This window comes from Ctenopharyngodon idella, chromosome 5 (genome assembly GCF_019924925.1).
Source record: "Ctenopharyngodon idella isolate HZGC_01 chromosome 5, HZGC01, whole genome shotgun sequence".
Lineage (NCBI taxonomy): Eukaryota > Metazoa > Chordata > Actinopteri > Cypriniformes > Xenocyprididae > Ctenopharyngodon > Ctenopharyngodon idella.
The window spans coordinates 29793686-30299412 of NC_067224.1; the positions used below are offsets into that span (position 1 = coordinate 29793686).

Below are 505727 nucleotides of genomic sequence, written 5' to 3' on the forward strand. Positions count from 1 at the left end.
CTATTTATGTTAACCATTGCGATAATAAATACACACGTTTATGGAAAATACCAGAGACTGCTTGAGGAACGTAGACATTTCTTATATGATTATAATCGTGTATTTATTTGGTTTAATGTTTTATCTCTCTTCCCTGAGCCTTTGTTGATACCGAATGCATACGCATATCTTTCACAGATTCACACACTCCGGTTAACTCCTGTTTTCCTCTCATGAGCTCCCTCTGTTGCCCTGGCTGTAAGGATCAGGATAGACAGGAGAGATCGCTCAAACGTCCTCTGATCGCAATCATCGCATAATTTAGAGGAAGATAATAGAAATGCTCAGAAAAGTGACGTAAACATAGGGTATGTTATCAATATATTTATAAATGTGTAAGCCTTTGGACTTAAAAACCGTAATGGAGTTGTTTTGTGCATTCTTGTGATCGTAAATAAATGGAAGCAGGTGCAACTGAATAGGTATGTGTTTTCTTTTTATGTCAATATAAATATCAGTTAGATTTAGCATGATTGATGTGCACTCCTGACATAAATTAATAAATTACTGTTACTTCGTAAGTTTAGATCGTTAAATCTTGAATGACTGTCAACTGTTGAATGAATGAGTGTCACGTCCAGCTTGTTTACTTCGAACCGGAAGACGCGCCCACTTTTGACGCAAGGCCTCATGGGGCGTAGGAAACTTGTGGATAGCCTATATAGACCTTATATAGCCCCGCCCCTTTTCAGCGCTGCGCTCGTTGTCTTTTGTCTTCCGGTTTGTATTTCCACAGCTATCTTACGTATTTATAAATGAACTGCTCGTTTTAAAATCTTCCCGTCCTACTGACATTTGTTAAGACATCTGCTTTAAACATAACAATGCTCATGATAACTTTCATTAACTCTCCAACAAGTAAATCCACTTCACCAGCTAAATATTCTTTGACAGTGATGCCATAGAAATATACAGAGCTACCGCAAAAACGGAAGTTCAAAGACAATATTATAAAGATAGCGGCGCGCTTGTTCCTCTGGCGCATAAGGTCTATAGTAGGCTAGATGCGTTCACGACATGTCAAAAGTACCGTAATTACGAGATTCTGACTTGTAAAAAATGTCCGACTTGTAGGCTATCACATGACCTGCAAAATTCATTTTGGCATTGATAGCGTTGCCATCAAACAGCTCCAATTAGAACATCACAGATTGTATCATCTCATAATTACGATAATTATGGCGACATGGCGTGACATAGTTTTTACCTGTCAGGTAGAAGCAAAACAAGCACGGCATTTGTTTCGAAGCACGTGGAAGATCTCAGCACTCTCCATCGATGACAAAGTTAAAAAATAGTCTTGTCTTGTTCCTTTTTGGTCTCTTTATTTTCCTCGGTTTTTATTATTACTTTCACAACGTTTTCCTGCCGTTGATGATTAATCGTTTGATAAAATGTCACCTTCTGGCTTCTCTGCCTGCCGCTTATAAGTGAACGCTAATGCTTTTGATTGGCTAAAATATGATAGCTTTTAATGCATAATCAATAAAAATCGCTTAAATTTAGCCTACTTAATTAAATTAATCATGTTTTAAGGATGTTTAAACATCAAGACATCAAGACAAAATAAATATTTATTTATTTGCTTGCAGTGTAAATTTCCATTAGGCCTATTAATCTGTCTCTTTTTCGTATATGCATATTACATGGGCTGCTTTACTTTACTGACAAAAATAAATTATTTCCCAGAAAGTGTGTAGTTGATTCTGAATTTATGAATAATTTTGTAGTAATTTTCAATTTGTTCACTAGCAGGTGACATCAAAAACAGTTAAAGTGGTTTTTGCCTCTATGTGCATAAACCTTGCACGTGAGTGAAATACCTCAGATTCTCCTCTCATCTGACAGTGATTAAAAACATATCATGCTCTTACGTAAGGCCCAGACAAAACCCAAGCCTTGAGGCTGCTACCACCTGCATTTTACATAATCCTCCATCCCATCTCTCTCGAATCATGACGACAATGGGTAATTGCGCTCTGGATAGATTTTCACCTCAACCGAACCAGCACGTAATTCTTTACGTTATTGACAGCCATCACCTTGTAAACCCCACAGTGCTCTATTATTTAATTAGATTAAGGGTTGTACATTTGTTCTGATCTGATGCTGATTATCACAAATGTGGGCTTTTGGGAGAAGTAACCATATTGACGTTGGAAACGTTCTTAGTACACGGTGTGACTTTCCACTCGTGTTATTGCATGTAAAGTGTCTGTTAAAGATTTTAGCAGTTGAATTGGCGTGTCCTGGTCAAAGGTTCAAAGTCAAAACTATGAACATCGTCTGTAAGTTCAGGTTTTCAGAGCCAAAAAAAAAAATTTTCCTCATAGTAAACAGACAACACAATGCAAGACAACAAAAATACAACACATGCAAATGAAGTCTATTTCACAAACAGATGCGCACTGAGAAAGCAAACACGTCAGTGTTACGAGGGGAAACTAAAGCCAGGATGGAAAATGATAAGTACTCATTTATCTTCTTTAACAGACTTTGGAGCTTCCCACTTCAAACAGAGCACATACTGATTTAAACCCTTTCATGAATCTTTCTGCACACCTCTCAGACCTTCATGGCATATCCTACTCTAATGTTCCTTTGAGCTTTTGCATGTGCTTGTGCTAAATTCACCATGCAATCTGCTAAATCTGCCATAAAAACACAGTGAACCGTTCACATTATTATTACTGCCATAAGTGAGCATCTGAAGTCACTAACCTTACACTGATGGGCAGTAAAACTGACACTGTTATGATTTGTCATCACAAATGACACAAACACTTCAGCTTCAGCTTCGATCATCTGGGAAATTTCGATAGTGTGTGGTAAGGAGACTGCAACATCCCACCTTCTCCCGTTTGCCACAAAGTTCCCTTATACGTCATCGTTTTGATTAGTGGTCTGATTCTCTAAGTACTTCCTGACATGCATTAGAGTGAATGACTGCTGCAGAAATGTGGTTAAGATGAGTCAATAAAAGTTTTCAGTTTAGGCCAGAGTAAAGTTTTTGCAGATGTTTTATTAAATAAAGCAAATAACAGCACACTTGCTACAGGGACAGTCCTCATGGAACACAATGGTGATAATATGCTTATGAACCTTTGGTCAAAGGCACTGCTTATAGAATAACCAAGGGGAGAGTCATAATGATGGGAAAAATCACAGGAAAGAATCAATTAACTGAACAAAAAGGTAACACTTTATTTCGATAGTCCACTTTAGACATTCTACTAAATAAGTAACTTTACAACTACATTTCAACTACCAGTCATTTGAGTATTAGTGGACTGTCTGCTTAATATCTGCTAACACTTTATTTTGATGCTCCCCCAAAGTAACTTTTTAAGTGCACATTAACTTATTTTAGTAACCCGAGCCCTAATACCTCACCTAAATGTCTAATAATACTCTGAGAGTTAGTTGCAAAGTTACTTGTAATTAGTAGAATGTCTGATGTGGACTATCAAAAGAAAGTGTAACCAACAAGAAATAATGTAAATAAAGATAAGCCACGTCAAGTCGTCACCTTTGTTTTTATAGCGCTTTATGCAATACAGATTGTTTAATAGCAGCTTTACAGTGATAACCAGGAACATAATAATTCAATGATGCAAACAGAGTTCACTTCGGCTGTAAAGCAGCTTTAAAAAGAAAAAAGTGTCACTGTTCAGCTGAAGTCAGTTCAGTGTTGATTCAGGCCAATGAACAAACATGGTGTTGTTTAATTTCAGGCTGCATCACCATGCAGAAAACAGGTTGTGGATTGGATAAGCTAACTAAATTGAGTAACTTATAAAGTATAAAGTGAAACTTAAAACCGAAAGTAAACAGATGTCACATAAACACATCCATCACAAATGCTTGCTTCACCACAATGTTCATAAGCTACAGTAGCATGAAAAATATGCTACTTTTCTTAACATCCTGCTCTGGTAAATGCCCCTCACATTGATTTGGTAATAAAGCATCTGTCAAATAGATGAACACAGATCCACAAACACTAACAATGTCAGTTAGATTTATATATGTAATGTAAAGAAATTAAGGAAAATGGCCCACATTTTTTTACTACATACAACACATTTGTTTCAAAGTTTATCATTTATAACTATAAATATTGATATATGACATGCCATTGTACATTATATATGTATTTTTGATGTATTTGCAAAGCCCAGTGTCGATAGCTCAGTAGGATGCGACTGTCCACAAATATGAGCAAATACAAGGAAAACATATAAATAACAGTTTATCTTCCAGACAATTGTTTGAATTCTTGTGTTGTCCACTGTTTAGTTCTGTCTATTGTTTTAAAAGAGTGTTGAAAGCATTACATCTGGTGTTTGAATTTCAAGTCTCTGTACACCTGTTGCTATCATGCAGTCATTACATTCGAAAATCTAGCACGCAAAACCAGTGTCTGAGACAAGTACACAAAGTGCTTCTAGAATGTGTGTATAGCAAACCACCAAATAATAACACATGGACTTTATTATAGCCACAGGCATCTGATGGCTATGCATGCAAGAATGAAAATAACAAGAAATTTAATCTAATTTTGCTTCACTGGCTTCCTTAATAAGCTTGGCCTTGGTTATAGACATTTAAAACAAGGTCCAACTCTGGATCCAGACTTGCAAGGCCAGGTGACGTGGAAATAGCAGTCTTGCCATTTTAGGTATGGATCTTACTGTTACAGCAGCCAAACTAAGTCTAATCCTGGACTCACTTGTGGTCGTCAATTGACAATCTTGCTGGGCTCTGTTCACTCTCAGATAGGTCAAAGATATTTCAGCAGAATCAGCGCTACACTGTTTACAAAGACTACATCAGAGTGACATCCGAATACATTACCTGACTAAGATCGATATAGACATTGTAAATATTATGGCCTGGTTTCACAGACAGGGCTTGGATTAAGCCAGGATTAGGCCTTAGTTCAATTAGGGCATTTAAGTAGCTTTTATAAATGTGCCTTAGAAAAAAAAAACATTAATGGTGTGCATCTTGAGACAAAACAATAGCACTTACATATTTTAAGATATGTTGGTGCAAGTTGCTTTCAGTTGATACAGCTCAAACATGCATTTTAGTCTGGGACTAGGCCTAAGTCTTGTCTGTGAAACTGGGGTATATTTGCTACAGTAAGTGACAAAAGAAGATGAATGTACTGAACATTCCAGAAATATTTATTCATTTTAATGGAACAATATATTTAAAAAAAACTTAAAACATAAACATACCGTTCAAGAGTTTGGGGTCAGTAAAATGTTTTAATGTTTTTGAAAGTCACTTACGCTCAACAAGGCTGCATGTGTTTGATCAAAAACAGTAAAAAGTCAAACTGTGAAATATTATTACAATTTATGTTTTCTATTTTATGTAATTTATTCCAATGATGGTAAAGCTGAATTGTCACATGATCCTTCAGAAATCATTTAAATTTAATCATTTAAAAGCTGTTTTGGTGCTCAAGAAACATTTCTTAGTATTATCAATGGTTATGCTGCTTAATATTTTTGTGGAGACCATAATGCTTTTTTAAAGGATTCTTTGATAAATAGAAAGTTCACAAGAACAGCATTTATTTGAAATAGAAATCTTTTATAACATTGTAAATGTCTTTTTTAATTTCATCCTTGCTGAATAAATGTTTTATTTACGATTTAATAATATATATATATATATAGTATTGACCTTGAACTTTTGAATGGTAGTGTATAGGAAACATATTATATCCTAAATGTTTTAATACTTTTAGACATTCCAACAATGTACATCCACTGTTTGTTCAACATCCACAAAGAGTCACGGGAGGACAATAATATCCAAACAACCAGTTTGCCAAGAAGAGATTTTGATTTACCCCTCTTCATGTTTTGTCTACAAACCGCACAGAGCAGCGACTACAAATTAATAAATTAGAAAAGAGGTCTATTCCCAGCAATGATTAATCTTATATTTGACAAATGAAAATTTGAGTTGTTTGTGTTTCTGACAGGAAAGTTAGTGCATCAGATGAACATTGTGAGACAAAAGCAGCTGTATACAAAGCCTGCCAAACTGATAAGCCAGACTGATAAAAACACATCCAAATGTCCTCAGCATTCCTAAAGATGGAAGAAAAGAAACATAGTGTCCTTATGAGGATGGTGTTCTCTCTATATCCCCAGGGAGACTCTGAAGTAAAGACCTCTGGAACGTCTCCTCGGAAAATTCTGGAACAAGGAACTCCAGCAGAAGATCAAAGATACAGTAAACCAAGTGCCTGCACATCCCCATACAGAAACAACACAAGTTTTAATTGTTAATAGGCACTTATTGAGGTTATATAGTTCATATACGCAACAGATTCTTAACAATGCAGGTCATTGAGGATTATCTGTTGTAGTTAGGACTCTGATATTGTGAATTTAGATTATAATACCTGTTGATACTGGGGTCCTGTAGAGATTCCAGCACATGCTCCCACACTAGCCTGAATTTCTCAGAGCCAAGCATGTCTGTAATTAACTCTATAATTCACACAAAATACATAAACAGCAATTTTGTATGTCAGTATGTACTGCTTGCAATGAAAATGTGCGCTCCTCCAATCTGAGTTCCACATTAATATGAAAACACGTACAATATGAACGTCAAAGGTTTTTAGACGAACCAGTTACAACAGTAGATACAACTTGATTACTGTGTCTAAATTGGAATGAAGACAATCCAGCTCATTAATTCTGAAGCTGCTTTAATGTTGTGGTATGACCTGACCTGGGAACAGCTGCATAAGGCAATGCAAGCACTGGAGTCTAGTCTTCTCTCTCTGCTCTGGGCTTCTCTCTGGCCGTGGCACCACAGGCAGCTCACCCCCGGGCCACACTGCATCCTGGAGAACCCGCAGGTAGATCACCCAGCATGGGGAACTGGTCAGGTGGGCTATGCCTACATCTAGCCACCTAAGGAAGACAATGGAGAATGGGCCTTAGGTTTCTAAGGATTTCCAATGTTATATTATTACGGTTTACAGTATATATTAAATTATATGAACGGTCCAACTCACTCAACCATAAATGACATGTATGAACCGATTCTTTTTAGGGAATCAAAAATATACAGCAAGACAGTGTAGCCCAAAACACCAATGACTCTTATGAGCTGGTTCTAATGAATAGTTCAAAAAGAGGGGTTATTGGTTTGAAACAGTCTGAAATACTGCTCTGTATAATTAGCAGCATTAGCAGAGAGATAAATTCTTTCATATGTCAGCAAAATTGACAATATAGCTAAAATACACCAAAATGTATGGGAATTGGACCAAATCGAGAGCTTATGAATCACATTCTAATCAGGAAATCTTTATCGATACCCAGACCTAGTGTATCCATGAAAAAAACTTTATTTAAAAATCTCAGTTATGTAATGGCATATGTTGTTCAAGTCAAAGACTTTACAAAGACTTCAGCACCTACGCTCGTGTCTGAAATTGTGATAAATGTGTCTTGAATGTCAACTGCACTGGAACTATTCATTGTCACTCAAGCTGGGCCCTGTCATCACCTCTATCTTTATCTCACTGTTACTTTCTTTGAAATCTCAAGGCTAATATTATGCACACCAATCCTTACCACTACTAAATCTCTTACCACAAAAGATCACTCTAAGATCAGGAAAAGGAAACACAATAAACTCCACAAGTGCATGAGAAGAGCTCAAAAGTGGTGGGTCAGGAGGGGCCAGTGTTCTGCTAACAGCTGGCTGAACATATCTGTTTATTTTTCCATTTCTCTGCCGTGCGGTGCACATGTTCTCTGAGCTCTTCGCATGTCACCTGTGTGATTGACAGCGGGGAGCTAAACCGGTCTCCAGGGTCGCGTGCCTCCTCTCTAGAAATAGCAGCCAGCATGATGTGTTTACTCTAGTAGACTACACACTGAGACAGACTAACACACAAAAACATACTGTAGGAAATTGCAATTTTGAACTGAATTTGATTGATACACATTCCTTGAAAGACTTTTTTTTTTTTGTGAAGACTACCACACAAACACATGCCCTCAAAGCCTCAAACAAACACACACTTGTGCATGCATACAAACAGACTAAACAAACAGTCATGCTGCAGAGTCGAGTCAAATATGAGGAAACAATGGTTCGAATGGAAGCCCATTTCCTACAGTACATCTCAGTGTCATTCCATTACCATAAGGCTTATGGGGAAAGCTATACAAATGAGGATAACCATGAAAAAGAGACTACTGTGAAGTATACAGATAAAGAGAAAACACTTATTTTTTTCTTTTCGCCTTAGCTATATTGAACTAATGACATGGAACTTGCAATTCAGTAGCTGGTTTGACTATGTGGACTTGGTGAGTTCAGACTGTTTTAAATAAGAACAAATCAGTCACAATGCAGACCGCACACAGATATGTAGTGTCAGATATGAAGAAATAAAAATAATAAATAAAACATCTCCAAAACAAATTGCATTAAAAAAGAAAAAATATTATCAAAATTAAATATAAGATTTCTGGACAAAAAAAAAAAAAAAAGAAAAAAAAGAAAAAAGAAGTCATTTTGACCTGCGAGGGAAGGATTTGTTACAGGGTTGGAAGGAGCTGAGTACTATATACAGGAAAATTTTCTATCCTGAATATAAATATGATTCATAAACAACGAGACCATTACAGAAAGCTGTTTAAAGGTTTAATGAACTTGTGGTGTGTTTGTGGACGCACAGAATTTCTTCCAATACCTCACTGACAGTGTTTCTGCATTGAATCACGTGACATAACCTCTGTCAGACATCTAACAACTCCAAATGATGATCATCCAAGTATTATTTCACAATGAAAAAGTACTGTACTTCCACACATGCTGCAAAATATGACATTCTGCATTACTTTCTCTCATTCCCACATACGTTCTTTAACCTAACCTCCTCTCACTTAAAAAGAAACACTTTATTGATTTTGATTCTCGTCAAACAGTTTTCTGCCAAGACATAAAAGAAAATATGGTGAGGCATTAGATAACACAAAAACCATCAAAGTGTTGGATTATACAACATGTTCTAGTACAAGTATAAATAGAAAAATTATGAAATCTGCCACCTTGATAGACAGGTTTTAATCTAACACTCTCTGTGTGCATGTGTGTGTGTGAGCATATAAGAAATGGACAGGGAGAGAAATGGAAAAGGGGGGAAAACACACAGGTTCAAAAGAGAAGCTCTGTCCCAACCAATTGCTTAAAAACCATTGCTAACACACCAGTTGTGGTAAACAGAAGCTCAGAATGTTTGCAAGAACCAATGAGGTTCACTCTCGTGTGTTACGCAGTGTCATAAAACTGCTCTGAGACATGAAGGTTGAGGATCCAAACGCAGTATTTATTGAAAGGATAATCCACAATCAAAATTCAAAAACAGGCAAAAGTCAAAACATAGGCAAACAATCCAAACATATACCAGGGCAGGAACACAGGCAGACAAATTCAGGAAACAGGGTCAAAACCAGGAAACAGGCAATCAATGGAACACTCAGAAATGCAGTATTGACACATACAAGACTTCGCAAGGAATGAATAAGAAAACCAGGCTTATAGGCAGAGGTGATGAGCTAATGAGCAACAGCTGAATGCAATGAGTGCCAATGAGTCCGGGTAGCGAATTATGGGAAATGTAGTTTGTGAGGGATTGACAATAGTCTGATGTGGCGTGCCCTCTGGTGGCTCTCAAGGGCACTCCAGCTGGTGATCGTAACACGCAGCACGTTTGAGCTTCCGCAAGAAGTTTGTTCTCGCATGTCAAGCAGGTTCGGCTGAGCTTCTGTTTTTGTTTGATGATCAATATTTATATGTAAATAAAAACCTAAATTAAATCTGTTCATCATATAAAGCGATCAAGTCTCTTCAGAAAATTTGGACTAAACCGACATAAAAAAGACAGATTACCGAAAAAAAAAATTGACAGCAGTCTGAAAATGGAAAACTCTAAACTAAGTAAATTACTTATTTTGGGATCAAAGGAAATAGTAGTAAATTACTTACTTTGGGAACAAAGGAAATCTAGGTACTCATACCTAGGACATCAAACCACTTATGTTAAAGGGGACCTATTATGTCCCTTTTTACAAGATGTAATATAAGTCTCTGGTGTCCCCAGAATGTGTCTAAAGTTTCAGCTCAAAATACCCCACAGATCATTTATTATACAGTAGCATGTCCATTTTGTCCCTATTTGGATGTGAGCAAAAACATGAGGTTTCCTGTGTTACCTTTAAATGCAAATGAGCTGCTGCTTCCTGCCCCTTCCCAGAAGAAGGCAGAGCTTTTACAGCTTGTGCTTCGGATACTCCAACAAACAAAATACAACAACAAAACTGGAGAATCTCACAGCCAAAATGTCAGAAATTATCAGTAGCGGTGTTCAGGTTCGACGGAAGAAGTTTTACAACTTTTAGAATGCAAAAGGACGTTTCTTAATGGTTAGCTGATGAATTTATGTAGTAATGTTAGTCTGTGGAGTTAACTTTATTCAACTTATCAATTATCATGATCATCCATAAATTGTTGTACAGGTGCTCATGTGAGAACTCTAGCAGGATGCCTACAGAGTCAGAGAATATATTTAGCATGAAGATAGAACAGGTATCGTTTTGTTTATGTAACAGACATAGGCTGGTAAGTGCTATGCGTGTAAAAATTTAACTTCCCTGATCTCAAGAAATGCTCTAGTGACTGACAATAGAGGTTGCAGCCTTTAGCCTCCTTGTTAAAGCATCTGACTCCCATGCGGACAGGCCTGGGTTCGCGTCCCGCTTGAAGCGGGCAGGTGCGAACCATAAGGGCTACATTTAATTACGGTTATATAATCATCTTCACCCACATATGCCGTACAGCATGCTAACAAGCACATTCCAAAACGCGATTTGGAATCATTCACAAAACATGTGATACTTGTTCTGGATATGAAGTTTTGAGCACGAACAGTTGGTATTGACCAATCTTACAGAATCAACTTTTGTGCAAATCCAGCATTGAACTGACCCTCGTTTGTGAAGCAGTCTGGCGTAATATGATCTGAAAAAAAACATATAAGACTTTACCTAATGTCTTTCCTTTATAAATGAAACTCATCGACTGTGTCCTCTTATTCATCCACCGGAGACTCTGGTACATCCAAAAACAGAACATTTGTAATGTTTATGTGGCGCACACATATCAATAGGTGCTATAGTGAAGATATAAACATGGCGGACTATGTGTGCATGGCTCACTCAGGGCAGGGTAATAGGGCAGATCGTCACCAGTCATGGGCAGGGCTTGCACCTACTGTGACATCACAATAGGGGGAATCTGGAACAGCGTATTTTCAGAGACTGCTTCTGATTTATGGGGATTATAAAAAAAGGAGTGGGTGGATTTTTACCATTATAGGCTGGTTGTTTACACACATTGTGGACCCACATCAGTGTTTAAACACCATGAAAAAGTGAATTCTCCATAATAGGTCCCCTTTAAGACACAGACCTTAATGGTGTGTGCTGCCCCCTTGTGGTAAAAACTGGAGCAATGTGCTGATGGTCAGCTGCATCATGAGTGCAAACGAATTTCCTTGTTTCTGCCATTTTGAAACATGTCTCCTGACACTAAGAAAAAGAGAAAAATGCACAACTATAAGACTAAGGAGCATTTGGTTTTTTTAGAGTAGGTTTTTAGTTTCATGAATTTATACTATTTGCAGAATGATCAGCATCACACCACATGATGATCTTCATTTACTTGAGTATCTGTGGCTCTACTGGGAGCTGATCATTTGACCTGGGATTTTACAGTTACTGTGTAAGTGAGTTCATGCAGTAAGTCATCTACATCTGTTCAATATTATTTCCAGCAAATCTGGAAAGTGTCTGCTTAGAAAGGTCAGCCAACAGTGGTCTAATACTATTAAGTGAAGAAATCCTGCCATAACGAAGAACAAGATTTATTAAAAAAATAAATAAATAAATAAAAAAAAAAACCTAATTGTTTACAGAGTTGTTTCACACAAGCTCTCTGGAACCACCAAATACAGTTAGACAACTATATCTACGACTTATACTAGTGGACATGCACACAATGTAGTTCTCAGAATTAGGTATAATTAATTGACATAATGCAATATGAAAACCGTACATCAGAACAGGTGATTTCCACACACACAGACCATAAGGACACAAATGTTTCCAGCCAAGATGCTCTTGTGGTGACATGAGGTCTGCTGCAGAAATATAACTCACTGTGGTGTTTATGCCACCACATTTAATGGGTGTCTCCAAATCCAGCAACTGGACGAAACAGGATCTAGTCAGGACTGAAATCAAAAAGGCCAATGCATCCTAACCCAGTGACTTCATAGTAATGTCAGTGTACACAGCAAGAACATTCCCAGCCCACGTTTGGTTTGCATTTCCAGTGGGACATTTTATTCTCGGACAGCAGTACCCTGCTGACAAAAGACAAGCATTTTGTTTTCTGGTGTGCATTACATACTGGTATTTATGTTTGTAAGTGCAAAAGCGTGGCCTGTGTGGGCATTTTTTTTTTTTTTTGCAGGCTGGGAAACTGCACATTGTGTTCTCCACAATGTGGAATTTCAGCTGAAAGTACAAGTTTTATCCTTTTGTGGTGGTGAACTGGCTAAAACTTAAGGCTGACAATCATAAGGTTGCTGGTTCGTATGGAAGCCCATTTCCACTTCAGAGTAAAAAAAAAAAAAATAGTTAATTGTGAAAAAGTTTAAAATAAGATGAAAAGTCTCAGTTTGAGATATAAAATCTCCATAATAAAGCCATAACTGCAAGATATAAAATCACACTGTGAGATATTTTTTAGAAAAAAAAAAAAAAAAGAAAGAAAAAAAAAATCACAATTACTTTTATTTAATCTGGTTTCTGAGACATAATCTTCCAAAGGTTTAAGACTCACAATAAATAAGTTTATTATCAAAGAGCTTTTAGCCATGACCATTGGGCGGAAGTAGTGCCAGATTTTTCTTCTGCATTGACATATACACCGATCAGGCATAACATTATGACCACTGACAGGTGAAGTGAATAACACTGATTATCTCTTTCTTCACAGCACCTGTTAAAGGGTGGGATATATTAGGCAGCAAGTGAACATTTTGTCCTCAAAGTTGATGTGCTAGAAGCAGGAAAAATGGGCAAACGTAAGGATTTGAGCGAGTTTGACAAGGGGCAAATTGTGATGGCTAGACGACTGGGTCAGAGCATCTCTGAAACTGCAGCTCTTGTGGGGTGTTCCTGGTCTGCAATGGTCAGTATCTATCAAAAGTGGTCCAAGGAAGGAACAGTGGTGAAGGGTCACGGGTGGCCAAGGCTCACTGATGCACGTGGGGAGCGAAGGCTGGCTCATGTGGTCCGATCCAACAAATGAGCTACTGGAGCTCAAATTTCTCAAAAAGTGAATGCTGGTTCTGATAGGAAGGTGTCAGAATACACAGTTCATCGCAGTTTGTTTGCGTATGGGGTTGCATAGCCACAGACCAGTCAGGGTGCCCATGCTGACCACTGTCCACCGTCAAAAGCGCCAACTTTGGGCACGTGAGCATCAGAACTGGACCACGGAGCAATGGAAGAAGCTGGCCTGGTTTGATGAATCACATTTTCTTTTACATCACATGGGAAACCTTGGGTCCTGCCATCCATGTGGATGTTACTTTGACACATACCACCTACCTAAGCATTGTTGCAGACCATGTACACCCTTTCATGGAAACGGTATTCCCTGGTGGCTGTGGCCTCTTTCAGCAGGATAATGCACCCTGCCACAAAGCAAAAATGGTTCAGGAATGGTTTGAGGAGCACAACAACGAGTTTGAGGTGTTGACTTGGCCTCCAAATTCCCCAGATCTCAATCGAGCATCTGTGGTATGTGCTGAACAAACAAGTCCGATCCATGGAGGCTCCACCTCGCAACTTACAGGACTTAAAGGATCTGCTGCTAAAGTATCTTGGTGCCAGATACCACAGCACACCTTCAGGGGTCTAGTGGAGTCCATGCCTCAACGGGTCAGGGCTGTTTTGGCAGCAAAAGGGGGACCAACACAATATTAGGAAGGTGGTCATAATGTTATGCCTGATCGGTGTACATCTAAGTGAAATGTACTATTGGGGGGAAAAAAAAGTAGTATGGGGACATGGCAGATCGGCTGAATGTGAGCTTGCTGACAATTGTAAGAAAGGAGTAGAGTTTAAGCAGACTAAATTACATACATCACCAGAGAGAAGTTTCTCATTTTAACAGAAGACCAAGTTATGACATTTTCAAATTCAAATTACAAGGTTGAAAAAACAAAATATGCATTGATGAATCGTTCACAATAAAAACACTAACATGCATTTAGAAAATAGGGTGAATATTTATTTTATGCCAACTTTACGCAAGTAATCTTTACTTTTCAAGTGTGTCTGTAATATTCTATCACCCCAGTCAATGTAGAGGCTAGTGGAGACTATGATCAGGTTTTATTGTGTGTCACTGCTCTTCTACAATAAATTTTCAAAGCATGAAGAGCGTGTGTGCACACCACACACATTGAGCACACAGAGAAGGAAGCAAATGGACCAAGACCATTACATAATAACCCTGTTTGTAGATGTTCCAACCCCAGTGATGCCAATACATGCTCTGAACCACAGAGAGCCATAAGTTTCCAGACTCCTCTCCATCTAAGCACCACAGAAACTTCCCAATTCTGGAACAGCTAACAGAAAGCTTTCATGATTATCCTGCAGCAAGTTTATCCACTTGAACAAATAGCTGTTGTGGGACCAATGATTTAGTGTGAAACCAGACAGATAAGACACACTCGCTAACAGTTTGAAAATGGTTGGCCAAATTAAACAAACACATTACTGGCAAATGGTGAAACTGGTCTTCTCACATGATATATGTGAAGCCAAACAGACTGCCCTGAAGCGTCTGTGAGCTGGCCTGAAATGTGGATATATAAAACAGTTGTGGCTATTTCACAAGGCCAAGATGCTAACATAAAGACCAGACCAAAAAAGTCCTCTCTCTCTCTTAGTTTCTACCCTTTATCTAATCCCAGTCAAAATCCCTCAAGGTAAAGCTCCTAAAATGACTGTTAAGAAGAGGACAAGCCTTACCATATGTCTGGCCAACCCTGTCTTGGCTTTCAAGGAAGACAGGATGGAGAGAGAAGGTCAGTGAAGCTTGAATATTTGTTGCCTGTTTCCATATTATTAGACATTTCCGGAACTCCAGGTCCCAACGACACGCTGTGCTAAAGTTTGTACTTGACAGTCAAATGTTTACCAGATGGAGGAGTCAGGAGTGATTGAAGACACGAGGGCCTTGCACGTCCTGTAGCAAAAACTCTAAGATAGGAGACCAGGTACATTTTATAACTAATAAATTTAGACATTTTACACTTCATGGAAAGAACTTAATATAAATTCAAATGAAAGCCGCTTATTGACAATAATTTTATATGGGGGCTAAAACAAAGTGTACCCTGAAGCTCTGAGAAACTGTGCACATTCAGCAACAAATGCAACAGGAAAATTATTTCATTCTTTTTATAAATAGTTCAAAATGAAGAGCTACCGGTTTGAGTCTGATTAATCCTTCACTTAAGTGAATCGAACAGAGCTGTTTATTCCTTTAAAATATTGAAGTACTCAACAACCAGTCAATCAATCTGGGCAAATAACCTGAACTCTGCATCAAAACTTCATACATATAAAAGCCAGCATCTAAACTACCCCTCACCCCAAATCCAGCACCAGAACATTCTGTGCACCTCTTTTACAGAAAATATTCCTTTAAAACTGCAGTAATCCTAATTATACTTAGCATCATTTATTGTACTGACCCCAAACCACATGAACTCCCCAACTTGGTTGGAAAAAAAAACATGCCGGAGTAATTGCACATGGAATAGTTAACACGATGTCATGTGTAGAAAATAGCTTTAGATTCAGCTGACATAAGTTGCTGATTTTAGCCACACTAATTAACACCTGTCCTGTTCTGGTGATGTCATACAGACAAGGGCAGCATCAACTGTCACATCATTTAACAGACATAAGGCCCATCCTAATATAACCTTCCAGAAAAACAAGTTTGGCTTATGTGTATCGCGATTTAATGAGGGCGAGGCCAAAATCCTAACTTTATCCCAAACCTAAATACGGCAATGCGAGAAACACATGCTCAAAGTGACCAGACAAGGCCTTCTGCGTTCCGAAGGAGAATTGCAGACACATGGCCTACTTGTCTAATGAATCACTGAAATCTGATCATATATAGTTTACAAATGCAAACCAAGAAATGGTTAGCTAATCTGTATCTTAAATGAGTGTTCTTAATTTTTTCTACTTCTGTTTAAGTTTATTACATTTACATTTATGCATTTGGCAGACACTTTTATTTAAAGTCACCTAAATTGCATTCAAGGGCAGTGGTGCCCCTGCCTGTACACAGAGGACGCAAACTGCATTCCCTGCCGACACCCGCAGTATGAATTCTGTAGCATCCTTTCTAAATCATTGTAAGTAATCATGTATGTCAATTTTTTTTTTTTTTTTTTAAACTGTGAGTGACTTTTCCCTTGCCATGTTTGTCCTTTTGAAACTCAAAGAGAAAGTACAGTGCCTTGCAAAAGTATTCATACCCACTGAACTTTTCCACATTTTGACACGTTACAACCACAAACAAAAATTTATTTTATTGGGATTTTATGTGTCAAAGTGGCACATAATTGTAAAGTGGAAGGAAAATGGTAAATGGTGTCCAATTTTTTTTTTTTTTTTTTACAAATAAATATCTGAAAAGTGTGGCGTGCATTTGTATTCAGCCCCTCTGAGTCAATACTTTGTAGAACCACCTTTCACTGCAATTACAGCAGCAAGTCTTTTGGGGGTATGTCTCTACCAGCTTTGCACATCTAGAGAGTGAAATTTTTGCCCATTCTTCTTTACAAAATATCTCAAGCTCAGTCAGATTGGATGGAGAGCGTCTGTGAACAGCAATTTTCAAGCCTCGCCACAGATTCTCAATTGGATTTAGGTCTGGACTTTGACTGGGCCATTCTAACACATGAATATGCTTTGATCTAAACCATTCCATTGTAGCTCTGGCTGTATGTTTAGGGTCGTTGTCCTGCTGGAAGATGAACCTCCGCCCCAGTCTCAAGTCTTTTGCAGACTCTAACAGGTTTACATCTAAGATTGCCCTGTATTTGGTTCCATCCATCTTCCCATCAAGTCTGACCAGCTTCCCTGTCCCTGCTGAAGAAAAACATCCCCACAACATGATGCTGCCACCACCACCATGGTGTGTTCAGGGTGATGTGCAGTGTTAGGTTTCCGCCACACATAGCATTTTGCATTTAGGCCAAAAAGTTCAATTTTGGTCTCATCTGATCAGAGCACCTTCTTCCACATGTTTGCTGTGTCCCCAACTTGGCTTGCTGCAAACTACAAACTGGACTTCTTGTGACTTTCTTTCAACAATGGCTTTCTTCTTGGCACTCTTCCACAAAGGCCAGATTTGTGGAGTGCACGACTAATAGTTGTCCTGTTGACAGATTCTCCCACCTGAGCTGTGGATCTCTGCAGCTCCTCCAGAGTTACCATGGGCCTCTTGGCTGCTTCTCTGATTAATGCTCTCCTTGCCCGGCCTGTCAGTTTAGGTGGATGGCCATGTCTTGGTAGGTTTGCAGTTGTGCCATACTCTTTCCATTTTCGGATGATGGATTGTACAGTGCTCCGTGAGATGTTCAAGGCTTGGGATATTGATTTATAACCTAACCCTGCTTTAAACTTCTCCACAACTTTATCCCTGACCTGTCTGGTGTGTTCTTTGGTCTTCATGATGCTGTTTGTTCACTAATGTTCTCTAATAAACCTCTGAGGGCTTCACAGAACAGCTGTATTTATACTGAGAATAAATTACACACAGGTGGACTCTGTTTACTAATTAGGTGACTTCTGAAGGCAGTTGGTTCCACTGGATTTTAGTTAGGGGTATCAGAGTAAAGGGGGCTGAATACAAATGCATGCCACACTTTTCAGATATTTATTTGTAAAAAAAATTTGGACACCATTCATCTTTTTCCTTCCACTTCACAATTATGTGCCACTTTGTGTTGGTCTATCACATAAAATCCCAATAAAATACATTTTTGTTTGTGGTTGTAACGTGTCAAAATGTGGAAAAGTTCAGTGGGTATGAATACTTTTGCAAGGCACTGTAATAATGTTTCATAACAGTCTCTCATGTAACGATGAAGTCAGTCCACTAGTCCAGGGATGGGCAACTCTTGCCCCCAAGATCCACTTTCCTGCAAAGTTTCAACCCTAAAAAAGGTCTTCAGGTCTTATTAGAAAGCTATAGGCAGGTGAGTTTGATCAGGATTGGAGCAAAAATTTGTAGGAAAAGTGGATCTCGAGGGCCAGATTTGCCCAGCCCTGTACTGCCCATTATGAAAAGAAGTGATTAGATTAGCATTTAGCCAACTGCAGTGAGCTGAATGAACAAAGAGGCCATTTACAGAAAGTTTTGGTTTTTTTTGCTGTTAAAAATGTGAAATGCAGCGCAGCGGAATGGAAAATCAAGCAAGGTCCCGAGATGCATCTTTAAAAGTTGAACTGCTTGACACGCCATTTTTGAAAATTCTGCACTCAAACAATGCAAATGCCAATGCAAAGCAATGGTCAAAGACATCCATCTAGTACATGTTTATGCATGTCAGTCAGCAAGTTTCAACAAAATTGGAATAATGTTTGCTTCTGGCTACAGTATTTATTCATAAATATATTACAAAAAAACAGAATGCATTTACATGCACACTCTTGCATCGATTATGCTTAATAGCCCTTTACAAACCATGTAAAGTCATGCAAATGCCTTAATCTCTTCACAGCCCAACAAGCAGACAAAGAATTTTGCAATTCCCATTATTTTTCTCTTTACGCAAACACCTTCACTTGCATTCACTAGCACTGGCATGTCTTTTTCGCATTTTGATTCTGTTAACATTTTCCAAACCAGAGTAAAAACCCAACAATTTCTCAATCTAATGTAAATGTGGTTTTCATATATTGTTAGATTTTGATAATTAACTCATTTTTGATAGTTATCATCAGCGTTTTGTTGTAAATGTACTGATTGACTCTAATGTTAAGACATTCATAGTATCATTAAACAGAAAAAAACAAATATTACTGTATATTTTACACACAAGATTAAAAAAAAAAATCAGCAATAACGCCTATATTAGGCTTTTATACTTGTTAATACAATAAACAACCTTTCTCTGGCTACTCAGAGAGAAACACAAAACATTTCGATCCATTGTAGCTAAAGTTCTTGTGGAAAATAAAGGCCTGCAGAAAGCACTGATAGAGGATATTTCACTATGCGTGCAACAAATATTAGCGCTGGCATGAGGAGTGATGTACTCTGGGGAAGTGACGGCACATGCTGTAAAAATGCTGTAATCCTCATGAGGAAGACATGAGCTCACAGGAAGTGTGAACACACCCTCATGCATTGTTATGATTCTCCCTTTTGGAGTAAAACAGGCCATCAAGTTCAACAGATGATCAGATAATGCAGATTCTCAGCTGGCAGTGTTACAGTCTCAGGCGATTTACTCGTCTATTCTCGCTGGGCCACTGAGTGCAAAAGGTTTTAAAGTCACCTCCCATTTATCAAAATATCATAGAACCATTTGTGTACTTTGTTAAGCATGTGTAGACCAGATAATAATCTGTAACCCTGCTGAGATTGTTGCCTTATCTACAATAAATAACGATCATAAAACCAAAGGACTCATTAATCTTGGGACCATAAGGCAAACCAGTGGCCTGTGAGGTCTTTTCACAATGTGTTGTTTTTCGCCATCACTTCTTTAACTGCTTATGACAGCTTACATATGTCTGGCCCACACAAATGACGCAAGGCTCTTGAACCAGATGCAATCCTGTTGAATAGCTCACCGGCCAGTCATCAGCCAGCCCTGCTGCGTCCAATCACCTTCCTGCACTTCGCCCCGCTATTACTTCTAATTGGGTGGAGCGCAGCACACGCACGAGAAGCACTGCTTTCCGTGCTTCCAAGAATTTTTTTCCCACTTAAAGTCTGATGGGAACGCAGATGAATGAATGGACAACCATTAATGGTCAACCTTGACCAAAAAAAGTTCATTTTTGAATATAATTAAATGCTTTGCATGATTTCAAACATACTTTGACCCTGCTGTTCTTGAATGTTTTTTGTTTCTCATAGATCAGTTCAGTAAGGGTCTTGTGAAAAAGAATTCAGCTTGAAAAGGCATTTTATAGAATATGATATGAAGGTGACCACATTGTTGCTTAAAAACAGACTTGTCTACAAAGCCAGCATGATGGAATGGTTTATAACCAATGATTTTGCTTTGGGTCAATAACAAACTCTAATGTGCTTTAATGAACAAATGTACATATTACTCGAAGGGAACATTGAACATCATGGCCAGCGAAGTGATTACTGGATAATTAGTGGTTTGATCATTGTGTTTACATACACACAGGGTAGATTATAAAAGATACACCATGAAAATGACCATCAGTTACTCAAAACTAAAATAAGAGTCATCAAACCTGTACTCACCTTTCAATAAAAGTGCCAAAGAGCAGTCTAATGGTCTTCTGGATGTTTTCTGTACAGAGCCAGCTCCACTGGTCCTTCATCAGCAAACACAAGATATTCAGAGCGATATCTGCCAGGGCAGTGTCTGCATCATCACAAACACACATGAGTTTTTTTTTTTTTTTAAATCTAAATTTCACAGTGTAAAAGTAAGGTTAGATTTTAGATTGTATCAGATAAATGCTTTAATCTCACATAAAATAAATAAAGCTACAACTAGTTCTCAATCAGTATGTAATTCATCAACATTATACTGCCCTCTTCTGTTTGATCGGGTGTACAACATTCCTCATGCTTATTTTTTTAAATTAAAGTTAATCTTCCACCTTATCCTACACAATTCTAATGACCATTTGAGAATAAAATAGAAGAAAGAAATTTTAAGCTCTGCTTTTAAAGTTGATTTACCTGCTCCTCTTCCTCTCTTTTCTACAGATCTCTGCTCTCTCATGCGTCTTCCTCCTGCAAAATGACTCCTGACACCACCGTCCACCAGCTTTTCCTGTTCCTCCACAAACCCCTCTAGATCTGACAGCGAGAAACCTCGAAGAACCTACAGAAAGAGATGAAGCACATAACAACTACTCTCCGCTGAACATCGATGGCTCCTCCGTGGAGATTGTCAAGAGGACCAAATTCTTTGGTGTCCACCTGGCGGAGAACTTCACCTGGTCTTTCAACACCAGCTTCATAGTGAAGAAAGCCTAGCAGCTTCTCTGCTTTCTATGAAGGCTGAAGAAAGCCCATCTCCCACCCCCCCGTCCTCACCACATTTTACAGAGGGACTGGTGAGACCATTCTGAGCAGCTGCATCACTGTCTGGTTCAGGAATTGCACCATCTCAGATCACAAGACCCTGCAGCAGATAGTGAGGACAGCTGAGAAGGTCTCTCTTCCCTCCATCACAGACATTTACACCACACGCTGTATCCACAAAGCTATCTGTATTGCAAATGACCCCACACACACCTCACACCAATTCTTCACCCTCCTACCATCTGGCAGAAGGTACAGAAGCATTCGGGCCTTCACAGTCAGACTGACTGACAGTTTCTTCCCCCAAGCCATCAGACTCTTCAACTCCATGTGACTACACTCACACACATACATCCACTTAATCAATCTCTAAACATAAACTCACAAACTTTGCACATCTGCACGCTCAAAAACTCCCCACTACTGTGACTTGTCTCTCATTACTGTGCCCTGTTCTATGTAAAATTTGTACCGTCTCATGCTGTTTGCACTGTCTACTCAGATTTGCACACATGCACTTTATGTAGTCTTGTGTAGTCTCCGTATACAGTGGGGGAAATAAGTATTCAACACGTCAACATTTTTTTTAATTAAACACAATTCCAATGCAGCAAATCACATGAAATTTTGACCAGACATTGGTATTAACTCAAGAAATCTACACAGATAAAGAAATCCTAATATTAAAATCCATAAAAAGTTATGTGTAATAAAGTAAAATGACACAGGAACAAAGGATTGAACACGCTAACTGAAATTGTATTTAATACTTGGTGGAAAAGCAGCTGTTTGCAATGACAGCTTCAAGACACTTCCTGTATAAACAAATTAATTGCTCTCAGTGCTCAGGTGGGATTTTGGTCCATTCTTCAGACTTTCATTTTGATTATTCCAGGGGGCCCTCTTGTGAATCTTGATCTTCAGTTCCTTCCGCAAATGCTCTATTGGGTTTAAGTCTGGTGATTGACGGGGCCATTCCAACAACTTTATTTACTTCCTCTGGAACCAATTAAGAGTCTCCTTTGCAGTATGTTTTGGATTGTTGTCCTGCTGGAAGTTCCACCTGTGTCTTATCCTCATCATCCTGGTGGATGGCAAAAGATTTCTCTCAAGAATTTCCCAGTACATGGCTCCATTCATCTTCCCTTCAATAATATGGATTCTGGCAGTACCATTATAAGAGAAGCAGCCCCATACCACGATGCTTCCACCTCCACCTATGGTATTTTTAGGGTCATAGGCTGAGCCATTTCTCCTCCAAACATGGAGTGTAGTATTTTAGTATAGTATCTTTTAGTATAGCCAAAAAGATTTTGTGCAGACTACATTTTCCCAGTAATTCACAGGCTTTTCTAAATGTTGTGTAGCAAACTTCAAACAAGCTTTTCTTCAATAATGGAGCCTTCTGGGGTGAGCGTGCATGGAGGCCGTGGCGGTGGAGTGCATTTCTTATCGTTTTCTCTGTGACATGCACCTGCTGCCTCCAAGTCTTTCTGGACCTCGTTCTGAGTGGTGCTTGGCTCTTAGGCTACTCTTCTGACTAAACTTCTGACTCCCTCATCAGAAATCTTGCGAGGAGCTCCTGTGCATAGCCGGTTGATGGTGGAGAGATGGTCTTTCCACTTGCGGATAATGGCCCCAATGCTGCTTAAAGGAACATTTAGGAGTTGTGAAATCCATCTGTAACGAGTGTCGTTGTTATGTAGCACTACAATCTTGTTGCAAAGGTTTTGGGAGAGCTGTTTGCCTCTGCCCATCATAAGATGGTTGCATACTTTCATTCAGAGGTGGGTGAGTGTTTTTCTAACCTATTAACTTACACTAACCCAGCTGATTCTAATTTGCACAGGTAGGAGGTAGAACTACTACTAGAAATCAGCTGATGCCTTGCCTTGGCATTCCACTTTATTAAATAATACTTGTTTTATGGATTGTAATATTATGATTTCTTTATCTGTGTGGATTTCTTGAGTTAATACCAATGTCTGGTCAAAATTTCATGTGGATTGCTGCACTGGAACGGTGTTTAATAAAAAATGTTGAGGTGTTGAATACTTATTTCTCCCACTGAAAATGTTCGATTCTTAAACTTGTCCTTATTTTTAGTACCTTTTAGCTCTTATTTATCTCTTTTGTTTAGTCTATTTAATATTATTTATGTACAGTTTAGTTTTTTGTAGTCCTTGCATCTACTGTTTGTCTTATTTAGCACCATGGTCCAGGAACACCATGGTCCACCGTTTCACTGTGTACAGGCTGTATAGAGCTGAAATTATAATAAAGCTACTCTGACTCTGACACTGAAAAGAGCCATTATCATTAACCCACAGAAAATCCATTAAGAGCCAACTACTGCCAAGTACTGGGAGTATCTAGTCAGGTTTCAGGTGTACTTCACGATAATTTTGCTTTTGCTTTGCTAAACCCATAAAACAAACTAAAATAAAATAAAATAAAAAAAATAGTGCTGTAAAATAATTAAGGGCAGTTAGAATAATTATTTACAACTAATCTCATGATTTTCTTTTTCAGTGAATGCCTTAACACATTAATTTAAGGAAATCCAAGAAAACATGGAAATAAAGGAACAAATTTAAGGTTTGATGTATATTTAAGGCTGGAATACACAAGACTTTTCCCAGATTTTCAGCCCGATTTGCAGTCTATTTGCTAAAAGTCAGAGCAAGTCTGCAGATTTCAGCCAGTCGGAGTTGACCTATTTCACAGAAAATTGCATAGTGTTTTATGGGGATAGACTGACTTTTTAGCTTCAGACCATGAATCCATCCAGTCGGAGGATATAAAATTTGTTTGATATTTTGAGGCACGCATTGTTTTCATTTGTCATGCTTCTCCAAGCAACGAGGTGTATGTTTCTGTGTGAATTTGTTGTGTTCAGAACGACCTGAAAGTCTGGTAGTGTGTGCTCGCATGTTTACATGCACATCAGTAAGCTGAAAACTCACAAATATCAGCTTATTGAAATAACCAGTTTTCTCCATTTACATGCAAACCAGTAAACTGACAACACAAGTAAACCGCGTTTACATTATTTTATTAATAAATCAGTTTATTTCCCTGTAGTGACGTCAAAAAATAATAATTTCCTTATCTGACTCGCCGCTGTCACCTTTGGCTTGCTTAGTTGGGGACACTTCACATTTGATATTCAACAGTGCTTTGCATCTACCTGCATTGACACCATTTTCTTTAAGAGCTGCTGTGCAGCCAAAATTATATACCACTATCACTGTAAAGCTGCTTTGACACAATCTGCATTGTAAAAAGCGCTATATAAATAAAGGTGACTTGACTTGACTTGACTCTGAGTATTCCATATGTTATGTCAGCTGTAATGTTAAATAAAGCTTGCAACATGTCAGCAAGAAACTTGCGGCTCATATATTACTCTCTCATGCAGTTAAACATGCAGAGTTTTGATTGAACCACTTCTACTTCTGCTGCACGAGAGATGAGAACACATTTTTACAATTTTCTGGGTCTTTAAAGAGTCTGAATTTGTGATATATTTCCTTCTTCCTTTCCTGCAAAACGCTTGCTCTGTCTGGATGCGTTTAAATCTGCACTAAGAATAAGTTTCTGTCACGTATCACACATGCGCACTTCAATAAGCTGACAGAAAGCAGGTTAATGCATTTACATGCCATGCGAAATCGGGGTAAGAGGCAAAAAACTACCTGTTACGACCGGTTTATGCTTAAGCCGTTTATGACCTCACTCCAATAAAAGAAATCGGGTTCCACTCTAGTGCATGATGTATGATTAGTGTTTTCTTCTGAAATCATTTACAAAGTCGGCAGGTGTATGATGTCTAGGTTTTTAAAATCTGTTCAGATTTAAAATGTTGTGTAGTGTATCCCAGCCTTAAGGGGTACTGAGCCTTACTGATGGGGCTGTGGTGGTAGGCTACTGTACATAAGACAAAAAAAGTTGAGAAACATTGCAATCACCACTATTTTATATTTGTTTATGTGAAGGTTGCATGGACAGACATGAACTACTTTTTATGTGGCATTCTTTATGATATGAAGGACTCACTGAGCAGCGTTCACTGAAAGAGTATGTCACTTTAGGCTGCAGGCTTGGGATATTAAGAGTAGGGGCTATTTTACTGGAGAATCTCAGACGAGGCCTGAAACATGAAAGGACAGTTTGTGGAATTAAAAACAAGAGGAATATTAAATTTGCTTGTTTGACTTATGTTATCTAAGTCTCATACTGTATATTCTCACTTTCTTTGTGGGTCTCCTTCCTCTATGGGGCTCTGAGGCTCTGGGCGTGGAAACGCCGTCTTCAGAGTGTCTACTATGTTCTCAACCATCTGTTTATATGGAAAACATATTGTACAGACAGACAGGCAAAATCACACAGAAATGTCACACTAAAAGTTAAACATTAAAAGAAATCAAAGTATTTCTTGTTTCAGGGCAGAGTGACCTTGTCTATGCGTGAACTCGACGGCTTCTTCTGGAAAGCTGCTGTGGCATCAGTGTTGAGGGCAAGGAACTCCTGCATCTCCTCACTGTTAGCTGCCTCTGGGATGCTGCACAGTTTCTGCAGGAGTGGAAAAAGTTGTGAGAGAGACCAAGTCCAGGGTTTTGCATACAAGTCACATCTCATCTGTCCGAAACATGAAGGGAAATCTCTTACCCTGAGGAATGATTCCAGTTGGCTTCTCCTGGCTTCCACTTTGTCTGTGTCTAGGTTGCTGAAGGGAAGGTCTGGGAAGAGTTTCTTTGGACCTTTGACATCTTAAATGGGAGCACATATTTAATATGGATCAAAGTCGAGAATGTACCGAAATTGCCAACATGACATCTTTAGTTAGGAATATTTATAGTTATAGTTGCATCTCAGTACAGCATAAATAGATATTAAAATGTTTACATTAACAAGACTTACAAGTTTAAAAGGCTTGAAACATCAGGGTACTATTCGGTGACAAGCTAAAAGTACAGTTTTTTACAGTTTCTACCAATGTACACTAAGGTTCAAAAGTTTAAGTTTTTAAAGGAAGTCTCTTATAAATTAATAATTTATATGTTAAATTTATATGATCAGAAATACAGTAAAAACAGTAATATTGTGAAATACAATCACAATTTAAAATAACTTTTCTATCATTTATTTCTGTGATGGCAAAGCTAAATTTACAGCTGCAATTACTCCAGTCTTCAGTGTCACATGATCTTTCTGAAATCATTCTAATTTGCTGATTTTTTTTTATTGTTCAAAAAAAAAAAAACGTTGAATACAGTTGTGCTGCTTAATATTTGTGGAAACTCTGATACATTTTTTGCAGGATTCTTTAATGAATACAAAGTTCAAAACAACAGCATTTGAAATAGATTGTTTGTAACAATGTAAAGGTCTTCAATGTCACTTTTGATCAATGTAATGCATCCTTGCTAAATAAAAGTATGAATTTCTTTCAAAAAAGAAAACTCTTACTAAACCCAAACTTTGTCTGGGACTTTAAAGTCTAATATAATATGTATTTATGTTTCATTTTAATATGTGTATAAAATATATTTAAAATGTCTTACTTTTGATCAATTTCTTGAGATCTGGCCTTTCCTCCAAACGGGTCTGCAGATTGAGGAACTCAGTGTAGCGCCTGTTCACCATATGATACATGACAGGCTGATCAGAGCAATCTGAAGTAGTTTCAAACTACAAACACAAAACACAATGAATCAATATTTAATTAGTAAAACGGGTATAAAGCAGCATAAAAACATTGTTTTTTCATGAAATTCCAAATGATTCCAAACCAAATTTGAAAATAAATAAATAAATAAATAAGTCTGTATTTAACGTGACATGTTTTGAGCATGTATGAAAATCTCACCTTTACAGTGTAAAGAGTATAAGGATGTGTGCTGTTGCTTCTTTGCTCTTTAGCTGTGATGGTCCCAGTGATTTGTAAGTTCTGAATAGTTACCGGTCCCTCTAGATTCCCTAAGTTTTCAAAAACTAATGAGTCCAGGCCAAGGCTTCTGGGAATGGAGTTTGATGTGTTAGTCAGTGGTCGGACCGGAGATTCTTCCATTGTACTCTCCAGTCGTGAAGGAGGCTCTGAAGCGATCATGTTTTGCCCGAAACACTTCCCCAAAAGACCCAACGTGTCTTCCTCCAGACAAACCAGCCCACAAAAGTCTGAAGGAGAGATGCAGTCACAGAAGTCCTCAGCATTTGTGTCTGTTCGTTTCAAAGACTCACTAGATATCTGCCTTTCATCCGAAGAGGGTGATTCCAGGTCAAAGTCTGTGTGTCTATAGAGGCGGCTAGTGCGGTACGGAGATCTAAGAAGTTCAGCTGTATTTTGGGCAATTCTTTCTGGAAAAAGTATGCTAGAACTTCTCCTCGCATGTACATTTTCATCAGAGGACCACTGACTGTGGAAACTTGTTTCAGAGGAATCATGGAGGGGGGCTGTGGATACAGACCAAGCCGTCTGCATGCTGGAGGTTTCAGGACAGTCTAAAGTAATCGGAGAGTCACTGTCCCAGAAGCTGCTATGGGATTCGTCTAGGTCTGCTGGAGGCGTTTGCTGTGGACTCGTTTCTTCTTTATCAGTGGACTGAGTGAACACATCTACAATGGTCTGGTTTAACCAATCTGGACTGGATATTCTTGCCACGAGGGGCAAAAGAACATTGCATGTGATGAGCTCTCCCACCATGTAGCGGCCTGTTCGTGTTTCTAGGTGAGATTTGGGAATAAGGACGTGCATGAGGAGATCTACCAGTGCTCTGGAGTAGCAGAGCTGGTTAGCTGGGCCCGTCAGGGCAGGGTGAGGCAAATCAGCTATACTGTACAACCTCCATAGTTTTTGTGAGTTTGAAAGCGATTGGTCGGACTCTTCTTGCAGTGTTCGTTGAAGTTTCCTGGCTTGGGTGAAGCTCTGCAGATGGCATCCGCAAAGCTCAAGAACCCTCTGGGCCAGCGCTCTCCGGTCCACCTGCTTCGCCCTCCTCTTCAGTTCAGCGGCTGCCTCCAGCATAGCGTCCCTCACTTCCCGTTCGAACTCATCCCCTCCCTTAGAAACAGAACTGCAGTACCAGGATGACACAAAGTCCCGCACAGCCTTGTCAACAGCACTTTGAATTTCCCAGTCCAGTCTTTGTTCACTCTCTGAGGCAGTGTGAACTTGAGGGGACTCGCCCAAGGGCAGGAAGTGCTCCAAATGAAGGAGGCTGTTGGCATCCAAAGCGACACGAGATCCCAGCCATCCACCCAGCACTACCAACAGACTGGTGAAGATGCACAGCAGCCACACATTCACCAGAAGATGGAACAGTACTAACCATGTAATCAGAACTACAACTCCAAGAATGCTCTTCTGCCCCAGTAACTCAGAGAGACTCCATGGATTTGGACTGGCAACACCAGGCATTTTGTCAAAAGCTCTTTTTGTCAGAGCTCTTTAACTGGAAAGGGATAGACAGACTGTCAAAGAAATCAAATTAAAATAATTAAATAAAAAATAATATTAGCAAAGAAACTGAAACAAAACAAAATATAAAATAGTAACATCTCAAAACGAAGGCCAGGCAAGATTGTTCTTTATCAGATAAACATTTATATGGGGCAGATAATCATGACCTGTTTTCTTAAAAAAAAAAAAAAAAAAAAGTACCTTGTTTTGCCTTTAACTACATTATAACAAGTTAAAGCAGATAAACTCACCAAACTAATAATAACATTTGAAGAAAACTTACTGTGTCAGAGAGGCTGTGTGCAGACTGAGCAGGTCACGGTTCCTGATCATTAAACTATATCCGTGACCACATTGCTTATCGTCAGGTAGATGTGCCCAAAAGCTGCATATGAGTTGGTCTTGGTCAGTATAACAATAGTATCATTAATATGGTTTTTGCCTTTCATGTCGTTGCTATCGACGTTTGCAGTCTGTCTAATCTACTTCACTGTAATTAGATTAACATCTAGCAAGCTGTCCACCTCAGACTACACTTCAATCGGTAAAACCCGACTGAACAGCGCCCTCTTACTGCAGCAGCTGTGAAGTTCAACAACCAAAACCTTTCAGGCCAATATATTCCAGGGACAAAACTATCCTTTATTTACTCTACAGGTGATAAATGATAATTAAAAAAATAAATAAATACATAAATAAGAAAGGGGGAATAAGTTTTTTTCTAAATTTCATTAGCCTACTATGAACAGCCTGAAAAAAACTTTAAATTAGATAATGAAAAATCAATGTGGATTCAGGTTATTTTTAAGAAATAAATAGTAAAAAAAAAAAAGTTTAAATGTTAAATATTTGTAGACAAACTGCCGTAATTAAACGATAAATTTTGAATTTCACAGTCGGAAGCAGATAAAATCATAACTGTAACAATTAATAGGAGGTAAGATTATTAAAAATGTACAAATCCTTTATAAGAAATGTACAATATGATATTATTTAGCCTATAGTACAGTTCATAGCCTAGTTTTATGATTTTAATATAATATTTTGGAGTACAGGCCTATCATATGTCTGCCTCAAAAGCAGATTGTTTGTTTGTTTAGTCTATTTGTTTTTTCAAAAACCAAAAAAGTGTAAAATCATTATTTAGGTGGCATCACAGAAAAATTTAATTAAATAGATAAATAAAAAATAATTAAGCACCATGAAGTAGGTAATGTTCAGAATGGAGGCTAAATTTGCATATTGCATTGTTTTACTGGTCAATTCACCAAAAATAATTTAAATAAGAACGTGTCACAGCTGACATAGCCTAATGAAACAATGAAACTTTAATGATAAATGAAACTTTTATTTCCGTAGGCTTAAATATGATTACAGAGGGTTAAAAGAAACAACAAAAAAATAAACTAATAAAAGACAGATCCAGATCTTAAGTTAGCCTTGACATTTTAGAGTCTTTCTTTGATCTTTCTGCTTTTGCACACGTGTTTTCCCTGAAAAGGGCAGATTTGTTTCTTGCACTCCCAGCACAGCTGAACATCATGGTCTTCATCAGCATTGTCGCGATGACAAAGATCGCAGCCTTCGTTTTTCAGTTTACTCCGAATCAGCCGTCGAAGCTCCTTGCGTTTATCGTCATCCACACAGCACGCCACGTCAATCACCTTGATGTGACTGGGGTCCCACACGCAGTCCTCTTCGCGACCAGACTTGATGGTGGAGATCTTGCTGTTTGGCGGAACCCACGCGCAGTCGTACCCATTGCTGTGCCACGATGTCTGGAGAGGATGATTGTCACAGTCTATTTTCTTAACTTTTCCAACACACACCCGCAGTTTGAAAACGACTTTGTCTTTTTTGTCAGTATTGAGCGGGTAACACTTGGCTTTATCGATGTTACGACTGACATAAACCCCGGGGCCCAGCATTCCATCTTTAGAGGGTTTAAATCCGTTATTAATGATAGCCATCGCGTTTGTCAAATGTGCGCCGTGAAACATTGTGTATACACGGCCTGACTTCGGTTCCTGGTTCTCGGACAGAGACCTGCTGCGGTCTTTAACAGCTTTCCAGCCACAGAAAGACACCTCCGTCTCCATTCTAAGATTGAACACGTAGATTGAATTAGTATTTGCACCCACTAAAACAGCTTTTTACATTTAAAATCCACGGAAATCAACGTTAAAGGGGAAAATATGCTCACCTTCTTCAAGATCATCTATGGTTGCCTACCCGATAACTTTTTACTTTCGATTTCTACTTTCGTTTACTTGGAAAATAAAAAAATATCGCGAGATTCTAAAAGCTTTAGTCATCGTCGATCTCACAAAACAATGTGTTAAAACATTAGTCACACATAAATTATGTTTTATGAGTAGCCTAAATTAAAAAAAAAAAAAAGAAAGAAAGAAAGAAACATTCCCATGACAGCTTTCTATTTTAGCCTATAGCCTACTATATATAAAGTAGCCTAAATCGTTTTTACAGGTAGGCTACAGTCCCAGCAGTAATTGCCTTTGATGCACTGTAAAAAAAATAAATAAATAAGTAAATATCATCATTTGATCACTTTGTTTCCATATAGGCCTAACATAATAGCCTATTTGTTTCCATCCAATAACTTGCCAAAAGTTTTGTCAATTAGTTGTCACTGAGCAGCTCGTAACACTTTGATTTTGCTTTAAAAGTTATGACAGCAATTACACTTAGTTTTAAAAACTTGTATTCTTTAAATTTTAGTGGGGGTTGATTTTTTTTTTTTTTACAGTGATTACAGCATGAATTTTCCATTAATGGGTTTTAAATACAGTCCTTACATAGCCTATCCACCAGGTTACCCTATACACTTACCTAATCTCCTCTAAAAAGGAAAGTTTTTGACGCAGGGCCTCTTTGTTAAAAAAAAAAAAAAAAAAAAAAAAAAAAAATTATAGCCTATACGGTTTTTTATATATATTTTCTATTGTCTTCATCTTCTGTGTTATAAGTAGCTACTGTAAGGAAAATTACCTCTTCCTCTTTTTTCCCTCGCTATCATATTCAGCTTATAATACGGCTGTCACTCTCTCCATTTTTCAACAGTGCAGCCTTAATAGTGTACTCTGATCTACAGTAGATGCAAATTATTAAGAAACGTCTCCAAGCCAGTTATTTGCATTTAACCAAATGATGAAGGCTTCACAAGCGAAACCATGTGAAGGGTATGAATAGAGGTGCGCGAGCTTGACCATAAGCTACATATGACTACTTAAGTTTTTTAATCTTCTCTCTTCCTTTGATATAATGAACGTGGTATGATTTCTGCTGGAATAGGAATCAAAATTGAAGACCTGAGAAAATTGGCAACGCTCGGCTAAAATTATGATGGAGACAGGTGAGAGTTTGTGAAAAGTATTTTAGTATTTTTATACATTTCATTCGATGTTTAATTTGTAACGCATTAATAATGAGGCTGTAGACTACATTTACATTAAATGTGCTCATGTAAGTATTCGTAATTTATAAACACCGTTGTTGTGTTACAAATGTATGTCGAGAACTGTATATTGTATATAGCATATAACATAACATTTATTCGCTCTTTTCATCTAAATATATCTACCTACCAAAATCTAACAGTTGTGAGAAAGAACGTGTCACTTGTAAATGTAATTTTTTAAAAGAATCTATCTTGGCCCTGTTATAGAACGTAAAAAATACATAAATTAAAAGTTACTTTAAATAGCCTACTTTTTAAAATATGTAGCAACTCACACGTGAAAAAGAAACGCTTTAAAATACGGATTCTAGTTGTGGTAAACGTAATTACTTCTTAAAAGCTGACAGAAATGGGAAGTAAACAACAAAATGCACCTCAGCGGTGGTTTTGGCACTCTGAGTGATTTATTTTTCTAAGAATTTGTGCGATAGGCTACATTAAAAGTGCCTGTTATCGACACAGGTGATTATAACAGATGTCTCAAAAGTGAAGACACAGAGTGTAGTAGCCCAAATATACCTAAATGTAGTCGTATATCTTCAAGCCTAAATATACTTAAATGTAGTCGTATATCTTCAAGCCTAAATATACTTAAATGTAGTCGTATATCTTCAATCAAACCAAGGAAAACATTCAAGACCCCTCTTTTCTCTTTATGTCATGTACTGCCATTTATGACTGTTAACGGGTGGATTGTGACATCAGGCTAAATGACTGTGCGTGCACACCCTAGACCACAGATGAGACAGGTGTGTGTGTCAGAGAGAGAAAGACGAGATACGAGTCTTCCATTGGAAACTGATATTGGCCATATATTGGAACACAAAACAAACAAGGAGAAATTCCACTCCTAAAAGAGAAAACAGCTGTTTGCCTAAGGATCTGAATTTGAAACATAGCGATCTAAAAGCCTAACAATACATGTAAAATTGTTTGTTTAACACTATGTATTTTGCAATGATTTTTCCTCAGGCATGGGTGTGCAACATGGTTAATGCATTCTCAGTTAAACAGAGATTTACAGCTTGAGTTTTCAATGAAGTCCTGCAAAGTTTAATTTTGTTGTTTTCTATTGAAACTGAAGACCATTACTGGGTAGTGTTTGAATAGAGTTGTATCTCCAGTCACTAGGAGATGAACTCCAACATACCGTTAATATTCTGTTTAAATTATTGTGTAGAATTAGCACATAAAATCTATTTTACTCACAATTCTGTTTCCACTCCTAAAGCATGCTATCTCTCATCAACAAAGGAAAACATAAGGCCATGATGGATCAATTTCTTAACTAGTAATACCACAAGTAGAGACTTGTTTATAAGAAATGCATACACATTCAAGTTCACATTTAACACTTTTTATAGATCTTATTTGCATGAATATTTTATTTTAAAAGCTGCTCAGCAATAAAAACCTGCCAGCTTTCACTCACAGTCCAATTCAGGGTTAGTCCAACTTTTAAAAACTATTTTAAAATTAAAATAAGTAAATAGAAAAATAAAAATGGTATAGAAACCATTTAAAATACTTTTAATCAAAATTAAAAAAAAAAAGAAAAAAAAAAAGTGTTGAATAAAGAGTTAATTAAGTTTGCTTACTGAAGACATAGGTCGGAGATTCCAAGCAGCAGGTTCTTCTTGAATAAGACTTACTGGGGTACCCTATAGATGTTTCACCCCCCAAAAAATAAATAAAAATCAGAATGGTTGCATATGGTCAGGTATGACAATTCATGATTCATCAATTGAAACAATATATAACATATAGAACAAATAATCATATATCAATTCAATTAACAAGAACTGTCTGTGAATGGTATAATGTAAACAGTCTGCAAAAAAACAAAAAAAAACAAATATCAACAACAAAGCAACAATAGTCTAACAGTGTGGATATTACCAAGTCTTGTTTTGTGATAAAAAAAAAAAGCAACGTATCTATTGATAAAATAAACCATGAAATAAAAAAATAAATAAAAAATTCTGCAGCCACAATAAGGTTGCTTTAAGTATCTTTTGTGCAATTTCCCAGTGTTTCACAGTCATATGATTATGTAGATTCTTTGCAGTCTCTTTTTAATAAATGATCACTGTTAAGCTATTGTTGCTTTGTTGAACTGTAAAGTCACTATCCATGTGCAAAACTTTTGGAACATACTTAATTTGCATTTCTATATTATGTAGGTTCATATAAATACATGTAGTCAGTTAATGTTTTACATTTATTCTTGACAGATTACTCCAGAAACATATTAACCAGAGGATTTATTAATTTATTTATTTTTGCTTTGCTAGACAGTGCAGTGTTTTAGATTTTTTTCAAACTTTCTTCAACACTGTAAAAATATTCTTTTTCCCCACAGAGTATTCCAAGAGAGTATACCAAGGTGTCAGAGTCAAGCACACGGTCAAAGATCTTCTTGCAGAGAAGCGATTACGACAAACAAATGCACCCCGATTCAGTGTAAGTTACTCATCATTCTCACATTGTCTGATGTTCTTACATATTATCTTGATCATCCCATATCCATAAGCGTTTTACTCTGTTGATAGTTTTTGAATCAAAGAAATTTACACTCACAATATACAAACAAACAAAAGTATAAAGTTAAGATATTTCTCACACAGCAACAGTATTCAGAGCATCGTGTCCTTGTTACTTTTAAGAGATAAATATCAAGCACACCTGCCAAAATCAGATCTACCTTCCTGAAAGGGGACAGACAGGCATTGTTACCAGTAGACGGTTAAACCCGAGCCTTAACCGTGGTCATCACTGAGGGATTTGCTAACAAAATAAAAAAGAACAGACAGTCCTTGTGAACTCCTGCTGCAAGTTGTTGTCTGCTTTTGTTTTGTTTTGTGTCCTTTACTGAAACTAATGGACCAGTCGGTTCATGCAAATTCCTCAGACGGGGTGGTTGGCCTCAACTTATATCTGAACAATGGTCTAGCAAAGACATACCCATTACATGTTCTACAAGATAAACAAAAAGCACTCATAAAATCATTTTAGAAATAAATAGTTAACTACTATAAGAATTCCCTTTACAGAATATAATAAAAAAGTGCCTCTATGGCAATGTATTGGCTGCAGTTCTCTAACAAAGAACGATATCTACTAAACAAATGAACTTAATTCCATTGTGTTCTTCCCCGGCACGTCTTAGAGTCAACTGGGATATGTTCCCAGTCATCCAATGATTTCTTTAGATCCTTGTGGCAAAATCTCATGAGAAGAGTACACACTCCACCGGAGGCAAGTGTACACACGGAGCGAGGGTGGGGGGGGGAGCACTGTTGTGACACTGGCAAATCATATTCAAATATCCTCCCACATGATTTGCCTGGCTTTCAACAGAACAAGCACTAAAACTTGAGCCTTCCTGTCTTTTTCTCCATATTCTCACTGGCAGCAAGTCAGGCAAAATACAAAGCAGCCCACTGGGGGTTCTGTGTTTCTCTTTGCCTCTACATTGTAGGGGGATTCATGTGTTTTTTATACACGCTGTCTTCTTAAGTGAAGTTCATGTGAAACACATACATAGACACACTGTGTTGTGTCAATGACAATGACTTTTTTTGGTTTTCAGACGAGCAGCAGTTCCTCTCAGCCAGCTTTTGTGCCAATGCCTGGTGAGTCCATCTTGTAAAGCTTATACACAGCTAGATCTAATTAGATATGTTCAGATCTAACAGGTGTGCTCAGTGAGAGGCTAATTCACCTGGAAACAGGGAGTTAACTGAATTTCCTGCTTCCTCTTGCAGGGTCACACGTGCTTCCTGGTTACTACAGTATGCGAAGATCCTTCCTCCCAGACTCAGAGCTCTGCCATCCCATGAAGCAGTACTCATCACCAGACACTTACTCTTCAGCATTGGGAAGCAAGGCCTTTTCGTACGACCACCCCTCCACTTACCCTTCCTTCATTGACAGCTACTACACTCCTGATTCATATGGTGATTACAGAGGGCCAACGTCTTATACCACCAGTGGAGGGTCACTGTTTCCACCATCTACACTACCAACACTACTACCAGCTCTGTCTGGAGAGTCATCATCACACTTGCTCTTGGTATTCACACTTCCTACTGCTGATATTATTTGGGTCAATGATGTAAAAGTGTGATAAAGAAAAACACAAATTTTACTAATTTAGATAAGAACACAATAATTAGAGTCTTAGAAACATACTCTTTTTGTTCATGTTAGTTTCATATGGTTTTAAAAAAATGTCAAGAAAAGTTTCAATTCAGTAACTCTAAAAATGTCCATCAAGAAAAAAGCAAAAAGATTATTATCAAGCTTTTTTTTTTTTTTTTTTTTTTTTTTTTACAAATATCATGAATTTGTAAATATCATTTATGAATATCATACATTTTGGGTAAAGTTTGAAATCAGTAAGATAAAAAATAATAATACTTTTATTCAGCAAGGACACATTAAATTGAGCAAAAGTAGCAGTAAACGCATTTAAACATTTAAAAAAACTTTTAAACATTCTGTTAATCAAAGAATTCTGGAATAATATGTATCACGATTTCCAAAAAAAAATAAAATAAAAAATACTAAGCAGCACAAGCATTTTCAAGATTGATAATAAAAAGAAATGTTTCTTGAGCAGCAAATCAGCTTATTAGAATGATTTCTGAAGGATCATGTGACACTGAAGGCTGGAGTTATGATGCTGAAAATTCAGCTTTGCCATCACAGGAATAAATTACATTTTAAAATGTATTACATTAGAAAACAGATATTTTAAATCTGAATAATATTTCACAATATTACAGATTATACTGTATTTTTGATCAAATAAATGCAGCTTTGGTGAGAATAAGAGACTTCTTTCAAAACATTCAAATATCTCACAGACTCTAAACTTTTGAACAGTAGTCTACAACCTGACATAATCATTGCCTTGTCATAAAAAGACAGAATTTAAAAAAGGTTGCACCACATGATTTTGTGGATAAACGGTTTTTCATATTAATACAAAATTTGACACATTTAATGTAATTTAATTAAAAAAAAAAAAAAAAAAGATTATGCAAAACCACTTTTTTCTTTTCATGCATTTCATTCTTTAATTAGGGTTTTCTTCTTCATTATGATATCACCCTGACATTTTTGACACACAAAAATGAATACAGAAATTGAAAGATGAATAGATAGGACAAAAAATAAATAAATAAAATAAAAACGAGTGTCACGTCATTGTCCCATTTTCTAACCATATTAATTAAAAGATTAATAAAATAAACAATGTTGTTTTTTCAATAGGGTGTTGCATTATTTATTGTTCGTTTTACTGTATTTATTGTATTGTATTATGTCTGTATTTCTCTATTTTATCTCCATTTCCTGTTTTTGTAGCACTGTGGGAATGTGAAAAGCGCATTATAAATAAAATTCATCATTTTTATTATTTCTCTATGCTACAGAGAGACCCTTGGGATCAGCCGTCAGAGGACCCAGTCAGTCAGTCAGAAGTCATATGTCCTGAGGGTCCAGCCCCTGTGGCAGACTCACCATCTCTGGGAGGGCCGGACTCTGGCGGCTCCTCTCCATACCGTCTATCCTCGGGGCGCAGCGGGAGCTCCATCCCACCCAGCTCTCAGCCTTATACTCTACAACCCCTGGAAGATGTCTCGTACCCAGCAGCATCCTACACCTCTGCCTCCAGCTACTCCTGCCCACAGTACATGGTGACACCTGGAGATCTGGCTGTGGTGAAGATGACAGCCGTCACCTCAGAGGAGGCTAGTGGTGGAGTGGTGTCTCTCAGTGACACTACATCCTGGGCTAAAGATGATGGAACTGGCTCCTGGTTGTCCTATGAGACAAGGAGGGCTTTTTAAGAGGCTTAAATGACAACACAAACACTGTGGACTAATCATTTGCAATTACACAGCCTCTCTATTCTTGTACAGAAGGAGATTATATACATCCATCATAAAGATGACCTTCTCAAGAAATGCTGATCACGATACAACACAATTTTTAAACTGTTGATATTGCGTAAGGATACAACAAAAATATGTGCTGATAGTTTAGTTAATTCAGGTTTTCATTATGCATTTACATGTCCAAGCGTTCTAGAATGAATTAGAAGCAATGCTCGCTTTTTTCCCTCTTTCATACATTTTTAATTGTAACATTAATCCTCAAACGAAAAGTTTTGACTGGTCAAGAATATAACTAGCGAATAATACCAAAGAACACTTTAAGACAACAATGTTGGACTTTTGTCAGGAATGCCAATATATAAAAATAAACATGTTTTGGCTAAAAGAAAGTGTGTTATCTTTATAGAATAGAACAGAACAGCTGTTACCTCTCGATATGAGTCCTGTTGTTAGGACGCTACTGCGTTGTTAAGTTAAGGCCCCCTTAGTGACAGGAGTGAATGAGGACACGAACACATCGCCTGTTCAAATTTCTCTTACTTCGGTCAACTTTTCTCTTTTAAGTCATGCATTTATCAAGCAATTAAACTATCCAACTAATAAACAAAATATTAACGTATATTCAAAAATATGCTAGTCAAAATAAGTTATTTAAATTTGCAGTAACTTTTATAAGGGCTTCTGTTTGTGAGCCACCACGTTGCTAGGCGCTTTTTGTTTTTGTTCTTCTGGAGAGCAGCGCAAGTCAAACTTTCGGAAGTTTGTTCTACATTTATTATGTAACCGTATTTCTTTTCAGAGACCATTTTTTGATTACAATTACTTGTATTAGTTTTAAAGTCAACATTATTCACGGCAGTATGAATCGATAAGTAGATGTTGTTTCGCAGTTGCCGTAAGGATCAAATGATAAAGTCCATCTAATAAAAACCGTGCACTAGCTTAGCCTAGTTTGTCCGTTTCGCCTAAGTCTGTCTTGCTTTCCTTATACTATTCAGTTGCTAAATAAGCCATGAGGAGAAAACTGCCTAAATGATATGCTTACGTGCGTTCACTGTGTAGTGAGTTTTTACTAGCTTAGCTGAAAAGTCACTGGACTCTTCCTCTGGGTCAAGCCTTCATCGCTGATGATGGATCAGTATCATATTTTGGAGGTTATTGGGGAAGGGTCATTCGGTCGAGTGTACAAAGGCCGCAGGAAGTTTAGCGGCCAGGTGAGCACTGCATGTTCACCGCGGTGTCAGAAATGCACATATAAAATTAAATCTCCGTCTGAACAATAGGAAAAAACAGAACAGTGTTCAGCGCCTTAGAACATCACTCAGCCATTTAGAATAGAGCATTCTACAGTCTCGTGATATACATTTTAATAATTTGCTGGTCACTTTTTATTCTGTCTAAATTACAGTAAATTGTGATATAATTTGGATGTTTTCATAATTGTTTGGGCTCATTTTATTTTTTTCTTTCATCAAAAAGCATGTCATATTACCCCCACATTCAAAACCCTTACATCCAAGTCTTTAAATACAGAGAAAATAACAATTATAAAAGAAACTGACTTTATTAAAGACAGAATCTCTCTCTGTCTGAGTAACATCACTTTATTTTCTAGGTCGTGGCTCTGAAGTTCATTCCCAAAGTTGGCCGCTCAGAGAAGGACCTGCGCAGTTTGAAAAGAGAGATTGACATCATGAGGGGGCTTAAGCATCCCAACATAGTGCTGCTTTTAGACAGCTTTGAGACAGAGAGGGAGGTATGATTGTCACAACCTACTCCCAAGTCATGTTACATTTTCCACTATTCCATCTCTGTTCCTACAGTATAACCTGGTGCTTCCAGTATAACGGCTTATTGAATGAAACATAGCTCCCAGGGTTCACAATTTTAACATTCAAATTTCTAGGGAATAGTTCTCGTTGGCAAAATGTAGAATATGTTTAGACGTTAGGATGCTGGCATTGGTACAAAAGCAGTGAGCTTGTGACTTTGATCATCCCATAAAGTGTGTAACTGAAAAAAGTATCAGTGAGAACAGTTAAAAAAAAAAAAAAAAAACAGGACTGAATTTGTGTCAGAGGAATAATTAGAGCATGTATTCCTCTGGCAGGTGGTGGTGGTGACAGAGTATGCAGAGGGTGAGCTGTTTCAAATCCTGGAGGATGATGGGAGTTTACCTGAAAATCAGGTACATCAGCGGTCACACTGTTTTACAAGAACCGACAACTCAATGTATTAGATTTGTACCATTACTAGATAATGAATGTATGGTGTATGAAGCTAGAACTATCTAAGACCTAGTTTGCATTTTATATCTTTCTAGAATTTCTTTTTTATGCATATAAAACTTAAAATATGCCATAGAAATTAGAATAAAGATCATAACATTTAGCCTAAGGTAAATGTATTTTTGGAAAATGCATACAGTTCATCATATAGTTGATCACTTTTATTTCTTTGATTTGATGATGTGCTGAATTTACTGCTGCTCAGACCTCTTAACTGGAACACACTCACCTGCTAACCTGTTATCGTACTTCTTATGTAGGTGTGTGAAATAGCCTGCCAGCTTGTTTCTGCCCTGTATTATCTGCACTCCCATCGCATTTTGCACCGTGACATGAAACCACAAAACATCCTGCTGGGAAAAGGAGGAGTAGTAAAGCTCTGTGACTTTGGGTTGGTGTTGCCAATTGGTGCATGTACAAAGTTCAAACTACTTTAGTAACTGTATCTTTTATATACACACACAGACACAACATATATATATATATATATATATATATACATACACACACACACATATATGATCTCTAATAGCATAATGGTGTCATATTCTCTTGACTCTTCATAGATTTGCTCGTGCCATGAGTGTGTCCACCTTAGTGTTGACCTCTATTAAGGGGACGCCTCTCTACATGTCTCCAGAGTTAGTGGAAGAGAAACCTTATGACCACTCAGCTGACCTTTGGTCTCTGGGCTGCATCCTCTATGAGCTCCACACGGGGGCGCCTCCGTTCTACACCAACTCCATCTTTCAGCTGGTGCAGCTTATAGTGAGAGATCCAGTCAAATGGCCAGAAAACATGAGTCAAGACTGCTTGGTACGGAGTAGTTACTTCCCACATGAAAACCTCTGATTTTTAAAGCAAATTAGTCTGATTTTGATTTAGTGTTTGATACACACATCCAAAAAAGTGTTACTTTACGGCAGTGTGCACTGGTTGTGGTAACATTAATACAGAATTTAAAATCCTTCACTTCAATTCACTTCAAATCTGTGGGTTCTCTTAATTTAGAGTTTTCTGAAGGGGTTGTTGATGAAAGACCCAGAGAAGAGGCTGTCATGGCCTGACCTGCTTCATCACCCTTTTGTTGCAGATGGAGTTTTAAGTGAGGACTACTTAACAGTTTTATCGTCCTTTGAAATTGTATTTTCTATGTACACATATCTGCAATAAAAATATTTAATTGTAATAATATATATTATAATAAAACTATATGTTTTACACACTTTTTACATAATCTAAATCAATCCAACATCTGATATTGTCTATCTAAAATGGTGCCTTGTGCTGCTCTTTGCTTTAACAGTGGTGTCAGATGAGGGTTCGAGCAACCCCCTCACAGTCCCACCCAGCCCAGACCTACAGGCCCTGAAACACCAGCAGGCTGCAGAGAAGACAACGGCACGCAGTGGAGAGGGCAAACTACTGCGTAAAGCTAGAGAGCTTCGAGAGATCGAGAAGACTAACAAACGGGTAAACTCATGCTAACACAGCAGGCATAAACAAAGAAGTTTGTCTTTCTTCGTTTTATGTATTAAGAGATTATGAATCTGTTTTTTTAGATGTCTTCCTGTCTGATTTATTTTATTTTTGCTGTAAGATGAACTTTTTGTAATGTAAACGATTGCTATTGTTGTTGATTTGTGAAAATTTGACTGTTTACATTGGTATGGAATATGGAGAAAATGTGGAATCCGCTGAGAAGAGCTTTCAAAGTATCCATTTCTGTGGAAGTGAAATAATAAAATTGTGTTTGGTGTTGTTTTACTAGGAGATTGTGAGTGGAAGCGCAGCCCGCGCCAGTCAGACACGCTGTAAGACAGCTTCTGCTGGAGGAGCCCCCACCACTGGCCACTCATTGGGCAACACCTTTTCAGTGTATCAAAATTCATCTCAGCCAGGAACCAATCAGCATCAAGCAAATGACAACAGTGTTACCAGGTAGTATTTCCATCCAGAATTTGAATTTGAAAACCTGGGGGCCTCAACTTAAAAAAAGGCATATTAACAATGCTGCTGTGACAGTGAAATTGATGTTTTGACCACCATGAAGGAATGAATATATTATAAATCCAAATGTAAAGAACTGAAACAGTCAAAAAGCCTGTTTAAACCAAGGGTAAAATATATGGTGAGGAATCAGATTTTTAAAAGCTAAAAACACATTGCAAATGCATTACGTCATATATAAATATATCCTGTAGACAGACCAACATAAAATCACTGACTCTTAATGGCCCTCTTTCCCATGTTCCCTTTTATTTTTAGGGTGCGCTCAGCTCCACATAAAGGCCAAATCAGTAGAGACTACGAGAGGGAGTTCCCTTCTGTAGAGGTGGGACCCCGGCAACTTTTGAAGCATCCTGGACATGCGCGGACTAGTCTGGCTTCTGTCAGGATGGACAGTGAGGTTGTTATTTTAATCATTTAAAATTACATTGTGGATTTAGTTGGAGCAAACTACTAATGCCAGATCTGTCACACATGGTTTTTCCACTAAATCTGTTCATAATGCAGGAACAAGATATTGACAGCGATTATGAATGGCAACAATTGATTGAATTAAGTGATCAGGGCCCTGTGAACACTTCCATCCTTCAGAGGTTAAAAACCAAGCTGCTCTCAGCCAAAAACCAGGTATCATTCTGTTAAATGTCACAAGAGCAGCTATTTGAACTGGGTAAATGAGTGTGATATAGTGTATTAAAGACTCACTGATCTGTCCAGCTATTGGTCAGGAAAGGTGAAGAGGCCTCTTCAATTCTACAGCCACTAAAGATCCTCAGGAGCATTGTTCAGAGCTGTCGGTCTGGGGATGTTGAAACTGTGGGAAAGGAGATGGAACTGCCTCATCTACTGTTCAGCCTGATCGAGGACATCCTGAACATACCAGATCTAATGCAGGTCAGACATAAGGAGACTAAGACGTCACAAAAATATTCATCTGATTATTATTTTAAACATATATTTTAATAATATTTTGTAAGTTGTTTTAAACCATTTTATTTTAGTTTGTAACAAAATTATTGTAAATTAAAATGTAAATTTAATAGAGACTTTTAATAGTTTCATTAAATCTATGGGAGATCATGCTTTATTTCTGACTGATTGTTATTTGTTAAAGGAATCCCAGGGTGAGATGATATTAGGAGAACTGATGAGTGCGCTCATAATGTACCTGGAAAAGAGCCCAGGTTGGGAGATAAAGGGCAGGAGGTATGGATTTATGAATTGTTTTTAATGTACACCAATACAGTACACTTTTTTCTCCACTGAAATTGTTTTTTACTTTCATTACTTCAGTAAATCTATTGTTCCTTTTTTAAAATCAAAGAATATTCAGTGTTAATTGCAGAACACTTTGTTAGGCTGTTGTTATCTCAGTTGCTTCTGGGCTTTTAGTGAAATTTTAATCTTAGTGTTATTTTATGAAAAATATTTTCTCTTATCAGAGCTGAGGATCTCTGTCAGCTATTTATATCGGTGTTTCTCTGTCGTGACCAAAAGCATTCAGCGGTAAGTGTCTCTATCTGAAAGATTTTCTCTCTAGTTTGTGTCAAATGCACTTTTAATGTGGAAAAATGAAGTACAATAATTGTAGGATGTCTGGTTTCATTTGCATTACACTTGTGATTTTGTGGTCTCTCCTACAGCTTTTGGCAACAGCAGTCTTAACCTTGTTCACTCACCGCGGTATATCTGTGAATGTTGGTATGGAAAGGCTTACAAGCTTTTTGGGAAATATTTTGACAGACACAGCAGAGGTACAGTTCCATTATTTATACTGTGAATAAGGGTTAACTCTGTTTGGAGTAATTAATGTCATTGATGTGATGAAATCCAGTGTAGTCATTCCCAACTCTTTCTCTCTCTCTTTCTTTTCCTCTCCCCCTCCCACCATCTGTCTGCTCTCTCTTTTTCTTTCGTATAGGCACATAACCCCTTACCTGCAGGTTGGGGCATGTGTGACGGCCTTCTGTCACTGATTCTCCACAGACTATCTGAGGTAATTCCTGTCAGATTAATTCCCCTAAAATCTGTGCTGTTAATTAGAGAGAACAATAATCGGTTTGACTGAATAATTGGTTTTCAATTGTTTAATATTTTTTATTGTTTAATATACAATAAATTGCATTATTTGAAGTCTCTTAAGAGCAGCACCCAACAATGGTATTTACAGATAAATGAACAAATGTATTAACTTTTTTAATTAGTCTTATTTACACATATTATATAATATTACATATTACATACATAAATATAATATAAAATTACAAAATGTGATTGTCATTGTAAGTATTAATATTGCATATTGTCTTTTTTTATTGTTGTAACATAATGATCATTGAATTTTTATTAGTTACTTAGTTAAGCCAGAAATAAATCTGCAATTAAAACCAGTTTGGCATATTGTTTATGGGACACTTAAACAAAAAAATAATCTGTATCACTAAAAAATTGCTATTGGTCATATTGAAGTCAATAAAATGGAAGAAGGCACAAATCCTTTCTTCCATATTTTGATGTACATCCGAGTGTAGTGGATTAAAGAAAAATGAAAAAATGTAGGTAGGGAGGGGACATGGTTCTCTTCATCGATTATTTTTTGGATTTTGCATACGTCACCACAGAGAAGTCGTTTCACCAGAAAATCGAGTTATGAGATTTTAATTAAAAGTTACAAGGTTGAAATTAAAGAAAATTGAAACACATGCATGGATCATGATCAATAAAATGCATTTACAAAAAAGGTGAAAATAGAATGAATTTTCATGTGATGTCTAATCACCATTATTTACTTTTTCCTTCACTGATGAAAGTGTGAAAGCAGCTCACTGCTCGACTTTCAGGACTCAGCACTTTGGCCCTGCTTGTGGGCTAAAGTGAACACCACACTGGAAAACACAACATCTCAGAGATGCCATTTCTCTCCTAATGGTACTGAACACCAAGAGAACATTCACTTCTTTCTGTATTGCAGCTTTAATATACCTGTAATTTAATAACATACATTTGTCTCTGTTTTTCTCACAGGTCTGTATGTGTTCCTCTCTCTTGCTTTACTGGTTTTCTCCAGCGATCCATACAGCTGTGTGGCTCTCCTGTCAGATATCTCCACAAACTGCTCCTCTGCCCTCAGCCACCTTCTCACCACCAGTAGGTGAGCTTCAAACATCACCTTAAAGTCTTACTATGGTGTCAAACAGTTTTTACACTATTCTTTTTTATATTAGTGTTTATTTGAAGTGCATCTCTCAGTGGTTCACAGTATATTTCTCATTTTATACTTCACAGCAGTGCTGCATTGCTTGAGCACGGTCTTTTCTGGGGTGACTCAGAAATAAACAGCCTATCAGTGATGAGCTGTCATCTTCTCTGCATCCCGTTCTCTCTGGAGTTACCCTTAGAAAAACTTCTGTCTGTTCTCCGATCGTATCAAAGCTCAAATATCGTGGCCGGACTAGTGCAGGTATGGTTTAAAAAAAATACTCCAGTATTTTCAGATGGCGGATGTCGGAATTGCAATTTTTGTCTTTCTTATTTTTCTGCTGACTTGTCTTTTTGTTCAGATGATTCAAACTCTTCCAGTTGCCCTGGTGGAGCTTCCGCTGTGTCTTCTGAATCGTCTACTGCTATCTGACCCACAGCACACCGCTCCATGCCTTATCACTGCAGCCCAGGCCTCTGCTTTCCTCCCTTACAGCACAGAAAGCCCAGACAATGGAGCAGACCACGCTCAGAATCAACTTAACCACTTCGGGAATGGAGTGGAGCAATTTAAGAGCAATAGAATTGCAAAGAAAACCAAGATAGATCATATCAAAAGTGACATCAATTTGAAGAAGAGGTTAGAGCGGCTCAAAGGCTACGTAGATGCATCTAAGGAAAAAAATAATTCCCTAAAGGCTCAATCCAAAAGCAAGACTGAAAAGTTCAGGGAGGTGCAGCCAAAAACCAAAATATATCCGCAGAAGACCATGGAACATCCAAGAGATAAAATCGAGCAGCAGAGCAGTTGTATAGAGGAACTCATGGACAGTTTGGAGATCCATGGCAGCTCTGCAGGACGTCTCCAAGATCTCTCAGCTCAGCAAGGGTGCAGCATCAGCTGGCTTATAGACAGTCTGGAGGAGGTAAGGAGAAGTGGCGATCACCCCAAGGTCTCCACGGTTAAAATTCGATCCTCACCAGAAGAGGTCAGAACAGCAGGTTCTCTGTTAGCTGTGCTGCTACAAAGTGAACTTCTCTGTGGGTGTGCAGTGGAACTTCTTATCCTTCTCTCCCAACTAACACGTCATCTCACCTGTCAGTCTTCCTTCTTTGTTCCTGTCAAAACCACCCAACTGCGGCTTGCGTTGCACCACCGAGATGATGGAATCCGAGCCGCCTGCTGTGGCTTGCTGGGCCACCTGGGCGCAAGTTTTAGGCAGGTCATCAGTGAATCAAAGTTTGACCTGTTCCAGGACCTGTTAGGTTGCCTGTGCGATCCTGCTTCATCCGTTCGTAGGACAGCCTGCAAGGCAGTGGGAAACTGGCTAAGTGTAATGGGAAAAACCAATTTAAATATTTCCAGTAAAGGTTTCAAGAATACAACTGACATAAACGACTTGTCGGTACAAGACAAATCGAGGAGGACACCAGCAATGGAAGGCGACAGACATAGTGAGGAAGACGTATGGATGAAGCTCGCCATAGGAGCCGCCCCTCCCCTCGTGTCTCTGCTGTCAGATGCTGATAATATCATTCGACAGCACTGCTGTGGGGCCTTGGGTAACCTGGCTACTTTCAGCGGAGGGGATGGAGCACTTCTCAGTGTAGATGCTCCAGGCTTGATTCTCCAAACTGCCTGTAATGATTCCCATCATGCAGTGCGACGGGCAGCTGTGGCCGCTCTGCGTGTGTTTAGCCAACAAAACACATTGCTACAGGTAAGAGCAGTGTGAATCAGTTTTGACTAACATATTTAGATGTTTTTTTATACCCTCCAAGACAATTAAGAAAGTTGTGGCATTCATTATACTCTCGTAATAGTCGGGCATAGAGTGCAGTTCTTGTTGAATTGTATTTAAACACTGAAGCAAAATTGATATAGTGCTGCTTTTGTGCTGTATTGCATCATTTTGACAATTGTGCAAAAAAATTGAAAGACAGACAAAGCTGGTTGGAAAAAAAAAATCCTTACTGTCATTTTCACATTTTCTCCTTCCCTTCCTCAAGGCTCTGAGGTCTCTAGATGCAGGAAGAAAACTCTGTCACACATCCCAAAGCTCTTTATTTCAGAGGGATTATCAATGGCTTGTCAGCAAGTTGGATGGGTCAGTTGAAGGAAAAACATAAATGTCAGCCTCATAGTTTGTGTGTAAGAGACAGGATGTAATTTCACATTATCTAAATATGCTGGCTGCTTCTGTGGCTGGGAAAGCTTTCTTTTTGTCTGTATTTATTTGATCTGTGATCAAAAGATTTTTGAGTGAAATTGAATCTATGTATTTTGAGAAAATGGCAGAAACCCAAAAACATCCTCAAATTAACATTGTATCTTGAATTTGAATGTACATTTAGATATATTTCAAATGCATTTTTTTTTATTCAGCAAATGTTTGCATTTTTGATTCACATTTAAAAATGTTGCGATCTTGAGTGTCTTTTTTTTCTGTTCATAATAAGACTTCACTTGTATTTTTATGATGTAACTAATTTGCAGCCTTACTTGTATTTATTATTTCAAAACTAAATTTACCCCAGCTCAAATAGTTAATTGTCTGTATATGTCGGAAAATTCGATATATATTTAGATATCGAGAGTGTTTCCAAAAGGATGTAACTGTTGTGATGTAAATGTAATCTGTACGGGGAAAATATTGTGAAATCCAGATTTCATTAGAAATAAATAATTGAATAAATAAATAGAATTTCCTAATTGTGTCTGTCATATGTGTGATTTTTAGTGTAGTTTTTTGTTTGTTTGTTTGTTTGTTTTTGTTTGTTTCTTAACTGGACATATCGTCTCACCCTGTCAAAATTTGTTTTGTTTTCAAGATGGCTATTTTACCTGAGATTTATTTGAGACGACTTGAAACGTCCAAACTTTTTCACTCCTCAGACGTGTTTGTCACAAGAAAATCCTTTTGACGTGTATCCGAAATCAGCAACTTTTAATTAACGGTGTTTTTTTTAGGAAAGATGATTTTATCTGAATTATTTAACCTATTCTATATTTTTTCAGATACAGCAATACAAAACTTACCAGTGAAAAATCAGGTTGTTTGACAGACGTGAAACAGACTAAACGAACACTGTTAGAGTGAAACACTACAAAGCGCGCAGATTTGTTTTGATTATTAACCCACCCGTTGTATAGCCTATATATTAAAAAAGAAATAAAAACGTCATTTTAAAGATACTTACAATGAATAGTACAGTTGCAAAAAAAAAAAAAAAAATTGGGAAAAGGGGATTAAGGTATTGTGAAATCAATTTATTTAGGCTATTGTTTTTTATATCGTGTGATTAGTCAAATGTGCTATAAAAATGACACTCGCTGCTTCTTCTTCTTTTTTTCTTTTTCTTTTCCCCCCCAACACTCGTGCAGAGAAATATTTAATGTTTAGGCTACTTTAATTTAGTTGCTATCGGATGATTTGTGATCATATGTTAGCCTACCGCCTCAGTGTGTGAAAACGATAAACGAAGTCTAAATTCAAATAGCTACTGTTGGGTTCAACAGTATTTTATATAGAGAAATAGCCTATTGAACAATAAACAACAAGACTGATCGGTGTTCAGAAACTATAAACTGTAAACCGTACTCGTTAAAACGGATATGACATAAGCTAAATATGAATGAATTGCGCTACACAGGAATAAGACTTTTGACAAGACGAAAAAATATGATTTTCCCCATATTTTCTGCTCTTTGTACATCTGGTTTTGTCGTGTTTTTTAACCATAATTATTAAATAAAAACGTGGATGTTTCCTAGTGTTTACTTATTAGAAGACTTCAAGGATACAAAAGGCAGGAGTGAACACTACGGTTAATAATAAAAAAAATAAAATAAAATAAAATATGTTAGGCATCCTACGTTGCTATTAGAATCGTACTAGGCTATTCTTTTTTTCCTCCTTTACTCTCTCTCTCTCTCTCACATACGTAACTGACACTGTCTATGGACTCATTTGAGTTTCTTTTTCCTCCACATCGTGCATTAGTGAGGATAGTGAATAGCTCTGCTCCATATTTGGCTTGCAGAGCTGTAAACAATTTTCCGGCCAAACAAGGGATAAACTCTGTTTATCCGTTAAACTCAAGGTCTACCGATTAAGCTCTAAAAATCTCACATGAAGCCATCATCGCCAACATGCAATATTGCTGACATAAATCACTTTATTTTAATTCAATGGAATAACAGGAAACACAAAGTAATTAATAGGAGACGATACATCGAAATGCCTGGTACAAAATGACTAGTCTTAGTATTATAGCTGGTGTAAACTCTTGGAAATCGTGTGCCTTAATTTTGGGTTGTTCAAAAAAAAATCTCAACTTCACAAAATGACCGTACAACACAGCGCATAATTAGCTATATTTCATAAACATGATTGTATACCGCCAAAGAAAGCATATTTAAAGTCGATATGCTATGCTCTCTCAGTATCTAGGTTGCTTATTTAGAGGAATTAAATTATATTTGTAATATTGCTACGTAAGGTACACACGACAGTTCGGTAAAAAATGCCCTCAAAATAAATAAATAGTAAGAATAAAGAGTAACTAATCAAAGCCTGATTTGCAGTTGATTTCTTTGTTACTGTTGTAATTGTGATAAATGCAAGTCTCCTATTTGATCAAGTAGAAAATCAGAGTCACTAGACAGGTTAACCAGAATAAACTCCTGAAATTGACTAAATTGTAAACATGAAAATCATAACATTTGTCAAGGATTGTGCATGATCGCAATTGCTAAAAATCATAACTGGTGTCATTTACATTGTTGATGAAATATTGCTAAGAAGCTGGGAAGTCTGCAATTCTAAAGCCACCACAATCATTTCAGTTATTATAAAAAAAAGCTGTATCACTACAAAGATTTTACTTTCTGTCCCCCAACACACACTTGTACATTAGAGCAAACAAGCTTTATAAAATCACAAACCCTGATTGTAGTCGCAATAACAGCAGAGACATTGGGCCAAACAGTAGTTTGTGAATCAAATGCCACTCATTCATCTCTAATGAAACGTGTTAGCCAAGAGAATATAAAATAGGGCTTCTTAAGCAGGAAAGACTTTTGCAGTAACATGTCATTTAAACGGAAAAAAAAAACAAAAACAAAAAACAAACAAAACAAACATTCTTTGTAAAGAGCCATGAAATCTTCTGCATGCAAGAATGAAAATACAGGAAATCAACACACATAACATTATTAGGCAGTGCCATATCTTCAGCATTGTGTTACAAACTGACATACCTCCATGACTTTGGACATAAATCGTATACCTGAGCTGCAGGACTAATCTAAAATTGGGAATTCAAAAACACATCTTCAGGTTCATTATTCCTGAGGGAAATTCGTTTTGAGAAGTGCTTCCCCTGAAACTCAATATATAAGAAACAGATTGCTTTTAATATCAGTGCTCATTTCTTATTTAATATATGGAAGGAAAAAAAGTAACTACCAATGTTGTACTAATTGTACATCATTAGTATTAGTACCATAAATGTTGAAACAGCTAATAAATAAATTTAACAGAAAAAACAACCTCTGTATAAATTAAGATCAATGTAGGTCATATGCGAAACTTGTGATATTACCTTACAGCCTTTTCTAAATAAATGAAGATGCCTTTAAATCTATCTTGCATTATCCGGTGTCGATTTCTGTCAATTGTAAATGCTCTGTTGTTAAAGCTCATTCATGGAAACGAGAGGATGAGTCGTCTAGCCACTCTTGAAAAAAGAGAAAACGGCTGTCATTACAGTCGAAGACATAATCACAGTGCATATTGACTGATTTGGAGTTATTTCTGAGAACGTGGATGTCTGTACTGCAGCTGTTGATGGACTTTGTCAGTTTGTAACGAAAATGAAATGATTGAGTAACGTGCAATAGTACAACCTCCACCACATCCTAAAAAAAGAACATTCAGTCAGAAAACATTCCAACTCAAATCTCCATTGCCTATCAGACTGCTAACAATTCTACTTGCAGGACCATCGTCAGGTGGTCGAGCTTTTGGTCAGGCGCTGGTTTCCTGTTTGAGGCGTTGGCTGCGGGCCTTGTACACCTCAATCAGGAGGTCTTTCACGTACTGGATCTCTCGTTCCACCGATTCTGCCTTGTCCCGTAGCTCACGGTTTCTACCTTCCAGACCGTGAAGCTGTTCCTCCAACGAGTCCAACTCCGCTCGCTTCCTTTGACGATACCTGTTCAAAACGATTAACACAGAGGAAATTGTCACTTTTCCTGTCAAATCCCACAAGCAGCAACTTTGTAATGCTCGCAGGCGTTGTATTCTGAAGGATAATAAAATGTTGTACTTTCACGAGTAAGTGTAACTTCAAAAAGCCACCAACTTTTCTCTGTTCACTCATTTAGAATACATTTGACACAATTATGACTCTGAAAATACTCTACCTGTGAGCTGCAGTCTTGTTCTGGTCTCTCTTCTTCTGTTTGCGTTCACCGTGGTTCCCTTCAATTAATGGCACCTCTAGGTCTGGTTTCACAATGCAGGGGTCTTCTTTCAGCACACAGACTCCTCTGGCACACGGGGACCCCATTTCAGGTCCGTGGCGGTCACCGCTCAGGCAGTCGGGGCCTTGGCCTTCGAGGAAGCTGCAGTGGAAGTTATGTTGCCGGTGAATCTCTACACTCTCCGCCTTCACTGGGTCATTGATGGCCCCGAGGAAGCTATTGTAGGCCTCTTCTTGGGATGTACTTTGGAGGAAACAGCTTTCATTGGGTTCGGTCTTCCAGGGTATGTCGGCCTTCCCGTCGCTAGCACCATTCTTCGGTTCGCCCATCATCTCTATCTCTGCGCTTCCTCCTATGCCACTTAAATTGACTTCTCTGACACCATACATCATCATTTCGTCTTTCTTGTGAGGAATTTGAACGGGTCCACTAAAGTTGTACCCGCCGCCGCCGGCCTTACTCGCACCGCCGGCCTCTTCCGTGTAGCGGCAGTTCTTCTCTTCTTTGGGTAAAATGGCGCACCTCCTGATCTCCACTGCACTGCCTAGGCAGTAGCCTTTGCCTACCACCCGTTCATCTTCAGCACAGCTGTAGCTCCCACCAGGCGCAACAGCTGAGTTACCTGAGGAATTTCCTTTGGAACTCCAGATGCTACTCTCGTAGCTGTCACCCACCCTCACCCCATCGGAAGCTCTCTTGCGGCTGCAGACGTTGCTGTTAGGGCGGCTGCAACTGTAAGGGGCATGTCTAGGAATCTTGGTACGGCCAATGGGACCCCCACAAAAGCTCAGCAAGTCAAGTTCCCCAGTTGCCAGGGTAACAAGTAGAGGGCTGGATTCGGATTGGTTGGAAGTAGAATATGATGCGTAGGGCAACTGGTAATACGACGGTGGACCAACTGCCGTTGGACCCTTGTCGCATTTGCCCAGTTTGGAGGCTTTTTCTGGGAGTGGGTCAGACAGGAAGTAATCCTCCAGCTGAGCAAGCTCCTCTTGCAGCAGAGAGGTCATGACCTCCAAATCTGAGGGCACCTGGATGTCATGCTGGAGGGGCGAGGGGGGAAGGGATGCATTGGGGGAGGGAGAGGAGTGAGGGGTTGGGAGGTAAGAGGAGAAATCTACTTCTTCCGTCATCCAGTCACTAAGACCATCACCTATGGGGAAAACAGAGTTCAACATGTTAATCACTGGCCTAGAGATCCAATGTAGCACAATCATTTAAACCAAATAAACAACTATACCGGCAGTATTTTAACAACCCGTTTAAAAAAAAAAAAAAAAAAAAAAAAAAAAAAAAAAATCACATCACATCTCATTGCGCTTATTAAATCCAACATGCGAAAGGCAGCATTGAACTAGCACGTCATCTACAAATAATATAAAATAGATCCATGTTGGTAGTTTTACTCACTGTTCAAGGAGAACGAAATGTGCTGCAGTGCGGTGCCCACCTGAAACTGGGAAAAATAAAAAACTGTATTCACTGCAACTCACCAATTAAGTGCTGGTTCTCCTCTGGCCCCTCCCCTCTGCGCCCCTCCGATTGGCTGTGGTTAGCCTGTGGGTGAGAGAGAGTGAGGGGGTCTGCCGGGCAGACGAGTAGAGTCTTCCAAATAGGTGCTGACATTGTCATCATCCTGTCCGTTGGTCCTACGATTCAAATGTCCAAGCTTACAGTGCACGATAGTGAAGTTTGAGAGTTGAGCCACAGAAAACAGGGCTGGGTGTGCATTATGAAACCTAAAAAAGAGGGAAAATATGATGAGGGACGGTGTGTTAAAGCGCATTGTCTATGGAGGTTTCGGTGTATCTGGTATCGAGAAGACACTATCACAACAACATGATTCTTTAGTTGCTAAAGTAGGATGGAGAGAAAAAAAAAAATCATTATGTCCTAGTTGGTGGGACTTTTCATTCTAAACTTGTCTTGTCTCTTCTAAGATATCTAAAAATATCTCCAACTGACCATAAATTCATATTTTTAGATTGTTAACAATGAGAGATACAGTGCAAACTGAGTAAAATAACCATAACCCCCCAGTTTTCCTACAGCATCAGCTAAGACACACTGGTGATTAGCGAGGGACCAATTTAGAAAACTACCACTCTTCCATCCATCAAAGTCCCTTGTGCCCACTTAGGGGAGTTCTACTGAGAGATCCTAGAGAAGCAGGCGAATGCTCTACTTGTGGGAAATTTATTAGCAGCCTAAATATACAAGACACACACAAATGTAAAGCTTCTTCAGATCATATTTTGGACCATGCCAATAATAAATCACAATATCAAGAACTTTTAAAACGTTTTTGTTGTTGTTGTTATATATATTTAGTGCTTATTATCTGGACCATCTTTTGTTTGTATGATGCATCCAAAGGTACCTCCAAATGCCCTAATAACCTTTGCACCTACACTGAAGTCCAGTTTGTTTACAGTCTAAGGTCAGACACAGGACAACATTTTATGCTGACAGAACTTTGAATGCAACTTTGAATGCAATGGCAAACAGCAGAAATAAAGCCTTTTCTTTTGCAATCAAGTATTAAAAGCAATTCTTTCTAGCTGTATGGCAGATGCATATGGTGTGCAGACGCCTCTGAACTGGATGTCTGAACTTGGCCAGCACGTGGGTTACAATCTATGACGTAATGCGAAACTAAAGACAGCAAATCTTCGTGAAAGCTTTGAAAACGACTCATGCTTTTTCTCAAAGGCAATTTCTAAGAGAGAGAGAGAGAGAGAAAAAAAAAAAACATCCGCTGCATGCCACATGAAACTATACGATAATGTGGCAGATATGGACAAAAGAACAACTTTTGCTAAGAAATAATGACAGAAGAACCTGTGTTGCCTCAGCACTATTGTTTAAATAGACAGGTAATAATATTGATAATCACTCTACAAAAACCACTAACAAGCTGTTCAACAAACAAGTATCACTTCAAAGTACGTATGGATTGTGTGTCAAAATAAATTCAACATGTGAACATGCTAATTAAATAGGTCAAACTGACCATTGTGTGATCATTCCTAAAGTTGCAAAACTGTGTAGCCACGATTAAAAGTCAAAATGAGTTTCTGAAACTTTTCCAATAAGACAAGCAATGTGTATAAAACATCGCCTGAAGCACTGTTACAAGTGACAACACGCTTAACAGCAGTTAAACAAAAGCAATACACCTAAAAAGTAGAAGGCAAGAGACAAAACAACAAATGCCTGACAAAAAGCAGTAAAGTAATAAGTTGTACTTACTCCATTCTTGCTTAAATGTTGTGGGTTTGGGGTGCGTTGCAAGTGCAAAGCACGGCGTTTCTTTAGGATCGAAGACTCTACTAAATTAAAAAGCCATGTCTCCTCCGGAGTGTCTAGGACTGAAGTGCTGTTGGTCTTGCTTTGTTGTGATGGAGTTGATGACTGAGAATCGGCTAATTGAGTCAATGCATCAGGTCACCCACACCTAGCAACCAGCTGCGTCACGCGGTCAGCCCCCAGTGCTATAGATTCCTCCGCCCTATGGATGTATTGGTCGAGATAAATTTCACACTTCGGGCCGGTGAAAACGCCCACAAGATTTAGGACTCACTTTCTCAACGACTTCCGAGAAAACATAAAATCCCTTTGGTATGTCGCTCAACTTGAAAATACTATGGTTTTGAGGCTATGAGAGAAGAATATGTAATGAAAGCGGCTGTTCACGAGAGTTTGGATGATTATCATACAGTTGCAGTATCTGGTTTTAAATAAAATATTCATACTATAACACGCATAGCATACACTGCCGTTCAAATATGTATTGTTTCACGGGGACTACTTGATTTCTTCTAGCGAGGAAGAACACTTTCTGCTACCCAGGAGATACGTGGCTGTTGTTGCAGCTTAGTTGCATCAGCGCTTCAAGCTGCTAGCAGATTCGCTGGACGGACGGAACCAGTCGTGCAGCGATTGGCTGGAGAGGAACTGTTGTCTTCCCTTATTGGCTGCCGCTAGAGAGACGTTGCTTCCCAGTGGTCTTCGGTTTTCCACTCTCCGTGCACATGTTTCACGTAAACATCCCGAGAGCAAATTCTGAAAGTGGTTAAACTTTCATGTCGCGGAAGGGCAGTTTACGGAACTTTACTGACAAAACATTGTAACATTCGTTGTGGCATTTGCTAATACGCGTTTGGACGCTTCCCACGGTTCAGTCGAGTTGTAACCTACAAAGTTCTGTAAAAATACGATTTTTATTTCAACTGTAGGGTGATTCAGTTTTGTCAAAATTGTGAACTACATTTTGACTGACTAGGTGTGTAAACAAGTGGCGCAAATAGGCTTATGCTCAGGTTTATTATTATATTATTATTTTATGTATAAAGCTTATTTACGTGTTTACATGTTCCATTAACTGATACTCTGAAGAGATTTAAAACCATCCATTATAGTTGAAATGAACTCTGTTTACATATATAGATTATTCTAATGTAGCGCGTGTAACAGGTAGCGTCTTTAACTTCATTATTTCCACTTCAGCATCAGCATTTCTATAAACTGCCATTGGGATAAGCGGAAGCTAAATTCTGCGATCGAGCAAAACGCAGACCCTATCTAGCGGGAGAAATAAATCGGATAGCCTTAGTTTCATTCATTGTTTGCCATATTTTGAGCATTCCGATTCAACTTCAGAAGGACCGGCGCCACATTATGCTGAGCTATTCAAGTCATGCGCGGTCACAGTGAGACGAAACAAATTATCCTCAAACTCACAAACTTAATGCCCGTTAATAACGGTTTTTCAAAGAATCAAGCTTTGTTTTCCCCCCTCAGCAAATCCTAAAGCTGATTGAAGGAGCTATGTCTTCCTGTTGCTATAGTAATAGCGAACACTGCCCCCTATTTTAGACATGTTTTCTGGTTGCTGTTGCCATGGGATTTGCAACGAGCGCTCTCGCTCCCTCTTTCGGCGCGTGTTTTTCAGTTTTGTCTCTGTTGAATAAAAACGACATTCCCTGCAAAGTTACTTCAGTCTTTAACAAACACAACTGCAACAAGTGTCTTTCCTTAACCTTTTTCATTGAAATTACTTATTCGCCATATTAATACGCGCCCTTCACAGTCTACAGATGTGAAGTTGACTAATGACTAAGTTGAGTCGTCACAAATATTATAAAACTAGCTTTTTGGGTTGTGATAGGATATAGTAATACAATTGAAAAGCGGTAATCATCTTGCCAAAACAGAAAACCCGAACAGACAGAGGAAAGTGTAAAACTGTCAGAAGGAATATGCCGTATAGCTTCAGCAGAGGGTTACGTCTTCCTCGACTGAGGAGAAATTGATTTTATTTACACTTAATAGCCCTGCATGAACCAAGATGACACCTGCTTTCTCGAGGAGCAGTCAGAGAGCGACGGGATCAAAGAGGGGCTTCTGAAGGTACTGTGATACTGTAATTCCTCTTGTGAGTCGGCTCAGCCTCGCAGTTGTAGAAGTGAGGCCTGATGCAATCTTCGTGACCGCAGTCGTAACGTTGAAGAGACTGAGATAATAATGGTTGTTGAAGTGTGGGATCTCTCCCAGGAAAGCGCTGACTCTCCCAACTCGCCGTGTCTTAATTGGTCCGTGGGGGCGCCCTGTTTGCGCAAAGCGTGAGAGAAAGTCAGCAGTACACACATACACACACACACACACACACACACACACGGGCACCTCAGCCACAGACTGCTCCAGTGCTGTTGGGCCATCATACTTTGAGTTTCTGTTTGTATTGAGATTTTTTTTCCCCACTTTAAATAGCTGATGTTGCAAATAGAGATGTAGGTCCAGGCCGTGGAGTTAATTAATCACAGCTTTTGAGGATTAAAAACGCTGGTTGGAGTGATAAATCTGTTCCCCTCCATAAATCCAGCTGTCCATATGTGAAACAATTAAAATAAGCTCATTCAAACGTGAAATGCTGTTTTTAGGGTGCCTATGTCTAAATCGATAAACACTATTAAAAGCTAATGTTATGATTTTATGTTTGTTTATTTCTTTCATTCACTTTGTTTTTGGCCTCTTAAAAGCTCCCCCTCCGGCATATTCTGTATGTTAGTCAGATTATAAGTAAGGAGTGGGTGAGAGAGCAAACGCACCATGCCAAGTTCATGTATAGCACACATTAGTAACAGTTACATCACAATTTCATCACCATCTTCTTCTGAATTCATTGTTGTCTCTCTTTTTTTTCATTCCCCTGCACGAGCGATCAAATCGTTTAAAGTTTTGATTACTTGCTGTAACTTTTTTTTTTTTTAGTTTTATAAGACCCAACGTAAATCATCTAGTAGAAATCCCAGTAAAATTGCTATTGTTTTATTTCCCACTAAAGCACCACATCGTGGGAATCGGAATAACCTTTCAACAGGTTTCAAGAGGTTTGACGACCCCCTCCCCCCAAACATGCCCTATTTAGAATAACAAACTTGCAAGATAAAGATGTGACTAATAACCCATGTTGCATGGCATGAACTAACCGCAGTCATTTCACTGACTGTTCCTCCGGGAGCGCGAGGCAGCGTTAAAGTTGTTTGATTTTCAGAAAGTGCATTTGTCTCGCGCCTCCCGCGGGACGCCGCCGCTGTGTTTGGGGTGTGTGGCGCATCTCAAACTAAACACGAGCCACTCAAGGACAAACTCAAGGAGTTATTGTGCTGGAATTCCCCCAGCCCCTTGTGTATACTTAATTTTTCTGAATGGTTATTATTTACGTTTATGTGAATTTCCATTTGTAAACATTGAAAGCTCCAGTGTGTCTGAGCGAGCGCGCGCGCTGCTCCTGTGTGGAGATGCTCGCTGGTTCTCATGGTTGGATTAGGTCGGTTGATCACGGCTTCAAAGTGGAGGGCTCTAGGTTCCCGAGTGACTCCCCTCAAATGTCTCCGAGTTGATCTTCTGCACCGGCTCAACAGTTGATCATGTCAGCTCAGTCCCTAGGTGATTTTAAGGCACAAACCTTCCCCTCTTGCTTTGATATGCGAGACTTCTGCTGCTCTTTGAAACTCAAAGATCTTATAGGTTTAATTAGCGTCTTTGTAGGTTGTTTACAAGTTACATTTTTTTGAACTAAAAGCGACGTCCTTATTTAAATTTGTTGTCTCGTTCTTTGCATTTATTATGTTCGTTGAGTTAGTTCCTTTTGCTTTTATGTTGCTTAATTTTAAAGTGAGATGAATTAGCATCAAGTGATAAATTAATTGGTGAGCCTCTGCTGGTGTAGACAGATGGCATCATTATAACGCTGATGACATTTGTAGTTGCATTTAACTGTTATGGTAATGACTGGGTGCGAGGCAGAGAAGAAAACAAGCTCAGGGCCCCGGGGCCTCAGCAGAACACAGAGGGGAACGCACATCCAGCCCTTGCATCTGGAGCATGAAAAACGCGCTGAAGCTGTGAGACATGACGAGTTGCGCCCTCTACCGAGCACACTGGGGAAACCAACCAACGAACAGCTTCGCGAGCGAGCTCTCTACTGTTTATTCTCCACGGACATTTTCACTCAAACAGAGATATGTAATGGAAAGTGTTTTAAACTAAAACAAAATGTTTATTTTCAAAGTAAAACAAATGCACACGTTTGTTTTTAATTTATAAACTTTATTGTTTATACTGTGGGACTGTCTTGGGAATTTCCCTTTACATTAACGGACAGTTACAGATGTAACTGATGTCTGGCTTAAGAACGTGTGTTTTGCGGTTACGAGTCAGTTTTACTGAGCCCTCACATTACTCACAGCAGGCGGAACTGACCCCCTGGTGCCATAAATTTGATTTGCCAGTCGTTGTTTTTTCTGTTAGGCAAATGTAGCACTGGTTTAAAGCATAATGGTTTGTGTCATGTGAATGATATCAACGCTTTAGGTAGGCTATAAAATATTTTGAGAAGATCTTTTCTGTTTTGTCGTTTAGTTAAATGCATGGATCAAGGCGATTATACCAGTATGATTATACATAGTGTTATTTTTTATCTGTGAACATACATAATTTCTTAGGGGAGACTGGGGCTAGTTATCACACAGGAAAGTTGTTACAATGGTTAATCTCAATAACTATAACGTTTTGAGTTAAAAGTTCAATTACAAAACGTTGAAGATTTTTTCTATACAAAACTACTTTTTAAAAAAAAATTGAATAATATTTTAGTAACAGCTGTTTGGTTAACAAGCAGAAAAAAAACATGGAAAATGGAAACGTGGAAAAATACATCTATATAATTTATTAATTACAATATTTGTTGTCCAAAACTGCTTTTTGCATTTTCATAAATTTTGTAACAATTGTTTTAGTAATGAACTGCAACTTTCTTTCTTTTTTTCCTGGGCAATAATGGTCAAATATTTTGCAGTCAAAACTTTAAGGTATATGTCTACAGAAATTGATATTTAAAAAAAAAAAAATAAACCAACCCTGAAAAACATTCACTGGAGTAAAAGCTGCGACAGCTAGCCCTGCTTTATGCGACTACAAGAAAACATAGTTTGTTATACTGTTTTTTTATTTGCCTCAGAGTATATAATACTAGTTTTGTCAATTGGAAAAAGTTAATATTTAGAAATACATTGTTAGTGTTATAACACTGAATTATCAAAAGTTCGCACTGTTCTTCTCATTGACTTAGACGATGTCCAAGAGGATATCAATAATCTAAATAGCACAATACACAAAATATCTGATTATAAATCATAGTGGCACATCCACACATTTTTAAAACCCTGAAATAAAAGATGTGCAAATCAGAATACACATATCAACAATATCAACATGGGTAAAGCTTTGGCAAGACAAAACCTGTTGGTACAAAAGTACCAAAATTTTAAAAACAAAAATATTTACTGCAATGGTCCCCCACCAAATAATCCTGTATAATAATATAGTTACAAATCAGGTAGCAGGCATATAGTTTTTAGTTACATGTCTGAGCACCTGAGGCATTTGTTTAAGAATCTTTGCAGCAAAAAAAAAAAGGATATAATTATATATTATACAGATAAAGACAAAGACAACATATAAAATATCTTTCAAAGCAATTAAAAATATGAATGCTGCTTTCCCACCTAAAAAGATATTATGAAAGCTATCAAATGCTATTAAGTTTAAACTCCTCGTAATCACGTAACTGCGCCTAAATAACTAAAAGTAAAGATAAGTGTTGGTAATACACTGACGTATATACACCTGAAGACTTGGCACCATAAAACTATAGAGATATTAAATAAAAGTACTGAGCATATGATTGATTTGAAATGCCATAAAATACTGTAATCTCTGTAACCGTCTCTGTATTACAACAATACAGAGACAAACACTCTCTCTCTCTCTCGTTCTATCTTTATATATATAATATATATATTTCAGCTTCTGATTTAGTAACATCAATTCCGAGCATTAGTTTCACAATAATATGTCGTCATCAGGCCAGCCTGAATTTAGTTAGTTCTTCTCTAGTCATGATGACAAAGAAATCAGGCAGTGCTGGCTGAAGTTTTTGACATAATTCTGCATATATTACATGTCCTGTTAAATCTCAGATCACTGCAGGCAGAATTGCATCCACTCTCCCTCAGGTCATAAACTGCGTGTAGCCCTCGGCACCCGTTACTATGACGTCCATCCAAATGCGCATGGCCTCTGGGGATGGTGCCACCATGAAATAAAGTCGATCATGAGTCTTCACGCAGAAGGTTAGAGAAGGATTCGGACTCTGTAAGGACAGAGAAAAAGACACAGTGTGCATTAAAGTGTAAGAAGATGGAGAACAGCAGGGCAGGAAAAAAAAAAGGCATGTCGCTGAAGTGAAAAAAAAGAAAGAAAGCATGACGAAATGTACATGAACATGAAGCCGCCTTTGATCTCTTTTGCCTTCTGCTGTAAGAAATTCTCTTTATGAAAAGACGTCTGTCTGTTTAAACTTTCACTGTGTGCTCAAAGTTGGTGCTGTAGTGTGAGCAGTATGGAGATTGATTTGTGACGGTAAACAGGCGGTGTTGAAAAATCACGGAATTACCTTAGTTGCGCTGCGCAGGTGATCGTAATACACCTCCTCTATGGCTTGGAAGTAGATGACACCCTTCAGTTTGGTCTTGTGTTTATCTGAGTAAAAACCATGAGGGAAAAAATTAAAGAAAATAAAAATGCTATGAATAGATTTTTTTTAATTAAATTATTCTACAGATCAGCTTTATTATTCATTAAGAAGAGAGTACATTTGCCAGTTCCTATTTGCAGCATTTCCATTACACAATGAGTCGGTTGTGATTTGTTTTACATGTCAAAATATATGAAAGATATTGGAATAAAAAACATGCGAAGCCTTTTTAAAAGCTTTGCCGCAGGGATTAAACAAGCACATAAAGTAGAAGTGAATTCTAGCACACAGAGCAAGTCACCTAAAAGCATTGTCTGTCTCAATTTAACACTGTCTGCCACCCAATACAAACAGCTCATCTGACAGACTTTCCTTTTCGCTACTTGGCGCAAATTAACATCTCTCTTCGGATTGATTCTTATCTCGTAGATGGTTTTAAAGCAGCGTTTTAAGCTTGTCAGCCTCCAGTGAGCCCCCTTGCACCTGTGTCGACGATTAAGATTTACTACTTTCCCTTTTGAACAGTTTAATTTTTTTTTGGCTCGTCTCTGTTCGTTACACAAATCTGCTTAGTAATGGGATAAATTGTTTTTGTGTTTCATGTTTTTGAGGAGTTCAGTGCAGTATTGTTACTCAGAACTGAGCCAGGGGTAAATCTACACCCCCATCCCTCACAAACGCTTGGCTAGAGAAAGTATTGCAGTTTATTTCATCATCATCATCACCATCATCATCATCACTACTAACATGGGGAGTGAGGGGGTGAAAAGGCTACACACATGAGCAAAGCGTATGTGTGAGAAAGAGAGGGAACATCTGAAAGAAAGACAAGATGATCGGAAATTGAGCGAACAGAGATAAAAGGTTTTACCAGAACTTGCCACTTTGTCAGTGCTGTCAATTTTTTTTTGTTTATCCTTCATATTTCTTCTCTTTTTCCTTTTTTCACCTTATATATTTTGACTTCTACTTAGCAACAACAGAAAAAAGTATGTGCTCTCCTTTACACTTAAATCCAATAAATTTTGTCAGAAAATAGAGATTTATAAGTATATATGCTTTTTCAAAAATGTCAAAACTATATTAATTGTATTGTGAATTTAAAAAAGTAAAATCAAAAACTGATCAGAAAAACTAAAAAAAAAAAAAAAAAAAAAATACAACTATTTGCTGATCATTTAAATCAGGCATACATACAACAATTATCTTACCCACATAATAAGAGAAGGTCCTTTTAAGCCGATCAAAGACAAACCAGCGTTTTTTCCAGGATTTGATCTTGCCGCCCATCTTCACAAGATGACCCTTGCACATTTTCTCTGTAACAATGACATACGGGCATGTGTCCACGCAGTGGCCCGATGACTCCACATGAGAACGCAGGTCAAACTCCTCTTTTCGAATAGGTAGGTAGCGCGTCATTGGTCGAGCCTGAGGAGGGCAGAGCTCAGATTAGCTGCTGTCTCAAATATTTCCATGAAATTTACTTATTCAGGTACACATAACAGCAATAAATTTCATGGAAATATAATATAACATTGATTGTTTTATCAAAACAATATAGTGATCACTGTAATTAAGCAGGGAAAATGTATCAGAAAAATTCACACAGTACTGCAGATCACATTGTTTTGGTTGTGTCACTTATCTGTGTTTAAAACATTGGTGTCCTACTGCCCTGCCCTTCCTTGCCTCTGTCTTACACCCCCTCCTCTTCCTCCCATCTTATCTTCTTTCTGCTGTCTCCCTCTCACCATCTGTCTGTGTGTCTCCTCTCATCCACCTGCTGTGCGGAGCTGCTCTCTGTGCATTCATGCCTCCCGTCTGGCCCAGTCAAGCTGAGCCAGTGACCTCATAAAGACTTTTAAAGAGCAACTCCAAACATTCACTGACCTCAGAGCGGCACCGGTGAAGCACACTGCTGTGTTCAGAGTTGTACGCAGACATCGAAACTGTCTGTTCAAGTGAGTGCAGGCGCTACTACACTGCATGTTTTAAACGTGATTTATAACTAACATGATGTATATACAACATCATATGCAACAACATTTTATATATACATTATATTATGCTAAACATTATTAGTTAATGCTTATTCATATAGTTAGAAATGTAATCAACTCTATTTTCTGCTATTTTGTATGTTGGTTATGTTCTATGCTACTTATGTCAAGATTTATTTTTAAGAAGACTTTTCATTATTTTTTTTTACAATTGCTGGACAGTTACTCCTAGTCTCATTTAAAAATAAATAAATATATATAACATAAATACAGTATATATATATATATATATATATATATATATATATAATTAAATAATATAGAAATGTAAAATAAACAAAAAAATATAACAATGGCTTTTTATTCTTTATATAAGAGGTACATTTTAATTATATTTATGAATAACTCTTATATTTATGAATATCTGCCACATCACTGACCCATATTCATATATATGAATGTACATGATCTACTGATCTATAAAGCATTATGATTATTAATATTAATATGTATTCATGACTTATTAATGAAAGCCTTATTATTTAGTATTGTCCCTTTAATCTCGCTGGGAAACGTGAGGATTTTATGTCCACCTAATAAAAGACTGGGAGACTCGAATACTCTATCGCTGATCTGAGACCAGCTTATTTAGGTATTTGCCAGATGTACTGACCTGGGAACACTGTTTCTCTCTCATCTTGACCTCTTCCTCCACAAGTCTCTGCCTGTGCGCAGTTTCATCCAGCAGCCTCCTCTCTACCTCCTCTCGCCTCCTTCTCTCTGCCTCCAGCAGCTGTTTTCGTGCCTGGACTTCTCTCTCCTGACAAAAAAGACAGACTGACAGATTAAGACACAGAGGGGCTTCAAGTCTACTGTGAGAAGATTTATTTGGCGATAGGGAAAAATACATACAAATACATAAAATACACAGTGCGGAGTGACTGGGGATGCATGAAAAAATAATTCAGCAAGAGATTGTCTGAGTGAGTATTACTGTCTGAGAGCTTGTTAAGATCCAGCCTTTCATGTCTATCACTCTTTGTAGGTAAGAAACAATCTTTAATGCAGTAATGCCAAAGGGACCAGGGGCTTCCTTTTTAAATTCATGAAAACGATCTCTTTTATATGAGAGACAGGGTGAGGGATAGATTATATTTCACAGACAATTAAAGTTTAATGGTACTCACTCGACTCTCCACCAGTCTGGCTTTCTCCTGCTGGGCCTCCTTCAACATCTTCTCCATCTCCTCCAGCCTCAGTCCTGCCAGCCCATTGCTGCTGAGGGAGAAACACAAAGTTACAGTTTCTGTGGTGTTTCCAGCGGCAGAAGACGACATTAAGACCGAGTGCTCACTCTAGACAGATCACAGTTGCTTTGAATGGCACTATACTGAATTCTAAATAAGTGTCAAATTTTTTAACAATAATAACAACAATAAAATATATTAAATATATTATATTAAAATGATCTAATGCATATACTGGCAAATTATTATTATTAAAACATTATATAATTCATTACTAATCATTTTACAGCATTATATAGTACTTACAATGTTTTTGAAAGAAGTCTTTTAAGCTCACCAAGGCTGCATTTATTTGATCAAAAATACAGCAAAAACAGTAATTTTGTACAATATGATTATAATTAAAAATAGCTTTTTTTATTTTAAAATATTTTAAAGCAAGGGTTCTCAACTCTGGCCCTCAAGGTCCACTTCCTTACAGAATTTAGCTAAAGTGTAATTTATTCCTGAGATGGCAAATTATCATTATCAATGCTGAAAACAGCTGTGCTGCTTAATATTTTTGAGGCATTACAGCATTAATTTTTTTTACTCTCAATTTTGATCAATTTAATGCATCCTTCCTGAATAAAATTTTTAACTGCATTACAAAAACTCAAACCCTGACCTCAACTTTTGAATGGTAGTGTATATTACAAAAATGCAACAATATGTATCGTGCATAGTGACAATATGTATTGTGTATAGTTCACCCAAAATGAATATTACTATGTAAGAAAAAATTCAAGTTTACAAAGTTTTAGTGTCAGTACTACATTAAACTACTATATATATATATAATGTTGAATATAATGTATAATAATGAAATGGGGGAATATTTGTGGGTCCTGATAATGGCAAATGTCTCATGTTACCAGTAAAAAGTGGCCTACATTATTTTAAATATATCTAGTCAGTGACAGAGTGCAAGCATACTTGTCTAATTTAATTTTTAAAAATTCTAAAATTATTTCTAAATTCTAAAAAAAGTATTTTCAGCTTCAGAATCATTAATAAATATTTTTATTCTGGTGTCACCATTGTCCTGTGCATTGGGTTACCAGCACCAAGACCAAGCCTATTCATTTCCACCCCATATGTAGTACCAAATTTAGCATTTTAATCAACAGTAAATTTTTTGTTAACCTTTTACTACACAGTATGTCTTGGAGTATCGCAATAATATTGTATCGTGAGTTAAGTATCGTGATATTAACGAATCATGACATCGGTATCGTTACACCCCTAATATTTAATAAAGTTGCACAGTTGTTGTGTAAAATGCTGTTGTAAAACTCATTCATATTTGGTAAAATGTCTAAATATGATTTTTTAAGAACTTATACCTTCATAAAGATGTTTAAAAAAAATTCTCTCTCTTTTTCTTTTTTACTCTCTGTGATGTCTTATCTTGCCTAGATCCTAGTAGACAACCATGTTTTCGCCACTGGTTAAAAAAGAAAAAGTACATTATGCTCTTGTTTGCTTGGTTCTATTTTACTTTTAAATGAGGATCTACATGCTTTTTTGTTGGGCCTCTTTTACCATCTCAAAGGAAAAGGTTGAACGAGGGTGAGGATGGCTGTATGAGTTTAAAATTGCTGAAACATCTAACTGAAATGTAAGAATGCAAGGTCAAAGATTCTTGTCCAGACTATCGATGCTGAAAAGTAGGGCAACATCAAGAGAACGTCTCTTCATGACTTCAACATCTGACGAAACACCTGAAGCTTCCCTGGCTCCAAGGAGCACATACTTTAAAATGACATTCTGTGCTTGTTCTGCCTCGGGACAAGACCAAACTTTGAAGACGAGAAGAATAGCATGTCTCTTTGTATGGACGTATGTGTTGTCATGGAAACAACCCAGCAACTATTCTGGGAGGAGGATGAAAAAAACATTTATGGGGAAATTGGGCAGCATGACCCGTTGTCAGGGGAATGGAGGCAGAACGAAGGGTTCCCTTGACAACTGCATCTCACCTTTCAGGTGAACAGGCGGAGTTGTTGCCGGTAGATACGCTGGTCTCCACGCTGTCGGAGCTCTCCAAACTCAGAGTGTCATATGTTGACTCTCCTGCTGGGGGTGCTTGGTGGTGCAGAATGGAGTGGTGTACCATGGGAGCTACTGAAGGTGGTGCCCCCCAGTGGCCGAGTTTAGGATCCGTAGGCCGGATTTTGGAATCATCACATGTATAGAGCCCTGGAGAAACACATCAAGAGCAGATCAATAAAAACGCTGTACAGTATGTCTACAACCACCTTTAGGTTACATGTAGTAGCTGTGTTAGCAAAACAACATTAAATTATTCAACACATGCTGTTTACAGTCTGATAATAGTGAGTGATGGGCTACCTCTGCCCTGTAGATCCAACTGTCTCTTGGAGTCTAAGTCCAAATAAGCAGGAGACAGATCTGGGAGACTCTGAAGATAAAAAAGAAAAGATAAATTGAAAGTGACACATTTGAAAACAATACATGCAGTTATAATGGAGCTACAGCAGGTTTTTAGTTGAGCCACAGTCTTCATCTGTCTGTCCAAGTACTCGCCACATTGCGCATTTTAATATTTGAAGGATTAAATCATTACACATCATTCGCCACCTTTGTCTTTGAAGTAAGTGCACAACACCAAGGTTAAATGTAGTCCAATTAAAGGATTAGTTCACCCAAAAAGGAAAATTATGTCATTAATTACTCACCCTCATGTCGTTCTACACCCGTAAGACCTTCGTTCATCTTCGGAACACAAATTAGGATATTTTTGATGAAATCCGATGGCTCAGTGAGGCCACTATTGCCAGCAATGTCACTGAACCTCTCAAGATCCAGAAAGGTACTAAAGACATATTTAAAACAGTTCATGAGAGTTCAGTGGTTCTACCCTAATGTTATAAAGCGAAGAGAATACTTTCAAAACACTGCTTCGAAGCTTTACGTATCTTTTGTTTCGAATCAGTGGTATGGATCGCGTAAACGAAGCCTCGTTTACTGAAACCACGTGACTTTGGCACTCTGAACCAAAGATTCGTAAAGCTTCAAAGCAGTGTTTTGAAATCACCCATCACTAGATATTGTTGAACAGTCGTTATTTTGTTTTTTTGACGCACAAAAAGTATTCTTGTCGCTTTATAATATTAAGGTAGAACCACTGTACTCACATGAACTGTTAAATATGTCTTTAGTACCTTACTGGATCTTGAGAGGTTCGGTGGCATTGCTGGAAATGTAGGCCTCACTGAGCCATAGGATTTCATCAAAAATATCTTAATTTGTGTTCTGAAGATGAACGAAGGTCTTACGGGTGTGGAACAACATGAGGGTGAGTAATAAATTACATTATTTTCATTTTTGGGTGCACTAACCTTTTAATGTGTTTACATGCTGAATAAAGCTAAGCAACATTATTGCATTATTTAGCTAACTTTGCAAAATTTGGACTACAATGATTTCATTCAGACTAAAAACGTGTACATGACATTTAAAAATATGATTTATTGTTTTAGTGCTTTATTGTTTAACTTTTAAAGTGCAGGGAAACCTACTGATCTAAGGGTAAACATAAAAGAGTACACTAACAAAACTTTGATTGTACCAGTTGGTACCAGATTGTTCGTCAGGTAAAAATCCATAAGGGAACTGAATTTTTTTTTTAACAAATATGTATAAATCTTTAAAAACTGACCCACTGTGAGCTGCAAGGTTCTTAAATTCATTTAAATCAATAATGTTTATATCTTTTTTTTTTTTTTTTTTTTGATTTGGTCATTAGCAGTGTTTTATGGGATTGTTGCTCTTTCCTACTTTAAAGCTGTTAATTACACTTTTTTTTTGTCCAACTATCAAATACTTTTTTTGCTTCAAATCAAGGGTGGTCTGGTTCATTGCTAATAACTCTTTTTAACAACGTTTTTTTTTTAAATCCCTAAGGGAAAAATAGTTTCACGGCTGCTGAAAAGGTGCAGAAAACTGTTGCATTCTATACTTCAGCACAGCAAAAGCTGTCTTTAAAATTGTAGACTGCCTAATTGTGGCCTGTTTTGTTATAAACCGTCTTACTTTGGTGGGTGTGTTTCTGCCTGATGTGGTCATGCTGGAAGGTGGTGGTGTAAAGGTTCCATTGGTCTGTCCCAGCTCTCCATCCCGCTTACAAACCTGACAACAAAACATCTCAGTGTTATTCATCCCTTCATGATTCATATAGTCCATCTATAAGGACAATTATGGCAGCTTGCACCCATAGCGAGGAAGGACACAACACCAAAGCAACCACATCTGGCAATGTAGACGCTTTACACAAAAATACTGCTTTTCATGTCATTTTATTAAAAAAAAAGAAAAAAGAAAAGTGGTTATTTCTGGAGAGATACAATCAAAAGGTACACTAAGGACAGAGAACTTAAGGGCAGACAAAGGATGCAAGCAGAAGAGAAGACAGACAAATGAACAGAGTTTACCTGCATAGGTTTACGTGAGGAGAGACACTTAGCTGGCAGAGGGGGAGGACAGGCATGACTGGGCTCCCCAGCTGCCATGATTTCCTGGTACCAGCGCTCTGAATCTAGCCTGGGGATTGAAGGCCTACTCCATGCAGGTTGGGTCTGAAGTGCAGTCCAGATAAAGGGAGGATGGGTGGGGAAAAGAGGAAAAATTGATACAGGAAGGAAGGAAAAAGAGCCATGCATTGAAAGTATGAAGTGGTATTTAGATTAGAAAACGTAAAAATGTCTCAAAACCAAAAGCTTGAAATCCCACTTCATTCAACTCAGTTTTCACATGACGTCCTGATTTTGTCGAGTTAGACATGCTCTTGCTCATGCTTTGTTGATCCTGGAACAGCATTCCTGTCCTTAATGTAATCATAACCATCTTCCTACCCCTACCCATTAGTTATCCCTAAAATCAGAGGGAAATTATGTGAATAACACTGATGTAGAAGCACCTAACCCTGGTTGATTTAATCTGATTGTTTGGATTTAAATGTTATTCCAGGATCAACAAAGATGTTGATCTAAGAACTTGTCGCACTTGGTGAAATCAGGTTCTGCCAATGGTAAATACAATTATGAACACATCGACACCAGGAAATAACACACACCTCAACAGGAAGTGACTGGGAGGAGCCACAATGGGATGTGTGGCTGGAGTGGACAGGATCGGCGACAATAGCTTGGAATGATTGGACGGAAGATGTGGGGGAGGGGTCAACTTTAGGCATCCCGAACAGCTGATTTAACTGACTGACTGTCACATACTCCTTTATACAATCAGGCCAACAACACACAAACACAAACACACTGTAATGGGGGCATTTTAGGTATAGGCATAAAAGCATAAAGCTAGCATAACAGAGGATACAACAGCAACTAAGACAGCTGGGAAGAAATGAAAAATAACAGTTTCAAGAGAAGACAGCCAGTGGGTTATTCTGACAGCATCATAAAAGAAAAGCCACAAACTAGAAATAAATGGCACTGGAAAGGGAAAAAGGAGGTGGAAAGGCAAGGAAAACATTCTGTCATGGATGAAAGAGTGAGTGGAGGAGTCATACCTCACGAGGTGTGTCTGATGTTACAGCCAGCGGTAGACAGAGAGCGTTAGGGAAAGCAGTCTGGGCAGGGATACATCCGTTCCCATACATCTTATATACATCTGAGAGTTTGAGGTACTCCTGAGCACACACATCCATTCATCCGTACACACATCCACATCCACAAAGGAAATCAGTTCATATCTCAAACAACTCATGAAGAACTGCACCATCAATCTTCATGCACCAACTGGACAAAGCACGCTTATGCCCAACACATCACAAACATGCCAAGCAACGTCTCCAATGTACACACATGCAGTATGTGTGATAGAGAATGTCAATGTCCGCCATCCCAGTACTACGATATATAGCCACACCAATCATGAATGGTCTGAAAATAACAATTTATGCTGGATTGAGGCAAACAACACCCACAATATGTGCACAGTGAAGTCTCACACAAAATGCAAATCCGTTTACTATAGCTGTTGACAGTCCAACTGATGAATGCTCAACAAACGAACATCACAAATACCCAACAACTCAAATAACATACTGCAAACATTCCAGGTATGATGTTAGACCACATGTTTGTCTATTTTTGCTACTGTTCAAAGGTTTGGGGTCAGTAAAATTTTTAAGAAATTATTATTGTTTTTTTTATTTAGCAAGGACACATTATATTGATCCAAAGTAACAGTAAATACTCTTACACATTGTTACAAAAGATTTATATTTCAAATAAATGTTCTTTTGAACATTCTATTTATCAAAGAATCATGAAAAAATATCAGTTTCCAAATATTATAAAGTACAACCATTTTTATTGATAATAACAAGAAATGTTTCTTGAGCACCAAATCAGCATTATCATTAGGATGATTTCTAAAGAATCATGTGACATTGCAGTAATAGCTGCTGAAAGTTTAGCTTTGCAATCACAGGAATAAATTACATTTTAAAATATATAAAAATAGAAAACAGTTCTTTAAATTGTAATATTATACAATATTACAGTTTTACTGTATTTTTAATATACACACAGCACCTTGGTGAGCATAAGAGACTTTTTTCATAAACATTTTAAAAATCGCTCTCAAACCTTTGAACGGTAGTGTAGGTTATGTTCATACACATCAGTAGGGTTGGGAACTGAGAACCGGTCCCACTAACGGTTCTCACACATGCATTCTAACGGAATCATTAGTGGAACTGTTAAGAAACTGTAATAATTAAATTCTATACAATTCCCATCCCTTCTCATCAACCACATAGTAACATTTTCATTATGAATGGTGAAATGACTGAGCTGCACAAGTAAGTGCCAATGACATAATGTTTTTGTTAGTTTGTAAATCCCCCAGCTGTCTTGGGGTTATGCTTTTACCTCCTGTGGCCTGTTAGAATATATCTGAGTGGTGGATCTTTGACAACAAGAAGGGAGCAGAGAATTCTGGGTAGGGAGCTCATCAAAAAAGTCAGGTTCACTGATGTAAAGCACTTCCTGTTTTGAATATGAAGCACCGAAATCAGCACCACACAGACAATTTGTGCACATTGCACAAACCATGCCAAAGAACATTTTTATGACATTATTTGTCTTATCAAACTTCTTCAGATTGCCTCTACATATTTTATGGCTGATCAAAGAGGCATCGATGTAAAGCTTATCGCTGATGGCGATAACCCAGAAAAAACGTGCTCATTACTGTTAAGCAGGAGTGTAATGGATCCCCATAGACACCACCACCATCAAGATGTACACAACGATACGGTTATTTCAAACCAATGCACTAAATACTGAGATACAGCACAGATATCTCATGAATTATAATTATTCTTTAGATCACAAGGCCTCCACAGTATGTTTACTAGATTAGACAGAGTTAAAAAGAGTTTATTTGCCAACCAAAAACAGGTCAATTGGCCAATTATTAGTACAGTCATGGCCAGTGTTACCTCCTTTGTGCCGCTGGGCTTGGAGAAAGTTTTTCCACCAGTCAGGCTCTGGTATCTCTTCTCTAGGGCAGACAGTCTCTCCTTTTCCTTAAAGAAAAATATGTAAAGGGTCAGATTTACCATTAGGGAATATTCCAGGTTCAATATAATCATAATTTTAGTAATTTTGTGGTTTTATAACTTAAACTGAATTAAATTAACATTGTAAACAACTAAATTGAGCTGAATAATGACACTATTGTCTTCTGTAGAGCTGCTTTACAGCTAAAAAAATTGAAGTAACTTCTTAATTGATAAATTTTGCAACATTAACATTGTTATTTTCTTGTTTATTACTGTGAAATCTATATTGTATAAAGTGCTAAACAAATAAATGTGACAAAAAATGTTCACCCTAAAATCTAGGTAACATATTTTGAAATTATGATTTTGAAACAGTGAGTATATTAAAGTTGCTATGAAACGGAAATAGTGACAGATCTTTTATTTCATATTGCGATGTACATCTGAGTGTAACGGATTATCAGCAAAGAAAAAACGTAGGGTGGGGACTTGGTTGTATCCATTGGTTGTTGACTGGATTTTGAGATGTGGGTGTTGCCACACAATTGATTGTGGAGGGGCGGGTTTAAGCTGACTAAATGATTGGAGAAGTCCAGCATATCTCACCAGAGGGAAGTTTGCCATTTTCACTGGAAGATCCAATTGTGACATTTTGATCAAACATTACGAGTTAAAAAATAAATTAAACTTTACCAAAAAAAATTACAACATTTTTATTTCATACTGACTTAAACGTCCCATTTATGTCCAGTTTAAGTGCTTCACGGTAACCCAGATTTTGGCTTTTTTTTTTTGGTAATCAACATTATGTCACAAATGTTGTCGACTGATCTTGACTTGTATTTAACCTGGAATACTCCTTTATATGTCAAGCTGTATTTCTGTGGTGATGAAGACGCTTTGCATGAAGTGTAGATAGAGATTAAGCGTTGTTCTCAACCTTGTGCAGCATCTGCAGGGCCAGGGTTCTATCTTTGGCCATCCTTTCACAATCCTGAGCTGCCTGAAGTCCAAGTTGGTTAGCCTGGATCTCAAGAGCTGCCATTTTCTCCTACACAGCCAAGAGAAATGTTTCAATGGAAGCCGTGCTCGTTTGCCATTTCAGTCTGATACAGGGTAAGCCACTCACTCAGTACTGACTTTGAGTCCTTTAACAGAACTGACCTGAGATCAGTGTCATTACCTTCCTTTTGGCCACACTCCGGTGATACTCTGCCTTTTCCTGCAACAGCTGCCTGCTGACTGTCTCTTTCTCCTCCTCTATGCCACTCTCTCGCTCCAACTGGCGGAACTCCAAATCCTCAAAGCGCTTAGTGGCCGACTCCAGTGCCTCCACCTTCTACAGACACACACATGCACAGATGGACAGAGAGACGAACAGGGAGAGGGAAAGACAGAGGCAGACGAACAGATGGGAGAAACAAACAAGCAGACAGACAAATGTTCCTCAATGACATGCCGAAGAAGATCACTCTGTCTGCCAAACAATGTTTGCTGTATGGAACATGTTTTCTCTCCAGAATTTTTTTTTTTTATATATATACACATACTCTGCTTGGTGATTATTCATACAGAGATAAAGAAGAGTGAGGTGATTCGCTCAGTTCATCACCATATCAGTGAATTAGTAAGGAGATTTAGTAAAATAAGCACTTAAGCAAGAGTGAAAAGCAAAAGACAGACATACAAATAAATGAATTCCATGCATTTTCATTGCCTAAAAGAGCAGAGGTGCATCATAATGATCATGGTTGTTCAGTCAGTGTGTAAACCCTTTATTGCCATGAGCATATTGTGGCTCGAGAGGGAGCGCAGACACACAGCCAACACACACAGCCATAGGATATTTGTGCAGTTTTTACAGATCCAGATTCTAACAAGCTGTCCAGTTAAGGCTGTTGTATCATGTCATGTGATTTGCCCATTAATTGCTGGTGATACTGGAGGGTGATACATTCCAATAGTTATTTCATAGTGTCTAGTGTACAAATGCCATTAAATAGGAATAAATCTACATGAATCTATTTTGCTGGTCTCTGATTATTTGCTTTATTGAAATTTGCTTTACTTAGAGGTGCACAATGTGTCGGTACCATATCTGTTTTCGGCCAATATTAGAGATTTATTTTTATTTTTTTAATTATAGAGGCTGACATTGGATATTCAACTGTGCATGTTAATTCCCCTTTTCATATTTAGATTACCCTTGCTTTCATTTACCCTTTCCAACACATTAATAATTCAATAAATGTAATCTTAAGCGAATCTCAGAATAAATTTTTCATGTTGTGACTTGATGGTGCAATACCTAAATTCACTTAGCATTTAAAACAACTGATTACTTTTTTTACTCTTTTATTTTTAATTTATTTAGACAAAATGGAATAAAATTGTAATACTAATCAGAATTTTAATATTGGTGTATACAGTTTTACTTATTTATTTGTCTATTTATTTAAGGCTGTCAAAGTTAATGTGTCAAATAATAATTTCATTAATTAAATGTTTAACAGTTACATTTATAAGTCAGAAATTAAATTATATAAATATACATATACATAATTTGACAGTACAACTGCTTCATGGTGCTTTGTCTTATTTCCAAAGACTGGCTGGAAAAAGAGAAGCACTACAAGAATCTGTGTTCTTGTATCAGGGCCTTCCTTTATACTCCTGTAAATGGCAGAGAAAGGATTTCTTAATAGCCAATGTATTTATAAAGTAGGCTATATCCACATGGGACAATTAACCACAGTAAAGTCATTTTATTTAATTTAATTACCATCAAAGCTTGAGCATTAAATATGTTGAGCGAAACACACCAAGGCCACTGGAGGGATGGCAAAACAGCTTTGTTTTATATTTTTGGTTATTGAAAAAGGACTTTTAAATTAGAGGGAAACTGAAAATTCGACACTAATTTAAAAATCATGAGATGAATCGCTATTCATTATTTTAATTGCCTTGACAATCCTACTAATCTTTTTTTCATTTCTCCTGCTTCTCTTTAAAGTGAAGCGGATATATATGTTCGATAATCGCTGTTACTGTCTCGGCAGTATCAAGTCGCACACTGACCCTGGTCAGTTGTTCCTGTAAGTGCTCCCTCAGTGATTCTGGGCATTTATGAAGCTGGCCCTTCAGCTCACTGTACGAATCCCTCAGTCTGGCCAGGACATCCCGCTCAGCTGAGACTTTTGCTCTCTCCTAAAAAAACATTACACACACGTAACACACACACAAGTAAAATACACACGCAGCAAGCCAGTGATGGCGGAGAGAGGGGAAAACAAAGAGGAAACTGCTTAGATAAAGACACCATGCTGTGTTAAAACAGAGGTTTAGATATGGGGTTGCCATGGCAATCAGAGCCCATATTGCAGCAGACTAAATCTGAGCAGAATAAATATTTATACAGCAGTCAGTTGTAGAACAGTATTTACACATAATATTGTATATAACATCTCTATTTGATATTTGTTGCCTTTATGGCATTTCACCCATTTTAACATTCATTGATGTGTAAATTTACTTTCAGTACATTTTTATTATACCTACAGAAAATTGTCCCATTCAAACATGCAGTATTGTCAGTGTCATTTGAATTAATACAGAGTTAGACTGTTAGAAACTACCATGTTAGTAAAGATGCATCCACAAATTTTTTCAGGACAAACAAACAGGAAACACGAAAACATGCTTTATAGCATGTGTTTGTTGTGGGTACCTTCTCTTTCTCCTTCTGAGTCGCATTTTCCACTTCATTCAGTTTCAGCTGAAGTTGATTGATGATCTCCAACTCTGCCTCCACTTGATCAAGCTCCGCCCTCCGTTCTCCCTGCAGTAATGCCCTCTCCATCTCTGCCTGCCAATAAAACGACACATTCAACAGTCTGTTCACTTCCATATGTTTCTGTTAACATGAATAGCGCAGCTCTGCTGATCAAGCAAAATCCTGCTTTCACATCGATTTTAATATGCAACACCAAAGATGTTTCTATGCATGACAGATGGTGATGCACTGATGTAGATGAAGACGACAAGTGATTGAACAGACTTTACAAGTTTGGATGTGAATATCTACATCTCTCGCTCTCATTCATGTGGTTATGATGGAACTGAAGGAAGGTACGCGTACTTTGTAGACGCATCAAACAGGTTTGCAGGTTTAGGACACAGTCTAACCTCTTGTCTGGACTCCTGTATCTGCTGTTCCAGGTCAGTGACACGAGTCTTCAGCTCGTCCACCCGAGCCAGAACCCTGAGCCGCTCTTCCTCCAGGTATGTTCTCTCCTGCTGCCCCAGCACTGAGGAATCTTCATGCTGAGAAAGTGTTTGTGCATGCGTTGGTGAAACTACTCTGACAATGGTTGCAACAAATAAACTCTACCTGGCATTCTAACAGTGACCTAAATGAATGAAAACCATTTTTAAGGCTGACAGAGACATGTGTTTACAGACAGAGCAGAATAAATATGAAACTCTAGGTGATTTCAAAAGGGACTAGCAGACCACAAGAGGTAAACATATGCTTATTTTTCCACATGAAGTGAAAAGGAACTTTGACTATGGGCATATGCATAATAAAGTGTGTGCAAATATGACCACATACTTTTTTAAGCAGTTTTTGTTTTGTATATAATGAGATCCAAAAGTCAGACCCCACTAATTTTTATTAGATCTATTTTGCATTTTTCTAATTTAATACACTGCATAATAGCGAATTCAGGGGCAAGGGAGGCAGTGCCTCAAAAAAAAAAAAAAAAAAAAAAAATGGATGAGAAAATAATCAATAATACAAACATAAAACAAATATTACAAAATGTGACATTAAAAAGTGTAAAAGTCACTAGTTTTTATAAGTAACACTGTCCAACAGCGACACCCGTAGGTAAGGTATCAGCAGGAGGCTCGCCTCCCTTGATGCCATTGAGTTCAAACAGAACCCCTAAAGCGTGCGGTGGCTGTGGTGGGGGGTAACTGAGAATGAATGGGGGAAAGTCACGTGAGAGAAGACAATGCCTCCATTGTGCTATGATTGGATATGACCGGTTATGATTGAATATAATTGGTTCGTGCGATAAATCCCGACTCATGTTTTTGTGCGCATTCTCGTCGAATCAGCCTAAATGAAGACGATGATGCCGTTAATGGAAGAAAAATAAAAAGTAAGTAAGCAGCTGTCACTTAGATATCACTGCTTTATGTCGTGTCAAAATTAAACTTGAAATGTCCTGAAAACATGATGACTGTGGGGTTTTTGAGTGAGCAATCAGCTTGATAAAATTAAAGGTACATCTTCGTGTCTCTGACCAGTGCGTACAAGCTTGATGACTGCTAAGATGACTATTAAAAAGAAAAGCTGAGCATTAGTTCACAAATAATATATATATATTGTTTAAATTGTTACTGTCTTTAGTTATTATTTTAGAATAAGTGTAAAAATGCATAATAACTTTATGAAATGTATACTTGGCTTTAATAAATAGAGCATTACATAGTGTAAAAATACAAAATAGAATTGTATTTGGTCTAATATATATATATATATATATATATATATATATATATAAAAAAAAAAAAAAAAAAAAAAAAAAAAAAAAAATCGAGGACTTTGCCTCATTTTAAAACACCATCACACACCACTGAGCAAATTATATTAGTGTTACAATCTGAAAATTTTAATTGAAAACTTAACACAAATTTCTTAGTATTTATTAAATACTATATATATATATATATATTTTTTTTTTTTTTTTTTTTTTTTTTTTTACATGTTATACATATTTAGCATATATTTTGCTTTAATGACAGCTGCACATAAACTCCACAAGTTCATGTCAAACCTGATGATCATGTTCTCCAGCATGATTGGAGATTATCCAAAGAGCAACTTATGCTTGATAAAACAAGAACATCTGACCTTCTTTACAAAAAGTCACATAATCAAATGTCACAAATTTACTTATTTGACTAGAGACCAAAGACTATGAAATAGTACAGAATCTTTTATGTTTCTAATCAATTTTATGTAACAATGTTTAAAAATGTTCAAAATCCAAAAACTTCCTGTTTATTTAAATTTGAATTTGAAGCTGAATTTGATTTCAGATCTTTGGACCTCGCTGTATTTCCCTCTCTGTATGAGTATCAGTGTGTTAGTCTAATAGTGGGAGTATCTCTCATAGTGTGTGTGCATGAGTATGTGTGTGTTGTACCTCCTGGTGCTGGCTCTCAGTGCTGCTACACTCCTCTTTCAGGTTCTCCTCCTCACTCTCTCTCTGTCTTTGAGAGCTCTGGGCCGGCACACTCGCAGGGTCAGGGCCGGGTCGTCGTACAGAGACCTCCTCCATACCCGGGAACTGACACACCCTCCCTGCGTCCAAGCCAACCGGAGGATCACTCTTATTATACTCTGCACACAAATTCAGGATGGTCTCAAGCCTCTGCCTCTCCTAAAAACCAACACACACAAAGAAGGTTTTAGCTATGCATACAGCTTTAAATTACACACACAAAAAAAAAAAAATAAATCACACACAGGTCTAAAATGATGTAAACACATATAGTTAACACACACACTCTTCTTGGAGCTTCATGCCGTATGTTCTAAACTAACTGCAACTTGACACCAACAGAACATTTCGAAGACCACTTATATGACACTGTGTGACCCCATAACATCCTACTGGATTCATTCAGCACCTAGCACATTAAACAACTCAGTATAAATGTAAAAATCCCGAACATCTGCAACAGTGCTTGAGGTCTCAAACAAATACTCTTTCCATGTAACCCAGTTACTGACCCCCAAACCTCTGAGCACACTCAAGCAACCTCTCACCCGGCTGTGATAGTCAGCTGCTGCCATCACTCTACATACAGTGTGTGTGTGTGTGTGTGTGTGTACACCATCTACATACAGGCTGCCAGAGTCCCGGTCTTCTCTCGCAGCTCTAAGCGGACTAACTAGCGCTCTAGGCATTGGGGCTCATTATATTTTACATGGACAATACCCAGCTCAGCTTGGCTAGATGACACCAGTGGCATTACTAAAATAGCAAGGCAGGGAGCACAAGTAACGTACATCCATCCCTTTGAGCTAATAAAATGTAATTTTGATGAACTGAAGAATTATTTACACAAATAAAATTAACAGGTCTGACACTTGCCTGAGACTCTGACCTCTGAAAATCCACACAGTACGAGATGAATACAGTATTTGTTGTATTTGTAAAATATTAAATTTAGTGTGCTGTACAAGTCTTTATCACTGAGCCATTATCTCACAAGACCAGCCAATAGAACATCTCGAAACATATGCTCTTCCCTTTTAACGAGGTCTCCCCTGTCAGGAGAGTGCAGACAGAGTGCTGGAACGAGTAAACGCTAACTGATGGGTAACGTAGCAACAGCATTCTTCTCCAACAAAAGGGTGTCAGCACAGCTGGTCTGCATGCTGAAGATGCCACGACACAGACCAACACAAAGCACAGAGCACTAAACCCCTGTGTGTAAAAGCCACTTTATGACACGACTGTCCTCTATTTGGACACAACAGATGGTAAATTTACTTCATTATTAGGGGCCTGGTTTAAACAAGGTAGTGTAAAGTGCATTCTATAGAATTTGCTCTGGGATTTTTTTTTTTTTTTTTTGTAAATGAAATAACTAAAGTGCAGATAAAAAAATAATAACCTTTCCATCATTTTTTTCTCTCTTTATTACTCTCTCCCCTACACACAACCCATGCCTTGTGTGAAAACGTTAGAGGTGGTTTAATTTAATTTAAATGTTCTTAGACATATCTATGAAAAAATGTGTAATTAAAAATTGTACATCTGTATTTAGGGTATATATCTATTAATTGCGGTGAAAAACAATGTGTTTAATATTTAATCAGATTTTTAGATGCTTTTAATGTGGTAAACAAAGAAAGAAAAGTTCTTTCTTTCAAAAGTTGGTGCCATATCGCCCTCATGTGGTTCATAGTATGAAATGCTTCAGTTCTTTGTAGCTTTTACAGACACAGAAAGAAACAAAAGACAAAATGACCTCTAAAACTTCAGTGAGCCAGCCCAGAGACACACACCTTTATGGATTTTGAAGACAAAGTGGATGTGTCTGTGTGTGGTGTAAAGCAAGTTCTCTACTGGTGCATTGTGACCCAAAAATAATAAATGCAAAAAGCCATATAATTTTGTTTAGTTAGGATAGTTAAATAAAAGATTTTTAAAAGGGAGGTAAAATACTTCCTAACACTCACTGACATCAAAGCCTATGAATCCAATTTAACATTTCAGTATTTTGGCACAAAATCACCTGTCACTTGGTCATGTGGTTCATAATAAAAATATTTTATTTATTTTTTATTTTATTATTAATTATAATTAATATTATTTTTAAAAAATAATACTTTTATTCATCTATGTATCCTGAACAAGTATAACCATCTCCACAAAAATATTAAGCAGTACAATTGTTTTCACATTTGATAATAACAAAAAATTTGAATATTAATATATCTGAAAGATCATGTGACACTGAAGACTAGAGTAATGGCTGCTGAAAATTCAGCTTTGCTACCACAGGAATAAATTACATTATAAAATATATTAAAATAGAAAACAGTGAATTTAAATTATAATAATATTTCACAATAATACTATTTTTACTATGTTTTTGATCAAGTAAGTGCAGCCTTGGTGAGCATAAGAGACTACTTTCAAACACCAAACTTTTAAATGGTAGTTATATTTAGATACTTTTGCTCAAACAATTTTGTTAAAGAGTTGGGTCAACAACTGATGTCAAATGTACTAAAATCTGGTTCCTAAAGCAAAATCAATTGAGAACCACTGTTGTTGAGATTACGGCTGTCTAGAGAATGTGTGTATGAGATAAAAGGTAGGAGGAGCACAGCAATGCTATCATTGAACAGAGAAGAAACACATTTTCAAGACAACTGGGCCATGACCTAGAATGGAGTAAACACAGACACGTGAGGGGATTTGAGAGTAAATATGACATTACCCCACAAACCATATTATCTCTTGTCAGGATTAGAAGGAAAAAAAAATCAAACGCTTTTTCTGGAACTTGTTTGTAATTCACTTGCTTGCCTTTGTCTTTTTATCTTATCTCCAAAATGCTTTTCTAGTCCAGAACCAGAATGGGTTGTTACACATGACTTACAATAGCATGCTGCAAGGTCACACCTCTGAAATGTCATTTTTGAAGCTAGCAATCAATGTCTGTGTATTTGATGGCATTAGGAAGGAGATTAACGCTAAATACTGCTCAGCTGTGCTTGTATGTGGCACAAGTCCTTTCAAAGGCGAACCTAACCTGAGAGCAGCATTAAAAAGGGCATTCAGCTCATTTTGGACAAAAACTTGTACTACCTTTCAGGTTGTGACACCATTGGATAGAGCTGTGCTGTAACCATGACAACAGTGCCAGACAGACCAGAGACTACAGGACAAAGTTTAACCCAAACAGTGTGAAACATGTTCATAATACACCTAACGTTCCTGCCATTGTCTCGAAACGCTGACCAGAGACTGTTATTATGGAAAATGACTTCCTATCCTGTATTAATTCAGTTCTGTCTCATAGTAAATGGCCTAAAATAGTTTTACTCGAGGGAATAACAAGAATGTGTGGCAGCCGCATATAATTAGGTTTGTGTGTGCATTGTATTTTTAAAAAAGGTTACAGTACTTCATCATAAAAATGCCATTAAGCGAGCTGGTTAGAGGCACAGAAGATGTATATAAATTTAGGGATAAGGTGGTGAATAAGAAAGATGATGAATGGCAATTCCATATGGGAATCTGAGATGCACCCAAGCAATGTCTGGGGTTTTTAATAGGTATAAATGAGAGATGATGTCTGTGTGTGGTTAATTTAGGGGGTAGGGAGACTAATGTTTAGACTGCTAAAGGAAGACAGTATGTGTGTGTGTGCATATGAGGAGAAGGGCAGCTCAAAGCACTGAGATTCTGTTGGGTAAATATAGTCTTCGGGCAGCCACACGTTCTGCACAGGCTTTTAAAAAGGCCTCAGGAATTTACATCTGTGTGTTATTCCTGACTGTTCTATGTCTTTACCAGAAAACTCTCTCTATATAAACTCCACCCGCTCAACCTCCAGTGCCGAGGCCACTCCAAAAGCCAATGACACTCAAAGCCTCATCACACAAATACTCTCATCAGTGCTCTACAGCAATCTACAGCTTCTCGATTTCATTTTACCTTCCAAAGACAAAAAAATATCACTTTAATAGTACCCGATCTTATATTGAATTTGAATTGAAAGTGAAGAGAAACAACATCATTGGGGCAATTGGATCAAATTTTCCCATTGAAAACACCACATGTGTGTTCACACATAGAGAACCTGTTAAAAGTTTGGACACTATTGACTCAAATTATCTAATTTTTCTCATTTGTCTCATGATCTTAAAAACCTTTTGATCTAAAGCATGTTTTAAAAATATATATACAATGCCCTCCACAATTATTGGCACCCTTAGTAAATATGAGCAAAGGCGGCTGTGAAAATAAATCTGCATTGTTTATCCATTTGATCTTTCATTCAAAAAAAAAAAAAAAAATCACAAAATTCTGACCTTTCATTGAAGTAAAACAATTCAAAGTGAGGGGAAACTCACTTATGAAATAAATGTTTTTCTCTAATACATGTCTAATACATACAATTACAGGAGTACAAATATGTGTAAACACAAAGGCCACATTCCCTTAATCATTCATCACAATGGGAAAAACCAAAGAATATAGTTCTGATGTGCAGCAAAAGATTGTTGAGCTTCACAAAATTTAAAATGGCTATAAGAAAAAAAGCTAACGCATTGAAAATCCCCATTTCCACTATCAGTTCCAATCAACTAAAGATGTTACAAATCTGCCTGGAAGAGGACGTGTGTCTAAATTGTCCTAATGCGCGGTGAGGAGGAAAGTTTGAGTGGACAAAGACTCTCCAAGGATCACAGCTGAAGAATTGCAGAGATTAGTTGAGTCTTGAGTCTCAGAAAGCCTAAAAAAAAAAGATCAAACAGCACCTACATCCCGACAAGTTGTTCGGAAGGGTTTCAAGAAAAATCCTCTGCTCTCATCCAGAAACAATCTTCAGCATATTCAGTTGTCAGACAAGACTGGAAGTTCAAAAGGGACCTGCTTCTATGGTCAGATGAAACTAAAAAAAGAGCTTTTTGGCAACAAACCCACCAGATGGGTTTGGTGCACACATGGATAAAAAGTACCCCATGCTCACGGTTAAATATACTGCTGGATCTTTAATGTTGTGGGCCTATTTTTCTGCTGGAGGTCCTAGACATCTTGTTCAGACACATGGTATCATGGATTCTATCAAATAATAACAGATAAAACTCAAAACCTGACCGCTTCTGCTAGAAATCCAATAATGGGCCGTGGTTGGATCTTCCATCAGGACAATGATCCAAAACAAACATCAAAACCAACACAAAAATGTGTCACTGAGCACAAAATTAAGCTTCTGCCATGGCCATCCCAGTCCCCTGACCTGAACCCTAAAGAAAATGAGTGGAGTGAACTGAAGAGAAGCACCACCAACATGGAGCTGGGAATCTGAAGGATCTGGAGAAATTCTGTATGAAGGAATGGTCTCAGATATCTTGTCAGGTGTTCTCCAAACTCATCAGGCATTATAGAAGAAGACTTAGAGCTGTTATCTTGGTAAAAGGACGTTGCAATAATTGGGTGCCAATAATTGTGGCCAATGTGAACTAGAGAAAAACATTAATTTCATAATGATCTTTTCCCTCCATTTTCAATTGTTTTACTTAGAATTTGTTTTAGGTTAGAATTTTGTGAATTTTTTGAATGAAAGATCAAATGGATAAACAATGCAGATTTATTTTCACAGCCGCCTTTGCTCATATTTACTAAGGGTGCCAATAATTGTGGAGGGCACTGTATGTATATATATATATACACATATATACATATATATATATATATATATATATATATATATATATATATATATATATATATATATATATATATATAAATATAATAAACATCAAACTCTTTACATAACTTAAATGTTAAGATTTAACAGAAATAGGAAGGGAAAGGGGAAAGACACTTAATATAACATAAAGCTAAAATATAAAGATAGTTTTGACAATATGTTACTGGACACTACATGATTTTCCATACACTACTATTTAAACGTTAAATGTTTTGAAAGAAGTCTCTTAAGTTCGCCAAGCCTGCATTTATTTTATCAAAACCACAATAAAACAGTAATATTGTGAAATATTGTTTCAATTTAAAATATCCTAAAAATTAATTCCTGTGATGTCAAAGCTGAATTTTTGACAGTCATTACTCCAGTCTTCAGTGTCACATGATCCTTCAGAAATCATTCTAATATTATGATTTGGTGGTCAAGAAACTTTTCTAATTATTATTAATGTTGAAAACAATTGTGCTGTTTAATATTTTTGTGGAACCCTTGATACATTTTGTTTTTCACAATTCTTTGATGAAAAGAAAGTTTTATTTGCATTTATTTGAAATAGAAATCCTTAGTAACATTATAAACGTCTTTACTGTCACTTTTGATCAATTTAATGCATCATTCCTGAAAAAAATTTAACTGACCCAATATTTAAACCCTCATGTTGTGTTCAGGTCATTTTGACCTGGAGAGGATTTTCTTTTCCCCGAAAATGCTAGTTAATGTTATCGCATTGGACTAAAACTTACTGACTTTACTCACCCAGTGTATAACTACTTCCCCAAAATTTTTTGAGAATTTTTGTGATTTTTTACCCCGCACACTGTTACACTTGTGGTGTTCCTGGTCAAAAATTACCAGGGCCACAAATAATGCTTTTTTCACTCAAAAATTGAGCTGCATAAGCTCAGATCAATGAGGCCTACAATCAATCAGTTCCAAAAATAAACACAAAAAAAACCTGTCCTAATTGAAAGGCTGGTCATTTTTTACCAGGAACACAAAAGGTGTTACAGGGTTTTTAACACAGCACAGGGTTAACAGTACCGTACCTTCATTTTGTTATTTCATAGTTTGATGCACTAGTATATAATAATAAATGAGTAGGTGTGTCAAAAATTTTGACAGGTAAACAAACATGCTCAGACATACCAGCCTCTCCATTTCCTGCTCGCGCATCCTTTCCTCTCTCTGCCAGCGATGGTACTCCAGTAGGTCTTCCTCTTTGTCACTGACCTCTGAAATGCTGTTCTTGCGTTCCCGTGTGCGCGTCTGGACCTGCCGAGGCTCCCTGGAGTTCTTTCTCTGGTTATGGGGACTAGTGAGAGGAGACACCCCTGACTGAGAGCCAAGAACTGGGGTGAGACCACTGTTCTGCTTTCCACCAGGCTGGTCCTTCAAAAGAGCTGATACAGGAGATGGACTTCTGGTGTGCAATCTCGTATTTCCTACTTCTTCCTCTGCTGTGGTTCGTCGTTGGAGACGGGGACTCTCTGGTACAGTCCGGCCACGAGAGGTCAAAGGAACACCAGGTAGAGCTCCAGGGAGAACAGGCACACCGAAGACACCTTTGCGGGATGCAGAGGGACTGAGAGGAGGAAGTTGACGCATGCTAGACGGTTCTACACCACGGCGGGGCGACTGGGGACTGTCTGGAGGAAGGAGTGCACGAGAATGGGACTGAAGACTGGAAGAATTTTCTTGGACTGTTGAGCCAACACTGGATCTGGGGCTAGAAGATGCCGGTGAGGACGAGGAGGTGAGTCTGGCATTGACCTGTCTGCTTAAATCTCCAGATGCAAATGATAGTGATGAAGAGGAGGAACCATGGGCCAGGTGTGGATTCTCACCTCTACGGTTTGTAGCAGGGCTTGAGGGAGGTTCAGTAAAGGCTTTTTGAAGCCTGGGACTTTCTTGATCCTTTAGTCCCCCATTGGAACTGATGGCCTTGGATGCAAAAGTGCGTGGTTGTGGCACCGGGGCCTGGACGGTGTGGGTGTAGCTGGTGGAACGGATATTAGAGGAGTCCAAACAAGCACCTGGACTGCTAACCACAGAGGAGTTGGAGAGGGGGGAGAAAGGAGGACTGGTATTTTCATAGCTGGAGCTTTCCGACAAAGCACCAGGACTGGTTTGAGGGGAGACAAGACTGTGGCCAACCCCGTTGAGCACGGCAGACTGTGAAATGGGGTGGCGGGCTTTTTTACATTGCTCAGATGAGGAAGTCTGGCCTTCATTCATAGACAGAGAATTCATAATGTCCTGAAAGTCCTTTTCAATAGAGCGCACAAGAGTGCCATGTCCAGGACGCGATCGCTCGTTCACAGGAAGGTGGTTTCCATTGAGCTGCCCATGAGTTTCTGTAGAGAATAAAGAACATCAGTTGATGATCTTAAATATTAATATATATCAAAGGTAGAAGACTCATACAAGATATAGACTGGGTTAACAAAATGTAGAATATTTAAAAAATATATATATACACTACAGTTCAAAAGTTTGGGTCAGTAATATAAATTTTTTTTAAAAGAAATTAATACTTTTATTCAGCAAGGATCCATTAAAATGATCAAAAGCAACAGTAAAGACATTTTAGGGGGGGAAAAAAAGCATATTAGTATGATTCCTGAAGGATCAAATTTCAAAGATTTCAAATTCCTTTTAAATTTTCTCTTTTTTGTGTTTGTTTGTTTTTTAACCTTTCTCCAAGACCCATTCTTTCAATCTTAAACTATACAAATCTTAAAGTTATTATGATCTAAACAAACAACCAAAAACATAAGTCAGACATCTATCTCTCAAAGAATACTTGCAATCACATGAGGATTTGAAATTTCTATATTTAGAACAGTCTGGGCATAATGCACACAAACACACACCTCCCCCTTTCTTACACATATGCTCAACTGGGTGTGTCTCTCAGCCTACAGACTGCGGATGGCAGGAATCCCACCCTCGGCCCAAAGGTCAGAGCAGACAGGGCATGACTCATTCTGCGCACTCTAGACCAGATGAACGCACTCAGATCTGTTCACTCTTTGGAGCCAGGGCCACCAGTGCACTAACCACACAATAAACACGTCATTTTAGTGCTGTGGCACAGTGGGTAGAACATGTGCTCACATCACATAAGAGAAGTGACCCTTTTAAGGACACATGTCCTTTTATTTTGAAATTTTAAAAAAAAATGTTTGTCACTGTAATGTCACCAATCATACGTGTAGTTCTTGATATATTCGGAGTAATATACTTCTGCTATGTCCAGCAGTCAGCGCAGAAGTTGCACTGCAAATTTGCTTTTTTTGAGAGGCCATCCAAGGATGCTATTCTTTTTAATCCAGTGATGAAAGTGGCTAAGAATTTATAAGAAATAAACTATTTTAAAATGTAAATATTAATGAATCAAGTAAAATCTGAAAATAAGATGGATTTGGTGAGCATATGAAACTTCAGAACACTGCCTAATTGTAATCGTGTTCCGTGTTATTAAAGCTGTAGTTCGTAAGTTTTGCCTCTTTGTCACCAACCTGCAATTGCAGTTATTTGCGGCATTATCACCTTTACGTGGGTTGTGCCTTGGCACGGCTCCTCAGCACGGATGAATCTAATGTTTGCTGTCAGTCACCACATCTGTGTGGATACTGCACTTCGGAATCACAGATTTTACGTCTTGGAAGTATGACCAACATAAGACTTTTCACCGGAAAATGTCATCTGAACAAGTAAGTAACGTGTCTGCCACTTTTGTTTTGTTTTGTTCCAAATGAGAAAAAAAGCATTACAATAAATCAAGCTACCAATGGTGATTAAATCTAACAATCGCTTAGCTCGGATCATGTCAATCTGTGCAAATTATTATTATTGTTATACTATATACTTTTCAAATTGTTAATGTTAACAACATCAGCATTGTGACTATGTGTGTTTAGTGTGTATTAGCATTTCCTGTAGATTTCAATTTCTGTAGCAACTCCACAGTCTGAAGTCTCTTGCTTTTGACTACGGGTGAATCTCCATTTGTCACTGATGATTGTCATTTGGACCTTTCTGGATTACAATCCGCCATCAAAATGACAAGTTTAATTATTGCAGCTGCTGTGAGTAAAGGCTATAAATGATCCATCACCTACAGCATCCTCCACATGCCATATAGCCTACTAGCTAGGACTCCTTCTTTATGTATACAGACATGACGTAATGACGCAAAACCCACCAGTACCATTTGAATTAGAAAACATTATTACAAGCTTACTGTTGTGAATTGGGCTAAGGTATGGAGATAGTTTTGAACATTCGCTGGTTATGTACTTGCTCAAAAACTGATTTTGGATCATTTTTTAAGTTAAGGGCAGCAGCTTTAAGTATAATGTATTTTAATTATTATAAAAATGTGCAATAAATTACTGCAGTTAATTTCCCAAGTATAGACCAGTATCCTTACATCAGGCCATTTCAATGTGTGTGTTTTTTTTTTTTTACAGTACTGAATGAAAGACCTTTAGGGTCACTGAGATAAACAATGATGCACCAGGCAGTTACGCCCATACTGGCCTCACAACAATGTGATATTCATCACTGTTATTGGGTCATGTTCCTTTAAATGTCCAATTTGGCATTCAAGGATTTCAAACTAACAGGGTCAAAGCCAGGGTCTCTCAACAGGGGCTTTCCAGCAGTTGACAGAGTGCTTGTGGCAATTTAAATTCCCATTCTTTTCAAAGAAGTGAATGCTCCTCCAAGGATCTCACTTCCTGGTTTCTAGACTATTTGAAATTAGTCAGTGCTGTATGAGAGCAGTGTGTAAAATGGGCAAAGATACAGTTGGAGTTTTCTCCAATAACATGGATATTAAAGAGGCAGGATTAGGCCGAGTTATTTTAGGCAGATTTGTGTCACCTGAGCAGTGTCTGGAACTTGTTATAATTATCTAGGGTACAATGCCTCTCTGTGCTATAACGTTTAGTAATTAAATCAACGGAACGTGCACCATTATTTGTAAATGTAGCTCCCTCTCTTTTTCTGAGTGCCTTCAGCAACTTTTACTCCCCACAGCACAGTATCCAGAGCAGTTCTTATACTACTAGATTTTAGGTCGGTGTAATTTTGCTTCTGCATATACCTGATTGGTTCTTGTAGGTACTGGTAAATCCGGGGCTTCCACCTGGCATCAAACTCTTCATCCTGAGGGCCTCCTCTGGGTGGTTAAAGCGGAAAAAGGATGACTGACCAAAACACAGCATACACCCTGAGAAAAAAAGAAGCATGGGTGGTATATAATCAGAAAAGTGCTTTATGATGAAACTTCTAAATTAATTGGGTTTATTCAAGCCGACAATATTAAAAAAAAAAAAAATACTGAATTAAAGACTGAACTTGACTCTCCACTAGAAAGACTGTCATAATATTTGTGAAATTTAGTGTTTATAAGTCAGCAGACATTTTCAGTGACCTTTTATTAGGTGGAGATGCCAGCCCCATTACCAACAACCCTGAATGGAGCAGAGGCATCTTATACTTCCAACTGCTAAAGTTGTAATAATATCTTCATAAATCTGACTTTATTCTTTCAAGGTAATCTAGAGCATCTGAATGAAACAAAACAGGGGTGTGGATGAAATATAGTAAAGCCAAACAAAAAGCAATCAGTACAAGTCACACACGCAGTGTTTTTCTGGCCTGAATCCATGTCCTTCTTTACACGCTTTATTGAAACTCATATCACGGCTTATCTTGCCATATCATAGGAGTTCAAACAAAAAGATTACACTGAGTTTGTCTATTCGTAGGTAAAGCACGTATACCTCCTATACATTCATATTACTTTGTCCTCTGCCCGTATAAAATTGCTGTGATTAATGGGGCAGAGGGATCAATGCAGAGTCTGTCAAAATGCCAGTGAATTATGACCCAGACTTCCATTTCATAATGAACATTGGCACAGAAAGCACAGAGAGAATGTAAGATCAGTATGACTCATTGCTGACTTACAGTACAGTAGAGGACAGGATATGACATGTAACACTGACATGGGCTCTACTTAATGCCATGCCTTTACTCAACGGAAAATGCAGACCCTCTTTTTAAAACTGTCTCACCTCTGTATCAATATTACTGTTTCTTTGTTTCTGAATTGTCAGTCTTTTCTAAATGAAATAGCTTTCCCTACTATGATGTCAAAGCTGAACCTACAGTGTGTCCATGTATTTTTTCCACATATGGGCACATATGTAACCCAAAACAAGATGTAGCCACATATTTAAGAAAGAACAGACTGTAATAATTTAAGATAATAAAATATTTTAATATTTTAAAATCAAACATGTTCTTCAATTCAGTACAAACCTCAATAGTGGGGGTCATGTCAATATCTCAATATCTATGGTGGTTACAGGCCAGACTGACCATTCACTCAGAGAAATAAGTAAATATAAATAAAATATTCAGTTTGTACACTTTCTAAAACTCTGGTAAAGACACACTGAATTAGGTCAAAGCACTAATGACAGACTATAACCTCTATTTACACAACTAAAAGACTAAACAATCAGACATATGGCACAAGAGGGCATCAGATCGGGGTCAGGCTGGGCATAATGAGGTCAGAAAAGGGTTTTATAGTAATCAAGTAGAAAGGAAAGATAGATAATATATATAGTGAGAGAAATTATACTGCAGTGCTGTTTTATTATCACTATTATAAGTCACATAAAAAGGCTTAAGTAGTTTTGATGCGTTTTGAAAGCGTTCTCAGAAAGTGCACGAAAGCATGAATAATAGTCTGTTTTTTTTTTAGCAGAAGCGTGTGGAGAACATTAAATAATTTTTCAGTTATTTCTGTAATAGCTCTCTATTTACTACATACATTACTGACAGAAAAAAAAATAAAAGTTAATGCGTAGGTGTGTCACGATACTGGCAAAGGCTACTGTAAAGTTTGGCTATACTATATTTAACACAGTCAGCTATAGTTTAGATGTTTGACCTGATAAATAAAATCACTTAGTTCTATAGACCTGCCATCTTTAATCATACACATCGAACACAACGGGATTAATAAACGGTGTTCGCTGGTTAATCAATAGGCTATACGCTGTCTTTGAAATAGGCTACAAAGCAGCAGCAACTCTACAGCGTAACAGGCGAATAATTGGTAAAATATTGAAGATAAAGCAATTTCACCTACCAGGTTTGGGAAACAAACTCAAACTTATATCCAATCGATTGGAAACGCTGAGAAACGGTTTGTGAGGAGCTCTCGCACGTCGCGTGGAGTAAAGAGCACCGAGCGCGTGTGTCTGTCCGCAGCTTTTGTGATGTAAATGTCAGCGCGTCCACTCACTGACTCCTAATACAACACAAAACAGCACAGCTGTCACCTGCCCGACTGTCATCGCCAGCCAAAAGAAAATGGACAAGCGAACGGAGAAGCAGTTAATACAACAAAGTGTCCGACATCCAGAGAATTTAAGATATACTTTCCTCCTCTGGCTAAACTCTGGACTTCACGGATGTTCAAACGCTATAAGTTGCTTTTAATGCAACTCGAAATTTTAATTAAATTGAGTTACTTTACTTTACAGTCATTAAGTCTGTTCAGGACGCTTCATTAAGACAAATGTATTGGAAGTCGCATGGGTGGCACGTTGGACAGCTGTCCTCGCGCCGGCTGTCTCAAGTTATTGTCATGCACAGATCGCGAGCAGGGGGGCGGACTGCAAATGAGCTTATCTGGATCAACATGATCACTATCCCTTGATCACCAACGGTCGAACTGGTAATAATAAATTAGTCTACTCTTAGCTAAACGTCAAAAATAAATGCTTAAGTCAGGTGTTCCCATAAGCTTGAAATACGTTAACTTAATAGGCTACATATTTGTTTAATAGAACAGCTATTAAGATTAAACATAAGATGATAAATAACATGAAACTTAGAGAGAATTCTGAGAATCCAAATCAACAAAATCACAGATTCTACTATCTCTGTGGAATCACACTTCCCCAATGTATAGAACTAATACAAAGAAATGTGATTCAAGAGTGCCTGAAAAAGCCGAACAGAGTAGGGCAAGGTCAAGTTCTTTAAATGGAAGTTCAAACAAGCCTTCATCATTATCATGGTGCAATTTCCTGGCCCCGTGTAACAAAAATACACACTGATGTGATTCCAAAGTGGACAGCCTAGAAATAGCTACAAAGATAGTGTAAGGTCAAGTTTTTTAAGGGATATTCAAACAGACCCTTATCATTACTAAGACAAAGTGGTTACAGTTATATTTGTCTTAAAAATTCAATCTTATCTGTGCTAGAAATGGTAAATACCTGATGCCGAGTTATATGCATTATATAGAAGGTTCACAGTGTTCTGAATTCAAGCAAAGGCATTCTCATTTAGTATGGCTACTTCTAACATTAGAATCAAGTAGACCATTCAGTCTGATAATAGCAGAAACATTTGTCCACTGGAGACATAATCCACTAGATGACTAAGTCTCTTGATGGGTGGAATGGTATTTAGAAATGTATGTTATTGATGTGCAGGCTGAATCTATTGAATAACTGTCAAAAGAGTTCAAGGCAACCAGTTGAAAATGAAAGTGAAAATCCAAAAGAAATTCTTACATTAAGAAACCATCAGCAGGTCTCCTTAGCAGACTATAAAGTGGATGTTTCAATTTCAAATTCCACATTAAGAGTAAAGCTAATTTTGTAACATATTCAACTTAATGGAACTAAAACCAGGTGAATGAGTTTGAGAGCAACTTAAAAAACCCATTGCTTACCTTGTGTGAGTCTGACCGGTTTGGTAACTCCTAAGCCATCTAATGAGCACTGATTTCCACAGGGGTACAGGGTGATGACTCCCCCCACATTTTCAATGTAGCAATGCTGAGCAGTGACACCTGGACCCTGAATATTAATGTCTGTGTTCCCATGGCCGAGTGTAGTCTTCCCTGTAACATGTGATGGAGATTCAGTGCATTAATACTGATTATTGCTACATTGCTGTACCCACTTTAAATAGTTTCAAGAATTAGAAAAAAAAAAATGCTTGCAACAAAAGGACACTGATTTATGTTCCCTTCTTTAACAAAGACAGGACAGACCCCCCACCCCCCCCACTCCAATGCCCGGCCCTGTCTGAGTTATTTCATTTGAAGTGTCTATGAAGCAGATGTGAGTAAAAGAGCCATAACCCAAGCCTATTGTGAGAGCAGACGTGGTAAGAAAAAAGTGACAGGAGTGGGTGTATGCTGCATGTTAGATTGAAGATGAACATAATTCATTCTTTAAGAAAAGGCTTTTTCAAGCAGTCATACACATTCCCTTAGACAAATGTGCATGCTCTCACTCATACAAGCTCAGTCACACAGTGTGAAACAACAGGGGGCTGCCAAAGTCAGGTCATATAGTCTCATAATTCTCTCGTTCTAAAGCCACTGCCATCGTAAATGCAATTTACAAAAAACAGCTGAAACCTCAATACTCCTCAAAAAAAAAAAAAAAAGAAAAACTATGCGTATGTATGTTCGTATATATAATTTAATTACTACAGTAATTAAATCTATCTATCTATCTATCTGTCTGTCTTGTCTGTCTATCTGTCTGTCTGTCTACATGCTGTCTACATGAGCACAGGAAATTGGTGTTTTCAATCCCCTTTAAAATGATTCACTGATGAATAGTGCACTACATCGACTTCCTCTGGGATTTATACTTGAATGCTTGCTCTCATTCTTCCTCAATGTCAGGGGATGAGAAGTCCTCTATTTGTCATTCTTCATGAGATGAAGCATAGCCAAGCTATGAGGACAGTGCAGTGAAGTTTGTCCTCTCTCATGAACTTACCCATCACCGCACAAAAACACAAATACTGATCTTAATTTGGAGTCCCCAGTTTTTCAGTTGGCATCCCCTCTGTCTATGTGATCATATAATTAGGTCTCAGAATTTGAAAGAAGCATTGCCACTAAACACAAATTCCACAGCAAACCACATCCTTAGTCAAACGACCATGTTTGCATCTAATTTAGCAGATAGAATCTACTGGGATACTTCATGAGGGCGTGTATTATATTCAGTTACTTTATAAGATGACTGAACTTACCCTCTGGCAGGGGCAGCAGAGTTATAGCCGTACTCAGACGGCCACTTCCCAAGCTGACAAGATGGGGCCGTTCTGCCTGAACTTTGAGAGTTTTGCCTGTTTCAATCAGGTCCAGCGGTGTGCTCTGTGAAAATATGCGGACATACAACAGTAAACTTTTTAATAATGGATTATTTTTTACAGCCTTTGATCACCATTAAAGAGACCTGTACTTTTTTGGACAACTGCTCAGGGTTCCCCAAACAGGATTAGTGTAATTTAGTTAGGACCAATGAGTACTGCAGCAGCGGGGTAAGAGGCTAACTAGGCTAAACGGGTTTAGCTCCATCAGGTACCACCATGCAGGCTAAGAGGCTAACAGGATTTAGCTGTTAGATGAAAGACAAGGGACCAGACCGATAAATGACCAAAGGAGGAACGTACTTGGCCTCAGCATGTCACAGATGGAGGTTCTCAAGGGCAGCATGGGGATTATTTGCTTGGTAAATCACTCTTTAATGTTTGAGAGAGTGATGAGGCACTGCACTACTTCGAAACAAATGGTACAAAAAGTTATTTTTTAATAGGGAAATAGCATATGTCTTTAGATGATGTCAGAAATCACACAGGCTATGATGCACTAGAAAGTACACTGCTCAAAAAAATTAAAGGAACACTTTTTAATCAGAGAATAGCATCAAGTCAGTTAAACTCGTGGGATATTGGTCTGGTCAGTTAAGTAGCAGAGGGGGTTGTTAATCAGTTTCAGCTGCTTTGGTGTTAATGAAATTAACAACAGGTGCACTAGATGGGCAACAATGAGACGACCCCCAAAACAGGAATGGTTTTACAGGTGGAGGCCACTGACATTTCAAGAGCATGGAGGAGATTCCAGAAGACAGGCAGTTACTCTAGGAGAGCTGGACAGGGCCGTAGAAGGTCCTTAACCCATCAGCAGGACCGGTATCTGCTCCTTTGTGCAAGGAGGAACAGGATGAGCACTGCCAGAGCCCTACAAAATGACCTCCAGCAGGCCACTGGTGTGAATGTCTCTGACCAAACAATCAGAAACAGACTTCATGAGGGTGGCCTGAGGACCCTACGTCCTCTTGTCGGCCCTGTGCTCACTGCCCGGCACCGTGGAGCTTGATTGGCATTTGCCATTGAACACCAGAATTGGCAGGTCCGCCACTGGCGCCCTGTGCTTTTCACAGATGAGAGCAGGTTCACCCTGAGCACGTGACAGACACGAAAGGGTCTGGAGAAGCCGTGGAGAACGTTATGCTGCCTGTAACGTCGTTCAGCATGACCGGTTTGGTGGTGGGTCAGTGATGATCTGGGGAGGCATATCCATGGAGGGATGTACAGACCTCTACAGGCTAGATAATGGCAGTACCACTGAGTACCATTTTGAGTTGCTGCAATGAAATTTCAGCAAAATGGACTAGCCTGCATAATTTTTTTCACTTTGATTTTCAGGGTGTCTTTGAATTCAGTCCTCTGTAGGTTGATAATTTTCATTTCCATCAAACGATGTGTCATCCTTTCATTCCTAACACATTACCCAGTCCATATATAGAAATCCAGCATGATATTTTTCCCCATTGAGATCTGATGTGTTTTCAAAGTGTTCCTTCAATTTTTTGGAGCAGTGTATTGTAGAAAGGAACTGAAGAGCAGCCAGTTGCTGGTAGGGTTTGGAAATTTCACATCAGTATCTTTTCTCCATCTGGGATGTAAAACTGTAAATGGACTGGCCATAGGGAATATGCAGTGGGCCTTTCTAAAACATAGTTATATACAAAATTAATATATACAGATTTTGAAAAGGTTAGAAGTTTATTTTCTTTTTGAAAAAACATAACATCATTGGACTGGCCTAATTTAAATTATGATGTAAAAACAATTATTTCAGATATTGAAATACAGTAACATCCAAAAGTTGCATTGAATGCATATGTGATGATACGTATAGTGGGGAATTATGCATTACACGGGTTGTGATTGTGATAGACAGGCTTATATCCTGGGTTGTTTTTCTGTCCCACCTAGCCCTGGTATGAATGGACTTCACCCCTCTATCTTTCATACCATTCGCTACAGTTAAATAAAGCTTTCACACGTATTTAAAGTGTCTTCAGATGTCATCTTTTTAGAGTCTAGTGCTAGCGTTCATAGAAATAACCTTTAAAACTGAACATTAGGCTTCTAATAACAATGTATAAATTCTTTCTAAAGTAACTAAATGTCACTGTAGTTTGTTTTAGCTTTAATATCTTATCCTGTCATCTCCTGATAATAGGGCTGCATATAAAGCTGCTACACAGTTTCCATTGTCCTTGATTGTTTCCATGATATTTTTTCTACACACAGCTCAGTTGTTTGTGTTTCTCTCTCTTTGTGCATGTGTGTGTGTGTCTGTAATCATACTAGTGAAGTTTTAACAGGTGCATTGAACCAACTTAGGCTTGATGTTTTTGAGAGCCTGTTTGATTGGTGGAATACAGTGCAGTGTTTGAGCAAGATTAAATGCAGACAGAAAGGCTGGACTCAGCCTCTCGGATCAACAGTGATGAAGATTAACCCTATAATTAGGTAACAGTTCATTTCTTAATTTCCACTTCCTCTGGAAATCTGCAGACACCACTTTTAGGTGACAAAACCTAGGAGTTTTGCAGAACATTTTCACTGTTGTTTTTCCTCCCCAGATAATATTAAAAGAAAGAAACTTTTCTGCTTTTAAACGATTTTAATGACAATTAAGCAGAAAATCAGAAGTAAAACAGAACAAAACAAATGCATTATACAAACCCCTATTCAAAAGTTTGTAGTTAGATTAAAAAAAAAAAAAAAATAATAATAATAATCCTTGAATAACTTTTATTCAAGGATGAATTAAACTGACAGGAAGTTTCAGTAAAGACATTTATAAAGATTTTTTGTTTAAAATAAATTCTGTTCTTTTTCTATTCATTAAAAAAGAATTCTACAAAAAATAAGAAATGTTATTTAAGCACCAAACCAAATTAGAATGATTTTTGAATGATCATGTGACACTGAGGACTGGAATAATGGCTGCTGAAAATTCAGCTTTGCCATAACGGGAATAAATTACATTTTACAGTTTTTCTTAATCGCTTTGGCTCAGTTCTCAAATGATTGAGTTTTTTTTTTTCTTGAAACAATAAGTTCAGAATTCTTAACAATTAGTTTATTGTTCACATCAGATTTGAATATATTATTGATCAAACCCTAAACAACAGCTACAGCAGTACTTTTTATTTTGTAGAAATTGCCATGGAAGAGCAATAGGAGACAGGAATGGATGGTGGTGGTAGACATAATAGAGTGTGTAAAAATGAACAAGCAACTGTGAATTTTCAGTTTACAAGTAACATTTCTACAAAAATAAATGTACTATATAAATAAAAATATTCATTTTCTTTTTGTGCACTACAGTATTGACTATTACAAGTAAATTTTTACCTACTGTTGAAATCTGTATCTAAAAAGCTCAGTGCAAAACACACAAAAGACAAAACTGGCATTCATGTATAGAAAGCAGTCAACAAAAAATAGAAAAAACATGAATTTTGTATATAACAAATATTTCCATGGTGAAAAAAACATCTAAACATTTTGATTAGTGTGGCTCACATGATGACAAAAACACTTTGTATTTTGATGGCCAATTTACTGAAACAATAACTAGGATTTGACGCATGAAGTAAATGTTTTGGATGAGTAACATTTTGCAGACATGCAATAGAGTTCTGATGTTCCAGCAAACAGTTGTGACAATTGCACTTACAGTTTAGACAATGTTAAGAAAAATGTGCCTAAGCGATTGAGGAAAGACTGCAATATACAGACCCCAAAGCTTTGAACAGTATTGTGAATGTATGTGTATATATACACAGCTCACAGCTCGTACACTCACCTGTAAGACCTGGTGAGTCTGACGGCCGTGTTCTGGAACATTCCGATTCATGCTGTCCATGTCTATGGAGTTATCAATCACTTCATGACATTTGTTACGATCCTGCTGGAAATACAGAGATAAATAGCAAGAGGTTTTTTAAAATCAGCTAGTCCAAAAATTCTTTGTTGAATGGTTAAAGTTCAGTCTAATAAAACGTGAGTGGACTGAGTCATAATTAAAAAAAAAAAAAAAGTGTTGTATTTATACATAAACAGATCTGGCAAGGTTACAACACTTAAAACTTGTGTCTTTGAGCCTAACAGTGAATGATCAAACACTTATTGTAGACAAAATACAGTGATGCAATGATCCTACAAATACATACTATGATTAACCAACTGTCGTGAACAGACTGTAGTCTGCATCTTAGTAGAAATACACAGCATGAGTCAGTATGACTCATCTCACACACAAACAAACACACACCCAGACTCAGAGTGAACAGATGCAGCCAATTATCTATGGTACAGACACAGGCACATTAGCGTGAACAAACTAGAGTAGACCTCAGGTCAGTACACACATCACTGCAGATCAGTCATTTTGGAACATCCCTAACCTGAAATCCCCCTCTCCCTCCTTCCCTCACCTTTTCTACATCCTTGACTCATGCCACAGTCTCTCAGACAAAGCACGATGGAAATCATAGAGAAACAGTGCCGCTAGACAAAATGAACAAATGGTTCTGTGTGTGTGTGTGTGTGTGTGTGTGTGTGTGTGTGTAAATAATGGCCACCGAGAATCAGTCAAGGGGATTTTCAGCTATAATAGGGAACATTTACTTTGCCTAACATTCTAGCAAGATTCCCTCAAAGTTATGAACAAACGTTCTTCTAGTAACATTAATAGAACGTTCATTCAAAGTTATCTGGTCTTTAATAACATCACTAAAAGTAGCATAGCTATTAGTTAAACTACATTTCTCAGTAGCAAGGTGGTAGTGTCTACCACCTTGCTACTACATATAACATAACATTTATTTCCACTACAAATAACATAACATTTATTTCCATCGAGAGGTGCATAATTTTTGGTCAAGATCTTGTATTGACAATGCAAGAGGTGAGCACTCTGTAAAGTCTCCTCCAGCACATCCCAAAAACTTACACTGAGGTTAAAGTCAGTGCCAATTCATGCATGAAAATGATTCTTCATGCTCCTTCCCAACAATTCTTTCACAATTTGAGCCTGATGAATCTTGACATTGTCATCCTGGCCATGATGTGTCTTCCTACATGGTCGTTTAAAAAATGAAAAGCTATACACTCCATCTGTTAGGGTTAAAAGAACCATTGCCAAACATATAACATGCTAGAAAAATAATAATCACTGTAACAATGATTCGGGATGCACCGATACCGGTAGGTATCGGGCCCGATACCAAGCTCATGTAGCCTACTTGTACTCGTACTCGTAAAAATACCCCCGATACCAAAGACCGATACCTCACGTGACGTAACTGACAGAATTTTCCGTGCACAGAGACACTGGCGGCAGCAGCAGAAACAATGCTACCCTCAAGGGAGTGGAAATACTTCAAATTCATGATGACAACACACACATTGCGAACTGCATGCTTTCAATCACAATTCGTTATCAATTAGTGAAGGCGGGAGAGGCGGAATCGCGCTGAATGACAGACCAGAAGCGCTCCCTCTCGCGCGCTCTCTCTCTCTCTCTCTCTCTCTTTCTCTCTCTTTCTTGCGCGCGATCCCAGTTCTCTCAGACAGCACGCGATCAGTTCTCCTTGCGCCTGAATGGTCAAATGCACACATAGCTGTCAAAATGTGTGGAGTATCTCACATAAATACAGTCGGTTATGGCTTAAGTGGACGTAAACATTTGGGTGAAAATAGGATATGTGTCAGTATCCATGGATTCGGTCTTAAAAGGACCGTGCCTATATTTGTCATTAATGTTAATAAAACAACAAAATATGTTAAATAAATGTATATATATTTACATGGTAAATAAACCTACTGTATCTAAAAAACAGGTTTATTTAATTTGTATCTCTATAGTATTTGTTGTATTGTTTGTAATTTGTTTGTAAATTTCTTTTTATATAACAATTATATATATTGGTAATTATGCCCTTTGAAGGTTATTGGACAGTGTGAATTTTTTGTTCTTTAAGTTTATGACAAGCACATAAATTTTTTTTTTTTTTTCATTAGAGTAATAATAAAGAAGCTGTCCTACATTCATTAGTCTCACTGTGTTGTGCATGGAAAACTGCAACTTCAAAAAAAAAAAAAAACAGAGAAAGAGAAATTAATAAATGTATAGGCATCAGTATCGGCGAGTACTAGAAAAAAGTATCGGTACTCGTACTCGGTCCTTAAAAAACGGTATCGGTGCATCCCTAATAATGATCCATTCATAGATGTTTAAGTATTTGCCTATTAAAATCCAAACAGTGACTTTTTTTTTTTTTTTTTTTTGGCCGGGCAGTGTATTTCAACAATAAAGACAGCATTCTCTGTCAGCTCTTTAGAATCTGAACAAGTGCTTCAGATTTAGAACAAATGAATCTTTTGGATCAGAATCACTTGTTCTGATTATAAACTATCGAACTCAGTATTCTAAAGTAGTTTGTAGCTTAGCTAAGCTCCATTGAGCATTTACAGTCTGATATTTTCCATATTAATTCTAAAATGAAACTATTAATGTATTAGTTTGTTTTACCTCAGTTTCATTTTTTCTTAACATCAATAAAAACAACTTACACCAAAGACACAATATTCAAAAAAGTTATGGACTGAGCCAGAACAGACTACCATGTTCTGCCAATATCCAATGATTCAACTGTTTCCATGAGTCATGAGAGGACATCCTACATTGTAGAATGGTTTGAAAGTCAAAACAGTGTGAGATTAAGGCAAGGAAAACTCTTTCCTCTGCTGGCATGTCCAGTCAGGGAAACGACTGGAATGAGACGCTTTGCTTCTCCAAACAAGCAAAGACAGGTTAGGTATAGTGCCTGCATATAGAATAGGACGATGATGGACATTTATAGTCTTTAACTCAACAGCTGGTACAAAACCAAACTTCCTCTTTTCCTCCTTCCCCTAGCTAACCTCTCTCTTCCTTTCATTCCTGATGTCATGTTTGCAAGTGCAGCTAGCAAGTGCTGCAGGCCGCCTCTCACAATCACATCCAGTGTGTGACACAGAGGGGAGAGAGAACAGAAAGCCTCTGTCACTATACTGAATATGGTCACTGCTCACACCATCACACACACACACACAACTGGACAATACAGAGACACTGACATTAATGCATACACACATATACGGATGTCTTGATTCAAATATACCTGCACACAAATAAACATAACTCATACACAAATATACACTTAATATCAGCTCAACTAGATTTTTTCATGCCGGTAAGTGGCTTGCCTCTGAAACGTGTCATTAAGTCTGCAGTTATGCCACTGTGTCCTGCCCTCTGCAGCAGAAAATAGACTCAACCACATAGCACAAACCACAAAGCTCCTCTTACAGGGGTTATAATCATACAGGCTACACACACACACACACACACACACACACACACACACACGTAGCCTATAGAAGTATGTTAGAGTTACGGGAGAAGTAAGGAAACCACAGCAGGAACATACAGCTAATATAACAGTACAGCTAAATGTAGCATGAACAGTAGGTGAATCTGGGAAACAGAAACCGAAAACTGTAAACTTGATGGCGACTTGCTAATCATATGGGAAAAAAAACATACTGAGATTTAAATGATCTTTTATAAGAAAGTCACAACCAACACAGGCAACAGCTAATTATATACAACAGATAAATTATAAATAAAACATTATAATATATTATAATATTAAAATATAGAATTTTAATTTAAAATGTATTTATTAAAATATATACTAATAAATTACATTTAAAAAATGTATATTAAGTATTTTGATTATATGGAATGTATAATAGATTTAATTTATTTTAAGTTATTTTGAATTACTTATATTAAGCACTATATTAAGCTCTTGGCATAAATCTGATAAATACTAAGCAATATACATTGATATAGTGAAACATTTACTACACATTTCTTGAGTCATAGCTGCCAAAAATCAATGCAGTAGTAAAATCAACAAAAGAAACTTATTTAGAGTTTGTAGAAACAACAAATACCAAGATCTTAAGAACCCATAAGCAATATCAAGCCCACTCACCATCTTTTTTAGCCCAAGAAAGTCCCGCTCTGTTGCTGCATGGCCTTGTTTACTGGCAGTCTCTGTGCTATGTCCTGTTTTTATGCCTTTGAGCCTTTGGTTGACCGTCTACAGTCCAGCTCTCGCTGTTTGTTTGTCTCTGCTGCTCACTCATGTCTCTTACTGAATGTTCTTAAGTTCTGCAGGACAGAATTACATAGTACCACCACAGCTGGGATAGACAGAGTGAGAGACACAGAGAGAGAGAGAGCACTAGGAATCCACATAAAAAAGTCTCTCTCAGAATGCAGGTGTGTGGTCCATCTTTCCAAACACCCATGAATAATCGTCAAGTTTATGTCTAAATTTAGAAAGCTAAATCAGTGACATTTATCTACAACGTCAGGCAGAGGTCATCTTCTGTGAACTTGACTCACCTGTTTACTACTTGTATGTACAGCTTACAGCTCAAAAACATACAACTGAGAATAATTCAGTTATCGGATAGTTCACCTTTTCATTCTGAAAAATGAATTCTAAAATTCTATTCTATATAATTTTCTCACCTCATGTTGTTTCAAACCTGTACACTGTAAAAAGTTATTTTCATGATTTATCACAACATTTTTTCTTCTGTCAAATCAACTTAAGTAATTAAAGTGGTTCAGATAACATAATATTTTGAGTTTCTGTTGATTTAACCAATTGCCTTCACTGTTTTAACTCCTGTTTAAATTCAATGAACTCAAAATTTTAAGGCAACCAGGTAACTTACTTTTTTTAAGTTAAACCAACAATTCTTCAAAATATATTCTTTTGTGTTCCCCATAATTCATACAGGTTTGGGACGACATGAGGGTGAGTAAATGATGAAAGAATTTTAATTTTCAGGTAAACTATCCCTTTAAAAATTATATTATGTTAATGTCATGTTTTCATTTAAAGCAACTTTTAGAAGACAATTAGTCAGTAGTAGGAAATATCTGATGCATGTATGATTTCTATTTTTAAAGAATTGCTAGAATGGTATTAAAAATGGTCAGATCACCATCATTGCAGCAGATGGACTCATTTCAGACAGATTCGAGTTTACATGCCCTTGTGGAGGACGGAAAAGACCTTGATATTCCAGGTGGAGTCCCCCTACTCACTTCCTGTTCTTCCCTCCTCCACAGTGACAAAACAAAAATGGTGTTTTCCATTTGATGTTTAACAGCTGCAAAACTGCTGATGTGAGTCACTTTGAGAGTATTTGTTACATAATTAGTTTCATTTATGGAAATTTATGGAAACATTTTTTTTATTTTTTTTTTTTATAGTCAACAAAGTTGTCATGGAACTCCTAAGCAAACATTTATGCTTTTTCTCTTAGTAAACACACAACCAAGCAATCCATCATTCAACGAGCCAGACTGATTGGTAACAATCCTAAGAAACATGGGAAAGTCATGAATCAGAGCACTAGAGAGGAAAATGTCTGGTGGAGAACGAGAAAGAAAGGCTTTTTTTCCAGGGCCATTGCCAGTGAGTAAGACAGATGTCAAAAGAGTCCAAACACATTAAAAAATGAACACAAACAAATCTGACTAGGCAACCACAGCTGGAAGAGGAGCGGACTCTTCCGGTGTGGGCCCCTAAGCAGTGACTCTTCCTGTCGGTTGACCCTATGATCTAGCTCCTCTCTGGGAATAAACAGTCTCCAGCTGCCCCCTTCTCACCCACAACTGAGAAAAAAATGTCAATATGCCTGATAATTTGAAGCAGTCCCCTGTTTTGAGCCACCTGTGCCTTATTGATGAGCCAAATTTAAGTTATTTATTTGTTTGTTGTCCTCTGGGAGTCACTTTAATGTGAGAAAATGGTTATTCCACCAAATAACTTCCAACATTTATGTGTAAGACATTAAGCTCAGACGTCCAGAGTGACTCGCATATGACGCTGCCATGGTCAACACATGGCAAGCACACAAGTTGGAAAGTTAGCTGCTAGATAACTTTCCATATTTCCATGCTGGACTGCTGTCTTGGAATAACACATGTGATATCAAAGCTAAGCATTTTGGTCTTACTCGTAAATTCTTTGATGGCAGGAACATGCGGCATTAATCTCTTGCAGCATTTTGCAACACTCTAGTCACTTATTATAGTATCAGAGTAAAGCAACAAGGCGTCAGAAAGATTGACCACAGATCTCACCCCAGAAAACAGTCACAGTGCTTGCGTGGCAGAAATGCCTGAGATCAGAACACTGTTTATATCTGAGTGTATTTGTGAGAGAGTGAGAAGAAAGACTGGGTTTGTTTCTTTGGCACAGTAGTATGAGAAAATGTCTTCATGTTCTTTAGGGCTGTCCAAGAGGGAACATTCTTGCATACGGTGCTTTTTTTGTTCATTAGCAACCATTAGACTTAAAATATCCACATTCAAGCAAGCATTTCCAGTCTCAGCCTGCCTATTTCGGCTAAATATTTCACACTTTCTCACACACAAACACACAGCAATATGTTAGAAAAGAGCGTGACGTCCACATCCTTATTACACCTGCACTCATACCACTTGTTAAAGTCACCATGAAATGAAATTTCATCCAATCTATTTTGTAAATACATGTAATATTGTGAATGATTCATCGATGTTTCATTTTTTTTTTTTACTTTATGACATTTTAATATAATTTTATTTAACATAACTCGATCTTCTAGTGAAAACAGACTTCTTTCTGGAATGACATTGATAACAGATTGGATAAATGTTTCAGGTTCACTCCCATGTAAGGGGGAGAAAATCTGAGATTTACTCAGTTTGCAGCCCTATATTAGCATTCCATCATGTAGTGTTTGTAATTCCTCAAAGGTGGAAAATGTGAACTCATGTATGATGATCGAATGGACAAATTCATGGGTCACAGCAGGTAAAAGAGACTGGATTTATGGTTCAAACAAATAGAGTTAAAAGACTGAAACTTTAGCAGTAGTTCTCATTTGTGGTAGTCTAGAACGGAAGTGTTCTCTTCCTTATAACACTATGGAGAAGGTAAGCAACACCTTGAACAAAAGCTGGTTAAGACTCACAGAGCCAGACTTTTGATTTTTGGCATAAATCTGTCATTTAAGCGACTGTGGGCGTGTCGTCTAGAGCTGGTGAGACCCAAACTGAGTGAATAAATGTGTGAGCACTAAGAGAAATGTTTTTTTCCATTCCCCTGCACTGAGTCTCATGTTTTTTAAATGCAAAAACGCGTTCTGTTCTGTGTGAATCATCCCTAAGAAAAGAGAAACTTACTTCTCCAATAGCAAAAATAGTTCCAAACAAAGTCACAGCAAAACAGTTGCCAGTCTCTGAGCAACACATAGGTGTATAAGACTGGATACATTTATGCTGCCTCCAAAAATATACCAGATAAAGGCATCTCAGGAGCAAGGATGTGGCACGATCATTGGATTCAAACATGCCTTGTTACCTTCCTACCTCCTTATCCTGCCGGCAGAGGCAGCATTTTTCAGTTTTTGGACGCAGCCTTGAAGCGGCACTGCGCTAACAGATCGGTTTATGCAGACGATTCCGTTTCCTTTCGAATCGCTCTCGTGATACTTTGATGTTATACACCGATCGGTCTACGCAGCGCCACTTCAAGTCGAACAAACTTATAGCCTACACATTGTTGGTGTTTAGTTCCTGAATGAGTCAGTGTTTTGAACGAATCGGTAGAACGTTTGATTCAAGGACTCACTCAAAAAGACAGTCAAGTTTCATTCCTGAATGAATCAGTGTGTTCAAACGAATCAGTTGAGTGAATGGGCATCTCATTTTGGAGGCTGTGCCCGAAATCACGTGTCTCATTTCAGAGGTTGTGCCTTCTGGAGGTTGCAGCCTTCAAAAGACAAAAAGTCCTCGCAGGACTCGTCATCACAATTTGTAAACAAATATTTCTGAGAGCTCCGACTTGTACCACGTGACCGCTGTACCACCTGACCATTGCAGATTCATTTTGGTGTTGATAGTGTTGCCATAGAAACGTATATTTCAGAGTCCGAGAACAGCACCTATGGCTCAGAGTAGAACGTAATGTGTTAATTATGCTGCTTTCACATGCTATCGGAAATTTCCTACTTTCCACTTCTTAAGTTGTGATTATGAGCTTGTCGCATTCAAATGCTTTGTTGTCAGAAAGAAGAGAAATCATGGAGGACACCAGGTTTATTCTTGCCTATTTCAAGGGGAAATCTTATTAAAGCCTAAATGTAAGATATTTCATTTTGAATAAAATATAGCGTCCCATTCGTTGACACCCATAAACATTCACTGCGCATTCTAGATAGTCAGCTTGCTTACGATTCTGGAATTTTGGCCAAATACATGCTATTTTCACATACAGTATGCTTCAAATTGTTATTCATATATGTAAATATGCACTATTTTTTAACAACAAGACAAGGTGATGTAGCTGTTCGAAAAACTAATAAAGAATCAATCTCCCCTCGGCCACCTTTAAGGTTTATGTCACGTAGGAAATTTCTGATAACATGTAAATACAACTTAAGAGGGCGTTCATGTCCAATAGGAAACTCGTATTTATGATCATTCTGATAGCACTTGAAGGCCGCATAGTCGCCACCTACTGACGTAATGATGTAACCTGAAAAATCCTTGCAATTTATGCACAGACATATGCAAAAACAAACAAGCGGCTGCTAGAAGGTCGGTCAGCCTGTCAAACTCATGGACTGGAACTAAATGTTGTTGCTTATAAAGTATGTCACATGTCATGTGTGATACCTAGTTGTGTCAAAAATGTTTAATCTATGACTGTTGCATTGCAGGGTCATACAGCACACAGGTATCATACAGAAGAGGTATTGAATGTGTTTCCACAACTCTGCACAAAATTAATTAGACAGCTGAGTCATTTGACTGACAGGTAAGGAATTTTTCAAACTACCTGTTAGTCAGCCTCTTTTAGTGAAAGTAGCACTGGTGGTGCAAAAAATGTGTCAGCAGACCACAGCCTTCCTGCACACTTCTCATACACTGGCACAGTGCTGTCTCCACTGGGACAATAGTCTCATTGTCCATTCTTTAGGTCAGTGCCATTATTCCCATCCTTGTCCAGTGCGGCCCATTTTTATTCTCACTCATATTCAACATAGTAAGACTATAAAAGTTCTCCATTACTCATACAAACCTTAACTAAAATGAAGAAATGCATTCATAATTCATATGAATTAATGACATAATAGTGTGCAAACACTTGTTACTTTTTAAAGACAGCTTCTCCATGACGTGTTGCATTTGTGTCATAAACTGAAGTCATTTTTTTTCTCAGAAATCTGACTCCTGTCTCTTTCAATTCCTCTTTTAATGATTCATATACTGATTCTAATAAAGATTGCAAAACTTTTTCAAACGACGAACAGACATGTGGTTCAATTTATAGTTTTTTTTTATATAAAATGTGTATCATTTTTACAAATTAATAATGCTTCAAATAAATAAAATTGTAAATTAAAAATAAATTGCTAATTAAAAATACTTTAAAATGTTAGATCTGTGTACCTTATTTACCCCTAAAGGGTCCATAGTACCTTAAATGTATAGTATTATCTAAAGTACGTATTAGTACCAACTTTTCTTTACCAGTATACCATTACTCTAAATGCATTCAGAAAACTTCATCACAAAAACCAAGCTGTCAGTCAAAGCCTTACCTATAAGTTCAGATCCTAAGGTCAGTCCCACATCTAATCCTGAGAGCTGGAAACTCATGCTCACTTTAAGACATGTTAAACTCTGTGGAGCACCAGAGCAGGATGGACAAATCATTCAGAACTAAAGATGAGAGAGAATGAGAAATATCTTCCCTCACTCTCTCTGTCCTGCACTGTTCCCCCACCTAAATGTTCTCTCTCTCTCTCTCTCTCTCTCTCTCTCTCTCTCCACCCCTTTGCCTCTCTTTTCCAATCCTCATAGTCTCTCACACACTCCTTCCCTCCCTTCTTTTTTTCATTTTGCTGCCACAAGGCAGTCTTTTATTCTCACAGCTGAAGAGCTTCTCACTTGTTCAGCGTCTGGAACAAGACACCCACCCTGAGCCCAGATCAGGAGACAGGCAGAGAGAGAGAGAGAGAGAGAGAGACATAGGCTGGAGTACAATAGGGGCGACTTATCACCACATACTGATGTAGAGATTTCAGAAATGGTGTCTCGTAAAATTAGATTTGTAATATCAGCCTATTGGTATATGGAAGCAAGTCAGGTGGCTCTTTTTTGGTCCTCACTCTCCCTGATTCTCCCTCATCCATTCGATTCTCTGTATAAAGAAATCTAATTCCCACAACATAGTTGAACTCTGGCCAAGCCAGATAAGCAAAATGTGAAATTAAATTCAATTACAATAAGCCAATAAAGCAGCCCTCTAAATACATTAAAATGCCCTCTGTAAAATGTCTTATGACAACAAACAGAAGATTGGAGGGGTTTGTTTGTGGATACTATGAGATGATGTTTCCTCTTTTTAAACAGAGAAATGGCTGTTATTCAGAATGTCTTATTTTAGTGTCCAAATGTCAAACACCCAAGATAGAGGTTTAGGTTTAGAGAAACTTTATTGTCTATCACCAATGATAGAAATAGCAATAGTGGTTTCCCCTCAACCCAACCCATCCCAACCCATGAGACATTCCACCAACGCATGTCTGAAGAGGACGTTGTGTGGGCTGTAAAGGGGTAGTAAACTTTGGGGAAGCTAAAGGCTGTAAAGTTGCAAAGAACGACTTGCGGACTCAAAATGTTTACTTAAAAATCTGTTTATAAATATTGAGTGGGATATTATCAAGTAATAAAAGTGTAAACAAAAGGTTAACTTGAAAATACCAGGCAAATGTATGAAGGTATAGGGCAGGGTAGGTAAGAATACTCATTGGGGGTTCCTTATATATTTGCTCATTAAAACTTAAATATTTATTTTCCATTAGTTACAACCCATGTTGTCTGAGGTATCTGTGTTTGTCTAGAACAGCTATGGAATGGAAGGCCAATATAATTCTGTGGTCAAACGCCCTTTTACCTCGTTCCTCTTCATTTTCCTTTATTAAGGATTTACTCCTTTATTTATCCGAAATCCACCCACCAAATTCATACACATTAAATCAAATCAAACACTAAATCATATGGCCTTAGCAACAGTAAATAGGACAGAAATATCATCGCTGCAAAAACTTGTTTTACGGGGAATTTTACTTTCAAGGATGCTCTGCGTCAATCAGAGTGGCCGTTTCCATTCATAAGATACACACCATTACGCAGAGAATAGAAAATGAAGTGGAAGAAATGATGACCTCTGGTGGTTGTGCACATGTATTTAATTTTCATCTACATCTAAATATATTCATTTTTACTTTCATTTTATAATTTCTAAACAATTAATGTCTACTCAAGTCAACAAGCTCTGGTAATAGACAGCGGGGCTTGTTTTGCTCCAGTGATTATTCCTCAAAAAAAACATAATTTAGCATGCATTTGACAACATTATATAGGCTTTTGATATATAAAACATTTCAGCAAACTTCAAATAGATATGCCTCAAGAAATTTTGATTAAAATATGTAATATTCGTAAATAATTTTCCTCAATTAGCCTACATATCAAAAGCAGCAAAAGGAAACTTACTTGAAAGCAAACCCTTTTTAAGGGCCATTGTGGTCCTTGGTCTGTAAACAGAAAAACTCTTGGAAATGGTCCTAACGAGTGGGATACAGACTGATCAAAGTAGCTCCTTCAGAAATTCAGCTGGATCCACTGTAGGAGATTGAAAGGGAATCCATCAAAACAGCATCCATCCAGTCACTCTGCTGAGACCATTGCAGGCTCATTATCTGTGTGTAAAACAATTTCACTTACTCATGGCTGCACTTTCCAGCTGACTCCTTAAAAATAAAAGATCCAAAACTGTACAGTATTTCCACCAAAAAAATGAGAGATGAAAAAAATAACTTTCCTTATTCCTAAACATGACTTTGGTGAGCACAGATTACATTTTTTTCTTTTCCTGTTTTCATGTTCTCCCAAATTAACATTGGCATTTAAGCAATACTAATCTCTTGATCATATACAGGTCCCCAGTCTACTTTCAGTCCTTCTAACAGACACATATGTGAAAAGCCCAGCCTATAAAAGTTTTAAAGTGGAAAAAAGAACAAAACGGAAACATGAATCATTCAGTATGGTCAATCAAAAACTGACTGGTACATGTGCCTGGGTGACAAAATTAGTGCTCTGCTACATTGGCTTCATGCAAATATTGGTAGACTGATATGGCTATGTAATTGATTTATTATAAAATCAGATGCACTTCAACATATTTCAGCCTTCCAGATGATAAATGATTTTATAACATAATGTTTACATTACGATGACCATTCAAATAACACAGATTGCAGAAAAGGGGACAATTCACAAAAGATCCTTTTTAGACTCTTTAATGTTTTTTTTTTTTTTTTTTTAAGTTTACACTGGAATGTTTTTCATCATGAATCCCTAATTTATTATTTTACAAGATTACAAAAGAAATCTCAGATGTCTTTATACCATTCCCCAATCCACATTATGATTCCATGAAAATCAAACAAAAACAATGGAAAAAAACAAAGCAAAAAACAAAAACATTTAATACGCCCTTCCCATCATCAAAATATGCAGAGACATTCAAGGCATTATTTGGAACCAAGACAGCAAAGGAGGCATCTTTTCTGTCACGGGGGCCATGTGGGGTTGAGACTGAAGTTTGGGATGATGGCTCGGCAGGCTGAGAACCACTCTTAATGCTGATTTGAGACCAGTGGTCCCTCCCTGAAAACCTATTCACAATCACTGACAGTCAAGAGATACACATGATCCCAGTCCTCCACTGAGAGGCTTTATCTACATACAACACATTTCAGATAAGAATGAGCAGGTTGCCTTTCAGTAGTATGAAAGTCCAAGCCTGTAGTTCCTGCTTTCAATAGAAAACATGATATAAACCAGACAAATTGAGCTCTCACTTTTGAAGCACCAAGATTTTCTCTGACTGCAATGTTTTCAGTTTAAATGAATCAACTCACTGTACTATATTTTGTTAACGGCTTTACGTTGTTACATTGTATGTTGCTTTAACAGCTTTTGTTTGTTAAATTGCCCTCATGTCCATGATACTGGAAACATATATCAACTATATGTTCCATTTCCTTACAGGTTGACATTACTACACCAAAACAATGTAAAGCAAGAGAACAGCAAGTCAGTCAAGAATTAGATAAAGATCCAAGCACAGACTTACTTCTTAAACATGACAGATGTCTAACAGCAGACTGAAACAGGAGATAAACTATATTTTAGACAAAACAAGGGCTCTGAATGACAAAAAGAGAGACAAAACAATGACTACAGACATTTCAGGATATGGACGAAAGGGCTACTGCAAGCAAGGTACAACGATCTTCTAGTGTTTCAAAAAAGTTAGTTCACAGCACAATGAAAATAAAAATTTAGAAAACCACAAACTGAAAGAAATGACATGAGCAACTTGACTTGATCCTTACAGTGGAGGTATATGAACCATCAATTCAAAAATATACTGCCATGATGGCATCAAATAAATAAAGCTCCACCAGCCCACTCCTTCCTTCTGATATAGTCTCCATTTGAGCCCCAACCCTCACTGATACTCGCTGGCCTTTAAGAGAAAGGTTACTCCGTGAAACAAATTTGGTACAAGTACAGCCAAAATCGCCAGCAAAGGCTAAAATGACTTTATTTTCTTTTTAGGGGATAAAAAAAGCAAGCAGAATCAATAAGTACTGCTGAAGATGATAAAGATTGCATCGTCCCTCCATTTGTATGTCTCTCCCTTCTTTTATTTATATGAATGTTTTCAGTCCATTTATCTGCTGTTCTGTAAAGTTGGGTGGTATTTCGTTAGTGATGTTTCCTTTTATAGTATTTCATACTTGTCGACCACAAATGATGTTTCTGTGGAGAACCGAACCGGGCTGTCCCCATCCACCTGAGACACCTTAGTGACCTGGCAGAGACAAAGAGAAAAGAGGAAAAGTGAGATTTTCAATTTTTTGCCTTTAAAAGGGGTCATGAACTGCATTTTTTTTATGTTTCCTGAGGTGCACTTTTAATGTTAGTATGATTTTTACATCAAAAATTTAATCTATTGTCACTGTCCTAACCTGACAGTTTATGCAAAATTAAACATTCAATTGCAAGAAGAGAAAGAAAACTTAATTTGGTACTCGCGCACTGTGTGAGAAGTCATAGCCTTATCTATTACAATACAAGGTTATATGGGTCAAAACAAAAACAGTAACTTATTTTATTTTTTGATTACTTTTTTTTAAGGTGGGACAAGTACAAATTTGAACCACTGGCCCAACGGCAAGTAGAAGAAAAAAAAAAAAAGAAAAAAAAGAAAAAAAAAAAAAAATCTACTGCCGCCTATAAATTAAAGGTAATATTTTAATAATTTAACAGCACATTCACATGTTCATGGTTTTCTGATTTCAGTTAATGGTCATGTATGCAGGTAAACGAAATAAATGTTTTAACTTTTTTAGCAAATGTTTTTGAAATTGTTTTTATTTTAAAGTTACATTTTTATGAATGTATCGATTATTAGCTAAATTAACTCCAGTAACAAACCCAAGTTTGGGAAACCATGACCTCTTGTCTTACCTGAATGTCACAGTAGCTGCCCTTGGAGACAAAGGAGACACTGACAGGGAAAAAGTCATTTGGCTGGCCATTTATGCTGAACTCCAGGCTACCAGTCTTATTCTTTACATCAATCACGGGCAGACACCACTCCAGGACATTTCGTCTGCTGTCATGGCGATATTCTCCATCTAGATCACCAATCACAGGAGCTCCTACTCCTGACCTGTGATGAAATAGTTTCAATAGAAAAATGTAAATAACAAACCAAATGACCTCAAGATGCTATATTACACATGGGGCAACGCAGAAGGTACATTAATATGCCAATAAAGGTGTATAATGTGAATGAATTATTGTCCTGAACTAAATCCAATGAACTTCTACTCACGGTACAGGAATAGAGACAACTACATCATTGAGTTCCAGAGATTCATCCTGTAGCTCATACTCGATGTTTACATCACAGCCGGTACCACTCTCAGAGGGCCAGCAGTTTACTGTAGAGACAAAACAGACAGAAATTGGATGAGCATAGGTCATATGACACTACAGGTGAGACATAAGCTGTTAGCTTGATAGGTAATACTAAAACCAGATGTTCAGGACTGACTTGTCAGTGGAATGAGAGATTCATCTGTGGTCTGTAGTCTCCACTTCAGCACACCCACGTCACTTTTCAGGGGGAAAGATTTGTCAGGGTTTTTCAGACCAATCACGGACTCCGCTGTGAAAAGTTTTTTGTCCACATTGGGATGGGTCTACAAGGAAGAAAAAAAAAAAAAAAAGGTTGGAAGAGTGCAACAAAATTCTACAGGTTCTTTTATTAGCAGTTTTAGAATATATAGAAACGTTTAACAGTTTTGGTTTGTAGTGTTGTCACGGTACCAAAATTCCAGTAGTCGGTACCAATACCATAAAAATTGTATGGATTTCGGTACCACAGCAAAATCTGTTGGAACTATTTTACTATTTTATATAGCCTATTATAAAAACATATTAAATATGGTAATCATACATATAAATATTTGGAGCATGTGTGTATGTTTGTGTGTGTATATATACCTCAATGAAATAAATTTTGAAATAAAAAAAAAAAAAAAACTCAAACATCCATTTTGTAACAGACGTGCGTGTTTATTTTAGTTATTCCTTGAATGAAACGACACACTACTTATAAAGTCTAATAACAAGCACAAACTGTGTTAAATAGAAACTGACGTGCAAGCAAAAAGGTTCCTATCCTACTGTGTTTTTTCTACTTTACCACAGTAAAGAATGCGAATAGCCTATAATAGGCGTAAAAGCGAACGAAAGGAAGAAACGTTATAGTCCCCTGCGTGAGTGAAGATTTGGGAAAAGAAACAGAGATTTCATGTTCAGTGGAATAACTAGGCTAATGGAATATTGTTAAATTCTCTGCTAATCGGGTGACCAGATCGTGATTCGCAAAACAGAATACAAAGCTTAAATTTATGGACTCACGTAGGCCTACCTCTCTCATTCGGCATGAACCAAAATGTTTCCACGGCTGCGATGTCACATTTAATTGCTAACCTATTATTTCTTTTGTAAACAAAGCTTTGTGCTTCACTCGTGTCATATTCAAGTAGCCTAAATACTGGCACAGCCCTATCAGTGGGTACCGAATATACCCGGATTCTCGGTACTACCGGTACTACAGAAATGCTGGTATCGTCACATTTTCAAAATTTCAGTACCGACTTGGTACCGAAGTACCGGTACTTTTGACAACACTATTGGTTTGTATTGTGGTTAAATTATATTTAAATTTTTCCATTTACTTTAGGTTTCATTTTTTATTAGTTTCAATACTTGTTTTTTTGCACTACAAATCAATGCCTATAACAATACACTTGATTTTATTACAAGAAGCATCATATTCAGAATAATTATGATTCACCATTGCTGCTACATTCAGAAAAACATCACCTGCAACTGGACGCCTCTCTTGTCATTATTGCTGACATTGAGCCTAATTCTCCCATTCTTTTCTTCAGAAACTCTGAGGGTAATCATGCCAATAACTTCCATGTTCTGGAGGCCACCATCACGGCCACACGTCAGGGTGATCTTTTCCTCCACCCGCAGATGCACACTGAAAATTAGAATTTTTTTTAGATTATTGCAAAATTTTAAAGATTATCGTAATTGTTGCAAAATTATCCTATCCTGAGGCCAAATTTTAGCCTTGTTTCACACAATAATGTGTTTGCAGCATAATGGTGCATAAAAGTGCTTTGGCTTTATACAGAAAATAAAGCGATTTGTGGGTTAAGGCACATCCTATGTCCTCTGAGAAAAAAAAAAAAAAAGATCATGAGTGGGTCATTGAGAACTATTTGACTGTCAAACTTAAGATCTAATTTACATGAGGAATCCAAATTCAGTTAGACCTAGAAAGTGGTGCTTATGTGCCTTCATTGTTGATGAATAGATGCATTTTTTGCTGAGTTCAGAGTGTAACATGCAGCAAAAATAGGCTCAGTGCTGAAACTCTGCTTGATATGCTGCTTAAACATACAGTGTGAATACTGCAACTGTTAACATGGGCACTGAAAAGAATATGTACCACTTGCACGCTGCTGACCTGAGATCTGCAAAACAGGTTTTAATCTGAAACCAACTAAAGCAAGTAGTATTTTTTTATTATCTATTTCCTTGTCTAACTTGCATTTGGAAAACCTCACAAAGAGACATTATTTTACAAACACACAAATGAACCTTTAATGCATTAATGAACAGTACTGCTAAATAAACAGTGATTATTTTAACCGAATAAGTTCATACACTCCACTAATGTTCTTTTGATTATCCTCAGTCTGATTATAGCATTAAAAACAGTGGCATATCGTTACCTCTCTGTGTGGATTGGAGGAGGCAGAGATTTGGATGCATCTGATGGTCTTTTGCCTGTGCTGGGCAAGATGATATTTTCTCCCTCTGACTTAAGTTTGTCCACAAAGTCATCCACCTCCTTCCCCTTGCCAACCAGTTTAAGTGCTTTACTTGGACCACTGGACCTAAAACAAAAGGGCATTAAAATTGTAGCCTGACACTTTTTTTAATACAGGTTAAGGATCACTGTACTCTATTAAGGGTATAGCTGTACCTGACAGGTGCAGGGGTGGGTTTGGGTTTCTCAAGCTCGATCAGCGTGTCTGTGATGATGGATGTGTTGCTGCTGCTCATGCCCGAGCTGCCGAAACCACCGAAGCCCGGTCCCTTCTTTCCACGCTCTGCATCTCGCCGTATCTGCTGAAGTTCTTTAGCCTTCCGTCTCATCTCTGCCTTAGCCTCGCGCTCCTGAGTCTGATGAACAATTAATTGAGTCGTTTAGAGTGAAGAAAAGATGATCGACAATAAAGTACATCATAATTACAGCATTTAAATTAATCAAATGTCACCTAAGGGCCCTTGACAGTATGTTATTTATAAAGAGCAAACACATAGCTGGGATTAGGGATGTTTAATTATGAACTTCACACACAGCACCTCGTTTCACGCATTAGGAACTTATTGATCATCCTCCTTTGCATCTTTTGCTTGTACAAGTCTAGCAGACTGGAGAATTTTCTAGAATGTCATTAAATGCAGTAGACTTTTGGGGAATTGCCAGATTCGTTAATTAGAAGAGGATGGAAGCATACTTTAAGCAACGGATGGCAAAAAAGTTTGCTTTGCTATTTCTCAACAAAATGTGTTTCATACCTCTCTGACAGCACGGAACACCTTTTCCTCATGAGAGTCCATCTCTGTGAATGTCCGGATCTGGGCTAGGTTGACATTTTCTCTATAACCGAGGGCAACAATCTCATCGAAGGCAAAGATGAGGTCAAAGCAGTGCTCAGAAATCTCACTCTCCTCCAGGACACGACAATATTCAGGAATCTACCAAAATACAAGTAAAATGAACACAAATCAAGTCAGTTTCTTTTCAAAATTCTGATATTAACAGAACGATTTGTATTGAGAAAAGCACTATACAAAAACCTAAGATGAACACTTCTAAGGTTTTATTTTACAAATGGATTAAAACATTACTAAGACATACACACACACACACACATTATATTATATATATATATATATATATATATATATATAATTTTTTTTTTTTTTGCTACTGTATAAAGTTGTTAATTGGTTAACTAAGTAATCTTACCATATACAGTGAAAAACTGTAAATGGTCATCACAACACTATGTTATTTTACGCTATCAAGTGAAATTGATGTTTTTTCTTTGTAAAAACTATGAATTGCCATATAATTTACAGTGAAAAACAATAAAAGGACATTCCCCACGGTTATTTGTTTTGTTTTTTTATGGCGGATTTCAGGCAATGAAAAGTGAATACTGATGTGCATCAAGAAGTGATGAAAAAACAAAAACAATTTTGTTGTTCATAAAAAGTATTTTATTCCGTTGTGTATGTGGTTTCTTTCTTACCACACGTGAGAAGAGACGCAGTGTCTCCAGGTCCTCCAGTATATTACTGTTCTTGGTGGTGACCAGCACCATGTACAGCTTTTCCAGAGGTTGGTAGACGTAGCGGACACTCTCCGTCTCCACAAATGTGTGCTGTTTGCCAGTGTTCATCAATTTGGGAAAAGCGGCCAGCAGACCCTCCACTCGCGTCCGTGTCATCTCCACAAATTGCCGTGACACCAGGGCCTTACCTGCCTTGGTGCAGATTGCTGCTGCCAACAGCACCTGGAGTAGAGTTAGTGAACAAGAATTTTAGGGAGCGATTTCAAAAATGCAGTTTTAATCTTCATAGAGGAACATGCAGAATGCAGTGCACTACTTGGATGTGTGGATGGAAAGAGTACACTAAGATTCCATATTAACATTCCTTCCAAGAGCAAAACAGACACAACTTTATTTGGCTCTCATGTTTGCTGTACTTAATTTATGTGTTTAACTTGGTATAAATATTTCTGCATAACAGCAAAGACAGAGCACATTTTTCAACAGAAAGTCACCTTTACATTCACATGATCAACTGTTAGAACAGACTGACTACTGTAACAAAAGCAGTCTGAAGCAAATCAGAGAAACGCCTAATAAAACCAACAATGTGATTACATATCATGCAGGGTTCCCACACTTTCTGACCAGTGAATTTCCATGATTTTTCCAGTCGTTTGTGAAGATTAGATATGGATTAGAAAGATTAGAAAAAAATAAAATAAGTAATTTATAGAGCTTGCACACACAAGTTGTTATTTCAAGCCAAAAAATAGTATTGAGCATAAAAAGAAAAATATATATTGACTACAGATATTTATGACTTTTATTTATGTCATGACGACTCCCAGAAGAGTTTAGCATGGTAATAGATATGACAATAGTAATGTATTTGGTCTTGGGGGAATAGATCTGCTAGGCTGCTGCTCATAATGCTCCAAAGCTTCCTGAAGCAGTGTTTTGAAATCGGCCATCACTATATAAGTCGTTATTTTGTTTTTTTTGGCGCACCAAAAATATTCTCGTCGCTTTATAATATTAATATTGAACCACTGTACTCACATGAACGGATTTAAATATGTTTTTAGTACATTAATGGATCTTGAGAGAGGAAATGTCATTGCTGGCTATGGAGGCCTCACGGAGCCATTGGATTTCAACAAAAATATCTTAATTTGTGTTCCGAAGATTAACGAATGTCTTACGGAGGGTGAGTAATAAATTACATTATTTTCATTTTTGGGTGAACTAACCCTTTAATTTAGAATGGCAAACTGCAATAATAGCTTAGATATCCACAAACCCACAGTACACTGACAAGGAAAAGTGCGTACGTCTGCTCAGACCCTGACGTGGCGCCAAGGACTTTTCCAAAGACCGCTTTTGTAAATATGAGCGTTGGCGTGGATTTATGCGTACGCACACTCTAAGATCAAATCTGTGCATATGCATGCTTTATAAATGAGGCCCCAGGTGTAAAAAGGCTCAGAGGAACTCTGAAAGTGCGCTGCAAACCGCTACAGCAAACATTGACCAACTATTTAAATGCTGATCAGCAAACTCATTGGCTACAGATGCAACAGGATAAACTTGCGTCGTGTTGTTAACGCTTCGACTGTCAGCAGGTTGCGTTAAGGACCCATCAGCTTGTGACATCTACAGTTTCATGACAGAACTTGGTATTTATTTCCATGACTTTTCCAGGAAATAACACTTTTGAAACTCAGTGTTTTGAAAGGTTTTTTGGAAACCCTTGTCATGAGACAGCAAAACTGGCCAAAGTAATTGACAGAATGAATGGGTTCCTTTTATTATCAGCAAGGAATCAAAGGGGTGAGGAGTCATGTGGTCTGTTTTGAGAGACTTTAAATTACACAAACTTCATACTGCATTCATTGAGTGCATTTGACTAGACAGCTGCACACTTCAAAATACTACAATGCAGCCCTCTATGACCTAAGCTAGTCCACATTACAAAAGACAAACCGATGATTTTGTATGGGATTAAGATATCAACCACTTCAATAAGCATGTCCATAAAACAATTTCACAAAACAATCAGGCAATAAATGACAGTATGTCTATCCATCTACCCTTATTTTCTGTATGTTCCCAAACACCTAAATGGTTCATTCTTCTTTCCGATGCTCTCTGTTCTTGGGGAAAATAAAATATTCCAATTCAGTCAAACTTTACAGAAAAGCTTTGAAACAATCCATTCTGTTCCAACTTATCTAAAGATAGGTCAACATGATCTACAAATCAACAAGCTAGCTGCAACCGTTCCCAATTTATACAGACAAAAAAAAAAAAAAGTCTGAAGCACTGAATTCAACACAATCTGACCACGTCAACAGATGTTACAAATGCGCTAGTTATTTTACACAAAAAGACACGTAGAATTAGCCCACGTCGTCCTACTGTTATTAATCACAGACTTACACAGCTGATTTGTTATCACAGAAACGTATAATGAGAAGTTGATAGGGAAAGTTACAGGCCTACAGTACAGCGAGTATTTGACACTGATGTGGCTCATTTCTCCTTACATTGACAGCACACCTTACTCGCGAGTTTAACACCTCAATAAGTGACATTATACGTAGACATTATCACTGAGCTAATTTACATTTTAAAATACGTCAATTTCAAAGTTTCTCTCAAATAAAAACGCATTTCGAGCAATAAATCAGTCTGCGGTTCTTTCGTTAGCTAGCAGCAACCTCTCATGTAAAAACCGGAACCCGTCGTCAAATTAAGTCGTTTGTCCATAAACGAATAAAGATGAACTCACCATTTTCACGGTTTGATATGTTTTCTGCGTTTAATCTTCTGATCGCCGTTTGTGTGGTTGTATAAATGCTATGTGGAGATAAATAAAACTGTTTGTGTGCAGGGCGGCTCAATATGGCAGAAGTGTAAGCCACGTCTCCAACCGGAAGCAGCTCGTCAGGGGTAAAAGGGCAGCACGACATATGTGGAAGATCCAACATCAGCAGCAGGAGCGACCCAACCCTCACACGATACTATGAGGTTCCTTTTAAACATATCCTTTACTACAGTAAATAATTAAATTAATAACACTTTGGTGTTGTGATGTTTATTTAATTACTTATTTTAATATATATATTCACACACACACACACACACACACACACACACACACACACACACACACACTTACTTTGGTGTTATGATGTCATAATAAAACAGACACTATAGCAGGATCTCAGTTATTTGTGGATTTCACAAATATTTACAGCTGTGTTGGTATTGTAACTCTTGGGAAAAAAAAAAAAAAAAATATATATATATATATATTATATAGTTTTTTTTTAAATTCATTTTCAAAGAAACTTGGATTTACATGAACAAAAAATCTGTAAAGAAAAGAACACTCAAAAAAAAAAAAATTTAATACGGGTTTTGGTGCCATGTGTATCGTTACATTTATTCCTCATTAATTTATTTCATTCTATTTTGTATGCTTGATGTGGTTTCTTTTTCTCTATTTCTGTAAAGTTTTTTCTCCATTCGTTAAATCCTTTTTATCCATTCTTTATCTGGTATAAGTCATTTTGCCGCTCTCTTATGAACTGTTTTATTTTCATTTTATTTTAATTAATGATGTTACATTACATGATGATTTACAAATAAGGAATACAACAAGCGATTTATCTTAAGGATGCAATAACACAAGAGCAGCAATACAATGTTTTAAACTTCATCTAGAATAGTAGGCTAAAACCTGCAACAAAGGGATTTAAGAAAGCATAGAAGATAATAGATAATATGATAATATAAAGAGTCTGCAGGATGCAGTTTAGGGCTCACAGAAGTGATACGTTTTTCAGCTGTTTCATGACTTGTCACAGATCCGGCTGTCCGAATAGGGTTAGGAAGATCATTCCACATCTTCCTGTCTGTTGTTTGTTTGTGAATTGTATTCTATACAATTTCAAAGCATTCACACTACTCATAATAAAGAGTAGCCTACACCTTTAGCTCAGAAATCATATTTTACCTATTACAATCAGATAGCAATATTTCAATTGACTGCTTTCTAATTTAAAATATATTTAAATTTGTTTTTATAACATATGTTTAAACGTATTTTTAAAATTAATTTAAAACAATTAAAACAACAATTTTTTCTTTGTTACATTCTAGTAATTTGATCTGTATACGTGTCAGTATTTACTTTATCTAAACAGGGACACTACATAAACATCCCACAAGGCTCATTTCCCCTCCCAAAAAAAGGATTCATTTGTCAGACGACTCTTACTTTAAACTGGTTTATAAATATGATTTTCAAATAATTATAAAGATGTCAAAATTTTATTTATTTATTTATTTTTTTTAAATTACTCAACATTTTGAGACATCATCTTCGTTTGGTTGAATTATGCGCTGTGTGGCGCTGCATGACGAGCATGAACACATCTACAGCGTGTTCTTGGCAGACGGAAGTATCTTTCCCGTCTAGGTCACACCTCAGAAATCAGGTCACGCGCTGAGTTTGCTGTAGCAGTTGGGCATTTTAGAAGTCCGTTACTCAACCAAAACATTTGTGCAAATGAGTGAAAAATCTTGACGATACAGTTCGGGGAACAGATCGCTGATGTCTGGGAACGTTTGTATCTCTCAAGTAAGTGAAAAACTACATGGTTTAACGCGAGTGGCATATAGTGATGTTTTATTGGCTCGGTGAACTGCCATTTCAACCGTTCTGTCTTTCTATTGGTGGATGGGAAGAGTTCTGGAGAAGTAGGTGGGTCTAGACGCATGTGGAGGACTCAAGAAATAAGGAACTATATGAGATTTTGAAATAGGTTGATTTTTTTTTTAAAGGTCTACATTTATCTACGTTTTTTGAGAGTCATACTTCTAATTATGATGACAAGTGCACATTTATGTAACGATCTTTACTTTCTACAGATTAGTTACATGTGAGTCTCAATAAGCATACAAGTCTCTTAAGTGTAACGTACAGGGCGAATGGCCAAAACCCCTCGTGATTTGACAATGTAATATAAAAATGAAAAATATTTATTAGATGCGTGACTTAATGAGCCTCTCTACAGGTTGCCTCTTCTAGTGTATTCTGTCATAGTGTTTTCTGAACTTCAACATCCGAATAAGCAATAGGGGGGGAAAAAGACAAACTGGGTTAAACGGCCAACATTTATCTGACTCGCAGCTGTGTGCGCTGCATCCAGCCTTGGGTTTATCAGCACTGCCCAGAAACACAGGGTGTGGGGAATGCAAGGACACTGTAAAGAATAAAAAAAAAACCTCTCCACCAGTTGTTCATTCATTCAGTCATTCATAAGGCCTTGGATACGGCACATCATCTTCTGCAGCCTGAACTGTAAAATTGTCCGCAGATAACATGGATGGGCCATTCAAGTATATTAGAGTGAGAGTTTGATGAATCATATTTTGCTATTTACAAGAGTTGAGGTGAGCATTAATATGAAATTTTGTGATATTCTTGTTCCTTTAGGAAGGAAATGGCAAAGTCAGTCGGGTTATTCGCATGGGAACAAGGAAGAGCCAGGTAATGTAATGTTCAGAGTCATTTAGCTATGCTGTGAGATAATTTGTTAATTCATTCTTTTTCTTTCTATGAGAGTATTTTCCGCACTTAGTTATAGCCTACAAGATATAAAATTTTAGTTGTACATTACCTAATAATCTGAAAAGCATTATTTAATGTAATGTAAATAAAATGAATGTTTTTAATGACATGTTCCTTGAAAAAATTTAGCTTTTTTCCCATTGTGGTTCCCTGGGTTGTCCCTGAGTCTGGGCAGTTTGACAACTCTTGACATGGAGCATTTTATTGTTTTGTTTTTTGTTTTTTTTCTTATTGTGCGCTTAAATTAAATGATCAGTTTAGTCAGTTAAGTCAAAAATAGAGAAAACATGCAATATAAATTGAATGGGAAGTATATAGATTTAGATTTTCTAGTCTGGAACCGTTATAAAGTGAGGGTAGATAACAAAATGGAAATGGGTGTTAACTAGCATGCTTTAATCAGATAGAAACTGTCCCTCAGTGTCACCATTGTGATTGCTGGGAGCGACTGCTAGCATTTAATCATAAAAATTGTTACATTTGTTTCTTAGCATCAGTTAAAATCTTCATTACTCTGAGTATCTTTAAATAATGACTTTAAATGTTTGGAGAGCTGCTCTCAGAGAAAATTTATTCCACATATATTGGTCTGAGGCTTTATGATATTGATGAAATTTAATTTTTGTATCTTCAATAATGGGGTTGTCTGTGTTTCTCAGCTGGCTCGCATTCAAACAGACAGTGTGGCCAGCACACTGAAAGAGCTTTATCCAGATGTTCATCTAGAGATAGGTAAGTGAGGAAATTTCGCACAGCATAATTTGTATGAACTTTACTTGTATTGCATTTATACACACATATGCACACATACACGCACACACACTACTTTTCATTTTCTTGTCCCCATCCACTCACTGCTTGTCTAAGAACAGAGAGGGATTGTGTTGTGCTGAGAATGTGTAATCTATACCACCGCTCCACTGCTGAATCCTACTGTCTGTGTCAAAAGACATGAATGATGATGTCAGAATTGGAGCCAGTGTGCACAACTATTCAGCTCTTAACCTTTTTGTGTACATGCATTACAGTTGCCATGTCGACAATTGGGGACAAAATCCTGGACACTGCGTTATCAAAGGTAGAAATCCATCTGCACGTGAAATGTGTCATTATTATGTTAGGTTTTGTGGTGTCTGTAAAAAGAAATGCCTTTGAACTTTTGTGTGCTGCCCAACTTGTACAAATCCATTATAACTTATCAAATGTGTTTTTTTTTAGATTGGCGAAAAGAGCCTCTTCACCAAAGAGCTGGAAAATGCCCTTGAGAGAAATGAGTAAGTTTGATCAAAAACTTGGGACTTTGTTAGGACGCTGATGCTAATTACATGTTCTCATTTCGGCTTATATGAAGGTTTCCCCTTCATAAACTCTCATTAGAAACCATAAAAAGGCTGTTGTTCAGTTGATTATGCTGTAAAATGCTCTAGATTATATACTTATTATTATATACTTATTATGCTTTCAGTATTATTGATATGACATTTCAAATACCTCAATCTCATTTCCTTTTGGACATTTTGCTTCAGCAGAACTGCTTTGCTCATATTTACTGTATTCAGTAGCTGTTCTAATGGTTACCAACACTCTAAGCAGTTCTCTTAGACTTGTTGATGTGTTTTGTGTAATAAACCTTAATTACGCATGTGATTTAAAAAAAAATATATATTTTTTATTTTATTATATTTTGATTGTATTATTAATATGAATATTTTTTTTATGTGTTTTGTTCACCAGAGTGGATATTGTGGTTCACTCTCTTAAGGATTTACCTACCTCATTGCCCCCTGGATTCACTATTGGAGCCATTCTTCAGTAAGTAGGCTACCACAACCTTGACATCTAACAAATATTTCTTTTTATTTCCCAATTAATTAATAATTGAATTTAAATTAGATTCATTAATTTAAATATTTGTGTTTAATTAATAGTTTATTGTATTTAATTTACATTATTATTGTTTTTAAAGTTAATTTAATAAATGCATATTTATGACTTATAATGACCAATTAGGTAGTTTGAAAACCTGTTTGAGCTATGTGTGATATGTTGTGCATTGTTTTGTGAAGGCGGGAAAATCCCCATGATGCAGTGGTGCTTCATCCAAAGAATGCTGGACTTACCCTGGACAGCCTGCCAGAGAAGAGGTGAGCTCTGTGTTCTTTAACAATCTAATCATGCCAAATAATTGTGCAGGCATCCATCCGAGAGAATTTGATTGATGACCCAAATAATGAAGGAAGATCAACAGTTTTCATAGCAATGGCATTTAATTTCAAAATCTACATTCTGTTATAGATGTCATGTTATGACAGCTATATGCACTTATGTAACCAAAGCTGTCAGAAACATTTTGAAACTTCTCTTTTCCCCCCCAGTGTGATTGGCACAAGTTCACTTCGCAGAGCAGCTCAGCTGAAGAAACGATTTCCTCAACTGGAATTTGAAAATATTGTATCCTGCACTTTCCTTTGCTTTTGAATCTGTGGATGTTTATATATTATTAATGGGAGCAGCTTTATCATTGATTTTGATGGACTGCCAAAGCAAGCACATATTTCCTGGGTATTCGTTATACCAGCAAGTTTCTATATACTGTATATATAGTCTTCCTCCTTGACTTTACTGCAATAGAGAGGGAACCTAAACACCCGCCTAAAGAAGCTGGATGAAAAGGACGACTATGCTGCCATCATTCTGGCCGCAGCAGGCCTCAAACGTATGGGCTGGGAAAACCGAATCAGTCAAGTATGTTAAAGTTATGACATACATCCAAGAGAATTGAATAATTGAAAAAAAAAAATTGTAGAGCAGGGACTTCTATCTATTGGTTGTTGATTGGATGGAGGCAGATCTGAATGCGGTAAATTGTTAGAAAGGGGCAAAATGATTACAGTCCAGCATACATCATCAAAGAGAACTCTGTCATTTCACTGGAAGATCGAGTTATGACATTTTAATAAAACAATTATGTCAAAAAATAAAAAAAGGAAGCATATGCATGAATAGTTCTCAATAAGATCAATAACATGCATTTAGAAAATAGAAATGCATTTTCATTTCATGCTGACTTTAAAAGTATTTTCATCTGTGCAGGACCATTTGGAAAGTTGATACTAATCAGATTGGCTTCAGAGTATGACCTCACATTCAATGCTAGCAAAAAAGTAATTTCGTGATATGAGTTTATAACAAGAATGTAATATATTAATAGGAAAACCCATATCTACCACCCACTATTCTGAATATTGGAGGTCTCTGGTGACTACAGCAGTGTTTATAGTTTTATTTAAATAATGTATTTATTGTAGTTGTTCTATAAATTGCAGATTCTCGGCCCGGAAGATTGCATGTATGCAGTTGGCCAGGTAAGTGTGTGAACAATGAAATTGCATTAGGTATCGATCCACTAGATTTAAAACGGTAGCAATTTTTTTTCCAGTGTTTATACCTGTCATGCTTTGCACTTATTATTGTGTTGTTCATGCGAGAAAAGAAGCAGGTGCAAGCTCAACTGTTAATGCACTTCATAAACACTAAAGGAAACACCTGTGTAACAATCTGTCAACGGCTGCAGCCAAAAAAGTGGTGTATGTTGCTTGAACATAAAAAATGCTTCATTTGTGATCACACTGCAGTGAAGCCATTGTATACATACTCACTGTAACTTCAGAAATGTGGCACAATGAAAATTCTGTCATTAATTACTCACCCTCATGTTGTTCCAAACCCGTACGACTTTCGTTCATCTTCGGAAAACAAATGAAGATCTTTTTGATGAAATCTGAGAGCTTTCTGTCCCTCCACAGACAGCTACGCAATTGACACTTTGACCCTTCAAAAAGTTCACAAAGAGATTGTAAAACTAATCCATATGAATTGAGTGTTTTAGTCCAAATTTTCTGAAGAGACTCAATTAATTTATGTAATGAACAGGTTTAATTTAGGCTTTATTCACATATAAACATTCAACTCGCACATCAGTTGTGGTAAACAGAAGCTCAAGCATGTTTGCTTGGCATGTGTGAGAACCAATGAGGTTCATTCTCGTGTGTTACTCAGCACGTTTGAGCTTCCGCAAGAGGTTTGTTCTCGCACATCACTTCTGTTTATGTTCGTTGATCAATGTTTATATGTGAATAAAAGCCTAAATTCAATCTGTTCATCAAATAAAGCGATCGTATCTCTTCAGAAAATTTGGACAAAACCGCTCAATTCATATGGATTAGTTTCACGATCTCTCTATGAACTTTTTGAAGCATCAAAGTGTCACTTATGCGTAGCTATCTATGGAGGGACAGAAAGCTCTCAGATTTCATCAAAAAGATCTTCATTTGTGTACCAAAGATGAACGAATGTCTTACAGGTGTGGAACGACATGATTAATGATAGAGTACTTAATAATAGAATTTTCATTTTTGGTTGAACTAACCCTTTAACCTACAGAACTGTTTTCTTAATTAAATGTCAGTCATTAAATAAACATATAATGTGACTTTTGATCAGGGAGCACTGGCAGTGGAAGTCAGAGCACAAGATAAAGATATTCTGGAAATGGTGTCTGTCCTGCACCATCCAGACACAGTGCTGCGGTGCATCTCAGAGAGAGCTTTCCTCAAACAGTTGGTGAGTTCCCTTACATACACACATGAACTCAACTGTCAGTGGATGTGGTTCATATCTAATTGACCATATCCCTGGGCATTCTATGTAGTCCAGCACACAGCTATTTGTTATTAATTCTGCTGTTCATTCATTCTGCTTTCAGGAAGGAGGCTGCAGTGTGCCTGTTGCTGTTCATACAGAAGTGAAAGAGTCCATGGTAAAGAGCATGTTTTTAGGCTACTTCACTCAATGTAAATTGATGGCAATACAAATCTGAATGAGTGTTGCTGATGTTTGTATAACAGATTAAAATCAGCTCTTTTCTGGTTGCAGTTGTATTTGACTGGAGCAGTTTATAGTTTGGATGGAGCTGATTGCTTGAAGGACACTATGCAGACGTGTGTGGAAATAGACAACAAAGTAAGGGCCAAATGTACCTATATATACACTACTGTTCAAATGTTTATGGTCAGTAAGATTTTTCTATTCAGCAAGGATGCATTAAATTGATCAGTGACAGTAAAGGAAATATCACAGTTTCCACAAATATATTAAGCAGCACAACTGTTTTCAGCATTGAATAAGAAATGTTTCTTGAGCAGCAAATCAGCATATTAAAATGATTTCTGAAGGATAATGTGACACTGAAGGCTTATGAAAATTCAGCTTTGCCATCACATAAATAAATGTAGAGAATAAAGTCAAGAATAAATTACTTAATATATATTTTTAAATATATTAAAATAGAAAAGTTATTTTAAATAACTTTTTCACAATAGTACTGTTTTTACTGTATTTTAGACCAAAAATATGTAGCTTTGGTGAGCATGAGACTTTTTTTTTTTTCCAAACACATGTACCCCAAACATTTGAACGGTAGTGTTTATATATAATTTACAGAATTATAAAGTATATTTTTTTTACAGCACTATAACCTTTATTCCAACTGGTTTTAATCAGGTGAGTGAGAGCGCACAGGAGTGCGTACACGTTGCAGTCACTGCCAACAATATATCATCATCAGCCCTCGATGCTGCTGAGAAACTGGGGATGGATCTGGCAAATGTTCTCCTTAACAAGGGGGCCAAAGATATTCTCACAACAGCCAGGAAACTTAATGATGCTCGATAACTTTTTTTTTTCTTCACATTTTGTGCACTGGAGTTAGTTGAGACCTATTTTAGGAATCTTTGACATGCTGTTAACTTGATAAACAGTACCCTCAACTGTATGCTCTATAGCTGAATCTCCAGAGCTTAAGTACAACCATGACTGGGTGAATTATCAAGTCACTTCAGCTACTATACCTCAGTTTAACAATGTGACAACACCAATTTTTCTGTCAGCTGTTCGTTCACTCACAAGTCACAAATTTCGACTGCCATCATCTCTCAGGCACAGAATTCTGGAAGAAAATTCATGTTTATAGTCTTCCTCTTCTAATGATCAGGCTGCCTTTATCTGTGAACCACATAAAATGAGGTGCTCAAAATGGCTACCTTTTACATCTGGCCATGGTTTTTAATATAGAAATGAGTAGCCTCTAGCAAAATGTTTATGTGTATATCTTTAATTTTAAAAATATATTTTATCACTGTGGAATACTATAAAACTAATCAGTATTGAGAAGCTAAGATGTGATTTCGGGATCTATGTAAGATTTTTATTGGCAAAATATTCAGTTTAAAAAGTTTGCTTAAGTTAAAAGATTAATTAGAATATGTATATATTTTGTCAAAGAAAACGCCATAATGTGCCTTATAAACGTTGAATTGTAAAATGAATTAACCATAGCAAATCACTTTGACCAGCAATGTTAATGTTTTCTGTAACTATCAAAATGAGAAAAACACGTGAATAAAGAATATCATTATTATCAATGTTGTTCATTTTTTTCCCGCCGATCACAGGCAGCATCAACCGGTACTCTTGTTCATAAGAAAGCACAACAAACTCATATATAAAAGACAATTTAATACGTAAAAAGGCAACTCAATAATACTGGCTACATTACATTCAGACATGGAACTGGCTCTTTTCAGACGAGTGGGTGGCCCTTAAAAGGGCCTTTGGGTCAGTTATCTCAGGACATCGCAGCTTTTAATACTCCTGTGACTGGGACGAACCCTTCTTTCCAGATTTACCAGAGCTGGCAACAGCCTGACCAGTTTTCTTGGGTAGAAGGACGGCCTGGATGTTGGGGAGAACACCACCCTGGGCGATGGTCACTCCACCGAGCAGTTTGTTCAGCTCCTCATCGTTACGGACGGCCAGCTGAAGATGACGAGGAATGATACGAGTCTTCTTGTTGTCCCTTGCAGCGTTTCCCGCCAACTCGAGAATCTCAGCGGTGAGGTACTCGAGGACTGCAGCCAGGTACACGGGAGCACCAGCACCTACTCTCTCAGCATAGTTGCCTTTTCGCAGAAGACGATGCACACGGCCGACGGGAAACTGAAGACCAGCACGGGAGCTGCGAGTCTTGGCCTTGGCGCGTGCTTTTCCACCGGTTTTACCTCTTCCAGACATGTTATTCGAGAATCTTCTTTCCTCAGTTTGTAGAAGAAATCAGTGAGACGATCGGTGGAGTTGCTGCAGTATTTAAGGACTGACTGAACTAGGGTCGTATAGTCCCGCCCACCATTGTGATTGGTTAAGCGCAGTGAAGAACAGACCTGATTGGCTGGTAGAGGCAACTTTAGAGCGGATGTGATCTCCTATTGGCTTGGACTTGCTGTGCATAAACAGCTCAAACTAACGAACCAATCCGAGTGCATCGAAATGTGCGCGAGCTGATTGATTCGCACGGTTCGTCTGCGCCACCAGTGGTCTTTTGTTTTGTCAATCAAATTTGGGCGGTAAATTCAAACCAACTGGACATATTCCCTCTGAATTTTAACACAGTTTGGCGCAAAATCATTCGGAAATGATTAACTATCGTTTAAACCCCCTCACAATTCCCATTTATTGTGATGTTTTGTATATTATATATCTAGATTTGCCATTTTTTCCCTTTTCAAGTCATGTTGTTAGAACATTTTGGGGGAAAAAAAGAAAAGGAAGAGGAATGGATTTTCAAAAATAATTTATTCAGAATAAATTAACCATCAAATTAACCACAATAATATAAAGCTCTGAATACCTCAAATGGCCCACTCGTTTTAGATTGTTCGCTGTTATCATAACATTCTGGACATTTTTCAGGCGTTATGCTCCAGGAATTACACCGACCATAGCAAACAAACGCCCTGTCATTGACTCATGAACTGCGAGTTGTTGAATTGTTAACATGTTTTTCTGTAGCTATTAGTTTTGTTTAACAACCAATTGTGTTCTTTTCAAAGCGCTGATTATTTCAAATAACCAAATGATGAAAATATGCACCGATTCGTACAGGGATGGGGGAGGGATACGGCAAGAGCGACTCCTTAAAGGGATAGTTCACCCAAAATGAGATTTTAGTGCTGCATTTCTCTCTATAACTTACTTTCGTGCAGATAAACAGCATCTTTGATCCATACAATTAACGTGAATGTTGAAGGTTAATGATGATAGAATTTTGAGTGTGAACTATTCCTTTACCACGAATTACTAGGTTACATTACTAGAAAATAATAAAATATTCTGTTCAATATGATAATAAAAGCTATCTATGATATTACGACGAATAAGATTCACTTGTGTTTAAGAAAAGCACGTGCAGATGCCGGTTCCTCTGGTTTATTGCAACTAAATGAATTCAGGAGACAATACGCGGTTGTAGGTTACTGGGGCAGCGTATGTTTTGTTCAAGAAGCCATCTCTGAGAGAAAAAAAAAATATAGATTAAGCATTTTTTTTTTTACCTTTTTATAGTATCCCCTGAGGTTTGTTTTCACTTGGACCCTGAAAAAGCACTTTTCCCACTGCAGATTCAGCCTGATGTAGCTCAAGAGGTTGTAGATTTACAATAATTTGTGGAATAATTTATAAATATACACAAACAAATGCATTTTTTTTTTCCTGTAGTGTATCCCTTTTGTCATATGAAGGTCTCATACTTTACAACCAAAACACACAAACGTCATTTAGTGAGATATGCCTACAGTAACTTATGAACGTTTCCGTTTCCTAAAACAAATAAAAAACATAATTATAAAAGATTATTAAGCCACAATGAAAGTCAAACGTACCACTATTTGAAAACAGGGCATATTATCCCTTGATCTAATGCTATAGAAACAGCAAAACGAGAACAAAGTTCACAGCATGTCTTAGCATATCACTCATGAAATACTCCTAATGAGCTCAGGAGAAATAAATCAGCGCCGATAACAGTAAACGATACACAAACATGATAAAAAAAAACAAAAAACGACAGAAAAAGAGCTCCCCGCATTGTAAACAATCAGATTAAGATTCAAAGTGCAACTGATGAAGTAAAATAAATAAGAAAAACAACACATAGCGACAGTGTTGGAGGCATCAAGTCATTGTCTATGTCGCCCCCTTGTGCTCAATAACCGCATGACACTCCCGTCCATTTTGAGTTTCTCGAGTTTGTTCGTTCATAATCATCCACAAAGCAGCCTTTCCCCCCCGTTTTACCAAATTAATTAGATTAACAATGCATCCATAAATGGTCAAATCCTTTTATTTTCCACATTTAATGGCGTTTTCCATCCTGAAAAGCTGTAATCGTAGGTGAAGGAGGACGTTCCAGGCAAGAGAACACCAAAGCAAGGCTGGCTTCCTGGGTACAGTATGGTCTGAATGACGTTACCCCCCAAAGTTTGTGGACAATCAGTATATAACATAAATAACTTTTCACACGCCTTTGACTGGTGCCTGCACCGTCTCTTTCTCGCTCTTACGTCCTCTGTATTTCTTGTATTAGTTATCTGTAGTGCTGGACCCTCCATTGGCTGTGCTAGATTTGCCCTTAGTCTTGGACGAGCGGAACGAGAAGCGTTTGATGAGACGGCGGGAGAAGCTTCCAGACTTCTTACGGCTGGTGGAGGAGCAGGAGGCTGTGGAGGACTCATTGCCCAGGTTGGAAACATCCTCATGGGACTGACTGAAACTGGGGTCTTTTTCTCTGTTTTTCCTTCGGAATAGTAGCTTGGTGCCACTGCGGAGGAATCCCACTGAAACAGAACATGCATGCACATAAATAAAAAAGAAATAAGAAAAACATTATCCTTATACTGTAATATTATCCTTATACTGTATTGTAATCATTATATAATGGTGCAGGGATGAAGTCAATACCCTTAAAGGGTTAGTTCACCCAAAATTTAAAATTCTGTCATTAATTACTCACCCTCATGTCATTCCAAACCTGTAAGACATTCATTCACCTTTGGTACACAAATAAAGTTCTTTTTGATGAAATCTGAGAGCTTTCTCTCCCTCCATAGACAGCTATGCAACTGACACTTCAAAACTGATGCTTCAAAAAGTTCATAAAGAGATTGTAAAATAATCCATATGAATTGAGTGGTTTAGTCTAAATTTTCTGAACAGACTCGATCGCTTTATATGATGAACAGATTTAATTTAGGCTTTTATTCACAAATAACCATTGATCAGCGAACATAAACAGAAGCTCAATGCACCTGATTGATGCTGGAGAACAAATCTTTTGCGGAAGCTCAAACGTGCTGAGTAACACATGAGAATGAACCTCATTTGTTCTCACACGTCAAGCAAACATGCTTGAGCTTCTGTTTACCACAACTGATGTGCGAGTTGATGAAAGTTTATATGTAAATTCAAGCTGTTCATCATATAAAATGATCGTGTCTCGTCAGAAAAACTGGACTAAACCTCTCAATGATTTGGGATTAGTTTTATGATCTCTTTATGAACTTTTTGAGGCATCAAAGTGTCAGTTATGCATATCCGTCTAAAAAAGCTCTCAGATTTCATCGAAAAGATCTTCATTTGTGTACCAAAGATGAACGAAAGTCTTACGTGTGTGGAACGACATGAAGGTGAGTAATTAATGACAGAATTTTCATTTTTGGGTGAACTAACCCTTTAAAACTAATTCGCCACTGGTTCCCTCAAGATTTTCCTATGGCTTTTTACCATGAGTGAAATAAGGTCTGTGGTAAACATAACTTGATGATACTTGAACATTTGCTCTACAGCATAAATTACACACACCCATATCAAAAATGAGAATTTTGAAGCCATTTCTAATAAGAAACTAGATAAGAATGTTTGGGGTGTGAGTGCGTGCAATTTATAAAAATCTCAAGGGGACCAGTGGCGAATTAGTCTTCCGGGTTTTGAAGTCATCCCTGCACCACTCTATGAACACAAATTGTAATTGCTGCCTAACGTGTTCGTTGTGTCTGCTTAAAGGGATAGTTCACCTAAAAATGAAGATTCTGTCATCAGTTACTCACCCATAAGACTTTCGTTCATCTTCAAAACACAGAGATATTTTTATGAAATTAAATTGCTTTAATTAATTAAATTGATTTCTGTCTGTCCACTGAAAGTCTATTCACCCTAAACTCTGATGCTTCAAAACGTTCATAAGGAGATCTGTGAATAAAAGCCTAAATTAAATCTGTTCATCATATAAAGCGATCATGTCTCTTCAAAAGACTTGGATTAAACCGCTCGATTCATATGGATTTATTTTATAAATGTTTCGAGCATCAGGGTTTTGGGGTTTAATATTATATTAAAAATATCCAAAATTTGTGTTTCAAAGATGAATGAGATGGGTTTGGAACAACATGAGAGTAAATGACAGAATTTTCATTTTTGGGAGAACTATCCCTTTAACTGAATACATGATGTTAATTAACTACATTATGTATTGTATTATAGGTGTATATTACTGCCATGTGGACATTACCTTGACATACACATCTCTGGCTGATACTTTCTAAATTGTAACACTGAGACAAGCATTTTCTGTACAGCTGCTTTTAAACAATATGCATTGTGAAAAGTGCTAGTAAACTCGAAATGAATTTCATAATAAATACATCAAAGGAAAAGACATTATAGAGAAATTCACACCTTTGTGGTCCTTGAGACTACGAGTCTCCAGCGCTCCTGTCGATCCCGTCTCGGACTCCACGTCATCCACGGACGGTCGCTCTGACGCGTCAGACGGTGTGGTCTCATCTGCTTCCTGATGTGCGGATGTTCCTTGGTGGTTCGGGGGTCCGCTGGGAGAATGCGCCCCCTGTAGGGCTGCGTCCATGGCTGCAGCATAGCCAACTGATAAGGCTGAGTCATCCTCAGTAATGGGGACCTGTGGGAAGTACAGAAAATTAGTTTTAACGTAGTGTTCCTCATGTACATGTCCTGCAGGCACAGCTGGGGAAGACAACATGTTTGCAAAAGCGGCTCCGCTGTCAGCCTTTCTGTGAACCCTGTTTGTTCAGACAGTGAATTTGAAACTTCAAACTGTTCGACAGCCAAGCGAGGGCCAGTGTGTTCTGATGATATATGAGATGTGATATGAGACGACTGAGCTTGCCATGACATTTAGATTTACAAACTTATAGATTACAATGTTTAAAAGGAAGTTAACATTAGTTAAATGTAATCTTTCAAGTGTTGTAACAGAATAGAGGATACGTTAGTCACAATTAAATCCTAGTCAAAAGGAGTCCTGATGAGTGTTCCATCAACATTATGTGAAGGAAAGAGAAGACTAAAAAAACATTACCCTGGGAGAAGAGACTGTTCTCATGATTGTTTCCCTAGACGCTTGCCTCATTGTAACCAAGATGTTTTTATGACACTGATTAGAAATGTCTGTTTACCAATGTTCAGACTTACCTTTGACACCCCAGATATGATGAGAGTGCTGCGTTTTGTAGGCGTCTTCTTGGGTACCTTACTGGCCGACTCGGTCAGCTGCCGAATGGCCGTTTCTGCTACGGGATCCAGCCCATTAGGGAGGGTGCCTTCTGCTTGGGAATAGCACACAGACACAAACACAACAGGATCACAAACTTGCCCCTAATTTTGTTCAAATGACACTGTGAAAATAATAATATAACAATAATTGTAATTAAATTATCATTTACAACTTCACAAAATAAAGTAACACACATTTATTATACATTTTATATATTATAATACTTTATGTGAAGATTATTTAAATACATGATTATAAAGATGTACATTACCGTTCAAAAGTTTGGATTAATAAATGTTTTTGAAAGGCATTGCTTATTCTCAACAAGGCTGGATTTATTTGATCAAAAATACAGTAAAAATAATAATATTGTGAAACATTATTACGATTTAAAAAGAACTGTTTTCTATTGTAATATATTTTAAAATGTAATTTATTCCTGTGAGCAAAGCTGAATTTTCAGGAGCCATTACTCCAGTCTTCAGTGTCTCACGATCCTTCAGAAATCATTCTAATATGCTGATTTGCTGCTTAAGAAAAAAATATTATGATTATCAATGTTGAAAACAATTGTGCTGCTTAATATTTTTGTAAAAACTTTGATATTTTTTGTTCATTTTTTTTCTTTGATGAATAGAAGGTTCAAAGAACAGCAATAATTTGAAATAGAAAACTTTTGTAACATTATGAATGTTTTTACTGTCACTTTTAATCTATTTAATGTCTCCTTAATGAATAAAAGTACTCATTTCTTTAAAAAAAAATAAAAATAATTAACTTTTGAATGGTAGTGTGAATTATCTTAAAATGCTAATCTAAATGTGAAGCTCACTGCTGGGGGTGGGACTGGCACTGGTGCTGGTGCTCTGCAAGCTGTTTGTGAGCACGCTGGGAGTCTTTTCAGTCACCTCCACCTTTGAGGGAGAAGTAGACGGAGAGTCTCCTGCAGTTACAGAGAAGGAAACAAGATAGGGTGAAATTGCCAAGTCACTTCTGTGGTACTGGATGATGCAGACAGAACGGCATATGTGTTCTCAGTGTTTCGGAGTAAGGTGGCCTTTACCTAGTTTGCGGTCCAGTTTTAGCCGTGACTGGATGGTGGTTACTGTGGTGACAATGGTGCCATCGGGCATGATGGTGCGGTCCACGTCCACCTTCTTCGAGGGAGTGACCGAGGACCGCAGAGGAGTCGCGTTCTGACATGCACGCAAATCACTGGACTCCAAATACAACAGCTATGGATGCAGAAACATAAGATCATTAGATTAAACAATCATTTTTAAAAGATATATGTAACTACTACAGTATTAGGGTTAGTATAGCCACAGATGTCTTTAAACAATGACCAATTCATGACATTTCTTAGCTTTACTTTGCTTATATGTTCACAAACATACACAATGGATATACAGAGTGTTTAAATATTGTTCATGTGTACCTAAGATCATGCGTGTAACAAGTACAGTGTGAATTAAAGTACTAGGTTAAATAAAGAAATAACCCAGTTATCAAGTTAATCAGAGACAAGGTGAGCGTTCAGTTCACAAGGCAGACCACTGTAATAAGATATGTTTTCTTTTAAATAATTCACATTGACATTTAGAACAGGGACTTATCAGTGTGTTCAGAAAAGTGAACACAAGGCTGGTGGAAGCCTTAATCAGTAACACTGACACTCTGAACACTGTATTGTCATGCTAAATCATGCTATCCATATGTATACTTTATATATTGGAATTATGTAGTGATAAATAAAATCTATCTATCTATCTATCTACTGATTGGGGTAAATAGGGTTAATTAATTTAAAATAAATAACTTTTTGTTCAGCAAGGCATATTAAATTGATGAAAAGTGACAGTAAAGACATTTATAATGTTATAAAAGATTTATTTTTCAAAAGATTGCTGTTCTTTTGAACTGTCTATTCAACCTGAATCCTAAAAAATATATCAGTGTTTAAACAAAAATATTAAGCATCACAACTGTTGAACACTGATAAAAACCAGAAATGTTTCTTGAGCACCAAATCAGCATATTAGAATGATTTCTGAAGGATCATGTGACACTTAAGACTGGAGTAATGATGCTGAAAATTCAGCTTTGCCATCACAGAAATAAATTACTTTTTAAAATACTAAAATAGAAAAGTATATATATTTTTTTATTGTAATAATATTTCACAATATTACTCTTTTTACTGAATTTTTTATCAAATAAATGCAGCCTTGGTGAGTGACTTCCTTCAAAAACATTTAAAAATCTTACAGACTCCAAACTTTTGAAAGGTAGTCTGTATAAAATACAAAATCAATCTAAATTCCACTTTAAGTTGCCCTCACCTCTAATGTTACAATAGCAGTTGGAGCCAGACCATGACCCGGAGCGATGGACAGTTTGTGTTGGCCATTAGGAATTCTTTTAGAGAGATCCAGTGGTAAGGAAGCACGACCAGGCAGAAACTCTGCAGCCAGGAAAAAGAAACCAAATCATTTGTCAAGTGAATTTAAAAAAAAAAAAAAAAACCTCAGACAAGTATATCATGCAATGAATACAAAAACAGACAGAATGGAAAATATCAGTCTTTATTCATTCATCAGACCATCTGATATCAATAGATAATCTTGGATAAACTATTGATGATAGGCACTGAAAAGTGACTCACGTTCTCCTTTGCTGTTTTTCTCCACAAGTCTTACTTTGAGTTCTTTGGTTTCTGGTCCTACATCCCTAATATATAACAACATGATTAGATTTAGCACAAGTAAATAAAGATGCACACACACAAAACTTGCATTTTTGTAATACTGAATATAGTAGATGGAGTGATATATTTGTATTATTAACAGAATTAATTGTCTTTTGGCAGTTGTAACTGGATTTTAGGTTATTTAATAGCTGTATACTATCAGTATTGTGGTAGACTAAATATCCCCTTTGGCCCCACAGCAGTAATCTGTACGCTGGCTATGAGAATTAAATCGGCCATTCTGGTAATTGGTATCACACGAAATAGTGATGTGTTGGGAATGGCTGTAATTAAATGTGCTAAATAGCTCTTTGTTTCTTTGGGAGTTGGCTGCATAAATTCACAGAGCAATTGGTGGAGCTGCTCACAGCTTGACACCTTCATTCATGACAGAAGGGCTGCCATTATAAAACAGACTTTGATGAAAACACTCCATTGTGTAAAACGGAAATGGTGAAGTTGACCTTTGAATGTAAGGGGTTAGAAAATCCCATTGGATTATCAGTCTAGTTCTGCAGCACAGAGTTAAATGAAAAAAGTACTTGTAAGAACAAAAATGACCTTGTCGAATAGAACATGACATTATAAGAAACATTTCCTTGTAATATTTCCTAAGTGTCAAACATGTCAACACCCGACTCTGAAGCTTTCATTTCACTCCATCCATTTAGTTTCAGTCTTTATGTTGATCTATATCTAAGTGTGCTTACAGTGTAAAGTCATCAGTCCAGTGCAGGGTCGCTCCAGGACTGGGGGAAGGAGTAAGGAAGCGGGTTCTTCGTTCAATGGAAGGAGTGTCCAGACTCAGCACACAACAGAGCTCTCCTAGATGAGTCTGACATCCTGGAAAAGAAATCACTTATGAAAAAAAATAACCTTCACCATAAACTGCTCAAATCTAGAGTTCTGTCTGTCTCTCTGTCGAATAATATATTTTATATATATATTAGTGCTGTCAATTGATAAAAAAATAAATAAATAAAAACTCGATTAATCACACTTTTTTTTTCTGTGATTAATCGTGATTAATCACAATTAAAAACACTTATGTTTTTATGTTTTTAATATATTTTATAATGTAATAATTTCACAGTTAATCTCCAAATTAAAACAACATAAAGAAACATAAAGACAGTATATTTTAAATACTTGTTTAATGGCATCTTTTTATGAATGAAGGGCAGTATCACTAATACTAATACTGCAAAAAAAAAAAAAATTTCCCCCCAATTTTAAACATGAATTTACCTGTGCCCTTCCTACCCGTCTAACAGAAATTGAATAAAGTTACCAAACAGTTAATGTGCATAATTTATAGCCTAAATTAAATATAGATTAATCATTAGTTCTGTAGTCAAGAGCAGTGAGTTTAATTATCTTTGTTCTTTGATTATCTTTAATGACAGACGGCATTAGTGGTTGCTGTCACTTTAAGAGCTGCCGCTGCTGCACATGACGCGGATCTCACACGCGTCCCACTTTCTCACAACTCTTTACTTTCATTTAAGACTTTATTTAACTCATTCAAGGCTGCTCTAATGAGGATACGTGACAAAACTGACATTTTGGGCACTATTGTGTGTTACTGCTCGTTCAAGCATGACAGAGAACTCGATTCTGGCGTGCTGTCCACGCACACGATACTGGCGCGTGTCTTTCTGTGTGTTGTGTGTGTGACAGGACATTCACAGACAGCGCTTTCTCTTAAATGGTTTAAAAGCATTTGCATGAAAAAGAACGTGATCATATATTGCAACGCTAGCCAAAGGATGACAGGAAAAACGGATGCTGCGTTAATTGCGTTAAATATTTTTAACGCGTTAAACTGGATAAAATGTATCGCATGCATTAACGTTGACAGCACTAATATATATATATATATATATATATATATATATATATATATAAAATTTTATTATTTTTTATACACACACATATATACAAATATACATATATATACTCTGCCAAATATAAACATGTAAACTTTTATTATTCATATAATTGATCAAAAGTGACAGAAAAGACATTTAAAGTGTTACAAAGATTTCCATTTTAAATAAATGCTGTTCTTTTGAATTTTCTATTCAAAGAATCCTGAAAAAGTATAAGTAAATTTTCTCCTTTTGTGGTCCAGAAAAAAAATGGCATACTGCATTAGAACAACACCAGGATGAGTAAATGATGACTTAATGTTCATTTTAGGGCAAACTATCCCTTTAAAATAGAAAACAGTGATTTTAAATTTTAATAATATTTCACAGTTTCTGTTTTACTGTATTTTAATCGACTAAATGCAGGCTGCATAAGCATGAGACTTTTTAAAAAATCTTGCCAACCCCAAACTTTAATAACTCTTGTTATTTGAAGTCCCATAAGAAACATATCCGACTGGTGTCAAGTAAACATAAAACTAAAGACCAATTAGTCAACTAGCCATTCAGGCAAGTAGTTGATTTTGAAAATATGCAGTATTATGACACATCCTTAGTTCTAACAAAAATTAAGAATTTAATAGGAATTTTCATAATTAAGAAATTTGAAAATAATGATCTTTGTGCTGTTTAGTCAATCCGACAATCACATTTTTATACCTTTCTTGACATCGGTTGCTTTGAGTTGGTGCACCAAAATCCGCCGTACAGGCGTGCTCTGAGATGGAGAGTTCAGACCACCGATCTGCTTCTCCCTGGGAAACTATAACAATAAGGAATGTGAATGTTTTAGAACATGAAAGTCACGTTTTATTGAGTTTTCCTTTCTCATTGTTGTTGACTTCAATTGCATGTCTTGTATGTTTTGTACTGATAAGGATGTCATACATCCCTACATGTAATATGTCAAACACACCCAACCAAACCATACAAAATCCACATGGATCTGTCACAGTGTTCAGTACAGTTCCAAATGCTCATCACACACTAACCCCTACTGTGTGATATAGCAATCGATACTGGTATTTTTACCGCAGGACTTGATACACAGGCCCTTAGGTTGAGGATCATGGCAGGGTGTGTTGTGTACAGTGTGTCCTCCACCAGAGCTGCAATCATATCACTGTCCACCTCTCCATCAGAGCCCTAAAGACAAAAACAAAGATTTCAGTTTATTTGCATACTTGTAAAAGTAATTTCTTTTTGTACCATTTACAAATTGTAATACATCAAAAGCTGAAGGGAACATGAGCTATGTGACCAAAATGACTCCTTTACCTCTTTCTGGACTCTTTGGCATGATTTTACGGTTAAAGAGAGATGAGGTTGCTTGGAAAAAGTCCAGGACACAAGGAGACCCTCTTCCTCCACTTCCTCAAGACAGACCTGCAACTACAGCAGCCCATACAGAACATTTTAACTCCTATTTCACACTCAATTTGCAAAAGTAATATATTCATCGATGGCTGCCCCATTTTTTTTACCACCCAGAGATGAAACATTAAACTGTGGCACTGCGCATCAAGTGGCGTCATTTGTTTGAGATGAGTATCGCATGCAATATTCATAGCCACCAAACCTCACAATCTACATTAAGCTATTGAGATGGAAAAAAATTGACAAACTGAGAAGCTCATTCATTTGAGCAGTGGCAGGAGACGTCAGACTAATGAAAGCTGTGTGTGCAGCTATGCAGACTGATGCAAACTTACAGATGCAAATCCATTTAATTTGTATTTTACCTGGGCTTGCATGGGCTTCATCGTGATCTGGTAGGTATCCATGGAAACAGCTGCAGGTGACTGCTGAGTGACAGTCACGGGGAACGTTACGGTGTTGACCGAACAATTGCACTGCAGGACCTGGAAGAGGTTGAGGCAATGATTGACAAATAATGACTGAGGGGGACAACATGGTATCTTCTAAAAAACACACACTCACACAGCCACAAAAAAATAGGATGGACACATTCACCCTGATTAAAGAGTTTGTGTGTTTAAAAACATATTGATAAAAAAAAATTATAGCATGCACACAATGTCTGAGCTGATCTACTAACATACACAACTGAGGTTTGCATCTGTCAAATGAGCTAAAGTACTTCTCAGTGTTTCTCTTAATGGATCCATTCACATGCAAAATAAAGGGTGGTGTCAATCCAAATATATTAAATATGCCTAAAAGTCATTTTTTGTACGATAACTATGTGCGCATGCAGTAATGTGATATAAAAAATGTTATTATTGCAATTACTTGAAATTATATATTATATATATATATATATATATATATTTTTATATATTATATATATACACACACACACACACACACACATACATACATATATACATATTTCAAATATATATGTATATATGTAAGATATATATGTACTAGAACACAAAATAATATCTGAACTTAATAAATCATATTTAGTCCTAAATTCACACCATAAAATATGACAAATCATATTATAAATACAAAGACACACACACTTATATACACTACTGTTCAAAGGTTTAGGGTCATTAGATTTTATAATGTTTTTTAAAAAGAAGTCTCTTATGCTCATTAATGCTACATGTATTTGATCAAAAATACAGTAAAACAATAATATTGAAAAATATTATTACAATTTAAAATAATTTTTCCTAATTTATTACATTTTAAAATGTAATTTTATTCCTGTAATGGCAAAGCTGAATTTTCAGCATCATTACTTCATAGTCTTCAGTGTCACATGATCCTTCAGAAATCATTCTAATATGCTGATTTACTGCCCAAGAAACATTTCTTCTTATTATCATTGTTGAAAACAGTAGTGCTGCTTAATATTTTAACCAACAATACACCTATTTAGGGGTGGGCAATATTCTGGTAGACACGATTAACTGGTGGAATTTGTCAACCAGTACAGATTTTCGACTATCGTCTGATGTCATAAAAATATATCTGATTAGATATATATTGTTATCGTGAAATAAGATTTTGGTCATATCGCCCACCCGCTGCACTCATTTTTTAATTAGATTTCACAAACATATTAGTAACCTTTATTTTGTGTTTTAGTAACTAAGGGCTTACCATGCTGCGCACTGATTGGTCGGTGCAAGTCACACGGTCAATGGATGCAGAACTTGGGAGCTGGAGACTGTCATCAAAGGTGATTTGAATGGAGCTCTGAATAGAAATGGAGATTGTCAGTTAGTTCATCTGCACATTAATCAGCGAAGAAAAGGAGCTTCTGGGTGCAATCACTCTTCAGATATGTCTCCCGGGCTAAATGTCTGTTTGCATGTTTATATTGAGCAGCTAGAAGATAGTGCATCCATAAATCGTCACAGCTTCAAAACAGAAATCCCAGCCACTTAGGGATAAAGTAGCATGATAAACAGGCAAAGGAAGCACTGCAATAACATCTTTACTTTCTCCGCAATGCATCTCTTGCAATTATATAAAGTGCAACTGAAGGGGGAAAAAAAAAAAAAAAATCCCAGAAAACTGCTAATTTTAATTAAAAGCTGCATAAATCAATGAGCAGTGAAAGTGGGTGGAAATATAAAACAATCATCATTCCAGCTGAGCTAAGGAGAGACAGGTTATTCTATCATTTAACAAAGAGTGTGCTCATGTTTGGGACATTGTGTGCTTAGTTACAGCGATTAATACAAACAACATACATTCTGTCTCTTTAAAAACTTTGGTCAGCGAATATCATACTCAGGATATGACAACATTCTGTCCAGGCGAACGTGGCAGACTGCCATGATGACAAGCTGCCAATGTACCTATTTGAGCCAGACTTCCACAGTTTGCAAGTGGAGATCACGCAACAAACATTGCATGCCAGGACTCCAGGTAGAAACATACTAATCTAATAAAAGCTTGTAAAACACCCAAATTTAAAGATCATGATGAAACCAATGGCCTCTCATCACACTAAAAGGAAACCTCTGTTAATGAAAGGATATTGCAGCAAGGCAGAAACCTTGGCCAAGCAGGATTGGCAAGAGAGAAGTGTGGTAATGGAAATGACTGAGCATAACCACAACACTGTGTGGAGAACACTGACTTCTGCTGTGGCTGTTGCTGTCACTGATGGACATAACATGAAAAAGTGGACAGGAAAAGCCTTCTGCTTATATGATTTCATGTGTTGTTAGACAAGATGAGGGTGTGTAAATAATTAGGTTTTTCATCATCACAATTGACATGACTGATCCTCTAAATAGAAGATGCCATAATGAATCTGTCACATCAAGAGAATAAAAGATGCTAAAAATGAAGAGCCTAATGCATGAGAGAGACATCATCCGGAAGCCTATATATTTTAAATATGCATTTAATGGCACCTTTTCACTAATTTCTATAATTGAAAGCCATCATTTATAATTTAATTTAATGGGCCTTAACAAAAATATAACAACTTCTTATTTAAGTGAACTTAAAATTCACATAAACTATACATTTTTCATTTGTTCTTTGATTAACATTAATGACAGACTGCAACAGGTATATTAGGCTACTGTCACTTTAAGACGTGACGAACATGATGCAAATCTGACACGGATCTGACACTCTTTACATTTATTTAAAGGGTTAGTTCACCCAAAAATAAAAAAAAATAATGTCATTAATTACTCGCCCTCATGTCGTTCTACATCCATAAGTCCTTTGTTCATCTTCGGAACACAAATTAAGATATTTTTGATGAAATCTGATGGCCCAGTGAGGCCTCTATTGCCAGCAAGTTAATTTACACTTGCAAACGCCCAGAAAGGTACTAAAAACATTTCATGTGAGTACAGTGGTTAATTTGTGTTCTGAAGATGAAGGAAAGTCTTACGGGTGTAGAACGACATGAGGGTGAGTAATTAATGACATAATTTTCATTTTTGGGCGAACTATCCCCTTTAAGACTTTTTAAATTCATTTAAGACTTTTAACTCATTTAACACTGTGCTTACAAGGATACTTGCCAAAAATGGGCAATTTGACAATTTCATGTTTTCAGAAGCCGAAATAAATATTTAAATAAATATTTTTAACGTGTTAAACTGAAAAAGATTAATCACAGAATTAATGTGTTAAATTTGACAGCCCTACTTATTACACATAGAATAGTTACTTTACTACTTTTTGCATAATTTCACAATATTACTGCTAGATTAAAGAAGTTAAAATAAAAAAGTAATATTTACCTTGATTTTTCCATAAGTCTCAAATTTCATGCTAAGCATGCGCTTAGCAAGCAGTGATGATGTATCCTGTAAGTTAGCATCATCCTGGTTCCCTTGACAAAAAGCCAATTGGATTTTTTTTTTCACTGGCTTTTGGATTATTGCAGAAAATAAGTTCTGTGACCAACAACGTTTATGATTCTTACATGTTTTTTTTTTTTCATCAAGATAATCTTCACAAATGAACATAACTTTTATGAATAATGAAGCCTAAATAATTGGCAGAAGTAAAAAGCTAAAGTTAGGCTATAACTTTAATGAACTACACCACAGTTGAATGATTTCAACTGCAACATCACCACCACTAAGCTTCTGACAACTCTATCAAGCTGTATTTATTGGAAAGTTTGAGTTAGTTTGCAAGGGCGTGAGTGTAAACAATGTGGCTGTAAAAGTGGACTATGAGTAGGTGAGTTTTCCTGTTCGCCTTGAGGATGTGTTAATATCATGACAATTTTTGTAGTTCAATTTAGCCACATGAAAAAATGAGTATACATTACTGATATAATTTATGTCATAGAACAAAATGTGCAAATATCTTGAGCTTGTGTTAATCACAAAACTTAATTCAGGCATTTAACCAAAAACCCATTCAAAAAACCATTTGACTTTAGGATGATTAAAAATGCCTGTTTCCAGGTTTTAGTACTTTTCCTGGTTCCTGATACTTTTCTGAGGGACATAGTAAAACTGAGGGACATAGTAAGTTGTGTTTTCACACAATAAATATTGAAATGCTTTGTGATTAGGTTAATTAAAAAAAAAAAAAAAAAAAAAAATGAATTGACATTTATATGATGGATTTCCATAATTTAAAACAGGTCTGGGAAAAGGGTAAAACAAAAACAACCATACGTTGATGGCATTTCAAATGCCCCTCTTTTTTATTTCAAAAGAATAAAGAATAAAGAATAAAGGCATGGTTTCTAAGGCAGTTTTGATGTGCCCTTTATTCATCAAAAAGAAAAATGGTTAAATCTGTTAGTTTGAATGAAAATCAACACAAATTGAAAGTAGTTCCAGAAAACACATGAAAAGTGAAGGGTAAAAAAAAAAAAAAAAAAGATGGATGGTTTGGCTGTCAAACATGAAAGAAAGATAGATGGAATACGTCCAGCAACATAGTATGTAAGTTGTGAAACTATTTATGTCCTCAGACTATTAAACTGAAAATATATGTTCACAGGAACAAATCCTGTGTGTTAAAGGGCTACAATTCCTTTCAGTGCAAAATGAACAAGCTGTAAATACTCACAGAGAGTAAAAACTAATGTAAATCTCAGAGAGTAAGATTTTAAGTACATCAGAGCTTTAAAGTAAGAGGAGCTCAGCATAATTGACTTAGGTTTTTTTTCTCTCTCTCTCTCTCTGTACCTCAGCCAATGGGACAAGAGAACATGTTTGACTGGGTAGCATTTACTGGCTCAGCCTCTGAGCTCTTGGAGAAGAGGAAGAGAAAACACAAATCCCCTACTGTACTGGCATATGTTCTTTATTTCACACACCTCTCTCCATCCTACACACATACACAGACATGACAATGTGTGTGCGTTAGTGTGGTTATACAGGCAGCACTGGCTAGTGTGGTTATACAGGCAGACCTTATAAATTCTTTAGATTGTAAAAAGTCCTGTGCAGCATTATATGTTGACCTTTCAAAAGCTTTCGACTCTGTTGATCATAATTTATTGTTACAGAAACTTAGATCTATATGTATTAGTGAAGCTGCTCTAAAATGGTTTGATAATTATTTATCCGAATGCACTCAATGTGTGAATTTAGAAAATTATAATTCTCCTTTTCTTCAAGTAAAAAAAAGGAGTTCCGCAAGGATCTATTTTATCTCCTATTCTGTTTTCTATTTTTATCAATGATTTAGGTTTTGGAGTAGACTCCGCTAATGTACATCTATATGCTGATGACACAATTATTTATACAGCAGCATCATCTATAAACCAAGCTCTGTTGAATTTACAAAATGCGTTTAATGTTATACAATATTCGTTGTCACAATTAAAATTAGTTTTAAATTCAAAGAAGACAAAATATATGATTTTTAGTCGCACTCATCTTAAGGATACAGATGTGACAATTTCAACTTTACATGGTACACATATTGAAAGAGTCAGTTCTTATAAATATTTAGGTATATGGTTAGATGAAAAATTAAGCATTTAATGTTCATATTGATAATTTGCTGAAGAAGCTTAAACCAAAATTGGGGTTCCTCTATCGTTTAAAAAATTGCTTTCCCTATGGAGGCCCGAAAGAAGCTGGTTGAGAGTACTTTTTTTATCAATAATTGATTATGGTGATCTTGTTTACATGCATGCAGCTTCATCTTTATTAAGGAAACTGGACTCGGTCTATCATGCAGCGTTGCGTTTTGTATGTGGTGCGGAATTTCGTACACATCACTGTATCCTTTATGAATCTTTAGCATGGTCCTCTTTGCATCATAGGAGGAATTTGCACATGTATATATTTATTGCCAAGGCACTTCTTGGTAAATTACAATCTTATATTATAAAATTTTTTAGCTTTTTATACTAATGTTTATGGATCACAGCTGCATCTTCGACTAAAAGTCCCAAAGGTATCCTCCGAATTTGGAAAGCATGCTTTTTCTTTTTATGCCCCTAGGGCTTGGAACGACTTACAAAATGTACTGAAACTAGAGTTTTTGCTTTTAAAGAGTCTTGTAAGTGCTTCTCTTGACCTTTGGCCTATTTGATTTGTTGAATTGTTTTGTTTTTGTTATTTGTATGGAACTATGAGTGCTGCTGTTTTGACCAGGTCTCCCTGGAAGAAGAGATTATGATAACTCAATGGGATCTTCCTGGATAAATAAAGGATAAATAAAAGCACTGGGTCAGTGTACAAGATTCACAGAAAGGTTTACCTATTGTTACCAACTGCAAAATCTAAATCATTTCATTTCCAAAGCTCATTCAATTTAGTGTAATGCCACCTTGATTCTTTTTTCTTTTCTAGAGACACTGGATCACTTCATCTGCATGATGTTGGTTGATATAAGATGCGTATCTCTCCAATACAATGCATAGATTTAAAAAAAAAAAAAAAAAAAAAAAAAAAAAAAAAAAAAAGGGCTAAACTGTTCAAAACAAAAATAATTTTTTTTTTACATTATCATTAAATACAAATCTTTATATGATGGTGTGTTTAAAAAAAAAGTGAAATCTGTTATGAAAATGAAAATCAACCCATATTGAATAGTTTCAAAAACACGTTTTTTTTAGTTAGTTTAGTTAGTACCACAAAAGCAATCCGATTCAAATGTGTGCTGAGAATTAGAAAGACGTGTTGTGATGTAAAACCATCAGCTTTTACATCACAACACCTCTTTCTAATTCTCTTCTCAGTAACAAATCACCACAATACGTGTAATTTGCATACAGAGACAAATCCTTGTCATTTACATCACACATTTGCATGATCATCTGTGCTCTTCCACAACATCCTACTGTGATCCACATGTTTGACACTGGCTATTACCCACTACAAACAGACACATGCACTGAGACCAGGGAGGACTAGAAGAAGAACATTAGCGTTAAGCTGGGAATACACCTTTCTTTTGCACATCAAGTCTCCAAAACAGTGTTGAGGTTTTGATTTATTTTAACACAGTTGCATGACCACTGGAAATGAGTTTCTGGGGGGGGGGGAACTGCACATCCAACTACAGCACAGAGGAAAAAGCTCATTCTGTCCTGTGCATCAGCAGATTGTTCAGGTTCCATCAGTGAAATCAGCATACGTAATGAAAAAAATGCAGGACCTCTCCACCCCCACAGGGCACAGTTAAGCATTTGAACAAAATCACCACACATTCCACTTTAGCCACGTCAGTTTGCATTTTCAACGCAAGTCAAACAACAAAAAGATCATGCAGAATGCATGTTTGAGATAACTGACATAAGACAACTAAGTGATATGCAGGAAATGGTATGTGTGCATTAACTGTGTTCAGGGGTGTTGGGCAATGTTCGATTGTATCTAGAAAATGATAAAAAGATACACGTTTTTAGTCTTGCCACACCCACTGTCACGATCAACAGCTGGAGTGCCCTTGATTTCCACTAGAGGGCACTCCTTCCATCTTGGTTATCTCACCATGGACTACATTGCCTGGACTCATTATGCCTGATTACACCTGTGTCTCATCATCTTCTTAACCCTGCCTATTTAAACCCTTGCTGTGTTCAAAATCGCCCCCTATACCCTCATTCGCTATTCCCTACATTACTCCACTAATATAGTCCACTTGAAGGAGTGAATGGAACGAGTGAGTGAATTCGGACACTGGTTGAGCGTGCATCAGTTGTACACTCGTTATTGCGGTGCATTGTGGGATTGAATGAGTGCACTCAACATCGTCCACTATGGTTTCGGACACCACTACAAATGGATGTCCCCTCAAATAGTGCCCTATTTAAGGGTAGAGGGGGCGATTTCGGACACAGCCCCTGTCTGTTCATTCACTCATTGCGAAGTCTTGTATGTATCTAAAAATCCACTCACTCCTTTTTTTTTTTTTTTTAAATCCCCATCAATCATCAGCAGCGTCTCAGAAAAAGCCGTTCGCAGATTCTATACAAAGTGACATCACTTTGTCCCATCCACGACTGCTGACGGACTCTGCTGTATTAGCATAGACCCCGCCCTGAGCAAGTTGTACACTGTCTGCCATTGTCTCGACGCCAAAGCAGCTGTAGTGACAAGAATGTCTGGTAAGCAATTGAAGTGTTTTGCTGTTGGATGTAAGAGTGAGCATAACAGTATTCACTTACTCCCAGCATCTGAGCCGATGAAGATGCAGTGGATTAGTTTTATTTTTGAAGGGAATGCGCCACAGATCTAATATACACATGCGATTTTTGCTGTTTATGTTCACAGACATAACCGAATGTGTTTGGTAACTTTGTGTTTTTTTTGACATAACGTTGTGTGTATTCGACAGTTTAAACACAATAAGACATGAAAGAGAAGTTAGTTTAATACTCACAAGACATGCTGTCTGACAGCCAGCTTTCTGTGTGTGTGCTTCAGATGTGTGCACTCACGATAAATTAAAAGTTTAAATTGATATAGCTAACGCATGCAGATTATAAATTTTCATGATGAAGAAGAACTGCAAAGTCTCTGAGCGTGATCGCAATATAGATGATAATCAAAACCAAGCAGATGTTTTGTTAGTATTTGGTAGAGTATCCTATGCAGGCAGGAGCTATTGAAGGAAGCGTTATTCTGGATAGGGGGCATTTTCATTTAAAGACACATGCATGAAAACAGCATATTTTTGCTAACACTCAAAAATGGGTATTTACAACACGGTCTGTGATCTGTGAGGTATTTTGAGCTGAAACTTTCAGACACATTCTGGGGATACCTGAGACTTAAATTACATCTTGTAAAAAGGGGCATAACATTGGTTGGACTCTAGGTGTTGCTTCGGGGTAACTGGCTTCATTTTCACTTAAAATTGAAAGCAGGTATCATTGTTAGTTCCTATAGCATTAAATGCATTTCTTCTGTATGAAATGGTAGAAGGCCAAGATCCCAAGCTGTGTAAACTGTGTAACATGCCCTTTAGGTGACTACACAATATTTAAGCAACTGTTGTTGTAAGTTTCATTCATGATATTCCCCCCTTTAAACTGGTATAAACGTTCACACCAGTACCATCCCTCATACTGAATACAATCGATATTACTGTATAAAATGGAAAGCCTGGTTTTGATACAAAACTACTCAAATTTTGCAGATAAAATTCAAAATATCTCACTTCCTGTTGGGTTTTTAGATTTTGCACCAAGAGACTTTTTGTAGGTATTACATGTGTCTACCAAATTTCATACCTGTACGTGAAACGCAGCGCGAAGGGCACTTAATTGAAAATTTATAGGTGGCGCTATCAAGCCATTTTGCCACACCTAATTCTGAAACCCATATCAGACGTAAATTTTCACAATTCTGTGCAAAGTTTCATGAGTTCGAGCATGTTTAGGCCCTCAAAAATGCAATTCATTTTGGAGAAGAATAATAATTGACTGAGCAATTACAATAGGGTCCTCAAACCATCGGTGCTCGAGCCCTAATAATGCAGACTGATGGCTTCAACAAAAGCATATACCATCAATTAACAATCTCTGAGCTCACAGAATGACCTGTCTTTAAAGATTTATAAGTTATCATTAAAAATCAATTTCCATTTGGAGAAAATTAATGGGATTTTTACTTTCGGATCCTGACAGATTGTACACTATAAAAGCAGTATGCTAAAAATTAGTAAGATATGAGTCCAGTAACTGAGCTGGATCCTGTTCCGGAAAATGTCTGATTTTGGATTTTTGTGATCCGGCATTAACAAGTGCATTACATGGTGACAGTGTTTGTGCGCATGTGAGAGAGCAAACAGGGTTTATGCAGATGTATTTGGAGGTTATGTTTTGCTATTGGCCCTCAACATATATATTTTTACCAATCAGCTTTCTTAGCTGAAATTAATATTGCCAAAATGTCAAAAAGACAAGCATATTTTCATTTTTCATATCCGCAAGTAAAATTTATGGTGTTTTTACGATCAAAAGAGATCCAGAGAAGATGGAACTGCACCCCTGGACAATTCTGCTAATACTAATCAGGACAGCGGGAGACACAAGCAACAGGAGTTAGATCAGTCAAAAATCGATGTAATAGAAGAGGCAACATCGTCAAAGGTAAGATAATATTACTGATCAGCTGAATGATATTTGGTCTCAACATAGCTATATATGTGACAGAATAATATACTAAGTTAGGGCCATGCAGAAACTTGTGAATGATGCTCTTATTTAGTTGTGCTACCACTGTTTAGTGACGTCATTTTATGTTCTGGGAAAACTGAAGTTGTAAGGTAAGTGTCGGTCACAGCACCTTTTAATTGTTGTTTTGGATCCAGCAATTATTAATTTACAAACTAAGCACTGCATGAGTCCATGTGCCAAGTGTACAACTGTGCTATTACTTATATATATTTAAAATATATAATTTGTATTTGTTATATAACACTTGTATTTGTTTATCTGTTAAACCAGCTCCAATAGAGAACACCACCACGCCAGTTGGCCCCAGATAATTTGATCATGAGACCCCTGCTATGGAGAACATGGTTTTGTGTATGTTATCCTCCTACTCTCTATTAAGATGTTCTTTAAACATAGCGTGTTAAACTCAGACAGGGTCTTGACAGTCTGTTGGTGTATGTGTGCTTGTCTTATACAAAGAAGGCATGTGTGAGACTATGTGGATGACAGAATGTGTTCCGAGACACATTGGTATAATGTCACTTTGAGTTTGAGCCACCTTGCCTTGAATCCCCCTCTGGCCTCTTTCAACACACCACAACAACCATTTGAACCAACCAAAAATATCCTTCTTCAGGCACTGTGACACAACATGATGACAAAACTAGGGATCCAAAGATTCCTTAGGGAAAATCTAAATCACTGGGTGCCAACAACTGAAGGCTATGCAATGCCATCTCAAAATAAAGGACAATAGAGGGACATTATGATGCACAGACTTTGCTGTGAGCCTTGTAATAGTCCTTCAGTGTTGATCTGTAACGTGTTATTGATATATGTATGGCCTGCTGCTTTGCAGGCTATTCATAAGCCAACGTGAAGCAAAGTAAAGGCCAATTCAAACTGCACCAACAGAGGCTGACCAACACGGACAATCACCAGATTACAGTATGTCACTTCACAGACATTCCACGACCCCCCATACACGATTAAACATGTTAAAGTCTATCCGGCAAAAAAGAAAAAGAAAAGGGAAGCAAAAAGGGCGATAGCAAGACAGAAATAAACAAACTAGTTTGACCTTGAGCCCTGTGTGTGCGTGTGCATGCAGTGTGCTATTCTGTGCACTGCAGGCATGATAATGTGCCATCCTACCATTCCATCATATGCACAGATGCCACACACAAACACAAACACACACACACACACACACACACACACACACACACACACACACTCTTCAACACAGACAATCCTGACACTGACACACATGCCTGGAGGACTGTGCCATATTGGCAGCAGCTAAACTCTCAGAACATTGACGGTACCAAAAGGGCCAGCTGGGAGAGCAAGAGACATGCAAAAACTCAATCTCAGCCACATGATTAATCAGAAGCTTATTCAGTATTTCAATTACATTTTAAAAATAGTTGCTCTAAAAGACAATGAGCCAGTGGATCTGTTGGACATATCTATATGCTGCAGCTCAAATGTTCTTCTTTTGTGACCATGTGATGATCATTTGAAGACTGTGTTCAACAAGAATTCTTTGTGACTACTTGACTTTGATATGTACACTCACAAACAGTTTTCTATTTGAACATATTTTAAAATCTAGTTTATTCCTGTGACGGCAAAGCTGAATTTTCAGCACTATTACTCTAGTCTTCAGTGTCATTCTGATCATTCAGAAATCATTCTGATATGCTGATTTGGTGCATTTCATCTTACTATCAATGATGACTATCAAAACAGTTGTGCTGCTTAAAGTTTTTGTTGAAAATGATTTTTTTTTTTTTTTTTTTCAGGATTTTTTGCTGAATAGAAAGTCTTTACTTTTGATCACTTTTGATCAATTTACTGTATCCTTGGTGAATAAAAGAATCAATTTCTTTTAAAGTAAAATCTTACTGACCCAAAATTCTGCACAGTAATGTATGGATTGGATTTGTGCACAGCATAGACTGTAAAAAAAAAGATGCACATTCACTCTGTTCCATTGTAGAAAAGTGAAGCCGCCAATGGCCCAAGATGGCGCTGACATCTTGCGCTAATTACGTTGATCGGAGTGGAGCCTGTGCAACTTCAACTGAAGTAAAACTGAAGGCTTGTTAAAATAAGATAAATACCACTATTATCTACATAGTCATATCCCGAAAAAAGCTCACTGGTGCCTCCGTGACTACTTCACTCAGAGAAGCTGTCAATCACAGCTGTCAATCATGATGTCACACCCCTGTTTTATAGCTTAAAATAAAATCAACCTTATTTAAAAAAACAAACACTTGAACCACATCAGCGTGATAAAACTGCCTAAAATGACAGAGACCATCTTTGAAAAAAAAAATTATTTGAAGTGTAATTTGATTGTTTAGTTTGATGCACTTCCCATTTGTTTACATGGAGAGGGAGGGGTTTATGACCTGGGGGCGATCAAAATGCTTTGGCTTCATTTTTTCAGGACATGCGTTGTATTGTATATTAAGGCTGCGTTCCACTCCAAACTTGTATGCCCTTCACTCGCTAACTTCCCTCCGTCTCGTAAACTCGGATGTGCGTCATTGCTTACGTTGCATGAGTGCCCGCTACTGGCGGAACTCATGCATAAGGTTTAAATGAAACGCACTAAGCCCTTGATCACTTGGAATTCACTATGGAGCTGAATTATTATTTAAACCCGTTTTGTACTTATGAATTTGTTTTATGCACCATTCTATATGCTTATAAGTTGTTGGAGAAAATATATAAAATCCTATAGGTATATGAGCTGTTGGAGAAAAATAAAATTACACAAATGAAACAAAATATCAATAGTATAAACTCTGGCTGTAAACATAAGGTAGCAAGTATTATGCGATTAAATCTCAACATAATTAATATATTATAGACTATTATACGATTAGTTCTCAAAACAATTAATATATATCATACACTTGCGCGATCTGCTATGACGTCACAATCAAGTTGAATTGTGGGATATAGAGCTGAATGAAGTGTACATCAGAGTAGACTCGCTCCCTCAGTCAAAATCAAGAGGTCAAGGGGCTGTCCATATAATCTTCCCTCGTCCACTTCACGAAGTGGAACGCACTTAAAAATGGCGGCAGGGATTCCCCCGAGGGGAAGTGCTTAGGGAAGTTTACGAGTGCGTGTCTAAAATTGAAGTGGAACGCAGCCTAAGATACAGTAAACTTTGACCTCTGGCCTTTAGGTAGCTGACCTAGATGTGTTCTATATTATATTGAGACAATATTTTATTAAGCAGTTATTCATTTATTGCATTTATTATTTTGCTCAGTACATCATACAACAATTTGTTCACTCTGATTTTTTTTTTCTCCAAAAATGGCCCTGATATTTCCTTTCAATTAAATGTTTTATTTTAGAAAATAGACTTAAATAAAACAAAAACCCTTTAAATCAAACTAAAGATGATTAGATTTGTAAATTTTCAATTTAAAACAACTAGAGAGAACAACATTTTAATGTAATAAATAATTCAATAAGATAAGCGTGTACAATCAAACATGACTGGAGAAATCAGAGCAATAGGTCAGTTGACTTTCCCCAGACAGTGAAGAGTTTCAGTAAATCCTGTCAGAGTGACAAATTAAACAGATGACTTATCCAAATCAGTTTACATCAAAAAGCTGTGTGCTTTTTTTTTAAACAATGTTTATTAGCAAGTAGTGTACTTAAGTGTGTGTGTATGTGTGAACAATCTCAGAGGACGTCCTTCTATTGTTGTTGCCACATATAACCAGCTGTGCAGATATCCCCCCCCCCCAGCCAAATCCCTGGATTACTAGAGGGAGTTTGTGTGTGTGTGTTGGGTGAGAAAGAAAGAGGAAAGAACGAATGAAGGATAAAGCCTCTTAGCAGTCCTCACACATCACAGAAATGTAGCCCGAAACTGACCAAATATGACCATAACTGCAGCACACAGACCATAGAGCAATGCATTATTCCCACTGTAGCAAAGTAAGCAAAATTTAAGGTTGACATCGAGGTTTCTCTGGGGTGCGTTTCGCGTAACGTCCATCCTTTTTTTTTTTTTTTTTTAAATTGCTTTTAAGGCTCTGCCATCTAATTTGATTAATATAGAAACAGATACGCCTAAAGCAAGTTCAACCTGGATTGTGGAGTGTCAAAACTGATCAATATGATCACATCCTTTATTCATCATCTTCCCTATAATCCTTCCCTTATAGACAGTCCATCAGCAATCCCACTCTCTCTGTAACAGTCAGCATACCGGTAATCAGATTAAAATCCCACCCTGTATGAAATTATGCAGAGGAGATTAACCAGTGGTCAATAGCTGGTTAATCCTCCTAGTGAGAAGTTATCTGGAGACCTTCATACTAACAATTATAATTAAAAAGTTGCAAAGTTCCATCTGGATGAATTAAACAAACTCTTTCTCGTTGGTGCAGTTGTATCCATGCACTTCCCTCTCAATGCCTCAGGCAAGCGCACACACATATGCACAGAGCCCTGAATCGGTCTTTTCCCCCCTTCGTTAAATGGCTGCTATACTGTTATAAAGACCTCACTGATTTACATTACAAGCTATCAGATTTTCATCTTACTTTTTGGCCATATAAATATTAGCAACTGCATCAATTTGAATATTTTTGCTCAGTTTGGGCCTCTGAATAATATGAATAATACTATATGAACCATAAAAGACTGATGTACCAAATATGTATCGAATCAACAAAAAAAAACACATATTCAAACTAGATTTTTTTTTTTTTAATATTTTGTCTAAAGGTTCAATAAACTGTTTCATTAAAAAAGACTTTTCTGACTTAGGCTACATTTCATATATATTCATGTCAGGCTTTACAATGTTAAAGATACACATTCACTACATAGTTTTGTTATTGTAAATAATTAATTATTGAATAATAATTACAAAATTATTAGATAAAAAAAAAAAGCACAAATGTTCATCAGATAGAAACACGGAATTAGAGACACGTCCCAATTTGCATACTATCCATCTTAAATTAGCGTGTCCCAAATCATAGTATGTTGAAATAAGTATTATAAAGATACCTGGATGCTCTTCTATTTCCTGTTAGAATTCAGATCCATGCACACTCTAAAGGGAAATGCTGTCGACAACCCATTGTACGTTGGACGAGGATTTGATCAGAACTACAAACATGGTGGATGTGCGTATCTGTAATCAGTATCTAACCTGTAAAAATATTTATTCAATGTTATCCACATTATATTTTATCTGCAACAACATTGTTAACTTTTATAAAGATACGTTTGGTCTTTAAATTTTAAAAATGCATCATGATGCAAACACATGAGGAGAGTTCACCACATGAAAGAACCACGACTGGCAGATCAACGAGTTAATACATTTCTCTCCAATATGGTAGGACTTTAAATTAAATTGGAGGATTTTAACTGTAACAAGATGATTGACAGGGATGATTGATGCACGTGACTAATCAACAGAGCGGTCCGCTAAAGAAGTAGTAGCTGTGTCTCATTTAATTTAATTTCGAAGGCTGCATCCTCCAGAGGACGCATCCTGTGAAGGATGCGGTATACGGAGTGTCCTTAACCAGAATTAAACGAGACGTCCTTCGTAGGACACACGGGCAGGAAAGGAAACAGGAAGTATCACGTTGCTATGCCAACACGTTCATGGCAGCGTCATTGCGCTCTCACAACAGTTAAATTAATTAAAATTATTTATAAATTTGTAAAGTAATTTGAAAAGAAAATGTATTTACTTGTTTTATTTTGGGTAATGCTTGAGAAGCTGAGGTGTATGTACAACAGATATCTGTTGCAGAGACAAAGGAGGAGGATATTAAGAAAAACAAGCTGGAAGCTACTTACATTTAAACACATCTTCACTTGTACTGTACATGTACATCTGCCAACGCTGCCATTTTTTTTTTCAAATAAATGACGGTTGTTAACAGCGACGCAAAGAATTGTGGGCTATCTGTAGCAGCGAAGGATACACCTCATGCATCCTCCGAATTCCTGTGAAAGAAGGGTGCATTCGAAGGTCACATTCGGAGTGTCCTACTTACTTTTCTGAAATGATACAGCCTCAATGACGTATGCAACCTTCGAATGCGACCTCCGGAGGACGAAGCCTTCGAAATAAGACACAGCTAACATGTCCCAAATTGACCGTTTGCAAAGACCCGCCCCCTTTAGTTACTGTTGCTATGTCATAGTCCGACAAGCCATGCCGATCTCTCGCCACACATCATGTTCTCACGCAGTGAAAATACATCGCGGAGCAAAGAGGACACGAACAACGCGTCGATAGATAAGACAGAACAGGTTACTTTTGATATGAAACAGTCTCAAATTTCAAATTTTGTCATTTTTAAAGAAATTTAAACAATAAATACCGTTTTGTGGCTCTTTAATGTGTCGTGACAGATCGCTGTAGCGCCTCGTGAACCGATCATCTCTTCCTACTTGTTCATTTATAGCATCAAATAAACATAAATGAACATCATAAGGAATGCTGTTTCAATAGCGGAAAGACGTCAGTACACAGTGCAGTACACACCAAGTTCAAGTCCACCTACGTTAATCTGCTAACTCCTCTGACTGCTTTGTCGGACAAAATGGCGGATTTGGCGTTATGATTGGTTAGATCGCCTGTCAATCAAACTCCTGGCGAAGGGTCAATTAGCCTGACTTTTTCTACATTTTCTTCACCAAAACAGTACATACTTTTAGGGCATAGTATAAGTAGGGGATTGGGATGCGGCAACTGACTCCCTCTTCTCCTTCGATGTCTAACCTGAGAGGTGGTCGCCATGGCTAGGGCTGGAACCATGGTGTTTGTTTTCATGTTGCCGTGTCAACAGATGGCTTCAGAGGGGCCAGGCAAAAGTTGCTTGATCTCTTTTGCGCTCAATCTAATCTCACGCATACACAAAAAAAAAAAAAAACCTCACAAGCACTGGAACAACCTCTCTGGCAGGTTTTTCAGGTCAAAAGAACTTGATACGAGTAGTTTGAGGTGTCAAAGATCCGGCATGCTGAAAGAGCAAATATCTGGTCTGCTTGGAGACAAGATTCTAGATCAAAGCTTCCAAAATGGGAACTTCTCCCCAAAGCCCAATCTAACACAGGAATATTTAACTAGCACATGGAGGTCACCTCTAAGGAGAGTCATGTGACTAACATTTCATTGCACTATAAATTCCCACAGAAGATTAAGATATTGCACATTAAATTGATAGGCCTAGTTGATCACTGACACCTAAATTCATTTTTCTTGCTAATGAAGGTCCAATCATCCACAAGGTCTTTAAATTCTCCCTGTTAACTGTCTTTTAACTGTCAGTTAACTGTCTTTCCTCTGTTAGCCAATTCTCTCTACTCCTACATTATCAAAGATAGTAAAACAGAGTAGAACAGAGGAACATAAAATGGTTTCCTTTCATAAAAGGTAAAAATCATTCAAATGGAAAAAAACAAAGCATGACTGTCTTTTCTATACAGCTCAGATTTTAAACTCTTTACGCTCCACTGCTTTGTATAATTGAAACAAAATTCATAGGAGTTAAAATGAACTCAACAGTGTGCTACTGTGTGAAGGGTTTTGGCAGATGAACAGATCTTAAAAACAGATGCAATAGAGCATTTGGAAAGAAGTCTGGCAAATTCTGTAGTAAAAAACAAATGGCTAAAGGCTTATTTTAAGAAAAATTTTGCCAGCAAAAGGTTCCCTGTCCACTGTCGATATTATAGTGATGCATGAAGTAGTGCTCACACATAAGTCACTTTCAAATCAAGCAGCATTCTGTTGGTCAACAAAGCTAATTTGCATGGAAAAACCAAATGGAAAATCTGTGTAGTAAAATGAATCACCATTGCGCAAAATTCCAGATCGCGCGGATTAGAAAAATTATCCCTGCGAAATTTCAATGAACTGTGACCGTTGCTCATTGACTCTATGACTCTACAATGTGGTCTGACGAACTTTGGGAAGAGCTGGGTGACAAAAGCATTACACTCCTAGTTTTAATTAGCTCGAATCACACAACAACACATATTGTACCAATATAACCTGTATGTTTAAATGCTGTAATGAAACTATCACCCCACCAATATAACCTGTATGTTTACAAGCAGTCATGAAACTATCATCCCATGAGTGCTTATAATGGAGGCCGCACCTTCCATAACATCATCACAAAACCTTAAATAAAGGGTTTTCACATCCACATACTGCAAAATCAAGAACAGAACCATGCTATTCATAACCTGTGCCAATCAAACCAGTTTTTCTATTTAAAAAAAATGGGTGAATTTACTCTTTAAATCTAAAAATATCACACAGAGAAAATTTGACACATCGCATCAACTCCTGTGACTTATTCCCAGGTGGGGATTCTCAACGTTAAAGATGTTCATTAGCAAAAATCCTTACTTCAGGACTCCCTGATACCCCGCATACAGAGTCTGCAGAATCATTACACTTCGGAGCGCTAAGTTACTTTCTGGATCAGCTGACCACATTACAATCAGAGATGCGGCTATGGCACACAGCCAAAATGAGCACCTATATTAAACAGCGAACCAATAAATGGTTATTTATTAGCCTCTGTCTCCTCTCCTTTCCCAGAGCAACCCACTGACTGTGAAGAAATTTAAGATAAAGGACAGCAATTGCATAACTGCGTTCTGTAGCCTTCCCTCCCCCACTTTGACAACCTGAGAAAATAACTAGGTTGCTGAACTGGCACAACTATCGGCTGGAGACCTCTGTAAGGAAATGAGATGGAAGGATTTTCTCTTCTTTTTTTTTTCCACTTTCTATATAGCTCAGGTGCTGGAGCAAAGTTCACTGTATTGAAGTTTAAATCCCTTGAAGCCTTGCATTTACTGTAAAACCCAACCGGACGTGCCTGTTGGGTGAAAATGCCATTTCTACATTCTTTTCATATCTCATCAGACTAAATATGCAGATGGCCATCGCTTAAAATGATGTCGAGTCTTCAGATAAACTGATCTTCAAAGACTTCATCTAGTAAAAGCATTTTTTCAAAATTCAGCCTGACCTCACTGAGCCAAGTGACGAGAGAGGGAACGAATGAACATCGGCCGTTTTTTCTAAGTGCACCTACCGGGCAGACTAAGCTTTGATATAGACACAGATCAAATACAGTTAAATATAGGAGTGGAGACCTTTACACAACTCACCAGCCCTCAAACAAACCCTTAATCAGACGAGGGGCTACAGAGGAAACCAGTTGTTAAAAGAGACCTTTTTTGATTGCGGAACTGTGGAGTTCCTGATTGAGTCGTTCACAAATATTAATCATCATAAATAACGGTTACAATACTGCAGTATTCTAAGTAATTTTAAAAGACTTCTGTTTTCTTGTCAGGACCAGTTGACAAAATGTAACATTTTGTTGTAACACTGCCAGAAAGGAAAATTGTGTGGTGATTATTTAAACTACTGTTTAAAAGTTTGAGGTAGATAAAACATTTTTGCTCTAGTCTTTAGTTACACATGATCTTTCAGAAGTCATTCTTAATATGTTGATTTGGTGCTCAAGAAACATTTCAGGAATTTTTTGATAAATAGAAAATTCAAAAGTACAGCATTGATTTGAAACAAATCTTTTGTTACAATGTAAAAGTGTTCACTGTTACTTTTGAACAATTTAATGCATCCTTGCTGCATAAAAGTAATAACTTTTTTCAAAAATACAATATTAAAGACACCCAAATTTTGAACATCACATTTATTCACATGTGAATAAAAGTATTCATTTATTCTTCTAAATAAATAAATAATTAAAAATTGTACTGACCCCAAACTTTCAAATGATAGTGTACAAATTGGACAGTCACTGAAACGCCTGTCTTTCCTTTGTCTACGCCGAATTAAGGAAATCATTCTAGACACCTATAGGGTAATTTGTTGACTAATTTCATTCACCTGGATAGTTCTTCGATTTTAGCATTTCACAAAAGTGTAAATGGTAGAAATATGGATAAAAACATACAGCCAATGCATGTGAGAATCAGATGCAGTACATTTGCTAGAAAATGTAATTTGTCAATTTAATTTTCACATGTGTGAAAGTGGCTTTTGACTCTTAAATATAAACTACATCTCATGCACACAGGCAACAAGGGTATCACATTTTCTGCATCTTCCCCATTAAAAAATACTCTCATTTACACTGATTAACTAAGAAAAAAAAAAGTGCAAATTTGGTTCCATGAGATAAAGGCCCAGAGGAGACAGTAGACTGAGGCCTGTCATAACTGCAGAGCAGATTTCTCGAGGAGAGCGAGTGTGTGGTTGTTACACAAGAACCTGCATCCCCTGACACTCTCACACCCACACATTCACTAACAAGTAGCCAGGCCATGATATTATGCCCACACACACTCGCACAGCCTAAAAATACTCTTACAAATGTATAAACATGCATGCAACAATGAAAACACATGCGTATGTATATACTAAACCTCCTACATATGTTGCTATATCAAGATAAAATTAATTTACTTACCCCTTGCCTGCAGGCCTGTTCGTTGAGTGCCCGCACCCAGGCTCTCTGCCAGTGCTCCCTGAACGACTTGAACGCAAAGAGCGAGGACAAAAGACCCTTGACCCCTGCCTCCGTGTCACTCCCTGCCCCATCTCGCCCCAGCCTCAGCCTCAGGAGGGAACCCCACACCCCGCCCGTCAGTGTCTGGTGGGTGAGACTCAAGGGCAACTGCCACGGGGTCTCCCTCTTGCCCTGGACCCTGGCGCACCACCTAGGGCGAAGCAACGCCAGTGAGAACTGAACTAGCCAGGCTAGTACAACCAGCAGTGACGCGCAGAAGAGCGCCACCTGAACCAGCCAGCTCACGTCCTGGAAAGTCGTCATCTCCCTAATCACTTAAATCTCATTTTTACGAAGGGTTGAAAATCTTGACTCGCGAAGGTTGGAACTCTGGGGAAAGGGTAGAGAGATACAGAGAGTAAGTAGACTGGAAAAAGACCAGATGCAGGGATATACAGCCATGCATTACCAACATCTCATAGGAAACACTGACATCTTAAAGGGACAGTTCACTCAAAAATGAAAATTCAGTCATTTACTCCCTATCATATTGTTTCAAAATGTGTTTTAGCATTTAAATACATGAGAAGCATGGCAGTAAAATGAAAAAAAAAAAAAAAAAAAAAACCACAAGGTCTATAGGTTTTTTACTTTTTTAACTTGAGCACTACATTTTTAGAATGCTGTGTAGATGCACATGACCAAAGATGCACGTCTAGTGCATGTTTACATATAAAAACAATGGAATAACAGTGCAGAGTCAAAAAACGTGTTCTATGTGAACAGCCTTAGTCACCATTCACTTTCATTGCATCTTTTTTCATTTTTATTTTCTACTAAGACAGTCATTCTCCTTTTGTGCTCAACGGGAAAAAAAGTCATATGTGTCATATTCACCCTCAACACAATGAGGGCGAATAAATGATGGTGAATTTTTGGGTGAACTGTGCCTTTAACAAAAGGTAAAATTCATGCTTATTCACTGATGGGAAAATCAGCTATTGTTTCTTTTCTATTTACATCATTTCTTGAATCTTGGCCAAAGTTGTCCTATATATATATATATATATATATGTATGTGTGTGTGTGTGTGTGTGTGTGTGTGAGATACTGCTTATATTGCAAAATGACTGTAGTTACTATCACAATTTGCGCTCAAACTACGATTACCATAGCAAGGGTTACAAGCCATGCTCTTATCAAAGAGATTTACAAGCGCATGCCTCGTGTTAGTATTACCACCTGTGCTTAAAAGTTTAAGCAGTTAAGCAAACCGACTAAGCATTTCGGTGAAAGTGTGAAATTCAATGCCTGTCCTGAAACCGGAGAAGTGCCTAACTTCTTCCAGAAAACTCAGATCGGCTGCACAGTCTAGTCTTGTGTGAAGCCGGTCTCATACAAACCCGCTCCGATTCTGTCACATTAGTGACAGTCGAACAGCGACGATTATAGCATCTGTGTTCTGGATCAGTGCTGCATTGCAACGTCGAACTAGCTCATCGTGACCCATCTAGCGATTCATTTACATTCATTTTTTTTAAAGATAATATAAGCTTATACAGCGTATAATGGTGTTCATATCAAACCACGTATGTTTACGTCCCCTCACTGATCACCATTCGAAACGCTGTTTCAAAACCCAGTGAGCTGCCTACCTAGACAGCATTTTGGGCATCTGACTCAGTTCAGTCAGTTCAGCTGACTCTAAACGCGCCTACGATTAACAAAAATGCTGCACGCGCATACGACGCCGAATGTATCCCCAGCATTTGAAAGTAAAACAATAAAAATGAATTATTACCGAACAGATGAGAAACGCCGTCTTTGGACGCTGACTAGCTACAGAACACCAGCTCAATGGCTACATCATGTCTTCGTAATTCCAGCACCAGTCTTCAGGTCCGAGCATCTTCCACAATCAAACCTGAGTTGATCGGTACATGGCGTCCGTTTCGTGAATCTTTAGCAAGCTAAATAAAACCGCACATTTATAATATCCAGTGCTGTCAACGCAAGAGAAAATGTGTCCCCCTCCCACCGTCGGTGTCGGACGGTCTGTAATGGTAATGCGCAGGAACAGAACAGTCGAGCTGTCAAATAGAGTAGCAACACAAACCCACACCGCGTACGCACTGCACGTATTTAAAGAGACAAGCGCACTTCTCGGGCTGCCGAAACTGCGCACGCGCAATGCGCACATTCCATCCCAGTGCTGCTCAAATGCAAGTGCCGAAAGATGTCCAGCTCTACCTCTCTGGACGTAAATGGGTGGAGCTTGGTCTAGTCCAGTCCCGCCCCTGTGGGCCTAAAATGTGGTTAGGGTTAGGGTGTGGCTGAACCTCCAAGATCCACCCATTACGGCCAGAGAGGGGGAGCTGGACTGAAAAATGTAATACTTTTAAGATAATATAATAAACTTTAGTTCCTTTCAGAATTTCATAGATAGGGTTGGTTTTTTTTGCTATTATAATACAGTGGACATAATCTTTGGTGACTGCAATATCCCTGCTCCAAGGCCTACATTTCTTATAATTCTCCACACCTCAAAATTAAATGTTTCTGTATGTTTGTTGTAAATAAGAAACTGTCAAAATATACAATCAATATTTTATCAAAATATATGATTACAGCATCCCATTTTGGCAAATAAATAATAAATACGACTTTGTTATTATTATTATTATTATTATTAGTTGTTGTTGTAGTAGTAGTAATATCAGCAGTATTTGGTATTTCTATAAATTATTATATTTTGTACTATTACATTTATATCAGCGTTACTAAACGGAAAATGGGACCTTTAACGTTTTTCTCTTTTTGTTTCCGGTTGTGTTACAACTACAAAGGTTCGACTGAAACTAAGATGGCAAAAAATATATATATAACGTTACTTATATGCTTCTCTGACAAATTACCTTCCTGGTCACTAAAGTGTATTTAGCAACATTGCAGTACGAAGCTTTTGATCTCGTACCAAAAGCTTATACGTGTATAATAAGCGAGTCGTATTAATGTAACCAGTCGGCGGACGGATTATGTTGACGGAAGTAGACGTGGATTTTGTGATGAGATCAAAGCCAAACCTACACTGTAAACTGACATATCTATCACGTTTGGACGTAAAAGCTGCTTACGTTATTCCGAGGAGTAACTAGTAACTTATATCCTGAACCGGTAGTTATTTGGGCAGGGTTCTTATTCTAGATTGCCTGCAATTTACCTCATGGAAATCCAGCTGTCAATGACCTGCCATTCATTGATCCAGTGCTTTTGAATAAAAACAGTACGGTCGGTTCGAAAGGAAGCAAATGTCATTTATGCGCGCGCGTTTATGCGGTGGTGTCTACAGCAATGTGGTCTGTATTTGTATTTGAAATGTAATTAAATTATTTGTCAACCTCGAAACATGTTAAATTAATGAGAGCTTCACTATGTATATACAACGTAGAAGTACTGAATGTTGCTGACAGGAAGCAAACGCTGTTTTCCACGAGATTTATCGACATATAACTACTTATATATTACAGTAAATACAGTGTATTGCAATTTTATTTCGTGTTAATCCATGGAGAAGATGTCTCCAATTCCTGCTTTTCCTCTTATCATCAACTGTTGTATGTCTGCACTGGGGTGCATTGCAACAATCAAGCTTATTCCTGCTTTTAAGGATCATTTCATATCTGCGAGACTCTATGGCATGGACCTAAATAAAACCATAAAGAAAGAGGTGTAAGTGATTGATTTTCTTTACTTACAATATTGTACATCAAAAGTATGCATTGCAATTTGATTTCTGAAACCTTAATTTAACTCTTGTTTCTCTCCTCATTAACCAGACCTGAATCACAAGGTGTAATCAGTGGCACAGTCTTCCTTATCATTCTCTTCCTCTTCATCCCTGTCCCCTTCCTCCAGTGCTTTATGGGAGAGAAGTGTCAACGGTTCCCTCACAACGAGGTGAGCTAATGATTCCTTAATCATAAATAATCAACACATTTCAAGAGCTCATCACTTACTCTACTGTTCAAAAGTTTGGGGTCAGTAAAAAAAAATTATGTTGAAAGAAGTTGATATTTTTATGCAGCAACGATGCAGCCTAGGTGAAAATAACAGACTTCTTTTAAAAAGTCTTAATGACCCAACACTTTTGAACAGTAGTTTGTTTTTAGACAAAAAATTATAAGGCAAACTAATTTGCATCTTAGCCTCAAATGACCTTGATAGCTGAGAAACTTCACATCCATACAAACAGTGGTAAAATCATGTATTTATGGACATGTACAACTTTGCTGAATAACATAGCCAAATATAAATGTAAGGTAACTGTTGCAAGGTATATAATGAAGTACAACAGTATTACTATATGATACCATCACAGAGACATTTGTGCACCACAGTATTCCAAAATTTCCTGTCTTTGTTTTTGTTTTGTTTTTTTGTCTTCTCTTGATCAATGATATGTCCATGTAGTTTGTGCAACTGATTGGTGCATTGTTAGCCATCTGCTGCATGATATTCCTGGGCTTTGCTGATGATGTTCTGAACCTTCGATGGAGACACAAGCTGCTGCTGCCCACTATGGCCTCCCTACCTCTCCTCATGGTCTACTTCACTAACTTTGGCAACACTGTCATTGTCGTGCCCAAACCTTTCCGTGTCCTGCTCGGGATGCATCTGGACTTGGGTGAGTTTGACGGTCAGACAGTCTGCTGTCAGAGAGGTTGATTTTATCGCCCTTTTGTTTGATATGTAGGATATGTTGTTGATATTCTAAGCAGTTTTTATATGTGTTTCAGGCATTCTGTATTACGTGTATATGGGAATGTTGGCTGTGTTCTGCACAAATGCCATCAACATCTTAGCTGGTATCAATGGAATTGAGTCTGGGCAAGCTCTCTTCATATCTGGCTCTATCATCGTCTTTAATTTACTGGAGCTCAATGGTGAGAGGAGGGCTTATTTTAAACATATTTGATCAGTTTTTCCACCTAGATTCAAATTTTAAGCCATTTTAAAATATGCATAATTTATATATTCACCACTGGTCAAAAACCTGGAATAATTAAGATTTTTTTTTTTTATTATTTGACCAAAATACAGTAAAACTGTAATATTGTGAAATATTATTACAATTTAAAATAACTGTTGTTATTTGAATATATTTTAAAATATTATTTATTCCTGTGATGCACCAAATCAGCATATTAGAATAATTCCTGAAGGATTGTGTGACACTGAAGACTGGATTAAACTGGAAAAAATTCAGCTTTTCCATCACAGGGATAAATTACATTTTAAAATATATTAAAATACATATAAATTATAATAATATTTCACAATTTTACTGTATTTTTTTGATCAAATAAATGCAGCCTTGGTGAGCAATATACAATTTAAGCAAATTAAAAATATTTAATCTCTTGTTCAGCACTCACTGAAATTTTTTGAGTTTATTTGAATAAATCTGCAGCTACATTCTCTCTCTCGTTATATTGTTAAATTAATCTTTGATTAACATTTTTCTTTCAGGAGACTACAGGGATGACCATGTTTTCTCTTTGTACTTCATGATTCCCTTTTTCTTCACCACATTAGCCCTCTTCTACCACAACTGGTTTGTAAAAGCTATTGCTTTTTGATTATCTTTACCTGTGGAATATGCTTTAGTTTAAGACAGGCCTTTAAAATACTGAACTCTATAAGTTATCAAGTTTGACAATCAACACTGATAATAATCTGAACCTTAACCACTTCTGTTTTTGAACAAAAAATAAACATTTGCTTTGAATACCTCCTGTCAGGTACCCTTCCTCTGTGTTTGTTGGAGACACTTTCTGTTACTTTGCTGGAATGACGTTTGCAGTGGTCGGGATACTTGGCCACTTTAGTAAGACCATGCTGCTTTTCTTCATCCCCCAAGTCATCAACTTCATTTACTCCCTGCCTCAGCTGTTTCACATTATTCCCTGCCCCAGACATCGTCTGCCTAGGTGGGTTATTACATTAATATTTTAAGATCATACTATAACAAATACTTTTTTTTTTTTTTTTTTTTTTTTGGAAGTGAAATTTAATTTCACCTAGTTAATCTCTAATTTGCTATTCCTCGTGAGTTATTTGTAATCAAAGTCTTACATATGTATTACAAATATGATTGAAACAGCATTTTCTAAGCATTTGCACCATAGATAAAGCAAAATGAAATGGTTTTGAGAGCTTGATTTCTAAAACTGATTAATACAGGTTACAGCCTGACACGGGGAAACTTGGCATGAGCTACTCCAAGTTCAAACAGAAGGACCTAGGAAAATTAGGACAACTTATTCTGAAGGTAAATACACACATGCCACTATCAGTATTTATTATAAATGGGTTTAGGACTGTTTGTTTGAGAAGAATGTTGTTCCCAACAAAAGATCTAAGAGCACATCTTATTTGGCATTTCCTGTATAAAATGACGTTTGAATGTGACTTCCTCTTTAATCCTGCAGGTGGCAGAAATGTTATGGCTTCTGGATGTGCGTAGAGGACAGGAAGGAGATGATGAGTTCATTGAGTGTAACAACATGACCCTTATCAACCTGGTTCTAAAAGTGCTGGGACCTACGCATGAGAGAAACCTTACTGCAATCATGCTGTTAATACAGGTGAATCCCTCATATGTATTATAGAGTTCAGAGAAAATGTGCTATACTACGGTTATTTCAATTCAAAGTGTTTTAAAACCGTTAAGAAGGTTGTGATATTGTACATCCTCATTAAGAAAACATCTAAAGATCATTATCATCAGCCCTATATGATAGTGGTTCTCAACTTTTTTGACTCCAAGACATCCTATTGTCCACAACATTATTCAAAGGCCCCCTAGCCCTTGTTTTAAAAACTTATTTTAATCTGTAGGCACTCCTAGTTTCTGTAAAATAAGTAACTAAAATAATAATTATTAAAATAATTACATTTCAGGATTCCAGAAGTTTTATGAGCTTAATGTTCTTCAGGGGTTCTCACTCTTTTTAACCAACAAATTTACATGGCTCTTCCAGTCATTCATGTGACGCACTTTTTTAGAGATTAGCATAACTAGTAAAATGTATATTCATTATAAAAATGCCCCTGACTTTTTAAGATTTTATTCATTTACATGACTTTTCCAAGTCTAGAAATCATACATTTATGCAGGTTTTCCAAGACTGTGTGAATCATGCTTCCTCAACGGAGACTGTTGTTTTGTTGGATTTAAATGATATTATAGTTCTTACTATATTTCTTTCTTAGGTCTTGGGGAGTGCTGTAGCATTTGGAATCCGGTATCACCTTGTGCGTCTGTTCTACGACGTCTAGAAAACTTGAGAGAGACTTTACAACCTGCTGCTTTCAGTTGGAGAACAAACTGATTTTTTTTTTTTTTTTTTTTTTTTTTGAATGATTACTATACTGCCTGTTACCTATAAACTATGGAATCTAACTACAATACAGTGTATTTCAGCATTTCTGTCTATATACCTGCATGTGAAAGGACAGTCTACATATATGCCCTTAATTTTCATTGGGACATGAAGGCTTTGTAGATAATGAACAGTGTCTGCATAAGGATTTTCAATAATTTGGGGTGACCTGAAAAGCATATTATGTGAAACACTTACATTCAGGGATATTTTAGGCAGTTGGTAAAATTTGAGAACATTTATGAAAGATTACTTTTATGTTTTATGCTCTTATATTTTTCTGTGTCAGATCTAATATGCCTTTGACTCATTTGAATAAACCAATGTGACAAAATGATCCACACTAGCTTCTGGGAAGGAAAATATTAATTTGTACTGTTATCCTACAGTATTCAGACCTGAAATCAAACATAACCCAAACACTAACCCTAATCTATATTTGTAGTCATATAATATGCTTTTTTTTTTTTTTCTCTGTGGCCTTAACATTGGGCTTCCAAATTTGATGACCTCTTCCTAAAATACAAAGGCAGCTTTTTATTTTCATGTTTAAAAACTTTTTATACTGTGTGAGTATAGTAAGTGTGGTATTGAAATGACAACATTGTTCCCAAAATTAAAAAAAAAAAAAAAAAAAAAAAAAAAAGACTTTTATTTGTCATTGAATTACAATGACAGCACATTGTTAAAATATCATCTAGGGGAAAAAATGTTGACTTTATGACTGCCTTTCTACTCGAAAACGAGTCGAGTAGTTTCACTTCCATAAAGATTTATTTGTATAGTACAATGATATCGTTTAAATTACAACGCATGTTTACAGAAAATAGCAATATTTTAGCAATATAGCAAGTAAAACTGCTTTTTAGGGTTGTGAGACAGGCATTACTGCCACTGAATACAAATTGCGATGCGGAACACTTGAAAGAGTTGAGATGTCGGAGGGAATGATCATTGTGATGTACTGCAAGGCTGCAATTTGATTGGCCGAAATTTGAACGCGACACCGCAACGGTGTAATCTGATTGGTTTGGTTATTTCGTGGGGGGAAAAAAAATCGAGGAAATGTTGGAAGTATTTGCTAAAGGTGAGTTATTTCTGAATACTTTTTTTTAACAAATCTTGATACATTCCCTTACAAAATGTATTTAGATGAAAACATTTAATTATTCTAAACCAAAGCCAACGAAAAGCTACTAGTCAACAAAATGGAGGCAGAATGTTAACTTCCCTTTTTGTTTTGCTAACCAGCTATGTCTCATGCTAGGTTAACAACTTTGTCCATGATTTTATAAAACTACTAGCAGTACATTTGATAATTAAGAAGTTTTCATATGTTGGAGGTAATCATTTTTTCGCAGTTCATGTAACGTATAGCCTTTAAAAACAAACTGACAGATAGCTCGAAAATATTAGATCTTACATGTGGCTTTACTGTGTGTTTCAGAGGACTGGACCACACATTGTGCTTTTCATTCAGTGCTTCATGATGCCCCCGTCGGGTAAGCGCGCCCCGCGCAGAGAGGAGCTGCTGCTGGAGCTGGCGTGTGAGTGGGGCTCGTGTCAGGAGACGTTTGACAGGATGCAGGACTTCTGCCAGCACGTGGAGAAACATTATAAAGCTACCGTGGATAGTGAGGCAGACTTACCAGGTGCGTCCAACACCTGTGGCCAGTTGCATATAGTCACAATGTTAAAGGGATAGTTCACCCAAAAATGAAAATTTTGTCATCATTTACTTACCCTCGAGTTGTTCCAAACGTGTATAAATTTCTTTCTTCTGCTGAACACAAAATAAAATATTTTGAAGAAATATGGGTAACCAAACAGTTGATTGGGCCCCATTGATTTCCATAGTATTTTTTTCCCATACTATGGAAGTCAGTGAGGCCCATCAACTGTTTGGTTACCCATATTCTTCAAAATATCTTCTTTTGTGTTAATCAGAAGAAAGACATTCATACAGGTTTCAGCTTCAGTATTGTTATCATTAACTAAAACTGTTAAGAAAACATTTTTGTTGATTCAAATAAAACTGAAATAAAATAAAATGTTTAAAAATTAATCAAAAATTAAAAATGTTGTCTTGGAAGCTAACTGGAATAAGTGTAAGATTGGCAGTACTAAAAATGTTAACTGAAATAAAACTAAGACTGAAAATATTTAGAAATATTTAAAAGAAATAATAAAAATGACAAAAACACATAACAAAATGACAAATTAAACTAAAAATAAAATGAAGACATATAAATGAAAGTATATAAATAAAAACAAACACTGCTTTGCCTCTTGTTGCATACTCATGTAACACAATTAATGAGAAATTTTGGTGTAAAAATGAGAAGTAAGATTAGTGTAAGCACACCATACATTGCGAAATAGACAAGAATATACCAGGACTAGTATACAAAATCAAATCTGATTTAAGGTGTTCAAAGAAGACTATTAGTGCTGAGAATGGGCCAGGAACACATGACTTTTCTTATTTCTTCATCTATTTCACCAACAGAAACTGGCACACATTTATGTACTGTTCATCTGTCTTTATGTTACATCAGCAGTGGATTGTTTCTGAGTGTTAAGCTATAGCAAGCGTTTCAGCTTTCTTGTGGCACTGTCTTCATTGTCATGGTCCACAATTTAGTCTTTAGCTTGCCTGCATGTTTTACAGATGAGGAGCATAACTGTCTATGGCGAGACTGTGGTTTTTGCTCAGTGGAAGGAGATGCGGAGCTACTCAGACACATGTTCTTCCATTGCTACCACACCAAGTTGAAGCAGTGGGGACTTGCTATACTCAAGGGCCACAGTGACATGGGTGACTGCTCGGTCGGCCTGCACAACCGCAACATTGTGCCTGAGGTCCAAGAGAACTTCCTCTGTCTTTGGGAGCATTGTGAGGTACGGAGGCAGTCCAACGTATTCTTTTTAACTAGATGACAAATTGCATGTGGTTGATCAAATCAGGTCAAGTACTCAGCTGATAAGTATGTTTGTATTCAGATGTCTATGGATAATCCAGAGTGGTTCTACAGACATGTGGAGATGCATGCACACTGTCTCGAGGCTAATGAAGAGAATGTTTTGTTCTGTGGCTGGAAAGGTAAGAAAAGATTTTTGTTTTTTAATATTATGCATTAAGTTAGTGGTTCTCAACCTTTTTGGCCTCTCCATTGTCCACAACAATATTCAAAGGCCCCATCGTTGTTCCAGTTATTCATGATTTACTGAATAAGGATTAATGATTTCTAAAAAATATTTATCTGATAAAATATTTTAGAGCTTAGCGTAACTATAAAAAGTGTATATATATATATATATATATATATATATATATATATATATATATATATATATATATATGTATATATGTATATATGTTAACGTATTATAATATGACTTTTCCAGGTCTAAAAATCACATTTTTTGTATAATTAGGCTACCTCATATATATCCAGTGGAAACTCTAGATCTTCAAAGAAAAAAAAAAGTTGAGTGGGTGAATTTAAATTTATTTATTTATTTATTTATTTATTTTTTTAAGTCACCATGAAATCAAAATTGACACTTCTTTTTATATGGAATATTGAGTATTTATTATAAATATTTTATACATACAGATCATTATTTTATTTTTTTTAATTTATGTGTCCTCGTAATCTTTGATCAAAATAACTTCCTCTCCCGCTTGCAGCAACACCTTTTCTCTGATGACATGTTTACTGGCACGAGGGCACCACAACCTGTCAATCACACGAGATCACATCAATAGAGACCACAACCATTCAACAATCCAATTAGATTAATCATTAAAAGATTGAGATCTCGATTCAAACACCCACGCAATCATTCCTAAATGACAGCGATTTGGCTGTGTCTATTAAACCTGACAAAATCACACCAGAACAAATGCTATTGAGCAAAAATGTTTTGTTTATTTGTCCGTTCAGAAAATAAACGGACAAAAAGATCTCTATTCTCTATTTGAAACGAAATGATTTTTTCTGTCTTATTTAAATCATTTTACATTATCTTGAGGGCCTCTTGGAAGTTTGCTGAGGCCCCCTAGTAGATCCTGGGCCCCTGGTTGAGAACCACTGCATTAAGTTTGTTGATGCAGCAAGTCAGTTGTGAAATAAAGATAAAGACTAATTATTATATTTATTATTACTTATTTAAGCAGTCCAGACTACTACCTTGTTGTTTTAATGCTAAAATATATATATTTTTTCTATTTTGTCCGTTTGGGACAATATTTCTACTACCTATTAGAGTAAACCCCATTTCAGAAAACATTAAGCATCTTAGTTGAATGTTCCTGAGTGTAGAAATATTCCAGAGAGGTTTTCCTGCTCACAATGACTTCTGCAGTTCTGCACAGTCTTGAGACATTAACTTTTCCTTTTGACTTCTAGACTGTGAGGCCTCTTTCAAAGGCAGGTTTAAGTTGCGAGAGCACATGCGTAGTCACACACAGGAAAAGCTGGTGGCATGTCCGACCTGCGGAGGAATGTTCGCCAACAATACAAAGTTCTTCGACCACATTCGACGGCAAACCTCCATAGAAGGTGAGAGGGCTTGTGTTTCAGGTGGTATACATGCAGCAGCAGTAATACCAGGCAATCTTTAAACCTTCTGTATTGATCAATTTTGACTCATTTCATTAAACATAATAGAAAAAATAAAAATGTGATTAGACCCATGTACCCATTTGTTTGTGTGTGTATTTATTTGTAGGTCAAAGATTTCAATGTTCTCACTGCTCTAAACGTTTCGCCACTGAGCGGCTGCTGAGAGACCACATGAGGAACCATGGTATGAGTCTTTTTGTGTGTTAACTGTCATAAAGGTTGTACTTTGTTCTGTTGTATTGCACTTTACTGGCCTTTATTGCTTAGTACAGTATGACCTAGTTGTTCTAATGATGTTCTTTCTTGTTCTCTGTTCAAAGTCAACCATTATAAATGTCCACTGTGTGATATGACCTGTCCATCACCATCCTCGCTGAGAAACCACATCAAGTTTCGGCATTCTAATGAAAAGCCTTATAGCTGTGATTACTGCGAGTACAGGTGCGGCTGCTTCATTACCAATGACAGTGACTCATCATCCCTGGATATTTCTAATATTTTTGCCTGCAATGCAGGACATGATCTGTCAATTTGTTTGTGTTCATGTGGTTCTCAGCTGTAAAAACCTGATAGACTTGCGGAAGCATTTAGACACGCACAGCAGTGAGCCAGCTTATCGATGTGACTTCACTGACTGCGATTACTCTACCCGTTCCCTTTACTCAATCAAGAACCACTACAAACGCGTTCATGAGGTGAGACATTCGGAAAATGCCTGCAACGTTTGCCAAATAAGAAATAGAAGAATATATAAAATTACAACAACAACAAAAAAAATCTTCTTTTGTGTTCCACAGAAGAAAGTAAGTCATACAGGTTTGGAACAACATGTGGCAATATAGCAAATGCTATTTTAGCCTTTGCTTATTTGGCAATAAAAATAAATAAGGGTAATCAATATGCAAGTGAAATACATAAGATTAGTACATTGTTATATGTAATGCTGTTGATGTTGTTACCATGAGATAGATTGATTTTAGTTTTTTCTCAAATGTAAATGGAAAATGTCATTTGTTTTATAGCCTATAATTGAAGTAAGAATTGTTGTAAGTAGGGTCAGAGGGTCCAAGGTTTGATCTATAAAAATGAGCCATCTAATCTGGAATTAATTCATGTGGGAACTTCCATTTAGATGTAACTTAACTCATGCAGCCAAAAACTAAAAATATATCCATAATAAATTATAAAATAAAATGCAGAAAACACTGTGTGAAACAGTGTGAGCAAACAAAATCAAACTTAACTGTGCATCAAAAAGTGAATACAATTCTACATCATTTCAGTTGTACAGTCATTCATATTCAGCTAATAGCTCCAGAATAGCTAAAAAATGTTAATGTGCTACTTTGCCTTTAGGGAGATTACACTCCTCGCTATAAGTGTCACGTGTGTGAGCAGTGCTTCACCCGGGGGAACAACCTCACTGCCCACTTACGCAAGAAACATCAGTTCAAATGGCCTTCAGGGCACCCAAGATTCAGGTTTGAAGACTTCCTCCTTCCTTGTGGCCAAAAACCACCCATTTATATGTTTTCATTACATATTTCCTCAACCACCATACTGTTCAAAAATGTGGGATCTCTAAGATTTTTATGTTTTTGAAAGAAGATTTATATGTTCAAAAATATAGTCAAAAACAGTAGTATCGTGAAATATTATTGCAATTTAAAATAAAGATTATCTATTTTCATATAATTAAATGTAATATTCCCTTTTAATGGCAAAGCTGAAGTTTCTGCAGCCATTACTCCAGTCTTCTTCAGAAATCATTCTAATATTCTGATTTGGGGTTTAGGAAACATTTAAGCATATGATCAATGTAGAAAACCGTTGTGCTGCTTAACATTTTTGCGGAAACCATGGCCGCATCTGAAATAGCATACTCCCTTGAGTAGGTACTTATTTTGAAAAAGTAATTACTTCGCGACTGCTAAATAGTATAAATTTTTGTAGTATGAATGTAATCTGGACATACTACATTCGCCATGTTGTCACTATCATGTGACCTACCAGAGTCATTTGCGTCACTTCATTGCCATTCAAATTTTTCGTTCTATTATTTAACGTTAAGCCCGAAACACACCAAGCCGACGCCGACAAACTAGTGGCGACGAAAGCAGACTGCGGGGTTGGCTCGCGTCGGCAGCGTCTGGTTCCAAAGCTGCCCTGACACATCAAACCGACGCTCGACACCCGGCGGCCAAGTAGCATGTCCGTTCTGCGCCTGCGTAAGAAGAAATGCCTTTCCGTACCAGCAGGTGGCAGTAGCTGAACAGCCAATCAGAATGATCAGATGGCCCGACTGACTGTCGAGCTCCGACGCCGATTCAACATGTCGAATCAGCTGAAAAAAAGCCGATGAGGACCAACTTCAGCCGACGGTCTGGAACACACTGAGAAAACTTAGTCGGCCGACGAACAAAAACTGCCCGACGGCCAACCATCGGCTTGGTGTATTCCGGGCTTTATCCTAATTTTGTAATTAAATAAAACTTACTTTTAAGCCTATAATTTGGTCTACGTGTGTCCCTACATGCTTCTCTTGAGCCAGGGGTCATAACAAATTGGGGGCTCGTCCGGGATTTGAACCCGGGACCTCTCGCACACAAAGTGAGAACCATACCCCTAGCAGGGAGGTATGCAATTTTGGATGCAGCACATGATACATTTTTTTCCCCCAGATGAATTTGATGAATTGAAAGTTCATAAGCACAGCATTTATTTATAATCTTTTGTAAAATGATAAAAGTTTTTTGCTGTCAGTTTTGATCAGTTTAATGCATCCATCTGACTACGGTCATTTGCACTTTGCCAATCACTCGTTTCAGGTATAAAGAGCACGAAGATGGATTCATGCGTCTGCAGCTGATCCGCTATGAGAGCGTGGAGCTAACAGAACAGCTGATGCGGGAGCGGCAGGGGGAGGGGGACAGCAGTGAATCCATCCAGCAGAACGTCCAGTCCGGGGAAGAACTGGAGGAGACCATGGGGGGAAATACAGAGACAGGAATAAGAAAAGAGGGAGCAGAGGTCTGTAGGACTCAGGAAAATGCTGAAAGTGTGTTCTTGGTGTTGATGGCCGGCACCTCCTCAGAAACAGACTCTATGAGGGAGGGGTCAGTGATGCATCAGCTACAGGACACCGCCCAACAGCTGGGCATGGAGGTGGTTTAACAGCACTTTGGATTACTGGAACTCCCTAAGACTGCTGTGTCAGACAATAAAAAGGAACATTAGGACAATTCATATTAACTCAAAACTCACTGTACTATGAGACTAACAGGGGACCAAAGCTGGAATAGAGTTTGTTTTCGGATTCTGTCACCCTCGAACACCTTGAACACTGCACTGAACAGAAAAGACAGAAGAGCTAAATCACAAGTTAGCTCCGGGGATTGCTTAAAGAGATGGTTCACACAAAAAGGAAAATTTTGTGATATTTACTCACCCTTATGTCATTCTGATGCTGTATTTTTTTTGCCTGGCATGAAACACAAAATAAGATGTTAAGTAGAATGTTTAAACTGCCTTTTTCCATTCAGTGGAAATTTTTCGAGCCTCAAGAAAAAAGCATGAAATCATATTAAATGTAGTCCATATAACCTGTAAGTTATATTATAAATAGTTATAAGTGCTGTTTTAAGTGCCCTTTTTGGAGTTTGGAAGAGTAAACAACCTTCCTAGTAGAGAAAACGTGTTTTTCACGGAAGGAAAATACAGGGTTGGAACAACATTTGGGTGATTAAATGGCACCTTTTTTTGGCTGAACATTTGACTGTTTGGGTGTGTGAGGGAGTGAGAGAGAAATTTTTAATCCTACTGAACAATTTAATCAGCTTTCTTTTTTTATGTTCAGTGTTAATGTGAAGGGAGAAGGACAGTTCTCTGTGGAGGAATCTTTACAGTGTATAGTTTTTTACAGTGTGGCAAATTGCTTGTTTTGAAGTCGAATTGGAAGTGCTTCTGAACTTCAAACTGACCAACACCTCTGTTTAATTTATTTTTCAACTTTATATGTAGATCAGGAGATCAGAGAATCTGCAGAAAGGCCCATTCTGGTGGGTACAGATTTCTGCCACTTTTCTATCAAAGTAAAAAATAGTTTTGACCTTTCATTAAAATACACCTTTTCCATAGGACTTTTATTTGCCATTGAGTCCTAATAATCTAATTGAGAAGGAAAACTATACTAAATGACTTAATTCTATTTGAAATAAACAATGGTGGTTATTTCAGTACATTTTTGTCCTATTTGTTTTGTTTTTCTCTAATTTAAACATTTACATTTGCTTGCAAGCAGAAATTATTTCTTGCTCTTCAAAGGTTTTGGCTCAGATCAAGAATTAATTATTCAGATCAAGAAAAAAATGTATTCAGCATAGATGCATTAAATTGAAATGAAAAAGAAATAATGTTGCAAACAATTTCTATTTCAAATAAATGCTGTTACGTTGAACTTTCTGTTCAACTAATTTTGAAAAACGTATCAAGCAAGTAGCACAACTGTTTTCAACATTGATAATAATAAGAAATATTTCTTGAGCAGCAAATCAGCATATTAGAATTCATTAATTCATTGGTTGTGTGTGTATATTTGTGTATTCAGGTATGTTCAGTTCATATTCAGGTAGGTAAAGTGTGTTCAGGGGATAATCCACTTTGTTCTTAGGTGATCCATTGTGTGACTGTAAAAACGGTACTCGTAAGTCCTGTTTGTTTGAATCTCTCAGGAGAGGAGTCAGCAGGCAGGTTGTGCTGGGTTAGACAGAAGTTTATGCATTACTGCAGCAGTCAGAGGTCAGTGTTTGAGCGTTTTTCACAGATCTATGACGTTTACAGTAATTACACGCGCTGCAGATCTCAAGAACACTAACCACTCAGCACATTGGACAAGATTAATCTCTAACATTGATGAATGTGGAAAAACATGAAATTTACAATCAGCACAACTGAAAGTTAAGCTAAACTACAAATCAGCCTTCCCATGGCTCTCTCCCATTCTCTATAATCTCTCTCTGCTCTGGTGATAATCGCTGGTGTGTTAGCAGAGTTTAAAAGATTAGTTTGCGTTAGGGGCTTAGTGTAAGCTAAGATGCAACACTTCCCATTTCTTTCCATCTGTCTCGCTCCGTCTAGAAAACAGGTTCTTGAAAATAGCCTGTAAAGAAAACATTTTTTTGTCTGTATTATTTAAATAATTAGAACTTCCATGATATGAGACAACAGAACAAGTGATTGCTGAGTGGACAATGAGTGGAGGACGTTCAGATGAGAAGTGAACAGATATAGACTTTTCTGCATTGGAGAAGCATTACCATCAAAACGCCATGAAACTAGGAGCTCTTCTCCTTCTGCTTCTGGGGTCCATGCATGGGGTGTTCACGCAAGTGCCTATAACTGCATTTACTGAACGAAGTGCTGTGGAGGAAGATCTAGGAAGTGGTAAGAGGAGCTTTTGATTTATTCATGAATGAGCAAAATATCTAAATTAAGCTTACAAATTGGACAAAATGTCAAAAATGGTGTACATTGAAAATGTATGATTTTGAGCACTGAAGACTGCTCTATGTCCCTCAGGTCTGTTAGAGGTGGAACAGGAGGATGAACTGGGAGACACTTACTGGTCCGGGACAGCCCCGCTTTGTTTTGGGGGGTGTAAGGGCAGACACAGGGAGCTAAAGAGAGACAACTGTGGAGATTCAGACTGCTGCTGGGTGGGATACAAATCCCTCTGTAGAGGTACAGCCAATCATAATTTTAATGAAATGCACTGCATTTTCACAACCACAGAGAATATATTGTGATTATTTTGTTGGTTTATTCTGTGTACACTGGAACTTTTCTTGTTTCATGAGTTTTATCCAATAAACTTTTGCCCTAGTTAATTGTGGAAAACCTGATGTGGACTTTAACGGGATGGTGTATGGGAGTGATTGGTGGGTGGGTTCTGTGGTGCGGTACGACTGCAGGCCAGGGTTCGTGTTGGTTGGAGATCCTGCTCGAGCTTGCCAGTCTAATGGGAAATGGACGCCCAAACCATCCTGCCTCAGTAAGTCCTTTTCTGGCTGTACGTTGCACACAAATTACGAATTTACCCGGAAAAAACTCACAGATTATGAATACTAGACATATTAACACAGTATTGGGCCTTATTTTTACGAACTTTTCTTAGACTGCATAGTCATCATCTGTAACATGAAATGTCTATTGATATGTAATATTTTTTCATGAAAAGTGTTTACATATATTAAGTTCGTTCATGTTCTGCTATTTTTTTTATAGTTAAACCATTACTTTAGGTCAAAGTCTGGGTTGTGGAGAAAAAACAATGGTTGTGGTCAGTTACATTTTACTTTAAAATGAATTTAATTGTCTGTGAATTTTAATTCTTACTCTCCTCCTGTATGTGACATTAGGAGTTTGTCATCGTGGCCGGGTTGAGATCAATGAGAAGGACATTGACGGGACGTGTTCATCCACCTGTCCTGATGCTAAGAGCTATGCGGTTCCTCTGAACCACGAATGCAGTCGCATTGAGAAATGCAGGACTAAAGAATCAGGCTGGAAGCGCTGGTTTACACGCTGCAACTACTGCGACTGTGAATGCTTCACTCCCTGTGGTAAGTTTCATAGTGTCATTTAAATTGCTGCTAGTTAAAATACAGCAGTAACACGAACAATGCTGTAAAATCAATGTTTGTGTTTGTTCTCTCAGCTTCTACAGGATAGAAGACAGTGAATCTCTTTATCCTTTTTATCCTATGAAGACATTATGCTCATATCAGTTCTGGAAACAACAGAATTTGAATGTAAAGGGACAAGTATTTTAGTTTGAAATCTGAATCTTAAATCTGAATATATTGGCATTTTATGCATCTGATTATCTATGAAATTGGAGACTGGTAATGTACGCTATTTGATTGTACCTTAATTAGTCACAATTGTTGAAAGATCAGAGAAACAGTTCCAGCAACACTCAGTGATTTTATTAGAGTATTATACTGTAGATACAATGAAATTATTAAATTATTCTTTACTTGATGATTGATAGAAGATGTGGGATTGATATAGAATCAGAGTGGTCTCATTTGAAACCACAAAACTGATCTATTTTTAGCCCCAAGTGGTGAAATTCATAATGAAAATCTCATTTTCCCTGGGTTGGTAGCAGCCAATTCCTGCAAAAAATTGAGGAAGAAAATAATATTTTATGTATGTTGTGTTGTAAAATAAAAGAAACCAAAATAATGAATGAATTGAAAAAGTGGGGACTTTCATGCTCCATTGTATTTGCACTCATCCTCAGAATGTGGCATATAAGTGCATGCTATATAATTAAACTCATACACTTACCCACGTTCAGACGGGTGATGGTTTTTCCTTTCTTAGACAGAAGCTCCCAGTACGTGTGCTTTTCAGTAGACCCAGCCAGTCCGTTCACACTTTCCAGAAATATGCCATAGCTTTTGCTAATGCTGTATGTGAAACTGATAGAAATAAAGGTAGCAGAATTAGCACAAAAAAAAAAAAAAAATCTAATTTCTAAATTCAAGAAATTCCTTATTGTCTTAAACTTTGTACCATAGACTTAGAAGACTTGAGTCAGGTCTGACTGTAAAAGCATCTCAGTCATATAAAGCTGTATATCATAGTTACATGGATTCTTTGTTTTTGTGTTCCACAGTGGATACTATACTATACTATACTATACTATACTTGCATTAGGCCTACTGCATGTAAAGTGCATTAAACCACAGTAATTTGATAAAAGTTAATGCCATACCTGAAGCTTTGTGTGTCCTGTAGTTTATTTAAGACCCCAAACATCGGCATTCCCTTTGCCACAGTGGTGGAGTAGGAGACGTTCTTGTTAGTGAATTTATTAGTGACATTCACCTTAACCAACACCAGGCCCAGTTCTCCTGTTCAGAAGAGAGCAACAAACAGAGAAAGGGTCCTTTTTTAGAAAACTGCAGGTGTTATTTAAATTACTGCAGTTAAGCAGTCAAGCAACACAGTTTGGAGAATACCAGCACAAACTGTGGCTTTAATAACAAATACTGTGGTAATTTGTAATCATGGATTTCAGTCTCCTTTTAGAAATGTTATTTAGGAAGTTAGACCTGAAAGGATTTGAATTCAATAATTTTTATCCTTGTTTTAAGCAGAATTTATGGCTTTGTATAAGAAAACTCACCTGAGTGTTCACTATCTCCCAGCCCTGGGAAAGGCAGCAAAGCTGCAATGCACAGAAGAGTAATCGCTGTCAGAGCCATTCTACCAGTCAGTCATCTCAGTGTGTCTGAATGTCTCTCACAAACGCACACCCTATTTATATGTTTTTGCATGCAAATTTTTTTTAAGATTGTTTCAGGGAAATTCATAGCTTAAAAGGAGTGGTCAGCCAAGAAATATGAGGAAACATGAAGATCAATGAAGAAATGGAGATGACAAACAAATCTGACTTCCCAAGGCTCACTTCCTGAGCCTTTTGCAATACACTGACAAGACGAGCATTGAGTGAGATTTTAAAAGCATCTTAGTCTCATCTGAGATCATGGAATAATTATAGTTATATTGATTCATTGTTCATAAACTTAAAAAAATGAATGCAAACTGTTGCATTAAAGGTTTTTTTTTTTTTTTTTGAGCCAACAGCTAAAAAAAAACAGCTTTTTAGTGTTTTGTGCAATTTGCAGTGTTTGAATTTCAATTTGAAATTGTATTAGATTGAAATAAAGGATTTTAAAGTACTTTCTCTAATGTGTCTTACGCAAGAAACAGAAGAAAGACATAACATAACTTTCAATGTTGAAATAAAGTATTCTTTCATGCATTTTTTCGCAAGATGGGAATGTTTAATGTTCTATTATGTTGTTATTTAAAAGTTTCGGTTATGTTATTGTTATGGGGGTTACCATTGTGGTAAAGTATGGAGCTTGTGATTGGGTTGAGGACCTGCTAACAAAAATTCAAGTTGCTTTAAATATAAAGCCACCACTATAGCAGTGCTCTGGGTGAAACCAGTATCACTTCTGGACTGCCAACACCAAACATCACACGTGTTAAGAAAAGTTATATTTAGTTTATGTAAGTCACAGGACTAAACAGGAAGCATTATTTGAATGTCAATTTAAATGAAAACCATTTATTTAAGTTAAACTAAAACCATTCATTCAAGTTAAATGAACACCATTGATTCTAGTTAGTTGTACATGGTTGATTCTGTTTGGTTTTACTTGTTTCGGTCACATAGAACCACTGTCCATGATTGAATCATTGAAGCTATTTTTTTGAGTGTACATTCTGAATTGCCAACATGAATTTTGGCCAAACAGTTATTCTCACCTTTAAAACTCACTCAAGACCAACAAAATACTTCATATATGTCTCAAACTTAAGCTCCTTCCACCATAACATGGCAACAATTCTCATTCAGAAAGCATAATTGTCATTCATAACACACTGACTTTAAAAACATTAACAAGAGGGAGCATTACATAAATGATGAACTTTTATCTGTAAAGTTTGAATGACTTTTCACATAAATCATTATTTCATTATAAGATGATAAGATCTTTTCATTTTACTGACTGTATTACAGCATAAACAATGAATGAGAAATGTTCCAGGAGGCCTTTCTGTGTGGAGTTTGTATGTTCTCTCCATGTTGACATTGATTTCCTCTGGGTTTACCCCACGATCCAAAGATATACATATCAAATTTCATAATTCTCTAGATTTTTTTAGTATTTTGAAGGTCTATTATTTCTATGTTTTTTCCTTGCCTGGAAATCCATGACCTTGAATAATAAAAACATATTATAATGTTAAAGTAGACAAATTTTACTACACTCAGCTTCCTCAATGTGTCATATGTAAACAAAAAAAGCAAAAAAGCCCCAGTCTTTAGAAAAGCTGCAAAGCACAAAGTATAATTGTTGTCAGAGCCATTTTACCAGTCTGCCCAGTGTGTCTATTATCATACCTTAGAAAGGAGTGTACTGTAAAGACTTCCGCCATGGACTCATTTAAATTCCTGAGATGTTACAGACTGTCTCACTGTTTAATGAAAACACCTTTCTGTCTGTCCGTCCATCAGTCAACTTCTCAAACTGAATATAAAGGCTTTTTGTGCATCTCTGGATATCAAGTGAAATGGAGACCTACATGTAAATCACTGACTGTTTTTCCCTGATCTGTGTGATAATTCCCTTAATCTTGTTTCCCTCTGAGCATAAGCCAGGTAAAGAGGTAGTGTTGAACACTGTACTGGTAATGTACACTATTCATTTGAATCAAATTAGTCAATAATGATTTTTAAAAAATCAGGGAGGCTTTTCAGTTCCATTAGCTCTATGTATGTTTATTAGAGTATTATACTACTGCAGATATGAAATTATGAGTTTATCCACTCACTTCAACTTAATATTGAAGACCACTTAAACAAGATGTGGAATTAATTCAGCAGTAACATTTAAACCACTAAATACAACTATTTTTTGGCCCAAGTGGTGAACCTCAGGATCAAATTCTCATCTCTCTGGGGTTGGTAGCAGCCAATTCCTGCAAAAGATTGAGGCATTCCAGAGTATAAATAATAATTTATATTTAAAAAGGAGGTATTTGTATATTTGAATGCTATTTTAATTATTTCGTGTTGTAAATTAAATTAAAATTTCCTGCTCCACAGCGGTATTATATAATTATCTTCTTTCCCTTACCCACTTCCAGTCGGGTTGTAACTCCTGCTTTCTCAGACAGAAGCTCCCAGTATGTCTGGTCCTTATCAGATCCAGCCAATCCATTTACACTCTCCAGATATATGCCAAAGGTTTTGTGAATAGTATATGAGAATCTATTGTTAAAACAGAAATATATCAAAATTAGCACAAAAATTAAATTCAACCTCAGTAAATTCAGTAAAATTTTGAGGAATACTTGAAGTTGTCGCTGGTGTCCTGCAGTTGATTTAAGACACCAAACATCAGCCCTTCCTCTATCACAGTGGTGGAGTAGGAAAGAACCTCATTAGTGAAATCATTAACGACAGTCACCTTAACAGGGACCTGTTCCAGCTTGCCTGTTTGGGAGAGAAAAAGAAAGGGCGTTATATAGCTTGAATATCAAATACATGCAGTGGTAATTTAGAGTGCTTAGTGTAGCTTTAATAACAGATACACAGTGTTGGGTGTAATGCATTACTAAGTAATTAATTACTGTAATTTAAAAAATAAAAAAGTCAAAGTAAGGGATTGCTCTTTTTTATTTCAATTTAATTACAGTTACTTCTTATGTAATTGCATTAAATACTGTAGAGACTATATCAATTCCATAAAAAAACAATAGTGGAGTTAACATCAGAATTTAATGTCTAAAGTTAAAATGTTAAAAGTTTTTAATGTAACATAATTCTCCCTTCAAATACTTTGGTCAGTTAGAATAATTTATGCAGTTTTATATTATTTATTTGAAAGAATTAAAAGAGCATTTCCATTTCTATCCCTGTATTACTCAACTGTCAAGGCTTTAGAAAGTAATTAGTAATAAGTAATGTTGTACTTTTTTAAAGAGTAATTAGTACAGTACACTGCTGAAAATGTAATTAGTTAGTAATTAATTACTTTTTTTTAAGAATAACTTGGCCAGCACTGCAAATGCAATGGAAATCTGTGATGAATCAAACTGTTTTTGATCTTTACTCTGTTTTTGTGCACAATATAGGGTCTCCATAAAATTCATATTAACATATTAAATTTCATACTTTAAATATATTATAATAGTGTTTTGGACATTGATATTGCTATATACTTGTTTCAATGTTATGTTATTTGCTTGCTTTTAAGTTAATGCCTTTTAAGTAAAGTATGTGCTTGAATGCTTGAGTGATTATGAAATTAAGAACTGCGATACTTCCTTTGTTTATTACAAGATAAGATGACAAAACAACAGTTGCGAAAGCTATGTTTTTGAGTTTGTTACTTTTGTAACTAACCACAAAGCTTAACAAGAGGGTTACACAGGGGTGAAGAGATCATGCTGCAACCTCAAGCCGAGGTGAGCCAGATGAACACTTCGGTGAAGGAGACAACAGCATAAACGACATTTGGTGTGAGCACGAGTTGCTAAGACGACCTTGATCAATTGATGAATAATAAGAAGTTGGAATTTCCCAAAAAGTATAAAAGTAAAAGACTTTAAAGAACAACCTGATACCCTAAAGAGGGACGCTTAACAGCATCTCCATATTGCTGGATAAAGCTATAGATTATAGAGCTTTTTTAGCTTATGCTGATTTTATTTTGTTTTGCATTAACTGCTTTGTATTGCAGCCAATAAAATAAGTATTACTTAGATCTACAAACTGAGCCTCAAAAAAGGACAACCACAAGGGGGTCTTCCACATCATTCCTGAAGGACTTCAACTTGCTGGCAGGTGAGTACTTTATGGTTAAGGCTAGATTTGACTAACCTTACCCTACCTGAATAATCCTAAGGTTAATGGTGTAAGATAAAAGATACACTAACGAACAATAGAAAGGTAGACCTGCAAGGATTTCAATTCAGTCATATTTCTCCTTATTTTAAGCAGAAATCACAGCTTTAGAAGAAGCCTCACCTGAGTCAGCAGGCAGTGCCAGCCCTGGGAAAGGCAGCAAAGCTGCAAAGCACAGAAGAGTAATCGCTGTCAGAGCCATTCTACCAGTCAGTCCGCTCAGTGTGTCTGAATGTCTCTCACAACCTCACACTCTATTTATATTCTGTGTTTTCTTTGCATGCCAATTTCTAGATCATAAATTATCGGTTTTATAGTCTTATCTCTTACCTTAGAAAGGAGTGGTCTGCAAAGGTTTTTGCCATGGATTAATTGTTATTTCTGTTCTTTGATGCTTGGTTCTGGGAACTGTTGAGTGATAACATTGAAAGTACAAAAGTAATTATTTGGCATGGACCTTTGACCATATTCTTTCTTTTATATTATGAAATATGACATGTCAAATATACAGTATATGACATGTCATATTTCATAAGGGTGAGGATTGTGTGGTTATGTTATCATTTACAACTGACCTCTCTTACCTCTTAAAAGTTTGTGTATATTTCATTAATGAATATTAATTATTAGCCACCACAACATGACCACTGTTGTTTTATCACCAGTGATGTGCAGGTGCTATCTTTACGTATACCTTGTGAGGTGGAAAGTCTCTGAGCAGCAAAATATCTAATTCTTTTTATTTTTTTCTTAATTTTTTAATTTCTTTAACTAACCAAAAGTAAGTTTATTACCTAAAATTGGGTTATAGAATATGTAAATGTCAGAATTCCTTACAGTGCACATATCTTCTCTACATATTATGTAAAGGCTGCTTTTGAGAGGGCAGAACAAATAGTGAGACCTTATCTGTTTTAGAAGTAAAAACTATGAATCACTGTATAATGTGGGCTATCTGTATGTCTCTTTGCATGCACAAAAATGTCCCTTTCAGCAAAAATAAATAAATAAATGAAAAAGAGTCTTCAAAGCAACCACATGCTGCAAGGGTAAGCATTATATTTCCTTCTCCATCCCCAACATCAGGTTAGCCTGACGCTGAAACAGTGAATATGATAATTGAGCGTATCAAAACAGCAACAGTATGTGTACCCGCCATGGATGATGTAAGGCGTCGTTTGAACGCGAGTTACCCCGATGGTTTCACCGAGAATAACCCGAGCACTGCAGCATCAGCACCAGCAGCAGCCGCTGCGCAGGTGCCGCCTTTAAAGAGACCGCGCGCTCAATTCTCCCGTGCTGCTGGATAGGCTGTAATTTCCCTTTGTTTAAGTTTTTCGTCTCCATCATCTCCATCCCCACCCGTTCCTTTGCTTTCCACCCCAAAGCCATCTCATAAGCAAGTGATTCTAAAAATAAGTTTGACATACGTTTTCCTCCCCCTGCCCCACTAAAGAAAAGAAAAGAAAAGAAAACAGCCCTGTTGCTAGTGATTACGAAAAGCGAAGTCTAATTTTGGCTATTTGATATTCACGAAAAATCTTATGATATATATTGACAAATGGAGATGCAGTTGCACCTGATTGAATTTTCTCTTGGATCATGGGAAAACTGAGATTCCCACCTGTCCCGTGACCGTAAGGTGGCACCAGGCCAGCCCTGCCCGCACTTTCCTGCAAATGGGTTTGTAATGTAAACCACCCACAACAGCCCAATAAGCATGGGCATGTGCGTCTGCCATCACGTTGTTTTGAGAACAATTGCGTTCTCAACACAAAGAAATTAAACTAGCTGCCCTGCATATAGCCTGTTTAAAAGCCTGTTTTTTTTTTATTTTCAATGTAAAATATTAAATGAGTAAAAGTATAGGCATAACAGTGCAATGCGTATATTACTCTAGCCTAAAATATAGTTACAACTATGTTGTAAAAACTATGAATATATCAGTAGCTAACATGTATGAATCCTTTTATTTGTGGGTGTCCCCAAAATTCCCTGCGCGAACCACTATACTTACGTTTTACGTTTTATTTATGAAATATGCTTATTAAATTTTTTTTTTTTTTTTTTTTTGCATTTTATGGTGTTTAGCCTATTTATTGTTTATATTTTAATGTCATGTGCTATTGGCGTTTTTGCGTTTGTGGGTAACATTTCCTATATTAGTTACAGATTTTAATATTGTTTTAATATCATATCCTCATACAAGTATGAGTATAAAAATATAGGCTATAAGTCACCAAAATGCCTGTAACGTCGTCATTATGGTAAAGTACAACCACTCAGCTGCCAGATTTTACCATAAATGTACCCAAAACAATTAAAGGTGCATAATTATTTTGGAAATACCTGCAAACACAAGCAAAGCATTCTAATCTAAGTAACCAAATATAGCCCATCACTGCATCTTTAATCGTCCTTCAGTGTGTAACACAGGCTTATTTCGGACGAGAGCAGTTACGCCCAGTACCACAGACCGCCGGGCGTGCCAGGGCTCCTCTGTCCACTGCGCGCTATATCATACTGCGCTGCAGCATCCGGAGGACCGGGCAGGACGAGCACTACTTCTCTCTGCACAGCTCCATACGCATTCTGGATGACTGTAAATGCGCAATGATAGAGTCACTGTTTGCCGTTCCGTCAGCTGTCCGAAATGAAACTCCTGGTTTAACACGGGTGCTGCATATGTTTAATTATTCATAACTGTTATGTTTGTTTTGGATGGGAATTGTCTCGGTATATTTTCAAGGAACGATATGAATGTGACGTGCAGCGGCTTTCTGAAGGAGAAGAGCATCCTCGCCGTCACCGGGGAGCGGGATCGGGCGTGTAACGGAGCATCTTTTCTCTCAGCTGGACTATAGTGCGGGGCCGCTGCTGTTGCTAAAGCCTGTATGATTCTCTTGAGCTCAGAGGAATGAATTGGACATTTTTATAAGGAAACACACTGCCAGAGAGACGTTTGATTAACTCAACGCGTCAAAAAAGTAGGTATCATGTCATTCTGAGACTGTTTGCAACAACACTTGTAGAGGATCTCCTGTATAAACACACTATGTGTTTTGTATGCGTGTGATGTCATTGACAGGGCAAGTGATGCATGTTTTTCTAAAAACTGACTCTGTTCACCATAAAAATAAGTTGAGTGCACGTGTAATGAATGTGAAAGCTATTTCAGCTTCAGTCTCATATACATTTCTTTATTTGTGAATATTGTTCCATCATAATTGCTTATTGTGTGTTCTGTCTTATATCTGTGTTGGGAAGTGGAGCATCAGTGAATGAAGGGAGACAGTGACCTATCTCAGACAGATAGAATAGCCAGACTGGGTTTTACTGGGTTTTCACTACTGGTTATCTCTCCTCAACACTGCACATTTGGGATGTTTTCCTATATTTAACACAACTCATAGATATCATCAGCACATTAGTAAAAGCTCCAAGACCTAAGTTGGGTGTGTCAGATAAGAGAGACATATACAATTCTAAAACATCCTGAGGTGCTCAAAACATGGCCTTTCTTTGACTGACCAGAAAAGACCTATTAGAGTCAGGCTGTGGCCAAAAGAGTCCTAAGTGACATAATCATTAATATGCCTCACTATATGCCTATATACCACTTGGTCAAGACTGGTCTGTTGTCTGGTTTTGAAGGGGTTTTAGGCACTTGGGCACCAGCTTGCTGGTCAACTAATCCTGCTTAACACCATTTTGGTCAGCCTTGGGGACCATCTTAAACCAGTAAAGACCAGAAATTCAGATTAGGCTGGAATATATTCAATTGAAAATAAGTTTTCAGGACAACTCTTTTGAAGATGAGTCACTTCAATATGAATCGGGGCATTGAGGATCAAGTGCAGGTCTATCTGTGAGCACGATGGATTGGGTGAATTTACAGATTTTTAATCCTTGTGAGGATTTTTGTTCCACTGTTGGTGCATATATTCATCCAGCCTCAGCAGTGATAGAATGATTTCATTTAATGAAAACCTGTGTAAAGTGGAGGTACAGAGGGTACAATACATGTAGAGCAGTCTTAGATCAGTGATATCTTTTGAAATGTAGCTTTGTTTGATTCTCCAGCTTCTGGTCTTGTGCCTTGAGACATAATGGAAAATAAACTGAGCACTTCTTAATGGAAGGTACCATACTGATATACAAGCACTTTAAGAGTATAATTTGTTAGCTGGCAACAGTGAAAACACTGGTTCTTTAGAGAGGCAGGGTTCTATCAAGCACAGCACCCGGAACTGGTTTAGAGGCTTCTGCAGCCTAAGTGCATTCTATATTGACGTGAAATACAATAACTCCAATGGATTCCACGTTGCTGTCAGTACTGTCTGTACCTCTGTAGCTCGGTTTTTCGATGTCAGTGTCATTGAATCTGAGTGGTGATTTTTAATTGAATGCTGATACGACTATATTTAAAAGTCTGATATTCCTGCAGAAATGCAGTGTACTGCATTCTGTGTAATACAATTCTTGTATGCAGTGGACTAATGAAGTTATTGTTATGTTTTATCTGTAATTGTAAATCTGTATTCAAAAATTGTGTACATAGGTTTAACCTATTTTGGGGACCAAATGTCCTGGTCCCCACAAGGGAAATAGATTAATAAACATACTAAATGATGCTTATTTGAAAATGTAAAAATGAAGAAAGCTTTCTGTGATGGGTAGGTTTAGTGTAGGGGGATAAAAATATACGGTTTGTACAAAATCATTATGTCTAAGGAGAGTCCCCACAAAGATAGCAAAACCTAACGTGTGTGTGTGTGTGTAGAATTTTCATATTCTGTGTCATTCAGAAAGTTCATATGAATCAGCACTATACTGTTGCCAGGCTGTAATCGGATCCTTACTCCTCACAACAATTCTGGAATTAGCTACAACCTCAGCCTTCCACATCCAGAAGGAAAATGTTAGAATTCTACTAAATCTGTCAGAGCTTTGATTTGTAAATAGAGGATAATTCTATAAAAAAACCATATTAGTTTATCTAAATATTAATAAAAAAAAGAATGCATTATGCTCAGGAAAGTTCTGCATTACTTTTGAAAGGTACAGAACTAATCTGAAATAGAGAGAGATGCTCGACCCAGTGGTCAGCTGTGTTCTTGTCAGCTTGTTCGTTGAGAGCTGCCCCCGCAAAACTGAAAAAAAGGTTTCCATCAAAGCTTCAGAAGCTGGCATCAAATTCCATAGGCTTCAAGGGTAATTACTCTACTAACTGAAACTGTCTCCAAGCGCATAACCCTCATGTCTGAGCAGATGCTTCCTCTGTCACAGATTTATGCTTGAAATATCTTTCTAGATGGCCTTAGGATAATATAGTTAGCGCACTAATGCCATTCGACTAGCCTAACTGAATACACTTCATTTAAACAAGTATAATGTGGTTAGAATGAGCAAATGTTTATTCAGAATGATGAGCACCATTTATGTTTCCTTTCAAAAGACAGAGTGATTTTGTTACCTTTCTGTTTCTCCTTTTTTTTTTTTTTTTTTTTTTGAGCTCCAGCTCAACCTTACATGTGTATCACAGACTCAAACAGAAGCATGAAATTACACACCACTCATCAAAGGCATCCTCTGCATAAGTGTGTATGTGTGAAGTGATTGCATTGAGGTAGACTTGATTGCGGAAAGTAGTTTTGTGATTATATGTATTATTATGATTCTGTGTCTGTACAAATGCTCCATGTTTACACATTATAACCATTTTCTCATCATTGCATTCTCCCATATTTCCCAGGCTCTTGGTATGGCTGCGAAGTCCTTAGATCCGGGGTCGGTTTCCATTCCCATGGAGGAGACTAAGCGTGCGGGAGGAGCCCCTACAGATGCCGCCATGCTGACCCACCTGAAGAAGGTGGAGAACCATATTACAGAGGCACAGAGGTTTTCTCACCTGCCTCGGCGTTCAGCGGTGGATTTGGAGTTTACAGAGCTTTCCTACACCATCCGTGAGGGCCCCTGTTGGAGGAGGCGAGGTATTGCATGAATCTTCCAGATGAATGATTGCAGTAAGATGAAGCCTAAACTTGGATAAAAAATAACTCAAAATGAGTAATAGTATTAGCGGGTTACACATTATATCTTTGAGATTTTTTTTATTGTGTCTGACAATTATTTTCCTTTTATTGCCCATGAGTAAAGTGATCCTGTGATTTACTGCGTTTATCACTCCCAACCCATGACAAACATTCTAGATATGATAAGCTACATAGATATGTGCAGATATAATAACATTAGCCAAGAAACGGGAACTGGAATTATGCAACAAATCAAACATAAAAACGTCTTGTTGTGTCTCAGTTATCAACTTTAGTAAAAATAAAAAGGATTTTACTGTAATATTGTTGCACTGTGTTCTAAGCGGAAGCTTTTATTTAATGTACTGGCAAGATCATAAAATCAACTCAAACTCAAATAAATTTTTCAAGTCATCTTATTTATTGGTGAGTTGGTGCATCGGTTTCATGATGACTTAGTTGAGGTTTATTTTGTGATATGGACAGAATAGTTATACAGTCCCCTTATCACTCCAAACTCATGACACACAAACACACATATACATGGATGTAATACTATTAGCCCATCACACACACACACACACTCCACCCTGTGTCCTGGGCTGTAGAGTGCTGTTCTCAGCAGACTTTAGATATAGTAAATAATTCACTTCCCTAGACGGCACACTGCTCAGCTGTCTGCTGCCTAGCCTAGCTAAACCTGCCCGGGATGAGCTCAGCCCACACACGTGAACGCTCACACACACGTTATTGATAAGGAAAATCTTCTTCTACACCCCTTTTCACCCCTGTCTGAGGTCTGCTTGCAATGATTCATGGTACATGGTACATGTACATGGTGTACATGTACATGGTGCTCTGCAGCATAGGCTTGTTTTTGATGGACATATGAGACTGGATAGGTTTGTCTGACATTCTGTGTAGCTTGTGAGATAAGATAAGAGATAAAATTGGCAGTCTTAAGAAGGTATATGGAGAACTTATGATTGCAGGAGAAATGTTTTGTACTTAAATGCTTTTAAACAAAAATAAATTGTTTGAGCGTTGGGTGTATGTGGGTATATGGCTGGAAAAGGGATCATGGAATTATTAATTTTATCTTTAAATCATGTTATATTATTACTGTACTATTTCTCATTTTTTCTCTCTATGAAACTTCGTCGAAACATGCTGAGTGAATTAAGTAGTATATAATAAGTAGATTTTGTTTAATATATATATTTTGTATAAATATTTAATTTATACACTAAATCCAGAAAAACTGCGGCAACACCTCCAATACACTTGAAGAAACCTTCCCGCAAAGCTAGAGTACTATGAAAGGTTTTAGGCACTAGTGTAAAAATGCTGTAAAGTGAGAATGCTTTCAAAAATACTGTCTAGACTTTATTTATTATTTAACTTCTATTAACTAAATCAAATCAATATTTGGTGTGACCACCCTTTGCATTTAAAACAGTTTTTGTCCTAGCTACACTTGCACATAGTTTTTCAGGTAGCTCTGCAGGAAGGATTCTTCAAGCGTATTGGAGACTTTGACGCAGTTCTTCTGGATTTAGTCTGTCTCAGTTTTTTCTGTTTCTTCATGTAATCACAGACAGACTTGATGATGGTGAGATCAGATCTCCATGTGGAGAATACCGGCTGTTGTCAGACTCCTTGTGCATTCAAAAATCTCACTGGATTATTACAATTAATAGCAAAATGAATGTTTGGAAACGTAAACTGATATTTCCTACTGACACACTACAGCAAAATATATGAATAACTGGCTTAAATCCTAAATAACTGGCTAAAGACTTTTGCACAGTACTATATATATATATATATATATATATATATATAGTTTTGGGATGCCTGCCTTTCCATGCACATGAACTTTAATGACATCCTATTCTTAATCCATAGGGTTTAATATAGAGTTGGCCCACCCTTTGCAGCTATAACAGCTTCATCTCTTCTGGGAAGGCCTTCCACAAGGTTTAGGAGTGTGTTTATGGGAATTTTTGACCATTCTTTTAGAAGCGCATTTGTGAGGTCAGGCAGTGATGTTGGACGAGAAGGCCTGGCTCGCAGTCTCCGCTCTAATTCATCCCAAAGGTGTTCTATGGGGTTGAGGTCAGGACTCTGTGCAGGCCAGTCAAGTTCCTCCACACCAAACTCGCTCATCCATGTCTTTATGGACCTTGCTTTGTGCACTGGTGTGCAGTCATGTTGGAACAGGAAGGGGCCATCCCCAAACTGTTCCCACAAAGTTAGGAGCATGAAATTGTCCAAAATGTCTTGATATGCTGAAGCATTAAGAGTTCCTTTCACTGGAACTAAGGGGCCAAGCCCAACCCCTGAAAAACAACCCCACACCATAATCCCCCCTCCACCAAACTTTACACTTGGCACAATGCGGTCAGGCAAGTACTGTTCTCATGGCAACCGCCAAATCCAGACTCGTCCATCAGATTGCCAGACAGAGAAGCGTGATTCCTCACTCCAGAGAACACGTCTCCACTGCTCTAGAGTCCAGTGGCGGCGTGCTTTACACCACTGCATCCGACGCTTTGCATTGCACTTGGTGATGTAAGGCTTGGATGCAGCTGCTCGGCCATGGAAACCCATTCCATGAAGCTCTCTACGCACTGTTCTCGAGCTAATCTGAAGGCCACACGAAGTTTGGAGGTCTGTAGCTATTGACTCTGCAGAAAGTTGCCGACTTCTGCGCACTGTGCGCCTCAGCATGCGCTGACCCCGCTCTGTAATTTTACGTGGCCTACCACTTCGTGGCTGAGTTGCTGTTGTTCCCAATTGCTTCCACTTTGTTTTGATACCACTAACAGTTGACCGCAGTAGTGAGTAAGTTTCACAAATGGACTTATTGCACAGGTGGCAACCTATCACGGTATCACGCTTGAATTGACTGAGCTCCTGAGAGCGACCCATTATTTCACAAATTTGTAGAAGCAGTCTGCATGCCTATGTGCTTGATTTTATACACCTGTGGCCATGGAAGTGATTGGAACACCTGAATTCAATGATTTGAAGCGGTGTCCCAATACTTTTGGCAATATAGTGTATATATATATATATATATAAAATGAAGAGTAAGGCAGGTTGCATTAGCTTTTGTCCCTTTTACCAAACTCATTCTTCTCCCTTTTTCCATTGCATATCAGTTCGGAGAGGCCTTTATTTTCAATAAAAATTAAGAATATTATTGCTGTTTAAATACTACAAAACACTGAGGTGCAAATAGTATCTGCCACTATTTGCACTAAGTATAAGTAGCATATAACAGCTATTAGTGCAAATAGCATCTAAGTAGTGCAAAGAAAATACTGATATTTTCACTTAGTGTAAAAATAGCATCTCTTGCTTATTGCACTTAGAGTAAATTGCACCTATCGCTATCTAATGCTATATATTTTTACCTGCTTATGGAGCTTCACATATCTCTTAACTCTGTCCTTGCCTTCTGTCTTTCTCCCTCTTTCTCTGCTCCATGTATTTTAGCAGGGATGCAGTGCTGTGTTAAGGCTGGTGAATGATGGCTTTTGCACACACAGCAGCTCCTATAGCTTCATGTCCTCCAGCATGCTGAGCTCCACCCACACATACCCGCATATACACACACACAGCACAAACCAAGCACACGCACACGACAGATCTATATAAGGTCTCCTGCACACATGTGCCCTTACTAAATGGAAGACGGTGAATCATAGAGTGGGGATCTCTATGACATTGATAGCAGGCCCCTCCTGAGAATCTATATGTTTCTTATATGTTTAAATGGTGTACCTCATTATGTTTTTTTCTGAGTTAGCACCTCATACATTAGTATGCCATTCTTTCATTATTGCCTCATACTTCATTATACAGTCCCTCTGTTGTTCCATCTGTTGAGAAACAAGCTCTTTCCTGTGCAATTTATATATCAGCAGTTTTAGATGTATCATTTCATGCTGAAAAATATTTATGTCTTATCAAAGCATTTAAAATCATCTTGGAAATGAGACATAATTGTTCAGCAACTGTATTTACAGTCTGTGTGGCTTTATAAAACAAATTTGTTTTTGTGAAATATCATTACAATTTAAACTAACTGTTTTCTATTTTAATGTATTTTAAAATTACGGAGCATGGTGATGGAAAAAAATGTGAGATGGGAGGAAAAATTATATGTTTTAACTACATTAACTAGCAAGACTTGGTCTCTCAACTACCTTTAGCAAAAACACCTTGCTGTTCATTTAGGTTTTTTGCTGATAAACAGCATGGTCCACCAACCAGACAATATAAAACAGCCACAACCGGCATTGAAATTTTTTTATGCATTAAAATTAGAATTAAATATTAGAAATACTGCAAAGGCAAATTTATTTGTTTGCATGCTAGATTTACATGTTGATCCAGGTTTACCTTGTTGTTTTTCTCACCCTTTCATTGTTGTGCAGTCCTTGTAACATGTAAGCATGTGGAAGATTTCGTTGTGAAGGACATATTGTTCTTCTATAAGTACTGCCCTGAGCCTTGAATGATAATGTATGTGAGTAAAGGCAGAGCGGAGAGATTAATAGTCATGTGCAGGCTGATGGTTTCGTTTCTGACTGATGAATAGAAGCTGTGTGGCTTTCCTGCCATTTAACCCTCCTCCTTAGATGTCATACTGCTTCTTCCCTCTCCTAGCCTCTCATCTTTATTGATCGGTCTCTGTTGTTTTTGCTTTTCTGTATTACCTCTGGCCCCTCTCTCTCCACTTTGTCTTTCCCTCTGGACTCCTGTTCACCTGTCATATTTTATCTTCTCTATCTTCCTGCAATTTTTTATCCCTTGTTCTGTTCCTCCTCTCTCACTGCTTTTAGAACGTGTTGAGTCATAAACATTCTGATTTTTGGATGGTTGCCTTGAGCTGAAGCTGTGGGAACTAGCAGACATGGCTGCACAGATGTTATACAATACCAGTGCATATGTAAATCAGCCCAGTGGTAAAGTTAGAGTTATGGGTAATGCACAGGTCTGCTAACAATCTGCTCTGTGACTATTAGGCTTTTCAACATGGATCTCCACAGGCATCTGTGCTTAACGGCAGCTAATTAACCCAAAGACATTTTTGTATTGCACCAGATATTTCATTCAATTTGAATTCAACTATCCCTTTTCCACCTAATGCAGTATATATGATTTTGTGTTCTTGCTTGAGGGTATTAATCTTAAAGGGCACCTGGTATGCTTTTTTTATTTTATTTTTTTTACCTTTCCTGCAGTGTGTAATATAGCTGTTTGTGCATGCAAACAATCTGGAATGATACAAAGCATGGCAAAGGGAGTTAATTTCTCCAACAGTAAATATTTGCCTGAAATGCCTCTTTTGTCCTGCCATCTTTTTCTGTGACTTAGCTACATTACAATAGTACACATTTGCATCATGCCCACCTACTGGCTTAAAGCATTAATTCACCCAAGAATTACTCACCCTCATGTCGTTCTAAACCTGCAAGACCTTCGTTCATCTTCAGAACAAAGATATTTTTGATGAAATCCGAGAGGTTATTTATCTCCCATAGAAAGCAACGAAATTACCACATTCAAGGTCCAGAAAAGTAGTAAAGACAGTTAAAGGTGCAATATGTAAGAATTTTGCAGTAAAATATCCAAAAACCACTAGGCCAGTGTTATATATTGTGTTCACTTGAGTACTTACAATATCCCAAATGTTTCCAATAATTTGTAAATCATGAGAAAATTGCAATTTTAACCAAGGCTCCGGGACGTGTGAGGAGTCGCCTGTCAATTGCGTCATACCCACGTTACCCTCGGTTTCCGGTTTTATTTTGTAAAAACCATGGAAACACCAAAAAGACGCTTTAATATATTACATGTTTCAATAGACAAGGAAACATCTGTTTTGATATATTTATAGACAGAAAACTAATTATTGTTATATAGCTCAACACGTTTAGTCTCATTGCTTAAATCTAATTTTCTTGATTTTTTTGTGAGTAATGTTACCATGCCTCAGAGAAAAACACTATTTTGTGAAGTAGCTAACGTAGCATAATCAGACGCAGCTTTATTTTTAGTAACAGTAATACAGAATTTTCTCCATCATACAATACGTTTTAAAATGAATTGCATGCCATTTATCAACACAAGCCATCCAGTATTTAATATGATATTCTAAAATCGATCTAGCTTACCGCAGTGTGCAACAAGTGTCTCACAGCAGCCACCGTGCGAACGCACAGAGTAACGTTATAACATTTTCAACACACTCAAATGTATCTAATATGATAAACAGAGCTGCGTTACCTCATACTCATGACCAGAAGCGGCGCCGGTGACTGTGGCATAATAAAAGTTCTGCTGCTCGCGGTGTTTGTTGCGTTTGTCTCTCATTAAAAATCGCTCCAGTGGCCTTGTTCAGCTCCCACAACACTCGGTCCTGCTCTGCTTCATACTACAGTAATGTTAACAATAATAGCATCCATGAACATAATTTCTTCCTGAGTCCTATCCCGATTCTTTTTTCACTGGCTATGAGGTGAAGACCACATGTCCCGAGATTCCGCGCTCAAACTTGGTGTCATCAACTACGCCTTTGTTTTGAATAGGCCTCTAGCGACCTCTAGCGGACAGAAAATTCTACATATTGCACCTTTAAAATAGTGACTACAGTGGTTTAACCTTAATGTTACGAAGCGGTGAGAATACTTTTTGTGCGCAAAAAGAAAACAAAAATAAAAAATTTCTGTGTTAACGTCTGAACACTGGCTGAGTATTGGCCGACGCTGTTCACGTGAGCAGCACAACGCATGCGTGTGATGCTGACGCAGGAGCCAGCCAATACAGAGTCGGCATTCTGACGTAGAACCTGGAAGCTCTGCAAAATGTGTCTTCACAACATAAACAGTGTAGGAGAATGACAGGGTAGAGAGGACATTGTTGAATAAAGTTGTTATTTTTGTTTTGTTTTTGCGCACAAAAAGTGTTCTCATCGCTTCATAACATTAAGGTTAAACCACTGTAGTCACATCGACTATTTTAACGATCTCTTTACTATTTTTCTGGACCTTGAATGTGGTCATTTTGTTGCTTTCTATGGGAGATAAAAAAAAACCTCTCGGATTTCATTAAAAAATATCTTAATTTCATTTCTGGGTGAACTAACCCTTTTTGGACCGTTTGACCAACAGACTGGGCCAGATGACCAATCAGAGCACAGACTGGACTTTTCAAAATGGCGGGCTTTAAAGAGACACTAAAGAGAAACTAAAACAGAGTGTTTCAGGCAGAGGGTGAAAAGAGGTGCTGCAGCAATGTACAGTAAGAGAAAAGAATGTCCTTTTTTTTTTCTCAGTAAATCATGTAAATTTATTCTAGAATACCTCAAAATTAAAGTTATGAACTTGTAAATGAGCATAATACAGGCACTTTAAAGGAGAAAAATGGCAAATTCTCTGTCATATTAGAGAACTGTAAGTATTCTGCCATTGTACAGTACATTCAGTGTTCCAATTTTAGCACTCACAGCCAGAAGTTGTACAGCAATGCTACAGTTATTCTTTCACAATATCTTGTTTGAGCAAATTATTCATTTTTAAAAGTACTTATTCATTTTTGAGTATTTTTAATGCATTTTTGTTACACTGGCCGAAATGACATTGTCTCAGACACTTAAAAGTTTATTCAGTGAGTGAAAGTGTCTGATAATAAAAGGGTTCCTAAGATATTAGTATTTGGTTGGTCATGTGATCTCAGTGTGGCAGCCCCCATAAGGGCAACTTACGGAGTCTCGGAAAAATTAAAAACAAGATATGATTTATCATATTATAATTTGTTTCCACATTTTAGGCAAATCATGGCCATGCTGTAGTCTTTTGATCCATTATTTATGTTAAATTGATTTAAAGGGTTAGTTCACCCAAAAATGAAAATAATGTAATTTATTACTCACCCTCGTGCCGTTCCACACCCGTAAGACCTTCGTTTATCTTCGGAACGTAAATTAAGATATTTTTGTTGAAATCCGATAGCTCAGTGAGGCCTGCATAGCCAGCAATGACATTTCCTCTCTCAAGATCCATTAATGTACTAAAAACATATTTAAATCAGTTCATGTGAGTACAGTGGTTCAATATTAATATTATAAAGCGACGAGAATATTTTTGGTGCACCAAAAAAAACAAAATAATGACTTATATAGTGATGGCCGATTTCAAAACACTGCTTCCTGAGCTTCGGAGCATTATGAATCAGCGTGTTGAATCAGCGGTTCAGAGCGCCAAGGTCATGTGATTTCAGCAGTTTGGCGGTTTCACATGCGATCCGAATCATGATTCGACACGCTGATTCATTACGCTCCGAAGCTTCCTGAAGCAGTGTTTTGAAATCGGCCATCACTAAATAAGTGGGGTTTTTTTTTTTTTTTTTGGCGCACCAAAAATATTCTCTTCGCTTTTTAATATATTAATATTGAACCACTGTACTCACATGAACTGATTTAAATATGTTTTTAGTACATTAATGGATCTTGAGAGAGGAAATGTCATTGCTGGCTATGCAGGCCTCACTGAGCCATCGGATTTTAACAAAAATATCTTAATTTGCATTCTGAAGATTAATGAAGGTCTTATGGGTGTGGAACGGCATGAGGGTGAGTAATAAATTACATTATTTTCATTTTTGGGTGAACTAACCCTTTAACTACTATTTAACTAGATTAAAACAAGTGAACAAAGTAGTACAACATGGCAAAGATAACGAAACATGCTACAAATTAAAATTATATTATTAATTCGTGACCACGATATCTATTTTTTTTTTTCTGCATGTCATGTGTGGGGCTCTTCAGCAACCTTCTTCATGTAAAATAATAATAAATATATTTTTTTAAGGGTAATACATTTTAATAAGGAAAAAAATGACAGAGTTCCTTTTTTAAATTATGGGTAAAAAGATTTAGATTGTGAATATAAATACTGAATACTTAGTCTCAATTTCCTTCCAACACTCTGTAGGTCTGTACGTTTCTAACACAAGACCATATCGCTAGCAGATTGATGGATGCTTTCTTTCTTATCAGCACACAACCACAAACTGCATGGATGCATCTATTGATTAAATGTTTAAGCTTTCCAAGAGCACTCTCAGGCTGATCCCAGTTCAGCACAGGCCCATGTAAGTGATCTCACGCAATGCTGTTTGTTTTTAACTCGTGCTGTAGATGGAGAAAAGGATGAATGCATGAGCAGATTGATGCTCAGGTTACACATCGTCAGCATGTAGCAAAATCTAAAGATGAATCATTAGTTACAACAGGATGCAGGGCATATCATTTGTGGATGAGTTATTAGCATTTAATACTCATGCACACCACAGATCATTGGTATGCGTTGATGCATACAGAAAATTATAGGTTGATGTGAGGGTGTTGCCCCTGTCGCTCTCTTTCTCCATTCTGTCACTTATCGTACATCAGCAAACGGAGAGAAGGAGAGAGAAAAAAGGGAATGAAAGAGAGCAATTAGAGCACTTCACTAATGACTCAAGGCTGTGACTAAAAAATAGAACGACACACAGATAAAGGTGGAAAACAACACATATAACATAAAACCAGGGATCTTCAGTAAGGCATCTGTGGTCCTGAGGGGGCCTGGATACTACTGTAATGGGTCTTGTTTGATTTTTTAATTTTTATTTTTTTGGGGGGGTAAATGCATTAAAGGGGTCCTGAAATGGATTTTTTCATTATTTTAATGTGTTCCTTGAGGTTCAATTATAATGTTAATAAAGTTTTTTTTTTTTACACAAAACAACAACAACAAAAACAAATATATATGCGGAAAACCATCATTTACAGTCAAAGCATTACGACGGTTTTTTTTTTTTTTTTTTTGCAGTTTGTGATGCAGCTGCTGTCAGATATATTTGCTGGCTGCTTTATCTTTCAAAAAAAGTTTCTTTGCGAACTCTCCATTACATTGTGCCTCGTTTACAAAACAAAAAGCTCCGAACAAACATATAATCCTCTGACGTGTCCGGGACATTATTAAAATAAACCATCCACTTGTTTCTGATGCTGGGATCCTTCTGAAGTCTGTGCAGAGATGCAAACGAGCTGTTTAAACAAAGCAAATGTTCTTTCACTCTTCCATTTTTCCCGTTGTCGGCAGACTCAAGTGCGCAGAGAATGTCAGAAAGTTAATGCGCATCTGTACACTGTATCTAGTGTAGACAGCGTCAGTGATTATAATGGTTTCTACGCAGATGTCAAATGTCAGGCAAATGTCAGCTGTTAAGTGACTGAATGGCAGTTGGCGGGGCCTATTGTGCGATGATGTAAAACTATTCATTGATGCCTTGCTCTGGAGGTAGGCATATGCGAATGTAATTGCCCACAGATCTTGCAATATCAAAACGAGCTGTTTTTGGAGCTTGATTAAATGCTTTTTTTAAATAACAAGGGGGCGTTTTAAGCTAAAAAAAAAAAAAAAACCTTGCAGGATATTTTAATGGTACAAAAACCAATTATATATGTCCAAAGATCAAAGCAAATTTGATTCCTCATGCCATGACCTGACCCATTTAAACATAAATACAACATTTAGTTGAATTAAACTAAAGCTGAAGAATTTAAAGTTTGGCTAAATGTTTAATTCCTTCCTAATAAAAGTGTAGTTATAAGATTTAAACACAATGTATTAGAGACTTTTGATGAATTTTTGTAATGTTTTTGAACATAAAAATGTTTATTTTTGTAGATATCATTTTGTGGAAACAGTGATTTTTTTTTTCCCCCCTGGATACTTCGATGAATAGAAAGTTCAAAAAAAGTTTTTTTTGTAACACCGTAAAAGTCTTTACTGTTGCTTTTGATCGATTTAATTTATCCTTGGTGAATAAAAGTAATTTATTTTCTCTTTTTATCTTACTAAAGCCTCAAACCTTTGAATGTAAAATGCATATTTCTTAAAGGCACCAGGCTTACAAGTCAACACTTGCATGCTACAGTATGTCATTTCGCTGAAAATGATTGAAGACCCCTGACATAAACAAGAAGCTAACAATGAGTGGCAGTAGCAGCACATGTTTCTGTCTCCCTCTTGAGGCAGAGATGAGAGTCACTGTTATGACTCATCCACGAACATGGGGGTCTAATTCTTTGTGGAAGAATTTAAATCCATCAAGCTAAAGGCAATTTCAACCGTTTATCCTGTTCATTCAGTTTTAGTGTAAATTTAAGAATGTAAATTCCGTTCATAATGTTCAAAGTCTGTGGTGTATCTGGTTAATGATGTAAGTGATTGCATTAATCAATATTATATCATGTCACATATGTTTAAATTCAAATAAATAAGGTGGAATGAATTGAATTTCATTGCTTTTTCAACAAAAATGTTTGTAATTAGCACAATTGGATGATGGTTCAAATCATAACTGTTGTATTCTGTTTGTAGTTTAAATAATTTTATTGGACAATACTTGAGGGTTAATATTTTTCTAGACTGCATAATCAAAGTACTTTGAGTACAAAGTACTTCATTGGAGTTTACAGGTTATGATTTTGTATACAGTATTAATATAATGCAATGTTTAATCATGCCTGTATTTGTTTGATGCCAGCTAACTCTGTCATGCATTTAATTTGGCAAGCTGGTGACTGTCATAAAACAGAATGAACACAGTGTACCCAAAATGCTGTGTGCAGGATTTAAGGCCCTTCTGAAGTGTCTGTCCGGAAAGTTCTGCAGTCGGGAGCTTATCGGAATCATGGGACCGTCAGGAGCCGGCAAGTCTACTCTCATGAACATTCTCGCCGGCTACAGGTGAGCGTGCATTTATGCACAAAGAAGGAACATTCCATAATTCATTTCCTGTTTATCACTTCCCAGACTTTCCTTTTATAGACTCGTTACAGATTTTTGTCCCGTGTCCCTCTCTTCCTGCAGAGAGACTGGCATGAAAGGTCAGATCCTGGTAAACGGGCGACCTCGTGACCTCCGCACCTTTAGAAAAATGTCGTGTTATATCATGCAAGATGACATGCTACTGCCAAACCTAACAACACGAGAGGCAATGATGGTGAGATAATTTGTGTGTGACTGCATCTGTGAGCATGAGAAGTTTTATATCATATTTTAATGATCAGTAGGCGGCGCTCTAAAATACTTTATTCTGATTGGTCAATCGCTGCATTCTGTACTGTGTATTTAACAATTGTCCCTGGCAACCAATCTCTTTTTCTCAATCATTATTTTGTGCACAATTATTTGTACATAAACACCTTCAATTATATACAGTATCTCACAGAAGTGAGTACACACCTCACATTTTTGTAAATATTTTATTATATCTTTTCATGTGACAACACTGAAGAAATGACACTTTGCTACAATGTTAAGTAGTGAGTGTACAGCTTGTATAACAGTGTAAATTTGCTGTCCCCTCAAAATAACTCAACACACAGCCATTAATGTCTAAACCGCTGGCCACAAAAGTGAGTACACCCCTAAGTGAAAATGTCCAAATTGGGCCCAATTAGCCATTTTCTCTCCCCGGTGTCATGTGACTCGTTAGTGTTACAAGGTCTCAGGTGTGAATGGGGGGCAGGTGTGTTAAATATGGTGTTATCGCTCTCACTCTCTCATACTGGTCACTGGAAGTTCAACATGGCACCTCATGGCAAAGAACTCTCTAAGGATCTGAAAAAAAAAATTGTTGCTCTACATAAAGATGGCGTAGGCTATGAAGATTGCCAAGACCCTGAAACTGAGCTGCAGCACGGTGGCCAAGACCATACAGCGGTTTAACAGGACAGGTTCCTCTCCAGTTTGATGAAGACAAGCAGACTAAGGACATGGATTACTGGAACCATGTCCTGTGGTCTAAAGAGACCAAGATAAACTTATTTGGTTCAGATGGTGTCAAGCATGTGTGGCGGCAACCAGGTGAGGAGTACAAAGACAAGTGTGTCTTGCCTACAGTCAAGCGTGGTGGGAGTGTCATGGTCTGGGGCTGCATGAGCGCTGCCGGCACTGGGGAGCTACAGTTCATTGAGGGAACCATGAATGCCAACATGTACTGTGACATACTGAAGCAGAGCATGATCCCCTCCCTTCGGAGACTGGGCCGCAGGGCAGTATTCCAACATGATAACGACCCCAAACACACCTCCAAGATGACCACTGCCTTGCTAAAGCATTTCTCCAGACCTAAACCCTATTGAGCATCTGTGGGGCATCCTCAAAAGGAAGGTGGAGGAGCGCAAGTTCTCTAACATCCACCAGCTCTGTGTTGTCTTCATGGAGGAGTGGAAGAGGACTCCAGTGGCAACCTGTGAAGCTCTGGTGAACTACATGCCCAAAAGGGTTAAGGCAGTGCTGAAAAATAATGGTGGATACTTTGGGCCCAATTTGGACATTTTCACTTAGGGGTGTACTCACTTTTGTGGCCAGCGGTTTAGACATTAATGGCTGTGTGTTGAGTTATTTTGAGGGGACAGCAAATTTACACTGTTAAACAAGCTGTACACTCACTACTTTACATTGTAGCAAAGTATCATTTCTTCAGTGTTGTCACATGAAAAGATATAATAAAATATTTACAAAAATGTGAGGGGTGTACACACTTCTGTGAGATACTGTATTTATCATAATTATAGTTGATTATACATTAGCCCTATTTTAATGTATTCTTTCTTTGTTTTGTTTAGGTTTCAGCTAACCTTAAACTTAATGAAAATATGGAAGTGAAAAAAGAACTGGTAAGCTTTTGCGGCACCACTATAGATAATAGATAATAGATGTGTTATGTTAGAAAAATTATAAAAACTATGAAGCTGTATGGTGACATTGTGTTTATGTGTTTTTGTTAGCTAAATAATGATATAATGTGTGACAGGTGAATGAGATCCTCACAGCATTAGGACTGCAGGAGTGCGCACACACTCGCACCATCTCTCTGTCGGGTGGCCAGTGTAAGCGATTGGCTATTGCTCTGGAGCTGGTTAACAACCCTCCTGTCATGTTTTTTGATGAACCGACCAGGTACCCAGAGCTGTAGTATTACACACAGCCTTATTCTTGACCATAATCCTTTGATTTTTGCATTTCAGTTTAATATCTCCAAATGTACATGTGTTTGTCTCTGTATGTTAGTGGTCTAGACAGCGCGTCCTGTTTCCAGGTGGTGTCCTTGATGAAATCTCTGGCTCTGGGAGGAAGAACCATCATCTGTACCATCCACCAGCCCAGTGCAAAACTATTTGAAATGTTTGACAAGGTAATTGCTGTATTCTAAAATTATATTGTACTGTGAAAAATGTGTTTCTGGGTTGAAGGACTGGCAGTGTGTGAGGATGTTAATGTGTTCATGTTCTTCTTTAATACTCTGTCTGTTCTTCTTTGTAGCTTTATATCCTGAGTCAAGGTCAGTGTATATATAAGGGGACAGTACCATACCTTATCCCCTACCTGAAAAACCTTGGACTCCACTGCCCCACATACCACAATCCTGCAGACTTTAGTAAGTCTACTGTGTGTGTGTGTGTGTGTGTGTGTGTGTGTGTGTGTGTGTGTGTGTGTGTGAGTGTGTGTGCACGCGCGTTTTTGTGATTTATGATCACGCAAATTTGTATAATGACATGGGTATTACACTAGTATTACGACGTAAACATGAAATATGAGGACATTCAGTTCTCATATTTAAAATAGCTTTAAAAACATACTAAACAATGTTTTATTAAAATTGTAAAAATGCAGAATGTTTTCTGTGATGGGTAGGTTTAGGGGATAGAATGTACAGTTTGTACAGTACAAAAACCATTACGCCTATGGAATGTCCTCACTTTGGTAGCAACTTTGTGTGTGTGTGAGAGAGAGAGAGAACTAGATCTTTGTGTGTTCTATTGTTTTGTTTGAAACTTATACAGCACCGATGTAACAATGGTTTCTATATTAGATAGTTTTTTGCCTCATTTGTTCACCGTAGTTTGTCAGAGGTATGAATGAATGAATGAATGAATGAATGAATGTTGGTGTATTGATATATAATAATTAAAAGTTTTTTTTTAACCCTCTGGTCCTCTCCGGGACTTTTGTCGTTTTAGCTATGTGAACACACAAAAAAATCATGGACATGATTCAGATATTTTAAAGGGACAAAAAGAATAAATAAATAGTCACACTTGGCTCCTTCGCGGTCAAAAATTACGACATGGGAAATGAATGGGAAATGCACATCAGTGAAGGGGTGACAGTAAAATGTCAAGAGTGCAAAATAGACACATCCACCCCCTCACTCCCTCCCACCCACACATATTTATGTGAACTGGCACAACTATAACACAGAGCAAGTTTTTGCAAATGTGTGGAACAAAATCAACAATTCAGCCACAAAGCGGTAAAAAAAAAAAAAAAAACAAACAGCAAGGAAGAGGTTACACTCTAAAACATCTAGAGTACAAAACAGACACACCCACTCAAACATACACTCACAGACACACACACACTCACTCACACAACACACACTATTATACACACACAAATGAACTGGTGTGGCTGTAACAATATGGTAAAACTGAGCCAAAAGACTTGGTTGAAATCAGATCAGATCCAGATTTTTTAAGCTGTGATAAAACATACCTGTTCATTTTTATTTAATTTTGATGTTATGTGTAACAAAATATGTTCAGGTTTGACTGTAAGTAAAATGAATACAAAAACTGACACTTCAAATCAACATTTAAAAAAAAAAAAAAATCTAAACCTTGACAAAAAGTAGTCTTTGGGAATGTCTAAGTATAAATCCAAATCCACAACTTAATAAAACCACTAAAGAAGCCACTTTATAGAGAGCTATATAGGAATCTAGTGGTTACACCATGGCATTACATAAGTTTTTCTTTTTTTTACTCCCTCCAGATAACACTACTCTACCTAAAAAAAAAAACCAGGATTTTAAATGCATTGTCTCAACATGGAATACCGCTTTAATTGAAAATTATTTTAAAAATATATTTAAAAAAAAAGTGTATTATTTTCAATGGGGAAAAATAGCTAATAAAAATTTTATAAATATTGCACAGTATCATAAAATACCCTCAAAATGTTACATAATAATCAAAAGATATTGAACAAAAAGTTATTACATGATTTAGACACAATGATTTCTGAATGATCATGTGACACTGAAGACTGGAGTAATGGCTGCTATAAAATTCAGCTTGGTCATAATAGGAATAAATTAGATTTTAAAATACATTAAAATGCTGTTGAAATTACTGTTTTTACTGTATTTTTGATCAAGCATAAGCGACGTTAAAAAGTAAAAATCGTACTACCCCCTAACTTTTGAACAATAGTGAATCTCCTAATTTACTTTTTATTTAGTGTTTGTTTTATTAATTTATTTATTTATTTGTAGTTATATATTGTATCCAGTGTGATTGAGTTGCTGAGGACATTATGTCAGTGTATTCAAAGAGTTAATAATTCTCTCCTCTTGTCTGTCAAGTCAATCACTCAGCATGTGTATGAATTGTGCTCTCTTTCTGCTGGCAGTAATCGAGGTCGCCTCAGGAGAGTACGGTGATCTGAATCCTGTGCTCTTCGAGGCTGTTCAGGGAGGCCTGTGTTCAGATGAGAGCAAGAAGAACTCCATTGACAAGAATGACCCCACCACATCCTGCCCCTCCCAGTGTTATAATGTGAGCGATGAACACACACTCTCACACACAAAATCTCTCTGTTTATCAGTCTCTGACTCGCTCACCTCTCGTGTTATTGTGTATTCGTACAGGATTCAGGCTACATTGAGAAACACACTTTTGCCACCAGTACCCTCACACAGTTCTGCATCCTCTTCAAGAGAACCTTCATCACAATATGCAGGGACACGGTAAGAATTATCCTCTCTTGTTATTGTCTGCGCCTGATATATTAAAAGTTAAAGAAATCTAACAACAAAAGCAATGTCTGTGTGTGTGTTCAGGTATTAACCCACCTGAGGGTGATGTCACACCTGTGTATTGGTGTGCTGATTGGTCTGCTGTACTTGAACATTGGGAATGATGCCAGCAAAGTGTTCAACAACACTGGCTTCCTGTTCTTCTCCATGCTGTTTCTCATGTTCGCTGCACTCATGCCCACCGTCCTTACATGTAAGGCTGTAATCTGTGTGTGCATAATTCTTTATGAGCATGGAAAACAGATTTGATCTGAGTGATTACAAAATCATTTTTGGTTTGTTATGAATTAGAAGCATTCTTATTGGCTTGATTGAGAGTTATGGTCCTTACAGAATCAGTGAATCGAATTGAATTAGGCGCTGATGCAATGATATATTTTCCTTGCAGTTCCATTGGAGATGTCAGTATTCTTAAGGGAGCATCTTAATTACTGGTACAGTCTAAAGGCGTATTACCTGGCTAAGACCATGGCTGACATTCCATTTCAGGTACTTCCGTTTCTACATTTCTTTCTTATGTGATAATGTTAAATCAAAGCATGTAGCCACTATTATGACTGACTGAAAGGGCTTGAGAAGTTGGCATGTGAGGGTCACATCAATCTTCTCTCTCTTCCAGGTCATTTGTCCGATAATGTACTGCAGTATAGTGTACTGGATGACAGAGCAACCTCCAGAGGCAGCAAGGTATCTGCTCTTTATGGCGCTGTCCACCTCCACTGCCCTAGTGGCTCAGTCTCTGGGGCTTCTCATTGGAGCAGCATCCACCTCACTACAGGTATGAGGACTTCAAAATAGTGGTGGTATCATGCGCTACCGTTTAAAAGTATGGGGTCAGTAAGTTTTTTTTTTAAAGCAAATTAATACTTTTATTCAGCAAGTATGCATCAAACTGACTAAAAGTGACAGTAAAGACTTTTAAATTGTGTAAGAATAATGACTTTGAAGAAGTTTATTGCAGAGTAGCAGTGACAAAGTACATGAAGCACCTTGGGTTGGAGTCAGAATGAACCCCGAATATTCTAAACTCAAACCTTTTATCCTGTTACGGTTTACCACCTCAAATGTAAATGAAGTTGCTATTGTTGTAAGATCTGTGTTCTGTATGTTAATGAAGTTGAGACACCCCGTTGTCTGAGGGCCTCTCACCTGCTCCCATTCTACAATTGATGTCCATTTGCTCAGCATGTGATTAGCCCAAGTGGTGCAGAAACAACAAAACTGTTGACTTTGTTCTTCTCTATGATTATTAAGCCATTTTGGGTAATGAGCTTGTTCTAATACCTGTCTTAGAGTGGAATATGGGCCGGGACAGACTATAATTTCTTACAATTTTTTACAAAAATTACATTTTAAATAAAAGATGTTCTTTTGAAGTTTCTATTCATCAAAGAATGCTGAACAAATGTATCATGGTTTCCACAAAAATATTAATCATCACAACTGTTTTCAAATTTGATAATAATAAGGAATGTTTCTTGAGCACATAATAATCATATTAAAAGGATTTCTGAAGGATCATGTGTGGAGTAATGATGCTGAAAATTCAGCTTTTGACATCACAGAAATAAATTACATTTTAAAATATATTGAAATAGAAAACAGTTCTTTTGAATTATAATAATATTTCACAGTGTCACTGGTTTTGTTTTAATTTCAATCAAATAAATGTAGCCTTGGTGAGCATAAGGCTTTTTTAAACATTAAAAAATTTACTGACCCCAGATTTTTGAACTTTAGTGTACATTAGTGTATCTAAAATATACTGCACATACTTTTGTTATGAAATTTTAATACATGCATAGTGATTACTGCACTTGCACATATCCATAAAAATATGTATTTCATATGTTGTACCCATGTAATTTATACAAAATAAATAACATGTACTTTTAACAGAGGGTTTTTCAAACATTAATTTATCTGATTAATGATTATTCTCATAATTCCAAACAGTCTTTAGACCACTCAGTAAGGCTTATCACACTTGAAATAGTTAACCCTGGGTCATTCTAAACCCAAAGTAAGCGGAGTCCTGGGTTATCTTGCTTCACGTTTCACACTGCTCATAATTTTCACATTGTGCATTCCTAAACCCTGGGTTAACATTCTTATTTGCATAATTGCGTTGTCAGTGACATTGATTGGATACAGCATGCGATCTGTTTACATAGCTCTAGCATTGCGCATCCTCGTATTGCCGACTGTACTATCGAGTTTATTTTGAATGGGCATTTTTGACTATAAAGGTAAGAGTTAAACGGCCTCTTCTTCACTCAAATTGTCATGTTTTCTGTCAGCATTTGACATTTTTCCTCACAAATGCTGAATTTACTGTTTATATACAATGCGCAATGTTTCTGTTACTGTCCAAAGCAGACAAATATGAGGCACACGATTGGTTGCCTGTTGCTAAGTGTCTAGCATAACATTCTAACACCGCATCGTTTCACACTGTACAAGTTTGGCACCGCAATGCTAACCCTGCTCCTTAGCAGGTTTGCATAACCCCTGGTAAAAAGCGGTGCTAACCCCCCTTCTGTATTACAAGTGTGAAACGTTCCTTTACCCTGGGTTAAAAGCGGTGTTTAGAACGACGATAACCCGGAGTTAAGCGCAGTGTGAAAAGCAATACTGTAATAATTCAATAAATATGTTAAACAATATTGCATTAAACACTTAATTAATATTTTAAATTGACTTGTTAACTTGACTACTAAAAAATATATTCAGTAAAATTCCCCTAAATTTCTCTCGGATCATTGTTTACATTGACCACTCTTTATATTTTCCTCTTTTGCATCTTCAGGTTGCCACATTCGTAGGTCCAGTCTCTGCCATCCCAGTCCTTCTGTTCTCGGGCTTCTTTGTCAACTTTGACACCATCCCCAAATACCTTCAATGGAGCTCCTATGTGTCGTACGTCAGGTCAGTCAAGAACCATAACAATTACAATCCTAACATTCCCAGGCATTTATCCCCTAATCACAAAATCTCACACATTGCTCTTCCTCTGCAGGTATGGCTTTGAGGGCGTGATCCTCTCCATCTATGGCATGAACCGCTCGGAGCTGGAGTGTCCCGGCGTGGTGTGTAAGTTCCAGAAACCAGAAGAGGTGCTCCAGCTGCTGGATGTGGAGGACGCTAAGCTCTACGTGGACTTCATTGTGCTGGGGGTCTTTTTCGTAGTTCTGAGACTTGCCACGTACCTTGTTCTGCGGTATAAAGTCAAGTCAGAGCGTTAGGGCCGGAGCTCCTCTTCAGACTTATATTTCATTTACCATACACATAAACTCATAAATGCACATAACAATCTTTTTTGCAATGGACGCAGAAACCAATGCATATTGATTCCGGGGCCATTATTTGGCAGTGCAACATTTATTCTCAGTTTTTGTTACTTGAAAAATATTTTTAATTCTCTAAGTATAGAATAGTAAATTAATATAGAGGGGTTTTTTTTTTACTTTAATTTTCATTTTTGAATGTATTCCATGCAATTTGACTGTGTAAATTTACCCGTTACTGAACATTGAAGCATGAGTCTGTTGACAGGACTGGATGTATTTACACTGACAATCTCATGACAGCCACCAATAGCATGTGGATTGGCCAACAGCCAACATATGAACAAGTCTCTTTATACCAGATTGAAGGATCATCATATTATCTCACTGTTAATGCATTTCATTCAGTACTTACATTCATTCAGTTGAAGAAAGGCGTCAATATGTGTTTTGGAAAAGAGTGCACTGCATGCTTGGGGCTCGGTTCAAGCAGCAGAAGTGAGAACTCTGGGATATCACAGACTATAAGAATCGTCCAACCAGCGTATCTTCAATTCCATTTTTGTCTTCCCACAATACACTGAGCTTGAGGAGAAAAATATCTTCTCCGACCTACTGAATATAAAGACTTTCGTGATCTCCCAAGGCAATTCTGGGCAAAGCATCCACGTCAACCTAAATCTAACTGTCTGAGGAATGTTGAAGTAAGTGCCCTTGATGTGAACTGCCTATAATTTTTTTCTGAAGGGGAATCTGAAATCTTGTTTGAGAAACATTTCGGCATTTTGTCAGTAACCATCTGTCTTGTTACCTTGAATTCTCTGACAACTGCCTCTTTGGTATCCTGAGAGAAACACGAACAATAGTTTGTGGGCTTTTGCTCTCTCGTTTTCATCAAACCTTGAACTTGTACAATAAAAAACTCCCTACAGTGACCAAAAAGATAAAAAACTCAATGTAAATTGGGGCTGATCAAAAGCACCACTGAACTGACTGCATTTAGCCAGGAACAACACATATCAAATGTCAGAAAAACATTTGCAATCCTAATGTCTGATATTGAACATCTTATGCGAGCATCCTTTACTGTTCAAAGGACTCTCTGGCCTGTTACTTTGTGCTTCTTTTGCGAGTGTTCCCTAGACACTTAATCTGCACTTCTGAGGATATCAGGACATTTGGAGTTAGTTGCATTTGACACGATCATATACCTGGATAGAGATGCTGGATGAACACTTCAACTTCTTCAATATGCTTTTCTGGATGGATAAATCTATACCTCTTGTTTGCACCTGTATGTACACTTCCTTTTCCTTGCTTCTCGGCCCTAGCAGCCAAGCTATTCAATACTGCAACGCAAACATCTTCACAACTGACTCGATGAAATCTTTTTGAGTCCTGCTATGTGTTATGTCTCCTTATATAATGAAGACTACTAATAATCTGAGTATATACACAAAGAAAAGTATATGTGTTATGCTTTAATTAAGCAAGACTGTAAATACATGTATGCACTTTTGTTGATGTTGTTTTATTGGAACTTTTTTGGACATTCATTTGTAATTAATTTTATTTTTATATCTGAAAATATGACATGCAATTCTGGAAAAGGGAGTGTTGACTGGAAACTGCATGACGAAATTTGGAATCAAAACACATAATGCTGTGTCTGAGGAATTTATGTTGCACATGTACTGTAATCCAGAAAATATTCCCAAAATAGTTGAATAATCTGCAGCAGGTTAATTTTAGGACATCTTTGTTTTGTTTTAGAATGTTGCCATTGGCAAGTTGACGCCACTTGAGCCATGTGAGTTGTAAAAATGTGATATATAGGTTTTGAGACAGGAAGGTGGCCCTCAGAAAGGTCAGTAGCATTTAGCTCTAACACATAGTACTGTAAGGTACGATTGCTCTTTTTCTAGAACAATCTGTCCACCGAAACATTGCACACAGCTTTAAAGATGATTTTTTGTTCATTCTGCAATTGAAGAATTGCTGCTATAAAAAAAGTTTTGCTTTTTTGCCATATGGTATACCCAGGGAAAACTAGGTCAGCTCTTGGTCGTGGATGCTTTCGGAACATAGGCTCCATTTTCAGAGCTGCTTCAGAGCAAGGGATCAATGAAATTATTAGCTGCTCGACAGTCAACAATCCAGTATTCAATACTGTTTGACTCTAAGCAATCAGCAGCCGCTTAGACAAAGAGTGTTAAATGTTCTATTTCCTTTAGAGTCATTGGAGAGGTTTAGAATAAGGAAATGTTCACCATCAAGAATCTTTCTTCTAGTGGTACACAGACATCTGGTGTAGAGTTGGGTAATACCTGTTTCTAATAGCAATAGTATTGTTCTGTGCCTAGTGAGTGATATTTCCTGTCTAATCCTTGAATATTCAGTATATTTCCAGTGTTCGTCTGTCAATTCTCTATTGTGTACAAATCATCATTTTCCGTGTCTGTGTCATTAGTATGTGTCAATATGGTTTTCTGTATGTGAAAGTTGAGAGACACCCGGATGAGATCATTTCACACACTCATATTTAATTATGTTAATTTCTCTAAGCAAAATCACTTTCTTTGTTACGCAGCATGCATGCCTTAACGAATAAAAAGCCTTTGACAGTTCTCTCTCAGATTAGAAAATAAAAAAAGATAAGCAGGTAAAGTGCAAATCGATTTTCAAAATATTGAAAAAGACTTCTGTTGATTCAATTTTATGTATGAAAACATTCTGCGAGGTTTGGCTTGCACAGCAGATGTGCAGAAAACAAGAGTTACTCCAGATAGCTTCCCTGCTGCATAATTATTATGTTTGCCTCATCAGAAATGCAAGTTATGTGTGCTAAACCATGTTCAAATGATTATAATAAATGCATTTATATATTACCTACTCTTAATGATTTCTGTCTCTATTTTCAATTAGTCACATATTTCAAATATTCTGTATATATATATTTTTTAAAGAAAATATTTTTCTTAAATTTAATTTAATTTTCTAATCTTGCATTTAGTTTAGTTGTTTTTTAGATGGGTCAGCTTGCTTGAAGTCACAATGAAATCAAAACGGACGATTCTTATTTTTTAATGGAATATTGCAGTATTTATTATCCATGCACACATTATTATTATTATTTTTAATTCATGTGCCATCGTAATTTTAAATCAGAAAAACTTCCCCTCCCTTATGCAGTGACATCTTTTCTCTGATGATGTGTTTAGTGGCACGAGGGTGGGACAACCTGTCACTCACATGAGATCAACCAATAGCAAACCACAACCATCTAACAATCAACTCCCAGTGGATAAAATTAAGTCCCGCCCTACATTTGTTCTTGTTCGAGAAGCTGTTTTACACTGATACACTTTACAATAGGGAAGAAAAGACACTTGCAACTTCTGTTTCATGCCAAATTTAAATATCGAATTTCATTGAATATTCAATGTGTAAATTACACTTTTTTTCTATTGTGTGTTGTTATGAATCAAAACCTGTAAAAATACAACTTTGGGTAAATAATATGGTAGTATAAGTATTATCTAAATGGTTGGTATTGCTGTCATTGATATTGAAGAAAGCAGGAACTCACCAGGCCTTAAAGGATTAGTTCACTTTCAAATGAAAATTACCCCAAGCTTTACTCACCCTCGAGCCATCCTAGGTGTATATGAATTTCTTCTTTCAGATGAACACAATCGGAGAAATATTAATAAATATCCTGAAGCATCCAAGCTTTATAATGGCAATGAGCGGAATCAAGGAGTATGAGCTCAAGAAAGTGCATCGATCCACATCGATCCATCATAAACGTGTACTCCACACGGCTCCGGGGGGTTAATAAAGGCCTTCTGAAGCGAAGCAATGCGTTTGTGTAAAAAAAATCCTTATTTAACAAGTTATGAAATAAAATATCTAGCTTCCGCCAGACTGCCTTCTGTATTCAACTTACGAAGAAAGTGTAAAACTCTCGCAGTTCAAAAAGCTTACGCTACGTCCGCCTTCCCTATATTCAACTTGTTGAAAAGGCTTAACTGACGTGATGCCATAAGTTGAATACAGAAGGCAGTCTGGTGGAAGCTAGATATTTTACTTCATAACTATGGATATTTTTTTACACAAACACACTTTACTTCAGAAGGCCTTTATTAACCCCATGTGTAAAGCCATGTGGAGTACGTTTATCATTAATGGATGTGATTGGAGGCACTTTCTTCAGCTCATACTTCTTGATCCTGGTCACTGCCATTATAAAGCTTGGATGCATCAGGATATTTATTAACATTTCTCAGATTGTGTTCATCTGAAAGAAGAAAGTCATATACACCTAGGATGGATTGAGGGTGAGTAAAGCTTTCATTTGAAAGTGAACTAATCCTTTAAAAATTGTCCAAATGAGGTGCATAGACCAAAAACTCCACTTAAGGAAAAATTTCAAAAAGCCTGCACACTCTAACATTGAAGGGGAACCACCAATTGCAAGATAAAACCACAGCTTTAATGAAAATGAGGCAAACGTTTTAGTCACATGTGACCTTTCTCAATGCCAATGCCTCATTGATATTACCATCAGGACCTCTGAATTGTATTAGGTTGGTCTCAGAATGTCCTTGAGCCCATCTCAGATTACACTGGTTTCATTATTCCTCTAATTATCCTGATTACACTCTCTCAGAAAAGATAAAAACTTAGCGGGTTAGCACTGTCTCCTTAAGAGAGGACACTTTTCATCTTGCTTCCCCTCATAGGCCCTCTTCCATCTTTTATATTGCTTCTTATATTACAAAAATGTGCCTTACATGCATTTGTTTATCATTATCCTCACAGCCTCTTAAAAGCATAAACAATTGCATGAGTCAATGTATAGTCTTTGCAACAGTGAAGCTGTATAAGGGATGTTGTGTTGAGTGCTGATACAGTGCAGGTGTGAGATTTACAGAGAGAATGACTGTGTGTGGGTTTTACACCCAGGAGTCAGGAACAGAATGCCCATCTTTGTGAGCACACCAGATTAATCATTAAAAGTGGAGCAGGATGACGAACACATAAGAGAAGTGTATCCACTTCAGCTCAATGCATTCCTGACACTGACATCTTCCACTGACGCTGCTATGAGACAAGGAGAAAACTCAGGTACCTTTCTTCACTATTTTTTTTTCTTTCTGCTTTAAAAGAGTGCACTATGTTTTTAATTCAGATTCATCCATATGTAACGGCCAATGTTAAATCATTATTTGTAAAAATGTGTAAGCATGGGGGAAAGGCTTCATGTTAGTCTGGGTGGAAATTTTTATTTTATTTTATTTTATTTTATTTTATTTTATTTTATTTTATTTTATTTTATTTTATTTTATTTTATTTTATTTTATTTTATTTTATTTTATTTTATTTTATTTTATTTTATTTTATTTTATTTTATTTTATTTTATTTTATTTTATTTTATGGGAAACACTTTGGTGTTTGTGTGAACTCAAGGCCACTAGGGTCTGTTTGTTTAACACTGTTGAGGAAAAAATGCAACATGAAAAAAGGCAATTACAGATCTGTGATGAGACAAAATACAACCAGTCTCCATTGTATCGTTTTCTTTGTTTTTATAACATTTCCAGTTTTAACCTGTGACTTTTGAAATTGACCATGAGTCAGCTTAAGCTAAAAACCAAGTATTGTGCAGAATGCGGTGACATGATTTACCATGCCATTCTTGACATGTACTGTACTTAATATAAAGCTGTGATTGTCAACAATATAAAATCTTTAGTTGATTGGCAATAGATAGCGGCCTCGGTATTGCCAACAAGCTAAACATCCATTCCAAAGCATATTTAGCTAAGGTGTTTAATCAAAGCCTATCAACCGACGGCAAACACTATTTCGATTATTTTTAGCTAACAAACATCACATGTTCTCACTATGGAATCAAGTATAAAGGGAAGTCAGAGCAGATGAGCTGTAACCACATTTTCCGAGTCAAGATCTGTTTATAAAATCCAGAGGTTAAATGTAATTTTTAAAGCAAAATGACTGATCTTTGTCTCAGTGTTTTTTTTTTTTGTCCAGGAATTTGAGGTGTGTTCAACTTTTCACCATTTCTAGTTCTTTTATCTCCCTCATTACTTTAGCTGCAGCGCTGCGGGATGTCATGGAGCTGACAGAGTAAGTAATGTTTTTATGACTCGTGTCCCTTCACAGACACACATTCACACGCTGTACAGCTTTTGACTTTGTGCTTTCTGGTTTGATAAGCGTGCACATGGACAGACACGCCTCACATTATGGCTTCATCAGATCTCTGAGTGTACTATCTAAAATATTGTCAGTGAAGTAACTCTGCAGAGGGTATATTGACTTGTTTATGGTAGTGCACTGGATCTCATTGGCTGCTTGAGTACAGAACTTATCAGAGGGCAAAAACTCATTCCTTAACCTGTTCTTATGTTCACTAAGGAGGTTTACCTTCAATCCCAAGGAGGGAATAGACAATCCAGCCATGGTGACTGCAGATGATACAGGTTAGTGGGATTTTGTATTACATATTATTAGTCTTTATAGGTACTTTGTGATTTAGAAGGATTTAAAATTATTTTATTGTGTTATTTTGTTGTTGTTCATTGTTTTTTACTCATACAACAATGACAGGTTTTAGATGTCTGTTCTATACCAGGGTTTACCAAACTTGAGTAGATAATAATATATATAGTAGATAATAATAATATATATATATATATATATATATATATATACATCGTGGACTTCAAATAAACATTTGAGAAGAGAATAAACACAAAGAGGCTTACAAAAAAAGTTTGTGAATCCCTGATCTATACCATTAGTATATTTGGTCCCACTTATATTAGATGTCTTTAACTACTATGTACTAACATTTAAAATAATCATTTGATACACTTGTACATACATGTTTTTACACTGCAGTTAAGGCCACCTAATATAAAGTGGGACTGTATATTTTATTATCAGAGTTAAAAATACAGCACAGAATAATACAAATACAAAACACTGCTAAAATGTGTTATTATAGTTTATTTATATATAGTATCGTGAAGTGTACAGTCTGTTGTTTAACTCCAGTCTGTGCTGACAGAGAGTGTGTCAAATTCCACACCACGTATGTGTGTGCTGAAGAGGGAAGAAGGAGAAACCTTTGGCTTCAAACTGCGTGAGGAAAGAGGGCGGCAGGGTCATATAATCAGGCAGCTGGATTCATTGGGTGTGGCAGTGAGGAGTGGGCTCAGGGATGGGGACCGACTGCTTGAAGTCAATGAGATGTTTGTTGACAATGTGGAACACACGGAGGTGAGAGGTCATGATCTTTATTTTGCAATTATTGTATTTTTTTTTACTGTACATGCTATGAACATATGGTTTTTGTGTCAGGCTTTGAAACAGACTACTTTATTATGTTTGTCTCCTTCTCAGGTGGCCCGAAGGATTCAGTTGAGTGGATCACAGTTCTGTTTCCTGGTGTTAGATGAAAAGGACTACAACCAGGCTGTTTCTGATGGTCTTGACCTTAGAGAGTTGGCTCAAGCCAGCCGTGGAGAAGGATGGAGGCCTCCTCGTCTCTGCCACATCAAGAAAGATGCACCTGGCCTGGGCCTCAACATACTGCCAGTGGAAGGTATAACTGCAATATCATTAAAATCAACTGTTCAGAATCAGACTTTTCTGTAACGCTGTTTGTAACGTCTTTTTGTCCTTTCTAAAAGAAGTGAGGTTAAAGGTGAAGTGTCTGTTTTTTGGTTTATCTGTGGTGTAGGTGAGAAAGGCAAATTCGCTGTAAGCCCAGTGAAAGGAGGTGCCGCAGAGAGGGCAGGAGTGAGGAAAGGTGACCGGCTGATCTGGATGGATGGTGCCATGACCTCTGAACTCACACACTCTGCCATCAGCAAAATGGTAAGCAAGGACTTGCTTTGGATACACTGTAAAAAGGTACTGTTAGATTTGTGGTTAAAAAAACGGCAGCTGTGGTTACCAGAAATTCACAAAAAAAAAAAAAAAAAAAAAAATATATATATATATATATATTGCCTGTATTTTCTTTTACAACTTTTAACCATATATTTCATCAAGTAAAATAATATTAAAATACCATTATATAATTTAAAAATTATATAGAAAAATGTGCTTTTTACATTAAAATAGCCACCATAATAATACAGACGGTAAAACAAAGTGGCCTGTCCATAAAACATTGCATATAGACAGTGCACAGTGTCAAAAACACAAAGACACTAAAATAATGCTACAAAACATTAACTAAATAACAGAAAATGTTACACAAGACACAATAATGTATATTACTGATTACAAAAATAAGAAGGAAAAAAATATTATAATTGTGTGACTATTTTTCACAATAAATTATATGGCAATATAATTATATGGTACTTTCAAAAACCATAAATGTTATATTGTAAGGTAACTCACAGTTAAATAATTGACTTTTTTTTCTGTAAAAATTGCAAACATTTTTGTAGTTCTCTGCTGTGTCAAACTCATGTTAGACCTTTTGTCACTCACATTATGGTGATGATATTTCCAGGTGAAGAAGTGCAGTGATCACATGACAGTGCTGGTGATTGACAGTGACAGTGAGAAGAGTTATGCCCGTAGGAAAATGCCCATTCTCCCAGCCATGGCTGATGCAGAGAACATGCCGTTTCAGGCCCCGCAGACTGCATTTGGTATTGGGGCCGGAAGGGTACGGCTTCTTGCTCAGGGAGGAGAAGGCTGGTGCAGGACGCACTGGTGAGAGCCAAACACATACTTTGACATGTACTAACTGATCTGCTAACAGCTAGACAAATGGATTGCAGTCTTCATATTTATTTTTGGTTTATACAGTCCACATGGTGAGAGAGGTGGATAATGGCAGCCCTGCTGAACTAGGAGGTGTTAAAGAAGGTGAGATGCTTCTTGAAGTGAATGGAGAATCCACAGACTCACTGAGTCATGAAGAAGTTGTCAGCAAAATCAGACAGAGTGGGCAGCAGGTCACTTTCACAACTATCACACCTCAGGGGAAAGACTTCTACACTAAGGTAAATATACAAAGTCAGCAAATAAATACTAATATGGGGGTGAAAAATTAAGCTTCTTCAAATTATATTGATCAAATGTTAAAAAATATGTCACAGGAATAAAGTTCTGATTATGGCTTTGATCAACCAAAGTGGATATTAATCAAGCATTCTGCGTTAGTTCAGGCAGACCTCGTAGTCAAGCTCTGCTATCAGCTGACATCAGCTGATTGGCAAATTCCAACCCCACCCATATCAGCTGATCCGATTCGTATGCACTCAACTGGCAACTCTCAAACAGGGCACATTACTTAAATACAGCTTCAGTCTGCCTGCTTGACTGCATGCTGTTTTGCAACCCATCTCCTCACACAGCTCCTCCTGAAACTTCTTTTTTACTTAATCAGTGTCATTCTGTTGTCATTGATACATGCTCTGTTCTCAATGGGAGGATTTGCACTGCTTTCACAATTTAAAAAAATATGGGAGGTTGTCCCCAGAAGCTGCTGCTCTTCCCTGTCTTAGCTTTTCATGGAGCTCATAAAAAGGACGGGGAATTTAGAACAGAGCCATACCGCCAAATGTAACTTTAGTAAAATATGCCAATAAAAGTTGAGCAATTCTTTGTGATAAAAAATAACACAAATAAATATTGAATGATATTTGAAAATATATATTGTAGATGAAATATTTTCATTTCATTTGATTTAAACCTTAAAAATGAAAAAAGTGAACAATAAAAACCTTTAAAGATAAAATAAAAAATCTAGAACTAAACTCTAAACTCTTTATTTTCACCAAACTGCAGAATCACCTATGTAGATTGATAAATCAAAGAAAGGATGAATTCATCAACAAATTTTCATCATTATTATTGTAAAACACCAATATTTAAAAAGTATATCGTCTTTTTCCTTATGCCTGTTTGTCTGCTTTTCTGTTTCACGTCGTGTATCGCTCTTTCTCAGTTGGACCTCTCTCCGTTGCTGTTCTGTGTGGATGTTACATCTGCTAGTCCTGAGGAGAAAAAGGAAATCCCAATGACGCTGAAGCCAGCAGTGCCCCCTGTTGAGCCTGAGGAGGATGTGCAGATTGATCCTAATGTTAGACGCTGTATACTGCAGAGGGGCTCGACTGGTTTTGGCTTCCATTTGGGTTGCGTCCAACAGAAACCTGGCACTTTCATCAGCCAGGTACAATGAAGCCCATTCACTGACAAATCAGCCTTTAGACGATACTGACTTCAGATGTTAGGACTGGATAGAAATGAAGCTTTGTTCTGGATCTGTGGGAATCCTTCTCAAAAGTATACTCTTGGAAAATCAGCCCTAGGCTACCTATACAGGTGTCATCATTTGTTAGAAATTACATAAACATTACAGTTAATAGAAGAACAGTGCTACAACTCAGTTACATGATCTGACATACTACAAGTAAAATATATAATTTCAAATAAATATGACAGTGTTTATTACTTTATATTTTTAGGTAGCAGCAGGAGACCCAGTAGAGGGATCAGGTCTCCTTCAGGGTGATGTGGTGGTGGAGGTGAATGGACAGAATGTGGAGAAAGAGTCTGTGGAGGATGTGATCTTACATGTGAAGAGAGGAGGAGACACTCTTTCTTTACTAGTAGTAGATCAGAAAGGTTATGACTGGCTGAAGAAGAATGGGAAGCCAATCACTGTGAACAAACTAGCAACAATTTCTGAGGTATGCAATAACGTATCTATATTGATTAATTGCATGAGTGTAACACACACACACACACACACACACACACACACACACACACACACACACACAACATATAAGCAAATACATCAACTTAATTAACTTTGTTTATATTCGTTCATGTACCATTTTTACAGGTGGAGGAAAGTGTTTCAAGTGCTGCTGAACCACCAACACTGAAGACTGATGACTTGTCTGATGACCGGACTTAGTCCTAGTTATAGATGGGATGGCCATAAAACAGTCCTGATAATGTCAATGAGATTAGTACTTTGAGAATGATCTTTAAATAGAGTTTCACTAGGTGGCTAATTTCTCTTAACTATACTCAGAGGTGTAAAGAGTACCTGAAAACCATGCTTGAGTAAAAATACAGATACCTTACAGCGAAAATGACTCCATTACAAGTTACAAGTCACCAATTCCAATATGACTTGAGTAAAAGTCTTAGAGTATCTGGTTTTAACAGTACTTAAGTATTTTACTCATACTGAATGTAGGCTCGAAGATGCACTAGTCCTCGACACCTAAGAGACATGCCAGTGAAAATAAGAAACAATTGAATTTGTAAGATAAGAAATCATTTTTATTTTCTAAAATCAAAAAATAAACTGAACACCTCAAAATTGCAATAAATGAAGTTCGACTCTCTTAAAATCTCAGTAAAGCTCAAGTGCACAAAAAGGCCATAAGAAAACCAATATCCTTCAAAAAGGTCTCGTCAATATAGCGGATAAATAAAATAATGTTAAATAAAATTAAATAGTCAAAGTCTACTTGCATTGGATGTGCTGGTTTTGACCTCATCACCAGCTGCAGTCATGACATCATTTCCTAAATCAAACACCTGCGATTCAGCGACTACCTGCTAATGCACTCGCATTCACGTAAAGTAGCCTTGTTGACAAGTTCGGGTGAGAAAAGGTAAAACGCACAAGATATAGTATCTTCAATGCCCTTAGATGGCGATATTGCTTCTTTATAGCAGAAACAAACTGCTGCAGAAAAAGTTAGGTGCCATGAAAAATGCAATGTGTAATTCCATTACTCATCACAAATGTACTGGAGTAAAGTACATTTACTTACAAAAATGTAGTCAAGTAGAGAGTAAAAGTTGCTAATATCTTTGATACTCAGTAAAACTACAAGGTAGCCAAAAAAATATACTTAAGTACAGTCACTAATTACATTTACTCAAATACTTTACACCACTGACTATACTACATTTGCACTTCAACTCAGTTGTTCTGTATGAAACACACGATCTTTGGCACGATCCCAATTCTGCATAATCTTTCAGAGTGCTGTGAATATAATGTTAAGATTTGTCTGGAAGTAGCAGGAAGACATTAACAATAATAATTTCTGTGTTTCTGATAAGTATTATCTATTGCATCAGTATTTTAACATGTGCTCACCATAGGTGCTTACTATATGTTTTGCCCAGTGGTGGACAAAGTACACAAATCAAGTACTTGAGTAAAAGTACAGATACGTATTATAAAATATTACTCAAGTGAAAGTATTTAATGCTCCTTTTCAATTTTACTTGAGTGAAAGTACAAAAGTACTTGATTTTTAATGTACTTAAGTAAAAAAGTACTAATTGATGAATGTTTATTTTGTAATTTTATATAGGCCACTTATATAATTTAATTATATATTATGTATTTTATGTAATCCTATTGCTCAAAATAATTATGTCAAATATGTCAGATGGCCAGCACTAGTCAGTATGGATGGAAGGTTAGTGGATACAGATACATAATATGTAATGTGTGCTGACAAACAATATAAAAACAGACAAAACATATAGGGCTAAATACATAACATTTTAAGAAATTGCTACAGCAGCGGGGAAGATGAACGTGCATGCGTTATTTTAATTTGTGTTAGAGTTGCACGATTCTGGATAAAATGAGAATCAACATTCTTTTGTTTGTTTGTTTCAAAAAGAGATCATGATTCTCCCACGATTCTGAACAGACAACTAAACAAAATAGCATATAATTATTTACTAGAGGACAAAATATTAATTGCTGCAGTCTATTTAAAAATATTTAATTTAATTGAATTATTTAAAAAATGGGTTTGAATGAAGGATTTAATGACTCACTCATAACTACTTCATTTGTTTCATTACAGGATGAATCAATGTTTTTGAACAAATCTTTTGAATGAATCATTCGATGTCAAATACATTTTACGTCACTTTGGCGCCTCCTAGTGGCGTAACGATGTAATCGATACACCGTTATTTGAAGCGGCAAGTTAGTTTCAAAATGTGATTTGATCTGTTTGAATCGAGATCGCGATCTGTAGACACTGGTGTGGACGTGTCCGCATTAAAGCATTTCAGTGCGCTTAAACAGATTGCCCTTTACAGCAGATTTAGTTCAAAAACAATTGACAGTTGTGACCTAAATATGATTTTCAGTTACAATAATTAATCCTAAAATTCAACATTAGTAGGCTGACTTACTTTTCGCCATCAGTCGTGCGCGCACTCGAGGATCCCTCAGTTCTTGGCTAATTTTCAGTCAGATTTGTAAATTCAGTTCACTGGAGAGTCGCTCTGAATGGATCATTGAATCAGTGAGTTGTTGATTCGAGAACAGCTGCAATACGATCAGTCCGCGAATGAATTGTTGATGTGATTTGTGAACCGATTTAACAGGATGATTGAAAAGAATCAGTTTGTGCACGAATTGGACACCGCTTTTGCGTCCCTGAGCATGTGACGATTTCTTCATTTTAAAATACGGAGTAACAATATGTTTTATGAAATGTAGTGGAGTAAAAAGTACGATCTTATGCTTTAGAATGTAGTGAAGTAAAAGTAAAAGTTGCTCAAAATAAAAATACTCGAGTAAAGTACAGATACTTGAAAAATGTACTTAATTATACTTAATGTATACTGTATACAGTAACGAATTAAAAATACTTCGTTACTGTCCACTACTGGTTTTGCCAGGTTATGACTTATGAATCTGCCATTTTTGCATTGTGTCATTTTCATCCTGAATAAATTATCATTTAAATGGTGTCAAATGTCTTTTTCTTTTTTCCCAAATATAAATGTTAAATAAATTAACATTACACATGAAAAAATAATAAATGTAAATAAATGTCTCTCTGTAAATGATTCAGGAAATAAATTGTGTGTTCTTGTTGTACTGACTTAGGCTCCTGATAAACACATCACTGATTAATAATAAATTAATTAATATTATAGGTACTATTTGCTTTTACAACACTGATACATGGAAGATAATATAGGCTACCAGTTTAGAGCATCAGCAGACGCACTTAGTCGGCCGTTTTATGCCGCTGTTATTTATGTAAAAGTATTTAAATCCGTGCTTAATACGGTATTTAATTTTTAGTCAGGTTTAAACCATTTTTATTTTTATACACAGGATTTTTTGTTCAACATTACAACATGTAGGCTTTATAGATGTATTTATAGGCATGCTCGAAATTTCCGTCAGGCGTATATTCTGCCTGCTCGATTGAAGGGTCCTTCGCTGGAGGTGACATTCATTGAAGGGCCCCGGTTTGTGGAGAGAAGCGGCGAATAAATCTTCACAGTTCACAGAAATCATGGCCCAGGCGGTACAGAAATTGGTGGCTAAAGTGCCAACGTTGGTCGGCGGTAAGAATAATTACCTTTTACTTAAGCTGTAGAAGATTTATTTCTTTGTAATATTTGTTTCGAGTTGAGTGCTTCTGGTTTCCGCAGCTGTTAGAACAGGCCGCGTAAATGAGCAAATCATGCATTAGATCAAACTGTACATTTCTTATATACACAACACGTGTGATAATACGCTGACGTTTTGTGCAAGCAAATGACCAACAATTGTGTTAGTTAAAGTTTTAGTGTTTTGTTTTGTCTAATGCTGTCAATTCATTCTGAATGCTTAGCTCGCACTTCTACAGTAGCGTTACGCTGAAGTTGACAGTGGCAGAACATTCGCCCAATGTCATTGTGTGTAGTTATATTCAACCAGACGCTTTTGTTGTTCATTTGGCCTTTGCTTTCTGACGTTTATCTTCATATCTGAACATGATTTATATATTATGTATGTTTACGTTGATATTGATATTGATATTTTGCAGCTGCTGTGAACTACTCCAAGCCCCGGCTAGCCACATTCTGGTATTACGCCCGTGTGGAGCTGGTGCCTCCCACCCCTGCCGAGATCCCCAAGGCCATCAGCGGCTTCCAAGATCTCCTCAAGAGCTTCCAGTCAGGACGGCTCGGTCAGACCACAGTCAGGGTTAGTATGGATACTTTAAATTCTGGTTTTGCCTTTCAAATCAAACTTTTCCCTGAAGCCAGACAATGTCGACACTAGGGCTGCAACTAACGATTGTTTTGATAATCGATTAGGTGGCCGATTATTTCTTCGATTAACTGGATAAAAGACCAATTTTCTTTTCTTTTTTTTTTGACAAAACACACTATTCAACATCCTGTCCGATGCTGTCCTTCAAACAAATGTGCCAACTGAATGCTATGAAAAACATGTATAGTAAATGTATCTATGCTATATTCAAAAGATCCATAAAGCAGAAAGAGTTTAAATCCCTACATTAAAAATGAAGATAATAAAGAAAAACAAACTCAGTGTTAACAGATAAGAGGAACAAGCATTCACTTTGGACACAGTAACCTGTTACTGTCATTTCTTTGTTCGTCTTACATTTATTCAATTACATGCAGTAATCCCTTTAGTTACCACTCTCATAAAATACTTGAATAACATGTTGACTTTTAAACCTAAATTTAACGTCCAACAACAGATATTTCAGCAAAATTAATATTTTTGTATATTATTAATATTCAATATTAACATTCAAAAATATTAATTTTGCCTCTCTAATGCATCCCGTCTGTTTGACGCGAATGCGTGCCGGCGCTCATTGAGTAAAGTCTGAAGTTTAACGCAGACTTTCAGGACGAGCCTTTACATTAGACGCAACTGGCGGAAGTTTTCCGTGCACGGTGGGCAGACACGACTAATCGATAATGACGTTCGTTGTCGACGATTTTCATTATCGATTAGTTGTTGCAGCCCTAGTCGGCACAAAATAATTAGGAAAGACTTTGGAATTACATTGCAGCATGCATATATTTTAAGAAAAGTTGGTCTAAACCTGCTCCTTTAAACATAAAAAAAAAAAATAAAAAAATAAAAATGGAAGCCTATACACTATGTATGTACTGTGTGTGTATATATGTATATATTTGAATGATGCGGCAGTGAATTTGATACTGGATTACAATACCAATCTGCTCTTTCAACTATATAGCACTTTAATATTTTCTAGTAAATGGAAGCTTGATTTAGCTGTTGTATCAACCTGTGCCTGTTCCTTTATTAAACTGTAGGTACATTTCATTGTTACGGAGTAATATTTATTTTTTCATTATCATTTTTTGGCAAATCAGATTATTAATGGTTCCAAGAATGTTTATGTAATGTTTCTCATCACTTATTTCCTTTTTTTTTACTACAGGATGCTCTGAGGAATGGACTTGTTACCACAGAAGTTCTGATGTGGTTCTACATCGGGGAGATCATTGGGAAGGGAGGCATTATTGGCTATGATGTATAAATGTGGACTGTCCTGTTTGCCTTTTCTCGTTGCTTTTGTCTGTTCCCTTCTTTATCAGAATTCTTGGAATCCAGGAACTAAATAAATGAATATTATTGAAGAAAGAACAGCTTTCATGCTTCTTTAAATACATCTTAGTCAGCAGACCCAGGATATTGGTACAGTGAATTACAATATTGTTGAACTCTAGGATGATGATCAATAGTTTCTATCACAGTGTAGTACTTGTTGATTTTTACTTGTAGACAAATCTGAGCTCAGCCCTGTCAGAACACACTTCACTACAGAACCACTCTCCTTCAAAATGTTTCCCCTTGTCTTGATTAAAATGAGTGAAAATTAAATTGCGGGATGGATCTAGTGTTGACCACTGTGAGAGATTCCATCTCCCAGACTGTTACGTGAGATGAGGCTAAGATTTTTTTTTACAAGAAAGAAAAAAATGCGTATACATTATGTGGGGATATAGATTTATCTTGGCATATACAAAAAATTTATGTAATAATTGACATCTCTTCACGCTCCTGTTTTTCTGATAGCATCCGCATAACATTTCCCAAGTATTTGTGGAACTTCTGTCGGACATCTTCAGGGTCTTCCTCAAGGTTTGAGTGAATGAGAGGCAGCTTGTTTAACTGTGGGGCTACACAGAGGATAAGTTAAATAAGTAATAAAATAAACTTTTGTTCCTTAAGTGACATATGCACTCAACAAATTTTAACCATCAGCAATTTTTGAAGGGGTGTTCGGAAAATAAATTTCAATCGAAAAAGCAAATAACAGCACCATAAGATCTGCTGCAGTAACATGAACTTCAACAGCCTCAAGATAGCTTACTCCTAGACACCTTAAATACTCACAATAATACTGTAAAGAGAGGACAAGTTACCTAATGGTGGATGGGTAGTGTCAGCCCCGCTCCCTGGTTTATGATGTGCAATGAGCAGACACTGGGCCTCCAGTAGTCCCTGTGAGGAGATGAATGTATTGTGCCAGGTCTCGATTTCCTTTAGATGACTGGGCACATCTGGGTTAAATACAATAACTACCCCATTGGAGTCTTTCATTAAAGCTGGCCAGCATGATTCAAACCTGTGCACATACAATGCTAAATTAATTCACTCAAGAAACAAAAGAATGGTTTGATAACTTAAATCTGGTTCAGGAAAGTGGTCTACATTTGGTCATCTTACTTGAAATCTCCTGCACAATCCCATAGTTCCACTTCACATGCTGAATTTTTGTTGCCATTAGATAAACTGTGTGATTCAAACTCAAGTATCCTAAAGACGAGAATTAAATGTCATATTTGAGTATCTAACAAAATCAAAAGGTTTGGCCAGGCATGCTAAACATTTATATTTGTTGCAACTAAATCTTTAAAGTCAGCCCACCTTACGCCTTGTGTTGGGCTGTAATAATCAGCTCCAATTGATTCCGTCGTGTCAGAGAGAAAATTGGCCAATGCTGTTTTTCCACACTGTCAATATGAAATATGAAATTAGTGATCTAACGTTACACCAAATAATTAAATACACACCGCATTCTAAACACAATCAAACGGTTTACCTCGTTTGGTCCAATGAATAATATTTTCACCTTGACCATCTTGACGTTTCGAGAGAATAAAAAGACAAGGGAGAGATTTTTGACTAGAGAACTATTTTTCTAACCTAGCTAGCGAGCTAGCAACTAACAAAGACAACCACTTGACATGTATACAAAATAAAAAAAACGAATAAACGAAATATAAAACGTTTAATTAACGTGTCAAATCAGTGCGATATTTCAACAAATATACATCGATAGGCAGCTAGATGAAGAGCATGGTGGGTTAGCTCATCATGCTAACATAAACAACTCGTTTCCAAGGCAATTATGCAGAAGGTAAAACAAGCGTCGCAGATTCGCTAACCTTCAAATTACAAATAAATTCTTAATAAAAATAAAGAAATGAATGAATTAATAAAAAAAATCAGCCACAGCAAGTAGAAATACGAATTTAATTAGCTAATTAGTTTTTAGAAGTATAAATAACTTTTTAAGACAACCCCTGGCCAACAGAAATCAACCTTATATGGACATAAATGATAATTTATTGTATAAAAATTACAACTTGCAAAACATATATAGCAGCTTGCTTCTCGGCATTTATGAAAAAAATACTCATATTGTAATAATGGTTTAACAGAATTTTCAAAAAATATATATATATTCTGAATTTTTCTGATTTTTCTGAACCAGCTTTGATTTTTGAAACCAACATGTATAGCAAACGATCATATTACAGACTTGAATCTTTAATTCCATGTCCTAAACGTGATCCCAAAAAATGTGATTTCCATCGCCTAAAGTGGCGTTGTTAAGTTGTATTTCCTCTTGTAGCCACATGAGGACAGCACACATCTGTTGATATCTGGTTGATATCTGCCATAATGCGATGCTTACAAATGAACTGTCCAGAGCAGGTTGCCTTCAAAAAAAAAGTGTCTGCAAAACAACACGTACGCCCAAGTGAAGGCGGTTTAAAAACTAAACCGGGTAAGCTAACACAAAACTGTTAACATAAACTTTATGCGGTATGTTACAATAAAAACCTTACCTTCAGAGGATATTAGTAACGACAAGTTTCAAAGACTATAGCTCACAAAAAAAAAAGAGGTAGGACTACTTGGAAAAGCGTGTCAGAAATTGTATGTAAGTGTGTTTGATTCATTCATGTGTTTGTTCATGGTATGACGCTTTACTCATTGCTGCATTGTTTATACAAACACTTTCACCCCTAGAATGTTCATTTTAGCAGCACAAAAAGTTTTTTGTTAAAATAAATTACATCTTATTTTTACTTCCAATACATGTCATTTGTTGGTATTTTTTTCTTACCAATAAATTCAGAGCATCCAGCAGTGGGAACGCCCACTACAACCAGCAAAACAGCGACCTTTGACCTCCAGCAGTTGTTGAACATGTTAAACACCTATAAGTATGTGACCACGTCATACTTTTATTAAAGCTGTGAATCTGGTAGTGTTAGAAAGTATTTGTGTTGGAAAAAAAGTTGTATCCAGTGTTGCCAATTTAGCGATTTTGTCACTTTGTAGTGACTTCCCTGCCCCTTTTGAGACTTTTTTTTTTTTCAAACGTTTAGGGACAAATCTAGCAACTTTTTGGACAAACCTTATCTGCAATCTTATTTTTTCCACTGATCTATATTCATATGTATATAGATCAATGAATTTGTCATGATGATGTCATCTAGTGATATTTAGCTAACAGTTTTAGCTACTTTCAGTTGAAAGCAGTTGGCAACACTGGTTGTATCCTTATGATCATTTTTTTTAGGACAGATCATTCATGTTCATGTTATGTTTTATGTTCCAGTCTATAAAAACCCTTTGAATGACTGTATAACTGCAGCCGAAGAGGACTGTGTGTGTGTGTGTGTGTGTGTGTGTGTGTGTGTGCAAGTACTACATTATGGCCAGTTGCTTTCTACAGTGCACATCCTCAGTGAGTCATTTTATAGCATTTCCTCAGTCATTATGATCATTGAAAATCCCCACATTGTAATAATTGTCTAAAACTTGATCACATAATGTGAAAATCAGATGAGCTTTGGTAATGTAGTGTGTCTTCATAAATATGTGTCTTGTTTAAACTAAGATAATCTTCTGTCCTTAGTAGACAATTTATTGTCAAATAGTTATCTTTTTTGGTTAAAATTTGGTGAATAGGTGGTTTCAGCAGTCGAAAACACAAGACTGGGGATATTTGCTGACAGATTTCTATGACCAGAATTGTTTCATGAACATTATTATTTCATGAGGGACCATTATGTATAACAACTTTAAAACTTTATTGAAATATAAAGACATCATTGCTGAATAGTGTTGCTTTACAATGACAACGAGAATAGCTCTTGCTTTTGGATACACACATTCAAAATTACATTAACTTAAGAAGATTTTAGCATCTTTAGAGTTTTTCTTCATTTAAGCCTTCATTTAAGGAGAACATTATAGATAGGATCATTACTGAAAAGTTACTTAATTCCTACAAAAACCTGTTAAAATTGTTTTAATGACAGCTGACAAATGGCATTCAACATAAAAGACAGAGTAAAAAAAAAAATCATAGAACAATGAGCAAAAAACGTCCGTCCTTCACTTCAGATTCTTGAAAAGCACACAAGTTGTATAGTGTTCATTTTAATTGACAGATCTTGACTGACGTTCCAACCCCGAACCCAGGATAGAGGGGCTCAGCAAATGTGGTCTCGAAACGATAGAGACGTGTCATAGTCTCACCAATACTGTAGAAGGCCAACACCCCTGCAGAGTGGTCCAGAAAGACCCCTATTCTCGAAGAGTGCGGGCCACTAACAGCCTTGTCTACCCTGTTATGCCAGGCCGAGTACCCTGTGTCAGAGCAGAGGAGGCTCCAAGACTTATCGTTGTAGCCCAGCAAGCACAGGGAGCCTTTACCCTTACGGCTAATGCCCCGATACGCCACTCCAATCGAGAATTCTCCACTCCACTCGATTTCCCAGTAGAAACGGCCACCTGACAGAGCCTCACGACACAGCACCTGGGCAAAGCTATCGAAGCGATCCTGGTTGTCTGAGTATGGCTGCAGGTCTCGGGTTCTAATCACCTTCCTGTTTCCTTCAGATAAGTACAGCTCCTTATGCGCCGTATGGGGGTCTAGTCTCAGCTGACAGTAGTCTGGAGATGAGTAGAAAGATAAAGGCTTTAATGTGTTGCTTTTAACAGATCTTATATCTGCGTCTGTACATATTTAAATTCTTCTGATTTAATCAGAAAAAGTAATTGGGACTAGGAACAATATTAAAATTCTGGCCAATACAGATAAACTGATGATTATTTTCATGTTGTTGCTGACAACAAATAAATGGACAATATTCATTTTATACTATTTTGTCTAAATAATAAACTAATAAACAAAACGCTAAAATCAGTCTAGTTTAAATGCAATCAATTTAGGCATCACAAAATCATAATGTGCATTATGAAAAATAGATATTCATTTTAAGATTTGCTAAAGATGTTATTAAATTATTAGTTTTCTTTAAAGATTAACTTTAAGTGATCTAAATATAAATTGATAGAAGTTAGATGATCTAAATATAAAAATAGAGAAAATGTATGCATGATTACATTTCCAGTGTATTTTTAATATCTACAGATAACCAATATGGTTCCTTTTATATTATGCATCCCTAATTGTGACAAACATTTGGATTTGAGTATATGAAAAACATGATTTTTTTAGAGACTTACATTTCAGAAATTCAGATCTGGTCCTGGGTTCTGCAGGAGGTGAACTGTCCACTGTATGAACTTCTTTAACTGAACACGAAGAGAAACACACACTTTATTATGCAATATCCCATATGTGTACTACAGGATTTTTTAAAAATAAAACATTACTTTTTAAATAAATGCTGTTCTTTTGAAGTTTCTATTTATCAAAGAATCCTGAAAAAAAATGTATCATGGTTTCCGCAAAAATAGTAAGCAGCACAAATGTTTTCAACATTGATAAAAGTAAGAATTGTTTCTTGATCATCAAATCAGCATATTATTATGATTTCTGAAAGATCATATGACACTGAAAACTGGAGTAATGATGCTGAAAAATTATTTAAAAAACATTAACTAATCTTATCAACCCCGAACTTTTGAACAGCAGTGTATTTTTTTCATATAGCTATTTTTAGAACATGTCTAGCCTGTATTTACTACAGCCATGTGTAATTAATGTAAATCAATATGTAAGTAAGTATTTAATTTATGTCTTACCTCTGGTACTTTTCTCCTTGGTGCGATTCTCCACAGTGTACACTGGTACGTCATTCACTGTTATAAAAAGTAAACATCAGGAAAACTTGATTTACAATACATTACTTTTCATACTAGATTTATGCAACCAGATCTAAGTAAGGCACTAAATCCTATTGTTTCTAACTCTATTAATAGAACTGAATGGCTCTTTTGTTTATCATTTGAACCTTGCTCAGTGAATTGGAAAGGGAGTCGAGGAACTCTAAACCCTGTTTACACTCTCCATATAATCACATGACTTCCTTGCTAAAGTCATGTGCACTGGGTACCAAAAGGCCTGATTTATCATAGTTAAAGACTGATCTATTTAATTGTTGGTTATTCTTTTGGGACTTAAGATTATCTGACTGCTGGCCCAGAAATTATATGTGATGTACTGTAACTAAAGTGCTCAATGTGGTTTTTAAAAGACAATCTGAGTTCAGCTGTACCGTCCAATTTCATGTCAAATAGAGGGCAATGTGTTTAGATCAGCAAGTAAGGGCAACTTCACCCAACAACTATGATGTGCAGTACGGTGTGTCCTCTGACCTGATTTTGAGATCTTTCGCAGTTCATCTCTGCCCAGCTCTTCCAGCTTCTCTTTGATCTCAGCCACGGCTTTCCTGGCTGCACTGAAGGAAAAGTCCGGATTCAGAGACACTCTGGGTATGAAGCCATCATCAGTTGGGGTGCAGAGATAGTTGAAATTCTGTTTAAAATGGGAGAAATTTCAGTACATACAATGGGTAGTATAGCAGTGGAAGCCTTGATTATACGGAAGGGTAACTGTTTATGTCTTTGAAACTTTCATAAGGGGTGATGGCAAAAAGTTAGAAAAGCCTTTTTGATGCCAAATATGATGATCCCCTTGTGGTGAACCCATTTCTTAAAATATAAAAGCAACTATATATAACGGGACATTTTTATTGCACAAGGAGAAAAAACATGATATTATGTAACTGGGTTTTATACTGTTAATGTAAGCAGATTATTTAAAAATATCTAAAAATCAGAACCTTAAATACTTTTTCTCTCTCTCTCTGATCCTCTTGGGATCCTCAGATTCCATTTTTTGAAAACTACTGTCCTCAAGTACCTGTAAGAAGTGGATGTGATCCTCAGTGCTGTAAAGCTGTTTAAGTCCAGTCTCTTTCTTCTTCAGTTCGTCAATCTCCTGCTCCAGTCGCTCCATCAATCCCTCTGCCTGACTGAATGCAGCCCTCTCATTGATGTTGATCAGTTTGGTGACCTCTGACCTCATCCTCTCAATGGAGGTGATCATCTCATCAAACATCTTCTTACTTTCGGCCATTGCTCTTTGTGCAGAGCTCTGCAGTAAAAATGAGTCAAGTTTAAGAGTCCATTGTCCATGCTTTTAGTAGAAAACGATGTCTAAATTTTAGTGCATCGGTTTTGCAAGAATAACTTCTAGATAACATTTACAACTCATTAAAATTACTCAAGTTGCTGCTGCAGTCAACAAAAAAGCCATGTATCAGCATGTATCTAGAGAGCTAGCATCTAGATTACCTCATGAAGAACAAAAGGACAATTATGGGCACTTACAAGGACTGTTTGCTTTCCCAGATTTAAACATTTACACACTGATTTAACAGATAAATGGTTTTGTGCCATATCACCTTTGCCCAGATAAAGCCGTTATGTTGTTCTTATTTGGTCTAATGTGTTACGGTGTGACCTCGATATGAGCAGTGACGATAAAATAAACTGTTACAAGTGAGCCGTAAACATACTTTGAGAGAATCCACCGCTGTCTTCAACTCCTCCAGTTCTTTGGTCCTCTGCTGGCATTTTTGTTTGATCTCCGCCTGGGACACTCCAAGAAGTTTCTGTCCAAGAAACAAGAGAAAACATACCTTAGCCTTTGTTGACATAGATTAAATTACAAAACAAACTCTTTGTGTTATAGATCACCATCTTCAAGTCAATTCTATGAATGTACAGCAATATAATACTACTGTATGTCCTTTTGCGTCACAGATCTTCTCGATCATAATTGTGTTATGCTTTTTTCTAGAACCTGCTTCACATGGATGCCTTTATCTTTGAAAAGAGAGGGGAATGTTAATCACTCCAGGAATGTGAAACTAGCTGGGTATGCTTGCCGAAGAGACATTTCAAGGTGCACACGCTCAATTCTTTAGGGAAAGAGGAGGGGGCTTCAGAGCAACCCCTTGCCAAGCTCACCGAACCATTCTTCAAGATAAGCTTGAAGGAATGTGGAGAATCTGGGGAGGGGGTGAAAAAGTGTGTGTGTGTTTGTGTGTGTGCTGTGTGCCATTGGACATGAGGACTTAAATCTGGGATTCCCTGTGTTTAACAGAACAAACAAACCATTTGCAATTAGTGTCAGTGATAAGTATTAGATTACAGATATAATTACTGTATCTAAACAGCACCCGTGACACTTTAGTCAAAACAGTACAAAAAACACAACTGCTGTGCTCCCTTCTTCTTCACTACAAATGAATTGAAGGAAAAGCTTTGAAATCTTAAACCTTTGAAGGTCTTCCTTCCATTCACTCTGGTGTATTGATGAAACAGTAAACATCTGGCCAGTATCTATATATAGTTTCGGGAGAAATATTGTTTTCACTGTCCTCACAATTATTTTATGCAGTGACTCAGTTTTCATTGTGCAGTTTTTCTTGTGAAACTCAGGTTTGAAGAGGCGGTTGTCCACATTTCTTTCAGCTATACTCATCTGCTGAGGTTTATGATGACTTTAGGTCAAGGTACAAAAAGCAGTGCGCTATTTTTTCTCGCCCGTAGTGCGTAGGGGGAGGTTGGGGATGGTCCGTATGCTCCCGCCTGATTTTCTAAAATTCACATTCCTTGTCTCTCCCTACAAAAGAATACAGACCTGCCCTGTTTCTCATCCCTAGTTGCTCATAACAGTTATTTTTTCTCACACAAAAACAGAAAGGCAGCCTGGTTAGGACAGTGTTTAAATGAAGGAATCTGTGAGTTGTCCATTGTAGAGGAACACACCCTTTTAGTGGGAGAGGAACTCCTATAGTGGGAGTTGTGTTGGGAAAACTTAATCTGGATAGAAGTTTCACTAACTATGCTTCTTCTCTATCAGTTTAATCATTATCTCCTCCCTTTCTTTTCCATATTTCCTCATCAGTTTTTTGTAATGATCTGGATCAGCGTGTTTGCGATAACACAGAACCGGTTATACGGTGTATCTACATGACTTCTTGGCAGCTTTTTTTGAGGAAAACCTCTCTTATGCAATCTCAAGAACATTTAATATGATAAATGACTTATAATCATATACTTAAAAATTTAACTTGTAACCCCACAGTCACCACTCTAGCCTCTCAGTAACCTTAGTAAAGCTTAAGCAGTAAATTTTCCTTACCTGTTTTTCACCCCTTTCTGCTTCGGCTGAGACTATGTCATGACCCTTGTGCTCGCTTACAGTACAGAGGGCGCAAATACACATCTGGTCCGTACGACAGAACAACTCTAGGCTCTTCTGGTGCTGAGGGCAGATCTTACGGTCCAGGTTCCCCAGCTCATCCACCAATTTGTGCCTCTTGAAAGTGGCAGACTCATAGTGGGGCTTCAGGTGCTTTTCGCAGTAAGAGGCAAGACAGTTGAGGCAGGATTTGACCGCCTTGAGCTTTTTTCCAGAGCAGAAGTCGCAAGCAACATCCCCAGGGCCAGCATAGCTTCCATTACTGGAAGGCGTTAAATTTAAGCCGGTCTTCTTGATCTTCTCCGCAACTTTGGTGAGAGTGGCGTTTGGCCTCAGCACAGGTCTCTGGGTGAACGTGATCCGACACTGGGGACAGATGTAGATGCCAGTGTAATCAGCTTCATTCCAGTAGCCGCTGATACAGTCCATGCAGAAGCTGTGACCACACGGGATCGCCACGGGGTCCTTCAGGAGCTCCGTACATAGAGGGCAGCTGAAGTAATCTGAAGACAATTGCTCAGCCATATTTTTTGCACTCTATTAAAAAACAAACGTCTGAAATGTTTCCAAGAGAGATAGAGGAGCCAAACTCTGCGTGGCTGGTGTTTTACTACAGACAGCCTTCAGTTTCTGAATCCCACAGGTTATTAATTAAAGGAAGTAAAGCCCTCCCCTTTGTACTGAGGGAGTGTGTTGAAGAGAGGAAGGGAGGGAGACAGAGAGAGAGAGAGAGATTAGAGCACAGCCCAACTCAGATAAACAGGTTGAGCCAGGAGTCTTGAGAGAGAGTCAGGGAGGGACCAGGGGTGGCATGAAAGACATCGAAGAAAAAAGGTACAGTTGAGAATGAATGAATTGTAGTACAAAGCAGGGCCATCCAGGATGAAACTTAAACATGAAAAGCTCTCTGTTTTACATGCACAATCTGCTTATCCATTAGCTGAGGAACCGAAGGACATTTGCATCAGTTACCCTAAAACCACAGTCTGTTAATAATTGGCCATTCTTGGTTGGCTCTGATATGTTGAATATTGTCTAGGGTACTCTCTTGCTTTCATTCTTTAAATAATATTTGGTTCAGTACTGCTACCTGAGCTTAGTTAAATAATAGAGGTTTTGGATTTAAAATGTTCTGATTATATAGAATATTTAAAATTTGCTTTTATTGTTTTATTTAAATATTTATTTTTTTTTTTCATTCTGTAGCACACCTATCTGGCATATAAAGGTGTACATAATCTGGCATATAAATTTGCCACTGTAAAATTTATTGCATTGAAACTCTTTTTCACAACACAGCATGTGCTACTCTGCTCACTGCACTAAACAAACAATAGTAACAGTTTACAAGGTGAGTTTGATCTGAATGTATGAACTAAGGCCAGTTGAACTGGATTGGGTGTTGCAGACTTGAAAATATGTCATCAGTTTGTTTTTGATAGGTGTGGAAAAAAAAAAAGAATTAACAATATTTCAGTTTTTTAAGAATGTTTCAAACCTGTAACAGCTGACTTTTTTAAAATAGTTAGTCCTAGCTACAAATATTTGCATATTGGCACAATCCTTGACACACTACTAGATTTATTTGCATTGGTAATTGCCACTAACATAAGATAGGCACTCTTTGTAATTCTCAGAGATGATACAGAGTTTTCCAAGAACATAAATGTAAAGGTTGAGGACATAATATTTAGATTTATCTAATTAACTATAATTGAAATTAACCTGAAATTTTTGAAAAGTGTGCAATAATATGATGAGAGCATGAGTTATGTGTGACATATCACACACACCTCTTTTAAATTCTGTACAGTAACAACTTGGGCATTATACTATATATATCAGAAGTTTTTAGACATAAAATTTAGTTTAGTTTAGACTGTAAAATTGTCTGTTTTCCTTTAGGGGGGTTTGATCAGAGATTACACTTATCCCCTCAACCCCACCCCCCACAAACACCCCGTAATAATTTGCACCCTGGGCTCAAGTGCTTTATACCTAAAGAGTCTCAGTTCTTTATGTTTCAGGGTGAGTTAGTTTCACCTGTTTTGATTAGGGGGCAGAGCATGAATTAACTTAGGTGGAGAATGTGATATTCCATGTGACTTCTGTCACCACCTGCAGTGTTGGTGATGTACGGGACATTATGCAACCATTAGCTCATTCCAAAGAAGTTCTATGACTGTGAAGCTTTTTCTGTCTTTTTTTTCCTAGATGTGTTTTGAGTTGTGTGGGAGAAATCAGATTTGTGGTTGAAAGGAAAATGCATGCATTGTGGTTGATTTCTTATTAATTATTGACATATTTATCCTTTAGATAAAGTCTGAAAGCCATTGGTCCAGCTAGAGCCCAGGTGACGCCACAGTGACAGAAACCAACACCTATTACATGCTGATTGGTCACACAAGGTTATGCCATCAGCTCTGCCCCAAACACAAATCTTGCATCACTTCAGAAATAGTTTCACCTCTTTCCTTATATGGTCTGTACTCTGATAAGCCAGTTTCTCTCTTCCCCTTTTCCCTGGGTTGGTCAGATTCCAGGAGTTACAGTGCAAGGTATAGGCTGTGATTACTCATTAACTCAGCTAGCATGCTAGTTTAGGCCTCTAATTGCAAATTTAACATCCGTTTTTGCAGTTTTCTCCAACTGCAGAATGAAGTAATGATTTAAAATAAAGAAACAGGCCTATTCATGTAGTGTCGGTCCTCATATTGTTCTCATGGTCTTCATAGTTCTTAGAGAGGAAATGTTGTAAACCGTACAAAAGAAATCAGTTCCTTTAACACAACCTTTATTGTTCTCCACACCCTCATGCTGACCCCACTGAGTTCACATTGGTTCACGAGGGAACATTTTCCTATTGAAGGAGTTGCATACTTGAGTAAGCCTGCCAGAGGTCTCGTGTTTCCTTGTGTATATTAAGGGTCAAAGGACAAGTTTCATTAAACTACCTGATTAAGAGGAGTGTGCCTGATGGAGGGTGACAGAGTAAGTGCGGAGAGTGAGCTTGCATAGGTGTGTGTTGTTATTGTAAAAACCAAGGGGTTGCCTCTGTCAATCTGATTGGTCAGTTCATGAAGTGCGTGGAAACAAGGTATTTACAAGTGTTTCCTATGAACAATGGTCACCTTTGTAAGTCTTGGCTGAAAGGCAGAGCACACTGTATGTGTGTGTGTTCTGGCTGCTTATCTGGCATATTGCCAGGTAAAATTGAACAGGCTGTGCAGAACGAAATTCTCAAAACTGACAAAAGAATACCACCATTGAAAATAACGCATGCAGAGAGCTTCACAAGTGAATTCTGTGCATTGAAAGCAATCATTTTAAAATAGTTATTTAGCCTCATGTGAGTTCACTGTTGTTGATAGTAAAAACTTTTCCTTTGCTTGACTGTGAAGAATGTCTGGTTACGTGATTATATATTGCGATAACTGAAATGATGTCTGAAGCCCAAATATTGCTTTTCTTCTTTTGCTTGCTGTAAAAATCTTATCACTATGCTGTACAAAAGGTTTGTGAAATGTAGTCTGAACATGCAGCTCTTTCTCAAAAAATATGAGAGACGGAAAGATAAACTGTCATGAAAATATGCCAGTCTATTACTGGGTTACATTCACATCTACACATTTCTTTACAAACGTGTCACTGTGGCATGACAGGCAGTTTCAGTTACAGAGCGATCAGGAAAGACGAGATCAGCCATCTATAAATACTCTACATGCAGTACAGTGCACACTGACCACACTGCATACCATTTAGGTCAAGGGTTTTGTTGGCTACTTGACATTTTTATAGGAAAAATAAATTTACTAGAATGCCTTTCAGGGTTTTTTTTTTTTTTTTTTTTAAGTATTTTAACAAATGTAAATATAAATAAAATCTCTTTATTTTTTATATCGAAAGATTGGAAACACTCCATGGACTATTCTTAAAGTGACCCATCATAACTATTAATCCATGCTTTATTTTAAGACTGCAGATTATCTCTGTCATAAAGGTGATATTCAATCAACTATTTTGAGCTGAAGACCTTTAGAACTATGACTACACACTAGACGATGATTTGGAGTCAGAGACACGTCATTAGATTGGCTGCAGACTTTCCTGCACTGTCAGACCACATGTCCTGCTGAAGTCTGGATATTCTCTTGAACAGTGGAAACTTTCACCTTTGCAGGCCTCTCTTGACTTGCTGTTATCTTACTTATCAGGTCCGAGTGCATTCCTGCCAACATTTTTGCTCTCACTGTTGAACTTACAAGCAGACAACCATCTTAAGTGAGGCGAATCTTGAGTATAGTTTGAGAAACGCATACATCTTTGCTCTTTTCTATGTCACTTTGTGTTCTTGATTTTAGATATTATCCAATTATATATGTTTCTATTTAAATAAAAACATGTGTAATGGAAAAGCTTAAAATAATGTTTAAAAAAACAATTGCCATTGGTAAAATAAAAGAAATGAATCAGCTCTGGTGAGAAAAAGGGGTGGGATTTGCAATCCCAGTAGAAATGTCCTAATTAGCTTTTCACCACACTGAATGTGAGCCATGGCAAACTCACTTCCACTTCCTGTTTTGCAACAGAGATTCCTGGAGCTTTGTGGACTGTGCTGTACAGAGGATGTATGCTCTAGAGAGATGAGAGAGGCTAATCTAAAACAAACACTTATTTCCATCTTCTTTGAGAAACAGGAATAAACGCCTTTTCTTAGGAAAATGGGTCTGGTGTTGCTGGAAGAAACAGCAGCTGCTGTTTCAGTTAGAGCTGTTACTGTTACATCTGTTACAAGTGTGATTTTGTCTGTGTGTGTGTGTGTGTGTGTGTGTGTGTGTGTTTGTGTGTTTCTCAAACTTTGATATAATTTTCCCAAATTCATCTGCTCTTCTGCAGTTATTTTGAAATCTACAAATTTTCCCTGAACTGTGTAAATTAAGTATAAGCTGGTCATACAAGCTTCCCCATACAGAGTTTTCTACTTGAATTTATTTCTTGTGTAAAATTATTTTAGGTCAACGACCATTAACCCCTTCCCTCAACTCCACCCTATTTTAAGCATTTATTTCAAAAAGGTACAACCCGAATTCCGGAAATGTTGGGACGTTTTTTAAATTTGAATAAAATGAAAACTAAAAGACTTTCAAATCATATGAGCCAATATTTTATTCACTAGAACATAGATAACATAACAAATGTTTAAACAGAGAAATTTTTACACTTTTATCCACTAAATGAGCTAATTTCAAATTTGATGCCTGCTACAGGTCTCAAAAAAGTTGGCACAGGGGCAACAAATGGCTGAAAAAGCAAGAAATTTTTAAAAGATTCAGCTGGGAGAACATCTTTAAGTTAATGGATATCAGGTCTGTAACATGATTAGCTATAAAAGGGATGTCTTAAAGAGGCAGAGTCTCTCAGAAGTAAAGATGGGCAAATCTGTGAAATAGTGCGTAAAAAGATTGTGGAATACTTTAAAAACAATGTTTCTCAATGTCAAATTGCAAAGGCTTTGCAAATCTCATCATCTACAGTGCATAACATCATCAAAAGATTCCGAGAAACTGGAGAAATCTCTGTGCGTAAGGGACAAGGCCGAAGACCTTTATTGGATGCTCTTGGTCTTCGGGCCCTCAGATGACACTGCGTCACTCATCGGCATGATTGTGTCAATGACATTACTAAATGGGCCCAGGATCATGCAAAAAGGAAGCCATATGTGAACATGGTCCAGAAGTGCTGTCGTGTCATGTGGGCCAAGGCTCATTTAAAATGGACTGTTTCAAAGTGGAAGTGTTCTATTGTCAGACGAGTACAAATTTGACATTCTTGTGTCCTCCGGGCTAAAGAGTCCTCTGGGCTAAAGATGAGGGAGACCTTCCAGCGTTTTATCAGCGTTCAGTTCAAAAGCCAACATCTCTGATGGTATGGGGGTGCATAAGTGCATACGGTATGGGCAGCTTGCATGTTTTGGAAGGCACTATGAATGCTGAAAGGTATATAAAGGTTTTAGAGCAACATATGCTCCCCTCCAGACGACATCTATTTCAGGGAAGGCCTTGTGTTTTCCAATAGGACAATGCAAAACCACATACTGCAGCTATTACAACAGCATGGCTTCATCGTAGAAGAGTCTGAATTGGTCTGCCTGCAGACCAGATCTTTTACCTATAGAGAACATTTGGCGCATCATTAAACGAAAGACGACCAAGAACTCTTCAGCAGCTGGAAACCTATATCAGGCAAGAATGGGACCAAATTCATGGGCTTTACAATTACAAGAATGATAAGAACCTAACAGACAGTGTGTTTCTGTATTTTAGTCACTTTTCACAGTTAGAAAAAAGGTCTGCTTATACACTGTCCCAACTTTTTCGGTCTAAAAGTAAATGCAAAATTACAACCCTCCTTACAACAGGCCTGCTCAGACATATTTTTATGTATTTTTTTTAAACATGTATGTGAAAGTTTTCGTAGTACGTAGTACTTACGTAGATGCTTTATATCAAGATAATCTATCATTACTGAGATAACAAGTTCAGTTCACTAAGTTCAGTGGTGCAAGTTCCGTGCAAATCAAATTATTACCCAGAAGTGAAATGTTGATTTTATATCTCAAAATTATTTTTTTGTCATCCTTTCACAGAGATTTACTTCATGAGGTTGGTGGTCTTGTATGATTCACAATGTATTTAATTTCTAAATGGGTAATAACTGATAGTATTATAACTCTCCTCATGTTATAACTTTCCTCATGCTACATTTGAGTTAGATACGCTACTCAAATGTTGGGTGGTTAAAGGACTCGTAATATAAAACATACTCTCCTCTTACTCAAAAATCTTTCAAGGAGGGAAAAAGTATACTCATCCTCCCTCCAAATAAATTACCCTCCAGCTTTGATGGCATGTGCCAAAGGTCACTGAATGCTTGGTCTCTAAGCACTCATCCATTAGGCAGCTCCTCCGCAGTGGAGCACTACACCCAATGTTGAGGTGTCTGCCAGCATGAGGCCCCTAAAACTGACCATAAACACTCAACCGATGAAATCATAGCTTGCCATGAAAAGCAGTAGTCACAAGACAAGCTTTATCAAAGATAAAAGAAACGCATGTGCAAAAAATGCAAGTGTATGTGATGCAAGAGCAAATTTTCAACAATTTTATGCCCTGAGATCATACATTTCATTCATGCTTCTCTTCTTCACTGTTATCATTTCCATTGACATCTGATGATACATGTTTCTTCTTTCTCTCAATTACTCTCTTCACCTGCACAGCCACTCCCCCATTCATTTACTGGTTTCTGCATAACCAGTTTAGCCTCCCTCCCTGTTTACTCTATATAGCTTGCTGTGGTGGCACTTTAGACTCACTTTTCCTGTCTCGCACACAAACGCACATTTCCTCCTCTGAGATCTGTGGGGATTTAACCATGTCGCTTGACCAGGATCTCTGTTACCTCTGCAAGGAAGATCTCAGGGAGCCCGTTTCCATCCCATGCGGTCACATTTTCTGCTCCGTCTGTATCAAGACCTACTGGGACCATGCAGACCACACTGGACAATACTTGTGTCCCCAGTGCAGGGTCACCTACAACAAGAGGCCTAATCCACGCCGCTTTCAGTCCTCACGCAGTTCGTCGTCATCCCTGAGAAACAGGGATTCAGACTCTTTCCCACCAGCCCCTCCAGCCCCTGACTACAACTATGCGGGACCTCAAGATGTGGGATGTGACATTTGCATCGGGAAGAAGCTCAAAGCTGTCAAGTCTTGTCTGATGTGTCTTGCTTCCTACTGCGAGAAGCACCTGAAGCCCCATTATGAATCATCCACCTTCAAACGGCACAAGTTGGTCGATGAGATCGGACACTTGGATCGTCAGATCTGCCCTCAGCACCAGAAAGGTCTGGAGCTTTATTGCCGGACGGACCAGATGTGTATCTGTGTGTTATGTACAGTGAAAGAGCACAAGGGCCATGACATGGTGGCAGCTGAACAGGAAAGGGCGGAAATGCAGGTAAGATTCCATCATGTGCAATACAAAAGTGCAATTGTGATCCTATTTTTACATTTGGAAATATTACGTTGGTGAAGCTATTATGACAACAGATTAAATGGAGATAATCACCAGCAAAAGTAACATTATGAAAGACTGTTCAAACTTTCACCTCCTGTATGCAACAATACACCTATTAATGCAAAAAAAAAAAAAAAATGACATTCACAGTATGTTTGAATATGCTAGATTGAGTATAAGATTAGCCAACCCCTGAAAAACAAGCATATGAAAATGATCTATGCTGTTGTACACTTTAAAAATGTTGGTGTAGAAAGAATTTTCACCCAGAAATTGCTAGTAAATTTCACAAAAAGTAAAGAACAGGCAAGTAACACATTGAATTAAAAATAAATTTTAAAAGTAGAAAGACTGAAATAGTATTTTCTTGTAAAACATACTCCTGTAATCTTTGTTTTATTTACAACTTTTTTTATAGTGAGAAAGGGTTTCATTATTAACAGTAAAGAAAACACACATTGTTCTACACACACACATTATAACCAAAGTTATAACCAAAGTTGGGTTTAAATGCAAAAAAACAGAGCAATAATTTAGTAAACAAACCCATCAGTTGACATATAAATGATACACGTTATTTTTTTATTTAATATGTTTTAAGATGATGAGAATGTTTCAAATTAAGCACACAAAGAGTTAAACAGAGTCCAAAAGTGACTCAATTGTCATGTGGAAGTGGCTGAGGTGTGGAAGGATGCTGTACTTACAACATTCCTTTGTCAATGCACCTCATTGTCATGAATTTGTTGTTTTTAATTGTCTGTAGCAACGGTTGGGCGCCACCCAAGCTGAAATCCAGGAAAAGATCCATGACAGAGTGAAGCAAATGGAAGAGTTGAAGCAAGCTGTGGATTCACTTAAGGTTTGTCTGGAGATTTAACAGAAATGTGTAATAATAAATGTAAGGTAATACAAGATCAACATTACTGGTAAGCAAGAATATGTTGCAGAAATATTTATTGATCTGCTCTGGTGTGACGAGTTCTTAATCAGAAAAAACAGGAATGTTTTGTAAATAGATGTGTGTATACAATATAATAGGTTATGAATTTCCAAGAAAGAAAATGAAATAGAATTAGAAATACTGATTACAATTGTTCCCTCAGAGTTCAGCACAACGGGCCTTGCAGGAGAGTGAAAAGATGTTCGGTGACATGCTTCGTTCCATTGAAAGAATGCAACAGGAAATGACCAAACTGATCTCGACCAATAAGAAGGCTGCACTTAACACTGCTGAGAGCCACATGGAGCGTCTGGGACATGAAATTGCTGACCTGAAGAGGAGAGACAATGAGCTGACACAACTCTCTCGCACTGAGGACCACATCCATTTCATCCAGGTGACCGTGACGCAGAACAAAATAAACACTCACAGAGCTAAAGCAGTGCAATAATCATCATGTGGAGATTTTAGTGTTACTTCACACAGGGTCTATTGCGCACAAGTAAAAATATTTAGTTTTTATTTTAGTTTTTCTACTATTTCACAGATGATGAAATTAAAATATTCTGTTTCTCCTAGAGCCATCAGTATGTGAGAAAATAAGTGTGCTTAAAAGCATCGTAAGCCTAAGTAGATTGTAGAACAATTGACACTAATGATCTCTACAAACAACTTTGAGAAACGCAGCCCAGAGCAATTTATTGTAGGAAAAATAAGACTAACATTTGTTCTGTTTGTCGTTGCAGAGTTACCATATGCTGATTGCCCAGACTGATGCTGAGGAGCTGCCCTCTGTTACTGTGAACCCTTACTTCTCCTTCGGCGCTGTTACAAAGACTGTCTCGGAGATGAAACAACATCTAAATGAGTTCAGCAATGAAGAGCTGGTCAAAGTGGCAAAGACAGGTATGGTCCAGTCTGAAAGGATTTTTCGTTTAATGTAATCCAATGTAATTAGTACCCACAATTTTTCAGAGATATCCTTGTTTTATTAGATGTAAGTCTTTTTTTGTCCCATGAGAATGATTAAACAAATCACGCTCTCTTTCCTTTATGGTTCTTCTTAATCTTTAAACTGACTCTCTCAATTCTCTTCCAGTGAACAAAATGCCATTCTGCCAGCTAGAGGACCGTAAGAAGAAAAAGAGTATGAAATGTAAGTTAATAAAAAAAAAATTGGAAACTTTAGCTGTCCTGCTGTTTGCTTTGTGCATAATAGCTGGAATTTTGTAATGGCATTTTTTAAAAGCCAGTGTTGGGCTCCAAGAAATTGTTGGCCGGTTGCTAAGCAATGATCTTAAGACCGACATCATATTAAAATACATATTTATTAGCTGATCTCTTCTATGAAATGCACACACATCATGGATGTTTTAATTTCTCATTTACCTTGAGCATACACTACTGTACAAAAGTCTGGGGTCTGTAAGATTTTCAATGTTTTTGAAAGTAAGGCTATTTTTTTGTTCAAAAATACAATAAAAAACAGTAATGTTGGGAAATAATTTTCTATTTTAATATATTTTAAAATGTAATTTATCCATTGAAGGCAAAGCTCATTTTTCAGCAGCCATTACTCCAGTCTTCAGTGTCACATGATCTTCAGAAATCATTCTAATATGCTGATTTAGTGCTCAAGAAACATTTCTTATTATTATCAATGCTGAAATCATTTGTGCTGCTTAATTTGTTTTTGTGGAAACCGTGATACTTTTTTCATGATTCTTTAATAAGTAGAAAGTTAATAAAACAGCATTTATTTGAAATAGAACTCTTTTGTCACAATGTAGAAGTCTTTGCTGTCACTGTTGAACAATTAAATGCATACTTAGTTACACTATATTTTGATAGTCCACTTTAGACATTCTACTAACTATAAGAAACTTTGCAACTACATGTCAACTAGCTCTCATTCATTTGCAGAGTCAGTAGAATGTCTGTTGAGGGACCATCAAAATAAAGTGTTATCAGATGTTAAGTAGACAGTCTAATACTCTAATGTTTGGTAGTTGTAAAGTTACTTATAGTTAGTAGAATGTCCAAAGTGGACTATCGAAATAAAGTGTTTCCTTAAACTTTTGAACGGTAGTGTATGTCATTATATTCTCACCTTTAATGTGAAAGTACCTAAAGTGCCATCCAGAAAGTACCTGAAGGTCCTTCCTTTTTGTCAGTAACACAATCTGCTTGCTATAAATTATCAGATTAATTAAATGATTAGATGTTGGACATCATTCTGACTCTCTTTATTGTGTCTCTAGCTGATGATGTTGACATGTACAAGAGTCCCAGCAGCACTCCCCGGACGAGGGACGAGTTCCTCCAGTGTAAGTTTATTTTCATACATGAACTTCCTTTTTATGTGTATGCCCAAGACCAGAGGACGTTGTTGTAGAGATAACATGAACAGGATATAAAGTTCAAGGTCAGCAAAATTCTCACCTCTGGTGATGATTAATCAAAATAATATATACCTTTTTTATATGTTTATTAGCTTGGAGAAAGGGCTAAGAAAACTTGCTGGCTTCCATCCTGTTAAATGTCGAACTCTAGTGGGAGTAGTCTAACTTCATTCCTTACATACTGAGTTTGTGTCCAAGCATATTGTAAGAACAGGCTTAGTCTGCTCAGTGAGTGGGTGTATGGGTGATTCATGATAACTGCCATTCTTCAAACCTTTAGACATTTCGTCTTCTCTTCTAAGAATAGTCAGCTGTGGTCTTTTAGAGGACAAAAACACTCTACGTACACTACTGTTCAAATGTTTGGGGTCATTGAGATGTTTCTTTAAAGAAAATAATACTTTCAAGGATGCATTAAACTGATCAAATGTGACAGTAAAGACATTTATAATGTTACAAAAGATTTATATTTAAAACAAATGCTGTTCTTTTGAACTTTCTATTAATAAAAGAATGCAAAAAGTATCATGGTTTCCAGGAAAAAAATTCTTGAGCAGCAAATTTCATGTTTCTTGAGCAGCAAATTTGCATATTAGAATGATTTCTGAAGAATTGTAAAATATATTAAAATAGAAAACAGTTATAATATATATAATAATATATATTTTACAATAATTATTTTGTGCTGTATTTTTGATCAAATAAATGCAGCCTTCTTGAGCATAAGAGACTTCTTTAAAAATAAAAAAAAACGTACCAATCCCAACCTTTTGAACGGTAGTGTAAGTATGAAGACAACTGATAATTATGCAAAGTTACATGGTTTGAGAGAATATATAGGGTGTCTTAAATGTGTATCGACACTCTCGGCCCTCTAGATCAGAGACGTTCACGCACCTCTGGCAGAAACCACCTCCAAATGTCCAACCAGCTCTGAGAGCCAATGTGCAGACTCAACCACTAGGCAGGTGATTTGTCAACATGCATGTGTCACCTTACATCAGGAATACTGATCAAGGATCAGTTTTGCTCCTAACCTGTTCATATTTGGAGACCATAATTTGCAAAACTGTTCCCAGATCAGGAATCCTAGCCTAGAGTAGCTTAAGATGTCCGTCTTGTCATTTTGTGTTTCTCTTTTTTTCTTAAAAAACACTTCGATGCTAGACACTGTTAACATGATTGATGTGGTTTTTAACTTATGATTTTACAATCAATAATAAGGCCTATAAAACTTGTGGTCTTGTGTGTCTTAACTTGACCCATGCACATTGGTATTTTTAATGCATACAAAATCACTTGTGGCACTTATTTTATCCAGTCACAAACAAAAATGTAGCTTTTAAAGAACAAAAATGCAGCGTACATGTACATGGATCAAGATACTTGCATGTAAAGTGGGCAGAGATTCATTGTGAGCGGGGGTGCCTTCATAATTTCATCGAAACTTTGTTTGTCTTTACACATTCACATTTAAGTTTTGATTCACCAATCCTGATCATCTCTCATATATCTCATTTATTTTAAAGACGCCTGCCAGCTAACTCTCGACTCCAACACAGCATACAAACAGCTCTACCTCTCCCGAAACAACCGGAAAGCAGCATTAAAAAGAGATCCTCAGTCTTACAATGACAGCAACCAGAGATTTGACTGCCTGCCCCAGGTCCTGTGTAAAGAGGCTCTCTCAGGAGGTGCTTACTACTGGGAGGTGGAGTGGAGCGGGGAGGGCGCTTCCATTGGGGTCACCTATAAAGGCATCAAGAGGACCGGTTATGGGGACTCAGCTCGTATTGGCTACAATCGCAAGTCTTGGAGTCTCTTCTGCTCCAACTCCAGCTACTCAGCCCGACACAACAAAGACCAGGTTGAGATTAACGCACCCTACTCTTCCCGTATCGGGGTGTTCCTGGACTGGGCAGGAGGCACTCTTTCATTCTACAATGTGTCTGAGTCTATGTCACTTATTCATCAGTTTAAAGCTTCTTTCAGTGAGCCGGTATATCCTGGATTTTGGGTGTGGTATGAGTCTGCTATTACTATTTGTCAGGTGTAAATGGTTGAACTGGATGGGATATGAGGGCATTATCTCTTTCTTTTTTCTTTTTTTTTTAATTACTTGTGTTTTTTTAATGAAAGCCAGTTTCTAGTGAAGCTGATCACAATTAGTGTATTTATACTAAAAGTTTTAATCTTTGACATATCAAATAATATGATTATATATAGTACAAAATATTTTTAAAAATTACTCAAATAAAAGTTATATAAAATTATTTAAACATTTTATAGTCATGTTTTGTCCATCTATGTGATCACACTGTTTAATGACTGTGAAGGTTAATCAGACTCAGAAAAAAAAACTTTTTACAGTAAATCTTAAGTTTGATGTATGTGGGTCGTTTTGTCTGCATTAATGATGACATAATAAAAGTCTTGTTTAAATTGTTGTTGAATCGTTTATTTGACATATTGGGGGAAAATGTTGCACAGATGCTGCCTACATAGAGCAATAAAGATGTCATGGTCCTAATGACAAGTAACCTCAGACATATTACAAGAGTGACCTCTTCTGGTTGCAATCATATCTGCCTCAACAATGAGGCTTTTGAATAAATCTCGAGATTTTTTCCCCTTTCCACTCATATTTACTTACTGATAGTCTAGACTAGTGCAAGCTGCAACTGAAAAGAAGGAAAGAAAAAAGAAAAGGCAGTACTCAACAAGTTTGTTTCAGATTTCTACTGGTCCTTGCACTTAAAATTAAAATTATGCATTTTAAATTTTAATTTATATATATACATACATACATATAATGTGTGTGTGATAAATGTAAAAATATAAACACAAATTTATATTACAAATTTATATATATAGGCTTACATTTACCCACATCTAAATTTATTTTTAAGTAAGTTTATTTAAAAGTAGTTTTGTACTGCAAATGAAATTTGAAATATTAGCTAGAAATTATATAGACAGTCATAAATGAATAAACTCTTCTGCTGGAAAATGATAGCGTACATGAAAAAACATTATTGATTATTGGTTTTTGATGATTTCCAGCCCATTCTTACTGATGACTAGGCCTATTCACAAGCTAATTTTACCTTGGTGACAAGTTGAGTGTACGCACATGCAAACACACGGAACGCAGGCACGAAGTCACGTGTTCCACCCGGACTGGTTTCCACTGCGCACCCATTTAGATACAACCGCCTTACGGGAGAGAACATGGCAGCTCAGGTAAACCTAATATATAACGTTTTATTTTAGAATTATTGATAAATTTGCGATTTTCTCAGGTTACATACAAAATAATGTATGTATTTATCACTATTGTGTGCTGTCTGTGAGGCCCTGGAATGTTTTGTAAATAATATTTAATAGGTCTGTGAGCTTGCCGCTTTTTAGCACATGTGCTTCAGTTTATTACAATAATAATTCAGATATAATCCAGAGCTTTGAGATTTCCAGGTGCATTCATGAAACTGGATTTTATCCAGAAATGGCAAATCTTCTTAGTAGCTGTTCTTTTACAAGGCTGCGACCATCGCTTGTGTTTATGGTTGTTTAGCCTCCATATCATTGTTTTAATTGGGAATATTAAACTCCCGCATGTAACGTTATACTGCATTATTAGCGCATTTGCCAAAAATTGTCATTGCGGTAGTAAAATTACGCTGCCACATTTTATAGTTTACACATTACTGTAGCATTGCTAAAAGTTCAACTAACGTTATCTGGAAACTGTGTTGCGCTCGTGTCACTATGGCAACGCACGCGCTTTAACTGTTGTTTACTGATCAAATTAGTTCTCAACGAAGCATTAAATATTAAAAATATCACAACGAAGCATTAAACGCATATTGATATTTATTATTTAATAAATTGTATTTAACGTTACCTTTTTAATTCATGAAAGGTTGCAGCCACGAAAGTTCCGGAAGTGCGAGACATCACTCGCATTGAGAGGATTGGTGAGAAATTAAATACATCTTTACAATAACATAAAATATATGAATATTCGGAAGTAAAGATGCTAATAAAGTGGCATAAATGTTGACTTCTGTCGCAGGCGCACACTCTCACATTCGTGGCCTTGGGTTGGATGATGCCTTGGAGCCACGGCAGGTAATGATTGATTTACCAGTGACAACATACTTGTCGTTGGCTTTAATATTGCTCACAGTGTGTTTAAAACAATGACAAACGACGAACCTCTCTCTCACCAGGTGTCTCAGGGAATGGTGGGTCAGCTGGCATCTCGGAGGGCAGCCGGGCTGATCCTTGAAATGATCAAAGATGGTCAAATTGCTGGTCGTGCAGTCCTCATTGCTGGCCAACCTGGGACGGGCAAGACGGCTATTGCTATGGGTGAGTTTTTGAATACGTTTTGTCATAATTAATCGCATATATATGAAATTATATTGCTTTTTATATTGCAAAGCCAATGTAAAATATTATATGCAAACAAGCTCTGAAAATAGCACGAGACCCGGTCATGATTGAGAGCTGTTTATTGTACAGGTATTGCTCAGTCCCTTGGCCCTGACACACCTTTCACTGCTCTGGCTGGGAGTGAGATTTTCTCTCTGGAGATGAGCAAGACAGAGGCTCTGAGCCAGGCCTTCCGCAAAGCCATAGGAGTCAGGATAAAGTGAGTGAGGCCGCCTGAAGTGTGAAGCAACATGAAGTCTTAAATTAAAAACAAAACGCCAACCCCCACAATTATTAAAATGCTTGTTGTCAATTTGACATTATGATTCATTAAAGGAGGAGGGTAATAGGCTGTCTATGGATTTGAGGGAACTCATTTACATACCCTCATGTTGTTCCCCATTTACTTTCATTGTATAGAAAATAGCCTTAATCATCATCAAATGGTGTCATGAGTAAATAATGATTGGAGTTTAATTTTTTGGTAAACTATTCCTTTGATTTAGTATAAAGGATTCATTATATTTTCTAGATAGATAGATAGATATACAGTCAAAGTTTTGGACACATTACTATTTTGAATGTTTTTGATTGAAGTCTCTTATGCTCATCAAGCCTGCATTTGTTTGATCAAAAATACAGTAAAACAACAGTAATATTGTGAAATAATATTACAATTTAAAATAATGGTTTTCTATTTTAATATACTTTAAAATATAATTTGTTTCTGTCATTCAATTCCATTACTCCAGTCTTCAGTGTCACATGATCCTGCAGAAGTCATTCTAATACGCTGATTTATTATCAATGTTGGAAACAGTTGTGCTGCTTAATATTTTTTTTATAACCTGTGATACATTTTTCAGGATTCTTTGATGAATAAAAAGTCAAAAAAAAAAAAAAAAAAACAGCATTTAATTAAAATACAAATCTTTTATAACAATATACACAACCATTCAAAATTTGGGATCAGTAATTTTATTTTTATTTTTTAAAGAAATTAATACTTTTATTCAGCATGGATGTGTTAAATTGATAAAAAGTGATAGAAAAGACGTATATTGTTAGAAAAGATTTGTATTTTGAATAAATGGTGTTCTTTTTTCATCAGTTCAATCCTGTGAATTCAGGATTGAACTGATAAAGTGAATCCTGACAAAAAGTATCACAGGTTCCAAAAAAATATTAAGCATTGATAATAACTAAGTGTCAAATCAGCATATTAGAATGATTTCTGAAGGATCATGTGACACTGAAGACTGGAGTAATGACTGATGAAAATTCAGCTTTGCATCTCAGAAATAAATTATATTTTAAAGTATGTTAATATAGAAAACCATTATTTTAAATTGTAATAATATTTCACAATATTATCGTTTTTTTTTCTGTATTTTTGATCTAATAAATGGATTTTTTTTTTTGGATAGTTCTTGGATATAGTTAGTTTAATACTTCAGAAAGTATGACATGACTGCTCATGTTCTATGTTTTTTTGCCTGGCAGAGAGGAGACTGAGATCATCGAAGGAGAGGTGGTAGAGATTCAGATCGACAGACCGGCTACAGGAACTGTGAGTGTCTGCTCTTCTCTGTCCATTGACTGAATTCACTGAATTAACCTCTGTTTTGTTACCATTGCTCTTTTGGCACCAGACTCATTTCATCTGCTTAAAATCATTTTTATTTTTTTTATTCTAAATAATAAAGAGGTTAAAGTCAGCATTAAACAGAATATTGTGATAATTTTTCTTCCCTGTTGTGACATATATTTGAGTAACAAGACATCATGAATGAGAAAAAAAAATGTAGGGTGGGACTTTATATTGTCCATGAAGAAATTATTGCATTGTTGTCAGTTGATAATGGCTGCATTTCATGTGAGTGACAGGTTGCTGGAGGGGAGAGAATATTGCTCAACTGTTGCGGAGAAGAGATAAATTAGTGAGGGGGGAGCACATTAATATTTTTGATTAAAGATTATGAGGGCGCCTTTTTATGAAGAATAATGATGTGTGTTTAATTAATAACAAATACTGCAGTTTTCCATAAAAAATAAGAATTGTCATTGTGACTAACATTTGAAATAGTTGAGAAGCTGAAGCAAATGAGAATTATCACGCAACACACTTTCCTCAACACACTCTAATTCAATTTATCTATTTGGCTGGAAAGTATTATTAAAGATATTTATCATTCTTCAGTGGGAAATTAACTTTTAGTTATTATGAAAGTGAAAAATGAGTTTTTAGCTACTTTGATAAGTTGAGCAAAGGGCTCTGGGCTCATATTAGTGCTCAATATGACTTTGCTTGCATAAAAGCTAGGACATGTCCCTAAATGAACTCAGATGTGCATCATTTCCTTTCCTTTCTGTATTTGTGTTAAGGGTGCAAAAGTGGGTAAACTCACGCTGAAGACGACAGAGATGGAAACCATTTATGACCTGGGAACCAAAATGATCGAGAGCCTCAGTAAAGAGAGAGTACAAGCCGGGTGGGTAGATTATAAAACTGAAAAATGTGATCCTCTTTTCTGTATAACACAAATGGATCAGACTGGACTACCGTCCAGTTCCTCCCACAAAATGTGTTAGTCGTGTTTGTAACTTTAGCACTGAAACACTTGAGGTTTGGTCTTATCTGGACTCAAGTAATGAGCCCTGGAGTCGTTGCATTATTACTATAATTATTATTGCTAGTAATATTATTATTGTTAGTAGTAATAGTAATAATTTTTATTATTAATAATAGTAGTAAATGTTATGATTATTATTAAATTTAAATATATGTTGTTAATAACAGATTACCCATGCATATAAATCATACAAAGGCCCCTACTTAAGCCAAAGCCTTTTTTTTTTTTTTTTTTTTTTTTTAGCTTTTCCAGTGCTTAAACTGTTTAAGAACTGACATATTATGTCCTATCTCATATTCTGCAGAGATGTGATCACCATTGATAAAGCCACAGGAAAGATTAGCAAGCTGGGAAGGTCTTTTACTCGAGCAAGAGATTACGACGCCATGGGCTCACAGGTACACATTTTCTCTTTGTCTGTGAAATGAATCCATCAATCAATGACATCTTTTCCCTGAGAGTGTTTTTTTATATACTGTTGTTGCTGTTTATTTCAGACACAGTTTGTGCAATGTCCAGAGGGAGAACTGCAGAAACGGAAGGAGGTTGTTCACACCGTCTCTCTTCATGAAATTGACGTCATTAACAGCCGCACTCAGGGATTCCTGGCCTTATTTTCAGGTTTGTAACAGCCTTTTAAAACAAACAAACTAGATAATGACATGCTTAGTGAAACTAATCCTTGATTATTTTTTTCAGGATTAAATAGCTCCGTAGATGTTTGCGTGTTTGCTGTAGTTGATGTTTGATTGTCTGTTCTGCAGGTGACACAGGAGAGATTAAGTCAGAGGTTCGGGAGCAGATCAATGCTAAAGTGTCCGAGTGGAGAGAGGAAGGCAAAGCTGAGATCATTCCCGGGGTAAGCAGGCAAGACAAATAAGATAGAAAGAGAGGGGATTTTTTTACTTTAGGGTTTTTCTTGGAAACCCTTCAACCATCAACTAGTTTTTGAGGAAAAAGTGAGAGTTTGGACTTTAATTTAATCCTGCATGTTTTCCGAAAATTTGATTACATTTTCTTTAAATAAAATCAAAAACCTAATTTTTAAAGGGTTAGTTCACCCAAAAATGAAAATTCGTTCCACACCCGTAAGACCTTCATTCATCTTCAGAACACAAATGAAGATATTTTTGATGAAATCTGAGGGTATCTGACCCCTCCATAGACAGCAATTTAATTACCACTTTCAAGGCCCAGAAAGGTAGTAAAGACATCATTAAAATAGTCCATGTGACTACAGTGGTTCAACCTTAATGTTATGAAGTGACGTCAATAATGTGTTGGTAGAACCTGGAAGCGCTGCACTGTCTACAATGTAAACAGCATAGGAGAATGACAGGGAGAGAAGAAATTTTTGAATAAAGTCGTTATTTTTTTGTTTTTGCGCACAAAATATTCTTTTCGCTTCATAAAATTAAGGTTGAACCACTGTAGTCACGTTGACTTTTAACGATGTCTACCTTTCTGGGCCTTGAAAGTGGTAGTTAAATTGAAGGGGTCAGAGAGCTCACGGATTTCATCAAAAATGTATTAATTTGTGTTCTGAAGATGAACGAAGGACTTATGGGTGTGGAACGACAAGAGGATGAGTAATCAGTGACAGAATTTTCGTTTTTGGGTGAACTAACCCTTTAAATCAATAATATAATACTGTAGAATTGCTTAAAATTTAGGTATAAATTAATATATCAGGAATAAAAATCTTTGCACCATTGGCTACATATATTCCATCCATATATATGAAATCATTCAAGCAATTCCTCATTACATACAAATAATAATTTGTATGACTTTGTTTTAAAAACTAAATGTGAATCACATTTTTTGATGGGAAAAAGTTTTTTTGTTTTTTTTAAATAGTTTTTTTGAAGTTGCAATGCCAGAAGATTTTAAACTGTCCACTAGGATGTTGCAACCAAGAAAAAGCTTTTCATTTGTATATTCCTAGTCTACCCTACATTAACCCCTTTATTGTCATCTTACTGTCATACATTGTTTTGAAATGTTTGTTAATTTGAGCCAGCACCATTCAATAGAGAGAATTTATGCTTGCTATGGAAATGCATTGTTTTGTTGTTGACCATTTTTTGTGGTTGCAGGTTCTCTTCATAGATGAGGTCCACATGTTGGACATAGAATGCTTTTCTTTCCTAAATCGAGCCCTAGAGAGTGATCTTTCACCTGTACTCATCATGGCCACTAATAGAGGCATCACCCGGTATATACACAAACAATAACTACCATTAATACATGATGATATTGTGGATCATTTCTCCTCATTCACTGTTGTTTCATTTTTACAGTATTAGAGGCACCAATTACCAGAGTCCTCATGGTATTCCCATAGACATGCTTGACCGTCTGCTGATCATTGCTACCACTCCCTACACTGAGAAGGAGACCAGACAGATCCTAAAGATTCGGTGAGAGAACTTTCTGAGGTATCTAGGCTTGAGAGGTTTGTCTTATTTCTCACCTTACACACGTGTATTTTGTGTTTCAGCTGTGAGGAGGAGGATGTCGAGCTCAGTGAGGAGGCACACACAGTTTTAACACGTATCGGACAGGAGACTTCACTCCGTTACGCCATCCAGCTTATCAGTACTGCAGGCCTGGTGTGCCGCAAACGCCGGGTAATGCCAACACGCATATCATGGCCAGTGCTGCAAGAAGATACAATACAGAAGTTGTAAACAAGCATTTTTGGTCTAAACATGGTTGTACATTTCTCACAGGGTACTGAAGTCCAAGTGGAGGACATTAAAAGGGTCTACTCTCTCTTCCTGGATGAGTCCCGGTCCTCACAGTACATGAAAGAGTACCAGGACTCCTTCCTCTTCAATGAAACACGTGAGATTCTTCTCTGCTTTTCATGCCCCTGATTACTAGGGGTCTTACAGCAAGGTCCCAAGGGCACATCCCTAATGGTATTTTGAAGCTGTATATAATTTGATTGAACAAGCAGCATTCCAAGAGTGATAATATACAGTCCAGCATCACTAGGGCTTTTCATGCCACTTGTCTTTGTGTTGCATTCCACAATTAATCCTAGTTTGCCTTTGAACTATTTTTATTTACGGAGGCACAAAAACCTGTATTGTCTCTGAAATGGCCATTTTATATCTAAAATGTAAGCTACTCTATATCAACTTGTTTATAGAGCTGTTGTATAATAGCAATATCTGTTGTACTGAATGTCAGCCTTGTTTCTTCAGCCAAATGAAATTACAGCTGCACAAAAAGCACAATTGTGAGTGTGATATTGCTTAAAATTATCAAGGTGTAAAATTTACAATTTACAATATCTTAACTTCTACTTTCTATTTCTTTGTTCAGAATCCCCTCAGATGGACACCTCGTAATCAGAGACACTGTGAAAAGTAGTCCATTCGTTGCTCCTGTGAAGTCCATTTACTCTTATGACCTCATCCCTTGCAGAGCCTTCTTAGAAGTGTTCGGGCAATTGAGTGTGTTCATGCTCTCAAGTTTGTTTTTTTTCCTCCATTCTTCAAGTCTTTTTCTTCATTTGCTACTTGGTATTGCTAGATTTTATATGTTTTGCATTGAATAAAAAAATAATTTCTTCTTGTTGGCTGTATAACATGGCAACTGAAAGGATGAAATAAAAACTATTTGTCCATGAATATAATGACATTGTTATTAGGCAGCCTAATCTACAGTATTGGCGAGCTTAGGCAGTATTCATGAATAAAGCCTGATGTTCATGCAAGAAGCATTGTTTAAGTTTTATTTTAGTATTTATTAATATTTTTAATTAGCTTTTATTTTTATATTTTAAATGTTTAAATTTCAGTATTTTTTTTTGTGCTCTTGTCAATTTTATTATTTTTTAAATATTTCTATTTAACTTTAATTTGTTTTTATTTCAGTTTGTCATTTTTTCAGTTACTGCTAAGGCAATATTTCCCATTTGTTTTGTTTTAAGTTCAAGTTTTTATAATATTTCTAATATAAAAAAAATATAAATATCTCTAATATTTATATTTTATTTTAATTATTGAAAACGATTTTAAATAGTTTTAGATTTAGTTTTAGCTATATGTCAATAACACTGGTCGTAAGAAGGTGAACTTGAATGCTGATACTGTTTTCCTCCATAGGCCGCTGGCCAGTTGTAGTACTACAACACCTGGCTAGGTGGCAGTATTTAATCAATATTGAGCACCTCTTCTATACACTTGACAGTGGATATCTTCTTATTTTTTTCCACCTTAGTACCAGTGTACCTGAAAGTTTTCTTTTATATGTTTGATAGGTTTTAATGTTCATTTAAAACATTAAGGTGTTGTTTGTCCACATTTTGCCAGTGTGCACACATGCTATAATGGTTTACAAGGATTGTATGTACTTAACAAAACCAGAGTGAGATTTAGAAACTCAGAGGTTTTGATGTGTGTTCTTTGCTAACCAAGCAGAAGACAAGCCAATTCATTCACAGTGTGATGAATATATGGATAGATGGACAGTGGACCTTTTTTATTAGGGTAATCTTAGCAGAAGGGCCTGCAGTCGTCGTCATGTCTGAGGTTACAAAGCAACGTTTCCATACGCTGCATGAGTGAACATAGCCTTCCATTTACAGGGTGTCTGCCTGTTAAAAAAGAACCATGACTAACAAAACAGCAGACTGCTTTAAAATGGTGGAGAGAACATAAGAGATAATCCTTGGAGACACATTGAGTAGACGCCACTGGCTGGCCGTCTCAAAAGGGCTTTGGATGAATCTGGGCATTTAGATGAAATCAAAGGTATATAAATTGAAAAGGTCTGTGAGTCTGAGAGGGTTGTGTGCGCTCTCTCCGTTCCTCTCCAGCGTCCCAGAGATAAGGCCGTAATTCAAAACCTCCCATTAACATGTCAGAATAAATGGCAGTGAGAGAAGGAAAAGCGTTGGAAAGCTATACTGAATACAGGCCCAGTTACTTCAGTGCGATTCCTGAAAATTATGACATCCGCTACCGTTAAGGGGACACTTGACTGTTTCTTAAGACTAATGGACTGGAGGAATTTTACTTGCGTGATTATTTTAGGTCGTAGACTGGCCAGGGAAAAAAAACTATTTTTGCTTTTTTAGGTTGACTAATCATGACCCATTTTTTCTTCTTCTTTGTAGACTTTATACCTAGTGCTCTGAAAAATCCCTGGGAGCATTATTGGAATACAAATCACTTTCATGAGAGATTAAGGGAAAAAGGAGCCTCGCTGCTCTTTCTTAGCCTTCTTACCTGAGATATTTGTGATGTTTCATAACTCCCCATCTCTCCATTTCACTTGAGAGGATTAATCTGTCATCTGTATCCCACAAATGCCTCTCAGTCTCCTTCTGCATATCTGTGGGCAGCTCTGCACTCCCAACATCCTCTGCTTTAGCAACACGGAAGTGTCTGCTGGGGTCATAATGCTAAAGCAGAAATGGAGAAGGTAAAGTGAAAAAGAGAGGTATAGAGTATATAAAATAAAGTGTTAATAACTGGAGATCTTAATTAAGAGACGGAAGAAATGAAGGGAATCTATCTTGCTCACTCAGTTAACCTTAAAAAACAAATCTAAAAAGTCTCTTATGAAATCTCAAAATGAACATCAGTTTTTATACTATACGTTATAATGTTGTGATGCCTAAATTCACCTGTAGCATTTAAAGGGTTAGTTCACCCCAAAAAAAGAAAATTCTGTCATTAATTACTCATAACCCTCATGTCGTTACACACCCATAAGACCTTCGTTCATCTTTGAAACACAAATTAAGGTATTTTTGATGTAATCCGAGAGGAATATGACTCGTCCGTAGACAGCAATATAATCACCACTTTCAAGGTCCAGAAAGGTACTAAAGACATTGTTAAAATGGCATGGTTCAACCTTAATTTTATGAAGTGACGAGAATACTTTTTGTGCGCAAAAACAAAACAAAAATAACGACTTTATTCAACTTCTCTTCTGTCATTCTCATATGTTGTTTATGTCCATTTCTTCCAGGTTCTACGTCAGAACGCAGAGTCATTATTGGCCGGCTCCTGCATCAGTATCACGCATGCGTCGTGCTGCTCACATGTGCAGCTTTGGCCGATACTGAGCCGGCATTCGGATGTAAACATGGAACAGCCTTCACTGTGCTTACTGCATATGGATAATGACAGGGAAGAGAAGAGATTGTTGAATAAAGTTGTTATTTTTGTTTTGTATTTGCGCACAAAACATATTCTCGTCGCTTCATAAAATTAAGGTTAAACCACTGTAGTCACGTCGACTGTTTTAACAATGTCTACCTTTCTGGACCTTGAAAGTGGTGATTATATTGCTGTCTATGGATGAGTCATATACCTCTCGGATTTCATCAAAAATATCTTAATTTGTGTTTCGAAGATGAACGAAGGTCTTAAGGGTGTGGAACGACATGATGGTTATGAGTAATTAATGACAGAATTTTCATTTTTGGGTGAACTAACCCTTTAAAATGATTGATTTGATTTTAGTTTTAGTGTTTTATTTATAATTTATTTAGACGAAGCAATATAGATCTTACACCAACACTTACACATCGAAACTTTGGGGTTGCGAACATTTAAAGAAGTCTTTTGTGCTCACCAAGGCTGCATTTATTTAATAAAAATACAGTTAAAAACAGTAATATTGTGAAATGTTACGATTTAAAATTAACTGTTTTCTATTTTAATATAATTTAAATTGTAATTTATTCCTGTAATGGCAAAGTTGAATTTTCAGCATCATTACGCAGTCTTCAGTGTCACATGATCCTTCAGAAATCATTCTAATATGCTGATTTGTGCTCAAAAACATTTCTTATTATCAATTTTGAAAACAGTTGTGCTGCTTAATAAAACCATGATAAATTTTTTCAGGATTTTTTAATGAATAGAACTTTTTCATTTGTGTTTATTTTAAATAGAAATCGTTTATAAATTGTAAAGCCTTTACCATCACTTTTGAACAATTTAACACATTCTTGCTGAAAATATAATGTGTATATATATATATATATACTTTTCAGCAAGAATGTGTTAAATTGTTCAAAAGTGATGGTTTTGAAATTTTTATTGTTAAAAAAAACTATATATATATATACACACACACACACACACACACACATATATATATATATATATATATATATATATACACACACACACACACACACACACACATATATATACGGCCAATATATTTTCAGTTTATTGCCTAACGGCCATAATATGAAAATAATAATTATATATTATATCAGCCAGAAATGTAATATTGGTTCATCCTTACCATTTACACTTAGTGACATGCATCTTGATTGATCAGATTGCTATTTGATTGGTGATATTCTGTTTGCATTTGCCACAAAAATTATGTCTCTGTAAAATTTATATAAATCCATTAATTCACATTCTCTATGCAAATATAAGAATTCACGACATGATGCCGATACTGAGCAGCAAACTTTTCTGTTGAATGTTTTCTTCACTTTATGTGGAAATAATATTGCTGTGACCCATTCCATGTGTCTCATACCAACTTCAGTATGCTGATGTGTAAAGTTTATGTGTCTGATCAGTAATAATGCAAGAAATGAAAGGACTCTGCTGCGATGTGTGTTATGCAATGCTGTGTGTGTTGCTGGATTTGAGGACAGTGAGGTATGAAACAATCTGTTCTTTAGCATGGTCCATCTGTGTGTTTTGTGGGGTACCAGCGAGTGCTCTCGCTCAGGGATTGAACATTTATACCCTGACAGATTGCATCAGCCTGTGCGGGTCATCCTGACATAATCATTAAAAAACCAGATGCACTCTTCATTGAAAGCATGAACCCATATCTTCGCTGCATTCCACATCAAGTGTAAGGGTCTTTAATGCAAGCGTTTTGCTGTAATTTAAACAAGTATAAGAAGGAAGAACTCTCTAAAGGAGGGTGTGGTGCAGTTTCTGTGATGCATTAAGCATCTGTCATCATCTTCTCTCCCTAGAAACAGGCATCTTCATCACGCTCTGAGAACTGCAGCATCCGTCTTCACTGAGGACACACTGTTCTCTCTCTCTCTCTCTCTCTCTCTGTTTGCTGTTCTTCACCTCTTTCTTATTAGTGCTGCTTGCTAAGACTATTTCTAGACTGTACAGAACCTCTGACCACAAGTTTTAAATTTTGACTTGTAATTCATCCTTCATAGTTTGTGCTACAGACAAATATTGCCGAAAATCATGCAGATTATTGGGGAGAAGTGTTCTGTAACTTTAAGCAATCTGATTCATGACTCACCTGGTGGTCAGAAATAAAGCCTGCATTAAAACAGATAGGCTTACACTGATGGAGGGATCCAAATCTAGAGACGTAACTTTAGTTAGTAAGCAACCACACAGAACACCCTAGCAACAGCATAGCAATATGATAAAAATGGTCCTGAATACCATAGAAACCGAATAGCAATGTCCGGGCAACCTCCTAGAACACCTTTGAAACTGCGTAGCAATATCATGGCAACCATCCAGAATGTCTTAGAAACTGCAAAGCAACATCCTAGCAACCATCTAGAACAATTAGCTAAAAATCTCTTTGCGACCACCTAAAACACCCTAGCAATAGAATATCAATATGCTAAAAAAATTTCTGAATTCCATGGAAACTGCATAGCAATGTCCTAGCAACCACTCAGAACACTTTAGAAACTGCATAGCAACATCTTAGCAACAACCCGGAACATTTGGATAGCAACACCCTGGCAACCACCTAGAACACTTTTTGCAACAGCATAGCAATATCTCCCAAAAATATGCTTAAAACCATAGAAACTGCATAGTAATGTCCTTGTAACCACTCAGAACACTTTAGAAACTGCATAGCAATATCTTAGCAACCACCTAGACCACCTTAGAAACTGCATAGCAACAACCTGGCAATAGCATATAGCCATATGCTAAAAAACTGTCCGAATTCCTTGGAAACTGCATAGCAATGCCCCAGCAACCACTCAGAACACTTTAGAAACTGCATGGCAACGTCTTAACAACAACCCAGAACATCTGGATAGCAACACCCTGGCAACCACCTAGAACACTCTTGCAACAGTATAGCAATATCTCCAAAAGAATTTGCTTAAAACCATACAAACTGCATAGTAATGTCCTTGTAACCACTCAGAACACTTTAGAAACTGCATAGCAACATCTAAGCAACCGCCTAAACCACCTTAGAAACTGCATAGGAACATCCTGACAATAGTATTATGCTAAAAAACTGTCCGAATTCCTTGGAAACTGCATAGCAATGTCTTGGCAACCACTCAGAACACTTTAGAAACTGAATAGCAATGTCTTAGCCACCTCCTAGTCCACTTTAAAAACTGCATAGCAACACCTTTGCAACAACCCAGAACATCTGGATAGCAACACCCTGGCAACCATCTAGAACACTTTTGCAACAGCATAGCAATATCTCCCAAAAATGTGCTTAAAACCATAAAAACTGCATAGTAATATCCTTGTAACCACTCAGAACACTTTAGAAACTGCATAGCAACGTCTTAGCAACCACCTAGACCACCTTAGAAACTGCCTAGCAACATCCTGACAATAGCCTATCATTATGCTAAAAAACTGCATAGCAATATCCTGGCAACCACTCAAATACTTTAGACACTGCAGAGCAACGTCTTAGCAACCACCCAGAACATCTGGATAGCAACACCCTGGCAACCACCTAGAACATCCTCATTTTAGATGCACCACTTCTGAAAATGTAAAAATCAGTTATTTTTTATTCTTTATGTTTTACAGTTTTGTATATTTTATATAATTTGTGGCCAGTACGGAGAGTTAATTTTCCTTCTCTTTGTCTGTCATGGTCTCTTTCGCTCCTCTCCTCTGAATAATTACAGTCAGTAACACTTTATTTTACAGTGTCCTTGTTACACACTACATGTTACTATAGTAATATATAAATACTATGAATTGAGCATAATTTGATGCAACTAACCCGAAACAGCCTAATCCTTACCCTATAGTAACTACATGTAGTTTATTATTATTACTATTATAGTACTTATATGTATAATTACACTGTAACATAGACATCTTAAAAATAAAGTGTAACCTGGCAGTCTTTAGGAAAGTACATGCTTCTTTCAATTTCTGTTGATTTCTCCATCTGACTCCACAGTCTCACTCTACTCTGGCCACATGCTGGTTGCTGACTATGTTTGGATATTGTCATCTCAAAAAGGTACTTCTACACATCTGTGCTGTTAAAGCAAATACTCACTTAACTGCGTAGGAAAACAGTAACACACATGCACACCAAGCACTGACAGAAACACAAACATCCAGGTGTGTGCCTGTGATAGTCCCCTGAAGAGTTATCCACAATGTTTGAGCTTCATTCATGCTCGCGCATACACCTTGGTGTGTTATATTTAGCAGAGAAAAGCAAACAGAGTGTTTCTGCTCTGGTTCAGATAAAAGTGTGACTTAGCCACTTAGTGTGGGAATCTATTTGTAGCACATCACAGCACTGCGTCTGTTTTGTAGACATGAAATTTACCAAATGCACTGAAAAAGGCACCATTTGTGTATATAATGTGCTCTAAAAAACACATTTTTATTCTTGGCCATTTTTTTTTTCTTTTCATATTTGCAAAGATAGGCCTCATCTAATGTACACAAGTGAAATGATGAGATGCGAGTCTAATGTCATCTAGTTTAATGTAATAATTTTTTAGTTTTGTATCACAATATTGTCTTTTTATCTCATGATTTTTTTTTTCTTATGTGGTGAAAATAGTCCTTTTATGCTGGTCAATGCTGGGTCTTTTAATTTTTTTTTTTTACTTTATACTTTGTCTGTTTTTATTCCGCCAAATTTTGACATGGTTCGTACAAAACATAAGACTTCATTTGTTTTGTTAGAACACACGTCTACTTTTTAATGAAGAAATAGCTTTGTTTCCCACAGAAAGTTGGTAGTTACGGCAACTGCCCATGCTAACCAGCAAAGCCTTGACCCCTTGTTAGAATAAGTGCCTGAGCCTGACCAAAGTTCAAAGGTCAGCCAGCTGATTGATAAGTTGAGAAGGGGCGGCCTACAAGGGTTAACACCTTGCACTTTTAAAGATCTCAATAGTTGGATCAATTAATATGGATTTTGCTTTCTGTTAAGAGATTTGTAAATTGATTTCTAGATTTTTTTTAACTCTCTATTTATCAAATAATCTTAAAAAAAGCACGGTTTTCACAAAAATAGTTTTCAACATTGATAATAAGAAATGTTTCTTGAACCAAATCAGCATATTGATTTCTGGAGGATCATGTGACACTGAAGACTGGAGAAATGGCTTATAGTTTAAAATATATTTAAACAGAAAACAGTCACTTTATGCCTTGGTGAGTATACGAGACATCTTTCAACAACATTAAAAAATTCACCGACCACAGACTTTTTGGGAAAGATTAGTACAAATAAATACAGTGCTAAACCCTATACTTGCATCAGTATTTAATAAAATGGATTCACTCATACTGTAATACTATAATACTATAATACTCATTAGAGCAAAATGCATAGGGTGAATTCAGGTAAACTGGGCAACTAGGGTGCTACAGCAGATAATTACATTCCAGTGTGGCCTTCCAGTGTGACATTTTCATGACACCTTTTGTCTTGTCATTGTCATTAGTCTGTTTTGACTCATCAGCCCATGTGAACTTTATATTTGAGCCTGAAATGACAGCCTTTACCTCACTTCACTCTTCCGCTTTCAATCTATGGCTTGTGCTGCAATCCTTTAATTTTCCTCAGGCAAGTGCAGACTACATGAGACTGCTGAGAGTGCATTCACACACACACACACACACACACACACACACACACACACACACACACACACACACACACTCATACTTGTATATGTAGTTTACGGGGACTCTCCATAGACGTAATGGTTTTTATACTGTACAAACCGTATATTCTATCCCCCTACACTAAACCTACCCATCGCATTCTGCATTTTTTGAATTTCAAATTTGTTTTTTAAGCCATTCATGTTTACATTGTAATACCCATGTCATTATACACATTTGTGTCCTCATAAACCATGTATACAAGAACACACACACACACACACACACCTCAGAATAGCCCCCTATTTGTTCCCATGATGTGTGTGTGTCATCTTGGTACTGCAGTATTAGAGGGAGATTTTGCTGCAGGGGTGTGACAGTGTAAACAGTTTTCCCCTTCATTTGCTTTGCTTTCTCTATTATCATTACAGTTGCATCGCTCCCAGGCTGATGATACTCAATTTTCATAATGGCGCTTTAGAAAGCAGGCTCAAATTGAACAAATAGAATAGCTGGGCTGTGTGTAGATGACACCCAAAGGATCCTGATTGTAAAGTCACATTCAGTTATATAACAAGTTGTTTTCTTTGTGAATGAGTGTTTATCTGATTGTGTAATGGGGTTAAGGACTGGTGGAGTTGAAAGACCACTGCTTGTGGTATGTGAGGTCGTTCATGTTGCTTAACCAGCTTTGAAACCCAGTGGCTAGTGCTTTAAACTGTATAAACACGGATACATGATTCTGTGAATAACAGTGAGAAGCAATGAATGCTGTTCATATGTGTTCTCTTATTTGCTTAAACTAGTCATCTTATCCCTTTTTTTTTTTTTTTTTTGCATCTTGTTGAGATTCTAGTTTATTTATTTTAGGCTGTGTGACTGTTGTTTTATGATGATGGAATAAAAATGCTTAAACATTAAATACTTGACATTCAGTTTAAAGATTAGTAAACTTGCACCTGCAAAAATTGTGGACTTAAAACCAGGGGTTAGAGACAAATTTTATGCCCTATCAAAAAGGAGAATAATATTTATTGAATTTATCAAGTGTGCAATGTTTATGAAAATCAGTTTTCTACAGTAAGATGCTTACTTATAATGTCTGAAAAAGTGAAATTGTGGACTTCCAAAACAATTTTGACCGATGCCAAATCATATTGTACACTCTAAGAAAATAGGGCACAATGTACTGTGTTAATATGAAGAAACTTTCCGGATTGTTTTGTCATTGTGTTTCAGGGTTAAAGGAAACGTCCGTAAACTTAACAGATATCGCCAGTACCTTTACTGTTTTTCTACTTATTTTTTCTTGCAGTGCAAATAGATAAGATAATAATAAAGTAAATAGATAAGGTTAGAGAATGAGAGTTTATTCCAGTCATAAGAGACTTTTTCTTTGATGTAATCCACATCAAACTCTCCCATATCTGTGCAGGTTTACTCTAGATATTACTTTCATTATTAAAAAAAAAAAAAAATCTAAATAGTTAAAATTCTGAATCTTATGTGTACACTCAGAGACACAGATATGCATTCCGGCAGAGCCTGTGTATTGAGCAAAGAAAGAACGAAAGACATTTTGAAAGGTATTTTGAGGTGATGAGGTTAAACTCAGTTTCAACATGGAGCCATATTATCCGTCAGAGCCCAGCAGGCCTCAGCGCACAGAGGCGGTGTTCTTCTGTCCTCATGAGGGAGGGAAGCAATTTGTCATCGAGGAACTTTTTGGCATGACCAGGGACTGAGACATTTCTCTTCTGAATGTTATTATAGCATTAAACAGAAAATGAGTTCAAAGAGAGAGTGGAAAGCTGTGTGACCGAGAAACAAATTTCCTCTTTGTGTTTCAGAGATGAACCTTGAGAAATCCTCTCAACCTGTATAGGATCAGATCAGTAGAGTGGGGCCACGTGTAAGTACATGCATGAATAATGGATTAATGAGCATGACAGGTGCTGATAACACTCACATACTGTTACAGAAGCATGTGCGATTCTTGCTTTACATGAATACTGATGTTGCGCATATAATATCAAGCACATTCAAATGATGATGTTTCGAATTTGTTGCTGCTATTTGGAAATGAAAGCAGTGCTTAAGACTAGAACTGCTGCTGAAACGTGTATAGGAATCAATCATCATTAAAATGAATTTGCAGAATTAAAGCTGCAGTCCGTAACTTTTTTGGTTAAAAATTAGGCTGTCCAAAATCAATTTTTGAGCAAGTACATAACCAGCCAGTGTTCAAAACTATCTCCTTACCTTAGCCCGATTCACAACGGTAAGCTTGTAATAATGTTTCCTAATCCGGATGGTACTGGTGGGTGTTTTCACGGGAAATTCGAGCATGCAGCTGTTCGTCTTTGCGTCATTACGTCATGTTTGTTTACATGAAGAAGAGTCCCAGCTAGTAGGCTATATGGCATGTGAGGATGCTGCAGGTGACGGATCATTTATCGCATTTTCTCACTGGAATAATTAAACTTATCATTTTGATGGCGGATTGTATGGTATGACAAATTAACATTAGAAATTAGACTGTACAGAAATTGAAATCTACAGGTAATAGTACTAAATACACATAGTCACGCAATGCTGATGTTGTTAACTCTTTCCTTGCCAAACACGGAATTTTCCGTTATTTATGAGAAAACACTTCCCTGCCAAACACGGAATTTTCCGGGTTTCCATGTTTTCACTGTTATACACTCATGAAACGAAACGAAACGAACGAAAGCACAGACGAGGAAGGCGCAGAAACGATCGATCTCATATGTAAGCATGTGCATATGAAAAATAATGTGTTTATCAACAATAGCAGCATATAAATGAAAACGTCGATCCAGGAAGTGGTATAGACCGTGCAAGCTTTGGGGGTGTTGATGGAAGCGATCTTCATCTATGCTTTGATAGTCGTACTGAAAATAATTCAGATGTAGTGTTTGATTAAAAACGCGATTTTCTCAGCTTTTTGCTCAAAATGTTGCTTTTTTTTTAATGAAACTTACCAATATTCAGGTGTGGATAAAAAAAGAATGCTTGAAGTTAGAATAAAACGATTTTGCTTTTGTTTAAAAGTAGAGGCTCTGCTCTTTATTTTTCATGCTCAGATATTCATACAACAAAATATTCTCGGGGCCATGAAAATTTAGTAAAAATGATCAAAAACACTGGCGCTGACTGGCAACTTTTTTCAAAAACGCTGGTAGGGAAGGAGTTAACATTAACAATTTGAGAACAAAGTATAACAATAATAATAATTAGCATGGTTTGATGTGATATGAGCTAAGCGATCGTTAGATTTAATCGCCATTGGCAGCACGGTTTATTGTAATGCCTTTTTTTCTCATTTGGTCTGAACAAAAGTGGCAGATTTGTTACTTACTTGTTCAGATGACATTTCTTATTTTGGCCATACTTCCAAGACTACAATCTGTAATTCCAAAGTACAGTATCCACATCGGTGGGGTGACTGATAGCCATTCTCCACAAAACATTAGATTCATCCGCGCTGAGGAGCCGTGCCGATGCACAACCCACATAAAGCAAATAACTGCAATTGCAGGTTTCCCGCAAATAACGGCAATTGCATGTTTCGAACACAGATGGCGACAAAGATGCAAAACTTACGGACTGCAGCTTTAAATAGACTAAAGTCTGTAAAGAGTTTTCCACAATGACCTTATTAATAAGATGATTGTTTTTTATGTGTAGCTTACATGTGTTTATTTATTTTAGGCCAAGCTTTCTTAAAGATTTGTGAAAGTATGAGAGAATCTTGGAGCTAATGGCACACATGGGTTACCTCAGCTTTTGTTCCTATAGCTAAACAATAACAACAGAAAAACAGAATGTACATGTTTTGCACCATTTGTCTTCCCGGCACTTTTCCAGCTGTGCTCATATGTCGTATAGGCTACATACATGCTCTAGTTGGTCGATTCCACTGCAGGGGCTCATGAAGTGCTGTGAATGACTCGCGTGCAGCACGCTGTGTTCATTAAGATGCATGCGCTTTGTGATGAATGGAGAAACAACCACAAAAATGAATGAGCGCAGAGAACGTGAACTTGAGTCTTATTAGAGTGGTGCACTGCAGCTGATTAGTGAGATCAGTCTGTGTTGAAGACGCAGAGCTGGCACGTGGAAGAGAAAATTCACAAATGAAGCACACCATGAGGCTCTCCTCAATTTAAAAGCCTAAAGTGAGACACACTTGTACAATCCATCCCAAGCATTGGTGCTAAAGAGGCCATTAGCAATTTAATTAGGTTGCCCATCTTTGACTATCAAACACACGCTCCTCCAAAAAATGTCTTGTATAACCAACACATTGCATTACACTGCAGTCCATGTCCTTTCTAGTGGTCGTGAGTGGATGAATGTGTTTCAAGGTGGCATGAAAATTAAAAGTAATTTTTAAACTGGCAGTTAATTTAGCATGCCAGTCTGAATTACCAAGCTTATAAGCTTCTTAATTGCATTAGTTCTAAAGATAATGAGTTCATAATGAGAGTGCTGTGTTCTGCTTTTTACCTGTATTCTTCTGTTACTGTTTTATTCTTATCATTATTATTTTACTATTGTAGTATATTTTATATCAGAATCAAAATGAGATTTGTTGCCAAGTATGCTTACACAAACAAACCAACAAGAAGACAAAGATAATAAATAATAAATTCATGCTGTTCTGACTTTAGAAACCACAGCCATAATAGCAGTTCTTCTTTTTATAGGAGAAATACGGTTGGATGCCTCCATTATGTTGAAAGCAAGATTTTTTTTTTGAACGCCTCTAAATTTGTCCCCAGGGCTTTTTTTAGATAGGAGATCTGTCTGTTCTCATCTGCTATTCTCTGTCTTTCTTTCTTTTTATATTAATGAAGGAAGATGGAGGCTGTTGCGTGTTCCCTTTTTGTCTCTATATTTAATGAAGTGTTCTTTTAGGCTAAGCATGTGTTATTTTATTCCCTAAATGCACAATTAAGCTGAGTTTTGTGGCATAGGGTGCTATTCTTAGCGTTGACCTTTGTATCGGTCTCTGGCTTTTAAGGAGGAATATCAAATACGCTGACTGCACTAAAACGTGCGTGGAATGACTTCATTCATAATCAGACAGCATGAATATCATGAGGCTTTCCACAGATTATGTCTTTTATTCTTTTCGTCTGATGGTGTACTATAGTGTCAGTCATGTTTTTCTTTCCAGTGTTCAATTTTCAATCACTTTACATAACCTCATGCTATATATTTGTCAGGTATTCACTTCATATTTTATTTATACGAGGCACTAAATGTTATACTAGATGCTCATGGGTGTTCGATTCATTCAGCTGTCAAAAGGATAATATGTGTCAGCATAAACTTTGTCCTTGTTTTAGCTTTTCACAGATTTTACAGTTTTTTGGTCAATTATAAGCATTGTATTTATTTAGCTATAAGTTTTTTAACCAGCCAATTGACTTGTGGGACACAAGATCTGCAGAGACAATGAGAGAAGTTCATGTGGAAAATCTGTGGGAAAGATAAAGGTGATATCTGTACTTCATTGTGTTCAGTTGTATTATGTGTGCTTCAAATTTAAAGGAAAGTGGAAATTGTTATCGTTTTCAACTTTAAAGACCTCCAGAGTAGGATCAAATTCATCTATAACAAAGTTGTGTTATGTATTAAGGGATAGTTCACACAAAAAATAAACTTCATTTAAGCATTCTCATGTCCCTTCAAACCTGTATGACTTTCTTTCTTTTGTGGAACACAAAAGAATATATTTTTGAAGAACTTTTTCTGCATACAGTAAAATTCAGTGGGGTCCAAAATGACATTGAACCCCATTTGCTTTCATTGTATGTAATGACACTGAGAAATTCTTCAAAATATCATATTTTGTGTTACACAGAATCATACAGGTTTGGAATGACATGAGCATGAGTAAATGATGACAGAATTATCATTTTTGGATGAACTATCATGTAACTAACTACACTGTAAACCCTAACACTCAAAATAATTAATTGGTTTGAGTAGGACAAACTTAAATTAATCAAATTAGTTCAGTCAAATTAACTTTTATGAGTATTTAGCACTTTTTTTTCCTTTTAAGTTCACAGAACTGATATATTTTAAGTAAGCTGAACTGTTTCATTGTTTTGAGTTTTATGAACTTATTTGTTTTAATTTAGACAAACTTAAATTTACCAGAAACTGGGCTGAGATATCGATTTTCCAGCATGCTTTCGCCATGGCACTCAAAAGGGAGAGTAAATGCTAAAATTAAATGTTATATAATGTTTTATTTTGTGGGAGATTTAGTAGTGATTAATGTTTTGTTATGCTAATTTAAAAGAGTTTCTGTTATTGTTCGTTTTGTTGGCTTGTTATAACTAGCTAATTTTACACTAATAAAAATATTTACATTGGGTTTACATGATAATTTTAAGTTAAATGTATGAGTGTACTCAAACATTTCAAGTTAAGAACAATTAAAATGTATAAGTATAAAATAAAAATCTGCCAGTTCTGGGGCCTCATTTATAAAGCGTGCGTACGCACAGATTTGATCTTAGAGTGTGCGTACGCTTAAATCCACACCAACGCTCATATTTATAAAAACGATCTTTGACGTGGAAAAGTGCTTAAAGCCATGTCAGGGTCTGAGCAGACGTACACACTTTTCATTGTCAGATTACTGCAGGTGTTTGGAAATCTAAACTATTCTTGCAGCTCGCTAAGGATTTGGACGATGACTGTTGATCTTTTATATGTAAAAGACATTAATTAGGTGTTGTTTACAACTCGGGGAACTGAAACCATTCAGCTGCGTGCAAGTTCAAGATCATTTGCAATTTATAGATTTCACATCTGAAAGAGAGGCGTATGCTCGTTTTCTGTGTGTACGTTCATTCTATGAATCACACATACACACATCCGAGAAATGATCGTAAGATCAAATTTAGGACGGTTTCTGCGCAACATTTTATAAATTATAAATGCCCCTGCTTACTTAAATTTTGAATTTCTTAACTTAAAAATTTTGAGGCAATTGATTGCCTCAGTTCTTTTGAGTTTTGCCAACTTATTCGGGTTTACAGTGTAGCAAAATAGCTAAATAAAGTGACTTGTCAAAATAACCAAGCAAAAATTGACATGAGCTTCAGCAAATATTTGCTTAAGCTTAAAAAGGCCCTAAACTTACCCTTGTTTTTATTGTTTGTTTCTTTGGCTCACAGAGTGTTTTAAGAGTTCCATGGAAAAGAAATCACCACATTGATTTTCCTGCTGAGTATAAGGAACCATTATATCCTGTCTACACCCTGGAGTTTCCTGTCAGATCGCCTCTGTTCTGTTGAGTTTGACAGTGTTTTCTCATGCTGTCATACCAGAATTAGGTTTGGTGTGCTTGGCAGTGCATTTCTGTCAGTTTATCAGAGTTTAATGTCCAGTGAGAAAAGGTCTTCATCACTTCAGTAGAGTTTGTTGTTTTAATCTAATCCAAATATAAATATTGAATGTCAGTTCGATCTGATTTGAGTTTACCTCTAGAAATTTGACATATTCTATTCATTTCAGGATCCGGTTTTAATTAGTGTTTTAATTTTCTTACAAATGTAAATATTGAAATGGCTGTCAATAAGATAGATCATCTTCAGTGTGTAATACTGAAATTGAATGGTAAGACTGTAAATTAGTCAAACATTGAGATGTTTCCTTTAAACTAGATAAGGACCTTCCTGTCAAAGTTTAGATGGGGTCACTTGTGATTAGAAAAGCTCCTGTGAATACTTCTGACTGAACACAGCCATGGTAAGCAATTTTGGGGCGTTTAAGGCAATCAGCTCTGCATTTAACTAAAGGAAAACACCTCATCATTATCGGCTGACTATAGAGATATTTGGCCATTGGGTCTTCTGTTCTTTGTTCTTTTTTGTGACCGAGTTAGTGTCTTCAGGAGCTTGTCATAAGTTTTTAGGACAGTGGTTCTCAAACATTTTTGGTCCCCATCCCCCCCATCCCGAAAAAAATTAAAAACCTGAAAAGCACCTGCAATTTCTCTTTGTAATGTCGTTGAAACACTGAAAAATATAACAGTAGAGAGAATAATAGATCAGAACATAACTTTTCATGTAAATAAACAAAAAAAAAAAAAAAAATTTCAGTACTTGTATGAACGATATATAATCAATGGCTGCAGTGAGCTCTTTTTGACAGCGCCTCACGAGCTCAGTTTCTTGTGCGTATTCTTGCCTGAACGCGGCAGCGGAGTGCAGCTGGAACTTCCTTGTTGGGCTTGTCCAGAATTTAGACGGTGACAGGTCAGCGGTCTGATGAAGAACGATTCAGTGGAATTGGCGTTCGGTGACGCTTTATAAAGGCAGGCGTTTTCCGTTTTGTCCACCCTGCTGATCTCCCGCGCTCCCCCATTTCACCACAGTACCTGCGCGAGCCCACGCCCCACACTTCGAGAACCACTGTTTTAGGGTAGCCTATGAGGTAATTCTGTACTCGGCTGTGGCCACGGTTGCAGATATTTGTGAACTTTCTCGATTTGCTTTCATATGCAGTTCGGGTCACACCATGAGCAAATATTATTTTTTCATCTGTAATATGGATGAATGTGACAGCTGTTGCTAGGCACGTTTTCTCATATTTTCAGCAACAGTCACTGGCTATGTAGGTGTTTCATGTCTTGTCAACACACTGGTGACCTTCTCCGTCTACATTCTTCTTCTCTGGTGTCACAGAAACTGTTGCCGGGCAACAGAGGTGCAGTGTGCCTCTCTAAACAATGCTGGACTTTATCCAGTCCCCCAAATCCGGGCTGACTCTTACACTGCCCGATGAAAATGAAACCTTTTGCTGAGCCCACCCCCCTTCTACATCTGAAAAAGAGGAAGAGAGAGGGCTTCCTGCTCCGGAGCAGTTAAAGTCTCCTTTCTGTCCCTCCAGGTATGTGCTAATGGGGCTCTCTGACATTAGAGCACATTCATGTGCTGTAGGAGTGTAGCTGCTTCTAATCACGCTGAGAATCGGGAATATGGAAGAAGATATTTTAGTCTGATGATCTTTCATATCTTCCTTGGGTAAAAAAAAAAAAAAAAATCAGATAATACTTTACAATAAGGTTTAATAGGGCCTAATTTATAAGGATTAATTAATACATTAGGTATCATGAACAATACTTATACAAAATATATTAATCTTCATTAATGTTTATACACATATGAATACACTATTCAAAAGTTTAGAGTTGGTAAGATTTTTTTTTAATGTTTTTGAAAGAAGTATCTTATGCTTTAAAAGAACTGTTTTATATTTTAATATAATGTATGAAAAAAAGCTGAATTTTCAGCATCATTACTCCAGTGTTCAGTGTCACATGATTCTTCAGAAATCATTTTAATATGCTGATTTGCTGCACAAGAAACATTTGTTATTAATATCAATGTTGAAAACAGTTGTGCTGCTTAATATTTTTTGAAAACAATGATACATTTTTCCCCACGACTGATTAATAAGAAAAAAGAAAGAAAGCATTTATTTAACATTACAAATGTCTACTGTCTCTTTTGATCAATTCAATGCATTCTTGATGAATAAAAGTATTAATTTCTTTAAAAAAAAAAAAAAAAATACAACATATTGCTCTGTTTTGATTAAATAAGTTTATTTTGATCAGTTACATATAGGTTGTATATCCCTGTGGGAGCATCACAGTAAACGTCCTAGATACTTTTCTTCTTTATAATCACACTTGCTCTAAAAAATAAAATCACCTTTTCATTTCTGCTTGACATCAGAAATAGGTTAATTTTTACAGAATTCTTGTATGACAAGAAAATGTGCAATCTGAAATACTCAATTCTCACGATTCAGCAATTAAAATGATCTCATAAAACTGTTCATTAGCATCGGGTTTTGTTGATAAAATGAACTTGGCCTTACAAACATTAAGCCAGTCGTTCATCTGATCTAGATCACCGTGAGCATTGCCTTTCAACAAACAAATAAACAATAGTCATATAATCAGCATGTAAAATAACTTTGAAAAGATAGTAGCCAGGCAGTGAATGGGTAATAATCCCTCAAAGCTAGCACTTACAAAATGCCAGTGTAGAACTATTGGATTAGACAGTAAGAGAAACCCCCTGATCAACACATTATTCACACACCCAGTTGCTTGTGCAAAATAAATCAATTATCAGTTCATTGGTCTAACAAACATGTTGGTACACAATACATGTAGTTTTGTATAGTATAAATCATGCTGTGTGTTTGTGTGAACCGGTAAAATAATTGGCTCCTGTGAAAACACAGTTCTCTGAGATGAACAACTGAGAAATTCTTCAAATGGTGATAAGGAGGCATTTTCAAAGAAAAATAAACAAAAACGAAACTGTACATCATATCTATGACATTATTTTTCCCTTTTACCATCTTATCAGCAAGGGTAGCAAATAAACAAAACAAAAACATAATAATAAATACATTGCATTAAAGCAGTTTACAATATATTAAAATGGCTGCATAATAGTTTCTCTTTATAGTGTTTATATATATATAAAACTCATATTTGTAAAAAGAAAGAAAAAGACATCTGTAAAAGAATATTAACAATAATATAAAAAGCTTCATTAAGATAAATTTGCATGTGTAAACACATTGGATTGGACAGAATCACATTCAAAGGCTTTTCACCTTCCATGATGAAAGCTAAGAGGATATGACTGGCAAACAGGGACGGTAATTTCACATGACATGTTAAGTCAGACCTTCAAAACACAGATTAGCTTTTTTTCCCCCCTTCAATCTATAGGCAAGGTGCTTTTTTTAAGATTGGAAAGCATCAGCTTCTCTTTGAGAACAGATTTACACTTGAACGGCTTCAGACACAGACAGATATGGTAACACCAGGTTCCAGAAAAGTGACAGTGGTGTGTATGTATGTGTGTGTGCACTGAGAAAATCTTGCTAAATAGGAGAATATACAAATTATTGCCACTGTCAAAGCTTTCATTTTTGTTAATGATGAAATCTTCTTTTAAATTGCATATATTACAAACTATATTCTGAAGCAAAACCACACAGGCCAATAACAGCGAAAACTAATATTATCTGCAGTTTTACCCTCCAATTGTATTTCTTCATATCCAAGACTACTCAGTGAAAAGCAAAGTGCTTTTCTTAGTGTATGCAACATATTCAAACATCTGATTTCTACTTAAAGAAATTTCCACAAAATTCACAGAATCCACAAAAAAAAAAAAAAAAAAAAAAAGCAATCCAGAGTTAGCTTAACCTCGGAGTTAAATTTCTCCCTTTTTAAAAATGGATGGATTGCAATGTAGGCAATTAACTTGGCTGCGATACACTATCATCCTTTCTCTCTCTTCTCTTCCAGTAAAGGGATATGTAAAACCAAATGATCAAGGTAAGCCAACATACAAAGACTTTCATTCTTAAAGACTGAGCTAGTGAATCTTATCCGCAGTTAAAATGAAGGTTTGCCTGTCTGGGCAGGTAACCCGGCACTGCGGACGGAATTCCTCACTGAAAAACACTAGATAAGTGACGATAACCTTGGCTTTGTTCACTTTTTCAACATTTTGTCAGTATTTCTGCTCCCCTCTTGGGCATACTATGCGATTTATCCTGGCAGACTGTTCAGTAAAGTTCAGTATGAAAGCATTTACATGTTGTTTCTTCATTATGAAAAGATAATATTTACAATCCAGTGTCCCTTTCAGCTATAGTTTATGAAGTCCCTCCAGTTTCAGTTGTAAAAACACACAGTCAGAGCAAGAAGAGAAAAGATAATAATCGATTTCAAAGGTGTCATGTGTGGCTGCATGATGTCACTGGCACTGCATTAAAATGGTAAGTGCTAAGAAAAAGAACGGAAAATACATTTAATAATAAACAAAGAAAAGAATCTTTATAAAAGAAAAGTGACCGGAGACCAGACCTGTGTCTCTGCCAGATTTCTTAAGGCAGGACTCACCGAGTAGCTTTCGTTGGGTAGTTGATGTGACGTGAGTGATTCCTTCAGTTCTGTATTTACAGATTTTTGGGGGGCGGGTTTGGTGTGTTGGTGAGCCTCTGTTGGCTGTGAGCATCACTTGTACTGGTCTCCATTAGGAATGTGATGTTATGGCACTTGGTGCAGATCGACAGGCAGCGTGACAGGACGGGAGCGTGTGTCCGTGCTGTGTTCAGTAGTATGGCACTGAGTGCGCTAGCGCACCCTCTTCTAAACACCCACAGGAGCCCACGTGGCTCTTTATATACATCATTAATAGCTGCACACCAGCTGCTGATTGGCTGACCTCTTGCCAGCTGAAGGTTTCCTGGGGCAAGCAAGGTGCGACTCGAATTCAGAACGGCCTTCACAGAATGGTACGAAAAAGCAGAGATGACGATGATAGCGGTGATCTGAGAGTATGTTGAGTGTGCGTATAGCGAGTTAGCTGCAAGTTTTATTCCTTCTGTTTTTTTTCCCTCCACCTGTCCATCATTCCACTTTTTCTTCATTGCAGCAGCCTCTTCTCATTTGGTAACCTGAGGGAATGAAAAAGACAAAGAGGTGTCAGTCTCTGGCTGTTTATAGTTGTTGAATAAAATTTGGTGCAATAACATCCTAGTCTCTGGCTTCCCTACCGGATGTTTCATTTTAATTATTATAACTCAGTACCCAATGAGCCATCTGTCTGGTGCTGCTGGTGAGTTATACCAACCCCCATCCCCACACATACAAACTACAACCAGAGCTTCTTCCCAGCTTTGTAAGCTTCCCACAGCTGCCCCGCTGACATCACAATATGTGTATGTCACAAACTTGACAATTATTTTACTTAGTCTCAATTTATTATGGTAGTGTGCGGAAATGCAGAGAACAACAGAACTCTAAGATGATATCTGGTTGATGCAACGTAACTAAAAATGTTAAATACTAGGGTATTATGCTTAGATAATCACATCAGTGACGTTTACAGAGCATCCAGGGTCTTGTTTGGGATTTGTCTGTCATTATGCCACAAATAATCTGGCCTAGAAGCTCCTCTACTATTAAACAAATCATTGTTTTCTTCATTGTGTGCTAACACTCTCTCATATACAGTGAAAATGCAGTAATAATGGACTAATGCTGGATTTGGTTATTTAAACCAGGGGTTTTTAAGGACAAGACTATTTTAAAATACATTAAAATATATCACAATATTAAATAAACTTTTAAACAGTATTATACATAACTCTCTTATCAGTTCATATTGGATAGAATATGTATTAAGGAAATCCAACTATGTTAAAGGATTAGTTCACTTTAAAATGAAAATTACCCCAAGCTTTACTCACCCTCAAGCCATCCTAGGTGTATATGACTTTCTTCTTTCTGATGAACACAATCAGAGTTATATTAATAAATATCCTGACACTTTCAAGCTTTATAATGGCAGTGAACGTGGGAAACAAGTTTGAAGCTCAAGAAAGTGCATCCATCCATCATAAACGTACTCCACACAGCTCCGGGTGGTTAATAAAGGCCTTCTGAAGTGAAGCGATGCGTTTGTGTAAGAAAAATATCCATATTTAACAAGTTATAAAGCAAAATAACTAGCTTCCGCCAAACCGTCTTCCGTATTCAACTTACAGAAAAAGTAATAAACGTACTTTTCGTAATTTGAATATGGAAAGGCGTAAGAGTAGCATAAGCGTTTTGAACTGTGAGAGTTTTACACTTTCTTCCTAAGTTGAATATGGAAGGTGGTCTGGCGGAAGCTAGTTATTTTACTTTATAACTTGTTAAATATGGAATTTTTTTTTACACAAACGCATCGCTTCACTTCAGAAGGCCTTTATTAACCCCCCGGAGCTGTGTGGAGTACGTTTATGATGGATGGATGCACTTTCTTGAGCTTCATACTCGTTGGTCCCGTTCACTGCCATTAGCTTGGTTGCATCAGGATATTTATTAATATAACTCCGATTGTGTTCATCAGAAAGAAGAAAGTCATATATACCTAGGATGGGTTGAGGGTGAGTAAAGCTTGGGCTAATTTTCATTTTAAAGTGAACTAATCCTTTAAACTCTGCCTAAAGGGTGAATGGCTGAAATACATATCTGGTTGTGTTCATTGATTAAGAGATGCTCTCTAAAAGGAAAGACAAGCTTTTTATAGAAAAGACTCTCTATTTTCTTCTATCATGTTACTATTTGTCCTCTAAATTTAAGCTCTCACAATGCAAGATCTCTTTAGTGATTAGCACGTCTTCCGTCTGCTTTATAATCCAAGGGCAACGGTCCGTTGCTTACTCTTTCATCTTTCATTTGCTGTCTCTAATATCTTCTCATTGCATTGGTAGCAGGCCCTTCCTGTCTGAAATCTTCGGCCTTCATCAAGGCTAATGTCACAATAGTGATTTTTCCCGTACTCCCACTCCCGCTGTCACATCACCGTGCCTCCTCGTAATTCCTTTTCTAATAGCGCTTGTGTGGGTGACCGTCTGTTACGTAACCCTGCGGTTTCCTCTCCACTTTGTGCTTTGACCCCTATTGATTAGAGAACTTTTCCCATTTATATAAATGACTGAGGCAATATGTCTTGCCATCACATGCTCATTTATGCTAATTTATGTGCCTCTGACAGGCTAACCCTCAAGGCCACGGTTTGCGCTTCATCCAGCCAGAGATATCTCATTGATTTCCTGTTAAACTGCAGCCAGTTTAGGCTGTTAACCTAATAAAGAGTGGTAGTTTTGCTAATTAGAAAGTGGAGGGTGTAGTAGAAGAGTAGGACAGCTAACTTGGGACAGCCTGTCTGCAGAACAAAAATACATGACCACATTTAACAGTCACAATCCGCCCTCTCAATCGAATAGTTGCGGGACTAGTTATTTTTAGTGTACTGCTCCACACATTGTCCTCCACCTAAAAAACTGGCAACAAGAGAAGCCTATTTCCCGATGTCGTTAGATGTTTTCTTTCTCTTTCTTTTGATGCTTTACCGTTCTTTTAGGGCATACAAAGTCATGGTAATTATACAAACAGGCTCATAACAGTGAGTGTGAGAGGCTGATAAGAGAAAGAGGGGAAGGGGGCAGGAACAGAGGCTTGAAGAGGAGCCAGATTTGAGATTATTAACTGATGAAATAACCTGGTCACCCAAAGCGCTACTTAAAATATGTATTAAAATGAACAAGTGAAGCCACCAAGAGCCCAGTGCCAATTTCATAAACTATTCTATTCTATTCACTAGTATTATGATGCTCAGTTATTTTAATGTGTAAAACAAACTTGGTGTTATTATTTCTCCTCTTACAGTCCTGAATACCTTCTGACAAATAAGCTTGAACCATTGTATTCTGTATTTAAAAATGTAAACAGGATAACAGTTGTGTAACCTGGGAGCCTTTGTTGGAGGCTTGCAGGAATTTGAGGTCTTACCTTAACTGTGGACGGCTGTCGGGAAAGCTGGTTAACACTGAAAAATTAAAGGAAAAAATAGAATAATGAGGGAAAGAATTGTGTAGATATTTGTGCAATGCTTTTTATAATTGTACACTCAAATGACCAGAATATCTTAATGTAGAGTTGTCAAAGATAACATGGTAACTATGTTTAAGACATATATTCTTTAACACTAAATTTGGTATTTAAATGTCTAAAAACTGGTTGGAAATCATTAAATTATTTTTACAGGCCTGGTTTTAAATGGTAAAGATTTCACTTTACTGTATATTACATGGGTAGAAAAAAGACACTTAAAAAAGAAAAAAAAAAGGGATTTTTTTTTAAAATATATATTTTTATTTAACATAGATGCCATTATGTCAAACAGTAGTATAATATATCATACCAAAATATCATATTATGGGGTCCAAAAAATTTCTGCTAAAACTCCTGGTACTAAAATAGTTGGTTAAGATTGAGATTCTTGATGTGAGAAACACTACTTCTGTGTAGAAGCAGCTAATTATTATCTCAGCATTTTCACTTCACACTTTTTTGCCCTATAAGACATCCTAATCTTGCTTGCTTGTAATTTCACTCACTCTATTGGAAATCTCAATGTGGGGACACTTCATGGCAGTGTGATTGTCTTCCTTACAGGCTGCATGTGCTTTAACACACAGTTTGGGAATGCTTATATCTACAGTACATCCCTATGGACATATGCCAACTGATGCCAGACAGCAAAGTATATGAGACAAATGCGTGTGTGTATTTTGCGTGACTGCCTATGTGCACGGTGTTTTCCCCTGCACTATAAATGGCTCCCTCCCGGCCTAAAACAGCTAACAACCTAGAAATAAAGAACTCTTTTAAGCTCAATATATATTCCTCTGCTTCAGTGAACGCCTTTCATTTTGCATGTTGCGTCTATAAATAGAGGAAGACAAACGAGGAGGCTACATTCATGTAACAAGAGATTTGAGAATAAAGAACTACTGGGCCTGAAACAGCACAGTTAAAATACTATTTTTAGACTGGATTGAACCTTGTGATGATGCAATGCTTATAAAAAACTGTAAGAAGGGTGTTATGCAAGAGTAATGGTTGTAAATGTTTAATGTATAAATGTACAGGCTCATGACGGCTGGATATAAGCTTATAGTTTATGCTGCATCCACAAACAACTGCTTTAATCTGTAGCTGCTGCTTTTGGCATGCATGATATTGCAGATCATTACATGCCATATATAGCTGCAATTCACTGGCTATTTTAAACCATGTTGGCTACATAAAGCCAATGGTTTGGCAAAACTGTATAATCTACAACCAAATGTGGGAGTCAACTGCTTTGAATGTCTTTAAGGATACACCTTCACTTGTTATATTTACTCTATTTAAAGGTGATCATATTTATTCTAATCTTAAAAGTGAAGTATTTTTGTCACATTTATTCTAAACTTAAGTAAAGTTTTATATTCTAAATTAAGTGTTTTTGTCATTTATTTTCCTTCTGAAGTGACGTTTATAGTTTTTTGGATGTTAAAATGCTTTCTTTTATCCTATTTTAATATGCAGAGATAACTATAAATAAGTCATTCATAGGTTTGTATCCCTGAAAAAAAGCACCGTAGTGCTTCAAAACATTGCTCTGTTTATTTGAGTGTCCGACCCGCAACATTGGCTCAACCAAATGTGTGAGTTTTGGCCAGGGTTTTGTTTTGGCTATCTGTTTGTCTGACCAATAATAGAAGTGGAAAGTGTTCAGGGAAACCTACTTGAAAATAGTCAGTTATATATTATTCTGTTTGACAACTTTTAAACATAGTCATTGTATTTTTTGTTGAGATTTATTCACTAAAATTTATTTATTCAAGACCTGTATTTGTGGTTTCAAGTACGCTATTTGTATTCCACTATACGTATGATATATAGCAGGAAAAAGAGCATTAAATAATCTTGTTGAGTAGCTCCTTGTGAAAAATGACTTTAGTGATTAATCTGCCTGTTTTAATAGATGGCGAGACAAGAAGAAAAGTCAACCTCCTGGGCCGTCTCTAAGACCTATCGTGGGAAGATCTTCCGCAGTAATCCAACATACCACCCTGCCTAAAAATGTCCTCAAGTAGACAGGAAGGAAGTCATTTTTGAGTGGCAACACACACAGGAAATCCACTTGATAAAAGACTGCCACAAAAAGGAAAGTGAGTCGCAAAGTTTGGGTATCATGTTTGTCTTTACCTTTTAAGGGAATGGGACTCTTCCATAACCAAACCATCATATGTTTTAGATAAAGGTCTGTTTTAAAATGTCTATGTGTAAATATACATATATATATATAGGGTGTATATACTATATACATATTTATATAGTATCTTATAATGGCTTATGTATGACATGTTCAAATGAAATTACATGTCTGGGTAGCTTGAATAGCAGAAGACAACATTGAGGTTTATTTGATGTTCAATTCCTCTCATGTCACCATGACTGTTTTTACTGGACAAAGTCTTGCAAACACTTTATGTAAATGCTACATTCATAAACTTGCTTAGCTCGTCTCGGCCCAATGTTAGTGTACTGAAATAACATTTATTTTGAAATCTTTCTTATAACGGTTATAAAGGGAAGCACTTGATCTACTAAAGGTCATCAGTAACCCATGTGATGTGTCATTTCCCCCCTTGGCAGATCACTTATGCAGAGTGTCTTTGTATGAGAATACATCTGGATCTCTGTCCATCTATCCAGCTCGTTCATCCTCACGGATTAACTATCCACCTGAGGCTATTCACCAGGCACACAAAGATGGCCAAAGCTACCCAAAATCACCATGGCAACTGCTATTCTCCGGATTGTCATTGTCAGTGGAGGAAATGAGAAATGATAGCCCCATTTAGGAATGTAAAGTGTGGACCATTGAAACGGAAGCACCTCGACGTCATTAGAACAACGATTTAAAAGATTAGACTGAATTACTGTTAGCTATCAAGGATATGAGTATAGGTTTAAGCACTCACTGTTTCTCCGCTTTGTCACGATCATCGAGGAAGAAAAGGGCGGTGGCGAGGAAGAACATCCCCCCCAGGACGATGACAAAGGGGCAGAGCATGAGGGCATATCCCAAACTCAGGAACTGCCATAACGCTGACGTAGCGTAGCTCTCCTGCAGTGAGTCTGATATCTGCATGAACACACAGACACAAACAAAAGAGAAATCATTAGCAAACAAAGGAAAATTCTGCTGTGAGCCATCAGCGACATTAATGCAATAATTAACTTCCTAATATTGTCTTCAGGAGCTGTGCTGTGTCAATCAGTTACTGGGTGAATGGTTAATCCTTGTGTTAACTTGTCTTAAGCTTTTGGTATCTGTTCAATAGTAAGTCAATAAATCTATAAAAAGACAATTACCATTAATTAAACTTGATTCAGTCAAGGAGGCATTTAGTTTGAATATGTTTCAATTTATCATAAACTGATTCAATTTTATGCTGTTTGTTCCCTCAGGATTCACTCAGTCAATAGTCAGCGACTGGTTCTTAATGTTAAAGACCACAACATATTTCCAAAATAGTGTAGTGCAGGATGAGTCAGCAATATTTCTGTTCCTTTTTCCTAGAAGATCATTTTTAAATGCATACATCTGCTAAAATTAATTTTGTCAACTTCTTATAGTAGCATATCGACCACAAAACTCAACTTTAGGACAAAACCTACTATTTTATAACAGACCTGGGAACAAAAAAACAAAACAAAGGGATGTTTCTAGTGTTAATATGATAAAATGCTGTGTACTAGCCATTCTAACGTATTATATTATTACAAAATAAGGCAAAAGATGTATATTATGACACAAAGACACTGACAGCAGTATTGAAATGATGTTTAACAGGGCTAATAATCTCCTCGGAGTCCAGTGACTCACTTTAGCATGGCTAATCTGTTAGCATCAGCACTAGTGTGTGAGTCTCATAGGTTGGGAAGGAATGCTGACACTAAAAGGTGTATGAGTGGGTGCTGACAGTGAGGTCTGTGTCTGTGTGTGTGTGGGTATGCGTGTACCTACTTAACTATATTTTGTGGACAAATTTGTTCCCAGAAGTGAGTGAAATCTAAGAAAACCATCCTCATTTATAAAAACAAATATAAAACTAAGGGTTTTTTCTGTTAGGTTTAGGTTATGGTTATATAACTAGCTGCATTTAAAAACAAGAGAAGTCTATGGAACGTCCCCATTTATATAGCTATGTAAATGTGTCTGTGTTCAGACCACTCTCCTGTATACGTGTATATCTAGCTTTTATGATGCCAAACATTAATGTTGAACTATTTCTAATGATAAAAATAGAGCTGAGGTTGAACATTTGCGTTGCGTGTCTAATGAGGTTTTTTGCAAATAAAGAAGGTAGATTGCGGCCAATAGCCTATTTTTAAAGATAATTACACCACCCACTATGCCTATGGGTATAGATTCACTCACAGGTACTATGAATGTTTTTACATCAGTTAGAGTGAAATGGAGCATTACCAGGTATTTAGGAAATGTTATTCATTCACAGGTCTAGTGCACATTTTAGAAGAAAGTGTTGTCTGCCAGCCACATGTTCTTAAGTCCAGTTGTCTTCAGTAAGCTATTGTGTGTCACTGCTCACACAACAGCACTCTTAGTATGATGTCTGGAAAAAAAGTGTCACTGCCCAGTGTCAAAGTTACTGTGGTTTTTCTCTAAAAACTTTTTATTATTCAGAGCTGGCAGTTTTTTTTACAACAGAAATACGTCATAGCCACCATCACACTAGCTTGCCAGACCTCCGGAGTGAAATTATCAAGTAACTGTTGATGCATGACTCGGTCCTACATCGCTGGATTTGACAGGCCGGAATGCCCACACACTTCCTCTGAAGATGTACCCTCTATCTTAGAGGTAACTGAGAAGATAATTGTACTCCCAGAGAGCAAGTGAGTCATGTGAACGAACCATAAATGAAACGTCACAAAACATGTGGCAGCATTATAACCACACTGCCCAGCTGTCTGTCTGCAGGTAGGGCGTTTTGAGCAGATGGAATGTGGTGGGTTGCAAACACTGTGACTTGAGTGAACTTTCAGCATACGGCACAGTGCTAGCAACAGCAAGATTATGGAGATAATTCCAGAAGAATTTACATTTACATTTATTCATGTAGCAGAATATTTTATCCAGTACAAAGTGAAATTGATAAAATATACACGGCCATTCAAAAGTTTGGGGTTAGTATGTTTTTTTTTTTTTTTAAGAATTTATATTTTTATTCAGCAAAGATTCATTAAATGAATCAAAAGTGATATGTAATATTACAAAATATTTCTATTTCAAATAAATGCTGTTCTTTGAACTTTTTGTCAAGCCATTAAATCAATAATGTGTAAACGTAGTTCAAACACCCAAATGATAGAGATAAAAATATTGTATAAACAATATACAGACAGATTAGACACACTTCTTACCTCCTGCCGTGTGCATATGGCACACTCTTGCAGAATACTGAAGTGTATGTGTGAGACAGATAAAGAGCAAACACATTGCAAATGCACAGATAAAGAGCAAACATATTGCAAATGCACTTTTGTTGTTAAAGGTTGAAAGTGATAATGGAATAAGTGAACAATGGGTCTGAACCCTGAGCCCTACAAGACAGAGGGCTCTGAACCTGTCAAAAGCACGCACAAGAGTTACTGTTTAGTTTGGATCAACTCCATGGACTCCTGTTCGGAATGCCAGGAATGTCTACAGGAGTTGGACGTCTAGGAACCACGGCGTGCTTTTTCCGGTGTTAAGAAGAATGATGAATTGATGCTGCACTGTGATCGGTTTGCCTTTGTTTTGTTAACATGAACAAGAGTGGAAATCGGAAAAGGGAGATGGAGCCAGGGTCAGCGTACAAAATCATAGAGCCAAATGTCACACAGAACAAGGCGGCGTAGCTTATTGTTGCACACAAGTGTTTAAGAGACCGAAGGGAACACTTGCAGATGAATGTAGCCTTGAATGAGCTCATGAATAGCATAAATATAATGTCTCACGAGGAAAGGTATTACTGGAAAGACACACAGATCAGGAGGAATGGGAAACCTCCAGAGGGCTTTTGTGTAATTCTGCCATTGTGAACTCAAGAAAAAAAGCCACACATCATGTTGTGTATAGCTTAGAAAATTTCTGCTCTTTCTAGACTTAGCCTATGAACTGTATCTTTCAAAAGTGCTTGAGTGTCAATAAGCTGATTCTTCTTCACGATTGTCTATTTAGCGCATTCTGACTTTTGTGGAATGTTTGAAAAACCTATAGGCTTGCATATCTTTTGTTTAGACTTCCTTTATAGGGTTCAAACCTTAATTAGCCTGGTCAGACCCCCCAGAACCACCCTATATTGTCCATACACACCAAATACTCAATACTGAGCAATATATGCTAGTAGCAGGCAGCACTGCAGTTCACTGCCCTGTGCGTGAGACATTCTTACCAGGCCTATGAGGTATGGGCTCCCAGCATCCCCTAGTAAATGTGAGGTGAAGCCCTGGAAGGCAACAGCTGTGGCTCTTCTGGTTGGTATGACAACATACTGGAGAAAGAAAAGAAGTGATAGGAAAACAGCAGTGAGAATCACACAAACTCAAAACAGGAAAACAAAAGTGCCATGAGTGCTCACTTAAGCAGACACTGTCAGAGTACTTTACACTGACCCAAGCTGACTGGAGTTTAAGTATGCAGTAAGACCTTGGCTGACTCAACTTCATGACAGCTTTTCTTGCTAAATCTTTAACTCTACCTTACATGCACTCTATTTACTGCTTCTCTCTCTGAGTTTCTCTAACTCACTTTACTTCCTTCATACAAAAAAACATCCAAACTGAAAATGTTATTTCGTTTTATTTTCCGTGAGTGGCGTTTCCATTAAGTGCAATCAAAGGCAGCAATTTTGTCTTGGGCCCCACCCAGGCTATGCCAAACCTCGTAGTCATGCATCCCACCATTCAAAATAAGAAACTAGCCTGAGAAGATGACCACTTTTGTTACAGTTAAAGGCTTTAAAGTTTCCACTCGACCCAGCAGATAAATACAGGCTTTCAATACGAACCATTAAAATGTCCGCTGTAATGGCCCAGTTCAAAAAGAGCAGCGTCTCTCCGATGAAAATGCAGATCTGAGGAGAAAAAGAGGGGGGGTGGGGGGGTTAGAAGAGGAAAGGTCAATTATATTTCTTTCATTCTTTAAAATGAAAAGTTGCTGTACTATATATATATACACACACACACACACACACAGATAGCAGGGTTTGCAGTTGGTCAAAGATTAAATTAACCCAGCTCATCTACTAAATCAAAAAAAACCCAATAAATGTTGTGGAATTTTGAAAACATGTCATTATCCTGTGGTTGTGTTATGTGTAATTTTTGATTTTGAGGGCAACAGAACTGTGTCATGCTCCAAACCGTAAAAAAGAGACGAGCGGTTAACATTAAACTAGAGTGGAACTCAAAAATGTCTGGCGGCTGAAAACGTGTCACGTTTAACAATATATTTCAACAGATTCGTGCAATCCCACGAGAACAGACGAACCGATTTAAGCTTTCCCACATAAATTAACTGATATCCCACAGTGTCTGGTCTGGATTTTCAAGGTGCTTATGGCAGACTGAGACACACGCATTGAATATCTCCACTAATCTTAGTGACTTGACAGAATGTAGATGGTCTCTCCACATCTCTGAGGCCAGAATACGACTGACGGCAGCTGCTGGGGTCAAACCAGACGGGATTGTGTGGAGAACTGTAGGTTGCAAGGGAATTTGATCATTCAAGTGGCCGTTTTGAATTTGACAGGGTCTTATGTTGGGTTCAGAGTGATATGTTGCACAGGGCTGACAGAGGAATGACCTCGGGGTGTGAAATGGAGGTAATGGTTTTAGTATGTGGGTCTAGAACCTTCCATTTATATGCCAGAGTGAGAGAATATCTGAATAGAAGGTGAGGAAATGAAAGCATGAAAGTGTGCGTGTGTTTGGACATGTTTGTATGAAACTCTGTCCCAAAGTGACTTGAGGCTCAGACAGCATGACGGACAGACGGACAGACAGGCTAAAACTGTAAAGCCCTGCAGGACTCTGGTTAAGGACTGAATTGTGATCAGCCAACATGCTGACGAGACAGCAGCTGTCCCTGCTGGAACAGACCCTGACAGAGCTCCAGCGTGCTGTCACATTCTCAGACTGCACATCTGTCACTATCAAATTTTCTCACTCTAAATATTTTCCCTCCTTAAAGTTTTGGATTCCTTGTTTTTCGTATGCTCCATTTGGATGTAATTACAGAAGCCTTCTGACAGGTGATTGAAGGGGTGCTCATGTCTTCAGTTGGGGGCTGGCTGCGGCTGCCACTGTAATTTTACCTGTTTGACAAGATGGCATGAAGGCATGTGGTCCAAATTATGTGTCTATCATTTCTATAAATACCCTAAAGTTGAAATTTACTGTAAAATCTGGACTGATTGTTGCTCTCAGTAAAACTGACAGAAATATACTTTTTCATTTGCACATTTTCCAATTTGCAATAAAGTGATTTTCCATTTGAAGGTTAAATAACAAAAAGTATTTGCTTTCTAACAGTTTAGTGAGATAACTATTTTTTATAAAAAAAAAATACAATATACACTACTATTCAAAAGTTTGGGGTTATTAAGATTTTTTTGTAATGTCTCTTATGAAAAAATACAAGAAGGCTGCATTTATTTGATTAAAAAATACAGTAAAAACAGTAATATTGTGGAATATTATATTGTGAAAAATATTTGTACATTTTTCTCAGGATTCTTTGATTGAAACATTATAAATGACTTTACTGTCACTTTTGATCAATTTAATACATCTTTGCTGGATAAAAGTATTCATTTCTTTTCAAAAAAGCTTACTGAACCCAAACTTTTGAACGGTGGGTTATATTTTATATTATCAATTGTTATTCTTGTCTTGGGCCACTTAAAGATCAAGATCCAACCCAAGATTAGAGTCCATGAGACCCCAGGTCAGACCGTTTGCTTTTATAGACCTAAGACTTTTCACAAAAGAACAAGAGATTGCAAAACCAGTTCAGTTGAGGGTACAGTTAGTGAGTCTTTCATAGTTAAGATAAGATGGCAAACGTTGAGCAAGCTTAGAGTTTCTCAAACATAACATCAGAAAGATGGCATTATCACGGTGTACTAGGTTCTTTTGTCCATAGGAAAGACAAGCAGTCCCTAAAAATACTTTCTCATCAGACTTTTCATCATAAACACGAGATTCCCAGTCCAGTTTGGCCCTCTAGGGAGCGTGCAGCATTTTGTTTTGACCTGATTGTTTTTTTGTTGGAAAAATGAGCGTGACCTTGTAGAATATTATCTTTGTTTTCTTATTCAGCATAACTTTTTCTCTATTAGTGACTCACAAATGCCACAGTCCATTGTTTCTCAGCAGTAACTGTGAAAACTGCTCCCTCTTCCTGCTTTACATGCCAATTAAACAAGTACACAGTGCCTGTCGCTCTTATTCTTTTAGTGTTGGGCTTCAACCTAACAACCCTGCCAAGCAACTATGGCTGTTAAACCCACTGAATGCAACAGACTTTATATCGTTTAAAGCCTTATATTAAACTGAATAGATGTGACCTTATTTAACTTTGACTGAGAGGACTCGTTGTAATACAAGTATAGTCAGAAGGGAGTTGTACTAGAGATATTCAGGCCACAGTGTTAAGAAGCACTTCAGGAGAGAATCACAGTGTTTACACCACAATTCAACCATTATAATCAGAACTTTTTACGTTAAGTGTCTTAATATTGTAATAATAGATCAAGTGTAATTCATTAAATATAGTTAATGTAATGAGTTTTGATATATATCAGAGTCTTATCTTTTTTTCAAATATGCAGTGTGTGTGTGTGTGTGTGTGTTTTACTGGAAGACAAATCAAAAAGACCAACTTATACTTTTTTTAAGTGTAAAATCCAAAAGTTCAAAAGTATAACTTTACTTTTGAAGTAAGCTGAAAATGAACAGTAAAAGTGCTACTTACATATGCTCCCACAATGCTCTTCTTGGCCACAACAAAAATGAGGCAGATGAAGATAGCAGAGCCCAGCATGCTGACCGCACACACCAGCGGGTCGGCACGCTCTGTCTTCTGACGGCAGAGCCGTGTAGTTACAGCGCCGATCACGACTCCCAACAGCCCTGTCACGCAGGTGATGGCTCCAAATATCAAACTGGAGATCAGAGAGAAACATAGCTGTTGTCAAAAGTGTAACATTTGTGTTTGAACACTAGGTTTCAAGTAGAGTGTGTGTGTGTTCTGACCTGTCTTTGCTGCTGCAGGGTTGATAGGTGCAGCTCACTGCTGTTTTCTGCACCACCTGAGCTCTAACTAGGTACTGCGGGATCCAGATCCCAAACGCCCCCGTGGCAAATGACACTGCGGCCGATGCCAGAGATGAAAATACATAACTACGGCTAGGGAGCAGAAAGAAAACGAATGAATATCCAATTCTTTTCTTCTGAATGTTTTTCTTTTTTTTCTTCTTCTTTTTTTTTTTTTTTGCATTTCCTGTTTTTCTGTTATTTTTGCTCTTTATGTCTTTCTGACGTAATGTATATGGTCACTGTGATTTTGCCATTCCTGTCCAAAAACATAGTCCTAACCCTATCCCTACCCCTAAACCTAACCCATAATTTATCCCTAAAATCAGAGGGAAATAATAGGTGAGAATGGTGTTGAAGCTCCTAACCCTTGTTGTAAGCCTAAATGTGACATTAACTAAAAAACTATCCCTCAAATCTGGTTGGAATGTTGTTGATTGGAATGTTGTTCCAGGATCAACAAGGATGTTGATCCAGGAACATGTTATACTTGGTGGAATCTTGTTAACCGTGACGGTAATATGAGTAGTTGACATACAATATGCACATTTCCTACTTTCATCAGTTTTGCCACAACAAAGATGGTTGGTCTAGTGGTGTGAAAAATACACTGAAAAATAATGCGTATATAATATTTATACAATTAGATAATGTTATTGATAATCGATATTGTGTAATTTTTTTCGTAAATGGAAAATCTCAAAGTGTTTAAAAACACAATCAATTAAAATTATAGAATGTAATTAAAATTTTGTTAAATTATAGTTTGTCACACCACATGATATGCAGAAACTACTTTAATGCCAGCTACTCCAATAAACTGTCACCATGTTCAAATGAAGGCAGCACTGTACAAAGAGACATCGAGGATCCCAATATTCTAGCTCAATGGTTGATTGCATATGGTACGCCCCAATCCTGAACATTTAGTCCATTTCATTCTTGAGTAATGGATAAAAAAAAAAGAATAAACAAGTGGCATACTTTTTGGCAAGAGCTTTCATGTCACAGAGCCAGGAAGTGCGTGCATGTAAACGTCCAGCAAGTTGGTCGGCAATCCCTCTCTTCGGCTCAGGGACAAAGATGAGGATGAGGAACCCAGCAGTCAACCCCAACATTGGAGAAACCTTGAGATAGAAGATAAAAAACATATATTGCAGAGTTTAAAAAAATAATTTTCTTATGTATTAATGCCTTTCCAGAAAAATATCTAAACATACTTAAAACAATATAAATGAGAAGCAAATTACTTTTTTGTATGACATTTTCAGTTAATATATCTTGAATACAAAATCAAAATCAAGCCTTATCCTATATAAAGTCTATCTTACACAATTTGTAGGTGTTTTTAATGGGAAAAAGCAAAAATGCTGCTTAATGCTCTTTGCTGTAACTAGACTAAACATTTTGCTTGTATTACTGTGAGTCTGTGCCGTCTGTTAAACAAAATCTTGTGGGCTGAACAATAAGAAACCGTCTCACATCCTGTTTGGTCTAGCAAGTTATTCGTAGAGTTCATAACGGTGGTGTTATGTATTTTCTGATTAGTTTACAGTTTTTCTATATTACAGAGGAGTTTTATTTATATTCACATAAGGGTGTGTAGTGCTGGCAGGGAACTAGACTGCAGCGTGAAGTGGACTCCATTAGGTGATGTTTCTTTACTCCATCCTCGCGTTTTCTTTCTCAGTTTTCTCCCTTGTGTGGGAGCAGCTGCGGTCCACCAGGCCATGAGCTATTATCTCTTTTATCATCCTTCCTGATGGCTACAGCAGCACAGTGTGTGTATGTGTGTGTGCATGTGTTTGTTAGTTCGCTCGCCCACATGGAAGCAGCGCAAGCGCCTCTGTCGCTTGTGAAAGCCAAAGCAATTCTGTCTGTCAGACGCAATCCTCCTGGAGATCATTTATAGCACATTAAAGCAAAGCTCTGCTCAAAATTCTGTCTTATGGGTGTGTATATGCGTTCTTGTAAAGATTTAGTCATCTGCACTGCAAAAAATGTTCCTAATCATTATTTTTGTCTTATTTTCTGGCAAAAAAAAAAATCCCTTGATTTATAATTGTGCGCATGATTTAGCAAATCGAGGGAATGAATTAGTAAATCGTGCGTAGTGTGTATGATTTAGCCTGCTAATTTTTTTTTTTTTTTTGTGATTCTTTATTTATTAAAGATTTTAGCCTGCTATTTTTTTCCTGCATGTCATGTGTGGGGCTCCGTAGTTTTAAACATTATATACAACCTAACTTAATTCAAGATACATTCTCCAAATACAAGTTTGAGAATATATTGGAGAATAATTATTAGAATTATTTATTATTATCTATACACATTTGCTAAATTCATTAATGTTTTTTTTATGTGTTATATATATATATATATATATATATATTTTTTTTTTTAGTGTTCAGCATTATGAATCTTTATTAAGAACATCATGAGACTGAAGCAGATCACTGCATCCCATTGATATGCTGCTGTTTTCTGCATTATAGTGTGATTCTGTGGACTGAATGTGTCTCTGTGTGCGCTGCAGTGCTTTTGATACAGAGCTGCAGTGTCTCGCTAAAGCCTGGATTTGGTCTTGTTATCCCTCCGTAACTAGAAAACCCAGCAGCCGTAAAAGAGGTCTTTGCAGTGGACCTATTTTCTAACTGTCACACTGTGGAGATCCCTCCTTACCTCTCTGGTTTAGATTCAAAGCCTTCAGTGATCAGTCATCTTGAACTCTGACTCTGTCTAGCACTCTGTCAGACGCTGCCCTTTCCTGCTAATCTCAAGCTAGTGCTGTATCTTCTTTCGTGCTTGGGTTAGAGTTGGAACGCCAAAGAACGAGTATAATCAAAAAAAGCAAGATCAAGGTGCTATTTCTCCTGGCATTTCCCCTCTCCGACCTGCAGAAGATTGATATGGCTCTCAATAATTATGATATAATCCTCCACTCCAAAAAAACACACTCCCTCTTCGAGAACGGAAGGCGATTGAGTTCTTTAGGGGCCTGCAAAACAAGCGGAAAGTGGCACGGAGTGTTTTTTCCCTTCTCAGAGCAGGATATGGCTGATATGGAGTCCCTTTTCATCGGTCTGATGTTTTTATACTCATTTAAAGTGCTAGTGATGATTAATAGTCCCCTAAACCATGAGCTTTGTCTCCTCAAGTAATGTTTTACTGCATCCAAGAGCTCAAACAATGGAGCTCCGCTACTGTTTGCAAAAGAGTTCAGATAAACTTGCTACCAAATAAAGCCATTTATGTTCCTGAGGGTCATATAACTGTCATGTAGAGAGGTGTTTCTGTAAGCATGAGAGGGTTTAAAGCTCCTCTTAAAGTCTCCTTTTAGGCCTAAGAGCTCGACAACAGAACCTCGCTGGAGTTTTAAGAGGCAGCCACACAACACGCTTAATTCAAGTTCAGGATAAGACCCTCTGTGGATTCTTTATGACCCAGAGAAAGGAACAAGTAATGAAGCCCACCTGTTAACTTGAGCATTCACCTGTTAAAGTTTTAACTGAACAAGAGAAGCAGTTGGTTTCAAAACAAAGCTGAGCTAATGAAGGAAGAAAGACTGGAATCTAAAGCACCTCAGAGGCCTCTCACTTTCTCCAAAAAGGTGTTTTTGCTCTCTCTCTTCTGCTGCTCAAAAAGTTCCTCTCACTCAATCATTTCATAATTTAGTCGTTTTAGCTGCATTAGCTGCTCTTTTGGTTAGCACTGTAATACATCAAGGCTACTGAGGAGTATCCTACAACAAAAGGGTCTGTGTAAGCAAGCCTCTTCTCCTGGGTCTCTGCAGTACAAAGACCTTGCTACTGCATTACTCACGGATAGCGTGTATCGAGTATAGCGTGTATCGGGACTCGAGAGAGCTGGAGGTAATGCTAAATTAATGCACTTGAGCTAGCTGGGTTGTCAGTGCCCATTGCACTGGCTTCAAGGGGGGAGGAATGTTATGTTGCTTTTTCAAGAGACGGGCTAAAGGTATTTCGGGATTCACCTGTCTGCCATGGGTTTTAGGGATATTTTTGAGCAGGCCAAGAGGAAATGCTGTGTATTTGTGGAGGCTGTGCATGCTTCCTCTAAAATATTGATACAACACACGGAGACATTTCAACAGCTCTTACCCTCAGCGCCCAGTACCAATGCCCTCCAGCGTCTTTAGCAATGGATCCCAGAATGTAGCCCAGACCGCTGCGGACAGAGAGCAAAACATGTCATTATACACAAGCAAACATATCATATTCTAAGCATAAACATCCACTCTCCAGCTGGTTTACGGGTCTTAGCTAATTTAAGCAGAACTGAGCCACGGTTAATTTAGTTTTGAATAGTTTTTATTGTAATAATTGTTAGTTGTTTTTTTTTATTCAGTTTTTAAATTTGAGTTTTAGTATATTAGGGAAGCCAAAATTAATGTGCTAAATGGTGAAATTAAAATATTTATGTAGACATGTACATTTCTAAGCCTAATCTAGTTTTATTGCAATCTACTGCCATTTTCATTTTCATTTTATATCAAAGTGGGTTAACAGGGGTGCGCATCAGTGGTATGCAGGTGCGCATGCGTGGTAAAAACGATACTCAACAGAAAACATGGAGGGAAGCGGTTTTGAGTACCGGCTCACAGGGACATGTTTACTTACTGAAGTAGGATTTTTCTTCATCTCTGGTAAGATAGCAATCATGATGATAAGTGTGTTCTTTAATTATTAGGTGTGCAAAGGATTGCAGTTAATCCGTGATCCGTACAGATAAGGTCCAACGGTTCGGCACGCATGTGATTCGCGGATTAACTGCTAAATTTAGCCATCATAGAGTGAAAGTCTATCAGTTGGATGTGTTTTGTCTCACCAATTAACACATTCAAACGATTTTAAAAGCGGAAGAAGAGGAAAATCGGGACTCGCGAGCTGTTATCTGTGCCTCACACCCCCGAAACGCACAACACAGAGAAAGAGAGAGAGTCAGACAGCGCTCGAACACCGAATTAATTCCTCTGTCGCGTTTACTTGCGCTTGAACAGACACATTCTCACAAAATTATGTCAAAATACCTGTCTCGGCAAGTATTCTCTCGGTTTTGTCATAAGTGAACAGTTGAGAAAGAAACTGGATGTGTGTCAGTTATTTGGTCCGTGCTTTCCTTCTTAAAGTGACAGCAGCCTAATATTCTTGCTGTTGTCTGTGTCATTAATGTTAGTAAAAAAAAAATTTAAAAAAATCATTGTTATCAGTTTAGTTTCAGTTTAATAACACTGTTCTAAGCTAGACTAGCTGGTCTTCCATCCTACCCTAGCAGCCAGCCCAAACTTGTTTTCATTAGTGTAGATGGTCAATATCCAAAACCCCTCTAAAACCAGCAAACCAGACCAGCCTGACCAGGTAAGGGTAGTTTAATACGTTTTTTATAAGCTGTTTTGCCATGTGACTGTCTCATTCACTTGGTCCCTCTCTCATTCTTTGCAGTCTTTCTCTTCTCTCCCCGGCTGTTTTTCCCACCCAAAGCTGTGTCATGCACCCTAAAACTTTCATGCGCTGGGTAGGCTGCCTGAACTCAGCATGCATACTAATGCCGCTGATAATGGCTTTACACTGAACATCACCTCTGGCTATGTAAGAGAGTCAACCACTTAGCATTACTCAGGGGCTTATGATGACAGAGCAGCTCAGAGGGAAAGAGAAAGAGAGATGACTTGGGAGAGACACTAGCTTCCCACACTGTGTCGCTTGGGGTTTTGGATGGATTTGGGGACTGTGGTGAAATACTAACATCAAACGTTCAGATGACCTAATTCTCAGAATCCCTGTCTGAGGCTGTAGGATACCGCATTTGTCTCGTGAACTTTTCTTTAAATTCTTCTAAGGCAAGACTGCCTGACAAGAGTGATATAAGGAAAGGAGGAAGACCCTGTCGGTATCTGAGGAATCTGTGAGTCATATTGCTTCAGACTCAGACCAAACTCTCTCAGCTCTACATCCTGTTTACAGTCTGATAAAATTCATAATTGCTGTGTTATGATCTTGTGTGGCTGAAGCACATGTGAACTATTCCCTCTGTATACTATCTGTATGCTGATTATTTGGTTTGAGACTGTTGCTGGATATTATTTGACTGAGCTGCCTGTCATCGGCCGTTATATGAATTGTTTTCTCCTCTTGGTCATAGTCTGTTTAAAAAAAGTTGATTGGGTGTCCCGCAGTTCTTCTTTCCATCAGTTCTCAATTTCAGGTCGAAAGTATTCCTCCATATTTTCAGCATCAGGATCATTATTATTCTCACTCTCTCTGTCTTTCTCCTTCTCATGTTTGTACACCTGTTACCAACCCTCACTGGTCTGTAAGAGGCAAAAGGAAGTGAAAAGAAAAGTTTTTGCTATTTTAAAGGTTCACCTAAAAATCATTTACTCACCCTCAAGATGTTCCAAACCTGTATGAATTTCTTTCTTCTGTTCAACACAAAAGAAGGTATTTTAAAGAATATGGATAACCAAACAGTTTATGGACCCCACTGACTTTCATAGCAGGAAAAAAAAAATACTCTGGTAGTCAATGGGGGGCGAGATCTGCTTGGTTACAAACATTCTTCCAAATATCTTCTTTTGTGCTCAGCAGAACAAAGAAATTTATACAGGTTTGGAACAACTTGAGAGGGAGTAAATGATGACAGAATTTTCATTTTTGAGTGAACTATCCCTTTAAGTAATCCTATATACCTATAGAGTGGTTTAGAACTGTAGTGTCCTGTATTTTTATTTATTTATTTATTTATTTTTTTGTACACAGGCCCTGGCATAACTGCAGCATTTTAATCTTTCTGTTTAAATTTGGAGCATCCTTCCCACCATCTAACCTCACACACACTTCCTGTGTTCCCAGACATTCAGGCTGTCGCTCAGCAGGTACATTGTTTACCTTTAACTGACCCTGGCATATCCGACTGATGGACCAACCTGACCTGACCCATCAAACAACAGGACCTTATCAACGAGTACATATGGCTCTCAACATGAGCCCACAGTGACCAGTGGACCTCATTCAATGTCAAGAACCCCTTAATTAAGCTTACACATAATTGTGTATTCATAGAATATGGCCACTTGGTATCTTATTGATGTTCTTGATTGGATGAAAGTTTTTGGATATTAATTTCAAGCATTTTTGATGTGGTGCTATCATTTTTATATGCTTGTACGTATTTGTAACACAAGTTGTCGTTGTTTCTCCGTGTTTATTAGCAACTAAAACATTTTTCCATGCCCATAAGAGGACTCAAATTTCCTGCCAAACATTTCTCTCATGGCTGAAGTCACTTCCTGGAAACAGTAACAACCTGACAGCAGATAAACAGGGCGCTAGACAGGAAGTGAGGCGGCACACTGCAGCGCTCCAGTCTTTCACCTCTTATTGTTTGTACTGTCGATCGTTTTGTTAGGGCCGAACCCAGTTAGCCCGCAAATACCAAAACTCTCCTGGGTCGGCTATTTTTCCATCCCGTCCTTTCCTCTAACTGTACTCAATCTCTCATCGATACTATTACTAGCCCTCAGAACAGGTCTGATGGCGACAGCTGCTGTGTTTAGATATTTCTTTTCTTCAGTTCAATGGGGGAACAGCCACTCTGTGTCATACAACTGCATGGTCAAAACTCAGATTAGTTCGGCCAATAACATTTTATGTTGTTGTTTGTCTCCCCATCAGATTAACAATATAATTCCAAGATGCTGTATGTGAACACAATGAAGCTAAAAATGCTATGCACGTACATGCATGCATTTATCACCTTTCCTCTGTTGTTTTCCCCCTTTTCTCTCCAGTCTTTTTCCACTTCAGTGAACAAAAGAAAATGCCACTGCCTGTGTTAAGTGACCGAAATAGGTGAGCTTAAAGTCTTTCACAGCAGCAACAGATTTAGAATATCATTGTCTATTTGGCCCGTCTGAGGCAGTGACCACAAAAATCGCACAGTTTCGCTGAGCTCAATTCTCTACAACTGACCTTTACTGAGTGGAGATGGTATCTGAAATTATCTGGCTGTCAGAAGCTGTTCCCTTCAGCCACAGTTCACCTAACCTGACTTCAAATGTCTTAATATACATTACAATTCTAATTATGGCTGGTTAAATAGCAATAATATTATCTGTTTGGATATCAGATCGTATTATATCACTTGGTACTAAAGTGCTAAAACCATCTCTAATGAACATCTGCACATGTGCAATTAAATTAAACAGAATTAAATGACATTTCTAGGACTTTATCCATTTTATTCTAGAAAACGAATAGATGTAATGGTACCTGATAATGGATTGAAAAGAAAATGCAGTGGTATTACTCAAATTTGGGACTCACCTTCCTAGTGGGATGGCCAGGTAAAAGACAGAGAGCATCATGGTCCTTTTGTTGTTTGTGAAGAGGTCTCCAATGATGGTTGGAGAGATGGATGAGTAGCTTGATTCGCCAATACCCACCAAACATCTGGACAGCACTAACAACCAATAATACTGCGAAAGAAAAGGTCATATGATCAGAAAAGTTAAAGGAATTTCTTTTATATACTAATAAATTGGCAACTGGCTCATATATATAGACTAAAAAAACTAATATGGCTCTCATTGTAATTCCTTAACATTTAAATACTATAGATTATGATTTTCAGGGTCTCTTTTAGCTATTTAAGTTACCTTATCTGTTGATTGACTAAGACTGTGTTCAGGTTTGTGTGGCTCTTTAGACGTTCAACATTCATTATCAAAAAGGAGCAAGTGTCCTACATTTCTGAAAGAGTGAAAACATGTGGCCGTTGTCCTCTGACCTCTATCGGCTAGGAAGGAAGCCAGACTAAGAAACCACCCTTCCCTGAAATGGCCTAGACTCATTGTATATATAGTCGTTTATGTGAAGACGTTTAACTGTGGGTGTGTAATGGACAGCTAAACTGCTGTGGAGAATTTGGGTCACCCTGGCAGTCGGCCAACTGAGGAAGCTAGTTATAGATTTCTCTGTTGCTTGTGCTCACAATCCATTCCTCTTTATGATTTGACCTCTTTTTCTGTGTGATTCTCACTCTCCTTTATAATATCTAATTTTTATTATGTCACCAGTGGTCTCAATCTGGCAGCAGTGGGGAGTCTAGCCACACCCAACACTGATGGAGTGAAAGAAAATGAAAGCAGCAAATATGGACACTCTCTAGAGACATCAGGTCATCCCATTATGATATGATGCACATATACAGCACGCACACACACAGATCTGTCATAGCAGACTTCCATCTCCTGAGGGGGCTCACAAAGCCACCTGACCAGCCAGATGCTGTTGTGGCAGACTTTTGTATACTAACAAGCTTCCTGTAAATACTAATGAGATGAGGGTATGTGTGTGTGTTTGTGTATATGTGTGTGCTTGTGCACATATAGCTATAGTTATAGACGTATCTATAGTCTTTTACTCATTAAAATATATAAAATACACATTAAAATGTATACATTCATACTAGCATTCAAAATTATGGGGTCGGTTATATGTTTAAAATAAAAACAGTTATATTGTGAAATATATTACAGTTCCAAACTGTTTTCCATTTTAATATAGTATAAAATGTAATTTGTAACTCCAGTCTTCAGTGTCACATGATCCTTCAGAAAACATTCTAATATGCTGATTTAGTGCTCAAGAAAATGTTCTTATTATCAATGTTGAAAACATTTGTGCTGCTTAATATTTTTTGTGGAAACGCTTCACTTTTTTAGGATTCCTCAATGAATAGAAGATTCAAAGAACATCATTTATTTGAAATAGATTTTTGCGTGTATATATATATATATATATATATATATATATATATATATATATATATATATATATGTATGTTACTTAATATAAAAAATATAAAAAATTCATTGCTTTCCATTAGCAATTTATCTTTAGATTGTATTTATTCTTATAGGTAATTCATTTTGGATAAACGTGTCTGATAATTCAAGACTGTACATTTAATTCATCCCTTGCTCTCAAAACAGAGGCAGCAAACCTCATGTCCTCCGGTTATCCGATGGTCACTTTTCATTACTGGGAATCCCTCACTCCCTTTCCTGCTTTTCATCCTTTATTCTTTTCCACCTGACAGTCTTTGGTGTGACAGCAGCCCCACGACATACAGCCAAAAGAAAAACAACTTTACTTGTTGTTGAATGTTACATAATTCTCAGCAAGGGAATTTCTATAGTGTACGTGACAGGAATCAGCAATGAGAGACTGCAGCAAGCTGGGTTATCCTCTGGCACTGGCAGGATTTCTCTATCCCTCCCTCTCCCTTTTTCTCTCTCGGCTCCTTTCCTGCTTTTTTTTATGACTCCGCTCAAAAATGTCAAAAGCTATGTGCTAGTTGTTTATTGACAGAAGTGCTGTGAGGGAAAAAGAGAATAGAGGGATGACGGAGAGGGAGAGTGGACGACTGGTTGCTTGTTTGTTACGCAGCCTTTCCTCCTTTCACCCTGACACACACACAGACACACATGAAAAATTAATGCTTGGGCTGTCATTTGCTGAACATACACACGGCACGTCTGGAGAGCGGTTATTTGAGGTGACACACACACACTTATGTCATCCAGTGTGAGAAGATTTATAGTAAGATGGAGGGAGGGACTTGAAGCTGGTGGTTTCTGAACATCCCAATGCCCTGTCAATCAAACACGCCTACAGTGTAAAGAGCAGCAGAATTGTGTGTGTGTGTGTGTGTGTGTGTGTGTATACATTAAGATAATTTTTTACCTAAAATGTGATATTCTAAAATATTAAAAGTATTACAAATGTTGTTTAAATAACTGTTGTCAAAGTACAGTACTAAAGCAAAAATAAAGTATTATTTAATACGTAAATTATTTAATATATGTGACCCTGGACCACAAAACCAGTCATAAGTCGCATGGGTATATTGGTAGCAATAGCCAACAATACACTGTATGGGTCAAAATTATCGATTTTTCTTTTATGCCAAAAATCATTAGGATATTGAGTAAAGATCATGTTCCATGAAGATATTTTGTACATTTCCTACCGTAAATATATAAATATTTAAGGATCACTGCTAAGGACTTAATTTGGACAACTTTAAAGGTGATTTTCTCAATATTTTGATTTTTTTGCACCCTCAGATTCCAGATTTTCAAATAGTTGTATCTTGGCCAAATACTGTCCTATCCTAACAAAGCATATTTATTCAGCTTTCAGATCATCTATAAATCTCAATTTCAAAAAATTGACCCTTATGACTGGTTTTGTGATCCAGGGTCACACACACATAAAAATATTATTAATTATTAAATAATTGTAAAAAATCTATTAAATCTAAAAATCTATTAAATCTCTCTCTCTCTCTCTCTCTCTCTCTCTATATATATATATAGATTTAATAGATTTTTTTAAATTATTTAATTAATATTTTAATTAATTAATAATTCAAAATATTTGAAATGAAAATATAAAATGAGTAAATCTATAATAATGAGCCTAATTTGCATAGAAAGGATGTCTGTCTCCTTTAATTACTTAATTTAGATATTCACAATATACAGGTAGTCTGGTTCAACTTGATTGTTTTCAAAAATGGTGCAGCTGTTTAGTGAATTTTATCCTGAGACCTTTTTGAATCTTGAAGTTTTTGCTTTTTGTGTTGACAGACTGGATGCAAATGTAATTGCATGTGTTTAGATACTACTTTCTTTGTAAGGATTTGATTTTTGCACACTCAAACTTCCGTTTTTATTTGAGCTTGTGGTTGAGTGGTTGAAACCCCAAGGTTGAACACTAAAGTTGATGCATCTGCCTCGTTGTCTTTGTTCCTGACCACAACCAATACATGAGTTTGCTGTACTGTAGGACTGACTGTACACGTCTGACTTCCCTCATCCCTCAAAACCATATACATAAACATGAGCTTTCAAATACATTCTGCATGAATATGTGCATATCTAACTAAAAATATAACTGACAGCCCCTGATATTTTGTTTTCTTGTCATCAGACAAAAGCGACACAATGATGTTAAATATTGTCATGGGAATTTGCATGGGAATCAGACATCCTAAAGTCTATCTTTCAATTGCCACTGTTTTTGGAATCACGATTTTTATGAGCAACAAAAAACTGTCTATCTTGTTGCTGCAACGCAGTGCAGTGAATTGACTGTCTCTTCCCAAAGCCCTGAGAAATCTCGTTAAATGAAGCCGAACATTGAGTTACGAGGGATTTTGGATGAGGAATAGATCAGCGAGAGGTCTTGAGGTCAGTTTAAGCCACATAGAGATTTAGTAGATATTTTCTTCCCAGTATCAATGCTGTACCGCCTTTAATTTTCGTCAAACTAATACATGAGAACACATTTACTTCACCCAGATTTCTTATCCCATAAGACGATTTCTTGGTGTAATAGTATTTTTCATCATTTCAGTGTATTCTTATGAAACACAGCACTCTCCTTATGATCGCTATGAATAATGTAATGCAGACCTTGCGGCAATGTTGCAGTAACATTAACGTGATGATGAGCCTGTGTGTAAATACGAGATGATCTGCAGACTTCTCTTGGTGGAAAGCGTTATATAACAGCCCACCGCTGTGGGTTGGATGATTGACTGATAAAGGGATATCTGCAGTCTCCACGCTCATGTATGCTTATGTGCATGTGTGTGCGGTCTTGGAGGATCATGTGACTTTGATGCAGACTGGCTCGTCCTGTCAGTATCAACTCAGCATTGCAGATTGAGGGGATTAGCGCATTTATACCCCCATGGCATTCAGTCGTCATATTCCGATCACACACAGACATACATCTTCTATATATACATGCAGTCCCCACATTGTCTGACTGGCTAACGGGAGCTAAACGGCACACAAACCATCATTATGTCACTAGATATCACTAAAATCAGTTATCGCAGCCACAAGGAACATTCCTCCGTTGTCATTTCACAGTCTTCCTCTTATTAACATGGCCTTTTAATTAACTGCCACTATCTGTCTCTGTTGCAATAACCTCCCTGGAGACTGGCCACACACACACACACACACACACACAATTTGATTGAGATGGTCTATGAGAGATTCTAGACAATAAGCATCAATTAAATTGTCATGTTTTTTGCCTGCTGTTCTCGGATTTGCTTTACTGTTGTCTCAGTTCCTCTCAATATATGTTTATTTTGTATGAAGACTTTTATGTTTAACAGAAGCACCAATACATAACTATATTTACAGTGAGAAATAGGCTACAGTCATAGAGTCAGTGTATGGGTTTGATGACTGTATTTACAGTACTAACAGATGTCACTCTTGAATCTTTTTAATTTTTTTAATTTGTAATTAGATCAGTGGTTCTCAGCAAGGGGGCCGGGGCCACAAGAGGGCCTCAAGATGACTTAAAAACAACAACAACAACAAACAGGTATTAAAAGAAGCTAAAACATCTAAAAACCAATATATTTCTTATTGTAATTCACCCCCACAGCAAGTTTTTTTTCCCCCTTTTGAACAACATGAATAGAAAAGGTAATCTAATTTTAAAAGTGTGACTTCTAGACTTGGAAATGTTGTGTAAATTAAAATTTTTATACTGTATATACATTTTTTTTTTCTAGTTATGCTAAGCTCTAATGTATGTTATTGGGTAGAAATTGTTCCTTATCCTTATCCTTAATTCTTATACAGTAAATCACGAACAAATAGAAAAGATATGGTTCTTTTGAATATTGCTGAGGACAATGGGGGAGCCTTGGAGTCAAAAATGTTGGCAACTACTGAGTTTAGTGGCTTTTGTGACTCTCTGACATGATTGGCTAACAGCTGTGATCTCTTAATGACATGACCGAATGAGTGAGTGCTGGATGAAACAGGGAGTAAGATACAGAAGACAAAGAGGATGACAAACAGTTGAGCTGTAACAAGAGGTCTTCTGAGACAGGCCTAGTGTTATGCTAAGTGAGCATGTCATTTAATCATTTCATCTTAGCAAAATGGAAAAAGAAAAAAGCAAAGGGCGAGAGAGAGAGCAAGAGACATCTAAATAATAAAGTACACCGAGATGTTTTTTTTCTATGTAAAATGAGTCCTGCTATGTTGAATGACTCCAGTGTCATTTCAAAGCGCTCTCAAATGAGCCAGAAACTGAATGAGCTTTAGAGATGCTACTGCTGGGATGGGATGGGTTGCTTTTCTGCATCTAAAAATACACAACTAGCACTGCAAGAACCAACCCTCTCTGGGCAAAAACAAACTACATTTATATTTTAAAGATTCTCCTAAAATGATAATCATGATGATATGATTCCTCTAAGAGGTTCTGGGCAGACATGGGTTTGAAGTTTAAGGCTGCTTCTTGTTCAAGAAGGAAGAGAGTATGGTACTTACTTCTTTGGTAATAAAGGAGCTTAGCAGCGTCACAAAGGACCAGAAGAAAATTCCACAGCTCAGAATGATCTTTCTGTTGAAACGGTCCCCCAGGTAACCGAAAATGGGTGCGGCCACCATGAAACTGCAGATGAAGACTGGAAAGAAAAACAAAAGCAGCCATGTTTAACATTCATTGTCACATATCTCATACGTAGCATCTGTGTCATCATGACAGAAATAGCACTGTCATTTTAAAAATAGTTAAGAACTGGAAATTAACAAACTGATACCATGTGTCTCCATGTCATCTCGTAAATCTACATCCTTATTCTTTAAAATGATGAGGAAGCTTTAAGCTTCACTTCCTACCCACAGTCCCCTTAATAAATCAATGGTAAGACAAAACTTTCTCACAACGGTATTCCTAACTCAAGATTGCGTTAACCAAGCAGTTTAACATGACTGTAGTTTATTATAGTTTAATTTCAGTTTCTCCATTTTTTCAGTTTCTGTTTTGTTTTGTTTTCATAATTTCTATAGTTACAGCATACATCTCAGATATGCCTTCATTGAGATTCTTAAGTGTGCACCTGATAGACCCTTTACTTTCTCATGCCATGAGAGAGAAATTATCATTATGTGGTATGCCCAGATTTTATTCTTTTGTATATATAGCCTACTACACACCTGCATACTTCCAGAATGTACTTTATTAACGGTCTTCAACTGCAGTAAATAAAGTACATTTGAAAGTAGGTAATGTAAATAATTCCTGTAAAAGTGCCCAGATACAATAATCGTCGTGTAAGATTTCTTAATCCCGCAGTTGCTGATGTGACAACTCCAGTTGGGTATGCAGAAAAAGGCATCTAAAATGCTTTCATAATGAGTTTACATAGATGGCACAAGGTACTAATGCTCATCTGGAAACTTCAGAGTTGCAGATTTTAAGGATTTTTGCCATCTGCATAAACTTTGGGGATGTGTTTGCAAGCTTACAGAGAAAAAGAAATGCAGTGCAGTCTAGTTGTTATAAAACCCGCACATATATACTATATATTACAGTGCCATGATATATAATAATAAATCTACATCCTCTTTTGTGCTGTGTTGAGGTTAAGAGACCTTGGTAACACCAAGTCTGAGGCTATAAAGTCTGGGCTGAAGTTTTAGCCGTCTCCCACCCTTGATCAATGGCCATGTTTGGATTTTTAATAATTCCCCATTTCTGCGGAAGGCTGAATTTGCTGAAGCCACCGGAAACATTGGCCTGTGTTATCCTTGGCTGCTTGTTCAAGCCAAACTCGACCCGACTTGAGTATATCCACTCTAGAAACAGGCACGGAGCCCACACTGAGTCTGCTGGGAAATCAGCGCTCTCTCCACACACTCAAATCTGTACAAATTACAGCAGCACTATAAGCTAAATGATCTGCTATTTCATCCCTGAGTTCTCTCACTTAGTGATCGTAATTAGGCTGCCTTTGAAATCTGTTCCAAAAGTGAAAAAGACGTTGTGTAAATACAAAACAAAAGTGAGTAAACTGTTCGTGTGATTTCAGTCAGAGATGGACCTGTTAAAAAAATATAGAGTAGGCTAGTTCTGATTTGATAAAGAGGATGCTGTAAACATGAGAAGAGGAGATGAGACTGAAAGTGACGCTCTGTTGTGCAACTTGAAAAACTAAAGACACAGGATTAAAACATCACTTTGTTGTGACAAGCAAAAAGTCTCATAATGAAACTGTTTTCATATCATTTCTCTCTCAGTAAGTACCACACATCATCACAGTCCTCTCCCAGTTACCATACACTGTGTGTAACAGCAGGGGTTTTCAAACTTCTCCCCCACATACACTGTCATTCAAAAGAAAGAAAGAAAGAATCCCACATTGAAAATGAATGTCTACAATGTGCATTTAATCAGAGAGGGTGAATATGTCAGAGATATATATATTCAGTTACACTGAATGAACAGAAATCCCATAGGCTATGATCCATCTAAGCACAGCTCAACTAAAGCAATCAACACCTCTCCATCTTTCTGAGATGCTGATCTCCTTCCTTTACCCTGAGCCATCCAAGCCATGTCCTCTGCTAATTCCTCTGTTAATGACCTCACTCCTTGTCTGTGTTCATCACATCATATAACTTTGCACATCAATTACACCTGTGTATGTGTGTGTGGCTGTGAGACGGAGAGAGACACAGTATCCAGAGAGAGACAGAACATATGGACCAACACCAAACACACAACATGTGTGCAGTGAATGGCTCCTGAAATATTCATGACTCATCTTTCCCTGATGAACTGTTCACTCTGAATTAGCATGCTAGACAGATAAGGATGTTCATTCTCAATAGGGTGAGTTTCACATTAAGGACAGATTCTTGACAGAGGTTCAAAGACATTTAAATTTACATTTAGTCATGTAGCAGATGCCAATGCAAAGCGATTTACAAATTAGAAACAAAGTAGATAAGCTAAAAGAGAAGGCACATGCTTTAGCTTAGAAAAAAGGGCAACATCACAGTGATAAAGTCTGCACTAGGTCCATCCACAAATAAAGCAAACATTATCTCCAATTCTGAAATAAATGACATTCAAATATACTTAATGACATTCAAATAATTAATTCTGGTTGGTCAACCCAGCCATTTTGCAAAAAAATAATAACCAATGAACTGTATACCGTATATTGACTATTATTCCAATCACCTGCTTTCTTTTATAGAGCTTTTATGACAGCTTTTTAAAATAATTATTATATTGTAAATTTGTATTATTCATTGCTATATAATTACATTTACTTTGCTAATTTAATTACTATTAACTTTTTTGTGTTAAACATTTTTAATAAGAAAAAAAATGATGTGGTATGCTGAAGAGGTTTGCTGTTTAGTTTGTTCTCTGCAAATTTCTCTGTTCAGCTGTTCAGCATGAACATACTTCCTCATAATGGTATTTCTGACATGGCTTAAGGCATGTCACACACCTCACCTGTCCTTCCAGGTGACTTCTATGGGAATTTTCTGCTTTATGTGACCTCCAATGGTGTATTTCAGAGGGGATTTATTAAGAAAACATGAGCAACCCTGTAATGTGTTTCAAGTGGCTGATTCACCGCCTGTAAATGTCATTATGGATTCCCTCTCGTTTAGAGCGCAATGTTCCTCTGTCACTCACCACTACTTGCCTTCTATTTAAAATTCATGCTGCCTTGAAACTGTCAGAAAAGCTCCCAGATAGATGAGTGTACACACTCACACTCCTCTGTCATCCTCCTCTTTTTTTCCCCTAAAGGGTTGAAAGATGATATAAAGAAGGATTGCATCCCATCACCATTCTGACAGAGAATGACAAACACTGCACCTTCACCTCTTCCTCGCTTGCTTTCTTTGACCCGTCTGTCAGAGCGTGGTGACCCTCTATATTCGATCTTTGTCATGCAGGACCCCACTAGCTCTTCAATTTTCTATTCCATTAACTATAGTTAGCCTCACAACTGTATTGCTGTTTTCCATGCTGTGCTTTAGCAACAGGAACCAAAGAAACTAATTGCACTGGCTTACTATATACTGTGTTTTCTTTGTGTTTATTCTCTCATACCCACAGATATTGAAAACCATCTTGGAGACCACGGAAAAGTCCTTTCCTGGAATATTTCTTTGGGTTTTACACAAACTTTACATTATGTTTGCAGTGGAAGAAATTGTTTCAGTGACAGTGGTGCAATGATTCATTTTAGAGAGTCAGTGTAGCCATTTGTCTATGGCAAACAGACTTATCATATGAGACTCACACTATATAATAATAGACACATGCATATTGTTGCCTATAGAATTGCATGAAGGGTGGTGAAAAAATGCTTCTTAAATGAGGGATTATTTAGGGATTGACTAAACAGCCATTTGGATAGTTCACATTATCTGAAATTAATCTTACTGCTATCACATATGACTCATATATGTGTTTACACCTGGTATTAAAATGCATTTTGGTCGATCGGATCACAAGTGGACGAGGGAGACACATACCCGTTTACACCTGGTGTTTTAATCTGTCTTTTTTGTCCACTTTCGACCACTTCTGTCCTGATTTCTTAAATGTAAATGTATGTGTTTTTCAGATCTTTCGATCTAATGGACAAAATAAGCTCGCACAATTTACATATGAACGCACCCGGAGGAGACACGGAGAGCATCAGCTTTCGTTTCTGCTCTGATAGCAGCAAGACCACAGCGAACGCTGTGAGTGCGTGTTAGAAATCAGGAATGTGAGAGAACATTGTGCTTGGTACGTTTTTCGTCTTCAAACCAAACTTGGGACTTCAGCCGACAAAGTTCAAATCCTGTCTGGCTAGCGCACTTCCCATAATGTTTACGCATTAGGTGAGTAGGCGGAGAGTAGGTGGAGAGTAGGCAGTCTTTAGTAGCTGTTCAAACACATTCAAGCATTTAAGCAATCCGGTCGAATGCGTTTTAAGTAGACAAGCTCAAAACGTTTTAGCCCCCGTTTACACCTGTATTTAGCTTTGTCCACTTGTGATCCGATCGACCAAAACGCATCTTAATACCAGGTGTAAACAGGGCGCATGAGATCAAACCATTCATGGATATTCTATTGTACACCAGTGAATTGCTTTTCCAATTCATGAATTAATGACTCTAATGAGCTGTGCAACTTGCAATCAATGCAACTTTCATGAAGTAAACTGTCACTAAAAGCCTTCCTTCCGCCGGAAAAAATAGTCCCTGACCGTGAACAGCAACAGAAGTTACATTATTACGCCATTAGATGGCGGCAAAGACTGTCTTTATGAGTGTGTCAGTCAGTAGCGAAGACTTTTACATTGAAAAGACTGAATTGTTGTGAACACGGAACAAGACGCAACTGACAAATGCTTTGACTAGCGCTGTCAGTCACGGGAAAACCCCTTAACTGTTAAAAGGACAAGATAATACATCGGACATTTAAACAGATTTTTTATGATGAACATAGGACTGACCTGAAGGAAAATGCTAAATCTGAATGCAGGTAATAAACTCGCTCACTCGATCTCTTTCTCACAATACTCTTCTACATAATACAGTACATTTCAATGAACAATATCAATTGAGAACAAACAGTTTATGTTGCTAAGAGTGTTTGCTAAGGGTGTTGTGTAATGATACACAGAACCGTTGGGTGAAGTGGTCATAGCCGTGTTTTATCGTGAATAAAAAACAGCTATTGACCAATCAAGGACAGAAACTAACCATTTTATAAATTGTAATAATAATTCTCAAAATTACTCTTTTACTATATTTTTAATAATAAACAAAATTGCAGTCTTGGAGGCTTCTTTCAAAAACATTGAAAAATTTTACTGACCCAAAACTATGACTATACTTTTTTAGGAAACACTGCGCTACAATTTTAAATAAAAGTGCTTCGTGTGGTGCACTAAGGTTGCATATCTGAAGAAACTGCCCATACTTCCTCCCTGTATCTGTTTGACACTCTCAGTGCATTCTACATACTTTAAGTCTAATTGTCTGTAACATACCACAGTTCTGACCCAAACATAAATTCTCTTTAAAGGTTTACTGACTAAAGGAACAACCACATTTTTACCACAGTGTCTGAGACGTCACATGCCTGAAACATCGCAGTTTTGAACTTGCGGCTGATGCTTGACAAAAGAACTCCTTAATGAAACAGCAGAGACACCAGCTCACATTCTGCTACCTGTGAATCGCTAAAAACAGAGGAAACCCAACCTGCTTCTGTTGATACAAATTACAGCCCTATGCAAATGATATACTGTAATTATCTGCTGTAAATCACATCACAGAAAAACATCAGGCGCAGCAGAGGGCACGAGAGTAACTGTTGAATTTGAAACATTATGCTGGTCACGTGCTGTAATGCTAAAGCTCTTCAAAAAGTTTGCGTCAGGCTACTTAATAGGCTCATTAGGCAATTTTGCACTTCTACAACACATTTGGGCTGTCAAAATGAATGAAGCATCCAAAGCTCCAACAGCCAATGGCGATTTGAGCCAGTGTGGGCAAGTGTGATTTAACAGGCAAAAGTGGGTCATGTGTGGTGGGCTAGCTGTGGATGACTAAACTAATGACATCACACCACATTTAATTGCTTGGATATCTTTCATTTGCAGTGTTCAAATAACGCCTCAACTTCGTGACTCAGCCTTCAATCGTGGCTGAAGTAGGAGTGAGTGATGTAATAAGTGTAGGAGTAGCCTCAGAAAATAATGAGACCAAGAATCATAATATACAGTACACCTCTGAAATCAATATCAATCAATGGTCATTTTCATGGCTTTTTAATTTAACAGATCAGATGAAATCTCATTCATTAATTGTGTGTTTGAATGGCTGTGTAGGCTGAATCTAAGGATACTTCTAATGCTTCCTTTGATCAAAGACCAAAGCTTTACTTGAGACGTTACTATGACAACAGAACGATACCTGTACTGCACTATGCAGTTTGTGACTCAGTCTACAAGAATTACCATCCCTTTAACTAGCATTGTTTCGCTGTCAAGGAGAAACACGCTCGGCCTTGAAGCCTTCACCTGTGTGACAATAATGACTTCTGTTCTCCTCTAATCATTTCTTTTGGACGGCAGTCGGACAGTGTGTGAGTGGGTGTTTGGGCACAGAAAAATCGTGACTAGCTAGTCTAAGCAGAAACGTCCAAAAGGACACGCACACAAACGCATCACCTCAGGGTGGAAGTCATCACAACTTCCACTCAATGGCTGAATGCGCAGAAAGAGTTTTTACTTTCTGAAGGCAAAACTATCAGGGCTACAAGTTCATTTAGAGAGGGTTATAAAACCTTTCGCATGCAAATTGCTGGCATTGAGATGGAAAGCATTATACAACAGGTTAATAAGGGGAAAGCTAAGCTTAGTGAAAACATCATTATTAGCTGGAAAGTGTCAGGGACACCCCTGAATTAAAAAGCTGTCTTCAGTGACAAAAAATTGCCTTGCATCATAAATGCAACATCACTTGAAGAGTGAATAATGTGAAACTGTATCTGTAGAGACAAAGCTATGGATCTTGATTTTTTGCTGCAAAATGGAACTAACTTTATAGGAGAGCTTAACAGATTGTGACATGGACAAGACAGAAACATCTTATGCTCTGAGTCCTTTTATCTCTGTGTTATCTAATCTGTAAAATGATAAAGATAAAATGTTTTCTCTGTATTGCTGGATTTTTATATATATATATAAAAACACATTGTTCTAATCTTTATTTTTTGCTTCTCAAGTAAATGTATGTAAATGTGGATCCACCAAAAATCTCATACTTAGAAGGTTTTAGATACATCCATCAGTGTCATGATGACAATATTTAGGAAGTGAGAGAGAAAAAGTAAAATGTATGTCAAATGCACATCTTCATGTGTGTCAGTCAAGTCCATGATCTGACTCTGACGGAGGACACACACTTTCTGTTCTCCTTCTGTTCTTCTGCTAGGAACCTTTCCTCTGAGTCAGTGGAGTGTGTTCATCGAACTAAATCATCATGCTTCTCTTAGCGGCTCACTCTAGCTTTGTAAATGTTTTCATAACTTCTTAATCTAATAATCTTATAGCCAAACGTTTAGGGTAATCTAATAGACAGACCTTGCCCTTCAATTGTGATGTACTGCAGTGTTATGGGTCTTTATATTGATGTTTTAGCTGAGATGTTTATAATCTGCAGAACATCCAGGGTTTATGTATATATTATATATATACACAATAAAGCATTTGAAGATGTCACACCATCTTTACCTCCCATTCAGTTTTCAGACTAAATTAATGGCATATTTGTGCCATGATGACAAGTGCTGTATGTTGTGCTTTGATCTGCTGATTACCTGCTAAAACAACATTAATGGCATGCTTTTTCTTTCTCTTTCTTGATTCTACTGAAATGCTGATGCGTTAACCAATGAAAATAGAGTTTTGTTTTTGTTTCAGCTGAACACACCCGAATATAAATACCAATGGACAATGACTGAGTCAGGTGATTGAAGGTATGCAGATACTGCATTTCTAAAGAAAAAGGGATGGCCACTCAGTAGGCTATCTCACACTTATTCAGGAAGATGCAGTTTGGTAGAATATTTATCATTCTTCACTTTTGAAAGACTATTAAAGTTCTTTAACCCTGTCATGAAATAATCAATACATGCAAATACCTAGAGATAAATACCATGCAAAAGTTTGGGTTCGGTACGATTTTTAAAATGTATTTAATAGAAGTGTCTTAGGGTCACCAAGGCTGCATTCATTTGATTAGAAATACACTAAAACAGTAATATTGTGAAATATTATTACAATTTAAAATAACTGTTTTGTATTTTAATATATTCTAAAATGTAATTTATTCCTGTGGTGGCAAAGCTAAATGTTCAGCAGCTATTACTCCAGTCTTCGTTTTTAATTATTATCAATGCTGAAAACTGTTGTGCTGCTTAATATTTTTTTGGGAACAGTTTTTGGGAACTTTTTTTCAGGATTCTTTGATGGATAGAAAATTGGCATTTATGGCATTTATTTGAAACAGAAAACTTTTGTAACTTTATAAATTTATTCACTTTGATCAATCTATGTGTCCTTGCTGAATAAAAGTATTCATTTAAAAAAAATTATTATATTTTTAATTATTATTATTTAAAAAAATCGTACCTGATCCCAATCTTTCGAATGATAGTGTATATAAATATAGTATGAAGCATATTGTTTCATAGAAAACATTAGTACTATACTATTTACTGTAAAGCGGTGGTTTTCCAAAATTTTTTCTTTTTAAATTGACGTGACCCATACATACAACCATTCACACGCAATCAAGTCAAGGTATAAGAATTATATATATATATATATATACAGACACACACACACACACACACACACACACATACATATATAGTGGCGTGAAAGGCAAAAGAGGACCAGGTCTGGAACTTTACATTGTGGTTTTGTTTATGTTTATGCAACAGTTTGTTGTGAGTTTTGTTGTTTATGTTTATTATGTTCTTAAAGTTACGCTTGCAGGTTCCCGCCTCCTTCTTCCCTGAGTCTTGAACTTTGTTACATATACATACATATATATATATATATATATATATATATATATACATTATCCTTAAATCATCCTGGTGACCCAGGGTTTCAAAACCTGTGCTGTAAAGTATTTGCTGTACTAACACGTCTGAAACCACAGAATAAACAGATACAGTGAATTATGAATGTCAGATCTATTCATTTCTCAGCATGCTGAGACAAATGACAGTCTATGGGCTTCGCAGGTGCAGAGCGACAGATGCTGAGGAAGCGACATTAAACAGGAAACTCTCTGACGTCTGTGTATACAGTATTTGTGAATGTGGATAATTGAATACCTGAATGTGTCTGTTCTTATTGTGCGTTTACAATCTATAGAGGCCTCAACAGAATAACAGAGGATGTTGAGTTGTTTGAGAGTAAAAAGACAGCGCAATGAATCAAGCCAAAACAAACAGATGAAAGTATAGTAGAAGCTGGGAACAAAGAGATTCAAAGCTCAGCTTTTTATGAAGGATATAAACAGAGGTCACCTCATGTGTTAATACAGCAAGATTAATGGTCCTAAAACTTACTGTTTTAATAAAACACTGAAATGCAATACATTAAATCAGAGAGAAAAGGATGGGTAGTTTATGTTAGGTGCTGCTCTAGAAGTACTGAACTAACTAATGACTAACATAAATAAGTAACTAACTCTAAAAATCCATCTTTAAAAAGGAAACTAGACTGTGACCTATCAGACGCTCTGATGCCATTACTAGCCGCTGATACTCCTAAACCTGCAATGGAATAGACACTAACTTACATAACTGTTTAGCCGCTGGAAACAAAATACACCATCCACTATCACTTATCATACACTTCTGTCAGTGTTTTGAGCTAGCAGCAAGGAAAACGGATGTGTCACAGCTGTGATGATAGAAAGCTTTCAAGTGACTATTACTGTGTTCTGTTCAAAAAGCTGATGACAAATAGCTCAGGGGCAACCTGTCCATGAATTAGCCGCCCACAATCCATCCCTCCACTTCTTCATACACAGAGAAAGAAGGTTTCATAAAGATTTTTTTTCGCCCCCCATTAGAAATGTGCTATTAAATCTCTATTAAGCCTGAAGCAGGTTTAATAGAGATATCCTTAAAACATGGCTAAATGGATTTGCATCAAACAGCTGAGGCAGTTATATCACGATAAGGCCAAAGTTGTGATAGTCACAAGGCCCACAACAATTAGATTTTTTCCTTTTACTTTGTGGCATTCACAAAACTACACTTTTTAAACATATGCACGTACATCATATTTTATAAGACAGGTTTGTAAAAAGAAAAAATAGGAATGTATTGAGCACTGGATGAAAAATAACAAAAAGCACTTTTATGTGGTTTACAGCATGCAGTATCAGTTTGAATTGGACTATACTGTTGTTTTTCTTTTTTCACAAGCTAACTGCACTTTTTATGTTAATGTGGTTAGAAACAAAAATGTGTGTGTGTGTTGGTTTGTGGGAGGGAGAGCGGGAACAGTTTGTGGATTAGTTCTGGTAAATGAGGCTGACCTGTCCCAGGTCATTTTTAGACACAAAAAAGGGAAATTAGTAATTAGCAAAAATGCCACAAAGTAAAAAAAAAAAAAAAAAAAAAAACAAGCCCACGAGGGATCTAAAAATGGATACACTACACCAATTAGAGATGTGATTGACTGTGCTTGTGCTTTGTATAGGCCCTATACAGTAGGATACAAATGACGAAGATTATTTTAATGCAGCAGAGCGCTTATGATTTTCCTGTCTCCACAATAACAAAGAGAATGCAGACAAAACGTATTGGTAAAGCAAATCCTAGCTATTCAAACAATCTCAGAGGCCAAATGCCCAATGTATGATGTGTCATAAAACTATGTAAGGCACTAATCTTGCTAAATATGTTTCGGAACAATTTCTGTTGTGAAAAGTGTTATTGCAACTGACAACTCCATCCAATGACTAAGCTTAAAGACACCCATAAACACATATTCTCACACATACACCTGCTGCATACCAATGCTGAAGAGAATACATCAAAAGTATGAAAAATATTCCCGTTTTCTGCCTGGATTCTCCTCTTTACTGTAAATCTGTCAGGGAGGTATTAGTTTACTCTGTTCTCGGTGTAGAATTGCAACAACAATTCCCCTTTAAAATGATGTAACATTTTAAAGTAAAACCTGATGCTTCCTCTTTAAACCTCTACAGAGGATTTCAAGGAAATGTCTCAAAATTAGTGTTTCCATCTAAGGATGTTTCTGCAAAAAATGTTTTGCACATTGAAATGTCTACAGATATATCTGATGGAAAGCTAAATATATATACAATTTCACAATTTTCACATTTAAGTTTAGTGCATAAATTCTATAATTCAAGGCCTGGTTTCACAGACAAGGCATAGATTAAGCCAGGATTAGGCTTTAGGACATTTAAGTAACTTTTATAAATGTGCCTTAGAAAAAAACTACTGGTGCGCATCTTGAGACAAAACAACAGCACTGACATATTTTGTCAGTGCAAATCTGGGACTAGGCTTAGGCCTTGTCTGTGAAACTGGGAGCAAATGTCTTGAAAACTACTTTGGAAACACTTATTGTGAACTGCTTAACATTTTTACAGGCCATTTTTATAGTGCTTCTGTCAGATTTTTGCAGTGGCATTTGGCATCCAGACAGAAGCCGATGTCATATGTATGAAGGATGTATCTGCGTATCTACCCAGAGACTCCACCCTTTGGATTTTTCTCACCTAACCTTCATGCTCATGCATACCTCCGTCAGAATTCCCCTTCAATGAAGGGCTTAGCTTACGCTTTCACCACAACACAAACACACAGGCCTGCCTACCCGCTGAACATCACCAGCATTCCTCTCGTTTACTTCATTGCAGACCATTTCAAAGCAACTATTTCAGGCTTCAGTAGTCTTGGCTTGCCGGTGTGGGTGTGTTTGATTTATGTGTGTGAGCGCACACATGTTTCTTTGCTTATTATATGCGAGTTGCTGGGTAAAGCTTCCCTGAAAAAGGCCACACTGTTTGTAGCTTACCAGAATTTAGCAATGACTTTTTTTTTTTTGAAACACCACTATTAGCTCTGCCAAGGTTCTGGGGTGAACCCTTACGATTGTATGACCCACATGTGGAAGTGGTGGTAAATGGTGTTAGGTTGTTACGCTTTTCACCACTCACTATTAGCTCTCAGCTGCACTTGTACCTTTCAACAGATCTGAGAGGGAGGAGAGGAGCACCGCTGATAAAAGGAAGATCAACTCAACACTTTACAGCTGAATAGTGTTAGCAGAGAGAGTGTGTGGGGCATTTACATGGTGTGTAGGCACATATTATGCACAGAAACACACTTTTCTTTGAAGAAACACAGTTGCACTTTTTACAACCTTCTACACACAGAATAACAGCATCACAGCCTAGTTTAAAATGTTCACTGGAGGTTTTCAATTGAATCCAGATGAAGATTTATTTTCAAAATTCTCATCGGTTTAGTGTACAGGAACTGATTTGGAGAAGCTATTAGCTTCCCAAGCTACCAGATAATTGTAATTTTAAGTACTGTAGTTAATTTTGAACAGATTTATTTTCTATTTCTGTTCAACCAGAATCTTTTGATTCCTTTCATTAAAATGACTCAAACTTTTCAGTAATGATCATTAAATGCAACAAATAAAACTAGAAACACTCTACATAATGAAAACATAGTGGCGAAAGGCAATATTTAAAGGCCCACTGAAGTGCCTTGAAACGCGCTGCATTATTCAACGTGTTGATGTAATTTCCACTGAAATAGGAAGACAAGATGGGACACATCGAACAGCTCCTTTTTTAAAATAGCCAATAGTGTTTTGTTTATATCACAGCTCGGCCAGAGCCGTTGAGCTCGGAAAATTTCCCTTTAATCGCTAAATTTTATTGCTATATATTGTATTGACAACTCATCAATTAAATATTTACTATCTTATATTCTGCATAATTGATTCTAGAGAGCATTTGATTGGACAGAAATTCTGATGAGAAGCTGAAGTGCAGTGTGATGTCATCAAAATCATTGATCCATATTGGCAGAAGTGAGAGACTGTAAGTTTTGAATGCTTATATCTTCTAAATTCGAATTTTGTCATTGTTTTGGACCACACTAGCTTATAGATAACAGTAAGGTTAACATATTCAAACTAAAAGCCAAAAAACTTCAATTTTGATATCATGGCAACTTTAAGTATTTCACCACAAAAAGATCTTGAAATCTTGAAACGAAGCAGTAATCAACTGTCTTAATGAACTGATTTACTAAAATGAATCGTGTGAGGCAATGACTTATTTCTTCAGACAGGTTTTTTATTAAATGAATCATGTGAAGCATTGAAACAATTATTTTGTGTAAACTGTCGAAACAGAATGTTTAATTAAAATGAATCAGGACAGGACAGGACAGTTCAGGAGATTGTGTTATTCCTCCTTCACTTCACTCAGCGCTAATGCTTCATGCAAAACATAATGTGACATTCACACAAAAAAATTCATGTAGCGTCACACTACACTGCTACGCTTTGGAAAAATAGCTTGTTACCGGAAAAGCTACATTATTGTGAAAAGAGCTGAGCCATTGTTACCCTTTTGGAAAATGTACTGTAGTTAAATTGGTTGCATCACTATTTTTAGTCAATTACTTCCCAATAGTGCACAGGAAATATGTCCTGACACTGAAATTCCTTCAATATGAACATTAAAGGCATACAAAGTAAACTGTACATAGGAAATGGAGCTTTAACAGTATTTTTATAATGTCCTTGGTTAGGAAGCAGAATTGAGAAGAGAAAAGATAATATCCTGTAATTTCCTTGCTTACGGCTGGTTAGACTCCGTGTTATAGCTGGGAGCTGGTGTGTGAGAAGCATGGGATATGGGCTTTTTTAGTGGGTGTGGAGTTTTCCTCTCCAGCCCAGAGTTGTACATCTAATGATAGGCCAGCATTCAAATGACAGAGTGTGTAAATGTGTGCGTGTCTATGCCGGGGTCCTTGCCAAAGCTGTTTAAACCAATGTGACAAATTTACTCACATAATGGTAAGTCCAAATGCACACAAGCCCTCACGTAGACACATAATATATCAAAGGATCACACCCATGTTCTCTCTCTCTCTCTGAATGTTCTGTAATAAATGATTTGACCTTGAGAGATGGAGCTGTATTGTGTGTGGATGGGTGGTTCTGTCCACAGGGGACAGAGTACAGACCCTCGCCTTGTATTGATTTGTTCATGTCTTCGTCGTACAGCAAAATACACAAAGTTTGTGCAACGCCTAATCTAATTCTGATGTCTGAGGGATTTTGGGTCATTGTCAAAAATGCTTTGTTGTGTTGACCACTGAGAGAGCTGCAGGAGAGCTTTTTACACGCTCTCTCCATTCCTGTCTTCCATGTTTAGAGGGAAACTGTCCAAACAGTGTAAATGTAAGAGAGGATTTCCTTTGTGAATCTAATATGAATGAGGCTGCCGTTTTTGATTGGCATGAAGCTCTGCGAGAGGGAGCTGAGAGGATCAGAGTGGGGTTTAAGGGGGATCAATGAAGCCTCGTCCCCTTTGAGACATGGCCTAAAAATTCCTAGTTTTTGCCTTATTCACACACAAGAGCACACAATCTCACAAAAGCAAGAAATATCCCAGTCATATTTCATCCCCAAGGTAAAATAAAAAATGAAATTACATAATTGGGCTGAAATATGACCCTGACATTTATTTGATTCAGGCTGATCTAAAGCAGATTCAAGCTGTAAGACCTACATATCTATTCATAGCATGTGCAGAGATGTGGATTTGGTGTATTGATTGCTCATTACCCAGTGTCAGAGCCAAGCTGATGGAAAGAGAAATTGGTTTTTATTTTTTCCCTCCATTTTCACATTGACACGGCTGTAGATCATTACATCTCTGTGCCATTGACAGTGGGAGTGATGAGCAGGGGCTGTGCTTTCCCTCTTTCATTTCCATTCCTCTCACTTAGTCTCCATCCCTCTCCTTCAAGCACATCTCCTGCTGTCTCTTTCCTGCTGTGGAATCCATTTATTCATTTTTTTTTTTAAATATTAGACGTCTGTCAAATTGACAGTGCAGCAAAAACAGCTATGTGTCTGGTGAAAAACCTAATGATACAGAGAGATGAAGAAAGGAGGGATATCATAGTACAGCTGTGGTCTGAGTGTGAACAGCTGATAATACACAGATACAGTAGCTCCACGCTGTCTAGGCCAAAGAAATCAGAAACTGTAAGATCCACCATTAAAACGAAAGCTGAGAAGGGGACAATTGTGGCTGTACAAACATACAGTGGAAGTGCTGTACTACAGGAGGCCGGTGTGTCTGTGGTTGACATCTCACTTTTTAAATAATGTCTTTTAATGGCTCATGGCTATGTAAGCCAATATCCTGACAGTCACAATCCACACAGAAATTTCTTCTCAATATAGCACATTCTTTGTCTGGGTGGATGTAGTTGTGCACCTGGGCTGCAGTCATTCACTTACAGACTGACTGGCCACAGACTGCAGCTATATACAACACATGCCCCAGACAGAGCGGCTAGACGGAGACATGGATGCTGCGGAGTCATGTCAGGATTCAAAAGCAGTGTTCGCTCCTGCAGTGACAGATGGGATAGGAGGCAACGGCAGATGCACACCTAACATGCAGACAAGAGCTGCCATCTTTGACCACAGGGCACTGACCTCTTGACCTTTAGAGCAATACAGGCTAATTAGAGTCTCTACGGTACAGTCAGAGGTATGAAACATATCGTATCATATTTTCCTCCTCACGAAAATGATTATTAGTTACTAATGCTCATATTCAAATCCCATAACCTTCAATATTAAAGTTTGGACATGATACCTCAAATCATGCATATGGTTCAGATGTTTGCTATTACTTTTCTAAGAGAAAGCAAATAATAAAATGAGTGAAAAAACTTGGATACATATATCACTGATACTTTGGGTGGGCTCTTTTGACCTGGGCCTATAGCCAACACACTAACAACCACTCTGAACTAGGGCTGCATGATTCATTAAAATAAAGCAGATTTGTTATGAGAAGTACTTATAAACCTGCTGTTGTCAACAAAAGAGAAGCTTCAAGGGCTCCCTGCGGTTTTCCACCACCATTAAAGCTTGATGGTTTAACATTAGAAAATTAAGTAATCATGACAGCCATGAATATTGGTATTGTAGTTTTACAGCTGTGTTGTAAAAAGATTATTATAATTTGAGCTGTTTTTAGTATTGTTTTTTATTTACTACTACTAATAAAAAATATATATATTATTATTATTATTATTATTATTATTATTATTTTATAGTCATATTGATATATATATTCACAAAATATAGTAGTCAACATTTGAAGTGGTGTAAAAAAGTTAATCAAAGTTGTCCTAAGAACTAAAGTTGTCCTAAAAAGAAGGTTTTAGGACAACTTTGATGAAAGGTTTTGATCCACTTCAAATGTTGACTACTGTATTTGGCCAAATCGTGCAATTAACCCTACAAACAAGCACAGCAAACCTGAAATGTTTGTTATCCCATTTTAAATCGCAATCGCAATTTCTACAAATGTACAATTTTCCCCCCAAAATGAGCAGCCCTACTCTGAACCCCTTTAGTAACTGCATAGCAATGCCCTGGCAACCAGCCAGGGGTGTGTTTCCCATGCAACGATGTAACTCACTGTTTAACCATCATAATATGATGCATCATTGTAGAAAATAACTAGCTATTCACGACTGTTTCCCGAAAATGGTTACACTGCTGTCATTTGAACCACGTTAGTTCAACAATATAGGACTGTCGTTAATGACGTCACACTTTTTCCCAATAACGTAATTTTTCTGACATGCTGCTTGTGGCAAGCAGGGTGGGGCCGAGAGCCGTGGGAACGGAGGCGCGATTGCTAATAAGCGATTGCTAACCAGTCCGGAGTCTCACGGAGAAGCTCCGGAAGGAGAAAAGGAGGAGTAAAGACAGTGAAGGATGAGAGAGGACCAGGCCTGGACTTTATGTTGTGTTTTGTTATGTTTATATGCAGCAGTCGTCCGTGTGGGGCGGCCGCTTTACTTTCATTTTCTTGTTTGTTTATTTTGGTCATTAAAATTATGTTGAACGTTCGTCAATTCCCGCCTCCTCTTTCCCCGAGCCTTTAACATTGTTACACTGCTGTAACGAACTGAGGACTACTACACTGTTTTTGTTCCCTGATGTTTTGCTTAATTTGATGTTTGATTCATCCCGAGTTCCCTCATACGTCATACTCTGGGGTTCCCTTACACATTTATGCACACGTGCACTCCTCAAAAATAGCACTGATTGTCGACATGCTAAAATATATAGATTAAAATGTATATTTAAATGGGATGACAGATATAGAATGTACTGAATGTTAGCTTGCTTATTGTGCCCAAGAGCATGAACTATTTAAGTCCACATGTCATTTTAACATGTAATTTTAACCACAGCTCGAGAACTGTTTGTGAGGCTGTTTGGGAATGTTCGTTGAAACTATGGTCAACTATGTTGGTAACAACGAAACTTACGATAGTTGGAGTTGGCTAACGATGCTTTTGGGAAATGCACCCCTGATCATTTTGATCATTGTGGTGGCATGTTGGGCTGACATTTAAAAAAAAAAAAATTGTTTATTATTATTGACCTCAAAACAAGTGCAAACCTTTTAAACATTAAAAATCAGTCCAGGTTTTAGATTGTGTAAGACTGAAGACCACCCACTGCTGCGTCACTAACCACAGACCACAGGAAATTTTAACATTCACCTGCCTAAAGCTCATCTCCATCCATCCATCTTCAGCAAATATTTCTCTTTCGGATGCAGAGAGGCCTTCCAGATTCCCCATACCCACCCTTAAAATGCCGATGTCACCTACCAAACAAAAGAGCAAGAGGAGGCCCTCGGGACAGTAATAACATCCAAGTTTACCCTCTCTTCTTTCCTCATTCTATCTTAATTATTTCCATTTTCTATCTTGCAGACACCCTGGACCGCCTGCAGGTATTGTGGCTTGCAAACAGTCGATTCTTTTATTGTGTCAACAATAATTGCTCTTTCCCACTAATCTGAAATTAATATCTCTTAGTCTGATAAAGGTTGTGGTTAAAACTCCACCAGGGCAAAAGAAATGAAGCATGAGAGAGCATTGTGAGTGGGATCAGATCTAGAAGGCTTGTCTTTGTTGATATGGAGGTGATTGACAGGTATGAGAGCCACAGGCAAAATCTCAGTGGAAAGCCCAGTAAAGTCAATATTTCCCTGATAAGGTTACATGTGAGGGGTCTGTGTGTCAATATCAAGTATAGACACACATTTGTCTGGAAATATGACACTGGACATCACTTGAAGGACACAAACCAGACATGTATCATATAACTAATATTTTACATATGTGAAATATTTTTGCAGGGACCTTTCAGGCACTGAATCTTTTGTTAATATGAGTGATCTTGTACTCACTGCATTAGATCAAAGATGCATGAGGCCTGAATTACCCTGCGTTGAGCTAAGGCTTGCGGTATATGACCTCATGTGGTACTGGATACTCCAGTTTTTCCACAGGCCATCATTCAGATTTACTGTATAGTTACTTCCTTTTGTTATGACAATTGCACAACGTCATGATAGATCGACTCTCAAAGAATTGGCTTTTGAGTTTAATTATATTCTGAAAAGCTTCCTCCTCCCAAACTGTCACTGTATTTCACCTCATGTTTTATGGTAGACTGCCTTAGTCAGCTATTCCTCAAGACATTCCTTAAGACATTAATCTCTTTATGCCATGTGCACTTTAAGACATCCTGCCACAGTCTGTAGATTTTGGGATGGCTAGATCTGTCAAACTAACAGATGTGTGTTTCTGTGTCTAAGAGAGGTGTACACTGCAAAAAACAACAACAATCTTTTTTCACAGTAAATATATCTAAAAAAGCTTGTTCATTAAGGTAAGTTAAACACGCACTGTGCCACTCAAACAAATCAGAGTACATCACAATAGGACACACTCCAGTTGATCTTACGCCATCCCTTCAACCAACTTTTCACACTGAGGTTCTCAGCCAGTGACCAGAGCATCTGAAATTTCGTTGCGTTGTGTGAAGAATGAGGTCAGACTGGGATCAGAGGCCAAACTAAACCTACCACAGACACTTTCTCTTTAATACAAACACAGACCACATACACTGCTTAACAAAGGGACTTCACCCTGTTCATATTTTTCTAGGTGGCATAGGATATGGTTCAGGAGTGGTTTGCTTTGATATTTTGTTATATAATACATAAACAATCATATATTTTTACATGCGTAACAAAAAACCTGCTAAAACAGAATAAGAAAACTCTACCAGTGATGTCTAGATGTGCTGTGAAAAAACACATTTGCAGAAAAACAATTTTCATCACTCCATTCCATGCTCCAGTCCAGATTTTGTTTGCATTATTCCTCCTAATGTGCCAAAAAGTCCTTTAAAAAAATGTTACATTTATTTGTTTGTTGTTTTGGGGGGTTGGCATATCTTGCCAGATTTTTGGTCCTCAAAAGTACCAATTTAACCCCTAGTTAGAGAAAATCTTGTCACAGAATGAGAGGTGCCATCCCTCTTGTAGCATATAGACCTATAATTGCCTGCCATGCTGTCAAAGCATCAAAAGAAGCACCGTTTCCCAGTTGAGAATCAACCTATAGAAACTTTCCAACCAGTCACTTTATGGTTAGCCTGAGCCAAGCAGAATTGTAATGTTTATTTGCTACCAATTACAGACTAATCAAAAACACATTTTCTTCAGTGAGTGACAGTACAGTCTAAATTGGTCAGCTATTCAGCTATAAGCAAAAACAGAATTCTTTCTTACTGCCTTACAGAATGAAAGTTTTCCATTGTATATCTCAATCATCTCTACAGTCAGTTATATGAGTTGAATAGAGCTGGATGTCTCTTTTAAAAAGTCCCAAAGCACCAACAAACTCTCAAAGCTAAAATCTAATTTAGATATGAAAACATGCTTAAAAGAAGAAGTGTAATATTTCACAATAAGTTTTTACTGTATTGTTTAAAAAAAATGAAGCCTAGTGAGCATTATTTCAAAAACCTGAAAAAAATCGGTAACACTTTACAATAAGGTTCATTAGTTAAACATTAGTTAATGTATTAACTAACATGAACTAACCATGTGCAATACATTTATTACTGTATTTACTAATCTTCGTTAACGTTAGTTAATGAAAATACAGTTGTTCATTGTTTGCTCATGTTAGTTCACAGTGCATTAACTAATGTTAACAAGATTTTAATAATGTATTAGTAAATGTTGAAATTAACATTAACAAAGATTAAAAAAAGCTGTAGAAGTGCAGTTCATTATTAATTCATGTTAACTAATGTAGTTAACTAATGTTAACTAATGAACCTTATTGTAAAGTGTTACCAAAAAATCTTACTAACTACAAACTTTTGAACGATAGTGTATATACATAATAATATAAATAAATTTATATTATATTTATTAATCATTTTTTCTCATCCTAAACAGTAATTGTTCTTCTCAAGTAAATTTATCTTGTTTTAAGAGGTGTACATTTTTAGATTTAGGCTATTTCACCCAGAATCAAAACATCCCACTCTTAAATACTGAAAGATTTATGTGCTGTGGTCTCTATGGGCCAGTTATTCTAATATTTTCAAACCAAATGAATGGGGGCAATAGATAAACATTGAGCTGGATCTGAATCCCAGACATCCCCGACTATGCTACTGCTCAATGAGCCTCTGTTTATGTGTGTGTGTGTACGTGAGCATGTGTGCTTGTTGTATATTCTTTCCTCTGCATATGACGTGTCTGACAGTGTCTCTGTGTGCACAGTCAGGTATGTGTGTGAACATGAACACGAGTACAGTTTGTGTCCAATAGGACCTCCACACAGTGACTCTCCTTCACAAAAGCCATTTGACGTGGACCCAACCCAGTTCAGGAAGTCCAACTTAACAGCCTCCAAAAACCCCCACCTGACCAAGCGCAAACCTGCCGTTTGAACACTGAAACCTCTCATTCACCTCCCTCCGTATACATGCACTGATTCCTCACCCACCACAAATAACCTTTAATGATGTCATAATGTGTTACACATCACTGTCTTCTGCATATAATGAGTGGACGATTATTAGTCATTTTTTAATTTTAGCTGTTATAAACGTTAGCAAAAACCGCATGCATCGCTGAGCTAACAACAGCTCTGTGTGTTTTCCAGAATAAACTAGTCTTTTCCTCCCATTAAAAGGAACCAGAGAGTGGACTTGCACTATTGGGCATCCACTGCAGTACTATTACAGTTTCCTGTAACAACCAGGCAAAAAAAAAACAAAAAAAAAAAACATTTACAGCTTCCCCTGAGCAGTTTTACTGAACCATACTGTGGTCTTTTTCCTTAATAGAAATATCGGAAAATCCATGTAATGTTTTTGCACTGTTGAATAACGGGTGGGACTCCATCTAATCCAAATAACTGTGGCAGTCCTCTGCTTTGTTAAACCCAAACAAATACTTCAAGCGCAGTCAATTACACTGGCTTTGGTGAGGAGGGAGGTGGAGCTGGACCACCTCATCCATAGTTTTTTTTTCACTACTTTGTTATCCCTGTCACTCCTGCTGCAAGGAGCTTAATGGATTTTAGTCTTCTCTTCCACCTTGTGTCAGTGATATAAGTCAGTGAGTCTGAGTATGCATGCTGCATGATTGCAAAACCACATAATTATGGGATTATGAGAGACTTACCTGTTTGCAACAAGCCTGCTCCGCTGTCACCAACGTCGAAGTGTTTCTGTATGTCAAGGAGGACGCCTGAGAAACAGAGACAGAGAGAGATTAGAATTCGTGCTCTGATGTAAATTTTGGCCTTTAAGCGCAACAGTTTGAGTTAGGTAGAGCATTTGAGTCATTTTTCTGAGAAATAATTACTGAATGAACTTTCGGGCATATTTTGTGCTAAGCAATTTAAAGAATTACAAATATTGACAGGTGTTTCTTATTTCATTTCCTTGTGATCCTCATGCACTTCTGATGAACACGCACTTCTGCTCTGGGCTGTTTTTCATCAAAATTAAGGATGCACTGATATTACAATTCTGGCCATAACAATAAGCTGCTAATTCTTTTCAAGTTAATAAATGAGTTTCAATAAATGAAACTTCTATGCTATTTTAAATAAATGAAAAATAAAACACACACACACACACAAAATTAAATGCTGCAGGTGCATTTAGGAATCTAAACATTAATGTACAGTATGCAAAAATGGATATTAATTTTGACATTTGATAAAGATTATATTAAAAAGTATCAAATATAAATCAAATAAATAATTTAATTAATCTACACTCTAAAAAATGCTCGGTTAAAAACAACCCAGGTTGGGTTGAAAATGGACAAACCCAGAGATTTGGTTGTTTTGACCCAGCAGTTGGGTTAAATGTTTGTTTAACCTCAAAAGTTCACAATGACTCCAGTAGTTACTAGAGAGTTATCATGTTTCTCACTTTAGAATACTGATCCAAATTATTAGTAATTCCTCCTGAAAGATTTGGCAATACTTCAGTCATTACTAGTGGGGTACCCTGACCTTTACTTTAGAATTAATTATACATTATGCATTATTCACATTAATTATGAACCTGTATATAGTAGTTCTTAGTAGTTCTTTGGGAGGTATGAAAAAAATAGTAGTTACTGATTAGCTAATAGTGAACTACCACTTTCAACTGATCACTATTACTAATTCATTAATCAGAGTTTCTTGTTAGTTAATAGTAGTTACTAGAGTGTTAATAATGCATTACTCATTTGTTCCTGTATAGTTATACATTAATGAAGGATCAGTATTCTAAAGTGTTACCGTAATTTTTAAACAATAGTTGGGTTAAATAAAACTGCACAGCTGGTTGGGCAAACATTTAACCCAACCACTGGGTCAAAACAACCCAATTGCTGGGTTTTGTCCATTTTCAACCCAACTTGGGTTGTTTTTAACCCAGCATTTTAGTGTAGTTTAATAAAATATAAAATTAAAAAAAATTAAATTAAAATGTCCTTCTGAAGCGCAACAAAGGAATTTGTATGTCCTCAAAATAAAAAAGAAAAGAGAAAGAAACAGTGTGAATATACCTTGAGTTGCAGACAATAAGGAAAGACACTGGCTGAACTGGAATGCGAGCAGGTGGCGTGACTTGTGTGACAGGAATGTTACATATGTCACTTTGTGCGGACAAGCCTGCACCTGCCAAAGTGCTTCTTCTCAGTACGTTTTTGCTACAACGTGCCAGTGACAAGTCAAAACGGGTGGCGATGGGAAACCGCGAAGAGATTGAGACGAAACTCGAAGATGACTAAAGCCACCACAGCAACAGACAAACAAATTGCCATTTTTTTCACTGCCACTCCTGTGTTATGTGTCTGTGTTTGTATAAGACCTTAAAAAGCATGACGTAATTAGCCAGGCAGCACAGAGAAGTTAATTGAGAGACATTTCTGCGGTATTAGGTGTTTGATCCGGGTGCGTGTGAATTGCGGGAAGCCTGCGAAGCGGATGTCTTCCTCTTTGCCTTTTTACAATCTTGTTCAGTGATTCAGAAAGATGTAACATCAGAGATAACGTCAAGCATGTTGGATCTCTATCGCTCTTGTCTAATTTCATTGGCTGTCAGTCACAGACCCTGTTTACAGCCTCTCTCTTGCATTTAGAAGTGTCTGAATGCTGTGTGCTTTTCAGAAATGGAAGATCAAAGCATATGTCTGAGAAGAGTTAGACAGTTAAAGAGCTCCAGAGGCTTAATTTCTCACTTTAAAGTGATCAAAAAGAAGGAATGCGGAGATGAGTGACTGATGATTTGAAGGCAGCAACACGAAAGCTGCAATTACACTAAAAAGGGAGTAATGCCCTGATCAAGAGCCCTTCAGATTCCTGGCCAACACACACATAACTACAGCAACAAACTATAGAGCAACATGATATGGTCAGATTAAACAAAACATACATAGGTACAAGGAATCTTCTAAAAAAATGTTGCTACTGAATTGATTGAAATCATTAATTCTTGAGATTAAGATAACCTTTGTCATCATGTAATGCTCGCTCAAAGTTCTTAAAGGGATAGTTCACCCAAAAATGAAAATTCTGTCATCATTTACTCACACTCAGGTTGTTCCAAACCGGTAAAATATACAGGTTTGGAACAACTTAAGGGTGAGTAAATGATGACAGAAATTTCATTTTTGGGTGAACTATCCCTTTAAATCTGAAATAATTTAATAACACTGTTAAATGTAATATTTTAGTACAGGGTTTTTCAAACTGGTTAGTGGGTTTATGGAAAGCTAATAATTAAATCATAAAAATATGAAATTAAAATTAAGAAATCATTTTAAAATAAAAACTATAAAAAACACTTACTAAAAATTGTTTATTTGTTTAGCTGCATCCATTAATTGACATAAGATAACCGCGAACACGCAAATGTGTTAAATTATTGAGATTCCTACATTCACTTCCAGCATTTAAACAGATTTTTTTATATATATCTATGCATAATTATGAGCAATTCATGTCTTGCTATTTAAGAGCTGCTAATGAACTTAAAGCACTTTGAAACCTGATGCAAAACATCTTGATTTAGCAGATATGCAGCCCGGGCTCATTGGGAAAATATGCCTATGGCAACATTTCTGCAAAAGTATATTATGTTGCTTCTTGTGCGTTTGTCCAGGAAATATCCAGGGAGTGGTACCAAAAGTGTATTATATCTAAAACAGATAGACATGAATCTGTCAACGTTTTATTATCTTGGTTGTTGTATGTATTGCAGCATTTCAGAAATTAAATTCCAAGTGGATGATGCTAAAAGGTTACTGCTTCGTTGAATTAGAAAATAACGTACCACCTACACTAAACCCTACCTGACCAATAACAATAACCATTTTAGCTTGTTTCTTTTAGCTCTTTTATCATGATATTCATTTCACGAGTCTCGTGAGCTAGTTTGCTACATCAGAAAAGCCATACATATGGATCAGGTCATGTGATGCAAGTGTCACAATGTGTTAGTTTACAAATCATGCACAATGATAAAACTATTTTGAGTTCATAACATAGTATTGTGCAAGGAACTGTGTGAAAATAAATTTTTATTAATCATAATTTTTGTGAACAGCAATAAAAGTTATAGGTGTTTTATTGCTACTAGCTGGAAATTGTAGTGAATTGTATGTATAGGTACATTTTTGCAAAAAGAGGCATGCTTTCCAGTGAGCCTAGGTTGGATATGGTGGGCGTTGGCTTCGACTGTCTTTCTCTATGCTCAGGAGTGGGTGGTCCCGTCCTCTTTCCATTAGTCTAATCTGAAGCAGTGTACTAATTACCTTGGTCACACTTCTCCGTTGCCCCCCATCCCTCAATTCCTCCGTCTCTCCCTCTCCTCCCACTGGGAGGGGGATCCCTGTGCCAGATGGTGCTGCGTTTCTCCTCTTTCAACCGAGACTGCACCTGCCCACCCTCACGCCTGCCAAAGACACAACCTCAACCACCACGCTCTTCCCACCAATACTCCCACAGGCACAACTGATTCAAACTGATGACTGTTTGGAAATATGATTGATTCAATTTGTGAAATATGTCTTTATTTAACATTAAGGAAAGACTTTTTAACTGGAAGAGACTGGTACTAGTAGGTCAGTGTGTGCACAATGTAACACTGAACCATTAGAGTAACTGTCATGTTAGTGAATCATGTTCTGTGTTTGGCAGGCGATACCATCCGTGTGTGATTTGCCCTAAATTCTTCTCTCTCTATCTTCTTTTCTGGCTCTCTGATAAAGATACACACTGCTCAGGGAAAACATGGCAACACCTTGAAACTTTTCAGAGAGAGCTGTCATGAAGCATCTGAGGTGCAGCAGTTCTGACTACATCTTGCATCATACTGTAAAATGGTAGGTGATGCCACACAAGGTGATGCAAATGCCCCAAATGGCACCAGTAAAATCATCGACCTTCTAGTGTCCGCCTTGATGCCACCAACCCTGAGGTGTTGCCATAGTAACACACTGAGGAGGGAAAGGTCGGCTGGCGATTGGTCGGATCAGACTGACTAAGGTGGATAAACAGATTTAGGGTTGTCTTGCTTGGCAAAACTTTATCTAATGCTTACATGGAAAAGGTTTGGCTGATATGGTCACTTGCATTGCATTTTCATTGCAGCTGATTTTAGAGTTGCTTTACTAAGATGCAGAAACCGCAACAGATACTAAGAGGCAAAAGAATGCTGTCCTGCCAGTTGTGACTGATCTATTGCATACAAAACACATCACTGAAGAGTCAACAGCCATTGAACGGAGTGTAAAATTCTATTACAACACAACGCCACATAAGATTGGCTGAGATATACTCAGTTTTCTAGATAAAGAAATCTGATCATCTAAAATAAACTTGTTTTACCTGATAACAGATAAATACACTTATGGAGGCAGTTTTTTGTTTGGGGACAAATTTGTCCTGACCAAACCTTCATTCATGTGGGGACATCTGAGGACAAAAAGACAACGCTTTGAATATGTTTAATAGGTATGCCCCCATCTAAAGTACGTTTTACACTCCATCTATTCAAATGCACAAGGCATTTTGGGATAGTTCACCCATAAATGAAAATTCTATCATCGTTTACTCACCCTCAAATATGAGTTTCTTTCTTCTGTTGAACACAAAAGAAGATATTTTGAAGAATATGGGTAACCAAACCATTGATGGGCCTCATTGACTTCCATAGTATGGAAAAAAAAATACTATGGAAGTCAATAAAGGCCCATCATCTGTTTGGTTACCGACATTCTTCTTTTGTGTTCAACAGAAGAAAGAAACTCATACAGGTTTTGAACAACTTGATGGAGTAAACAATGACAGAATTTTCATTTTTCGGTGAACTATCACTTTAAATATTAGACAAGTTACACAAAAGAATATTCTAACGAAATAACTAGTTCATTGTGTGTGTGTGTGTGTTCTATATTATTAATTTTGAAATATGTGTTGATGATAGATAGAATGATGTCATTTATTGTTATTAAACTCTTGTTTAATTAATGCAAAAGCCCCTAAGGCTCATTTTGCAAATTCCATTTAATATCAGTAAAGTCATGGACTCATGGATTAGAAATAAAATAAATGAAACCCACAAATTCAGATTCAAATAAACATTTGCTCACAAATCCCACAGTAAAACTGCAATGCAAACAGACTATGGTGTGAGAAAGAGCGTCTTTTGTTTTCTAGAACACTAGTTTCATTATCCTAAATGCTAATTAAACATTGACCCGTTCATGTAGGTCTCCATCTTATCAGCTGATTGGTGCAGTGAAATGGCGATATGCTAATGTCGACGCTGTTGCATAAGATGCAGTGCATATGAATGATGCTTTTCGCTATAATGCTTTCATAGTGACGTCCCCAGGAGACCCATTGGACATTGACCAGTGGACTGACCAATAGCATGTTTGAAGAAAGCTCAGAGGGTCAGGATGAGCAAATCAGTTCTGTTAATGTGTCTAGTGCTTTTTCAAATCTCAGGGGAGTTCATTCAAGTGAAGCTGTTTAATGGATCCTGAAAGCTGGAGGAGCAGCCCTCCTGCATTTGATTTACCCAAGTCGTGTGATGCTATCTTTGACATACATTGTTTGGACCCACTTTTGTCTGATCTGATAAGAATAAGCCAGGCTGTAAGTTTAAGTGCTTGTTTGGGTAGAGTATGTTCTTATAGAGTATGAGCTCATCCATGCCAAGAAAGACCAAGAGGTTTAAGTTTTGATATATTAACATTCTCTGAGGTGATTTGGCGATACGTCAACACATTTTTCAGTGTGTGAGAAACAGTCTATATGTATAAACCATCCATTCATTTGAACAGGAAGTGGTTCACCGGCTGAAATTCCAGTACGGTCAAATCCTGAAACGCAAACATCACCTATTCATCTGACAGACGCTCAGACAATGTCACACATTTTTCTTAGTATCCAGACACAAAAACTCATTAAGGTGGGGATACTGCATTAATGCACACAACACCCTGTTCTTATTTTTGCACACAGACACGTCACCGTATAGACCCAGAGGACTGTCTGGTCGTCTGGGGAGAGAGAACGAAAACGAGAATCATTGAGTGCTAGGACAGACCTCATTTTACAATCCCCAAAAGAGAGACGATAGACCTGAGCAACCCCCGGTGCTATTTCAGGGCTTGGAGAACTAGGTTAGGATAAAGGCATAGCAACAGAGGCTGGCCGTCCTATATACTGTAACTGAGAAGATGAGGTGAGAAGAAAGGCAAGTGGAAGGAAAGCAAAGCTCAGTATATTCAGAACTCTGTGGGGAGATTTTACTGAGAATGAACTGCGTCTAATGTAGCGTTGTCTATTTGCACTCACTCCACCACTGCAATCCAGATACCTGAAACAGGTTTTTAAAATGCAGAAAATGTGCTCAGATTCACAGCACATTTGTATTATGACAAGTTCTAATGTTCTTCTCCATTATTTGATCATTATTTGATAAACAACTGGTGCCACGATCAACAGAAATGCATACTAATATCTTTTAAATTAAAGCTGCAGTCCGTAAGTTTTGCCTCTTTGTCGCCATCTCTGTTTGAAACCTGCAATTGCAGCTATTTGCGGAATTATCATCTTTACATGGGTTGTGCCTCGGCACATCTCCTCAACGCAATGAATCTAATGTTTGCTGTCAGTCACCACACCGGTGTGGATGCTGTACTGCGGAATCACAGATTCTACATCTTGGAAGTATGACCAAAATAAGAATTTTCACCGGAAAATGTCATCTGAACAAGTAACATGTCTGCCACTTTTGTTCTAACCAACTGAGAAAAAAGCAATAAATCAAGCTGCCAATGGTGATTAAATCTAACAATCGCTTAGCTCAGATCACATCAAACTGTGCAAATTATTATTATTGTTATACTTTGTTCTAAAATTGTTAAAGTTAACAACATCAGCATTGCGTGACTATGTGTATTTAGTGTGTATTAGCGTTACCTGTAGATTTCAATTTCTGTAGCAACTCTGCAGTCCGAAGTCTTTTGCTTTTGACTACAGGTGAATCTCCAGTTGTCACTGATGATTGTCATTTGGACCTTTATGGATTACAATCCGCCATCAAAATGATAAGTTTAATTATTGCAGCTGCTCTGAGAAAAGGCTATAAATGATCCGCTGCCTGTAGCATCCTCCATATGCCATATAACCTTCTAACTGGGACTCCTTCATGTTAACAGACGTGACATAATGACGCAAAGACGAACGGCTGCATGCTCGAATTTCCCGCGGAAACCCACCATCCGGATTAGGAAACATTATGACAAGCTTACCGTTGTGAATCGGGCTAATGTAAGGAGATAGTTTTGGCTGGTTATGTACTTGCTCAAAAAATTGATTTTGGAACATTTTTAACCAACAAAAAGTTACATACTGCAGCTTTAAATGTAGTATAGCATAAAGATAATTACACCAGACACACAGTGAGTTTTAGCACGTAAAGATTTATAGTAAGACATAAATGTATGCATTCATGTAGCTCAAACAGTAGAGCATAGCGCAAGCAACGCCAAGGTCATGTGTTTGAGGGAATGCATGAACTGATAAAATGACTTGAATGCAATGCAATTCACTTTGTTTAAAAGCATCTGCTAAATGCATAATGCATGTAAACTTACATTATAAAAGATTGCAGATGGTTAGTCGGAGGGTTTTGCGTTGCAGTACTGCATGTAAAAGAGGCAATCATTTTGAATGATGGTACCTTTTGCAAGTGTGTGTTGTTTTAGCACCCGATTAACTAAAGTAGCGATCATCAAATTCAAAGCACAATTCATATTATCCTCTATCATTTGATGAATTACTGCTGCCATGTTCAATAGATACAATGAATGCACAAAAATCTCCTTCAGATTAACACAATGCAGGAAAAAGCTAAATCTACTATAAGATTAATGTACATAAAAAGGTGTATTTGTTTAGTAATAAACAAAAACTAAAACAAGAAAATGTACTTTGAATGTTATAATTTAGTACCTGGTTAAACTGGATTGTAGATGGTTAGTAAATAAGATGCAGGGTTTTGTTCTGCAGTACTGCATGGCACAACTGTTTCAAATTTGCCCCTGTGTGTGTGTGTGTGTGTGTGTGTGTGGTAGGTCAAACTGCAGTACAAATGTACATTTCCATATCCTGTGTAATGCTACTCTTTGCGGTAAGAGAATGTTTCCTCTCTGCTCTGTTATGAAGTTCTCTCCCTCATTCTTTTCATTCTACTAAACCACTGGTACACTGTTCGGCTGCTGACACATCCTTAAGCTCTCTTCCTCCTATTTTCTTTTCCTCCTTTCCCATCCCCTTCTCTGCTTCTCTCATCAGCTAGGGGTGATCCTTCTTAAAGTGTCACAGGAATCGATGTAACAACACCTCAGCACGGAGAAGCTACACATGTGCGAAAGCGAGAAAAAGACTGTTCCCATGTTAACCCTTCTCAGTTTCTCTGCAAAATGTCTGCCCTCTTACACTGAGCCAAACCTTTGAGAGTGCAGTGGCAGGGTAAGAGCTGACCACAAATATGCTGGTCTGTTCTTGGCGAGCTCCTGATCGCCGGGTTCATCGATATCCCGCAAAGCGACGGATGCTTTTTCCACTCAGCCTTTTAACCACCACACAGTCCGTATAAACACAGTGCAGATGTCAGAGGAGCGGGGGGGTGTTTTAGCGGGCGTTTGCGGGTGTGGGTGTTTTGGAATTCCCTCACCATTTTATACCAGTAGTTCCTCATTACTGCCTCACCCTCAGGCGGGCTGCCAGTCAGTGTATCATGCTGTACACTGCAATGCTGATCTGAGACTGGTTTTAAGGTGTGTGTGCATAAAAAAAAATGGAATGATGTGTGAATATGCAATCACAAATGGGCAGAAAATGTATTTAATAATCTCAGACACATTCCCTGGGTTTCAAAATACTTGCCTAGAAAATGTGTAAATAAACTGTGCACTGCAGGGCTTCTTCACCAAAACACAGCTATTCTAGACTGCATCACTTGCTTTTAAATATTGCATAAAATATTGCTCTTCTGGAGGTGCTTTGCAGAAACAGCATAGTATTTGGGCATTAATAATTCATAAGAGAATTATCCTCTGGAGTGTGAGCCCATGTGTCAGACGTATAGCTGTGCAGTGGTCAGAATGCACTGGAGCGCAGAAAAATCCCCAGGCTGCCTGATTCCCCCTTAGATACTCAACATCACTGTCGGAGTGTGTATGGTCAGTGAATGTATGGTAGCAGATATATATCAGTACACTTACTCCTTACACTTACTCCAGACAGACACTGAGACACAATGTTTAGCAACAGTAAACATTGGCAGTAATGTTCACTATACATATATATAAAGATATTTCACATAGAGGCTTTAAATGTGCTGCTTGTTTCATTAAATAAGCTACTGACTACTCTGAGCAATTTTGTGGATCACATTTAGCAGGACAGAAAGCAGTTGGCAGATGCCGGAGTGCAATTACGGCCACCCGTACTAATCAGCCTGATCTGATACCATGCTGTTGGATGCTAATGTTAACTGCCAACCAGAAGCTTTAATTACTTTTCCTTCTCTCAGATTCTAATGAAAAATCACTTGACGAACAGTTTTCTTTCCTGTGTTGATGTATTTCCAGTTGAAACTGGATTTGGGGCGGTCTGTTTTTTTAACAGCCAGTTTTGCTTTAGTTACAGCCATGAATATTATTTGAAAGGTAGTAGCCTAGAAAGGCAGTAAAGACATTGTTTGAATAGTCCATGTGACTGCAGTTGGGTACAATCTTAATGTTATGAAGCGACGAGAATACTTTTTGTGCATAAAACAAAACAAAAATAACAACTTTATTGAACAATTTCTTCTCTTCCCTGTCATTCTCCTACGCTGTTGACATTGGTCACACAGTTCAGCATCTCCGGGTTTCTATGTCAGTATTGGCTCAGTATTGGCCAATACTGAGCCGGCGTTCTGACGTAGAACCCAGAAGCACTGCACTGTGTTTACAACGTAAACAGCGTAGGAGACTGACAGGGAAGAGAAGAAATTGTTGAATAAAGTCGTTATTTTTGTTTTGTTTTTGCGCACAAAAAGTATTCTCGTCACTTCATAACATTAAGGTTGAACCACTGTAGTCACATGGACTATTTTAACGATGTCTTTACTACCTTTCTGGGTCCTGAAAGTTGCAATGACATTGCTGCCTATTTGTGGTTCAGAAACCTCTCGGATTTCATCAAAAATATCTTAATTTGTGTTCTGAAGATGAATGAAGGTCTTACGGTCTTACTTTTTAAAGAAATTAATACTTTTATGCCACAAGAATGCATTAAATTGGCCAAAAGTGAGTTACAGTAAAGAAATGTATAACGTTACAAAATTTTATATTTTTGAACTTTTATTAATCAAATGTATCATGGTTTTCACAAAAATATTAAGCAGCATGACTGTTTTCTACACTGATAATAATAAGAAATGTTTCTTGGGCAGTAAATCAGCATATTAGAATGATTTCTGAAGGATCATGTGAGACTGAAGAAGGAGTAATGGCTGCTGAAAATTCAGCTTTGCCATTGCAGAAATAAATTACGGTTTAAAATATATTAAAACAGAAAACAGCTATTTTAAATTATAATAATATTTTACAGTTTTTACTGCATTTTTAACAAATAAATGCAGCCTTGGTGAGCTAGAGAATTCTTTCAAAAACATCAAAAAATCATACTGACCCCAAAATTTTGAACAGGAGATACGCTAAGACCAACATCAAACGATGACATAGAGCCATTAACTGGCTTAACGTTTTGCTGATTGACGTTAGACAAGCTTCATTTGTAGCCTAATCCTAATGCTTTGTTTTTATTTTTTTATTTTTACATAACACAGAAAGGGATTACTGTAATTATGAGGGCTTTTTGTTTTTTTGCCTGTAACGAGATTTAATTTGGCTTTTCCACTCGCTATGCCTCTTTGCTTATTCTCCTTTTCTTCTCTTTGTTCTCTAAGAGCTGTGTAGGAGTGGGGTGGGTCTCACCCAGGGGGGTGTCAACAGTGCCCGATTCTGTGAATAATAATTAGTCCTGAATAAAAGTGCTGAAGTGCTTGATTATCTTTCTTAATTACTGCCGTTCCCATTCAAAGTGTAAACCTATAGTGAAACATCATTAATTAGCCCATATCCCTCTGACTACATTGTTGAGATTGTAAACTGAATCTCTTAACAAATGCAAAAATCTAGATTTAAAGCAGCATGTTAATCCAAAACATAGTTCTTATTGATTTTTAAAGTTTATGTCCATTAATTGTGTTTGGGCACAACAAAAAAATTGTTCACTTCAAATACTACCTCAAAGTGTTCAGGAATTACCTGAAAATGGCCATGGATGCTCCTTGAATACTAAAATACAAACTTAATCATCTTTGGTCGAAACATCTTTGAAGCTCTTTGATTCAGAAAATGTCTAAGGAGAAGAGCTCAATCAATAAAGCTTCAAACGGCACAGCGAGCCAAGCTATTCTCAATGTACTAATTGACAGTGTTGAGCAACCTAGAGTGAAAGTAAACAGAGAGAAGAGATTCAAGAGGTGTCACGAGACTGAGTAAATGAAAACTGGAGGGAAAAGAGAAAGACGAAGAAAAGGAGAGAGCTAAATTGGATGGGGCATTTCAGCACACTTTAGCCTGAAAAAGCTTACGTTGAGAGCTGGTCTTTCAAGCTCAATTTAGCATTAGACTGTAGCCACAACTGCTCTGGGTGAGTGGCCATGAGCTTTAGACAACTGACAGCTAAGGGTGATGAGTAGGAGAAATGTGTGTGAAAAAAAAAACATTTTCAGTCAGTTATAATGACCAATTGAGTGAAAACTACACACATAAATGTTTCACGGTTTTCTCTTTTGATTTATGCGGTACAGACCAGTTATAGCTATACTTTAAAAAAGATATGACTCCTTGCTACTATATAGATTCTTCATCCAACTTAATACCAAAGGGTCAAAAGCGGTTTCAGAAGAGATAGAGCATTCATAACCTTAGAGAACCCTACAGAGGACAGTAATAACTATAAAATACTACATGTGCAGGAAAGTTGTCATCAATCCCTCTTGACTCAGCATGGACGGGCTTTGCTGTTTGATCTCTCAGTGGACACCTATGGTGAGACACCTAGTGCAACCTTAATTCCTAGTGTATGTCATATCCTACATCTATCTATCTATCTATCTATCTAGAAAAGGTTTGCTGCTACTACAGTTTGCTATGGAAGAATACTATACTAGAAGCTTTTTTAACAGAAATAAGCAGTCTATTCACTTTAAATTTAGTAACTTCACTGAACTAGAATTTAAAAGGCATTCTCAATTCAATTCTGAATGTCGAATAACCCTGTGATGAACACATAGAAAGCATCAGAAGTGAGTTGCCTGCAATCAATACCTACAAGAGATCCACATGTGGCATGTATTCAAGAGTTACTGTAGTCTATAATTGACTGTAGCCCCAGAAACCTCTATTCTATGCAATCAATACACAGAAACACACCCATGCAATCACACACAGACCTACTGATCATTTTATGTTCTGTCCCAGTGTCTTTTATTACATCCATTTTCTTGCTATGCAAAGCACTATTTTCATCCACTCTCATTGAGTACAGCTGAGAGTCTCCAGGACAGTAATCCATCTCACTTTCTCCTTCATGAATTAGAGATAAATCTCATTTCTTCCTGGTCTAGTTTAATGCAGAACAGTGCAAGACACTCTCAAGCTACAATATGTCTTAGATTTGTATTTTATCCTGCAGGCAAATGAAAAAATGGCACACAAAAATGTTCCGCCACAGAATCCCAAGAGAAACGTTCAAGATATAAAAAGGGCGTGAGATTATAAGAGCCATAAAGAAGTGTTTTTGGCAGTTTAAATCTACATGCTTTGTATTGATTCTGTTTTGATAAGCACCTTTCCGTGGCATGGGCTGGTGACTGGTAACTATAGATTGGAGGTAACTGTGGGAAAACAAAATAACCGCATCACTGGAATTCCAGCTCTACCTCCACATTCCACAGCAGTGAGGTGGAGACACACACCTCACATACACACACACGGGTATTTTAGGCGTTAGTTGCAGGTAATTATTATGTTCTGGTGTGGCCAAATAACTCAAACATTTGTGCTAACCTGGTAAGAATGCCAAATTAATCCTTAAAGGAAACCAACGTCTTGAAGATTTATCATTCAGCAAATGAACTGTGCCTAGAAACAGCCAGGGACTTATGTCAGTTTAACAAACACTATTGCCTGCTGTATTATCTAGTTAATATGCATTCATTTTTACTCTATGTTGTTAAATAAAGTGGCTGAGGCACAACACTGACTTATACTACAATTGCAACACTGGCTTAAATTAACTTACAATGTCTGAACTTTCTTTCTCTTTAAAATTTTTCTATATTTAATATGTAACTATACTAATGATCAAAAGTTTGGGGCATGTAAGATTTTTTAAATGTTCAGCAAAGTCTCAGCAAGGCTGCATTTTGATGATTTTAAAAATACAGTGAAAACAGTAATATTGTGAAATATTATTAAAGGTACACTATGTAACTTTTTTAGTTCAAAATGTGCAAAATTTACATAATGATTGAGTATCATGAATCCATCTTCCAAAAGGTGTTTTTGTCTTATCCTGAATCACCACGGTATGCCTTAGTGTTTATACTCTGAGCATTTTAGACAGAGCGGGAAGACAACCGCTGTGGAGTAGCCCAGTATCTACATGACTCATTATATACATAAACAACTGATTTGTTGCTTGAGAAACATTTCTTATTATCAGTGTCAAAAACAGTTGTGCTGCTTAATATGCTTGTGGAAACTGTGATACATTTTTCACAATATTTTGATGAATAGAAAGTTCAACAGCATTTAGGCCTATTTGAAATGGAAACTTTGTGTCTTTGCTGAATAAAAGTATTAATTTCTTTTTAAAAAAATCTTGAATGAACTTCAGACTTATAAACGGTAGTGTAATTTTGCTTTCAACAGCCAACCACAAGTCAACCAGGCCATTAGGAAAAGTCCCGGGGCTCCCTATGACCAGCCAGTCACTGCATACTGAACAGCATACATAAAGGCATACTTGTCTCTCCATAGCATGCAAAGGGTTATTTTTAGAACTGATGAATGAATAACTCTGGGAAATGAATGAGTACAATTAAAGAATCACTGGAATTTAAACAGGTACAGGGTAGGACGTTAACGTGTGACTGTCACCCTGAGGTTTTGAGAAAACACAACCTGTTCCTCTGTGAAAACCTGAGCCTTCAAACCCTGGACATTTACACTTCACACACACCGAAACACCAGGGCAAGATTTCCCACTGAGGTGAAAGTGTTTCTGACATGTAATGTGTCAGGGTGACAATCAAAACCATATGTTCCCAAGTATAAATAGATGGCATCCAATGACACAGGAATACACATACAACATAAGATGCTTAATTGCAAGCTTTGGAAAAATGCTGCAAATATTGGCTTGATGAGGCCTGTCCTTTCATCCCTACATTAATAGAGATATCACAAAACAGACAAGACACAGAGGTCTTACCTACAGACACTGTGTCACCCTGTGTAGTCACACTCATACACACTTAGGCTATAATCTGGGAAATAACATGTTACATAATACATATGTACTCAATCGCTATTGAATAGAAGGAAAGATGACATATTTTCCTCCTTAATAAGTCTCTGCAAATACAGACTTGCAGTAAAGTCCAGTTTAAATATTTGTCATGGCTATATAAAGCGCTTCCGAAAGCTTCCTTTACAGACAAAGCTACGCTTTAGTAGAGTAGTTTACCCTACTGACCTTTCTTTTGATTTTATTTGGTCAATATTTACTCAGTCTTATCTAAAAACAGAACAGATTATCAGCCATTAATATTATGCACCCTCATATAACTAGAACAACTACTTAAATCATAAATGATTAAGAAATATATATGATAATCATTCAAAAGTTTAGGGTTTTTTTTCTCATCAATGCAATTTATTTGGCAAATCTGAATTTTCAGCAGCCATCAGTTTTCAGACCAGTTATAGCTATACTTTAAAGTATTTTATTTTTTATTTTTTTAGAATTCTTTGATGAATAGAAAGTTCAAATAAACAACACTTTACTGTCACTTTTAAACAATTTAATGCATCCTCTCTTTTATAAAAATATCTTTTAATAAATAAGGCTTTTAAAAAGTTTTGAACAGCTTTTTACATGTAATTTTACTGTAAAAATACTGTAAAAAATGTCTTGATTTTGGAAATAAAAGGAATTTGATCAAAATCTGTATTTTATAGATACAAGCACTTTTACTATAAAATAATGGTAAAATTATGCAGGCTCTGATAACAAAAATGATTACAGAATTATATGAAAGCTTCTGCTGTTGTTGTGCTGTTAAGTTTTTGTCCCTGTTTGGCCAGTTGTTGTCATTATGGGTCAGAGGTCCGGCCTGAGGATGTCTCCCACACTCATATTAATACATTCTGAATGATCTTGATCTAATACACAGTGACATACCTGTGACTTCCAATCTCACAGGTGCGCTCCCCCCTCAGGCGCCCCTCCCCCTGCTTCCTTCACCCTCCTCTACAGCTGTCTGTCAATCTCTCCGCCCTTAATCCCTTAGACACACTCAATCAAAAAGACTCATGTTGAGGCTGAGAATCACAGTGGATCCCTTTTTTAAACAGACAAACACCCACACATACTGCGCATCTGTTTGGACATGCAACGAGCTAAAAGCGGGCCACCAATTATATTAACAGGGTCAGTGCCATTTAAATAAGCACGTCAGCCGTCGCTCTGGTGGAAAAACATAACAAACGCTGTGCCTTGTTTGGATCGTCCACGCTACATTAAATGAACATCACATGGGCCAAATGAAAGACAAGCCTGTTAAAAAATAAACCGAACAAATCGCATCCTGGTTTTCAGAGGCTGTTAGTAGACATGATTGTGTCAGCGTTTATTTTGAGTCACCAAACTGCTTCGCCCAATACAGCCTCTCCGGAGCAAGATGAGAATTTGTCCACTCGTGTCTAAATATATTATACACTGACCTTATTGTTGAGGTCAGACAGGCGGTCATGGTTGTGTGCTCTTCATAAGGAAACAGTTGAGGCAGATGAATGAAAATAAACGATACAGGAAAGCTGGAAGATCTTTTCAAACACTTTCTTGCCCAACTTTTAGGAATAGGTCAGGCTTAAGAAAAGCTGTCTTTAGGGAAGTAGCGGCTGTCACAGAAATGGCTTTTTGTGCTTGTGTAATAGATGCCGTGACCACATGAAAAGCACTGTTGAAAGGAGGAAGAGCTGCTGTCTAATTCCAGCCACTGCTATCACAGGCAGCACATACTGTGCCATCAGCAAAATACAACCCCACAAAAACACACACAGGTGCTAAGAAAAGATCTGAATATGAGATAACTTTAATATGAGGTCAAAATTTGTTCAATTAAAAGAAAACACCTTGAGCATTAAAGTATGCCAGTCATTTCTCAAACACTAATGTATATTGCACTGCATATTAAATACTCTGTGCCTTCATCAATACACTCCAGCATTAAGAGCTAAACTTGTAATCGCCTTTTAACGAGTTTACTTTAATGGATTTATATTTCAGGTTTGAGAAAGACATCAGTAGTAAACACAACAACTCTATAACTGCTTCTATGAGGAACAATTACAGTGCATATGGGAAACAAAGTTGGGAGAAATGGAAGCCATTTGTTCTGCATGAGAAGAGTGAGACAAGCTTATAAACTCAATTACTGAGAGTTTTTCATTACTTTCATGTTTTTGTTGTTGAGAGTCCTTTAATATAAACACAGTAAAACAAGTGAAAGAAAGGGAGCGAGATGACAGCCAAGCCTAAAGTGACTGAGCCAACCTCAAAGTTTCTTTTAAACACAGACAGTTAATTTGCTGCAGGTATATTTAAAACGCACTGCTGTGATACTTACCCACATACTGTATAAAAGCTCCTTCACAAATAAACACTTTTTCCTGTCACATTTGCCTTCTTTTGTTTCTAACTTTCTACTGTCACTTGAAGCGCTACGTAATTAGCTTTGGCTAAGATAATGGTATAAACCTTATCAAAAGTTTTCAGCAAACAATGCCCATGGAGAGGAATTATGAACCACTTGCACTTTGCGTGGGGAAATCTTTTGCCCTCACATGAAATTCCAGATTGCATCAATTCCTATTAAATTGGATTTCACCTGATAATTTGCCGAGCAACGGTAAATGTGACTGCACCTTTATGCAAACACTCCTAAACACATCCGATCATGATAAAGGCGTACTTATGGGCTATTAAGTCAGGCAACCTACTGACTTGTCGATTTTAAAAATATGTAATTCTAAAAAAATATATAAACATAATATAAACTTTTATTAGCACGTGCTAGTGTTGTCAAAAGTATCGACCATGATACCAATTTAAAAAATATGATGCTTTGAGCGCTGTTGAGTGGATTCGTAAACACCTCTGATTGGCCGTTGTGTTCACACACTCATCAGATATGTCTGTGATTGGCTACAATGGTTGACGCTTCAAAAACATGTTTTAAATAGACATCAATGACTCTCTCCACCGAGCGCTTACACAGAAACACACGCTGATAGACGCTTGCTTTCAAACGTTCCCGCTCCCGCTTTCAAAACACTTTCAAATTCAAACATTTCCATGTGCTTTCAAACGCTCCCACGCGTTGATCATTGTAGCCAATCACAGACATATCGGATGAGTGCGTGAACACAAAGGCCAATCAGAGTTGTTTTTTACAAATCTGCTCAACAGCGCTCAAAGTGTCATATTTTTAAAATTTCAGTACCGACTTGATATCGTGGTCAATACTTGTGACAACACTAACATGCGCAAAGTGCACACTGTATGTGCAGCGCATGTGCTACGTGCTACTACTGCTGACCTCCTTCAGTACAGCACACTGTTTTGTCACTGATAGGCCTTATCACACCTTCAACTCACACCATAAGGGGCACAACTGGAAATGACACTGTGCGGGTGTGTGTGTGTGTATGTGTGTCTCACAAAAGGTACTGCCAAGGAGTGTGTCCAGGCAGAACTAGAGCTGAGCCAGCTAGACTGGACCATCTAGTGCAGAAGAGCAATGCAGCAAAACGTACAGTACTGTAGTCTCCACTTCCCCTCATAAACTGTGAGCCTGTGTATCTGAATGTGCAGACATGCCCATTTTCCCTCAAGGAGCTCCTCGGGCTGCTGGATTACCCATCACACTTAATTAAGCACTTGTCTTGAGATTAAATATCCTCATACCTAAGATGCCTTTAGGAAAAAAAAAAACTGCACCTTTCAGTATCCGCTGCACCTCATAATCCAGATTACCAGTCAAACTGCCTTCATTAGAGCAGGCGTCAGGCCGGTGGCTCAGTGGAGGATCTTAGATCAAATAATGTTAAGTGGCCTCCGTCTGTACGTCCCTGTGGTATTCCCCGCGCCTCCTAATCCCTGTCTTAACCGTAATCTGTTGTTGAGCTCAGCCTGTCTGCTGGAGGGACTGTTGCCAGCCTGCCTCCCTGCCTCCCTGGGTCTGAGCCATCACAGCCAAACCACAAATTTAATCAAACTAAATGGTTCACAACCTCAGTCCCATCAATCTGATCTCTTGGTCCCACTGGAGGCTGTGTTGGAGACAGAAAGAGACAGATATAGATAGCGGACAACTATAATCGGCCAATAGGGAGGGAAAGAGGAGGGCAACTCAGCCCCAACATTGCAGAAATGCACCTTGGGCTAAACATAACGAAATATAAAGTCTCTTGCTACTTTGACTAGCCAGATATGAGTTATAGCAGATAGCCCAGCCACCAAAAATAAACAACATGAGCCTATAGTGACCATATTACACTCACACCTACTCACAATCCAAACTTGACACAGGTGATGATAAGCAAGTTTTTCCCCAAGATTCAGCACACATTCACATACTAGCATGGTTTTCTTCCTCCTTGCTCTGTGGTTCCCCACGAGGGATTGGTTGTCTCTCCTCTGCTATAAAAACTGCACACCCACTAGTTTTGTTTAGGTGGAGAAAACGGCCAAATTAGAGCTTTGCTGTTCTGTTTCACACACAAAAATATTTATCAGCTAAACACGAGACCGACAAGGCAAAAATGACACTAACTGCTTTTTTAGAGACACACTCCCTCTTTTTAGAGAATTAACATTTGGTTCTGGCTAACAGTGATGAGAGACTTTGGTTGATGCTAAAAGATTCCAAGACAACCACAGCCTGGAAGAAGGGCTCGTAAAAAGTGAAACTGGCAGTAAATGGATATGACTGAAATAGCAAAAAAACTCAAATTAAGTGTTTTCACAGTGACGGTATTTATTAGACACGATTTCAGTCATTGGGACTGCATTAATTATATGTAAGACACTGACTGAGAACGTAATGTTAAGTTCTGTTTTACAAGCAATTCCTGCATGCACATTTGATTTAATTTTGTTTGTGTGAGAGAGTAAACTGCTGCACTAAAATTTAAGTGGGCACAATCCTGTTTTCCATTTTTTTACTACACCACTGCAAATGTTAAAGCATCATGGCTTAGTGAATTACTTTTAAATTTTAGCTAAACATCTCTGTTTTCTTTGCAGGGATAGTTCACCTATAAACAAAAATGCTGTAACTCACTCTCAAGTCATTTCAAACCTGCATGAATTTCTTTTTTCTTTTTAGAATTGTATGAAAAAAAGACTTACGGGTTTACATACGGGTTTGGAACGACATGAGGGTGAGTAAATGATGACAGAATTTTGTTTTGGGTGTACTATCCATCCCTAATTTTCCCTCAGACACATAAACCCACACATACCACTGCAGAACATCATTAATGTGATGTCTGTGTCAGTCTGACTGCAGTACAAATGACTGAACAGCAGTGGTGAGGAGGTCTCAGCAACCATGTGGATCATTCTCTCTCTCTCTCTCTCTCTTTCACACACACAGACACATGAGTGGCCGTCGCCACTGCAGGATGGCTGCGTCAGCTCTAGCCTCTCCTCTTTACCCATGAAGGGGGCTTCACCCTCACATGCATGCTTCCCATAACGCATGATTAATCAGACACTGAGATGTAGAAGAGATCCACGCTAAACTCAACAACATTCAGTCTGCTGCTGCAACACTCACAAACCAAACACATTTACAAAACTCCTCTCCTGAGAATTGACCATTTTTTGCTGCAATATATTCTATACTTCTATTCATTCATCTATGCTGTTCAGACGTAACTCACTGTTTAAAAGCCAAGAGTTTGATCAGCTGTGCATGTTTAACATGAGCAGTTATATAACATGATAAAGAATCTTCCTTTTTCATAGTCAAAAGTGTGTATCTGTTAACTCACTTGAGTAAAAACGAATGGAATTTAGCTTACATTGATATTTTTTTATCTGAAACAGGATGATCAATCGATCTTTTTAGAATAACGTTTGAGTAAAACGAGAATGATTTTAGAGATGGCGAGATTAAATGAGATTCGGGCTATACCGCATGTCAACATCTTTTTCATAATGTTATCACAGCTCGACTTGTCTTATGTAATGTTGCTGAACCTTGGTTTGTAGTACAAACGAGCGCTATAAGCTGCCATGAGCCGATAACGTTGCCTTGCCTAATTTTCTCCTTTCACTTCTTCGCAAATTTCACCCCATTAATTACTGACTTGCATCTTAAAATTGTTCGCGTGAGTGGTGTAACACGTGACCATCTGGAAAAATAACGCACCTTTTACGTATAGTCCTATATGAAAAGACGAGAGAAGACTTTGCCAAAGCAGATCCTGCAACTATGGAGGCATCCCGGGCTTTGCTAAATAACTACATAATACAACAAAATAGCCTACATGCTGCAGCGGCGCGCCATTCAAGCATCTCGCGCTGTCCAAAGTATCTGTACAGCGCGCGCCAGAGGGAACGTGATGTTCAGCGCAGACACTGCGACCATTTCCATTTCAATTATGGAATCGCCATAACGCTTTTTCTTCTTCCAATTAATAATTGTTTGTAATCTTTCCAAGTATTCAAGAACCATGTTACACATAGTCTATAGGCATATTTAATTAAAAAATAATAATTTCACAAGCTCCACCTGATAATGAAGTACACATGAATATTTCTTAGTAGGCAACTTACATCATATCAAAGAAAATCATAATGCGACCCATTTCTGTCAAGAAACAGAAGGAAAAAAATTATATAGCCTAAGCCTTATAAGTAAAGCAATGAGGGGAAATGGGTTATAAGAGCCGTATCTATTATTGAAGGCTATACTAAATCCCGCATTTCAGAAACCCCAAGATAATAGCACACTTTTGCCTTCTTCCAAATCTCTAATCGCTTATCATTAGTTATTCATGCAAATTACCCCTCTCAAAGTGTGCTGGAGCAAATGTCAGCTGACAGGTCGCCTCAGATCACCAAGTACCCATACCAAAAACGAATTAATTCCACTCCTTTTGAGGGATGCTAAGTTTGACAACAAAACTAGTAGATTAAATCTGTTCTAGTTTCTATGGAAACATGTCAGACCGCGGCTGCGCTCTGCCTTTATTCCTGAATAACTTCATTCAAGGGCATCTTGTGTTCAGCGCTACCGAGGGTACTATTTATAAAACCATGGATATAAGATGTGTCCCTCGAGAAGTTTGCTCTAAATTACTTTGGACCGCCCTCGAGTAAAGCGCTACATCTTTAAATGAGGTCTGTGTACGTTTGTATCTATGTGTAAACGTATGCTATTATGTTTGGACGCGGTGTCCATGAGCTTAATAAATACGTTAACGTACGCGATTTGAGTCCCATTTTAAACTGACATACAATAATAATGAACCTAATAGGCTACACGGGCTAATTATTGTGTGGAGCTGCTTTATGTGCAGATTGTTATTAGTAATTGACTATAGGCTATATGTGTAACATAGATACTGATTTGAAAATCTCATAATGACATAAATAGACTATACATGGGACCACTTGTCATGAGGCTTTGGATTTGGACTCTTTTGCGAGACATAAGGTCAGATTAGATTGATCTAAGATCACTCACAATAGTAATCAATATCATGCTATAGCACAACGGGGTTACCTATAGAGATAGTTTGATTAAATCACACAATATAGGCTAAGGCAAACGGTCTTAACCCGTTCAATAAAACTCAGCACGTGTGCAGCGGGATATAGAGCATACAAAAGATCACTTGACTTATGTTAATGTTTAAAATGTGATTTTCCTGGTCATTGTGTTGAACTGAAACCTCCTTGTAAGTGAAACATTAAACAATACAAATGATGACTAGCGTTGTTTTTGCTCTTCCGAGGTAGTTAATAAAACGAACGTCAATACAGCAATAAAATACTGGTCTTACCTGCTACGGTGTATCTGTCCATGTAATTGAGCACATTTCCAAAACTCAGAATCCCGGCGGCAACGAGCGGTGTCCGGCATCGGAGTAATGCGGCACGGAATTTTTGCCCAGGTCTGCAGGGATGCAGGTCTGGACTGGATTTAAGAGCCGGACTCATGCTTCCAGACAGCGTGTGCACCTCATCCGAACTGCTGCACCTCTCGATTTCACATCCATCGCTCTCCACGCACATCTTCTGGCACGACAGATCCAGCGCAAACGATTGAACGATTTTTGAACAGAGACAGGGCGGTTAGGACGGAAAAGTGTAGCACCTTTGAGCGGAAAACGAAAAATAAAAAACTAAGTGTTAATCACTAAGAATAAAAATCATTGATTTGATTATTGCTCGCTGAGCTCGGTTCATGTCTGTACACTGACAGGACTAAGCGCTCGGGAAGCGCTTTTCTCTCACTCTGTAGACTGTGTGTGTGTGTGAGAGAGAGGAAGGCGTGGTTGCGCGTTAAGCCACGCCCTCCAAATGAAGGAGCTATAGTGTGCACGGAATGCTCATGTGAAAAAGGGATTTTTTTGCAGTGACAGAGCACACCCAGAGCGCTTGTGCGAAGTTGCTTTTGTCTCTGTTGCTGTTTTTGTTTTTTTTCTGCCGTAAAGTATTCATCGAGTGAACTCAACCGACGCGAAACATCCTCTAAAGGTGTAAATGAAAAGAAAGCACGAGAGCCGTAGGGAAACGTTACACTTAGAAGCACTCAAGACAGGGTGCGAATTATGGGGGGCTTTGGGGGGTCTGACCCTCCCTACTAATCTTTAAGCCCTCCAAAGGATGTCAAAACAAACAGTTGGGCATCTTGCAAGTACATTAAACAGGTTTAAATCTAAAATTGTTTACAAAGGGCATTTTTAACAACATTTTAGTAAGCAATAACTCACATTCTCACTAGTCGACAAATAGAGAAGTCGTTCGACTGAGGAAGGAAGGTAACCATAGCAACAGAACGCCGCTCGAGGACTTGGGATCTTTAGGACGCCTTAGGATCAAGTAGCCTATTAAACGGATACATCGTTAAATAAATAGTCATTCTTTTATCACTTTATTGCAGATTTACATAGACACGTTTATCACTTGTGATATAATTCATTGTATAATTCGCAATTATGCTATGTAATATAGTAAGTAGCCTAATATAAAATAATTGTAATAGCCTAGCATAGCGCTTCGACGTCCTATGAAAATGAGAATAGTGATGCTATGAAGCTAACCATTCATATTAAATAATTAAACACCAAGTAGGGTAAACATGAAATGGCCTCTTTAAACGTTTGTATTAGGCTACAAAACATCTGGAATACCCGTTAGTTGAGAGCATTGCGGTGAACTCTGTCAAATCTTATATGTTTTATTACACGAAGTATTTAGGACCCTATATTTAAGTAATTCTTCTGAAAAGGTTTGCATGGTTTAAATTAAAACAGCTGGACTGAAGTAGTAACACGAAGTCACCTCTTCTGAAAGCGATCCGTGGTCTTCAGCACTCTGGACAGCTCATCATCACTATCTAAAACCCTATACAGCCACACAGAATTATATCATAAACACTGTTTCACCTCAGCAATATAGTGACTATATCACACTCACCGCATTTACTAATTAATATTCTGCCAATTATGAAACATGCTATTAATCTGAGATTACAAAATGATGGTAGCGTAGCCTAGGCTAATATTTAGAAAGCGGTTACTGTTAATTGTTTTATTTACTTCCTACATATGTGTGGGATTAATTAATTAAGGATATTATTGAGCACTCTTTGACTCATTTTATTAGCCGCTTTTCACCGAAACCCATCAATTAGCGAAGATTAGATCAAATCACGTCATTAAGTACATCTTAGTTTTCCCTCCTAATCACTTGTATCTGACTGCGCGAAATTCGTAAAGGACAGCAACATGTCTAGCCCTGTTAAAATGGCCATCTTTAAAATAAACAGTTTTCCCACTGCTCTGAATATCCTTTCGGAAATGTCAAAAAGGGGGATTTTACTGTATAGTTAAGATTTATCTCTATCGCAGAAGAGCCTTTTAGGAAGTACGCGGGTCATTCTCATGAGAGAAGGCTGAAAGATGCTAGACAAATTATTGTCGGAAAAGAAGGAAGTTATTCGTTTGTTATTTTTCTTTTCATCTTAATTCCCAAACCAGACGGTATGCTAAACGGGATCATAATGTCATGCTTCTTCTGCACTGCCACTTGAGTCCTTTTCAACATGAACTAGCCTTAACCCCTTCAAACACTGCGACCGAATGGACATCAGATGGTTTTTGGTTTAAACCAATAAGATTTTATGTTTTTAAAATATTAGTACTGACTGGTCCCTGATCAACCAATCACAATGAAAGTTTGACCCATAACTTAATCTGATTGAGCTTCAGGCATCACAAAAGACAGGCATGGCTAGACCAAACAGACAAGAGGAGGAGGAGCTCCTTTTTTACCTTATATATGCAGATTTATGTTCATTGTAAGATCATCAACTTGCACCTCTTAATTTTTTTATAGTATCAAGTGATAATATTAAAAGTTAATTTGAAGGTCTTTCAGAGCTGTAGAACACAGGATTTTTTATGTCTTAAAATTATTATTAATAATTTTTTTCTGATTCATTTTTTGTGTCTTCAATGGTGTGACCATAAACTGTCATTCAGTTTTTCATTAGTTTTAGTGAAAAACAGAAACAACGAGTACACACAAACACACACAGACATACACACACTCCCATTCACCCACTGCAACCAACAAAAAGAATCAAACAAGTTTTTTCTACATTCCAAATGTTTTTCTACATTCTTATTGTCATTGCTTATTGTTACAGTATGTGTTATTTTCAAAAATCTTTAATGCTAGTTCACATACTGTGTGTGAACTCTACCTCAGAAGTACTGTATGGTTAAAATATGATATATTTTTTGTTGCTTCAGTCCTGATGTCCATTGTAGTGGACATGAAAAAAAAAATCTTGTTTTTTAGACTCATTTATCAAAGAATAGCAAATATCAAGTGGATAAAAAAGTTTTGCTCAGTGGAAAATAATTCAGGTCTGAAGGGGTTAATATAGGCTACTCCAAGAGAATGAGACAGTAAAATTAAGAACAATATTTTCTAAAGTCTTGCTAATTCAGTCATTCATTCCTAAAAAATCATTTTTCATTTTCAGTAACTTATAAGTTTTCATACAGTTCAAAAAATAACTCACCAATTTTTATGACTTTTCTAAGCTGAATTAATATCATTATTTTAAGTAGGCTAAATTAATCAACTGAACTTATAAGTGCAATCGTGGGTTTGGCATCACTGTATCAATCAGATTCCCTAAACTTTAAAAGTTCTATTCAAATATGTGTAAAACAGCAGAAAAATAAATAAAACAAATGGTCAAATTATGCAAGCATAATTATTCATGCGTAAAATATGCTGGGAAGATGACTAATGAGACTGAAATAAGATTTTTTTTTTTTTTTTTTTTTTCAGTGATACTTTTATACATGTTTGTGATGCTTTAGTGCAGTGTAACGCTGGGTCAAAATTCTATCAGTAAATAACCTTGTGGTCGTCAGTAACCTTCATGAGTGATCTGCATGCCAGCAAATCTCATATCCTATGTATTGGTCACAGGCTGTGCAATGAGGAACCAAGCATCCTTTATCTGCCTCCTGCTGTATCAGCTTCTCTCTTCTAGCAAAGGCTGGATCACAGATAAGTAAAACAAACCAAATGCCTAAAGTTACCTTTGTCATCCACAATTCCTGAGCTCCTGTCCATTGGCTTGGTTCTGCACTGCATGGGCTATCAGTATCAGTATGCATATGCCTAGACTGATAAATCAAAGAAACACACACTCAGAGAAAAAGAATAGATTAGTTGTGTGGGTATTTGTATTTTGTTTTTGTGTCATATCATTTATTATCACTAAAGGAAGCTTCCGTAACTCCTGTCCCTCAAATAATGACGTGATTAGCACAATGAGACGGAAGGGGAAAGGGGATAGTCCTGTTTGACTTCCACAATATCATTTATCTTCCTTCACATTCCTCACTGTTAAGCAGCTGAACTTCGGACTCATGGTTCAGAGTACAGAGAAAAGTGTGTGTGTTTTAAGAACTTTTTAAAACATGTTTAAAGACATTTCTTTGATATAATGCACTAAATAAATCACAGAATCCCTGTTAAAATAAAGATGAAAGAAGCAAGCTGTTGCATACTGATTTAATCAAAACCAGAGACAAACAAAGTCTCATGGGCAGACTTTTGAAAGCAGTGAACTTGATTTTTTTTTTGTAGTTTTTGCATAGTATGCATGAGGGTGGAATGTGTATCAGTCTCATCAGACTGAGGAGATCACACTCCAGCTATTTAGTTTGAATTTCCATAACACAGGAAGAAACAGAACATGCTTAGAAGCTAATCCATGCAATGGTACGATCAGCTGCAGAGGGAGAGAGAAGAAAAACTGATTATGCAACAGAATAGAACTAAATAAATAGCTTAAGAGATACGTAAAATAACTGAGCAGTCTGAAAAAAAATGAAAAAAGAGAAAACATGGAGGCATGGGGACATGAGGACATAGAGAAAGAGGAGGACACTGAGAGAGTGGGACTAAGAGAGACAGATGGAGAAGTGTTATGACCTGCTGGTCTATGCTATAGGGAAGCTGTTAAAAATCAAGCAAGAAGGACAGATAGAGAAGATGTGGGAGAGAGAGAGATGAGGTTAAAACAATAGTTTTAATATACGAATGAACTCGGGTGACTGTTTAAACTACTCTCCTAAGCAAACAAAGTTGAAGCAAAGATTACTTATGTAACTGTAAGCTTTTTGACTGTGTTTGAGTGTTGAAATTTAATAGTAAAAAGCACCGTCAAATCTTAATTGTGTTTTACTTCAAAACAGTAATAATCATTACTGTTTTTTCCATTTAAAAACTATGTATTTTGAGAGAATTACACATGTAGACACCATGCATTTAGGGTTGTAATGTAAGTCAATGGCCGTTTAAATTGTAGGTAAGCAAATAATAATACATTTTTATACTAGTAACTTTTGTAACAGTTGTTATGATTTTCTTTAAACTAAATAAACTGAATAAAGATTACAGGTGCATAGCCAACTTCCTATCACCACAAACACTGAATGGAATCATATTGTTCAAATGAACACATATGCGCTGCTTTCGAAATCGAATACTTCTCTACTATATAGCACGCGAAAAACAGCATGCGAACAGAGTAGTATGTCCGAATTCATAAGGTGCATCCCAATTCGCGTACTTATGCACTATTCTATGACGTTTTTAAGTATAAATAGTGCAAGTAGTGTATTCACACTGAAAATTCCAAAAAGAAAAAGTACACTTTAAATACCCGGTTGGTTCACCAAATTAACAGAAAAAAACGAAGTGTGGAATGTTGGACACTTCATGCACTCAACTGTCGCAGCTTTAATTACGTAGCGGAGGGGGAGAAGGTATCAGTCTCCTGTTGTTAAATGACAAAATAACCTTATACAATTCACACACTACATGGATGAGTACATAGTGTATAAGTGCATAGTGTATAGTGTGTCGTTTGGGACGCAACTATAGTATTTGAAAAACAGTAGGCGAAAAATACCCGGATGACTTACTACTTCCGGCGAGATTCTGAAGTGCGCATATGATGGACACTATCCCGAGGCCACGGGAGAGGATTTGTGAATGGATGCAGCTCGTCCATTACAGCTTATTTTAGTTAACAAAAAGTGATAAAAGTGCTTTTTACCTGTCTGGGTGACCTGGAATCAAAGAGGTAATGCTGCACCGCTTTTGTCAGCATGTTGATTTTATGTTGTCATGAATAAAAAACACAATGACAGATAAAGACAGTCATACAAAATTATAAGAAATTGACAAATGTAGGGGTGTAACAATATATCGTGTCACAATAGAGTACCTCAGATGACGTGTTTTTGTAGGCAAAACCCGGAAGGGATTTAGCATTGTAGGACTTCCGGTTCCATCGCCCTTAAGTCTATGGGTTTTTTGAATGGGTTTTTGCTAAATCGCCTGAAATAAGGTCTGTGGTTAACAAAGCCTCTAAATATTTTCACGTTTTGATCTAATCAAAGCGTTCACCGCGCTCTCCCAGCTAATTAGGTGCTGAGACCTATACATCAAATTAAGAATACAAAAAAGGTCTGCACTCTGAAGCACTTTAATCATAATACACAGGAGATAAGATGACAAACGTTTCGGCTCTTTGCCTTCATCAGTGCGACAATTTCACTCACTCTCAATAATAATATAGAAAATGCACTACAAATCCTTAGGTGATCCTGATCATAATTAAAGCAATCAGATAATCAGTCCACAGACTACAGTTATAGTCCATCTGAAACAACAAATCACAGTTAAAAACAATACTAGAAATAGTCACACATCTGAAAAAAAAACAATAATAATATTGATAATTCCCAGAACTCATGTTTCACGTTTTGAAAAAATCACGTTTTGATCTATGACATAAAACACATTAGTTATAACCCGCTTGTGATTTTTTTAACTTTTATTGTGTCTAACCTTTATGACTACTTACTTTGGCGGGGACTTTAGACGTCATCATGACAAACAGGACATTTGGACAGTATTCATACACAGCGCAGATCATAATCAGCGAGCATGTTTTTAAATAAAGTTGTTTTTTAAATAAAGTGTGAGGAAGCTTGGTGGTGGTGACGTTGATCCACGACCATGGTGTGCTGTAGTCCGTTTATAGCCTACTGTTAGCTTTTTATATCTGACGACTTTATTTAGGCTTCAAAATGTATAAATGTTGTGTTAACTTGTAAAGATTATCTTGATAGACAAAACGTGCAAGTGTCATAACCCTTTGTTATTTTTTGCGATTTTCCAAAAGCCTATGGGAAAAATGCATAGGCTTTCGATCGAGGGAACCCATGCGCCGCTAACTTCCGGGTTGGCCTACAAAAACACGTCATCCCTGAGGTACTCTATGCATATCGCAATACAAAAATGCAACAATATGTATCATGGATAGTAACAATATGTAGGCTATTGTGTATAGTTCACCCATTAAAGTTACTGTGTGAGAAAAAAATCAAGTTTTAGTGTCACTACTACATTAAACTACTATATATAATGTTGAATATAATGTATTAATGTAATGGGGGAATATTTGTGGGTCCTGATAATGTCAAATGTCTCATGTTACCAGTAAAAAGTGGCCTACATTATTTTAAATGTATCTAGACAGTGACAGAGTGCAAGCATATTTGTATAAAATAATTCTGTATTTTAAGCTTCAGAATGTTTTTTTGCATTGGGTTACCAGCACCAAGTCCATGCCTATTCATTTCTACCCCCAATGTAATACCAAATGTAGCATTTTAATCAACAGTAAATTTTTTGTAAACCTTTTACCATATGTCTTGGAGTATCGAAATAATATCGTATTGTGAGTTCAGTATCGCAATATGTACCGAATCGTGACATGAGGGTATTGTTACACTCCTAGTCAAATGTAATCACCCATGTTAGTTTGGATGTATCATTACACCCTGAACAGCTAAAATGGCTTTTAAAGTGCTATCCATGGCATACTGAAAATCATAGCGGAGAACTGACTAATTTGTATTGGTCAATTCCTCGTGGAATTACATCTAGGGTATACTTAGTATTTGTCACAGACTTGGCTTGAGGTTAATATGAGGGCCAGAATATTCCAATTGTCACAGTGAATTAAATTTTTATTTTATGCTTGTATCAGTATGTTAAATGTGATATGCTCCTCACAACAATTATCAAAAAAAGCACCAAATGGCACAAAGCCAGTTTGTGGTTTTGATGGTGTCTATCTACATCTGCCAGAACCATAAAATGGCGTGTCCCAATGGTGGGATTGTACAGGAAGTGTATATACAATCAAACCTACCATAATTTAGATGCTGATACAGATGTTTTCACTGTCTGCACAACAGCATTTATATTTCAAGATATTAATATTTAGTAGCAGTAGAAAAAACAGCTGTAGTTCAACAACTGTCATGATCAAAATCATAAAAGCTCCATAATTGTCGAAAATGGCCTCTAATGACAAAATGAAAAAAGGAAAAAGTTTAATTTGTGAAGTATTAATATAAGTATTAGTAAAAGATTTTAATTTGCCTCAAAGGATATGAGCCAAATGTTCTCCCCATTAAGTTAAATTGCACAATTACTGCTGTGAGAAGATAAATGGGCCCCTGATAGCAATTCATACCACTCAACTTCATGTTTCATTTTTCCAACACAGGGATTTGGCCTTCAGTAGATCAATCATTTAAAGGATAATGTCAGGGCAGATTCTTAAATCCACTTTATTTAAAAGTAGTATATTTTTAACATGGAATGGATCAAAGTTAATAGTTAGTACTCATCTGCAGTGCTGGGTCGAGGTCGAGATGTGCACAGCTCTGGCTGATGATGTTTGTGGTGACTGACTGTAGCCATGGTGAGAGTGGGAGAGACCAATGCAGTGAATAAGAGGATTCTGGCAGCTGGGAGACTACAGGCTTTTTAGCTGTCACAGGGTGTTATGGCCCCAAGTGGTGAATGGCCTCTGACTCAGCTAAAAAGGCCTGTGTATAAAACTGGGGGGAGAGAGAGAGACTGATTAACAGAAAGGGAAATAAAAGGAATAGGTCACAGCAATGAAAGCACAATGTATTTACTTAACTCCAGACTTTGCAAAGACTATCAAGTTTTATTCTACATGGCCGTATGATCCAGCTCCCTCATGTACAATTCTATTATGTTTTCATATTACTATTACTTATTCATCATGTTATGTTTATTTGTTTGGTCCTCTCTCTCTGTCTCTTTTTCCTCTCATTGGCCCGCTCTAGCTGGTGCTGTTTATTCTTCTCATTCTGATTCTGTGTTTGCAGATCAAACTCAAGATCACAGAAAAGTATTTCGTTTTCCTAGTCTTTTGTCTCTTTCTTTGGTCGTTTTCTCTTGCGTTCCCTCTTTCTCACTCATTATACTTTTATTTATTCCCCTACTTTATTGTTCACTGTTTTAAATGATGAAACAAGCCAAGACACAGCAGTAGATAATTCTGCTGACTTTTCCCACACACAATATTTACATGTTCCTTTTAGTTCACATGTTTATTTAAGTATCAGCATACGAAGTGTTTCAGCCTCACTTAATATTGGATTCGAAATAAATAAATATGTGGTCATGAAATATTATTTTATAATCTTAGCTGTATATTATCTTAAAGTTTCTGCCAAGAAAAAAACAGTCAAATAAGCAACTAGATGAATGCTGCAACAATATTACATTAATATTAATATTTAATAATAGGTAATACAGAAGTTGCAAATAAAACAAGATCTGTGCGTGATACGAGAGACATGAAAGTAGTTCCAGTTACAATTACTTGGAAGAGTGGACTGATGTACAGCATTGTCATGAATGACGGCATGATTAACCAATCAGAATCAAGTATTCCACGGAGCTGTTTAGGTTGTGTTATGTTACATTGTGATGTTCTTCTTGCTGCCTTTCAGGAAGATGTTTTTAGGCACCCCTTCTGTTGCTGTTAACAAAAAGAAAAATGGTTACTGCTACTGAATTAATAAACAGAGACTTTAAAGAATGTCTTTCTGGCTCCATACTGTCTCTGTGGACATCCTTTGCCTAGCTGGTCGTGCTATTGATGCCTTCCTTCCTGTGTGGTGGAGCCACAGAGCTGTATGGCAGATAATACATTATCATTTCTTCGGACACAGTGTGTTTTCAATGATAAATTGGGGCTTCTTTTAAATACATCCATGTATGAACCTGATAATGAGGTGCGTGGTGTGCTCCAATTTTTCACGTTTTAGTTGCAAAAGCTCAATTGTGGGCAAATAAAATTACATTACAATTTATAGTGTTTTAGCAGTTCAGATAACACTGATAACTAGACACACAGACACACACACATGACTATATTTTTCTCTTTATATACAGACGTGCATTTACTGTTCCACAGATGATCTTCAATTAGGAGCACATGAATTGGCTGAGGTTTCAGGAAGCACCTGCTCTGGGGAAAAGCATTCCATGAATTCCAGTTTGAAGATATATGTGTCAGAGATTGAGAACATCCCTTTCAAAGCCATTCGTTAATAGCTCATTCCACCATGATAGAAATACACTCTCATTAGCCAATTTATTTAGTACTTGCCACGACACCCTACTGAAATTCTTTTCAAAGCTGAAGCCAAGTTTCATCTTTGGCTTTGCTAGTTTCTGTGTATAACATTCCCTCCTGATGCTCACACTGCTTTTTGAGGAACAGAAATACTTGCGCCAACTCCCCCAACTTTATGGTAGGGGACGAATTAATTTGAATTCAATACAATTCACCAAAAATCACTCTATGAAAAACAAAAAAAGAATTAGGTTAAAACAGAAACCTGAAATTAATACTTATCACACATTACAAATGAAACAAAAGTGTATTTAATGACTATTTTTTAAACAAACATTTCAAACAAGGGCTGCACGATATATTTAAATTATTGAAATATCGAAAATGTAGGTTACATATCGTGATATGCATTTTGCAACGGATAACTGCCTGATTTTAATACTCTAAAAGATTACAAAAAGTCCAAGTTTTAGGTCGACGCAGAGAGTAGACTGAACACATGACTGTTACATACGTGTGACATGCTTAATGTTATTAAATGCAATAATCGAAGTACTCAAGCGCACAGAAAGCCGCCTCTTGGAAAGCGCGTGATTACGAATTCAGTTCTCTTCCACAGCTTTTATGGCCAAATTCAAGTACACACCAAATTATGTCAAAATGCCCGTCTTGGTGAGTATTCACATAAACATGGTCAGTTATGTCTTAAGTGGAGTAAACAGTTGAGAAAGAAAGTGTGCATGTAACAATATATTGGATCTGTGCAGCTCTTAAAGTGACAGCAGCCTAATAAACATGCTTCCGTCTGTGTGCTTTAATGTTAATCAAACAACAAGAGACAAAGAGAAAATTACTCATTGCTCTTGACTAAATAACTTTTGATCAAGATCAAGATCATAGGTTTGATTCCCAGCAAAAAAGAACATACATGAACTGATATAAAAAGTGTATGCCTTTAATGCAGTGTAAGGTTATTTGGACAAAACCATCTGCTGAATGCATACGTGTAAATAATCTCATATGGTACTGTATAGCAAAATACATTAAAAAAATAAAAAATTGTTTTTATGTCAGAGCCATAGCCACGTGGGCATGTGCTCCGACATACAGTGCGCTTGCACTTCAGGTGACCCAAATTAGAGTCCAGACTCAAGGTCCTTTCTAGGTCCAATTCCCCTGTCTCCTCTCCACTGATTTCCTCTGTCCTCATGCTGTCCTATCTAAATGAAGGCAAAAAAGCCTTTAACCATGAAAGTATGCAAACTTACCCGAAAACATCATAATCGTAATAGAAATTTTGTATGCACATTCCAAAACGCGTCAGTGTGTTGACACTTTGCAGGCATGTTCATGACCCTAAATGAAAAAAAGTGACAAAAATTCAAGAAGATCATCATAGGTCACCCAGTATTTTTAACAAAACCTAATATGAAGGCTAGAGACACAGAGTACGTCACTGTTACTGTATCTCATGATAATGAATTACATAGGCACTGGCTTCTCTGTGAATTGCTATGTCTGGGTGGTTGGTTCTAAAACTGTACGCTGTTAAAAAAAAAACCCTGATGTGTTTCGTATATAGATTTATATAGATATACATTTTTAGATTTAGATTTGTATATACGGGACTAAACCATTAATGACTCAAACCGCTCAGATAGAAACAGATCCTGTCCTGTTCATGGCCTAGAGGTCAGTATCACTATTGAGGCTGATCTTCATTGAGTTGACTCCTTGTTGCTCTACCACCCTCCACAACCGCTTCCTGTTTGTCATTCCGAGTGACTCCAGGACACGTAAACAAGAATCCCAAAACTGTTTTTCATTTCCACAACATCGTCATGTTGTGGGGAGTTATTCTAGCTATTGACCACACAAATGAATGCGGTCACACAGATAAGTGACTGAATACAATATTCCAGGCCAGGTCTATCATTTCCATACCACAAGGACGCAGAGTGGCAGATGAAAATAGAACTTTTGGCTGTGGGCTTCACAATGTCAGTATGATGTTGATTGAATATGCTAGGTCTCTTTGTCTCTTTCACTTTCTTTGCCCTGATCTCTTTTCAAGCGGTAGTTCACACAAAAATGAAATTTCTGTCATCATTTACTAATCCTTGTGTAGTTCTAAACCTGTATGTTTCTTTTTTCCTGACACAAATTTTGAATAATGTTTCAATTGTTTTGTCCATACATTGGAAGTCAAAAACAACACTGGGCCCCACTGGAAATTTTTGGATTATAATCGAACCAACAATGCTATAGTTTTTGTCTGATAAAATAAACATGAGCATGTTTGAAGCTGAAATATATAGAGCATACATATACGGTCATGTCTTCTGCAAGCTTCAGACATTTTGCAAGACCGGCATGGACACAAATATGCACACACACACATTTTTGCTATTGTTTTTGGAGCCAAGGAGAAGTCTGGAGTGTGCCGTGCAGGAAGGTAAAGACCATGTCACAGCTGACCTCCATGACTTTTGACCCCCTCATCCCTGCTGTTTTAGGATGTAAGTTTGACCACATCAATGGGGCACAATAGGCAAGAACGTCAAACCACCAACATGCATCACAAAACAGCAGGACACTCACATAAAACACGTTCATGGTCAAAGTAAGTACACAATCAAACACAAATGCAGATACAGAGTCATGTTTCACACACGCACATTTACATATATGCTACCGTTCAAAAGTTTGGGGTCAATATGATTTTTTTAAGAAATACTTTTATTCAGCAAGGATGCATTAATCAAAAGTGAGTAAAGACACTTACGCTGTGACTAAAGATTTCTGTTTCAAATAAATGCTGTTCTTTTGAACTTTCTATTCATCAAATAATCCTAGAAAAAATGTATCACAGTTTCCACAAAAATATTAAGCAGCACAATTATTTTCAACATTGATAGTAATAAGAAATGTTACTTACGCACCAAATCAGCATATTAGAATGATTTCTGAAGAATCATGTGACACTGAAGACTGATGACAGTAATGATGCTGAAAATTCAGATTTGCCAACACAGAAATAAATTACATATTAAAATATATTTAATAGAAACCAGTTATTTTAAATTGTAATAATATTTCACAATATTACTGTTTTTTTCTGTATTTTTGATCCATTAAAATCTGCTTTGCTGAGCATAAGAGACTCTTTCAAAAACAAAATCTTACTGACCCAAACATTTCAACAGCAGTGTATACAGTTGTGACGGTTTCGGGACGTAGACGCACCATTTTAATTACTATCACGTGAATGAAATTATGTTGACCAATCAGGAGAAAGACAGAGGATGATGCGGAGGGCACGAAAAGGAAGCGGAAAGGAAGAGGCCAGTAACAGTTGCAGTCGAGTCAATTGTCACAGCTCACGTTTCTCTTCGTTCAAGCCTAAATCTTTCGTCTGTTACTAAAGATTTCAGTGGAAGTGAATGTGTAAGTTACAAGTAAGCTGATTGAGTCAAGTCACCTGGGTGGAACTAATACAGCGCTGCTGATTCGGGTTGGTACAGTTGACTGAAGAAATGAACCCGAAACAGCAGCGCTGTATTAGTTCCACCCAGGTGACTCGACTCACTCAGCTTACTTGTAACTTACACATTCACTTCCACTGAAATCTTTGGTAACAGGCGAAAAATTTAGGCCTGAACGAACTGTTACCGGCCTCTTCTTTTCCGCTTCCTTTTCATACCCTCTGTATCATCCTTTGTCTTTCTCCTTATTGGTTAACATAATTTCATTCACGTTATAGTAATTAAAACGGTGCGTGTACGTCCCGAAACCGCCACACAGTATATGAGCCCTTGCATGCTAAACTGAAACTATACCACTAACGCATCTTACAATTTTATGATGATAAACACATCCAGGACTGTCTAGAGACCCCTTAAAAAATGTTTATATTGAGTACTGACTTATTTTTTTTTTTGCTTTTGATCCTCTCTTACTCTCTACAGACACACTCTGATGTAAACACAGACAGGCACGAAAAACATGCAAACATTGATAAACTCTGTTTTCTTTGCTGCAAAGCTGCTTAGTTCCGATATATTAGATCTGACATCTCTCTCCCCAGATTCCAATCTGGAGTATTCACATTTTGTACTGGAACAAAGACACTAAATTTAGCCTGCAGAAGGAGAGAGAGAGAGATACATAGATGATAGGAATAGAGAGAGTCTTTTATCAGTGAGTTTAATAATGCATCAAGCATCTCCATCCTAGACGAGTCTCATTGCAGCGAGGTTGCTCAGTCATGGTAATGTGTTTGTCATTGCTTCCAGACTGCTTCAGCCTGCGTTTGTAGACAGAGACACTTTGCCTGTCCTCCTCTAACCCCGCTCCAGTCTCAGAGTCCGCCAGTCACACTCACAGTCTGTGCGCTGAATTCTGATATCTACCTCCATATTGCAATGAACTATAAGGTAGATAGATAGATAGGTTTACAGACAGACTTATAGCATGTTAGATAGACTGACAGAACGTTAGATAGATAGATAGATAGATAGATAGACAGACAGACAGACAGACAGACAGACAGAGATACTGCGACAAGCATTCCTTTATATTGCCTGTCTGTTTTATACCTTCCTCTCACAGTTTTTGTTTCATGGTCTCTATTAGAGGCTCTGAGGGGAGCTATTTGAAGTTATAATCCCTTGGACGAACAAGAGGGGGGATGATCGATAAGGCTATAATGAAAGTGTGTGCGCGCTCAGGGAGTTTTTGGTGTGTGTTTGGGAGAGGATGTTTCTAGATGCACACATGCCAGCAGTGTTTGTGAGTGCATGTATACTCTGTGTAACAATTGCTGCAGATACTTATTTAAAAATTGAAACAAACTGATTCAGTTCAGCATAAAACATTTCAGGGTGACATATAAACTGTCAACTTTCAGTAAACTTTCAGCCTCTGCACACTTCAGCAAACGTCTAGAGCCCTGCAGTTAGTTATGGAATGAGGGCCCAATGTAACCAGATCTCAATGCATCTCTTTACAGTGCAGTTGTGGTCAATATTTTTAGTCGCTGAGTCCTTTGTAATTACCCTCCTGCGTGTTTGCTTTCTGGATGGTGGCAGAAACAGAGGGAAAGAGAAGAGAAACACAGAAAAGAGAAAGGCAACTTGCATGCAGGAATGCTAAATACATGGGAGAACACACACCACAGATATACTGTGTGATTAAGAGCCTGACCTCAGTTTTGGTCTCATTCTTTTGGGTTTTAAGCTTTTTTTATTTGCTCTGAGCTAAATATGTAAGAAATATAGAATATCATATTCTATATTTCTTACACATTTAGCTCAGAGCAAATTACGTTTCCCATATGCCAGTCTTTATGCATAAGGGGACATAAAGACTGGCATATGGGAAACATAATACTGATAGCTTAAAGTGTTAGTTCACCCAAAAATGAAAATGCTGTCATTAAGTACTTACCTTCATGTCGTTCTAAACCTGTAAGACTTTTGTTCATCTTTGGAACACAAATGAAGATCTTTTCGATGAAATCTGAGAGCTTTCTGTCCCTCCATAGACAGCTACGCAACTGACACTTTGACGCTTCAAAAAAAGTTCATAAAACCAATACATATGAATTGAGTGGTTTAGTCTAAATTTTCTGAAGAGACTGGATCACTTTATATGATGAACAGATTTAATTTAGCAATATAAGCAAACATTCTTGAGCTTCCGTTTACCACAACTGATGTGTGAGTTTATGAATGTTTATATGTGAATAAAGGCCTAAATTCAATCTGTTCATCATATAAAGCGATCATGACTCTTCAGAAAATTTGGACTAAACCGCTCAATTTATATGGTTTAGTTTTACAATCTCTTTATGAAGCGTCAAAGTGTCAGTTGCGTAGCTGTCAATGGAGGGACACAAAGTTCTCCTATTTTTTCAAAAAGTCTTATGGGTTTGGAACGACATGAGTAATTAATGACAGAATTTTCATTTTTGGGTGAATGGCAACAAGATGTTTACACAAGGTAAATATAAATTAATTTGTTTGTATCAATCACAGTGCACATTGAAGCAAATCATGAAGTGTATCAGAATCTGAGGCACCTTACCGATCATTTAGTAAATCTTAAGAGGGGGCTCAGCTTATGTTAAGAGAGTCCAGAGTCCTGCTTTTCGGCGATGCTGAACTGCAAACAAACAAACAATTTAATCAATCAATCAATCAATCAATCAAATGTTGGTTGTTGGTGTGAATTTGCAGTCTGTACTAAATGTGATGCAATATAAAAGAACATGCACCATGAAGAAACATCTTTCTATTGAGTTGTCTTTGTGAAGACGTGAAATGTATGCAAAAACAAAGACTTTATGCCACCAGCATTTTCCGATTTATGTCCAAATGACTCTTATGAGGCGGTACATCTGACTCACTTTACTTAATGAGGTTATCATTATTTTCAGTGATGTCCGTATCAAAATTAAATATGTTTTGTGTCTGTAACTTACTAACTGATTGTCAATTTGACATTCATTATTTTTTATAGGCTTAATAAATTAAGATATATTCATTCCCCGCATATGTCTGAGTGCAACACAGTATTGTAGCCTATAAAATTTCCTTTTACTGTTTCTGCAATACAGCCAACTCATTATTGTATTTATTTACTTATTCAAAAACATAATTAAACAGGATATAGGCTACCCCAAAATGTTGGGAAGTTGTGATTTCCTTTTGGATATTTTGTCAAAGCAAACCTGTCAAGTAAACAAGAAAAACTCTTCGTTCTGAGAACAGTTTTCTAAGCTGCCTTATTACAGTGTTAATAGGAATCCATGTGCTGAGGGCTGATCTGAGACCAGCGCAATAAGTGAATCCTGGCAGGAATATTAGTGATCTGCAGTTCATTAGCAGAAAGTAAGCAACCCAATCAACACATTCGCAACAGGTCCTAGAGTAGCAGAAGAATAACTAACACATACATGCGGAAGAGGTAAAAAATAGCTCACTACAAAACACTGAATATATTACACTGACTGGACTATTCACATATCTATATAGTAAAACTTAAAATCCAAGCCAAATAAAGCAATAAAAGGAGACATTTTTGCACCATTGCACCAAAGAAGCGATCAAAAACAGGCCACGAATGTGTATTTACAAAATAAATAGGGTCAGTTTTCATTTCATGTTAACCAATTCAGTTTGTGTAAAAGTCCTTTTTCATTGCATGTGTCATGGGAATACGAACTTTTCTTGTGTGTCAGCCCATGTGTGTGGCCTGTACACAAGTTATAAAAATAGATACTGAAATTGCCTTTGGCATAACTCCATTCATGCTCTGTGCTCTGAACAGACAGAACAGTGTGATGAGCCAGCATTATGAAGACACATTAGTAATCAATTGCGTGTAGGGGCCCTCTGTGATGTCATGGACCCCTCCGGACGAGGATGATAAGACAGGGAGTGGCCTCTTCCTCCCTGACACAAGAGACACTGATAAGAAGTCTTTCATCTTGTGCCATCTGGGGCCTATCTATAGCTGAACACAGTAGCTGGTATGTGACAAATAGAGAAGGTAGTCCTATAACCCAGCACTAGGGAATCTACTTTAAAATGCAGAAGTTAAAATATTATATATATATATATATATATATATATATAATCCATCTTTTCACACCAAGGCAACTGGGGGACTCATATGCAACTATTACAAAAGGTGAAAACATTCTGTAATGCTCCAGAAGGAAAGACAAGGCATTTGAACTGGAGGTGTAAACTTTTTGAATTTGAAGATCAGGGTAAATTGTACTTATTTTGTCTTCTGGGAAACATGTAAGTATCTTCTGTAGCTTCTGAAGGGCAGTACTAAATGAAAAATGATCTTTAAACAAAATAAGAAAAATGTACACATCTATATCCTGTTCAAAAGTTTTCACCCCCCGACTCTTAATGCATTACGTTTCCTTTCTAGAGCATCAGTGAATGTTTTCAGCTTTTGTACTAGTTGCGTATGAGTCCCTCAGTTGTCCTCGGTGTGAAAACATGGACCTTTAAATCATACAGTCACTGCTGGAAAGGGTTCAAATATGCAAAAAATGCTGGAAAACCAAAGAATTTGCAGGACCTGGAGGATTTTTCAGAAGAAAATTGGGCGGTATAACTGCTCAGGACAAACAAGGATGAACAACCATCACAAAACAAAAAAACAGCCGTGAATCATCCAGGTAACGACATGCAGTATTAAAAATCAAGTGTATGTAAACTTTTTTGAGGTAAAAAATGTTTGTGTATGAGGTAATTTTTATAAATTCAACTTTTATTTTTATAAAATATCTTATTATAGAATATATATATATATATATATATATATATATATATGTGTGTGTGTATATATATATATATATTTATATATATATATATATATATATATATATATATATATATAATGCTTTTATATATTATATACACATTTATATACACATTACACACACACACAAAACATAGGCCCTTCACAGTGCAGGGAGTCGAATCTGTGAATTAAACTTTCCAGCACTGCACATAAAAGAAACCAACCAATTCACTGGTTTGACTCTGACTTTAAAGAGGAGAACATGTTTGCCAGAGAGAGGAGGGCAACCTATTTCATGTTTTATGGCAATGTCCAGAAGTTCAGTATTTTTGGAGGGAGGTGCACGATTATATTTTAAAGATATCACAGACCCAGTATGATCTCTGTCCTAGTTTATATATTCTTGGTGACCCTCGGCCTTTAAGTCATGTTAAAAAAAAAAACGAATCAGAGTGGATACAGAGCTGCATCATGCTGGGCAGACGTGTGATTGTAAAAAACTGGAAATCTTCCGGAAGACCTCCGATTTTTGAATGACTTTCGGATTTAGGGCGGGTGGCAGAACTTGAAAAACTCTCCTACAGTCTGCATGGAAGGATCGAAATTTATTCTGAGAAATGGGGGAAAATTTTGAATTTCTGTAATCCACAGCAGTAGCAAGCATGTGACGAGACAAAACAATGGTCATGGTGAATATGATTTAGCTTATAGTGGAAACTTGTGGTGCTGACAATACCCCCTTTTTTTTTTTTTTTTTTTTTTTTTTTCAATTTATACTGTTGTATTTACTTATTTTTTATATATTGTTACCATTTATTGCCTGTTTTGTTATATGTATGTTTTTGTGGACTGTTTATGTCAAGTACTTGATTGTTAATACCACATTTGTCTGCAAATAAGAATATCAATAAAATACAAATCATTAAAAAAAAAAAAAAAAAAAAAAAAGAGAACATGTTTTATTCCCTCAGCTCAGACAAAGCAGCAATATCTTATGGTCGTCCTACACCGCTACTTGTTGGAAAAAGTAGCACAAAAGTAGAAAAGCGGAAAAGGCTATATGGTCAAGCTTAAGGAAAAAACATCATGACTTATTTAATTATTCAATGTTATTAACACAGGTATGACTGAGCATGAAGCTGCATAGCTTGGAGAAGCACAGCAATATGCAATTCAACAATAATTACAGCACTGTAAAGCAGAACAGAAAGGCCACAGCATCATCATAATTCTACATATGCAAAGCTAAGGGCATTTTAATAAACAGCACAGCAAATCACAAAGGAAAATCTAGCATGTCCCTTGTACATCCAGAGAGTTACTGTAAGGCGCTTTGTTCTTTCGTAATGTTCCAGATAAGCACATCAATAATTTACCTTTTATGAAAGTATAAGCCGGTTTGTGCATAGGGTATAGTGTGTGCTCACACTGCGTGCCTCTTATTTATGGTTATGAAATGCACACCAGGCCAAAGTAAACACTGACCATGTCCGTTTTCTCTCTCTCTCTCTCTCTCTCTCTCTCTCTCTCTCTCTCTCTCTCTCTCTCTCTCCTTTTGGCTCACCATAATGCTTCTCATTGATCGCCCTGTAAATTTATTAGCCATTGTGACAGCTTCCTGCCAGGTTGAGCAGGCGATCAGAGGAAACACACAACTGCTCAGATAAAGGCATGGCACACAATACCTATTGTGTCCTGATTGCGGGTCAAAGTATTACCCCGAATGGAATATTTTTCAGGTATGCGTGTACGTTTGTGTCTATGAACGTGTGGCCATGTTTTCTCAGTGTGGTTATGCATGCACCTCCTTTATCCACTAAAGCTGAAGAATGAAGATTGTCGCTAGAAAGGCTTAAAAATTCCAAACACAAGGTCAGAAAAACAAGAGAGCGCCAATGAGAAGAACAAAACAGGGTAAAAGGAAATGGATTCCAGCCAAAGCCAAACAAATGAACGACAATACATTTAATGAATTACCTTGACCTTTTGCGGTCAATAGCACTCCAAATTTAAGTTCAGTGTTTTGAGGAAAGTATTTGAAAGGGTGTGCACTGGACTACTGGTTACATAAATGAAAAACAATATTATCTGTCCTTTCAACACTGCCAAACAGGAACATTACATATTGTAACATCTATTAAGCTCACAACTAATTTTAGGAGTGAGCTTTGAGTATGTCCCAGTTCTATTTGTATAAGTGATGACAAAATGGCTGCATAACTGTAGCAAGTGTCTCTTGCTCTTTATGTTTGGAGGTCTGTGTTGGTGTATATGCATTATTTTTAAATATATATTTTATGGTTTCTGTGTCAGAGGTGTTGGGGGCTTAGCGTGTTATGGCTTGTTTGCATGTGTGTTCATGTGGAAGATTCCATTAGAAGTGATACTGAGTGAATGACACTGGTTTAGCTGGATGATTGACAGCTCCCTGTTTTAAAACAGGCAGTGTGTCTTACAGGCATCAAATAGACGGAGTCACACACTGAGACATAAATAGGATTGGCCTTATGGTTTGTTTCTTAACCCTAACTCTAAGGGGCGCAAGTGCTGAGGTTCATGTAGACTTTACGCTTCTTATCACACATCAACACCAGTTATTCAGTAAAGCAATAATCAATAAATGAACATTCCTGACTATACTGATAACATATGACATGATAAGCCTTATACTGGTAGCTCATGAAACTGCTTAACACACAATACAGGACTTTGCTAATACCTTGAATAGATTTTTAATTACCTTTATCAGGTGTGCTAATGAGCCTATCTCTTATGACCACCAAGGCAATTACCGCAGGTTCAACAGTAATGACGCATGGTGCACTTTGGTGTCTCTTGGCACAAATACCTTGTTTTTTTTTGGTATCATACCTATTATATATGTTTGATAAATTGTTATCTAACACTACATTCACCTTGCATGAAAAGTAGCTAGTTTTAAACATCAAATTGCTGAATCCCCCTTTAAAAATTAGGATTTTTTTTTTATCCTGTCCCACCTCAGAGGTCTTGACCTTCTCTTGAAATCCAATTCATTATAGTAAAACTATTTATAATTAAGTTAAATGTGCAGTAAGTGATCTGGGAAATGCTAACGTTAGCCTGCTAGCATTGAAAGCATACGAGTCTGAACTCACCCTCCCTGCCGTCCAAAGCCATGCCACCTCCAAAGCACATAAATGCGCGCGTGCGCGCACACACACACACACACACACACACACACACACACACACCTGCTCTCAGCAAAGTGTCACAAGAGATGGCATTAAACTACCTCATGTCTCAAAGCACATAACATTACAATACTAATAAACGTAAACAACTTAAAGAGCTTGTACCTGACTGCTGCAGATTCATTTCGGTGTTGATACTGTTGACATGGATACGCATAATTTTCGAGTCTGACTGAACAGCTCCGGTTAGAGCGTCACGGGTTGCCATCTCTTAATTACGGCAGTTATTGCGTGAACGCAGCATAAACTCATTGTTTTGATTCGGTAGGAATTGTAAAAGGTGGATTCTGTTTGTTTGCGGTACTCGTGACTGAGGTCTGTCTTTATAAACCAAAGTCCCTTTAAGATTATTCTATAGTCTTTGTATAAAGTCTAGGTAAAAACATAGGTTGGCAGGCAGGTAGGACATTGTTATGGAAGCCCGTTTCTGCCACAGTTGAGAAAAAAAAATATAATTCTGTAAGTCATAATAATGAGAAACTTTCTCATAATTATGACTTAGTATAGAGAATCACCTATTGCACCTTTAATTACAAGTACAAAAACATTTAGCTGTATCCTACATTAATTTGTGTGCAACCCTGTTAATGCATGGTTACAAAAAAATTACACCCAAGAAAAATTTTATGGTTAAAAAAAAAAAAAAAACATCTAGCCATCTAAAAAAAAAAAAAAAAGTTGATTTTATGTTTTTATTTGTTGGGTGTAAATTGCTAAATCGCACAATTCAGTTTTAATTTGTATTTAGATATATCTTATATTTTGATACCAGGTTTGAAAAATTGTAAAGCAATAAAGGATTCATGGTTTGGCTTAGTAATACTCCATCTGTTCAAGTCATGAAAGTGTTTTGCAGTCAACAGGCGCTGGTGGTTTAAACATGAGTATATTCTGCCACCTAGTGTTGCTAAAGGATATAACAGAATTTAACAACTGCTGTATGTGGAAATTAAATCGCAGGCAAAGCATAAAAATAAAAGCATATAAATTTATTTAAAAGTTTTTTTGTACAAAAAGAAATTAAAAAAAAAAAGACAAACGTTACAAAAAATAAAAAGTACAATAAAATAATGACACTTAAAAGGCCTATTAATTTACTACACATTTCCAGTCTCAGTAAGTGCACCGGAGGACTAATTTAGAACATACAGGCCCGGTTTCACAGACAGGGCTTAGCCTAAGCCAGGATTAGGCCTTAGTTCAATTAGGATATTTAAGTAGCTTTTATAAATATACACTAGAAAATAGCATTACTGGTGTGCATCTTGAGACAAAACAATGGCACCGACATATTTTAAGATATGTCAGTACAAGTTGCTTTCAGTTAAAACATCTCAAACATGCATTTTAGTCTAGGACTAGCTTAAGCCTTGTTTGTGAAACCAGGGGACAGTATTTCAAGCTTTCAGGTTTAGTCCAGGAGCACACAGTAGCACACAGCTCCCAGGACAAAAATGAAAAATATATTTAAAAAATCATAGCAGGCAGTTTAATTTCCCATATGGAAAATATGTGAAGAACACAGTAAGTCACTCACACATAGGTGAGTCATGACTAATTCAAAATGTTTAAAACATAAAAATGCAGCCTAATGCATTTTTTTTTTCTTAGTAAGATGCTAGTCCATTGTTTTTGTGATGTAAACTTGTTCTTTACTCGTATTCTGTTACAATGTTTCTAAAAACATATGCTCGTTGTCTTTTAAAAGTTTCTAAAATCTGTCCATGCCTCATCTCCATTCATTCACATATTCTTTTACAAGTGTCTGCTTGATGTAGCAAAGCTCATCCAAGGTCTTGGGTTGGTGTGTAAAAGGTCACACTGACTCTGTGGATGTCTCTGGTGGTGCAGGAGCCTGTCCTGGATCGAAGAAGACAGAAAGGAAGGAAATTATTCAAATATATGTATTTATGTATCGCTATGGAGTAACATCCAAAACCAGCTTCAAAACTGCATAAAATGTGACAGCTTTTCACATTTTAAAACAACTGCTTTGGACTGTGAGTTCGGCCTTCAGTAAAACAGAAATATTGACAAGTACAGAAAGATCTGCAGAAAACATTAACTTCTGTTCTATCTAAACAAGGAATGTGCGTGTGCCGATATGAACACAGAGGAAGCCACTGGCGTTTAACACATCTCTGGTTAATCTCGCTTAAACTGGTTTACTGCTAATAGTTTTTACTCTCTTTATAGATATGAAAGAGATCAGAACAGAACAGAATGTTTGATGATTTGTAAGCTTAAAACAAAGAAACACTTTCCCATGAAATAAGGAAAACATTGTGTTTTTGTCAGGATACTTTGATGAATAAAAATGAGGCCTCTATCCCAGACTTAACTTTGCATCTTGTGTAAAAATCTCATTACTTGTTTGCCCACAGATTTGGTCACACTGTAATCTTTTAAACTTTGTCACTAGCTAGGAGATGATATTATCTGTGCCAAGTGTGTTAGCTAATAGATGCCATAAGATGCATTTAGAATAAACATACAATGGCAACAGCAAAGCTTGCGAAATTAAATTACAATTAATTTTTCACATTTAAATAAACTTTTCATTGATTTACTAAATCACATGACATACTAGATTTTGTTTTCAACAATTAATCAGTCATTTTAATTGGATATTTTAAATACATGTCCCTTTTTTATTAATTATTGTTACTACTGGATTTGTGTCTTGCATTCATTAAATGCTTTATAATCAGCTGATTATGTCCAAGAACATACAAGCATTATTAGAAGGCACCAAGAAAAGACAGTTCGGACAGTCTGTAATTACAATAGCCTGTTATTACCTGAAGTGAGCAGTTCTGCTGCTTTCCTGTCCTCTTTGATATACAGAGAGGTCATTAGGAAGAACAAGCCTCCCAAGACCCCAATGAAGGGGCACAGAAGAAAGCCATATTCCAGTCTACGGAAATTCCAGCTGAGAGACTCTGGCTTATAGTTTCTTAGAGCATCTGAGATCTGAAGAAAACACACAAAAAGATCAAAAGTCCTTTTAACTTTTAAAAAGTGCTGTCAAATCGATCAATTGTGATTAATCGTATCTAACATAAAGTTTGTAAATATATAATGTGTGTGTGTGTGTGTGTGTGTATGTGTATATATATATATATATATATATATATACACACATACTACTTTCACATTACACTGTAAAAAGCCATTGTAATTATGCCAAAACAGTTACTGTTTCACAAGGTGCAATTTTGTATCCAGTAGTGTCATGTTAAGACACTACTGGATACAAAATTGTGTTTTATAGCACTTCTGGATAGTGACATAGCCTTTGACCCTACTGCTAGGGTTGCCAACCGTTCCGTATAATACGGAATCGTCCCGTATTTAAGGCATCAATGAAGCATTCCGTATGAAAGGCATACGGAACGCATTTTGTCCCGTATTCTCAGGCATGCGCTCTAAATTGAGAATTAATCATTCCTTTCCTTTCGCCCAAGGCTTTAAGACCAAGCAGACTCTGCCAGCTGGTCGCTCCTGCTTCACAGCGAGCGGGTCTCAGTGTTCACGTTTTGATTTCAGCAACATTCAGCCACGCAAGAAAACATGCATATCCCTGAGGGAAGACGTCATCAAAAAGGGAAGTCGTCTTTCACTATTGCTAATGTTGTGAAATACAGAAAAAAACATGTTACGCTCATTTAAGTAGCCCTAGGCTATTCTTGGACCTTGAAACACAAAATAATAAAGTCTCAAGCACCAAAAGCAGCCCATACTAGGCTAATTCTCAGTTCTCTACTTCTCTTTAATTGAAAAATATGCATTTTCATTTATTCATACACGTTGCAACAACATTTAGTTTAAACTTTTAAGTGCCATTATTTAAAAAAAAATGCTTTATTGGCTGATATTTCAAAGATGTTCAGTTATTATGCTTTCAAATTTTATGCCATCTATGTAGGCCTATTTTCCTGACATTTTTTTTTAATTATGGTTTTTAATAGAGGTTGATGTTAAATATTCATTGGTGTAGCTATAGATATAGAAAATGGGTAAAATTCAAAAATTTGAACATGAAGACATTATATCTATGAGATTGAACCATATTGTAGGGCCTTTAAAATGAAGATTACAAAAGAAAAGTTTAAGAATGAGAATATAGATGTATATTGAGATATCTTTAATACTTTTAGAATTACAGGCACACAAACTTTGGAAAAATACTATTTATGGCACTTAAACAGGAATGTTCAATTATGTTTATAGAAAAAAACGAGATACATTTCTAGTTTCAACATTATTTGTTCTTCAGAAAAATGTGCGACCATTGAAAATGTGTACCAGTTTACTCATGGAGGGGCATTGAGATCCCTATCTCTGGAAATTAACCATATTGGGCCTTAAAAATTAAGAAAAGAAAAGTTTGTTAAGAATTAGAATCTAAAAGGATATTAAGATATCTGCAATATGAGTTACAGAAATGCAAACTTTTCTGTAACTCATATAATTGAGCAGGGAAAGTTTCTGAAATTCGGTTGATTTTGACACGAAATTACCCAAATGTGTTTATGTCTGAGAACATACATCTTTTATACACATACTTAACTGCAGATAAAGAAATGACATACACTGTGTGGTACAGTACAAATATTTTGAGTGTCCCTTATTCTGTCCCTTATTTTCCTATAACGAACCACGACTGTCCCTTATTTTCCTTTAGTGAAGTTGGCAACCCTACCTACTGCTATTTCATGTAAAAGTATTGTGGATTAAAATATGCTTACCGCACCAATAAGGTATGGACTTCCTGCATCTCCAAGGAGATGACAGACCATAATCTGTAAAGCCTCAGCTGTTGCTCTTCTAGTAGGCACGACAACATACTAAAATAATATGAATCAAATTCAAAAGATGCCTTTTACACACATTTTTTTTTTTTTTTTTTTTTTTTTAGCAATTTTAATCTAATAATCACACACTGGAAAAGGAAATACAATAATTAAACAATACATCACTGTTTTCAACATCAACGTTTCTAAATTTAAGCATAATAGTATTTTACTTTTATACCATTAGCTTTATTGAATCACTTGGCAGGTTTCCACACACTCGTCGCCCTGTGCTAATTTAAAAGAGAGTGTGTTTCATTTCTGCACTTTTTTTTTTTTTTTTTTTTAAGTTTTTTAAGTGTAAACCTCTCACCAGCAGAATGTCCGCCAGAATAGCCCAGTTGAGGGACAGCAAAGTCTCTCCGATAGCAATGAATGTCTGTAAAACGGAACGAACATCAGAAACATACAGTTTATTTAGAGAGCATATCGCACCCTGGTGGTCACACTGTGCTATAACAGCAAATAAAGATTTTGTATGTACAAAGTGGATTTTGTATGTACAAAGTTTGTATGGCCAGGGTTGTTTCTGGCCAAACAACTTTTATTGTATGGATAAAAACAGTTTAAACAATCTTTAAATGATCTTCTGTTGTTTTCCACAGAAGAAAGTCATACAGGTTTGATAATAGAACTATTTCTTTAATATTAACACAAATACTGAATCATAAAGTAATCCAGCTTACATATGTGGCCGGGATGCTGGTGGCCGCCAGGATGATGGCAATGAAAAAGCAGGGGGAGGAGCTGAGCATGCCGACGGCACATATGAGAGGGTCTGCATTGGGTAATCTGTCTCTCAGCTTCTTTGATATGTAGGTGCCCAGAAACACTCCCACAACCCCTGTCACTACTGTGATTGCTCCAAAGATGTAACTTTCACAAGACAAAGACGAAACAGTGTGATATTATTCAATTTTGGCCTCAGTTTCATTCTCTGTGTTTTATTCTTCACAGGACCTACCAGACCTGATAAATACTCTCTCAACTCAGTTTGGCGGTACAAAACAAGCTGAGAAACATACTGAATCAGATACTGACAGGACTGCATGAGCAAAAACAGCTGCAGTAAACATGTGTTATCTAAGCAAGGAACAAGCAGATATGAACGCTACCACAGAGGAAGTCTCTGCCATGATTTAACCAGTTTTTGACTAATCTCACTTTTATTAGTCTACTGCTAACCTCACTGATTTCCTTTAAGATCTGTTCAATTATATAAAGTCAAAAAGCAAGAGACTTGCTGTACCTGTCTAAAGGGTTACAGGGCTCTTCATTGCAAGGTTCGAGACTCTGTGTAACCTGTGCACGAGACAGAAAGGTAGGGGTCCAGAAGGCCAGAGCCCCAGTGACAAAAGCCATGGCAGTCACGCCAAAAGACGACCAGACAAAACTCCGACTGGAAGGAGGGCACAGATCCAAAACACAATAAAAAGTCATATTTGCTTGCATGTAATAATAACAGAAAACCCCAAGAGCAGTGGTTCTCAACCTTTTTGACCTGAAAGACCCCCATTGTCCAATACAATTTCCCAAAATATTTCCTCTGATTCTATAAGATTCTTGTTTCCCCCCTCCTTACTTCTTCAGGAGGTACTTGATGTCCTCAATATAAGAGGTGTTTCCCATTTTTGCTCCTCCTTGGGTCTCAGAGGCTCCGCGAGGAGGATTAGGAATCAGAAACACCAGGAACAACAGACCCAGTCCTCCCAGAGCAGGACTGATCTATATCAAAAAACAAAAAAACTCAGACAACTTGCTCAACTTTTTTTTTTATAAATGTGGAAGTTAATTGACTTGAATATATTAATCAAATATAGGCTTACATTGCAAAGCCAGTAAAACAATCATTACTGATGTACAGAATCTTGTAAATTATACTTTTACTTAAAGGAACACTTATTTTTTTGAAAATAGGCTCATTTTCCCCTAGAGTTAAACAGTTGAGTTTTACCGTTTTCAAATCCATTCAGCCGATCTCCGGGTCTGGCGGTACCACTTTTAGCATAGTTCATTGAATCTGATTAGACCGGAACTATACTCTCATTCCGGCGTAATAATCAAGGAACTTTGCTGCCGTACCATGGGTGCAGCAGGCGCAATGATATTACGCAGCGCCTGTGACCCCCTGCTTGCACCCCGCTGCGTAATATCATTGCGCCTGCTGCAGCCATGGTACGGCAGCAAAGTTCCTTGATTATTACGCCGGAATGAGTATAGTTCCTAGCCATATCAGCCTAGAAAATCGCAACTTTTCATTTTCCGTCGGTCTTAGTACACGATGTAACTACAGAAGAGTCAAGTTTTAAATAGGAAAAATATCGAAACTCTTTGGTCATTTTTGAGCAAGATGCTAACGGTCTAATCAGATTCAATGAACTATACTAAGCTATGCTAAAAGTGGTACCGCCAGACCCGGAGATCGGCTGAATGGATTCGAAAACAGTAAAACTCAACTGTTTAACTCTAGGGGAATTGGAAAATGAGCCTATTTTTTTTTTTTTTTTTTTTTAAAGTGGAGTGTACCTTTAATGCATTTTAATGAGGGAAAAACAACAAATCATTTTAGCATCTTCAACTTTGGTTTAAGTTGACTTAATATTGCAATTTTGTTTAATACATTTCATTTTTGAGATCAAATAATTGCCAGACACTCTGCAATACTGCTGTGGACCCCCAGTTTAAGAGCATATAAACTTATTTAAAACTGTTCCTCTTTAAAGTGAACTTTTTTTTTTAGCTTGAATGGAGAACAGATGCAATATAGAAGGAGTCCAAGGAAGGAAATCCAATTAGACCCTTAAAATATAATGGAGTACAAAGCCTTTTTTTATATAGCTGGCTACATTTCAGTTGACTGCATCAACAAGATTAACAGATTATTAAATGTAACACAGTAATATTCTGCACAATATTGTAACTCTCCATATATATTTACAAAATATTCTCTTACCCTCAGGGCCCAACGCCAATCCCCTGTTGCATTAGCTACAGTTGCTCCCATAATATATCCTAGACCACTATATGAAAATTCAAATGAACACATTCAGTCAGAGTAAAAAGATTCAACAAAAGTCTTGTCAACATGTATATAACATTGTATATATAAGCAATACCACACAAGCAAGAGTGCCGTCACCAGCATTTGGGGTAAAGCATTACAAGTATGTTAGTTACGTAATCAGATTACTTTTTCAAGTAACGAGTAACGTAACGCATTTTTGTTAAAAAAAAAAAAAAAACAAGCAAGCCCAGCCCAGGTGAGAAAAAGTAACTCAAAAGTAACTTTTTACTCCCACATTACTTAAAAGTAATTAAGTACCGCAATCAGATACTTTTTTAGGGAGTAACACAATATTGTAACACATTACTTTTAAAAGTAACTTTCCCCAATGCTGGCCGTCACTGCTGTGGTAATGATTTATAAAGCAGTTCAAGAAACAAGAGGCAAGTTCCAAACAAACTACAACAGAATTATTGCTGTGCCTCATTTGGAAGGCTGTGCCCTTCAGAGGTCACATTTGTCAGGAACATACAGTGGGTACGGAAAGTATTCAGACCCCCTTAAATTTTTCACTCTTTGTTATATTGCAGCCATTTGCTAAAATCATTTAAGTTCATTTTTTTTCCTCATTAATGTACACACAGCACCCCATATTGACAGAAAAACACAGAATTGTTGACATTTTTGCAGATGTATTAAAAAAGAAAAACTGAAATATCACATGGTCCTAAGTATTCAGACCCTTTGCTGTGACACTCATATATTTAACTCAGGAGCTGTCCATTTCTTCTGATCATCCTTGAGATGGTTCTACACCTTCATTTGAGTCCAGCTGTGTTTGATTATACTGATTGGACTTGATTAGGAAAGCCACACACCTGTCTATATAAGACCTTACAGCTCACAGTGCATGTCAGAGCAAATGAGAATCATGAGGTCAAAGGAACTGCCTGAAGAGCTCAGAGCCAGAATTGCGGCAAGGCACAGATCTGGCCAAGGTTACAAAAACATTTCTGCTGCACTTAAGGTTCCTAAGAGCACAGTGGCCTCCATAATCCTTAAATGGAAGACGTTTGGGACGACCAGAACCCTTCCTAGAGCTGGCCGTCCGGCCAAACTGAGCTATCGAGGGAGAAGAGCCTTGGTGAGAGAGGTAAAGAAGAACCCAAAGATCACTGTGTCTGAGCTCCAGAGATGCAGTCGGGAGATGGGAGAAAGTTGTAGAAAGTCAACTATCACTGCAGCCCTCCACCAGTCGGGGCTTTATGGCAGAGTGGTCCGACGGAAGCCTCTCCTCAGTGCAAGACACATGAAAAAACACCTGAAGGACTCCAAGATGGTGAGAAATAAGATTCTCTGGTCTGATGAGACCAAGATAGAACTTTTTGGCCTTAATTCTAAGCGGTATGTATGGAGAAAACCAAGCACTGCTCATCACCTGTCCAATACAGTCCCAACAGTGAAGCATGGTGGTGGCAGCATCATGCTGTGGGGCTGTTTTTCAGCTGCAGGGACAGGACGACTGGTTGCAATCGAGGGAAAGATGAATGCGGCCAAGTACAGGGATATCCTGGATGAAAACCTTCTCCAGAGTGCTCAGGACCTCAGACTGGGCCGAAGGTTTACCTTCCAACAAGACAATGACCCTAAGCACACAGCTAAAATAACGAAGGAGTGGCTTCACAACAACTCCGTGACTGTTCTTGAATGGCCCAGCCAGAGCCCTGACTTAAACCCAATTGAGCATCTCTGGAGAGACCTAAAAAAAATGGCTGTCCACCAACGTTTACCATCCAACCTGACAGAACTGGAGAGGATCTGCAAGGAGGAATGGCAGAGGATCCCCAAATCCAGGTGTGAAAAACTTGTTGCATCTTTCCCAAAAAGACTCATGGCTGTATTAGATCAAAAGGGTGCTTCTACTAAATACTGAGCAAAGGGTCTGAATATTTAGGACCATGTGATATTTCAGTTTTTCTTTTTTAATAAATCTGCAAAAATGTCAACAATTCTGTGTTTTTCTGTCAATATGGGGTGCTGTGTGTACATTAATGAGAAAAAAAAATGAACTTAAATGATTTTAGCAAATGGCTGCAATATAACAAAGAGTGAAAAATTTAAGGGGGTCTGAATACTTTCCGTACCCACTGTATATCAACGAGGATGTCTTATTTCAGAAAAGTAACCATTATAAAACTGACTTATACCTTGTGAGGCGTAAATTTTCTGTAATTTCCTTCTTAGTTGGCAATGCAATGGTTATTTTTCTTAAATGAGCCTCAATAACATATGTGACAGACAAATGCGACACGACTACAGTAGTTGTGTTTCTGAATTAATCAGTATTTCAAATTAGTTGATTGAATGACTCAATAAGGCAGTCACAGTCACTCCTGAATGAATCATTTGATTAAAGGAGTCAATGACACACTCATAAAGACAGTCACTTCTCATCCCTACTGGCATAAAGATGTATCCTGCAGAAAGAGTCACTGAAAGATCTCCACTACTAAAGCACAGATTGACACTCAGCCTGGAATGTGCAAACACAGACAATCAGTTGCATGATTTTCCCCCCAAAACCAGTTCAGAGCAAATCCCGCCCTGCACCCAATTTCTTTGGTTAAGGGTTTAGGGTTAGGGGTTAGTATTTATTTTGTTAGCAATTGTTAGTAATATTTTGTTTGTTAGTACTGATCAATGAAATCTTTCAAATCGGCTGCGGGGTAGAGTTTGCGCTGACCTGGTCATACAAATGGTGAAAAGTCTGTATATCAGCACTTGATATACTTGATAGAATGCCTCTCGGCCAATGAAATTCTAGGACCAAAACAAACTATTATATAAATTGCGATATACAGGATTATTATACAACTTCTCCAGATCAAAGTATATTTATAATCCCTTTCTTAAATATAGTTTTGTTGTAAAAACCTTCACCTTCCGACCGGTATGAAGATATAGAAGAAGGAGATCATGAGAGTTCTCTGGTTGCCAGTGAACAAGTCACCAATGATAGTAGGAGCTATGGTGGAGTAACTGGCCTCTCCTGTCCCAACCAAGGCCCTCGTAAAGACCAGAACCCAGAAGTCCTGTGGTGAGAATCAAGACAGTAACTTAAAATAAAACTTAAAATTAAATTGTTCTGTTCAATTTTAACACTGTTAAATATAGTAAAATAAAGATCAAAAGTACAGGTACACAATGAAACAAATTACACATTAAAGTTGTGAGACTTCACAAAGATTACACTGGAATTCCAGAATTCCCCATAAAGACTTTGAACTGTACCGATTTTTTGACGAAAGAGCTGCCCAGTGTTGTGACAATCCACACAGTCAACCCAGCGATCATGATAAGCTTCCTGTCATAGCGATCTCCAAGGTAACCAAAAACTGGCGCCAAGAACATAAAGCTACAGATAAAAACTGTAAATATGTTAACACATAAGATAAGTTTGGGATCTGTAAGAATTTTTTTCTTTTGAAAGACATCTCTTATGGTCATCAAGGTCAACAGTAATATTGTGAAATATCATTACAATTTAAAACAACTATTTCTATTTTAATACATATTTAAAATGTAATCTATTCCTGTGGTGTGATGAAACATTTCGTATTATTATCAATGTTGTTAATATTTTTGTAGAAACCATTGTACTTTTTTAGAATTCTTTGATGAATAGACAGTTCAAAAGAACAGCATTTATTAAAAATAGAAATCTTTTGTAACATTATAAATGTCTTTACTGTCACTTTTGATCAATTTAATGCATTCTTGCTGAATAAAAGTATTTATTTCTTTCAAAAAAATAAATAAATAAAGTTCAAACTTTTCAACTGTAAAGTTTGTCTCTTTTTTTTCACAGGATAGTTCATTTTTCTAGCTACATGTCATCAGATTTTCCACAACTTTGTCAAGGCTACAACAACAGTTATAAAACATGATGCTGTGTAACATCATGTATAGATTATACACTAAAATCGTGTGTTATTTTAATGATTGTCGGTACGCAGAATAATCAACCAACTAACAGTTTGGAGATTAGAGCAGATAGAGATTGAGTAAGCATGAAAATGCAAACCAGATCAGTGTCAGATCAGATGATTTGAACTTATTGGTGCTTTAAAGTAATGCAAACTCTGAGACAGATTGCATCATTTACAAATTGTGTTTTGCCTAATACCATACTTGTTACTAACTTACAAAATGACAGTAAAAGACCTATTAGTTCATCTCAAGGGTGTACTTTCGTAAAATCAAGTTCTGCAATGTTCTCTTCCTTCTTACTGTTTTGTCAGTGCAATGTACTACAAACTCAAACTGATACCTGTCTGTAGGAGACCTGAAGTGCTGTCAGCGATTTCGAAGTACTTCTGGATGCTTAGCAGCACACCTGGAACAGAACCAGAACAACATCTGTCGCTATTTCTAGTGACATTCTGTTAACCATCACACTTGCTATGGCTTTGGGTAGAGTGTGCTCACCTGCAATAGTATAACGGTCCATATAGTTGAGGAGATTGATATAGCAGAGCACTGCCACTGCGATGTAGGAGCGTCTTAGAGAAATGGAGGTTGTTTGCACGGAGGATGCGTCCACATCTGGTTGCTCAGAGCTCATAGAGCCATAACGTACAGTCGTGCTTGAGCGGAGGCTCAAGCGGGTTTTTGGTCTGTGTTGGTTGGAGGCCATGGTGCTCTCTGTCTCTATGGCTAACGAATGCCTTTTTTGCCACTGTAAGAAGGAAAAGGACTTGTAGGCACTTCACAGATGGTAAAAGTGTCACAACATCGTTGTTTTCAAGCGCTCTTGTACTGATAAATGATTTGTGAACTTTGCCATAAAACTTACATGGCCTTCATGTGATTCCAGGACACTGGACAATGTTTTCAGATTGAAGTAACCATGGCAGCAAGGAAAAGCATAGGTCTGGAGTGTAGTAACATTCAATGAACAAGGCTAGTGACAAATGCCTTGTATAGAAATAAATTATTTATCAAACAATTTGTAGTATAGCTGGATTGGGAAAACTTATCTTGTATTTTGTGAAAAAGAGCTAATTAAATGCCAAAGGCTTTTCATGAATGTAGAATCAAGTGTTTCAAGTTGATGTCTGGAGGATGTTTGCACCCAATGATGCTATTTATACTCCTTTGTTATTACAGTGTCACTGACCTATTAGCTTGCTAGTGTGGTCAGTCAAATTTATTCAAAGCAGAACTTAGTAATGACAAATAAGTAGTGTCATAACTTTAAGCAGAACTTCCAGAATAAATGGGTCAGGAACTCTCAAACCATGCCCTTGATGAAAAACACCATTTTCTAGTGTATTCTCTTCTAATATGCTGTGAAAATACCCAAAAAGGCATCAGTGTTAAAGGGGCTGCCACAACATTTCTGTGGATATGGAATTAGTTACTTGTAATTTCATTCATGACTTCATAAATGAGCCAATTTAGTTTCCTACAGCGTCTCACAGACAAATTTGGCCTTTACCATAAAAGGCATCAGTGTTAAAGGGGCTTCAACAACATTTCTGTGGATATGGAATTAACTTGTCATTTCATTCATGACTTTGTAAATGAGCCAATTTAGTTTCCTACAGCATCTCACAGACAAATTTGGCCTTTACCATAAAAGGCATCAGAGTTAAAGGGGCTTCAACAACATTTCTGTGGATATGGAATTAACTTGTCATTTCATTCATGACTTTGTAAATGAGCCAATTTAGTTTCCTACAGCATCTCACAGACAAATTTAGCCTTTTAATAATAATACCTTTTGTAATACATCTGACTGGAAAAAAAGCATTTTTTCAGTATTAGGGAGAGGAGACCTACATTTTGTGAGAATGTAGACCGGAACTTGTTATCTCAAAGTAGGTTGTGATCTTACTAGTTGCACACAGCAAGCTGTCTTGTCACCAATTCAACCCACATGCTGATGTCATTTTGGATGCAGCAGTTCTATTTATGGCCTTACATTTGCTACAGGAAGGGCATCTTCTATCTATTATATTTTTTATGGCCAATATGTTTCAATACCTAAAGTAATAATGTTATATTGTGTTGGAAGAAAGATTTAACAGATTAAACCTCCCTCTTAGTGTCAGTCTGAACAGATGATACTTCCAAATGGGTATCATTAGATGAGTTCAGGCCAGGACCTTAGCGAACTGCCAACAATGCCACTGTTGTGGTGATTAGCTGTGTATGACCACCACAAGACAATGCCATATGATTGTTCAAACTGCAACCAGTCTTTTAGACACTGAGGTTATGCTAAATATCAGTTTTTGCAGGTACACATTTTTTTTATTTTGTTCATAAAACGCAAATTGAACATTAGAAGATCATTTTACCTTGACAATTTCAATGATTTAAGCAACTTAAGCAAATTCAATAATTTAAGTTACTTACACTTCAGTCGATGTGCTCTAATGTCCAGTGCCACTCTAATCCATCTTCTTTTTTTTCTTTTTCTTTTTTTGCTGGCCTTTTTCCCTTTCCTCTTTCTTTTGCTGTGCTCGTTGAGATGTCACTTGTAAAAACAGAATTACATTCCTCTGCGTATACAGCACGATACAGGATTATCAAGTTAGAATCAAGCCCTACCCCTTTTTTTTTGGTCACAAGCAGCAGAACAGTTCCTCCTTGTGTTGCAATATAGACCACAAACCAGTAGATTTTCATCTCCGTGCTCACTTCATGCTTTCTGCTTTACAGAAAGTTACCCAGATCTGCAGGGCTTTTGGCATTATGTTTTTACAGTAATGCTCGGAAATTTTAACACCAGGACAAAGGTCTGAAAAACAGAGCTCAAATGAGTGAGGTTTATGACGCTTGCTTTTATACAGTTAACAATTCTTACTTTTGCAGTGATAGATCGTTCTAGATAAGCCATAATCAGTCTCTATTCAGTTATAGTGCGTCAGAGTCTCATCTTTTTTTCCCACAAGGTTTCTTTGAAGCAGAATTGTGAAACTTCAGCTGTGGTATTTTGCTGTCCAATGATGCACAAGTTTGTCAATCTTGTAAAATCCCCTGCAAATAACAACTTCTCTATACAAAGCCACTTTATATACTTTACCATATTATGTAACATGTTATACACTGCGGTTTCTGTAAGACCACATCATCACATGTACTTGTGTACAGTGGTCTGTCACCACATCTTTCTTGACCTTAAATTGCTGATCTCAGAGAATGACAAACTAATGTCATGAAAAAGTAGGTTGTGGTAGGCCTATGCATTATTATTATAATTATAATAATATATTATATAATTAATAATGCCTTATAATAATGTGGGTTACCATTATAAAAAGCAGGATGGGTTTCGTTAAATTATATATTACATGTTACGCCGATCAACAATTCTGTAATAAAAATGAACTGGATTTTTTTATTGCTCTTTACTGTCGCCTAGTGGTTGAATGACACTGACTGTACTGTCTATAAATATTTCAAAAACTTTTCACCGAAACTGGCTCTTACAAAAAATAAGAATATGTAACCTAATAAATCCCTAAACATAAACTAAGTAGAGCATTAAGCTATAACGACAGAACAAATATATACATGCTAAATAACTCTTATTAGTGGTGCTTGCGAAGCATTTTACATTCACATTTTCTTTAGAAAATGTCCATGGGTAGTTATTCTTTTATCGTCTTCTGTGTGAATTATTGGACTGGAAACACATTTTCAATAGACTCACCAACAACAAAATTGGAGTGCTAACATATATAATATCGCACTCAAAGCCATCACCGTTTGTTAATTGTTAGTGAATGCTGGGGCATGCGCGAATCTTCCGCCCTTAAGGAACGTTCTCTCCTCGCGGCCTCATAGAGAGCATCGCGCATGCGCACACCGGATCAGAATGTTGAGCAAAAGGGACTAGAGCAGAGACGGAAAGACGAGCAAGCAAATTCTAACATATTTTCTCCTTAACGAAGTGAACGACCGTCGACCTAGAATATAACTTATAAAAACATGACGGAGCCCCAGTCAGCACTGTTACTCAGGAGACAGCTAGCAGGTAATTTTTTTTCAAGGCTGTTGGCAAAGCCAGGCTAACAAACCGGTGAACATTTAGCCTGTCAATGCAGTCAAGACGGATGTTTTAGCCGTTAGCCGCTAATTTAGCTGCTAACGAGCGCTGCATTTATTGTGAAGCATTCGTTAGCGGCTAAAATACCTGGCTAAAGGCTATCTCCGCCGTCTTTTGTTATTTTTAAATGCTATTTTGGTACGACTTACGATGGAATATCAATCTGAGAGCCGTTAATGTTTAATTAAAATAACAATACGCGTACATTCACTTGGTTTTTATTCAGTTTTCTTATGTAAATGAATAAGTGTCAGGCAGTTTTGTCTGCAATCACTCCGGCGGGGCCGCTCGCAGTCGGCTAGCCCGTGTTTTGACATCTGTGCCCGGACTCCGGACGCAGTTTACATAGGAGCACCAGCCGTCGGTTATAGTCTCTGGGAAACTCTGTCATTGGTCCATTTCCGTTCACCATCTTATCGTGATCCATCAAACCAGTACTGTTATCACAAGGCGCAAAGGTGAGATTTATAAGCCGTACATTGTGTGCCATGTCCCCGCAGTGGGGCGATCAAATCCCTTTGTTTTTCTAGGCTGGCTAACAGGCTAAGCTAACAAATTGATGGTTGCTGTTTGAACACCAGCTCACCGGTACAGAGACAACTAGAGACCCCCTGTCCAACTGTACTGTCATAATACATGTACATACGTGATTAACACAAAACTTGCTTTTTTTTTGTTATATACGAAATTAGCTGTTACAAGAGTCCTTACTAGTTTGTTTCTCCTGCTCTTTGTCCAGTACACACACTGAGCAACATGATCCGTGAGTGTCAGCTTTACTGAGCTCAAGCCAGAGGAGGATTTCTCCTCTGGGCCCCATTTGCGCAGTGCAGCCAGTGAAGTGAATTAGTTGTAAAAGGGTCAAACTAAGCAGATTACATGAGTTCTCGGTTTAAACATGATGAACACATCAGATCAAGTTAAAAATTTTAGATCTGATTCATGACAGCTGTCTCTTTGCGACATAGACAGCTCAAGCAACCCCATCCCCCCAAATTACTCATCTTACACACTCATAGAGGCAAGTCGCCTATTTCTTTCCCAGGGTCGACAGGGTGAGTGGCACCCTGGGCCTGTCATGGCGTCAGGTTCTGCGGCTGATTGACTTATTCAGCGGATCAGGACTGTTTTGGTTGTCTCCTTTCAGCAGGACCAGCATGGTGAACTCATCGGCCTTGTTCTAAACTCGGTGAACCCTCTGTGGGAACAAAAGCCTCACAACATCCATTTATGCTGGAATGTAAAGATACGGGCCAGGAAAACATGGGACTTGTGAGATCTTAACTGCATATGTAGAGTGTTAAGGCCTGTTTACACCAAAAACAATAACTATAATCAATAAACTATTTTGAACTAAGTATATTAAGGTGATGATACATTTTTTTGGGTAATGTCTCTGAGGGATGATGTTTGGGCACTTTCCCATTGAGAATGGGAAACAAATTTCTATCTGGATACTGGATACGAAATTTGTTGCCCATTCTCAATGGGAAAGTGCCCAAGCAACATCACTCGGCAACATTGCTCATAAAGTTGCCCCGTGTATCAACACCCTTTACTGTCCACACCAGTGCACAATAGCATTGTGTTTATTATAAGCACCTGCAGCAGTTATGTCATCTGCCGCTTTAAATGCTCAAGCTCTTTAAATTCGGGTGGATTCTGATTGGCTGTCAATGTTTTTTTATCAATCATCAACTGGAAAAAATGGTATTGTTCCTCATTGCCATTATCGTTATATCTGTGGTGTGGACATAACTATTCTCATAGAATTAAAATCGTCCTTTGTGTGAATTCAAAACATGAATTAGTGCTGTGACATTGAGAATTTAAGACCAGGTTTGTTGTAAATGTGATTTAATAAGAGTCAAATGGCAGTAAAAGACTGTGTCTTGTCCTGCTGTGTTGAGACGCTTAGTAAGAATACCAGACTGTCTTAGTGATTCATGTGCTCATAAAAATGACACATCCATATGACTGGATTACCCAACTGTCAACTTGTTTTTGTCAACAAGGTGGTCATTCCCCAACCTACAGTGATTTTGTTTTGCTCTCTCTTGTAAGAACACAGAAGTTCAGACAGAGCGTCTGAGACCACAGGCACCAACAGACCGACGTTCTTTGGCTCGAGGCTCAGTCAGTTGATCTGATAACAAACAGGCAAATTGCTCATTTCTTGTCTAAAATGCTCCCCAGATGTAAAAACAGTTTTGGTGTTGTAACTGTGTAGGTCCTACTATCAACACCCATGTGTAAGCACAAATGCACCTGGTGGCCTGAAATACCACATTTACTTTTTCTTCTTTCATATAAAATAGCTAATCAGTATCTTCATGTTCTCTCTTCCTGACAGAACTGAATAAAAATCCTGTGGAAGGTTTCTCAGCCGGTTTGATAGATGATAATGACCTCTACAGATGGGAAGTGCTTATAATCGGTCCTCCTGATACACTCTAGTAAGTCTTTTTGTTGTCTTATGAAATAGCATGTGACAATTATTTACTAACATATCAAAATAAAAAATGTCACATACTAACAAAGAGTGAGTACAGTTATTTAAAATTTAAATTTTGTGTTGCTTGGAAGAAAGTCAAACAGGCATGAGGGTGAGTAAATGATGACAGAATTTAAATTTTTGTGTGAACTATGACTTTAAAATGGATTGCCCCATGGCAAATGACAGCCTGGTTGTTGTTTTTTTTGTTTTGTTTTTTTAATGAAGAATATGTATACACACACACGTTTTTGTGGTGCCATAGGGGAGTCCTAGCTGGCACAGTTTAAGCAGTTGCAGAATATTTTAATACATTGCAAAGAATATACCACCACAATATTGTTGTGAATAACACTTTAAGCCTGTTATGTTTTTTTCTGTTTACAGTGAGGGTGGTGTCTTTAAAGCCCATCTTACATTTCCCAAAGACTATCCTCTCAGGCCTCCTAAAATGAAGTTCATAACAGAAATATGGCATCCAAATGGTAAGTGTGGGTCTTTCATATTTTTTCTGAGTAGTATTCATCAGCAATGTTTGTATTTAATGTTGTAAAACAGACAGGTTTTGTGAGATTTGTTCTTTGCTGATTCCCACAGAATTTAAACACATGTTATTCAAGTTGCACTCAGTAATTTTTCTCTGGCTGATAGAGAGCCTGCTCACTGCAGAGCCATGGGTGGAGAGTGAAGTTCAGCTCCCCTTCTCTGGATGTAATTTGGGCGTAATGGATGAAGCTAGAAGGTTCAACCACACCCTAACCCTACCCATAACTCAATCCCTCCACCCATTAGACCCACAGAGGTGGAGCTGGACTAGGTCAAGCTAACCCATGACGTCCAGAGAGGTAGAGCTAGAGGTCATTTGGCTCTGCAGTGAGCACCACTCGCTGTTTTGCACTTACACTGACACCTATCATTGTGAATTCAGCCTCATGCAAATGCTTTCACTTGCTAATTCAGAATGTGACAATTTTATTCCACAAGCAAAATGTCTAATAACGGGGCTTATCTACCATTGTGCGTGTTTTTGACTGGTTTTGAGATATAAACTCGTCTGCTCCCATTAGGAGAAAAAATAAATCGCTCTCATAAAATGCATTTTTTACTCTGTTGATATGACAGGAGGTTTCTTATGTGAATGTACATGATTTTAAACATTTTTCAGAAGTAATATTCTTTTGTGTAGTTTTTTTTTTTTTATGAAGGAAAAATTATGGAGTAAACCTTTAAACATCTTCCCATTCCCTGCAACTTGTTTATTATGTTAATTTAATAATTATTTCAGCAACCATATTTATCTATTCTATTAAATGATTTAGCAACAGAAAAAAATGGTTATTATGGGTATTTTCATAACTATGTAAGACTGTAATAACTTATATCCACTCTCATGTCTTGTCTCTGTATTGTGTTTGCAGTTGACAAGAATGGTGATGTTTGTATTTCGATATTGCACGAACCGGGGGAGGATAAATATGGCTATGAGAAACCAGAAGAGCGTTGGCTCCCCATCCACACCGTAGAGACCATCATGATTAGTGTCATCTCTATGCTAGCTGACCCCAATGGAGATTCCCCTGCCAATGTTGATGCAGCAGTAAGCAATAAATATTTAATAAATAATATATGCTTTACCTTCCATTGTATTCATGTTAGCTGAATGTGATGCTGCTGTCCTTTTCTTCACTTCAGAGATAAATGAGATAAATGATGTGTGTATTTATGCATTTATTTATTTTTATCTATTTAATATTTCAGAAAGAGTGGAGGGAAGACAGACATGGTGAATTCAAGAGAAAAGTTGCCCGCTGTGTAAGAAAGAGCCAAGAGACTGCCTTTGAGTGAAATTCATTTAGCAGCTTGTAGCTTCACTATTTTCAGGGTAAGCAAAAGACTTTCACTGTCTTGTTTTACCATCAATTTCTTGTGATGATTTTTTTTTTCATTCTCCCAATTTGACTGACTAATTGAAAACTCACAAGCACAGAGCCAGATGATGCAGAGAATTATTGAAAGTTTTAAAGGTATCCCTCAGATGACTGTCCTTGACTGGCTTTTTATTAGCATGTTGATTTACACAGTCTGTTTACATACTTTAACATCCGCACACGAAATGCGCAGCACATTAAAAAGTCAGGAAAATATTGCTGCTGATTTGTACAGGGTTGAAATCACACAATTCTTATATTGCTTCACTATCCCGTACAGAACTAATCCCCTCCGAATAGGGCTTTTGTCAGTCTGAGTAGAGTTTTATCATACTAATGTTGTAGGCTAACCTGTTAGAACAGGTTCACAAGGCTTGTTTAAAATAGAGGTTCAGTGCTAAAGATTATTAGGTAACAGTGGCTCTTTTGTCTGCTTAGCCTCTCATAGCTAACCTATAGACCCTTTAGTTCAGAGCATTTCAGATGGTTGCACTGTTTCCCCCTTGTTTTTCGCAGTGATTGATTCCCTTGAAACTGTATCCATACTCACCAAGGCTACATTTATTTGATCAAAAATACAGTAAAATGGTAATATTGTGAAATATTATTACAATTTAAAATAACTGTTTTAATGTAATTTATTCTTGTGTTGGCAAAGCTGGATTTTCAGCATAATTACTTCAGTCTTTAGTGTCACATGATCCTTCAAAAATCATTCTAATATGCTGATTTGCTGCTCAAGAAATTTGTTTTGTAATATTGATATACTGTCAATTTTGATCAATGTAGTGCATCTTTACTGTATACAGCTAAAGAAAATGTTGTGCTAACCCCAAACTTTGGAACTGTAGTGTGTTTAAAGTAGTTCAGTTTCAAAAGATTGATATTACTGATCTATATCACTTGTTTTGACAAAATGAACTGTTGAAGGCTTTATATGCTAAAGGTCTTGTTAGTCTGACATTTGGTTGGTGATTATGTTCTGAAATTTGTTGAAATATCTCTAATCTAATATCTCTTTTTTGTGTTTTTTTCACAGGTCTCCAGTTGAGAAACAACATGGCACTGTTTTCTTGCACTCTACCACCCTATTGCTGGACTGGTTTTCATTGAATGTTGGCAGTAACAGACTGGCATTAATAGGCTCCAATAGAACATAAAGGCCATCACAGATGCTGACAGAACACGCCAAGCAAGTGCCAACAAAAAAGAGAAAAAACTTACAATTACGCTTTTTTTTTTTTTTTTTTTTCCTTTTTTTCCAAGTCTATGAACTGATACAACTTTTCAGGAAGAGATTGTAAAGATGTGTACATAGCACAGACATAAAAACCGGATAATATATAATAACTTGTTCCTATCCATCCAGCAAGACTTAGTACCAAATAAAATAGCAATTCTGTAGTTAGAGTGTGACATCATGTACAGTTCTTGAAGAGTATAGTTCATCTCCTACCCTCCTCCTCCTCCTGCTGCCTCACATCTCTTAGTGTGCATCAGATCTGTTACAGGTGCGAGCGGCCTCATGTACCTGCCTGTCAGTTTGAACAAAAGTCACTCAAACTCAATCCAGTTTTAGGGTGGGGAAGGCAGGGGTAAGCTATCATTAGGATTCAAAGCATGCTTGTCATGTTGGACGGCTTTCTCACTCGGGACACTTCAGGTAAAAATAGCTGTAAAGCACGTCATTTTCTTATTAATTAGGGGTCATGAAGGTATTTCTCTGATTTGGTTTTTAAATGGGGGGGGGGGGGATTCTCTGAGTGTCAGATTCTCATCTTTTCTCATTTTGTCCTTTTGAGGCGGGGAGGCAATGGCAAGGAAACCCATCAGATGTGATTTTCTTTTTTTCCTGCATGTTTTAAGTTCTCTTTTGTTTTCAAAAGTGCCTCCAATTTAAATCGCTTGGCTTGTTACATGCCCTGCATCAAACGGGAGCTAAAGGGAGGAACTGCTCAACATCCTCTCAAGCTTGTGTGAATGTGTAAGGTTTTTTCCCCCCATAGCCCTTGTACCAGCATTCTGAATTATTTTGTTGTAGCAATAACTGCTTTGCCCACTTTGTGCGAACATCTTAAAATTGGATATTCATAAGATTTCTAGTAAAGATTCTCCCTTGTATCAGAGCAGTGTTTTTTTTTTTTTTTTCATGCTTGACCTCTTTTGTGTGGTTTCTTTGATAGGTTTCTAGCCATGCTTTAAATGTAGATTTCTTGCAAACCGTTTCTGGGATTTCAGATGAGGTGTGTGTGTGTTTGTGTTTAAGGGCGATTGAGCATAAGTGTTATGCAGAGGTGTGTGTGTGTGTGTGTGTGTGTGTGTGCATGCATGCCTGTATCCCACTCTCTCTCCTCCCACAATCTTTAATTCTCTGGTTAATTTTATTCTGGCTCTGACAGACTACTGCAGTTCTTTTGCCTAATGTACAAAGACAAAATACCGATGTATATTTTTCATGTTATGGAAATTGTCACCTCTAGTGAGTTCTTCTAAAATATAATTTTTTTCCAATACTTGTTTGTGTGCTGTCTGTGTTCAGTTCAAAGTGTTGCCACAAATATGAATGTCTTATAACACTAATCCATTCATCAATACCAGCATAACTACAAATGTATTTGCTTTTTATTAAAAATTATTATTCTCAGAACATGGCAGTTTTATATAAACAACTGGGTATCTACTGTTCTGTAGTTTTAAAAACATCTGTTTTGGCAGTGTGATTTTTAGTATTTGTATTTTGAATTTGCCTTGAATTTAGTAGTTTCATGTGCTTTGTCATTTCATTAGTTTTGTTATATTTCTATATAGCCTTAAAGGGATAGTTCACCCAAAAATGAAAATTCTATCATCATTTACTCACCCTCAAGTTGTTCCAAACCTGTAAACATTTCTTTGTTCTGTTGAACACAAAGGAAGATGTTTTGAAGAAAGTTTGTAACCAGGCCACTTTGGGGCACCATTGACTTCCATAGTAGGAAAAAAACTACTATGGAAGTCAATGGTGCCCCAAAACTGTTCAGTTTAACACATTTTTAGGTGAACTGTCCCTTTAATTGTATTTTTAAGTTTTTAGTGCTTAAACTTATTTCACTTAGTTGCTAAGGGCATATTTGTAATTTTCTTTCAAAAGTTTTTTTTTTTAAATATTTCAGTTCACTTAATTTCAATGAGTGAAAACAATGTTAATAGTTTTTGTGTTAGCTAACAATAACAACACTGGTTAGGCCAATAGGAAATATTGATTGGCCATCATAAGGACAACTGAATTTTAACAAAATGTTTAGTTGAATGTGCAACAGATAACATGCTCAATGGTGCAGGAGCCTTGTAGGTATACTGAGACTTTTATACAACAGACTAGGCCCTATTTTTAGAAAGGGTTTGGCGATGTACGCCAAAGAGGACATTTATCTAAATGTAATTCCTTATCCCTAATATATCTGGAACAGTCTTGAGGAACACATGAGCTGTTCGTCTGAATTAAACATAAATGAGACTGAATAATAAAGACCCCATGTACAGTTAGTTTCCTTGGTACACAGACTTGAGTATTTATTTATTTATTTTTTTAATCTGTCATTCATAGTGCACTTTACAGACGTAATGTATCTTTGGGTCAGTGCTTCGGCTTCCACACACAAGCTCCTCCCAAATCAAAAACTTCCTCCCGCGCTCTCTCGCGATATTAGGCGACGAGCCACGGATCCAACATGGCAGAAGGTATGAGGATGGTTTCTTTCTTATTTTTTTACGCCCTTTCAGTTTAACACCAACAGCTGTTATTTCTTTACACGATAGACATGCCTAATACTGCATTTAATTGTTATAACCACAGCCAGCTGGTGATAAATATTGCATCACCCTGAAACGAACCACTTTATTGCATAGATTTTTTTCCAGCTAGCTGGTTGCAAGTCAGGTGGTGGGCTGGGCGGTGGTAGTAATAATTCGCCGGGTGATTTGATCTCTCATGTGAAGAAATATCGAATAAATGCTTTTTCAAATGATATATTCAGTCGCATTTATCGCAAAACATACACCGTTATGGGTCTGAAAGGTAAATGGTAGATTTTAGTCAAGTCAAGTCACCCTTATGTATAACGCTTTTTACAATGCAGATTGTTTCAAAGCAGCTTTACAGTGATGGCAGGAAACATAATTTTGGCTGTATAGCAGCTCTAGAAGAAAATGGTGTCACTGAGACATTTTACAGACATTGTCGTCCTGTACTCTCATTTTGCGATGGCTTTCCAAGTCATTTCTAATCAGAAATGTCCCTTTTTAGTCTTTTGTCTCGGTCTTCATCGCCTTGAATGAGAAATTCATCTGGCTGTGCTAATCGATTGTTAAATATGTTAATACATTGCACTATTCAGTGTATTTGATGTAACTGAATATACAACTTGACATTTATATATAATAACAGTAGAAAATAATTTCACAGCTTGTATAATTAGCATATATCATGATTGTATTTAGTGACGTTGCAGCAGGCGTTTGCAACCGTTACTTTTATCAGCTCATGTGACATCTCCCTTCTTTATCTTCCCACAACATGTTGTTAAATCATAATACATTAAAGTGGCATTGCCTTCAAACAGCGTAAAACACTTTAGCAGTCTGTCACTTTGTTTAACTTCTTATTTGAACACGGGGTGGCTAATAAACAGGCTAGCGAAGTTTTATTGTAGTAACAATACAACCATGTTATGACAATCATATCGGTTGGAGCTATGGTTGGTTATCATGGTAAAAAAAAAAATCTTACCGTTTGTACCTGATTTTCTGTATTTTCGAATTTATTGTATATTAATTGCACAGTTTCCTGATTCTTAAGAAATATATTCTTTGTCAGAGTTCATTGTGTAATTCATGAGCTGTTATAATTCGTGTGAATGCTTGTGGGTGATGCAAGCAGATTATTGTTTCACAAGGTTTCCTGTCATCTGATTGGCTGATGAGCTTTTTAAATACTTTATGGGACCTATTTGGACAGCTCTGAGTTGTTGATTGCTCAGGACACTGGATTCTTGGATGTAGGCTGAAGACAAATGGCTCACATATTAAACTGAAAACATTCTAATCCTTTGCTTGGACCACACACACACACACACACACACAGGTTTAATGGTGTGCAACGATTAGGGTAGACAATTAGGGTTTGTTTTCACAGAACTTACAGCTTTAGGATATTATATACAAGGTGCCAGCCAGCTTGCTGTTTTTTTTTGTTTTGTTTTTTTTTAAGCAGAATTTAAAGATTTTCCTAGATGTAAAATGTTAAGACATTACTAGACCAGCTCTCTCAGCACCTGAGCTTATATAGAGCAAGAGAAAAGCGTGGCCTCAGCATTCTGGAGAGACACAGAAATAAATTCAAGGAAAGAGGAAGGAAGCGGCTGTGTTGGAATGTAGGTTAAGCTATGAAATCCTCTAGTTTCTGATCCAAGGCAATTACCACATTAAAGATGGCAAGTTTAAAGTTGTTATTTTTGAGGTTTGAGTGGAATTAGATTGATCGAGGTTGTATATGAACCATGTTTGTGGTTATCATGAATTGGACCAAGTGTTTTTACTTCTTGTAATGTGTAAAGGCAGTTTTGCTCGCATATCGCAGGTCTGCTTCTCCTCCTGTGAGCGTGCTTAGGCAGTCTGTTTGTGTCAGCAGTTTTCATGTGAAATCTGTATTTTGTCCCTCTTTTTCATTTTCTTGGCATTTCCACTTCCCTTTTGCTGTACCCATCACATTTGACGGTTTATTCTTATTTGTTTACCCTTATTTTCTCCTTGTACTCCATGTGCTCATTCCTTTTGTTCCACTACTCATCTCTCCACTTCTCGTCACCCATCTTTTCATGGTTTCCATCATGCCTGCAGAGGAGGTGCAGAAATTGCAGAAGCACCTTGCTCTGCTGAGGCAGGAGTATGTGAAGATGCAACAGAAGCTGGTGGAGACGGAGAGGCGGTGCTCTGTGTTGGCTGCACAGGCCTCTCTCCCTGGCTCTGTCTCCCAGGCCAGTGACTCCTTCATCAGCCGCCTGCTGGCCATCGTGGCTGACCTCTTTCAGCAAGAGCAGTACAGGTGAGAACTGGACATGAACATACAGTCACATACTGTTAGATGAGATGTCAGGTGAATCTTAAACAAGAAATGTTCATCATATTTAACCCCAGAAGCAAATGAATTGTTTTGCAGCAAAAAAAAAAAAAAAAATCACGGTTAACACGGTTAAATCACGGTATGACAGCACTATTTCTTAAATAAATACATGTTTGTGTGTATCTATATGTACATAATAAATATACATAGTACACGCATATATTATGTAAACAGACTTTTATTTTGGGTGCGATTAATCGTTTGACAGCAAAGAAGAGAGAAGATAATAAATATATATATATATATATATATATATTATATATATATAATATTATACACATACATACATATACACACACACATATATATATATATATTTCTGCTTCAGCCAGGGTATAAAGTTATGATTTACAGTTTCATTTTGCTTCTTAGTGTATTAAAGCTGGCTGAAAGGGTTTGAAAATGCCTGCTGGGTCTTCAAAGTTAGGAAGTTCTATTACAGTTGTATTTCTTTTTATTGGACCTTGTTCTTATGAGGTTACAGATTGACCTGTCTGAGATTTGAGCCCAGACTGCTGTCTCAGATCTGACCTCACTGAGACTGCATAATACATTAGGTCTAATGCATCAAATGATGACTGCATATTTCACAGAGATATTGTGTAAAAAAAAGTCAGTATGACCACATCAGTCTTTTTTCTCCTAGCGATCTGAAGGTGAAGATTGGAGAACAGAGGCTCAGTGCTCATAAATTCGTGCTGGCTGCTCGGAGTGAAATCTGGAGTTTAGCCAACATGGCCTCCACCACAGAACTGGACCTCTCAGGTAACAATGGCTTCTCTGTTTCCTACAACCTGCACTAGAAATGTAGGATATCTAGATTATGTTTGGCTGTTTTTCCTTAGTGTTCTAATACAGCATGCAGCAGTGTTAAATCCCTCAAAACTGAACTTGTTGTTGGATTCTTTCCTGTGCATCCCCATGTGACTTCCTAGATGCCAAACCAGAGGTTGCCATGGCAATGCTGCGCTGGGCGTACACGGATGATCTGGAGTTGAGTGGGAATGATGGCTTCCTCATCGACCTGATGAAGTTAGCCAACCGCTTCCAGCTTCATCTTCTGCGGGAAAGGTGGGAACGGTCTCTTTAGAATAATAGATCAAATTGACTGGATAGATTCATGACTCATGTTGCAGCTTTACCTCTCATTGTGATTCACCAACAAACTAACCATGTAACTGCTCTTATCGGTCACTCAATATGTAAGAATATAAACTACAAGTATAAAAAGCACCACTCAGCATGGATTGATGTGGAACACGAATGCTTTTGTTGATGAATTCTACATTTGATTAATATAGCATATGCATCACACCATTATTTTAGTCACTCTAGTCCTTCACTGAGTCATGTTCATTAAATTAAATTGACATCTCCGAAAGCATGTGCTCTTTTTACCTGGCATTTGCTTGAAAGAGGCTTATAGTTAAACTGGAGCATTGCAGTGATGCTCCATCATCAGTGTTCCCTTGAGTCCACTGGTGTCAATAAGTATGCTTTAAGTCGCTTTGGATAAAAGAAGCTGCTTAATGGCAAGCAAACAGCCTATATGTTTGGTGCTTTATGCTAATTATCAGCTTTTATTCTTGAGCATTAGGACTGCATGGTTGTGAAAGGAAATGTATACACTGCCGTCTAAATGTTTGAGGTCGGTAGATCTCTTATGATCATCAAGGCTGCATTTGCTTAGCCAAAAATATAGTAAAAACTGTAATATTGTGAAATATTATTATAATTTAAAATAACTGATATACAATTACAATATTTTGTAAAAAGTAATTTTTCACCGCAAGACTAGTAATGTGCGCTAACAAAGTAAATGGGGTCAATTTTGATTTCATGATGACTTGTCTCTCTATTGACAGCTATGCAACTATCACTTTGACGCTTCAAAAGTTCATAAAGAGATTGTAAAACTAATCCATATGAATTTAGCAGCTTAGTCCAAATTTTCTGAAGAGACTCGATCAATGTATATGATGAACAGATTTAATTTAGGTTATTATCCACATATAAACATTGATCTGAGAACATAAACAGAAGCTCAACCGTACATGCTTGACACACGAGAACAAACCTCATTGGTTCTTGCGAAGGCTCAAATGTGGTGCGTAACAAGAGTATGAACCTCATTGGTTCTCACACGTCAAGCAGACATGCTTAATGGCGCTTTTCCACTGCATGGTACGGTTCAGTACAGCTTAGTACCACCTTGGTTGAGGTTCCAACACAAGACCCACTAGATTTAAATAGTCAGTAACAGCCACCGCAGTATCACTCGTTGGTAGCAGAGGAGCGGATCCACGGCAGTAAAGGCGGCGCAACTATAACGATCAGTCTGTAATCCCACCCACTTTGAAGCGGTACTAAACTGCAGTGGAAAAGCAAACCGAAAGTAAGCGAGCTTAGCCGTGCCGAACTGAACCGAGTCGAATCGTGCCATGCAGTGGAAAAGCGCAATAAGTTTCTGTTTACCAAAACTGATGTGTGAATTGATGAATGTTTATATGTAAATAAAAGCCTAAATTCAATCTGTTCATCATATAAAGCGATTGTGTCTTTTAAAAAAATTCGGACTAAACCGTTCAATTCATATGGATTAGTTTTATGATCTCTTTATGATCTTTTTGAAGCGTCAACATGTCATTTGTGTACCTTTCAATGGAGGTACAGAAATTGCTCAGATTTTATTAAAAGTATCTTCGTTTGTATTCCAAAGACGAACGAAAGTCTTACGGGTTTGGAACGAAGTGACAGTGATGAGTGCTGCGTTTTACCCAAAGTTGAAAATTCTTCAACTCTCGGCGACCGGAAAAAAACGCCTCAGCGCTTCAGCGTGAAATAGACGCTCAACGCCTCGTTTTACACATCGAAAACTATTGGAAAAATACGCTAGCCTCAGAAAAAAAAAAAAAAACATGGCCTAAATGACAGAATTTTTCTTTTTGGGTGAACTATCCCTTTAAGTATATCATCTGAAGTCAGGTGGTAATAATTTTATGTCATTATTTTAATAAAATAAAGAGAAAAGAATTTGAAATGATACATTTAATGATCCGATCTACTTAATTTTTTTAAAATTGAAATGTTATTGTTAAAGAATACAAAGTGAGCTCTAAACATAGATATTGTTTTTCAAATGCAGATGTGAGAAAGGAGTGATGTCATCAGTGAACGTGAGGAACTGTATCAGGTTCTACCAGACAGCTGAAGAGCTGGATGCCACAACATTGATGAACTATTGTGGAGAGATCATTGCTAGTCACTGGGTGAGTCAGAAGAACAGAGTCATCGTCCTCATGCTTCAAAGATACACATAGCGTAGACTTTTATTTTGTTTGCCATAAATATACAGTTTTAGGTATCATTTTATCATCTTTATAGAATAATTATTGATTAATAAATGAACAATTTCACAGTGAAAAATAGCCTTACTCCATTGTATGCTCTCTGTTTAAAAGCATCAGGATATTGTTGTCCTCCTTGATGTTTGGGGTCTTCTTTATGATTCCTTGTAAACCCCCACAAGTAGTGATGATTGATTCTCAAGGTTATGTGTAAGACTGGGATGGTAAAGGAAGGCACGCTCTCTGCTGAGTGAACCAAAAACTTCAATATGAGCTCAGCAGACCTTGAGAAAGACCTTGAAAAAGACCAGAGGGAGATTGAGATTTGCATAATTATTACATGTTGTCACCTGCTGTTTTAAAGGAGAAAATCATTGAGATTTTTTTTTGTTTTGTTTGTGTGCATTCAGAAGGGAGGATTTGCTAATGAAAAGATGCTTTAAATATGTTTAATATTTGCTTCCTTTACCCTCTCAAACAGGATGATCTGCGGAAAGAGGACTTCAGTACCATGGATGCTCAGCTGCTCTATAAGATGATAAAATCCAAGACCGAGTACCCCCTTCACAAAGCAATTAAAGTAGAACGAGAAGATGTTGTCTTCCTTTATCTAATAGAAATGGACGCCCAGGTAAAGAGCCAGCACTGATTCAAAGAACTGTTCTTGCTTTATATACCATGATATAAAAAGTGCAAGGTCCTATATGTAGTAAAAGCAATATCAAGTGATGTTTTCGTATGGTTAATGTTTTGCTTTAGGTTTTACATTGGACAACTAGTAGTGACCCAAAATACTAAAATATTTCTAGTATAAAAATAAACAAAAATGCCTTGTTAAATGAAAAATATGAATATTTCTTTTTATATTTTGAATGACTCGCATGCAAAATGTATCCATTTATTGTTTACAATCATTTAGTCACATTTTAGCCACTGATAAATGTTTTATTCTCTGTTGATAAGCTTGTTTATTGCATAGCAGACTCATTAGGATAAATGTTTCTTTCATTTCATTCCCAAGTTACCAGGAAAGCTGAATGAGCTGGACAATAATGGAGATTTGGCGCTGGATCTGGCTCTGTCCAAGAAGCTGGAGAGCATTGCCACCACACTGGTCAACAATAAAGCAGATGTTGACATGGTGGACCAGAGCGGCTGGAGTCTTCTACACAAGGCCATCCAGAGAGGTGATGAGTGCTTATATTTGGGCAGAGGGAATAATTGAATGTGCCATTTTTATAATGAATTTGAAGTTGCTCACAAAAGGCTGAAACTTTGGCGATCCATTGTGAATCTTTTGAGAACTTTTTTATTTTTTTTTATTTTGGTGGTCTAAATACTGTCCCTGTCCTGTATCTTTTTCTCTGTCTCTCACTCTCTCTCTGTAGGAGATGAATTTGCGTCCACTTTTCTGATCCGTCACTCTGCGCAGGTGAATGCTGCCACAGTGGGTGCAGTGGAGACGCCTCTGCACCTGGTCTGCTCTTTCAACCCTAAGAAACACAGTGGTGAAGTTATGGCTGGCATGGCCCACATCGCAGAGGCACTGCTCAAAGCTGGTGCCAACCCAAACATGCAAAACAGCAAAGGACGGTGGGTAACATAAATCAAGGGTTTCTTCTGCATGAATGAGTTTAGGGATTATTATTTTATCTGCAATAATGTTTTGGGAGTAAAGCTTATTCATTGTATTCATGACCTGGTTTTATTTTTGTCTAATTTTAGGACGCCATTACATGAGGCTGTGGTGTCAGGAAATGAACCAGTCTTTAACCAGCTTCTACAATGCAAACAGTAAGTTTAAACATGCTTTATGTGGGCGAATTCCAAACTGAGTCTTTTGTGCCCTCGAATGGCACTCTGGGAAGGGGGCGCCATTTGTAGGACCGTTCCAAACGAAAGTGAACAACTGAATCCCTTCACCAAGGGCCTTTCCATAAGTCCATTAGCAAAGGGTACATACGGTGGTCACTTCAAGGAAGTAATTTTATTGTTTTTGATTCATTTTAAAGCTAGATGGTGAGAAAGTTCTAGTTAATGTATAAATAGAATAATTAGTTGTTTTGTTTGTGATACATTGCACACATTTTTGTCATACTTTTCATATGAAGTAAATATAAAGTTCATAAGCAGGGGTGCACATGCATGAAAAAAAAAAAACGATGCGCACCAGAAAACATGGAGGGAAGCGCTTTTGAGTACCAACATTTTTGGGGAACAGCTCACAGGGACACGTTTACTGGAGTAGGATATTTCTCCATCTCTGGTAAGATAGCAATCATGATGATAAGTGTGTTCTTTAATTATTAGGGCTGCAACGGATCGCAGTTAATCCGTGATCCTTACGGATAAGGTCCAACGGTTCGGCACGCATGTGATTCGCGGATTAACTGCTAAGTTTAACCATCATAGAGTGAAAGTTTATCATTTGGACGTGTTTTGTCTCGACAATTAACACATTCAAACGATTTTAAAAGTGGAAGAAGAGGTGAAAATCGGGACTCGCGAGCTGTTATCTGTGCCACACCTGAAGCATGCGCATGGAGAGAGAGACAGAGGGGCGCATTTCAGAGAGCGCTCGAACACCGGATTGATTCCTTGCGCTTGAACGGACACATACACACAAAATTATGTCAAAATACCTGTCTTGGCAAGTATTCTCTCAGTTAAGTCATTAGGCAGGGTCCAAAGAAGAGATGGCAAGTTTTAAAAGTTGAGAACAGAGGGAATACACTCACACACATACTAAGAACAGTTAATGGGCTGATGGACACTGCACTGTGTTGCCATGATAACATTCCAGATGAAGATAATGAGGAAATTATGTTGTCTTTCATTACTCCCTTCGCCAAGTGCATTCCAAACTGCTACATGATGACATGCAACTGCCCTGCTCCCTTCAAAGTCCCCACTTCAAGAGATCTGCCCTTCAGAGAGAGTAGGGCATAGGGATACTCACTTTTGGTTGGAATTCGCCCTCTTTTTCAAAACGAATGATCTGAAATTATTGATGTAGGTAATGGAAAAGCATGATACTAAACTACTTTATGTATGTATGGAATACATGGAATGATCTAAAACTTGTATTTAAAAATGTACAAATGCAAGAGTTTAATGTGGGATAGTGTTTCCCATGATACATTATTTCCATTGTGATAAAAGAACTTGAATTAATATCAAAATGTGATTTGTAATCTTGACTTGGACTGCCAAGAGTTGGATAAAAAAAAAAAAAAAATTCTTTGTGTTCTGATAAAAAAAAAAAAGTATACAATGTATGAAAAAAGAACAGAGTATACTGTTCAGTAAGATAGTGTTCTGAACATGGAGGTGGTTACCTCTACCTTCTTAAAAGATATTGCCCCTTTCCTGTTTCATTTGTAACACCGTAATTCCTCCCCTTCCTACTTAGATTGGACCTGGAGCTGAAAGATCATGAAGGCAGCACTGCACTGTGGCTGGCCCTGCAGTACATCACTGTGGCCTCTGACCCCTCCGTGAACCCTTTTGAGGATGAAGCTCCTGTTGTGAATGGCACCTCATTTGACGAGAACAGCTTCGCAGCAAGGCTTATACAGAGAGGGAGCAATCCTGACGCACCAGACTCCAATGGTACCAAACACCTTGCACTTTATAAAATGTTTATATGTGTTCCTTTAGTCATGACCCATTTTATACCTGCTAATCACGACATCTCCTCCTCAGGTAACTGCCTCATGCAGAGAGCAGCTATCGCAGGAAGTGAAGCAGCCGCTATATTCCTGGCCACACATGGAGCTAAAGTCAATCACACCAACAAATGGGTGAGTCTGTCAGCTTTGATTAGAAATAAACTGCCAGTAAAATGTTTGAACACGCATACTCATTTTACACAATATAGAATAATAGTGTAGTCATCAAAAACTATTAAATGGAACAAATTGGAAGTATGGAAATTCTGCTATGATCCTGAAAAAAAATTACATCACAGTTTTCACAAAGATATTAAGCAGCACAACTGTTTTCAACTGATAATATTAAGAAATGTTTTTTGAGGACTAAAACAGCGTATTAGAATGATTTCTGAAGGATCACGTGACACTGAAGACTGGTGTACTTGCCATCAGAGAATAAATTTCATTATAAAATATATTAAAAAAGAAAACGGATATTTTAAATTGTAATAATATTTCAAAATATTACTGTTTTTACTGTATTTTTGATCAAATAAATGCAGCCTTGCTGAGCATAAGACTTAAACAGTTTGAATGAAAATGTAAATACAAATTTATTAACTAGTAATTATTATAATAAATTGTCATAAATTAAATATTTATTATTTTGTTTTTATGACTCACAAGAATTATTATTTTGTATTTATTTTCTTTCCTAGGGTGAGACCCCCCTCCATACGGCGTGCCGCTGTGGCCTGGCAGGGCTGACAGTGGAGTTGCTCCAACAGGGGGCGAATCCTAACCTGCAGACCGAAAGCGCCCTGCCTGACGGAGTTGAGAAAAGTCAGGGAGTCTACCTGCAGAGCCCGCTCCACCTGGCCATCGTTCACAACCACCCAGATGTGGTGTCTGTCATACTAGAGCAGAAAGGTGAGGGATGAGGGGAGGATGTTTGATTTGAGTACTGATCTGTGCAGCTGTGCCATCTCTTATCATTCATAACTTCATTCTTGATCCATCTCTCATAGCCAATGCACTACATGCCACCAACAACCTGCAGATCATCCCTGACTTCAGTTTGAAAGACTCCATGGATCAAACCGTTCTGGGTCTCGCACTCTGGACTGGTGGGTTCTGCTAAAATCTTCTTCAGTGAGTTCACTACTCATGCAGATCATTGAATGTTTCTTATTTACATTCCTAGGTATGCACACTATTGCCGCACAGCTGCTGGGTTCTGGAGCAGCCATTAATGACACCATGTCTGATGGACAGACGCTACTGCACATGGCTATAAAGAGACAGGACAGCAAGAGCGCCCTCTTCCTGTTAGAGCACCAGGCCGACATCAACGTCAGGTACTAGAACTGCTATAAAAACATTAGTTAGCACTAGCAGACATCCCTCTGACACGTTTAGCTGTGGTGTTCATGTGGGCGATGAAGGTTCGAGTCCTGCCTGCAGTGTGTATCAATCCCATTCCCACTCTGTCTCCCCAAATAGCTATTGCTGAAAGAGTTATATAATAGCTTATAATTCGATCATGAAAACAAATTCTAAAACTACAAATCATACTTTGTTTCAGGACCCAGGAGGGGCAAACGGCATTGCAGTTGGCTATCAGTAACCAGCTCCCTTTAGTAGTGGACGCCATCTGCACAAGAGGAGCTGACATGTCAGTGGTCAATGAGAAGGGTGATCCTCCACTCTGGCTGGCTTTGGAAAATGGTTTGGAGGACATTGCATCCACATTGGTGAGAACTTTTGTTTTGCTTTTCCAGCATTCGTTCCAGCAGTACTCATACTCATCCTCATGTCATCCCAAACACGTAAGACCTTCGATCATCTTCGGAACACAAATTAAGATGTTGAAGAAATACGAGGGTTTGTGAACCACACATAGGGAGCAATGTCATTGTACCTTTTGAAGTCCAGAAAGGACATATTTAAAACAGTTCATGCGACTACAGTGGTTCAACCTTAATGTTATGAAGTTACGAGAATACTTTTTGTGCATAAAAAAAATAAACTAAAAATAATAACTTTATTTAACAGTATGAACTGTTGTCATACGCTGTTGACGTAGTGAACGCAGTGCAGGCTTCAGTGTTTACGTCCGAACGCCGGCTCAGTATTGGACGCAGGAGCCGGCCAATAATGAGTGCACTGCGTTCACTACGTCAACTGTGTATGACAGCAATTCAAAAATTGTTGAATGAAGTCATTATTTTTGTTTTGTTTTTGCGCACAAAGTATTCTTGTCGCTTCGTAACATTAAGGTTGAACCACTGTAGTCATGGTGACTAGTTAAACGATGTCTTTAATACCTTTCTGTACCTCAAAAGATGCAATGACGTTGCTGCCTATGTGTGATTCACAAACCCTCAGATTTTGTCAAAAATATCTTTATTTTGTGTTCCAAAGATGAACAAAGGTCTTACGGGTGTGGAACGACATGAGGGTGAGTAATTAATGACAGAATTTTCATTTTTGGGTGAACTAACCCTTTAACAATTTGGAACTATTGAAACACTTATTTTTATATATATATATATTTTTTTAAAATAATGCTGGTTTGTGATTGAGTTTATTTGATTTGTTGTTCATATATTTTTTGGATTAGGTCAGGCACGGGTGTGATGCAACTTGTTGGAGTTCAGGGCCTGGAGGATGTCAGCAAACTCTTCTCCATAGAGCCATCGATGAGAACAACGAGGTCACTGCTTGCTTCCTAATACGCAGGTTTGTACACCTCTCCTTGTTTTCTCTTGCTTCTTATCAGAATTTGTGTTTTTTAAAAATTAGTTTGACAGGTCGTCAAATTTATATTTTCAATAAAAACCACCAACTAAAAAGGTGCTTTTTTTTTAAATATAAACATTTAAATCGTGGCTGTCATAACGGATTTATTCAAACATGCATTAAATATTGAACAACATTATAATGAATATGTAACGGTGCATATCTATATTTATCAGAATGCTGCTTTCTATAGTTCACTTTTCTAGCTGACTAATGAGTTTATGGTCACTGAATATGTTTTTATGAGGTAAATGTGACGTTATTACATGACATTGTTTACACTGATTGAGCTATTAACATTACACAAGACATGATATGAATTTCGGTAAGTTGTACTGTATATTTTAACATACCTTCAGATGTTTAGTCATGTTTATTTCGTGCTGTAGCTGGTATTAAAGCGGAGGAGAGGATAAGTTCACATGCGCTCTGTGTTGCCGCTTCTCTTTAAAGGAACACTCCACTTTTTTTGAAAATAGGCTCATTTTCCAACTCCCCTAGAATTAAACAGTTGAGTTTTACCGTTTTCGAATTCATTCAGCCGATCTCCGGGTCTGGCGGTACCACTTTTAGCATAGCTTAGCATAGATAATTGAATCTGATTAGACCGTTAGCATCTTGTTAAAAAAATGACCAAAGAGTTTCAATATTTTTCCTATTTAAAACTTGACTCTTCTGTAGTTACATTGTGTACTAAGACCGACGGAAAATTAAAAGTTGCGATTTTCTAGGCCGATATGGCTAGGAACTATACTGTCATTCCGGCGTAATGATCAAGGAACTTTGCTGCCGTACCATGGGTGCAGCAGGCGCAATGATATTACGCAGCGTCTCTCACAAATGTCTCCATGGTTGCAAGGCACGCTCCCTGTGCAAGCAGGGGGTCACAGGCGCTGCGTAATTTCATTGTGCCTGTTGCAGCCATGGTACGGCAGCAAAGTTCCTTGATTATTACGCCAGAATGAGAGTATAGTTCCTAGCCATATCGGCTTAGAAAATCACAACTTTTCATTTTCCGTCGGTCTTAGTACACAATGTAACTACAGAAGAGTCAAGTTTTAAATAGGAAAAATATTAAAACTCTTTGGTCATTTTTTAACGAGATGCTAACGGTCTAATCAGATTCAATGAACTATGCTAAGCTATGCTAAAAGTGGTACCGCCAGACCCGGAGATTGGCTGAATGGATTCGAAAACGGTAAAACTTAACTGTTTAACTCTAGGGGAGTTGGAAAATGAGCCTATTTTCAAAAAAAGTGGAGTGTTCCTTTAACACATTAAACAGCGCCAAAACGATAATTATTTTTTGAATCTCATAATCAGATGGACGTCATTTGAAATCTGAGACTTTGCTTGATATCAAAAGTAACAAAGCACAAAGATTATTGCGATTTATTGGATGTGAGGTGCGCTACATGTTTTGTTCATTCATCAACTGAAAACAGACGAATCGATTCTTGGGATTTAAGAATCGATATATCGGTTTGTAAAAATGAGAATCGATTAAAATCGAGAAATCAATATTTTTTTACCCAGCCCTAGTTCCATTGTCAATTTGTTTTTTGTTAAATGCTTGAAATAAGGTCTGTTGTTAACACAAGTTCAAGATATTTTCATAAAAGTTGTGTTCATTTGTGAAGATTATCCTAATGAACAAAACAAGGGTGAACCAGGGTGATGCTTGCTTCCAGGCTGTCCTACAAAAATAGGTCATCACTGCAGCACTCTATTCAGGCTATAACTAAGACTGGCTTTTACACAAGGTTTATTTAAGAATTGTCAATTGTATCAAAAATCTAATCAAATCATTTGCATGTTATGCAAAAAGTGGCTGTAGAAGTTTTATTTTCCTATCATAAATGATCTCAACATTTGTTTTCAGTGGCTGTGATGTGAACAGCCCGAGGAGGCCTGGTCCTAATGGTGAGGGAGATGAGGAGGCGAGGGATGGACAGTGCCCACTGCATTTGGCTGCATCCTGGGGTCTGGAGGAGGTGGCGCAGTGCCTTTTGGAGTTTGGAGCCAATGTGAACGCACAGGTTAATACAGATATACAACAGATGCATACATTCACCCTAGTTCTTCTATTTTTCTTGATGACAAGGTTTTATGCAGATCTGTTCTATATACTCACTTTATAAAAATATCCTGAGAACTGCAATGCCCATTTCTCTGCATGCAGGATTCAGAAGGTCGTGCTCCCATCCACGTCGCCATCAGCAACCAGCAAAGCATCATCATCCAGCTGCTCATCTCCCACCCTGAAATCCGGTTGAATATTCGAGACAGACAAGGCATGACGCCGTTTGCCTGTGCCATGACTCACAAGAATAACAAGGCTGCCGAAGCCATCCTCAAGAGAGAGCCTGGCGCTGCCGAACAGGTGTGTGGGCATGATTATATCCACATGCATAGATGAAATTACTCCACATTGTTTCTATATGTGTGACGTCACATGCCACTGAATAAATGTTCTCTCTCTGTCTAGGTGGACAACAAAGGTCGCAACTTTCTGCATGTTGCTGTGCAGAACTCGGACATAGAGAGTGTGCTCTTCCTCATTAGCGTACAGGCCAACGTGAACTCCAGAGTGCAGGACAGTGCCAAACTCTCTCCTCTACACCTGGCCGTGCAGGCAGGATCCGAGATCATTGTCAGAAACCTGGTAAAGCAAAGAGAATAGAAGAGATGGAGGAATTTTTATTTTATTTTTTATTTTCAAGTCAAAAACTGAAACATATTTGTGTTTTCTCTGATGTATGTGTGGACTACAGCTGCTGGCCGGTGCAAAAGTAAATGAGCTGACCAAGCATCGCCAGACAGCGCTGCATCTCGCTGCACAACAGGACCTTTCCACAATCTGCACTGTTTTGATTGAGAATGGCGTTGACTTTGCTGCTGTAGATGAAAATGGAAACAATGGTAGACTATTGTGCTACACTTATTTAATTTATTGTTCTTGAATGACTAAATTCCATTTCACTCATATCTTTTATATCTTCTTCTGCTAGCACTTCATCTAGCTGTGATGCAGGGGCGTCTGAATAATGTGCGTGCTTTACTCACCGAGTCCAACGTAGATGCCGAGGCCTATAATCTCAGGTTTGACTCAGAATATCTTACTCCACACTTAAAGGTGAAGTATGTATGATTTTTTATTTTTTTTTTGTTAAAATACGTTCTCTTAACCCAGTTTATTGTTCATTGACTACTACTAGTATGCCATTCATGGGTTTATCTCCCCCAGAAGTGTAAACATTGAGCCTCCCAGACACCATCTAAACATTGAGAGCAGTCCAATCAGATCTGTCAATCTCTTTCCAGCTCAACCAATAGCATGAGTTTGGGGTGTGGCTACAGTAGCAGGCTGAGCTAGAGGGTGTTTAGCCGGTGTGGGACCCTGGCTGATGCTTGGAAAAAGACATTCAGCTCTGGTTACGGAAGTGCAAGCCAAATTGCATTTAGACTTTCAGAAATTAAACAGGTCCTTAACATGTCAAAGCGAACACGGCAATGTTCATCAATACAGCATCATCATGTACCTGTTCAGATAGACAAATGTTCCAGTTTAAATTGTTTACTTTAATGTGTCCCATGTAGACAACCTCAAACAGCTGTGGTGTGTCATGTCAAAAAATAACCCCGGTTCAGATACTTTGGATGGGTTTATTATAAGCGAGATGCTTACGTTCGCTCTAGACAAGAGTGTAAGTCTACTCAGTTGTTTACTTATGACATGTAGCAACACATCTAAAAGTATTCCTAAAATGTTGGGCCTTTTACTGAAAGTAGCCTAATTATACCTGTTTAGACATGTCTTCACAAGCACCCGTAAGAGCTGTGTTTGATGTTGGAGAGGTGTGATGCGTGAAAGGGGCTTTTTCTGTATACATGCTGTATTGTTGTAATTCCACTAGTGTCGCAGAAACTACATACTTCACCTTTAAACTCTTTATGTAATAAATAAGTAGTTTTTTTTACCACTAATATATACATGCAGTATATGTATGTATATTGCTAAATGAATTATTTACAGTATTTATTCAACGCACAAAAAAAATAATTATAAAATAAATATAATAAAAATAAATTGTGCATTATTCATTGACATTTACAAACTTTTTTGCCCTGTTTTCATTTCTCTAGAGGTCAATCTCCCATGCATGTCCTCGGCCAGTATGGGAAGGAGAACGCGGCAGCCATCTTTGAGCTGTTTTTAGAATGCATGCCTGAGTATCCCCTGGATAAACCTGACAATGAGGGCAACACAGGTTGGTGAAGCACAACCGGTTTGATTATACTGAATATGCATTTTTAAATAGATAATTTTAAATTATAATAATAGCAATGATGCCATTTTGCTTGTCAGAAATAAACACTGGATCAGTGATAGTTGATGTTTTTCCTCCTCGCAGTGCTTCTGTTGGCCTATATGAAAGGAAACGCTAACCTGTGTCGTGCCATCGTTAGGGCTGGAGCTCGACTCGGCGTCAATAACAACCAGGGCATCAACATCTTCAACTATCAAGTTGCCACTAAGCAGCTTCTGTTCCGTCTGCTAGGTAAAGTATACAGGTTTAGTGTTTCTAAGACATTTACAGTGCTTGTAGTTATATCTAACTGGTCTTTTGTATCACATTTTGAATGGCCCAGATATGCTTTCCAAAGAGCCCCCGTGGTGTGATGGATCAAACTGCTCTGAATGTTTGACCAAATTTGGAGTCACCACCAGGAAACATCACTGGTATGTCACCAACGAACTGGGTTTAATCTTAAAGTATAAAGACATTTGTTTCCTCCTTTCATCGTGAACATACCCTTCTTTCTCTTCAAATTATAACTCTTCTTTCCATTTATGTTTTGTCATCTTCCCTTGTCCTGCCACCTCCTAACTCATTCTTTATTGTCTTTTCTTTCTCTCGTAGCCGCCATTGTGGCCGTCTGCTCTGCCATAAGTGCTCTACAAAAGAGATCCCCATCATCAAATTTGACCTGAACAAACCTGTGCGTGTATGCGACATCTGCTTTGATGTGCTGACATTGGGCGGCGTGTCCTAACACACTAGAAGAACCTGAAGAACAGGCACCAGCCGAGCTGAGTATGAACCCATGGGCTGGGCCTAGCACTAAAAGGATGGAGAAATGGAGTAAAACACATTGAGAGGAAGAGCCCTTGAACAAAACCATTCCATTCTTGTCAAAGGAAAAAATACAACCATAACAATGTGTGTTTGTTCTAGCAGTACTTTTTAGAACCAAAATATTATGTGTCGAGGATGCAGATTAAAACTAGTGGAATGCAGATGCAAATGAAAAATGCAGTTCCGAGTTGGCAAAAACCAATATGAGAAGGGCAACTATCATTTACTACTAAAAAAGAACCATAGGGGTTTTATACAGGGCTAATGTGCTATATGGACAATTATGATTTAAATATCGCTTCATTTTCTATTACAATGACTAGTGCGATTCCCACTTGCAGTCATGCCGTCACCACTCAAACTGACTCTTCTTCTGCAGATTGGTCGATCAATATTTCAAGGAAGTTTGTTTGGTGTTGAATGTTGCCTGATGTGAAAGGATTTATAAAAGGTAGCCATGTTTCAGTAGTGTGAAGCCTTAATCATACTGTGCAGGGTCTTTGAGTTGTTGTATTTAGGTTTTGAACACATTTTAACCTCTGGAAAGACACAGGCAAGGACATTTCTCTGGAGTTCAAATCAAAACACTAATAGAGAGATGGAGTATACCTTGCTGGGTTTGTTATTAGTAACATGATCACTTAATTATGTATTAATCTGCATATTCAGTGGACTTTATGTTAACCAGTCCTTTAGAGTTTACGTCATACTAAAATTTAAGAAACACTTCAGATGTGGAAGTGTTTTTGATGTGGAATTCAAATCGTTCCTTGTGATTCTATTAAGTCAGACAGGTGCAGAAATACTAGCGCAAAATTATGATATGCTTACTATGCATATGCATGACATCATTTGTAGCCTGTTATTATTGTCATCATTGCATCATAATCACACTTTATTCATTTCTGATCACCAAAGGACACATTCCAGTTAATGTTTGCCCTGCAAGCAAGCACTGGGGGAGCTGCTCGCTTGGTTGTTTTTTTGAAAAGTCGTCTTGGTGGCGTAACGCGTCACATTATGTTGACCTATCATAATTTAAATGCTTTTCCATGTCCATGCTTAACAGGTGCACTTTATCAAAGTTATTTCTTTTTTTTTTTTACATTTCTGATCACATTTCAAAGGAGATTGGTTTGTTTGTGGGGGGAGGGCAGGGAAAGGGCCAAGTCCACAGTCTGTTATTGGTATTGTTAAACTGTACAGATAAATGTATAATATTTTTGACCACTGCAACTGTTTTGTACTTAATGCAGGTTGTGCTTTTTTGTCTATGTGACAAACCTACAATTTGGCCTCTGTTTTATCTTTTCTGCACATTGTATGGTATCTGTATGCTCAGATATTTAGCCTGTCGCCGCCTCTAGTATCCTTTTCAAGAAAGGGAGGACAACTTTACATAAAGGACAATTGAAAAAAAAAATCTATAAAATTGTCTTTTATTTAACAGTCTTGATTCTGTGGCATAAATAATATACTTGGTCACAAATTGCAAAGGAATTAGAAGTAAATCAGAAACAGAATTATATAAATACAAACAGTAAGAGCAGCATTCGTCACATGGCATGTGCCTGCTATAATAAACCAAACATAATAACGTTAAGAAAACTCAACTCAATGAAAAATCTTGTCATATGGAAGAAATTGATGGAGAGTCCTTGAAATCCAAGCCAAATTCATTGACTCTTGTAGTGTGGTGAAGACTTGTAGCTCAGTCTTTTGTGATTTGGCAGGACTCTGCTTGAGGAGGACAGTCCTTGTATTCTCTGAGGTTTCGGTTCTCTGAGTGAACAGGATCAGACGGTTGGATACACACACATCGGGAATGACCAGACCCAGGGGAGAAAAGCATTCTGGGTACTCCAACCCAGTCTCTGTGAATGCCACCGCTACAAAGTAAAACTTGCATTACATTTTTCCAGTAAATGTATCAAGTGTTGTCTAAGGCTAGATAAAAAGTCTAAGAAGTACCTCATTGTGGAACACCATACCCGTCCCCCGCTGGCTTCGCTCCACTCCGAGTTACAAGCTGGGTACCGCTGCATCTCACTCTGAGCCTGAGCCTTTTTCTTCAACCCCTCTGACAAGAAAGCCTCAACACGTAGCAAAGCGTCAGTGGGCTGCCCGGTTTCTGTGTAGAATCGGCCTATCAGTTTACCTGCAGCACAGGGGTCATGCAGACAGAGACCTTAAAGGGACAGATCACCCTAAATAAAATCTGTCATTGCACTTGTAACAATTTTCATTTGTGGCTGAATTACTTTTTGCAACAACTTAAGAAATGAACTTAAGTGCATTATATCAGAGTAACTAAGGTCTTTGATTATATTATCTTAGAAGCTATTGAATGTTCAGTTCTTAAAAAGAATTCAAATATCTAATTTTTCTTGAAAATAAAAAAGGTATTTTCTTTGAAAATGTATGTTTATCAATGTGACATTACGCATGGAATACTAAAAAATAATTATCAACTCCAAAACACTGCAATAAACACTTTTTTTTCTTCTTTTTTTTTCAAGTTTACGTAGTAATAATTATGAGTAATTTTAAAAGAAACTTTAACAACTGCTGTGCAGAAGAATTTTTTTCCATTGTGGCACTGAATTAATTATTCCAAAACTTATACAGGCAAGATAAAGTTCTTTTTTTGAGGTTGAACTAACTCTTTAACATGAGTGCCATCATCGTGTGATACCAACCTACTGGAGTGTAGTCCCTCTGATAAAATGAGAGCCAGTCATAAAGAGCCACAATCTGGGAGTCCGAGAAATCCGAGACATCGCTAGACAAGCCAGACTCTGTGAAGTCACCTGTAATAAACGCCCTTGATGCGTCTTTTCCTGCACAAACACAGATTTCAAGAATTTCTAAGCGTTAGCATCACTCAGACATATGGCTTGGAAAATGCATAGTGAACTAACCCGTAAAGAAATGGTAACCGCCGCCAGGGCCGTAATGTTTCCTCCCCTTTTCAACGTCAAACACCTGTCCTAAGATCGCCAGGTACAATCCTTTACTGTTCTCTCCTCCGTTGTATAAAGACAGCTCATCTTCGGTCAGCATGGGTCCCGGTGGAGATGCTGACGCCTCACTGACCTGCTGCCGCAGCCACGACTCTAGGACATTTACAACATTACCATAGATCGGGAATGTGAGCCACTCGGGCACCGTCCATACGGCCAAGACCACTGATATGAGAGCTACTAAATATTTCAGCATTGTGCATACAATGTATACAGACAAAATGTCAAGCGGTCAGCATTTAAAATAAGAAGCAATAGCATTCCGTACTGAGCAACACATATAATATCACATCTATCAACATGTTTCCGGGTGTGGGACTGCGCATGCGTAAATCTATTAAGTTTTTTTTTTTTTTTTTTTATTTAAAAGCTGAAAGGTCTTTTTTATCCAGTGAACAACAACATTTATCAACACTATAGAAAGCAACCAAAATAAAAGAGAGAGAGAGAGAAATAAATTGTACACGGTGACAAATTTCAAAATAAAGTACATAGAATTCAAATATAAATTTTGGCTCTTGATGGCTTTTTTAATTGAGAGTCTCTTAAAACTGACTGGTTACTCTTAGTATAAGAATATAAAGTTGGGTATTTCTATTAGTAAATAAACATGTATTTATATGAAATATTGTCAAAATTACAATAAAAAAAATGCACTCTTTGTTTCAAGTGTAAATAATTTTAATAATATAATAATAATAATGTTAATTAATAATAGTAATATTGCAAAAAATGATTACAAATTAAAATAACTGTTTTATATTTAAATATATATTTTAAAGTGTAATTTATTCTTGTGTTGGTAAAGCTGAATTTTCAGTATCATTACTCCAGCCTTCAGTGTCACATGATCCTTCAGAAATCATTCTGATATGATTTGCTGCTCAAGTAACATTTATTATGGCTGCTGAAAATTCAGCTTTGCCACCACCGGAATAAATGATATTTTTAAACGTATTAAAATATAAAACAATTATTTTAAATTGTAGTAATATTTCACAATATAACTGTTTTTTATTGTATTTTTGATTTATCAAATAAATGCAGCCTTGGTGAGCATAAAAGACTTTCAGAAACATAAAAAATTGTAATGTTTCCAAACTTTAACAGGTACTGTAGCTATTAGCTACAGTCATTAGCCCACTTCTTTTTATGTAGGCTATATGGTATTTATTCCACAAAAAAAAAAAAAAAGTAAGTCCCATTGCATTTAAAAATGTTGTTCTGAAAATAAAAAGCACATCTAAATTAAATCGATTCTAAATACTTTATAAATAATCTTGAGTAAATACAATTAGGCTATAAAACAAATACAAAATTGTTTCTTTTTCCAGTCCACAAAATTCACAGGTATATCAAATATTCCTTTCCTAAACTTTCTTAGATAAATTCTATGTAGTATTTTGTAGGGTATTCCTTTAAATTTGTTTTGCATTTTTGAAATAAAGAATTACCTTTCCAGATGCCCTACAAATAAATTAAACATCTTCGAATGTGAGCACATAGTTATTTGGCTTAATATTATATTTATTTATTTCCTGCCCAAAATTTTAAAAAAAAGAAAAAGAAAAAAGAAAAAAGAAATCAAATACTGGAGGTAATACGCTAGGGGGCGTGTTTCCAACGCAGCGGGCTTCGCTGAGCTCACGGAAGGGACCAAAGTTTTTCTGCTGACAAACATGACGTCAGCTGGCGGAGCCCGTCAATGCGGTAGTGACAGCGGAGAAACGCACTAACTGGAAGAGCACAAACCTGACACTAAAACTAAGATTGAAACCCGGGCTGAAGGCGATCGGGAGAGAGCCCGAGGCCGCAAAAGAACAGCATGGGGAACGCGGAGAGCGGCTGTGGCGTTGGGAGCGGCGATGAGGAGGACCTAGAAACGGAGAGTCCCGTGTTCGCCGAGGGCAGCCCGGCCTCTGCGGCCACAGGCAACAGGGCCGGTAACGGAGGTGGCGGCGGCGGCAACAGCAACGGCGGCGGCGGCGGCGGTGGTGGTGGAGGTGGAGGAGCGGCAGGCTCCGGTCCGGGGAGAAGCGGAAGAAGTGCGGCGAACCAGCCGGCACCGATCTACGGACTCCCCACCCCTGAAGCTCTACTGGAACAGGTGAAGCTGCGAGAGGCAGCGGCCCGTATGAGCGACTCATGGGTCGCCATTTCGGAGTCGGTGCTGGCTCGCAACGAGAGCGCTCTGGTTCGCTGGCTGGAGGAACGGTTGAGCCGCGGGGAGGAGTCCGTCACCCTGGAGCAGTTCTGCGAGATGCTGGAGAGCAGAGACGCGCCCAGAGATGAGTGCGAGGAGGTGATGCAACAGTGTGCCTAGTTATTTAAATTCATGCCAATTCTGGTAATTAAAAAATTGAAGGTTCAGAACCCAAGAAGGGTGATTTTAGACATCGTAGTGCACTAAAGAAAAGCGCCTAAGTCCCGCCAACTAAACGATTAATTAGTAAATAAGTAATGTTCAAGTTGTGTAATTGACCCTTCAGCTCTACTCATCTGTGAGTGGTTATATTGTGTAATCCCTATCTTTCTATCACACGTTTGATAAAGACTTTTATTGGCTGTCTCCACGTAGTTTACTTCCAATCTAAAGAACGTTTTAAGTACATGTATTATGGGACTGTCATTATTAGATTTGCTTTGTCTTTTTTTTTATTGGCAGCTTCAGGTTTTGATTTGAATGACCAATTCATATTGACCACGGAGAAGTCCGACACATCTAGTGCCAGGTCTTGCTGTACTCTTCTTCTTGCCAATAAATATAATAAATTAAATTTGGCAATCACAAATCTTACTTTTAAAACATATTTCTACAGTTGACGTTCTGACTATTGGCTGCCCATTCGTATAAGTATATTTATATAATTGGTACGAATGATTATTTTATTCATGCACTATGGTATTTACGTGGTATTCTAAAAAGATGTATCCAAAAAACATGGTTGTACAGTGGTACTTTTGTGCCTTTCCTGATTTAACCATGACTCTTTCATTTGCTTTACAAATGAATCACATGCTGGCTCCAGTGTGTTTATGTAGGTGAAACAGACAACTGGTTTGAGAGAACTAGAGAGACCAGCAGAGTGACTGTTTTGTTGTCCTTTTTTTTTTTGTTTGTCTTCTCCTTTGTGTCCTGATATTTGTGCCACAGATTGTACAGACAGAAAAATAATCTCTTCCATTTGTGCTTTTCAGGCCTTTGGTCAGTTTGATGCTGAGGGTGATGGGATTGTTGATGTGGAGAACATGCTCATGGCACTGAAGAACTCCAATGGAGCCAATCTTCAGGGAGAACTCAGTCATGTGATCAGGCAACTTCAGGCATGCTCTTTGACACCAGGTGTGGAAACGGACATGAACATGCATATTTATTTGAATGCACTGGTGACAGGAGCACAGATGTCCTTAGTTGACCATTCTGGGTGATTATGCAAATGACTGTCAGTGTTTGACCCAGTTGTTTTCCTCTTTTACCCTTCATGCTTATCCAGGATTTGTGGATATCTTCTCCAAGTCCAAGGACCGCCTCAAAGCGCATGCCTCCAAAATTCTGAAATTCTTGCACCGGAATCGCATCCCCAGTAGCGCCATTCCATTCCCTGTGCTGGAAGGCTACAACAGCATCTGCACCATGAGGTCATCTGTAGTGCAAGACTTCCTGGATTACCTTCTGCAGAAGGAGAAAGGTGAATGGCAAATGGGGGGTGGGGTCGTAACAAAAATTAACAATATATATAATATATAAGGGCTATATATATATATATATATATATATATATATATATATATATTTATATATATGGGCTGTCAAACGATTAAAATTTTTAATCGAATTAATTAATCGAATTAATCGCAAATTAATTGCACATCTAATTTGGCTGAGAAATTACCCCCCAAAAATAATTTAAAGTCATTATTGTGTTAATTGAGAAAAGCAAATAGAGATTACAAAAAGTAGCTTCAGAAAAAAATGTTTTTTATTTAATTCAACAGAGAATTTATTACACACATACGGTTAGGCTTCAGGCCATGAGGTTGAGTGAATGATGACAGAGTTTTTTAATGAAATGATACTCTAAATAAGAAACTAAAAATGCCAGTTGCAAGCGCTGTAATTGGTCTTCTAGAACCCCTCGCTCAGGTCAAAAAACTGGCACGGAGCAATCGGAGAAGAGCGAGCGTTTTCAACTTCCATAGGAATGAAAAAACGCTCTGTTTCTGGGGACACAGGCAGTCATACTGCAACAAAAGTCGTTACCTATTTGCTGCTTCTCTGGCACTTCTATTTGTAAGCTTTTCTGACAACGGACATGACAAGCTACTTCTTCGGCTTTTGCTTTGATACTCAACATGACCGCGGACACTCCCTATTAGTGGTCTGCATGCACGTCGACGCGGACAACGACGCAGAAGTATAAATGAAAACAGACGCATAGCCTACAGTGCAGAGGCTCTGGCGTAGGTCCAGCACAGAAGTATAAATCAGCCTTCATTCATTCGATTCATTCAAATGGCTGATTCATTCAGGAATGAAGTAAATGGCTCTCTTTATGAAAGGGCAATTGAATCATTGGTTACCCCGATTGATTCACTCAAAACGCAGATTCATTCAGAAACAAAGCACCACTGTATGTTGCTTAGAGACGCACAGCAGTTCTGCTCTGGCTTTATAGGTACTTTTGTCATTGGCAAAATTGCGCAAAAGCAGACAATATTGTTTTTGTGCTTGTGTTAACCACAGACTTTATTTCAGGCATTTAACCAAAAACCCATTAACCCATTTGGGACAATATCTTGTGCTTGTGTTAACCACAGACCTTATTTCAGGAATTTAACCAAAAACTGCCATGATGCCATGAGAGAATGGAACCGGAAGTGCAAAAATGCTAACTCATTTGTGGGTTTTAGGACTCATTACTAAATTCTATTGAAAACAAAACATTATTTTAACGATTTTTATTTTGTGTTGCTAGTGGTGAAACTTACTGTGGATAAAATATGTGAACATTTTCATTTCATCTCTTTCATTGCCCTTCATCTTCATATTCTGATGACTCTCCTTTCAGATTTAGACATCCAGTACAGAGCAGAGCTCAATCATGACCCAGATGTGGATAAGGTCAAAGTGGTCACCCAGTGCTACAGCTTCATCGAGGCTTCGTCCAATAGTGCAGATATCAACAAGTTGACCAACGGTGAGACCGTGTCTTTCTGGCAGTCGGACGGCAGCGCTCGCTCACATTGGATAAGGCAAGCTGCTTATTTCATTGGTGCATCTACATGGAATTAAAATATCGCTGATAATGTCTCACATTCCATTATCTTTGTTAAATAACTAGTTAAATATGACCACTCATCTGTTTCACAGGTTAAAAATGAAGCCAGACATAGTTTTGAGACGGTTGGCCATTGCAGTTGCGTCTAATGACCACAGCTACATGCCGCAGCTGGTTTCTGTAGCTGTAGGGAAGAGCCGGCGTTCCCTGCAGGAGATCAGAGATGTGAGGATCCCCAGTAACGTCACGGGTTATGTACCGCTGCTAGAAAATGCCAACATCAACCATCCCTGTGAGCACACGCACAGTGTTTTGTTTGAAGTTTAGAGTTGTACAATACTGTTCAAAAGTTTGGGGTTTTTGAAAGAGTCCCTTATGCTCACCAAGGCTACATTTATTTGAAAAAAAAAAAAAAACTGTAATATTGTGAAATAGTATTACAATTTAAAAATAATTTTTTTAATATCTTCTAAAATGTAATTTATTCCTGTGACTTTAAGCATCAGTCTTCAGTGTCACATGATTCTTCAGAAATCATTCTAATATGCTGATTTGCTGCTCAAGAAACATTCCTTATTATCAGATAATAAGAACCGTTGTGCTGTTTAATATTTTTGTAGAAACAGTAATACTTTTTTTTTTTTTCAGGATTCTTTGATAAATAATAAGTTCAAAAGAATAGCATTTATTTGAAATATAAATCTTTTGTAACATTATGAATGTCTTTACTGTCACTTTTGATCAATTTAATGCATCCTTGTGGAATAATTTCTTTCAAAAAATCTTACCCCGAACTTTTGCACAGTAGTGTATATGTATTTTGAATATGCATACTATGAGTGGAATGTAAAGAGTGACTGTGATTTATGTATTTCAAGTATATATCCACTAATTCTATCCACATGAATGCAAGAAGTCAGAAAGCCTTTGTAAACTCACACAGAACTTCCTTTTGTCTCTCAGACATTCAGATAAACATTAAGCGCTGCCTTAGCGATGGCTGTGACACACGTATTCACGGTCTGAAGACAATGGGCTACCAGATCACCAAGAGCAAAGAGGTTTCAGTATCTGATGCCTCAGCTATATGGTATCTGTCGCTCCTCACATCTCTGGTCACCGCTTCCATGGAAACCAACCCTGTGCTTGCGCAGACAGTCCTACAGAGCACACAGTAAGTCAAGAGAAATGACTAATGAATTTTTGCTTCTCTGTAGTGATAGTACTATATTTGTTGCTTTTTAGTCACATGCTGCACAAATCCAGCTTTTGATTTACACACCCCCAGTTTCACAGACAGGGTTTAAGCATAGTCCCAGACTTTGAGCTGTTTTTACTGAAAGCAACTTGCACTGACATAACTTAAAATGTCAGTGCCATTGTTTTGTCTCAAGATGCACACCAGTAATGTTTTTTTTTTTTTACTAAGTCACATTTATAAAAGCTACTTACTAAATGTCCTAATTAAACTAAGGCCTAATCCTGGCTTAATCTAAGCCATGTCTGTGAAAGCAGGCCATAGTGTCCTAGATGGGAACTTTCGTTCTCTATATTGCCTAATGCATTTTGAGGTTACACTTTATTTTAAGCTGACGTAGTTACATTGCACTTACTCAAATAAGTACTGAGTAATATTAAGTACATGTATTTATGACTATAGAGTTAAGGTTAGGGATTGGTTTTGGGTTAGTTACTTGTAATTATGCATCATTTATTGTTATTACTATAGTAAGGACATGTAGTCACATGTCACTACATCACCTTAAAATAAAGTGTTACCCATTTTGATTTAAAAAATTGACAGTCACAATTTTTGAGACATTTACACTACCGTTCAAAAGTTTCTTTTTTGAAAATATGAATACTTTTATTCAGCAATGAAGCATTAAATTGATCAAAAGTGACGGTAAAGAAATTTATAATGTTACAAAAAAAAATCCATTTCAAATAAATGCTGTTGTTTTTAATTTTTGTATTCATCAAATTATCCTTAAAAATGTATCATGGTATCTATGAAATTATTAAGCAGCACAACCATTTTGTAGCATTATAAACACTGATATTAATGAGATGTTTTTGATTTTTTTTTTTTTTTAATTGATTAAATAAATGCAGCCTTAGTTAATGAGACTTCTTTCAAAAACATAAAAAAAAAATTATCTTTGAATGGTAGTATATATGGTTTTGTTCTGATTAACCCCTTCATTTGTTCAGAACAATTCATTTACTGTTTTTTACACTTGTTCTCCAGGAAAGCCTTACAACACATGCCACCCCTGTCCTTAACACCGTCTTCGACGGAGTTCCCCAAATTCTTCTCTGCAAACATTCTGGAAGAGGTGGACGGCTTTTTACTGCGCATAGCAGAGTAAGAATCAAGCTGTACTAGCACAAGCTCAGCTCAACTTACATTTAAATGTGTTATTAAGAGGTCAAAACAATGCTGACGGGGACTGCAATAACGGCAAACCCCTTTCGGTTTTAATTATACAATACGAGTCAACCTGATAATAATGGGAAACTGTTTTCTATCAGTGAATAATTACAGCTGTTTCATCTGAATGTAATTGGACACTCTGCCATTCTCTGCTGAGAAAGCTTATCAGAAGTGCTTTGCTTTTAATCGTCCCACCTCTCTCTAGCTGCTGTGTGTCTCCTGAGGCTGAGCTGACTCTGTTAGCGTTCGCTCTGGCTCGAGGCAGCGTGGCTAAAGTCCTCATCTCTTTGTCTGGTATCTGTGAGCATCTGGAATCAGAATACAGAGCTTCCTCACTGCTGGCCTCTATGGGGTTGGTCCGGTTAAGACTTCTCTACCGTAACGGTAATTGACATTAGTTCCGTAGACAAATTATTTTTGATACTTTGATGAAATGAACTCCTACATGTGATGATCCCCATAACTATATATGAATGTGCACTGCAAGACACTTATTTTTTTAATGAGGTATTTTAGTATAATTTATATACTATTATGGTAATAATTCATATTTTAAATTAGCTTTTATTTTTATATGTTTATATTGCTTATTTGGTAATATTATGTGCTTTTTTTTTTTTATTTTTATTTTTTTTTTATATATATTAAAGGGATATTTCACCCAAAAATGAAAATTCTGTCATCATTTACTCACCGTCAAGTTGTTCCAAACCTATATAAATTTCTTTCTTCTGTTGAACACAAAAGAAGATATTTGGAAGAATATGGCTAACCAAACAGTTAATGGGCCCCATTGACTTCCATATGGAAAAAAATACTATGGAAGTCAATGAGGTCCATCAACAGTTTAGTTTCTGACTTTTTTCAAAATATCTTCTTTTGTGTTTAGCAGAAGAAAGAAATTCATACAGGTTTGGAACAACTTGAGAGTGAGCAAATGATGACAGAATTTTCATTTTTGTGTGAACTATCCCTTTAAGTTTTGTTGTTCTATTTAGCTTTTATTTATTTTAATTTCAGTTTTAGTTTTAGTCATTTTAGTACTTCAACTTATTTTATTTCAGTTAGTTGCCATTGCGTCACACTTCTAATTTACATCTAATATTTATAAACATTGTTTTTCAACTATTTGTAATTTATTTTATTTTATTTTATTTTATTTAAGCTTTCTTTCAACACTGATCTAGCTGTTTTTTTTATCCTTGTTCATTACTGCTAAAATAATTTTTTCTTGAAATAAGAAACACCTTTCAACCCAGTTTGAAAACCCCTGCCATAGAGTATCTTTACATTGATTTTTTTTTTTTTTGTTTGTTTGTTTTCCTGATTTTAGTTACAAATTTCTTTTGCAGCTCCACATAGCTGTATTAAAAATATCTAATATTGATTAGAAGAGATTAGTCATTACTGCACAAAATTTCACTTTCAGCGAAAACAGACAAAAATACAGATACAAACACTTAAAACTCGACAGGTTGAGTCTACTTAGGATGAGGTGTAGTAATCCAATTTCTGCATTTACAGTTGTTTAGAAACAGGAATTAGCTGAATTGGCTCACAGCATTGTAATACATGTAAACCTTTGTGTGTGTATGTGTGTAGGTAAACCCCTCCAGCTCCATCTGCAGGCATGTGATGTGAAGAGTAAAGAAGAAAAGTCTGGCCCCGAAAACATGCTGACAGAGCCCAACACTGGAGATGGTGCGCAAACCATACATAACGTTCCAAATAATACTGGTTTTAAAATATGAGAAGGGAGGGTCAGGTATTTTGGTCAAGTACTTCACAGATAAAGTAGAGAGAGTACTGGGATGGATAGGGACAAAAGTTGCTACAAACCTTTCTCTGTGGAGAGAACAAATATGTTTTTTTTTATTTTATTTTTTTTATTTTACATAATCTGTTTTGCTTAGAAACAAAGTAAAAGTTGAGACTTTAAAAGTAGATGTTTCATTTGAGATGTTTCAACCTGCAGGTTTTCTGACAGAGAATGGAAAGAGGAAAGCCAGTGTGATTCTGTCCACTGAAAACCAGAGCTGCTTCCAGGTCACACAGATCAAGATAAAAGTGAGAGAAGCTTCAGTGCACACTTGAACTTTTGTGTTTTATACTACATAAACATGAAATTAGAACATTTGTATGGTTGTTAAAACACAAACTGATTTCATCTGCTTATCCTAGTTTTAAAGCAGTGCCATGTTCTTCCACCTCAGGTGCGTAAAGGAGCCATTGGTGCTAAATGTGGCTTGGTGTTTGCCTACAATGACAGCGAGCCATTTGATGCCGATAAACACTTCAAAAGATTCAAAAAGTTTGACAGCTGGGACTACAAAGACTATAAAGAATTTCTCCAAGACAGGTATGTCACATTCTTAGTCTGTAACATGCTTAGTTGTTGATTTATTCATCTGGAGTTAATTTGCATTACACTTTTGCTCATAAGAGACAGCCAAATGCTGAGCACATGAACTTTAAATGGTGCTTGTTATGGAGTGTGTGAGAGAGAGCAGCTTGTGTGAGAATGTATTGTCTTGCCCAGTACATGTGAGTGTATTTTGGTCTTTGCATGTGTGCACACGGCCAAGAAGGCTGTAAATTCAGTGAGAATGTTTTTGTCAGTCAATTGACCTCTCGCTATTATCTGCCTCTGTACCCCACACACACTGTCACGTGTATCACATTCACACACAAACACATACTCTTCAGCACGAGGATACCAGACACCAGTGAGGAGGAGCCCATTGGCTGGTTTGAGGTGGAGGAGGACTGGAACGACGTGGAGATCAAGCTGCAACAATGCAGAGTGTCAAAAGTATGGACTTTCTTTCTTTCTTTCTTTCTTTCTGTCTTTCTGTCTGTCTGTCTGTCTGTCTAGGTTATGGGAAAACCCTTAAAATACATGATAAACAATAAAATACAGACTGTTTAAACATTCATGTTGTCATGGCAAAGTAACCCAGTAGCTTTCCACAAAAAGTGAAAAGGTACCATATATACAAGTGACGCAAATGTGCGAAGCAAGCAAAGCCCGCAGGAATTACTGTATGTCCATTACTCCCACCTTAAAATGAATGACTCAGACATCATTAGTTGATTCCATGGAGGATTTGAAGTCAACTAATCTTAATGTGAGCTTGCAGTCGATTGTAAGAAAGGGATTAAGCAGACTAAATGATTGGAGTCTGGCATGCATCACGTGAGAGAAGTCTAATATTTCACCGGAAGACTGCATTATGACATTGATTAAAAATGATGAAATATGCATGGATGAATCATTCACAGAAGGGTGAATAACATGCATTTAGAAAACGGATAAGGTGCATTTTTTTTTTTCATGGCGACTCTAATAAGAAAATTACACTTTCACATCTTTTTTTCACATCTCTTTTTTTCTCACAGTCTTTTTTCACTTTCACTTTTTCATTCTCTGCTTGTCTGTTTTAGTTCTATTGTAAGTATGTTTTACTGTAAGAATGGAAAGACAAGTCGAAATAATTTTCTGTATGTCATTGTCACAAATGCTTTGATCTTTAATTCAAAACATTGTTGAGTGGATGCTATTAAATATGGAAACTCTAAAAACTGTATTTATATGCATAAGACAATACACACTCGATTAACATAACCTTTCTCTGTCTCTGCATGTAGTTTCTGATGGTGAAGTTCCTGTGTGCTAGGCAGGACACAGCAGAGCGGTTGGGGGTTCAGCAGATGAGTTTCAGTGGTTATTTGTGTCCAGACTCTGAGCGGATGGAGGATGTGGAGGATCTGAGTTCTCAGACCGAGGGGAGCGCCTCAGACCTGGTTACAGGTCTCACACTCATGAAGAAAACCCTTTATTTCATCCAGCAGCTCACAAGAGATATGGTATACCCACCAATTGTCCTCTTGCAAGGGGTCTCACAATGACTTTGAACTGATTTATTTTAACACAACTCTAAAATTCATAATGCATTTTTTGTGAACTTTGCATGCATCTTTAAAGAGAGCTGTATAAACCCTGAGCCTATGTTACAGGATGTGTCTCTGTCCAAGCAGAAGTCTCTGCTGGACTTTAGTGACCTCAGCCTGCTGCTGTTCTGGGACTTTTACCGCAAACTCAAATCAATGTGAGTAAAGCTGTAATATGAATGTATGTTTTTTAATATTTATATGTGCATGGATTTTATTTTAAATATTTATGAATGGGATTTTACACCATGACATAAATAAATAAATAAAAAAAAAACATGCTGCACTATTTCTAGGCCACTAATCAGAAAAATATATTTGTGATATTGATCATGTGACACTTTCTTCAAATGGTCAGATTTTCTTGCTTCCTGTGATTTAGATTTCTCTGAAGTCCACTTGACATGAAATTTCAAGCCAAGAAAATAGGGTACTATGATGTGACATACTCTACTTCATGTTAAATTATTTTAAACAAAATATTAAAAATATATACAGTATATTTTAGAATTTTTTCCATTTAAAGGCATGGTTCACCCAAAAATGAAAATTTCTGTCATTAAGCACTCACCCTCATGTCATTCAAAACCTGTAAGACTTTAGTTCATCTTCGGAACACAAATTAAGATATATTCAATGAAATCTGAGAGCTTTCTGTCCCTCCATAGACATCTACACAACTGACAATTTGACGCTTCAAAAAGTTCACAAAGAGATCGCAAAACTAATCCATATGAATTGAGTGGTTTAGTCTAAATTTTCTGAAGAGGCACGATCACTTTATATGATGAACAGATTTAAGTTAGGCTTTTATTCACATATAAAATACATAAAAAAAACTTTTAAAATGAACTAATGAAGGCAAAAATAGAATACAAAATACAAACCGTTTTTAAATACAGACTGAGATGAGAGTAGTGTGGCCTTTTCTGTTGTAAAATTTCAAATGTAATTTTTTCCTGTGATGGCAAAACTAAATTTTCAGCATCATTACTCCATTCTTCAGTGTCAGATGATCCTTCAGAAATCATTCTAATATGCTGCTCAAGAAACATTTCTTTTTATTATGTTGAAAATAGCTGTGCTGCTTGATATTTTTGTGGAGTAAAAATAAACTAATGACGATAAAAAGCAATGTGCATGGACCATCCATGGACAAACTTGTCTTTTCCATGATGCATTCCCTTAAAGGAAATGTGCTGAATTGTCAAGTTTTGTCTGTGTTAACGTGTTTCTCTATTGTGTGTGTGTGTGTGTGTGTGTGTGTGTGTACACTCACAGTGAGGGAGAGGAGGCTGTAAAGACACGAGTTCTCCTGCTTCAGCTGCTCCAGAACTGCTTCCCAATGCTGCCCAGCCTGACAGAGTCCCAGCCGTCAGACATCACAGCCTCAGCGTCAGCATCACCCTCAGCCAGTGCAGACGTGGACCCTGCAGAAGCTGTCAGAGAGCTCTACAGTCACTTGTGTCAAGGTTAGACTAGCATACTGCTCTGTATGACTCAATGTCACAAGAAACATTTACTGATATTATCAGTGTTGAAAACCGTGATCATTATTTCAGGATTCTTTGATGAATAGAAAGTTCAAAAGAACAACATTTATTTGAAATAGAAATCTCTTGTAACATTATAAAAGTATTTACTGTCACTTTAATGCATCCTTGCTGAATAAAAGTATTAATAAAAATAAAGAAAAAAGAAAACGTACCAGCCCTAAACTTTTGAACGATAATGTAGTATCAACTTTCCAAAATATCAGTTAAAGTTGATGGCTTAACAACTAAAGAATGATGTCTTTAAAGCATTCACTTAAAAGCCATGGAGTTAGAACATTGTGTTTTGATTAGTGGTTAAGAGAGTAACTCATAGTTTTTGCACTGTGCAGTGGTGGACGGGCCTGAAGTAGAGACTGCAGTGGAGAAAGCTCTGAGGAAAGAAGCTGTGAAAGCCATTCTTAATGGAGCCGCCATCTTCTACCCTAACAAACAGAGCCGGAGGGACAAACTCTTCCACATGATGGTAAGACTCTAAGAGTGTACTTGCCTTGACTGAATATGTTATTGAATTGCTTTTATATGAGCAATTTTTTTTTGTTATCTGCTTTTCTTAGCAAAACATAACTGATGAAAATCAACCGGAGTCTGTAAAACTGACATTTGAGTCTCTCTGCAGTTACTTTAGGTATGAAACGCCTCTCTTTAAACTACCACTCCCCATCCTGTCCTGTAGAACTATATATCTTAATTCCTGCTCTCACACATTCTCTCGCTCATCTTTGTTTCCAGTGATCAGGACCCAAAAGGTCTCCTTATGCTGCCCCCTAAAGGAGCCCCGTCTGACTTTGACATCTCGCCTATCCTGACCGTCATGGACACACTGCTCATTGTGGCCACTAGAGAGGCATGTTGACATCTGCCAACCTCATCTAGTCACCTCATCTGCACACATATGCAAACTCCTGCAAATAGCTGACACATGCTTTAGATGTTTACATTGTGCATTATTATCTGTTAGCTGACACCTCATATTGTAATGCATTGTATTACAACTCACTAAGAGGTTTCACTTGTCTAGTAGCTTTATGAAGAGTAATGTGATGTTTATCCATGTAAGAATGTCCCTCTCCCTTTTTTCAGTGTGAGGTGTTGATGTTGGACTCCAGAGGAGGATCCATTTGGAGGGTCCTGCTGTCTCTGTTCTGGGCTCTACAGGGCAGCCTGCTGTCCTGGTGTTTCCTGCAGCTTAAAGCAGGAACTGCCACCTCTTCTGATCTGGCCAGGGAAATTCTGCTTAAATGTTAGTGTGCTTTTCTTAGTTTTCCATTCTGCTTGTCTAGAGCCTTTCAAAATACAGTGGGGTCCAGAAGTCTGAGAATGCTTCTATTGTGCTAAAAGATTTATATTTTAAAGCCTTTGTCATTACAAATTGTATTATCAACATAACAATTGAAAAGTTGAATTGAAGAGTTGGATTTTATGGATTTCAGCACTCAAGCAGCATGTGTCTGTGTAAAACCCGATCATCTTGAAATTTAGTTTTAAACTTTAGATTTTGATTCTTAGATTTTCAGAGTTCACTTTTGATCCCACTGTATTCCGAATAGTTTTGTAGTCTCTATAATGATGTAGTCCAGTTCCATGCATTTTTATTTGCCTTCAGATAGTAGAGTTCTGTAAAACAGCAAATGTTTGTGTAAAATTTTCAGTAACTGCACTTTTTAGTTTAGTACTAAGCTATACTGTCAGCTATTTTTGACTGTCAAATAGCAAGTTGTACCTCAGAGCAAATAGCGAACATGACACATACACTACCATTCAAAAGTTTGGGCTCAGTAAGATTCAGCAAGGACACATTCAATTTATCAAGAGACATTAAAGACATTTATAAATATAACATATTTATATTTCAAATAAATGCTGTTTTTTGAACTTTCTATTCATAAAACAATTCTGGAAAAAAAAAAAATACAATTTCCACAAATAAATTGAGCAGCACAACATTGTTAATAATAAGAAATGTTACTTGAGCACCAAATCAGCATATTAGAATGATTTCTAAAGGATCATGTGACACTGAAGGCTGGCATAATGCCTGATAAAAATTCAGCTTTGCCATCACAGGAATAATTTACATCTTAAAATGTATTAAAATAGAAAACATATTTTAAGTTGTAATATTTTTTCACAGTATTTTTACTGTATTTTTGAACAAATACATAAAAAAAAAAAAACTTACAGACACCAAACATTTGAACGGTAGTGATTATTTGCAGTGGTCTGTCACAGTGTGAATACATCTATGTTGTTTTTCTTGGCTATTAGATGTGGAACAGTTCCTTTCGGGTACCAGAGACATACTGAGTCCTCTTATTAAGCGTTTCACTGGAGCTGAGATCATGGAGAAACTCAGTGGATCTATCCTTGCCATGGCAACAAGACAGCTGGTAGCACACCGCTTTGTCCAACTATATATGTGTCTTTATTTCATTATTTATTCTGTTATTTATGTTTCTGCATGTATGTGTATATATATAAGTGTGTACGGTGTCCTGTTATAGACAATTTTCCTGCTTGAGCTGTGCGCTCTGGATATTCCTCACTGTGTGCTGCTCAAAAGATTCTACCCTCTGGCAGACATGCTTAAGAAGCTGTCAAGTGACACAGAGGACATCTTCTCCAAGGTCAGTTCACTGTGTCTTAAAGGGTTAGTTCACCCAAAAATGAAAATAATGTCATTAATTACTCACGCTCATGTCGTTCTACACCCGTAAGACCTTCGTTCATCTTCGGAACACAAATTAAGATATTTTTGTTGAAATCCAATGGCTCAGTGAGGCCTGCATAGCCACTGATGACACTTCCTCTCTCAAGATCCATTAATGTACTAAAAACATATTTAAATCAGTTCATGTGAGTACAGTGGTTCAATATTAATATTATAAAGTGACGAGAATATTTTTGGTGTGCCAAAAAAACAAAAGAACGACTTGTATAGTGACGGCGGATTTCAAAACACTGCTTCATTGAGCTTCGGAGCAGTTTAAATCTTTTGTGTTCTGAGCGTTATGAATCTTTTGACATTTGAATCTTTTGACATGTTCAAGTAAAAAAATAAATGGAATTAAAATTACTGAGTATTTCACTTTTTTCACTTACCAATTAAAAAGCAAGATATTCAAGCCACGAGTAACAGAATGATAATTAGTAAGAATGCGTTTGTCAGAGTTTTCCTCCCCTTGTGTGTGTAGGGAGATATGGAGGGCTGTCAGCAGACACAGCAGCCTGTTGTATTAAGGACGTGGCAAATGGAGTCGCCTCATAACTATGAGAACAGCAGACACGAAACCACCGTTTTTGTCTGTCCTGGTGCCACATCCTTCGAGGTGGAGTTTGATGAACGCTGTGAAACAGAGAAAAGGTGTGACAGGCTTATTCTACTGCCACCTTCTGGTGATAACAGGATCCAAACCCTCACTTTCCTGTTACAGACCCCTTGTGGCTCTTAAGTATGCTTTATATTTACACTGATTGTGTGGGTTTTTTTTTTTTTTTTTTTTTTTGTTTTGTTTTTTGTAGGTACGACTATCTGGAATTCACTGATGCCAGGGGAGGTAAAGTTCGATATGATATGAAGGTTGGAACAGAGAAATGGCCAAAGGTACAAAAACTGTTTTACTGGAGTATTTTAGGGTTGTCAACTGAATGTTAATTGTGTAATTAATTATATAAAAATGTGTTTGTAATGGTAACCCAATCATGGGCACCAGCCAAAAACAAACAAACAAACAAAAAAAGGGCATAAATGAACAGGCAGTGTGATTATTTATTTATTTATTTATTTATTTATTTATTTAATTTATTAAGCTTAATATTAATAAATCTGCAACTATGCAAACATGAAAAATCCATAATCCAAATTATCAGAAGTAGTGAGGAAAAACACACACACACACACACACACACACACACACACAAAAATCAACAATATCCAAATTAGATCCAAACCAATATAATTCTAAAATACATTCTCTTACAAGAAAAATAACTTCTTCAAAACATTTAATAAGGAAAAATCCAAGCAGGAATAGACAGCTATAGACAGTTTCCATGTGCAGTCATTCTGTGACGGTCACAGAGTTAAAAATGAATGCAATTACTTTTGCCCCATGCTTGTACGTAATTCCAATTATTTTGTTTAGTCTGTTCTGGTGTCTTGAAGAAGAAAAAAAAAATGCAATGTAAAATAAATTATGTTTTTATTTTTTCTTCAGAAAGTGACGTTTAAAGCAGGTCCCCAGCTGCAGTTTCTGTTCCACTCAGACAGCAGTAATAACGAATGGGGTTACAAGTTCACAGTGACTGCTTACGGCCTGCCGGACGTCACTGTGTCCTGGACCTCAGACCTGCAGCTCCTCGTGTCCAGGCTGATGGGCCGTCTGGCCTCCCGCACCATGGCTTTGAAATCGCCTTACGGTGAGATAATCGATTAGTCCAGTTTATTATTTCTCTGTTTAATCTAGGCTAATTTTATTCTGTGTTTTATTTGAAAAACTTTATTCCACAAAACGTGTTCTCCTTCAAATAATAAACTGTAAATTGAAGGCTGTAGAAAAATAAATGTTAATGTATCCACCTTATTTTGCAATGTGGAAGTAAGCGATTTTCTGTGAATGTGTGAGACTTCCGGTTTATTAGCTGCTATAGGTAAATAACGAGATAACTGCATAACTAAGAGCAGTAAATGATAAAACCATCTGAACTAGAGAGCAATGTGTTTGATTACATAATATGGTAAAATACGGTTATAACAAATGCCAGTTTTTGCCAGTTTTGCAAAGGAGCATAACAGACTGTTTTTGTACAGCTAAAATAACTGGAAGTGAATGACACCGGAAGCCTTGCATATTTAAGTTGCAAATGGCATTAAACAGATGGACAGAACTACATTTTATTCAATAAAAAAGGTTTAAGATGTTTAAAGGGTTAGTTCACCCCAAAATGAAAATTCTGTCATCATTTACTCTCACTCATGTCATTCCAAACCCCTAAGACTTTTGTTCTTCTTTGAAACACACAAATGAAGATATTTTAAGAAAATCTGAGTCCCCCCATAGAAAGCTATGCGACTACCACTTTGATGCTTCAAAAAGTTTGTAAAGAGATCGTAAAACTAATCCATATGAATTAAGCGATTTAGTCCAAATTTCCTGAAGAGACACAATCGCTTTATATGATGAACAGATTTAATTTAGGCTTTTATTCATATATAAACTATGCAGCATGTTTGAGCTTCTGCAAGAACCAATGAGGTTTGTTCTTATGCATCAAGCAGGTGCATTTGAGCTTCTATTTATGTTCACTGATCAATGTTTATATGTGGCTAAATTCAATCTGTATATCATATAAAGCGTATGTGTCTCTTCAGATTTCAATGGATTAAATGTATTATGGATTAATTTTATGATCTCCTTATGAACTTTTTGAAGCAACAAAGTGGTAGTTACGTGGACTGTCATTGAAGGGACAGAAAAGATCAAAAAGATCTTCATTTATGTTCGGAAGATGAGCGCAGGTCTTACTGGCTTGGAACAACATGAAGGTGAGTAATTGATGACAATTTTTCAAAGTTTTTGGGTGAACTAACCCTTTAAAACTCTCACAATATAAATTGCATATAGTTAAGAAAGTGTGAAAAAACACTGACTTACCGGTTTTGTGTCATGTCTGCCTTCCTCTTGAAGGGATCCGTGGTGTGAAGGAGTTACCTGCAGGTTTGATGAACCATGTCCTGTCCTGTCCTCTATGGAAGCCTGTGTTCAGACATGTATTGAGTGGGCTTCCTGGAGAAAAAGAGTTAGCACTGTCCAGCCCAGACACCGACCAGGTGAGGGTACTAGGAATATTACTGTATATGTGTGTGTTTCAGTCCAAAAGAAACTCAAATTACATTTGTGCATCTTGTGCAATTTTGGTCAACAGGAAGAGCCAGCTCCTTGTGGAGATGAATTGGTGGAATTCCTGAAGGAGTTTGCTCGCTGGGATCCTTCCCAGGATTCTTCTGATGGCAGGACGGAGCTCATGAGGACCCTTTTGCTGATCTGCAAGAAGCAGCCAGTCAGGAACGAGATTGCTGGAGGCTCAAAGGTTGACCAGGCTGTGAATGCCACCTGGGCGGCCATGGTGTATCATACACCAGCACTTCACCACAGTCTTAGGAGCTTTGGTTAGTACAATCTAATGTTTAGTCAAAACTTGCAGATACTTCTAAATAGTTTTCAAGGGTCAGATGGTGTATGAGCATATATATGTTTGTATGAACAGGACAATTCAGTGTTCACACATGTAAATGTCCTTTTGACCTTTTGACCACATTTCCTTTCCTTTCTTCCCTGCATTAGTTGCTAAAAACGGTCAGAGCGGTCTCAGCGAGGACGTTATGCAGGTTTACACACTCGCAGATGGCATCAAAACATGGATGGTAAGTATGGCTTATGATTTTTGGTTTTAAAATAACATTTATTTTTATTTACCTCTTGTTTGAATTGTTTTGGTAGTTGGAGATGAAACAGCGCTACCTTATGGGTAAAATGAATGGAGTAGAGGAAAAAGACGGAGGTCAGAATGAGGTTACGATGGAGTCACTTGGTAAATATTGATGCTATAAATACGCATTTTTTTCTTGAATAATGATGCCGCATTCTCACTCTCCCTTTTTCTCTCTCTTAACAGCTGAAATTTGCATCAGTAGAAGTTTGTTCCTCTTTCGATTCAGCCCAAGCGGAGGAATCTCTGCACCTCCGGAACAAGAGCCTTCCAGACCTGAAGATGGTGCCTGTGCTGCTCCTCTTCTCCGATCTGTTTCGACCACAGAGGGAGACTTCCAGCCCAGCCCCTCTCCCTCTATATCCCAAACCCCTGAAGGAGCAGAAGCAGCAGGGGCCGGTCAGGGTGAGCGGACACTGGAACAGGCATTCTCTGCATCAGTGGATGCTGGACCTTCCAACAGCATCAGTTCTCAGGGTGCCATGGGCTCCTCAGAAAGTCTTCATTCCCAAACAGGAGAGCCTCTGTCTCCGTTAGTCTTCCCACGTAAAGCACCTTTCAGTCGGGGACGCTTGAGGCTCCTGTCCTTAAGATCTATGGAGGAGCCTCGCACAGCACCACCTGTCAAAGAGCGCTTCCCGATCCTCAAACACATCCTCAGCTTTTTAAAGGACATAGTCATTAATGAGACCAGGTATGAACTGATTATTTTTTCACCTCATGATGTGAATAGCTTTATGATGCCATTATTCAACAGATTTTGATGCATAAACTCACACGCATGTCATGCTAACCCATACTAACCCAAATCTGACACACTGTAACACAAAAGTAGATACTGTGCTGAATGTTCTGTGCTCTGCCTGTTGGCTTTTTTCAACACAGTAAAAGTGAATAGTGACCAGAGCCCTTACAACTTATTTGCTAAGTCGTACTGAAATTACAGCTATTAGTTGCTGAAATTTTATGTATATTTGAACTTATCTATGCATTAAAATCAGTTGAATGATGGTAGCATTTACTGTACATCTGAGAACACTATTGAAAATGCTTCTGTTTTGTTTTACATATTTTAATATAATAAAAAATATTACAAATGTTTATATGCAATTGTAAGATTTTTAGAAGAAGTCTCTTAGAATACAATAAAACAGTAATACTGTAAAATATTATTACAATTTAAAATAACTGTTTTCTATTTTAATATATTTTAAAATGTAATTTATTTCTGTGATGCAAAGCTGAATTTTCAGCATCATTACTCCAGTCTTCAGTGTCACGTGATCCTCCATATCATTCTAATATGTTGATTTGGTGAAGAAACATTTCTTATTATCAATGTGGAAGGTATTATAAAAGTATAGTATAGTCTCCCTGACCTCAAACCTTTGACCAGGGGTGTGTATGTATTTCCATGCAATATACTGTATATATTTGCATACAAAAATTGCGTTTAAAAATGTATTTTGGTAATTAAAAAAATTCTGAACTTTATTTACTATTTGGTCAATGACACAAATTTTCATGTTTTATTATTAACTTAGAAATAGTGCTTTATCTTAAATATTTCGTATTCATTTTACTTCATAACTTTATTTTCAGATTTTCAATGTGTACATATATGGTGACATGTCTCTGATCAGAAGTAGTGAAGTGTGTTTGTGTGTGTGTTCAGTGTTCTTAATACTCTGGCTCTGAAGAAGGCCCAGGCTCTGAGTGTGTGTGAGGTGCTGGAGCTCGTGCAGCAGTGTATACTCACCCTGGGAAAACCGCACCTCTTCCAGGCACCCTGTATTTTGTTTCTCCAGGAACTCTTGGCCTGTCAGAAAGATTTCACCAAGTACGTTATCCAAAGAAAGGGCTGTCATTTCAGATGGTACTAACATCTAATAGTACTAGCACTATCCTAATATCATTATTTTAACTCTATCTGTCTTTCTTTCTCAGTTACTTTTCTCAGTTGGCAGGCAGCGGGCAGAAGATGAGGGAGCTGGTCAGGCACTTTTATCATCAGCTGGTTCTCATGCTAGTAGAGGCCGTGCAGGGCTTCAACACACTGAACGAGAAGTGGGTCCCCTGTTTTGTTCTACAATATAAATTACACAGTCGTACCCTGAACATGAATTTTGAAACCCTTGTGTGCTTTAGAAGTTGCTAATAATAAAGTTCTTTATGTAATTTCTATGCTTTATGCCCGTTATGTCTTCTTTATGTCCTCAGGGTCCTGCTGCCTGCCCTCTCATGTGTGCAGACATGTCTGTTGCATTTGCTGGATATGAGCTGGGAGGCAGAAGATTTGTCGCTGTTTCTAGACATCAAACTGCCTGATCTTCTGCTCACCATGTCACAGGAAAACATCAGTGTACATGACATTGCCATCAGGTATGAGCAGGGTTTCAGGAATCAAAACCCACACGCTAACGTAATGTTGTTGAACATGTCTTGTATTATTGAAACTGTTAATGGGGCTTAATCTACACTTAATCCTGATCTCACAAACTAGGCTTAAAATGTATCCAATGTTTCATTTGGCTTCTCATCTGTCCGTTTCTTCATGTGACGTGGTGTAGTCAGTGGACGGAGGAGGATGAGATCGCTGACTACGAGAGGAACTGTGAATGGATGGATGAGTGTTTGGATGGAATGTTTGAGAAATGGTTTGACAAGATCAGCCAGGCCTCAGTGGAGGACAAGAGAAAGGTACAGATGTCACATCAAAGAAATGTTTTCCTGCACAATAAATGTAGATCACAAAAGACCAACAAAATTCATACGAATTACAATTTTTTTTTTTAATAATGGAGACAATTAAATAAGGCAGCTGAATTAACACAAAAACTAACTTTTGGGTGGAGGTGTAGCATTATTATTTACAGTATGCGTGTCATGTGTATTGAATGTATTCCTGCAAAGCAATGTTTAATCTCGGCAAACACAAGTAAAGGTCAGCATCCACAGTAATGCCTGATCGTAAGATAGACAGTCACTTTGTTCAGGCAGATTTTTTAAATTTTGATCTAGTTCATCTGCGAACAGTGTTTGGTCTCTGAAGAAGCACAGATTTTACACATTTAGGCACAATTTATTGAGAACTGCCTTCAAAATAATGTTATATGCAAAGAACCCCATATGCAACCTACCCAATAAACATATTGTATATTTTTGGTGCTCATTCACTTATTCACTTACCTTTGACCTTTGCAGATGCACATGTTCATTGCACGCTACTGTGACCTGCTGAATGTGGAGATTTCGTGTGACGGCTGCGAGCGGATCGCACCGTGGCATCGCTACCGGTGCCTGCAGTGCACAGACATGGACCTGTGCAAGACCTGCTTCCTCAGTGAGTCACACCATCACAACTGGCGATGACTTACACTGTAATGAAGGGAAAGCAACATTGTCATGAAGCATTATTTCCATTTCTTTTTTACAGTAACATAAAGTTAGACACTATGCAATGAATTTATTACAGCAGCACATTTCTTGCACACTTGATCAGTCGGAGTGTGTGTATTGAACGGTTCTGTTCTTCTTGTTCAGGTGGTGCTAAACCAGAAGGTCATGAGGATGACCATGAGATGGTCAACATGGAGTATGCCTGTGACCACTGCCAGGGCCTTATTGTGGGCAGCAGGATTAACTGTAATGTCTGTGAGGACTTTGATCTCTGCTTTGGCTGTTACAATGCCAAAAAATACCCAGACAGGTAATACACTATAAATATATATATCATCTATGATAATATCGTACTTGATGTTTTAATGATGTGCGATCTGACATTGAGTATGTCCCTCACTTCGCAAAAACCAAACAAAAATATGCCTAGAGAGTCCATGCATAAACTGCGTGATGTAACCTTTTAAGTTTAGGTTAGACTACTGCACGTGCGCATTTAGAGTGCACACTTTCACTGCAAGATTTTCTTTATTAAAATGCAGTAAAAATGCCCCTGTATGAGTATTTGTCTTTTAGGCTATATTTATATCCTATGATACAGTTAAGCAATTATGCAAAGATTGCCATGTTTTTTTTTTGTTTGTTTGTTTGTTTTTTTGATTGATTTTATACAACAGTTTAATAAACAAGAAGTTAAGTGACTTTAAGAAGTTAATTTTAGACACAATATTGCCTGTTTTTGTTCTATTTTGCCAACAAAAATAGTTCCAAACAAAGTCACAGCAGAACGGTTTTGCATCTCTGAGCAACACACAGTGGTGTTTAGTTACTGAATAAATAAGTCCTTTTTAACAAATCTGTTAAATGAATGATTTAACAAGTTGCTCATTAAGAAAGAAAAATGCTCATTTCTGTTATAATCGGCCGTTTGAACAAATTGGTTGAATGAATGATTCAATGACTCACTCATTAAGAAAGTCAAAGGCTCATTCCTGTTATAATCGGCCGTTTGAACAGATTGGTTGAATGAATGATTCAATGACTGGCTCATTAAGAAACTAAAATGCTCATTTCTGTTATAATTGGCCGTTTGAACAGATCGGTTGAATGAATGATTCAATGACTCACTCATTAAGAAAACCATTAGTTATGCATTTGTAACTGCAGGTCAATGCATTGATGTCAGATCTGTACTGCATTAAACAGTCTGTGTAAATACCTATCTAAATGCCACTTCGGATGCAGCTTCTGTGTTTCCTCTGCATTGCAAAGACGGATTTTGTTGCTACTGATTTCATTTGAGTGGTAACGGCATTATAGTGTCTGATTCTAATTTAATTTAGCGATTAAAAGTAAGAATTTAATATAAAAGATGATGCATAGGCTATATTATTTAGATTAGAAAATTGCTTTTATAAAGGTAAAAATGCCCATGAATGGTAAAAATCAATTTAAACTTTAGAAAATTTAATTTCTGTCACTGCTGCGAACGTACCAGCACACAGAAAACTTTTTATATATATATAACAGTATATATATATGTGTGTGTGTGTGTGTGTGTGTGTATATGTATATATGTATGTGTGTATATATATATATATATATATATATATATATATATATATATATATATATTATATATTTTTTTTTTTCTCTTCAGCCATCTGCCCACCCACCGTATCACAGTGTACCCTATGGTCACCATCCGCATCAGTGACCGCCACAGACTCATCCAGCCCTACATACATAACTACTCCTGGCTTCTTTTTGCTGCGCTGGCCCTGTTTACCTCTGAGGTGGTCAGCGAGAGAGCGCAGGACGGAGAGCCCCTGGATGATGTCACCCTTGGTTATGCCAGCGCTCTGCAGACCCGCTGCTCTGACATCATCAATGAGTGCCTGCTGAAGGGACAGACTGGGAAAGGTAATCAGTATATTTGAATGTTCATGATCTGTTAAGAATCATATTATGTGTGTTAATTAGTAATGGAAGTTTGAAGTGGTGTGCATGTATAGTTAGAATTGCGGTTGTTTCCTGTAGGTTTACGAGCCTCTGCCCTGCTGTCCCTGCTTTCTTCGAATGAATCGGCCACAGAGAGTGAACTGTGTCCAGCGACGGCTGGCTCCTCTCAGGACATCAGCAGCACAGACACCACCTCACTGCCTAGCAGCACTACAGCTATCTGCTCCCCTCTGCTACCTAGAGACAAAGTCAGTCACTGCACATACTACATGAAGTTCTTTGCTTTATTTTTCAAATATGTGACCAAAATCCCCAGACTGTAGCTGATAACAGTTTGCTTGGCCTTAAAAGTTCATATATATTCTTTAACTTAAAAAAAATACAATCTGTCCTCATAATATTCTTGTTTTTTTCTCTCTTTCAAGAAACCCCAAAAGGAGGAGCCAGATGCAGAAGGTGATAGGAGGAGGAGGAGGAAGCTGGTCTCTCAAGATACGTCGGACTCATCCAGTGCAAGTCAGACACCCTCTGTGTCTAGTGAGGACACACTGTCCCCTGGGGTCAGAGGTGAGCCTGTGGGGGGGTTTCAGTCAATAATCAAGAGCTCTACAGTATAATATCTTTATTTAGTCAAAGTTTGATTTCTGCTTTAAGTTTAAATTTGTTGTATTTGAACGTCTTGTGGGATTCATTCAAAGACAACAGAACATAGAGGGTGTAAATGGAGACAAAACTACCAAAGAAAGATGTTGTGACAGAATTATAAGTAGATAATTTATTGTATATATCATTTTTTGTTCTTGTTTTTTGTCTTAGTTTCAGAGTCAAGTGGAGACACTATCACATCTCCTACCTCAGAAAACTTGGACGCATATAAAGAACAGGAGGAAAAAACAGCCCGGGGGCCGCTACAGGAACATGTGTTTGCTGAATGCTCCAGAGAGAGAATTCTGGGATTGCTGGCAGCCATGTTGCCTGCAACCAAACCGGTAACATCAAAGATTCCAGTTTAATTTGCAATTGCTGGCTTTTTTACTTTGAAAAATGTTTGATTTGTAACCTGAAATGAAGCCGTTTTCAATACCTCTGTTTCACTTTCTGGTCTACAGAATATGCTAATATACAAATGTAATCCTCTATAGGGCAGCCTGGTTTCTTTGTCCAGTTTGAGTCCCATCCTGCCACTGCTGTTCAGAGTGGTCATCTCGAATGCCGGCTGTCTCAATGAAACATACCACCTGACACTAGGTCTTCTGGGACAGCTTCTATTAAGGATTGCTCCTGCGGAGGCTGATGCAGCTGTGGCAGAGGCACTGACAGACAAATTTGAGCTACTTGCTCTCGGAGATGGAGCAGCACTTGATGTTCCTGGCTGGAAGACCACTCAACTGCTCTTCAGTCTGGGAGCAGTGTGTTTGGACAGGTAGTGTGATGTAATGTGTAACATGGGTTAAATATAATGTGTATGAGAGGTGTTCCGCCTGAATAGGGAGACAGAGCTGAACACATTTTACTGTTAAATATTGTATAAATTGAGTTTTGCATTTTGGCCTATAATAACATGCATATAGCACCACATTAAGGGTTGCACTTTATTTTACAGTTCGGGCACTTACGTGAACTTACAGTGTACTTACCTAAGAAAGTACTGGTTAATATAAGGTAACTACATGGGTTAAGGTTAGGTTTAGGGGTAGGTTCAGCATTAGTACCTAGTTATTACCCAGTTATTATAATTAATACAATAAGTACATAGTATGTACATGGGAAACAAGACTGTAAAATAATGTGCTACCAATGTATTTATGATACTTCCATTGTATGTTATAATGCTTACATTGCAAAGACACTTAAATAATCATTATTGATGTACAGTGTCAGTTTGGGGTCAGTAAAATAACTATATTTATTTGTCTTTACATGACAATAGTCGTATCGGTCTGGATTGGGCATGTTCAGTGGCAGACATCTTGCGGAACCTGAATCTTTCTTCACAGTGGTGTGCTGTTGTGGCAGCTTTCACTGATCACTGCATCCAGCAGTTACCACAGCAACTTAAGAGAACCAACCTCTTCACTTTGCTGGTGCTCGTGGGATTCCCTGAGGTATGAACAAAGATGCCATTCACGCTAACACACTTAAAGGGATAGTTCACCCAAAAATGAAAATTTTATGTTTATCTGCTTACCCCCAGGGCATCCAAGATGTAGGTGACTTTGTTTCTTCAGTAGAACACAAATGATGATTTTTAACAACAACCGTTGCCGTCTGTCAGACGTATAATGCTTGTCAATGGTAACTCCATCTATGAGATTAAAAAAAACATGCACAAACAAATCCAAATTAAACCCTGCGGCTCGTGACGACACATTGATGTCCTAAGACACGAAACAATCGGTTTGTGCGAGAAACCGAACTGTATTTATATCATTTTTCACCTCTAAAACACCACTATGTCCAGCTGCCTTCAGCATCCGGTTGGTGAGGTCTGAACGCGCTCTGACAAAGGAAGTGATGTCTCGCACTCATTGAAGTATAAGCGCGAGACATCACTTTCGTCATCAGAACGTGTTTCGAGACCTCACCAACCGGATGCGCAAGGCAGGTGGACATAGTGGCGTTTTAGAGGTGAAAAATGATATAAATACTGTTCAGTTTCTCGCACAAACCGATCGTTTCGTGTCTTAGGACATCAATGTGTCGTCACGAGCCGCAGGGTTTAATTTGGATTTGTTTGTGCATGTTTTTTTTATTCTCATAGATGGTGTTACCGTTTCAATGCATTATTTGACTGACAGACCACAGTGGTTGGAGTTAAAAATCCTCATTTGTGTTCTACTGAAGAAACAAAGTCACCTACATCTTGGATGCCCTGGGGGGTAAGCAGATAAACAAATTTTCATTTTTGGGTGAACTATCCCTTTAATATAGGCCTTTATGGAGTACAATGTAGAATTATATAACAATTGTTACAGTCACACTCATTTGAAGATGCAAAAGCCCTAATGACGTTTTGAAAAATCTGCTCATAATAAATGTGTCTCTTGATATTAGGTGCTGTGTATGGGGACTCAGGCTGTGTTCATTGATAATGCCAACGAACAGCACAACATGATTCTGCTCAAACACTTCACTGAGAAGAACAGAGCTGCTGTGGTGGACGTGAAGACTCGTAAGAGGAGAACAGGTGCGAAAAGAGCTGTCAATGGGTTCTTCACACTGTTCTCACTCATCTCTCAAATTTTCTCAGCTGTGAAAATGCCAGAGCTGCATGAGTCTTTCAGCACAGTCTAAAATCACATGACTGCCAATGACATTCAAACACACCTTCATTTACAAAGGGTGTATCTGCTTTACTCCCTTGTTTAACAGACTGTTTTTGTATGAAGGTACCTCTTAAGCAATCTTACTGGCTTCTAAGGCTTTAAATATAACAGCAAATATTTGATGACTGCAATGCTTATTTATCTATTGTAAAACAATCATATGCTGAAAAAAATAATGTGTTTGTTGTGATCAAACTGGTTTTGAAACTTTTTTCAGTCAACCACTGAAAGTATGTTGTTGGGTTATAATGGGCAGCATTGTACAGATTCGAAATTATCTTAAGAAATGAAGTCAATGAAGACATCTCAGTAGACAGGATGTTAAATAAACATTAAACTGTAATGGTAAGAAATGGCATTAATGTGACTCTCTGTGTCTACTATATTTCCTCTCAGTGAAAGACTACCAGTTAGTCCAGGCACATGAGAGCAGCAGCAGGAATGATGTGGAGTCTCATGAGGGACAAGCTGTGCCCCTGACCTCTGCCCACCTAAGCCGCTACCTGAAGAACTTCACCTCTATTGTGAGTCACCTGCTGCAGGTCGGGGTGGATAGCAGCGCCCAAGATGCTGTGGAGGCCACCTGGGTGCTCTCTCTCGCTCTTAAAGGACTCTATAACACTCTAAAGGTATTCACCAGACACCTGAACTGTTAAATTAGAAAACGGTTATTTTGAATTGTAATAGTATTTCACAATATTACTGTTTTTACCGTATTTTTGGTCAAATAAATGCAGCCTTGGCAAGCATAAGGGACTTCTTTCAAAAACATTAAAAAGTGATTTTAATGGGTTTATATAATGTGTTATTTATTTAAAACCTTGCAAACATCTTTATAGTGACATATTTTGAAAGTAAATTCCTTTTGATATTTTGTATCTAATTCGACGACATCTAATACACTGTGTGGCTTTAGTTTCCAAATATGTTTTGCGCTCATTATATAAATGCACAACAAGTCATGAGTGTGTTCATTGTGTTTTCCTCTCTTGCAGAAGCACGGTGTGGATCAAGCCCAGGAGGCCATCCAAGGCTCCGGCCTGATGCAGCTCCTGGTCCGTAAGTGCAGCAAGGGCACAGGCTTCAGCAAGATGTGGCTTTTGCGAGACCTAGAGATCCTCTCCATCATGCTTTATTCCTCCAAACGAGAGATCCACTCCATGGCGGAGGACGCAGACACTGAGACAGATGGAGAGAAGGAGAGAGAGAAAGAGCATGACTCTGATCACTCCAGCTGCTGCGCTGATGATGCTGATCCAAACAGACCGGATCCACTGGAAGGACTAGATGAAGAGACAAAGATCTGTTTCCAGGTTAGGCTTCAGGCACTCATCCTCTGTCAACCGTGGGCCTTTTTCACCTCCTTCTGTTCTTCTTGTATCTCTTCCAGCAGTTTAGTCTAGAATCATCACCAACTCCTCACCAACTGAACTGGAGAAGAAAAGGGGGTGGATAATTCACATTACTGGAATGTAGAAATAAATAATTATTAGACCTCTGATATTTGTCTTGCTCTTAGATTACCCATGATGCTCTTAATGCCCCACTGCACATCTTGAGAGCCATGTATGAGCTCCAGATGAAGAGGACAGACTCTTTCTTCCTTGAGGTGCAAAAAAGGTGAGTTACACTTTGAATTATCATTTCAGTTATATAGTCAAGGTTTAAATTTGTGAATGAATAACCTCAACATTTTTTGCAGAATCAGAAATAATATATGAAAAAAATAAGAGACATTGTTTGACTGAAATTACACAAATCTTTTGGTTACCCCATTGCTCATCAGTGACTTCTTGTTCAGTAATCATTCAGTGACCTGTTTATCATAAAACAAATATTATGAAAATATTGTTATTTAAAATAGCATAGTCAATTTTTATCGATCCATCTTAATATCTACAAAGTGCTTGCAGATTCTGTGAGAGGTATGCAAACTTATGAGCAGAACTGTAAAAAAAATATTGTGCGTAACTCAGTTGTATAAAATAAATTCAAAGACTTTTTCTCAAGTAATCCTTTTCTTGTAAATATCATCTCGAAGGTTTGACGGTGATGCTATAAAAACAGATGAGACAATTCGTACGCTGGCACAAAAGTGGCAACCATCTAAAAGACCTCGTTCTGAGGAAAGAAGCACCAAGGCTGTAGATACTGATATTATCATCGTGCCCTGTGTGGTAAGACTATTTTTAAAAATGTAACATAAATTTCCATTTTGTGTTCTAAAGTAAATTAAAGGGTTTATTCACCCAAAAATGAAAATCATCCCATAATTTACTCACCCTCAAGCCATCCTAGGTGTATCTGACTTTCTTCTTTCAGTCAAACACAGTCAGATTTATATTAAAAAATATTCTGGCTCTTCCAAGCTTTACAATGGGAGTAAATAATAACCAATATTTTGAAGCCCAAAAAAGTGCACCCATCGATCATAAAAGTAATCCATACGGCTCCAGGAAGTTAATAAATGCCTTCTGAAGCGAAGCGATGCGTTTTTGTAAGAAAAATATCCATAGGATAAAGCAAATCAAAACACTGGTCACAAATTAGAAGTCTAAAACGAGTATTTTTAAAGAGAAATGTCGGAGGAGCTTGAGTTTGTTGCCCAGCCCTATTTGTTTGAACCGTGAGAGGCGTCTACTCTCACCTAAGCTTACACTACGCGTATATGCGTCATATGCCTGAACTCCACTCTCTCGCTAACACACACACGGACGGATGTTACCGGAAGCTAATGATTATAGTCTATAAAGTTAGAAATATGGATATTTTTCGTAACAAAAAAGCATCACTTAACTTCAGAAGGCCTTTATTAACCCCCTGGAGCCGTATGGATTACTAATATGATGGACAGATATGCTTTTTTTGGGCTTCAAAATATCAGCTACTATTCACTCCCATTATAAAGCTTGAAAGAGACAGAATATTTTTTAATAAAACTCCAATTGTGTTTGACTGAAAGAAGAAAGTCATATACACCTAGGATGGCTTAAGGATGAGTAAATTATGGGATAATTTTCATTTTTGGGTGAACTATCCCTTTAAGTTTATTTACTCTACTTTCTTTGACCCTCAGTCTAAACCCACCCGATGTGAACGAGCCACAGAAGAAACGAATGTCATCACGCAGAAACTCATCACCAACACCGAGAGCGACCTGCAGCTGAGTTACGCCAAACAGCGACGCACCAAAAGCTCAGCTCTGTTGCATAAAGAGTTGGACGCCCGCAGTAACAAGGCAGTGCGACAGTACCTTTTCAAGGTGAACGAGGCCATTGCTATTCTGTACGCGCGTCATGTGTTGGCAACGCTGCTGGCCAACTGGCCCTCTGACACTCCCATCAGAGAGGAAGACCTTGAGCTGAGTGGAGCTTCTCACATGGCCTACATACTGGACATGCTCATGCAACTAGAGGAGAGACCGATGTGGGAGAAGGTGAGAAGGAGTGTGTGGATTTGTAGTCAGGATCTAAAATGCCAAAGCTGTGAGTGAGTTGAGAAAATTTACAGGCCAGAAGTATTTCTTTCATGCAATGAAACTGTACTATTATAAACTTCTTCCTCACATATTGGATCTCAGATCTTGCAGAAGGTTCTGAGGGGCTGCAGCCAGAGCATGCTGGGTAATCTTTCACTGACAGCATGTCAGTTTATGGAGGAGCCTGGGATGGCCGTGCAGGTCCGTGAATCCAAGCATCCCTACGACAACAACACTAACTTTGAGGTATGAATTCCATTTTTTTTTTTTTACTCAAATTTCACTTGATCATGATTGAGTCTCTCTGGTCCACTCAGTGTCATTCTTTGCATTGTCTCAGGATAAGGTGCACATCCCTGGAGCGATATTCCTGTCTGTGAAGTTCGACTCACGCTGTCACACAGAGGAAGGATGTGACGAGCTCCTGATGGCCAGCAGTAGTGACTTCCTTCAGGACCTGCACACTTTCAGTGGTTCTCACCAGAAATGGACGGATTTTGAGATTCCTGGTGAGAGTTTGAGAAAGTGGCATGTTTGAGTGCTAGTGGTTTATAAATAATTCATAACAGACTTACATTTACTTGGTTCGGACTTAAAGAATTGGTCTGAATTTCTTCATAAATTGGTCATATAATTAAAGAGACTAAATTTGCTTTAAAAAGTAGTACACAAACATGGTGGTTTGCTGTCAGCTAAACTGAAACTGTAAAGAGGTCCAGTACTGATGTACATGCATTTTAACTTTAGGAACAATGACAAATGAACAGAATGTAAGGTATTTTTTCTTTTTCTCCTCTAGGGGACACTCTCTACTACAGGTTTATATCAGATATGAGTAACACGGAATGGGGCTACAAGTTCACTGTGACTGGTGGCCATCGAGGGCGGTTCCAGACTGGTATGCATTTGCAGTCATTTAATTAATAACTCTTGATGTCTCTTTTGATGTCTATTAGCAATGTCCTCTAGCCACTGTTATTCTTCAACCTGTGCTGTCATCATCTCCTTGTCTGGTTACTGTCCTCTACAGTCCCTATTAAGCTAGGGCTGGGTATCGATACAGATGTCCCGATTCAATCCGATTCCAATTCGTAAGATCTCAATTCGATTCTATTTAAGATTTTCGATAAGATGATTAAGTTTTCACTAGTGCCACCACAACAAAAGTAATGAATAAAATAGTTTTTTGTTGTTTTTGTTTTGACCTATGTATCCTTGTATTGTAATAAATAAGGTTATGACACCAAAATTTTAGATACCAGTGAAATTTAATTTCTCAATTCCAAAATTCTCAATTCCAATTTCAATACTACAGCTAAAACTACTAACTAACATAAATTTCAAAGATTATTAAAGACAAGTAAACAGTCATTAAAGGGTTAGTTCACCCAAGAATAAAAATTGTCATTTATTACTCATCCTCATGTCGTTTCACACCCGTAAGACCTTCGTTCATCTTCGGAACACAAATTAAGATATTTTTGATGAAATCCGATGGCTCAGTGAGGCCTGCATTGCCAGCAAGATCATTTCCTTTTTCAATGCCCAGAAAGCTACTAAAAACATATTTAAAACAGTTCATGTGACTACAGTGGTTCAACCTTAATATTATAAAGCGATGAGAATACTTTTTGTGCGCCAAAAACAATAACAAAATAGCGACTTTATTCAACAATATCTAGTGATGGGCGATATCAAAACACTGCTTCATGAAGCTTTGAAGCTTTACAAATCTTTTGTTTCGAATCAGTGGTTCAACTGCAGTACCAACAGCGCCAGACCCGCAGTCACTTTTCTGTTCATACATGCATGAGATATGATGTACAATAAGCAATAAAAAAGCCTATTAATCATGTTTAATTTGAATGGATACAAAAACAATAGATAATTGATAGTTCAACAATATAGGCTACAACTATACAACTTTTTTATTCTAAAAATACATTAATAAATGTATAACGTTGTAAAGTGTTTCCCATTTGACTGTATATGTGATCATATTATTAAAACGTATGAATGGCTTATAATTTTAAAAAACACACAAACAACAAATAATCAACTTCAAACACAAAAACTGTTGACTCTTAAGCCTATTGGATCATGGCATTTCTGCAGAAAGACCTCAGTCATCCCTGAAAAATTAATATGATTGATATGACTATCTTTGAAAACTTGAGATCTCATAATTTATATTCTTTAATAATTAATACAAAGCTTACAGTAAGTTCATTGCAAAGCCCATTTACAACACCCAACCAGAAAAGTAATCAACTCACCGTTCTCCATCATTCTTGTTCTGTTGTCAAATGTCTTAATGGATTAAATGCATGTTTCACTTGACTTTGCATTGATTAAATACTCATTAAATGCCCTTTATGTCATTATGTCATTTGACATTAAATGCCCAAACTTTAAGTAGCTATTTGTAACAACATGAACATGAACGAAATAATATTATCACATAATACAGTCAAATGTGAACATTTTATAATACAGTTACATATTTATAGATAGTTTTTCAAAATTAAAAAGTTAAAAGTATTTGTGGCTGTGGGTCTGGCACTGCTGTTCTGAAACTGCTGGCAGTGCGCTTCTGCAGCTAGATATATCTTCTTGTATCCGCCATGTTAAGCACTGAATGAATTTCACATGATACTCGAATTCTTTCAGTCTTTTAGGGATGTAATGTTGGTGTATCACTAGCTGATTTTCAGCTGTAAGCCTCATTTACACAGCAGTCTGAGAATCAGAGGGGGTTGGTGTGCACAGGCCGTGTCTCTCAGCGTGTGGGAGCTTTAACAGCCCCAGAAACTCAACTTCCTGCTGAGTCAATGGCCCTGCCGACCCTCCGATCATAACTAGCACATTTAAAATGAATTAAGGCAGTCAGTAGGGTGGACTCTTGTGGTTTTGGCAGTGACCAGTGAGCTACTTCTCATGATGAACAGAAAACACAACGCGACATATCACAAACGCTGACTGTGAAACGATGATGATTGCATTATATCTGAGTATTTGTCTAAATAAATTCAAAATAAAACACTAAAAACTAAAAGCAGTCATTTAAATACTGAATTTAGGCTTCTTGAGATTTATATTGTACAGTATAGAAAACTAAAACAAACAAAAAAATTATTAATTGAAATAAAGCCTAAATAAAATAAAATATATAATTAAAATGAACTGAAATTCTAAATTTACAATAACTAAATTGAAATAAAAATAAAGCTAAGTTGAAATATTAAATAAAAACAAAAACTAATAAAATTGATAAAAACACATAACAAAATTAACTTAAATTAAAAAAATATAATAAATGAATATATAAAAATAAAAGCTAACTCAAAATATTTATAAATACTATAATACTAAAATAAAACTGTAAGATTACATTTAATGGTGTTATTAAGTTATTAGTGTTTTAAAGAATTATAAAATATGCAAAATGAGCATGTACACTTCAATGTCCATTATCTACTTATATTGATAAATTAAAAAACAGCTATCAACTGATATGGTACCAATATATTGTGTATCCCTACAGTTGAGTTTATCCATTACAGAATTCTCATCCACAACACAGATGCTTTATAACGTAGGGTTCTATACACCCATATAGAACATGTTTGCATAGGTAAACAATGTTCAAGCTCACTGGAATACTTAAATGAATTCTGTGTAAACTGGCCCTTAGTATGTAAACTTCTGAGCATATGATTGATCATGACTGTCAGTAGTGGGTCACGAGTCACATTGAACTCTTCTCTTGAGCCGTATCCACCTTTAATCAAAGATTTAATAGACTTGTGTACCTTGTGCTCTGTTTCTGATGTTATTGTTCTTTAATGGAATATCAAATGGGTTTCCCAGCCATGGAAGCAGCGCCTCATTTATGAGGTCTACCAACTCATTGTTTTTTTTCACAGATGAGGCTTAAGAGGGTAAACAAGAGAAAGAAAACAGCCCCACGTGTGAATTTATATTCTTCCTTTTATATTCTTTTCGATTTGCAAGTTAAAGGGTTAGTTCACCCAAAAATGAAAATTCTGTCAATAAGTCATTATTTTGGTTTTTTTTGGCGCACCAAAAATATTCTTGTCGCTTTATAACATTAAGGTACTAAAAACATTTTTAAATCAGTTCATGTGAGTACAGTGGTTCAATATTAATATTATAAAGCGACGAGAATATTTTTGGTGCGCCAAAAAAAAAACAAAATAACGAATTATTTAGTGATGGCCGATTTAGTACCTTTATGGATCTTGAGAGAGGAAATGTCATTGCTCCCTATGTAAGCCTCACTGAGCCGTCGGATTTAAACAAAAATTTAACTTAATTTGTGTTCCGAAGATCAACAAAGGTCTTACGGGTGTAAAACGGCATGAGGGTGAGTAATTAATGACAGAATTTTCATTTTTGGGTGAACTAACCCTTTAAACGGGTCTTATTGTGCTTTTTTTACATTTTCAACTTTCTTTAGTATGTAATGTTGCTGTTTGAGTATGAAAAAGGCCTGCAAAGTTACAAAGCGGAAAGGGGAAAGTTACTTTTAAAAGTAATGCATTACAATATTGCATTACTCCCTAAAAAAGTAACTAATTGCGTTACTTAGTTACTTTTTGTGGAAAGCAATGAGTTACATTACTTTTGCGTTACTTTTTCTCATCTGGGCTGGGCTGTTTGTTTGTTTGTATTTATAACAACAAAAAGTTCTATTTTTGGCAAATGTAAAGGCCCTTTCACACCAACTGCCTCAGGCTGAAGGAAATGCAAATTCACGCCTGTACAGTAGAGGGCACAGTTCAAACAAACAAGCCTTTCAGCTGTGCTTCTATTCTGGAATACAGAGAAAAGGATGCTGGAGAAGAAGTAAATAATTAAATGTATGCTCACATTTAGTCTAGAACTAGTCTAGAATAACCATCATGTTTACACTGCGCACACGATTTCACTCAACATGGGGGCAGGAGAGGTGTCAGTCAATAAATGGGAAAACAAAGTAACTTGCATTACTTATTTGAAAAAGTAATTCAGATATTTTGTTGTAATTTTAAAAGTAATACTAGTTACTTGAAAAAAATAATCTGATTACGTAACTCGCGTTACTTGTAATGCATTACCCCCAACACTGTTTCTGAACTCACTGAAAAGCCATGATTATAGTCTTGGGTTTTCTTCCGGGAACCTACATGTCGCAATATTCCTCATTTAAAATAATTCCTGCCAAAGGCATACACAAAAAAAGGGGTGATGCCTGATTGAGTTGCGTTAGTAGTGTGTTGTCAAACTGAGGTCATAGTTAGCATAGTTACAGTAGTGTTTACCGACCAATCATGACAGACTTGGGCCGGCTGACCAATCAGGGCAGACTGTGCTTTTCAGAAGGCGGGTTTTAAAGAAACTGAAACTAAAACAAAGCATTCAGACACCGGGTGAAAACAGGTGCTGCAACAATGTAAATTATAAGGGGGAAAAAATTAGTTTTTTAACATTAATTGATGTAAACGTATTGTAGTGGACCTCATATACACAATGACGAAATTGTAAATAAGCATAATAGGACCTTGTTAACTAAGTTACATTTTATGTTTTTGAATCTGAAAAGGTTTTGAGATCCTGAAGCAGATGCTGGCGGATGAACAGGCCCTCACTCACCTCCCGCTGGCTGACATCTGGGAGTGGCAGGTGGGAGTGGCTTGTCGGCAAACAGGAAACCAGCGTCTGAAAGCCATTCACCTGCTGCTGCGGCTCCTGCAGTGTCCGTCTCAGTGGTGTGTCCCTTCTTACCTTTCTGATAGGTCTTTTTTAAAAGCTGACAGCATTTATTAAACCTAACAAAAGGCAGCCACATTATCCTGCAGTGCTTTATAGCCGTCCCAGTATTCAGAAAAGATGAGGCAGCAACTTCCTTTCAGAACCTGGTTCTGTCAGGTCAGTTCTGTACTCTGTGGATGGCAGGTCCAACTTGGCCCAGTTTACCAACCCTCAAGTGAGCTTATCTTCCTATCGCACTGCAACTTTTTTCCTGTTTCTGAAAAGCGACGAGTTCAGAAATGCTTGTGAAAATTTAATCAAGTGGCCGACTTTTTTAAGCACACACATATTGTGTATAATCTTATTGGTGGTTTTCTTCAACCACTTCTTGAGTGGTTTATATTAACGTCGGCTCATTCTTGTGTTTTGTTTTGGTGAGCATCCAGATTTACACAGCTTTTGCATAACATGTCTGACAGTGGCTTTCTGCCTTCATTGTTCCCATGGCAACAAGGTCACATGTCAGGTTGATTTGCATAATTTCCATGTTGTTTGGACACAGTTACATCATCATCATCAGCAGAGAGACAGTGTATTAGAGAAATAGAGACATGGACCTGTGGTGTCAGATAAGTTAGCAAGGTTGAGGAATAGCCCATGCAAATGACCATCTGCTTGCCGCAAGGGGAACAATAATTGGGCAAATGAGATGGCCACATAGTTCAAATATGAGTAATGATAAAGCCAAGTTAGTTTAGGCCCTGCATACACCTGGTATATTAAGAAATGTTTTTGTTGATCGGATCACAAGTGGACGATGCTAAATACAGGTGTAAACGAGGTCTAAAACATTTTGAGCTCGTCCACTTTCGACCACTTTCAGAGGCATTCGACAGGATTGCTTTCATAGTGTAAACGCTCATGTCGTCGAATGTGTTCATACAACCACAAAAGACCTCCTTCTCTCCACCTACTGACAGAAATTATGGGAAGTGTGCTAGCCAGATGGGATTTAAACTTGAAAACCGGCTGAAGACACAAGTTTGGTCTGAAGGCGAAAAATGTATCAAGCACAATGTTCTCTCACCATTCATGATTTCTAACATGCACTCACAGAGTTGGCGTGGTCTTGCATCTGTCAGAGCAGAAATGAAAATGCATCTCCATGTGTTTTCTGTCATCTTCGGTCGCGTTTGTATGTAAATTGCTTGAGCTTATTTCGTTCATTGCATCAAAAGATCTGAAAAAGCCCATAGACGCTCCCCTTAAAGAAATCAGAACAGAAGTGGTCAAAAGTGGACAGAAGAGACGGATTAAAACACCAGGTGTAAACCGGAATGTGTCTCCCTCGTCTTCTTGTGATCCGATCGAACAAAATGCATCTTATTAACAGGTCTAAACAGGGCCTTAGAGTGTAATGACCTCACGTTTTGATTGTTGTGTGTGTTAACAGGGGTTGTGACCTTAAACTTCTGCGGCCGCTGTGGCAGCTCTTCACTACTATGGAAAGTGGTTTGAGTCAGGACCCCACCAGCATCACGGTCCTCCTTCCTCTCCATCGCGCTCTCACGGAGCTCTTTTTCATCGCTGAAGCAAAGGCCATGGTGAGTGAACAACTTCTTCCTCTTTTCTCAAGTAGCTGTTCTAAAAACATTAATGAGAATGCTATTCATCTCAAACGTTTACCTCAGCTACAGATCTTTTTGATTAGCGCTGATCAGCTGTTTAAAGGATTGGTTTACACCATAATGAACATTCCTTCATGTATGCTGTTAGCAGTCATGTCTGTCCAACACCAACAAATTTTCAAAATGTTGCAGAATTTTTTTTCACCAAAAAAAAAAAAGCCCAAATTACCAAAACGCAATGAATTAAGCCATTTAATGGCAAGAGCAGCATAAAGAATAAGAGCACAGGGTTTTGGAACATCATGAGCTTGAGTAAATCATTTATATATTTTCATTTCACTATTCCACATTTTTATGATTTCAAATATTTACACGCTTTTAAATAATTATTTACACTACCGTTCAAAAGTTTGATGTCAGTGAGATTGAAGTTTTTTTTTTTGTTTGTTTGTTTTTTATTCAACACTGACAGCAAATACATGTATAATAAAGTTATTTCTGTTTCAAATAAATACTGTTTCTTTGAACTTTCTATTCATCAAAGAATCCTGGAAAAAAAGTATCACAGCTTCAAAAGAATATTAAGAACCACAACTGTTTTCAACATTGATAATAATAAGACATGATTTTTGAGCAGCAAATCAGCATATTAGAATACTTCATTTAGCTTCATTTCAGCATTTCATTTCAGCATACTTCATTTAAGATGCATCATTTGTCTGCGTCTTTGATTCTTAATCTTTATTTCATAATTTATTTTGGCATGAGTTTAGGGTTATGCATGTGTAACAGACGTGACTTGTTCTTCAGACAGTGATGATAAAACAGTGAAAAATGCGTCCCCTTCCAAAAATTCCAGATACCCTGTTAAGTTATGTATCCTGGCATTGGATGTCCTGACAGTTGCTTTTTATGGAACATTTATATTGAATTCTGGGAGGCATCCAGGTGACGTACAAGTAATTGTGCTGTCATAAGGAAAAAGTTCTGTGATGATATCTGAAAGACTGGACTGGAAAGGTTTTTATTGTCATGTTTAATGTCAGATTTCATTCAGTCTGAATCATGCCAGGGTCTGTGAGTGTCTGCCAGTGGAGCTGCACTAAAGTGAGTCTTCCGCTCATACCTGTATGATTTACTGTTTCTCTCATATCCACCTGCGCAACTGTCTATTGAGTGTGTATGTGTCTCAATCCCAGAGTTACAGCATTTGTATGCTACACTCAAACATCCACACAGAAACGAACAAGCCTGCCATTAGCCTTAATGGCCACATGTTTTGCATGTGAGTCTGCAAGACTTGATAAACCATAATTATGGCTGTTCGTAATGCATGTCCTGTTTACTAATGGAGGATCCTCAGCTCAAACTCATGCCATGGTTTAACTGGACCTCCTAGATAATCCGTATGTATGGATCTGTGCAACAATCCAAAACTGTCCAAGATCCATCACAGATTGCATCCAAATTCATGGCGATTTGGTTCTGTGCCCTCTTTAACAATGTGTGAAAGGCAACATAGATACAGTCTTCTATATTTGTCTTTCTTTGTCTTTCTTTTTTTCAGTTGCCCCACAGGGTATTTGGACACTTTTCACTTATATGTTGGTTAACAACAATTAAGTATTTGAATTTTAACCCGTTGCTTTCAATGTATGTATGAAGTTTCTCTCATGTTCATAGCAGAGTAACCACAGGTGTAGTTCATCGCATTAACTACTGTTACACTAACGTTTGACATCCACAAAGTGTCCAAACACTTAATTCTAAACATACCTGTTTTATAATTTGGAATGTAACGGGGAAATGTTTTACTTAGCAAGTGTTTTGCTATATTTCTTAAAAATAAAATCCACTTGTTTTGATATTTTTGTTATATAATGCAAGGAAACAATGATACACATGCAAGAATGGCTTCAGTTTCCAAACACTTCAAGTGCGTGGTAGAGAAAAAAGTGGGCACTAGGGGGCACTAAGACACCTCCTTGTATTCAAAGTAAGCCAAAATGTTCTTCAAGAACACATTATAGTCACACACACACACACAGTTCAGAGAGATGCACACACATTATGAACATATGCGGTACATGATATTTATAGATATAAACAGCCACGTCGTGTAAAACCTCTACCATGCCTGAGTGAATGGCTCTCTTTCTTTGAGCCTGTGAATGGGAGGAAAGTTTTTTGACAATGCTCTTTCATCACTGAGCCATAATCCTTTAACAGCCAAGTTGGACACAAATATGAAGTGGTTTGTTTTTTTGTGTGTGTGTGTGTTTGAATGAAAAATGTTTAAGTGAGCATTAGTGTCGAGGACTGACAGGCAAATGGATGAAGTGAGTGTTGAGTGGTTATACCAGTAGACACTCAACACTGTTTGGCCTCATTATGAAGAGACTTAATCTCTCCCACAGCCGCTGCACTTCTCAGAACTGACCATAAAGATTTCAAACCTCTCAGCAGCCAGATGATTATAACTGATCTATTGTTTATTTTCAGTAAGGCAACGCTAGAAAATGGGATTAGAACACTGAACTAATGGGAGATTGTGTTTGCAAGAGTTTTAGCATGTGAATACTCAGCTGTTGCACCGTTTGAGTAGGAAATGAGACGGAAAGAAGAAAAAAACAGATAAGATGTTCAGACTTGCTCTGTCTTCCTCTCCTGTAAGTGTAGTAAGACTCTTTTCTGCGGGATGACAAAAACCCCTCTTTCACAGAGGAAGTGGTTTTGAATGTGTTCTGACATGACAAAAGCTGCAGCCTCTTCACAGTCTACATAGAGTTCTGTCGAGAAGTGCTTAGATGTCTAGATGCTGTTCGTTTGGGTGTAGAAGTGGAGTGCGATCTGAACGGCTTCTGTTAACCCAAAGCACTGATGGCACTCCATTCATAACTCCTCCCACTAAAGTCATTAAAGTTGAGCTCTCAGTAAGGATGTTCTTTGAAATGGTTAAAGAGACTGAACAACATATTGCCATGGATATATCTTAGTTTTTAAAATGTTTTTGTGTAGAAAAGCAGTTTATTTTCTAATGTAATGTTTTTTATTTTTTTATTTTGTTACATTCTTCCAGCATGCTTGACAAATAGAGAGATATGAAAAAATAATATTGTGAAATGTTATTACAATTTAAAATAAATCTTTTTTTTTTTTTTTTTTTTAATATTTTTTAATATTTTTTTAAATAAGATCCTTCCAAAAGTAGAGCGAGTAGAGTTAAAAAAAAACAAAAAAAAAAAACTCAATACTTGAAATTAATTTGCTGCGTATCCAAAAAAGGATTACACGCTGAGATATAGGGTTTAAACGGATCGTTGTTGGACCAAGCCACGCATGTGATTCGCGGATCAAGTGCAAGTTTCACCGCAAAAGAGTAAAAGGTTATCATTTGCGCGTGTTTGTCTTGCTAGTTTACACATTAAATAGATTTAAAACCATTCCAGCGCTAGAAGAGGCAAAATAGGATTTAATTCGGTATCGCACGCCATGTTGTTATCTGTGCGTACAGATGCACATACCCAAGGCGCGCGCACACAGAGAGTCGTGTTTCAGATAGCGCGCGAACTCCGAATTGATTAATCTTTCGCGTCCCCAAAGCACTTGGATGGACACGTACACGCATTATGTCAGTCAAAATACTCCTCTCGGCAAGTATTCTCGTAAACATTCGGTTATGTCTTAAGTGAACGAATTGAGAAAGAAATCGGATGTGTATCATTATCAGATCTGCGTGCATGGTGTCTTACTCTTAAAGAGACAGCAACCTATAAATACCTGCTGTTGTCTGTCATGTTAATCAAACAACAAAACACAACTTTAACAAAGATTAATCAATATTAAATTTATACAGTGAACATAGTGTCATTTTACATTTAACTATTACATTTCTGTACCCAAAATGAATACCACAGTTAGACCTTATAGCTACTTTATTTGTGACTTTGTTGTATTTATCTATTCTTGTAATTAGTGTACAGTATTTGTTCTTTTTACAGTGTTCACTTGCTTTTAATAATGTTTTAACTTTATTAGTTAGGCTAGTAGTTTCTGCTGTAGTATCGGAGTACTTAAAGTGGGCTTTAAGTGATAAATGCAAAGTTATCCCCCACCCCCCCAATTCCATTTTTTTTTTGCGCTAATCCGAAAAATGATCCGATCCGTGACTTAATAACCGTGATATGATCCGAACCGTGATTTTTGTGATCCGTTGAACCACTACTGAGATACTAGCAATCTTCTTTTTATTACAAGTGCAAAAAATAAACTGAACACTTATTTTAAAAATCAGCAGTTCTAGTTGAGTTCAAGTATTGAGTTTTTTACTCATTTTGGAAGGACTTTATTGTATCTTGGAATCATGTGGATTGAAAAGTGTGCAAGATTCTATTCTTTTTAAAAATTCAAGCATATATTTTAAAATGCCATTTATTTCTGTGATGCAAAGCTGAATTTTCAGCAGCCATTACTTCGGTCTTCAGTGTCACATGATCCTTCAGAAATAATTCTAATATGCTGATTTGATGCACTAGAAACAATAATTATTATAAAACAGTTGTGCTGTTTAATATTTTTGTTGTAACCATGATACTTTTTTTTTTTTTTTTTTTCAGAATTCTCTGTATATTAAACGCAAAAGCATTTTTTTGAAATAGACATCTTGTGTAACATTATAAATGTCTTAAATCAAAGTGACAGTGAACACTGATAACTGTATGCAAACTTCCCTTTAAATGTTTAAGGACAGTTACACACCTTTTGTGCTGTACTTGTTCAGTTTCCCACTTGTCATTAGCATTCTCATTTCTAGCCTAGCGTGCCATCTGGAGTTCATGAACACATTTTAACAATCTATGGTTAATTCATACCAATTGGTGCATGAGTATGCATTAGCCTTATCAACCTCGCTGTGTGCTGTGTTTATACATATTGTCATAATACAAAGTTTACCTTGATGTGAACTGACTTTTCATGTTTGTTTTTTTTAACACAATACTTTTTTAAAGGGATAGTTCACCCAAAAATGAAAATTCTGTCATCATTTACTCACCCTCAAGTTGTTCCAAAACTGTATGAATTTCTTTGTTCTGAAAATATTTGGAAGAATGTCAGTAACCAAACAGATCTCACCCCCCATTTACTACCATAGTAGGAAAAATAAATACTATGGTAGTCAATGGGGGGAGGCAAGATCTGCTTGGTTACAAACATTCTTCCAAATATCTTGCTTTGTGTTCAGCAGAACAAAGAAATTCATACAGTTTTGGAACATCATTTTTGGGTGAACTGTTCCTTTAACAAACACATGTGAGTCTGTACTACTTTACTGTATTGCTATGCCTACTTTACATAACATGTTTAAATGGGCTTTACGGATTCTAGGTTCCACCATGCTTCCTCAAAAGTTCCCTGGAGATTATGCATAACACAGAAATAGGCTCTAGACTTTGATCAATGTGAAATACCTGGAAGAGAGCAAATACTCCTACCTCAGAAAATTAGATAGCAGAGGCATGGCTGATTTAGATGGTGTCTGGTTTGATTCAGAGTCATGTCATCAACAGCATGGTGATGTTCCAAACCCCAGATTAACAGCTCATGTTGAGCCAGTCTATGGTGAATAACAGTATAGTCTAACTGGCCTTGAATTGAACTGGCTTCTCATCAGATTGCTCTCCTGGCAAGTGCTGTAGAATAAATTCAGCAATTTTTGCAGCCTGTTTTCCATATCAGATGTGTCATATTCATATTGTGGGTGAATACTGAAGCTGGTATGTGTCTTTTCATTTGTCCATCAGGAGCAGGATGTTCTGCAAGAGTACCTTCTTGCTCTCACCACCAATGAACAGCTGGTAGTGCGCACTGCACAGGTAAGACAACTACATTTCCTATTGTGTTTATAGATTTTTTTTATTTATTTTTCATATATTTTATTTTTATATTTTTTATTTTACCAGGTTAGTCCCCACTGATATTTAAATCAAGAGCAGACAGCATAAAAGCACTAGCTAAAATATATAATTACAATAATATTTAAAAGGACAGGTAGGATGGAAATCATCAGTGATTCAGATTCCCATTGAAATTCCTACATAACAATGGTTTAAACTCATTCAGTGTAATTGGATTTTGAAGCTTGAGTTTGTAAGCTGTTCCCAGATAATAAAAATACTGAAAATCCTTTTTTCCTAGTTCAGACAAGGCTTTATGAACAGTCTTGAACATGTCCGGTAGGGCTGGGTATTGACACACATTTCAATATTCGATTCGAATTCAATTCACAAACTTGCGATTCCGAGTCGATTATTTTGGATGTATATCAGGTACAGTACATGGCAAATTTCCTTAAGGAAAAAAAATCTCTCAATTAATGCTGTAAACTATACATGGAAGTCAGTTGGTACTACATTACTATAATATTGAAGGTTAAAATGAACTGTTTTGTATACAAACACTTAAATTACACTCAAGGAATTTTTTATAATAATAAAGTTAACTTTACAATTACATAATTATATTTGTACTCCAATTCATTTTTTGAAATATAAACATTAAATACATTAAAATATGGTGCATATATTTAGCAAAATATTCTTCTCTAGAGTTCATTCAAAGTCTTTGGTTCATTTTTTTAGCTGGCTAATAACGAGTTTATGGTCACTGAATATTTGTTCGGAGGTAAATGTGACGTTACATAACATTGTTTACATGCTGTTATATTGACATTTTTCTGCGGTTGAAACACTTATTGAGCTATTACATGAAACATGATATGGATTTAGGTAAGTTGTACTATATCTTTGAACATACCTTTGGGTGTTCATTCATGTTTATTTCACGCTGTAATCGATATCAGTTCGTAAATATGAAAATCGATTAAAATCGAGAAATCCCTAATGTCCGGAGAACATATGCCATAAACACCACATTTGTAACATTAAAAATAGGTAAGCAAAAAGATGGTCTTGCCTTGTAAATTTAAACTTGTTAATTTAGTACATTTAATTATTAAAACAAAAACATTATATGAGCAGTGTGAGTACCATAGATTGGCCAGTTTTATTAATTAGCATATCATGTAATTCTGTAATATTTTTAATCAAGTACATACCAATTAATAATTTGACATATAAGAAGAGAAAGATAACATACCTTGTTATATACAATATACAGTGAGTTAGTAAGGATTGTGCAGTTGATGAAGACACGTGAGGACAAAACTGATGCACCCATCTTCAAACGAGTACATCTACAGTATAACCGGAGCCACATTGTGTTTTCAGTGGCATTTGTTCACTGCTTAAAGTAAGATGTGGCAGAGCCTAGTGCATTAACATGTTCCATAAAGCTGCTAATTCACAGGAAGAACAGGAAACCACAGCACAGTGTAAAGGTGAATGTTTTTCAAATGGCTCTGATGGATGGCTGCATTAAATGTCCCACCATATGTTGATAAGGAATAATGATCCTTTAATGTCTAATGATGTGTAAAGCTTGTTTTATTAGCACAACTTGATGACTGACAGTCATTGTACGGAATGGATACTTGATGAAAAATTAATGAAAGGGTGTTTTATTATTACTATACAGTAGAGATCTCATTTGTTCATTTATGCTGCTTCTGTTGCAGTAACATTCGTTTTAGTAGAGGTTCATAAATGCAATTTGAGAAAATACTTCTCTAAGTTTGAGTTTTCTGAAAGTAAGAGTCTACGACCTTTGTTCACATACTGTAGCTAGATAATGGCAATAGTGACAAAATTGCCTTTGGTGAAATAAATATTTGCGCTCCTCATCACATGATGGCTCTAGCCAAATATTATGCTAAAACAGCTGAACATCAGAAAGGATACTGAAAAAAACACCTGTGTTGATTCTCACACGAGGCGTATGTACTCCCATCATCCATACACGCAAGAGAGTGTTTGTGTGTGGGCTGGGGGCAACTCTGTTGCTTTTAGTCATTAACCCCATTATCGTGTTGGGTGTGGTGCAGGCTCATCTCCGCCACAGGGGCGGCTAAAGGACTACATTGTGATGTGTAGGACGGGATTAATGCTCTGTATTTATCTTCTCCCTTGCACCTTTTTAGCTTCAATAAAAAAATAAAAAATAAAAAAAAAAACATGCTTGTAATATTCATGACAGCCAAACAAGTGGTTTTATGTTGTTAAGCAAATAGTGTTTTTGTGCCAAAAAAGTTTTAATTGGGTTGAGCAGTGGCATATTTGAAGTGTGATAATTGTGTGTTTGTGTGTGGGTGTTTTTGCTGCTCTGAGGGCCACAGGTGTGTGAAACGGTTTGATAAATTACCCACAATGTTTTGCTTAATGGTTTTATTCTCTTTCTCTCCCTCCCTCTCATTCTCTCTGTCGTTTACTGCCTTTGTTGCCCCCCCTTTTTTTTTCTTTTTTCCTCCTGTACTCACTTTTCTTTATATTGTTCTTTCCCCTGTTTTATTGCACAGGCGCTGAAGAACATCGCAGCCATCAGCCTGGCCATTAATTACCCAAATAAATCCACTAAGCTGCTCAACCTGTCCCCATGAAGGAGGGATGAAAGAGAGATGGAGATGAGAGAAGGGAAGCTTGCCAGAGCCCCATGGGTACGGCCTTCTGCGCTCGACGGCTGCGGCGGGAACGGGCCACATACGTCTTCCAGAAAAACCCACCCCTTCGCTGTTAAATCATGAAGTGAGGGGCACAGTGATGTTTCGTGTCTCTTCGTAATCATAAAAGTTTCCTTTTGAAATGATGGGCGAAGGATATTTTGTTTTTTGGGCTCACCTTGTCTGTTTTACTTCTGCTTTAACAATGAGAGTTTAGTGGGCTGTGCCAAATTTGTTTCTCACCCATAAACACGTGTTTCTCTCTTCACTCCTTCGTTTTCTTTTTCGTAAAAGCCACCGTGGGCAAGACAATCGATCAAAGTGAAAGCAGGTCACCTTTCTCTGCATCACACACTCTCCCTGGACACGTCGCCTAAAAATACGAAGCTCCCGGCGCAGTCTCATCCTTCAAAGTGGCCCAAAACTACATATACGACTCACGATATGTCGATATCTATCCAAAACCACAGGGCCATGTCTCTGTTCACCCTCAGTGGAGCCTGATGAGCTGATGTTTGTTCAGTACTAGCAGTTATACTTGAAAACCACATGCTTCTAGACAAATACTAGCTGATGTTTGCGAGTAAAAAAAACCCAACAAAGAGTTTGATGTGCCATTTGAGTACAAAAGGCCTTAAGAGAGCAGCTTTCAACTGATTGTGGGCCAGTTAACAAAGCTATAAAATGTCCTAGTAAGTGGAATGTCAGCGCTTGTCTTACATTGTCCTGTCCTAGATTCTCTACTCACTCGTAGTGCAGCATACCATCAGGAAATGTAGAGCACTGTGTACAGAAATATCACTTTATGTTGTGCTGCATGCAACTCTGGACTGAATGTCATGATGTCCGTTACTGTTAGGGGATATCGGTTGGTGTTTTATAGATCTGTTTTGTTATATTACTGCAGTTGGAGGTGATCTTAAGTGTTTGATCTGTTGATTGATACACAGTTTCGAGTTTAGTGGATGGTCATAAGGTGCATAACTTGATAATCATAAACTTTATCCATCAAAGCTTCATCCATTTCATTCTAATCTAGCGATTGAGACTCGCCAGTATTTTAACTGTGGTGACATGGATACGGTTATGGAAGTTGGGTTGCTTTAAAAAATATATATTTATTATTATCATTACAGGGACATTATAGGGTGAATCTTGAGTGAGGCGTTTGATTGACTAATAGAGAGTGATGCCGTTTTGCAGGTCAGGTTCTTAGTTCTAATCAATGTTTATCTAAATGGTTATTTTATTAATTGTCATTTTTGCCCTGTAGTCAAGTGTTTCTATTTTTTATGGAATATCAGTAGTCATTTAGGATTTTTTTTTGTTGTTGTTGTTCTTGACAGGGGTATTCAGGTCTGTGATTTTTATTTCAGTTTGATTTCATTTTAGTTGGAAAGGGATTGAGATGGATAGTTATTTATGCCAAAGAATTCAAATTGTTTGAAAAAGAAGCATCAAATGCACAGAAATGTTTATTTATCTTCCGGAAGGAGGCTCTTATATTGAGGTTGTTGGTGGTGGCGGTGGTGTTATAATAGAAAAAAGAAGGTTAAAGTGTAGGGCTCCAATGACGGACACAGATCCTTTAGTCGTCAATGTTTTTGTTTACATACGTACTAGCATGGAGCACTGGCTACGTTTGGTGGCCCTGTTCAGCCTCAGTTCGGGTGGGTTTCAAAATGTCTGCCAGGAAAACTTCCTGTCACTATAAAGCCTCAGATATTAACAAACGATGTGCCTATGTTTAAAATGAAGCAATCCTAATTTAATCTTCATATCATTGTAAAAGTCCTCTCTGCAACTATATTTTTAAAGAAAATTATATAGCTTAATTTGGAGCATTTTCTATCTATTTTATTTTTATGAATGTCTTTTTTTTTTTTTTTTTTTTTTCTCAGAGTTCATGGCTTGAATTGTTTTGAACTTGACATGAATGTATATAGTTGTGAATATGGACAATTGCATAATTGATATGAAAATAATTTTTCATGTCAGCCCTCCATGTTAAAGAAATCTCAGAACAATGTACTATATTGTTGTAAGTTTACACTTGATCCTTTTGAATTGATTTGCTATGTCACGCAAAAAAACAAAAAAAAAAAAAAAAAAAAGGAAAAAAACTGCTTTGGGTTGATTGCTCATTTGTTTTTAATTAAAAAAAGCAAGATATGCAAATTCACGTGCCTAGGGGTTTCCTTCTTTTACAGAAAGTCACTTAGAAGTCAACTTGAGCATGTAAATTAAGTAATATAATATATACAAAACAAAATTTTAATTTTGGAGTGATTATAATGTATTTTAGTTTCAGTTTTTCCCATTTATGCATTTATTTTTATTTTTATTTCAGTTAACAAAAAAGTTTTCATTTCGTTTAACATAAAAATACACTGAGCTGACTGAAGAACATGCTGTTTATCCACTTGGATTTGTAGAATTAACTTCAGTTTGTTTTGCTACTGTAAATTTTTCCTTACCTATTTCACTTTCTTTTGAAATTATAAACCCGTTTAACCTTTAAGTTAAAATCACAAAATTTGCCATGAAGCTTCAATTTAAGCTTAATTTTATAGCCATACTTCTTGCACATTCCTCCGTGTTCTTCAAAACCTTTTCTATATTAAATTCCATATAATTTTTGCAGCTGTTAAAGGTGCAGTAGGTGATCTGAGAAATGCTAACGTTAGCCTGCTAGCATTAAAAGCACATGATCCCACCCTCCCTGCGAATCGCCGTCAAAAGCCACGCCTCCTCCAAAACACATGAACGCACGCACACACACACACACACACACAGAGCTGCTCTCGGCAAAGTGTCGCAAGAGACAGCATTAAGCTACCTCACGTCTCAAAGCACATAACATTACAATAATAATGAACATAAACAACTTACAGAGCTTGTACCTGACTGCTGCAGATTCATTTCGGTGTTGATACTGTTGACATGGATACACATAATTTCGAGTCTGACTGAACAGCTCCGGTTAGAGCGTCACGGGTTGCCATCTCTTAATTATGGTAGTTATGGCGTGAACGCAGCATAAGCTTGTTTACTTTGATTCGGTAGGAACTGTAAAAGGTGGCTGCTGTTTGTTTGCAGTACTCCGTGACTGAGGTCTGTCTGTATAAACTCTGCATAGCATGAAACGCGCTGATGACGTATGATGTCTGCGCGGGTATTTAAAAACATATGTTTATATAACATTTTATGGTTCTACACCTTCCACAGACGATATATATTTATAAAAATACATTTAGACTGTTTAACGTAGTGATTGCCGTCAGGATATAAGGAGAAACAACAACAACAACAACGAAAAAAATTTTTTTTGAGAATCACCTATTGCACTTTTAAATAAAAGCCATCACATGTCTTATGTAGCTGCATATGTACTAAGACATTTTCCTGTTATTTCTGATTTGATCTCCCCCCACCCCCATGCTGAAGGGATCAATTCATCTCGAACTGCCTTACATTTGAAGACTGAAGCCTTGAATGTGGCTTGCTACTGAAAGTTATACTAAATTACACATAATCCAGTTTTTATGAAACTTGACTCTAACTTCAATAAAATGTAAAATTTATAAGTCCATTAAAACATCCAGCCAACATAAAGTTTTTGTGTTCCTTTCCCCATTCCCTTTTGAATATTAACACCATTTCCAGTGTCCTGATCCAATTGAATACAGACAGCAGAGGTGTCTGAAGTCTCATGTCTATATGTTTGTGTTTTGGCTTGGCAAACACATGGACCCTCCCTTTAGTACTACAAATAGTCCCTCCTATGTCAGCATTTTCTTCCCTCCTAGAATGTAAACCATCTGCTGTTTTATTGTAACCGTTCGCCTAAAAATAGGCTCTCGCTTTCAAACAAACACACATGCACGGTCGACCCGTGACAAAGCCACACCCTGGCTTTTGAATTAAACTCATCTTCACGAATAAATATGGACAACTTTACCTCATAGTACCACCAGCGTTTCTCTCTGCCTCCTTCTTTCTCTCCATTCACAGAAACGCTGAATGACGGACGTGTCACTGGTGATGGTGGTGGTGGTGATTGTGCTGGAGAAGACAGTGATGATTCAGAGGCACTCTAAACTGTAACATCCCCCTCATTCCCTGTGAGTCAGCTCTCCTCACACCCCCCACCCACCTCCTCTCCGGCTACCTGCCTTCCCACGAGCTGGACACCAGCAGTGAGACCCTACAGCTGCGACTGCAGAGGGGGAGATGATGATGATGATGATGAAATCATCCGGTGGGGATGTGAGGCAGTGGGTTTGAAGAAGTATAAATAGCCTGTGACACCGGGATGGCGTGAAACTTGCTCTTCACACCTACACCTCTGATATGGGAAAAAGGGAGAAGGGGAAAAGAGAGAGAGTGAAGTGAAAAACGGAGTAACTGATAATCTGTAGATGTGCTGGTTTTCGAGAGGGGGTGGGTGGCTGTGATTCAGGCTTCGCTGAAGATGAGTCCGGATTAATGGTGCTTTCACACCAGATGATTTGTGTTTTGGCTCGGTGTCGTGTTATGCAGGAATAAGGGCTCGCGCTAGACGAATGCAGGAGTATAGAATTGAACTGTTCAGTTTGTAGTATTAATGCTTGAAAGAGAATTAGCATTTTCCAAGAATTTCCTATGGATTTTTACAATAGCAATTTTGTTTCGAGTAAAATATGGTCTGTGGTCAACGTCAGTTGATGAGATTTATGCATTTCGTTCAAAAAAATAAACCACACAGTTATACCTCAGACTTGTGCTAGTTGCTAACCAGTTGCAGATACTACTAGACTACACAACTACTATGACTGTTAACGATACGTTTAGCACCTAAACTCACATCCTACTTATGTAGCATCTTCTTAGAAATTTAGAAAAAAAGTGAAAAGTTTCTGTAATGCAGCCTTCAAGTGGAGTCAAAATGTCATATTTATGCTTTCCAAGCACACGAATGACCAAGCAACAAGTGGGGAAACTCTGAATTATAGATAATTCTCAACTTATTGTGTCTCGAATCATTGTCTGTTCTAAATAGTAAGCCTAATGAATGACTTTGCAAAGTTATTTTAATTTTCTGTGCTTTCAGTAATATTATTAATGCTATATGTACGTAAGAGACAACAAATGTAAAGTAAACCACCAATTAAATGTTTTTCTTAGATACTTTGCATAAATAAGTGATAGAAAAATGGTTTTCATTGTTTCAAAAGTAGTATTTTTCTCATGTTGTTCCATGGTTTTGTTTTGTTTAGACAACTTCTGTATTTCTTACTTGAATGCATGACATGTTGCAATAACGAGTGGCCTACTCAGAAGTAGGAGCTTACCAGGTACACTGATTCTGCCTTCAAAAGCACCCGAGAAGTCAATACAGCAAAACGTTAATACGATATTATCACGCATTCAGGTCGGAAACATAACAGAAGTAGCCTAAACAAAATAAAAGAATAATATTGTGAACAATAAACCCCAATAACTATATCTGGATTCCAAAAATGATTAAAATGATTCATTCCTATCTAAGCTTTATATAAAAAATAAATGTTCATTAGGCTACATAGAGCAAACCATGAAAGTAAAGTAATTAACTGATGTAACTCATAGCAACTCCCGCTAGTAAATGCAATGTCAGCCTGTAATTCATGTGCTCAGAACTCATAATTATGATATTTCCAACTCCAGATGAAGGGCACATGAGAAATTGAACTGCATCCTTGTGGTAGTTGTAGCATCATGTTAGCAACACTGATAGCAACTTTGCTGTAAGACTGACTGAGAAACAGAATTGAAGACCCCTGACAACATTCTCAATCATCTACATCTAGTTTTACTTTTGTACTGTAACTGTGCTGTTCTTGTGATGTGGATGTCTTTGGCTGTCTGCCACTAGCATTGTACTATAGTTCCATTATAATTAAGGAACTCTGTGTATATATGCTAGTACAAGACTACAGGCTGACTGATGCACAGGAATAACACGTTGTATTTGTATTTACACCTCAGGCCATGTAATGTTGCCGTCAGGGTTACATTTATCTGTGCTTTTATACATTAACCAGTCACACTCTTAGGAAAACAGTGACAGTTTCATAGATGAACAACTGATGTGAGGACTATTCATATTATTTTTATTCTTTTGGGATGCAAAAGTTGTTTTAGTGTCCTTGTTACAGTGTAATTATACATTTAAGTACTGAGAAACTACATGTACTTACTATAGGGTTAGGGTTTGGTTTAGGGTTAGTTGCATGTAATTATGCATAATTTACTGTTATTACTGTAGTAAGTACATGTAACGTGTAACAAGGACACTGTAAAATAAAGTGTTACCCAAAAGACTTTGACAGCTTTTATGAGTGTATGAATTCACTGAGAATGGGCCTGCAGTTGGCTATTACAAGTCAAAACTCCGCTGTACTCCACTTGCATGGCGGTCAAAAATGACTCATTTTTTTATTATTTAATTGAAATGAAAGTTCTATATTTTAGTTCAATAATGTTTTTTTTTTTTTAATTATTATTATTTAATATTTTGTATTTTTAGGGGATTTTATGGTACTACATGATATTTATGCAGTAGTTATAATCCATTTATTACTATTAACTTAAACTGTCGTAAATCTTGAATGCTTTGGAGCACATAAGTTTTGGTCTTTTTTTAAAGACGACACTTGGCAGATTATTACTGAAGTAAAAAAAAAAAGTAAAATTAAAAAAAGTTTGTTTATTGTTATGAAAATGCACAAAAATACTCTCATTTTTTTTTTCAAATTTTATATGAAATATGTATTTTCTAAAACATGTTTTACTCTAAATCTGTGAAAAAAAATCAAAGCCGTAAATATAAACAATTTGTGTTCCAAATTTGAGGTTGGTATCTCAAAAAATGAGCTTTCAGTAAGATTTTGTTTGGGCGCAGTACCAAACGCTTCCACTATGAAATTAATTTCCCATTCATTTCCAGTACGGTAATTTTTGAGCGCGAGGAGTACAAGTGTGACTATTTAACCTTTTCTAACCATGATTTTTTTTTCATAATCACATTCAAAAGTGTTCACATACCAAGTGCCAAAATCTTTAAGTTTCATACCATTCTGATGATGTAAAAAAATCCTCACTAAGCACATAAGGATGTGATATTTGGATGTCTACATACTATTGGCCATATTGTGTATGAAACATATGTTTGACCAAGGAAGTGTTGTTTAAATGTTATGTGGACTTTTAGCTATTTTTGTCAGCTAATAGATTAACATATTTGCATAGGTTTAACAATGTACATCATGATTATATGTTCAAAATAATAGTTAAACAGCTCATGATCACTTAGAAGCTAGTTTAGCTAAATTATTCATCTTGTTCATTAACTGATATGATTTCTTTTTCTTCAAATGTGTCAGTATCCTGGCGGTATGTTCTTTTAATGTTCAGTCACGAAATGAAATCGAGGCGAAAGTGCTGTGTGAAATGGATCTCATTGCTGTTAGCGTGCTCTAGAGAAAAGCAATGATCTGCTCTCTGACTTCTGTCAAACGCTGCAGGTTTGATTTCTTGTAAGTGAGAAAGAGACAGAGAAAAAAGGCTTGTTTGTGTGTGTTTGGGGAGAGAATATTTGCATTTGTTTTCAATTCTCTGATGTCAAGCTCCATTGCAATGCCTATAGGCAGTGTAGGGCCGGGATGAGATGATCTGAGGGTGAGCTCTGCTTCACTTGAGTCAGCTGACCTCCGTGACACTCGAGAACCACACACATCAAATCTTTGTCAATACACTTTAGCTAACTTTATTTTTTTCCTACTTATTTTGCCTTAGGCAGAGCTAAAAGACGTCATTGTGAATATTGTTCTCTTTATGTCCCTGCATTGTTGCAATATGAGTTTTAGACAATTTTTCCTGTTTCTCTCTCTCTCTCTCTCTATGGCTGTATTCAGAATGGAATACGGCATACTACGCCGTATATAATGCATACACTGTCATTCATAAGTTTGGAGTTGGTAAGGATTTTGCAATGTCATCTGTCTCTAATACTCATCGAGGCTGCATTTATATTATCAAAAAATACAGTAATATTGTGAAGTGTTGATACAATTTAAATCAATTCAACGCTGGATTTGCACAAAAGATTAACAAGACGCAAATGCTAGTCGATGAGTTGAATCAACTCCACAGCAACTACATAAATTTACCCACTAACCATTCAGAAATGTCCAGTTGCATTCTGAAAGTTGTAACTTCATCCTGAGTCTCTCCATCAGTGTCCGACTCCGGTTTGAACAATGTAAGGCTGAACACCGTTACTGACATTAGTCATTTTGGCTGCGTGAGATTCTCCAGCTTTGTTGTTGTTGAGCAACCGAAGCGTGAGCTGTTAAAGCTCCGCCCTCTTTTGGAAAGCACCTCATTTGCATTTAAAGGGACACGCACACAAAAACTGCGTGTTTTTACTCACACCCAAATAGGGGAAAATTTGACAAGCTATAATAAATGATCTGTGGGATATTTTGAGCTGAAACTTCACAGACACTTTTTTGGGGACACCAGAGACTCATATTACATCTTGTGAAAAGGGGCATAATAGGTCCCCTTTAAAATACTGTATTCTCTAAATATCTAAAACAACTTGCAGTATCTCATGGTGATTATTTCAGACTGTTATATGCTGCACTGCTGTTACATGACTACATTATATTGTATTGTAAATTCAGCAATAAGCATTTAATTATCTCTAAACCAAAAAAAAAAAAAAAAAATGTTGATATTGTTTCATGTTCATACATAAATCACTGTCATTGCATGTGAGATACAGTATTCCTCACAGTGTGTGGTTGTATAGTGCACATTTGCATAGGTAATCCAGGAATTCTATGCATTCAGAGATTTTGCTTACCTCAAAAATAGTATGAATAGTACGGCAATATGCTATTCTGAACATGGCCTTTTTTCTTTAGTGTCTCTAATGAGTATGATGGAGGATTTTATTGCTATTCTACCACCCTTCCTCCGTCCTTGTAGTAGGTTAGAAAATAAAACTGTCTTTACAGCATTTGTCCTTCAACAGAACATTGAAAAGAGGTTACTAGAGCTTCTTCATTCAGCAGTTCTGTTTCATGCAGTAAGTTCTTTTTTTTTTTTTTTTCACTTTTTCTTAAGTGTAAAGACTTTAAACAGTTTTAGGTTGTCATTTCTTTACAAACAGAATAAGCATTTATCCACAACAAGCTCTGATCAGACCCCAACTCTAACCCTAATTTCACATGTGGCACCCCAAATCCTCTCATTTAGCAGAAATGACATCACATCAGATGTCACAGACATCTGAGAGCTTCATTAAAGGAATGCCCCATCACAATACTAATGAGACCTACTTCCTGTTTCCCAAGTGTCACTTCTTCAGAGACCTGCCAGCTAATTGGCTTGTTTAAATAACCCACGAGTGCGAGACCCCACTCAGCCTTTTAACCCAGATTTAATGACATCACAGAGGGACATGTCTGATTGCTCAGAGAGACGCAGGAGACTATTTTAGATTTGATTTCTCCTTTAGCATATGTTTGATTCTTAATAAGGGCTTTTGGGTGCCTTGTTGTCATAATCTGCCCCGTTCCTCTCCTTTATCGTCAAGGAAACAAGCCCTGGTCAATAGAAGAAGGTATTAAGACTACAACAGAGGTCTCCAGTTAATCTGTCCAGGGTCCATGCTGTTGATGAAGAAATCAAGAACAGTCTCTAACTGGCCACAGACGGTTTAATGACCATTTGATGTGTATTGTAATTGTACACACATTTTTGGTTATCCACTTACAAGCAAAGTCCTGTTTACCAGTTACAGAAATGGTCCAGATAGCAACACACTTACATGACAACTAGAAAACGCATTGTAACGTGCAAATAATGCCATATATTCGTATATATTTGTACAATCTTGAACCAATTATTGCCATCTTATTTAACAAATTTTGCCATCTTGAACAAATCTTCTCATGATAATGGGTTGGCCAATAGTCAAAATGACAACTAGTAATCATTTGTATGAGATGGTGAAAACGTATCATATACCACTTACATTGTACGAAAACACTTTTATAGGGTTTTTTTTTTTTTCTGTTACAGTCATAGTTATGTTTTGGTTTGATTTGTAAGTTGTTGTACGTCTCAACTCATACAAATTATTATGATTTTGCAATCTTGTACAGATTATGACTTTTCATAAAGTGAGATTAAATCCAGTAAGTGTGCAGGGATGACCAACAAATCTTGATCTCTTGAATATCTGTCGACATGTAGAGACCTTTAGTTATGGCGTGATTTTGATAACTAGTGTAGAAAGTTGCTTAGATTATCTCATAGACTTGGTTAAACGGACTTCAGCAAATTTGTTGATGTCTAAATTTCACCCTTTCACTTTCTCATTCACTATCTCCATCCCTCTTTCCATAAGGATAAGGTGCAGCAGGAGTTGGAGGGGAAGATTCTCTTAGCAGATGGAGAATATGCTGATTAGAGGATGAAAGAACTGGAATAGAGGTTAATGAAAAAAGACCTAGTAAGAAAAGTCCAGAAACATTTCTTGACCTTTTCTTCTCATCTACCCACAAATGTCTATCCACTCAAGGTAAAACTGTGGGTGGAGACCTTCTCTGAGAGCTCTAGTTGTTCTTTCACCAGTACATGTTCCTTCACTTTTCCTCTGATTTGCAGACTCTCTCTAGTGTGTGTTGCGTAATGCCACCTACTTCCCTGAACTTAAAACACTTGAGGGCTGTGTACTCCATGAGCTTGATTCATAACCATATTCAAATTCATATAATACAGAAGGAAAAAACATTTTTTATGTTATACTTATTAGGTCTGTCTCTACTCTCAATCATTTTAAAGCATTCCGGTGCTTTCAGAAGCGATGATATCCGTTGTTGAGGTGAAGTTCTGCTAGTCGTGCTATTATCTTCTCAATGAGCTGGGTATCTCTGTAATGTTGACTTCACCCACTCATTGGTTTATTGTGCCACAGTTTCAGTAGAAAGTGCAATTTATCACTCTCCATGTTTCTGAGAAGTTGCTCTTAAAATTCTGTCATCTTTTACCAACCCTTATGTTGTATGACTTTCTTTCATATGTTGAACACAAAAGGAGATGTTCAGCAAAATGTCCAAGCTGCTCTTTTTCCATACATTAACAATAGATGGGGACCAGTTCAGACATTCTGCCTAAAAGAACATCTCTTTTTACTGTATGTTGTTCCACAAAAGAATGAAAGTCATACAGGTTTAGAACAACATGAGGGTGAGTAAATTATATAAGCATTTGATCTTTCTCTGCTGCTCTTTCACATTTATGAGATCATTCCTTATGGCGTTTTCTCTGTAAAGTATCATTGTGAACACAAATCTCATTACGATGCCTCTAGTTGATATCTAGATATGAAACTATAGAAACTACTCTGAGAATGATACAAGGTGTCATTTGGAAAGACTGGATGATGGTTCGGTGACTAAAATTGCAGCATGTTAATACCTTGAGCAAGAGCGTGATGTGTAATTGTGATGTTCACATGTGATAGCTTTGCAGCGCTGCAGTCTCTGCAGTGGGGTGGTAACCTCAAAACATCACTACTCTACAGAAATATAGGGCTACAGGACTGCAGTGATATCACTCCAAGACTAAAACAGATAACATTAAGTGGGGCGGAGAGTATTCTGCTTCCTTTCTTGAAAATTGTCCTTTCTAAGATTGTTAAATTGTATATTGCTATTATTATTAGTATTTGTGCATCCATTTTGCTGAAAGTCAAATGCGAGAAGCATTTTACATTGGTTATAATCAAACATTTCCACATTTTCAGAGACAGTCCTTTTAGTAATAATGACTAGTAGTTGTTATTTAGAGTTTGCCTGCTAAATATACTGATTCCTTATCTGTAAGTAAAGAAAATGGCACACACCCACTTAAACAACATGACAGTTTCATTTAATTTACTTAGTGAATGTGAGTTGCCATGCACAACACTTTTTACTGAAAGGGATAGTTCACACAAAAATGAAAATTCAGTCATTATTTACTCACGCTGATGTGGTTCTAATGGTGTTTGACCTTCTTTCTTTTTCAGAACACAAAATGAGATCTTTTAAAAAATGTCCTGCTCAAGCTTGTTCATCGTTCCCATAATAGAAGTAAATAGTGACCAGCTTCAGGCTTGAACAGAAAGGCTGCAAAAGTATCACAGAATGATCCTATACGTTGTATTTTCCAAGTGTTTTGAGGGCAAATTTAAATGTATTATTTAGTGAAAATCCTGACCTTGGGCATTGGTCTGCTGTGCACACCATTTTGAGAAATCAAGATAAATAAAACACAAAATAGAAAAGGAAAGTTCATTCATCATTTGAACAACACCAGGGTGAGTAAATAATTACTTCTATTTTTGGGTGAACTATCCCTTTAAGTAATGTGAATAGTGTTGAATGAGACAAAAATGTAGGGCAGGACTTTGGGAATCCATTGAGAATTGATTGAGTGGTGAAAAGTGGACGTTACATACCAGAACATAGCAAAGACCACATGATTTACAGATTATTACAGATTAAGACAAATAAGTTTTGATGCTGGAATGATGTGTGAATGTCTAAATAACTTACAAATCTTTCCCAATAAGACCAGGAATATGCATAAGAAAGTAAATAGACTTTTTCTTAAAATTTTAAAAGTTTCAGTCTTTGCTCCATCACTGAAATCTTCAGCAGTACAGGAAAGACAAAAAAAGCAGAGGAGGAAAAAGACAACTGGAGGGGAGCTGCTAGGAGCAATGAGTCCAAACAATGACAACAAGACTGTATATCAGGAAGAAAGCAATTGTAGGAGGGAGGAAAGGAGAGCACAAAATATAGGGGATAGAGGGGAGGAGGTAATAAAGGGAGGCAATGGAAGATTTTTAGAATGAGCTTGGTGCATTTCTATTATGGTAACTGGTTTTATGTGGTGGCCACTGGCCATGACCTTCACTGGGTTACAATGCATTTTTTCTCATCTCACTCAAAGCAAGGAGGATATAGTCTCTTCTTGGCTGCGCTGAGAGGTCACCTTCATAAGTGATGAATTTCTTTTGGCAGTAGGCCTCATTTTAAACATAATGTTCTTCAGCTAAACTTCTTTGAAACAGCTTAACATCTATTTTATAAAGGGATAGTTCACCTGAAAATTCTGTCATCATTGTTGTTCCTAATTTGTTTGACTCTAAGGACCCTATCATACACCTGGCGCAATGCGGCGCCAGGCGCGACACAAGTGTTTTTTGCTAGTTTCAGCCCGACGCAATTATCATTTTCACGTCCTGCGGCATGTTGTTTAAATAGCAAATGCATTTGTGGCCATTTGTGCGCCCATGGGCGTGCTGGTCTGAAAACGAGTGTTCAGGTGCATTGTTGGCGCCTTGCTATTTTGAGGCAACTGAAATAGACTGCGCCATTGACCAACAGAAACCTGGTCTAAACTCAATGGCACAATATTTGTTTTGTTATTTATAGAGCGCGTTAGTAATATATGCCTATACTGTAGGCTGTTGCACATCACGCATACACACTGCTTAATACACACACAGGGATGTGCAGCAGCACACAAACATGCCAAATATTAAAAATAAAAGGATTACAATGTAAAAGATTATTATTGTGTGCATAAAGATAAGAATGCTTTGGTGGAATTCGACTTTTTCCGTAGATGGTCCACTCGCACGCTTCAACCTTGTGCACGAGCAGATCCGTTTCTTCGCTAGAGAAGCGTTCAGTTTTTCCGCTTGCAAATTCTGCCATGTAAATAGCGAATCCACCATGGCGTGAGCACAACTGGCTTTTAAAGCGAATGGGGGATGAGACTGATTGGTTTATTGCACGTTACGCCCAAAACACACCCATGACTCATTAAGAGAATAGGGACAACCCTTTTAGACCACACATCAGGCGCGCCAACCATTTTCCCATCGTTAAACTAGCAAAAGTGGATTTGGACACTCCCTAAGCACACTTGTGCCGTGCGCTTTAGACCATGCGCTTAGATTGTTAAAATCGGGCCCAGTGTTTTCTATTTAATGAAAGTAAACTATGACTTCCTGGTCCTCATCCATTTGCATTCTCTAGATAAGAGCATCTTGGACATTCTGCTAAATACTGTATGTTCTTTTGTGTTCCGAAGAAGAAGAAGAAGAAGAAAACTCATCTGGGTTTGGAACAAATGTTCAGCCCATTTTAGATGGAATAAAATTCTATTTCTAATAGAAACAGGATTTATTTCACAACAGTGTCCTCTGTGTCTTGCTCCAAAGCACATTTCACTACTACTATATTGGTCTTTCTCTCAGAACTGACTTCACCTCATGCTCAGAAGAGAGACACAGACTAATTAGCACATGCTTCGCAGCAGTGTTACGGATGAACAGGGGGTTTGAAGCTCTCACGCTGCGTGACTAGAACCTGACACTGCACACTCCAGAGGAGACGGCTAAAAATGCTGAAACATGACGCTCTGTCGACTTCAGTCTCTCTGTACTATTCCGCGGGCTTTGTCTCACCCATAAAGTGCTGACCTTGAAAAATGATGAACAGAACACGATAGTGAAAGGGATTCATGAAAGTTTAACTCTGGCGCCATTGAATGTGCCAATGGAGCCGGTGGTTCTGTTGCTTCTGTTTTGAGGGGAAAATAACAGCAGGCACTCAGTGGGTTCATGTGCATGTGTTTTAGGAGAGAAAGAAGATGAAGACCGTCTGTACGATCTGTCATGGACAGCTGGCCTCAAAACAGAAAAGGATCTGTCAAGAACACCTGAGCAGTCACAAAGAGAAACACATTTAGCATGTTAAATATGCAGCCTCTGTCACGCACATGACTGTGACATTGTAGGGAATTAAAAGGTGCCACTGACTCCTGCTTTTATTGTTTACGAGTCAAGAGAAATGTTTGGCTAAATCAAAAAATGTTACAATAAGTAACGATACAGATAAGTTTGTTAAGCTCCGTTGTTTCTCAAGACCGGTGGAGCTCATCTAATGTTTATGACTTGCGAGTGAATTAGCCATTAGCTAGGTTTTTCCAGCTCACTGCTTTCCTCTGCATTACAGTGTACGTTAAGTACAGCAGTTCCGCTAAGTGCTAATTACGAAATTCAAGCAATTAGTTGCTATATTGACCTGTTTGTTTGAAGCAGTCAGGACTTTGCATGAACATGTGGGCTGTTTGAGGGTGAAATGGACCTTGCCGAAAAGAGTTGAACTGAATCAGGACGATGAGTCATTTTTCAAATCTCTGTCCATGAACTGCTTGCTGGAGAGTAAGTATATCATACTTTGAAAAGGTATAACTATAACTTGTCTGCAATATTTCTCTTTTAGAAAATAACTTCTAACATTTGTGATCCATCAAAAGAGGTTATCCCTCATATGCCCTTTTTTCAAGGAGATAGTGCTGGTTCTCATGCCAGAGCCGGTGTAAAACCATGAACAGTTTACTCTGCCTGATGAATTGTATCTGCCTAGGAATCCAAAGTGATTCAACTGTCTAAAATAACTTTTAATAGACTGACCTGTTATCTTAGACAATTTAACTCATTTATTTAATTATTTTCTATAAGTCAGAAGTTTTAATTTTCAACAATCCCCGGTTAACATCAGAGATTCAGGCCTGCTGTGTGAAGTTGATATTTTATGCGTTTGGCGCAATGTAATCTCTGGATGAAATTTTAAAATACCATCAAGCTAAACTCTGTGAAAGGGTTAGTTCACCCAAAAATGAAATTTTTGTCATTGAGTACTCACCCTCATCATGTCATTCCAAACCCGTAAGGCACATAATGGTCAAATGTATACCTTAAATTTACTGTAAGTTTGGATAAAAGCATCTGCCAAATGCATAAATTCCAGTAATGGCAACAAACATGAGTTTAGTTTAAAGGGTTAGTTCACCCAAAAATGAAATTTCTGTCATTAATTACTCACCCTCATGTCGTTCTTCGTAATACAAATTAAGATAACTTTGATAAAATCCTAGAGGTTTTAATAGTGAACGTGACTACAGTGGTTCAACCTTAATGTTATGAAGTGATAAGAATACTTTTTCTGCGCAAAAACAAAAAAAATAACGTCTTTATTCAACAAATTCGTCATTCTCATACACTGTTTACGTTAGGCGCTTCCAGGTTCTACATCAGAACGCCGGCTCACGTTGACTATTTTAATAATGTCTTTACTACTTTTCTGGACCATGAATGATGGTAATTACATTACTTTCTATGGGGAATTAAAAAACCTCTTGGATTTTATAAAAAAAATATCTTAATTTGTGTTCTGAAGATGAATGAAGGTCTTACGGGCTTAGAACGACATGAGGGTGAGTAATAAAAATTTCATTTTTGGGTGAATTAACCCTTTAAACTAAACTCATGTTTGTTGCCATTACCGGAATTTATGCATTTGGCAGATGCTTTTATCCAAACTTTGGATAATTTAAGGAATACATTTGACCATTATGTGTTTCTTAGAACTCACATCTTTGGTGTTGCTAGCAGCATGCTGTACCAGTTACATGAGAAGATGTTTTAAATTGTTTTAAAACTACATTTCCCAGAATGCTTGATAATTCTAATTTTAAGCTTGTCTCTAACCATTGATCTGTGTGTGTGGCCTTCTGCTCTCGCCTACTACCAAATAAGCCTATTTGCATGTTTGAGGTCTTTTGCATTGCAAATCGGTATTATCTCTCTGTCATCTTCTCATTTTTACTTGCATTTATCCATCATTTTAAAGGTAGTATTCTCTCATTTCGTCTTGGGATGTCCACACAAAAACCCTATTTTGCCTCACACTTGCAACTGAAAATGAGCAATATCAGTCATCCAAACTATGTGCTTTATCTTTGGTCCAGCCTGGCAGTGCCTCCTTCTCTCCCTCATTCCCTTTTTTTATTCTCTCTCCCTCTCTCTCATAATCAGGCCATCGTTTTATTTAAAGCCTCCAACTGCCATTGTGTTCCACAGGGATGTTTCGTCACAGCATATCTGATATACAGAGAAAGAACAAACATAGCTAGCACAGCATTTTATGCAGTTAAGGAAGGAAACTTTAACTAACAATAGTATACATTGGCCCCCCACATGCCATATCAATAATAAATGTGTATTTTACTTGAAAATAAAAAACAGATTTACCAGGAATTTCTACATAAATTTCTTAATTATGATCTTCAAAAAGTTCACAACAGACAAACACAGTCTGCTTAAATAACACATGAGCAATGATACATTTTCGTGTCTTCACCAAATTCACATCGTGAACAATTCAGGGCGGAAAAAATATGTGAACCCTTGGATTTAATAACAGGCTGACCCTTGTTGGCAGCAATAACCTCGAGCAAACGTTGTAATTGCGGATCAGTCAGGAAGACTTTTTCACCAGTGCTCTTTACAAAACTGTTTCAGTTCAGCAATATTCTCTGTCTGGTGTGAATCGCTCTCGAGGCCATGGGCCACATCAGAAGGCGTATTTTCCTCTGCTGATGCCATTCTGTTGTTGATTACTCCTGTGATTTCGGTTGTTGTCCTGTTGCATCATCCAACTTCTGTTGAGCTTCAATTTGCAAACAGATGGCCTTACATTCTCCTGCAAACGTACTTTAAAAAGTTAAGAGAATGATTTTTTTCTGCAGATGATAGCAAGCTATTCAGGCTCTGGGGCATCAAAGGAACTCCAAAATCATGATGGCTACTCCACCATGGGGGATAAGGTTTTGACATTGTGCTTGCCTATTTTTCCTTTTTTTAACTCAACTTTGGTTTTGTCAGTCCACAGACATTTTTGCCAATAGCTCCATTGTACAACCAGGTGCTCTTTTGCAAATTCAGCTGCATAAATGCTTTATTTTGTTTTTGAACAGCAGTGGCATCCTCCATGGTGTTCTCCTATGAGCTCCATTCTTGTTTATTGTTTTATCGTAGATAAGATGTTTGCATGTGATAAGATGTCAGCTTTATCAGAAACCTATTTCAAAGCTTCAATGAACTATAGAGATGCCATGAAAATTGACCAGACCAAAATAAAATAATTATATAAAACAAATACACATAAATTAGGAAGTCATGGTTTTAGTTTTTCTAACATCTCTGCAGTTATTGACCAACTTTAAATAGTTCTGTCCTTGGCCCCATTGAGTTTAGCAGTGGTGCCTTCTAGCAAGGCAATGTCTCTGAAGTAAGGAAACCAGACGGAAGCAGAAGGGGTGGATGGTTCAATCTTAAAGCTTTAAGAATCTCTGATTCTTCTTAATAACAGTGAGTATTTTGCATCTGTGCTCTTGCAGTCATCTTTGCAGGACGCCCACTCTTGGGATGAGTAGTGCTTAATATTCTCCATTTATAGACAGTTTGTCTTATGGTGAACTGATGAACATCAAAGCTTGTACCTTTTTTTAACCTTTACAGTTTTATGCAAGTCAATGATTATTTTTCTTTGATCTTATTTGTAGGATTATTCTTCTGGGTCTTCTGAGATCACTTTTCTAAGCACTTTTTTTAATAGGGCAAGGCACCAACACCTCTAATCTTGTTTGAATAAGAGTGTTTACATGCATATTCTGACTAACAGACCAAGATAATGTGATTTTTAGCAACTTTGTCAATGTATACTATCTAAACAGCTGTCTATGAGCACTATTCATTGATTGCACACCTTTAAGTTAATTTTAAAAAAGACCTCACAATGTCTCAGACACTAATATTTGAATAATTCTGAATGAATTGCTGTCTGGCTAACTGAGATTTTGGGATGGAGATAATAGTTCGAAGCATTGTTTTTAATACTACAACATACTGTGAGTGTATATTAGCACCATTTGTTGTTTGTTTTTGGATTTCTGATCCGTATGACATCAGACTTAACCAGACTGGACTACTATCAGCCTTGTGCGCTTCCTTGGATAGAAAGAGGTGATGTGCAACGTATTTAATCTTTCAAATATTGGATTATGCAATGTGTCATGCATACTTGGATAGACAAATGAAGACTGTAGCTTGACTACAGTATGTAATAACCTGTAGCTCCTTTATAACTGCGCATGTGAACTGATTTTTATTAATTGGAATCTGATTATCTTTTGGAAAGGTCTTCAGCTAGGTATTCACATACTTTTTCCCACCTTGTGAAGGTTCACACTTTGTGTTTTTAATAAAGACATGAAAACGTAGCATTGTTTGTGTGTTATTCATTTAACCAGACTATTGTTGTTACTAAGGGTTCACATACTTTTTCCTGAAACTGTACTTTGTATGTGGACGTTTATTGTTGGAATGTGTGTTTGTAGCAATCATATGAATGATGCAACACACTTTCAGTGTGTGTTTGTGTGTGTTGTGCAGGAAGGTGGCTCAATCAAGAGCTGACATCGTGACTACTTGTCATCCCATCAGTAGGTTTGACTAAGTGTCGCATTTGCGTGAGCTGAAACATTATTATGACTATGAGCATACAAGTAGTCAACAGCGTTAATTGTTTTGGACATATCTGCTGCCCTTATTATAGGGATCTGAAGGGACTGAGAGGTCAGTGGCTGTGTGGGGGTTTTAATTGCGTTTGCATGTATTTGTGTGTGTGGGAGAGAAGGGTGACTGTGGGCATGTGCTTTGCATGTGTCGAGTGAGTTGTTTGTATATGAGTTGGTTTGTTTGTGTGTTTGAGGTGTAAGATGGAAGAAAGCAGGCTGAGTCACTGGTGCTGCATTAGTAATGGGTGCTGGATAAGAGAAAAAGAGGGAGGGAAGCCCACCCACTGCCAGCAACAAACATGACGAGAAACCAGCAGGGTATACAAGAGAGGAGAGGGTGACGTGATGCTGTGGAGTGAGGGTGTTTGGATGGAGTGACCAAATGAGGCATGAAGATGACGCACTGTTTGATGGCTATTTCAGTGAACAACTGTGATGATGAAGATTGATCGCCCCTTATCACCGAGTTGTGTGCATCTGAACTCATCTAAAGTGTAAAAGAACAAAAAATCTTGTCTCTCTCTCTCTTTTTTTCCTCTCCTCCTCTTCCTGGGAATTGGAAAACAGTCAGCAGCACAGCACATTTTGTGAGAAACGCTTCACTTCCCCCTCAGTGCTGAAGGCCATTCATGAGCTGTGGCAGCTCTTTGTATGCAGGAGTCTTTTGGTTAATTTCATTTCAAGAAATCTCTATTTGCATTAATGTTTGCACAATGATGTTGTCGCAGAAGCTAATTAACTATTACTTATTATGATCTATAAAACTACAATAGTTCATTCATACAAACCATGCAGTAGTTTCATCATATTTTAGTCTTTTTCAAAACTTAAGTTGAACTGATTGACTGAATATCTGAATATCATTTTGTGAGTAAAGCATGTTTCCATCACATGAATTCATAAGAACAAAACTGTAAATTCTAGGGAAATTGGTGCAAAATAGAACGGGAAGTTGTAGCTCACCGTGCATTATATATATATATATATATATATATATATATATATATATATATATAGAGTCAAACCAATTCATTCAGACACCTTGAACATTTCATTCATTATTACAGTTTATTCACTTTAGTTTAAAAAAATGCTAATAAAATATGACAAGATCTCAGAGTTAAACTGTGTCAGGAAAAATTAATCTTAATTATGTCAGATAACACTTAAGCAAAACATGGTCAGGTCAAAGTGTCTGAATAATTTTTGGTTCCAAATTTTTATCAATTTTACTGGTAGTCCACTGTATGAAGAATTTTTGGGTATGTCTGTCACAGACACGCCAGGCTCCACCGTCAGCCAATCACAACGCACCCAGTCACCAGAGTACTGATCACCGGCACCTGCACCTCATCAGCACCTCATCAGTATCAGTATAAAGAACACTCACACACATCACTCCATGTCCGGTCTCGTTTGGATCTAGACTTACATGTATGCTTACCTTAAGAACTCCAAATGATCTACTTACCTGTCTCCAGCGTCTCCTGTTCTCCTCGTGTGAAACCCCGTCTGTGTGTGAGCGTTCTCTGTCCTCTACGTCAAGATATTCCAGCATCAATTAAGTTCTCCACTTCTGCAACCACCAAAAGGACAGTATCACTATTCTACACTCCATTCATCATCACTGCTTAAGTTTTACTCACATGCACTGCTGTTCAACTCTACTGGTATCAATAAACAACCCTGTTTGTGAACTCCTGTCTGCGACCCTTCTGTGTTGTAACAATGTCACCGTTTACTTTATTTTTCTATCCTCACTTATATAAATGAACTTTAGTGTCCTGCACCCACTAGTAAAAATATATAAAAAATGTCTGAATAATTTTTGGTTTGACTGTGTATATATATATATATATATATATAACTTGCACTTTAGAGCACACAGACAAACCGCTCCTACAATAATCATGTTTCCTAGCAAGCAGCAGATTCCTTGTCTTGAGTGACAGCGTGCCAATCATTGATGACAGGCTTTAGCTCCTGCTTTTCATAATGACCAGTGCAACATCTGAGATGTTATATGATGATTTGTTGTGATGACATTTTCTTCTCTGAGCAAATTATTCAGTCACATGGCTTAAGGCAAAGTTTTTTGTTTTTTTTTAGGTCAGTCTACAAAAAAAAAAAAAAGAGTTTTTGATGTTCATCTCTGAATTAATATAATTTATGCACATGTCTTTTTACCAAATTTAAAAAAAAAAAAAACTTTAAAGGGTTAGTTCACCCAAAAATGAAAATAAAGTCATTTATTACTCACCCTCATGTTGTTCCACACCCGTAAGACCTTCGTTCATCTTCGGAACACAAATTAAGATATTTTTGATGAAATCCGATGGCTCAGTGAGGCCTCTATTGCCAGCAATGGCACAGAACCTCTCAAGATCCAGAAAGCTACTAAAAACGTATTTAAAACAGTTCATGTGGGTACAGTGATTCTACCTTATGATTATAAAGCGACGAGAATACTTTTTGTGAACCAAAAAAACTAAATAATGACTTTTCAACAATATCTAGTGATGACCGATTTCAAAACACTGCTTTGAAGCTTAATGAATCTTTTGTTTCAAATCAGTGATTCGGATCACGTATCAAACTGCCAAACTGCTGAAATCTCGTGACTTTTGCACTCTGAACCACTGATTTGAAACAAATGATTTGTTAAGCTTCGAAGCAGTGTTTTGAAATCAGCCATCACTAGATATTGTTGAAAAGTCGTTATTTTGTTTTTTGGTGCACACAAAAAGTATTCTCATCGCTTTATAATATTAAGGTAGAACCACTGTACTCACATGAATATATTTTGAGTACCTTTCTGGATCTTGAGAAGTTTGGTGACATTGCTGGCAATAGAGGCCTCACTGAGCCATTGGATTTCACCAAAAATATCCTAATTTGTGTTCTGAAGATGAACGAAGATCTTACGGGTGTAGAACAGCATGAGGGTGAGTAATAAATGACATAATTTTCATTTTTTGGGTGAACTAACCCTTTAAGCAAGACTTTATTTTTTAATGTGCAGTTTTTAAGTTTTACATTGTGTCCCTATTTAGCACTTTTTATGTGATACCCCTAAATTCACATAAAAATATCTGTATCGAAACCTGGCTATAACTGTAAAGGTCCTATATCAATTAAGAATTTCACTTTCATAACAGCTGTATCTCTGCAAATATGGCTGAGCCTGCAAAACACATAATTAGGCCCATTTCCCTTGAATACCTTCATGTCATGCCGCACTGAGCACCTGCCACTGATGCCAAAAGCTGAACGCTGAGAGCAGCACACTGAGAGTACACTGTTAAAAAAAAAAAAAGAAAGGACAACAATTACATGATTCATAGCACAGAATGGAGGACATACTCAGAGATACATACTGAAATACATTTGTTAAGTACTTGAAGTTGGTTAGGTTTGTCCTCAAGAGATGGATTACAGTGAATGGTTGTGAACTGTGAATGGCATCTCAGGAGGAACTTTATCTTTTAAACCGGCTTATTGAATTCAAAGCTGAAATAAATTGAGTTAACATTGTTAGCTGTGGGTTTAGAGGCTTGTAAATGCATCTGTTGTCAGTTGATGGTGTAATCCTTTGAGCCTTGTCAGATTGTAGTGAATGTTAAAATTTTTGAGCTAAGATCACTCCAGGATCATGACTGAAAAAAAAAAAAAACCCCACAAGGTTTCCAAATGTACTATAGCTGTTAATGACACATTTGAACATATTCTCTTTCGCAGTAAACAGTGCAGCTGTAATCACGACTAGAGCAGACTGCTGTCCAAATTTAACAAATAACAGTATGATGGCTGAGCTATCTTATATAACAAGATTTTAAATATACAGTAAACAGATTGGTGTTATTGCCCTTCTGTGAGCTTTTTCTGAATGCATTGTGTATTATTTTTCTGTATCCTATTTTATTGGCTTCAGACTTTAATTTAAATCTTATTTTATGAGACATCTAACAATATTTACTTATGATGGACACTGCATCCAAATATATTTTTATCAATATCTGGCCTTGTCTAACTTTACACCATCATTTAACTCTTTAAAAGTATTGTGAAGTATTGTAACTGTATAAAACCATGACAACAAAAAATATCAGACAGTGATATGAATATTCCCTGCTGTCATCTTCAGCTTGGCATACTTTTGCATGCTAAGCTTTGTTTGATTTTCAATCTTGAATCCTGTTTGCAGAGGGTCACATCCTCTCTGGGAGGAGCTCTTTGCTCTGTAGCGCAAAATAAATGTCTACAGACCTGAAAGCCAGCAGTCTGGATCATGCATTTGTGGTCATCATAGACACTCTGATTGGTCTGTGGCTATGTAGCCCCATACGCAGCAGAGTGCAATGCATTGTGTGTTGTGATCCTCCTATAACGATCATTTTGTGTGACTTGTGCCACAGTAGATCTTCTGTTAGCTTGGAACAGACGAGATAGCCTTTGTTGCTCTCATGCATCAATGAGCCTTGGGTTCCCAACACTCTATCACCAGTTTGTGGTCAGTCCCTCCTGGACCACTGTTGGTAAATTCACACCACTGCTGACCGGGAGCAACCCAAAAGCCTTGCCGTTTCAGAGATACTCTGACCGAGTCGCCTTGCCGTAAAAATTTGGCCTTTGTCGCTCAGATCTTTATTCCTGCCCATTTCTCCTGCATTCCACACATTGATTATGAGTACTGATCATTTGCTTACCATCTAATTCACCCAGACCTTAATATGTGGCCTTGTAAGGAGAATATATAAATTAATTAAAATGTCCTCACTAGTCGGTTGTCATAATATTTTACTATAAAAGTGAGGACATTTGGCCCTCACATGTATACCCAAACCTGTACACACACTAAACCTGTGCGTGGGTGTTTGATTTTAAAATATATATTTTATTCTTGACATTGATTGATTGATCACTCATTCATTTATTCATTGCACAGCCTGCATAAAGATGACTCTGGATGGTGATGACAGGAGAATTGTGTGACAGTTATAAAGGTTGCATCATCAGTCTGGTTAGATCACAGCTCATATCAGTAGAGTCAAATCTGTACCTTTTTCACAGAAAAGATATTTCTGTTGTACATGTGTGTATGTTTCTCTGAGAGAAGCAATTCAAAGGCATGGTGTGTGACGGAGAAAAGTTCTCTAGACTTCCTGTTGATAAGGTGCGGAGGGCTGTTTATTTGTCATTTCCTCTCTGCAGCATTTATAACATATGCTGCCAGACCACTGATAAATGAAGAGAGCAGTCTGGGCCTTCTGCCTTAACGTTCCTAATTCTGTTTTAATAATAGGAATTAGACAAATTACAGCTAGTATACAGCTTGTAATATTAATCTTAGTTCAGTTATAACATCAAGTCATCTCATCCCTCTAGAATTATGTAATTTAATTTGAAATGAGGCTTACTAAATGCTGTTAGTCATATCTGATGCACTTATATGAAACATTATAATATGAAATGCCAGTGATACCTGGAGAATATTGACACTGTGATCAAAACTACCAGGAAAAAAACTACTCAAGGACATCTTCTTTCTGAAGACACTGTAGCACAACTTAAATTTTGTAATCCCTTCATGTTTCGTTTTATCAGTGTCTCATCCCAGTGCAGGCCTCAATCAGAACCATTTTTTAAAAAGGTCAAACGGTCAAGAAAATGACACATCCCAGAGGACCAGATCTGCCGCTGGATAGAGCTCACATCCGCCCAAGATGTTTCATATCTGACTCTCTAGATCTCTAATTCCAAACCATTCTCTATTCTTAGTCATCAGGGACTGAAGTTATGTTGTCATTACTCTGAGAACTGGGAAAAAAAGTGGATCATGATTTCCACAAAAATATTAAGCAGCAAAACTGTTTTCAACACGTTTCTTGAGCACTAAATCAGTATATTAGAATGATTTCAGAAGGGTCGTGTGACACTAAAGACAGGAGTAATGGTTCAGCTTTTCAACAGTTATTTTAAAGGGGACCTATTGTGCAAAATTCACGTTTACATGGTGTTTGAACATAAATGTAATGTTTGAACACCCTATAATGAAAAAATCCACCCACTCCTTTTTTAGACATGACTGAAGTATATAACGTCAAACCACTCAGGCCCCGCCCACAACTGCTGACCGACTCTGCCGTATTAGCAGTTTCTGCCCTGAGCTAGTTGTACACTGTCCGCCATTTTCTCCAGGCTGGAGCAGCTGTAGCGACAGGAATGTCTTGTAAGCAACTCAGGTGTTTTGCTGTTGGAGACGCAGTGGATTAGTTGTATGTTTGAAGGGAATGTGCCCACATATACCTAAATTCGTTTATGTCTGAGCGAATCATTTTACACCAGACTGCTTTGTGAACGAGGGTTAATACAAAGGGACGATACAAAACAGGTATAATGTCTGTATTTGTTTACTGTTTGTTGTAACAGGTGTTTTTTTTGTGTAATTCACTGTGTTATATTGATGATAATACAAGGGAGAGAAAGAGTTTATGGATAATTTAATGTGCACTTATTGTCTCTGTTTTATTCAGCTCTTCTGGAGAGAAAACGGAAGCTTCATCTTGTCAGTAAAGTTTTGGCCATCATTCGGACGGGGTCCGCAACGCCAGGCTTGTACTAAGAGTAGATAAAATCAAGATGACAACACAAGTTATAACTATAATTAAACTAAACTATACTTGTTCTATCTCCATGCAGCATATATTCTCTGGATCTGTAGGCATCATTGTCCGACTCCGGTTTGAACATATAAGGCTGAACACCGCTACTGACAGTTTCTGACATTTTCAGTGCATGAGATTGCCCTGTTTTGTTGTTGCATGAGGTCTTGAAGCTCCGCCCTCTTCTTGAAAGGGTGCCAGGAGCAGCCACTCATTTGCATTTAAAGGGACACACACAAAATCGGCGTGGCCATTTTAACATGCTAAAAAAAATGATCTGTGGAGTATTTTGAGCTAAAACTTCACATACACACTCTGGGGACATCAGAGACTTATTTTACATTTTGTAAAATAAGGGGCATAATAGGTCCCCTTTAAATTATAATAATATTTCACAATATTATTTTTAGATTTTACTGTATTTTTGAACAAATAAACTCAGCCAGTAAAAAATTTCTTTAAAAAACATTTTAAAAACCATACAGATCTTTTGAATGGTAATATACTGTACTGTATATATGCTCTGAGAAAAACATACTATTTCAAACCCATGGACTTTACAAACTGTTTTATTCAGTGGAATGGAAACACTTTTTACCCATGACCCCAATACTTAATCCTTGTCACCAAGACAGCCACAAGACAGAGTTCATACCTCTTTAGTTGTTAGCTGGATGTTTAGTTTGGACTGTGCAGATTATCCTGCTGTACCACAAGAGTAGAGAGAGGCAGTGTTCTTTTCAGTGTGGTGTAGCTGAGCATTACCTTAAACAGAGAGGAAGACAGATTAGAGTTCTGTCAGAGTAGAGGAAAAAGGAGGGATAGAGTGAAAAATGTCCAATGATCCCAACCAAATTGACACATTGATGCATCTTATTTGCTCCTGCCTTTAGGGACATGTTGTGACTGTGTCAAATGATTCTGTCCTAGTCAAAGCTGCACAGCAGACACATCATTTGTTATAACAAAGAATATTTATGATGTTGTGTCTGTTCTTGTTTGTTTAAGAGTGCAGCTTTTACAAAAGAGAAGCTGAATGCTAAAAATACATTTCAAAAATAGTATTTTAAAGCTGTCATAAGGATTTTCACATAAAGGGAGAAAGTAAGAGAGACTGATGGTAATATCACAGCTGTATGGTTTACTTTAAAAAGGAAATCCTAAAAAATAACAAAACAATTAACTACACTGAGACTTTTTAGATAGATTCATTTGTGTTCTACAAAAGAGAGAAAGAAAGTCAGGTTTGTAAATGACATGAGGGTGAATAAATCAATTTTCATTTTTGGGTGAACTAAACTGCTTTCTCAGTCATCTTACAGTGAATTAGTGCCGTACACAATGTTTTGCTATCTGACTGATTAATAAATAGATGAGCTGCATCATTAAAGGGGTCATATGTTGAGCAACTATTTCCTTGATCTTCTGAGATAAAAGAGTTTTTTTTTATGAAAACATAGTACTGTGACTTTCAAAACCCAAAACTTACTCCACAATGAAAAAAAGATGACATTTATTGAATATTAATAATATGCCCGCTCACATTTACTTCTCAATGATGCTATATGGTGTTCAGAAAAAAAGCATTTCCTTCTGCTGGATTAGACAACATTAGAAAAGAAAACGTCCAATGGTGAGAGAAAGGGTGTAAAGTATATTAAATCTAAATAATGAATGTCTTTGTTGCAACCTCAGGGAGTAAATTAAAAAAAAAAAAAAAAAATCCTGTTTTTTTTTTTCTTTTTTTGGTTATAATGGGAGAGGGAAAAGAATAACAAATTTATTGTATAGTGACCTGAATATTGATATAATATTGCAATGCTGAGTCCATCCTTACTATGCTGACAGTAAGAGAAGAAAAGGCATTCACTGAAGACATTCACTGGTTCCTTATTACTGCATGACTGAAGGAACACTCATAACCGAGAGAGAGAGAGAGAGAGAGAGAGAGAGAGAGAGAGAGAGAGAGAGAGAGAGTGGAAATGGAAAGAGGATAAAGGAAATGAATGACGAAAGAGTACATCAAATTAAAATAGAGACTAAGAGAAGATTAGAGGCATTTTAAGAGAAAGCACATGATCCTTGAACCACACAAGCTGGCAACAAGTTGACAGGTGTGTATTTTCTGTTCAAAAGCCAGAGTGTGATTCACTAATCACTTGGACATGATCCCTCCTTTGGGTACTTCATCAAGGGGGAACTTCAAGATCAGTCGTCCATGTGAGCGTGCTCTGCTTATAGGGCAGGTAATCAAAGGGAGGTAGAGTGTAATTAGAGAGTCAGATCTGTTTCCTATAAGTCCCAGTCTCTGGAGCTTCGACAGATAAGCTGATGACTTCTGCACAATATGTCTCAAGGTTTTCAGTCACAAAGAAATTAGGTCTAATTAGATACCTCAGTGGCTGAATGTAGACATTCATTTTCCTAAGTTTGTTTTTTCAAAACTCTGGAGCTTTGAAATGAAGAGAAATAATAATATTTTGTGAGTCAGGAAAAGTATGTAAAACATGACTGACCATGGACACATTTTTAAGTTTTATTTCTTTCTGTTGTGTACTTTATTTCTTTTGGTATTCTTTTGTTTTAGCTCCAGTTGTTGTGATGCGTCCTTGCCTTTGTGAAAGGCCCAAAACACACCCATTACTCATTAAGAGAATAGGTACAACTCTTTTAGACCATGCGCGCTGACTATTTTTACCATCGTTAAACTAGCAAAAGTAGATTCGGACATGCCCTAGGTACACTTGCGCTGTGCACTTTAGACCTTGCGCTTAGATCATTAAAATAGGGCCCTATGTGACATTTGTAACAAGGCACAACAAGGCTTCTGGAAGGTGAGTAGCATCTTGTCAAAGTATCGGCAATTTAATAAACAATCATTGATGATAAATTGTCTATTTAATGCTTTGCTACAGTAATACTGAAGTGATTAGGATGTTTCAGTTGCATTCATTTTAGTTGCTCAGTTAGTGTTCTGCATTTCATTGCTCCTTTTTATCTGTCTCTCCGCCTGTTTCTGAAAAGCCCTTCTTTGCCTTTCTTCTTCCCCATTTCTTCAGTAGTGCAGTGTGCCTTTGTTTACACCAAAAAAAAAAAAAAAAAAAAAAAACACTGGCCAGCTTAAGCAGCTTTGGCTTTGTAAATCAAGACCAGCCTGCTCTCAAAATCGATATCTACCTAAGCCTTTTCTTTACCACTGGGCTGTTCTGTCAGTAGGAGCTGAGCTATCAATGACACCAGCTCCAGTTCAATCTCTCTCTCTGCACCTCTCATTCACACATTCTTTTTGCATCCCTGATTTTGTCTGGCCTAACTTTTATTCTTTCCCCAGCCACACTTTTTCCCTTCATCTGTGTCTTATACAATTTGGTTTATTCTCTCTCTCTTGCTTTTACTGAGTCTGACTGTCTATTCCTTCTCTCTCTCTCTGTCTATAATTTATTTTCTAAATGTACAGCAGCTTAACAGTGTTTTTGTTTGTGTATTTACTTTTAGTATGAAAACAGACTCCAGTACAATGAATGGAGAGGTTGAACTACAGCTGCTTAGCATCACAGCAATCTCTTTTTTTGTCACAGTGACAAAAAACATGTAAATAAGAGCAAGTTAGTAGTTCAGACCTGTGCATACTGATTAAGACTTTAATAAAGCAGTTAGATAAGCTATATTTTGTTGTTGCTGCTGAATGACTGTCCAAAACCTTCAATATGCCTTGGAAAACAAACCCACCATGACACGATTCTTGAACGAGAAACAGGGCAGGGCAGGACTTGATTTTGTCCATGGGGATTGATTGGATCGCTGTCGTTTGCTAACTGTTGCAATCTCATGTGAGTGACAGGTTGCTGAAGGGAAGGAATAATTGCACAGCCATTGGGCCGGTGCACACGTCATCAGAGAATAGATGTCATGGACTCTTTTCACATTTCCAGGGTTCTCAGAAGTGGAAGATAGTTATATATAGTTGGGTAAACTTCTATAATGGTGAACAGGAGATGACAGAAAATATAATTTTTGTATTTCAATTTGCTCCAATAGCACAAGAAAAAAATATGTGATAGAGTTTCCACAGCTTTCCAAAAGAGGGAAAAATATAGAGAGATTGATTATGTTGGTCAGAAGAGAGAGAGATGTCAAATTTGCCATCACTTCCTCAGCCGCTGTATTAGAAATTCATTTTTTGTCATTTTACTAACAAGGTAATATAATTTTTTTTAAAAATGAAAATATGTAAAACTTTACTAGATTTGTGATGTTGATAACTGTGAAAATGCATCATCACAAACTCTGAAATGGGTCCATTGTCGAGGGAGATCAAGTTTTGATCAAGTTTTTTTGATTAAAGGGATAGTTCACCCAAAAATGAAAATCATGATTTATTCACCCTCAAACCATCCTAGGTGTATATGACTATCTTCTTTCTGATGAACACATTCAGAGTTGTATTAAAAATTATCCTGACTCTTCCAAGCTTTATGGTGAATGGTGCACCTGATTTCCAAGAAAGTGCATCCATCCATCATAAAAGATATCCACACAGCTCCAAGGGCTCTAAGCTTAGACGCCCCTCGCGGTTCAAACAAATAGGGCTGGGCAACAAATTTAAGCTCCTCTTATATCGAAATCCTCCAACATTTCTTTTTAAAAATTCTCATTTTAGACTTCTAATTTGTGACCAGAGTTTTGTTTTGCTCTATCCTCTGTGCTTCCGCGTCATTGTGTCATGCATTGGGTCAGGGGTTACTCTTCCACCGTTACTCGATTTGCGTAGGCCATCTGCCAGAAGCTAGTTATGTTAGATTATTGAAGGTGCAGTGTGTAAATTTTAGCGGCATCTCGCAGTGAGGTTGCGAACTGCAACCAACAGCAGCTCACCCCTCCCTTTCAAAGCAAAATAGAGAAGCTACGGTGGCCGTCTAGCCGACACAAGTCAAAGATGTCGTTGTCTGAGACAGCAGAGAGTACATTAGCCAGTCAAGCAATGAGGTTTCTTCTTACTTCTAACAAAGAACGGTCTCTGCTTCTAATAAACTAGACGACTACTACTACGTAGCGACGTGTAGAATCGTTCATGCAAAACATGAACGATTTAGAAGAAGAACAACATAGTGATGAAACGCGCTCTGTAGGGCATTTGTTCATTTAGGGCTGATGTAGAAACATGCCGGTGCATAATGGTGACTTGACATGGACCTGCAGTGTATGAGATAAAAATGGCTCATTCTAAGGTAATAAAAACATATATTATATTGCATTTCTGTCAATAGATGCTCCCAAATTTTACACATTGCACCTTTAGGATTTAAATATTGATATTTTTGTTATAAAAACCCATCACTTCACTTCAGAAGGCCTTTATTAACTTTCTGGAGCCATGTGAATTACTTTTATGATGAATGGAGTTAGGATATATTTTAATATAACTCTGAATGTGTTCGTCTTAAAGAAGATAGTCATATACACCTAGGATGGCGAGTAAATCATGGGATAATTTTCATTTTTGGGTGAACTATCCCTTTGGATTACGAGGGCACATTAATTTAAAAAAGAAATATGATGTGCATGGATGAATCATTTATAATAAACACTGCAATACTGAATAAAAGTAAGAATAGTCAATTGTGATATCATGGTGACTTTAAATTCTCCTCTATTCCCTCCCTCTTTTCTGGCCCCTCTTGAATAGAGATGAGCAAAAGTCAGAAATGTAGTTCAATAATCCATAAACATTACAATGTCACACAAAAAGATGAGATCAACTGAAAGAGATCATCATGCTCTGAAGTACAGTATCACTATTTGAAGGTTGCTCATTGTTTTTTCTCTGAGAGGATAATTATTTTGATTCAGAGTAACACTCAAGGTGCTGCATGCATGCTTCCTCCTGCACCGTGTTACGTACCTCCTGATGCGAGTAATTAACTTTAATTTACATCTCTAGATTTTTTTGGTGCCGAGTTTATCATGATGTTCTTTTCATGTTTAATGGAGATGCATTTTAGTGGGCAATGTTTATTATGTATAATGTTTCAATGCATTATGAAATAACAGTACATTTCTAGTAATTGTTTCCCACACAATACACCACTCTTCCCTATTTCACTTTTGCTGTCTTGCAAATACTTTACATCACTCTGTGGTTTATATTTGCATTGAACATTAGTGCATATGCCGAAGCACTGACAGTCCTTATTACAATGCCTCATGTCTGACAGACCCTTCACAGAGTGAGTGATAACTCTGCAAGGGCTGTGGACTGGAACTACGGAATGACGTACATAAACAATGTAAAATATATCAACAGCACTGTCACATTTGGAAGCTTCACATTTTTGAGGCATAAAATCTTCATTCATATTTGTTTGTAAACATTCTTTATTCCTCTACAGAAACCAGTATCAGCAAGTTCTAGGAAATAATGTCACTTGCAATTGATTGAAATGAATAAGATCATCATAATGAGATGAGAGCACAAGTTATGTTTAGTGATGTCACTTGAATAGGCCACCTGGCTGACTGGCATTTTAACAGTCAACAACTTTTGCTGCATAGTAATTGGTTCATTATAGACTGTTTGATTCCATTAGGCGATGACTGATAGATGAAGATTGGCAAAGCACTGAGATGTGACTCTTTTGTGCAAGTTTAATATGGAGCAAGAAAAAATGGTGGATATCATGAAGTGTTTATATTTGTATGTTTTGACACTGACATTTACATTTTCATATTTTCACAAGAGCCACACTTCAAAATATTTGAAAAAGTTCTATCAGTCAATGTTAAAATAACTGAAAAAGAAATGTTATTCAATTCTTCTCTCTAAATTTTCTCTCCAACACCGTGTTACTCAAAAACATTCCTTGGTTTTGTGCTCCGATTGGCTAAAATAGATATTAGATTGGATTGCACATAATTGTTACTCTGCAATTCAGACAAACCTCTTTCTCTTCCTCCTCCCCTTTTCCCCCTCTCATCTTTTATTCCTGTCAGGCAGACTGGCAGACGGCGCATTGGCATCCCCTGGTACCATCCTGTGAAATGACTACTGCGTCACAGATGTAATGTGCTTGGAGTCTGTGTATGTAACAGGAAGAGAGAAAGGAAGATTAAGTACATTGCATTTGATTGGGACGGAGTGTAGGGGATGCTAGCATGGGCACAGTCTCTCTCTCTCTCTCATTCTTTCTGTCTCTCTGTCAGGTGCAGCTGCTGCAGTCTGGGGATTAGTCTCACTCCAGATCTCCTTGAGTCAAAGTCAATGAAGGTACCGCAGTACTGTGCCTGTAGCGGCTCTTTCCCATCACGTCAAAGCTGATGGACACAAAATGCTGAGAGTTAAAATGACGTCACTTATTCCTTACTGTTTCTTTTATTTTATAACAATAATTTGGCATTATTATGTATTGATGGCATATTGGTGGATTCTTTTCTTTACCCAGGAAAGAGGAAGCAGAATTGAGAGAGAGAGAGAGAGATGAGCATCCCTTTTGATAGAAACAATGAATGTCTTGAATGGTATACAAGAAAGAAAATTAAGTGTATTTAGGAACTGATTTCCATAATGCAAAGTGACGGTGAGACCAGCCAGGCTTGAAGGCAAATGCAGCTGGGAGGCTCACAAACCCGAGTGGAAAATTTGGTGTCTGAAACTGTAACTCGCACAGACATCCATTGTACACCAGTGTGGTAAAACAGTCAGGGAAAAGGGGGAAGGATTTCCTTTCCGTAAGGACTTTGGCATTCAAGGATTTCCCTTCTATTTTTTCTCATTTAGGGGGAGGGTGGATTGGGTTTGATGTCAAATATATAATGGTCACGCTGGGTTTATGTGAGTGTCCATTGTGAAATTGTGTCAAATAAACTAGACACATCAAACCTTAAGTTTTGCTATCGATGTGCAGGGATGAGACTGAGGTAGCTTTCTTCATCACAAAGGTTATATTTTAAGAATTGACAGAGGAGAGAACTGTCCTATTGCAACTGTCAACAAAATTAGATTTCTGCAGCTTCATGCTGAGTCATTTAAGATAGGAAGCCTGAAAGTGACGCATTACACCCAAATTACACCTAAAACTGTATGTACTGTTTTGGAAATGGGAAGTGGCAACTGATGTGGATTATGTCCTATTAACATTCCTTTCCAACAAGGCAATCTGATCCATCAATTTGTATTAGCGTGCTGCCTCAAGCCACTGGCTTAACCCAAGAACTCCTCTATCCAACTTTATGTGGAGTCAAGAAGGGGGTCAATATCTGAATTGATCAAGTGCAGAAAGTGGTCTGAATACTGATCACCATTACGATGATGACTAAAATAGGCTCTTTTCAAGTTAAGTTTATGAAAAGCCAGAAGTCTGTCTTCTGAGAACATCATTATTGAGTACAGGCCTTTTGCCCTTTGCTCGTGATCGGACATAACGATGAAGGTTATGTTTTCAGTTGTGAAAGCTGGTCCTAGATCAGCACACAAAGCTTATGTCTAAACAGAGCTGCTGTACTTTAGAGGAAGCTGATTATGACCTGGATAGGTGGAAAGAGACCTGGGCCATTTTGAGATAAATATAGTCCTCAAAAGCACATTGTGTTCCAGAGGCAATGGTTTTAAAGTAGGGTATCCACAGTACTCTCTGAGAGGGCTTTGTTAAGACAGCCTTACTCTGCAGAAGCATAACTATAGAAGATCTGTAGAAGTGCACTGGTCAGAGCGCAATTTCAACCGCACAATTTTATCATACTTTTATTGGTATGTTTTATTGATATTTTAGGCCTATTGGTATTTGCTGATACTAGAAATTACACTTTCGTTAAAATAATGGAAATGTTTTATAGAACGTCATCGAGCGTAAATTTGCATTTACATGGCTTTAACCAGCAGATGTCCTCAGTGTGCGGCATTTTTGAGCGCTTTGAAACAACGAAAGAAAATGTATTTGAAGTTTAAAAAAAACTCACTTTTCCCATCACTACTGTCATGTGCTGATTGCTTACACAACGCTGAAACAGATACTAAACCCTAACCCATTAGTTCTCAACATGGGGGTCAGGGCCCACTAGGAAGTGCTATCACACTGGTAGCACTTCCTCATAAAAAAACAATACTCTTTGTCACTATCCATAATATTTCTGAACTCAGAACTGAATCAATGCAGGCTGAAATTTTCTTGACATGACTGCATGATTAAGTTGCCCAATGAAACCGGCTTTGGAGTGGGATCAATGTGAAAAGAGACCAGCAAGGGCAGGGGGAGGTTG

The 505727-nt window shown here is 37.3% G+C and overlaps 27 protein-coding genes and 4 long non-coding RNA genes across 55 annotated transcripts; 16 read left to right on the forward strand and 15 right to left on the reverse strand.

Moving 5' to 3' along the window:
* Positions 1–3041: 3041 nt before the first annotated feature.
* On the reverse strand, positions 3042–30065 carry snx19a (sorting nexin 19a). Of its 3 annotated transcripts, XM_051892577.1 has the most exons (12): positions 29262–30065; positions 27389–28970; positions 27084–27210; positions 26188–26288; positions 25975–26091; positions 25770–25858; positions 25576–25669; positions 21169–21313; positions 20722–20845; positions 6805–6989; positions 6470–6557; positions 3042–6310 (listed from the first exon to the last, which is right to left on the reverse strand). In XM_051892577.1, the coding sequence occupies exons 2-12, from the start codon at positions 28934–28936 to the stop codon at positions 6184–6186; spliced, it is 2745 nt and encodes a 914-aa protein (XP_051748537.1). In that variant the 5' UTR covers positions 28937–28970; positions 29262–30065; the 3' UTR covers positions 3042–6183. The 3 variants fall into 3 exon arrangements, with proteins under 3 accessions (XP_051748537.1, XP_051748536.1, XP_051748538.1); XM_051892576.1 differs by having other exon boundaries at positions 27389–30065; XM_051892578.1 differs by lacking the exons at positions 25576–25669; positions 25770–25858; positions 25975–26091; ... (2 more) ...; positions 27389–28970; positions 29262–30065 and having other exon boundaries at positions 21169–22134.
* Positions 30066–30305: 240 nt separating this feature from the next.
* gig2o (grass carp reovirus (GCRV)-induced gene 2o) lies at positions 30306–31326 on the reverse strand. The gene is made up of 2 exons (XM_051892582.1): positions 31182–31326; positions 30306–31078 (listed from the first exon to the last, which is right to left on the reverse strand). Exon 2 carries the CDS (start codon positions 31075–31077, stop codon positions 30427–30429), a length of 651 nt encoding a protein of 216 aa, XP_051748542.1. The 5' UTR covers position 31078; positions 31182–31326; the 3' UTR covers positions 30306–30426.
* A 160-nt stretch (positions 31327–31486) lies between these two features.
* pou2af2 (POU class 2 homeobox associating factor 2) lies at positions 31487–38737 on the forward strand. 2 transcript variants are annotated; one of them, XM_051892581.1, is made up of 6 exons: positions 31487–32190; positions 32291–32351; positions 34819–34919; positions 36049–36091; positions 36224–36531; positions 37898–38737. In XM_051892581.1, the coding sequence occupies exons 2-6, from the start codon at positions 32339–32341 to the stop codon at positions 38312–38314; spliced, it is 882 nt and encodes a 293-aa protein (XP_051748541.1). In that variant the 5' UTR covers positions 31487–32190; positions 32291–32338; the 3' UTR covers positions 38315–38737. The 2 variants fall into 2 exon arrangements, with proteins under 2 accessions (XP_051748541.1, XP_051748540.1); XM_051892580.1 differs by having other exon boundaries at positions 31487–32351.
* Positions 38738–38935: 198 nt separating this feature from the next.
* On the forward strand, positions 38936–43081 carry stk36 (serine/threonine kinase 36 (fused homolog, Drosophila)). The gene is made up of 9 exons (XM_051894243.1): positions 38936–39576; positions 39978–40118; positions 40473–40550; positions 40911–41041; positions 41217–41466; positions 41662–41755; positions 41957–42123; positions 42422–42591; positions 42919–43081. The coding sequence occupies exons 1-9, from the start codon at positions 39490–39492 to the stop codon at positions 43079–43081; spliced, it is 1281 nt and encodes a 426-aa protein (XP_051750203.1). The 5' UTR covers positions 38936–39489.
* Positions 43082–50019: 6938 nt separating this feature from the next.
* atf5a (activating transcription factor 5a) lies at positions 50020–56179 on the reverse strand. The gene is made up of 4 exons (XM_051892579.1): positions 55601–56179; positions 53842–54087; positions 52289–53501; positions 50020–52077 (listed from the first exon to the last, which is right to left on the reverse strand). The coding sequence occupies exons 2-4, from the start codon at positions 53981–53983 to the stop codon at positions 51891–51893; spliced, it is 1542 nt and encodes a 513-aa protein (XP_051748539.1). The 5' UTR covers positions 53984–54087; positions 55601–56179; the 3' UTR covers positions 50020–51890.
* LOC127512038 (uncharacterized) lies at positions 55833–61351 on the forward strand. The gene is made up of 2 exons (XR_007930120.1): positions 55833–55969; positions 56174–61351. It is a non-coding gene; the product is annotated as an uncharacterized LOC127512038 (long non-coding RNA).
* phldb1a (pleckstrin homology-like domain, family B, member 1a) lies at positions 60567–109466 on the reverse strand. 10 transcript variants are annotated; one of them, XM_051892567.1, is made up of 26 exons: positions 109277–109466; positions 103594–103772; positions 99351–99452; positions 95432–95555; positions 94107–94277; positions 90444–90569; positions 86477–87684; positions 79513–79749; positions 77480–77617; positions 77022–77159; positions 76373–76501; positions 74478–74633; positions 74235–74345; positions 73232–73318; positions 72660–72776; positions 71291–71410; positions 70838–70996; positions 70197–70340; positions 69799–69894; positions 68095–68164; positions 67722–67941; positions 65641–65731; positions 65127–65273; positions 63662–63881; positions 62370–62455; positions 60567–62066 (listed from the first exon to the last, which is right to left on the reverse strand). In XM_051892567.1, the coding sequence occupies exons 2-26, from the start codon at positions 103594–103596 to the stop codon at positions 61926–61928; spliced, it is 4341 nt and encodes a 1446-aa protein (XP_051748527.1). In that variant the 5' UTR covers positions 103597–103772; positions 109277–109466; the 3' UTR covers positions 60567–61925. The 10 variants fall into 10 exon arrangements, with proteins under 10 accessions (XP_051748527.1, XP_051748525.1, XP_051748526.1 ...); XM_051892565.1 differs by having other exon boundaries at positions 99351–99455; XM_051892566.1 differs by having other exon boundaries at positions 65641–65728; positions 99351–99455; positions 109277–109465.
* A 2563-nt stretch (positions 109467–112029) lies between these two features.
* On the reverse strand, positions 112030–121737 carry arcn1a (archain 1a). The gene is made up of 10 exons (XM_051894541.1): positions 121554–121737; positions 118739–119002; positions 117999–118178; positions 117400–117599; positions 117146–117310; positions 116220–116385; positions 114880–115027; positions 114658–114766; positions 114288–114492; positions 112030–113628 (listed from the first exon to the last, which is right to left on the reverse strand). Exons 1-10 carry the CDS (start codon positions 121554–121556, stop codon positions 113539–113541), a joined length of 1530 nt encoding a protein of 509 aa, XP_051750501.1. The 5' UTR covers positions 121557–121737; the 3' UTR covers positions 112030–113538.
* Positions 121738–123191: 1454 nt separating this feature from the next.
* hmbsa (hydroxymethylbilane synthase a) lies at positions 123192–130885 on the forward strand. Of its 2 annotated transcripts, none has more exons than XM_051892617.1 (14): positions 123192–123410; positions 124269–124322; positions 125063–125135; positions 125432–125481; positions 125622–125677; positions 126138–126215; positions 126470–126547; positions 126779–126854; positions 127035–127148; positions 127730–127768; positions 128907–129026; positions 129169–129222; positions 129339–129425; positions 129966–130885. In XM_051892617.1, exons 1-14 carry the CDS (start codon positions 123384–123386, stop codon positions 130134–130136), a joined length of 1077 nt encoding a protein of 358 aa, XP_051748577.1. In that variant the 5' UTR covers positions 123192–123383; the 3' UTR covers positions 130137–130885. The 2 variants fall into 2 exon arrangements, with proteins under 2 accessions (XP_051748577.1, XP_051748578.1); XM_051892618.1 differs by lacking the exon at positions 123192–123410 and adding an exon at positions 124058–124181.
* A 1188-nt stretch (positions 130886–132073) lies between these two features.
* c2cd2l (c2cd2 like) lies at positions 132074–173207 on the reverse strand. Of its 3 annotated transcripts, none has more exons than XM_051892611.1 (15): positions 173059–173207; positions 164152–164580; positions 144643–144738; positions 143304–143423; positions 142840–142953; positions 142594–142707; positions 142222–142324; positions 140341–140473; positions 139547–139611; positions 139224–139345; positions 137945–138116; positions 137714–137824; positions 136800–136933; positions 136029–136266; positions 132074–134131 (listed from the first exon to the last, which is right to left on the reverse strand). In XM_051892611.1, exons 2-15 carry the CDS (start codon positions 164512–164514, stop codon positions 133878–133880), a joined length of 2139 nt encoding a protein of 712 aa, XP_051748571.1. In that variant the 5' UTR covers positions 164515–164580; positions 173059–173207; the 3' UTR covers positions 132074–133877. The 3 variants fall into 3 exon arrangements, with proteins under 3 accessions (XP_051748571.1, XP_051748570.1, XP_051748572.1); XM_051892610.1 differs by lacking the exon at positions 173059–173207 and adding an exon at positions 165992–166340; XM_051892612.1 differs by lacking the exon at positions 173059–173207 and adding an exon at positions 165992–166339 and having other exon boundaries at positions 136800–136930.
* On the forward strand, positions 167044–171972 carry dpagt1 (dolichyl-phosphate (UDP-N-acetylglucosamine) N-acetylglucosaminephosphotransferase 1 (GlcNAc-1-P transferase)). Of its 2 annotated transcripts, XM_051892616.1 has the most exons (10): positions 167046–167546; positions 167858–167919; positions 168027–168147; positions 168661–168874; positions 168987–169133; positions 169720–169804; positions 169992–170180; positions 170434–170521; positions 170682–170837; positions 171466–171972. In XM_051892616.1, exons 1-10 carry the CDS (start codon positions 167499–167501, stop codon positions 171529–171531), a joined length of 1176 nt encoding a protein of 391 aa, XP_051748576.1. In that variant the 5' UTR covers positions 167046–167498; the 3' UTR covers positions 171532–171972. The 2 variants fall into 2 exon arrangements, with proteins under 2 accessions (XP_051748575.1, XP_051748576.1); XM_051892615.1 differs by having other exon boundaries at positions 167044–167919.
* On the forward strand, positions 172820–180504 carry hinfp (histone H4 transcription factor). The gene is made up of 10 exons (XM_051892614.1): positions 172820–172978; positions 173083–173287; positions 174307–174536; positions 174639–174738; positions 176051–176203; positions 176373–176450; positions 176587–176707; positions 176823–176961; positions 177623–177747; positions 179095–180504. Exons 1-10 carry the CDS (start codon positions 172970–172972, stop codon positions 179438–179440), a joined length of 1506 nt encoding a protein of 501 aa, XP_051748574.1. The 5' UTR covers positions 172820–172969; the 3' UTR covers positions 179441–180504.
* Positions 180505–180703: 199 nt separating this feature from the next.
* si:ch211-117m20.4 (sushi, von Willebrand factor type A, EGF and pentraxin domain-containing protein 1) lies at positions 180704–183162 on the forward strand. Its single transcript, XM_051892619.1, has 5 exons — positions 180704–181708; positions 181844–182005; positions 182148–182315; positions 182683–182886; positions 182982–183162. The coding sequence occupies exons 1-5, from the start codon at positions 181594–181596 to the stop codon at positions 182993–182995; spliced, it is 663 nt and encodes a 220-aa protein (XP_051748579.1). The 5' UTR covers positions 180704–181593; the 3' UTR covers positions 182996–183162.
* Positions 183163–183230: 68 nt separating this feature from the next.
* Positions 183231–184679, reverse strand: tcnbb (transcobalamin beta b). Its single transcript, XM_051892623.1, has 4 exons — positions 184464–184679; positions 184050–184188; positions 183620–183753; positions 183231–183444 (listed from the first exon to the last, which is right to left on the reverse strand). The coding sequence occupies exons 1-4, from the start codon at positions 184540–184542 to the stop codon at positions 183380–183382; spliced, it is 417 nt and encodes a 138-aa protein (XP_051748583.1). The 5' UTR covers positions 184543–184679; the 3' UTR covers positions 183231–183379.
* A 1925-nt stretch (positions 184680–186604) lies between these two features.
* On the reverse strand, positions 186605–189049 carry tcnba (transcobalamin beta a). The gene is made up of 4 exons (XM_051892622.1): positions 188886–189049; positions 187208–187349; positions 186991–187124; positions 186605–186832 (listed from the first exon to the last, which is right to left on the reverse strand). Exons 1-4 carry the CDS (start codon positions 188962–188964, stop codon positions 186762–186764), a joined length of 426 nt encoding a protein of 141 aa, XP_051748582.1. The 5' UTR covers positions 188965–189049; the 3' UTR covers positions 186605–186761.
* Positions 189050–190551: 1502 nt separating this feature from the next.
* Positions 190552–217935, forward strand: abcg4a (ATP-binding cassette, sub-family G (WHITE), member 4a). Its single transcript, XM_051892613.1, has 15 exons — positions 190552–191749; positions 194518–194755; positions 206499–206616; positions 206740–206872; positions 208503–208553; positions 208691–208836; positions 208948–209071; positions 209200–209314; positions 211351–211496; positions 211589–211687; positions 211781–211949; positions 212145–212245; positions 212376–212534; positions 214566–214684; positions 214776–217935. The coding sequence occupies exons 2-15, from the start codon at positions 194527–194529 to the stop codon at positions 214999–215001; spliced, it is 1935 nt and encodes a 644-aa protein (XP_051748573.1). The 5' UTR covers positions 190552–191749; positions 194518–194526; the 3' UTR covers positions 215002–217935.
* A 2149-nt stretch (positions 217936–220084) lies between these two features.
* On the forward strand, positions 220085–228861 carry nherf4b (NHERF family PDZ scaffold protein 4b). Its single transcript, XM_051895073.1, is given in 12 exon segments — positions 220085–220173; positions 221164–221197; positions 221489–221553; positions 222144–222355; positions 222479–222680; positions 222819–222955; positions 223605–223730; positions 223732–223810; positions 223907–224103; positions 225051–225275; positions 225571–225795; positions 225954–228861. Coding segments are annotated over 12 exon segments (1599 nt in total). The 5' UTR covers positions 220085–220151; the 3' UTR covers positions 226029–228861.
* Positions 228862–229297: 436 nt separating this feature from the next.
* atp5l (ATP synthase, H+ transporting, mitochondrial F0 complex, subunit g) lies at positions 229298–231545 on the forward strand. The gene is made up of 3 exons (XM_051895075.1): positions 229298–229471; positions 229936–230096; positions 231340–231545. The coding sequence occupies exons 1-3, from the start codon at positions 229420–229422 to the stop codon at positions 231436–231438; spliced, it is 312 nt and encodes a 103-aa protein (XP_051751035.1). The 5' UTR covers positions 229298–229419; the 3' UTR covers positions 231439–231545.
* Positions 231546–231891: 346 nt separating this feature from the next.
* ift22 (intraflagellar transport 22 homolog (Chlamydomonas)) lies at positions 231892–233285 on the reverse strand. The gene is made up of 5 exons (XM_051895074.1): positions 233008–233285; positions 232833–232918; positions 232632–232721; positions 232328–232530; positions 231892–232081 (listed from the first exon to the last, which is right to left on the reverse strand). Exons 1-5 carry the CDS (start codon positions 233044–233046, stop codon positions 231933–231935), a joined length of 567 nt encoding a protein of 188 aa, XP_051751034.1. The 5' UTR covers positions 233047–233285; the 3' UTR covers positions 231892–231932.
* Positions 233286–233458: 173 nt separating this feature from the next.
* Positions 233459–234876, forward strand: LOC127513366 (uncharacterized). The gene is made up of 3 exons (XR_007930390.1): positions 233459–233979; positions 234334–234421; positions 234820–234876. It is a non-coding gene; the product is annotated as an uncharacterized LOC127513366 (long non-coding RNA).
* Positions 234877–235270: 394 nt separating this feature from the next.
* ftr82 (finTRIM family, member 82) lies at positions 235271–241394 on the reverse strand. The gene is made up of 7 exons (XM_051894783.1): positions 240673–241394; positions 239039–239134; positions 238381–238614; positions 237834–237993; positions 237261–237317; positions 236739–236807; positions 235271–236162 (listed from the first exon to the last, which is right to left on the reverse strand). The coding sequence occupies exons 1-7, from the start codon at positions 241255–241257 to the stop codon at positions 235642–235644; spliced, it is 1722 nt and encodes a 573-aa protein (XP_051750743.1). The 5' UTR covers positions 241258–241394; the 3' UTR covers positions 235271–235641.
* Positions 241395–241492: 98 nt separating this feature from the next.
* ftr83 (finTRIM family, member 83) lies at positions 241493–254598 on the forward strand. 4 transcript variants are annotated; one of them, XM_051894781.1, is made up of 9 exons: positions 241493–241566; positions 248012–248751; positions 249578–249673; positions 249918–250151; positions 250501–250660; positions 250854–250910; positions 252016–252081; positions 253035–253124; positions 253686–253835. In XM_051894781.1, exons 2-8 carry the CDS (start codon positions 248167–248169, stop codon positions 253091–253093), a joined length of 1257 nt encoding a protein of 418 aa, XP_051750741.1. In that variant the 5' UTR covers positions 241493–241566; positions 248012–248166; the 3' UTR covers positions 253094–253124; positions 253686–253835. The 4 variants fall into 4 exon arrangements, with proteins under 4 accessions (XP_051750741.1, XP_051750742.1, XP_051750739.1 ...); XM_051894782.1 differs by having other exon boundaries at positions 253035–253120; positions 253686–253834; XM_051894779.1 differs by lacking the exon at positions 253035–253124 and having other exon boundaries at positions 253686–254598.
* Positions 254599–255250: 652 nt separating this feature from the next.
* On the forward strand, positions 255251–262959 carry ruvbl2 (RuvB-like AAA ATPase 2). Of its 2 annotated transcripts, XM_051895263.1 has the most exons (16): positions 255251–255399; positions 256079–256133; positions 256232–256287; positions 256389–256530; positions 256684–256813; positions 258097–258163; positions 258979–259085; positions 259531–259624; positions 259724–259847; positions 259991–260085; positions 261326–261444; positions 261530–261649; positions 261730–261859; positions 261962–262076; positions 262442–262476; positions 262563–262959. In XM_051895263.1, the coding sequence occupies exons 1-15, from the start codon at positions 255388–255390 to the stop codon at positions 262447–262449; spliced, it is 1374 nt and encodes a 457-aa protein (XP_051751223.1). In that variant the 5' UTR covers positions 255251–255387; the 3' UTR covers positions 262450–262476; positions 262563–262959. The 2 variants fall into 2 exon arrangements, with proteins under 2 accessions (XP_051751223.1, XP_051751222.1); XM_051895262.1 differs by lacking the exon at positions 262442–262476 and having other exon boundaries at positions 255253–255399.
* Positions 262960–280721: 17762 nt separating this feature from the next.
* spns2 (SPNS lysolipid transporter 2, sphingosine-1-phosphate) lies at positions 280722–356551 on the reverse strand. Its single transcript, XM_051894281.1, has 13 exons — positions 356101–356551; positions 333271–333336; positions 311356–311492; positions 305300–305451; positions 301076–301142; positions 297939–298081; positions 296895–297047; positions 296614–296803; positions 293642–293707; positions 293027–293125; positions 289544–289707; positions 286518–286554; positions 280722–283633 (listed from the first exon to the last, which is right to left on the reverse strand). Exons 1-13 carry the CDS (start codon positions 356330–356332, stop codon positions 283622–283624), a joined length of 1518 nt encoding a protein of 505 aa, XP_051750241.1. The 5' UTR covers positions 356333–356551; the 3' UTR covers positions 280722–283621.
* Positions 356552–359278: 2727 nt separating this feature from the next.
* LOC127512937 (uncharacterized) lies at positions 359279–366543 on the reverse strand. The gene is made up of 3 exons (XR_007930287.1): positions 365580–366543; positions 361917–364782; positions 359279–359973 (listed from the first exon to the last, which is right to left on the reverse strand). It is a non-coding gene; the product is annotated as an uncharacterized LOC127512937 (long non-coding RNA).
* An 816-nt stretch (positions 366544–367359) lies between these two features.
* Positions 367360–376099, reverse strand: LOC127513036 (uncharacterized). Its single transcript, XR_007930309.1, has 3 exons — positions 376043–376099; positions 372426–372503; positions 367360–367694 (listed from the first exon to the last, which is right to left on the reverse strand). It is a non-coding gene; the product is annotated as an uncharacterized LOC127513036 (long non-coding RNA).
* A 2774-nt stretch (positions 376100–378873) lies between these two features.
* Positions 378874–392682, reverse strand: spns3 (SPNS lysolipid transporter 3, sphingosine-1-phosphate (putative)). Of its 3 annotated transcripts, XM_051895202.1 has the most exons (14): positions 392183–392682; positions 390615–390692; positions 390248–390497; positions 390090–390155; positions 389051–389187; positions 388700–388851; positions 385709–385775; positions 384338–384480; positions 384005–384154; positions 383442–383631; positions 383069–383134; positions 382651–382749; positions 380701–380872; positions 378874–379759 (listed from the first exon to the last, which is right to left on the reverse strand). In XM_051895202.1, exons 3-14 carry the CDS (start codon positions 390453–390455, stop codon positions 379716–379718), a joined length of 1494 nt encoding a protein of 497 aa, XP_051751162.1. In that variant the 5' UTR covers positions 390456–390497; positions 390615–390692; positions 392183–392682; the 3' UTR covers positions 378874–379715. The 3 variants fall into 3 exon arrangements, with proteins under 3 accessions (XP_051751162.1, XP_051751161.1, XP_051751163.1); XM_051895201.1 differs by lacking the exon at positions 390615–390692 and having other exon boundaries at positions 392183–392619; XM_051895203.1 differs by lacking the exons at positions 390615–390692; positions 392183–392682 and having other exon boundaries at positions 389051–389174; positions 390248–390419.
* An 896-nt stretch (positions 392683–393578) lies between these two features.
* ube2g1a (ubiquitin-conjugating enzyme E2G 1a (UBC7 homolog, yeast)) lies at positions 393579–400813 on the forward strand. The gene is made up of 6 exons (XM_051895205.1): positions 393579–393806; positions 396232–396334; positions 396760–396857; positions 397791–397969; positions 398131–398254; positions 399340–400813. Exons 1-5 carry the CDS (start codon positions 393761–393763, stop codon positions 398215–398217), a joined length of 513 nt encoding a protein of 170 aa, XP_051751165.1. The 5' UTR covers positions 393579–393760; the 3' UTR covers positions 398218–398254; positions 399340–400813.
* Positions 400814–401913: 1100 nt separating this feature from the next.
* ankfy1 (ankyrin repeat and FYVE domain containing 1) lies at positions 401914–420835 on the forward strand. 2 transcript variants are annotated; one of them, XM_051895200.1, is made up of 25 exons: positions 401914–402020; positions 404178–404382; positions 405107–405225; positions 405396–405531; positions 407606–407729; positions 408289–408438; positions 408829–408994; positions 409196–409400; positions 409533–409601; positions 411220–411419; positions 411513–411610; positions 412180–412390; positions 412489–412587; positions 412665–412818; positions 413046–413214; positions 414084–414202; positions 416145–416301; positions 416445–416645; positions 416751–416927; positions 417037–417184; positions 417274–417364; positions 418409–418533; positions 418678–418824; positions 418916–419006; positions 419188–420835. In XM_051895200.1, exons 1-25 carry the CDS (start codon positions 402011–402013, stop codon positions 419318–419320), a joined length of 3504 nt encoding a protein of 1167 aa, XP_051751160.1. In that variant the 5' UTR covers positions 401914–402010; the 3' UTR covers positions 419321–420835. The 2 variants fall into 2 exon arrangements, with proteins under 2 accessions (XP_051751160.1, XP_051751159.1); XM_051895199.1 differs by lacking the exon at positions 401914–402020 and having other exon boundaries at positions 404153–404382.
* Positions 420380–422758, reverse strand: LOC127513438 (neuferricin). Its single transcript, XM_051895204.1, has 4 exons — positions 422325–422758; positions 422103–422243; positions 421375–421561; positions 420380–421292 (listed from the first exon to the last, which is right to left on the reverse strand). The coding sequence occupies exons 1-4, from the start codon at positions 422620–422622 to the stop codon at positions 421115–421117; spliced, it is 804 nt and encodes a 267-aa protein (XP_051751164.1). The 5' UTR covers positions 422623–422758; the 3' UTR covers positions 420380–421114.
* Positions 422759–423487: 729 nt separating this feature from the next.
* On the forward strand, positions 423488–472470 carry zzef1 (zinc finger, ZZ-type with EF hand domain 1). Of its 2 annotated transcripts, none has more exons than XM_051895198.1 (54): positions 423488–424728; positions 425625–425769; positions 425921–426115; positions 427495–427678; positions 427797–427996; positions 428668–428878; positions 429956–430072; positions 430347–430525; positions 431744–431842; positions 432117–432208; positions 432355–432500; positions 432848–432953; positions 433790–434008; positions 434180–434250; positions 435374–435564; positions 435978–436111; positions 436203–436273; positions 436378–436492; positions 436729–436888; positions 437914–438035; positions 438150–438272; positions 438840–439009; positions 439168–439249; positions 439863–440064; positions 441333–441475; positions 441571–441814; positions 441990–442069; positions 442146–442236; positions 442321–442828; positions 443810–443974; positions 444082–444201; positions 444355–444516; positions 444705–444834; positions 445339–445477; positions 445678–445843; positions 447194–447456; positions 447574–447743; positions 447921–448062; positions 448312–448484; positions 448638–448918; positions 449426–449600; positions 450550–450682; positions 451218–451450; positions 451817–452134; positions 452341–452441; positions 452863–452998; positions 453898–454257; positions 454402–454545; positions 454640–454808; positions 455099–455197; positions 459905–460070; positions 461507–461657; positions 467483–467554; positions 470152–472470. In XM_051895198.1, exons 1-54 carry the CDS (start codon positions 424252–424254, stop codon positions 470230–470232), a joined length of 9126 nt encoding a protein of 3041 aa, XP_051751158.1. In that variant the 5' UTR covers positions 423488–424251; the 3' UTR covers positions 470233–472470. The 2 variants fall into 2 exon arrangements, with proteins under 2 accessions (XP_051751158.1, XP_051751157.1); XM_051895197.1 differs by having other exon boundaries at positions 423489–424728; positions 434159–434250.
* Positions 472471–505727: the final 33257 nt, after the last annotated feature.

What these genes read in the sequence shown, in the direction of transcription:
- snx19a (XM_051892577.1), bottom strand. Translation starts at nt 28,936, where the DNA reads ATGCCTGGTGTTGCCAGTCCAAATCCATGGAGTCTCTCTGAGTTACTG. An exon ending in CTTTCAGTGAACGCTGCTCA is followed by an intron (nt 21,314 to 25,575) that starts GTGAGTCCTTCA and finishes CTCTTTCTGTAG; the next exon opens with GTTCTTCGAGGTTTCTCGCT. An exon ending in TTTGGCACTTTTATTGAAAG is followed by an intron (nt 6,990 to 20,721) that starts GTGAGTACAGGT and finishes TGTCTTCCTTAG; the next exon opens with GTGGCTAGATGTAGGCATAG.
- gig2o (XM_051892582.1), bottom strand. Translation starts at nt 31,077, where the DNA reads ATGGAGACGGAGGTGTCTTTCTGTGGCTGGAAAGCTGTTAAAGACCGC.
- pou2af2 (XM_051892580.1), top strand. An exon ending in AGCTTTTGTGCCAATGCCTG is followed by an intron (nt 36,092 to 36,223) that starts GTGAGTCCATCT and finishes TTCCTCTTGCAG; the next exon opens with GGTCACACGTGCTTCCTGGT. An exon ending in CATCATCACACTTGCTCTTG is followed by an intron (nt 36,532 to 37,897) that starts GTATTCACACTT and finishes TCTATGCTACAG; the next exon opens with AGAGACCCTTGGGATCAGCC.
- stk36 (XM_051894243.1), top strand. Translation starts at nt 39,490, where the DNA reads ATGATGGATCAGTATCATATTTTGGAGGTTATTGGGGAAGGGTCATTC. An exon ending in GCTTTGAGACAGAGAGGGAG is followed by an intron (nt 40,119 to 40,472) that starts GTATGATTGTCA and finishes TTCCTCTGGCAG; the next exon opens with GTGGTGGTGGTGACAGAGTA. An exon ending in GTAAAGCTCTGTGACTTTGG is followed by an intron (nt 41,042 to 41,216) that starts GTTGGTGTTGCC and finishes GACTCTTCATAG; the next exon opens with ATTTGCTCGTGCCATGAGTG.
- atf5a (XM_051892579.1), bottom strand. Translation starts at nt 53,983, where the DNA reads ATGATGACAATGTCAGCACCTATTTGGAAGACTCTACTCGTCTGCCCG. An exon ending in GGAGAACCAGCACTTAATTG is followed by an intron (nt 53,502 to 53,841) that starts GTGAGTTGCAGT and finishes TTTTCCCCATAG; the next exon opens with GTGATGGTCTTAGTGACTGG. An exon ending in AACAAGACTGCAGCTCACAG is followed by an intron (nt 52,078 to 52,288) that starts GTAGAGTATTTT and finishes CGTTTTGAACAG; the next exon opens with GTATCGTCAAAGGAAGCGAG.
- phldb1a (XM_051892565.1), bottom strand. An exon ending in TCTGCTGCCCCTGCCAGAGG is followed by an intron (nt 94,278 to 95,431) that starts GTAAGTTCAGTC and finishes CACATGTTACAG; the next exon opens with GGAAGACTACACTCGGCCAT. An exon ending in AGCCCAGCGGCACAAAGGAG is followed by an intron (nt 72,777 to 73,231) that starts GTAACACTGGCC and finishes TATTCAAAACAG; the next exon opens with GAAGTGCTTTACATCAGTGA.
- arcn1a (XM_051894541.1), bottom strand. An exon ending in CCTCCAATCCACACAGAGAG is followed by an intron (nt 116,386 to 117,145) that starts GTAACGATATGC and finishes TCTAATTTTCAG; the next exon opens with TGTGCATCTGCGGGTGGAGG. An exon ending in ATCTCTCATTCCACTGACAA is followed by an intron (nt 114,767 to 114,879) that starts GTCAGTCCTGAA and finishes TTGTCTCTACAG; the next exon opens with TAAACTGCTGGCCCTCTGAG.
- hmbsa (XM_051892617.1), top strand. Translation starts at nt 123,384, where the DNA reads ATGTCTGGGAACGTTTGTATCTCTCAA. An exon ending in TGGGAACAAGGAAGAGCCAG is followed by an intron (nt 124,323 to 125,062) that starts GTAATGTAATGT and finishes TGTGTTTCTCAG; the next exon opens with CTGGCTCGCATTCAAACAGA. An exon ending in TGGACACTGCGTTATCAAAG is followed by an intron (nt 125,482 to 125,621) that starts GTAGAAATCCAT and finishes GTTTTTTTTTAG; the next exon opens with ATTGGCGAAAAGAGCCTCTT.
- c2cd2l (XM_051892611.1), bottom strand. Translation starts at nt 164,514, where the DNA reads ATGACGACTTTCCAGGACGTGAGCTGGCTGGTTCAGGTGGCGCTCTTC. An exon ending in GCCAAAGAGTCCAGAAAGAG is followed by an intron (nt 142,708 to 142,839) that starts GTAAAGGAGTCA and finishes TTTTGTCTTTAG; the next exon opens with GGCTCTGATGGAGAGGTGGA. An exon ending in AAAACTGGACCGCAAACTAG is followed by an intron (nt 137,825 to 137,944) that starts GTAAAGGCCACC and finishes CTGTAACTGCAG; the next exon opens with GAGACTCTCCGTCTACTTCT.
- dpagt1 (XM_051892615.1), top strand. Translation starts at nt 167,756, where the DNA reads ATGGAGAAGATGTCTCCAATTCCTGCTTTTCCTCTTATCATCAACTGT. An exon ending in AAAACCATAAAGAAAGAGGT is followed by an intron (nt 167,920 to 168,026) that starts GTAAGTGATTGA and finishes CTCATTAACCAG; the next exon opens with ACCTGAATCACAAGGTGTAA. An exon ending in GCCCTCTTCTACCACAACTG is followed by an intron (nt 169,805 to 169,991) that starts GTTTGTAAAAGC and finishes ACCTCCTGTCAG; the next exon opens with GTACCCTTCCTCTGTGTTTG.
- hinfp (XM_051892614.1), top strand. An exon ending in AGACCACATGAGGAACCATG is followed by an intron (nt 176,451 to 176,586) that starts GTATGAGTCTTT and finishes CTCTGTTCAAAG; the next exon opens with TCAACCATTATAAATGTCCA. An exon ending in TGTGATTACTGCGAGTACAG is followed by an intron (nt 176,708 to 176,822) that starts GTGCGGCTGCTT and finishes TGTGGTTCTCAG; the next exon opens with CTGTAAAAACCTGATAGACT.
- si:ch211-117m20.4 (XM_051892619.1), top strand. Translation starts at nt 181,594, where the DNA reads ATGAAACTAGGAGCTCTTCTCCTTCTGCTTCTGGGGTCCATGCATGGG. An exon ending in GGAGGAAGATCTAGGAAGTG is followed by an intron (nt 181,709 to 181,843) that starts GTAAGAGGAGCT and finishes TATGTCCCTCAG; the next exon opens with GTCTGTTAGAGGTGGAACAG. An exon ending in GCCCAAACCATCCTGCCTCA is followed by an intron (nt 182,316 to 182,682) that starts GTAAGTCCTTTT and finishes ATGTGACATTAG; the next exon opens with GAGTTTGTCATCGTGGCCGG.
- tcnbb (XM_051892623.1), bottom strand. Translation starts at nt 184,542, where the DNA reads ATGGCTCTGACAGCGATTACTCTTCTGTGCATTGCAGCTTTGCTGCCT. An exon ending in GGGAGATAGTGAACACTCAG is followed by an intron (nt 184,189 to 184,463) that starts GTGAGTTTTCTT and finishes TCTTCTGAACAG; the next exon opens with GAGAACTGGGCCTGGTGTTG. An exon ending in CATCACCCGTCTGAACGTGG is followed by an intron (nt 183,445 to 183,619) that starts GTAAGTGTATGA and finishes AATTTTTTGCAG; the next exon opens with GAATTGGCTGCTACCAACCC.
- tcnba (XM_051892622.1), bottom strand. Translation starts at nt 188,964, where the DNA reads ATGGCTCTGACAGCGATTACTCTTCTGTGCTTTGCAGCTTTGCTGCCT. An exon ending in GGCACTGCCTGCTGACTCAG is followed by an intron (nt 187,350 to 188,885) that starts GTGAGGCTTCTT and finishes TCTCCCAAACAG; the next exon opens with GCAAGCTGGAACAGGTCCCT. An exon ending in GACACCAGCGACAACTTCAA is followed by an intron (nt 187,125 to 187,207) that starts GTATTCCTCAAA and finishes TTTTAACAATAG; the next exon opens with ATTCTCATATACTATTCACA.
- abcg4a (XM_051892613.1), top strand. Translation starts at nt 194,527, where the DNA reads ATGGCTGCGAAGTCCTTAGATCCGGGGTCGGTTTCCATTCCCATGGAG. An exon ending in TGGAAGTGAAAAAAGAACTG is followed by an intron (nt 208,554 to 208,690) that starts GTAAGCTTTTGC and finishes AATGTGTGACAG; the next exon opens with GTGAATGAGATCCTCACAGC. An exon ending in TTTTTTGATGAACCGACCAG is followed by an intron (nt 208,837 to 208,947) that starts GTACCCAGAGCT and finishes TCTGTATGTTAG; the next exon opens with TGGTCTAGACAGCGCGTCCT.
- atp5l (XM_051895075.1), top strand. Translation starts at nt 229,420, where the DNA reads ATGGCCCAGGCGGTACAGAAATTGGTGGCTAAAGTGCCAACGTTGGTC. An exon ending in AGTGCCAACGTTGGTCGGCG is followed by an intron (nt 229,472 to 229,935) that starts GTAAGAATAATT and finishes GATATTTTGCAG; the next exon opens with CTGCTGTGAACTACTCCAAG. An exon ending in TCGGTCAGACCACAGTCAGG is followed by an intron (nt 230,097 to 231,339) that starts GTTAGTATGGAT and finishes TTTTTACTACAG; the next exon opens with GATGCTCTGAGGAATGGACT.
- ift22 (XM_051895074.1), bottom strand. Translation starts at nt 233,046, where the DNA reads ATGGTCAAGGTGAAAATATTATTCATTGGACCAAACGAG. An exon ending in AGCCCAACACAAGGCGTAAG is followed by an intron (nt 232,722 to 232,832) that starts GTGGGCTGACTT and finishes TCTCGTCTTTAG; the next exon opens with GATACTTGAGTTTGAATCAC. An exon ending in CACTACCCATCCACCATTAG is followed by an intron (nt 232,082 to 232,327) that starts GTAACTTGTCCT and finishes TCCTCTGTGTAG; the next exon opens with CCCCACAGTTAAACAAGCTG.
- ftr82 (XM_051894783.1), bottom strand. Translation starts at nt 241,257, where the DNA reads ATGGCTGAGCAATTGTCTTCAGATTACTTCAGCTGCCCTCTATGTACG. An exon ending in CAGAAAGGGGTGAAAAACAG is followed by an intron (nt 239,135 to 240,672) that starts GTAAGGAAAATT and finishes TTTCTTGGACAG; the next exon opens with AAACTTCTTGGAGTGTCCCA. An exon ending in ATCACATCCACTTCTTACAG is followed by an intron (nt 237,994 to 238,380) that starts GTACTTGAGGAC and finishes CATTTTAAACAG; the next exon opens with AATTTCAACTATCTCTGCAC.
- ftr83 (XM_051894779.1), top strand. Translation starts at nt 248,167, where the DNA reads ATGTCGCTTGACCAGGATCTCTGTTACCTCTGCAAGGAAGATCTCAGG. An exon ending in GGTCAAAGTGGCAAAGACAG is followed by an intron (nt 250,661 to 250,853) that starts GTATGGTCCAGT and finishes ATTCTCTTCCAG; the next exon opens with TGAACAAAATGCCATTCTGC. An exon ending in GAAGAAAAAGAGTATGAAAT is followed by an intron (nt 250,911 to 252,015) that starts GTAAGTTAATAA and finishes TTGTGTCTCTAG; the next exon opens with CTGATGATGTTGACATGTAC.
- ruvbl2 (XM_051895262.1), top strand. An exon ending in CAAGACGGCTATTGCTATGG is followed by an intron (nt 256,531 to 256,683) that starts GTGAGTTTTTGA and finishes TTTATTGTACAG; the next exon opens with GTATTGCTCAGTCCCTTGGC. An exon ending in AAGCTGAGATCATTCCCGGG is followed by an intron (nt 260,086 to 261,325) that starts GTAAGCAGGCAA and finishes TTGTGGTTGCAG; the next exon opens with GTTCTCTTCATAGATGAGGT.
- spns2 (XM_051894281.1), bottom strand. Translation starts at nt 356,332, where the DNA reads ATGTGCGTGGAGAGCGATGGATGTGAAATCGAGAGGTGCAGCAGTTCG. An exon ending in ATTGGTACTGGGCGCTGAGG is followed by an intron (nt 298,082 to 301,075) that starts GTAAGAGCTGTT and finishes TTCTATCTCAAG; the next exon opens with GTTTCTCCAATGTTGGGGTT. An exon ending in TTACAGCGGACATTTTAATG is followed by an intron (nt 293,126 to 293,641) that starts GTTCGTATTGAA and finishes TTCTTTCTCCAG; the next exon opens with TATGTTGTCATACCAACCAG.
- spns3 (XM_051895202.1), bottom strand. Translation starts at nt 390,455, where the DNA reads ATGGCCTCCAACCAACACAGACCAAAAACCCGCTTGAGCCTCCGCTCA. An exon ending in CCCTGTAACCCTTTAGACAG is followed by an intron (nt 383,632 to 384,004) that starts GTACAGCAAGTC and finishes GTCTTGTGAAAG; the next exon opens with TTACATCTTTGGAGCAATCA. An exon ending in TTCTGGCGGACATTCTGCTG is followed by an intron (nt 382,750 to 383,068) that starts GTGAGAGGTTTA and finishes ATATTATTTTAG; the next exon opens with TATGTTGTCGTGCCTACTAG.
- ube2g1a (XM_051895205.1), top strand. Translation starts at nt 393,761, where the DNA reads ATGACGGAGCCCCAGTCAGCACTGTTACTCAGGAGACAGCTAGCAG. An exon ending in ACTCAGGAGACAGCTAGCAG is followed by an intron (nt 393,807 to 396,231) that starts GTAATTTTTTTT and finishes TCTTCCTGACAG; the next exon opens with AACTGAATAAAAATCCTGTG. An exon ending in AGAAATATGGCATCCAAATG is followed by an intron (nt 396,858 to 397,790) that starts GTAAGTGTGGGT and finishes TTGTGTTTGCAG; the next exon opens with TTGACAAGAATGGTGATGTT.
- ankfy1 (XM_051895199.1), top strand. Translation starts at nt 404,156, where the DNA reads ATGGTTTCCATCATGCCTGCAGAGGAGGTGCAGAAATTGCAGAAGCAC. An exon ending in CTTCATCTTCTGCGGGAAAG is followed by an intron (nt 405,532 to 407,605) that starts GTGGGAACGGTC and finishes TTTCAAATGCAG; the next exon opens with ATGTGAGAAAGGAGTGATGT. An exon ending in AGATGAAAATGGAAACAATG is followed by an intron (nt 417,185 to 417,273) that starts GTAGACTATTGT and finishes TTCTTCTGCTAG; the next exon opens with CACTTCATCTAGCTGTGATG.
- LOC127513438 (XM_051895204.1), bottom strand. Translation starts at nt 422,622, where the DNA reads ATGCTGAAATATTTAGTAGCTCTCATATCAGTGGTCTTGGCCGTATGG. An exon ending in GAGGGACTACACTCCAGTAG is followed by an intron (nt 421,562 to 422,102) that starts GTTGGTATCACA and finishes CCTGTGCTGCAG; the next exon opens with GTAAACTGATAGGCCGATTC. An exon ending in GTATGGTGTTCCACAATGAG is followed by an intron (nt 421,293 to 421,374) that starts GTACTTCTTAGA and finishes TTTACTTTGTAG; the next exon opens with CGGTGGCATTCACAGAGACT.
- zzef1 (XM_051895197.1), top strand. Translation starts at nt 424,252, where the DNA reads ATGGGGAACGCGGAGAGCGGCTGTGGCGTTGGGAGCGGCGATGAGGAG. An exon ending in CCTTCTGCAGAAGGAGAAAG is followed by an intron (nt 426,116 to 427,494) that starts GTGAATGGCAAA and finishes CTCTCCTTTCAG; the next exon opens with ATTTAGACATCCAGTACAGA. An exon ending in TTTTTACTGCGCATAGCAGA is followed by an intron (nt 430,073 to 430,346) that starts GTAAGAATCAAG and finishes ACCTCTCTCTAG; the next exon opens with CTGCTGTGTGTCTCCTGAGG.